Source organism: Onychostruthus taczanowskii, unplaced genomic scaffold (assembly GCF_017590055.1).
Source record: "Onychostruthus taczanowskii isolate IOZ18803 unplaced genomic scaffold, ASM1759005v1 scaffold8, whole genome shotgun sequence".
Lineage (NCBI taxonomy): Eukaryota > Metazoa > Chordata > Aves > Passeriformes > Passeridae > Onychostruthus > Onychostruthus taczanowskii.
Window position 1 is genome coordinate 11,270,822 of NW_024505892.1, and position 576,716 is coordinate 11,847,537.

Consider the following 576,716-nt stretch of genomic DNA (forward strand, 5'->3'; position numbering starts at 1 on the left):
TAATTATAGCAGTGGGATTACTACACTTTGTTCAAATGGCTGTGGATTACAGTTATACACAAGATGAATTAAAGAAATTAAAGGAATTAAAGTCATTATTCCTGTTTGCAGGAATAGTTAAGACTAAAACATACATTTTTGCTCTAAACTGAAGGCATAAGGAAGGATGAACATATTATTAGTCAATTTCTGTTTATTTATACTAAAAATTCCCACTAACTTTATGGCAAACTGTCCCTTTAGAACATATGGAAACTCAGTGATAGCAGTCCAAATTAAATTTTTGGGGTGTGGTGAAGAAAACTATTTTGCGGATGTATTAGTATTGTGAATAAAAAGGGGTCCAAATGCTGAGTTTATCCATGGATGTGGAATAATTTGCTGGCCCTGCTATTTCTCTTGTTAAATATTCCATTAATATACAGAGACTATCTCAGAAAACTGGTTTAATTTCGACCTACTCTGAGATGTAAGTGAGCCCACAGCTTGAAAAGATTGACTTGGTTTCTTTTGGCTCAAGAATTAAGCTACCTGCCAAGAAGGTAAAATAGAGATACATGTTTCTAGCAATTTAAATTGATAATACTGTTCTGCACACTGCTTTATATAGTGGACTTAACTATCTCTTTAACTATCAATGACTTGACTTTTTTTAGGAAATCATAATGTACTACCAGGGTAGATCAACATATTAGTGTCTGTCCCAAATATACTTTCAGCAGAAACTTTATAAGCTGAGAGATATATACTGGACAGTATTTTAAAAAAATAAGTGGAGTATTGAAATGCAGTATTTGTCAAATTGCTCATTCAGTGCCTGCCTGTTTAAGCAGTTCACTACCAAGTGCCACATCCTTGTGCACTTAGGTGACAACAACGCTCTGCAGTGCTACAGCTCTGGTGCAGAGTGGAAACTGCCCGGCAGAAAAGGACCCAGGAGTGCAGGTCAACAGCAGCTGAACACGAGCCAGATGTGCCCAGGTGTCAGAAAGGCCAGTGGCATCCTGGCCAGCAGGACCAGGACAGTGATTGTCCCCCTGCACGTGGCACTGGCGAGGCTGCTGGGCCCCTCACTGAGGTGCTGGAGCGAGTCCAGAGAAGGACAACGGAGCTGATGAAGGGTCTGTGTCTTGTGCCTGAGGGAGCTGGGATTGTTTCATCTGGAGAAAGAGACACTGAAGGGGGACCTCCTACAGCTGCCTGAAAGGAGGTTGTAGCCAGGTGGCAGTGAGTGTGTTCTCCCATGTAACAAACAACAGGATGAGAGGAAATGGCCTCCAGTTGTACCAGGGGATGTTTGGGTTGAATATTAGGATCAATTTCTTCACCAAAAGAGTTGTCAAGTATTGGGACAGGCTGCCCAGGGAAGTGGTTCAGTCACCATTCCTGGGGTACTTAACATGTAGATGTAGCACTTAGGGACTTTGTTTAGTAGTGAACTTGGCCATGCTCAGTTAACAGCTGGACTTGATGATTATGAAGATATTTCCCAATGTAAATGACTTTATGATTCTATATATCAGTGTTAAGAAAACTGGGGGAAGCAGGCATGTAGAATAACACCAATACCAGCTGCATAAAGAGACATTCTACTCTGTCTCAAGTCTTCCTCACTCTGCATTAAGCTCCAGAAAACATTGACACTCTTCCTGTTTTTATCCAAGCCTTTATACACTGTCTTTTATGTGTTGTGCATCCTCCTCGCTGTGCTTTTAGTCCACATGGGTGCATTTTTTCCCCTAAATTGGCATTCCTCAAGCCATTTATTTCACTGTCTTTGCCTTTAGATTTTTTCCCCACATGATTATATTTCCAACCCACTGACTTACCTATGATGGAATACTGTAGCATAGCCCCCACCCACTCTGTGTTTTGCAGCTTTCATAGGCCCCAATTGATAAATGAAAGAGAGAGGAGTATAACACAAAGCAAATGAAATAAATTACGTGTTTGAGCACAGAGGGGTTCCTGAGATGATTTACACTATGTTTGGGAGATATGGTGAAAATACCCTGAGAAAAATGTTGCCACTCAGGCTTTGTCTGAAATACAGTAAAGCAGGCCACTGTTGCATTTAAAATTGATCCAAGGGATGATTTTCCATACAGATTTCTGAAATCAATAAACAAGAGGTAGCTGAAGTCAATTTTCTGTAGTAATTTTAAGAGCTATGACAAAATCTACTGGTTTGTGTATTTTGTATGCTTATATCAGTGCCCTGGTTTGTCTCTCACCATGATCAATGGCAAGCTCCCATCCACTTCAGTTCTGCCACATTACCTGCAAAAGGGCACAATTTCAGTAATGCAAAGCTTCTCCTAAGACCTCAGTGATAGAAGTAATGTACCTGGTATAATACTTGGAAGCATGTACACAGCAATATGCTTTTCAAAATGCTTTTCAAAATTTTTTACCTTTTCTTCCCAAAAACCCCTCAACAAATAGTTTAGAATTTGTAGTTTTAGAAAAGTTTTCTTTATATTTAAATAACCAATGGCAACAGCTCTGGTGTATACTTCTACTACTAATTTGAGTCAATGCTCAAGTTTCCTTTCACACTTGTTAACAAGAAAAGGGAAGATACAAGGAGTTCTTTTATACTACCATGTTTATGTGGACTTGTACTTCACTTCGTGAAAAATTATGTTGGTGTATCCTGCAGAATACAGCAGATCTTGGTTTTTTTTAAATAACAAATTTTCTGTCTTGACTGAAGATATTCTCTGATATTGTATGTATTTTGATACATGTGTACACTTCTTTCTGGGAAATTTAATCTGATATTTTCTAAAGCACTTTTGTGTGTGGGGGTTTTACTTTCATTTATTTATAATTATTTATTTTTCTTAATAAAAGAGGAACAGTTTGGTTTCTTAATTCGTGTTCATATTATTTTCATTTTTTTTTTTTTGTAGAGTTGGGAGTGTGCTATGTAGGATTTTGAATTACATTCTCTATCCTTTGTTTATCCAGAAGGCCTTGTGAGCCAGTTACATTGAAAGGGTGGGATTTTCAATATTTTTGTCTTATGACTGTAAGGTGAGGGTGATTGCGTCTAAAGGTTAGAACACAAATTTGTTTCCTGTCCTTGTCCTTTTAAGATATACAGCATATTTCCCTTTCCTTGATCACAGATTCTCTCCTGCTGTTTGCATTTTTCCGTAAAGATTTTTCTACAATGACTGTCCTGATACTCACAGGAAACAAGGAAATCTTGACAATATATAGAATGAAAATTGTAACAATCTAATTTTGAATGACTAGGAAATGATGAAAAAGATAGCTGTTACAGAAGGTAACTTGTATTTCCTGTAATCCCAAGAATAGTATTTTGCTGGAATTTATTTTTTACAAGATTTACAAAACTGAAAGAGTTAATTTTTTAACAGGTATAACTAAACAGCAGCCTTAATATACTTAGAGGCTATTTTATTGTTGGATGGAAATTGCATTTTGTCACTAACTCATCTGTTCAGCTTTTGACTCAGATTCTTTGCATTTTTGTTTATATCTTTATGGTTAAATTATTAGACTTATAGATTTACAGTGACATTTTACAAACATATAGGTCTGCAACCATATTTTTCACTTGTGAAAGAATTGAAAGCAATCCTTGAAATGTGTTTACAGCTCACCCAATTATCTTAAAAGCATATCCTTTTAAAAAAATTGCTTTCTCTCTACAAACTACTGGAAACCTTAGCCTTAAGACGAAAATGGTTCTGATGGTGGAAGACTATTTTGAAACTTCAATAGATTAATTTTAAAATTTGATAGATCTTATTTTCTTTTAAGATCTGGCGATTTACTACAGCAGTTAGGAGGTTTAGTTACGTACAGACACGGGCTGAGATTTATGAACATTTCCCATGCATTGTAAGGGTAGCTGATGCCGGATTGCAAAGTTCAAGGCACTACACATTTTTCAGCACAGCCTAGGTTCCTGTCTAAATTTACCTCCTTCTGCTCCTCAGGGCGTGTTACCACGCACACGATAGGTCTTTTCTTGAAAATGTGTTTCTGGTTCAGCTTCCTTGCTCCCGAGACTTTTCTATTTTGGTTCCCAGTGTCATGTGATCCCCCTGGCCAGTGAGAGCCCCGCAGAGGGAATGGCAACAGCCTGCTGGGAGCAATGTAAGTCAAAAAAAAACCTCTTGGTTTTTGCAGTTTCTGTCCGTCACAGGCAATTTTAAATGCTGCTTTTACCCTGAACCTTTGCTGGGCACACCCAGTTATACCTATGGAAATGCTTAGAAGTTGGGTGTTTTGGTTTGGGTTTAGTTTTCACTCTTTCAGACGTTACTTTTCTTAATATCTTCCTTTTTTTCCTGTGTCCTGCAGTGTCACTGAGAAGTCTTAAAAAGCAACAGAAAACAAGCCACAGGCATTGCAAAAGTTGCCTAAAGTATGTCTTAAGGTGAATATTTCAGGTGCAGTAGTACTTTGTTTAATGTGTGCTATAGACAGTGCCATAAATCCTGTGCTGCCGTTGGGAAAGAACAATGTGACCCCCCTGTCCCGCCCTCCAGCTCCTCAGTCAAAATCCTTCATGGAGGTAGAAAGACAATAGTAGATAAAATAATCTGAAATCACATGTTAGTGCCTTTTCCAATTGGCTGAGACATAATGGGGAAAGGAATTATTTAAATTAGAGGGCAGTCACACCCAAGGCAGTGAATTGTTTTTCTGGTATGAATGAAGTGAAATGCTGTATTTTGATCTCAGCTGATGCTGAGCAATACTTATGCACATGATATTGAAACAATGTATTTAGTGAGATTTATCATCAGGGCGCTTCCTGGTACAAAGTAAGAGTCTGATCCTTCTATTTTTCAGCACAGGTTTTGAACTTGGTAGAATTTACTTGGTAATTACTGAGTAATAGTTTTCTCTAATTGCATTTTGTTTTCTTAGATAAATATGTTTTTCCAAAAATCATTCTCCCCCATGGTTGGATATATATATGTTTTACTTATTTTCTGGTTTTGGCTTTTGTTTTGATTTAATTTGATTTTCTTTCATTTTTCTTTTTTCCGAATTAAACATGCTTTCTTTGTAGTTTATTTTTAAGTTTTGGAGTTAGTGTTTAAGATAAGCCTATTTTAAACTTGGGTCCCTAAGTGATATGCCTTGATATCAGACAAAAGTTGGAGAATGAGCGTTTGGAAAAAGGTGTAATGAAATAAGCTGGAATTTTTCTATTTCCCTTCATGGCTATAGCATGGACTTCCTATCACATCATTTGGAGGTGCAGAGGCCATTACTGAACATTGCTTTATTTTCTTTGTGTTTCTGATCTATACCCTAACAACCAGGTAATAAATGAAGGACAATGCAACTGTTGGAAGACTTTCTTCTCTTTCCCCCTTCCCCAGATTAATTCGGAACAGAGAAATTTCTTGTCATGGTTACACTGAAGTAGAAAGAGCATGTTAGGTTTCCAGTTCAGTACTCATCATCATAGGCACTGGGAAAAAAGTTCCAAATTCTGTGTTGGTTGAATTGTTGCAGTGTCAGAAGAGCAACAGTATCTCTCTGTAAATATCGACTCAGAAACTAAAACCAATTAGAAAAAGCCACATTCGTTGTGCAAACGAGATGAAATTTAGGAGCCAACCTTACAGAACTTTTGTTTAAAGGTTTGTGTTGCTGCTTTTGATAATAAAGTGAAGCATGTGCAGGACTGAAGACTGCTTATAATGATTTAAAGAAAAACATTTGTCCATTAGATTATAAACCAAGTTCTAACTCAGTGTTGTCTATTTGCTTTCACTTCATGAGTTTGCACGGTACCAATGTGCAAACAATGGGAATTCTGAGATTGCAGCTGGGAGATAGATTTCCCATTGCTTCCTATAACAGAATGCTCAGGCTTGTGGATACAAGCCTGAGAATTGTGCCAATCTTGTGGCAACCAGAGAAATTGCGATAGGTGAAATATAATGAGTTAAAATAGAAGATTTGTGTTATCACTTATTTTCTTTTTCTTTTATTTTTTCCCCCTACTTATTTATTTACTTTGTGCTCATTGGTTGTCTTTGTTTCTGGAAAGGAACATACAGAAAGAGAAAAAGAGCATACAAAAAAAATGAAATGGGGGAGGGTGGACAGTAAAAACTTGGCAATGAGGACATTCAAACAGTTGCACAGCTTTCCGAGGGAGGTTATGGAGTCTCCATGCTTGGAGACACTCCCAGGTGAGCCCTGCCCTGATCCTGAGCAACCTGCTGTGGGTGACCCTGCTGGATCAGGGGGTTGTGCTGCATGACAGGGACTCTGAGGTCCTTCTGAGGCACTGTGATCCCATCAGTCTCAGAATTCCCCTCTGCCATTTGGAGCACTGTAGACAGCACTGTTACTCTGGGTAGAGATCAAAGGTCATGTGTAGACTTTAATCTTAGACTGTTGCTCTCATAGTTTAGACCTTGTCATTTTGCTCCTCAGTTGAGTCATTCATTCATTTGAGAATCAACTTTGAATGACTCCTCAGCTGAGTCATTAATCATTCATTTCGCGTGATGGCCATGTTTCTCTCTCTGCCATGGCCCAACACACCCTGCCTGAAATGTCACTGCCCAGCGAGGGACGGCACACTGAGAGCAGCTACTCCGAGGTACTCCAGGCAGCAGTCTTGAATCCCATGTCTTTTGTCTGCTCTCTCCTCAGGCACTAAGGAGGCACTGATGAAAAGAGAATGAGAAAAGAGTAAAATTAATGGGAGTACTGTGGGAAGAGTGTAAGTAGAAAATAAAGGGACAGAGCGAACACTGAGGACTGAGTTCTTACACCCATCTTGCTACTCTACTTGAATCTCGCTGTGGCATCTCCAGAAGCTGAGGACGGGATGTAGATTGTATAGGCTGTGCCAGGGATTGTGGAAGGAGGGGAGGAAGAAGCAGATATCACAGGAGCCCTTGGAGGCTGCTGAGAAGCATTAAGCCCCAGTCCCATACACTGTATGCAGCTTTGTACCCTAGAGACCTGACGAGTGGTAGGTACAAGGGAGCATAAGATCACTGGGCAGGAAGTGGAAGTATGAAAGCAGAGAAAAGAGAAAACAAAATTTTAATTTTTTTTTTTAATATAGAAAAAACAACATAAAATGTGCATGAAAGGTGTAGATAGCTCGAGTAATACCTTTCATATTAACATATGGATATAATTTAAAATAAAAATGGCAAAAACCAATAACTTGACTTGCATTGTGGAAAGATTATTTTAAATCTTTCTGCTGTAATGCTGTAGGTGATGATTTTGCTTAAGGACTATTATCTTGATGAGATTTGGAACACTCATCCTGAAAGCAATTGCCAACATAAATCCAAACAGGTGACTGTGAATAAATTCAGACTGGAGCTGGAAAAGTAGATGGGTTCAGCCTCCTATCAGAAGGGTAGGCTAGGACATGTCGCTTGTTTACAACAGGCTCAGGGAGTTGGCTACAGGTGATGAGGGTTTGGTAGCAAGGATTACACTCAGTGACTCAGATGTCTATTTCTGTTTCTGGCTAAATAGTGTAATTAGAATTTAGACAGCATGTTTTTCCTGAAAAAGACACATTTTAAAAATATGACAATTAATTTTTTAAATTTATTATTTGCTTTTGTTTTTCTTCCTTTTTTGGAGAATAATGCTATAGATAAATGGGAAATAAATTTGGGCAATGCTTTCTTGAAGATGGATATAAGCAAGGGTGAAAGACTCCTTTTTATGAATTTTAGGGAAAAAAGCCCCACATTCCAAGGAGCCAGAAGCAGCTCAGTCCGGCATCATTCAGTTGATTCTTGCAAACTAGTCTGAGAAAGAAAACAAATCAGGAGTAAAATATTTTAAAATATTTACTAGATCTGTAAGGTATATATTTTTTTGTGGATAGCATATTTTATATTTGCATTTTTTTTTGGTCTGTAAAAAGCCCGTTTCTATATTGCACACTGAAAGTAATTTTATTTACAATTTCACTAACCTATAATTTGGGTTGTCAATATTTGCTTTTACTTTTTTAATAATTTCTGTTGTTACAATTGCTTACTGCAGATGAAAGAACAGAATATTTTTGTTCAAGTATGTTCAAAAATCTAAATGGTAAAACTAGGTTAGTTTTCTAAAGTGGAAAAAGTATTTGATTTTGAAAAAATATTTTTGGTGTGATTTTTCTATATTTTTCTTAATGGTCAAATAAAAAGAATAGTTTTATACAAAGTCCTTCAAGTACTAAAAATACTATTTTTCTTGATTTTGATTACTTAAAAAAACTTGAATAGTTCAAGGAGAATAATCTGGATTGAAACAAGGCTGGAATTATATGTTTATGTTTGAAATGTTTTGTTTTTTAAAGAGTCCAATTGCAGATCCATATAGAGATACTAATTATGTATGTGTTCAGTTCTAAATAGTTTTCATTGACAATTTTTATTTTATCAGCACAGTGATTATGGGTTAGATGCCTTGGGGATTATCATAACTGTCAATTCAATCTTTGTATCATCTGTGACAGCTAAACATAAACACTGTAAAACCAAAATTGGTCAGATATGAATTCTGGCAATTTTGTCAAATCACTTGGTTTGAAATCCAAACCAATGAAAAATGAAAATCATCTTTCTATTTTGTTCTTTGAAACTTGTTGTGTAACTTCAGTGTAGCTGCCTATAGTTTTGCTTTCTGTGTTCTTCAAGTGGAGATAAACTGGTTGTGTCTTCACAAGTAAGGTCATTGAGATTGTTTAATATTGTATAATTGCAAAACAGAATTTCACTGCTCGTTTTATTGGCCTCATCAGTTTTGAGGTCATGGACTTGAATGGTATTTTTGGGCTCACATTGCTATATGGCTGTAAATCGACAGCCTGCTTATTCATTCCAAAATGCCATTAATCTCAGACTGTGCTGAGGCAAGTTCATTGGCAACTGTTGTCAGGTTGTGTTCCCACTATCCCAAAAAAATAATTCAGTTTCTGCTTGTATTGTCTTCCTCTGGTTTTGTCTGAAGGGCACCTTCTGTATAGGCATTGATACCTTGCTTGGACGTGTTTGGATGTAAAAGCAACCCTGAACTCTTAATTTGCTGTGCTCATTAGAAAGCTGGGTGCATTTCATAATATTTTTGTTCCAGCTAGTCTGATTGTTCTCCCTTGTCAACCTGAACTTTTTATCATTTAAACTGGGCATATTTCTTGTGGAATTGTTTCTTGTCCTGTTGTGCGTGTTGCTATATCCGGCTAACAGCTGCTTTGCACCAAACAGGAGAGCCTTCAAATGGTGTTTCTGTATTTGCTGGTGTACCAGTGCCATGACCACTGGTAGGGGGCATGATGCTTGTTGTAACTTCTTGTCAGGCTGAACAAGACTCTGGGTCCTGTGTCAGGCTTTATTGTAGTCTCCTTAACTCTGGCAACCAGCCCCCTGCTTACCCTCAAAAGCTGTTGGCTAGCAAACTCTTAAATTCTAACAGTACACTTTCTCAAAAATGATGGCTAAGAAGCCCTTAGATTTTGTGCAGTACACTTCACTAAGTTCTTAACTCCCAGAAAAAACTTTTCAAAGGTGCTGGCTAACAGGCCACAACACATCACCAAAGGTGCTGGTTAGCAAGTCACAACACCACTGCTCAAAGGTGTTGGCTAAAAAGCCACAATACCCTTTGACGGCTTCCCACTCTTAACAGCAAATTTCAGTACTGAAGGGAGGAGAGAGATAAAGACAGAAAAAGGAGAGAACAAAGAGTATCAGCAGTCCTTAGATCGTGTGTTGGTCCACATGGAGCTGGGAAAAACAGTGCAAGTGAAAGAGAGAGGAAAAAGAGAGCAAGTGGGCCTGATCCCCTTCTCTTTACTGTTAAACTGGTGCACACCTCTTAGTGTAAAATAGATTTTTGCAGCCCTTTGAGCTCTCCTGCAGAAAGTGAGTTGAGAGGACTGAACTCCAGTGTCAAGGTGAGCAGGAAGCTGGCTCAGCACAGTGTTGCCCCACCTCTGCAGGACCCTCTCCTCTGATCACATATTTTCTCTCTTAACTGTGTCATGTTTGAGACAAGAGGTGCCAATGCCTGGTCCTGCACTCCCTCCTAGACACAGAAGAGCTCACTCTTGCATATGCATGCACAGGCTTTAAAGCAGGAGGGCTTCAAAGGCACCATCTGAATGAAATTTTGTCATTACATGCATCATGGAAGTTCATAATTATTTCCTTAACACCTCATTTTTTTATGGGGTGGTCTTTTTCTTAGTAAAGTGTTTGCTCTTGCTCCCTGGCACAGTTTCTATGCAAAGTGTCCATTGGAAACAATGAGAAAGCAAATTTAGAGAAAAAGGGAGGTTCACATAAGTAACAGTAAGTTACTTTCATAATTCCCTTTGGACGTTTGAAACAAAATTGTCTTAAATATTGATTTGTTTTCGTCCTTTATTTATTTTCTCTTGAAACCTAGCAACATGAAGGATACACTTGTAGAAATACCTACAAGTCTCAAGTGAGATTCAAGAAACTTCATGAAATAGATGTCAAGTCAATTATGATATTTTTCTTTTTAAAATAAGAAACAGGCACAAGCAACTAATCTTTTTTCCCTCAGGGATTAAACTGAGGCGAGTAAGACAAGCCGTTCAGCAAATTTGATATTTGGTAACTTAAAGGATTGAAACCTAGACAAAACATTGTACAATTCATTATGTTCAAGGTAAAGTTTTTGTTCTTGGGAAATGTATCATTTTTTGAATTGAACCTATATCTACTGTTTTGGTGTTGCCAACTCTTCAACCCAACCTGTTACCACTGTAAAACAAACAATTGTAGCAAATACTCAGCCAGTTTAGGTCCTCCCATGTGGATATCTGGATGGGGTAGGACTGTGCCTATTGTGTGCTGCTGCCCTGGCACGGCCTTCCTGGTGGATTTCCAGGCATTGGTGCCCATCCATGTGAATGTGTGGCAAAGTGGTGATGAGACAGTGAGGGTCTGGTGTCCTGGTTGGCATACAATGCCAGACATATGCCTTGAGACTGCCCAAAGAGCCAGTCTTATGTCTCTGTGGGGAGTCGGTCTGTGTTTGGTACACTTTTGGAGCAGAGTTTTCTGTTTAGTTTACCTCAAATGGAATTTGTTTTTTGCACATACCAGCTGCTCTGTAATCCAAGCTTATGAAGGAAATCACTTTAAAACCTCATTACTGGTGAACGAAACCAGTAACATAGACACAGATTATTTTTGTTAACAAATTTCCTTCCCTATTCTAGCTAACTAATCTATCACTAAGTTTTCTTAGCCCTGGATTTGCTCTGACAAGACAAATAACTTCTTAAAAAAGGCTGGACCTTTAGGCTTTAAAGCTACCTCTGCTCTTATAAAAACATAATCAAAGGTAAAACCAGGTATTTTGGATATAAGTGGAACATTCTTTCTCTTAAGAACACCCTTTAAAACTCAATCTGTCTTTAGTGATTGAAGTCTAGTGCGTGTGAGTCCAAGGTTTCTTGTACACAAAGCAATTCACCTCTCTTGGTCTAAAGAGAGCAAAAACATCTGCATTTAAGCAGAAAATTATTTCTGCATAGGTAAGGCACTATGACTTGTTCTGCATAGACAAAACTAATCTGATTCATGCTGATAAGTTTTTGCTTCAGTGTCATTTGTTGAATCCAGCCTAAGTTGGATGGCTAACCCAGCACTGAGCTGTCATAGCAACCAGATCGTGTAATTTGTTCACAGTGCTTATCCACATTTATCTTAAAGCCAGTTAGGCCGTTTTTCCTCTCATGGGCAGGCTGATCTAGAGCTTCACTGTTCTGTCAGCTGAGAGGCTTGTAATTTCCATAGTAAATTTATTTGCAGTGCCAGCTTTCTTTCTTTGTCCTAAATATTTTATAGGTATTGATGTTTATACCTAAAGTATTCATAGGGAGTAATCAGCTTTCCTCTGATCTTTGGTGTTTTTTAGTTTAAGTAGGTTGAATGTTTAGTCATCGTTTGTTTAGTATACTCTTTAGCCCTCAGATCTTTATTGGGTTCCAGCTGCCATTTCATCCCATATTTTATATTGTGAAATCCTTTTCCAACTCATTGCAGATGGCCCTCACGCTTAACTACCCTAGCACAAAAAAGAACCCCTTGCAAGTTATTTGTCCAGCCTTTTTTGGCTTGGCTTATTGGATTTTTACATTTAGTCTGCCAGAATTTTATTTTGTCTTTTATTGTCCTCATTAAGACAACATCTTCAGATTTTTTTTTTTGAAGGCCCATTTCAAATAATGTCTTACATTGGTAGTTAACTGTTTTGGTTTTCCTTACGTTTGCTCTGCATCACTCAATATATTCTCTGTACTACCTACAAATATTTGCCTTTTCTGTTTGCTTGGAAGTTCCTTAATTGCAACTTCTTAATTTCCTATTTTTTCCAATCAAGCAATGTTTTAGGGGATTTGTTTGCTTCGCTTTCTCCTGCATAAATTTAAGGGTTTTATGACTGCTGTTAAAAACTGGCTCTTTGGTAGCAAAATTCCAAATTATGAGGCCCTGTCAAATTAGTATTTGTTTATCATGTGGGTTATGTGTTTGTCTGCTGTCTGAAGCATTTAGAAGTGGCTAAAGGTTTTATTTTGCAATCATGCACAACTTTGATATTTACTTGATCGTAAGGGACCATTTTCTGTCTGCTGGCATAGTTTGTCTCATCTCTGGCAAATGCATATTTGCCAAATACATATTCTGTATCACTAGTTACCAGCTACAGCATAGTTGGAGAAATAAGGAATAGAAACACCATGCTGGGTGTTCCTTTCCCGGTTCTGCTTAGGGCAGATATATTTGAATTTTCTGTTTTTTTAAGAGTACCATCAGTGAGTCTTTCTTCTTCCCTCTCTCCCTTCATCTGCTCAAATTAGTGTCATGCAGCTGAATATCTTCTGCTGGTAAAGATGCTTTCTGACAGCTAAATTTTGTTTCCTGCTATTTATTCTACATGTCTTCTTATGTTGTGTTGTATCATGCATCTCCTGTGCTATTTTCTTTTTATGTTATATTTTATGTTATATTCTGAAATATGCCAGCTAAATATGCCCTAGTGACTTTATCAGTTGCTGGCAGGTTCCTAGACTAGCTTAGATATTTTATTTTCTGATACCCTCCAATCTGACAATATCTTTCTCATTGGTGTGGTGACCAAGTGACTGAGTTTGATATGTTGGGATGGTGATTCTGCACATTTGAAGAACATGTAGTTAAAACAAAGCCACCACCTTCCTGCACTTACATGAAGGAAGAAGAAGGTGCTGGAGAAGCCTCAGCAGAGGTAGGAAGTTCTGAGCGGCAGTGCTGCTTAGGTTTCTCACACCACTCTTTCTTGCAGTCCATCATGTTGTTCTCTTGTCTCTGCTCTTGGCATCTGGGCGCTGAGAGGCTTTGTGAGACAGACCTCGGGAAACATCTCTGCTGCAGAGTTTGCCTTACAGACTGAGCACAGTGCTGTTTTCAGAGCTTGTGTGACTGAAAACACCTGCTTTGACCATCCTTGCTGACTTGTTTGTAGCACAACCTATAGGAGCTCTCCAAATATTTTTGAAATATAGCTGAGTGAGGAAAGCAACTCTGCTTTAGTACTTATCAGTCTGATATCAGCATGACATGGGTTTCCAATGGGCAATTATCTGTGCAGTTAAAAAGTGCAGTTCATTTCTAGTCTTTATGTGTGTATTCCCACTGGGAGGTGTGTCAGTGATAAGAAGAGCAAATGTGACTTTACTTGTTATTCTGTTTCTCCCTACTGAGCAATATTACACCAGGATTATCAAACTGCATGGGCACAGGGTAACACTGACAGCTCCTGTTTGGCTGTCTGCTAAGTGCTGAACACCTTTGTGAGTCACTTCTCCTCAGGACAGAGTAGTATGTCTAGCAAATGCCTTGTTTCACATGCCTTCCTCCTCCCCACCCCCCATACATGCTTTTATATTTAGCTGTAATGGAAGTTATGTTGCTTTCCTGAAGGAAGGCTATAAAACATTCCATGTTGCATCCCTTGATTAAAAGCAGTGTTTTTGTGTTTATTATTCCAAGTACTGTATTTTTCTGCACATCTGTTTAGTAATGCTATTGCTCTTGCATTCATGACCCTGAGGAAAATATGAACAAAACCCATGAATAGCACTAAAGAATGCTTGGTTGCTGATTCTTCTCCATTCATCACTGCCCTTTTTAAGTATAGTAAACAGTGTTCTTTCATTTTATTGTGTGGCAATTTGTTTTGTTTCATACTTTTACAATTGTTGGAATGTTGCATCACATGCCTTACAGTAGGCAAAATATGTTACACAATGCTACTGTTTTTATCAGCCAAAAATATTAAATTAAGATTTATTCAGTGAATTTAAGAAAAATCACTTTATACTTATACATAATGTACCTATATAGTGCTATTGGTTGATGTTATTTTATTAGTCGCTAATACTAAATTATAACCTCGATTTTCTGAACCAGAACAGACTTACTGGATGCTGCTGTGGGTATTTTTGCATTACTGTGATTGAGAATACCAGTTTCATTTTAAGAATTGTCTGATGCTAATATTGGGATTTCTTTTGTTGTTTCCTTAATACTTTAGGAAACAGCCTTCCCTGCCTGAACTGCTGCCTTATTTTTCTGTCCCTTTGCTTTAGTTACTAATTATTATTTAGATTGGTTATTAATTTTTTTAATTCCTGAAATGCTGTCTTTGTCTGTTTTCACTCTATGACTATATTTTCTGCATATGTTTAATCTTGCCATTATCATTTGACTATCTAAATTTTTATTATCCCAAAATTATTACTACATTTATACTTTTTCATTTGTTCATCTTTTAAACCAAAGGTAAGCCAAGTTTTAATTTTCATTTCCTAATTTTCTGAATACTGATATTTTTCTGAATTATAGCTTTTCCCAAAAGCCAGCTAAGTATGCTTAAAAATGTTTCCAATGCTAGTTTAATAACTCTAGGCAAATGTTTGTTTTCAATTTATTTTAATCCTTGTTTTTTTCATGCCTGTGAAACTATTTCTTTAAAATGAGAAAGGTTTTGTGTGTGCTTGTGTGTCTCTGTGTATATATATCTATATATATGTGTGTATATATGATTTAGTCTTGGTGTAATTACAACTTATTGTAGCTTAGTTGTTATCAATTGCATCCCTGCGATTGTAAAGTTTTTTTGTTAAATTATTATCTCTTCTTCTTTTGTTTAATGATATGTAATTTCCCCAAGTCGGATCCAGCAATTTTTGATCTGAGAAATTACTTTGTAAGATTTTTAGGGTATCCAAAGACTCTTAAACACTGAAAATTCAGAGGAAAGTGCCATGTGACAAGGATGGCTCACACTCTATATTTAGTTTTGCTCTAGTCTTCTGTCAAACTCTTTTATTCATTCTTTGGATATTATTCTTTGATCTGTTACTTTTCTTTCCTTGATTGTAAATTCCCTTGTGTTTCCACATACATCACTTTATTTGTAGTGTGCTTCACATATTTAATAACATACTTAACATTAAGAACATAAGAGCTTTTCTGGATCTACGCCCTAGTTCCTGCTGTCTTCCTTTTTTTATGAGCACTTTTATCTTGTGCTTCACTTTCTTATAATTCATTCTTCTTTTTATATTGTTTCTTTGCCTTGTCCACACATCCCACAACTCTCATGCAATTTTCTTTCTTGGCTTCTCTTTTTCCCAATCCTCCTTTTTCAGTCTTTTGCCTCTCTACTCACAGTTAATAGCTCTAAAGAATGATTTACATTATCAAGGTTATTATTCTTGACTCTGTGTTCGTTTAGTGTCATATTAGATCAAAACAGCCTACCTTGAGAGAGTATCTGTTCTACTGAACATATGTGTTCAGTAGGTTCCACTGGAGTTATCAGGAATGCAGTTATTAACAGCCTTTCCCCTCCATCTTGTTTTTATTTCTTAAGTAACTTCTGGATTACAGTATTGGAATTGAGTAAACTGTGACTGTGGTGACTGGTGACATTTTTTCAGCCTGTTCCCTTTGCCTTCATGGAAGTGCTGATACTGCTTTCTTAGAAAAAGCAGTCAGTGGTGACATGAAGAAATACTACAAATGAAAATAAGCGCTATTACAAAATACTTCCACTGTTCTGCATTGTCTGTGTTCATAGATACTTGCAAAATCATTGACACTTGTCAACTTGAAACTATGAACGTTACCCTGTCTGGTAAATGAGAACATTGAAATTACTTCCTACTTAATGAAAACTTGCTTTGCTTCTATTCCTTCCTTCTTTTCTATTCCTTCCTTCCTCCCATCCTTATAATAGAGCTGTTCAGTTCTTACTGAAATGACTGTTAAATTGAAATAGCAACATAACTTGCCTCTAAGTTGCCTTCTAACTTTGAAGCATATTAGCCTGTTCTGGGTGTACATGATTGATGGTTTCAGCAATTTTCTTCATTATTGCTTGGCAACCAGAACAGGCAAGTTGATTTTCTATTCTGTTAATGGTATGTCTTTGAAGGAACAACTTTCTTATCTTAGTTGACCCCTATGTGTCAGCCTATGAGGTGAAGAAACCTCCCCTGTCTGTGTTATGTTTTGTATTTCATCTGGGTCAGTTTACAAGGCAATGTGAAGCCTAAAGAAGACACACTCCATCTTGGTGAAGGATTTCTTGGTCTATTGACAAGCCCACAGAATGTTAACATAGCAAATGATCATGAAGAACACTTGAAGTAATGTTGCTTGTCTTTGGAGTCTTCTTTGTCCTGGAAGCAGGGGAAATGAAGGAACAATTCACCACTGGCTGAGCTGAACTGCTCCCAGCCCTGCTGTAAAGATGCTCTGGTGGTATGGGCCGTGGTTTGGCTCAGGCTGGAAGGCACATTCCACTGTGCTGCTGCAAGATGTAATCCACAGGCTCCACAGGCTAAGGCATTGCTAGTTGTGTGTTTCCATGCTATTTCCTTTCAAGAAGAAGTTGTGTGGTTGCCAGGCAGTTGCCAGTTACCACTCAAGGCCTGGTTCAGAAAGAAACTCTTTAGTCCCTTTGGTGATGGGCTTTCTACTGGCTGATAGTAACAACATTTTTCCCTCTTGCTTATTTCCTTCTCATTGCTTTACTTTTTGCTCTCTCTCTTCTTTTGTTCAGGCCTTTCTTTCTTCACTGTTCCTCCCTCTTCTTGTACCATCTCAGGTGGTGACAGTCCTGACCAAGACTGTGTATCTGTCCTGAGTGGTAGGTCCCTGAATTTGTGCTGGTCCCTGATTCCTTCATGGATAGCCCTCGTTCCTCTTGCTGACAGGGTCTGATGAAGGCAGAGGTTGTTGGAAGGTCTCCTCAGATCCTGCAGCTACCAGCTCTGTCACAGCCACAGCTCTTGTGAGTGGCAGGAAGGTTTGCCCATGTTGTCTTGAGAAGGGAGGAGAAGCATAACCAGAATAGTGACATCTTCACATGTTGCAGAAGTCTCTGACTATTTTCTCCATGTTGAATGGTTTAGGAACTTTGATTAATTTCATGGTTTGAAAATGGTTTTGTTTGCAAAAGTGTTTTCAGGGAGTACAAAAGTCAACAGCATAATTCAGATAAATTTGACAGTTTTCAATTTCTGCAGCTTATTCTCACTTCAAAGTAAGTCAAACTGCCACAAAATCTCTGAGGAAGAGGTGAATCACAATGCTGCAGTTTTTGCAATTACCTTTGAAGTATCTTGTTCTTTTTTTCCCTTTGGAGAACTATTGCTTCCTTTGAGTCTGGATGGATACCATTAAAACCTTAAGCTTCATTTTTTCATGAATATATTAACGTGTGTGTGTATATATATATGTGTATATATATACACATGCATATATGCATGTGTGTGCATATACACACATATTTAACTATTCTTGTCTGTAATGACAATGCCATTAGCACAAACTAATGTCATATATCAAGAAGTTAGTTTTGGAGAGGTGCTACTTGTCTCTGCCATGGTTTGAGGATGTTTCCCCCCAATTTAGTGCTCTCACTACAATTCTCCAAACCATGTGCTGCTTGTTCTCTTTCCCATCCCTGTTCCCTGTGGCAGGCTGGAGATGAGAACTGGGGATACAAAAGGTAAAGATCACAGGCTGAGAAAAGAACAATTTACTGGAAACAGCAATGAGATAAGAAACCCAGCAGTAACTGCAGCAATACTAATGACAGAGGGTAGAAGAAATGAATGATTCACATGAATCCCTTGACAACAGACAGTACTTCACTGCTCTTTCTGCTGTGCCGTGTTAATCCCAGAAGGGAGACCTTCCCCTATCTCTGGAAAATGATAGGAAGTCATATAGAATACCTCTGTGTCTTAGCCATGTAACCTCCTGGCTACAGCAAAAATTAACCCTGTAACCCTGACTTGGATGGGACCAGGACAGGTTCTTACTCCCTTGCTCTCCCCTCAACTTCTTTCCTTTCAGACCTGAAATTCTATTATGTTGTTTCTCACCTTGGCATTTAGTGTAGATGTCTGGTTTAGTGTGGGCTTTTTTTTTTTTTTTTTTTTTTTTTTTTTTTTTTTTTTTTTTAAGGGGGTCCTACAGGGCTTCCCAGCCACTTTTCAATAGAATTTTTCCTGCATATGAGTTAGGAAAACAATAGACATTCATGCACACATAAGCTTTTTCAGATTATTCTCACATGTGTAGAGAAGAGGTTGTCATCTTTTACCTGAATGGCTTTAAAAAATTCCATAATAGCTTGTTTCTTGTAAAGATAGCTGAAGGCTGAGTGTTGTTGGATATAAAGGCCTGAAGTATTTATAAAATCTGTAAAAAGAGACACAATACTTTATTTATTTCTTTCTTACTTCTAAGTGAGCCTGCCACAACTGAAAAATTGGAAATAACAAGAATGAAACCAACCCTTATGTTGCAAGAGAGCTCCAGGAGAACATCTGGCTTAGTCTCAACCAAAGACAATCAGCCTTATAAATGGTGGTAGTTTATTAATTTCTGTGTATGAATAGCAGTTTCATAATAGAAATATCCTTGATATAGCAGGTGAAAACACATTAAGTCAGAAGCTTGCAATGATGCAGGTATTTAAGAAGGGGATAATTAATAATTGGAAAAGATGTAATTCTCTAGGTAACTTCCAAGGAAGATATTTCCTATTAGAAAATCCACTCAGACACACCAGTCATTGTGTTAGTCTATAGTTTATGAAAGGGAGCAAGGTTTAGGAAGAAGATAAATTGTCTGACTGAAGTACAGGACTAGGAAATGAATTTTCCTGTATCATTTTCACATGCACAGGTGAAAAAGCTTTGCATAGCTCTTGTTCTCTACTACTTGTTCTCTACTACTCTTGACCCATTGTCTTCTCACTCTTAACTCTGCTGATAATTGTGGGATTCCTAGTAGTCTTTCTCATTGTGATTTTTTAGGTAGATGGGGCAGTGTCAGATGGCTGTAATATGAAATTTATTAATGACTATTGACATATTTATTGAAATATTAATGCTGGTATTGCTATAGCAATGTGAAGCCTTGTTTTAGGAGTATTGCTGGGCCCATCTGTTCTATTAATAGACAGATCCTTGAATCTTTTAACATTATGTCTTCAGTTTATTGTTGGTTTTAAAAGTCTATTTTTTGGAAAGATTTCTACTTCTTTGAAAAACAGCTTCTGTATCAGTCTTCTCAGATTAAAGCACCCTGTAGATACTGTGTGAATTTTTTTATTTCCAGACATTTTTGCTTGGGTTTTTTTCCCCTTCTCCTCTCTTGTCTGTTTGTCTGGGTACCCTTAGCAACATCTTTTACTAATGGAAAAAAGCACAATGCTTTCTGTAGTGTCACTGTGATTGAATCAGAACCAGAATTTACGTGCAAAGGGTTTTAAGTTTTTAGTTTCACCGTTCCTATTATTATCCTGAATTTATGATCCACTATTTGTAGTGTATATCAGGGGGATATACAGATTTCTAATCTATTTTTCCAATGCTGGTATTGCAACCTTACCTGGAATTAGGAAATGGAATAGTCAGCTGTGTATAGTAGGATCTCTGGCTCTGGATTGGATGAAGAAAGTATTCCCATTTTTATTTTGTATAATTGCATATTATGGACTGCAGTCTTCAGAGACATCACTTTTTAGCGTTCCTGTGAAAATTCACTGTGTTCTCATTATGCTGCTGAGAAACTCTCTGTAAGAATTACACTCTCAATTTTTGCACCAACTCCCTTAATTCTGGAGGCCAGGGGGTGCTATAGGTATATGCATTATAATCTGTGTATGTTTAGTAGTCCGTATGAAGTCAGTTGTATTTTTAAAAATTTGTTGCAGTCCTGAATTCTGAGTGTGCTATTTCTTAAAGAATTATTTCAGTGACATGTGTATGTGTGCCTGCACTGATTTCTAGTATAACTTGTATGTGTATGCATCTTACCTGAGCGAGGCAGTGCAAAAATGAGGCTCAGGCCTGGAAGTTTTGCTCTGGGAGATGATGGACCTTATAGTATAAAAGTATGATTTCTTTTCTTAGGAGAAAAAGCTTTCAGCAAGGAATAAAATGGGGGAGACCACCACCCCCTTGGTGGTCTTAGTCATTGGTGTTGACAACAGAGGCAAAGAAGGCAGATAAACCCTACATTTAAAGACATGCATAAATAAACTGTATGTATACCCTTATGTGTGCTTTGATGTTCTTTTCACAGTTGGAAGATTTTGAAAGAATAATTTTCTTAATCAAACATTTACTATTTGAAAATAAATTTTATTGCATTTAAATATTAGGCAAGGTGAAATTATTTGAATGATTTATTCTCAGAATCAGTTAGTTAATAAAACACCTGTTACTCTTTTCCTCCTGCTCTAACTATTCACATATGTAGGCATAGGAAGTGTGTGAGCCTAATCCATTTATCATAGAGTAATAACACAGCATACACAATTGTTCACATAGCCTGAGTGCAAAGGAGACATCAGTAAGTTCACACAGAGCATGTCATAGTAGTTTTTGTTTTTGTCTTAGAATCTTTGATAAACTAATAATTAATTAGTAGATGATTTGTGGGTTGCAGGACCTGGGCCAAGTTTGGTTTTTTTTTTTTCAAAACCCCATTTTCCCTGAAGTGCTTATTTGAGACTACAAAAAATAAATCCTGGTCCTCTGCATTTTAAGCACCTATTTATCATGATTTTCAATTTCCTTTTCTAGTATGCCACATTATTTTACTGACTGTTGAAATGTAATACAACTGATTTGAAAATGTGGTCATTAAAATAATATTTTGCTTATTTCCCACTGCTAACAGTGCAGGACTAAATCTATATATCATTGCTGTCTTTAAGGCAGCTTGTGAACATGTTCTGCAGACACATATAATGCCTGCTAGCTTTCTATTTATATAGTTGTGTATGCCTGTATGATTTACCCAGAGGCTTTAACAATTTTTTTTCTTCCCCAGGGGACTTTGTCAGACTTGTATGTCTTTTTTTGTGCATTTGAAAATCATTTCAGGTGTGAAAGACTTTAGAGCTGACTTTGTATTTAAAACAAATAAAAATTAGTTGCTAATACCTGCTTCAAAATGAATGGACCAGAACCAGAAAGGCTATGGGCACAGTTTATGAACGTTGACATTGCATGAAAATAAGTAAGGCAGTGATTTCACTTTATGAACAGTCTATTAGCAATGTTGACTTGAGACATTCCGGCTGTCCTGCTGGTGATTCTCATAGAGTTACTGTCACCCCTTCTGTAGAACAGACTCACAGGCTGTTGAACTGTGCTGTAATCTAGATAAGGAACAGATCTAAAAAAAACTTAGTAGCTGTGAGAGCTGTGTGTATGTGCATTTTAATCTTGGATCAGGAAACTGTGCAACCTGCCAGCAGTACTTCTGATCCCACTGAAGTTGTGCCTTACGTTTAGAAAGGAACTACCGGAAAATGGAAGGCCAAGAATCCTGTAAGTGAGAAAATAAGCATTGTGGAAAGGAAATATATTATCAAAATTCCTCCTTTTTTTTTGCTCCCATTGAAGACCATGTGCTTGAGAGCATTGTCCAAACACTTCTTGAACTCTGTCAGGCTGGTGCTGTGACCACTTCCCTGGGGAGCCTGTTCCAGTGCCCTAACACCCTCTGGCTGAAGAACCTTTTTCTGATATCCAACCTAAATCTCCCTTGACACAACTTCAGGCCGTTCTCTTGGGTCCTGTCACTGATCACCACCGAGAGGAGACCAGAGTCTGCCTCTCCTCTTCCTCTCATGAGGAAGCTGTTACTGCAATGAGGTCTCCCCTCAGTCTCCTCCAGGCAGAACTGATCAAGTGACCTCATCCGAGTTCTCCTCAAGGCCCTTCATCAGCTGGAGCCACTTCCAGAGTTGACTGGATAAATCTCACAGTAATGGCCCTCCAGCCTGGGGCACTGAGACCTCCCTTGGTGCTCTCAGTCATTGGTGTTGACAACAGAGGCAAAGAATGTTTTAAACACCTCTGCCTTTTCCCTGTTTGTGAGGTGACCATGCTCATCCTGTAATGGACCAATGTTATTTTTACACTGCCTGTTGACATTAGTATATTTGAAAACACTCTTTTTATTGTCCCCCATGATTCTGTTCAGATGAGCTTTGGTGGCATGAATTTCCTCATTACAATGGCAAGCAGCATCTTTGTGTTCTTCCCATGTCGTCTGAACTTGCTTTTACAGGGCATGTGTGTTCTATTTTTTGTCCTTATTTTCAAGAGAAGATTCCTCTTCAGCCAAGCTGGCCATCTGCCCTCACCCACTTAAATTCTTACATTTGGGAATTGGCTGCTCCTGTGCCTTTAGGAGGTGATGTTTAAAATGTGACAAGCACTGATGGACCACAGTACCTGCAAAAACCCCTGTTTCCAGGGGCTTATCCCACCAGGTTTCACTTTTACCACTGATGTCAAATCTTTGGGACTGGGCCAAAGCTACTCTTGTTTGTTCCTCATGCTGCCTGCATCAGTGTAGAAACATTTCAAGTGTGGTACATGGTAGCCAACACCTCCTGAAGCAGATTGAGGGATTGCATTTGTGCTCATTCCTCAAAGTTTGGCACACCATAAAGTAGGGTCCTAGAGAGATGGCTTTAGTAGTGATGGGAAAAATGGTTATGGAAGTATTTTGACTTGGAACCATTACCTAAGATTAGGGCTATTTTCTCTGTTGATCTGTACAGAAAGTGTATGTGTCTGACTTTGTTGGTCATATTGGTGTAAAAGGGTTTTCTAGTGGCCAGACTCTGACCTATGATGTTTGTGCATGCCCTTTTTCCCTGAAGGCAATCAGTACTAATGTAATTGTCTTTAGTCTGACAGATATCCAAAATGAGGGGTTTTTTTGAAGGGTCAACTTCAAGTCATCATCTACTTATCTAAAATCTATTATCTGCTGTTATTTGTTGCCACATGTATTTCAACACAGTACATTATAAATGCAGTCCTTTTCTGGAGACCTGACCTTCATGATCTGGGTATGTCAGGCTTTTTTTTTTTGAAGGCTTTTTTTTTTTTTTCTTTTCTTCATGGTTTGATTCAGGAAGAGAAGTGGGAAGCTAGACAGAGCAGTTTCAAATAAATTCTTGGAGACCATAGGCTTTTTCAGCTGCAAGTCAAGAGGAAGTTCAGAAAACATTTTAAGAATAAGGCTGTGTTTGTTGTGGTTTTTCTGTAAGTTTTGCCTGCCTTCCTTTTCCCTCTTTACATTTATTTTTGGAATGATGTTTTTATGAGAATAAGGAAAGATTTTGTTTTTGTCATGCAATTTGCTACTTTATGGCAGATATCACAACACTCCTTAGTGTGTCAGACAATGTCTGTTGGCACATGTTCAGAATGTTGCCTGAGAAACAATGTGTTTTCTCAATTGACATGAAAGTATTATTTCAGCAGTGAGACTGTTTTTTAGTAAAACAAAGTATGTATAGATACTTAATTCCTTACTGCTAATGAGAAAGATGCTTTTAGTTACTTTTTCAGTAATGTGTTCGTCAGATAAATACTGAACATCAAAGCATAAACACAAATACTGCAAAATTACAAGAACTGCTATTTCATTCTTCAGCTTTATTGTTTATGCAGAGTATAGCGTAAAATTATGAAGACATGTTTACATGATATTTCTTGTAAATCTTTTTTTTCTGGCACAAAATACAAGAAACATAACTGATGAACATCTATTCCATGTTTCATCATCATTGTGTAATATATGGTAAAGCCCTTATTTTAAATGTTGCTGTTAAAAAATATGGAGATTAATAACTTTGTTAATTTCCTTTAAGTATTTTTGTGGTTTAATATAAGACACCAATTCAAAATCACTGAGGACAAGAGAGCAGTATTATTTCTATTCTATAAATCCTCTATTTAGAGATCATGGAAGGGATAAAAATTAGATTAGTAGAATTTAGTCTTTTGAGACCTGATTTTTCTCAGAACTTAGCATTATAAAGCATTTTAAGTATTCATATTTAACACTGAAGCTTAAGTGTCAATCTTAACTTCACCTCTGATTTACACAGGAAGTTAAAACTTACAATTCAGTGTATTTAAAGTAAGATGATGAAATAATTTGTGAGATATTACTCTTTAGATTGCAAGGCTGGCATTTTTATCATCTGTCAAGTTGTAAATATTTTGATTATATACTGGCAAAACCAGTATCTGTTATTTGCAAAAAAAAAATGATGAGGGGTTAACCACAGTCTGTCTTCAGTTCTACGCTAAGCTTTAGACCACATTTTTAAGGAAGGAGGGATTAAAAAGTAGGTGATAAAGAAAAAATGAGTTAAAACCACAAGTTTATTGTACATGGTAATCTGATTATTTCTTTGCTAATATATTTTCCAGACTAAGAAAACCCAACTGGCTTGATCAACACTATTTAAACTACTTAGGGAAAAATCACAGGAAAAAATATTAACTAGACCAGTGAAGATTAAAATCTCTAAAGCATAAGGTCTGCAGTAACTGAACTGTACAGTTTACTAAATTGTAATACAGAATTGTAATGCTGTAAAATGAAAGGCAATTCATACTGTCAATTATACTCCCTATAAATGAGGTCTCCCTGCCTGAAGTCAACTAAAGAATACTTCAAGTCAAGTATACTTAGATATGTTTAGATGTTTGTAGGGATACATCAATGTAATAGTTGTTAACTGGATGGTTATGGATGGATACCGTTTGTGCAGCTGTAATTGAGTCAATATCCTCAGGTGTTTCAGTGGATATTTCAGGGTACAAAAAAAATATGGATATACTACAACTGGTCCAGCAAAGGGCTCAGAGGGGATTCAGTGGTGTCTGAGGGGTAGAAGAAACTGTGTCTGTTCAGCCTGGAGTGAAGTCTGAGGAGTTCTCATCAATGTGTGTGAGTACCTGATGACGGGCAGCTCTGCACACATGTTATATAGACAGAAGGAAGATGGGGCCACATTCTTCTCAGTAGTGCCCAAGGACAGGAGGTGGTGGGCACAAACTGAAACATGAGAAATTCTACATAAATACAGAAAAAACTTTTCTTACAGTAGGGGGGGAGTCGAGCATTGGAATGGGCTGCCCAGGGAGGCGGTGGAGTCTCCGCCTGTGGAGATATTAAAAATCTGTCTCTGCACAGTCTAAGAAACATACTCTGGCTGCCCCTGCTTGAGCAGAGGGAATTGGACTAATGGACCTCTCAAGGTCTCTTCCCCTTAGTGACTCTCATATCCTGGGATGTAGAGACATATCTAGTCAATTGTATAAGGTTCTGCATTATATTTTATATAATTTTTGTTCAGGTCACACATGTGCTAGAAAATTGGTTTGAGCTAAAAGATGAGCAAACTGTAATTTGAAAGGAAGAAATCTGGAAGAGGTATGAGAGATATGACAGAATACTCTGAATCAAGGACTGTAATCTTCAGGTAATGGATAGTGCTATTTAAGCTAAAATGCAGTAACCAAGATGAAAGTTGATATGAATGTAGAGGTTCTTAAAATATGTGCAGTGAGATTCAAGAAAAATTTTCCTCTTAGACTGTGAGATTTTAGTTGGTAAGAACTGTCTAATTTGATCAAAATGAAGTAAAATTTCACAGAAAAGCTGAAGATCCTTCTAACTTGCAGCTCAAATTCCCCTGTTTTGAACTCTGAGAATACAGAAGTATTTGAAATGGTCAGTAAAAGGACAATGGATGTACTTTTCTCAATGTTGTCCTTGGGAACATCACAGATTACCCATGGAAAAATTTATCCTGTGTAAAGCACAGCAAATCACTTCAATAAATTATATCCCAAACTGTTTTAAGAAGCTGAAAATAGGAAAAGAGCTCTTGCACATACTTAATTACTGGCAGTGGCACTAGACTTTGTATAATGCAGTTCTAGAATGATTCTTAAATAATAATATTTTGTTAGATCCAGATGCATAACTGTATGAAGTGGTAAGAATTGCAGTATGTAGCACGATAGAACTATTTAATGTGTATCACTACTGTTCAGGAGGGTTGAGGAAAATAATTAGGTTTATTACAAGGACTTTTGGTTAGCTAAACATTTCTGCTTGACGGGATTTGTATAAAGAGATACGAACTTAGAATGATTCTCTGCATGTGATAATATTTGCCTGTTAACATTCCAAGACAATGTTCTGAATCCAGGGTCAGTTCTGGTGCACTCTAACCAAGTACTGTTGAAAAGAAAAAAGTCACTTTTATGCTTTTCCCCCTTTCTTGTTTTGTACAGCCTCTTGTTCTGCGCAGCCTCTGGACAGACCGTGGCTATTTGCACATTGTGAGCAGCACAGCCTAATTAGAGCACACAGCAGTAGCTGGAAGCCTATTGGGATAAGGCACACTGAATAGGTGAAAGCTGTGTTGTGGCTACTTCTTTCCACACATGTGCTGGAACCTCCACTACTACAAAAGCTCAAAGATAATCATGCACCTTCCTTTCCTTTTAGCCCAGCCATGTTGCTAGCAGGGGGAAGGATGGGAACCATGAGAGAAGGAAAAGCATATGCTTTCTCTGGTACTCTCCCTGCCTTCAGTTAATATAGGGATTTGAGGAGCCAGGTTGGGCTTTTGAGTATTTAGTGAACTTTAGTGCATTGATTTTCTCACATTTCTCTGTGTCCCTTAGAATCCAAGTAAATTTAGAACATCTCGAAAATAATTTAGCAGTGAGTTCTCTGTCATGCAAAAAATTAACTCTGGTTGTTTTTAATCTGGCTCTTAGTGGTTTCATTTCATGCCCTGTGGTTCTTGTACTGGTAAAGAGTAAAAATTTGCCCATTTTCTCTATGTCATTCATGATGTGGCTGATCTCTGTCATGCTCCCTCTAATGTGCCTCTTTTAATTTAAGAGTGCAATCCCAGTTTACTTTATTCTTCATCCCTCATACAAAGGAGACATTCTGCGTGTTCTCCAGACCTTTTGTCACTCTTTATTATCTTAAACCTTTTGTGTACTTGCACGTACTGCTTAGGAAGAAGGGACAAAACCTGCAACTGGTATTCCAGGTATTAAAACCCCCAGATTTATGGCAGAATTCTTTGTTGGGTGTTTGCCAATCATAATGTATGATGTTGGATTTGAGAGTGTAACACTCATTATTATAACGTAATTACCTAATTCTGGAGTTTTATAGCTGTCCTGACTGGAGATAACCTGACTCTGGCAATTTTTTTTTCTATTCACTGTTTCATATCTTTCTATATCCTATTCTACACTCAGCAGCATTTCAGGCAGATCTTTTCTTGAGTTGCTCACAAAGCAAGTTCATGCTTCCTTTAAAAGGTGTCTAGTTATTCCATGTACTTCTGCGATGGACTGCTCTTCTTGTTCTACTTGCTGTTTTTGGTGTCCTTGGCAGGTGTCTGCTCTGGTTGTGTCTCAAGAACAATGTAGTGCTAGTTTTACTTTAGTTGTTTGTCAATCATTTTCTGGCCTGCCTTACAGTGTGCTTGTACCTAATCTCCCATAGCTCATCAGACTTTCTGCTTTCTTCCTTTAGGCACAACTTCAGCCTTTAGAAGTTTTTTTTCTTGCATATAATCTACTCCCTTTCCTTCCTGGCTTCCCTCTGCCCTTTCTCAAGCCTTTCCTTAAGTGGCTCAGTTCCTGAGATGGTGTCCTCAAGAAGCCACTTCTAAGGATTTAGTTATCTCATCTCTCCCTGTGTGTTTTTTAAGGTGACTCTTTATTTTTTTGTCCTCTTGGATCTGAGAGCATTGTGGTGGGTATTTAGAATTTCATGCCCCTGCAGAGATGTTGTCTGTAGGCATGTAATTGTTGCTGTTCTACATGGGCTATTAAAGTGTTCAAGATTTTTGAACCAAGTCATGCACTGCATCTTTTATTGAGGGCTATCTAACTATTAGCTCCATGAAAAAATAATTAAAAATGTGATTTATTTGGTCATTGTATTGCCTGATACATTTTCTGTACCTATATGGAGATAGCCAAAATTTGACTTTATTGGCATATTTTCTGCATGTGCTGCCTCATGTCCCTGAGCACATCAGGGACTATGTCACCATTCCAACAGCAGACTCCAAAACTCCCATTCATCCTTTTTGTGTAGGCTTGATATTTCAAGCCCTAGAGTCTGTGCTGCTTTTTGAGGTACTTAGCTCATCTATTTGTTTTCATTAGGCTCTCTTTAAGCTACAAAAGTGTACCCTATCTGCTTCTGATAAAGCTGGTTCCTTCCTTTTTCCTGTGTATTTTGTATGATGGCATCAGGGGTTATGCACTAGTTTTCAACATGCCCACGATGTTCATGCCCTAATTTTGGGCTTGATATGGCCGTGCTGTTGTCATATTTTTTATGCCTTCCAATATTCACATGGAAGCATGTGTACCAATTTTTTGTTTTCTTGGCACTCTGTTTAAAGTGCCAGCTTGTTTTCTTTTTTGCCCGTTTGACAACTCCTGTTCTCTGATACTGATTGCACTGAATTTTCTCTTCATCATCTCTAACTGAGATGTTACCTCATGGTGTGGTACCTTTTCCCACATTTTTTTTTTTTTTTTTTTTTTTAAAAGCTTTCTCATGATCTTTTTTCTTAGTTTGAAGCACCAATTGATTGGTTCCTGCCTTCTTCAGATGAACGGTCCTTTATTTTGATGAAACATCCTCAACTTCTAGTGATTCTGAGCCTTGGTTATTTCTTTCTGCCATATTCTGAGGTAGGTATAAATCTTGGTACTCCACTTCTCATTCCGATTCTGAGCAGAATGCTGTGAGCATTCAGGAAATGGCACCACTAAAATCCTGGTCTTCTACTGGTTTCATAGTAACCTATATTTTCGGCTGTCTCAATTCAGCTATTCCTTAGGATCATGCATTATTTGCATAAAAAATAAACATGAGTGTTTCCTAACCACCTTCTATCTCAGAAATACTGCTCTGGATTTCCATGGATCTCTGACTTAGGAAGGATGTTAAAAAACAAAAAAAAACAACCAAAAAAAAAACCCCTAAAAAAAACCACCTCACAACAAAACAACCTTTTCTCTTTTCCCCATGGTTCTCCACCATGCACAGACAGCAAATGTCAAGTCATCTTTAAGTGTCTTGCAGGAGAGTGATAGCACACTTTTCAGAATGAGTGTTCTCATTCTGAAGCGCTCGCTTCTTTTCCTACATGTATATTGTCAGAAGCATTTTGGTAGTAAAATCATCTTATTGCTGCATGAATATCTCAGATTTTACCATAGTTCACAGAGGATTATGATAATCTAGTAAAGAAGAAGCTGGCAAAGGGCCTGAAGAATGAAAGGAAAGCTTGCTGCTTAGGCAGACAAGGTCAGAAGAACACCTACAGAGAGAAAATAGAATTGTATCACCAAAAGCTAACTTGTTTCCTATTTAACTATTCTTAGTGATTTAATTGATCTATTTAAAAGCTAGAAGTAAAAATACAACTGTCTCTTTCTTTTGACTGTTAGTAACCAAATAGTGACAGTAATCAGGGTTCTTCCCAGTGTTAGCAATATCTCATTGTTTCAATACTGCCTGATACATAGCAACTGTCTTTTTTCATGACTCTTCAGTGAAAATAATTTGCCCAAGTTTCATTCTGAATTCTAGGTAATCATACAACTAGATATTCTGCACTGACAGATGAAAAAAATGGATATATTTTTAACTTCATTTACACCACTCTTACTCATGCAAATAACATGTGCATTCCTGAGGTAACGGTAGTGTGTAGGATTAATTGCAAGGAATCCATGTGGATCCATCTTGTAAGAACCCGTGGGATAATGGGAAGTTCGCTCTGTGCTGCTGAGTGCCCTGAAAAGTTATCTGTGGGAAGAGTATCTCTGGTCTGACATTTTTCTCAATCCATTTTCTCTTGTTTGTTTTCATTTTTGTGATGCGGTAACTTCTTATTTTCTAGGGAGAAGGTATAACTCTTGTACTAACTCTTATCTCTTGCTCCCTTCCTCCCTTTTTATTGTGGATGAAGAACATACTGCTTGGGAAGATCTAGATAGAGTTATCAGACACAGATAGAGAAATTTAGGAGAGAAAGTATGTGAGAGGAAAGTAAAATATGGCTAGAATAGCACAAATGTCCAGAATCATGGTAGTGAATATAACATAGAAACTTAGACAACCACAAAAGGAGAAGGAGGTGTGGACTTTGCAGGAGCTCTTTTTTCTGGGCTGGATTAGCCCTCTTGGTTGTAAAGTGTTTGTGCTCCTGTCCCACAGCTTAGTCGTGTCTGAGCAGAGCCCAATTTGGATGTGTCCCTGTCCTGTTACGCTGTATAAAGGGAACTCTTGCGGCAGGTTGCCATTTTGCTTTTCTGTGTTCGAGGGCTCGGATAGCCGTGTATTGTTATGCCCCTGGTTTCATTTCTCTTAACACTTGACCTTGTTTAATTTTAATCATAGTGTTCAGCACTGTTTGCAAACATGAAGCCGTTATGTCTTCTGTCCTTCTGAATGTGAGAATGTCATTATGACCGTGGGTCACTTTGGGCTGCCTGTCACCTGTGGCTGTGGAAATGAGTTACTGTAATCAGGGCCAGGTTTAGCTGGGCCCTCAGAAGCTGTGTCTGTATTGAGTGATACTCTTGCTTTTGTGGCATTGTTTCTGCCCTTTATGTTTGCCCACAAGTCTTGCAAAACTTTTTAGGTTCTGTTAATAATCACTTGAAACAAGTTTTCAGCTTTTAGAGGTTTCCAGAAGAATTAATTTACACTTGATTTCGAGAGGATTCCTTTTAGGAAATGGCTCAGGATCTCATGTGACCATGTCAGGTTTCTACAATAAAAGAAGCTAGAGGAAGGACTCTTCCTGTACTCTGAGGAGAACCATGTTCACAAGGGTCTATCTGCAAGGCTGAATTCTGTGGATGATAGAGACATTATGGTATTATGGCATGATCCCCTATAGTCTGAGATGTCTCTGGTTTTGATAAACTAGTTGAAAATACATAACACAGGCTTGCTAATTCTTGCCCATGTACTTGGCTTGCTTAAAAAAGCTTTTTTCCTATGTGTTTTCATCAATGGGTGCGGAGCAATTCTAAAAAGCTTTTCTCACATAGATGAGATGCAATCTGCTTACAACTTGCTCCCCTCTAATCCATGAGATCAAAGTGATTTTATTTAATCTCTGAAACAAAAGTCAGGTACTATGTAGGGCTTAGCAGTTTGGTTAGAATGAGCTCCATGAACAAAAGAAAGGCCATACTGGGTCAGATCACATGTTTATGTGGTACAAAGTCCTGTCTCCAGTAGTGGTAAAAGGGGATGCATATTTAAATATACAAGAATATAATCAATTTATTATAATATATCCAAAGAATGCACCTTCTCTATCCAGCAGTTTGCAGCTTAGAGGCTTCCTGAGTTAGCATCAGTATCTTTCTTTTCCAATCTATTATCAGCAGTGTCAGTAAGGGGTGGGTTGCAAGACAAATAAGGAATGAAAAGCTGAATGTCAAGTTTTAGCAACTGGTAGTCAAGGAAGATGGCAGAACTCTCCAGTTTTGAAATGAAGGAAGAGATTCAGTGCATGATGCTGGCCAAATTACAGTACAGGGGAAACAAGGTGCACTGTCAGACTCAGCCTCTTTCTGTGTAGTCTTCATAGGACTGTTCTTTAAATAATCTGAAATGCTAGAGTTTTGCAAATAAGAGTAATGGTATTACTGTGGAGAGGGTGCTTTATGCAGGCGTCTGTGAGTGTTCATATTTTGTACTTTTAATGACTCCACTTGTGAACTGTAAGAATGAAGGCTTCATCTCATTTCAGAGGAAGGATGTTCCAGGGCTTGCCATGGCAATTTCTACCTGAGAGACTTTGTTTGTAGGAGGCCAGTTAGGCTAGTGCACTTGTGCTGGTTATCTTAGGATCTATGGATATCTATCCTCCATTCCTCCAACCTGTAAAGTTGACATTTCTGCTGAGAGCTCTCAGCACTACTGTGCTTCAGAATTCTGCCAGCTCCAGAATTCTGAGGTTTGTTTCCATTAAAGGGGCAATTTCGAAATTGTGTTCACTAATAAAAGACAGTCTATAGGTGATATTACACAAGGATGATTCAACATTTTCATTGGGCAGAAGTGTCTTCCAAAACCCGCTGAGGGTATTAAATGAGAAAAAAGTATATGCATCAGCCATTTTCAGAACAATGGCCATCTAGTGCAGAAAACGTGAAGCTTTCTAATTTCATTGCTCATTCAACAGTTCTAAATCTGTAAAACCTCATGCTCTTTATCCCTTTTTCATTCCAGATTCTTGGCACATATCCAGATACATTGGCTGGCTATCCACCTCTAGGAAGTCTATGTTTCTATGCTTTCTCTGTATTTGCTGTCTTTTCTGCAAGCACTGGAAAAGGATACATGGTATAATGTATTCACAAAATTTTTTTACTTCAAATTTGCTGTCACTTTAGACTAATATTCTTAAGAGGTCAAAATTTATTTATTCATTCCCCCTGTAGGAGGTTCCTTTTGCAAACCAGACTGTGGTTAATAAGTGATTATCTATCACTTAGCCCCTCCCTGCTCTGTCCAAAAGAATGCTAACATCCACTGTTTGAATATACAGCTGGTAGAGATACAGCACTTAGAGTTTGATAGCTAAGTCCTGGAATAATTTTTCAAATTTTATAAAATTTTTTTCTTTGTGTTAATTTTAAAATACATCTTTATGACATAAAATTTCCTGCAATACACTGTGGTAAGAATATTCTAAAAGTAAATACTCTAAGACAGCTTTTCCAGTGGTGAAATCAAAGGTAAGTAGAAGTAATTCACATCTACCTATTCCTAATTTGGACAGTTGCCCATTTTCCTATACTACATAGCTCAGCATATTGCCTTTTAAAAAATGTATAACCTTACTGCTCCAGGGCATACCGCTTTCTGCTTCATTGCTTTCCTACTGCGGCTCACCCAGAGAACATTCTACTATGTTGACTTTTCTACAGATTTAGATAGACTAGGAAATCTAAGTGAAAGTGTTGTCTTCAGGCATTTAGTTAAAACTTTTAAATTAGTGATATTCCCCACTTGATTCCTCCTCACCCTAGAAAACTTAGCTTATTCTGATATGACTTAAATAACATGGGATTTTACCATAGAACAAGTGTTACATACTTATTGTGAATGGATAATTAAATGTGTCAGAGGGGTTTTTTTTTAATAGTTTGTATTTTGGGTTTGTTTTTTTTTTTTTTCTCACAGAATTTGTGTTTCAAATGGTAGTGATTATGATTTATATTCAGTGAGTGCCATTTTTTATCTGCTGTTATACAAATGCCTTTTAAAATTTTTTTAGAGAGTCTTCCTTTTGTAATTCAAATGGATTTCTTTTATAACCAACATTGCTAGCTCCAGACTTGTTCCCTAGTTTTCGTTTTTAAGGTCTTAAAATGTTCTAATTTAAGTTTGAAACCCAACTTCTAATGTCTTCAACAGGATTAGAATGAATCACCTTAAAACAATGTACTGTTTCACATTTGCTTTTCATTGTCACACATGAATTTTGTTGCTAGTCATAATGCTCTGTCATAAATGCTGGTTGTATAGGCATTGTAGCAGTGATGCACTACTTTGTCTGCTGAAAGTATTACTTCTGGGCAGATTTGTGCACATTTCAGTTAATTCTCTCCTAGTCATTGAGGTAGGAGCCTATATTTTTCATCATTGTGACAAGAATACTTTAGTATTTTCTTTAAAAGAAAAAACAGCAAACTCTTTGGAGATTTAGTGAGTTAAGCCAGGAAAGTATGAGAATGAATGTGCCTTTCTACAGTGACACATAAGCAAGTAGAGAGAAACTTCTTTGTAGAGAACTTCTTTCGTCCTATGACAAATACTGGTTTTATCCCCTTTCCCAGTAGAATTTAATTTGCTTGCAAGAAAATGTTGATTCATCCAGATATTTTGGGGCAGCACTACTCCATGTAAATATGTTCTGGACTTTACAATGATATGTTTGCTTCAAAGTAAATAAACCCTTAGGTCGTTCTTACCTTGTCTTTGTGGACCACACCCATGAACTAATCCAAAATGAATCCTCTCTAGAGTGAGTGTTTGCATCCACACCACAGCGCTGGGACTCATCACCCATGTGGTACCGAGGCACAATTCTTAACGTGTTTCATGTCCTGGATAGTGAGAGGGTTGTACCTGTGCACCTGGCTGATAAGACACGCGTTTTAGTGCCTGGCTGTAAGTGAAGAAGATGCAAGTCCTTTGGGTTCAGGAGAATAGAAATAGAAGGGGAAAACTAAAGTGAGAATGTATGCATGCTCTCTATCTGAAGGGAACCCTACAGCAAATGGGGCTGAGAGCTGTGCTTGTGTTTCCTGGGAAACTCAACAGAATTTGCAGTCCTTGCTCTAAGCTGGTTGGATCATCCAGCAGTGATCCCAGGATTGACATTAGAAGCTCAGCAGTACAGTGAGTCAGGAAAGCAGGGCTTGAATGTGAATCACAGAATTAGCCAAGCAAGTGTTGTATTTGCACATTTATTATAATTTTATTCTGTGTCTCAGAAAACAATGGTTCTGGAAAGAGTATTGGGAAACCAAGCAGGCGTGACCTGCCTGTGCAATATTGTGACGAGAAAACCTAATCCTCAGATGTTGAAACAGGGAAATATGAAGGATTGAGAAGAGTGTTTGAAGCATACCAGAACAGAAAATACTGATTCATTTGTCTGTCATATTAGAAGAATGTCAAAAAGTTGAAAACCAGAAACAGAAATTACCTGCACTTTGAGAAGTCTAAGAGACTGTGGGCTCTCTGTTTAATCAAAGTTTCAAACTGTGGTAACAACTTAAAGGAATTTATGAACTCTGTTCATAGCTGTTGCACAACAGCAGTACCACTTTGTTTTCCTGAATCTTCTCTTGTGTTAATCAGATACCCATCTTTACAGGACATTATTTACTCTTGTGGCTATGAATATTCCAACCAATCTCCCAAAAGGATAAGGGAGGAAGACAGAACAGATGGGATTTAAATAGTACAGCCAGATTTTAATTAGCACCTGAGTAACCACAATGCCACTAAATTATATTAAACTAGCAATAGATTTGATCTTGCAATAGGTATATTCTGATGATGAAACAGTGTGATCTGGTTAACCTATATGTAGGTTAAATTTTTTAAACATTGATTTAATTCTCAAAATAGTATTCCTGCTGGAATCACTAGACACTGGGGGAAGGCAAGTATTGAACATTTTGGGTGTTGAATCACACATGGAACTATCATAGTAGAAAATGCTATCTGAAATGGTTTCAGAACCATTGAACTGCATGAAAGCTCCCAATGTAGCTGAAAGCTGTGGCAGCAGACTTATATCAGTGATTTGCATGTATTTAGATATTTTTTATATATTGAGACAAGCCAATTATGGTTAAAATTTAAAATTGTACCTGGAATATAAACAAAAGATCTTTTATAATAATTTGCAAACAATAAAGTGTTATTTTAAACTAAGAGGGTTTTTTTTTTTTTTCCTTTTTTTTTTTCCCCTTGTGCATTCAGAAAAATTCAGAAAAATGAATATTAAATATGGTAGTTTTCCTGGGACTCTTCTAGTGTACTGGCAGGATTCCGGTATGGAAAATGAATGCTCTTGCTAAGTACCTTGAAGAAGAATATAACACAATTGGAAAATATGTCTAAGGTTAAGATATTAGTTTATTTATTTATTTAACCACTTAGAGTGGATTTCAGACTGTTTTGCCTAACCTTACCCACTCTCCATGCAGTTTCATATGTTTTGGCTAAAGATGCTCCAGTGCAATGCTGAGACAGATGCCTGGATTATAGTGCTCTAGTACCTTCTCCCATGCCTTCATCTCTGTTTAACAGGAAGCTTTTCCATTGATATTGGCTACCTCTGAGCAGCAAACACATGACTGCACAGTTGGGTGACTGGATTATCCATGGAACAATTTCTGCTTTTCAAAGCTGGCCTTATTTCAGTTCCAGATTCTTTAGAATTTTGGACCTTGCGAAATTGTATTCCATGTAGTAGTAGTAGCCTTTGAGTCATATACTTTGTTGATGGATGATACTCAATGAGAAAACACACTTAGATCAAGAAAGAGGAAAGCGTCTCTTTTCTAGGTTTCATCCTGCTCTGTTGCTAAAGTAGTACGACAAAGCCTCTCACGTCCCTGTGTTGCATAAGGAAAAATACTAATGACTTTTAATGTTTGTAACTGTTCTGAAACACTGCCTGGTGCTAGCATGTAAATGGTACTGTGAGGCTGAGTGGGTGAGGTGCTATGAACTTACAGGATGTATATGAAATTGGGACCTAGGGAAGTGAAATATTTTGGATGTGTTAGACAGAGAAGAGTCATGGATAATTTTTTTTTACTAATTGCTGCAGTCTTGTTTAGTGAGAATATGTAAACAAACTAGGAGCAATCCAGCCATTGCTTTTCATGGCATTACAGCAGCAGAGTGCTTTTGCAATCACAGGTACATATATAAACCTAAGCTAGGCTGAGTAGTGTGCAGATTCACTTGAAAATTCATTTGTTTTCACCACTCACCAAACAATCAAAATTATCTTGGTGGTTTAGGCATAAAAATAACTGTTTAAAATTTGGCATGGAGCTAATCATTAATGAGGATAAATATTCCGGTGAGAAGTAGTTTCTGTTTTTGGGTTGGAAAGCCATCCCTCATGGAAAAGTAATACCTTCGTTCCACTACCCAGAAAATAAAACTTTGTAAACTACCTAGAAAATAAGCTTTGTAATTACCTTTCTATGTTTTGCATGTGTTATTACCATTGTCTTCTAGGACCATAATGAGGATGTGGGAACTCTGTTTCTTTGAACTCATACTTAGCTATGCGTTCAAGGAAGGATGAGTTCAGAGAGGGTTGTCAGAAGTATAAATAAATCTTTTTTTTATTTAAAAAATTGTATCTAGTGATCTACTGAGCAATTTTTCCAGGCTCTGTCTCTTTCACAGGCAGAAACTTTGCCTTAATGCTGGCAAGGGATGGTTATGTACCTTGGCCCAGTAGGTTTCTGAGCCTGCTGTTCTCTCTTGGGCCATCCTAGCATATATACATTGCATGAAGCTGTTTGGGCTTTAAGAGACCCCCAGAGAAATCATTAGTCTTCCTGTTTAGCTTGATGAAACCAGGGCATTTCAGTCTTCATCTGAAACTTGTTTTGTGAGTTTTATATGAAAACTTTGAATAAATCACAAAGTAATTCTGGAAGCAGGACCAAAATGCAAGTTTTCATTTTCCCCACTGAAATTTTCAACCACCAGGCTGCAGTCTTGCTTCTATTCATGCTTTCATCAGCTAAAAATAAAATAAAATAAAATAAGTAACTAACTTGTGTTAAGCTTTCTTTTAGTGTATTTCTGTGTTAGATGTGTTCGGAGCACTCCTTCCAAATTTTCCAGAGAGAATTTTAATGCTGTTTTCCTCTTCTATGTATTCCAGCTTGCCTGAGTCAGGAAACTGGGACCTCAGATGCTAAGGGAGAATGGCTCCTGTGCTGTACCAAAGGAGAAAAAGCTATAATTTTTCAGATAAAGTAGGGAGATATTTGGTGACTTCAGGTTCTTCTGAGAGTCTTCAGAATTGGTTTGATGTGTATGTTTGGATCCCAGTTTTGAATTTAACGAAGAGATTGGATAGGGACTGAGTGTTAAGATGCTATTCTGAAAGGAGAATGACGCCTAGACCATGCAGTGAAACTTCAAGAAACCTTGTTCAGAACCAGAAAAAGGAAGTAATTTCCTACACAGCAGTAATTTGTGAGATTCTCTGATGAAGGCTGTTATGGATAGAAACAGTTTGTACAGGTTGAAGGGAAAATGAAAACAACTTGAAAGATAGTTCCATTGAGGATTATTTAATAGAAAACTGGATTAAGCTCAACATATCCTGTGAGCAGAAAATAGAAGCTAGAAGAACATATAGGATAAATATCACGTGTACTTGTCCTGTTCTTTCCATTCCCTGAACATCCATTTGTAGCTGCTGTTTCTGAAGAAAGTATTTCAGGGCTGCAGAGATTCTGTGTCTGCACTAATATGGCCTTACTTCTCCAGTTAATATCCAGTCTGTTCTGCTTCTATCGAGATATCCTCTTAGACCAATTTAAACAGCTTTATTGAGTAAAGATTTCAGATATAGGCATCTGTTTTCAAAAAACCAATGGCTTCCTTTTCCACAAAGCACTAGCTTTGTCTGTCACCTATTCTCATGCATTTATATATAATGCATGTCTGCATTTGAGTCATGCAGGGTCAGTAGATCTGAGCTTCCTTGGTGTCCCCAAAACTGTGCTTTTGTTCATTCTGGAAAACTGGTGGAGTGATTACATTTTCTTGTAGTTTGTTTTGGATATATCTTTCAGTCAGTTGTAGATGTTCAGTAAGTCTCCAAATAAAATATGTCTTGGTGAATAATTGGATGCAAAACATTGACAGTAGCCTTGAAAAGGAAAATTAATGCTTTTATTCTGCCTTTGATTTATTAATATAAAATACCACAGAAAAAGACTCCATGCTCATTTTAAATTTGAATATTATCAGAATTTGCTATTTTTTAAAATAAAATGTGTTGATAATGCAAGAAGAAAACAATTTCTGTTTGGAAAGCTAGTAACAATATAATTATTCCAGAAACAAAAGCATTTTTAAAAATACTTGTGTTACTATAGGTATATTTAAAAAAAATGTGGATGGGTGTTATGAACACTTCATCTTTACTAAAACTGTCTTTAATTTTTATGAGGTAGAAGTTCAATACAAGTGATGGATTTGAAATTTATTTGGAATTCCATATAGGAAGTGGTAATAGAACCTAGAGTAGAAGGAGGACCTTAATGCCAGATGAAAACACAATCAACATTGCCTGTGTAGTGGGCACAGAACACAGTGGACAACGCCTCACCTGGCAGTAGAGAAATGAAAGCTAGGTAGTGAAAGGGGAAGGAAACCCCTTTTACTTGCTCTGTGTGTGTGGCTGATCAGTGCAAGCACAATGTCCTCTGAGATGTAGCTGCCACTTGTCCACACACAGCTGCTCCAAAGGTCACAGGTCTCCTCTGTGGTCATATGTGCCAGCCTTATGTAGTGTTTCGGGTGTCTTAGAGAGACCTGAAAGGTGTGAAAGGGCTGTGTTTAGGCTACTGAATTGGGTTAAAAAGTACTGGTTTTAAGTATTATATGTAACAGATTGGTAACGATATGAATTTTTTTAATGGTGGTGTTTTTTTTTTGTGTATGACTGAAGGAATTTCTGCATTCCCAAAAGCAAAGACTGCTAACCTGACCTGCATACAATTTGGAAGTTTTTGCAAGAATATGTGGGAGTAAATAAAATGGAGTTTTTACAGATTGGCTTAGCTGTTACTCTGAGACACGCTAATGAAGACATTTGTGCAGTCTGGCTCTTCTCACCTTTTTCTTCACACTCCTTGTCAGTACAAGACACTGATGTAGCAAAGCCAAACGATTCAGAAGTCTGTCTTTGACAGTTTAAGCTGATTCAGAATTGAAGAAAAATATAAGTTTTGTTTGTATATATTTAGATATGGAAAATTTTAGTCTATTGGGCAATATTTCTGTATGTTTCAAGTGCTTTAGATGTGTTATGTGATATTCAAAAAAGTTATGTTGTTTTGTATCTCTTGGTTAACATCTAATAATTCTGACCTCTTGTGTTTCTTAAAATGCAGGTTATTAAATTGATTAATTTTTCTGCTGGCATAATATATAATTACTTAGGGACAGTTTGTAAATAGAATAAGATCTGAGTATATAGGTAGAATTAAGAAAGGAATTCATGTGGAATTCAAAGATTCTGGAAAGCAAATGAGATGATGAAGTGACGAGCATTACCAGCCACTTAGCTGCAGATATGCACCTTGCTGTTTATTTGAAGAGATGATGACCTTGGCAGGGTTTTCAAGCCTTCAGCTTCCAGGAGATGATCAGACCTCAATTTTTATGAACATTCATGTTGCATTTCTGTCTGGAAAGAAGTTATCTCTTCTCGAGGGTGGTTTCTGTGATGTTACAGGCATTTCCATTTCTTTGAGGTAAGATTATAGTACCTAATTTTTCATACTGGGATTGTTCACGGTGATCTCTTTTGACTGCTTCTTTACAAGTTACATTTTTGAGCAATGTGAGCCTATGAAACTTTACTTAAGAATATTCTTCAAGTTTGTGGTGTTGTAGTTTCAGTCAGGAAAGGTGTTTTAACAGAGCTGCTTTGACTTAGGAGAAAGGAAGCTGGTGATGTGAAGCTATTAAGTAACTTCCCTAAAATATGAAGTAAATGGCTCTACTGCTTGTGTCTCATATCCTGTGTAGGCCAGGTATTTTCTCTTGCAAATGCTATTGCAAGTTCAGCATATCTGGGATGTTTTAAAAAAAAGTTATTGTATTTGAAGGCTTTGCCCTAAATCAGCATCTTTATAAGTGCTAACTGTGCTTCAGATCCTGGTTTATTTATTAGAGTGTTTGCAGCTGTAAATTTTTTCAGCAATGAACTCCATGTTAATGTTTTTTAAAATATTTAGGTAGAAATAAATAAAATGCTACAGGATGAGGTAGTTCTTGCCTCTAAATATTTTCTTGAAATTGCATGGCTTTTGATAAAAGCCTAGTTATTGCCAAATATGATTGTGAAGTTGCTGTATCTATTAAAGGAAGAGAGAATGAAGTGCAAGTGAATACATTTTGTTGCTGCTCTGTAAAATGAGCAAATATATCTAGAATGTATTTAAAATAGTTAAGATTATTCTGTTTTCCATCATGGACTTCCATCCATGAGAGTGAAAGGTGTCAGATAGAAGTGTTATAGCATCAGTGGTTACTGGCACTGTCTGGGACCTTAAAGTAAATGACAGTTTAATCCCTCAAAGAAGAAATTGTGCACCTGACAAAATAAAAACTGTTCAACTTCTCTGGAGTTCAAACATTGCTGGTACAGTGTCTTTTATTGTGGTTTGTTTTTTTTTTTCTTGAATTCAGAATGTAAGTAATCAGTGAGAGATTCTTGTCAAAAATCAAATGCTCATTCTATGAGTGAGGCTGTGTAAGAGCATGTGCTCCTGTATTTCCAAACAATTAACATTTCAAAGCAGAAACAGGGTGAAGTAATAAGACCTTGCAGTGGATTCAGCCCCGCTGCCCCCCTTTTTAATGAGAAGGGCCATATTATTTTTACATAGCATTGTTGAATATTTATTTGAGGATAATTCTGTTAATTATATAGGGATTATTTATTCATTGATTTAAGTGAGGATAGAGTCATGCTCATCATACAAGTTTGCGAGTTACTTTTCAAGTATTGACAGATTTCACTCAGTTTTATCAAGGGTGGGTTTATGCAGTCTGGATACCTCAGCTAAAAAACGTCGCCATCTGCAATCAACATATATTTGTTTTGTCACAAAGCAGGTCTCGATTTTTGATAGTGCTTTTATTTTTTGCATAAAAGTGTGTTTTATGTTATTTGATAATGAACAGTGAACAGGAAGTTAAGAATACTTTACAGGGAAGAGTGTATTGAAATGCCTGGGAAAATAAGTTGTGTCTGAAGTCATTAAACAAGAATTTCCTATGGTAAAATTGTATGCTGGAAATTTTTGGAGCATGGGTTCCAACAGTGAAGTTGGAGACATTCTCACAAGTCATCATGTTCAACATACATCGTGGACTGATAAGCAACCATTTCTATATACTGCCCAAAATATTACCTAACGACCAGTGCAGTCTTTAAACACACACAGCATCTACACTTGACTTGAAACTGCTGCAGTATTGTTAAGCATAGTCAAATGACACAGTAGGAATGAATTTAACTACTGTTTCAATTCTAAAACTAATAAAACTGATTTATGGTATAAGCTCAAGAGAGAAATACTTATCCAATATTTGCCCTCAGATTCTTTTTTCAGTAAATATATTTCACAGCCATACACAGATATTCAGTGAAGATCAGTCTCTCAAAATTGGCGCACTGAAATATTTGTAAGACACAAACTAAATTTTATCTCAACTAGAACTGTGAATATTGAAGGATAAAATTTTGAATAGAAATAGTAACTTTAACTTCTGCTTCTAAAGGTTTTGCTGAGCTATACTATGTGTCAGGATCCAGATTACATAAGAGAATACATCACAGTGCTTTTTAATATCTGAAGACTGAAATGGAGGGGATTTTATCATTAGTCATGGATACTAAGCGTGTGCTTTCTGTGTGGTGCAGATTTTGCAGGCTGAAGTTCATATTACAGCTATGGAACACTTCTGGTTAATGAGCAGTGACCAGATGATGGTGGAAAGCAAGGATGAGCATTTTTCTTCTTCAGTAGCAGATGCAGGCTTTCTTTGATAGCATGAATAATAATAGGTATTCTTGTAATTTGATCTGCTCATATTCAGCTTCCTCTGACAAAATGAAACATAGGCATACAGGTATTGCTACTATATTGGAGCAAAATGGTGAATTTCTAACACTAGTATTTTGTCTCAAGCAATCTTTTAAATCCTATGTGAAACTACCTTTAACTGAAGAAAAATTCCTAATATTAATATTATGGATAAATATTTTTGATGTGTCACAGGTATTGAAATTATATTTATTTAACTTAAAAAAGAATATTATATTCTAGATAAGTATTTTTCTTCTAGTAAAAGAAGCAGGACTCAGTGTTATTGTGAAATTGAGTCATAATTTTAGTAATAGTTATATATATTATTGTCAACATTAGCTAATCATAAATGTACAGAAGTGCCTCATAAGTAGCATGTCTTGCACTTGTTTTTTTTTGTTTTTTTTTTTTTTTTTTTTTTTGCATAGAAGCAAAATACTACTTAATATTAAGCAGGGACCATTTTTTCTTTTGAAAACAATGAATCTTTAGATAAAGCAAAATTATTCATTTTTGTACAGCATAGTATAATACAGATAATACAAAATAAATAAACTATGTTAAAGGTATATGGAGTCGATGGTGGATCTGATTCAGTTTCATCATGACCAATTTGAATGTTTGGTGGACACATCCCTTTGAGAGTTTGCATCCTTTCTGCTTTGGCTCATTGAGTGCACTGTTAAATTAATCTAAGAGCTTCCTGCTGCTGAACAAAGTGATCTCCTTCTTCATTCTCGCCATGTGCTCCTGCAGTTTCTCCTAATCTGGCTCAAGATCTGCACCAGTGTGATTCTTGCCTTTCAAAAAACAACAAGAACTTTTTGCTAATGTCAGTTTCCAGACTAGAGGCATGAAAGATGCAGGAATGCGAAGGCTGGAGAAAGGATATGACCACTTTTGACAAATAGTTCACTGCTAAAACGCTTGAGCTGTATGGCAAAATTATTCTTTTTAATATGAGAAGCATGAAAGATTGACTTTACAGGCTGGCTTTCAGGAAGGTGAATTCCTTGAAAACTGAAGCAGGCATGTGTTTTCTATGTTCCTTCCAAATGCTCCCTTGACCATTTCAGGTCAGAAGTGCCCAACAACTCACTGTGTATACTCAAGTCACGCTGATGCTGCTGGGAGTGAGGCATGCCCAGGTTTCAGCAGTCTGCATTGCTCTTGAACTTTGTCATCTAACAAGTAGAAGGCAAACCAGTTTTTTGGATCAAACCTAAAATCCAGGAGTTTTAGCTATGAACAGAAATCAAATATACCCAAGATGATTTCTAGGCAGCTGGACCAATTGTCCTGAAATAGCTTGCATCTGTGCTAATAGTTTCCACAAAGCAGTGGATGAATGAAAACTAAATAGTAGTTGGTTCTGTAATTTTTGAATGCCTCAAGCTCAGGAATATTTGGGGTAGTGTTGTTTGGAACATGCCAAACTTATCTCATGTAATATTACAACAGTTTTTAGTACAATTGCAGAGAATCTGCAGGTCTCTCCTATTTTCAGTAGGTTAAAAACAGCTTTGAGCTTTACCGACCTGTAGCTCATTAAAGGCATACTTTCTTGAGGAAGACGATTTCAGCATCTTCATTGTCACCTCTTCATTTCTCAGCCACCTGTGATGAAGGTGGGTGACACTGGCCTCTGCATGCTAACCTCCTTGTAGGGGCTCCAGCCTTCCTGGTGCCATCCACAAAGTCACCACATTGTGTAGTGTGTCACCAGCCCCTATAGCTCTAATGACGCCAGGACTGTTTGTACTCAAAGGAGTACAGTCAATAGAGTCTACACTACTGAGTATTTTTATTTTTTTTATCAAGAGGCCTTTCTAAGCTATAACTATGCTCTTTGAAGGAGGGTGGTGGAAAGAATTGTGCAACATCACTGCCTGAATTAGGTGTTGGTAATTAGTAACTTGGTGTAGAAGGCAGTGGAACTGTACAAGCAGTGTGCTGTCTTGTGAGACAGGAGTTAATAATCCAGAGCACGGCACCTTGCTAGCAGCAGTGTTTCTTTACATTTCCGTGGTGAGCCAGGTAAAGATGGCTTGGGAGTCTCCATATCAGTTGTCCCTGTCCAGTACAGATCTGACCTTTCTCTCTGTCATGCTGCACAAGTGATGCACTGCTGAGGTTCTGACTGTAGAATTACTAGGAACAATCATTTCTCTTAGTTGCAGAATAAGAAATTAAATTTATTGGCATTTCTCCAGGGACAAAACAGTAGCTTAAAAATTCAAATTAATTTATCACAGGTGTAAGAGGTCTCTGGACAGCAGTGTTTGCTGCTTTTAAAGGTTTTGCAATTGTAACCTCAATTCCCTGGAAAAATTGCTAGTAGTTAATATTAACTCTGGTTTTCCTATAATTTGACATCAAATCAAGTATCAATATTCATAAATTTGACATTTCTAATGGCAATGTTTTTTGTTCATTCTTTCTGGGTTTGTAGTTCATGAATAATAATTTCTGTGGCTTGTAGACCATTGTGCTAAATGAGTACATGGAACTGTCTATTTCACTCACTCTTTATGGATAGAAGACCTGTTGATCTGATGGACTTCTGAACTTATAGAAGGGCCTGTATTGCAAAAGAGCCATTTCATTAAATTACTGATGGCTGTGTTTCAGAAAGACTTCCATCTTGTTGCACAAAACAATGAAAATGATGGAAGAACAAATAAAGATAGGGGAATGCTGAAATAATAAATAACTTTGACCTTTTTTTCCCCGTCTGTTGGCATCTAGTTATTTCCTTTGATCTTCCCTGCCTTAAACAAGCTAATATCTGCCAAGAGAGTGCAACTGTTACTGAATCACTAAGGTCCTATTTGTTCCGCTTGACAGATGACAATGCATTTTTGTCTTTCTACAGAAGCATAGACATTGAAAGTTTTCTCCAACAGGAAAGAAGCCTGGGTTTTTTCCAATACTAGATTTCTTTTTTCTTGCTTGCTTTTTTTTTTTTTTTTTTTTTTGTGTGTGGGTAGACTTTCCCATCTTATTGTGATGGTGCACTGCTGATGATTGTGTCACCATTTTCTGTGAGGTGCTGGTTAGATAACACTGAAGTCGTGTGATTTTGCTGTTTCTCATGGTTGTTCTGGCAAGAACAGAATGCTTCAACAGCTGTAGCACATGTTGATGCTCAGTTACATTACGGTTAGATCATGAGTGTCATTTGTGATTGCTCTCTTTGTTGCTCCCTGATTTTTTTGAGAAATTGTTGCTGGTGCTAATTCATCAGTTCTGTACAGGTTTCTTGTATTTGTAAATGTGAATTGGTTGATACCTTGATCAAAATATTTTATATATAGAGTTTAGAAAACAGGCCTGTCTTATTAAACAATGCAACTTTAAAACAGAAGCAGGAGATGCATTACCATGTCTATTTGATTTTTGTAGAGAAATTGACACACTTGTTCTTTAAGGGTGCTGCATTTAGTCAGTGATATATTTAAATCTGGGCTATTGAGTAAACATTCTTTGTTCTAAGTATACCTTGTACTTAGCACAATGAGAACCTAATTTCTGATGGTGATCTTAGGTGCTCCTGAATACAAATAACAATCACAATAGAACTGAATGTTTTGCATTGGATTTTCGTTCAGATTCCATTGACCGTTCTTGTAGGCTTTTTAAGTCAGTTTCAAAAAATCTTCTCTGGAGTAAGTGGGACATGTTATATCACAGAACCAGGATTATATCACAGAACCAGAATAAAGCTTGCAAGTCATTCCCCAAAAATGAGACATAACCTCTGCTAATTTTGAATTTCTCTGATGGTTGGAGATGTTGTGTGCGTGAGGATAAGACTTAGGCCTTGATCCAGAAAAGCACTTAAACTCATAGTTTAGCTCATCATGATCAGTTTCCCTGGAGTCAACAACTGATTCAAATTATCCCGGAAGATATATAGCACAGCCTTATTTAGGACTATATATTTAATACAATCCTTATCAATTAAAAAAAAAAAAAAGATAAAAAGAAGTAAACATATTAGAAAATGCCTTATAAGGATTCAATTCAAGATGTTTCTTGTTGTGCGTGTCTTTTGCTATATCTGTTGTAGAAGAAGCTACTAATTAACTCCAAAGTGCATCTTTTAATATAGATGTTACATTTCTGCTATTTAAATGGAATCATGTAAGATTGTAAGATTCCCTTGTAAGAGGGAACCTCTTACTGAGACTTCCTTTGTAGAAGGTCTGAATTTTTGCTAGAATTAAGAAATATTTTCTTAACTGCTGATAGAAGATTTTGAGAAGTAGGCCAGAGGAGAAAACACATCTCCAGGCTATAGAGGCTTGTTGAATTAGCTCATAACATTTTTCCCCTACAACATCTACCATACTTTTATCTCTAGAATATTGAATTTGCTGCTTTGCTTGGGGTCTGCACAGGACAGTTGCAGCCAGTACCTTCCATGCTGGACAGGGTAACTTTTAATGAACACTTGCTGTTTGACTGTGTTTTTCTAGAGTGTGGTCCAGAGGGATGACTGATGACAGCAATGAACCACTCAGATGTGGCTGTAGCTGTGTCTGGCCTGACAATAACAAGCCCGTTCTTGACATCAAGAAGAGAATACAGAAACATGTATAGTAACACTGATTAGTTCAACACCTGATACTCCTTGTGGACTTTTCCTCTTGGACTTTAGATTTGTAAGAATGGGCCCAAAGGTAAACTGAGGCACCTTCCTTGTGTGGCACTGGCAACAGTCCAGGGGCTCTGTGGTAATCTCTGAGTAGATAGGGAGAACCTAAGGCACGCAAGAGGACTTGATGTGCTGATTGCAGATAATTCACAGTACATGTAGGCATGCTGCAGAGGTTGATTGACAGTGATTAGGGGAGTAAATAAAGCAAATCCATTTTCCAGAAAATGCCCAGAAAGTGAGGGACTTTTGCTACCAGTGTCTGGTAGATAAAAATGGGATGCTGAAAGCATCAAAGCTTTTCCAGGAAATTTGGGTGAAAAGTTCTCTTGGCCTCAGGGTCACAGCAAATGTAACTGCTTGAGGTGACAGGGTTAGCCTCATCACAAGGACCTTTCTATTGGAGGATCAGCTTCTAGGGAGGAAATGGGAATGTGTAAATGTTAAAACCAAATTTGGTGTATTTGAATACCATTACTGGAGAGAAATGAGTGAAGAAACTAGCTCATGTCATAAGATTGATTTTGTACTTTCTTCTTTTTGTGTTTAGGGGCTACTTTCTAAGTACTTGGACACTCTGGTCACTTTACTGTACAGGTACCTGTATCATACGTGTGTATGGAGAAACACTGACACAGGGAACTAATGACACTTCAGAATGAGTCTTTTGGTGGTGATAGCTATCTCCATTAAAAAAGGCAGCTGCTTTTGTTTTGTGGAAGCCACAAACATGGCTGATTATTTATCACCAGTGTCTCAGTGGGTGTTCAAACATAGGTGCGCCATTGACTACTGAGAGCAGGTGGGTCCATTGCTAAAGCAATGGGCTGCAAAGATATTTTGGATAAGGACTGGAGTAGTTTACAGAAATGCTGAGAAGATACAGTGAGGCCAGTAGAATTTTTTTCCTTCCTAACTCATGAAACGTGTAAGATCTTGAAGTCTGTGGAAAATGGGGAAATAGACCATCATCACCAAGGTGATCAATCTCATCTGAGTGTTTTGGTGCAGATCTGTGTATTAGGTACATAGAATCATGGAATAAATTGGAAGGGATCTCAAAGTACCATCTAGTCCAAACCCCTGCTCAAAGAAAGCCTAAATCAGACTACTCAGGGACTTGTCCAGTTGAGTCTTGAAATCAGAGTTGAGTCTCATCCTCAAAGGGGTTCCAGCATCTTTGGACAGTCTGTCCCAGTATTATACAGTTCCTAATGTAAAAATTTGTACTTCATGTCGAGTCAGAATTTCCCATAGTCCATCTTGTGTCCTGTAGCCCCTTGAACTCTTGCTGTGCACCTCCAAGTAGTGTTTGTTCCTGTATTTTCTCTGTCTTCTCTGCTCAGAGGGTTGTAGATAGCAGTAAGGTACTACTGAGTCTCTTTTGCTTACAAGTAGAGAAGGCCCTGCTAGCTGAGCCTGTCGTCATACATCCTGACCATATTGGGATGTCTGGAGCTTAGGAGGACATGTGGTTATGCAGAGAGGAAACTGGAAGGGCCAAAGCCCAAGTAGAGTTTTGCCTGCTGCCATAAATGAGAGTAAAGGATGTTTCTATAAATACGGCCACCCCCAGCAGGCAACTGGCCACAAGTGCTGTTCCTCAGTTGTGCTGGTGCTGGTCCTGTTCAACATCTTTGTTGTTGATCTGGACAAATTGAGTGCCCTTTCAGTCAGTTTGCAGCTGACACCAGGCTGGGTGGGACTGTTGGTTTGCTTAAGGATAGGAAGGCTCAGCAGAGGAATCTGGACCTGCTTTCATTTCTTTAATCTCATAAACTAAACTTGAGAGTTTTGATTGAGAGATTCACCACATAAATTAATTAAGCAGGTGACTTATTTCAGACTGTATTTGGGAGCTCAGGCATGGGAATATTTGATCATTTTGAAGATGCCTAACTTTTAAGCTAATTGCATGACATCCAAAAAATAGTTTTTCTTGCTAGACTACTGCTAGTGATCATGGTGATCAGTCAGTCCATTCAATTTTTCTCTAAACGTGGGATACTAAGCTACCATTTTGCATTTTACAGTTCATGCTGGTTTTTACATAAAGCTAGATGTATTAGAAATATTCTTTTAGGATAATGTGTTTGTTATTAAGCATGGAATGTTGCTTAATCTTAAATCAAGATATCATTGCTTTTCTACCAGTGAACATCCTTGCTCACAAGTAGTTAACATTTCTTGTGGGAAAGAAGAGAAATGTTCTTTTTTGCTCTTGTCTTTCTGCATCCATGAAAACGTCTACTAACTCTTTGAAACACTAGTATTTGCTAATATCTTTTGAGTTTGTCCAGAGTACTCAGGTATTTTGGCCCATTTTACATATGTAGTAAGTAATTTATTCTGTATGAGTCAGGCAGAATTATTTAGTTTTATCCTCTCCCATCTTTTAGCTACAAGAAACTGAAAAAAAATGCACCAGCTACTTATATTACAGGATGTCTTCTACTCCTTCAGAAAAGGGTATATTTTAACATATTGTTTTCTAATGCTGGATTATAAAGGGAGATGGTGTCCCATTTTGGTTTCAGGAAATTCAGTCTGTACATCTGGGGTCTGAAATTCAGCCTTGTAACTGACACAATAATCTGCACTTAATCCCTGACTAGTACACTGCCCCAGAAGAGTAATGAAAGGAGAAAACATTCAGTATTTATACTAGCTTGGACTCTAGCATGTCATTCATTCTTTTGGTAAATTTTGTGCCCAGTCAAGTCAGGACTAAGATCTGAAAGAGGGGAGAGCAGGCTCAGCCAGGAAAGAGCTTTTAGGAATCTTAACTCTTAAAAACTGGCAATTTTTTCAAGGGTAGAAAAAATGGCCAAAGGTGGATGGAGTTTCAGAGGAATAGCAAAAGCCAGTTCTGTGACATGGTGTTTCAGCTCCCTGCCAGATTCAGAGTTCCTGCTCCAAACTCCTTATTTGCTAGAGCAAAAAGGTTTCTTGTGACAAAAAAGGTTTTCTAGAAATCTCTAAGGAGTGAAAAACAAATAATTTCCTTCCAGTTGGCTCAGGTACTTCTAAATTATTGTCACTGATCTCATTGCTGACATGCAAAATTTCCAGCTGAATGGCTAAAATCTTAGAGTGTCGTAAATAGATGTAAACAAAGTATTAACATTTAAAATGTCAGAATACTTAGCTGAAAAGATGTGCTGACATCCTAGCCCAATATTTCTTGTGTTTGCACAGATAATTTCAGATAATGTAATAGCTCTTCCATACAAATTACAGGTAAAATTGAAGACATATTTAAATGCTGTAAATTAATAAACATTTATGTGTAATAATTGTATTCAACAGTTCCCCACTTGCAATAAGAAGTATTTTGACTAATTTTTTTCAAAGCCTCTACTTACATTTGACATGTGAAAGCAGAACCTACCCTTTTAACAGGAAAACCAACCTAACCCAAAAATTTAGGGTTAGGTATCTTAGATCTAGACTTTTGGTGCCATGGCTAGTTCTAGTGAATGACTGGGGAGATAGGGGAAAAAAGAGGTATACATGCTTGTATCAACTTATAAAACTAAATGTTCAAAACTTCCACTAACAGCGTGAAGCACTTATCTCTCCTTAGAGCCTAAGGAATTTTTAAGCATGCCTCATTTGCCTTGTGGTATCAAGAGCTTTAATTTTTTTGTATTTTTTCTTTTCCCAGAGAAGATTTATAAGGCAGTGGGGTAGATGGTGCTGTTCTCCAGCTGTCTGTCTTGAGGAGTTTCCTCACTGGACTAAACGCAACATAATTTCTCTGTAATGTTACTGTGGAATCTTGGAAAAACATAATGTTCCTCCTGTTATGTACAATAGATTCTTCTTTAATTGCAGCAGCTAAAAAAAAACTTCTATCTTTATAGCTGTGGAACTAAAGCGACAAAGTTTATGGTCTTTCACTGACAGCAGGTTTATGGAAAATTTATCGTATGTGCTCTGAGTTTACCATTTTTTTGTTGCAATACTTAATAAAACTAGTGCTGAAAAATGCCTGTTATAGAATGGAGTTTTTCTGTCTTTAAATTTTCCTATAAATTTAATAGCCTTTGTGTATATTTATATATTTAATTTATACCTAGAAATGTATGTATATACTTTGAGTATATACTTTTGCGTGCTATACTTCATATAGTATTTTTTAGTTTATCTCATTTTCCCTCAAACTTATGTTTTATCTTGTCCAAAATGCAAAAATATGTTCAGGCTGTTCCTTTTTCTTTTAATTTTTTTGTTTTTAAATCCTATAAAATGAACTTATTTTGTTACCATTCTTTGACTGCCTTTCAGGACTTGTAGTCAGTAGAAAATTATTGATGTTAATGGCACTGAAAATTCTCAAACTTCCAGTTATTTAGAGAAGTTAAAAAAATATCTTCTAAATTTTTTAATTATCTGTTTTCTTTTTTCTGTTTCTGAGATCACTTCACTGGTTCCACAATATATGCCATCAGTGGAAGAAAGCTACTTTTGGGGTTTTTTTAAGCTATGTTCCAGTTTAGAAGTGTTCGACTGATGATCCAGTTGAGCCAAACTGCAGTATGCACAGTCTGCTAACTTAATCTGATCACGGTTGTCATTTGTCAACAAATTAAAAAAAAAAATTGGATGCAAACTATTCATCAATTAATCAAAATAGTAAGAATTTGCCTTTCGAAACATACCTAAATATTTTTTAGTTGTAAATGATGCTAGTTTAACCACAGAGCAGCAGAAATGTGATTTAGTTTTATTGTATCTGCATTTTATATTTTGTTAGTGTAATCAGAGTAAATTCCCCAGTCTGGAAAATCTGAGTTGAGCACTGGAACTCTGGCCTATCTATAAAAGGCAAACAGGCTGAAATTTTTAGGAGGGGAACACAGGATTTAATCAGCCACTTTCATTTACCTAAACTATTAATTTCTCATTTCCATGAGAAGGGTAGTGCCTGAGTCCTCACTGTGTAATCCCAACTAATTCTCATTAAAAATGCCTCTGTATGAAGGTGCAGTTTGTGCTTTGACCTTCTTTGCTAACATGTCTCAATGCTAACTCAGTCACAATGGACTAGTCCCTCCTACTTCTTCAGTATTCACTAAATGCTGCCTTCTTTCCTTCTTGTGCAGTCATAAATCTGGATGGATCAAAGCCAAATGTTATTTGTTATATTCCCAAACTTCAGAAATATAGCAAAACCCCCAATCTATACCTGATCTCAAGTTAGCAAATCTTCAGATTTTGTCAAACCATTTCCTCTCTATTTTTGTATATCTGTGTATCTCCTGTAGTATATGCTCAGCAACTCCAAAACAATATTAGACCATCATTAAGGTGAAATATATAGGGCAGCTTGGCTGCAGCTGAATACACAATAGTTGGGAGATTACTAGATTTGAGAATGTAGATTTCCCCATTTTGAACACATCTGTCTAGCACTGGAAAGGAAGGTGCTGCAGCCAATTCATGTTTTTATTTACTCTCGCTTGTTACTACATGTAATTTAAAACAAAAAACCCAGAGTTTTTTGAGGCAAGTCCTTCTGTATGAGATCTGCATAGTGTTAAAGGCATACATGATGTGGGATTTAGAAAAACCAAGTCTTTGTATAACTGTTTTGCTAAACAGCGCTAAATATCATTGCTAGATCCTGTACCCTTTCCCATACTCCAATATTTCCATATTCTAGAGCATGTAAAGTCTGACATGTAATAGACCAGATTAAAGTGAGTTGTGAGGTAAGTCCCGACCTTTAAGCAAAAATACCAGGTTTTAGAAACCTTGATGTCATTTTTATGAGAGGCGAGTCCACAGCTGGGTGCACCTAATGCCAGCTCTAAAGCAGGGTGAAGTAGCAGTGAAGTAGCAGTGTTTGTTACCTTGGAGCAAGCAGCACATTACTTACCAGGTAGGACAAGAAAGAAAACAACCCTCTAGTAACTTTTTGCATTTCATAGTTTCTTTGTATCTAAAAACCCCATGTATAGTAAGCAGAATCAGAGCCTGATTTTTTTCAGTGTACAAAAATCAAAAATTCAGCTTCTTCATGGGATTTGGCTTGACACGCCCCCTGCCTCACCCTGGCCCTTTCTTGCCCTCTTGCTTTTCTTCCATGGGAAAAGTAAGTCGGACATTACAGGATGCTGTCACAGAGGTTCTCAGCCAATCCCCAGGATCTTGTTTGTGGCACTCACTTTTTTTTCTCTCAAGATGTGTACAAGACTGTGTGCTGTATGGATACTGCAGCTGTCTATTGCTGAGCTCTTTCAGTGGGAAGACTGAGGCTTGTGGAGAGCTGCTCATAGGGGCCCTAATTTAAATGGTACACAGCAGAAGTGATGGTGGTTCAAGTTAACCCTACAGTATGTTCAATGCCATTTACATCTGATGGAAATTTTAAATATCTGACTCCCTGGAAACACACCACCTCCCAAAAATAATGAATGAGGTTCTTAAAAATTGCATGTAAGAAGCATAGGGCACATTCAGAAGCCAACTCTTTGTTTGCTCACTTTCTGGTATTTTTGTTTTTTTTTTTTTGGTTTTTTTTTTTTTTTGTTTCTGACTTGGTTTTTCTGTGCTGTCTTCACTTTTGCATAGCTATTACACTGGAACATTTTATTTCATATCAATATATTAGACAGAGCATACATACTGGATAATGCTTTAGATTCAAAGTCCATTTTGTAGCACACTATAGAAGTGGATACTTTTTATGGCAGGTAGATTCACATTAATTCTCAGATTACGCAGCTTAATAAGAGATGATGCCTTTTCTATGTATTTCAAAGCACAAAATGAAATGTGCAAAGGCGACTGGCTTAAACTTGTACCTGCCATTCATTTCAGCCCGTGCAGCCCTGCAGCCTGGCTGCTGAGAGCTGTGCTTGCTTGCTGCTTTGTGAGTCTCTGCAGATGCACGGTCGCCCACTCTAAGAGAACATGCACACACTCTTTTTTTTTTCCTCTCACACTGTCTGGCATACTTTCAGCACAACTCTTCGAAGACTTTCTGAACTGCCGGGTATGGTCGTCTGATTATTATTTTTTTAACTGGGAACATGTTTAGTCCAGTGTTATTTAAACAAGCTTATCTCTTTGATCAAAGTCTACAATCTGAAATTTGAACAGGATAGGGAGGGTGGCGGGGTGGGTGAGGAAATATATCAAGTACATAGTTATGCGTGTGCTGATGTCTCAGCTCTGTGCCTGCGAAGGTAAAAACATATATTGCTTCAGAATATTCTTGGAAATATAGAAAACTGGCTATTTTAGTAGAAGTTCTGAAAGCATTGCATTATTTCTAAAATAAAACTGGTTTTAGTAAACTTTTCTTGACACTTCTAGTGACCTGCATATTCAGTTTTTCAGTTTCTTGGGTTTTTTTGAAGGTTGAGCCAAATAACTATGGAGTTGTTTAAGTATAGCATAGGTTTTGCTAGTATTCAAACACACTAGCTGGAGCCCATATATTAATGAATTTAGGGTTGGCATTTCATTGACTGAGCCACAGACCACAGCAATGACGCTGGAGAGCTTGAAGCAGTTTCTGGAGGTTTTCATTTAGCTCGCTCAGGGGAACTGGTTTGTGCGAAGTTAAAATTATATGGAATGAGATTGCAAGAAGAAGCATGCATGCCACACCTTTTCATTATGTTCTCTCTTTTCCTTTTTTTCCTTTCTAAATATAACCTTGAGAGGCGTGTCAGGTTTTTTTTAAACCGATCCCATTTGATTATTTTAGATTATTTGATTTTTTTAGTCTGATTTCAAAATTCAAGTTTGCTAGGATTTTTTCACAAGACTAGAAAGACTGTATTCAATATATATATATCATGCAATCAAATAACCATCTCCTAACTGTGGCAAAATGTGGATGTTGCTTATTTCATCATTTTACAGCATAAAAAGAAGGAAGCATAATTTTCTAGGCTAGTCTAAAGCTTTTCCTTGCTTTTTAATGTTATTATAGTACTCTAATAACTACAAGTTGCTGTGGCTGATGAAAGTATATTATAAATCTTCTCTTCTGCATAGGTATCATGCACACTTTAATTTTATTAGCTGGATTTATTGACTGGGGTTTGCTCCCTACACACCCGGACACACAAACATGCAGAGACACACAGGGAGACAGACACACGGACGCATGCTTGCACACACACACACACACACACACACATTCTGCTTTGCCCTATCTTGGTTACAGCACAGTCCTGCCCAGGGTCAGTACAATGTACACATTACATATTTCTAACAAACACGAAAATGAATCAAACAGGAGGAGAGATAAGCACAGATAGATTGGAGCCTGCTGAGGAAATAAAAGGCAGTAATCTGACTGACCACTGGACTAGTCTTCCTGGTTGGATTTAAATGTTCTTTCCCTTATGTTGCTGCAAGGCACTGTACCCAGAAGTGAAAAATTAAATGATCAGTAAGAATGAAGTAACATTTAGACGAACAATTCTTTGGTATAACTCCAAAACTAATTGTTTCTGAAGTGATGTTTAAACCAACGTCGGCACAAGGCAAGGGCTCCTGGCTCACAGCCAGCACCTTGTAATGCATATTAGCGCAGATGAGGAGTTCCTAAAAGTTAGAGAGAGGGAGAGGGAGGGAAGAAGAGAGAGAGAGAATGTGTGTTTTCAGTGCTCAGTCTGCATTTGTTTGTATCCTCCTCCTTGCCGAGATTAGAGGAATACCTGTGTAATGCTGCTTTATTGTGACTTCTGCTGAGCCTCAGAATAGGTTCTGGTATTTTTTTTAGGTGGACTGCCAGCTGCCGATCTCGCTGTTGACAGTAAAAGCAGATATGTTCCTTGCTCACTGCCACTAGTACTGACCATGACCCTTCACACCAAAACCTCTGGAGTTACCCTGCTGCACCAGATTCAAGGCACTGAACTGGAGACACTGAGCAGACCTCAGCTGAAGATTCCCCTGGAAAGATCTCTCAGCGACATGTACGTGGAGACCACCAAGACAGGAGTTTTTAACTACCCAGAAGGAGCCACCTATGATTTTGGTACTACGGCTCCCGTCTACAGCTCTACCACGCTCAGTTATGCTCCTACGTCTGAATCTTTTGGGTCCAGCAGTCTGGCAGGATTTCACTCCCTGAACAGTGTCCCACCAAGCCCGGTGGTGTTCTTGCAAACGGCACCCCAGCTGTCGCCCTTCATCCATCATCACAGCCAACAGGTACCCTATTACCTTGAAAATGATCAGGGCAGCTTTGGGATGAGGGAAGCTGCTCCTCCAGCCTTCTACAGGTAAATGCTACAGAATTTTTTATTTCTTATTTAAGCAGATGATCTGAGAAAATTGGAATGTAGAAATCTGTTATGCCCTAATATTTGCTTTTTTGTGTAAAGGAGCATGTGATTTAACTGAATCATCGATGATATCTAGACCATAAGAAACAGAGTATAATAAAACAAACTGTAATTCACAGCCCACTGTGACTCTAAGCTGTAAATTTTGAAAACCCGTTTAAAAAACCCATCAGATAATGAGTATAAATATTTCCTGGGAAAACATGAAATCATAATTGATTAAAGAATGGCAAATGACCTCAGTGTTGTAATGTATTATAATACCGTCTGAAGTGTAGTAAAAAGACTTCCACCATCTCACATTTTTCAGCGTGAGTGGTTGTTTGTTCAGCTCTTAGGTGGTAGTAAGAGTATTTTTCTCCTCTGTCTTCCTTTGCAGTGTGAGAAGTGGCTTACATAGGAAGTTGTTCAGGAGCACTATATCCTTCCTAATCAAAGTGTTAGAGTTGACTCAGTGACAGTATTTCAGTCAGTAACCACCTTCCTGAGCTATCCAAAGAGCTGTGTGTATATTAAGATGCATTTTTCTTTGGAGGGTGATATATATTAACTGTAAACCTGGCATGCTGCTTTTCAAAAAATAGGTTTGTTCAGTGGGGTTTTTAATATTTGTGTCTTTCAGTAGGAGGTTGGTTCATGTTTTCTCTTTTTGGTCTGGAATAGAAAGACAAAAGTATTTTTGAAAGGGGGAAATAAATTTCTGTGGTTTAAATATTTATTGTCAATTGTGAAAAAAATGTATTTTTTTCATATCTTTTTGAAGTAAGTGGCAGAAATTGATAGAATTATGGCTTCTAAAAAAATAAAAATCATACATACCTATACCCACTCTGTTAATGTTTTGTGCAGCGTTTATAGCATAGTTTTGCTACAGCTTATTATATTGGGTTTCAGTGAATCAAAGTGAGCAGTAAAATGTATTTTTTTTCTGAACTCTGTCATTCTTTGTTGATTTGAGATATACAAGATATACAGCTGAATTTGTTAGAAGTGTAACAATTCTGAAAATATAAAAGCAAGTAATTTTTTCCGTGTTTAGGGCCAGACTCTGCTAGACTTATTTGCACAGTATAACATGTTGCCATGAACAGCAACGTATGTTCTGAAGTCTAACTCAGCCAGACTGAGAATCTGGTAGTAAAATCTGGTCCTAGAAAACAAAATGATTGCACTTTTTTGCAACAGATTGGGCAGTTTTGGGGAGCAGGTAGAATAAAGACTGGTGAAATCATAGATAATGGTTATGCTAAATTGTACCCATTACAGTGATCTGTAAACTGAGTTGATTCAAACAAAATTCTTTTTAGTGCAACCAAATACAATAGTTCCTGGAAGAATGAGTACACATCAGAGCATAGTGATCTTGAATGATTACCAGTGACTTGAAAGTTAAACTGCACTTTGTGCTCAATTAAATGATTTTTTTTTACATGAGTGTCCCATGCAAACCTATGGTGAAAAGTGTGTAAGGAACCTTATGTATGTAAACAGTGGAGTAGTGAGTTTGTGAAGTTGAAATAAATACACGGGCAGAAAATGTTCTACAGTCAGGTATTGTACTGCAGGAGGATTCAAAGAATCACCTAGACATAGAAGTTGCTATGGAAATAGTGTTCTTTTAATTTTTAAGCTGTGAATTGAGATGAGACCATTCAAAATAAAATTAAGGTACTTTTTTAGTTTAACTGCTTGAGCAAACATCTAAGACCAGTGCTGTATTCCCCTTTTCCTGACATTTCTGATCAAGGTTGTGTGCCACCCTTGGGGATGTGTATTAGCCATTTGAAATTGCTGAGGCTTAATGCAGCAGTAATTAGGTGAATTTATGATCTTGGATATGCCAGAAGGTTTATCTGCATACAGTGTTATACAAATGATTTAATAACTCTGTGGAACGCATCTTATGTGGTAATAAGAAATGTGTTTCAAAGTGCTTGCTATGATTATCTTTTGTTAACAGGCATGGTACTGTTCAAATTAAATTAATAAAAAGTTTGTTTTTTTGCTTTTCATTTTTGTGAGGTTGTATTTACAAAGTTTTCACCCTCACAATATTAAACATTAGGTCTTTCTTCTTGTGTTTTGGCATGAGCCCAATCACCAGTAGTCTGTCAAAAATCTTTTGAATATGTATTCACTGCCTAGGAAATATTTTAATGTCTAGCCATTGGGTTTAAGGATAAGTTCTTTAAAAAACTTCCAATTTGCTTTATTTATTTGGCTAGTTTCATGGTCTTCACTTGGGTTATGGGAGAAAAGAAAGCATAGGGCAGTGTAATCTGGCAATGAATAAACTGATGCTGGAGATTGAAAGATGTCTAACTACCAAAATAGAGAGTTTCTGGAACAGCCTACTAGTAGGAGTGGTAAAGGCAAAAAATCTTAAAACAGAAGCCCTAAAAAGAGTTATAATGAATCATGAGTAGTTTGTGATATGGCTACCTGCTTCTATGAAAAGTTATGTAACCTTAGACCCAGTAAGACTTCTCTGCAATTCTCATTTACCTTTCTGTGTAACTGAATTATGCTATTTGGCTTTTAGGGCAGAAATATTTGCATTGTATCACACTATTCTACTCTGAATTTGACATGCAAGTGCTGCATTCAGTGATGCATTCAGTGATATCTAGGACAATAAATAAATTATAGGTTGGAGCCGAGATGATATTCTGTTCGATACTTGGACAAAATGTTAAAAATTTTCAGTAACAAAACAAAAAAATTACTCAGTGTGATAAGGAAAACTTTTAATATTTTTTGATTTTGTTAGTAAGTGTTCAAAATCATGCTGCCTATAGACAGATGTGTATTAATAGGTGTATAGCTATATGTCTGCTAATTCTGAAGTTATATTTTGTCTTTCAAATAGTGACTCTTTTTCCAAAAGCATTCATCCCTTGTTGTGAGATAATGGTAGGCTTCTATATCTAGCTGAATAACATAAAGATACCTGAAAAGAATGATTTTTAAAAGAATGCAATAAATATATTCATATCCCTTCTGGTATCTCTAAATCACGAGGCATCAGAATTTGAGAAGTGGAGAAAAAAGGACTTAATTAACTCAAATAGTGCTGTCTATACACAGACCTCTTTTATGTCTGATCTTGTGGCTATTTTTATAGGTAGCCAAACCAAAATACCTTTTTGTTATCCGACAATGTCAAATCTCATTTTTTAAAAAGTTTTATTGATAATTTTTAGTAGTGGGTCTTTTTTAATTATTATTAAATGCTTACTAGTGGTCATTGATAATTATTACAGGAAATCTTGTACTCATGACTATTACAGTGAATTAACAGAAAAATTTTTTTTGTTCTTAACTATTGAATTTGAGTTCAGGTAACTTCCACTTATGTCCTCTCATTTTTCAGCAAGTTTTGATCCACTCAGGGAAAAATCAAGGCTTTCAGTAGCTAATTTACCTCAGTAGATTCCTACAAGCAACAGCAGAACATCCCTTTTGCTCTGCCAGTGTGTGATATCCTTGTGTCATCACACTGAGTCTGTACTCCTCAGATCTGAAGTAAAATCATGCATATACTTAGGGTCCTTTCTAGCCTGTCTTTGGTGTTGGTTCCAAATTCAGCTAAAAAAAAACAAAACAAAAAAACCAAAACTGCACTTCCAGTTCCCTGATGAGAAAGCTGTCTGTCAGTCGGTAGTGAGGGTAGTGAGGGACAGAGGCTGCGCAAATCAGTGTACAAACAGAATAAGAGATTAATTGCTCCCTCACTTTTAGTGGCTAGTGTATTTGTTTAGCATTAGCCACAATTATCATACTGCAATTGAGTCTGATGTTCTAATCAATACGATCACAGTTTTAATTTTAATGCTTGCTAAAATTGAGAAAGATTACAAATGTCGATTGATCCCTCTTCTCTTGTAATTCGTAAATCCACCTGTCCAAAAAAATAGTTATGCAAACAAATACATAAACTTTGCTAATCTTTTCTGATTCATTATGAATTTTTCTAGCTGTTCATGTTGACTTCTAAATAAAGATTTTTTCCAAGTTTTAAAACTAAAAGTGTTGAAATCAATACAAAGTTCAAAGGTGATTTTTCTTTTCTTATTTTTTTAAAATGTAGCATAAAGTATTTCATAACATGGAGCATGATGTGATGTAGTGTTTTGCTTTGCTTTTTTTGTTAATTTTTCTCTAAAATGTCAATCTGCTCAGAGGTCCTCTCTTGAACAGTTCAAGTGTTCAGGCAATTTCTTGAATACTTGGAGCATTTCTGTTTTCAGGCCTTGTGCTGGTATCTCTGACAATTTTGCAGCAATAGATGACTGTAATAAAAGAGACAGCAAAACATGGAGTCATCTCATGGATAGTTTCTTATCTCATGGAAGTGTTGTAAAAATAAGCCCATTAAGTATTCTGAGATACTCACACATGACAATTATGAGGGACTTGTACAAACCAACTTTGGTGTTTGTGCAGCCCTTCTTGGAGCACATGTTGATGTGGATCATGCTGCAAGTGTGCTTGCACCATAAATCACCAATCCACACTGTTGAGGAGCAGATGTGATCTGTGCCTCCTTGTGCCCCTAAATAAGGCAGACACTGGAAAGGTGTAAAAGAGCTTTTATGCTTCCTCATTACCCTCCTTTCTGCCAGGGCAGGGAGATGGATCTCTCTTGTTCTCTCTTCTCATTGAAAAAACCTATTTCCTCAGCAGGTTATATTTTTTGCATAAACCAGACATAGTAAGTGCTTCATATATCAAGTCCTTCCCAACAGGACTTGAAATTTGTGTCTGAACCCACGGTTGTTCAGACAGACTGTGTGAATGGGTTTCATCTGATCAAATGTAGACACCTAGGTCTGTATTCATTTTTCCATTCCTTAGGCTGTTTGAGAGGCCAGAAGGTCACATGGGTCTAGCAGATATGACACTATGCTGGGTAACTATACCTTTCTGGAGTAGAAGCTGTGTGTCAGTGAGGGTCACCACCTGGAACACCTCAAATGGCATTGACAACAGCACCAAACCTGCACATGGACCCCCTTCTTACTCTGAGACACAGAGAGAAAGAGACTGAGAACACACATTGTCTCTTTCTAGGGTACCTGATTAAAGTAGACCTAGTGCATTAGGCTCAAAAAAGGCAACTTTATCTTCCTATATTATATAAGATGTCTACATTCTATTCTAGATAGCTACTGGAATGGATACCCAGTGATATTCGAAGTTACGTGAAATTAATCCCACCCATATGTCTCCCGTAAAGAACCAAAACAGTCATGCTCTGTAATATTCCTTCACATAGACACTGCATTATGTCCCTTGAGAGGGAGATGGGGAATTGACTCTGTGTCACTGGCCTTGATCACTCTTGTTCTGAGGCTATTGAAACAACAAACACTGCTGGCCATATCTCCTCTGATATGGAAAGCATTAGTTGCTGGCATCAGTTCCTTCAGCAATTGCAAAGTGAACATCAGATGCCAGCATTTTTTATTAAACCAACAAGATAGGCTGACCAGATCTAAGGCATTGCTCCAAAAAAGCACAAGAGAATAGTCTGGCAACTGAAGTGCATCCACATTTGCTAAAAAATTGAGATTTTGGGAATTTTTGGTTTGATATTGTTGACAATGAAACACTGAAACAAATCATGAGCTCCCTGGTCTGTCTGCAGGGAGTTTTCTATTATCTATTCTAGGCATCAGAACAGAGATTAGAGCAGAGATGCTGTCCTTCAACATTCTCACTTGAAGTGCTGTTTTCATTGCAGGGACTGTTCGTAAAATTTTCTGTACAGGGACAAGTCACATCTGAGCCTGAGTGGCCTTTCCAGTGACTTGCAAAAGGTTATAAATTACCACAGCTCATTAGGAACCCTGATCAATGTGGCTCTGGGCAAGGTGAGGCATTTCTGCTCCTCTGCCAAGCTCAGATTCCAGTTGCTGGGAGGCTTCTTACTTCATCTCACTCAAGATATTCTTGTGCAAGACTATCAAAGCGTGAGTGATACCTGTTAGAGACAAGAAGATCATAAATCTGCAGGATAATATTTTTCCTTGATAACATATTGATAATAACATTGGATTCAGGAGTGATCTAGGTGTTTTATTTTAACCCTTTACTAGAAAAAGGGAATATGCTCCCCAGAAAACAGAGAGCTTAAATATGACTGCCCGAAATGCAAATCCTATCTGATATATGTACATAACAATTGCAGTGGTCTTCTCACCATTGCAGTCTTAACTATGACACAACATCCAGCACCTGCATAAATAAGAAACAAGAAAAGATGGCTGGCTGCATGGAAACCATTGGTAAAAATGAAAAACAGCAGTAAAGGTTAAAAGTTGAAAGTAACTAAGAGGACTTCTTAAAAAAGCAGTTGGTGACTAACAGTGAACAGCCGTGCATGTAACCACCTCACATCCTTCAAGTCTACAACTCTCCAAGGGTGCAGTTCGCCCCTTGTTAGACAGCATGGGTGGAATGTGTCACGTTCTGGTTCCACGTCCCACAGTGCTGTCAGCTGCCAGAACCAACCTCCCCAGGAGCCAGGCAGCAGAACCAGTGCAAGATAACTGTTGAATGCTACAGGGGAGACCCTTCTCCCCCTCTGAAGATGACAGACCAGAGAGCATCAAGGCAGCACCAGGCTGCATTTAATGCCCATGCATTTTGCCTTGCATTCATAAACCATGTGAGTAGAGCAGTGTGGGGTTTTTTCACCCTGATCACACTTTCTAATTAAGGAAACTACTTTTAAATGATTATATAGAGCACCTGTATTCTTCCATTGAAGATTTTTTTCCAGTTTCTCAGCAATCTGCAGTGCAAATGTCCAGTGTAAATTTCATTGCTACTTCCAGTCTTTTCTCCCCCTTTTAGTACTTGCTATTGTGCAGAAACAGTGCTTTGATCACTGCAACCTACTTTAGTACTGACTTGGGCTGCTAAAAGATGGCTATATAAAACTTCCTAGGATACTACAAAGGGGACATCAAAGCTGGAAGAAGAGGGAAGGGAAATTTACTGCAACACAGGAAAAGGCTCAGCTCATGATAAATAAAAATCATTAGGAAGATGCTGTGCAGAAAGCAGCAGCTGTAGTAGAAACTGTGGCATGATTTAAGCCCCAAATCTTAAATCACAAGGCTGGGAAACTCATAATAGCTTTCCAAATAGCCTTCACTATGGTTTTTACATATAGCTCTGCTAAAATTGGAGCACGTAATACCTACTACTTTCTTTCTATTTCCCTTCCACTTTTATTTTCTTTTTTCTTTTAAATGTAATTCAGGCTTGTGAGATAAGATATATTAATTCAAAAATCAGTGAAAGATCATAGAATCATGGAAGTTTGGGCTGAAAAGGAAGACTAGTTCCAAATCACCTGGTATGGGCAGGGATACCTTTCACTAGTATGACCAGGTTGCTCAGAGCTCCATCCAGCTTTGCCTTGAACACTTCCAGGGATGAGGCATTAACAACTTCTCTGAGCAACCTGCCTCATCACTCTCATAGCAAAGAATTTCTTCCTAATATCCAGTGTAAACTCTCTTTCAGTTTAAGGTCATTCCCCTTTGTCCTGTCACTGCATGCCCTTCTAAAAAGTTCCTCTTTGACTTTCTTGTAGGCACTCTTTAGGTACTGGCATGTTGCTGTAAGGTCTCTTCTCCAGGCTGAACAGCCCCAGCTCTCTCAGCATCTCTTCAGAGGAGGGATGCTCCATTCCTCTGATCATCCTGATGGTTCTCCTTCTGGATCTTCTTCATAAGGTGGCCTGTAGCAGACCTCCACTATAATGTCACCTGTCCCTGCCCTCCCTTTAATCCTGACTTATAAATTCTCAGTTGGCTCCACATCCATCCCCAGGTGGAGCTTCGTGTATTCCAGCTCTTCCTTGACATATTCTGGTGTTTAGAAACTTACCCTTTTTCCTTCTTCAAGCTGATCTGTAAACAGATGGAAGTTTGGAAGGTGCTAACTCTAAAAAATTGTAATTTAATTTTACTCTTGATGAAAAGTGATATAAAACCTGATCTTTGGCAAAAATAAAATGCCACGTAATACCCTGTCATCTCTGTTTTCAGTTTGTAAAGCCAGTAAGCATTCTTAAAACATTTTGTTTGCTGGGCCATCTTGATTAACCAGTATCTAGTTACTACTGAATAACTTGTATCAGTTAGTGTCTAAAATAAATTAATTCAAATAAGTGTTCCCTGCTTTCATTATTATTTACGACTTGGAGTTGACAGTGAGATCCCAGTTTCAAATTACGTATCACAGAACCCTTGTCTTCAGGACACTGTAGCCATGGCAAAGAATACTCCGTCTGAGAGTGCACAGCAAATCTAGTCACCTTTGGGGAACTAATATGTCAAAGAACAGCTTTGTCTGTTTGCTTCCATCCTTCAGTAAAATGATACTTCTCCTTCAGCCATATTGATAACCACAAGCAAGGAAAAATATGTATGTTGCCAGCACATGAGCCACTGTAGCAGATTTATTACCTTGAAATACCTTTTTGTGGTTTGTATTATTTAGAATTTATGGGTTGAAAAGTATGTTAGTTTATTCTTGCCATGCTATAAAAAATATAATCCTAATTTTAATCTACAGGAATATCAATTACAGATGAAGCATGCAAACTCTGGAAGTGGTGAGAGCATTCTAATTTTGTGCATGGAGAAAGGTGGTGAGATAGAAACCCATATAACATAATGTAACTGAATGTTTAATGGTAATAATATCAGAATCAGTTAAGATACAAGAATATCTACCAGATATATGCCATTTTAAGGAGTCAAATATTTTTAAAGCGGGTTGCACCTCTGTAAGTTGTTACTGTTTTTTCCTTGATTTAAGCCTTAAAAAAAGCCAAATGAAGTGGAAGTAAATCTGATTTTACAAAGAAATTTTAAACATCCCGGAATAAAACTCAACTTTATTTTATTGGCATTTCTAGTAACAATGTTTATTGTTAAGTCTGACTAAGTTCCTCTTTTTTTTTGCTTACTTATATTTAGTTTTGGCTTAAATTTTATATATTAGATGGTTGTCTCAGGTAAATTTTTTTTAAATGCATTTTGAGAAAAATGGCTCAAGTTTCTAAGTATGATGAAGGAAAAGAAAATTTTGCTATATTCATAGAAAAAAAAACAAACATAAACTTTTCACTGAACACCCTGCCATCATTATAGGTATACATACATCTGATACTTGGTAGTGGGGGAATGCTGTCAAATCAGGGTTATTTTTCTTTAATTTTTCCCCAGAAATTTTGCTCAGTTTTAAGCTACTAAGACTTGAAACACCTCACTATTCACCATGGGAATTTATTTGCATTTGATAGCTAAATTATATGAAATTTTATCTACCATACATGCTCCATCTTTCCTCAGGGATTGCATTTTGACCTGATTGCAAGAGCATCCTTCTATGACGAAATGTGTGAAATTGCTCCATTGCACAGCTGCATGGCATTTCAAATGCAAATACTACTGTGGGCAGGGGCAGTTTACTGAGAGATGAGAATCACAGAATAATGTTAAGTTTGAGTGGGTAAGAAAGTTTGAAGATTATCTGGTCAGCATCTTGCTCAAAGCAAGGCTCACTTCAAATCTAGATGAGGTTTCTCAGACCCTGATCCAGCTGTGCTTTGTGGATACCCACCCAGGAATGGAGGCTCCACACCTACCCAAGGCAATCTGTAACAGTGCTGAACCACTCTCACTGTGAAAAAGTTTCTCCTAATATATAATTAGAATATTCTTCGCCCAAAGATGTGTCGGATGTGTCTCGTCCTTTCATGGTGTGCTCCAAGAAGAGTCTGACTCTGTTTCCTTTAAAGAGTCCTATTATACTGTTGAAGACAGCAATAAATCCTGCTTAGCCTTCTCTTTGAAAAGCTGAGCAAATCCAGTTCCCTCAGCATCTCCTCATATGCCATTTGTTCCAGCCCCCTCCTCATCTTTGTGGCTGTCCCTGGACTTGTTCCAGTTTGTCGAAGGCTGGCTTTAGCTTGGAAGCCCCAGACTGGAAGCAGTTTTGCAACTGCCAAGGACAGGAGAACCAGCTCTGCTCTCAGCCTCCTGTAGATGTTCCTATTAGTGTACAGCCCAACTCCTGCTGTGTTTCTGCAGGGGGTTATTCTATTCCAGGTGCATTGCTCTGCGTTTTCCAGTGCTGAAATTCATGAGATTCCTGCTGGGCCATTTCTGCAGCCTGTTGAGGTCCACCTTACTGGGAGCTGTGCTCTGCAACAAATCCTCGACTCTGCATGTTGCCTGTCCCCCGGCTTGGTATCTGTCATTAACTTGCTAGGAATGTGGTTTCTCCCTTCATCTCTGTTGTTAGTGAGATATTCACCTCAGTATTGATCACCCATGAATACTACTGCAAGCTTGCCAAATTTCAGCTGCTGATAAAAGTCTGTTGAGACTAGCAGTCGTTTTCCATCCACCTTATAGTTAATCTGTGCAGCCCCTATTACACTTCACTGGCATTGAGAAAATTGGTCACTCTTGTGCCTTTAGGGCCTCTCTTCTGTGTTTGGAAAAAGTCACATAAGCAAAATGCATTTAAAAAAATGATCTTGCAGTAAGGGAAGATGGGCTGAGGAGAAAATAAAGGTGGTCTCAATGAAGAACAGTGCAGAACTCTAATGGGTCTGGTGAGGTAGAAACTTTTAATCTCTGATGAGGTGCTGTAGCAGGCTGTAGTGAGCCATGAGACAGAACATGGAGGAGGAGGGCATGCTCTTGTAGTAGAAAATAAGTGATGTTCCTGGAAGAGTTTGAGATGAACTGCAAAAGTAAGATGAAGGAGAACCTCCAGAACTGAAAAAGCTGAAGAAGTCTGAACTGGAGACAAATAGTGGAATTTAAGCATTCTCTGGCAATGTGACTTGGATCGGGAATGGGCAGTAAAAACGACTGAAACAGGGCAAGTTTGTGTTAGCAAAGCATAGAGAAATAAAAAGGCTCACAGGGAGAAACAGGGGAGTTTTCTCCCAGCAGATATATGCATCTCTTGCATTTTGTTGCTGTCTGTTACAGATTTAGCCAGAAAGTAATGGATTAGCCCAGATGTTGGTTAGATCAAAGGCCCAATGTGGCCGATATTGGTGCTGTACACATGAACTTCCTTCACTGCTGAAACAAATGCCACTCACAAAGACTGATTGGATTTTGATTATTTTAATTCCTAAAAGCCTTGGTATTTCTCATATGCATAGAGAAAATAAAGTTATGAGTGAGATCATAACAGCAGCTGTCCTTAAGCTGAAACATGCCAGAACTAAATTTGTGTGCACAGATCTCTCTCTCTCTCTGCCTGATGTCCTAACATGTGAAATGAAGGCACCACTGTTTTAGCATACAGGACCCCTGTGAAGATTTACTGGTGTCTGTAAAGTGTCCATCTGAAATACTGCACTGAAAATCATTTGTGAAAAATCGACAGGACTGTTTCCATAGCAGACTTCACTAAGAAAGAGGACATGATGCTACATAAGAATAAGGGTGAAAAGAACTAAAATATTGAGTAGGTACTCAGTCAGTGAGGATGGGTTTGGAAACTAGCAATGGTATTACTAAATGCAGTATCTGAAATGGAAAAAAAATCCTGTTTACAAGCTTGCTAAACACACATACCCAGCATACTTCTCAGAAAGAATGGAACATCAATATATTTCCACTTCAGTCCTTATAAGGAATTGTATGTTCAGCTACTTTGCATTTATTTATTCTATAGGTAGATAAGGGGTGACTGCACAGAATCAAGGAGTTCATATTTTTTTGTTATGAGCACTTGATATGACCTTCAGTTCATTGTGTTCTTTATTTAAGATGAAGGATTTTGCTAGTTTTATTTCAGCAAAGCAGTGAAGATCTTACTCTTCAGAGAGAGGGATGCATTTTGGGACAAAAAACAGTACATAAGCAAATATAAAATGTTGTCTGTAAGCACCCCTCCCCCCCCTTTTATTTTTTTTCTCAAAAGCTTTTAAAACTATTACTTAGGACAAAGCTTGCCTTTTCAAGAAGATTTAAAATGTTGTATAGATAGTACCAGCTTTTTAATAGTTTTTTTAAATGGCATCTTTAGGTGTTAATAGCTTCAAGCTGTTTTTATGTATGGCCCGTTTTCTGAGTCATAAATGCCTTGTTTCCTTTCTCTTCAATTTACTTTATTGTCAACAAATGTGGATCTGTCTAGAAATGACAAGAAACCTGAAAGCTGCATTGCCTAAGAGACTGGCCCCACTTCTGCATGGTCCTTCCAGGTTTTTTAAGAACTAAAAACCAGAGGAGAAGAACAAAATTATTTGTCTTGTTTATTACAGGGAAGACATGGTAAGAAATAAATGAGAAGAGGTCCCCAAGACCACCATTTCATTAATTCTGATAAGAGCCATGTTTGTGTCATGTAGCAGCCTAAAATGGATGAAGTCTGGAGCTATTCTTTGTTATGGTCAATTTGCTACCAGATTACTTGGAGAAGTTCTCCTTGTCCCAGAGAAATTCCTCAGGTACATGCCTGCCAACTACTTGATCCTTTTCTGATGACATCTGAGGACAATTTTAAAAAATAAGGACAAGGCTTCTGTCCTGCGGCCAATCCTGAATCCCAGATTCAAAACCAGAGTTTTCATTGCAATATTCGCTCTCTATGTGGGAGAGATATTAAAGACTGTTTTTGTGAGAACTGAGGCTCCTTGAAAAGTGTAATGCCAGATGTAAGTTAGTTCAATGAAAATACCCTAACTAGAAATAAAAAAAGAAACATGTGTCTAATGGAAATGTGGTAAAGGATTTCACTGCTTAATAAATCTGAAATCACTAGTTTTATTGTAAACCTCAGTTGTCCCAGCATAGTCAAGGAATGGAATGGAAGTTTCATTTACTGCACACTATAAATCATTACTTCAGAATCACTACAGAAATGTTTAGAACTGGTATTTCTGCAGCTGGGAAGTGATTGGTGCATGCTGCCCAGTTGTGTGGGGCTTTTTTTGGTGTTTTTTTTTGTGTTGTTCTAGTTGATGTGGTTTGTTTTGTTTTAGTTTAGTTTGTTTGTTTGTTTCTGAGGGCTTTTTTTGTCCATGTTAGGTTCTGCATTAAAACTGTCATGGGGAAAAATTAATTGAAAGGCTACATTTATTCTTTAGATTTCTATTTTGTCACTCTCAGGACTCTCAGGATGTGGAGCACTGTTTCTGCCATTAGATATATACCCAACTGCTCTGTAAAGGGAACAAGACGTAAAAAATGTAGTAAAAAATCAATTTGTCCTTGCAATCAGAGGTCCTGAGATAGATATGTTTGAAATTCACTACTGATTCAGATACTCAGATGATATTAATCCTCATACTGTTAGCTGAAGTCTAATACTGAATGGAATTATCACTGCACTGGAGTAATTACTATTAAATAAGATTTTGCATAGATATAATCTGTAAGAGCATTTCAATGGTGTTTTTTCCCAAATGAATTTGTGATGATGAGAATATCCATAACAAAAGGCTGAACTGCTGTGATTCATTAATTTAACAAGGCTACCTTGTGGTTACAAAGTATTTTTGAGGAGAATTGATGAATTTTAAAGCAGAAGTAGATACTGCATTAGGAGTCATGCTGCTAAACTTGAAATTGCCATTTGAAATTTTTTTACTTTTTATTTCAAAGTACTAATAACAGTTGCTTAATGTCTTAAAAAGTTTGAGCCAGTCCAATTTATTTTCTTAGAGTTTGAACTTTTTGCCTTTTGCATTTGCATACATTTATCAAAGAGTTTAAGTGAACCCTGACACGTTCAGAAAAGTATCTCTTGTCTCTTTAAACAAAAAAGAATCCAAATAATTTTTAGAATGTGCTTTGAATATGAATCAAATTTAATACACCAAAACCTACTTGCAGGTACCTATTCTAAAAGCTCAGCTAACGGTTGATGCCTGTTGTTTTTGGTGGATTTTTGTGCATTTGCAGAGCTGCCCCTTATGATCTCTCTCCTTCCCTATGCCTTTGTCTCACCTTCTGACTCACTAACATGTGCAGCAGCAAGCCTTCTCTTTGCCTCTGATGCAGAGTTCTGTGTACTGACCTTTCCAAGCCTGCTGCTGTGGGTATGGTTGCACCACTGTCCAGTTCTTGAGGGATGTGTGAGCCAGAGAGGGCAGCTGGAAGGGAGCTGAGCTCTTGGGTAGGAATGCAAAGGGTTCTCCAGCAAGGTTACCAGGGTTATCAGCAAGTGAAAACCGGAATCAAGAATATGTCTCTTATGGCAGTTCCCACTGGGGTTTGTGGAGCAGTGCTGAGGCTGGAGAATGAAGAAGCTGTTAAGTCATATTTATTCATAATCTCTACACTGTTGGCTTATCTTTCCATTTCATGTGTTATACTGTTCAACATGACCTGATTGAATCTGGTTTTGGATTCTGGATTTGGCAATATAAAAGAATTATTTAGAATTACTTAACTTTGTAATCTGTAAATTCACATAATTATGTATGTGAAATTGAGTATGGTGCTAGATGGAACTAATGAAGAAAGACAGTACAATTTTAGAACTTACTGATGTTTCAAAATATTTTTGTTAATTAGAACTAAATTAAATCCAAACCAGAAATAAATCAAAGAACAGAGGCTTATGGGCAGTAATTGAAATATCTTCCTGTTTGTCTTATAGAACACTTTTGATATCACAGAATCACTGAGTGATCAAGGTTGGAAGAGACCTTCAAGATCATCTAGTCCAATCATCAACCCAGCACCACCATAATCACCTCAGGACCATATCCCCAAGTGCCACATCCAGACGCCTCTTGAACACTTAAGACAATGACTCCACCACTTCTTTGGGCAACTTATTCTAACACCTAACCACTTTTTCAGTGATTTTTTAATCTTCTTGGAACCTCCCCAGACGTAACTTAGGGTCACTTCTTCTTGTCCTTTCACTTGAGACAGGGCAGAAGACACTGACCCCCACTTCACTTCAACCTCCTTCAGGCAGTTGTAGTGAGTCTTAGAATAAATAATCCCATTTCCCTCAGCTGCTCCTTGTGGGACTTGTGCCCTTTCTTGGACTTGCTCCAGCACACTCCATTTTGAAGTGAGTGGCCCATAACCAGACACAGGATTAGAGGTGTGGCCTCACTGGTGTCGAGTACAGGGGGATGATCATTGTCCTGTTCTTGCTGCCCACACTATTCCTGATCCAGGCCAGGATGCCATTTGCTTTCCTGGCCACCTGAGCACACCTGGCTCATGTTCAGCCACCATCAACCAGCACCCCCAAGTCCCTACCACTGAGCAGATGTTGAGCTACTCTGCCCTAAGCCTGTAGCAATGCATGGGATTATTACGACCCAAGTGCAGGACCCGGTACTTCACCATATGCAGATTACCTTATTTTTGAATACACGGACTATCTGAAAATCAAACATTAGTTTTAGTCATATTTATACCACAGCAAGCTTAGATGAGAGCCTAAGCTCTCATCTAAGAGATGGTGTTTTCTCCTAACTTACTGCTTGTTCAGGTAATTTTCTGGAAGACTTATGTCTGAAACAGAGTATTGAAAGATCTTGGAACCATTTAGGTGTGAGGAAATGCAAAATATTTTAGGTGTTTTTGGTGAAAGTTGTCATAGCTGCTGGCTCTTGCAGGTCTAGTGTCATGAGAGGCTGTGGGGCTGGGATAGGATCCTGCTGGTCCTCCCAGAACAGATTTGAGGAGGGATGGGCTGCCAGCTTCAGCTCCACTGAGCTGCTGCTTTCCTGTCGAGGCTTGGACAGGACTATGGTGGGTTAATAGGTTTGCTGTGCTAAGCATAGTGCAACATCCACTTTCAACACTCAGCAGTATGCAAAAAAAAAAAAAAAAAAAATTGGCCTGAAATGAGTAAATAGATGGGTTTTCTGCTATAGTTAGCCATTAAAGAGTATTATGCAACAAACAGAAGTTCAGACCTGGACAGATTATTTTCCCCTTTATTTGTAAGAGGCATGCATATCTGTAAAATGAATATTCAGCAGTAGTCCCTGGAGTCTAGTAGACTGGTATTAGGTGTCTCCCATGTGAATGGGTAATATATTTTTAAACGTCATGATGGAAGTGTGGCTGTTGTGTCCATAATACTGTACATTTAATTCTACATTTATTTGTCTAATAGACTTTTTCCTTCCTTTGTAATTTAAAGGGCAGGGAGCAATTACTGTCTAGCAACAATAAAAAGTGAGAAGATTAATGAGGTGTTATATTGTGGCACCTGTGAAGAACTTGAACTTATTCAGTGTCGCTGTGAGGAATAAGAACTGCCACAAATAGATGATATGGATTTGCCAAAGTGAAATACTACTCTTTAATGTATCACCAACACAAGAGGCAAGTTTATGTATTTCTCATGGACGTATTTCTCACACATTATTGCATAAGTTACCCCAAAAATATGTCAACAACCATATATTATGTGCAGTTGGCTACATGAATGTATTTCCTACCTTTCATGAACCATGTTCTATTTGCTTTCTCTTGATTGCATAGTCAGTATATGGAAATTAATCTTTGAACATTATCTCAATAAATAATTTAACTACTTTGGGATAGTTTAGAGAATTTGGATATGTAAAACTTACCCTTTACTACTCAGTTAGTACTGATGACTGGGAAACCTGGACATGAAGAAAGATCTGCAGGAAAGAGTACATCTAGAGGAATGAGGAAAAGAACATTGTCCAGTTTTTCAAGTTGCTCTTTATTCTGTTGTAATGTAACCATTAGTCTGATCAACTGAAAGTTGACACTGAAGGAGTATTTTTCCCCTGTCACATTACTGGTCACAATTCCTATGGCTGAATTAGTAAACCAGTGTGACCACACAGTTGAGATCCTTCCTTCTTCACTCTGCAGTTTCTGGCCTCCTCCCACCTCAAGTCTTGTATGTTAAACAGCGTCACTTTTCTACTTTTCAACATCTATGTTCTGAAATGAAAGGAGGGATAGACTGCCTGTCTGGCAGCAATTTACAGTTTCTATGCTTTGGACATAAAGAAAAATTACAGCCTTTGTAGCCTTTAATACTAAATTTTCAGAGGTGATGTCCAAGAGTTACTTAGAGAGAGGCTGAGTGTTTATGGCTGTCCTTGTTTGAAAGCAGAGCTGTAAAATCTGAGAAATCAAATAATTTTGAAAATCACTTTGGCGGGGGTGTCTCAAACTGCAGCCTTTATATAACAATCTGTTCAGGTTCTGTTTCTTGTTATTTCTTACATGGTTCTGAACTCCCCATCCCTGCAGGTGTTGAAGACCGGGCTGGAAAGGGCTCTGAGTAGCCTGGCTCATGGAAGGTGTCCCTGTCCATGGATGGAGGGTTGGAAATAGATGATCTTTAAGGTCCCTTCCAAACCAAATTCTGTGATTCTATGATAGTCCTAGCATGTGTAATTTTCAGTCTCTGGAGAACCTCTGTGACATATGCAATCAATAATTATATTTTATGTTACTGTGTGTTAACAGGCTCTGGCCTTAAAAAGATAGGGCACACCTAAGAACTAGAGTACATGGTACTGACAGACTCCACTGCTGAGTGTCAAGCTCTAGCATGTTTATCTCATGGTTTTCTGTTCATTATTATTTGCAGAATGACTTGGCATGCAAAGTTGAATTCAGCAATTTCCAGAGGACAAGTATAAGTCAAATACCTCAGCTGGATCAATGTTTCCTCACAAACTACTATGACTTTGTGAGGCATCTTATTTCTGTGCATCCATCTTGCCTCCACTTTGACTGAAAGGACAAACCAAAGTGTGCTTCTGTAAGGTCTGCATTTCCTCTACTAGGGTCCAGGCTGTCCAAGGCTGAAACTTGACATAATTTGTTAGTAATTTTTATTAACAGAGGAAGAGAAGTGTGTATTTGTGCGTATGTGTGGGTATATATATATACATGCATATATATATATGTAATGAGCTACAAAGCGCGGGCATTCTGTTAGCCTGATTGCCCTTGAGTACTGTGACCATTGTTGCAGCTCATCCCTGCCGGTGAAATGCAGTCCTCGTATGCAGCGACTGGACAGTGTGATGTGCTTTCAGACTGGCTGTTTGTTTGCCTTCTGTCAGAGTTTTTTCACCTGTCCTTTGATTGGCCATGGGCTTTTTTCCCATCAGTTACCCTTGTTACACTTTCAAGCATATGACTTTCAAGTCATTTAAATGGCTGAGAAGAATATTCCTTGTACATGTACCAGCAGAATCATAGAATAATAAAGTATCCTGGGTTGGAAGGGGCCAAGGATCATCGAACTCAAGGCCCTGCACAGCACCACCCCCAAGGGTCACACCATGAGCCCGAGAGCATTGTCCAAGTACTTCTTGAACTCTGTCAGGCTGGTGCTGTGACCACTTCCCTGGGGAGCCTGTTCCAGTGCTCAGCCATCCTCTAGGTCAAGAGTGTGTTCCTAAAATCTAAACTAACCCTCCCCTGAAACCACTTCAGGCCATTGCCTCGGGTCCTCTCACTGGTTACCACAGAGAAGAGATCAGTGTCTGCCCCTTCTCTTCCCCTCACCAGGAAGCTGTAACTGCAGTGAGGTCTCCCCTCAGTCTCCTCTTCTCCAGGCTGAATGGACCAAGTGACCTCAGCTGCTCCTCATATGGCTTCCCCTCAAAGCCCTTCACCATCTTGGTCACCCTGCTTCGGATGCTAATAGTTTTATATCCTTCTTGTCTTGTGGCACCCAGAATTGCCTCCAGCACTGGAGGTGAGCCCGCCCCAGCTCAGAGCAGAGCAGGACAATCCCCTCCGTTGCCCATGTTGTGCCTGATGCCCCCCAGGACAGGGTTGGCTCTCCTGGCTGCCAGGGCACTGCTGACTCCTGTTCAACTTGCCACTGACCAGGACCCCCAGGTCCCTTTTTGTGGCTCTGCTTTCCAGCCCCTCATTCCCTAGTCTGTCTGTACATCCAGGGTTGCCCCAAACAGGTGCAGAATCCAGCACTTTCTCTTGTTGAACTTCCTAAGCCTAAGGTGATTGCACAGCCCTCTGATTTGTTTAGGTGTCTCTACAGGAGCCCTGTGTTACCCCACTAGTGACAGGTCACCAGCCTGATGTCACCCCACACACTACAACCCTTTGTGTCCAACCCATGAGCCAGTTGCTCACCCATCTCATGATGAGTTTATCCAGCCATGAGCTGGACACTGTGTCCCGAAGGAACAGTATCTAAAGCTTTACTAAAATCAAAAGATTATATCAACTGTCTTCCCTTGATCAGCTAGGTGTGTTACCTGGTCATAAAAGGAGATTAAGTTTGAAAAGCAGGACTTTCCTCTCATGAAGTCATGCTATCTGTGACCAATGACTGCGTTGTCCTTCAGGGCTTTTTCAATAACTCCCAAAATAATCTTCCCAAAAATTTTACCTTAAATTTGTGTATTTATTAGTTTGGTGTGATGAAATTGGCCTAAGCACAAATAGGTCTGTATGTTCAGGAGCTGTTATTTTCTCTCTCTGGGCCCTGAAGTGTGCAGTGTTAATCCAAGGGACTGCAGAGGCCCTGTTCCTAGGGATTACTGTTTTGGGACAAAAATAAGGAACTTCAGATAAACCTTTTTTGCTGGGGTAAGTACTCAAGCATTTTTACAAGCAGCTGTCAGATTTTCTGAAGTGCCACCTTCTTTCTCTGCTGCCCATGGTCTTTTTGAGTTTGGCGCCCCTGACTAGTCTTTTTTTTTTTTTTTTTCCTGTATTCTTGCAAGCAGCTGGCACATAGTTTCTTGGAGATGGCCTGGTGGTAATCTGTTTGAGAAAATGTTTTTTGTCTCTTCTCTAGCTGGTTCAAAAGGTCTGCATGCACTTTGATGAACTTCAAAGCACTACTTTAAGTAGTCTTTTATTTCACCAAGGTTTATTTTCCTGTGGCCTAGAGCCCTCAGATTTCTTTGTTGTGACCACATGTGGCTGTACTAGTGTTTTGTTTCAAAAGTTCATTTTGAAATGCAGTATGCCCCTTAAAGTAACATTTAAGATTTCATTCTAACGAAATGTAATTTGAAATATTAGATTGGTTTTGGTTGGAATTTTTGAAACAATGGTATCTAAATTATAATGTTGTATTTTGTAATCAGCTTTCCTCATAAACAATTTTTTTGAGCATGTTGTAAATGAGAAAACTTAAATATTTCAAGCTTTTTTCTTAAAAATGTCTTGTTTAATGTTGGTCGTTGAAAGATTTTCCAAGGAATGTAATGAACCTTTGGATAATTGGTTAAACATTGTGTGCATCTTAAATATTTTGAAAGAGGTCTTGCCCAAAAATAAAAGGATCACATGAGCACTTAGAAGTCCTATAAAGGCACAGTAAAGAAAGATTTATGACCGATTCCTGTGTTTTTGCTGGCACTTACCTTTGAAACAGTTTGTAGGTAAGTGTAAGAATCTGACAGCACTTCCTGAAATGCCTTTTTCCAATCTATTGAGTGCACTTAACCTTTTCCTTTCAGGTGGTTGGATTGTGCTAGTTTATCTGAGCATTAAAAAAGGAAAAAAAAGTGGCCTGGTGTCTGGATAATTGTGGAAAAGGCTTACTAGTGTGAAACGTGGAGAAAATACTTCTTCCAGATAATGTTATGAAAGGATAAACTTCAGCCTATTCACAAAAGCCATATTATAATTCTGAGACTCTTATAAGAAATGCATGGGCGCAATTTCTAGCAGAGTCTTAGAGGATAGAATTAACTTAATAGAGACAAGGATATCAGGGAATTTCTGAAAGCATGCAGGATGTACATGAGACTGTTAGCTGAAGCTGGTCTTTTGCTTTGTTAGTGCTTTCAGCTTTTCAAACCTTTTATTCTTCAGATTGTTTACACTCAAGTGAGATATCCTAAGTGCACACTTCCAGAGTGTTTGCCTGCTGAGCACTCCACTTTGGCACATTTGTGGGCACAGCTGATTGCCACACTCAGGGCTCTGTTGCTCCTGTCTCCAGAGCCACAGAGCCACACAGCAACTTGGTATTGCTGCCAGAAAATCATGTCTTATGCAGCGCCCTGGGACACTGTGTCAGCAGCTTTTTCATCAAATTTGGCATGCTTTAAGGCAGCGGGATGAGGTTCCTCAGATTATATGACTCTTCACGCAGCGCAGTCTGGGACTGAGGGATGTTGTCAGGGACAGATCGTGCCCAGGCAAAGCTGCTCTTGGCAGGAGGTAGAAATGGGCAGAAAAACCCTAAGTAATTTGGCCAGTCATTATTTTATATCCTAGGGAATTGGATTAATTTTTTTTCCACTGGTGTTGTTTTTTAAAGAGTAGAGGGATCATCCAATGAGCAGGGTTTGAAAAGATACACAAAACCAATAATTTGCAGAGATTTTACTCCACAGATCAGACACTACCATTAATTTTTAAATAACTGAAAGTTATCTGCCAGTTGTTATAGGTAGCAGAGGTCTCTAAATGGGTCACTTGAAATGTAAGTATGTAAGAGAATAATTTTCTAGTGCTGCTTACTACAAAGGAATCTGAAACATTAAATATTTTTCAAATTTTATGGATCACTGCAGTATTTGCCCTTTGGGAGGAGAAAAGTAATGAACAAGTACAACAATCGTAGAATTACTAAGTGGAGAAAAGGACATCAGAATAAGAAATAGTCTAAATGAAAGAGAAGGTCATAAGTGTAATACAAGTCAACAGAGTAATCTTTTGCAGAAAAGGCAGATTTTATTCTGTGCACAGAAAAACACATGGACAGGGCAATATGCTGTTGTAAGAGAGACTGGCAAGGTATTTTTTAGATTTTTATGCTCACTTAGGCAAGCAAATTCCTTATGAGAGCAGGAGAATTAGGAAAAATAGGATGGAGGCAGAGTGGGTGGTGTAGCAGGGAAGGGAAGTGAAAATGTGTACCAAGAGAAAAGCATCTGAATTGTTCTTCAGGCTAACTGGAAATAGCTGAGGGAAAATTAGCTTTATTTCCAGCAGAGGACTTGGGCGGGCCATGAGGTAGTGAAGCAGCAAACAGTTCACAGAGAGAGGCTTAATAATTGGAAATACTGTAAGGGCAAGTTAAAACAAGTTCCTGTGGGGCAGGTCTAGATAGACAGTCTTTTAAGTGATGCTCTGCCTGTGCTTTAATAGATGCTATTATATAATGAGTGCAGACTATAAAATTTCTGTGGGCTTGTTAATGTTACTTGTGTCACATCAGGACTGCAGGGCAGTTTGGGTGCTGGTAGAGATCTCAGCAATTTCTCCTCCTGGTTAACAAGGAAGAATAGTAACTGTGGATGTGTCTTTTATTCTTTGTGCTGATTTCTTTCTTTGTAGATGTGCGTTGCATGAAAGAAAAGTTTTGGTGTTTGAATATATTTCTGTCAAATCTTTAAAAAATCAATATTTCTGCAGAATGGAAATCCCACTGTAAATATTTTTTCCTTGAAATTGAAGGAGAGAAATTTTCTTGTCTGAACTATTTTTTTTTTTTTTTTCAGAAGCTAGATTTCTGTGGTGATTTAAGTAGTCTTCAAAACATTAATAGGAGAATAATGTTTTCTCTTATTTCAGAAGTTAAATCCTGGCATTAAATAATACGGCATTTATCACATCTTGTGTCTTGCATGGCATCTCTTAATTGGTTCTTCTAAGATGCATTTCTGGCTTTCATTTTATCCCATGGGCAAAATGTCCTTGCACACAAAACCTCAGGTTATGGGGAATGATTACTCTGAGGGCTTGTCTTCTAATAGAAACAGTCCCATTCCAGAGGAGAAAAGACAGAATTACAAATCATACAAGGCGAGGCTCTATACATAAATGACATTTCATAGCTTTACAGGTATCACAAAGAAATATTTGTGAATTTTTTTAATATGTATTTTTTAATTCTAGCAGGACTGACTTGAAAAACTTCATATTTTGTCTCGTTGATAGTTGACAGCACTTATAAAGAGCTGCTCATTGCAGGATTGTAAAAACTTGAATTCAGCCTTGGTATAAAATGCACAGTTGTCCTTTTATGATTAATGAGTTATATGTTGTCAAGTGATGGCAATACTAAGGTGCCTCAAATCTTTAGTAACAAATCTCAGTATGTGCTTGTGCAACTGCTGGGTCAGGTCACAGGAAAAAAAAGGATTATATATAAATATCACTGAAGCTAAATAATCATGGTAGACTGGGTTGCTGGGGTACAGAGGGAGGCAGAAGAGTGAAGCCATCTTGCCCAGGACATGAGGAAAATTAATAGTGAGAGAGAGAGAGAAGAGCTTTGGATGAAATGCCTGCAGGGAGTCTGGGCATGAGGGAAGCAGCCAAGAAGAGTCAGGCCAGGCACCAGAGGAGGGAAGTTTGTCCTTTCCAGACAGGGAGATGAGGCTGGAAGGGAAAGCCCAAAGGTGAACGCGGGTGTAGGAATGGGACAAGTGGGGCTGGATGGGCCAAATGAGAGCAGTAGACAAAGAACATCTGCGGGAGGACAGAGCAGAGGTTCCCGCTGGCAGCAGTGGCAGCAGCCTGTGTTTGTCTAAGAGCTTTTACTTCCCCTAAACCAGAGTAGAAGAAAGGACTTGTAATGTCACTACATGCAGCAGCTAGTGGCTCACTGATATCCTTCCTCTGCTGCTGAATGAGTGATCTGTCATCCCATGCTGCATTAACACAAGTGAGGGGTCCACCAATATGGCCCTGCTCTGCTGCCTGAGACTCTGTGAGGCAGAAAGGTAACATTTTTGTTTTGCTAGATCTCCTCTTTAGAAGGTCAGAAGCTACATGCCAAAAAGCTATTATTTACAAACGTGTAATTTTATTAAGCCCAAGATAAGGTGACCTGTGTAAATCTTATTTGGTCCCTTTGTGATTATTATTATAATTTTTGCCCTGTTTATAAGGTAATTATAAGTGGGCTGCTGTTCCAATATATGAAAAGGATCATCTGTGGAATTTGTCATTCTTCTATAGTGGAATATGTCACTGTAAATTCTCTACTCATTTATCCCAAAGGCTGGTAACTAAAAAAGGAAAGAGTCAAAAATTATTATGTGGAAGCAGCTGATTTTCTGGCCTGAAGAACAAAATTTCTGTCTAATTCTGCCACAAATGCTTCTGTTAAGTTCAGAAATCATTTAAATCAAACTCTTCACAAGCATTCTGGTGTTGTATTGTTATTTTCTTTGTGCAAAATGGAAATCCTACTGTCTGATTCATGTAAGTGTTGAACATTTGCTCTTGCAATTCCAGACAAGAAAAGTAGCACTCTGAGCATTCAAAACCTATTTAATGGTGAGTACTTAAAAACTCAGGTTGCCCATAACTCAGTATATACTTTTGACCTTAATCTCTCTCAGTCTCATTTTTTATCCTTTTGACTCAGAAGAGTATTGGAAAAATACATTCATTAGGACCTGCCAGCTGCTAAATTGCTATAGTGGCATGGAAATACTGGGAGGAAATTAATTCTGAATTTGGACAACGTGCTGATAGTAAGGCACCAGACACTGAGCAGTCATGGAAAAAAAGCCTCACAGACAGAGTAGCTGCTCATTTAATACATTCTTTTTTATCTGGTGCACTGATGAGCCTGTTGCCCTTTGAAAAGTATGGTCACGTAATTAAAGATGACATACATATACACAGGACAAATAAATGAAGGTTTGAGTAGCATTTGCAAGATGCAGTTCAACCACTCTGTGTTTAAAATCTTAATCTTTTTTTAAGGTGTACTCATATAAAGAATATGTGTGGGTGTTTCTGCATTCACCTTACGTACAGAAAGAAATTATTAAACTCCTCTGCATAAGGAAAAAAACCCCAGACATTTGCTATTGCTTCAAAATTATTTCATTTTTGGGCTATTCCATAAAGTACAGCTACACCACCATTCTTTACTTAAGAATAATGAAAATGACCCTGTAAGTGAGCTGTAGTTTAGGTTCTGACAGCACTGAGAATCAGAATGAAAAAAGAGACAATTTCTCAGTATTTATTTGAAAGATTTTTTGGTATGGATTTAAATTTTGGACCCATATGACTGATGAATAGATAGAGGTCTTTCTTATTTAGAACCCATCCCTCACTCCTTTGCTCTTCCCGAGAAAAACTTCCACATTTTTCAGAAAGCTGGGCAAACTTCTATGTTGTCAAGGGAATCTGTTGCAAAATTATTAGCTGACATGGATAAGCCATGGAAAATGAATCCAAGGACTGAAAGTATGGGAAGGGAAGTACTGAAAACATCCAAATTCTGGTATTTGACACATGAACAAGTAGTCTGGGCTCCTTTATCCTCTCATCAGTAGAACCTCCATGAAATGAGGCTGGAGATTTTGTGGACCACTCATTGACAGTGCATTAAGCACATCTCGCTAGACTTTAATATTTGCAGTCTGCAAATATTGGTGACAGATCTGAGAATAAAATTTAATTTGTCAAAAAATGGAGCTTTAAGAGACTGTAAGAATGTGCAAATTTATACTGACTTTACTAGATAGTTCTGGAGGACATTTTGATGCACACATGGAGTGGTTTAGTTTTGGCATATCAAAATGTAGCATTTCAATCCCTCATTTTAAAATTAACCAGAGTTAAGAATGAAGGAAGATGATAGAACTAATTCCAAAGGAAATGTTTAATTTCACATCAAATAAGAAGTTTTGATGACCTAAGAAGATAAGCTTTTGTTTTCATGTTGCCAGAGCTTGTCCCCGGCACTACTGTTGCTTGGTCAATACTAAGATATTTTACATAAATTTTGAAATTAGAATTGAAATAAATTTTGAAGTTGCTAAATCAAATTTTATTTTATTTTAGTTCTAAAGAAAGCATTTCAATGTCTTCTCACTGTTAAATGCATTTCTTGATACACTGTGAAATACTGTCAGCATTTAAAGATCATTTTATTATTCAACTTTCATATAACTTTATTTTTGTTTATTTTTCTTACATTTGTCTTTTGTCGGTATATTTTTTTCTTTTTTTCTGCAATGAGGCCAGTCAATTTTCAGTTGGTTTCCTTGCCATTATTCTTATTTGGCTTTCATATGTATTTTCTGTTATTTTTAAAGTAGTTTTTCATATTATCTCTTCTCATTCTTTTATGTCAATATTTCTTCACCTCATCCATTCATTACCTCAACTTGGGGTTTTCTAAGCAAGTAGTCCTGTTGAGGTGTCCATGCACTTACCCAAAGGAGACGACAAAATACGAGCAAGAGCCATGAAATTAATGCAGACAAGTTACCAGAGGAGCATTTCTCTGTCAGGATGGTCTGTCTTCTCTAGATGTCAGGGTGGCTCCTGTCTTGTCTGGGTGTCAAAGGAGCTGCTGTGCAGCATTGCTCTGGTGGTCTTCCTGGTTACAGTTTATATTTCCCTTGACAGAAAGACTGTGAAGGCACAGGTAGCTGTCAGGGCTATGGGAAAGGCAAGAGAAGAAGCTAGCCATGCATTCCATTTAGAGGTACGAATTAAAGGCAGCTCTTCCTCATCCTACACCTTCTTTTTCCCCAGGAGTGCCAAACTTTCACAGCTATGCTTAACAGAGAAACTGTTGGTGAACTTGAATGTCAAGTTTAGTGAGGCACTAAGCTGGAAGGGACATCATTGTTGTCCAAGGGAAACGCTTATTGCTCTTGGTTTTGATGCTACACCAGGGACATTGCTGATCATCAGGGAATAAAATAAGGATAGTGGAGCAAATAAGCCCTGCATATATTTTAATTACCTAAACAAGGCCAGGGCATGGTGAAAAGACCAGCATGATGACTCTCACTGCTGAAAAGCTTCACACTCTAGAGAGGCAGGATTCTCTCTAAGTGGCCTTCTCTTAGGGCGTGGGTCAGGAGCTATGCAAGAGTTCTCCTATGGTGTCATAAACAAAACCATCCTGTTTTGGGAGGAAAAGAGTTTAGTAGTGTGTGTTTCATGTGCTCAGAGCCATGGATCAGGAGTCATTGACAATGAGGTCTCAGGGTGAGCCCTTGCTAATCTTCATCACCAGTGGAGTATCAGCCAAGGAGTGATGCCATTTTCTGCTCCCATGGCTGGAGCCCACCTTCATGGCTGTAGCCTCTCTTGTGCCTACACTGGCTTGGCATGTGGTCATGTCCTGCAGTTCCATCTGGCCTAAAATATCCTGTGATTCTGTCCATTTGAGTTATAACTTCATGTAAGGCATTCTCTCATTGTCATGAGGTCGTACTTAGCTTAATTACAGCCCTAGACATTTTTAGATTTTTTTAAGCCAATACTTTCATTTGCATGGCATATGATTTTATTTTTTTTCAGATTCATTGTGGTTACTTTTTGAGAGTACAGTTTTGAGATCCTTAATATATTTGGCAATTTTCTCTTTATTTATATACTTGCTCAATCCTATTGCAGTACCTCTCCTTGAGATGTCTTCTAAGTGTTTTCAAGCACTTAGATATGTTCAAATAGTATTTCATAAGTATTTTGTCCCATACAGAAGTTCACATTATAACAGCAGATTAACTTAATACGGAATGGCAGACTGGTGTCATTATAAGTCCAATGTGTGCAAAAGCATTTGTACTTTTGAAATGATCATTAGTTTTGAGGCACCTTACCCTGGGAAATTTCATCCATTCTGGTAAGAAAGACTCAGCACCTACAGATTAAAGTTTTGTGTTTCAAAATAAATCCAGAAAATTAGAATTTCTCAAGGTGTCTTTTTAAACTATTTATATAATTTCCCCCTTAAGCCCTCCTACTACAAAACCTCTTTATTTCAGATAAGGCTGGGGTTGTGAATAAATTGGGCTTCACCTCACATAATTGGGACTATCCTAAATTCATTCTGCCTGCCAGTCAGATTCTCTTGATGTAAAAAACCTGGGTTTACATTATAAAACTGTATTGTCTCATGCACACTTCCTTTTCCCTTTGCAGTCAATATAAAGTTAATAATCTCTTTCTGATTCAGAGCTGCAGATGATGAATGAATGTGTAAAGCAGAGGTGTGTTGTTTCCTTGCACACTCATTGAAGTGTGAAACAGGAAAGGGAGTGTGGGAGACAAGTTTGTTCTGCTCTGTGGGCTCCAAACACTTTCCATTTTATGTCTGCTGTGTTATTACATTTGGAAATGTGCTGTAAATTCTGGGGTTTTTTTCTATTTCTAATCTGTTCTGGTTTTGTGCAGGCCTTGGAGAGAGGGCTTTATCTGGGGATTTCTTTCTTTGTGATTTGTGGGGTTTTTTTGGTAAACATAGTTGGCAAGATCTTTTGATCCTTTAGTTTTTTTGTTGTTGTTTGCATAGGTTACAAAGGGAATTGCAGAAAAGATTCTGCTATTATATTTTGGGAATGATGGTCTTGGCAAAGTCATTAAGCTGGGTTAAGTTGTTGTATTATGTTCTCCAGAAGACCAGTCCTTGAAACCTAACTGAAAACTTGATGAAGAGTGTGCTGTTATGTTTTTTTGTTGTTGTTTTTTGTTGATTTTTTTTTTTTTTTTTTTTTTTTTTTTTTTTTTTTGTCAGGACACAGCATCAGTGGTCTGTGATGTACACTAATTAGCAGCTGGTTTCTGGATGAAATCTGATATGTTATTTTGATTTAGCAATCTCTATTATTGGGATCCTCTTTTCACAAAAAGTTTTTCTCTTCACCTCCTCTAATAAGTATTGACTTAATTTATTACTAGCTTTTATTTCTACTGTATATCAATGGAAAGAATGTTATTTTTGGGGTATATGGGGCTAGGGGTATTTCAGTTTGCTTCCTTTGCTTTAGTTTTTGGTGAACTGTGGTTCACCAAAGCCTGAATGTGATGACTCTGCAGGGCCAGTTTGCAAAACCTTTCTCAAGCACTGCAGGAGTGGAGCTGATTCTGAGGGTGGGAAGCAGCAAGGTCATCTTTAGATTCCTTTGCTTTTTGAAAGCCTGTGTTGACAGATTCATGATGCTCTCTCCACGTTGCAAGTTGGTGTGCAGCGAGGTTTGGCACACATCAGCACTGCAGGCAGGAGTGAGCAGCAGCTCTGCTTCCCTGTGATCCCTGGGACCACAGCTCTGGGAATGAGCAGGGAACCAGCTCCCTCACTGCTTCTGCCTGCAGCCTTCCTCTGGAACAGGGGCCTCCTGTGATGGAGGATGGACAGGACCTATGGGACAGACTCCACACAAGCATGAAAAGATATCTGTCTTTCCTGCATCTTCCCTATCAGTGTTTTCTTGCATCTTATTTTGTTTGGAGAGCATGTATTCTATGAAATTTTTATTTGTACTATATTAGAAAAAGCTTTTTTTTGTTTGTTTGTTTCAGGTAATTTTTGAGTAAGTTTTTTATCTTTCTTAAGTACAACTTCAATAAAAATGTGTTTGTGAACCTAGGCTTCATCTGAAAAAGGACGAATATTCTGAAAAGACGAAAATTTAATTTATCTGGACTGATAGATTGGTGATGACTGATACTTTTTAGTATTTCTTCATTTTGGTTTTACCTATGAAAAGGTTTTCTTTTATGTCCAACTGGGAAACTAGGATTGCTTTAGTAAGCATATAATGTTGGAAAACTGCTACACACCTGCAAAAATATATAATTGTTTTGAAACATCAAATTCTTTTTCTCATACTGTTTTTTAAAGTGCAAAGTTTTGATTTTTTGGTACTTCTTATTGATATGAAAATAATTCTGGGAACCTTATCTTCTATAACATGCATATTTGTATCAGTTTTTTAAAAATTGGTCAAAAATTTTGAATGTCTATCAAGTCGCCATGCATAACTAATGGATTAGTCTCTGGATGTTAAAATTATATTGACAGTTATTAGATTGCTTGCTGGATTACTTTAAATATTTAAAACATTCTTGTGGTTGTGTGTACCTAAGAGTATGTATTTTAAAGAAGCCACAACATGGTGTATTTAAACATATACTGACAGAGGTGATAAAGCTGCAGACATAAGAGAATGGGGTGGAGAAGATAAGAAACAACAGCTTTGATCAGTACTTAGTAGAGAAAAAAAGGAAGTCAATTAAATGAGGCACTGGGATAAAGCAAATTCAAAGGAAGGTTCAAGACCTTGAGAAGAATAAAAAACATTAACTAGGTTTGTTGGGCTGGAAAAGGGAAAAGGTAGTTATATGTACAATGTATGTGTTGTATCAATAATGATTGATTAATGATACTGTATTAATTTTGGCACATTTGAAATTTTTAATTTTTACATGTTAGCATCTAAAATATTCAAGGACTTTCCCCCCTGCCTAATTTCATAGAATCATGTTGTCAATTGTGACATTCTCCAATTTTCCTATCTCACTAAAAACCAGAGATGTGTCATGTCAGCCCTTCACCCTTTACAATTCTTCACTTCTGAACAAGTTCCAAGCAAAAGGAAAAGGTTATTTAAGTAAATGTTCAAAATTAGCTGATGTATATGTCTTGACAAGGAAAATTTGGTTTAAAAAATACAGTTTTCCTGAATGATGCCAGTAGCAGTTTCTGCTGACTTGGTAGAGCTTCATGTTCCTCTAAACTGGTATATTTTCATTGGAAATGTTTGAATTAATATCATATTTGGGGACAGAAATTATATATATAAAGTCTTGAGGGGATGGCTGAGAGCACATGTGAGGGTGTCCAGGTGCCTTTGGCTGGTAGAAAGCAGTTGAGAGGTACTGCAGCAGGAGATGCCAGGGAACTTAGGCTACATGAGACATTACAGCATACCAAAAGAAATAAGAAAGCTGCTGGGGAGTACAGGTTTGGAGCAGGAAGGTGTGCTTGGTGCCAGATTCATCGGTTCATCAAAGCATAGCAAGTTCTGCTGCTCCCAAGAAGGGAATAAGGCGAATTAGGTATGCAGGAAGAAATCTGAAAGAGTCTCCTAGGCTCAAAACCAGGATATGTTTATTTGAGAAAATGTTGGGGAGATAAAACCACTCTGGGAAGATAAAAGCCACCTATTTACTGACCAGCAATTAAAGCATGCATGTAAGTGGATAATTATTATAAACAGTAAGATTCTTCATGCTTTAGCTTGTCTGGTGCTGTCACACCCAATGGTATTTGTCTCCTGGACAATTTTTAGCACAGCCTCTTTCTGGAGAGCATGTTTTGCAAAGAACCGTTTGCCTTCCAGGGGCAGTCCCAGAGTTCACTGGTGGCTCCCTTGGCAATTTCACATCCTCCCAGCTTTGTGTACCACACCTGCAGCATCTACCCATAATAACCTCTTACCAGGTTCAGTGGATGTGAATTCATTGCCACTTACAGATAGATCTGTTTGGTTTTCACCTGCACAGCATCTTGCACTTGCTGGTCATGCGCATGTGTGGTACATGTCCAGTAATGTTTGTGTCACTGGAACAAAAGTTCTTTGGCAACAATTTTTAATGAGATATTTTTTTTCTTTTTGCCATGAAACATCTTAATTTTTATGAAAGTATTATTGTAATGAGAAAAGGCACTTTTTAATGCAGTATTATGTCTTGACAAGTTAAGGAAAGCTTGCATCTCTAATTGTGCAATAATACTTGAAAACAGCTTGGTTAATAATTTAGGTTTATATAATATAATAATTTAAGTTAATAATTAAACTAATTCAGGTGCAATCATAAGTGATTGTTGATTCAGATTCTCAACGTAGCTTCTGATATTACAGTTATGCTGAAACCTTTGGATGGGAGCAGGTACACAAAATACTGCTGGTTTTTTTGGTATTTCTTTGTGTTGCTGAAAATTAGGTTAATTTAACAAATATTTCATTAATTTATCAAATTTTTTTTATTTTTCAAGGTAAAATGCCCAATAACTTCAGGCAGATTTATAAGAAATTGCCCTGTATCTTACTAGTTATGCAACTTTCCAACTAGGAGAGAGGGCAGTAGACAAATTTTTTTTATTTTCATCTACCAGTTATTTTCAAACAAAAAGGAATTATTTTTTACAACCTGAAGCAGAGGATGAAGCTTGACCTCCCTGAAAGAACTCTGCTTGTTTTTCTGCTGCCAACAGACCGAGCTCCGACAACAGGCGCCACAGCATCCGGGAGAGGATGTCCAGCACCACCGAGAAGGGGAGCCTGGCCATGGAGGCCACCAAGGAGACGCGGTACTGTGCCGTCTGCAACGACTACGCCTCAGGGTACCACTACGGGGTCTGGTCTTGCGAGGGCTGCAAAGCCTTTTTCAAAAGGAGTATTCAAGGTAAGAACCTGTTTGAGTGAGTCACCTTTACTCTTTACTCTTGAGGAAGGTGAAGGTACTTGAGATTCCAGCCTGAGTCTAGGACAATGATGTTTATTGGGTTTTCATTAGCAGTTGTGCTCTCCCACACAGTTTTAGCTCTGTACTTGGTGAACGCTTTGAGCAGGGTTAAAATATGTTGTTACTTAGTCCAATATTAATGAGGAAAAGCAAAGCTTTTCTATATCATCCTTGCTTTAGGTATATCTGACCATGGTGGTAGTGAGAAATTTAATTTAAAAATCCATATTGGCTCAAGATGATCACTCTTTCAGCCTATGCATATATTTCCTCTTATCCAAGGCATTTTGAGAATTCCATGTCAGATGATTAATTCCTGCTGATTGATTTATTAATATTAATTTAGTGCTCCATTAGCCAGATGGTTCAGTTCAAATCTCAGTTCCTTAAAGATGCTAGATGTCTTCTGAGAGCCGGTATTGAAAAACAATATTTCCTTGATGAAATATTATTTGTGTCTGTCAACAAAGCAGGGCTTTGAACTGTACACACAGAACACAAAATGGTTTTGTTCACAGTTTTCTTGTGGTTAAAAAGGCTAGTGGAGTAAAGGGCATCTAACAAAAACACTGTTAACTACTGTGACAGAGATAATTCTTTCCTTAAATGCCTGTCACTTTGTGGAACAGATGTTTTTTTTTTTTTTTGCTTTGTTCAACATCTCTTTAAGTAAGAAGTAATTACAATTCTATAGAAACTACAGGTACTGTTCAGTATCTAAGATTTAGGGAAGAAAATAAAACAGATTTCTTCCTTTTAAACAGAAAACTAGTAAAGTGCTGTGCTTTATTTAGATTTCTGCAGCTTTTTAAATGTCCAGGTGATACACAGGCATAAATTTTCTGTTGCCTGTTTTACTAAAGTAAACATAGGGTGGAACAGTTTTACATCATATCACAAGGTGTGATTATTGCCTGTTTTGTTGCATGACTAGCACTGAGGTGAGTTAAATACGACTTCCATCACTCAGCTCAGAATCTTCTCCCCTTGAAGGAAAAAAGTGAAAGAATGATGGAGAGGTAGACATTGATGGGATTATTTGAATGACAATGATTCGTTAATAGTTACTCACATTTCTATTTGTCCAGACACAATGAAATTATTTTTAAAAGAGCAAGTGGTTAGAGCCAGAGGTCAGTAATAAGCAACACTGAAGGGAGAAAGGGTGAAATGCTTTTTTCTTCACATCAGAGTCATTTATTTTAACTTGTGATGTCAGGAGAACAGCTCCCTTATTGTGTATTTGTTATTTTTCCTTTTCAGTTCCTCTGACCAAGTCAGAATTATTCTTAGAATTTTGAAATTATGTTCTTGTGCTTGAACTGAACTAAATCACAACAAAGGGGAAACTGAAATAGCCTTAAGCAAAAGTAAGAGTTATCGAGTAATTGTGCAGCAAAGATCTTCAGTGTTTGGCCATTGTGGAAGAAGAAGCGAATCCTTTTCGCTGAGCTTCTGCTGCCAGCACTTGGTGGTTTTGCCCTGGTCTCCACATGGACAAATGTTGTGGTCCACCACACTGGATCTGTTTTCTATTTGTGCTACACTAAAGACTAGTTAGTAAATTTGCGTCTTGCTACGTATATATATTTAACGTAATTTTTAAGTAGATAAGCTTTTAAATCTTGAACTGTCTTTCATGATCTATAAGTCATGTTGGCTCTAATTTAAGCTCCTTGCTTCTTGCCCTATCCCCTGTGGGCATGAAGAACGCTTATTACAACAACCTTTTACATAGTTGAAGACTGTTATCATATCTTTTCTGTCTTCTCTTTTTTAGACTAAACAAACCAATTTCTTTCAGTAGAATGTGCTTTCTAGAATTCTGATCCCATTTGTTAAGCTCCTCTGTACTTTCTCCAGTTGATCCACCTCTTTTGTTATTAAGTTAGGGTAAAAGTATGACGTCCACAAGTATAAAGAAAATAATTCAAGAATATGAGTACTTATGAGAGAATTGTGATCATTTGATCACAGAGGGTAAGAAAAGTCTTCTGAACTTTTAACCTAGTCTTGATGAACGAAGGTAATTTTTGAATTTTCTACTGGATTTGGAAGAGATCTCTATTTCCGCGGTTACATGTTCTCATTGAACCTGTGTGCAATTTATGAAAATGAAAGTAATTTTTAATTGAGAATGGATGCAAAAACATGCATTTACCTTGCAGATGATAATAATTTTAAATACACTGTGATCAGATAGCTAGGAATGAATGCTACTTACATGCAGGTATATTTATAGAAGAATACGTGTACTAAATATTATTGTATATATTTTTGATTTATTATATATACTGCATTGCATATATGCTCTGCATTCCTAAAATAAATGGGAAAAAATTCCTGTGAATCATATGATCAAACACTGTTGAGGTTCACAGAACTTTTTTATGTGAACAAAAATAACCAAAATGCTTTAAGCAAAGTTTTTTGTTGTTTCAGCAAAGATAACTGTGCTACTTTGTTCTTTGCTAACCTGTATTTCTTAATAAATATATAGATGCAGAAATAATAATTTCTGTACTTCTCATCGGAGATTTCATAGGAGAATTGCTGTAATAAACCTTGATGTTCCTGTTAGACTGTTAGACAAACATTCTACATTGTTCTTAATAGAACCACAGGAGAAAGTAAGGACAGACATGAACAAGCTGTATGTGATAATGAATTACCTCTGTTATTCTCAGTGATATCTGAGGTATCTATATTTACCTGTGTAAGTAAATACTGAAATTTTATGAAAACTCACATCTGCACTGAAACTTACCTGAGGTGACAATGTTCAGTTTTATCCAGGGAGTCTGGAATGCTCCTGGTAGAATTTTGTGAGTTTTAAATGCTAAGGTGTTTTTCTTTGTTGTCAAGTAGTTAAAGCTTAAGAGGTAGCCTGAATTAGAAATTGTCTCAATATGTGCAAGTTTTCAGTTTTTTTTAAACAACAGATGGTTTGCTGAAAACCTGAACTGCGTCCTGAATCTGCCTCTGTCAGTCTATTTTGTTAGTTTATGTCCCAAAAATGACTTGGGACCTTGTTTTGAGAAACCTTAGTGCAGAGTGTTATTAATGTACAAGCTTTCATGGGTGAGAAAAGTCACAGGACACCAAGGATACCACTTAGTGATAGAAGAGTGCTTTACTCTTCCCCCAGCATGTGTAGCCGTCAGAATTGTATTTGGGTGAGGGACTTGATTTCAGAAGCATAACAAGGAGCCACACCACAGCACACTGTACTTCTCTCCTGAAATATATATTAATTTAAGAAGGGCCATTAGATAAATAACTCTCTTCTCTCAATATGAACTTTATATGCTATCCCTCTTCAAAGCCCAGTAACTTGATGGAGGTAAATATTTCAGAAGATGCCCAGACTCAAGATGCCCATGGACTCAAGCATTCTCTTGAGCCATAATGGAGACTTATTCTAATGATTTGTCCTCCCATATGCAAAAAATTTACCAAATTAATATGTATTACTCGAAGTTATGTGTCTTACTTTGGCTTTTACATCACTTTCATGAACCAATCTGAGTAACTACTACTATCTTTCTCCTGTGGAAAGTTCTTAAAAATTAGGTCATCAAGTCATCAAATCACCTTGATATCTTAAGTGAACTAAAATGTTTCAGTCTCCTGCTGTATATCTTTCTATCTTCTGAGTCCATTATCTTTGCACCTTTACTCATTCCCCCACACCCATAACAGCCTCTCTAAAATTTGGATGTCAGAATTGGATGATGTATTTCAACATGAGCCTTACAAATGCCATTTACAAATTAAAAATCCCCTTGTGACTCACACATTCTTTCCCCTTTCTAATTCCCTTGTTTTTTGGATGGCCACCAAGCCCTATGAGACAGGAAGAAATTACTCATACCACCTCTGACAAGCATCCAGCAAATGCCTACGTATGGGTGTCTGCAAACCCCCAGAGGGAGCACAAGGGATTCAGAACAAATCAGGTGTAAATCCTTACATTAGAGGGTACCTTGATCCCCTCTTGCTCAAGTATTTTAGAAATCACCAATTCTATTTCCCCTTCATGTGCCTTTCTTATGTTTTTCAAGCGCTTGCTCTCTGCTTTTGTTCACAGCTTTTGCTCATATCTGGAATATTTCACAAATAGTCAGTTAAAAATTACTTCATGATGGGAGGCATTACCAGAGCAGATTGGCTTCTGAGAATGGATGAATAGCTGAGGAATTCCAGAGGCCTGCCCTTAATATCTTGATCAGAGATATAATGGTCTCCAAAGTGCAGGAATTCTTGAAGCTGGAAGTATTTTGCTTGTATGCCTTGAATCTGGATTTTAATTAGCGGTTATGCCTTCTGACTGTCAAGTAGGAGAGTTTTGGCAGTAGACTTGGAGTGTTATCAATTGGTTTTATTTGACAGTGATAGAGTTGTACTTTGTTGAAAGTATGTAATGTTGAGAGGGGTGGTAATGTATACATATTTTCATGTTTGAGAGAATTTTACTGGTAAAACATGCTAGTAAGTGAGTGTTTAGGTAATGGTGAAGTGCAGCAATTGCAATAGTGTCAATCTGGGAGGTTTCTGAGATCTTCCCTTTAATTTTCCAGTCTTGTCTTCTGTTTTGATGATATTTTTGTAATCTGTTTTATAACAGCTCAGATCCTGCAGCCAAGACAGCAGAAACTCCCTAATAAGACTGCTTGTACACTGGTACTGTGAGCTGTCAGCCAAACTAAAGAACAGGAACCTCAGTGAGATTAGCAGAGTTAATCACAGCCAGTCAACAGGGAGCTGCAGATGGGCATCTGGCCTCAGGGTGGAAAACACATGGTTCCAGTTGGAGATGGCTGTTGGAAGTTTGAAGGCTGGGAAAAGTGGATTTGGAAAGTCTAGCTGGGTTTAGCTGTTATTGAGACTGCTCTAACTGCTGGTGGTCAGCCAGGTTCTTCTGAAACTTCTTTTGATTTATTTTTGTGCATTTAGTAGCTCTTCTCCAGTGTTCCTTGAGGTAAACACGTGCTCTGATTGCATTTTTTTGGCTCTGATTGCATTCTCTAACATGCATTTTCAATTTCAGCTGTGTAATTTATGGTGATCTTGTTTCAGAAATTTGAGAGCTAGTGAAAGGCAAGAGTCAATACCTCTTTTTCCTAGTAAGGCAATTTTGAATGTGGTACTTTTCTAGCAAATTTGAAGTGCTGTGTTCAGCATGAATGTGATAGTGGCTTAAGATGTTTGTATCCAGGATATTTCCTTATTTTTCAAGGCCTGAGCAAATCATAGGGCTGCAGTGGATCCTGAGCTCTAGTTCCTCTTTCTGACCTGTGATAGGATCAACTTCTACCAATTCCATATATATGTTTCTTGATCTGCTTCTTAAAACCTGTAGCTTGATCCAATGTTTTATTCTCCCTATCTTTGAAGGCTACTGGGAAATTTGAATCTTCCTGCCTGCAGGGTAAAGTCATCACTTATTTTCCTGAGAATCATGTCACAAAAAAAAAAAAAAAAAGTTCTCTCTCTTTCTGCAACAACCTTTAAATCATGGAAGTTTGCTATCACACTTGAAAAAAATTATTCTGCTTTAACTAACCTGAGGAAACAAGGTTTATTCAACATTTTCTCATAGGTCTTGTTTTCTTGACTTCTAATCTTCTAGTTGCTCGGCTTTGGAGGTTCTCCACTTTCTACTGTTTTCTTTTTTTCTTGAAGCATGACTTCTGTCAATATGTTGTTTCACAAGTACTGAATAGAGCAATATGAATATCTTACAAACCCATCCATCCATCACATGGTATTTGTCTATATCCATCAAACTGTAATATTTGCCTTATTTACAAAAACATGATACACTTCACTCATAATCAATGCGTGATGCAGAATAAACTCAGGCATACTTTTCTGCAGAAGAAAACATTTATTTTCCTCATTGTTTTGTGCATGTGATTACTCCTATTTTAATGCAGAGATTTCTTCCAGTCCTTTGTACTTTGTGCTTTTGTGCTGTGGTTTTCCCATGGGCTACCTCCAGTTTGCCAAGGTAATTTGGAATTCTTATGCTGTACTCTCCTGCCATTTATTTCAGTCTGGCTAGCAGAGTAGTCTAGCTTTTCTCTGTTCTTCTAGCACATATAAAAGTCATCTACAAATGATTAACAATTAATAAAATAAATACTCCAGATCACAGCCCATTTATGAGGAAAACACTACATATAACTGGATTCTGGACAGACACTATGGAGCCTTAGTCAGTATCAGCTTCCATTGCAGCAGTGAACTCTTGACAGTTCTTCTCTGAGAATGATTTTCTGAAATCATCTGAACTATATATTCCTAGCTGATGTATGATGTGTCAATCTAGGCAATACTGAAAACATTTCTGGAGTTGGGCAACACACATTGCAGAGAGTAGAGAACTGACTCTTATCTGATTTTATAAATGGTCATTTGTTTTTCTTCTGCCAAATCCAAAGCTCTTCCCACTTCCTAGATAGAATTCCTGGCTTTTAGAAGGTGTTCTTAATATAACCTGTATTATCACCTTTAATATTGTTTTACTTCCTCTGGAATATGACTGTTGTTCAATATCAAGCAACAACAACAAAAAATTAAACATTATTACATGTTGCAAGTGTTTAGTGAATATTTAATCTGAAAACTCACATTACTCCTAGCTCAGGACTGAGCCTTTCAGCAATTCAAAATATTCACATGGGAAACAAAAGCATTTTATGTTTAAAAACTACAAGAGACCATGCAAGTTTTGTCTTGCAGGAAAGTGCTAAACTGTTCCACTTGCTTTTAGAGAGTGTAGCAGACAATATAGCTATTCCCGCTCTAAAATGTGGCTAGAGATATGCAGGACAAGAGACTAAGATACCTTGGTTGACCCTTCTGATTGTAAAATGGGTGACTCTTCATACTGTAGAGCATGAATGATGTTAGGGTATGAGGGAGAAAACCAAGGATCACAGATACACATCAGTTAATTGAAGAAGTATATCAGTAGGTTGTGTTTTGCAGAAGAAAGTGGTACAAAAGCAGAAAAAGTATTTTTTTTTTGGTTAAAATACTGGTGTCAAAGCGTAGTACAATAATTTAGGAAGCCAGCTGTTGCCTGTATTGAGGTTTCAGTTTTACAGATTTCAGTGCAGAAAACTGTTCGAAAACCAGCACACAGGTCCTTGAAAAATGTATGATAGCAGGAATCATCCAGGTACTGAAGATCCAAACCTCATGCTATACCTGGAATAAAAATGAAGAATTACATTAATTTTTTTTTTTTTTGTCGATAACATTTGGTAGTATTTTGAATGCACAAGAGTAATTAGCAATATTTTTAGCTTCTTAGGCTCTTTATAATAGTTGTGGGAGTTTTCTTTAGTAGAATTCTACTCCTTCCCATTCTGGCTCAAATAAAACGGGAAGCTAAAAATACAAGAGTTTCATTCAAAGTCTGTGGGAATAAGATGGCCATGACATGCCTATAACTCTCTCTGAAAATGCTTTTTGTCTCTGGAGAGACCATATTGAGATGGTTGTGAGTAATACATTGTGGGAGTTTTTCCCTTTAACACAGCTGTTGTTTTAATCATGTGCCAAGGACTTAAAACAATTGTGATTTATCAGCTAGGGAAACAGAAACTTGATGTCATACTCCTTGCCAGATTTTGTAAGATTGGATCAGTATTTTTGTCTATTTTTATTTGTCATAAGGAAAAAATATCCTTTCTGTTTTGTTACCTTGTCTAAAATTAGAAAAATTGGATCAGGGTAAAAGTAAACTTTGCACATGGTATCACAATCCTGAAATGGTAGATGAAACACCAAACTAAATTTTAAGATAAGGTCAATAAAAAATGACAAAATTATTTGCTTGAGTAGAAAATATAATTTTATATTTAAAGATGTATAAAGTTAGATAGTGCTTTTTAAATATATATCACTCTTTTCAGTATATAAGTTCATGCATTATTATACTGGTGAGATGGCAGCAGGCTTGGTACCCTCATGCAGTGCCCATTCTCCTAATTTCTTAATTTTTCCTGCTACTATATGGAAAGGTTTAAGAAGAGCTAGGTATCAGTCATTTGGCTGGAATTACCTGCTCATGTGAGCAGTTACAGTTATACCTAAGTGAAGACAAGAAGATTCCACTAGAAGGGAAACACAGCCTGTGAGCTCCATGACACAGCTGAAGGACATAACATGGAGTATATAATTTTTAACCTCTCCTCCTTTCTCATTCATCAGTGGTTCTGTGATTGATGTGTGTCAGTGCTGTCAGGCACGTGGTGTGATTGTTGGGACTGTCCTGTGCAGGGCCAGGAGTTGGACTTGATGATCTTTGCAGGTCCCTGCTAACTCAGTATATTTCATAATTTTTCCTTCTGAGGTATGCTGAAAAAGAGGGCTTCCTCACTGGATGCAAATGAAGTATGTTTTACAGCCTTTTAGACTCTTTTCCTTACTGTCATGCTACTAATGTTTTGCTCGTTTAAAACCAGAAAGAAGATTAGTCTTCTCAGCAGTGCTGAGTAGTTGCTAAGAGAACCCAAATTCCAAATCCAAAGACCTTTTCTGAGAGTAATTAAGCTGTGAATTTGAGTATCTGTGCTTATAAAGAATTTAGACATAACTTTCTGTTCTTCTGTGGAGCTGTTAGGAAAAAGTGTGATTTTAAAACCAATAAGTGCAGTTTTATTGGGGCACTATAACTTAAAATTGGTGTTACTTTTTATTTTACATTCAACATTTGTTTTTACTGCGTTAGACTATGTAATGACCAAGTGCTTTTTTCTTTTTTATGTAATTTTTTCCAAGGTTTTGCTTTCCTTCTCCAGTCTTGTTTGGCACCTTAAGGCGTGGTGTAGATAAAGTCTACAATTTAGCTTTCCCTTCCTTCCTTTCATCCCAGCTGTCATGTATGAAAATTTAGCTAATTTCACTGTCAGATCACAGAAGGATATGGTGCTTCCAGAGGTAATGGCTAAGCTGGTAACTGCCTTATTCAAATAGGTAAAAAATAGTTTAAGAAATACGTGACATGAGGATTGAAAAGAAAAGAATAATTAAAGGAAAAGCAGATAGCACTTAGAAGATAATAATTATTACTGGCTTTGTTCAAGATGCATAATGAGTCAATTCAGCAACATCAGTTTAAGCATCCTTTTCCTCTCTCCCTCCACCGTCGGTCATTGTCATGCAGAGTGTCCCATGAGAAAAGGGTCTGATTTTTGGTCCCCATTTTGGAGACACCTTAGCATTTCCTAAAGTGCTATAATATACTTCATTTTATATACTTAATTTTATTTTTATTGTCTTAAAATGTGCAATTCATGAATTTTCATAAGAAAAATAGACCATCCCTCCCTAAGCTCTTCCAGAAGGTCTCTTAGATTGTTCCATGGTAGCTCATGACAATGCCAGTTATGCATATGGGGGATTAAAACTAGGGGATCAATCCTATTAAATCCACTGCCTTTAATTTTGTGCAGGTTATCTGATCATTCATTTTTTAAAAGCCTCAGTAAGATCACAGAGCCCAAGTGACGTGTGCTTCCCTCTACAAGCATCAGTGATCATAGAAGGCATTTCTTACTCTTGGTATTCCTGTGATACCAACTCTCAAGTAGCTTAATTACTCTCTCTTCTAGCATGTACCATGCTTTGGATACTGTGAAAACAAATGCCAGGGCAACTGGGAACCTGTTGATGTGTACCATTTTCATGGTGACAGTTCCTACCAGTGAGAAATCCCTTCTAGTGGGTCAGATTGGTTGGAATCAACTTTGCAGAGAGATGAGCTTTAAGCATTAGATAAAAGGTAGAGTAGTTAAAAGACAATTCACCTACATCAAGGTTATTTAGTTCTATACTATCTCACTTTAAAGTAAAACTTGGTTTTGCATATTATTTATTCCTTAATTGTGTTTTCCTTCCTTTTTCTCTTCCATGCTACCCCAAGCTGGACTGCCCTAGTCTGTCTGCCTTACAAAAGAAACTTTTTTCACTTTCAGCGCCTAAATACTTGAAATCAGATAGTATTGTGGAGAAGCAGAAAAGGTCCCTGCCTTCCTTCTTCCCTTTGTTTCTTTCTTCTTTCCTGATTAAATTGATAATGTTTTTTACAGTATTCTCAAATTATCAAACATTTTCTTCTGGTTGTTTACATGTTTTTCCATCTATAGAAGTAATGTTGATTAAAATAAACTAAAAATTATGATAAATATTAAATGCATCATATTTTTTCCTATATTTACAGGAAATCTGAAAGGCTAAACAATGATACTTGCAATCTAAAGAAGTATGCCCATCATACACAGATCTTTCTGTTTTTAGCAGCCAGATTTTGCATTCTTTATTCTGTGAAGTCAATCAAGCACTTTGAGTGAACAGTGTATTGTCTAAGGTGCAGATCATGCACAGGAAAACAGGCTAATTATGCTAACATTTATATGGTAAATTAATGATAAAACTCTTCAAAAGGAAAGATATTATTATGTAAATATAGAAACTGTAGCTCTATTACAAATAGGATTATTTTATGTAGTATTCTACAATCCAAGAGTTTATTTCCAAACACTTGTGGTTTGCACAAGTAAATACAGATTCATAGCCCAGGAGAAGGTTATCATCCACATAAGCATAGCAAAAATAGTATGGCTGCCCTGATGATATTGATTACACTTGATTTTTGTTTTTTGCATGCAGTTACTTCTGTCACTTTTTTTTTAACCTTTGAACACCATGAAAATCAGCCAATCCAGCAAAGGTGGTTACCATGATTTCAGCTTTGACCTAGGTGGGATTTATGTGCTCATTTTAGAGAGATCTAAATGGTGTTCTGAATTATTTGCTGATTTCAAAGCCTGCACTCATACACCATGTGAATTTACCTTTTACTTCAACAAGAAGAAGATTAGCTATTCTTTCAAAGTACTTCTTTGTTTTTAAAAAGAGTAAAATTTTCATCTTTATCTCATGGTATTTCCAAGGTTGCCTAGTGAAACAAAGCAGGTGATTGAAGTCAGGTGCTACACTTGTTCACTGCTGCTTAGTGTGATTCGATATAAGTGCATTTTCTTAAAAATATGACTTTTTTTTTCTGCTCCTTTTCTCTGTAGATACTGCATATGTGGTTTAGGCTGTTTTCTTTCTGACTTGAGTTTTTAAAATTTCCTTACATGTGAAAGGTTTTGAATCAGATATAGAACAGTCTGTATCTTTCCAGAGGAACTGAAAATTAAAGCGTTCTCTCATGCTGGTAGCTGTACCTGTTTACTGCAGTGCTGCAGTAAAGCATATGGATACAAACTTTTCCAGTATTATTTTGTTCTATCCAGTAGACCTAAAAAATAATAGCTCTGTCTCTTTGAGGCAGGGCATAGTCAGCTGTTCCCCTATTAACAAGTTTAGAGGCTGGCTACTTATTTTGATGAGATCCCACTTATGCAGCACTAGAGAGCAGATGCTCCTGGTGTAATCTGATAGCAATTTTTACTCTATTTTCTAATTTGTAGTCAAGGATAGAAGATTTGATGAGACCAAGGCCTCTGTGAAACCTCCACCCTACTTTACCTCAAGCTGATCCCTTGACCTCAAATAAAGAACAAACAGTTCTGCAGTAACTTTTTTTTTTTCTTTTTGCATGTGTGTGCTGTACCTTAGTTATGTTCAGATGAATGCAGAGCACCAATGAGACAGTTTTGAAGAGGCTTTTTCGTCCTTGCTAACCTTTGTCAATGGCTGGCAAATAAATTTATAGCAGATTTAAGCACACTTTTTAAAAGAGCATATTGGAATAGATGCTTTTTGGCAGTAACAAATAATGCTAAAGAGAGTAAGAAATGAGGAAGAGGAGCTCAGAAGGAGAAGATACCAGTAACAAACTAGGTTTCAGCATTTGGTAATTTTAGAATTTGTCATGTCAGAAGGTTTTTGCACAAAGCAGTAGATATGCAGCTGCAATTAGTGACTGATTTATCCCTGAGGTACAATTAATTATTTGAGTATTTTTACTTCTGTTCTATGTTGTTGTTTGTTTCTTTACTGGAACTGGCTGTCATAGATAAAATCTTTTGTGTGTAGACCTTTTTAATTTCGTAAACCTAATTTTGTGCAGTCTGTTGGTTAAACATCAGCACAGGCACACAAAACCAGATGGTGTTGTATTTCTCGGCCTGAGAGCAAGGAAATCAAGGCACTTGTTCATATTAATAGATCCTCTTTTGTGGTTCACTATTTTAATTAGCGTACAGAAATTTTAATTTAAAGAATTTGCCAACCAATGTGTGGCATAGAGATGTTAGTTTCAAAGTCTGTATCAACACTTTTATGAGAGGTTATGATGGTAACCCTACTTTTTTCCGAAGATATTATAATAATTTTTGTTATATCTTTGTATAACTGTGTCCTTACTTTCCCTCTGGTTTTACAGGGCACAATGACTACATGTGTCCTGCTACTAACCAGTGCACCATTGACAAGAACAGAAGGAAGAGCTGCCAGGCCTGCAGGCTGAGAAAATGCTACGAAGTGGGAATGATGAAAGGTGGTATGTACATAGCCATCATCAAATCTTCAGCATTGCTGCCTGCCTTCCTGCCTTTTAACTTCATTGGGCAGCTGATATGGTTTCTAACTAAAGGAGGGAGCTACTGATTTTACTGAGTTGAAGTCTATTAAATCAAAATTATTTTTTTAAATAAAAAATGAAAAGCTCCGGAATATCATGTTATCTTGTCCAAATTTGTATGAAAAATAAGAGGACCATTGATTTCAATAGAATTACAATTCCTCTGTTACTATTTTAAACTCAGTGGTTTTTTGGTCTCTCTTGGTAGACTTCAGATCATGATGAATGAAATTTAATCCAAGATTTTGCAGGATTTTGCAGGATTTTGCAGTTCAATAGGAAGAGCACTGGTAGTCTCAAACCAGTCCATATTTGTTAAATAAACTTCTGTATATCTAATTTTTGTTCTGTGAATCCTGGAAGGGAAAGTTAATTTCTCTGTTCCGGTATTGTACATGTATTTTAGATGTGAATTAATTTAACCCAACAATATTAAAGGCTTACTTATTTTATAAGAACTGTGATAAATGCCACTTTCCTAGAAGATTTGTAATAATGATGGCTTGTTGTAGCCTGCTAAAAATTTCACATTGCTTTTATCAATGAAGAGTAATCAGTAGCTGTATGGAAACCCATATCTATAGGAAAAACATAGCAAACTTGTAAGTACACAGGGCAGAAGAGATTAGATCCCATGTTTTTTGTGTGTAAAGAGATAATTAGATTACAGGCTGGTTCTTCCTTTCTTTGGTACGCCTAAGTCTTACTTATGCCACAGAAATTCTGGTGCAAGAGAGAAGAGGAGCTTATCAAGTTTGTCCTTTCCTCAACAAATCATTATAAGTCCAGCAAAGGTGGGCCAAGTCTGAGAATCTTAGGAGAAAAAGGGAAAGACTAAAGGAAAAATGATCAGTTGTTGCTGCAGTTGAGATTGGATCTGCATTTTTCTCAACACAAGGATTGGTAAAGAGCTGAGACTGATTTTATCAATCTCAATTTTGGAATACAAGCAAGAGGAAGATGTAAAAATCTGCTTTTACCTCTAGAAGTTAAGACAATGGATGATTTTTTAAATGAGATTTTATGTATTGATCTGAACATCCTGGTTTATATGGCTAGAACTTTTCATAATGTATGTAGTTAATATCACAGGTATGATCCTGATAAGATAGAAGTTCAAGAAAGGCACACTAAAACCAGAGGATCCATACATGAATATGCCATGTAGATTTAGCTTTGACCTTTGTACACATGGCAGATCATAGCTACGATTTGTAATTATGCTTTATGTTGATGACATTGCATTTTTTATTTGGCACATTTACATCCAATTACACTTATGTGTATTTAATTAATGATCCTCTCTACCAGTATTATGTTTTTCATATCTCTTCTCTAGGATGCAGGTTCTAATAGGTTTTTGACTGCTCTATATGTAACTGTTTTACTCTCATAAAAACTGTAAAGATTTTTCAACTAGCACTTTTTAGATTAAAGTAGTCCAAAAGAAATACTTCAATTCTGTCCAAATTTCATTTCAAATATAGATGTTCTGGAATCATTATTTCATATAGTGGTTCTCAAGTGAGAAAAGTCATCTGGATTTCATCCTTTCCTTTCCTTTTACAATGCTGTAAGATTTTTATAGTCACTACAGGGAACTGGCAGTTCAAAAATAGTCAGTGTTGTGGTGTTTATTTTCTCAGTGTTTATTGTTTTGTTGTTGTTGTTTTCTTCTTTTAAGAAACTAAACTCACAGTTTATAAACAAGGAGATCAGGATCAGCATAAATTGTATCTGCTTTTATAGTACTACTAATAATGCATGAAGTTCATCACTGGTTCATAGGCAAGAGTTTTAAAATATTTATTTTATGAAGTCCTGGAAAAAAATCTTGAGATCCCTCAGTTACAAGTAATGAATTTGTCATACTTTCAGATGACTTCAAGGAAGGTAAAGTTAATGTACTTTAAAAGTTTTTCTGGAGTCATCATTAATAGCCTATTGGCCACATGAACATGTGGGGAAGAAAAACCTTTCTAAATTCTTCTAAATCTAAACATAAACTCTAAACTCTTCTAAATCTAGACCTTTAGAGTTATCACATTTCTCTCAGATGAAGATAAAGGTTAAGTAAATATTCTTGTTATGCCATCTGGCTTAACTTTTAAGTGATAATGTGTAAATGTTTTTAATTTTTAATTTTTTTTTTCTGAGGAGAACTATGAAGATTTTCTCTTTTAATAGATATAACAGAACTTTTCTTCAACATACTAAAATAATGTAGCTCTGTAATTCACTCAAGGTTCACAGTGTTCTCCAATAATTCCTAGTTCTTGTGATTGGATCTTTCAATTTAAATAATCACCTCATGTTCATGATGAAGGATTTGCCTTTTTTTAAGGCTTTAATTCTATCATATGCTTGAATATTCATTTGTGTCTTATTTCACTTTTATCTGTCTCCACAATTTGCTTATGATGATGCAGCCTTTAGATGTAGTGGAAAACACGTCATCTTTCTTTCCCCTAAATGTAATCCCTGTTTTTATTCTACACTAAATTACCTGAGGTTTTTCAATAAATTTTAAAAGTGACCAACTTGTGACTTTTATCTACCATTTAAGTGATATGAGTAATAACTGATATTACATATGGACTTTCAGTAAATATTGTGGAAGGTAGGCAAAATCTTGATTAAATGTCTCTGGTTAATTCTAAACATATGATATAGAATATGGTTGCTGAGGTTTTCTTCACAGAAGGTCACTTAATGCAGAATGAAAATGTTCATATATATTATTTTTAGTAGAGTGGACACCACTGAAATATGTTTTAGAGGCTTCATGCAGAAAAAAAAGCAGGCTTCAAGTGGCCCTTGAACTGTGTGGTAGGAACATTTACTGATGAGCTCCTCTTATGAGTTCCTGTGGAAATTTTATTGATTTTTTTTTCCTTCCCTGTTCTTGGGTCTCTTAAAAACTTCTTTCAGTACTGAAGAGTTATTTTTTCTCTCTCTTGTGTTTGCAAGTGTTTCCTTCTGCATCTGTTACTGTGCTTCTTCAAGAGACAATTAGACTGCAAGAATCTCTGCTGATGCGGCAGGCATCTGAGGCATAATTTAAAGCTGTTATATTTTGTCCAAATGCTTCATTCTCTCTTTCTGAATAAACCCTTAAAATTATGTGTTATTAATTAGTCTGTGCACCCATGTTTGTATGTGAGGATAAAGTGGACGCATCAAATAAGATCCTTGCCATGTCCCTTTTACTGCTGTTCTGTAGCAGGGGAGAGAAGCCTTGTTTTTGTTTACAATCTCCTGATGCCTTCTTGAAGCTTGTTTCTGGTTTGGGGAAGTGTACTCCAACTTTCACATAAAGCAGGGTGCCAGCTTTCAAATGGAGTTGTTACAGCAGTTGCAACCCTGAAGTTGCAACCACATGTAAGGTGCAGGTGACCTCTGCTCCGATACAGACATAGTTTTCTGCTTCTCCGTTGTTTTAAAAGCTTTCTGGTGACTTGGGCCCAAAGACTCTAAGTTTATGAAACTAAAAGTACCTTGTGTTATTGTTTAATAATTATTTTTATAGTGTGATAAGTGAATGAAGGTTTCTAGTAATTAGCATGCTGCTGATTACATTCTTCCCCTCCTTTCACTGTGTGACAAGATAGATTCATCATTAAGTACTGTGTGGGATAAGAGCAACAGGGTCCTAGTGGAATTTGTGGCTATGGCAAAAAATTGCCATAATGCTAAATGCCAGATACCTGAAGAAGAATCTATTATTTGCCTGATAGTCCATGTTTAACCACCCTGACAACTACATAATCCTTTCAATTGTCAGATGCTGATGGCTTCCTAGCATCAAATCATAAGAAATGTGGCCATCAAGGATTTTAGCGCTCATGTGCTACACTCAGATGGTGACTTTGATTATGACATGGGATATTTACTGTCTTTGAACAGCCTGAAATCTCAGGCTGTAGAGAGAGGATTCTGTGTACTGTTTGTTGTGATAATGAAATTAGTGTTACAGCACATTTGAAGCCCGTATCCTTAGGTGTTACCCTCACAAATTGCCTGAGAATGCTTCTGAAATTACTGCAATACAGCCCAGGGAGTGAAACTCTCTGCTGGCTGTAATAGGGTGCTAAAATGACATGCCATTTGACTTTCATTAAATCCTAGATATTGAAGTCTCTAGGCTTCAGTTTTTCTCTTACATTCTTTTGAAATGGTTATCCACCTCTAAGCCAGTCTGGTTCAGTGCAACAGTCTTGCTGAAGTTTAAGATAAATTTTTACAGGGAAAATGAAAAAAAAATTTCATTCTGCCAGAGAAGGACCTTGCTGATTTTTGTCTTTAAATTGAGAGATCCATACTTCCTTGCTGAATTCTATATTTATTCATGAAAAAAGGCTAGAGGGTTACTAAAATCATCCTCAAAAGTAGAAGTAAATGGATGTCTGATGCAACCACTGGATGGACTCAAGGTCTTCTACATTTTCATGCACTTATCTTTTCATGAACTATTATATTAAAAAGACAAATTAGTGAATGAAAGGAAATGAATTGTGGATGTGAAATGATTCTGGTTTGTTCAAGGAGAACCTCAATGATGCTTATTAAACATACTGTTCTGTACTCAGCCAAATAACCGTAGGTGGGGCCTGAAAAATGTATGAGGAAATGTATTCTTTAAAGTATAAATTGTTGGGCCAAAAGCATGTACTTGTGCACATTTGAACAAAGTTGTGTGAGTTTACAGCAGTTTTCTAGGAAAATAAGGTAGAAATTAAATCAGATTTTTAGTGAAATATTTTTTCTCCTCTTTGCACACTTGCAGAGGGGATCACTGCCATTAAATTGTCATGAAGTAAAATATTCCCGTGTTCTGCCCCCAAAATTACAAAGACAGACCATTATTGTGAGCACCTTTGCCAAAGATGATTTTTCTTCCCGTTCCACTTCATAAAATGATCTGTGCTAGAAGGAAATCTAGGAAGTCTTTTGTTGAGTTTCCTGCTCAAAGCAGATTCAGCAGTGAATTTACACATGGTTAAGACCTTTTGCAGCCAGGTGGAAATGGAATAAAATGGGACAAATTGTCGTATTCTTAGTTATATGCTATAACTGGATATGTAAAAAAAAAAAAAAAAATACTGCAGAATTTTTAATGTTTAACTCTTCAACACTTGTTTGAGATTGTAAAGCTGATTATAGTTGTATATTAGTTAATGTTGGCTTTTTGGCCTTTTGCATACTTTTTTCATTACTTCAGTAATTCCTAGATTACTAGAGCTATAAGAGAGCTCAAGAGGGACTTTTTATAAGATAATTTAGTGGTAGGACAAGGGCTTGTGGCTTCAAACTGGAAGAGAGTAGGTTTGGATGAGAAAATTCTTTTCTCTGAAGATGGTGGAGAGACACTGGAACAGATTGCTCAGAAACATTGCCCTATTCCTGGAAATATTCAAGGCCAGCTTGGATGAGGCTCTGAGCAACCTGCTCTAATGAAAGGTGTCTTTGACCATGGCAAGGAGTTTGGAACTGGATGATCTTTAAGATCCTCTCCAACCCAAAGTGGTCCATTATTCTGTGATAGTATGATTCTGGTTTTTCTCTTGGTTAGACCTTTACAGTTCAGTTCTAGCAGTCCTGGTATCAGGCCAAACACCTTCAATACTCAATTAATTTCTAAAACGTAGCAATTAAAATTTCTTATTGTCTTTGAGATTTATACCAATGGGCTCATTGTCCTAAAATGACTGACTTTTCCAAATCATGGTTGATGTAAAGGTAGAGAATGTTCATCAAAAGGCTTTATTGCAATCCCTGAAATGTCTAAAGGCTCACTGGAAATACAGCCTAGAAATGGGGCAGTTGCCATACTTACTGTAACCAAAACTTGGTATGAGTTTATCAGGAGTTTCAACACTGAAAGAGATTAATTTGAATGATGGATTAATTGAACTTCTCTTGTTTCACTTCTACATGTCCTAAGATGCTCTTTGAAACATGTACCATGACTGCCAAAGATTGAATACAAAAATACAGATTAGGATGAATCATGCCTTGCACCTTCATCTTTAATTTAATAGATCATTGGTTCTCAAAGTGTGCTTATGAATAGTCATTAGAGACCCCAAATGACATTTGCCTTCTTGTTAACAGCTATTTTTTGTCACCAGATCTTTAAGACTTTACATGAAAGACCAGTTTTATGATCTGCATTTTAGTTAGTAGGAGTTCTGGGGCATTGAGATATGTAGTGTGACTTGGTCAATGAGCAAACTGGTAGCAGAGCCAGGAGTTAAACCAGAATATCTGAATCTAAACCCCAGCTGTGACTTCTCTTTCCCTCTATGTCCAACAGAAGGGGGTCCTGATTATAGAGGGGAAGTAAGCCCCAGTTTGGAAAAGGATAAGAGATATTTTTTGAAAAAAAACTCACATAGACATACAGCACTCAGGAGTCAAAAAGATTGTAACATCCAGGTGCACAGATTGAACAAAAATCTGTTACTTATTTATCGTACTGTCTAGATATCCTTGTCAGAAACCAGACTGTTAAGCACTGTCACTTGGGGCAGGTCTGTTTTGAGATTAGACATTAAATTCTTATTAATCTTTTTAGAAGATTTCAGACAATGTTTCTCATTTAAAATAATTGTCAGCCCACCTGGGCTTTCAGCACAATTTACATCTCTGTTTCATTTTCCAAAAGAGAAATGGGAATGAAATAAGGGGTTGATTGTCTGAATCATATTCAAAAGAAGGATTTATTAGGCTATAAAATTTGAATTTGGAAAGTGGTGCTACTTTTCTGTGACCAAATAATGTATTTATGAAGAGAGATTCAAGCAGAAAAGTTCCCAAAAATCTCAAAAGTCTTTAAAATCACCTTGGAAGGATCACCATGCTGAGATACATCACAATGTTAGAACCCACATTGCAATCAGAGCTTCAACAATCTCTCTCTGTTATAAATCTATCAAGAATGAAATTATATTATTGACTTCTGCTTATGTACAGCAGCTACAGTGACCTTATGTTTTAAAGGAAGCTGTAGGATTCTGTTTTTTTTTCCAATGAAGCTGTTGAATTCAGCAGAGGTGTGCCTAATGAGGCCTACCTGAAAAGTGAGGATGCCATAAGAGGCTGCTAGCAGACCGCTGCCTTACTTGCATCTGCCCTTTGGACTCCAGAGCCTGTTGTGCTCAGACACTCAGGTTTGTGTCCATTGGGGAACTGTTGGCTTGCTCACACTGTTTTACTTTTGCAATCCCTTATTTTGGCTAATGGCAGCAATGACACCAAAGTGAGTTTGGACTCAGCCCCAGAGATCTTCTCCCAACTGTTTAGTAAATATTTCCCATACTTGGACATTTGAAGAGAGGCTTTTGAATTTCTGGCCTGTTCAAACCCACCTTCAGATTCAGAAAGGTCGGTTTATGTCATAGGAAAATCTGGTTTCTTCCTTTGCAAACAGTGGAGTAAAGGATTTGTCTGGCAGCTCTGCCATGGCCTGTTCTGTGCATTCTCCCTTAACACTCTGATCATCAGAGGAGCAATTGACTCTCTGCCTCTCTTACAATACCTTATTTATAATATCTTTCACTTACCACATCCATTTTCTCTTTTATTGTCAAGCAGGGTTTGATTTACAAAACATTAGAGATTCTTTCTGTCTAAAACAGAGATTCTTCTTCTCTGGCAAGTTTCAACAGGATGCTGATGAGGTAGGTTTGTCCTGAAGAGCAACAACATTGTTTGGAAGAGAAGGTGCTTCCAAGCACATTTGAAAACTCTTTTGAGAAACTGACAAAATTATAGGCTGTTAATGCTACAAGGCTGTGCATGTATACAGAAGTGTCAAAAGTCTCTCCTCTGGGGCCTGCTGACAAGGAGCAGAAGTGTGGACAAAGAGCCTCAGGTTCAAAGGTTGTTCCAGGCTGGGAAGTTAGCTGGTAAACCATTTACCCAACATGCTTTCCAAACCCATAGTTCCATCTTTTTGTTATCCTCTTAAATAAAAAAAAAATAAAAAAGAAAAATGAAGAAAATCAAACCAAACTAAACAAAAACTGCAAACAAACAATTCCCCCAAAAAACCCCCAACACAAACTAGCAAAAAAAAAGAAAAAAAAAAAAAAGTGTGGCTACAAACTGTTGTTGATTGACCAAATTTCTAACAAGAAAGAAATTGAAAAATATTATACAAATCAGTTCATAGGGAATATATTTAACTTGAATAAAATTGGAGATTATACCTGTATCTTCAAATCTAAAATGCATTATTCCATAGTTCACACACAGCCAAGCAAATTTGATTCTGATTGGTCTCCTCCTTTTCTTCCGGTAAATATTCTCGAATATTTTATATGAAGGTATAATAGTAGAGCTTTTTTATTAGCAATAGGTAGTAAAAAAAATGGTTGTTGTGTAGCTGAGATTCAATGCTCATTCCATGCATTTTTAATTTTGGATCTTTTGTTTTAACAATCTGGAATTTATTTTTTGTTTTGTTTTAATGATATGTGGGAAAGCACTAGGGGAGTATTTCCTATAGTTAACATTTCTTTCACAATCATACACTCATAGAATCTTGAGTTGAAAGGATGTTAAAGATCATCTAGTTCAAACTCCCCTGCCATGGGAGTGTCATATGCAATTTTAGTGCTGATCAGGTTCTAAAAGATTTGATTATATAATTAGCAGTTTTGAAACCTGTCTCCATGTCCAAAAGTCTGGCTGAATTTATATATGAAGTTTTATAGAACTGCCTTTGAAAATCTTGGCTCTTGCAGCTTTAAAACTCAAGTGGAAATTGTTTTAGAGATCTTGCAAGATGCATAGGACTTCAATTTTTGCTAGAATATTGTCTTTCATAACACTTGACAATTAAGTTTCCTTTATTTGCTGAATTGTTGAATTTAAATTGGTGCATTCATATATTTTAAAAACCCTTACAGAATCACTGCGCTTTTGTCAAGGAAATTGTAGTTTTATAGAGTTGCCTTTTTTGGAATTGGTGACTGTGCATCACTATTATCTTTCTATAACAGAGATAAAATTTGATTAAGTTGAAGGAGATTTGGGAGCACTTGCATTTTTCATAGAGATACTCACTCCTATTTAGTCCAAGAAAATGAATAAGTTTGTTGCTTGTCCATCTAGGTCTTAGGTAAAGAGTTAGAAGTAAGCTCTATAAATCTCTGATGAATACGATACTTATACAGATTCAGAGACCTTTCTGTCTGTGATCATAAAAGCATGTGATGCAGAAGGAATGCATACTCTTACTGACTTTTTTTCCAGACTTGGTCTCTACAACATCCAGTAGTAAAATTGCTACAGTTGGTTGGTTGTTTATTATTTATTTTTTTTTTTAGTCCTGAAATAAAAGCGCAAAAAATAAATTTGTGGGAGGCATCTCCTCCAAACTGGTTATGTTCAGCTTTGCTTAATGCACTGCTTTTATTGTTCTAAGGTGAAGAAAAGCCAGTGGTAGGCTTTCAGGTGAATTAAAAATAAAACTATTGTTCTATTTAATATCCGGTTTATTTGTAAACAGGTAAAGATGCTTATATTTGCCACCTTTCCTCTGTTACGTAAAATCCTCATCAACATCCTTGTTTTACATAACAAGGCAGGCCTGGACTAAGTAAAAGCAAACACACAAAAACTCTGATCTTCCACTAATCTATATGATGGAGACTTAATGCTGAAGTAGCCCTACTTTTATTTACTAACTTTTAATGGATTCTTTTTTCTCTCACATTTGGCCTACAGCTTTCTAAATATACCACCTTCTAATTTATTCACATTGTCAGTTTTATTTCTCCATGTTGTGTAAGAGAATGTCTTCCTGTCTGCCCTGAACCTTGCATGGGGTATTTTCATTTGAAACCTTCTTGTATTAGAAGAGAAGCTTTAGTGTTTTGTACCTTATTCATCTTTTTGCTATTCCTGATTTTCTAGTCTTGTATCTGGCTTGCAGCCCAAGCAGATATAGTCAATTTAGATATTTCTTATATCAAAGTTGTTTCACATTTCAAATCATCTTACTTGTTTTTCTCCTATGCTTTTTTCATTTAGTTTTACATCTCCTTTTAATTTGGGAAGAACAGAACTGCATGCACTGTTCACTGTAGTGTGCCTCACAATAATAAACTCTGTGATTTATGAAGTTGTTCTGTCCTCCCTTCCTTTCCTAGTAATTTCTAGCCTTCTATTTACTTTCTAAACTTATCTGATGTTTTTATAGTATTTTTCTAACCCCAGCTTCCTGTTTATGAATTATGTCAGCCTATCTATTTATGAGTATGTTGAACACCACAGACCCTAATGATGCTTTCTCTTTGAAAAAAAAATTCTAGACGAGGAGCTATAAAATTTGGAATGTGAGAAAGTCAACAAATGCTTTAATTTCTGTGAACACAGGCCCTTTAATTTCTGTGAACCATGTGGGCTTGCTCATGTGATTATATATACATGTTTCACAGGACAATTTAATTCAAAACCATTAAATTGATACAAAGGATACAACAACAAAAAATCTGTGACAGATAGAGCATGCCTGCTATTGAGTATTGCAAGGAAAGTACCGGTGAGAAGATCTCTACAATGACAATTTGTCAGAATAAGTCTTGTGTTTTTCTGAATAGCAAGAATCTCCCTGCCTCTCCTTAACAGAAACTGTTTAGTGGTAGAAAAGATTGGTATTGCTGAATGAAAAATGGGAACAGCAACTCGCTTGGGAGTTTTGGCTTAGAATTAGTTTAGTGAATGGGAGAATGTAGACAGGTTAAGTAATAGGAGTGATGAGAGATTTATTGAACTCTCTTCATCTGAATAGATTAATGGAATAGAATCACAAAGCCCACTAGATTTTGAATGAATTAAACATAAAATACCTAATCTCCTAATACTAATTCAGTGTTGATTTCATAGTTCAAGGAAGAGGAAAAGAGATTTAAAGATTCTCCCTGCTACTTTGAGGCTGAAAAGGACCAACATTTATATGAAAGCATGTTGTATGTGAGATGAAAATGCTGCCAACAAAGACTGGGATTCCAAAGGTTTGAAAATTTGTGGTGTTAAGAGAGCTGAGCAAATGTTGTGTTTCCCTTTCCCCAACCATTAGAAAGACCTGTACTGATTGCTTGCAAGTGTTTTTGGTTTGTTTTGGTTTTGTTTCAAATGTTTTCTCTTGCCTATTTTTTGAATGGTTTACGTCTTTATTCTCTGTGGATACTTTTGCATTTCAAGCTGGGACTAGTGCTGCTTTTACCTATTGCATGAGAACTCCAACATAAGCTGCATCATAAGCTGCCTTCTCATATCTCAATTACTTGTGTGCTTTCCTTATTACTTGGTTGTCCTCCCTTGCCTCCACTTGACGATGGATTTAAGCTTTTGACTCAGTCTCAAAATGCCTCTTACTCCTCCACTTAGATCCAGACTTAACCTTCCCTTTATGGCTGGAGTCCACGTGGGCTTTATCATTGTATTTTTCTTGTAACCTTTCCACAAAGGGAAATTTTGTTCCACTGCAAAGGTCTTCTGTTGTTTGAATTGGTATTCTTGATGTGATAATATCCTAAGTTCAGGGTCATACAGTGCAAAGCACGTTGCAGAAATGTGCAGCGATGACAATAATGGTTTCTGTTGTGGTTTATTTCAGCCTTTTGACAGTAGGTCTCCCACATTAGAATCTGAGGTCATCATTATCTCTCCTTTTCATACTTATGTTTATCTACTGAAATGGCATTCTTTATTGCTGTATAAACTCATCTTATAATGGGAATTTTCTTGAGTGTTTTTTATATAATTATGAAGATCACAGGCTCAGTAATAGGATGATGTTTAATTAAAATAATTGGTGACCTTAAGCAAAATATTCTAGATGGTTTTTGAGAGCTCCTTCTGTGATCTCTGTGACCCACCAACATCACTAATTTATCATTGCTAATTTATAGACTAATAGTCTGCTAGAGATTGGGACATACTTTGAAGTTGTGGGCAATAAAAAAAATATTTATTTGTTCCCAATAACTGACTTCCTTTTCTGGGATTAAGGCAGTGGTACAGTGTCACTAGTCTAGATTGCTGTGTGAGCTCAGCTGATCTGAATTTTAGGAAGGGATGCACTATTTCTGAGGCTATATTTAAAAAAATAGTTTTTCTGTCAAACTACTGATGTAAGACTCCTGAAGAAGTCTTAATCAAGGCTCAGTGCTGCCTGGGTCTATCAAAAGCATATGCTGTTGACTGAAGCCAAGTGTACGTAACACTTAAGTTCAAGGGAAGGAGTTCATGATATTCTTATGTGTCTTTAGGAATCCGGAAAGACCGCAGAGGTGGGCGAGTGATGAAACAAAAACGCCAAAGAGAGGAGCAGGATTCCAGGAATGGGGAGGCTTCTTCAACAGAGCTGCGAGCTCCCACCCTTTGGACAAGTCCACTGGTGGTTAAACATAACAAGAAGAACAGCCCTGCCCTGTCCCTGACGGCAGAACAGATGGTCAGTGCCTTGCTGGAAGCTGAGCCACCTGTAGTTTATTCTGAATACGACCCAAACAGACCATTCAATGAAGCCTCTATGATGACCCTGTTGACCAACCTTGCAGACAGAGAATTGGTGCACATGATCAACTGGGCAAAAAGAGTTCCAGGTAAGGAAAAAAAAGCCCTAGTCAACTATAAAAGCAGTAGATCATAAAAAAAAAAAAAAAAAAAAAAAAAAAAACCAAAAAAAACCCCCACGCACTGATTTTCTGACTACCTATTCTTATTTAATTCAAATTGTTCATTTAAATATAAATACATTAACAAATAAAACATTAAACAAAGTTTGTGTTATATTGGCCAATAAAATGCTATAGTGCAATGTAAGTGACTTTTGAGGAAAGATATATTCAAGAAAAGGCATTTCCCCCACTCCCCACTCTGTAGGATGTTGGGCAATTATTTGTTTGCAAATACTGTTTTTATTCCATACAAAACTCAGCAAAATTAAATGTTGAAAGAGATTATTGGTCAAATCCAGTCAATTTGATCTAGTCAAATTATGTTAGTATTTTGATCTCCCTAGAAAAGGGTTACTCTCATATATGTAATGTAAGCCATAAATTCAGGATCACTACTAAGTCTGTTAATTATTATTATGATTTATTTAGTTGCCAGGTTATAGTTTTGACTGTGAATTACAGATCTTTCATGAATTTTAGGTTTGAAAAACAAATCCAGAATAACAGTTTTAGTATGAAATTATTTTTAGTGCACCGTGATTCCCTCTTTTCCCAAAAGGAATTACAGAATTGTGAGAAATACGTAACTTTTTTTTTTTGAGTGTATGTTATATATTCATTCATAGAGTTCAATTAATCAATATAAATGAAATGAGAGAGCAGTTTTGTTGTTAAAGCTCATCACCTTTCAAAGTTTCAATCTACACAAATACTCTCCATAAGTTAAGATTTAAAAAATTGTAAGATGTATTGCACGACATAGTTTTATCTTGGTAAAAATACTCTCATACATGGTAATTTATACTTCATAATTCACTGGAGTTCTGATCTTTTAAGTTTTTTACTGTAGCTATTTATTTAATTAAAGTTAGTAGATGCTTTAGGAAGGGATGATAGAGACGAGTAACTCTCACTCACATAGTGCACTACCTCAAAAGAATTACACCCAGGTTATGCCATCTTTCTGTTTTCCTTCATTTAAGCTTGGCAAGACTGTTCCTGGTAAATCAATAACCGTGTCTTTTCCAGTCCTTAAGGGTTCCCTTTCAGCCACTTTTCACATGTCACTTTGTGGGCTCCAGCTATGATCAATGAGAACCTGTGTGTGTTTCATTTCTCATCGTATCTTATAAGAAATCACTTGAGAATTTTATTCTTGACAAAGTCATGGTGGTTGAAGCCTGATCTACAGTCTGTTCAAGTCAAGGGCAGTTCTGCAGTTAATTTAGGTATGTTTTGCATCATGCCGTTACAAAAATGCTTTTGAAAAATGAACCTATGTACATAGTGTTAAATCTGTTCACTATCAAACCAGATAAATTCAAATTACCTTTCTATGAATTTTAGAGATATAATTACTCTGATTCTGTTAAAATAAATTAATTTAAATTCAATATTAATATACCACAATCTAAATTAATTATGTTGTCCAACTGGAAACATTTGGTTTCCATGACTTTTGATTTTAAGAGTATTAATGGAAATGTGTTTAGAAATGAAGTAACATTGTCAGAGAACCAAGATCTGTTTTTTTATTCAGAAATATCTCTAGAACTGCCTGTTACAAGATGATTAAAACTGGATACAAAAATTACCTGGTTTACCAAATATAAACTTCAAATTTTAAGAAAGTGTCTGACACTGGAAAATCAAATGTGTAAGGTTATCAACTGTTTGTGTATATCCAATGTATTATAGATTCAAATTTACATTAATTGTCAAAATAGCTCCTAAGGAGAAACCAAGCCCTGTGGCTTGACCATGTATATCTATTAATAAATACTCCAGCAGGTGAGGTTTTCTACAGAACTGTTGAAATTTGGCTAGAATTAAATAATAAAAATCCTTTCCCATTCATAGTTTGATCTATTATACACTATACAAACAATTATATCAAAGGAAAACAATACTTATATCTAAAGCAGTACAGAGAGAAAAAAAGAGTTTGGGGGTTCTGAAAGTGCTGGACACCTAGCTGGTTCTTGATGTTGTGGCTTGGAGAACAGGATGCATGAACAAAAACTGAAATTAAAGTGCTTTAGAAAGTTGATTTAAAATAATTCAGGTCCAATTGTTTACCTTCCTCTACAACTGGGGTCTCTGAGAAAAAGAAATTAGATCTATGTGCTTAAATATCTATTTTTTAATCTCTTACTTGGTCTCTAGGAAAGGCTGTGTGTACCTAGTTGCTGATATTAAATTTTAGAAGTACCGATCGCTTTTCAAAGATTGGGTCTTTGCTTGCTGAAGTATTCTGTCAGAATATATTGGCAATACATATACATTAATGGAAATGTGTCTGACAATTTAAATAGCATTTTCACCCGCACAGCATGTTGCCATTGACTACTCCATTATTACTAGGATTTAAACTATACAGTTTAATTAGAGAGGATTTTTGTATATGCTATTCATGAACAGGGGAATTGAATAACTTTTTAAAGTATTTGATGTAACAGCACTGTGGGAATCCACTCAGTTATTTTTTCAGCTAATTTACTAGGGTTTCAAGCTTCATGATCAAGGGTACGAATACCCTTTTTTCCTAAAAAGTGAGTGAACTTTTTAGAAATAGAAAAAAATCAGTTGCAGGAAACAGCTTCCCCTACACACATTTATCAAGCCTGGAAACATTATGCAAGTTAATTTACCTACATGCAGGATGTAGGCAAGCAAGGAGTAAAGTCTATATGAGTGGCTGCGTTGAAATAATATTTCATAGTGATCACAGAATCACAGGATATGCCATGTTGGAAAGGACCATTGGGTCCAAGTCCTGGCCCTGCTCAGCACCATCCCCAAGAGTCACAACATGTTCCTGAGAGCACTGTCCAAATGTTTGTTGAACTCTGTCAGGCTGGTGCTGTGACCACTTCCCTGGGGAACCTGTTCCACTGCCCAATCACCCTCTGGTTGAAGAACCTTTTTCTAACACCAACCTAAATCTCCCCTGATATAATTTCAGGCCATTCGCTTGGGCCCTGTCAAGACAGAGAGAGATCAGTATTTGCCCCTCCTCTGGCCTCACGAAGAAGTTGCAGAGTGCAGTGAGGTCTCCCCTCTGTCTCCTCAGGCTGAACAGACCAAGTGACCTCAGCTGCTCCTCATACGGCTTCTCCTCCTGGCCCTTCACCATCCCCATGGCCCTCCTTTGCACGCTCTCCAGTAGCTTAATGTTGTTATGTTGTGTCACCCAGAACTGGCCCCAGCACTGGAGGCGAGCCCACCCCAGCTCAGAGCAGAGGGGACAATCCCCTCCCTTGCCCAGCTGCCCATGTTGTGCCTGATGCCCTCAGGACAGGGTGGGTCTCCTGGCTGCCAGGGCACTGCTGGCTCCTGTTCAACTTGCCACTGACCAGGACCCCCAGGTCCCTTTCCGTGGCACTGCTTGCCAGCCTCCCACTCCTCAGTCTGTCTGTCTACATCCAAGGTTGCCCCAACCAGGTGCAGAATCCAGCACTTTCCCATGTTAAAATTCTTATGGCTGGTGATTGCCCAGCCCTCTAATTTATTGAGGTCCCTCTGCAGGGCCTCCCTGCCCTCAAGGGAGTCCACAGCTCTTCCCAGTTTTATATCGGCTGTGAACTTGGTCAGTATCCCTTCCAGTCCTGTGTACAAGTCATTTATGAAGATGTAGAAGACCACAGGGCAGAGGATGGAGCCCTGTAGAACCCCACCAGTGGCATGTCACCTGCTCTATATCACCCCATTCACTGTAACCCTTTGTGCCCCACCCGTGAGCCAGGTGCTCACCCACTGCATGATCCTACAAGGTAATTTAAACAATTCCTTTTAACAACCCCTGAACACACACACACACATATACTTTAGCCTATGTCTCAACCCCAAAACTATATTGGTTAGTGAAGCCTGAATACTTTTTTTTTGAAGAACATAATCATATTTTTAGTGTTGAATGTTGATCAATGAAAATAACTTCTATTGATAAAAGTAATTACTCATCTTTGAGCTAAGGTATGAAAACAGCTTTGTCCTGGATATTTTTTTCCAGAAGCATACTGTGAGAGAGTATTGGAAGCTTTACTGAAATCCAAAAAGATTACATTTTTTGAGAAAGCAAGAAATTTATATCAACAGAGCAGAAAAGCAATGAAGATACAGTTTACAAAAATATGTAAAGATTTTCAGGGACATTTTTGGAGTTTATTTTTCTGTGTAGGCTTTAAAGAATAGTTTTTGGTCAGCCAGTCTTTCTGATTATATAAATAAGTGGGTGTGAAAGAAGAAACAGCTAATTAGATGTATTGGATAAAAGTGAAAATATTCTACAAAATGGAGTAATGTAATTTGTGATAGATTGTGTAAAATAATGTAGGCAGAGATCCATTATAAAGAAATGCTGAGGAAAGTCTTCAAAATGAGATGAGTACCTTGTAGACATGCCCTGATTGTGAGGGTCAGAACTAGTCTCAATCTTTATTGCAACTAATTCAGCATCAGTTCAAACTTGTTTAAATTGGCTCTGCAAACTTGGTTGTGTTAACCAGTTTCTGGGAAAAAGAGAACTTGTGGCAGCTTCTTATGCATAACCTCAAAAAACCTCTTCAATACCTAAATATAGCATGATTTTTGTCTGAGGTCAGAACCAAGTTCCCCTATGACAATGCAATTCATTGTATGCCAAATACATAAAAGCCTGTTTTAATTTTTTAAAAAACCTTTGTCACTAATACAAAGTGGGTTTGCCCAATTAAATGAACAAAAATCTTGTACAGTGTCCTATGACAAAAACAAAAAATTCAGGATTTACTCTTTAGGTGGCCTAATGGGGATTTAGGCTGCAGTCCTTCCAGGTGGCCTCTGTAAGATACTGAGGGTGTCTTTTGACTGCCCCAGCCTGTTGGAATAGCTGGCAGCTGCCCATGAGGTGAATGCAAACAGATTGTGGTGGGCTAGACATTACATGTAAGTTGAGCCTTTTACCATTTAATTGAGACAAATCACTAAAAAAATCACATGTAGGCAAGGTATCAGTGTAGGTGAATATTCATTTCTGAATCACATATTCCTGAAAGATATGCCTTCTTATGTTCTTGACTTCCATAGCATCTTGGAGATATAGTACCACATTCAGAATAGTCTTTAATAAAATGAGCAAAATCATTACTCTGCTTTTCTACAGAAATGCTGTTATGTCAAAGGAATTAACTTACTGTATTTCATTATTCACTTACTGTGTATTTAGTTTAATGACTTATGTGGAGTACTGTATTTTCTAAATCAAGCTGGCATTTTCAATGTAATCAACCAAACATTTCTGCTGCGAATCTCTTGAGATGGTAAGAGACATTACGAGGTTATGCAGTGAGCTCCTGGTAAAGAGTGTAGCTTTAGGGAAATTTTTTTGCAAGGGCGAAATCTTTGGCAGTGCTGCTACAATCTTGTATAACTATTTACTACAAGTACAGTAGCTGTACAACTTAATAGCCCTAAAATGGTACGCTAGGCATACAGGCTTTGAAGTTTTGAGATGATTCACAGTGCTGTACTTATTTTATGGCTTCATGAACCGAGGAGATAAACATTTTGGCACTGGTTTTTTTTAAATTTTTTTTCTTCTTTATTTCAAAGCCACAGAGGTTGCTGTTTTCTTAAGATATTGTTTTTCTGTTTGACCTTCTAAACTGCTCTGTTAAATCAGGAACAGTGTGTAAAAAGGCCAATAGCCACAATTTTACACTGCACTTTAGTGGCACCAAACCTTGAAAAAAAATGAGAGAGCTTGCAGTGGAAGGAAAGATTTCTTAGATGAGACTGGTATGTGTTTATAACCCTTTAGATGTAGGAATTTTATAGCGCTCCTAAGTGTAGTGATTCTCCTGCCAATAATTTACATCTATTAAAAAAAAAGAAATGGCTTGAAATTCTTGTAATAATTTCTAATAACTCTTTCAAAACTTCTATTTTGCAGTCTCTTCTCCTTTGCCTAACAGGCTTGCTGTGGAGATTTCTAAAATTGCACTAAAAACCCCACCCCTTTGCTTATGTCTTTAATCTGTTGAAGTGATACTCTCTGCTCCCCCACTTTTTAGATGAAAAACAGGAGGAAAATCTGTAAGCAAAAGAAAAATGAAAATAGGCATCTGGATCTTACTTTATGGCTGCTTTTGCTAATTTAATTTCTGTGAAATTTCAATTAATTATCATGAAACTCTAAGTATCAAACATTGTAGTGGAATAAAGTAAACACCATTTGAATTTGAACATCAGATTGAGACATATTATCCAACAGAATGATTATGAAGAGCAGCAGCATTAAAATCATTGAATATAAAATTAAAGCTTTCCATCCCTGTGTTTTCTTAGTCTGGGAAGCATCTTCAGTTTTTCTTGTCTATATCTGTAAAACCAACAAAGCATTCCTTTCTGTCCTTCTCCTCCTCCAGCTTCTGGGTGCTGTATGAGAAAACCCCTCACTTACAAGTTCCTTTTTTAGTTATCTCTAGAATTGTCTTGTAGTGCCTTTAAAAAAAGGTGAAGATTGTTTCCTCCTGTGCAGAGCTTCTAATGAGAGAAAAGGACAAGACAATGTGCCACAATGGCCTGCTGTTGAGACATGGGGTGGAGATGCTGATGCTAGAGGACAGGGAAATGTTATATGCACCAGGAGCTTCTGTCAAACAGGAAAAAGCTGAGAAGGAACAATTCAGCAGAAGTGCTTGTAGAGGAACATAAGCAATACAAAACAAAACAAAAATACAGGCAGTGGTTTCACTAGCTGAAGACTGGAAGAAAATCATAGCAGAAGAAAGAAGGTATCAAGGTCTGAATTACAACTCTGATATTGGAAATTTAAGAGGTATCCTAATGCAATGGATTTCAAACTCTAGGGAGTCCCTGGAGTTAGGGATATAGAAAAGGAGAGAAATACATCAGGACAAGCTGAACAGCAACAAGGAGACTCCAACAGTGAGAAAAAGTAAAGAACAAAGGCAAGAGGACCAGAGGAAAAAGATGCTGTGGATCAGTCAGATAAGCCAACAGTAAATTCAACAGCTCAGTACTGCGGTTCTTGTTGCTAGGGTTCCTGCTGAAGGCAGTAATTTGTTCTGGTGCTGTTCCAAGTGGAAGGGTCTGGTTGTTGCCTGCTCCTATTGACACAAGAAAAGCCTTGGGATGTGATTTAACACAATTCTTTCCCATTTCATCTTCCAAGACATAGTGTTCCAGCTTTATGTCCCACTCTTTCCTCAGGAGTTTCCTGGCCATAGGCATTGAAAGAATGTGTTCAAACTGCATCATTGTATTTGCATAAAATCTCAGTCAAGGGAAACAGCTTTAGAACATGAAAAGTAGTTAGGGAACCACTTAGAATATTTCTTTAGAGAACCATTTAGAGTATTTCTTCAGAGAACCTTCAAGTGAGCTCAGAAATACATCCTTGAGAGTTTTCTAAACTTTCCGTACATAAACTTTCAACATTTCATATTTTTTGTTTAGTCTTACCAGTTTCTCTGCAAACTCCAAAAGCTAATTCTGTAGCTTTCCAGATTTTATTTTGTTGTCCAGAAAGATTCTGAAGTGTACATCAGCTACTTATGCCACTATGCAAGTGCATAGCCAATTTTTTTTGTAAGAGTGTTACTCCACATATTATAGAGTCATAGTTCCATCTGTACACACAGATTTTAAAATCAAAACCCACAGTGTTATTACAAGGCTGATCCTTATTCAGGCCTTTTCAGAGTAAGAACTATTTGAATGTCAAAGATTTGAATTTTGGGGCTTCCCAACAATCTGGCTCAAAAAATATCTTTAGTAACCAAAATTTATCTATGAGTAATCTCGTTTACCTATTTGACATATATTGACAGATGAAAAATGACACCAAACAGAACAGGTAAGAAGGAGAAAAATTTTTTAAACAAAAACTACTTGTATGTTGGAGTTCATTGGACATTCAATGGTATGCAAGTTCAATTGATAGTAAGTGTTTGAAGATGAAATTCTATTGGTCTTGGCAAATGGAAAGGCAAAAATGAACATTCACAGTAATAATCTTTATATTTTTTTAGCCAAAACATTAGGAAATTAAATACTTAAACTGTAACATGTTATTTCTAGAAGATATGATCCTTTTATAAAAACATTTCCTGCTATTTTTCTTTAGCTGATAAATAATTTACACTCTTGGATGAACATATCTGTCTTAGAGTCTTCAGCTATGCTGAACCCTGGAACTTTCCAAGAAACGCTCATTAATTTCTACTCTAAGTAAACAGTAAATAATAATCCCTCCTGATTTATTTATTTCTTAAAATAATTTACAAAAAGAATATGCGATTGTTGGAAAGCACTGATGCGATATGTATGTGCATGTGCACATATCCATTGTTTCTTGTTCACATAATTCACACAAATTGGCCCTTTTTACTTGATGTTTAATAACTTCAGCCTAATTCTTTTATGTTCTTCCTAGTCTACTACATCTCTGAGCACAGTCAGCTGTAATTCCAGTTTAGAGGTTATTTTAATATCATTTGTATTAGTTTTCTGTTCAAGTGAGTCACCCCCTAAAATCTCATGTTAGATATATAGGAGTTTTTAAGTTACATAGAAATAATTAGGAAAGATTTATTGCAGATGACTTCTGGATGGGCTCTTACCCTGTCTGTATTGCTGCACTGGTGCATTATATGACACATCTGTTACCAGCTCATTTGTTTTCTTTGATTATCTCTCTGGGAAATTAACTATGTGTGGAAAGAGTATGTTGTTTTGTCTGCATGCTAGTTATGGACTGCTGTGAATTTAAACTAGTGTAAGCAAGATAAAGAATATCCCACAGTGGAATGGGATATGAGAAATTTGCAATTGCCTTGTTCCTCCAGGAGTTTGTGCTCAGCTAAGTGTCCATAAAGAACTATTGCCTTCTCTTCCTTATGTAAAGTTCTGTTGCTTGTAAGAAATGTCTCTGTCTGCCACAGTATGGAGCAGGGAGATGGAGATGAAATATTTATCACTGTGCTTAGACTCTTAAGCTTCTTAAGCCTCTTGAGGAGTCCTGGAAAGAGAAGGGAGGAATCAAGATCTTGACTTTGATTCAGTGTCCAGTTCCCTTTACCCACCAGAGAGGGACTGCTCAGGCTGTCAGAGGTACCCAGTGATTCTCACAGGTATCTGATATTCCTTGTGAGCAGACTGATCTCAGAAAAAAGAAAATTCATTACAGAACTTTCAGTTACTTTTTTCTCTGCAGCTTGAGATTTTTGGTTTGGAACCAAATGCAGTAGTAAGTCTTAAGACCCATAAGATTAATATACAAGATGAGGAGGGGTAAAGTACCATTCAAAATCTTGCTTATAGGCTAAATGTGTTGTGTTCCCTGTGAAATTATATTCTGGAGTGTTTAGGTTGATTTGGAAAACCAAAATTCAAGAAATCTAAGTTTACTTTGACTCACAAAGATAGGGGAAGTGGTAGAGTAGGCTAATTAAAATGTTCCTAGAGAATATTAACTCTTATCAATAACCTAATGAAGTATCTTCTGCAATAGCTGCTGTCCCTCAGAAAACATGGCTGCAAATAGAGACGTGGCTGTACAGGCTGCTGGCATGACAGCCAGGTGTTTACTAAAACCCTGAAAAGTCTCTGACTGGATGTGATCATTGTATTAAAAAACCCTGACTGGAATAGAGCTAAAATTACAATATTGCCATATAATATCAGCTATTATATTAATACTGCATGTCTGACCTATTTCAGAAATCTCCTTTGATTACTACAAAGGTAGAATTTCTTGTGAGTATCAAATATATTTGTAGGATGTACTCTGGGAGATTGTAATTTCACAAGATTTATTCCAGTTGCAGTGCTGGCCAGAACAGTTCCTGCCTTTCTGCTTCTCCCTGTCTTGGGGTGGCTGTGCAAGTACAGGGATTTATCTGGGTAAAAAATGAATCTTTTGGGTGGGTGTTTTGGGTTGCCAATGACTTGATTCCCACTCCAGTTCATGGCAAAGTAGTTGAGGTAATTGAAATGGGGGGCTGACTATATCAGGAATGAATAGGCAAGTATTAATGATGGTGCTAGAAAGAAATATTCATGTGTCTATACTGCCAGTAGTAATATACAACCGTGGATCAGGCCTTCTTCTAATTTAATTTCTCTTTCTTTTTATGCAGAGAGGTCTTTTCTAGTCTCTCCTATTCAAAGGGCAAGAATCTTATAGTTCCTGGCACCATTTATAGTCTTTATCCCATTTGCTTAAGTAGGTGTTTAGCTCCTACTTTGCATGTTCCTGCTTAATCTGCACCATAGGCATATGTCATAGCTGTGAGGGGTTGGAGACTCACGAGTAAGAGGTAGCACCCTCTAACTTGTTCATAGAGGGTCTTTAGTTGGCTTCCATCCCTGGAAGAAGGATGCTTTACTTCCCAGGAGGCAAAGACTGTCTGGTTGATTGCCAATGTTAGTGCATATTTTTTTAAAAGTTGTTCTTCTGTCTTTCTCTTCCAGGAAGGCAGTAAATTCTTCTGGAAGTTCTTTGGCCCAAGTTAGCACTGTTCAGCTAGTAAATAGTGACCTGAAGTGACAGAAGCATGTGGCAGCCTTTTCCAATCAGCAGTTGACAATTAGTCTGTTGCAGGGTGGGGTTTTGCAATGTTAGTGGAAAAGAAAAGCTCTAGTGTGCTTTATTTGGTGATGATGGGATTAAACACTGGTGTTAATTGCTTAATACCTCACATATTTTAAAACCAGTATAAATGGAGTGGTTCTCAGCTGACACAGAAGAACTGCTCATGAAAATCCAGCACAATTATCAACTTGTGACTTCATTTTTTTCCTCTCTTGGTGTTCATATAAGCACAGTTATGGAGGATCACTAGCTCCAATATGAATACCAAATGCACCTTTTCCCCCCAGGTAAACATGAAGGGTTACATTCCTTTATACTGAACCTTTTGGGAAGGATGCTGCTTTACCACAGGGAAGGAGTGACTGTGCCAATGCCTCCCTGTGTCATTTATGTAGAACTCTTACAATGTGCCACAGTGAATCCATTCCTAAACTGGTGTCTCAGGATTTTTTCTGCTGCATGGGAAATTTATGAAGCACACTAAATATCCCTGTTGTGAACGACCACCTGCCCACCCCCCCCCACAGACACAAATATTAATTAAATACGCTATTTCTTTTATACTGTTCATTATGCTCCTGTTTTATGTCTTGCCAGTGTGCCTCTCTTCTCAAAAAAGTGGCTTATATTTTGCAGACATTTTTACATGCTTAAGTTTTTAAAGGTTTTTAGTTCTGTTTTTTGTTTGTTTTATTCTTGTCCTCTTGGGCTGGTTGTTTTAATGATTTTTTTCTTTTCTTCTTTTTTTTTTTTAAGGGTGAGGGACACTTCTAATCAAGTGTTTAAATGGGCACACATTTGAACATTTGAATGAGACAGTGCCAGGCAGCACAAATACATTTCTTTACTGCCTTATTTCAGCAGACAGTGCAGTCAGAGTGCTCTTTTCTTTAGACTCCAGATGAGCTTTTTTGTACCTTATTTGTCAGTAATAGGACTTCTGAGAGGTTTTGGTAAAAATCCATCACTGCAGGCTGATGAATCCAGATCTGCTTTTCTTCAGCTGACAGTGAATAACTGTTACCAGCTTTCAATGACTTATTTTATTTACAAATAATGTGGAGTAACTTGTAAGTGATTTCATGTTGGTGGATGACTGAAATTATTTACTAATGTGAGGCCAGAAGTAGTTCAGTATGATGTTGATGAGCTGTTTTCCCTCTTCTTAACAAGTTGCCACCCTCTTGGACCCTCAGAGTCTCATGGCTTCTGAGCAGCTTCCTAATACTTCATGTTTAATCAGAGTAGGATTATATTTAAATGTGTTTGTAGATGCTGTATTTTACACTCAGAATTAGCCTTTTTTTGTGTATGTGTAAGAAAATAAGATTTTTTCCTCTTCTTTTTGAATTTCCAAGTTCATCCCTCTTCCTCTGTTCATATTTTGATTGTCTATCTCTGCAAAAATGCAGCCTGAAAATGCTTAAAAAATTAGGTTGATTCCAGAGTTAACAAAGTTAAAGTTAGAAGGTGACTTACTTCTCTGAGTATCTCTGAAATTCCTGTTCTATTTGTTCTGATTAAGTGAAATTATTTTCTGTCATCTTCATATTTTGCTGCCTCATTGCTTTCTAGGCCTGTCAGATCATTAATAAACATATTTAAGATAATTAAATTTAAAATGCTGTGTCATCTTGACACGTTTCCACCACATTGTTGTTTCATATTTTCTGTCTCTTGTTCAGTTGTTTAGAAGTTTGCCTTTTACCATCATAGTGCAACATTGATTCTGTGTGAGCTGTTTGTGGTTACTGCAGGACTTCATCTCATGCAGGTAACTCTCCTGGTGGCAGCCAGGTAGCCATGGGAGAATAAAAACGTTTATGAGCAGTCAAAGTGAGTAACAGGAACCCATAACCTTCTGGATATCATCAAAACACCATTGGGGTAACAATCAGGGGATATTGGCTGCCTTGGGGCTCCTACACCAAGCACAGTTCCTCTGCCTCTGAGGACAGGAGACTTCAGCCTGAAAAAGTCTCCTTTATGTGATCCAAGCTGTGTTTCAAGGATCAGCATGGTGATGCTGTTCATAAAATATCCTGATATTTTATCCCCTGATCCAAGCCAAAGTTTTATTCTCATCCATAAGGGGTCTGTCAGATTTGAATTTCATATGCATGTGAAAGAGAAAAGAAAAAAAAAATTAAAAAAAACAAAGAATCTCTGAAATAAAAAAGATTAAAACTACCACTTTTTTCACAAGTTAGAAAAAATATCAAATTATAATTCCAGGGAAAACTTTTTGAATTTTAAGTTACATATTTTTCTTCTAATCTTTAATTATTAGAAGGTATTACAGTGATATTTTTTAATGTGGCGAGATTCCATGCAATTTTCCAGTCCTGTCAAAGAATGACAAATAGAGTTTATAGGTCTGGTCATTTTAGATGAGCTTGTACACTGTTCCAAACCTTTTCCAGATGTCTCCATCAGAGCTGTGTAAATAATTAGTTTCTTTGTTTCACGGCAGATAAAGTAAAAAATAAACTTTCTGACTTCATACAAAATTAAATGTTTGAAGCTTTATGCTAGATAATAACCTTTTTGGGTGAAATGAAATTTTTTTTAATGTGAAAGAGTAGACTTCAATAAAATTTTGAATATTTCAGACGCCTGTTTAAAATAAAAACACAGTTTTAAGGAAAAGAGTCCTACATTTTCAGAAGTTTAGATATCTTTTTCAATGTGGTGTGGGAATAGGTGCATGGTGGAGTACTGAAAAGTAAGATGAGGCCGTGTTTCCAGATAGAAACCAGCCTCTTTTTTATTTGTTTGTTTTCAGCTTGTGAAATCTGACATGCTACCCAGAGTGTTTTAAACTTGCCAGCTGTCACTTTCCAATGTAAAAAGCTCTGCCAGAGTGCTTCCAACCAGCTCTAGCTCAGCATGTATCTCAGCAGGCAGTATGGGAGTTTGAGTCGAGGTCACTGTTCCCCAAGGGCAGCGCCTGCGCTTTGTGTGCACACCTGAGCCTGCTCCATGAAATGTGCCACAGCTTCCTGAGGGTGCCTTGGGTTTGCTACCCATTGAAGGAGAGTGTGAGAAAAGGGGCTTAACATGCGTTTTGTGGAAGCATGCTGCTTGATAACTTACTAGGTCTCCGTGGACAAGAAGACTAATACAAATTGCCAGCTGCATTCCAGTGTCTTGCTTTCCCTGTAAAGTATTCCTGTGCTCTGTCTTATGATGACACTCCCACACAGCTGCTGAAACAGTCTTCTTGTTGTAGTGGTTGAAGGAAATTGCTGCAATTAATTTTGCTTTGTCTTTCTTCTCTTTGATGTATCCTTACAATTTCTTGGACAATTTTTTTGAGATTGGGTTTGATTCAAAACCAGTCATGTAGGGATGAAACTAACAGGAGGAAAAAGAAACATTTGAGGTTTCATTTATATGTGCTTATGTTTCTGTTTTGATGTAGGTACCAGGCAATGTAATGGATGATAAAGTACACATAAAAATATATATAGCTTCTGTTACTCACATATAAGTGCAATAGACAGAAATAATACTTCAAAAGTGAACAATCTGAGGGAAAACAAATGGATGCAGGTGCATTAGTCAAGCTAGTTTTATATCCTAGTGACTATAAAGAATGACCAGACCATGAACTCTGAAGTTATGCTTCATTTCTTGGGTACAGCACACTATGTTCTGAGCAATTTCTATTTGTAGTCTTGAAGCATTTTTAATCTTCTAGTTCACTACAAACTTGACAGTTTCCCCCTCTTTTCTTTGGGTTGCAAAAGAATCCTATTTTCTTCTAATTCCATATGCTGCTGCAACGAATGCTAATGGGTTCCTCAACAATAAGCTTTTTTCTCCACATTGTGGAGAAAAAAGCTTATTGCCTTGTTCACTGGATTTTATGAATGAAGAAGGGGAGAGCTTAGCCCTCTCAGTTTCATCATGTGAAAATTTTTGCAGTCAAGAAAGTGTTAAATTAGAATGTGACACTTCTAAATCTTCCAGACATGGGTGGAGATATAAAGAGAAACAGTAAAACTTTAATTCTTAAAGAATTAAACAGAATTATTGGAAATAAAAGTATAAAACCAGTACTTTAGGGACAGTCAGAAAGACTGGGGTTAATGCTTAATTTCAGTTTAAATAACTAATGTTAGTTTAGAAGAATGGCTGAAGCTGGCCACTGGTTGTGTTATCTTTCAAATCTAATTTTATACCTTTTTAAAAATGTTCTTGATTGTGTTATGAAGACCTTTAAGTCTTTCATACAGCTCTTATCATTAAAGGAACAAAAAGGATAAAAAATGGAACAATGGAGATATTTTTACACCCCAACATTTGTGGGAAAAATGAGGTGCAGAGCAGTAGCAATGAGCTGCCTGTGGTCCAATAGCTCTCCAGGCTCCCTTTAACCTAGTTTTGTTCACTTGCCATCCCTGTCCTGTCCCTCCGTGACCATTTGACCATGTGACATACCTGCATTGCCCTTATCCACCCTGAGGTGTTCCAGAGTCTCTTCCTCTAGCAAGGTCTGTCTCCTGGTGCTGCAGTGAATCCAGGCACGCAGTGTTGCCCAGGCCAGCTCCAGCACGGCTCCCTGGTGAGCCACCCCTGGCTTGCTGCTCTCACTGACACCATCAGGGCACTGCCCATCCAAAATGCCTTTCCCAAGCTGAGTGTCTTTCCCAAGCAGGAAGAGGATGTAGTAAAAGCACATAGGTGCACTCTGCAAAATAGGAAAACAACTGGGAATTCTTTGATCTTTAGATTTAAAATTCTCCCCTAGTAGCTGTGTATTGAATCAACCATTTGAAACCTTGCAGGGGTAGGCTGGGGTCATTTTAAAAAGCTCTGAAAGATTGTACCTCAGTCTGCGTCCTTTCCCCCCTACCAGATTGTATGTTTACTTGAAAACTGTGGTTGCTTAAAGAGATTGCTCAAAGAGTGATTGCTTAATGAGACCTTTTGCCTCGAATGATGAGTTTTTTTTTTTGACAGCCACAAAACCATCACTTCCATTTGGTTTAGGTTGTGATTGGAGCATCGCCTGGTACTTTAGTAAGGAGGTCAAACAAATGCTGAAAACCTCATACTGTCTTGGATGCAATTAAAAATCCAAGTCATGCTGGATATGACCTCAAGTCTTAGGGCAAATTTACACAAAATGTAAACTCTCCATGGTGGTTGGTGCTCTCTGACTGCCCATCAGTCGCTTTCATGCTCCTCCTTCTTGACAAGTTATTTTATCAATGTTGTGAACAATTAAACCAGCAGAAGAGACCAGCAGTGGCAGCCCAAGTTGGGTGGGGAAAGGGAGGAGGGGAAAGAACGAAATAGAGAGGACAGCTTGTATTTATGAATCTGTCTTCTGAGTTCATAAAAGTCAGTTAAGAATGCATGACCAGCCCCAGAAATTATTTTAGCTGCATCTGCTGTTGATGGAAAACATTTTGCATAGCTGTGACCTCTTACAAAAATGACAAATCCCCAAAAAACCCTCCAAACTACTTGCAACTGGCCTGAGTACTGGTATAACTTTAATATAATGTAATTAACTGTGGCAGAGACAATAAATAAAAGACGTATTACCTCATACCATCTATTTTAGTCAGCATCGAATAAATTTTGTGTAGTGTCTTTCTTCACCTGTCCAGGGAAAAATTCAGAGGACAATCTTCAAAGAAAAGCCTTTACATGCAACTGATGGGATGTTCCTACACTCAGAATCACAGGGAAGAGCTGCTGTTCCATTCCCAATAAGTAGACAGTGTTCTGTGGCTTTTATTTGCAAGCCTGAACTTCCTGGGAAATGGCACAACTCTCAGTGCTAAAAGAACCATAAAATAACATTTTGCTGTTGTCAAAGTGTACCCTGAGTCTCAGCCATCTGGATTACGGTCCAGGAAGGAATTATCATTAACGTGCTTTGAATAACTGTTTTATAGTGCTGCAAGAATTTTCCATGCAATAACAAACACCACTTTCTATTCATTAGTTGGAGAGCTTGTTTTCTATACAGAAAATGTATGTATGTCTCCCTTCTTGTTTTACAATACAAGTAGCATAAGCTTTCACTTGCAAACTGGCAGGCAGCCTTCGCTTACAATAATCTTATACAGTAGTTGTTATAATCATTATTGGCAGGATTTATTCTTATTTTAATAACTTTTTAAGCTGCTTGTTAAGAGGGTGAGGAAAACTTAAGCTTTGTTTTGTACAGGTTGTTACTTTGCCTAGATTAGTGAGATCAATTAAAGATAATACTTGTGTTCCACGCTGCATCCAGCTTTTCTGCTTACATTTTAAACAATTTCCCCTCCAAATCTAAGTTTGAAAAGCTTTTTTTTTTTCTTTTTCTCTGTGAGAAAAGTTCAGTTACTTCTGTTTTTTTTCTTTTTACCTTTACTGATTTGCAAGAAATGGACCTTTCACTTGGGCTCAAGTAGTCTTCAGCTCAAAGATTTTTGTGGTTGAAAGGATGACAGAGTGTGCTGAGACACCTCTGTCCTAATCCTGCCTCCTTCTGCATGGGGCACTTAACCTCTCTGTGTTCTATCTATAAAATACATTTAATAATACTTAATGGTTTTACTGCCCTTTGAAAATGTAAAGTGCTATGTGAGTGCCAATTACTTTTATTATGTTCCCTGATGGAAGGCCTCAACATATTTGTGTTAAATGGTTACTGCTAATGCACTTTCTGGAATAATCTTTGGTTAACAAAGTGCAACCATTGCAGAAACCTCCCTGTGTTTAAGTCAAGGCAGACACAGTGGCAGGTGTGAGAAAGTCAGGGCTTGACAGCACTCAGCTTCACTGGGTACGTTTGAGTCCTGGCTCAGGGATGAGTTTGAGCCACAGCACTGCCCAGCTCGTCTTCTCTCCATGGAGGAAGTCTTGAGTTTTAGACATACAGCCTGACCATCCACTAGCACAGGACAGATCTGCATGCAGTCAGATAAATCCTACAGAATAATTTGCTTTTGCTGCTGTTCAGAGGGAACTTGTGGTCCCTAAAACTCACAGGAGCACTTCCCAGCTAAGGGCTGGCTTTTATGTTGAGTGTTCCTGCAGATGCCCAGGCAGAACATGGTCCAGCCCCCTAGGAGCATCCCCAGCCAAGCTGGTTTTGTGCTGGAGGATTCTTATGTTTCTCTCAGACAAGGCAACAGTATTTCATAAAAATGTGTCAAGAATATGTCAGGAGAAGAGAATGTATGTCTGACTGGTGGCAATTTTCTGTCACTACCTATGAAGTGTTTCCATGGCCCTAAATTCTAATTGTGCTTGGAGTAAAGTATTGCTTTGAGTGTGTGAAATTCTACTTGCCTAACTTATTTACAAGCTTACTCTGGCATAGGAGACTTGAAATAGGATGGTATTTAATATATCTGATGTATGCAGGGTGCACTTGGTCATAGTTTAGACTGGTGTGTACCTGAGGAGAGAAAGAGAAGTTCCTGTACTGAACAAGGAATTGGCTACCTTGGACCAGGAATGGCCTCAGGAACTTTTTAAACTCCTCATTCTGAAAATATACAGACTGGACAGGTCTGAAAAAGCATGTACTTTTTGCACAAGCAGAAAGAATTGAGTGAAGTCATGATAACTTTACATATTCCTGGGAAGGAGCTGAAAGGGCTCTCATTTACCTGAGAAATGCATTTCAGAATCATCACATTGCAACTTTTAACTGGAGACAGAACACACCAGCTCCTAGAAATGGGTTCTGAAATAAAAGTGACAAATGTGACATCCCTGCAGCATCCTGCTCCAGGGACAGTGTCAGGTAGGGATTTTGGCTGGATGGTCTACCTCCCAAACTGTCAGGCAACTTTCCTAAGGCCAGTTCAGGGAGGGTGGAAACCTCCACTAGAGGTGAAGAGCAAAAGCTTGCTTGATCTTGACTTTCAGTATGAATACAGACTGTGAAAGTGGGGCCTCATCTTCCTTCCTTTTTGCCCAAAACCCCAAACATTCCTGACTGATATTAAATTGTAATTTTTGTTTTTCAAAAAGGAGATTAAAACCATTGAAGCTGAAAATGTAAAAAGGTGAAGTACAATTTTCAAAAGGAATTAACAGTAATTAAGAGCAGATGCTGTTCTCTTTGATCTCAAGAAATTGAATTTCTGACAGATTGTTTACACTCAGATGAGACAGTATGTAAGTTTGGATTGGTGTGCTGCTATACTATAATTATACAGGCAGAAAAAATAAAGAATTGTGAAAGAGCAGACAAAGTAGTTAGAGGCTCTTACAACTGTGCCACTTGCTTTGTGTTTGCCTTTCAGATTTCCTCCCAGGAGCTCAGTAAATTGTAGCTAATTTTTTATGACCGCACTTACAGAAACAAAAGCAATATCCTTAAAAAAAAAAAACAAAAACAAAACTGCGCTTCTAGCAAAATATTTGGATTGAAAATGTTGAGGTTTAGAGATCTTTCATCTTCAGTCTTCAAAATAAGTCTTGATTTAAAACACTGGTGTTGTGCAAACAATTAAACCAGTGTGTCCATGTCATACTGTAAGTGCCCTTAGGAGGAAGAGCTTAATAAATGTGTCTTATAATATTGGTCTGAAGATCTGTGGAAAGAATTAGGAATGAGTAGCATTATAGAAATAGCTGCGTAAATACTGAGGCTCAAAAAAACAGCGTTTGTGGTTCTCTGATTCACTTGGCCTCAGAATTTGTTTTGCTCTGCTGTTGTTGTGTACAGACAAGGCTATAGTCAAGGTGTGGGTTTTAGCCACCTCTTAACTAAGAGGTTTCAGGGCTCAGCCTTAAAGGTTGAAGAGGCTGAGTGATCCATGCAATTTCAGAACAGAATGTCATTGTATGCACTAGATAAATGCATAGATGCAGTCTCACCACTCTCTTTAAAGTGGAGAGGTTGGGTACCAAGCTCGTGCATTAAAACAGGCACAGATTTCACCACTTGATCAAACACTGGTGACTGAGGTATTGGTCCTTCAATGTGCTTTAGGTTAGGAGGAACAGATGTTTTTCCTCTCTATGGCTGTTTTTTTTTGAGAACAGAACTTGCCTAGGAGTTATTTTGCTGTTTGCCTTTCATCTACTTAGACATTTTTCTCGATACAAGCCTCTCTTTATTTTGTTGCTTTATTGGATGGTTGCTAGCAATTAGGTTGCAGCACCCACCACTACTTTCTGCTGTCTTTGCCAGCCTAATTATCGTTCTGTTCCAAATGTGGTCTATTATATGACTGTCGCATGACTGAGGTACTGTACTGAATTGTAAACAACAACCTTTTCAGTGGTTGTTGCCACTTCTCAAAACACTGCATTAAGATAGAAAAAAACAGTGGTCTGTCTGGACACACTTAAGACACAAAATCTAAGTGTTCTGATTTCCCACAACTTTTTTGTGGAGTTCAATGTCCTGGTTTTTGCCATAGGAGGTATTATAAACATTTCTGTTGCTGTTAAGTCAAAGACATAGTAGAAAAGCTGGCAGGACTTTTAAGACTGTAGTGTTCAACATATTCATAAGTTTGCTGGAAAAAAAAAATAATAGTGATAAAATTATGGATGTTATTAAATTGAATAATGTGATGAAGATAAGGGCAGACTGAAAGAGTCTGCAGGCCTGGTCTCACTTTCTCTAAGAGAATGTAGCTGAACTGGAAAACACTCCAAGAAGGACAACATTGTTTCAAAGGTGAACAGAATAAGTTTCATCAAAAGAGTGACTGAATGTACTTTAAATGTTTGGAAAAGAGAAGTGAGATGATGGCCTAGGGAATGATGGAATCTTCCAATACAATAATTAGATTTTTCAAGAGGTAGTGAGAGAGAGATGTTTGTTTATTGCAGAACAACAGGAGATTGTGATTTGCCTAGTGTTAACTGAGAGTATGAAAGTTCTTACTGGAGACTACTGCTTCAGACTATATAAAACATATCAGAAATGCATTAAATGCCAAATTAGTTCAGAAAGGACTTGGAGAAACTTGGAGAGAAAAATGTTATGGGACATCAATCACAAAAAGACCATTTCCAGCTCTGCAAGTCTGAGCTGTGCACCTCTGGAACATGAGGAAACTTCCTGTAGAAACCTATTTTTCCTGCTATATTTTTTGCCATAAACATCTGGTATCAATTTCTGTTGTAAATGGGATACTTTGATAAGTGGAGGTTTGCTATTGCTTTTAAAACTATTCATTGCTTTTGCTTTACTTTCCTTCAAAGCATCAGGAGACAGACTCATTCTTTATGACACAATAATATTTATTTTCTTGAAAAATTTGGCTGATATTCATCTTTTAGGTACACATCTTTGTAATTAGGAGATATAGTATAAACATATAGGTTGGATTAGAGTTGGATCACATGTAAAAAGAAGGGTTTCTTTATAATTTTTTTTCACATTTACTTAACTGATTTTCAGCAGTCTGAACACCCTTTAGTTGTATCTTATTAGTAGAAACTGCAAAATTTGATAATGATCCTCAAATGTTAGTAAGTGCCAGTGGAGGACTTCGTGTTGAAGGATTAAATCTGCAATGATGCTGGATATTGGGTCTCAGAGAATGGTAATTGCTATGGAAATTATTTCTCATAAAATGGGTAGCTGCTTATTTGGTCAAAAGTCATTACGGCAAATGATGAATTTATTAGTTTCAAAATGATTGGTAAAATGTGACACACACACACACATACATACATACATATACATGTGTTGGTAGTGGTTATTTCAGAGAACTGAAGAGTGCACAATGTATGTTACCTTAGCAATTAATGAAAATCATCTGAGCTTTATGTTGTTCCTTACTGCAATCAAACAACTTAGAGCATAAACCACTTTTCTCAAGGGTGTATACTTTACCAAATACTATTTCCAGTAGTCCTTGTGTTGCCTAAACTCCCAGGTTACAAAGATATTTGCTGATTTTTTTTGTAAATAGTTACTGCCTTCCTTTTTTTTTTTTAAGATGGTGGGATCACACAGTTTTGGACTGCCAAATCTAATGTCATGCTTGCCAAAGCAGGGATTTTAATAACTTTTGCTTCATGCACCCACACTTGCTTTGGAGTGTCTTTGGAGAGATTTGTGTCCTATTGTCACTGATGCAGCACATATTGCTGCTTTATACTAGAAAGGAAAATCACTTAATTTGAACATTGCAGTTTTGCGTTCTACAGAGAAGTTTACCTGCCCCTTACTCATAGCTGAATACGCTAAAGATCATTCCAGATTTTCAGAAGTTCAGATTTCCATATTCTTACAAGAATTTGTGGTACATTCTTAACATTTGTTGTTGGCAGTCACTCGGAAATGCTGTTAATTTATCTGTATTTGAAAAAAAAGAGGAATTGTCTAGTCATGGCCTTTATCCTTTGAGCATCCTTCTGCTGCCAAACATATGATAGGTGTCAGATAGGATGGACTAGTGGGACTAGTGGCAATCTAGGTTACTGATATTGATTGTTATAAGGTCATGGAATTAGTAATTCTGGTATATGGAGTGAGATACAGGTTACATCCAGACTGCATCCAATTAGTTAATTTATCAACAATGAAGTGAATGTCTGTATTCTTCCTTAAAGCACAGTAATCAAAAATTTAGAATTAAAAAATACTGTCTGAATAATTTTCAGAACTTTCCAGAATTAAAAGAGTAGTGCAATTTGTGAATTATGTGCACATCTACACATAATTTCGGCAACACTAAAGTGCAACATGCTCTATGTGATGAACTGACTAATGATTTATTCATAATTTAATTTAAACTTCTGTTACATTATTCTGAATTAACTTTCTTGAACAAGAGTATGTCTTAAAAGAATTATTAGATCTTGATTAAAGTTTCAAATTAGAGCAAATTCAAGGAAGTTTAATGTGATGCTTAGGTAATAACTACTTTTGTTGTTAACAATGCCCCCTGATTTGCAGTCTGACTTGAAGCCAGTCTAGCTGCCAGCATGGGCTTCTCTCTGTTATGCCATTACCTTCTGTAATGCTATTCTCTTTTTCTTTGGATCTTTATCCATTGCAGTCCTTCAACCCCTCTAGACTATTTAGCTTCACAAACAGTAACTAAATTCCTCTGACTCCTCACCAGAGGGCATATTTTTCAATGCTCTATTAATTTTGATCTTTCTCTACCATTCAAACTTCTCATCCCACTTGCAGGATGGTTATCAGATTCAGATAACACCAAGATAATTCAGCTTTCTTATGCTCTCTCTCAGAGTTTCCCTGACTTTTTATAAAGTTCATTGTCTTCATTAGATATTTCCCAAATGCCAGCAGGACATCTCAATTATGACTTCTGTTTTTTCCATAAAAATTATCTATGGTAAAGAAGTAAACTGTATGTCCTTCCTTTAGAAATACTTCAGTTCAGTTCATACCCTTTTGCCATACTGAAATATGAAATCTAAAATATTTTCATTCAGTGAATGTGTTTCATGGTTTTACAGTATTAGTTATCTTACAGAACTCCGTTTCGTCAAAGAAAGCTATGTTTCATCCACAGCTTCTCTGGGCAGGACATTCAGTTTTACCAAATAAACTAACTAGCTAGTTTCACCAACAACAAGATAATAAATTTAAAATGTCTCCTAAAAAGCCATTAAGGCAATTTTTATGTATTGTCATTTTAAGGCAATACTTAATAGGAAACCTGGTGTTTATTATTTGTTCTCCATATAGACATTTTCTTTCTGCCAGTTTTGTGCCTGAGTGCTGTAACCAATGCTTTGTAGTTAAGAATGTTGCTCTTTTAAGTTTCAGCTCTATTGTTCAAGCTGCTTGGTGACTCAGACAAGTGTCATTTCATGAGTCTTTGAAGTCTGGAAATAATTTTTTGCACTTGTTAATAAAGGAAAAATACAGGAAAAAGCAATTATTTATTTCCTCTATTGTTACCACACCCATAAAAACAGCAGGTACTGCAACTGCCTAAATTAACTTCTAATGACTGATAGGTGGGTTTTACTTCAAATGTGTCAAAGCTGTTTCCTTCTACTGGATGATTTCTTACCAATAGATTGACTGGCTCTCTCAGATACTTTCATTAAATATATGAACAACTGTTTTATCAGATGTAACAATATTTTCTAAGTCATTGTGAACTGTATTTTGTTTATTCTCTACCTCTCTCTTATTTGAAAAGCATATTTCTTGGCACATCATTTGACTTTTAAAATATGTGGCTTTTTTCTTCCTTTTTCTCAAGATAATATTCAAGTGTATGTCAGGTATATTCCTCAAAAATTACTCAGTATATACCTTCAGAGAAGACACAACACAGAAGGAAAAACCCTGCTATTTTAGGGCCGGTAAGGTAGTTTACCATGTATTCTGTATTCTGAAGATTAGTATAAATCATTACAATTACCCAAAAAAATTATGGCAAGGTTCAATAATGTGTTTCACTTGTAACACTGAGTAAAAGATAAATAAGATCTATCTTAAGGCAACTTCTGCACGTTTGTTTTAGGAAGTTCATTGTAATTTCAAGGAATAACTTACACAAGATCTAATAAATCGTATTATGCAATCTCCAGTTATGTATATGGATTGAAAATAACATTAATGAAAAGTGAGAATTCAAAACAGGCAATAATTCAATCTCTTGCATGAAATGAACACAGAGAGGACCACTGTGATTATGGTTACATGTGTACCTTCACCATTATTCTTTCTAATTCATTTTTTGTAGTATAAGATGTTATAAGCCATCTCTTATTTTACATTTATTGTCTCTAAACAGTGTTTAAATACAAAGTACTTACTTCCTCCATGTTCTATAATCCAGTAGGAATATAAACAGGTGTTTCATTGGTGAATTCTGATTGCAGAAATATCAGCATTTGCTCCATAGTTTATTTGAAATGCTCTGCTGGTCCCTCTTCCACACGTATCACACTTCCAGCACAGTGAATTCTCCATGAGTCTGTAAAACAGCATTCCACCAAGAGAACTGGTCTGGGGTTAGCTGATTAGAGCTGTCACTTCATTTTATAGCAGACATTTTTCCATTTTGCCTTATGCCTCAGGTAGCGTGGTGCTGGAGCAAGCAGATGCCCCTTTCTGCAGCATGCACCTGGATTCCCATGCCCCTGGCAACAGGTGTGGGGATGGAGATGATGTCCAAGATCTTGTCCTGATTTTTGGGAAGAGTACAGCCAGCACAAAAACAGTAGGCTAGAAAGTTCTGACTGTTCTGACTGACACTGGGAGCCCCAGTGGACAAAACTCAGACCAAAATATGAAGAGAACAAATGTCTGTTTTATTACTCTTTTTGGTTATCCAGCTCTAAAGCACTTTTTAACCTAATTCTCTGAATAATGTTATTCCATTTACAAAACTGGAGTGTTTTTACTGTCTCCCATTTATTCTTTCAGGATTTGTGGATTTAACACTCCATGATCAGGTCCATCTACTGGAATGTGCCTGGTTAGAAATACTGATGATCGGCTTAGTCTGGCGCTCCATGGAACATCCAGGAAAGCTTTCGTTTGCACCTAACCTGTTACTGGACAGGTAAGTCTGCATGTTGCTGTGAATTGTTTAAGTTAATTTATTTCTCCTGCAATCAGATTAATTTTTAGCATGATATCATCTCAGCAGTACTACAATTTGACTGTACATCATATGTCAAGCAGGCTTATGGTAGGTGAGACTGAAAAATGAATGTTCAGGAACATGATACTGCTCATTTATTAGACAAATAACACACCTGAGGCTCATCTGCTGCTTGAAGTACTTTCTTTCAAAGGCAGCAGTAAATTTATCTTATAATCTCTACTGTTTGTTTCAGAAGTAATTTAAATTAAAAACTGAACACTATTCATTTAATTCAGATAGGTTTTTTTGTTTATTTAAAATCCTCCTCAGTTTTCTTAGTTAGAATGAATTTATCCAAGCAGCCAGACAAAATTTTGGAACAACATCCTCATAGAATCTGAAGTGCAGTTTTATTTACTTATGGAGAATATATTAAGTTTGGGTTTTTTTTTTTTTCTTGTGAAAACTGGAGACAAATATGACAAACACATACTTGCTCCCTTCACTAAGCTTTTTTTTTGACAGTCTTGCTAATATGCTAAGTGTTTCTGAGAGAAAAAAATATGCATCTGTGCTGGATGAAAATATCCTGGATTTTGGCTGGCAGTCTTCATGTTAAAAGCAGGAAGACTGATAATTTAAAATATATTTTCTACTATCTTAATGTAAGCTCAAGCTCTCATTTCCTAGTCCTGTGAAAAATTTAATGAGAAATTTTAATTAAATTTTCAGACAAAATTTCTTAGGATAGAGTAATCTTAGCTGTTGGTGGTCCTCCTAGTTGTAGACACGTAGCAGAGCTGGCAGGGGAGAGCTGCTGTGCTCGGAGGTCACTTCAGGGCAGACTTTGGCATCTTGGTCCAAACTGGAAGTGGCAGAAGAGCCAAACTGAGATGGAGTATACAGAGAGGCAGCTAAGAAGTGGGCAAGCTCCTGACCTCATCACGTAGCTGCCAGGGCAGAGGGGTGGCAACAGAATGTCAAGGGCAGTACCCTCAGCTACTGCAGCCACAGCTGTGTAATTTAATCAAAATTCTCATTAGCAGAAAAATTTCTTATGATCAACTTGCTCTGTTGACTGTGGGGTACTGAGTTTCCATGGCTGCATTCATGAAGTGTTAATCCTTTGATTCCCTGCCCTCTATTTGCACACACCCCCCAGGACTTACTTTTAGCATTTTAGTAAAATACAAATGATAATACCTAACAGGATAAAACATAATATTTCCCAGTAATAGAGAAATGTTTATTGCCTTAGGAAAAACCCTATTCCACTGGTGTAAGCACAATGATCTGTGAGCTGTGGAACTAGATAAGCATAAAACATTCTCATTTTAGGTACAGAAAATATCTTCTTGTCAAAATGCAAGTATAGTCTTTACAAAAAGCTGCAGCAGTTTAAAAATAATTTTTTATTTTTAAATCTTGGTCTTTCTCAACTTAATGTTCTCAGTAAAATGGAGTTTGTGCAGTTGATTTACACAGTTTTAAGTGAACTGGATTAAAGAAATTAAGTCAAATGGATTAGAGAAAACCATTGCATGCAACTAGAACCATGTATTACTTCAGGGCTCCTTGTTTTCTAAGTTTTAATTGAAACCATAAAAATGTAGATCTATTACATCTTCTAATTTTGAAATAATAAGAAACATGTCTCTAAGTCATCATATACTTGCCTCACTCCGTTTGGTAGGGATATTTGCAGAAAGTGAAATAATAAATTAATTTACTCTGGGAAGCACCAATATGCTAACCAGTTAAATAACTCTTAATTTACTTGTTAATTAGTGCTAACAATATTTTGATGTGTTAATTTGTTCTGGGAAAATTGGCTTTGAGAATGTTATAGAGCAAAACTGTTGTTTTTCAGGTTTGAGAGGGCAGGACAGACACCGGTTCAAAGTCTGTTTCACTCAATGAAATCACTGCATCAAGTATTCATAGAACCATGAAATGGTTTGGGTTGGAAGGGACCTTAAAGATCACTAGTTCCAACCCCCTTCCATGAGCAGGGACAACTTTTATTAGACCACATTGCTCAGAGTTCCATCCAACACTTCTATATTTAGTGAAAACTAGACATCCTCTCTGATTTGAGCACCCCTTTCATTTGAGCGTTCAGGCTTATCCTGAACAGATTCTTTCTGTCAAGGATCTTTGATATAGGTAGTCGTTTGTATACATCTGTTCCTAAAGCTTAGGTCACACCAAATTTTATTATACAACTTTTCTTGCCCTTTGGCTAGATATATACAGTCCTGTCTTGTTAACCTCTATCTGAAATGTCACAGAAATAACCTTTCAGCTTTGCTGTTTTTTGAAAAAATGTGATCTTTCTTCTCCCAACTCACTCCTCCTACATGGGTCATGTTACACATATGCTTGTCTTGTCTCTGAAGATCTTTTAGAAACTGTCTTTTCTAATTCTATGCAAGTCAGCCAGTTACATTTTAAAATAAATACTTCTTTAACTTTCCTTTTCAACAATTCGCACTTGGAAGACTTCTTGAAAAAATCTGTAAAGCAGACCTTAGCAAATAATTCTATGTTGCTTTTTAAAATTTTTCTTAGCCTGTAAGAAAATAATTACACAACAATTAAGTTGTTTAATAAATTAGTATGTGTAGACTGCTGTCTTCTGTATGGATGAATATAATCACATTATCTATTTTCCTTTCCAGTCTGCATTGTAATTAGACATTGTATTTTGTGAGGTAATGCACCCTTTCTTATTCTGTTAATGCATTACCCAAACACTTGAGTCTTGGTTCAAAATCAGGAATTTTAACAGTCTCCAGTTACATAGGACCAGTAGATTATTACTTTGTACAACTGCTGCTATTAACATGCTCAAATGACAATAATTAGAGATTAGAAAAACAGGTTTAATCAGGAAATACAATGGCACACTCACAGTGCTTGCAATTATTATACAGTACTTACTAAAATCAAATAATAAATTCAAGACTTATATTTTGTTTTTGAAAATTAGTATATTGTATAAGGCAAATTAGGAAGTTTAAAGGCTTAGGTTTCTAGTAGGACAAACCAGATGTTTCCTGTCTGGAGGGTTCCCAAGAAACTAGACTTTAAAAATGTCATTACACCAGGGTTGAAATTTGTCAGGTCTGACAGTAGACTGTTTATAATTTTGAAGAAAACGCAATGTTTCTTCAAGAATGTCATATTTTACTTTATTTTTAATGGATTTTTTGCATTCAGATATCACACTGATCCCAGGTTACTCAGAGGCTTAAAACATAATTACAAAGGCACTCATGATAGAAATAGCTGGATTGCTGAATCTCACTTGAAACATTCTCAGTTTCAGTAAAATGGCAAATGCAGTGCTGCATTTTAAAAAGGAAGCCTGGTGACCACAGTAAAGAAGCTGATGGGATGCCATCTAAAGAAGAGAATTGGCTGAAGTTGAATGAAAATTACATAGTGATAAAGAGTCACTGAGCATTTTGTAAGAGGAAGCCACAAATACACTGAAGTCCTTTAAGAAATTAAAAAGCAAGTAGATGATGTACATCTTGTCAAATTTCAAAAAAGTATGAAACAAGTTCCAAATTTTATGTAGACAAATGCAATGGAATGTATATAGGAGAATAATAATTCTGGTCTTCCTAAACAGCATTCTGAGTTGATCTTTCCATCTCACTGTTACCAGCAATTAGTTCTATAGAACCAGCAGTTCTTTGCTTGCAGTAGTCAGAGACTGCAGCTTTCCCTCCCCCTGAGAGTGTTTACAACAGGAAATAAAAATAATACAGATCATTGCCATCCCCCTGTTTAATTCTGTGCCTCATCTGTGCTTAGAAAACTATGCTTTCCTGACTTTCTTTATCTTAACAGTGATATTGAAAGAATAAGAGAGGTACCCAGAGGTGTTGCACAGACAATTAAATAGAGGCACAAGCTTTGTTATGAAGAATAACTAAATGGACTGATTTCTCTGCCTCTGATACTCATTAGAAGAATGGGAACAAAGTAAAGATCATAGGAGTTGTATAAAGTCATGAGCATGTTGAGAGGATGTGTGGTAATCCACAAGTTATTATCTCTTCCAGCCCAGCACTAGAGGTAGTCACTTGAAACCAGCACATCCAAATACCTGTGTGATTAGCCCACAGCTAAATATACCTTTGATATGAGAGAGTATGGCTATCTTCATGTTATTTTCTACTGTTATTTTCTCATCATGGTCTCTCACAGCAAAAAAAACCAACTCTCTAGGGACTTATAAAATTTCAGTTCAATGTAGTCAGTATTTTGGTGTTTCTATCAGGTTTTTGCTTCTTTTTATGGAGAAAGCTAATCTGTTTTTCAGAGTTAATTTTAATTTGGAAACTTACTTCCACTTCTAGCACTTGATGAAGATTTTTCATTCTCTAAATAGAATTTTCCTTTTACTGACTTTTGTATTGAGCAATAGCAGGAGACTGCGGATCTCTTTAAACTGAAACTAATACAAATAACTAAAAACCTTACAGCATTCACTGTGTGAGAGGGTGGTTGATCAATTTACTGCTTTCATTTGCTGCTTTTTACTCTTTTTTTGAACTTTTCTCACTATACCTGAAAAGAATCTTTTGAGTTCTTTATGTAGATATTTTGATAGACATAAAATTAGATACAATAGAAGAGCATCAAGATCAAATCTGAGTAAGTTTTCTAGTCCCTCAGCTTGTAAAATGCTCCAAGTGTCTGAGGACACCACACATGTTTGTCACTTGAGTAAATTCATGACATTTTGTGTGGAATTGTGGATGCATTAATTACCATTGATTTGTTAGAAAAAATGAAGCAAAGTGATCCCAAGTGCTTGATTCAGAATACTTCCTTAGTGACCTTCTGCTTGTATTTATTTCAAAAGGGAAAAGTTCATAGGCAACAAGTATATCCTAATTTGCCCTTCAAATGGATTTGAAAAGCTTGTACATTTTGTACATATTGTACATTTACTTTTCATCACATCTTTAATAACAATAGATTCCATCCAGAAAACCCAGCTAAAAAAATCTTCTCATCATTAGGCTACCTGCTTGATAGAACCAAATGGATTAACTTGTAGACAGTTGGGGAACCTTTTGAAATAAGTTGTTCTTTCATCTTTCACTGAATGGTTGAATTTTGAGATGCATTGAATATTGAGATGCATATACTGCAGACCCTGTAGAATGAAAAAAAACCCCATATTATTACAAGAGACAGAATGATAAAACTTAAAAGAATGAAAAATTACTGTCTCTTTTTTGTGAATCAGTTTTTACTGTCTTTTTGGGAAAAATCAAAGGCTACCCTATTCTGTAACTCAAACAACTTAAATGTAAAATAAGGACAATCTTTCCAGAATCTGAAGAAGTGCTGGGTAATGCTAAAAGTGATGAATTCTTTAAAAAAAAGATAAATAAAGAAAGCCCCCTCTCATTATGATATCCACATATTCACAGTTTTCAGCTGATGGATCCCTTGGGGATTTGTAGGCACAGAAAAGAAGTTTTCAAAGAAAATTAAATAATTCTGGTTTCAAGATAGTCCCTACACAAATTATGAGATTACTTGCTCCTCTAGTAACCCTGACCTTGGAAGCTCAGGCCCCAGTTCTAGGTCACATTGTACTGTGGTGCTGTTAATTCCAAAATCAAACTTTCTTTGCATTTCTGATATGGAGAGAATTTTGAAATGTTTTTTGGCTTTATGGTGACTCAGACTGAATATAAATTAAACTGAAAAAGGCTCTCCTGTAAATCAGAATAACTTTTCTTTGGCCAATTCTTTTAGCATTATTATTCCCAAATGAAGAGCCTTCATAATAATTTTCCAATCTAAATGTCTTAAATGTGACCAAAGAATAATTTGTTTTCTTAGAACTATCATAGCAGCATTTTTGGGATTTTTTCCTACCTGGCATAGTTGTAGATCCATTTCACATTACGTTTTACAAAGAGAAAAATCTTTTAAAGGTACATAGTAGCAAATTGTCTCTGTGTTTCAAAGCTGATTAACCACTGTTCAAATGTGCAGAGTGCTATTCTTACCCTGTTTGCCTAGCTGGATGGTCCTCTGGTCGTGTTGTCAGGAAAAACACTTGGTTGGCCACCTGGCTCTGAGGGCAAGTGTCAAGCATGTGGGAGCCTAGGTGGTCCAGTCCAGGGGGGCTGCTGAGGAGAAGGGGCTTGAGGCAGAATGGGCAGATCCTGCAGGGCAGCATCTGGTTGCATAGCTGGTATCAACCACATGGATTTAACTTTCTTATCATGAAACCTGCTGTGAGGACCAAGAATGTCTAGGAAGAGATGAGATCCATGCCATAAGGTGGGGAAAAATAATGATTTCCACAGACTGGCCAACCTGGTGGGGGTGCTTTAATCCAGGATGATGTGGACAGGAAAGACATAATAACAAAACCTATTAGTAGGAAACCTCCCTAAGCATGTGCATGCACATAAATACAGAATTTCCTCCAGGACACCATAGTGGGGGAAAATCCATAAACTTTCTAAGAATTCAGAGCACAACTGGGTGCCCTCTGAGCCAGCAGACTGCCCTCCCCAGCTGCCTTAGGAAAAGCTTTAGCAGCATCTAGAGGCAGGTGGTGCTCTCTCGCTGCTCAGACACGCTGTGGCAAATCTGGAGTGCTGTGTCCAGTTCTGAGCTACCCTACACAAGACAGACGTACATACTGGACTGGAACAGCTCTCATACAAGGAGGATCTGAGAAGACTCAGGTCTGATAAATATCTGATGGAGAGGGGAAGTAAAGAAGGCAGTGGAAGATTCTTCTCAGTGACAGGACAAGAGAGTTTGGAGTCTCAGTCCTTGCAGCTACTGAAAACCCAACAATATACAGGCCTGAGCAGAGACACTGAACTCGATTATTTCCAGACAATTCATGCAATATCAGCAGCTCTGGTAACCTGTGACTAACTCTAAGTGAAAATAACTTCAAAATAGATTTTTTTTTCTTATTTTAATTGATAAATGTGCTACTTCAAATTTATTGCAAATATTTTTCAATTATGGCTTTTAAATCTTGGACTAATTTTATAAATTTTGAATATGTTTTAGCCAGCAATTGACTCAAATGTTTGTTCTTAAACTTATATTGAATAAGAAACAATGGGCTCTGGAAGAGCAGGCTGTAATACCAGCCATTGACTGTAGTCTATGAAGTTCCCCAGGGTGTGTTAATTGAAAGCCAGTATTTAGGGAGAAATGGCATGAGCAAAAGATGTTAAGGCTCTGAAGGCTTATGAACAAGTCAATTAAAAAAGCCCCTAACCCCCAAACCAAAAATCACATGGAAAACAACAAAACAGAACTGTAGAACAAGCCCTGCAGATAATTAATTTGTCCCTTTCTGTAGCTCACACCTTCATGACCACCAACCACTTATTGGCTGATTTGTGTGAAGGTGCAAGCTAGATTGCTGCAATCAAAACAACATTTTTTTCCAAAGAAAAATGATATCTAACCTCCTGGATAATGACAGAACAATAAGCATTTCTCTTTATCAGCAGGATCCCTATCTGACACTGTGATTTACTTTACACTTGGTAGTTTCTGCTTTTTTCTTTGACTCCTTTTCAGATTGCTGTTTTGTTCTAGAGCTTTGGGGTTAATTTTTTTCAGATTTTAATTTTTTTCCTGCTTACCTTTCCCCTAACCTTTTCAACAATCCCTAGTATTACTGATTAAATTCAGGATGGTCTGAAGTAAAATTTCTCTGCTGATAACAATTTTCTCATCTTTTAATGACTGATAAAGCACACCATTGAGTAAATGTGGAATCCTCTGTTAGTTAAGTATCCCTATAATACCTGTCTGGCAGGATTTAAGGCATCCAAGTAGATGTTCTTGATTTGGTCTTAAATCCTTGCAGATGGAGCTTTCCTGATGCCCCACTTCCTTAAGCTGTTTTAGTGCATTACTTCACATAGAAGTAGAAAGTTTCTAGCAATGCCTATTAATGGAACTAGTTTATATAGAATACCTTAATGTATATAAAGATCATCTCTTATTTGGAAGTCTGTGCAGACTTACTGTTCTCCTCTTGTGTCAGAGAACAGGCATTTGAGTTAAGGCTGTGAATGCCCTGCTTTCTAACTGGGGATGTGAATGTTATCCTTGCAGCTTTTCTCTCCCCTATTCCTAACCTACCTTTCGGTTTAGGAACACATCCAAGTCTTGTTTAGAGGCTTCATCACCAAGTTACTAAGTCCACTTTTGGAGCTGATATTCCCTATCCTAGCCTTGTGTATCCCATCTGTTCCTAGCAGTCCCTTTTCATCAAATGAAGTACCATGGGAAAAGAAGACAGAAAGATAACAAACACAGTCAGACTTTGTTTTGGTCGTGCATTTGTCTTTAACATTTCCCTTTGAATGAAAAGTTTGATGAGAACATCCATTAAGTGCTCGAGTCCCTCTTCCCTTCACCCAAGGACCCTTCAGTATTAATTTTTACTTGATCCTGTGCTTCTGTTAAAGGCATTCCTGCTGTCTAGGTTTTTACCAAGACTTAAATAAAATCTAGATTCTTATTTCTACATACAATGGAATAGCCCTGGTTACTGATACCACTATCAGTGACAGCATAGCCATTAGAAGGAGGGAAGCCGTTATCCTTCTTTTATAGTGCACTCATTATCTGGAATACCATAACCAGTTATTGCAGGAAATATATTAATAAACTTCAGTAAACATAGTGGAGAGCCACCAAGGCCAGAAGTGGCTGGAAGAAGTGGATTTGTTCTGCCTGGAGAAGAAAGGGCTTTTAAGTCTGCATGACCTACACTCTACAAGGAGGTTATCAAGGCTCTTTATTAAAATGCCTGATGAGAGATTGAGAAATGGGAGTAACAAACTGAAGCAGAGGAGGTTTTGGCTGGATATAGGGAAGGAAAAAAAGCATGATGATGAAAATAATTAAGCTGAGAGAGGTTGTGCAGTCTCCATCCTTGGAGATTTTCAAGACCAGCATTGCATAAAGGCTTGAGTAAGCTGACCCCACTTTGAGTGGGAGGCTGGACTAAAGTCATTCTGAATTGCCCTCTGGCCTGGATGGTGCTGTGATTTTATAGATCTGCTAAAGTTAATACAGAAAGTACTTTTATGCAGTCACTTAAGACCTTTAATTAAAATGATTTAACTTTCCTAAACATTTCCCAATAGCCAAATTTAAAGGATTCTTCTGAGAATACACTGTGATGCTGTGCAGTAAACAAGCTTTTGTTGTCTTCTCTTCAGTAAGATAAGAGTACACAAAGACAACAGCAAGATGTTAGGATAAAGATAATTGTTAAATCTATTGCTAATTTCTCCTTCAGGAAAGATCTCTAGGCTTTCCCAGATAGGCCTCCCTATCAACTGAACACATAACTGTGAAGAGGTGATGGTATTATCACCTTATGTTAGAAAGTTAGGAGGCAATTCAGGAGAACTGGAGATTCCAGTTTCAGATAGTTTCTTGTTGGTTGACAAAGAAAATAATTGTGGTAGCCTAAATAATAATAAAAATAACAGAACACTGTATAGAAAAGATACTTAGTTCCTGCAGTTCCCATTGATGTCAGTAGAGCTGGATCTGTTTCCTACCTCTGAAAATAAAGAAGAAATTTCTAAGTCATTCCTTGCACACATGAGTACCTAAAGCTGGGTATGTAACCTCACCTAAAGTACATTACCCACAGAAATACCCTTTTTTTTTTTAACCCCTTGTCGGGTAGCCTGGTGTTTCATACACACAGCAGATAGCAAAGCAAAAGAGATTAGAAACTATTTAGAATTTCTTAAATTTACATAATTTTTATGAATCCTCTATCATATGAGTTCAGTTGATGGGAAAGAGGCACACATGTTAGTTTAAGCACATGGAATATGTTTTGCTGGATTAGGGGTTTTTGTCCAGAGGTTGTGCTTGTCAGCAAGAGAATCATGATTGGAATATTGATTTTGTAAACTACAGTCTTTTGAACTATTTTTATAGGATGTTGGGAATAATTCTTACTTGCTATCAAAATGTCTGTCTCAGGAGGCACCATAAGGCATGTTGAATAGTCTGATTTACAAATAACTTCCTGTTTCTTTTTTTTCCTCTCATGGTAGACATGCAAATTTTGCAATTTGTTCAGACTGTTTAATATTTTGAAATGCTTTGAATGCTGGCTGCAGTAGGTTTGTGGATTCTAGGAACGAAACAAATATCTCAGTCAGACATGAAGATGGTTTTTTTTAACACTGGTCATTTTCTTCATCCACAGAAGCTTTTCCTTTCTGCAAAATCCTGAAATACTAAATTCTTAAACAAACATTTTTTGGGGCATTATTTAAGTTTATGCAAAGCTATTAAAGGATTCTAGTCCTCTGTGCTAAACTCTATAGAGAGGAAATGAATCTTTCTATAGTTCTGGGCAAATATATTGTATCAGAAGTACTGAAACTTGTCCTGATGCCTTGGAGAGTGCAAAGAGGTTTCTCAGTCTGCAATCAGAAGGGAAGATGTGTGCTTTGTCTGAGGGTCTGGTGTGGGTTCAGACATCAGCTACAGGTTCTCAACAGCACATCTGCATTAAGACTTGAGGCAGGTGTCTCTGTGCTGGTAGGTTTCTTGTGACAAAGAAATTAGGACATGCTCAAAATTTCTTTTGCATTTTCCTGTAGCAATGATCTTCCTAATTTTGTTGATGAAAGCCATATCTAAAAAGTATTATGTTTCTAAACAGCAGATTGGATCACTCATTAAGACTTATTTATTACAATTTCACTCAGGAAGGCCTAATAGAAGGAAAAGTAGGTAGTTCTTGTAAAAGGTAGCAATGGAAATGACCAAAAGATCTGCAGACTAAATTTTCACAAAAAATAATTACAATCTGCATTAATTCTTCAGCTGCAGGTGGAGTGGGCAAGATGAAAATTAGTGAGTGGGAATGTCTTGTACTGTGAGCAGAAGGAGATGGTTAATTGCCATTACTAATGAACACTTTGAGATGTTCCAAACTTCAGCTTTGTTTAATGCTGCAATGTAGAAAGTTACTTGATATGTGGACTGAATTGAAAGTTTTAATCAGTTGTACAGATATGATTTTGGCCTCCTAGGTCCTTCTTGAGCTCATGAATGAGCTTGTTCTTTATGGAGGGATTATGTTGACATTGAACATCAAAAGAAGTGTGTTGGAACATTAAAGGTTGCTCGGGCAGCTAGAAACAAGTGCAAATGTTTAGGGAGGGAAAAATGTAAAGATTTGGGACCATTCCCGTTAAAGAGAAAAAAAAGAAAAGAAAGAGGAAGCAAAGTAACAAAAGCAGAACACATACACACAAATCAAAATGTAGTTTTGAACAAACCTTTTCCTCAATATAAGAATTTGGTAGAGTCAATTTAAAAATGTTCCACCACAGTAATGTGATGAGTTCCTGAAACTGATTTATTTTGGAAATATGGTACTTTATTTATTTTACTTGGAACACTGAGAACAGTGCTTTTGTAATCACACGTATATCAAATGTGCACACAGTAGGAGGTCACACACTTGCTCATGAGCTGATGAAAACAAATTGGAGAGTATTGGTTCAAGGGGATGAAAAACTTGTGGTACCACCAGCTTCAAACTGAATGTCTCCCCATTGATGGTATTCACACAGGAATCAAGGGAAATGTGTAGAGGGCATGGTGGAAATCTTTGACATGCTGCTGGCTACTGCTGCTCGGTTTCGCATGATGAACATTCAAGGGGAGGAATTCGTGTGCCTTAAGTCCATCATCCTGCTCAATTCTGGTAAGTCATGTGCTTTGTTGTCAATTGTATCAGTTTCTGCATGTGGTTGGACACTGCTTGCTGTCCTTAATGGAGTTTTCTTTTTGAGACAGCAACAATGGAAATGGGTTTTCAACACAGATGCAGGCAGGACCACCAGGCAGGGGTGGGAGCAGTCAAACTGGCCCAGTGATGTAGATGGAACTCAGGATATGGATGCAGTGAGCAGATGACACGCTGTGCGCTGCTGATGTGGAGAGTGGCCAGAGAGGTGCTTTGAACCAGATGTTGGCAGGTCTTAAAACTCTGCTTACAAGACACTGAAGTAGCTGGAACAGCACATAGGGCACCCGGAGGCAATGCTTAACTGCAGTGCTTAGGTGATTGCAAAATAAAAGGAAATAAGGGCAAATATGTGATTGAGTTTATCACAGTTTAGTTAATATTAAATTATAGGCTTCTAAAACTGATGTGATCACTTTCCACTTACTCTTAGTTTTGGCTGTAAATCTCATCCTGAAGTGCAGTTCAAAAATAGATCACTAGATGAAAAGTGCGAGCACAGATACATGTATAAATATGTAAGGTTAGATGATTTGAATTTTACATTAGATGATTGAAACAAGTAAATTTAACCTGAAGGCTATGACAGAAACTTCTGTTGCACACCAGAGGACTCTTTTCTGTTCGAAATGAGAAAAAAAACCTTCAGACAATTTGTCTATGCAGAAATGAGACCCGTGGTATTCTCATGGAAATGATAGACATCTAAAATAATAATGTAGGCACCGAAGTAAAAAATTTTAGACACAATTCTCTGCTAAGCTGTTACCTGGTAGCTAAAGATGCCAGAGTTTCCCAGTGCTGAGGATTTACCCACTTGTAAAGTTTTTCCTGTTGCATTTGAACTTGTGGATGGTACCACCCTCTACAGAAAACAGATGTGGAGGGCTCTGTTTCCGTTTTATCCAATTGTCTAAGAGATCACTTGCCCAAATTGCAGGAAAAAGAAATTTAGGATATTGACATAAAACGCTAACTGTAAACACAGCAAATGTTGCTTTATTGATCAGGCCCTTTTCTTTATGGAAGCTTGGATGTTGTCTCCTCAAAGTTCAAGCAAAATTATGTATTTATATAATCTAATGTGAAATGCTTTATGTATGTTCTATGAGATACAAATGTGGTTCAGGTTTTGTTGTGGTTGTAATCAATTGCCAAAAAGTAACATTTGAGGAAAGCAAGAGGCATATTAGGAATGAACCTTAATTGCCAGGATGTGACAATTGTAATTACTGTTTGACATTTTATTTTTCTTTTATTGCCCTGATAATTATAAAAGAATATTTCCTAGAGTTAAATGTTCTTTCTGGAAAGTAATGCTCCTCCAGAATTTTAGCTTATATGTTCAAAGGTAATTACCTTCTTAAATAAATTTAGAATATGTAATTGATTTATAAAAATTTTGAATTTCAATTAGAAAAAATAGAACTGGAAGTTTGATTAAAAGAAATTACATGTTCATGTCTTGAACATGAAGAATTTAAGTACTGCTCTAGAGAAATTTTGTGCCTATGTCGTATTTAGTATTGATTCATAAACCAAAATATTTTATTCAGACAAAACCTTGCCAGGCATCACCAGCTATCCTTCATAAGCACATCTCACTGTGTTAATGTGATTTTTTCATTACAAGATTCCCCTAAGGAAAAACTGTAAAAAAAAAAATTAAAAAATTTAAAGAAAAAAAATATATATAGCAAGTGAAATCAGTGATAAGCAGAGGCAGATTTCCTTCTGCACATAAGAGAGATGGGACCACTGTAAACTCAATATATTTACGGCAACAGAATGTATGTCTGTATTGAATGTCATTATCTTTATGCATAAAGGTACATTTCAGTATTTGTATTCCTACAACAAACTAATTTTATAACTAGACAGTGGGAATGTGGATACAAGTTTCTGACTATCAGACTCTCAAGATGCTCAAATTAAGAGGCATTAGACTGCAATACAGGAATAAGTAGCATAATTTGGGGTATGTGTAAGAGTTGTGTGAGTGTTTGCATAGATCCTCTAAAATGTCTTTTGGAGATGCTTTACTTCACAGAAGATAGCCAACCTTTCATAAAGTGCTCTGAAACACTATGTGCTCTGAAGCACGTGGCTGAGTGAGCTGCGTTGGTTCATCCAGGGAAAGAGGAGGTAAAGGAGAGTTTTACTGCAGCCCTCAGACAGCTGATGAACAGCTGGTTATAGAGATGATGAACAGGTTATGGAGAAGCCAGGGCCAGACCCTTCTCAGAGGTGCCAAAGGAAAGGACAATCTGCAATGGAGACAAACCACAGCAGGGGAGATCCTGACCAGATAAACAGAACAAAACTCTACCCAGTGAGAGGTTTAGCACTGGAGCAGGTTGGCCAGAAAGATGGTAGGATCTCAATCCTTTCAAGTACTCAGAACTCAGCTGGACAAAGCTCTGGGTAGCTTGTTCTGACTCTGAAGCTACCACTATTTGAGGAAGAGGATGAACTAGATGACCTCCAAACCTACCCTAACCTGATTTCTTTCTGTGAGTGCATATGTAAATATTCACAAATCTGCCACTAAAGAAACAGCAGATAAACACACAGTGAATTTTTGGCTTATTATGCTGTCTGCATTACATATGCATGTGATTAAACCAGCAGATCTCAAAATTATTTAAACAAGTGGATTAATTAAACAAATAGGACTGATTATGCTACATCTCGTGTTTAAAAGCAGCCTGAATTTGCATTCTAAATCTTTGCATGAATTTAATTCAGTGAGTGTACACAAACATTTCTTTATTAAATCCTTGGACATCTGAAAGTCTCTTCACATGAAGTAGTGTTGTTTATGGCCTTTGTTGGACATTTCTGGTTTTGCAACATCTTGCAAGGCTGTTTAATATCTTTACACTTCTTTTCCATGTGGTTTTGGACAAAACACAATTTTTTTTTTTTTTTTTTTAGATTTGCTCAGTGCATGTAGAAAGGATGGAAGGTTTTGTTTATAAACCAATGTAGATGCTTATGCTACTTCCACAGTTTTCCTGAGATATTAAGGTGACATCATGTCTATAACAACAAGGACATAATTGTGTCCATCTAAATAACAAACCTAAAGGTCTGCCTCTAAAGCTGCAGCAATAAACCTTTTGACTAAAAAGCAAAGTACTGTTTTTGAAAACCACATGCAGCTGTTACTTAACATTGGAAAATAGGTACTGGAATCATGAAAGAGCAACATGATGCCAGATGTTTTACTTTTGAGTGTATCGGAGGAGTGCGGCTATGTGGCAAAGCAACAGGGTTTCATTTTGGACGTGAAGATGTAGACATGAACATCTGCCTCAGCAGCTGATTTACCTAATTAGTTAGTTTGTTAGTCCACAGAGAAGGAAAGATTTGGCTGATTTGATGAATACAGGAGACCTCCTGATACATTGTTCCACGTGACTGCTTGTTATTCTTTTCTCCTGATGTTTTTCAGTTCCTGATAAATTGTGCTTATTTGTTTCTTTATTTCGGGGGCTGGATGATTCCAGGAGTGCATGGTACAGAGATGAATTTCCTCATACTTTAGCCTGTCTTGCTAAAGCTTAAGAGCAATTGGGTGTAATGGAAGAAGAGCCTTGGGTGTTCTGTGAGCCTGAACTCTAAATGTAAAAAAATACTTTAAACTGGGGTTTATTGTGATTTTGATGACAATTGTCTTCTACAGTAACATGCAACAAATATATAATTATATGTGGTGAGAGATATAAAGTTCTATCAATGTATGCCAAGGGCTGGCATGGCACCACTGCAGCCCCCAAGGGATCCTGTTCTGGTATGTGTTATGGGCATGGACCAACAGACCTTGCTGGCTTGTGGGATGGTGCTTTCTCTGTTCTTGCACCTATTAGGTTTTACAACACTGACCTACAGAAAGAGCTGGAAATCAACCTGGTAGCTATTGAATTTAGGCTTGGAAAGGCCTTGGAAACTGTTAAAATTCACTTTGCTAAGGCAATTTTCTGCACCCTCATTTGAAAGCTCTGCTTGGATGTGTATGAATGTGTGATAGCCATTTTTTTTTGGGCAATCACTGGTCAATGCCCTGGAGCAGGAGCAATCACTGCGAGGGTGTAGAAAGGAAAACTAAACATAATTTTCCTTGGCAGTTATTGACTGGCAGTTGCCTGAATTCTCTGCAGTTATTGGGGAGTGCTTTTTTGATTTACAGTTTTTAATAGACTAGACCTAGGTGAGAAAAAATTCCTCTTAAAAGATTCTATTATTTTACTAGCTTCAGTAATATGAAGTTATGGGGTATTGCTGCAAGAGCACAATAGGTTCCTGTGGCTGAAGTAAACTCCTCTGGAGGCACTGTGCATTTATGAGATTAATATTTCCTTCTAGTGGATTGTGCTCTGCCAGTGATATTTAAGAATCTTGCCCCTACAGGTACATGTTAAGCTATCAAGCCTCGTATTGTCAATAGGAATATTTGAGGGTGGTTCAGAGTCAGCTGAGAAAGGTTCAGCTGAGAAAAGCCCAAGGACCAGTTCCTGTTTGTGAATTTCAGTAAAAATAATAATAGTTATGAAAAGCTTTGTGAGAAAAGAGGCCACTGTACTATCTATCTATATCAAATTTGAAGCAATACCCATTACCAAAATTAAGAACTCTGACTGATAATTTTCAGAAGTTGTGCTATTTTTGTGGTCTTTTAAAACAGTTTCTTGCTTACTCTTTTCCAGAGACACATTCACAAACACATTTACATTTCTTTTTAGCACAGAAGAAAAAAAAGTCATAAAAAACCATTTGTAGGTTACAGTAGTTCTAGGTGTCACATCCTTAAAGTACCCAGAAGGTGTGAGGAGATGAGGTAGGCCAAGATGTTAAAAATTCTCAACTACCTGACTGCTCAGATGCATAGTAAAATATCTTCACATCCAGTGGTAGCAAGGCTGAAAACAATACAAACAAGCTATACCATATATATCTGACAAGCTATAGCATATATGTCTGTCTGTACGTGCATGCTAGTGTCTGTATGTCTTTTATTCTTAACAGCACTAACTGAATTCCATATTCTGCTATATATGATGCTTTAAAGAAAAGCAAAGCAAAAAATTATTCCAGAAACCATTTTTTTTTTCCTCAAGGACAAAATCCAGGTCTCTTCTTGGCTCTGTAAGCTGACGCAGAAGGGCCAAAGCACAGGATTTGTCAAGACTGTTATAGACACAGGACAATGAACACTCTATGGTGCAGCCAGTTTGATTGTATTCCTGTATGTACATCTTAAACCTCTGGTGCCTCAGGACTGGATTATGGCAATATGACCTGTTTAGAGTTATTGGTTCAGTCCAAAAGATTTAAAAACTGATGCTGAATGCAACAGCTCTCTTTTGGCAGCACAGTGTTGTTGTGGCCTGATTCACATTGGCTGTGTGTTGTTGTCCAGAAAAAAAATCAAGATAAAACAGCCCAAAATAGTTTAGACTTTCCCATTTTGAAAGCTGATGTGTTTCATGCTCCCAAGATTTACTAGCAGCAAAAGCTCTCATGCCTGGATTAGAGGCTCTTGTAGGTGATGTAGAGGGGCTGTTGGAGAGGGAGTTTTAAGTTGTTTTGTCTTCTGGAAAAATTTTTATCTGGTCCAAACCTTCAGGCTGCTCACTTTCAGCAGTAAGCTATTCAAGACAGCTAAATTTTCACAAGCTGATTTGGACACAGTTTTTAAAGGAGAGTCAGCTTTGCAGGTGAAGGAGCACACCTTTCAAGGCTTTTGCTTGGTTGGGAGGATTTAATTGAGGCAAACATCCATAAACAAACCCTGGTTTTGTTTACATGCTTTGTGGTAACATTATTCAGTTCTAGATTGACTAGAAAAATCACTAAAAATCAAATATTGAACAGCAGGGGAAATGGCAAAAGCTGCTGAAATCTTGGGTTGGTTGGTAAGTATTGCAGAGCTCTCAAGGGGAACAGCATCTCCTCAAGGTTTCAGAGCCAAGTGACCAGGAGAAGAGCACAGCCCCCAGGTAGGGCTAGCTGCAGGTGTTATCCAGCACCTGGTACAGACCTTGGTGGGACCCAGGTAGGAAAGTGGCATTGTCTTCCTCCTCCTTCTTTTCCCACAGTGCCCAAATCCATGCTCCAGGGTCATTCAGAGCAGCGACATGGCTACCAAGCAAGAGAGCTGGCACACAGTCAGATGCTGTGGCTTAGCACAGCTTAAGAGGCAGCACAGGGCATACCTCGGGTGACTGTGAGTCCACCAAAGTAATTTTTGTCTGTGGTTTGTTTCTTTTCTTTCTCCCTCCTACTCTAGGTGTGTACACTTTTCTTTCCAGCACCTTGAAATCTCTGGAAGAAAAAGATTATATTCACCGTGTCCTGGACAAAATCACAGATACTCTGATACACTTAATGGCTAAGTCAGGTCTTTCTCTGCAGCAGCAACACAGACGACTGGCTCAGCTCCTCCTCATCCTCTCTCACATCAGACACATGAGGTGAGGGCAAGCACACAGTCAGCACTTCTGTACTGGACACAGGCAAGACAGGTGTCACAAATGCACATGCACATTTTTCCTTTATGGGTGGGAGTGCAAACTGTGTGAAGGGCTGTTATGAAAAAAACCAAAAAAACATAAAAAACCAAACAAAAAACAACAACAAAAAATTCCATATGAAAATATTTACCCCATTTGTCCCTTCTAGTTGTCTTTGCCTTTTGTTTGATCATGCTGATAGTTTGATAGAAAGCAGTATCTGCTTTTAATCTTGTATGTGCCATAGAATCACAGAATGGCCTGGTTTGGAAGGGAACTTAAAGATAATCTAGTTCCAACCCTCCAGATATGGGCAGGGATGCCTTCCACTTAGACCAAGTTACTCAGAACCCCGTCCAAGCTGTCCTTGAACACTTCCAGGGATGGGAGACCCACAATTTTTCTGGACAACCTGTTCTAGTGCCTCACAACTCTGAGTACAGATTTCTTCCTACTACCTAATCTAGACCTGCTCTCATTCCATTTGAAGTGACCCTGCCTTGTCCTGTCACTACATGCCTTTGTAAGAAGTCCCTCTCCAGCTCTCTTCTGGTCCCCTTTAGGTACTGGAAGGCTTATGTAAGGAGCCTTCTCTTCTCCTGAACAACTCCAGTTCTCTAAGCTTTACTCATAGGAGAGGTGCTCCAGCCCTTGGATCACCTTCGTGGCCCTGCTCTGAACCTGTTCTAACAGGTCTAAGTTTTTCTCAGGGTGAGGACCCTGGACCTGGACACAGGTGTATGGAAAGTACAGACTAGAATATTAATGTAGGAGTAGCCTAGCTCTGCAAACTTTAGTCTCCTATAAGATTTAATAAAGCTATTACTTCTATGCAGCTAGTTCTCACAAGTGTCATGATTGCAAATCACTTTAGAGAAGAGATTTAGGATTATGATGTGAATTGTATGGATGAGGATAAATGCAGAACTACTAAATTCCAGTCTAGAGGACCATGCCTTTTGCTAATCAGAGGTGAGCTTCCTGACACACTGTTAGTAATTGCAGCAAATGATTCTTCCAAATTACCTCTTAAGGTAACTGCTCAGTGCATGAGGTGTCAACAGGATAAATTTCTACAAAGATATGCTATAGATTTTATTATTATGAAACCACAGGAGGTGTTGCTACACAGATTTTTATTATTTCAGCTAATGAAATTTAAATTAGAGTAAACACCACATCATTGCTACTAAAGCTGAAAAATGTAGATTTTACCTCCTGAATTGATACGGAGATCTTTGAGGGAAAATCAAGGGATGTGTTCATGTGTTTTTTTCACTTGTGTCATTTTATAGAGTTTTCTTGTTCTTGTGTTAATGAACTTTTTTTCCCCTCTAAAAAGAATTTGTACAATTAAGGAAATTCCAGATGTATAGCAGTCTGCTACATTCTTGACTACAGCAGTCTGCAAAATTCTTTGAAGGTGCTGCTGCCTGCTTAACTGTAGCAGATGCGTACAGCAAATGCTCTGCTAAGTTTTTTAGTACAAGACAGGATTTATATGAACCCAGCAAATATTATTAGCTGGTAGCTTCCCTCCCCTTGCCCCATAGCATATTTGGAAAGTAACTTTTTTCATCACAACCCACAGCAACAAAGGAATGGAGCACCTGTACAATATGAAGTGTAAGAACGTAGTTCCACTCTACGATCTCTTGCTGGAGATGCTGGACGCTCACCGACTGCACGCCCCAGCAGCCAGGAGTGCTGCACCCGTGGAAGAGGAGAACCGAAGCCAGCTGACAACTGCATCAGCTTCATCTCATTCCTTGCAGTCTTTTTATGTAAACAGCAAAGAAGAGGAGAATATGCAGAATACAATATAAACGGAAGTCAGCATATACAGTGGTATGAGAAACCCAGCAGTGTTCTACCTAGCTCATGCTCCATTTCATCTGTAGTGCCACCTTTGAAAACACTCCAGTGAACAGACACCAGCATTTTCCATATGAGTGTTTGTCAAGCGCTTGCCTAAATTGATTGCTTATCCTAAATGGAAGGCATTTCATTGCCATGGATAGCAGGCAAGGATTGTCTGGCTAACTTGATTTAAAATTTGTAGTGTTTTAATTTAATTTTGCATGTTATTTGGGTAATTAAGTCCTCATCTGAAGCATACATTCATTTTACTATAAATTGAGAGGCCATAGCACCCATGCATATTGGTATCTTCATGAGTGGTGGTCTTTGTTAATAGCCATCCAAAATCCTGAGCTCACTTAGTCCCTTACTTGCTTGAAACTTTGAAGCAGTTTGGTGGAGATTCTGTATGACTTCTTGGGCAGTGTAAGGAGAAAGCTGACTGGCATCTTAGTGTGCCATAGGGAAGCTGCACTGCGAGGGACTGCCTTGGTAGTCTAGTTGGATTCCTGCCTCTTTTCTTCCTACAGTATAAAGGAACTGCTGTCTGAGAATTATAGTATTTTACCTCGCTGGCTTACATCACCAGACAACTCCCTTTCAGCCTCATTCTGACCAAATGTTTAGGTACCCTTACCATATTCCCTAGATTAATTGCTTTGCATGCATGCTGTCTTGTCTGATCCTAGAAAGCTAAATAATTTTGTTGCCCAAGAGTGTAAATCCAGGGCAACATGGCAAACAGTGATAACACAGAGAATTACTCTTGAATCAGACCAGATGATTACAAAAATCATATGGTCTTCACACACATACAGGATCCAGCACTATTTACAAAAGTTCCCTCCCCCTATCCTGAGCTTTGTTGTGCTACAAAGCAAGGGGTGAGGATGCCAGTGCGAGACTGGCACAACAGGGTGGGATGGTCCCATCCTGCTTAGCAGAATGTGGTCTAGCTGTGTGTGGGAGGGCTAGTATCATAGCCAGAGCAGCAGATTTTTCCTTGCCTTGGCATTCTTTGGCTCTTGTTGTGGCATGCTTCAAAATTACTGTTAAGAGCCAGCTCACCTGTGACACCAACACTGGGCAATGAGCCTCACACATGGTGTAGACTCTGGGACTGCATGTCCAGAAAGATTAATCTTTCTCCATGCATGTCTGTAGCTCCTAAGGATATTCATAAGGATCAGTTTGATTCTTCAGACCAACTATAAATATACAAAAGGTCCACTGACATCAAGAGTTTCAATAAGACGTGAAAGAGACTGAAGAACTTCACATGATATGCTATCCAAAGTAGGAGTTGGTGCTGCTGTTTGACTGGCTCTATGCTAGAAAATTAAATGTCAGGGAACTTTGCTGGGTACTGGAATGAGATTATTACATATACCAGGATTATTTTACTAACATAATGATAAACTTTGCCTGTGCTATCTGCACTTCTGATTGACAGGTGCAGATTGAGAGTTAGCACAGACCAGGGACTATTCCAACAGCTGGTTGCAAGCAACCACCCTACCAGTGAGGTTGTTTCCTAGCATACGTGTAGGCTGCTTCACACCAGCTGACTAAAGTGCTAGTGAAATGGTTCAGGGATGTTTTTACTATGGTTGAAACCTTTATGTTGATTGGAATATCCCATAGAAAGTAAATATAGGAAACGGTGCAAGTATTGCCATACAGGAGTGCCTATGTCTAATTACGTGCCCTGTCATACAGGCAGAGTCTGTGTGCAGTGAGATCAAGTTTCACAGCAGTTGTGAAGGCAGCAAGGCATAGGACAGGTTTGTGCTTCAAGTCAAGAATTCAATTATTTTGTGAATGTACATAATGGTGTCTATAATAGTTTAATGTACATATCTGAGGATACGAGCAGTTTGAAAGCCTAAAGCTACATGCTACCAATGTTTGAGAAGATTCCTTGAAAACTGCAAGCCTAATGTGAAGCAGTCACTGTAAGTTCATAGGCCTTTTCTTGATGCAAATTATGGTGTCATTTTTTTTCTGAATGTGCTGAAGATTTTGTCTTTTTGTGTGTTCAGTAAAAGCATGTGTGTGTGTGTATGCGTGTGTGTGCAAGCACTTATTTGGTACCAAAGGGCTTTTTGAGGGCTCCTACATGTCATGAAAGTAAATGGAAATTTTGGGTTTTTTAGTAGCTGGTTTTCAGATGTAAACCTGAAAAACCATGAAATGAGTGCAGGCTAAGATCTGAATGGAGCACAGGAATCCCTGTAGTTGAATTCACCTGCTTACACCATCATCATTCACTTGTAGTCCAGTGCGCATTAGAGCTGCTCTTTAAATAATGTACATGCAACTTGTTGTTCTCTAGGCTAGAACACACAGATCAAGCTCATAAGCTGGAAGACAAATTTATTTAAATGAATGCCTCCCTTCCTACATCCCAGAATAGGTCATTACATTGATTCAAGTGTAAATTTGGCCTAGAGGATAAAAGGTAGTTCACGGAGAGCAATTCGCAACAGAGGGTCAGATTTGGATGGTACCATAAAGGGCAAGTACCTTTATACTCATGAGATTTTGCTAGTGAAGATGGAAAAACATGATTTGAAGTGGTATGCAGCAGTCAGAAGGGTATCATAATGTGTCTTGGAATATACAGAATAATATCAGTCAGTTCACAATAATTATGAATTCTTTCCTGGGCTCAGCCCTTGCAAGGAAGCAATTTAGCTTTCATCCAATCCTCCCATGTTTGTGGTGACAAAAGTGAAGGGCAACCTAGAAAGAGTGATTCCCAGTAATACATTAATTTACCTCGGGGCAGATTTAGGATCCATTTTATTAACTTTTTAATGACATTTTTATTGAAGCAGCACCTTAATGAATATAGTAACATTCCCAGAGTTATCTATAAAGATGGCCCCCATATCAGACAGACGAATGTAGCTATTCAATTGATTAAATAAAGTCTATGATACAAAAATAGTAACTTTTTTCATATGTATTTCTGAATGATGCTCTCGTGTATGCAAACAATTGTGCCTGACATTTGGTAATTGTTATTTCACAAGATGCTATTTTATGTGTGTATATATATATATATACATATATACTTTATATTTGCAGCTGACAAACCAGTACTACCTGAATATCTGGTGCTGGATATTACATAAAAATATATAGCATGTAAAAAAATGAAGGAATACTTTTCAAGGCAGCTAATTATGCTTTTACCAAAACATTCATAGTGATGTCTCTGGACAGCTAACAAAATAATTATTTTGTAACGTTTGTACATGGATTTTTTTAAAAAAACAAAAACATCAAAAAACAAAGAAACCCTCTAGAAACATAGGCAATGTAATACCAGCACAAGGCAAACAAATAGACCAGATGAATTTGCTTTGCTTGAGAACATGGTTGTTACTGAAGTATCTCAAAAAGCTTGGGAGGTAGAAGAGGAGATAGGGAGATGTGTAACACCTACTGGTGTCAGAATATGTGGTGTTTGATTACGTGAAAGCTACTCTGGTTTATAGTGGCTTGAGCCATGTCTCAGTGTTGCAGACTTTGTCTCAGGTAAAACTCCCAGTTGGGGTAGTAAGATTTGTACTCGGGTAAAATAGTTTAATGAAAGTTTATTGGTGTGTGTTGTGATAAATTTACTATTATGTTTCAGTGACATCACTTGATGATTTTTCTCCTTCTCTACACTGAGGGGTTTAAAATGTAATTAAGGAAATAATCCAAACTGAGCTCCCAAGGATATTGCAAGGACTGTCAGCAGATCACTGGACCTTGAGTTGAAAAAAAGCAAACAAAAAAACCCCCAAACCATCCTCTTCATATGAGTCAGGATTTGTACTGGAGCATACATCCATTTCAGTTGATGGCAACTAATTCCTTAAGACCTGAGCCAAATGTTTAAAAAAAAGCAAACTACCAACAAAATAAAAATTCTGCCTCAGTAGGTCCTTAGTCTTATTGCAAGCTTAGGTAAGAACATGGCAAGCCCCTCTTGTGTATATAATTTCCTGCTTTAAAATTAGAGTGCAACTCAACCTACAGATAATGGGTTTTGTATATAAGGCATTCTCAGCTGAACTTGTGTGAAGTACATTTCTTACTTTGAATAAAGGGATTGGTGTTTTCAATGCTATCTACAACTGTGATATGGCTTTACAGATGGAAAGTCAACACATGTAATAGAAGGGTGAGGTTAACAGTGGTATCCTAATACAAACCAATCTTTGCTGTCACCTGCAAGTGTAGTATAATCTCAAATTGATCTGAGAGTTTGAAATCAATGTTTTCCCAATATTAATGTCCGCCCCTTTCCACTCACAGTTCCCTTTCATCCTTCAAATGTAGGTAGCCTTATATCCTGAAAGTTGTTTTCAAAGTGATTGTTGCCCATAAAGGGTATTTGGTTTTGCACTGTGTTAGATAGGTATTAAATTCTTTTGCATTCAAATGTGCCTAAAGAAAATAAACAAACAAAAATCTAGAAAAGAAGATATGCTGCCATCTTGCAAATTAGAAAATTCTGTAATCCTGTGTGCCTATGATTAGAAGTCTGTTTCTTCAGAAAGTGCCCATTGAAAAAGGAAGGGATAGACTGCTGGTCACGAGACTTGCATTATCAAGCCACTTTATGTATTACCTTACTGTATGTACTATGAAACCAATGCTTTTGTGTGCACTATGTAGTCTGTCAATGCAAAGTCCTTTCTTTGGTATAGGCTCAGCTATCTTAATGTATTTGTCGAAGTATTCTGTTCTTTCACTGATGCATATGAAATTATTAATGTCTTTGGTTTTGGTGAGGTATTTTTTCTTTGTTTTGCACCTAAAAAAAGTTCTAAAAAAGTCTAAATAAAAAATCTGGTAGGCTACCTGATTGGTGCAAGATTTTTATCAATGTATTTGATGTTGAAAATAAAGAATTAATCAGAACACTTTGTTTAATTTTGTTACATTTTGCATGTTTTAAAAATATGCTTCTCTGCTTATTGTTTTCCAGTGGACAGCAAAATGTACACTGTTTTTAAAAGAATAAGAATGTGCCTGTTTGTGTGCATCTAAATTAAAGTTAAAACTGTTTCTTAGTTTCTTCACTTTCCCTGAAAAGAATCGGAGACTCCATATCTAGAGTCAACAAAAAGCTAGGTGTAGTCTCAGTAATCCTAATGACACCAGGGAAGTTAGCTAAGTACCTAGTATTTTATGTGCTTTAATGTTCTTAGTATTTTGGTTACATTCCTTATTTTGGCTTGTGAAATAGATTGTGTCAGAAGAGAAAAATTGTATGAATTTGGCTTTCTATAGCTGGCTGCCACTTACCGTGAGCTAGTTTATATCAAGGTAAATAGTACTCCTTTCCCAAGTGAAACTAGTCCTCAGGAAAAAAAAAATTATCTTGACTAAGCATCAGGAAGGGATGAAGAGAAATGAAAAACTTTTATTGACATAAGACCACTTTGAACTCAACTCTATTCTGTAAAATAATCTCAAAACCATATTTGGTCTTTGCAAAGAATCAAACCAGTAATCTATAGCATTTGTATACATACTGACATATTTCAATACTTGTAGTATATATATATATTTATCAGTAACATGGAGAAAATATGGTCCCTATATTGATTATTTTTTAATCTATTTTCTGTGCCATGCTGGTTCAACATAGGACTATTGGCTCATAGGTTCTTTTCTTATATGAATATATATGTAAAAGTTCTTTGTTTTCATGGATGTTTCATTGCACTTAACTTGAAGGGAAATATGATAAAATGGTTACCTCGATTCCAAGTATCATCTCCATGATGAAGAGAAGACAGGCAATATACTTCGTTCATGCAAAACCTCACCTTATTTGCTTGTTAAAAGCAAATAACCTATTCAGACTCTAAAAGAATGCTGGGGACTGTTGAGATTTTTAAGTGCTGAGTAAGGCTGAACAATGGTTCCAAATAATGTGATTGTTTTGCAATACACTTCCATAACAAAGAACTTGACTGCAAGTTGCCTCTTCGGCCACAAAGGGCAGAAGTCAAAGGTCACAAAGGTCAGAGTAATAGAAACTAATTTTACATGTATGTGTTCTCATAATAATAATTTTCAATGCTGATTCAAAATATGACACCATTTCATGGCTTTATACAATTTTTAACCACAGGACCAAACAAACACTTACAGTTCATGGTGAAATGGCTTAAGAAGACAGTTGGCACATAATACTGAATTTAGAGACTTGACATAAAAAAAGCAGCTAAATAGAATATTCCTGCAAAATAAAAAATATGGCACTCCTAAATGAAAAACTGCACAGATAAAGTCCAAACATACTTACTGCTGCAAAAATCGTAACAATTTGAATGAGCAAAGGATTACACACTGCCTGGGATTGCACACTGCCTGAGGTTAGGCATTCTTTTGCCCATCTCTTTCTGCAGCATGACACGACAACAGGGCATCACAGTGCAGTGAGCTAGAAATGTGTCACTGGAGACTCCCTAGTCCAATTCCTGGCTTAGAGCTGGACCACCTAAAGAAGATTGCTCAGGGCCATGCCCAGCTGAATGTTGAATAGCCACAAAAGGAGATTCTTCCATGTCTCTGGGCACCTCTTTCCAGTATTTGATGATCTTCATGCTATAAAATATTTTGCCTATGCTCGGATGGAATTCCATGTGATTTAATTTGCACTCATTGCCTTTTTCCCTGTCAGCTGGAACAACTGAAAACAGTCTGTCTCCCTCACTTTTATTCCCTGCCATGGTATGTCTTCTGTAATGGGAGAAGATGGATGAGATGTCACCTTGCTCAGACACCCAGAACCACCAGGAAGAATGCCTCTTCAGCCAGGCAGGGCACATTTCAATAGTCAGGAGCCATCTGGGACTCCAGCTTCATTCCCAATTTCTTGCATCTGTTGAGTGAAGAAATTTGAAAAATGATACAGGAAGGACATTCCTTTCTATTTCATTGCAGAGCTTTTGCACCTAAAACTCCTGAGTCCATCACCCTCGCTTCCCTCTCTGCACACACAACACCTTACAGAGCAGCTCTCCCAGGGGATCCTATATGGATGCACACAGCTGGACACATTGGCATCCCCCACACCCCTTCTTTCTCTCTTTGCTGACATGTAAGTGACACCTGTCTTGTTCTAGCATATTTTATTCTATTTAACTAATTAGAAAGGTAAGATATAGTTTAGGCATAATCAAATAACATATTTGACTGTTTTCTGTTAGTTCAGGCAATCCTCATAATGCAATGATAATAGCTTCTTCATGGGGTAAAGCCTCGATGTTCTAAGTCAGTGGGATATCCTCCCTCATTAAAAGCCTTTTGGCCATGCTTATTCCCCAAAATTAAATGATAGGTTTTTTCATTTTTTTCCCTATCCGGATACTGCAACAATAAAAGCCCCATGAAACAGCTGTTTCTTGGGCTGCAAAAGCTTATATCTCCTTCCCCTGCATTACACTGCTTGTCTCCACCACCTACACAGTGAAAGGATAGGAAAATCTAAACATATAAAATAGCACTCATCAGAGTGCTCACACAGAAAGAATGCCCAAGAAGGGCACTGCGTACGTGTTTTTTCTTATGCCCAGCCAGGCTCCAATTAACAACCATTCACCACGGCATCCTGCAGACACAAAGGCTCAAGTGTAAAAATGGTCATGAAGTCTTCAGGAAAATTGACCATCAAAATAATAACATTTGGCACTTATCTCAGCAGGAACAAGGCTAACTAGCTCTTATGTCCCTTTAAGAACTTTGTGCTGCACTATTTAGGTGTCATTCTGCTAATGTCTTCATTTCTGCAGGTGTACAAGTGATATGAAATTTATCTCCTGCTGTCTTCCATTCCTACACATTTATGCATAACTTGAGAATGTTACCATTTCAAACAGATGAAAAATGTGCATGTGAGGAAAGGATGTGTTTTCAGGCATTTTTAGCCAGATTTTGCAACACTTTTGGGACCAAAGTATTTAGCTTCTCTACAGATAAAGATTGAATGCTACTGTCTAAGACAAAAAAGAATCTGACAAGAAGCAAATCCTTATATTTTTCACTCACGTCTTCAGAACTTGTGTCATCTATGGAAACGCGAAAAAGTATGTTATCCTCTAGAGATGAGCAAAAAGCGCTGTCCATTTTGTGGTAAGAGTCAGAGCAGAAAAAAGTTTGAAAGTTTAGCCATTTGTAGGAAAGCAGGAAAGATTGAATTCCAGTCTGCTCTTATAGGATTAATTTTTGCTTACATTAAATCTGAAAATAGGAAAAGAAACTACAGCTCAAAAATGTCTTTGTATCTATCCATCTATCTATCTCTCTATCTGTCATCTACGTATCTGTCTCAACCAAAATGCTACAGCATGGTGCTTTCTTCTAGTACTTTTTTCTCTCCTTGCCCCCATATTCTTCATACCTGCCTGCACCATAATTCAAGTTGAGCAAAGGAGTCAAAGTTGCAACCATGTTTTAACCTGCAGCTGTATGGCCAGGAAAGCTTTCCAGACAATTCCTGATTAAAAAATCTAAAACCATGAATGTCCCACTTTTTGGATAGCCTTGTGAGCTCTTACATAAAAAAAGTGGACTCTGGTAGGTTTAATTCCAGCTGTTTTTTAAAACATCCTTTCTAAAAACAAAGGAATGGGAAAACCCACAATTTCAACATCCATAACAGCAGTCTCCCAGGAATTACAACACGACAGAAAAGAAAAAAGCCTGATCTGAGTAACCTGTGTGCAAGCTACATGCACATCTGCATGATCCCTGACCAGAAGAGCTCTCTGGTGCACCTCTCCCTCCTTGCTAAGGACACCATACAAGAAATGGACAATACTTTCCTAAAGCATCCTGTCTTTCTAAAAAGTTAAATGTGCCAGTGTAATTTAGACATTACTGCGGTCAAATCCATTTGCTGTGTTTCAGATCTTTAAATAGATTCTTACTTGAACAAAGCAGTTTTGACCAATTCATTTCTGGAATGATATATTAGCTGGCACCAAACAATAGATGTTACAGCTTTCAGTTCCTATCCACTTTTAGAGCCATCATCTAACAAAATTCAGATTTTGGTCACTTAACCAGGCTGTAGCCTATGAAAAATCTTCAGTGCTTCAGCTAGTAGTTATTAATTCCCTTTTATCCTGTTTCACAGATCTTTTTCTACTCCTTTCTGGGAAGCGAAATTAATTTTCTAAATAATTCCTATTTCTTTATTTATTTATTTGGGAATATTATTAGAACATTCCAAGGTTCTTAATATTATGACGACAGCACAACTTCTCCCAAATAGAGGTTTCATGCTCAGTCCCTCTGGGTCTAATTATGCCCAGACAGGGCAACAACAATAGAATTCAGCTGGCTGTAGTGCATTTCACAACATGTTGCCAAGGTTAAAACCACTCAGCCAGCGCCCAGACATGTTCCCTTATGCGGGGAACTCTGTGCCTATAAATACACATAACCCAAAAGATCTTTCCCTGCACTTTCCTTTCCCCCTCAATTTACACAAATACTGCTTTAGATCAATTTGGCATTTGACTGCTGCCAAACCACCCAGCTTAAATCACAACTCACTATTCTGCCTTTTTCCTTTCCATAATCTATTGCTTTAAACACCAAATAAAATATGGTAAGTGCCAGAAAGAGAGCAGATCAATGGTTTCTATTGCTTTAGAATCTACATTTCTTCTCCTTGACTAGTTCTTATTTCTCAGAATCCTCCTACAGTTGCTATGCCTTGATAGCATCTGTAGTTTGAAGGCTGTGAGAAACCACTGTCTGTTATGCCTTTGAACACACAGACACACATCCACTCAGATGCGCATGACGATGATGACCATGTTGAGAGATGCTATCAGTTGTAAACAGATCTCTCAACCACAATAACACAAGACCGAGGGCCAGGGATGACTGATCATAAGCAAGCCTAGCATCTTTGTTCTCGTTCAGTAGCCAGATGCAGAAAAACATTCTAAGGATGGAGAGAGAGCAACACTGCTTACAAGATGTTCAGAGAGCTGGAAGGGTGGCAAACCAGTGGTGAGGAACTATTGATCTGCCGCAGAAAGAAGCTGTTATCACCGCTGGAACAGGGTGGGGAATAGGTAATGTGTATCATCATGCTCACAGCTATGAGGAATAAGGGCACACTACTTCTGTCAAGTCGAGACCATTTGTACTCCTAACACTGTCAGATGTCTCTAAATATCACTTTGCAGACTGCCTTCAGATTTTGCAAAGCATGGGCCACAAATGAAGTTCCACAAAGAGATGCAGGAAGTCCAGGGTAAATTGTGCTCATTATTTTTCACTATTATCAATGCAAGCATAATGACACAGTGCCTTGATACTACAGTCTGGAGTCACTGAGCAACCAGTTACCTTTAAACACTCCCTAGCTCTGAGGCAACTACAAGCCAATAAGCAAGGTTCAGTTGCCAGGTATGTCAAGCTGGGGGGATGATTACACCTCTACAGAAGCTACTGCATTTATCTACAGTAGAAAAGGGACAAAAAAATCCCCATAGTTATGATGTGAGTTCCCCAAGAGGCAGTCTACTTTCTCTATGCTTGAACACATGACATCAATACAGACCCAGAGCTCAGCAGCTCCTCCCCTGCCTTTCCTCATGCCTTGCAGCCAAGGCTCAAGGTGGATCACCAGAAATCAGCCCTTGTGTTTGCAGAGCCAAAGTAGGTGATGTTTCAGAAAGAGGAGAGGTGTTGGGTTGCAGGCTTATCACAGACAGGGTATCTCAGACTCTAACTTGTGCACTTTATCTAGTGAGTCTTAGCAACCCATTATCAGGATGTGAAAGATGCCCAGGCTGCCAAGCTGGCTAGTGCCACTGGCTGCAATGCTTGACAGCTTTCTGTGTGTGTTTTTTCTCCCCTACAGTTGCCCCATTTAACCTGGTTCATGCTGTGGTGATAAATGTGTATGTTGGTATCTCATGGGGATTTGAAATTCAAGCTGGACCTCTGAGTCACTGGTGCTCTTGGGATGGAACTTGAGAAGAGCCTGCTCACTTATTTAAATTTTGCCTTATGTCAGTTTTTAGGATCAAGATCCAGTTCTGCAAAATCACATTTGAAGTTATAATGGAATTGGTTCATGGCTAGACTTCCTTTTGCAGGAGCATATTGCTCCAACTACTTTAACTGGTCTGATGCCGATTTGAGTTGAGACTTAAAGTATCAAAAGCAGTAACTCCAAAGTGGCACTCAAAGGACTTCTAACCTGGTGATGCAAATTGTCTGTGATTCCCTTGACACATCAGCTTACAGACTGACATTCCTGTCCTTGAAGGAATAGGAAATTTAGGATTTACAAACAGGCATTTTTCCTGTCTATGACATTTTTCCAGTGGGTCTCTGTCACCGTCTGTGACTGCTTTATTCACAGGCATTGTAGAGAGTTTGTTGTTCACTAAGAGGACGGTGAGCAGATCCCTTGGGGTCAAAAAAAATTTCTCTGCATCAACTGTCAGTACATTGATAGTCAGATCTATGGTATGGATCGGAGCTTGAAGGTATGAACATAATAAACTTCACTTTAAAACAGCTGGAAGGAAGCAAAGCATGGCAGGGACACTGCCCACCAGTTCATCAGCAAGGCAGAGGAGAGACAGTGCTTGTATGCCCTGCAGGTAATCATCAGCCAAAAATGCACTGAATTTGAAAGGGCTACTGACACTTGACTCTGTGATCTTACACATTCATTACTTCCTGGAAAATAGGAGACGATGAGGTAGAGATCCTTATGTCTCCCTAAATGAGTTTTTTTTTTTCTTTACAGTGTTTTTAAAAAAGAAAACAAAAACATCTTTCAACAAAAAATTAACCAGCAAACCCAGAGACGGGTTCATGAAAGGATGTCTAAAGCATGCACAGACCTAGACTAACAGATCCAGCAAACTACTGAATTATTCATGTAGGTGCATTGATTACCATTGATTAAATTATGTCACCAAAGTGAACAATACCAGAAAAGAGAGGAGGGGTCAACTTAATGTAATATTTCATGCCTTTTGCAAGTAACAGCTCTTCCTTGTAGCCCAAATGTGTGTTCCTTATCTTTGTCTACTAAGAATGAGTGATTATGAATACTAATCTAGCCTAGCATAACTTCTGAACAGCAAGGAGGGAAACTCAGCCTTGAAAAGAACACATACTTGTGTCAGTCCAGACTTGTGTGTTGGACATTGAAAATATTTTGTGAACATACAAAATACTTTTCGCAAAAATGTTGATGTTACACTTATCTGAAAAGGAAGCTTTATTTGGCTCTTCCAAATGCTGGAGTTCAGCTTGTGTTTCCCTACCTCTGACCACCCTCTCCTCATAACAGCTCTAAGGATGACATGCCAAAAAGTAATTTTACATAACAGCAATTAATGTGCTTGTAGTTTTTTCTGACCTTTTAATTTCTGTCATGCAAGCCAATATATTCTAAGCAAAACCACTTAACTCAGAAGAAAAATTCACACTGTGTGTGTCATGGCTCCAAATTTCCCCAGCTTATTAAAGAGCAGTAACTTAAGAGCCATGCTCTGCATTTTTTTCATAATTGAGAAGAATCCTGTTCTTTCAAAGTTGAATTCTGACTGATAAGCTGGGGAGAGTGCCACTGAGTAGACTGCAAGTTTTTGCAATAGTTCTGGAAAGTTAATGAGTTTTCAATTTGTTTGCTTATTCTTCTATGTACACTTATGTTTTGGGCCTATTACCACTAAAATAATGATGGGTAAAACATAAAAATTTATCTTGGTATTGAGCTGCTATGGAGAACATCAGGAATATCAGATTATGAAGTTTCCAGTATACCCACAGGAAAAAATCTGCTTCAGTGTGGATTGGTACAACCCCAATTGTCAAAGGTTGCACATGAGTGCATACAAAGAAATACAGCTGGAAAAAAGCCTCACACAGGTGAGAGGGAACTTCAAGAAGCAGCTTGAAAAAAAGAAAAACCTGAAGTGATGAATCATTAATCCAAAACATGTACTGCTTTCAATATTAGCACAACTTCTAATGTGATACTTTCCCCAGGTATTCTGCCAGTTGTCATTTTCCAGATCTTGTCATTCAAACACATACCTAATGCCATTAATTTGTTACAGAATTTTTTAATTCTTTTTTGAAGTGCATATGGATGTCTTCTATTTTTTTTTTTTTATACCATACATATCTCATTCTAAACTTAGAGGTTTCCATAGTTGTCAGTAAAAAGCACGTAGACAAAATATTTTATGGTATCTATAATAAATGCAAAGAAATCAATACAAACAAAACTTGGCTTAGCAAACTGTACATACATAAATATGTTGTTTTTCAACTTGACATTCGACATTTTTTCCTCATAAAAACTTCTGCAATCTTATTTATTACATCCATTTTTTTAAACCTTATAAAAGTGCTTCTCAGATTTACACCTTGTGCATCCAAAGCAAAATTTAGAACACCATGCCTGAAACAGAAACCACAGGGAATAATACATTGCCATACAAGATTCTTTAAAATTGTATGTTACAAATGCTCTAAAATTCCTTAAGCATTGGTTATTTTGTATACTGTAGATACTGAGAGGGTATTTAACAAAGACTGGCTAATGGGTCATTTGGAGCAGCACAAAGGAAAGGATCTACAGTATCAAGTCCTTGGCTATGCATAGTACAGGGCAATGACCTGGATATAAAGTGGCTAAAAGATCCCAAAAGCTGTACAGAAGAGGTTTCCCTCACATACATTGCATCCTCCTCAGTACCCAGGATGCGAGTATTGAAATGATGCTACTCAGGTAATACGTTGTGCACTTTGATACTGATACACTGATGCGTTTCCAGTGGAGTGCCAGCAGAGAAAGATGTGGGCACAGTAGTGGCGACAGCAGGCACGTAAAGCTGCCATGCTGAACCCTGTCACCCTTTAAAACCATCTTGCTCCCAGCCAGCATTCCAGCAAGGTTTCTCGCTGTCCCACAGGTCTCCTTCACAATGGAGGAGGACCATTCATGTATTTCAGCATGGGGTGGAAAGAGCGGGCAAAGTTGTTTGCCATAGCACAGCTGTAATCCTCCTCGGTCATGGGCACCAGGCACGCCAGCCCGATCAGGAGCAGCAGAAGGAGCTGAAGTGGCAGAGCAGCTCTGAGGACTCTGAGGAAGAAGGACGGGCACTGCCACACTGGCCCAGCCTCAGAAGGGGAGGAACCTGAGCCACCTCTTGTGGACCTGAGGAAAGAAGACAGGCAGTTGAATACACTAAAATATTACTGCAGCAGAGGTTGCCCTTGGGCACTCAACCTCCCCTGAAGGCATATTTACAATTTGCACAGACTTTGATTGACAGCTGCAGAGGTACTGTTCAGTGAACATGCTATTTCCCTAACACTTTAAAGAGACCCCAGATTTCTAGACTGGGTAGGAAAACACCAGATGTTCACAACAGAAGGGTCTTTGTGACCGCACAGTCCCTTTATCATTTATGGGGAAGACTCTCCACTTAAAGCAGTATGCTATAGTGAAGGGGAAAATAAAAGGTGGGCCATACCTGCCATATTTGTTCAATGCATGCTGTCTAAAATGGTGGGCCTTCTTGTTTAAAATGGCCAGTTGCATTTGATTTGCAGAAGTTTCTACATTTGTTCATGTATAAGGTATCCATGAGGGTATAATGCATTGAGATTCAGTTCATAATTTTCTGTCAATCAATACACCAATATATAGGTAATGGGGACTTATTTTCTACAAAGCACATTGTGTTTTGAATCTTGCACAGAATCAGCAGTTAAAATCTATCTGCTCAACTGACTTGACATCAGCACCTTCCAAGTAATTTTCTCCCTTATGTGGATGGATCTGACTTGAAATAGCACATACCTATCACATCTATGAGGCAGTAGAGATCTAACACAAATATTTCCAAAGGGACACTTCAAAAATCCGTTTTATTACTTCAATGAAAGATAAAGACATAAATTTCACATTTTTCTTTTTGACTGAAACTGTCAAAAGCTGAAAAGAGTGACCAGGAAAGATTAAATCTGATGGTCTCAGTGTGCTAAATTAAATGGCATGGGAAAATACTGTCTTTCAGTGCAAGCCAAAAATGGAAGAACTCTGAGCCTTCAATTAACTTGTTTCAAGAACTCTGCTATTAGGACATTAGATCATGAATTTTGTCTCAGATGTGTTGCTATAATACATTTGCATGGGAGCTATGATCATGAGGCCTCAGAAAATCTATGGTTTCCTAGAGTTTAAGAGATAAAAATTCTCATAAGGAGATGTAGGGAATCACGTTTATAGGCTGTGGTCAAATGCTCCCCAGTAAAGTAAGTATGGGGTGATGGTCCCTTAGTGATTGTTTGACTTTCCCTTGTTCTTTTGATCCTGTCTCCCTGATAAATCTGAATCTGTGTGGGGAATCATCCAAAAATCAAAATATCATCTTCAAAACAATGCCAGGCTTAGCAAGGGTTCCCTAGGCACATGTTCAGAAAATAATTATTTCTGTGCTTGAGAATACATATTTTCTTGTTCATATATGTAGAACACCCCACTATGAGGACCTCAGCAAGCAAATTTTAAGGTTTAGGTGGCCAACAGATACATAAACACTAATTTAGCAGATATGCTAAATTATTAGCTGGAACTAAATATTCCAGGAAGCCAATGATGGTTAAAACATCAGATCTTGTGTTGTCTGAATCCACACTATTGTAGCCTGGATGGAAAGTTGCTTATCGCATAAAGTAGGATCACGTATTATAAAAAAATATTGAAAGGACATGGCACATTAAACAGCACCAGAGCATTCCATACAAAAGCTCAGTTAGATCAGGACTTCTACTGTCTGAGAATACCAAGACAGAAAGTTAATGGACTGAGGCAGGAACAAAGGGAACAAGGAGTGCCTAATTACCTTCCAAGCATTTGATTGAACAGTCTACCTATTTACGAGGCTCTCACTGTATAAACATTGTTAATCCAAATAAAAAAATGACCACATTTCTGTAGCTGCTAAATGGTGTTCAATAATGAGCAAAGTGTCATTTTCTTCATTGCCCCAGAATTACTCTGGGGCAACACTGGGTGTCAGAAGGGGAATTTCCAAAAAGCTGAATCAAAAGGTAGCAAAGTTTTTCTTTCTGGTTTTAATTTTTTTTTTCCTATGCCTTTAGTAGCACGATCCAGCACTTCTTGCTATGTGCTTTACAAAAAAGATTTGTAATATAAGCTTTCATGGCTGATCTCAAAAGGAACACAAACTTTCAAAAACTAAAACACTTCACAGCAAACCATATTTTTCTGCAATGAAGTAGGGTATTGAAGAATAATACTGCAATGAAACAATTCAAAAAACAAATAATGAAATGTTACAAAAACATCTTCGGAGGGGGAGTTATAAGAAGTTTGAGTGTTGTACTGCTTGTGTTTATGGCAGGCACACCTCTGCAATCTACATAATTGAAAATTGAATGGGCCATCTTAGAGTGTTTAATAGATTTGGTAAGGAGAGATGGTTAAAATTATACATTGTTAACAAAAAGCTCACTAGTTTTAAGGGCAGAACATCTATTTAACCTGGCAGGAGAAAGGAAAGCTGAAGTACTGTGCACCACTTTGGAGAAAAATCTAATTTCTGTTCTTCAGCTTGTCCCTTTAGCTGTGTCTTCTGATTGCTCCACCATTTGCCACTGTGAGGAAGCAAAGAGGTAGGGCCATCTGCTACTCACTCCAGTACACAATTCCTACTTAGTAGATGAAAGAGGGAAGCACAGCTGCAGTCCTGGTCAACAGTAAGCTTCTTCATGTCAAGAAATTTTATACATTAATCTAAGTGCAAGCAACAGTTTCCCTTATTTTGAGAGTTCGTAATGTCAGTGATATTGGAACTCTTCTCTAAGCATTTCAAGAGGGGAGAAGCTAATTTACCAGGCTATAGATAGGATGGTCAAAATGAACTTTAATTTCAGCTCAGAGGGGAACATTTTTGTAGACATGATTGCTATTTTTTTTCCCAAGGAAAATATGGTTGATGTAACCAATCTGTATTGCAGTAAGCATCTGACAGCTATCAAAAAGGAATTTATCATTCAAGTGAAGCTGATGGAAATAAATAAAGTTAATTTAATGCTAAGTGACTAATGGAATGCGGAAAACAGGCTTACATTGAAAGATGCACTGCTGGCCTAGTAGGATGTTATTTACTGCAAGAATCAAGAACGGGCCTTAATTTAATATCTTTATTAAAAGACTACTGCACAAAATATAAGAATAGCAAATTTCATCTCTATGATGACAGATGCTGAAGGTCTTTGCAAATACCAGACAGGATTGGCTTCTTGCACAGAAAAAAAAATAGGTAAATCTAATAAGTTTAAGAAGCAGCAGTTGTATATGATATTTAAGTAACAAGCCCTATGTGAGAGTGAGGGAGATAACTAGGAAAAGAATCATGGCAAACCCAAAACCCAAACCTTGTGTTTGAGTTATTGTGTAGCCATGAGTATAATTTTGTGGGCAAAGGCACAAAGAGTGATGTGGTTTGGTCTGCTCCAGGAACAGCAAGTGACCTTTAAAATCCACTAGTCATTTGGGGAGGCTTGGGGAGAGCAGGAAATGGAGTTTGGCACTATGGCACCTAGACCTGAATAGAGCTGCTCAAGAGAGACAATGTAAACACCCCTGAGCAAACTGAACCACTATTTTAATCTTTTAACATTTTAATCACTTCAAAAAATTCACAGACAAAGATCCAGGTGTGCACTTATGACAGCTCTATTAAACTGATGAAGAAAGAGGAATTGCTTCTTGGACTTTCTTTCCCACCTAGCACACGATTGCTAGTACTGCTTGGATGAGACTCCAGTTAAATCCACAATGTAATGTCTAGTTTAATCCGGCACCTTGCTTAAGCATCACACTATATTTGCCTTTTTCTGGTGATAATGGAGAAGGCAAAGTGATACGATACTTACTATACACAAAGCATAGCCCTTCTAATTTTTTAGATGAAATTTCCTTCACAACTTCTTGTGTGATAAACCTTTTAGGATTGACTTTATTTCTCCTTTATACTAAACTCTAACAGGGTTTACTGATCCAGTGCAAGATCAAACACAAAGTACTCTGATCAGAGGCATGTCAAAATATTAAAGAACACAGTGACAGCTTGTACCGCATTATCAGTTTAAACCACATTATACATCAACCGCACCCTGTCTGACTTGCGCATTTGATTAAGTTTCCTATTCAGCAGTGACTCATTCGTATTCCATGCTTGTCTGAATGACAAATTGAACATTGTGTTGTGCTGCTACAAGATGTGTTAATAAACAGTGCTGGAAAGCCTTGATCTGAAAGGTGCCACAGCAATGCCACTGCTAGGACAGGGGTTGATCCCAAAGCTGCCAAACACTGCTGGCTGCTCTTCAAGCCAGGGGCAGGCACCTACAACCAGAAACCTCAGAAGGCTGGCAGAAGTGGTTTGACTACACAGGAGAGTGGAAAAGCGCACACAATGTGTTCCTTGAGTACAATGGTGCCAGTGCAAGCGTGCTGATCTGTCAAAGGCATCGCCCCTCCTCCTCGCTGTTAGTGGCTGCAGAGTAAAGCCCCTGTCCTCCCTTTCTTTTCTCCCTATGAGAAACAAAACGCCAAGCTTCATAGCAGACTGGAGCTGAATAATTAGTTCTCTTTCTCCATCAGAAAGATGGAGTTTACATAGATCTCTTATTTTCTATGTGGTTTCCTTTTGTTTCAAAGGAAAAAAACCCCTTAAAAATAGGCAGCTTCTTGGTGCATGTGGAAGCAGTAAAAGATACTTGTTCTGTTTGTTACATGGTTTTACAACTATGCCACTTTACTAACTAATAGTCCCTAACTATGCATGTAAAGCAAACTTTTTAAAAGAAGTGTTCATGTAAATATCTACATGGTAAATAGTTTTGCTCTTTACTTCATTTACAATGAGAATAAAGTATTGATTTTGCTTATGGAAAAAAATAATAGTCTTAAGGTATATTTTTTTGTCCACTTGTTTGTGGCTCAGTCACTCTATTAAATTTAGTGTTTACTTCTTTCTTTGATTCTAACAGGAGTTATTTGTTAAAAAAATTACTTAATTTTTGTGTTTCGTCTTTCCAACATAAAATCTTTGACTCTACAAACAAATCAGTTAATTTTTGATATGCAGAGAATAAATGAGATTTAGGTTAAATGAGATTTATTATTAGATTTAATAAGAACAAATATACCTTAATCACACTTTCTGATTATTTTAGCAGCGTGCAAAACACTGAAATAGCAAAAGATGTCCCCTTTACACACGTTGGCTTGCTTCTTTGCTCCTTTGCTTTTTTAATTTGGTTTTTTTTTTTTTTTTTTTAAACTTCATAATTGTTGAGGCTAGTAAACCGATCAGTGAAAGAGCGAAGGTACACACATCACACTGACAACAACAAGAATGCAGAAGCACTGTTAGCCGCAGAGATGACAGGTTGCTGAAGACACCGTGGAAAGCAAGAAGCTGTAGCTGCACGCCTGCTCTCTACTGGTCAGACAGAGATGGGGCAGCGCTGCTCCCGGAGCAACGCAGGGATGCAAGCACTGGGTGAGCCATGGCAGTGTTAGCATGTTATACCGCAGTTCGTCTCAGGAGGGGAGAGAAAGTGATCCCGAGTCTCAGTACTCTCAGATTCTGACTTTTAGTTTTGAGTCTAAAGTATTGAAAACCCACAAACTGAACAAAACTTTTCAGGGGAAAAAAACAAAAAAACAAAAAAAAAAAGAAAAAAGGAAATAAATAAAGAAAGAAAAGGATGTTAGTATGTCTCATTCAGATCTGTGGGTTTTGTGAATTCTAGAATATGATATTGGCCTATTACCTGCCTTAATTTAATATCTAGAGGTAAAGAGGATGATAGAAAGTGTTTGCCATGAACTTACTAGCACTCCTCTTAAATCACACCAAAATAAAATAATCATTAAATATCATGAGTATAAACACACACTCACTCTTATAGGCATAAATAAACATTGATTACATGGGATTTCTGTGAAGCAAAAGCTGCAGCTATCCAAGGATTGGCCTGTATCTTTATTCAACAAAGATTTTGAAGTAACTGAAAGTCCCTTTTGCCGAAGGATTAACAAAAGGGAAGTTACTGCTGTGTAAGTCCTGACCACCTGATGGAGTCAGTGGGATCGAGAGGAACCACGGCCAATTTCTATCATCCTCTTGGCGTTCTAGAACAGAGTGCAGAAACCAGGAGAATAAGGTACCTGCTATGTGGACTGCTGACAGAGGGTCCAGGCTGTGAGAGACTACATTTGCCCCGTGGCTGTTTGCAATGAACAGGGGGTAAAGAAAGAAGAATGTTCAGTCCAGGCAAATAAAGACAAGCTACTGATGAAACTAAATTAAAAGTGCAGCAAAGGAAACATAAAAAAAAATCAAATGAAGTGACCAATACCCATGAACCAAGGAAACTGGCTTTTCTTTGCATCTAGCTGATTATGAAAATTATTGGAACATACATAGTGAACTCAAAAATAACAGTTTAGACATTATTTTTATGGACAGTAGCTCTGGGTTTTAAATAGTCTCTAGAAATTTAGTTCAAATAACAGGCAATATGAAATAAATGTTATCTTATTAAGATGAATACGGAAAAATATATAGATTTAAAAATGCACATGCAGAAAAATTAATATTCTCAAGGAAAAAAGGTCCAAGACCTTCCTTTGGCAAGTTTTGCCTCTCCTACACCCCACGATTTTGAAGGCCAAATAACTGTAGGGGCATTCCTGCACTCACAACTATCTGCTGGATTATTTAATGGAGCTAGATGTTTATAATTCTGATTGTATTTCTTTTGTATTAGTATTTATTTATTTAGCATCAGCATATTTGGCACTGAAATTCTAAATACTTTAGTATCACTTTAGTCTTCAAAATTGTGTGGGTGCAGAACCCAGAAGTTTGAAAACTAGACCCAAGGAATCATACAACTTAGCTATTAATTATGGAGAAAAAAAAAAAAGTAGTCATGTATATGAACAAAGAGACAGACAAAGCCTTATTAAAATATTAAGATGAAATCTATGATAATTCTACATGCTCTCTAGACAAAGATTTATGTTAAAATACGTCTCCATTTCCTGTAATGGTCAGGCAACCTTCAGTTACACCTGTGATATCAGAGTTATTAGAAATTATTTAGGTTTAAATTTAAAAGACAAAAGCATTGACCTCTGAAATAAAATGTTAAGGTTTATATTCTTTCTCCTTTGGAAAAGCCAGTATTCCTTTATATTCTCATACTAGCATCTAAAAGGAAACTAGTGAATGTGAACAAAAATTAAAAAATAAATGAATTTCAAGAGCCACAGATTTATCAAGACAGAACTCAGAGGCTTTACAAAAAAGTGCAAATGGAAAAACAAAAGAAAACAAAACAAAACCAAACCAATCTGATTGTCTTAAGAACTAAGGAAAAAAGCAAATTAATCAACCAATAGAATTGCAGAAAAAGACAAAATAATTGCAGTTCCAGTTTGGGCTCCGAGTATGGAAGTGTTAAGTATTAGGCATGTATTGCTATATTTCTTGAATTTTGTGCCAGCGATGTAAATGGACAACTCCAGAGTTGCCACTGTAGCCATTGATTAGATCCTGCACAGCTAGCTGGTTTGAATTATGTTTTTGTGCCCTTCAGATCTACTTAGCCATTCATCCAAAGTCTCAATAAGACCATCTGCAACCTGCATCAGAAATGACAAAAGAACTTATTGAGATTCTTGATGAAGCAGCTCTGAAGAGAAGGCCAAACAGAAATGGAGGACTGATTATACCAGACAAGACCAGACTTTGGGGTGCTGCCATCACTAGAGCAAAATACAAGAGACACGACATGCCATACCATGGTAAACCAACCACACTGACAGCCCTGGCTTCAGATAGTATTTACCACTTCTGATTTCATGCAGGATGGGATATGCAGCAGGGTTGGGGAAAGCAGCTGTGTTTTCGTTTTGGTTTATGCAATTTCCTTTCCTAACAAGTGGGAAGGGGTGACTTCCAGCTGGCTAGAACTCCTGTAGATATCTATAGTTCCCACCCAAGAGGTGGAAGAAAATAAATGACATTAAATTACCGTTCTCTGTCTGCTTGGAGTGCTTCTTCCAGATACAGGACTCACTGAGCCTGATGTATCTAATTCATCAGAAGACCATGAGGACAATTCCTAAAGTTCAGAAGGAACGGAGCTCAGAAATACAGCAACTAGCTGTACAGGTAAGCAAACTAGAAAAATTATGCTGAGTGAAATTCCAGCAGAGTTATTTCCAAACCAAATAAAATAAAGCAGCTAAATTTTGTTACCAAATTTTAAAAGACTAAGGCATTACATGTTTTCTCTGTCAGCCCTAAAGGAGAAGAAAAGCAAACAATAGTTAAAACTTCCTTTGCTTAGGTGACACATTTTCTACCAGAGTCAATACAGGGGAAAAACCAGTTGTTCTTTATTGGCTGTGAGCTACAAGAAGAGTTTGATACTACCAAGATTTTAATTAAACAGGCAGAAATCCACTAAAAGGAGGGAAGAGCTGAGTTCTTGTGCTTTAAGCGCTCTGCTAATCCAAGTCCTTTTAAAAAAGTGAACTAAAAGAGAGCCTTGAAATCTTTGCTCTGTATCTGTCACTGCTGGCAAAGACATATGTGAAACTCCCCCTCAAATACCTGAGACACACAACTTGAAAAGATTTGGACTATAGCTCACAGTCTAAGAGGCACATATAAGGGACTCCTTACCCTATTACAGAATTTATTTAATGGTTTTTTTTTTTCCTTTCTTTGACAGTGTGTGCATTAACTTCCTTTCCAGTGACAACTGACATGTTATAATTTTCAGTACTGCTACTTGAATAATTATCTCATATACTTTGCCAGTTGACTGATTCAGTAATAGCAGGGTAAACAAACCAAGAAGTTCAGTAATTGCTACACCAAATAGAAAAAAAATTACTGAATTTAAACCTCCCATATCAGAAGCAATATTTACGATATGAAGTTTAAGATTACTTTATGATATTTAAGATTACGTGTTCCATCTTGATAAGCACTGCAAACCACAGAAACAGAGCAGCCAATACCAATGATCAGAGAAAGGCAGTTGGAACAGCAGGAAACACGCTCAGTGAACAGAAAGAAATATAAAGACACGACTTACCAGTTGACTGCTTGAAATGTCTAGAATTTTCTCTAGGTCTTTAATATGACGTGTAACCTCTTTCAAGAGCAGCTTCAGTCTGTTTCCAATGACATGTACCTTTTCTTTGGCTTCAAGACAATCCTTGCCTTCAGCATTGACTAGCAATTGGCAAGACATATCTTGCAGTGATGCCACCTTCAACTGAGACTCCAGCAGCTCACGTCTGATTTGCTGTTGCCAAGACAAGCATCAAATTTTTTAATAGTAGAAAAAAAAACCCTCAACATTTTAAATTAAAGAAATGGAAAAAAAATGAGAAGCAATATAAATTCCTAATCTGACAAGAGGATATACAGCAGCCCAGTAATTGCCTAACATTTAAAATCACATGTTGTGCTACTAAGGAAAGTGAGTGGTATTCCCTAACAAGGCAAAGTCAGTCACTGACGCTGTTCCCACAGCTCTGTTTTAACACACAATGTACAGTGCTAACCCCCACGAGAAAGAGAAATTTGATTAGAAGTTTTTCTGGTGATCTGTTTTGGGAGAGAAAAGGGTGATTATAGTCCTACCATCAGAAGTCTGTGATGATCCTGCAGTATTTCTGAGTCCAGATTTGGATTGATGGGCACAATTTCATTTTTTCTTCTGTCAATATTCTCCAACCAAAGCAGCAAACCATGGCTCAATTCGTGGAAATCCTATAAATGATGAATCATGGTTTTAACAGGGTAGTAGAATATTCCAGTCAAACTCAGGTTTTTAATTTATCCTCTGATACATTCTACTAGCTAAATAAAATAACTTCCAAGAAGTATACAATAGAATATTAGAATATTATTCCAGAGATGACAAATTTTGTAAATATTGGCCTGTAAATACATGTTTTAGGTAGCGAAGATGTACCCTTGAGAAAGACACACGCCAAAACTGTATGGCTTTCACGGGTAAGTTTCAGATGGATCGTGAGCACACCAGGGAACTAAATGGTTTATATTTTCAGTACATGGGCTGTTGACAATTTGAAGTAGGCACAGTACAGACCTGGCACTGTATTAATGCATCCTGCAATGAGCTGCGCCAGTCTTCGATCATGCTGCACACGTGCTCCCAGCGCACGTTCATCTGAGACAGGCGCTCCTGCAGCTTCTTGCTCTCCTCACTGTCAGACTGAGTGAACTCTGAGCTGCACAGGTTGATGGACAAGATGATTGCTTTGCGGTTATCAATTGCCTTCTGCAGCTCCTTGATGGTAAGACAAAGGGGAAGAAAGAATGGAAATTGGTAAATTGTGACTTTCAGAAACATAGAGAATGCACCACAAGACTGCAATGCTTTGCCATCAGCAGCTGCAGAAAGGCACCATACTGTAACAGTTTTTTTACTCTGCATATGACACTTCTGGGCTCACTCTGTGACTCTGCAAATTTTCCCTCTTTAACATCTACTAAAATTTTACTGTAAGCATAAACAAGAGCAAGCCAATTAAAGTTATAAAGTCTTAAAAGCCTGAAGTCAGAGTTCAATTTTAAAGATCTGGCTCATGTTTCAGATATTTTAAAGACAGAGCAGGTCCAACAAAATTTAAAGATGTAGCACAACTGTATCTTAGCTCACAATAAAACTTTTGCCCTTACTTCTCAGTTTTGCTGATAAACATAAGAACCAACATATTTTCAAGTGGAATCTGCTGTCATCAGTATTTTAAAATAAAAGCTTTTACTGAGAGAAACAAAAACATACAAAGAGTATAAAGAACTTAAATTTATAGAAGCACAACTTGTATAAAAACTCTGATATGTTTACATTGGAAGCCACAAAAGAAACCCCACCTCTGTTGGTTTGGAGGGTACTAATGGGCTTTCAAAGAGATGGTGAGATAAGAAGAGAATTCTTATGAAATGCCCCGTTTTCCACCTACTTTACAGCATTTACTTAAAAGCACAATGTCACAATAACCTTTGCAGTACTTATGGCAGCCATATTTGGATTACAGTGAAGATGAGCATTGACATGCTTCACATGGATCACCGCCGGAAACAGCCTTTACTATCCGTTCACCCCATCCCTGGCATGAAGCACAGTGCATTTTGACATTGGGGCACATATTTTTGTGCCCATGCTTGTAAGATACTAGTAACTGAATGTGTAGTTGTGGACCACCACATCTGCAGATCTTTATAGCTGTGAAATACATGAGAGAGATGAAAAAGTAACATTCAGATTTTGATTTGCCTGAGATGACAGAAGAAGAAAAGGAATGTTGCGAAGCAGCATCAAATTTTTCCTGTGTTGCACTGGTGACACGGGGTAGGTTACAACACCTTTGGACTCCTTCTCATTCCTCCACACAAAGTAGTAATGTCTCAATAAGGCACTTCTTTTGAACCAGCTATTTTGTTACCAATTTGAGTAGAAGAGAATTGATCTCACTTGGCACTTTTAAAAAAATTCATCTATTTGGGTGACATCAGGAGTTATCTGTACATTCTGGAACTACAGAATGGCCACAGAACTACTGTTCCAAAACTTCATTTGGAGAGCCACTGGTACATTTTCCTTCCATAAGGTGACTCAGAAAATCACTTTCCCAGTTACTTTACCAGCAGTAGCCTGCTATGTGGAGAAAACCAGCTGCAATTATTGGCAACCTCTTCAACATACCTGTTCCACTCAGTTTTGGAAGGTAACTCATGGAACAGAGAAATAAAACTCACTTTCAGTTTTTTAATCCTGAGCTCAATAGTTTGTATGTCAGTGCTGAGATCAAGGCGGTAGAGCTTCTCCAGTTCCTCTTCAGTTTCTCCCAACCAAGCCCAGATGCTATTAAGGTCCGAGTTGAACTGCTGCCATTGCTGAAGGTTCTGCTTCATCCTCAGCTCCTTGCTTAGAGCTTGGGCCTGGATTAATTCCCATCTTTCAATTACACCTGGAATTACAAACACAAAATTCAACAAAAGCCAAAAAAAGCCCCATTAGATTCACACACACAATTGCATAAATTGAATACTGTTCAGAAAAAAAAAAGATGCTCGATAAAAACCCTAAGCCACAAACACTAACCACTTTAAAAACAAAGTTAGATTGAAGAAAGTGATGTTGGAGGGAAAGAATGAAGAACCTGAAAGACTGCAGTCACCAGGCAATTTTATTGCTATCTAATGTCAGACTTCTATGAGCAGAATTAAGCCGATACATGCAGGTCTCTAAAACAGATTATGCTGGCAAAAAAAGACATCTTAAATTACCAGACAAGTTCAAACCAGACAAGAAATGTTAATACACCTAACTAACCAGATATTTATTATTTTCATTGGTAGCTGTGCCTATCACTGTTTTATGGTCACACCTCACTACATTTGCCTTAGCTACTGCTCATGCACTGGATAAACACCTGCGCTAGAAAGAAATAAATAAAGGGCTATTTCTTCTTGCTAGTTATTTTGAAATGCTAAGGCAGAAGGCAGAAGTTGTATCACTCCATCAACTTAAAATTTACAAGTAAAAACCCACAAAACAATGAAAGAGACTATATGGGTAGCATATCTTGTCAAGCTAAGAATGGAGATGATGCCTTTATAGTCTCTGGGAATCCATGTTTTCACAATCAAATGCTTCTTGTTCTACAGCTGATGTTTAAAATTAGCTAGGTGAATACTTCTCTCAGGTGAAAATAAATTTCTTTACTGTAGGCAGATAATCTTAGAGGTGAAAGTTAATATTAGAAGAAACAGATGCTGGCCTAAGTGTTTTGTACAGCAATATAAGCAACCTTTTTCATGAGAAATCTTAAAAAAAACTCCCACTGCACCCACAGGGACATCCTGAAAAGCTCAGGCTTATGTCTCATGATATGAGTTCTTAAAATGAGCTTGTATGCCTTAACTCTTCATATCGCATACACAAGGAATACTTACTATTCCTTACTATTCCTATTAAAAAATGTTAAACAGAACATAGTAACAGACACTCATGTAAATATATAGTCAGCAAATAATATCAAGTTTATTCAGAAAAGCTTTGCATGTGTGCTGCTTTCCATAATTACTGTTCATCAAATGAACTACATGTTACTTACCAGCTGTTTGTGTTTCAGTACTGTTCATGTTAATGAGTCCTGAAAATTTTTCTTCTTCCTCCTTCAGTTTATATCCAAGCCTTCTTACCGAGTCTATGCTTCCACTGCATTCACCTAGCAGTTTCATCTGTGTTAACAAACCAAATATTCCTTTTCAATATGCACGGTACAGGACTAATTGTATGGACAGTGAGAATTGCAATGCAACTTCCAGAAATTTCCAAAAGTAAGCATAAGTGTGAAGAAAAGATCCATTATTTTAACAATCTGTGCTGATACTACAAAAAAAATTATATGCAGATGATAAAGGCCTAAAGCATAAGTTATACAGAAATAACTTAGCACCATTATGCCAAATTGTTCTAGATGTCTTAGGTGCCATCTTTCCTAAATTTTAAGACATAGAGCAAAGACACAAAAAGACTGATAAAGAAAATTAACTTAAATGTGGAAATATTACTATGCATGCAGGCAGATAATTTTTAAATTCTGTCCTTAATAAAATTATTTGAATGGCTTAGAGAGAGGTTAATCTTTCAGAAAGCCTCTCTGAAAAAAGCTTTTTAATCACGGACTCTATACATGCAACCTTGCTTATATTATGCATGCTTATAATTCATTAGCAAGATGAATACTGTGCCTGAAGCTATAAAACATGCTTTTATAACCAGAGGAATTTCAAACAAGGATATCATCATTAGATGGATAAAAGCATGTGTGAGAAAGTACTTCTAGACATCTGCAAAAATGTAATAGGAAAATAAAATCCTTAGAGTCATGTTCCTCTAATGCATTTGTTCCTCTAATGCTACTGTAAACACACTAATAACATAAACACCAATAGCATGTGGTTAAGGGCAGCAACCACAACAAGTGACTCTGAGAAGCAGTCACAGCTAATTGCTCTGCTGAAGCAGCTGCATTTCCTTCAATGGCTGAGCTAAGCTAAGCCTGCACTGCATATCTCACTGAGGCTCCAAAGCACACGCACATATCCTTTGTAAGTGGAATCCAGTTCTGGTCCTGTAGGTGTCTTGCTACGGATGATGTTTTCTGTTTGCTGTATCTGGAAGCGACTGGTGTCCAAGGCCTTGTCCAGCTGTCGGATATGTGCTTCCAGGGCACCTGGTTCACCTGTATCAATACCAAAAAAGAGGGACTGTCATCCCAACTTTTCCAATTTTTTTTTTAACTTGTCCAGGCAGAATAGATATTAGGAATACTGTTTAGATTAGACAGTGAAGGAGAAAGGTGGCAGCAGCAGTATGAGTGGTACAATGTCAAAGCTAAGTGATAACTAGTTACATTAGAGAGTGTTAGCAACCTTCAAAAGATGATACCAATGAAAAAGCTTGCCATAAGAATACTATAGAAGAGTCCACAGTTCAAAGTAGGCTTGAAAATTATTCTGGAGTGACTTTTCCCCCATACTGAATGCTTTGTCTTTTTTTAAAGAGAAAGTTCTCAAGATAGCATACCCTAGCCTCGCTGATTTTGGGAAACACCTTGCTCCATTTCACAAGCACTGTCAAATAAAACCCTGCAACCAAATACTCCATTTTTATGATCTAAATCCATGTAAAAATTTGGTAGCTTCATTTCTCTTTGTATTACCTCTTCCCACTAAAAAGCAGTAGAATTTGCATCTCCATGAAAGGATCCTATTTGTATACAATTTTAGAGACTAAAAGTGGCATACAAAGGCTAAGTGATACTGTTATATTGTCAAAATCCAAAGATGACTGGACATCTTGGAGGCCTGCAGCAAGAAGTCCATGACTGCTCTGGGCAACAACACTAAGCAGCAAAATTTATAGCATTTTTCCAGTTATGTACTTGAAAAAGATCATGCTTAACATATCTGCAAGATGGAATTATTCATTCAAGCCACTGGGAATCAATATCAATGTTTTTGAAGAAGGACTAACTTGTAGTTTCCTTATAGGGGTCAGCTGAATTCTGTGATGTAAATTAGCTACAGACAATGCTAATGTGAAGCAGGTTGCAGCCTAGAGGACCCCATGAGATCCTTCTTATCCATATTCTGGATAAGAATGATTTCCAGAGGTTTACAAAGACTGTTTGAATTTATTCATAAAGACACAATTAGAAACATGAATAGAGAAGGGGAGCCTTCTGTCCACAGAAAGACCCGATTACAGAAAATTGAGCCTCTTGGATGATTAATCTTTTTTCATATATAACACCACCTCATCCCAAATGGACAGGACAAAGTGCTCAACATTGTTTTTTGCTCATTATGTTAAAAAATTTTTCACAGGTCAGAAAACTAAGCACACTTTTCCCATAAGTACTGCTATTACTCATACCCTTAATCAATAACATTATTTCACTAATCTGGGGAGTAAATAGAAATGGATGGGGAGCCTGAGGCTGGTGTCACAGATTTTAATTGTTTACTTTTTGCAATGAAGTAATTATTTAAGAAGAGGAAAACTGTGAAATCATGAGAAAAAGTATTTGCAAATGCATCTATTTCCTCCAAGAGAGTAATCAAAAAAATGAGAAAGAAGGTTTAATCTTGTGCAATGTGAAAATAAAATGATTTTCCAATATATGAGACTAAGATAAAGACAGTACCTCAACATGACATTTTGATCACATGAAACATCAACTAACCTAAAAGTTTATATCTGAGTGATAATCCTAGATGTGGCTGTGTTAAAAAAATAAAATGCAAATCTGAAAAATTAGGTATTCTTCTATACCTTTTCCTTCTGCCTTAAGATGTAACAATGTATTGAGTCTGGTTGATGAACACCAGAGAAAAAAGACCAATAAGATCAGGATCAGTTTAGTTTAGTTAGCAAGGTGGGAGGGCTAATACTTCAGACATCATTGCTTTATCCATGCCTCCAATGGTACCTTTGAGCGCAATAGTAAAGCAGGAGGATACTTGTAAGTTAATATGCCAGTGCTGCCATGTAGGAAATATTTATCTTGTAAGTTGTGAAAAGATAGCAGATGCTAGGAGAAGAGAAAGAAGTTACACTTGTGCACCATGGTATTTGTATCTGGCTATGCTTAGTCTTTTATGATGCCTACCAGAGATATTTTTGAGGGCGTTTTCTGTGAGTGTTACATAGGCCTCAAGAGTTTCAGGGATCTCTACATCTGAAAAAATAAAAGCACAATCTGAGTTGATGGCTCAGCAATGGCTGTCTCCTTACAGCAGGAGTCCTTTTCATGGGATGGATTAAATAAATTGTTCCAAAAGCAAACACTCTCTCTGGAGAAGGAAAATGATGAAGACAGAAACACAGGGAGGCTGCTATAAAGTCTCTTAAGATCCAGACAAACCTGACAATTCCCAGAGCAATGACCTGGAAAGCAAAAGTCAGCCTCAAGATCAGAGTAAAATACACTGGTATGTCTTATCCCACAGCTAGCTCCATTTGGGCAGTCTCACTTGTTAAGATTTATTACACAAAGCACAAACACTTAGAAAGGATTTCTAACTTCACTGGAGAACAAGACCCAAGATCCCACCTCAGACTAAACACTCATTTGCTGGAGTCTTGCCTGCATCAGGGCAGAGTTAGGATTTACTTGAACACTTGATGATTTTCTCTGTGGGTCTCTTTCACAGCATTTCTTCATCAGTTTGCTCTGTACTTTTTGCCATATCCAGTATAGTTTCTTGCAGTCAGACTAACTTAGGACACAGGGCTGTTACAGATGACATATCCCATCTGGCAGGCCTCACGCATAGATACACAGCCAATTCCCTGCCATATCATGGACGCCTCTGCCATTTTCCAAGGCTGTCGTCATCCAGGAATCTCCATCACTATCTCTAAGGCCAGAGGGCCACTGAGATCACTTAGGAAACACTATTTGAAGTCATCAGAGGCTATTTAAAGTACTTTTCCATGAGAATCTTGGCCACACAATCACACATATAACATTTGCCTTTTTTTACTTGGAGAAAACAGAGCACTCAGTCTGCCACCATACCTGCTATGCCAGCTGCTCCTCTCAGGTAGAAGTCTTTTTCTTGTCCTCCGTCTTCTTCTGAGTGCAGCGCCCGTGACACGGCTGTCTCCAGGTCCCTGCTGAGATCGTAGTCATGATCCCACTCCAGGGGGATGGAGTCCACGCTCGCAGGGGTATCTCGCCCCGATCGCTCGCTCCTCAGCGGCTGGGAAAGAGGCAGCGAAAGGTTGGAAGAGGGGTGCGGGGAGAGAACGCTGTCCGCAGATTTGTCATGCCAGCGTATGTCAGAGAGATCTGCTGATTCATCCAGATCCACCTCTCTGTCTGAGAGGTCGTGCTCGTCATCTGTTAGCTAGAAGCATAATGCAAACAGAAGCCATCAATGAAATGTGCAGAGGCACTGCATGGTCAGCCTGGATCAGTGAAATAAAGCAGCATTAGGTGACAGGCACACTGTGGGATTTCCATTTTGCACCTTCCCTTCATTATTTTTGAGGTGTACTAAAAAACTAAATCAACAAAGAAGATCAAAGTGCCAGCTCATTTTAATTCCTTGAGGCACATAAAGTCTCACATAAGGCAAATATCTCCAGACTTTTACTGATGTTATTTCAATGCAAATATTAAGTTAGAAAAACATCTGGAATCAATTAATAGAAAGCATAAGTGATCTTTATCATGAGTATTGCTCTCACTATGTTATTTCATATTTTGAAACCCTTGTATTTTGTTCCTTTCATTCAGTAGGACGTGAGATACCAAAAGTGGTTTTCCTTTAACTTTCTCCTTTTGTTTTCCTTTTCCACTTTTGAGCTTGTGTTCCATTCTGGAGACAAACTTCTGTCTCTTCTGATGAGTAAAATCATTTTATCATTGTGCTTTTAAAAAACATCAACTCAGTGAGCTGCCAGTCAAACTATCTGACAGTGCCAGGAGATGTTCTTATGACCAGCACCACAGTGCTACTCCCATGAATAAAGTTTTATAAATCTCCAATTTGCATGCATTTTCATGATGATTTACAGAAATTCCAGATTTCATCAGCTTGCTCTCTGAACAGGACACAAACAGCATGTAATGGAAGGGAAGCAGATGGTCAGGGTTGCAACAAAATTTAACCACAGGAGATTTGGAAAGTTACTTAGGTTTCATTTCAACATCTTTCCTCATTTTCACATTTGTAAAAAAGCAATGGACCAAACAAGCAAAATCATATGTAAATATACACACAGGAAGGCGGATAAGTTTCTTGTGATAGCGCTCCACACGCCCGAAGACCTCTTGGCAGTAACGACGCAGCTCATCCAGTTCTTCTTCAATCACAGCTGCATCCAGGGGCTCACTTTTCTCAATGAGTTGCTCACCTTGCACAATTATTTGCTCAATTTTGTTGTTGTTCAGGGAAATTTCTTGCTGGAAAGCCTATGTAAAAGAAAAGCCCATGCTTTATCAACAAAATCAACATGACAACAATCAGGGTACTTAAAGATGCGAGTATTAGGAGTTTTATAGAAAGAATGGTGTGGGTAACAAAAAGAGATTGTGCCAAATACTCTTGTCATGACCAACAATGAGCAACTAAATTAAATTTAGTGTTCCACAGTCTTTCAAGCCAAAACCAGTGATACTTCATGGTTTACCATCTCATTCCTTACTTGTTGAATTTGGAAAGAAATCTCTTTTCTAAACAAGCCATCCAATGATCAAATGTCTAGAATGAACAGAGATGCTAAACCTAGCACAGTGGAATTTTGGATAATGTTACATTTGGTTTTGTTCTCTCCAGAGAAGGAGTTTTCTGATGCAGAAATGGTTGAGAAATGTAGTAATTATTAGATATTAGCAATAATGTAGACCCTACATAAATATTTTTTATTAATTTTTCCTATTTTGATGCAGGAAAGTACACTATCACCCCTGGCTTTTCTTTTTACATTTTTTACAGATCAAAGATTTTCTATTTTGACAGAAAAGTATATATTGGAATCTGATGTAACTCATAACTTTTGAGACTGAAGTCTCAGCCTGCAAGTAAAGGAACCATATCAGGCTGCATTTCTGCGTGGTGTTTCTTAAAATTCTTTCCGCACCATGCATGTTTTTTTTTTCTCTCCCTTCTTTCATCCCTCCTTCTGTAACTATCCATTCTTTACATTCTTCATGTAAACTATCGTTCTTTACCTTAAGTTGCTTTATCTTTGCTTGGACATCACACTCTGAGAAATGCTCGATGTTGGTCAGCTGCAGGTCCATCTCTGTCAGCCATACCAGGATGCTGTCACGCGCTGTTTCAAACTCCTCCCGCTGGCCAATAAAATGCTGGAGCGTGGAAAATTGAGTGGCATGAAAACCCTCAGCAACAGTAGGAAAATTACTTTCATCCCCATCAAACCCAATTTAAACTCAGTACACTTTCTTTCATTTTCTATATGCTTTCTGAGATTCCTTTTTAAGTAACACCATCTAGAGCTGCAATTAGCTGACCTAAGAAAGTTATCTTCTGTGAGGAAGGTGGTGCTTGATGCCACCAAGCATCTTCCTACAGTTTATTTGTTTACTTTGGACTAAGTGAACTGATGAGCTTCCTTCCTCTTCCAAAGGTAGAAAGCCCCTCAAAACCACTCTGCAAATGCATCAAACTGAAAGCTGCTGAAGTACCCTTGATTCATAACTAGAGTAGTGAAATTGAAGTCTTAAAAATGGAAAAATACTTTTAGCCTGCGCAGGATGGAGGTGACTCGCTTTTGTAAATTGTCCCATCTCTGGTTCCCCTCATGAACCATCTGCTTGAGGCTGCCATCGGAGTCAGTGCGGTTCTCCCGTGCCAGGCGCCGATACTGCTTATTGATCAGCTCCAGCTGAGTCAGGCTTTCATGCACTTGTCTCTGGAAAGCCTAAAGCAGTATGAACAAAAGACACCTTCAGAATTTTAATTACTGAAATCAGGATACATATATAGATGTCTTGCCTTATTTTGACCCTTCTTCTGCACTCTGACTTACGTAAGCCAATAAATTCTACTGGTTGGAGACATCTCCTCAGGGCTACCCTATAGAGATGCTGCCTTCTGATTAAAAAAAGCAAAACCAAAAAAACAAGAAACCCAAAAAAAGTTCATAAAACTGACACGGTTCACTCAATGAGGAATTGCAACATGAATATCCATTACAAAGGCAAAATTAGCTCCTCTTTCTGTGAAATTATATGCTTCTGTATTTCAGAACAGAAGTACAAACAATGAACATGAAACTCTTCTTAAAAAAAAAAGGAACAGAAATCCAAGATTCCTGTGGCTTCATTGGATTTCATTTCACATATTGAATTTGCTGAAATGCAAACATTGAAGAGATTTGAGCAATTGTTTATTCTGAAACATGATACTAAATGAGACATCTCTTTATATTTAGTATACTGCTGTGCAAGTCAATTTTGTCTTAAAATTTAAAATCACAGAAAATAAAATGTCACACATCCATGCCAACTTATGTCTGGTCAAATGTTTGCACCATGCTCTTTTGGTGCTTGCTCTGCTGTTACATGAGCCACAGAGACACAGCTGAGGTGCACAGGTGACTTAGCCCATGGTTTTTATGTGTGACTAGCAATCATGAAGCTTGGAGGAAGTACCTTGTAAAGAAATGACTGAATTAATACTGCTATTACTAGTACTACCACCACCACCACCAGCAGAATATTTTTTCAAAAATCTACTTGTTTTTATCTTCATCACCAAAATAGAAAAGCAATCAAAGGAAGACCTAAAATCCTAGATTACACCAGCTCTCTTTTGAATACAAGTAGGGTTTGGATCCCACTGTAGTTCTACAAATGTGCTGTCTGATATTCCTCACAATGCAATTAAACAGATAATCTCCTCCAAATTGAGACACCTCCCTTAATAACGACTGTAGAACTGGAATAGGTAATATACTTCTGTAGAGAAATTTTACTTAAACACATGAGTTTTCTATGTAGAAAGATATACCTTCACATTGCACCACGCAAAGCTAAAAATGAGACAAGCACATTTCTGCTGCAATACCAGACAGGGAACTGGTTGGAAAAAAAGATCAGATTTGGTAGAGTTCTCTTAATACAATTATTCTCTTCATTGAATGGCCATCAAATTGGGTATGGGACAACCAAAAAGGAGCAAATGCACTTGCAGCTAGGGTGAAATGATCAGTAGAACTGAATTAATTTAAAATTGCACAAGTATTCCTCTATTAGAGGCACAATTCTGACTGTATTTACTAGGATCATGAAATCTAGAAGAGTGCAGTTGCTGTTTCACCTGTTACCAAGCCTTCTACAGCAAAAGAACAGCTGTTTATTTGTCTTCCATTTTTTTGTCTCAGCTACACAAAAATTCATCTGTTGCATTCCTTCCTGTTACCTCTTTCCATTTCTCCATAAACTACTGGAAAGGAAGGAGTTTGGTTTTGTACTGACTTCAGTGAGAGCCATCTCTGACCCTTTGCTCAAGAACTGAAAGGTTCTTATATGGTCTGATGAGTTCTTTTTGATATGTGTTGTTTTTTAATTAAAGTGCAGATATGGAGAAGAAAATAAAATTAGAAAAAATGCCTAGTTAAAGCAGAAACCTCCTTCTGTCAGTATTTTTATGTGGCTGACTTCATAGTGAATTCACAGTAAAGCTGTTGAATGCCACTGGATTTGAATACAACATTGTCTTCCTGCTATTTGGTAGGCAAAGAAATCAAGTGCTCAGAAGAAAAAAAAAAAAGAAGAAAAAAAGAGAAGGACAAAAGAGAAAGAACCAAACTACTGGGAAAGGAGGCTTTTGGAGAGGCTACACTGTTCTCTTTTCATCTTGCTCCTGCTGACACTCTATAGACAATAAAAAATGCACAAGTCTGCTGTAGAGGAAAGGTCACCATAACAGCTGAGGTTCAGTAAAACAGACTTTGGGCAAAGTCAATTCAGCTGTAAAAATCAAAGGGTCAATATACTTGTGGTATGGCTTCTAATACAGTGACTTACTAAGTAAGAAATTTAAATCCCGATCACCATATCGAGTGACAATGGGAAAGAGCTCTGAGACAGAGTGTGTGGGTCCAGGAAGCAAACATTTCTATACCATGGCAATCTACCTGGCCATAATGAAGTCTGGCCTAATAACGTCTGTCTGAAAGCAAAACCTGGCCAGTACATTCATAAATGTGAATGTCAATTATAGAACATAGCACTTCACAGTTTATGTTTTTGATTTAAGCATTAAACCAAAACCTATCAACTGCATTTAGACATTTTTTAAAATTTGCATTTCTTCTTCACAGCAAATACTTTACAGTGTCTGACTGTTTACAGAATTGCCTAAATAATTTGTTTTCTTTTTTCTCTCCCATCTTGACAAAGTCTTTGCAAATATGAATCCAAGCAAAACATTTTCCTCTGTGACTCACCAGGCGACGTGCATGTGTGCTTTACACACAGGTTTACTTATAAACAGGAGAGAAGCCCTCACATTGCAGTGGACACAATGGAGTCATGTCAAGCTCCTAAACACTGGCCAAAGGGACAGCTTGTCAGTTTTGAAGCATGCTGAACTTTTTTAAGTCACAGGGGACACTATGCGGACACGTAACAATAATTACACGAACACAAATTTAATGTATAAGGATCCAAAGGGGGGATATTCTGCATTATAGAAGAGACTTCAGAGAGCTGGCTTCAGGGAGTTATGGAAAGAAGAGGAGGCATAAAATCAAAGCAAAAGCTAGAATATGCATCATGCATTCCAAGAGGCACTTGGTGAAGGGAGATTTAGGAAGGCTCTGGAACTCCAACTCACTGGACATACTAAAAAGTTGCAGAAATAAAAAAGGTGAGGAATTTGGCTTTCATGAACAAACAGTGCAGGTACCTCCAGCTGCCACTTTCCACTGTCCTTTTATCTTAGGAACCTGCTACTGAAGACAGCCACAAAATTGTCAACTCCACTTTATTAATACAGCATCTCTGCTGTAACTTGGTTATGGGAAGGAAGAACACCAGCTGGCTGCTGCAATGAGATCAGTAGGTATTGAATTTCAACCACTATAAATCACCTCAAATTTCTTCAGTTCTTCCTTAGCAACAGTGTAAAGTACACCAGAGGAGCTTGGGAAAGCAGCTGTCCTCTCAGAGGTTTTTAGCCACTCTTCAAATCTAGAGTAGTCATCCAAAAATTTTTGCCATAGCCGCCAGGTCTCTTCAATTCTGCAAGAGACAACAGAAAATGAGAGAATGCTTGAACTGATGGCCGGTTGACCTACAAAACTTTAACCTGTCATCTGCAACAGCAAACTAGCACTGCAACAGACAATAACTGACTAATAATCTAACTCTGCCAGCCAGACTGATAAACAGACCACAGGGAAGGCTGGCTCATTTCAGACTGAGCTAGAATAAGATGAAGGCATTTTTTTTAGCGCATCTAATTTTGGAATCAGTATTAAAAAAAGTTTTAAGTTTGTAATAGGAGCTCTAAAAAGCTGAGCACACCCTAAATAACTTCTGAAATGCAGAAGCGGCCAGTGACATCAGTAAAGCTGCTCTTTAATACAAATAACTGTTTCTAGTACAATAAAGATCTTAAATACTGATAGCTCAGTTAATGTACCAGTACAAATCCACCAAAGCATAATGTGTACACTTTAAGAAAGGAAAATAGTTCCATGCATAGTTCCACATTAACTTAAAATAGTTCTGAATTGATGTGTTGAACACAAAGTTATGATGTTCACGACAGACTGTGTTGCAGATTGAACGTATAAATGTAGTTCTAAGTAGAACTTATAGAACCTAGAGATATATACAGTTCAAGAATTTCCATGTCAATAGTATAAAATTACTTAAAGATATGAATCTGTGGATATAGATTCAAACCTAAAAGCAATACATGTTTTGTAAAAAAATAAACAAGAAACTTTACTAAATACATTAAGAATATCCCACAAAATGAAGGATCATAAAAAGTTTAATTCAGCATTTTGAATAGAAAACAATGAATCTTCTGGATATGATGGTCTAAGCATGTGCAGTTACCCAGACTACACCCAAGAATCCTGAGTGCTGTGGCCCTCATTTGCTCAGCACAGCTAAGGTGGACAGGTGAAGAAATTCCATGTAAGTGCTCAGTCCTAAAATTCTTCCAAATGAACAAAGTCAGACATAAGAGAAACTGCTGAGAAACACCAGCTACATATAAATCCTAATACCTGGAATTTCACCCATTCAATAACTAGTTTCCCATCAATCTCTGTAGTTCTTGTGTAAATTTAAGTGTTACATTTAGGTCAAGTGTTAGGTCATGTTTTCTAAATCTCTTGGAGTCATTGCTATCATCTAAATTTTCTCTGGTTTCTCTTATCATATCTACGAAGCATGGGAAATAAAAAATAATTCTATTGAAGAACTTGTGAATGAGATTTGATGACTGTTACCTGTACTTTGTGTAAAGGTATGTGCAACTCAAAATTTAATTTTTTTCATAGAGGCATAGCAGGTGTTGGCTTCTACTTAGTGTATGATCTTTTTTCTGAACATTGCACTTTTATTCAGTACTGCAAGCATATAATATACATCCCATCCTGTATTTCTGCCTGTGGAAGGAAATACTCATCTGTAGGTGTTTTAGACTTACTTAAGTCGCCTTTCCATTGACATTGCACAGATATTTCTCCACCTTCTGTCCAGATTGCGTGTAGCCTGCTGGATAGAGTCACACTCTGCTTCTGTGGCACAAGCATCACAGTCATGAAGAAGTACTTCGCACAGATTGAGAACAGATGCCACACCAGTGCTGTGCTTCTCTATGTCCCTCTGGAGTTCCTGCAGGTGAAGAGATTAGTTCTTAAGAGAAATTGCTAAACATGCATCCATGCAAATGTACTTATCTTCCACTCATTTAAAAAGAGAAAAAAGCTTGCAAACAGAGGAAAAACATCCAGTAATATCAATTAAGAGAGCGCATCTATGCAAGTGGTGATGCGATGTGGTCAATGAGGCCAGGAGAACCTGGCAGCATGCACGGCTCCCCCAGGGACTATGAACACCAAACCATTAACTGGGACAAACTGCCAGAGCTCTGCATGCTCAGCTGAGCATCTTTCACACACATTTAAACAACATCACCAATAAATGGTAGAATTATTCTCAGCCCTTTCCCATTATCACAGAGAATGTAAAGCAGAAGTTAGTAAGAGGTGTGACAAGGAAGTACATTCTAATGTACTGCAAGGGTTTGGCAGAGGGACCCTTCATGAACATGCTGCTCCCCACATCAGACAGCCCCAAAGAGGCACGTTTAACATGGAAATTGGCAGCAGCATGTGTTGAACAGTGCACGTGTTGGAGATTTTTCTTCCTTCAAGTTTCCAGTTCTATAGTATTTTCAGTGGAAATGGAAAATGAAAATTCCAGACACCTGAAGAAAATACACTGACACTGTCTTAGCACTTATTATATGTGATCAGTATTACTCTTCCTGATGGTTTCTTGGTTTCAATTGTTTGTTCTACACTGATGATAATGATTCCTCTAGAACTAATATTTCACCTTAGTTTTGATCTCCAGATTCAAGTTAAGACAAACCACAGAAGTAACTGGCTGTTGCTGTTGGATCAGTGCAATGAAAAGAAACACTGTTTGAATTTTGTCTACATTTGCAAAAAAATAATCAGAATATTAGATGGAAAAATCAGTATGGACAGTAACAAAGCCAAGACAACTTAATTCCAATTGTGACAAAGAAATAATAATGTAACTGCATGAAAAAGTGCTATATTGCATCTAAAATACTAGGTTCAATTCTGATTCAGATGAAGAAAGGAACGAATAGGATAATTAGAAATGTGGAGGTTTATATAGGAGAATGTGGCAGCTTGAGGATGAGTAGAGATAAACTGCTCTGTAATTTTGCTATTGAAGTAAACTATGGCATACAAAGGGAAATACTGTGTCAGTACATTCTGTCCACATATATTTAATGTCTCACTAGAGAAACTTTTCTTACAGCTAGCAACATGACCTGAAAATGTCTTCCAGAAGGAAATGAGATCTAAATGTCAAATTAAAAACCAGGACATTTTAAATAGAGCAATGTGGCTCTATATCAACCATTTCTGGTTGTTCGTAATAACTGGGCTTTCACTTAATGAAGTAATCTAGTTCATCTTCTCAACTGGAAAGTTATTGTGTAAACATCTACTTGACAACATCAAGTGGAAAATCACAATATTTTATTCCTCAGCAATGGCCGTCTCACTTCACTTGCCTGAAAAATACTTTCATTGTGATGTCAAAATACTTATTTTTCTTTCTGTCTGCCCTGAACTACTACAGAAGGGTGGATACTATAATCAGATGCCACCCTTTATGAAACACACACTCCAGACAGCTATGAAACTTGAGGTTAAGTAAGTTCAGGTAACATGATCTCCATTCTAATGTTTTGGAGTAAATAGCAGTGAGAACTACGGGTCCTAAGCATTCCTAAGAATTACACTTTTTTATTAACCTACAGAGCATTTCCACAAGCAATGTCTAGACTATTTCTTCTCCCTAGTCTAATATTTATTTCCCAGATTTTTAAATTTATTATGTTTATTAGAGAACATTAAGCCTTTGGTTAGTTCACAAAGGAGTGTCACTTTTATGCACTGCTGTCACCTATATACAACCTTTTTTTTTTTTTTTGCTATATATGCCCAGAAGCAAATATCATTTTTTCACATTTCAAGAGGTAGGAGAATGAGAAAATAAACAAACATGTAATTCTTTAAATGAAGTTCATTACCCCAGAAAAATACTGCACTGAAGTTACCATACCTTCCCCCAGGATATCCAGATTCTACTGCATTTTTAATTTCACTAGAGACCAGCAATCTGCAAAGCTGATGCTTGGCTGAAGTAGAGGCTGAGAAATAGATAATGGTGTTTCTTTCAATAAAGGAATTTGTCCCTTCTCTTTCACAACGTAACATATTTAACTAATTTTGAATATGAACAGCTAGGACGGTAACATGACCTCAGAGGAAGATCAGACATAGAAAAGAATGCAAAGTCATTAACAGAAGAGACAGGGAACAAAGTATTTGAGAAGGTAGCCTTTTGAGGTGTGGTGGATAGTCATATAACCTCCAGCTAATAAAAAGATTGCTTTCCATGCATTGAAGTGAGTGGGTTTTTAAAACTATTATCATTATAACCATGTCTTGTATCATTATCACATCAAATCATCACCGTGTTTCCAAATACGGCATCCACCCATGGTAAGATTCACCTCTATTTCTCCCCTTTGGAGTTCAAATTAAACCACTCTCACTTCTACAGAATATCACTGCAGGCTATCACCAGAAGGAACCAGTGGAAGGCAGAGATATACCAGTCTCTGTCCCCAGAATAAATCCCCCAAGAAGTGGTTGGGATTGGATGGGATGTCTGCATAGGGGTTCTAGTAAATAATCTCAACTGTCTACTTTGTTGGTAGCAATGTTTAGCCCTTCCCAGCAGTTTACTGTCTCAGAAACACCCTTCATTAGTGACACTTCTGTGTTATAAATTATTATCCCCATGTAAATTCCATATAAAATATTAATAAGTAATTATGAACAGAGCAGTAGCACATCAGTTGAGGAGCTGTCAAAATCTCTGAGGGAGTTCTTGGCTCCCAGTTCCACGCTCAGCTTAAAGGAGCAAAATGCCCATTTTTACTCTTTATAAATTATCCACAAAATATCCTGTCTTTCCTCTTCCCATGCATTTCTTTCTCCTCTGGAGAAAGGAACCAGGAGAACATCTAACTCCTCTCCAGTGGGAAACAGAAAGGTATTTTTTTCAATAAATGACCAACAGCAGCACAAAGGACAGCAGTTCTCTCCATCAATGTGCTTCTAGGTAAAACTGCACTGGGCAGTCAAATGTACCAGGAAAGAGAAAGTATAGTAAATCATCTTAGAAGTAACATTCCTTTCAATGCCAAAAACTGGCTGAATTCACATTTTTCTACATATTTTAATCTAGCACTGCATAAAGGCTTTGTGTAGTATAAACCAACCAATTTTAACTTCACATGTATGGCTCATGCATCTTTGCGTGCAAAGTGACTCTCAAACAAGCTGCAAAATAAAACTGAGTTAGAAAGGTTGCTAAAAATAATAATTTTCAAGCATTTGCAAATTTGCAGGGTCTAATAGGTGTCAGTTTTGCCTCTGGGAACAGACAATTCAAACAAACAAAAATGACAAGACCCAAAAGGAAAACAATTGCAATAACTCGTTCAGGTTACATCTCTTGGTGCCTTACCTTTCTTGGAAATGTCAATCAGCTCCTGGTGGATTCGATGTCAAGGCCAGCAGAAGGCTCTATAAGTGACACAGTAAGTACCACTTGCCTTGATATTTAAGCATTTTGCCTGATGCCCTCTCAACTGAACTGGGTATGGGCAGCCCAAGGACACCCTACTTTGGCTCTCCCCAAGTCACTGTTCACCTGCTAAGTGTGTTGTATTTTACCTGCTGCTCATTTAGCTTCTTTTGTATCTCCTCAGAGTCACAAGTTTCATAGACGATAGGTTTGGACAGCTCTGACTCAATGTGGGCAAGCCAAGACCTCAGACTACTCATGTTTTTATCCAGCTGCTGCACTGCAACAAGGGTTTCCTTCAACTTCTTTACCCTGTAAGGAAAAAGAAATGGCAAGATTAAGTACACCCTGAAGGAAAATTTTCACAGCATGCATTTCAGGAAGTTTTCAGAAAAACTTCACTTAGATGGTGAGCTCTTCTGTTAAGTCTTCCTTCTTTATGTAACAGAAGTATATTATATGCGTATTGAGTCCTGCATTCACAGCTGCTGGTTAAGAAAAGCTGAGTGTTTACGAATGCCACACAGCATTTTCAAAGATTCTGTAGCTTTATCAGATGACCCTCAAAACCATCTAAGTAATTTAGTTGTATATTTGACCAATAGATGACAACTGCTTTTCTTAGAGGACAAATAACTTATCCTTGTACTGGTGGGAGAGTGCACTGAGTGAACAGGCCTTTTTCACACCCATGAAAACATTAAACTGAGTAACACAAAGATTTAGGTTGGAAGGGATCTTTAAAAGTCATCTAGTCCACCTGCTCTGCAATAAGCAAGGACATCTTCAACTAAATCAGGTTGTTCAGAGCCTCATCTAGTCTGACCTTGAAGATTGGCACCATCCAGGGCACCATCTGGGCAACCTCTCTGATCAAGCTGTTCCAGGGTGAAGACTTGTCCTTGCATAAATAAGTTTCAGAGCAAGAAGTCCAGCTCAGAACTTGGGGAGAATTCTTGAATTCCAAGGGCTGCTTTAAGTTGGTGTTATTGGACTATTTCAGGTTTAAAGAGATGAAATTGGAATGCAACTGCATAGTGATTTCTAACTAGTATTTTTCTTGGAATCCTGACCCTGGAAGATCAATGAGCAGGAAAAACTAAATAGATTTCTGTTTGTTTGTGGTTTTAATCAAGACAGCATTAAGCTTAGAGATTGAATAAATTCAACTAAACTTTCATCCTATCTCAATAATTTTTCCTTTAATCTGTTTGAATTGCAAAACTGTCCTCCAGTAATTCTCTCCTTCCTATCCCCATATTTCATAACATACATTATTAGTGAATTCTGTATTTTTTTCGAAGCTCTCTCTTTTTTCCTGTTGTCTGGTACCAAAAACAATCTTGAGTAATGTTCCCCTTTATACTTCTATTGCTCTTCTACTTAAGTGTTTCAATACCAGAAAGGTTTTAAGAGATAAATGCAGTTGGGAACAGACTTGGGTTGAAAAATTGGGTCGAAAAAAAAAAAGATTGCCAGGTTTGTTAAAGAAACAAAATGCCACCTAACTATCCTATAATTCAAATTAAGCAAGTCACATTTTTGTCACAATACTAACAAGCAAATTTATCAAGTGCTTCCATACTGAAAGCAGTAGTTGCAGCTGACCATTAAGATAATCAAAGAGATATTGATGTCATCTTAAAAAAATAACAAAGTTAAATCTTTCAAATTTTCTTCTCTTTATAGTCCTCCCTTTAGCTCATAGATGGTTAAACTGTGGTTCTTTATAGCTAAAAACCCTTAAGAACAGTCCAAATACAGCTTCCTTGCCAGTCTCATGACCAAAAGCTGTAGGGGTTTGATCTGTAAAAAAACCCACCTGGTGACTGCAAAAATATCTGGGCAATGTGAAAATCTGTCTGTGATGGGACTGAAGTCAATACCATTATTGTATTCGAAAGACTGCCTTAGTCCTCATCATGAGGCTATGTATCATAACACAGCCATGTCTTTAGGCTTAGGAAGATGGCAGGAGAACACCCACTGAGGGCACCCTCTCCTTGTCACCTCTGGTTCTACATACAATATTTTGTGGGTTTGTACCAACTGAAACGTGCCCATAGGGTGACCAAGAAAGTTGGTTATCATCCTTCTGGAAGGCACATACAGCTTTTCAATCTCTGATGTTATTGGAAAGGAGTGAAATCCTGTCCATTTTCTGCTTATATTTTCAAGGCTTGATGCTACTGATCTTTTGCAAGCCTGCTGGAGTAGGAAAGGGAACAATGAGTCATGCCAGCCTTGTGGAGAAGCAATGTCACTCGATCATCTGCAAGACCAGTATTTTTTTGTTTGCAATTGTGTGGTACTCTAATCTCTGTGCTGGATTTCATCTACATATTGCCTGCAGCAACTATAAAGAGTCCATCATTTAGAAAGTGCCCTCTGCCTCAGGCAAACTGCACAGGAGTACATCCCTGCCAGAGCATAAAAAATATTCTGGGCCAACTACCACTGTTTTCAGTCACATGATCTAAGTTACTTCAGAGAGAGAAAGAAAAACAGCGTGACATACTAAAACAACACCCCAACCAAACCCAAACCCAAACCCTACAGCTTCCTTCCTGTACCCCCACTACATCTACCCTTAACACTGTTTTTTTTTAATACTGAGTTTAACATAACAGGTTCCTTGCCCTTGGTACAAATAGAAACACATAAGCAAGTGATTATTTAGTCTGCTGAGAAGTTTTTTTGTTTTGACTGAACTGCAGTACAGTGTTGTGCCTCCAGCTACACTGAAAACATATCCGTGATCAAATAACAGATGCAATCCAACATGTCTGAGTTTTCCTTCTGAATTTCAGCAAGCAAAGTTGCCTATGCTCTAAAAGGTCTGCTTAAGAGAAAAAGGTCAAATTTAAAATCAGGTATGTGGGATCCCTAACCAAGTGTAATTTTGATGTTTTGAGATTTCATTTGCAAGATTATGTTCCATCTGTTAATGATTCCAATAATAATTTCATGCTTTTGTTGCAGCACCAGACAGCACAGTAACTGCACATGTTACTGTGAGATACTTGAGAGAACTTTTCTCCTTGATAATAAAAATTCTGCACTGTAATCAAATGGTTGTAACCATGACACAGTTGGTTTGAAGGTTGTTTTTCATAAAACACTTCCCAGTCTTGTTACTATTTAAAAATACTTAAACTCTCAGAAAGGAAAATACAGCAGAATTTAATTGTTTTCATGGTTTACTGATGAAAAATCATTGAACAATTTGAATGGGCTTATGATACTTATATTTTCATGTTCCAATTAATGTGCCTCAATTTCCCCAAGAAACCAAAAATTTTAGATTGTCTATTAATATCGTCTATTATTCTACATTGGGCAAAGACAGTGGGAAAACAACTTGGAGCGAAAATTAAGAAGCACAGATATATTTAATTCTACTAGTTGTAAAGAAGAAAATCTTAAATTCCACTTAAATCTAAATGGGAACAACTGTGTAAGTACAGAAAAATGCATCATACAGTAGTCATAACTACTGCATTAGTCATTTAGACAGCTGCTTACTAATATTAAACTTTAAAAGCAACATGAAAAAAGTCAGTAAGAGCATGTCACCTATGTCTTTACAGTACATCCCAGAAAACAGAAAAGGTGCTTTTTAAAAAAATATCTACTTGGAACAGTAGACAAAGTTTAAAGAAATATTCTGAAATAGTGAGAAATATTGCACTACTAAAATCAGCTTTGAAAAGATCAGTTTAATAATAATCTTTTTATGAGTAAAAAAGTATTTATTTTCCAAAGTACAGTGCTACTGTGTGGTGGGACACCAGTAAAGCCAGTTATATTTACTACTCCAATCAGTTTGCTCTTTCAAAGACTGAATATCTAGAATTCTGAACAACAGCTAAATGTCTAGAAAAGAGAATGAGAAAAGGGAAAAAGAGAAGATGAATCAAAAATCCAAGATGATATAGGCTGAGTTCAAGTATTACATGCAGTTACAGAACAGTTGTTAATATGAACAGTACAGCCAGGCTTTGATAGTTAAGTCTGAAACACTCTCTTTACAGCTTCTTTCCTTCTCTGCCTTTTGCTTGTAGTCATGGCCCTCTGATGACACAAACATCAAGCAGACAGATACAGTCTGTTTGTTCTCATATGTGTACATGCTCTCATATTTGAAAACAGCAGTAAAATCAGACTATAGTTTACATCAGACAGCTAAGAGACTTTACTAGTTCTAAGTCTCCATCGCTATGAAAAAATTATTCCAGGATCCAAAAGTACTAGCTGAAAAACAAAGTATGCTGTTATCACTGTCAACTGTTTTTCAACTGAGCAGAAAACTAGTAATTTCTAGCTATAGTACTGATTTTTACATATCAATATTTCAGTTAGTTTCCCAGCAAGCCAAGACTCAGAAAGAATAGTATCAATCAAAAGCAAACAAAAATAGCTGCCTGCCTTGTGATATCACAGTTACAGTCTGGGAGGTCTGAATCCACACTGTTGTCCTCCGCCATCCTCACAGCATGCAAGTCTTCCACCACAACCATGAAATTTTCCAGTATTAAAAAGAACTTCCACTCCCAAAGCCTGCAAACACTGTTCTTTTGGAGGGGGGAGGAAAGGGGACGCACTTTGCTGGTGAGTACTGTACAGAAAATGTTTCATGCCAAACAAATGTTAACAGCCGTTGCTCGATAACATGACACTGGCTGGTGACAAGTGGTCATGTTTCTAAATAAAACCTGCATTCATCAACATGTGCCAGATTTGATCCCCAGGAATGTGGACTGGGAGTGGTAGGGGAAAGGATGAAAACACATACAAAACCTTCTTTGCAAAGCCTGAGCAGTTGCAGCAATAGCACCATTTCCTGGCTGTAAACAATGGTAACTTTTTTCACGAGGCTGACATATCAGAAAAATTCATCTGAAAGGATTACATGGTTCTAGAAGGGAAAAAATTGAAGTCCCTGGTGCAGAGACAATTCTGCAGCTGTCTAGTTACAGACCTCCTCTGAATGGAGGGGCAATAAAGAGTAATGGGTAAGGGAACAGAACGGGACAAACAAAGATACTTTTACAGGTGACTGGAGAAGTTTCACCACAAAGTATAAAACTGGCAGGTAAAGACTGAGACTGGACAAGTATTACCATCAAATATTACTAAAGCACTTTCACACTGCATTTTCTATTATTTCACAGATATAGGAAAAGAAAAATGCTCCAGGCAAGAGATTACACTGTAGCATTGCAGAAAAGTCTGCAGGCTCTAATAATTTATTAATAGTGTCAGGCATCTGGAACATGAAAATATGTATTTTTTTCTCAGTACCAGGACAACTAATATGCCTTTACTAGCTTAATGAAGCCAAAATTATGTTATATGATACACTCCAAATTCCAAAGTATCGTAACAGAAACACATGCCAATTTATAAGAACATATACTAAAGGGCCTCCAGAGCATCTAAAAAATTATCTTGAGGGTTTTCAACCCTTTTGTCCACTGGTAATTAGACATCAATAGAAGCATTTTGTGCATACATTAATCAACAGCCTGGGTTTTAACGATTTCCAGCTTAAGATACAGCTGAACTACCAAAATTTTCATAGCTTAGCATCAAACCTTTCCACAATTCATTTCCAAACTTCAGCAAGTTTGCAGAGGTTTTTTTTCACTTCAATGGGCACTGGAATGTAAAGTGTTATATGTTTAATTGCATACAATAATGTTGAACATGCCAGATGAGAAGGCTAAGTTGAAATTATCTGGAAATATAAGTAAATAATACTTTACATCCATTAGTGTAGAACTAGGATTTGACACTTCATGATAACAGAACGAGAGGGTTTATGTGTATAGTATTGCATCTTATGTCTCCCCACCTGAGAATGATACAAAATCCTAAATCTTCACCTCTCCCTGTAGGGGGGACTAATCTGCAATACTGCATAGACAAGACAGAAAATTTTAAGATGTGTTCTGCGGTTTCTGAATGCAATCCCTTTTTGCTAGAAACATTTCTCTGAGTAAGCATTTCAAAAGAATAACATAAAAATATATCAAATATACTTTAAGTTCAACAATTGGAGATGTATCCCATCCACTGAAACCAAGCAGGCTCCTTAATGGTAATGCAGCACTTCTGACTTAATCCTTCTGTAAGAGATATATGGTGTTCACTACTTTAAAATGAACTACTATTAAAGGAGCTGGAGCCACTGGAATGCTTCTGCTTATATAAAATTTACTGCTCCCATGCTCACAGATTTCAGAGCAAGAATGCACTAAAACCATATATAAAAAGAAGAGACAAAAAAAGACTATGAAAGTAAACAAACCTTTTGCTGCTAACAGGACTAAACTATTACTAATGTATATGTCCTTACATAAAGAAATGTGAATAATAAAATATATGAGCTATTTATGCAATTCATTAACTGCAAAATTGTGAGAAAATTATTGTTGGTAATGGAAGGAAGGCTGTAGAACAACTAAACAGAAGATGTTGAAACAAATACATAATTTTCTTTACATATCAAACCACAATCCGATATTTTTTTAAGTTCTAAAAATTCCTGTTATACTTTTGACCTTGAATAAAAAGAGTCTTTAAGGCTGTGCATGCATCTACCTGCAGTTACTCTTCTCCATCCATGAAAAAACATGATCTGGCAGAAAACTTAAGACTTAGTTTTGGACCTGCTCTTCTTGAAATACAAAACCACAAAGGCATTGTTTTGATTCCATTGCCAAGAAATTTTTAGAAAAACTACATTTGCATCCAGTTTTAAGCACCATGTAAAGTAAGGTGGTACTAGAGCAAGGCTCACTAAATCTGATTGCAACTGATCCTATATTGTAGAAACATAGAACTGTTAAGTTTGGAAAAGAGCTTTAAGATCAAGTCCAACTGTTAAACTTCTACCATCACCATATTATTATAATGAAGCTTTTACATGACTCTTCTTGAAGAAATGTCCTGTACCATAAAGTAAAACAGCAAGTAATTTTCACAGAAATATGTTGATGGTTAAAAATAAATTTATTTCAGAATTTTTGAAATTTATTATAAAAAGGCCAACAATAACAGATTTTAAATGCATGATGTCTAGCAAATTAAATCTGTCTCACTTAAAACTTAGAAACAAAACAACAGTCTTACCTGGCTGCAATAAGATCTAGAAGATGCTGCCACCTGTCATTGATCTTGCCAAGTTTGTACTCGATCTCTGATGCCTTACTCTCATGGCTGGCTTTAGCAAGTCTTTCTCCCATTTGCTGAAGCTGGATTTTGTTCTTCTGGGCTACAGCAATTTCCTCTTGATAATCCTAGAGAGTAAAGAGCAATCAGAAGACAGGTACTTATTCTAAATATACTCCTCTCTACACTACAAAAGGAATGGTACAAAAATACAAGTGAATGTTGTTTTTTCAGTTGATTGGTACAGTGGAGTGACAGCCTCTTATATATTTGATGGATAAACAAAAACAACTGCCAGAAGAATGAAAAAATCCTACCCAACACAACCCAAAACACAATGCCTTGTATAAATATGCTATAGTTGAACTCATTACAGCCAAGTCTGACTGGACACTTAGTAAAGCATTCAGATGCCTCTGACTTTGCATTCACTTCATTTTCTGGTATTCTGGGAGGTCCTATCTCAAGAAAGATAATTAGGAAAGATAAAAGGAAAATGCTGCATAGTGAGAGAGCACAAACACCAGAACACATCAGGGTAAGGTAAAACCTTAATTTCAGCTAATTCACAAACAACTAAACAGTTAAAGAAGAGTATATAAGTGTACACTATACCTTTTTAAGTTTCTCAATCATTTCTTCTATGAGGATGTCACCATTTTGAGACACCTTACTTTCCATTTGTGTCAGCCATTCACAGAGCTCCTTGTTCTTCTCACTGAAGACAGCCCACTCATTCAGTCTCTCACTAACTTGTTGTCGACGCAAGGAGACCTGAAACCATTTGCAAAGAGTAAATGAAACTAAAATAGCAAATGCATTCAAGACATGCTTAAAACGCTTGGTGCCTCAATGTGAATTCCTCTAGCCTCAAAAAAGTGTTGCAGCCACGTACTTGCCATTGAAACAAACTGGAGTTGTACAGCAAAAATTTCTGTGACTGCCTGTAAGTTCAGGGGTAAGCGCTGATCTCAGATTTCCTGTTAGCTACATCCTATGCACAGACACAGGCACCCAAGCGTTAAGCTCAGGAGCTTAAACAATATCTTGTTTCATGACGTCTCTAACCTGAAGTTTTCATTAGAATATAAAAATTGCATTTTCTTACAATTATTGCTCACTTATAAAATTTTATAAAATATATTACTTTATTTTTAGTCTCAGAGATTAAATTAAAAAGAAAAATGCTTCACCAAAGCATAAAAAAAAAAAAGATACAAATATAGTACAGGTCAAAGTCCAAAAGTCTGTGCCATTTGTGCACGAGCACATGAATAGAAAGCTAAGTCCAAGATACACTGTATTTTGCAAAAGTAATTTTTTACTTGAGTCTCAATACACTAATATCATAGATGACTATTTCCTGTGTACAGGCATGACACCTTGAGAGATTCCAAAGCACTGAGGTGTGCTCTGACAGGAAAGATTAGGCATGACACATCAAACAAGCAAATGTTGCAGTTAACACAGAAGGAAGGAAAACACTGCTGCATTTAAGAAATAGCTGCAACTGTGGTACCACCTGCAGTGGCAGACCAAGGTGGACACTGAAATCAAAACAGCAGAACAAGCTAAGCAGTAAAATCATCTCTCCAGCTTCAGATATTGGTACAACTACTTACTTCCTTCCCACTGTGATTTGGGTTATTTCTGACTTTGTATCGTAATTTCAGCTGAAAAGACGAAGCTCTTTCACGAATTAAAGTGACAAGCTTTTTAACTACTGTGTTAGTTTGAACAGGGGCACACACGTGATCTTGCATTTCCTTTTTGTGGTTCTAAACTTGATGACAGCTTACCGGAAATAAGCAGCAGATGAACAAAGGGTTGCACTAGGTTACATTCTGAAACACTCAGCATGCTCAAAACTAAGATAAAACTTCTTTATTTGGCTCCTTCTTTTACCATAAACATACAAGCAGTGACTGAATCATAATTTAGATGTATCTACACTTGCTCATTCAAATGCAACTAACACATAACATGTTCTGTGCTGGTAATTGTGAAGCATTTTTCCTACTTTGGGGGTGTTTTTTGAAGCCTTCACAGATTCTTTACATAAGGTAACTATTTCAAGTTAGCCCCAGCATATCTGGACTGCAATCTTTACTGAACCACAGAAATGACATCAGGATCATCTGAAAAGCTGGTTAAGGAAGACTCCACTATCTGGAGTGCAAATCAGAGACCAAAAGCACACTGATAGCATGATGCAGCTGAAAAAATTAAACAATACTCCTCAGCTCCATTTTGCATGAAAGCAAGTCCCCCTCAGACTAAAAGAAAAGCAGACATTGAGGCCTGAAGTAGGAGAAGGTATCAGCAGAACTGAAGGTACAATAGGGCAGTGTTGAGTGGGGAGAGGACAACCTTTCTGAGTACAGGTCTTCCATCAAAGCAAAGTGTAACTGTATTATTTCTGTGTTTTTTCCCAGCCAGCCGTGCCAAGTCCCACAGGTCACAGCGTGAACCTTTGGTTGATTTTTCAAGGCTGTTTAAATATGACCTCACAGACATTACAAAGTTCAAGAGACCTAGAAGCACTAGCAGTAACAAAAAGAATATTTCAATGGATGTTTCGCCTGACTCAGAAAGAATTCACTTTTGAATATAGGTGCGTCTACATGAATCTTTTCTAAAAGCTGCCACTTGGGTTCAATCTTTCTCCTAACACTTTTGTAGCCTGCATATTGCTCCCATCAGTGCTCAGTGCTGTACTTGCCTGGTGGCACAGCTCTTCCCACTGCCTGTGCAGGAGCTCTATTCGCTCACTCAGGATTGAGATATCGTCTGCGCTGATATACACAGACAGGGTCTCCTTCAGCAGGGAGAGGTTTGCAAGGTCATCTGTCCAACCTTCAACAGCATTCTCTAACTCCTTAAAAGAAAAACACAAGGAAAAAGGACCAGTTTGCTAACAAATAAGAACTTGACTATGCTGATGAAAGAGACAAGCAGTGTTACCCAAAGATTTAAGCCACAACTGAACAGACCCACCATGTCAAGCAGCCTGTTTCAGCCCCATCTCAAAGAAAAAGAAAACATCAACCCCAAATGTACCAATATTTTCAGAGTTATGATGGTATTAACTCTCCAGCAGAGAATGAAACATCAACCTTGTAACAAGAAGTTGCAAACTAAGATACTACTCAACTCTCTGAAGTTCAAAGTTATCTGGGAAGTTCAAGTACTGGTTTGGACTTATCTATATTGAAAATAATTTCAAGTTTGTAATCCACGTCCAAAATGCAAATAATATAGCCTAGAAGTGTTGTCTAAAATCCCCCATAATCACTTCACCTCAAAAAAAATCACTCAAACAGAAGTTTAGATACCATGAGTTTAAATTTGAGTTTAGAATTTCTGTAATAAAAACACACTCATATAAAGCCCTTCGACAGTATTTTTCAGACCTTGTTCTGGCATCACTTTGATCAGATCTATATTTACTCTGAAGGATTTGCATTATGGTGAGATTACTCTGGTATTATGGTGTCCATATGTTACATGGACCATTTCATGTCACAGGGATGGCTGACTGGTTTGCATCGTCAGTAATATGAACCCAGTTAACAACAGAAGAGGTTATGCACAAAGGCAAACAAAGACTAGACAACAATCAACAGAGAAATGCCTTACCTTGCAACGAATCTGCTCTGCATGCAGCTCATCATGGTGGTCTGGCAATGGCTGAGAAAGCTTTTTCTTGAATGATCTTAGTTTCTCCAGTGAGTCTCCTATGCCCTTTTCGCATTTTTCCCAGTCCTGAAAGCAGAATGTTTGTTAGACTTCAGTTCTGGTCTATGATATATTTATGTCAGTTGATTTGCCTAAAAATAACATGCTCTGAAAACTCCCTTTAAATAATACAAAAAGTGTCAGAATTTGAGTCGTGTAGAAATGTGTAGAATTTTTTGTGTGTAGGTCTCTGTTAGTAGAAATACACAAGGTCTTCTGTTATTAAAATTTTGTCTAGATCCAACTCCATCCTTTCAGCAGTCTCTCCCTGACAAAATTAATTTTCCACTTCCTTTCCTGAATGCCTGTATTAAACACACCATTACTCCTTTACAACAGCTTCATTCAGATGCATTAATCTCTGTGAAAAAAACCAAAAAAACAACAAGTGGTTGGGGAAACTGCAAATTCAGTGCAGATTTAAGTAGCATCTTTAAATCAGCATCTTCAGTATCAGTATCTTCTTTAAATCAGGATTCTAGCAGCTACACCCTGCTTTAGTGTTTGTATACTTTCCAAAATTTTTAATGTGTTCAATGCAAACAAACCCTATAAAGTAGCAGCATGGTTTTACCTGCCTCACGTGCTTGTTAAAGCCTTATATTAAGACAAAAAGATCCTTAATAAGCCAGTCAACCCCCAAAGAATACCAGCTGTGTGATACCAGAAAACACAGAATCTGAATTGAAACTCGCATTGTATTGAAACTAAGTCTTCTGTTTCAAGATATTCTCCTTCTACCACTGCCTTTGTATTTCTCTCCTTCTTTTTTTCCAGTCCATGCCAGTATTTCACGATCACCTTGATGAAGAATTAGACATATCAAAGAATATGACCTTGAGTGAAAATAGCCTGTGATGTTCTTAACACTCTTGCCCTGCTCCAGCATAGGGTCCCTCCCATGGCAGAGAATCCTCCATGAACTTTTCCATAAGCTCTTCCTATGGGCTGCAGTTCTTCACAAATTACTCTGGAGAGGGTCCCTTCCATGGATTTGCTCCAAAGCCTCAGGAAAAGGCTCCAACAACGGTCTGGTACAGAGTCAGAACCAGCAAAACAGCCCTAGTGTGGGCCTTCCATGGGGTCACAGATTCCTTTGGGCATCCACCTGCTCTGGTGTGCGTCCTCCATGGGCTGCAGGTGGATCTCAGCTTCCCTACGGACCTCCATGGACTGCGGGTGGTTTTCTGCTCCACTGCAGAGTTCCATGTCTCTACCATGAGCTGCAGGGTAATCTCTACTCTGGCTCCTGGAGCACTTTCTACTCCTCCTTCACTGACCTTGGTGTCTGCAAAGCTGATGCTGTCACACCGTCTCACTCCTCTCTCTGTATGCAATTGCTCCTGCACAGTATTTTTTTCCCATCATCTTAACTGTGTTATCCTAGAGGCACTACCACCATCACTGCTGAGCTCAGTCTTGGCCAGAGAACCATCACTAGCTCTCTCAGACAAAGGGGAAGCTTCTGGCAGCTCACAGAAGTCATCCCTGCAGCTTCCAACTAGAAAAACTTTGTCACTCAAACCTAATACAAGTATGTGTAAAAATTTGTGCAAAACAAAATAATTTTTTTATTTATTTTGAAAATAGGAGTAGTATGGATATACTTTATTGGTAGTATTCTGGAAATATCAATTACATGTATCAACTGAATTGCAAGCCTGTTATGAAGTATTACCACTCCCAGTTTCCGAGGTGGTGAAGGGAAATTGTTAGTTCATGTACTATAAATGCAGTTCCTGTATTTGTGTTTGTCCATTGAGAGAGCTTTCCTCCACCAGGGCTCACAGAGAAAAATCACAAACCTGCTGAAGAAATACAGAAGGAATTTCACACTTACTTTTAGCAGCAAAGCAAGCTGTTTCTTTTGTTGCTCCAGCTGAGTGCTAACTATCTTCCAGCGCTCCTGGATTTCAGTAAGCTCTGCTTGCAGGACTGCCTCAGCTCCACTGTCAGCAGAGAGCAGCAGTTGCTTCCCAGCCTCCACAGTGAGGATATAACTCCCTTGCTGCCTTAAGAGAACTTTCTCTTTGAGCTGAAAATATTAATAGTTTTCTGTCAGCTTTGTCCTTTTAATTACAATTAGCACTTAATCATAATCCAGTAATTCACTCTCAAGCCCATATTTTAGTTGGTTGCATATCCTGTCTTATGCATGAGCTATGGCCCAAACACTTTACCCTAACATTTTCACAGTCATTTACTGCAGCAAACCTTTAGAAAATTTCTCCAGGGAGACGAAGACATGAAAGACTTCTTACTCCCCATTAATGTCAGTATCTCAACTGCTCTTAAAGAGAAAGATTTCCTCTAGAGCCTGCTATGCTTATAAGGGTTATTATTATTATTATTATATCCATCTTCCAGCTAAAAAGCTTGAAGACACCAAGCTGCTTACTAGAAACTGCTAACCTCTCATAAAGATGAACACTCAGGGAATCCTTGTTATCTAGTATATATTCCACAAGCAGGTCATCACTATATTTTTAAGACATGTTTCAGTGTAACATGTCTTAAAAATAACACTGGCTGAAAGCAAAAACAGAAGCAAATGCAGCTGGAGAGCGAGGGCTCAGTAAGTTCTCTCTTTCATGTTCTTTATGAACTCCACCTTTGCTTCTGTCACACTTCTGATGTTATACCAGTTCCAGAAAAGAACTGGCAGAGCAGACAGGCTGAATCTAAGACATTTAAAAGACATTTTAAATGGTGAAGACTGTAAAAAGATAGGGATTTTTTCCTTTTTCTTCAACCACACTGCACATACCTGCACTTCATCCAGCAGCACTCTTCCCTGCTGCAGTGGGATAGGAGCACTGCCCAGCTCGGTCACCGGCTGACAGGACATCTCCAGCAGCCACTTGCGCAGCTTCTCCGCCATCTCCCTGTAGCGCTGCCACTGGTGAATCCGGCTGTCAATGATCCCCCTCATCTGCTGGGCTCGGCGAATTACTCCTTGCCACTGATTACTCAGAAGAGTCAGGTTCAGATTAAATTCGTCCCTATTAGAAATAGATAAATAATAAAAAAGACACAGTAACCTTCATACTTGGATATGTTTGGTTAATGAAACAGACTGAAGTGAAAAGGAAAGTGTCTGTCAGCCAATTACAAAACACTAAGAGAAAAGCACTGACGTCTTGTGAAGGCTGACTGAGGATAAGGACTTCACACTTCATGTACGGGGAGAGTTAAGGGAATCCAATTATTGACACCTTAAAAACCCCAAACCCTTAATGCACAAAACTCTTCTACCTTCTTCCCAGAAATACAGAAAGAAAACCCATAGGTTTTGCCAGTTTGGATCAGTGCAATTCATAGTAAATCATGGAGAGTTCACAATTCACCCCCAGATTTACTACTGAGCTCAAAGCAGGTGTAAGATACAGCATTAATAAAATTCTCACATTGCAAAAAACAGTCCATCTTTGTATCATGATAGCCTTAGCCAAGTCAATGCATATGCACAAGCGTGAAGCCACTGGTATTCCACTGATTTTCATTCATTTGATCACAAGCGTTTAAAATTAAATCCTAGGCAACAATGAATTCCTATTCCACCACATTAAAGCTGCAGGTGTTCTTAAATGGCAGTAGGGAATCCTCCTGGTGGAGGCAAATCCCCAGGAGGCATAAATCAAATATAGTGTCCCTGCAGGCTCCTTTGGTGAAAGTGACATTTTGAAAATACATCAGAATAGACATATATGTAACACACTTGATATTCCAAGACAAATCTTTGTCAGAGAAGCAGCCTCAGAAGGTTGTTGAATACCCAAATTCATTCACATGCCCATAGCATTTTAAAGAACAATGCCTTAAGATCTGGCTAATTAGCAGCTTAACCACAGCAACAGTAACTTCTACTTCAGAGGAGCGTGATCTGAACACTGCCATCTGCTACCTTCTCTGTTTGGAAGCCTCCCACTAGTCTAAGTATAACTTCACATAAGCAGCAGCAGCAGCAACAATACAGCAATGGCTACCTGTCATCCACCTGTCCTTGTTCTAGGAGGTGCTGCCCATCAGAGATAATTGAATGCAAAATCTGCTGGCGGCTGAACATCTCTGCCTGGAATAGCTGTTGTACAGGAGACAAGGAAGTTAAAACAAGATATCACTTTTTAATTCTGTCTGTATGCACTGATAAAAATGAATTTTCACGTATTTAATCTCATTTCAGATTAATTCAATGGGAGTTTTGTCATGACCTTAATAGAAACATATTGAAAACTCTCATTTTAGAGTTACTTACTACTTCTAGTAACCATTATTAGTTCCTCTAGACCAATATTATAAAGCTAAATTATATCAACAAGATTTGTGTTTTATGTTTCTGAGTACAGCTGTGTCATTGACATTATAATCTACAACAAAATCCAGATAGGGTATTTTTTGTTTGGACAGAAAGGGCACCTTTTATTTTTTGACATGTTTAGGAATTTTATACTCTTTCGCTTTGTTATACAGACCATGTGTGATAGTGTTATATAAACTTTTAATACACTTTTACATTGCCAGTAGAGCCTTAAAAGAAATAGACAGCTATGTGTAGGAGCTAGAAATTAATTTTCCACTTCTTCCAAGTTTTCATATTTATTTTCCAATTTTCACCACAAATAATAACAGCATAATAAATTTCACAGTACTTCTAAAACACTCTTATTACTTAAATGTTACTTAAGACAAAAAATTTCCTAATTAGTACTTAAGCAAACATATTGCAAATGCATATACTACTTAAATTTATTTTTAAAAACATCTTTTATTTAGTAATGGACCATGTCTCTATGTAGGATTCTTCAGAAATATTTTTATGTTAATGAAGGTACACTCAGGCATCACTGGACCAACTCTATGTTCAAAAGGTTTACAGAGAGTTTCAAAGAAAAAGTATACTGGTATGAAGCTTGAGGGTTTTTTTTCCTTTAGTCAGTGATGGTATTTGCAGTTGATAGAAGTTCACCCTTGCCTGAACAAAGAGCCACTGTTCTCCACTTCTCTTATATGGCATCCCACCAGCTCAAATTGTGATTGTACCAATCCCTGCATCTGCACCTGCCAGCAGAACACCCACTGGCACCTGCACATTTAAATCCTTCAAGCCCACTTAGTGTAGTTTAGGTCTTCTAGATGATGCAGTAATTTTTCAAAATGAGATTTTGCCTCTCTGAGCTAACTCTGAGGTGCTACACAGGTCATATATTTTCTCATAGAAGGAAATAGTGTTGTCTGATTTCTTTACAGAAATATTTGAGACTGTTCTTTGAATGCCTTGGCACTTATCAATGACTGAACCTGAATCAGAGGGAAACTGAATGCTATTATTATCTCATGAATGAAGCCCTGATAGTGTGGCACTGAGAATTTCAGAAAGCTGAGCTTTAAAAAGGCAAAAATTTTACTTTCTGTCACATCTATTTTTGTCAAGTTAGGGGACACGAAGCACAGGAGGTAACAGCATCTACCAGCATTGTTAACAGATCAAGACTAAACAGAAGACAACTACTGCAATTGGTTAAACAAGTCCCCCGCACAAAAACCCCAACCTTTCCCACCCTCCACAGCCCCAAAAATCTGAAAACAAAACAAAACTAAAAACCAGCAAAACCAATTCCTTCAAAAGGAAAATTTTAATACTTTAGGGCAGGTGAAATAAAAACTTATCAAGTATGAGAACTCTGCTTCGAGCAGATGTACTCAAGCCCTACACAAAAGTAGAGATGTTTCGGTCACCATCCACTTCCCTTCCATATTTATACTCTGTATATAAGAGGGATACTCTGTTACCTGGGACCACTTGTCGCCCAAATTTATTCTCATATGCAGATCACCATGAATCACAGAAACAGGAGTTCAAACGACAAGGAAAGGAAGGCAAGTGTTGAAATGCACAACACCAGCACACTGGGGAAAAATTTGGTAACTGAGTTGACAAGGAGCTGCCTTCCCCCTCCCCTGCCAGCACTTTCTCAAGTGCTTGTCTCAGTGCACTCCCAGTGCAGGGGAGTCCCAAGCGCTGCCCCATGTACTGGAGAACCATGCAGGAGTGATTACGAGATCGTCCTGGCAGACTGATGCAGACATCAGTGCTAGCACATGATGTCTGAAAAAGCTTTCACCTCCACCTTGTGAACTCCACCAGGAAGAAATTTCTAAATAAGGCCACTGAGGTGGCTGGGGTCTTCTTTGGGTAAAAACCAGCAAAAGTTATGAGTCACTGGAGAGGCAATAATAGAGCTGGAAGCATTTCAATACCTATTTTGGGAAATTCAGGTGGAAACAGAGTATTTTCTCATTATTTTCAAAAATATGCAGTAAAACAATGTGACAATGCATCTCAAGAAGTTGAGATTTGACCCTTTCAGCCAAAAGTAGTGGGAAGAAAACACTTAGTGACTGTCAGGAAGCACTGAAAAGGACATTTTGTAGTGAATACATTTTGATTATAAAAAATCCCAAAAATAAGGTTAAAAAAAATAAAAGGGGTTACTTTTTAAAGGATGAACTACAGTATTTGGAAAAAAACAGGTATTAATTATCCTAATTCTGAGATGACTTTATAGTTGCAAAAAAAGGGCTCAAATAGAATGCCCAAGTAATGTTCATCTGCGCAGATCAAAGTTTCAGGAAAGAATTAAGCTGAGATCTCAAAACAAACAAATGCAAGAAGATTGCCCTAACTCGGTTCAGATAATTATAGCTATGACTGGACACAACAAAAGTAGAAAATTATCCACTTAGAAATGATTTCTGGACATTCAAATCTCCAAGACCTGAGATGTTTAAACTTACAGAGACTGTCCAGTTAATACTGGCAGCAATGAAAGGAAATGAAATGGATGACATTTGTGAAAGCAAAGGCAGTTAGATGCTAAGGCAAACATATGCTAAAAATGGTTGTGAATTACTTGTTGCTATCAGACACTCATTCAAACATTATGCTATGAGATATAAGGCAGGAGAGGGGGGAGGACATAACTCTTCCTGTAATCCAGCCCGAGTCTAGGGGAAGGTCAGCTGAAAAAGTTGTGGGAACTGAAACTACTGGGGCCACATGGGAGCTCTGGTATGAAAATTGACTTCTTTTACTTGATCTTTAACAGGAATCTTGGCAGTAACAATATGGGTAGGGAAAAAATGTGCACCACTTGACTTCACAGAAGAATCATAAACTCTGAATCTAGTAAAAACTCTGAATCAGTTTTTCCCTGCGGCAAAAGCTGTGCCAGCTCCTGTTTTGTTACAAACAAATTACTGTAGCATGCAGCAAAGACCAAATTAGTTTGCTCTCCAAGGAAATGTTATCAAACGGAGGCCCCATGGTGAATTGTATAACTCAGAATAGAGATTTTCTCCAGTTATGAGTGAAGGCAAAGAGCCAAAGAACATGAGAATTGTTAGGTTTTTAAAGGTTCTTTGGTTTCCTTGGTACAAATGAATCTGAAGTAGACTAAACGCAGGGGACACACACACACAGGCACAATGATGCACTTCACACACACTCAAGTCCTCATCCACGCTGCCTATTACTGACATATTTGCATGCTTCTGTTTTTAAGTTTTCCTCATATGGTGCACACAAATACAATTCAAGGCATGCTATTGTATCATTGAAAAAAAAAGAATGTGCATTTCTTCTATGTATAAATAGTATGTGTATTAGTGATGTATAAATATAGAGATTACTTGCCTCGTGTTCCCTCTGTTGCTCCAAAAGCCTTTGGTAGTTTCCTGAAACCTCTACTGCCAATTTCTGCTCAGTCTGAACTAACAAATCCATCCAAGTCCCACATTTCTCCAAGAAGGTCTGCTGCTGCAGCAAGAAAGACTGCAACTTACTGAAAGAAAGAAAGAAAGAAAGAAAGAAAGAAAGAAAGAAAGATGGATTCAGGTAATTCCAAATCAGGGTTACAGATTTCCCCCTTAGCTGCCTCATTTAATTCATTTAGCCAATACTTAGAAAAGTAGAAGTCCTACTCGTTTCAAATCCTGTTAATTTGCGGCAAAATGAGCATCTCAGCTCAATGGCTTTGTTCTTTATTTACAAGTACACCAAAGAAAAGGAACTGTGGTTAATAAAATACATGAAACATTTCTATATTCTGCAAAAGGTATACTTTCTAACTTATAGAAAACTGTAGAACAATCATTATTTATCCCCACCTGAATCTCTCTGTAGTCTGAGATGAGATCAGAGACCAATGTCTGTTCAGGTTCTGCATCCTTTTGATTTCTTTGTCATTCAGAGGAAGCCTGTAACCCAGCTCATTGAGACGGTCCAAATCGGGGGCCATGCTGCTGAACTTCAGCATTTGACTCTGCAACAAACAACAAGTGATAACTGGGAAGTTCAGGAATTACATTATTGACTTGAAAATTATGAACTAGCACTTAGTTAGATTTAGAATGGCCTTGGTTGCCACCAAGTGGTAAGCAATCTCTATGCCAAGGAAAAAAAATGCATTTCCAGTATTCATCTTCTGGTTCCAGAACAGGAGAAGACTTGTGTCCATGTTTAAAAGCATGCAGAGAAGTATACTCAAATTCCACTGAAATGTTTTGCTGAATTGATGATTTACAGCTCAGAGCTGAAGAAGCAGCCTGGTGTTCAAAGCTTGTACAGTTATACTGCCAAAGTAAGTGACTTTTTCCTTGTTTCTTAGCCTGAATTGTAAGCTGGTACATTCCCATTGAAATTATTCCACTTTTTATTTTTAGGTTTTTGTTTTGCAGTATAGAAATACTCAATTCACTCCACAAGGAAAATGCTCTGCTTTTCAGCGTGTACAAAGTGGAATTCTGTCTTTAGTTAATCTTGATAGAAAAATAATGGAAGATTATGATGACAAAAACAGCCTAGATGGCAAAGTTCAGCAACTTCCTGTTATGGCCTCTGAAACAAGGAGAGGGAAAAAAGAAGATTCACAAAAAGAAAAGTGTGTAAGACCTGAAATGGAGATCAAACAGTCCACACTATGAATGTTTCTTCAGTATATCAAGTTACCCAAATCTATAAAGTACTTAATATCTAAAGGAGATACCAATGAGACAGGAATTGAATAAATTCAAAAAAAGTTGAAAGAAAAAAAAGATTAAGGAAATACTCAAAACCTGCTAGTTTCCATGCCCATTTTGACCTGTTAATATTGTTCTGAACAGTCTGACTGCCCTTTTCATCTTTACTCAGGGACAATGTGATAATCACTCCTTGACTGCCATCAAACTTCAATTTCTCAGTCTTACACTTTTCATGAGTGATAGCTCTTTACCACCTACAGAATGCACATATGATATCTGTGCATACCCTGAACTACAAATAACCAGGCCAACAGAAGCAAAACCCCAGCACTTCCTTCCTTTATTAGTCACCTTGAGTTGCTCCATTCTGCTCTGTATTGCTGACACATCAGATGAGTGACTGGGATCCGGTTCTTTCAACGTTTCTTCTGCTTCTGTTATCCAAGTCTCAAGGACTTCCAGGTTCTTGGCAAAGGTTTGGTAGTCCAGGACTCCAGCCTTAAATACAAAAGGATCCACAGTTTAATAACTTTGGCTTCACAGCCTCCTTATTGACATTACACTCCTGCTTATCTTATTATAGATTTGCAAACAGTTGAATTGGCTAGGAGCAATTGTAACTGTCGCTTTGCTTGCAGACTGTGGAATTAGTTGGATTTTTTTTAGGTTAGAAGAGGATTTTTGACCATAGCAAAGGGAACATTTCAGCAAAGTGTATAAATGTCTCCTTAACTTAAAATGGAAAATATTTTCTAACTTTCTTTTATGAAAGAAACTCCTCTGTTTAATTTATTGTCAGCAGAGAGAAATAATAACTCTTATTGCAATTTTAAATTAAAAAGTTTTTTTGGTGTTTTGTCTTCTCACAGTACAGTGATACTACAAAAATATCCCAGACACTGCTAGATTTCTTGAGTAAACCCTCTTTTCTCTCAAACAGAAGCTGCTACCTTTGTGGCTTTTTTATCCAAATAGTTTCCTATGGAGTACATTCTTCCACTCCTTTCTTCCTCTTTAGACCCTGGTGACACAAGCAATTTGGCAACATCTACTACAGGCTTTGACACAAATGGTACGTGTCAGTCTGGTCACTGACATTAGTAAGAAGGACAAAAAATCAGTTCTACACAATATTCAGAATCTCTAGTTTCTTTTACTATTGAAGAAATAGGTAGGAAGAGTGGTTGTCTTCAGGGGAGCAGTAGCTGTGAATGCAGCTGTTAGCACTACTGTTGTGTGCTGAAAACATGCCCACCTTGCCATTCCAGATAGATGTTTTCCTGCATGAGGTTTGCTATCTTCATCCCAGAATTTAGACCTTCTTAAAAGGTCTCTTTGCTGGACTTGAGCATATTTTTTACTCTCAGCTTTGGCTTCCAGGGAAGTCTAGGAAAAGCTGTCTAACAGGTAACACCACCCTCTTTTCCCAGGCAGATTTACCTGATTTATGTGTTTTCAGAGAACCACAGGATGATCGCATTTGAGGACTGTAAACACTGTCTGCATACCTGAAGTGCAGCCTGCTGCTTGCGGAGAGCCTGTTCCAGGGCTGACAGATTCTGGCTTAGAGAGAGATGATCAGACTGTATGGCTGCTGCTGCTGAAGCCTCCACCTGGCTTTTCAGCTCCTCCCCCAGTTCTTGAAGAACAACCAGAGATTCCTGTGCTGTTTTCAGATCTGTGAGTACATCCTGTTGCAACACATTGAATAAGGACATGACAGTTAAAGCTGATACTCAGGCACTGTAGGGAAAACTTTTATTTACTACTGCATTTCAATATCAAACTTTTCTTAACTTACAGTTACATTCTGTATGACTTGAAGAATAAAAAAAAAGATATGTCAAGAACCTGTACAGAAAGGAACAGAAAAAAGACAGTGCTCAACTACCTTTGAGCAAGCCTGAGCTGTTGATGAGGCAATAACTGCTGAAAGAAACTTTTTGAATTTACTGACATGATGGTCCTCAGCAGTGGCAACCCTCTCTGTGAATTAATTCAGGTGTAGGTCTCCTTTTTCTTCCTGCTATGATTTACCAGGAGAGCTGAAAAAATAACTTTTTTAAATGATGTGACATAATTGTTAAAGAATGGGACACCAGGAAATAAATTATTTGAACCAAACAATTTGAATTGCCAGTCCTTGGTGCCTGATCATGGCAGAAAATACTCCAAAAGATCATGAACATGTTTGTATTTTTTTCTCACTGCAATTGTTTTGCTTACATTGAGACAATATTTTTTTTTTTTTTGGTCAATGACACTTAACATTAGCTCAAGCTCAAAAGAACCAAAATGTAAGCACAGAGAGGAGATAGATTATTCTGCTGCATTGAGATACAATCTTGAAAAAGGAAGAATCTTAAGATTTCAGAGAGAATGGTGTCCTTCCATAAGGAAGAATAAAGACATCTCTATCATTCTGAAAATGTGAGCAGTCTTGATTGGTGGGAATATTCTCAAAGGATTTTGAGTTTCTTTCTATTATAAGGAACTCCAAAGACTTGGTAGAGATACTTTCCCAAGCATGAATACCTTCATTAAGCAGGAACTTAAGACTGAATCAAATGATACAATTTATCCACCTTCTCCAGACAAAAGACTTTAGATACAAGCTTCTGAAACAACATCACAACAACTAATGGAGGGATCAAAATTTAGAGGCACTCATGACATTTCGGTAGCAGACATACAGCTGTCTCTTTTGCCTAGGCTGCATCAGTAAAATGAAATATGCAGTATACAAGATTTCAAAACACCAACTACAGAGTTTAGCAATGGAGAGCTTCTTGAGATTTTTTTTTAGCCCACACAGCTGAGAAAAGCTACAAAGCTTGACTGAACATACATTGCAATCCCGAATCCAAGAAGTAACTTCATCATCAGCGATGTCTTTGCTGGTTGCAGTCTTCAGGAGTTCATTGGTCTGCTCTTCTCGCTGGTGGACCATGGAAGAGCACTGCTGGTGGCAGTCCTTGTACCTCTGCCACAGCTGGAGCAGGGCCCTGCTGGCACGCAGCCGCTCTGCAACCTCCTGCAGGAGGTTGTTCCACCTGGGGACGAGACTGCGTGAGAGATCGAAGCCTGGGAATCCACAATAACAATCTCTGTCCCTCTTTCTCTCTGCTATTCCCCATGGTCTCTCAACTTTTGAAAAATTTGGTAATAATCAAGATCCAGACATTTGGGTAGCAGAGGAAATTCCAAACCAAGGAATTTCTGTTTCAATACCAAACAAGGCTGTTCTGAGCTGTCACAATATGTGTGATGTGTGCTGCATCTTGGATGCTGTTTATTAATGCTGGTGGTCAGAGCTGCAGCACACTTTTTGCAGTGAACTTCCTCCTCCTGCTATTTCCACTTAGTACCCACAGCATCACAAAGCACCCATGACCAATCATACACTGCCAACAGCAGATTTCTGTAAGGGTCTGAGGCCCAGAACAGCTGTAAACAAGACACCATTTCTTCTCCTGCCATTTTCTCCCAAACTCTGACACAGTATTTAGTCATAAAACTCTGTGTAACTCATAAAATACTCCCAGACATATTAAAGATCTTTATATTTCTATTATCCAATTAAATATCTAATCTCTCTTTGAATTCTTTCCTATAATAATTTCCCAGTGAATTTTTTTCTCTAACAGCAACCAGGAACACATGCTTTCTGAAATGTGCTTGTAGTTACAAAACTGCCTAATTGTTTCCTTACCAAAGAAAATCACAGTATTTCTCAATTATTATTAAATGATGAAAAGCAAAGGTTTTGGAGCAAAACTTCTGCCATCACTGAAACTGTTAAATTCTAAGGCATCTTAATAATTCCTCCTCCCACTTCCAGTTTCTAGGACAGGACTGAACACAGATTAAAATAAATTTGGTGTGATTCTGCTTTCAAAAAAATTCCAAGTTTTCCACCAAACTATCTTTTTTCTTCTGGATCCTCCCTTCCTGCATCTGAGTAATCCCCTTTACTAGTTCTTGCCTGAATTCAAAGCTGGGGAAGCTGTTTGCCAAGGTATTGGTGAGGGGCTTCCTGTCTATGATGCCCTTCCTACAACTAGAAATAGCAACCTAAAATTTGAGGAAGCTGATGCAAACCATTGAAACACTGCAAACAAAGTTTTCAGAAGAAGTTCTCAAATTTCAAGTGCAGTATTATTTTCTGGCACGGTATTTATGAACCTTGGTTGGCAGTCAAGCACAAAGCAAAACTACTGACATTAATGCTCAAATGCTCATTGGAAAAGGTATTTCATTTATTATGACCAGTAAATGAGAATTTTACTTCAGTCCTTGGCGAAAGGAATAATCCTGCCTGTTACAATAAACCCCTCATGACCCCAGAAACTTAAAATAATAAGAAAAACAGGGATAATGGAAAACTGGATAATGGATAAATACAGATTTGCTACTGAAATTAAAGTTTAACACAAAGACATTTTCTACCTCATATTCACTTCTTTCAAAGTGTTGGTAAGTGTTTCAGTCACTGGTGGGTGACATTCTTTCAACAACTCATTGGTCACAGAACCAAATTTCTGTAAGCTATTCTCTTGTTTTTCCAATTCATCTTGTAGGCTCTAAAGTAGAATAATAATGAAACGAAACAAAACAAAACCATGAGTTAAAAAAATTCCTCAATGTAGAAGAATTTAAAAATAGTATGCACTAATTGCATTAGATTATGAAAAACTTGATTTCATGTGTTTCATATAAATAAGTTCTTTAATATAAATATGCTCTAATATGCTTTTTTTTTTTTACAATGGTAAATTACTTGATCATGTGAGTGTCTCAGCTCCTGGAACATTATTTTCTTTGATCATCAACCTACTGCAAGGTTGGTGGGGGGCTAAAGATGTGATCTCAACATGAACCTGTAGCTCTGAATCCTGATGAAGTAGCATGAGAAACTTTAGTTTTTATGGCCATTAGCATGATTTAAAAACTTGTAACATTTTGATGGTATGGCTCAAAATTACAAAGAACATAAAAAATCTAAAAGGAAAACAAGTATCCCAAATTAATTTTTCTGCAAAAGGAAACATGCAGCGGCTGGTTTATAAGTGTTCTCTTAATGCCATATGATTTTAATGGGCCAGTATGTCTTCTACTTCTTACAAGCCAAAACCTACAGTTATCTGCATCCATGCAATTCCAGACAAAATTAACTCTTTTCACCTGAAGTTTATCAACTTGGACTTTCACAGCTTCTAGAGAACCAGTAAGAAGATAACAACGGGACAAGGAGTATCTGGCTTCTGTCAGATAACCGTTCAGTTCTTCATAAGCCACTTTGTAAATGCTCCACTGATCAAGAACGGATTGCAACAATATCTTCAGTTGGCTAACCTGGGAGGAGGGAGGAATAAAGACAAAAGTAAATTAAAATCATTCAAGCTATTTGGGATTTGTTTAAATTATTTTCTTCCTTTGGATCTCGCATACTTCTTGTCCTAAATGCCTAATCTAAACCTATTGGATAATGAAGATTTTTTACAACCATCAGCTGGGCTTACCCTGGGAACAGCATAAAGTTGTATTTAATTTTATAAAGGTTGGATGGAAGGGACTGTAAAGATGTCAAAATTCATTTTACTTTGGTCCAAAGCAGGATCAAGGGAAATTTCTTGAGACTACACATATCCCTAAGGCAGGGAAATCAGCCTATGGAAATCAGCAGAGAAGCTAGCATCAACACACTGCATTCCTTCTGAGAAGGCAGACAGATGTCAACCAAACTTTGAATGCTGAAAATTAATGCTGATCTCTTCCTTTTTCTGTGAGATCTGTGAAATTGAAAATAATTTGAAAATAATTTGGTACCTTTACACTAAATACCAGGAAGCATCTAAAAAGCTTCACTTACAATGACTAAAAGCATTGTTGAAACAAGAAATATTATACCCATTTTATGTGGTGTGTGCACACAAACTTGGGGATTGATGGCTAGAGAGATGGAAAGAGTGACACAACTCAGAACCTCTTCCTGTACTACACAGAAGAAATCCACTAATGCAACTGTTAATTCTCCCTCTCCTCCATGCCTTATTCCTAGAGGTGTAATTTTCCCCTTATGGATTCTTTTACCATGTGATCCAAATTGGCCCAGGAATGGTTAATTTCTTGCAGTGTATTCACAACAGCAGAAGCGACTTCTTCTTTCTTGTTCTGTACCAAAGAAAGACCACTCTGTTCTACATTTTCTACTTCTTTTTCCTTTGTTCTTATTGATTCTTCTAATTCCTAAAAAAAAAAAAAAAAGAAAAAAAAAAAGAGAGAAGATACCTGAGTATTTTTGCTTGTTTAATTGGCTAAATAATACCTTGATATAGAAAGGATGCCCATAAGCTCCTTAGTTTAAAAAATAGGAGATATGCTGGCATATTTTGACTTTTTATTCTCAAGGCATTCACAACTCATCAGCAATTTCACTGAATATTTTATGTTCCCTTTAAAGTCTAGCAGTTTGTTGTTGATTGAAATAGAAGCATGTCCTCTACATAAAACTACTGTATAATTTTCTTCTCTCTTGTAAGAATAGAAAACTCCTTAAAAATAGCCATTCCTAGCTGGGAAACTACCTATATAATTTCATAGCATGGTGCAGGCAGATCGATGAAAGTCCTGCAGTGTTCTGACTCATCTGGGAAGCTCTGGGGCTTCAGGCAGCACAGACTGAGTCTGAGCAGAGAGGGGCAGTAAGGCTTGTAGGTTTCAGGCCAGCACAGATTTGTGTTCACCTGAAACTCCATGTCTTTCAATAAATTTCACTCCCTGTGAATCCCAAAACACAACAATTGAACCATTGCTGTAAAAGACTTTACATTGTAGGTAGCTGGGAAAGTTTTTGGAGTAAACAAAATTTATCCTGGCACAAATACAACACACTTTTGTCAATATGTATATATATATATATGAGAGCATTTTTGTGGCACTATTTATTCTCAGCCTTTATTCTCCTGTATTATTTCACCTTTCCTCAAACATCTAGCCAAGACCTTGTTCCAGAGCACTGCCAGAGTAATATATAATTTTTTTTAACCAGCTGACAACAACACTAACACTTCAAAGTTGAACATAATAAATTTGACTTTCCAAAAAGTGGACTTTTGCACTGGAAAAAGTCATTTAACTTTATACAAGGTTGCTCCAAAATTCAGAATAGGCAAAAGTTTCAAACACCAAGACCAGCAAGTATTTCTGGTTCTCTTGAAAAAGGGTTTTTTTAATTAATCATTTAAAATTCATAACTGAATTAAAGATACATTATTTTGACAGGAAAAATGTTTAACTTCACTTATTAATATGACACTAAGCAGCAACTAACATGGGTTAATAAATAAACTCCAGCTTTTGTACTAGTTGAATATCTGGGAGTGTCTGACACAGTTACTTCTTAAACAATTTGTTTCTCTGCTGATCAAAGTCTTGCCATTCATAACTAACGCCCCAAGTGTATTTGCTAACTTCCCTGACCAAAAGGAACCAAAAAGGTGATAAATCAGATTCAGCTTTGAACTCCAGCCAAGCACAGACTGCTGATTATGTCAGGCTATGTTAAATTACCCTTGCTTCAGTTGTATGGGTTTATTGTGCTGAAACCATAAAGATACCTGAATTAAAACTAAGCACTTCAGACAGATTGAAAACTCAGGTCAGCAATTTCAGAAAAAAATTTGACCTCTAACATATCTGGCCTAACCACCCTATTTGGCTTTACAGAAACAAAGATGGGCTTCATATACTGGTGAATATATAGCAAATTCTTTTATACATTTCATTTGAACTTACAGCTGTTCTCTTTGTGAATAGATGAATGCTAGATTATATTTGTCCCATCAATGAAATTCATTTAGGACAGACACATAAATATAAACACATTTCCTCAATCCTTTTTATGGGGATGAGAACACCCAGATTTTGTGCATTCAGTTGCCTGACAGTTTTAATTTGATCTGGCATGAAATTTACCATATGGTATCTGGTAGGACAAAATTATTTTGAACAAAAATTATGTGATGCTGATACTGTGTGGCGGTCCTGTCTATAAATGCAAAACTATCTGTTCTGCCTATATACCTGTAAGCTTTAACTCTGGCCTGACAGCTCCAGAGGTAAGCTTCTTACTATTTAAATATGTGCTGCTCTGAGTAAGATGTTCAGAGACAACTGTGATACCCTGTGATACCCTATACAACTACGACACTGCTGTGCCATCCTTGTGTGAATTCCATGTGACAAACTGTGGTGGTTTTGAAGTTATGTGCATTATGTATAGCTGCACTTTGCCTCATGTCACCTTTGCACATCTTAATCATGACTCTTTCCTTTTCTGGATAGTTATAGATTTGAAAAAAAAACAAAAAACAACAACAAGAAACAATTCTCAACTTTCTGAATGAAAGCATAAAACTTCCTTGGCTTCTAGAATTTTTCTCTGAATAGTCAGGTGGAACATATGAGATGGAAAAAGAATGGAAAAAAGTGGGGCATGGAAGAAAGATAGTGAAAAGGCAGAAAAACCCATAAGACTGGCTAAACAGATGTTACAACATATTCCTGACAGTCCTCTAGTTCAGTATGCCTGGCACGCTTTGAAATATCCAGTGTAAAAATAATGATGACTTTAGTTGGTCTTAAACAACTTTGAGACATTATGGCTCCTTCCTCCTCTTTTATTGCTGGCACCTTAGGAATAAAATCTCTCCTTTACTGAAGTCAGGAAGAGTTGAGTCACTAACTTCATCAATATGAAGATTTCACATGGATTTATCAAGTGTGGTTTCAAACTCTTGGAAAGAGAACACTATTATTTATAAGTAGACATTACCTGACAATCTTTCAAAGCATTCTGCACTGAAGCCTGGTCTCCAATTTTTTGCTGCTGTTTCAGCTTCTTCTCTTGGGTTTCAAACCAAGTTTTTAGGCACTGCACGTTATTTTCATATTCTGTCCAGGATTCCTGCAGACTTTCCAAGAGCTGAATCTGCAAAGAAAAATGAGTATATACTTTCTCATACAATTATCTTCATTGTTGGGTCAATTATATAAATCATTGAAGACCAATGTAAAGTAGTGCCTTCTTGGAATTCAGTGCTTTCAGAATTTAAAAACAGTATACACAGTCAAATCTAAATAAATGTGGTATTTTTAATAGAATTAATAATAACCCTGGCTTCATTCAGCTTGGGGAAAAGAGAGCAAAGTAATCATCTCACTGTGCTGTCCACTCCTTTCAGGGAGGCATGGGGAACGTGGAGGCAGACTATTCTGGGAGATATTCAATAAAAGGTAAAGATATAACAGTCACAAGTTGCAACATGGGAAATCCTTATTGGGAACAAGACAAAAAATTGTCCCCCACCAGAGTGGTTAAGCATGAATCAGCTACCCAGAAGAGTATGTGGAATCTGCCTTTGGAAATTTTCAGAATTCAGATAACCAAGCCCCCTCTGATCTAACTGTAAAGTTAGCTCTGTTTGAGCAGGAGATTAACCTCAATGACTTGCAGAGGCTTCCAACCATTATAATCTTATTGTTCTATGCATTTTGAAAGTTCACTCCAGAGCAGTTAGGTTTTTTCTTTACCTTTTCTGTTATCAGGCCTTGCAGGATCTGCCAACGTCTGTTCATTGCTCCGAGCTGTTCTGCAAAATCAGTTTTGTCACTGCGTTTACTTTCAACATCCTGGCTGCTGATTTGTAGCACTGATTGGTTCACAAAGTCAACCGTCAACTGTTTGCAATTTAAATCTATCTTGAAACCCTAGGAAAAAAAATTCAATAAACAAAGCAGCACATAAGTACCACAATTTCTCACCTTCCTGCAAAACAAAGGAAAAATGTTCAACAGCTACATCTCTATCACAATTCAGCTAGAAGAGTTTTTTAGCAATTGGCCAGGAATTAGAAAACAAGTCCCTCCCACTACAAGAAAAGAGCGGGTTCAGCACCACTTGATGAAGCTCGATAGGCGCAAGTTTATGGGACCTGATGAGATGCATTGCAGGGTCCTGAGGGAGCTGAATGATGCTGCTGTCAAGCCACTTTCCATCATATTTGAAAAGTCATGGTGGTCAGGCAAATACCCAACGACTGGAAAAGGGAAAGCATCGCTCCTATCTTTACAAAGGGAAGAAAGGAAGATCTGGGGAACTACAGGTTGGTTAGCCTCACTTATGTGTCTGGGAAAATCATGGAACAGATGCTTATGGAAGCAATGTTAAGGCACAAACAAGCCAAAGACATGATCCAAGACAGCCAGAACAGCTTTACCAAGGGCATATTGTACCTGACCAGTCCAGAAGCCTTCTATGGAATGACTGCACCAGCAAACAAGAGAAGACTGACTGATGCCATCTACCTAGAATTCTGTAAGGCTTTTGACACAGTCCCAAATGACATCCTTATCTCCAAATTAGAGAGACATGGGTTTGAAGGATGGACTATTTCGTGGACAGGGATTTGGCTGGATAGATGCAGCCAGAGGGCTTTGGTCAATAGCTCTGTGTCCAGGTGGAGACCAGTGATGAGTGGTGTCCCTCAGGGCTCTACTCTAGGACCAGTGCTCTTTAATACCTTTATCAATGTCTCAGTGAGATCAGATGCATCCTCAGCATGTCTGCAGAGGACATGAAGCTGAGCTGCACAGCTGATATAACTAAGGAAAGGGATGCCATCCAGGGGACCCCAACAAACTTGAGAACTAGGCCCATGAAAGCCTCATGAAGTTCAACAAGTCCAAGTGCAAGGTGCTACACCTGGGCTGGGGAGATGAACTCATTGAGAGCAGCCCTGCAGAGAAAGATTTGGGAGTTCTCACCGATAAAAAGCTGCACATAAGCCAACAGGGTGTGCTCGCAGCCCAGAAGACCAACGGCATTGTGGGCTGCTTCAAAAGAGGAGCAGCCAGCAGTTCGAGGGAGGTGATTCTGCCCCTTTGCTCTGCTTTTATAAGACCCTGTCTAGAGTACTGCATTCTCTCTAGCAGATCTAATAGGGACTAATAATGTGCATATTGCTTTCGATTTTCCTAGAAATTAAGGTAAGCATATTAAAAATTATATTCCTGCCATAAGTAAATAGCAGAGTAAAAGTAATTTTGGCTTCTTTTCCACAGTATCAAATATTTTGCAGTTCTAGGTTGCATAAAATTCCAGCCACTCTACAAATTTGGTGATTTTTCCCCCTAAATCACTTGTATTGTACATATTTCTATATATTTAATTGTGATAACAACGGAGATAATTCAAAAGGAAGATTAATAATATTGCCACTTAGTACCTTGTACTTCTGGACATAACCCTGAATTGCTTTCTGTCCTACTACATTTTTAATATTTTCTTCATCCTGCTGAATTACATTTTCCATCAGCGAAATCCAGCTCATAACTTCAGTGATGGCATGGCGAGAAGGAATTTTGTCCATCTGGAGCTGTTGAGATAACAGACTTAGAGGTCATGTTGTGAAGAATATGGGTAAGAACTCCTTGCTTTGCATTAACACAGTTTCAGTAGTTGATAGAGCACTGCTTGCCTGCATTTAATTACTCAAGAATATGTTCTACGACATTTTTAGGTGGACATATATATTTTGCATTACATGACAATTCAGAGAACTACAGAACAACATTGTCTTCTTTACTATCCCAGATTCAGTTAAGATTTGTGACCTTTCCTCTCTCCCCATAAATCACAAAGTTATTATTAACTCCCAGAGCATTCTAAGTTATAAACTAAAACAACAGCTTACACTGATAGCAACTATATATTAAGGCACCTTTTCAACCAGTATAATTCTCTAAGTTTAGTATTATTGCATTAAAACCCCAAAACTACATGACCAAAAGCATTTTGTGCCTACACATACTAGCAATAATCAATAATGTTTTTAGATCTATTTTGTCTTATACAGACCTAACATATTCAATTTGAACAAAACCACTACCCAAACCTGACAGGGGACAAGGATGTGATATCCCTTTTTCCAGAAAGCATACCAATGTGTTGAAAACACCCTCACCTGTCCTTTAGTTAAAATTTAACAAATGTAACTATGGAAGTCTGAAAGTAACACTGCTGGGTATTAGACAGGCAGGATTTGAAACTGTCAGCTTTCCCACAATAAAACAGGAATAACTTTTTTCTTATCTTTCCTCACATGGACAAACTCAGAAAGGAAGCAACTAGTCAGTGCCAACTGTACAGTCTTAGTTTTCTGGAATATCAAATATCTTAGTTTTCTGGAATATCATTGCTGGCTTTCTTACCTGGTGCAACTTCTCTTGTACTGCTGGGATTTGTGTGAGGAGCTCTGTCCACTGGGTTTCGATGTGGGACAATCCTGCACGCAATGCAGCTGTATCTACTTTCTTAAGCTTGAGGAGCTGGTTCCCAGTACTCAGGACAGAAGATTTCTGTGATGACTTAGTATCCACCTCTTTTGAAAACTCCTGTAAGCAGAACCATTTTTGGTGAAAATAATTAAGTATTTTTAAATTTCACTTACTGTTTTAGAACACCAAAAGGTAAGAATATCCTCCTTTCCCTTTAAAATATGTACTTTTTATTAGCACTCACCAGCTATACTTCACAGCAAGTTAGAAAAAAAATTGTGTTCAGTCATAAAGCCATTTTCTGTTTTTGGAATCTTCAAGATTTATAATTGTTGCATACAGCAAAGAAGTGCTTAATGTGCATTCACACCAGCTGAAGAACAACTTACCAACATACTCAATGGTAAGAAGAAGCATAACCATTTGATGAATCAACTGTTTAACTGTAATTGGAGAGAAATAGGTATCCCAGGTTCATGAACAACTCACCAAAAAGGAGTTCAGGTGGTCTCGGACAGTTTCTAGTTCCTGAGGAACAGTCAAAGACTGCTGGCTCCAAAACTCAAGTCGCTCCTTTGCAGATTGCAGCCACTGTGTCAATTCATTTGATTCACTCTGATACCTGGCAATATGTTTAAAAAAGACTGAAACAGTCATCGCCACTTCTTGCCTCCTACTGAGCAGGCTTTCCTCCATGTGTTAGAAGAAGATACTGAATGCCAGATTTGAAATTTTAATTTTATAAAATTCCAGAAAAACATAATTTAATTTTACAGACAGGCATGGTATCAGGAAGTTCGTATTTTAGCCACTACGCTCACAATTTCTAATAGTGCCAGAGCTTTGCCTTTCGAGAAAAGTTTAATGAAGGACAGTAAATATGTCCCAAACCTTTTTGGACACGCTGCAACCCCACTCAATGCACACAAACAGATTTTTCACTTCCATTAGAAGGCTCAGTCTTCCTAAATCTTCACAAAAAAGTATCTCAGAGCAGAAATTAATTTTTTTTTTCAGAAACCATCTCCATATCACTTCACATGCCAAGCAACTAATGAGATAACAGAATATGAGTGTCCACACATTAGCCAGGGATTCACAGACAAAGCTTTTACACCAACTAGATAATTAATTCCAAAAGTAGCATGTGAACATTAGTAAGGTACCAAAAGCTCCCTTCCATATATGCAGTGACACAGACAAGAACCCAGAAGTTGCAATGCATCCACTAAAACATGCAGAGGCAACTCACGTTACCCAGCGAAGCACACAACTTTTCTTATACACCTGTATGCACCCGGGTCTTCTGAATTAATCATCTAAGAAATCATTTTCAGATTTCCTGACACCAGCTTTTATCTGCTACATCTTTTATCAAAAAAGAAAGAATATGTTCTATGGAACAGAAGAGTAGTCGAACTATGACATACATCTCAGAGCACTTCCTTTTAAATGTTAAATCAAATATGTCTGTTTCCAGAATGGCTTTGACTGAGAAGCACAAGTGAAGAACTTTGTATTTACCATTACATCAGCATTACCTTGTCCAGTGCTTCAGTATTGTCTCCAGCCTGTGAAGCTCCTTGGTGACTTTGCTGGTGTTACTTAACCAGCGTTCTCCTAGTTGGTTCAGCTGACCTTCGAGTTCTGAGCAGCTAACAGAAAAAAACAGCCTCTTCCCATCATCTAGCACTTGGTATAATTTAGGCTGGTATTCAGTCAGGTTGGATCTCAGATGCTGTAATGACAGGAGATGGTTAGATAACTGCAGATCTCTGCTACCACATTTTCTCAACATTTACTTTCCTTTTATTGCAATTTGTTGCATATGCAATGTCACCACAGAACATTAAATTTTTCCTCTGCTCCAGCTCTAGATCTCCCCAAGAACCATCATGCAGATAATCTGCTCAAAAGATGAACATGTTGCCACAAACCCAATAATGTCAATATGTCTATTGGTTCCTCCTAATGATGAAATCCTTTTTCGTGTAGATCTTCTAAACTGGAAAAGAATCTTTGTGGGGCAACACCATTTCTGATAGAAAAAAATACCAGAACTTTAGCATCTGCTGAAAACCTACCATCTACTGCAAAGAATGTTGATGTCCAATATAAATTATTATAAATTATTATAAATTACTATAAATTATTATAAATTATTATAAATTATTCACAGTGGATCCCTCTTCAGCCTTTCCAATGCCTATCTTCAGCTCTCTGGACATCTCACTCTTTTACTGATTTACCCTCCTGCTCTTCATGGCTAAAAAAAAGAAGATCATCCCATCCATCCAAACCCCTGAACACAGAGACAAATTTTTATTGCACAAGAAAGCAAAAAAGATAATGAAAAAGAAAAGGTTGTTAATAGTATTACCCACAATGAGACAGATTAAATTTAAGTGGTGACTTGTGTATGACTAAAGAATTTGTACATGTGGGCAAACATACCTGTTAAATTCCACTATCATTACCCAAACAGTATGGATTTTTAAAAACATCTGTACATAGGTATAAGTTTGAGCATAAAATGTACAAGCATTCCCATTTTTCAGTTCTGATGAAAATAATCTGAATATAAAAGCTACAAAACAACCAAACTTACTGTATATGAACTTGCTATCGCTCTTATTTCCTCTTTCACAAAAATACAGTTTTTAATGAATTTTTAAATATTACCTTTATATATTTGTGAGTCTGTGTATTTACACATAACATATATACAAAAAAAGTTCCTAGACAGAGGCTTAAAAATTCTAAGATAATAACAAATTTATTATGATGGATTTTAAAGCTAATTGTGGTCAATTAATAACATCTATGACACAACAGAATACAAGAATCTAGATTTGAACAACCTAGTTTATGTAACTGAAAAGAAAAAGAAAAGAAAAAAAACTAATTTAGTGTCAGGACTAGCACACACAATGCCTAGCATCAAACAAAACCAAAACAATCACAGAACAGATTGCTTAAATTGTCCTCATACCATATGAAAAGCAGAAGGCTGTCTGGTAAAATAACTAAAAAGATAACAACACAAAGTCAATTTTCAAGAAAAATTTGGCAGACATTTTTTCTGTAAAACAAAAAGGAGAATGAAAAACCCCCAACTAAAATGTCTAGTATAACGAGACAAAACCAAAACACTAGACCAAAGAAACAGGATGTGGTAGAAAAACTGTATTTAAACTACTGGTTGCATTTGGGGAGGAAGGCAGTTTCAGGAACCACAGGCTGTTCAGCCTCACCTTGCTCTCTGGAAAGATCATACTCCTGGATTCCATTTTCAGTGACAAAAAGGACCAACCAGTGACCAGGAATACTCAGGTTAAATTCACTAACAGCCTTTTATAACAAAATTACTGTCTCTGTGGATCAGACTGACTTCAGCATGGCCTTTGACACCATCTCCAACAGGACCCTCCTCTAGCAGCAGAGAGAGCTCAGGCTGGATAAATGGACTGTTTGGTGGGCTGAAAATGAGCTGCATTACCAGTCTCATTGCTAGTAATCAAAGGCTTGATGCCTGGCTGGCAGGTTGCAACGGGCAGAGTACTCCAGAGATTACTGATATTTTAACCAAATACCTTCAATATCTTAATGGCATGGATCATGGCAGACAGCATTCCTTCAGTAAATCTGTGGAAAACACTAATGTAGGGAGAGTGGCTGGGACAAAAAATGACAGACTGATTCCAGAGACTCTTCACTAAACTTGGGGCTGGAGACAGCAGAAACCTTGGAAGGCTAAAGAAATGCAATGTCTGCACCTTGGGGTGACTAGTTGCATGTCCCAGTACAGGTCAGGAAGGAAACTGGCAGTGTATTTAACCTGGCAGCTTATCAGGCAAGGCACAGCACGGGCCTATATTAGAACTGTGGAAACCAGATGAAGTTATTTCATTATCCTTATCTAGGTGGTGCTGATGAGGCCAAATCTACTCCATCTGACTGTGCTGTGACCCATGTCTCACTGAGCTGAGGAAGAAGGAAGTAGTCAGGGTCCAGTGTAATAACCAAGTTATTTAGGGACCTAGAGCACATGTACTTCACAAAGAGGCTGTGGGAAATATGCTTGCTTTAGACTGACAAACAAGGGCCAGTCTAACAAAGATCTACAGCTGTTTTCAGTAAAATTAAAAAGATGATAGAGGTAAATTCTCCTCAGTAGTGCCACACAATATAAAAAGGATAATGGTGACAAAGCTGAAAGTTGATGTTACTGACTGGGCATTACAGAAAACCTTTTATACTAGATTTTGGTGTAGGACTGCAACTAGTCCCCCGGTCAGCTGTGGGATCTCACACTTTTGAGGCTTCCAAAGCTGTTGCTGATCCAGCCAAGACAACTGTAATGCTTCAAGTGGGAGGCTGGACTAGATGACAGGCAGAGATCCCTCCAACCTCTGTTTTCTGCAGAGAATGTTTACAAAGCACCAACCTGAAAAAGTGTAATCCGGTCTCTAAGCCTGTCCTCCGTCTCTTCTACCAACCCAACAGTGGGGATGTTTCCTTCAACAGACTCCAGCTGTCTTGTGAGTTCCTGATAATCTTCATCCAGATGCATCCAGGTCTACAAGCACAAATTATCCATGTATATGGTGAATCTGGGTATCTAGAAATTTTATTACTTTTTTCTTTTTTTTTTTTTTTTAAATCTGAAGTCCTACAGTTAGCTATAAGTACAGAAATAACAGCACAAATGTTCAGTGGACCTGTAAAAAGACACCATCCCTGTGCCAAGCTCAACTTTTGCTAAATACACATGGATAAAACTGTCATGCTCTCCTTAACCAGATAAAGATAAGCAACTCTTTAGACTTAGAGGAACACAACTCGTGCCACCTGAAGGTCGCAACACTTAAATAGAAAAGACGCACTGTGTGTAGTCTATCAGTGCTTTGAGTGTATGACAAAATGGACTGACGCTCATCAATTCTGTCCAAGCACAGGAAATCAGCATTATAGAATATCCTGGTGGCTGATCACAATGAAAGTACAGAAAAGGCCACAGAAATTCTCACCTCTAGAATGTATTCCAGCTCCACACCTTGCTTATGAGCCAGCTTTAATACAGCTGAAGCTCGTGTCATTATCTCTGAATGTGACTGAGTTTCCTTCAAGAGGGCAAGGCTACTCATCTTTCTAAAAAGTGTTTCTGTCAGGATCATGTGAGACTCCAAACCTTGAAAATATTCCTGAAAAATTCAGATGTGAAGGAGAGGGAGAATAGAAAAGAGAAAGTGCAATTATTACTCAATTCATTACCACTAAAAGAGCATTTTAAGACATAAGCAGTACAATCATGTATCGACATAGAATTAGGTAAACCTTTCACTCCAAAGCATTTAATGAAATCAAACATAATTTAAAAAAGACAATGGTCTATTCAAAGAAAGGAGTCAGTCATTCTTTCCACACAAATTCCATCCTGACCCTCATTCCATAAACAAAACCAGCTTAAATCAGATAAACAACCCCAAAAATTTCTGCCTAATGAAAACGTGGAAAATACTTGTCCTATTTATGGGTGCTATTACCAAATGTAAATTTCTGTTGAAAACAAATGGAGTGGTGGATGAAATTGCTATGTAGCATGATAGGACAATACTAGGAATTTGTTATTAGAATAATGAACAAAATGCAATCCATCTGGGTTCACCTCCAACAAAGCATTTGAAACTCAGTCTGTCAGAACAGTTCACTGGCCCCAATTTAAAATACAGTCTAGCCCACTGTTCTGAAAAGCTCCTGAACTGAATTTTTTAGGAACAGAAGGTTAGCAATTTGCTCTTCATAAGTGTCCTGATTTCAGCTGGGGTAGAGTTAATTTTCTTCTTAGTAGCTGGTATAGCAATGTGTTTTGGCTTTACTATGGGAATAATGTTGATGACACACTGATGTTTTGTTTGTTGCTGAGTAGTGTTCACCCTAAGTCAAGGATTTTCCAGCTTCCCTTGCTCTGCTAGTGAGGAGGTGCATGAGGAGCCTGGAGGTACCATGGGCAGGACAGCTGACCAGAACAGGTCAAAGGGGCATTCCATACAATAGAGCCTCATGTTCAGTAAATAAGCTGGGGGGAGCTGTCTGGAAGCTGCTGATTTCTTCTTGGGGACAGGTTGGATATTAGTTAGGAGGTGGCAAACAACTGTATTGTACATAATTTATTTATTTCTCTTGTGTTTATTTCTCTCTCTCCTTTCCATTACAGTTATATTGACTATTGCAATGATTTTTATTATTAGTGCTATTAGTATTAGTATTCATCTTTCAACCTACAAGGCTTACCTTTGCTTCTGATTCTCCTTCCCCCCAAGGAAGGAACACATAAGGAGGAAGCAGCTGTGTGGTTCTTAGTTTCCCACTGGGGCTCAAGCATGACAACAAGCTTACAGTCATTACTAGTCCTGAAATATGTCCTGGTTTATTACCTTATGTTTTTCAAGCAGCGACTGAACCTCTTCCTTGGAAGAAACAATCATTTTCTGGTCACCAGCCATTTTTTCTTGGCCTGTTTCTACCAGGTCAGCCAGGTCCTGCAAAGCCCGCTCATACTGCTTCTTCAGAGCCATATTCTGATTCAGATCACTCCGCCTGGATCCAATGATCATCAGCAGCTCATCATACTTATCCTGGGGGACAAAGGGCAACAATGGTGGGTCTTATTTCACACCTTACAGGTCCTTCCTAGAAGCAACCTTACTGTCCCTGTACTTTCTGTGAATACTAGCAGAATAACATTTATTTCCAGCTCAAAAAGAGTTTGCAGATATACTGACTTCATTGATAAATTAACTCGCCATTTAAAGACAGAAAAAATAAGCAAGACCTGCAACTCTCTGAAGTACATGCATTTGGGGAAAAAATAGCAGAATTCCAAAGGCTCATGTAAGTAGCAAAGATTTGGCTTAATGCATCAAAAAATAGTGACTACCATGCAATGCAGATGCTGTTTACATTTTACTTTTTATAATGCAGAGAATTGCATGGATTCCATCATGGATACAGACCATAGGCATCTCAAAGTCAGGTTTGCTTCCCTCTCCTTCCCCAGAATCTAATTGGTAGCAAGCATGATACATACAACTTACTGCAATAACCAAAATAAGCCATACTTTTGATCTATGCAAGACATTCCAACAACAAAAATATCTCTATGATCATCCAGTGCTACAACAAAGTGCCCACGCTCAGACTGCAGCTGGCTTTCCTAGCCTTAAACAGAATTTTGTGAGAAGCAAAACTGTCAGAAAAAGCCAAAGAAAGGCTTTTCCAAAAACTGTAATGAAGGAGAGGGGGAGCATAATGGCACATACACTGAGAAAAAAAAAAAAAATAAATACCCAAACAAACCAGGAGGAGGTGCTAAGACCAAAAGGATAAAGAAATGGGCAAAAGACACATTTCTTAGTGATTTATTTCTTAGTCATTCGTTTTTAATTGATATCACTACCTAGTTGGCTTAGTAAGTTTATGGTCCAGTTTCAACTCTTTTATTTGCTTCCAATTTATTATTACATCATTGTAAATGGTAAAATTAATTCATAAACCTTCTCCTTGATATTTCCTCAAGCATTCCCTTGCATCAGCCAAACTGTTCAAAAAGGACTTTCAACAGGTTCACAGAAGTTGTGGATCAATTGCCCACATGTATTGACATAGGAGGTGTTCTAGGAAAAGCAGAACCTTTCCAGTTTCAGGTCTCACTTCACTCTCTGTCCTCCTTTACCCCCTTCCTTCTCTGAATGATAGATGTGAGACAGTACTAAACCACAGATCATGAGACTCTGGTGAGAAAAGGGATGAACCTTCAGCAGACAAATTTATGTTTACATGATTAATGTCATCTGTGTGAAAAGGGAGTGGATGAGAGCTGGCAGAAAACATGGTTTTGTAGATTTTTACAATTAATACTGCTAATATCAGAGATGTCAGAAAATCTGAAGAGGCAAAATTGTAAAACGAGGTGAACCAGACAAAACATAATCTTTTATACATACTGAAATGCCTTAAAATCCCTTTTCCTAAACTACCTGATGAATAATAAAAAGTATTCCTTTGCTTTCACAGGTGAGAAAGGTGATAGGATGGACAGGTCTAGGATGGAACTAATGAACCATACCTGGATTTTAGACAATTCTTGTACAGAAGGTTGGTCAATTTGTAGCTTGTCTATACGCTTCTTTAATTCATTGATTCCAGCATCTAGTTCCTTTAAACCTTCTTCTGCCTGCAGTATGACCTGTATATGAAAATTATATTGCTCAGTTTTAAGTTTCAGTAACAGTAGTGTAGCTGGCCTATGATCAGATTTCTTTCTGCTTGAAGTACCAATCACACCTTCAGTGTGCTGAAATTTTAAAGGATGAAACTTTAAAAGATGGATTTTAAAGGAAGGAAACATATTAATTAAAAGTTAGGAAAGCCCAGTTTTTTTCTTAAAGTTAAATAAGCATATCATTATCAATTTTTAATAACAAGCTGTTTTACTATCATATAAAATACTATGCTTAGTATTTTTTATACCAAACAGAGCTATGAAATTCCATGCTTTTAACTATACAATAGAGGCCCCAAATATTTTTTTTAATGTAACAACGTCATTTAAAGAATTTTTCTTTATTAACAGTCATTCCTGTGATCTCTGAGCACCAAGAAATCAACCATCACAGCAGAACCCACGTATGAATGCAAAGAGCTCTGCGTAGTTCCATTTCAAGACTGGGATGGGGCCAACATTACTGTCAATGAAAAGACTTGTACCTCTTCTTTTGCAATTGGAAAACTACAACTTAAGAACACAGACTGGTATTTGCAAGTGCCTGAAGGCGATGAGTTTTTTTCCAGTGGAAGCTACAAGCATCCCTAGGCGTCTGCTGAAATAACACATGCAGATTATAACAAAGTTAAAAGTGCAAGGTAGATTCCTGTACTTAAAGTCCTTTGTTGAGGCCCTTTCTGGAAGCTTCCTATCCAAATAATTTTAAACTATGTATGTGAAGTAGAACTCCTGCCTTTCAGCAGCATGGAGTTTGTACAATACAGTCACTACACTTGCATTTCATGCAACTGAAGTCACCAGGCTGATTAAGAGCCTTACCTCTACTTTATTAATCACATATTGAACAAGCAGCAATGCTTTTAAATCTGAATGTTTTATCAGCCAAGGGAGATTTTCTGCAACAAATAATTGCACTTTCTTTTGTTAACACATTGTTTTCCTAGCTGGTAGTTAAATTAATCATACTGGAAATAAATTTTTGCCAATGTTTGGCATCACAAGTGATAGAAAAGAAAGACACAGTATGAACCTCTTTTTTTCATACAGAAGACATATACTCCTTCAATATTTGAATGTCAGGTATATAAAGTCCAGTATTTCTGTTTAGCTGAAGGGTAACTCTCTTCCATTTAGCCACCTGCTGGCACCAGACATCACTAACAAGAAATATCTACAAAAAGTAGCCTCATTCATTTTTCTCACTGGCAAAACAAAAACAAGAAAACAGGATGTACTTTTTCATATAAATAATTAATTATTCATCAGGCCATTCCTGATAAAGAAATAATAACTGCTGCCTTAAATTGAGTAACAGTAAAGACATCACTATAAACCAGTGGGCAGGAAAGTGCCCTTGGTCCTTATTAAAGTTTAATAGTCAAACAATTTAGCAAAACTCTGGACTTTTTTTGTTTATTGAAGTTTTATTTTTTTCATATACTGCCCAGTATAAACCTAACTAGGTACTAGGTCAGCTGGGGAGATGAGAGAGACACTTTTGCTAGGGTTTTTTTGTTGTTGTGCCTTTTTGTTTTATTTACTTATAAATATGTGTAATACACTCTTGGACATACTTATTTTCTTATACTTAATGTGAACATCTATGTTCTCCCATTTAAAGGAACAGTTCTCTAGAATCCATTTATACTTTGGATAAAAACTTTACTTCTTCCCCTCTCCCCAAGTGACAGATATGTGGTAGTACCTGCATTTGTTCTGTTTCTGGTCTGTCACCTGCCTCTGCTAATTTCTGTAGAAGTAAGTATTTGTTATCAGCCACCGATGTAAACATGAGCTTCAGATCATTCTACAGGAGACAAAACCAATAAATTACAGCCAATCACAGCACAAAACAACTGAAAAATATCCTATGCTTCAAGAAGTTTAAAGCATTAAATATTACATGGTAGCACTACAGCATAAAAACTATTCAAAAAGCATCACAATTAGCTGATACAAAACATTTAACGGTGCTGAAAATCCAGCTATGGAAACTAAGAGCTAAAGGGACTAACACTTAAATCATACCCCATGAATGCACTTCTACTTTTGCCTTCCAATTAAATGATTAATTACTAAGAATCATTATCTTAATGTAAAAAAAAAAATTCTTGTGCAGTTTATTCAACCACATATGATTGTAAACAAGCTTTGTTTTACTTTTTAAGGCAAGTTATTTTAATTACAAACTTGAGCTAATATAACACATAAGTAAACAAGACCTCTGCACATTACAGGGCTAATCACAAGCTGAAAGTTTTACAATATTTTATCAGAACAGACACCTAAATATTACTTAATAATTTTGCTTAAATACAATTAATCATCTTTTATTGCACTCAACAGAAAATTATCAGCACATTTTTCTGAGACTTTCAGCATTACATAAGAGGTGCATTAATGATTTAGTACTTATTTTTACATTCAGTAATTATTTTAAATACTGAAAACCTCTAAGAATAATGCAATGAATTCTAATCAGCCTTGATGTCATCAGCAAAGGGAAGTCTTTCATTGAAAAATGGGAGATTGCAGAGGAATGATTAGGGAGTTAGAAAGGAAATCTAGTAGTAAGACTCTATGCAAAGATGACCCAATCTAAAGACAAAAGGTTTTTTTTTAAAAATTTATGGTTTTTTTTAAATTAAAAATAAACCCTACTGAAAGGCTTTATATATTAATGACAATGATAATGACAACAACAATAATAATAGGAGATAATGCAGACACCAAGTAAGATCTGAAAGCATTTCTGAAGCCTGAAAAGTTTTCCGTAAGTGCACATTTCTCCACTTATCAGCATTTTTTATACCTGCACAGACTTCCTTTTTTTTTTTTTAATACCTTCCTTCCATTTTTTTATACCTTCCACAGACTACTTGCTGTAGTGCCAGCAGGGTGAGACAGCACAGAAAAGATTATCACTTTACAGTAATTGCATGAGTTTTAGAAGCCTTCCAGTGGAGAGTTTATATTTTGAGTAATTATTAGGGTATCAAATATTGCATAGCTTGAGAAATTTGATTTTTCAATAAAAAACCTGTGACAACTTTGTTCTTTTGATTTGGCACGAAAAATTCACAGCCTTTATATCCCCATTTGACACAGACCTCTGTTAATTTCAACACCTCATACCTTGAATGTGATGATTTGCTGGAGCCGTCCTTTCATCTGGTTGCATCTCTGATTTACCACCGACTCCAGTAAGGTCAGTCTTCTCAAGAGACAATCCAAAGTGTCTTCTATAATAACCCTCTTATCACTACTCTCAGGAAATATCTGAGCAAACAAATTCTTGTTCTTATCCACTTCTTCTGTTATATCTTTGATTTCTTTGGCAAGAGACTAATTTTGTAGAAAAACAGAAGTGACAATTAGACATTCCGGAAAGGAGGTAAACATTGCCATAGCCATAGCCAATTTTGCAATGATGTAGTGAATTTTTTACATGGCTGGTAGAAACACACATGAGAAAAAGATGGAAGCTACAGTAATCTCTGATAGTAAAAATATTCCATGCTCCAAGGAAAACAAGTGCTGGAACAGAAACATCTGGGTTGGATTAAAATCTAGCCCAACCCTCCTGAGGTAAATACGGACATCTTCATCTAAATCAGGATGCTCAGAGCCCTCTCAAGCCTGAATTTGAATGCTACCAGAGATGGGACATCCACCTCCTCTCTGGGCAACCTGCTCCAGCACTTCCACACTCTAATTTTGAAAGATTTCTTCCTTATATCTTGTCTGAATCTATCCTCTTCAGTTGAAAATCATTGTTCCTTTGTCCTATTGCCTCTCTCTCCCCCCCACCACTCAATTCTTTCCACCTCCCTCACCCTTAATTAATGTTGATGAACCTGTGCTGTTTCTATATCTCAGAGTATTCTTCCCTCTTTTTCACTTTGTTCCAATTTCGACAATGTGGTGTTCGCTAATCCTTAGATGTTAAACAGAAGAAAGAGTCCATGCTTTCTGCAACATTCTCTACATGGCCAACTGCAGAATGCTGCAGTTACACAGAGATTATGTCAGCGACATGTCACTTATCCAGGATTTTAACACCTTTGTTCTGAACACTACATAAAATGCACACTTATTGGCAATTAAAAGAAACTCCTACTCATGCATTCCTCACCTCTTGCTTGCAGAGGTAGGTTTCTGTTTCTTCTTCTGGCAACAGAGCTGTAGCAACAAAGACTTGCTCTTCCACACCATCCAGCCACACGGACGTGGCAGTGACACCATCATACAGCTTCTGTTCCAGATGCAGGGTCTCCTCCACCCGTCCAGCCTGGGCAAAGGAACCAGAGAAGTCCAGCATAGAAGTACAAGACAGTCTTCCCAACTTCTAGTATTTGGGAAAGGCCTGGATTTCCAGGTCATAGCCAGAGGAGTTTTCACTGTTAATGTGGCTTTGCAGTAGGACAGGTGTAAAGACAACTGAAAATTACCTCAGATGAGACATCTTCAAAGGCCTGATTCAATTCAACCAGCACTGGTGACACTAAGGATTTATCTTCATCCTGTGTCTCCTCCTTATACAAAGGCATTCCAGGTATTAGTCTGTTTGGTCTGCTATAAAGCTGCTGAGAGAGAAGCACTAATTAGGATGCATCTACCATATGTAGGGCACAAAATTCAGCTGTACAGATTCCCTACTGACTGAGGCTATCACCTGCTAATGCTCATGGTCCTCCCACAAATGCTCCTTGTCATGAATATTTTGCATAAATATTACTCAACAGGAGGTTCACTACAAATGCAGGATAAATGCTTGTAGCCAGAATTAAAAATTACTAGTTTTTACCAAAAATATTATCAATTACTCTTTAATTAATACAAGCTATTTAGAACTTTGGAAGCTGATTAATGGAGCCTTATGCAAAGAAGAGTGGATTTGGGTCTATTAACAATAAAATGGAAGATGCATGTTAATACAGACTTTGGTTTGTCCCCAGTTTAATTGATTAATCCCCATTTCTTTCACGAAAAATACTCTTCCTAAAATTCCTCACCCAGTAAGATCAAGAATTGAATGTATCCAATAAATTCAAACTGATAATAACAGTTTTCCTCTAAGCTGTTGCCAGAGTACTGATCAATTCCAGAGTGATGATTTGCTACAGAATTATCCTGAGTTAGATAAGTAGATATACACTTTTGTCTGAGCTCTTTCTTCCTTTCTAGTTCATTAACCTGATGGTAGTGCAATTCAAATCACTTTGAACATAAGCAGTGCTGGCGCCAATATGCAACAGTTTTTAAAGGTGTCACAAAATAAATTTCTCCATATCTCATGCCTTAACTACAGCACATTAATGGATCTACATATTGTACCTCTTGTTGTAACAACTACTTTCAAAGGGAAAATGGAAAGAGAAATTTAAAAAAGCTACCAGCTGTTCTTTTTCCAAAGCTTTCTGGAGCAGTCTCTGCTTGGTACTGAATTCCTGGTATAGGATTTCCCATTTCCTCTTCATCTGTTCTTCAGATGATGGCTTCTCACCTTCTAAGACTAGTTCCTCAGAGAGTACATCAGGCTTCTCACTGAATCAGAAGATGCATAAAGGTTTAATAAATACACAAGTTATAATAATTTAAAGTTATAATTTTCCATTTGGAAATTCTACATTTAAATTAAGTGCTACTTTTTTGACTTGGTGGCACCTTTTGGTTTTGTTTTTCCAAAAATAACACGAAGGGTGGTTTGAACAGAAAGATGTTCTTATCTGATGAAATACAATGCACTTTCGAAAAGACTGTTTGAAGTTGCAAGTACCCAAAATAAGTAAAAAACTCCCCAAACCAGACTGGGGGTTATACTACATTGAAATGTAACCTATAAAGAGCTTTTAATTCAAAGCATGAATTAAAATAAATATTTTATCTGACTTTTTCCTCATCTCCTTTCTCAAAATGGTGAACTATGTCCTTCCTTCACAGTTTAATGAAAGAAAAACATATGACTTTAGCTTTGGTAAACAGTTAATCACACATACAATTTTCTGCCTGGTAGTTTGTGGGGGTTTTTTTTGTTTGTTTGTTTGTTTGTTTGTTTTTGTGTTTTTTTTTTTTAATTTCTATAGTACACCATCACTCGACAGAAGTAAGCCTCAAGCAGAAGGAGACTGGTTGAGTAATTTCTGGCATTAGAGGGCTTCAAAAGGAAAAATACTTTCTAATTGCAGGAAAAATAAAATTAAGCAATGAGTATCTCATCTGAAAAGATCTGGTTACAATGGCAGATGCCAATGTTTGAGATGGATGTGATTCACACACTGCAATGGCCCATAAAGTTACAGTAACTGATCCACTGCTTGTCTAATGAGTCTCACTAGTCTTCAATTTTAGTGTGACTCCTGTTAATAAGAATAAAGAGCATTTCTAAATGCTGAAGGTGATCTATTATCACAAAACCGTTTGTGTAACTGTATTATCAGACCCGTAGATTATAAACCAGGACTCCAGTAGCTTTGGTGCTTTATAAAAATGATAAAACAAAACAAAAAAAACAAAAATTAGAGGACAATGGGCAGAAGAGGGATGTAAGCATAGGGTTGACAAAGTACAGCCACAGAAATTTATGTTTTGGAACAACACATGAAAGCACACCTTATAGACAGCCCTTCAGTAGAGCTTTGCTGCGTTAGGATCTCTCCTCCACGGCATGCTACTGATCGAAGCAGATTCTTCTGCTCTTCTAGCTCTTGTTCCAGCTCCTAGCACAGCAAGTCACACAAAACAGAAGAAATCTCAAACAGACTGGTTTTGCCTTGGAAGGATATGTCTACCTTGTTTAACTGCCATGCAAAGTTAGCTGAGCTACTTCTGAAATGGCTTGCTTGAACACCAAAAGTAGTCCAAAATATCCAGCCAGAGACACAGAAAAACTTGGTACATAAACTGGATTACTGAACTAATTAACTGGTACAATGCAGTTTCTGGAACCTACCCTAGTAAGAATATCTTCAAATCATTCAACACAATATATAATGTAATACGTGTATCTTTGCTTGTATGAAGACAAAGTTATTATTTTGAGTATTATCATCTCTCCTTAGAGTAACTTAAAGGGTTGATTCAATTTTATTCTGCTGATGGACAAACTTTATACTACTGATTATGTGAGTTGACCATGGTCATCCAAGTCTAACCTGCCTGCCTGTTACAGATATAAGACAGGGAACTCAGATGCATCATTACCAAAGCAGCGAGTATGAAACAGTGTAAAAATTAATATTTCAGTGGGTATATTAAGAAGAGTGGCTCAGCTATAGCATTAAATGCAATCTAAAGATGGGAGTAAAAGAAAGGCAGAACACCAACTTTCTGCTGCTGTAGGGTACTCTGCTGCTGCTGTGACCGAGTAGTTCTTGCTTGTGCCAGCCATTCTTGAACACTGGGGCTTTGTGAGGAAATGTAGTCCAGATCACTCTCCTCCTTTTCTTGTAACGATCCCTGCTTTAAGAAATAGACATTAAAATTTAAAAAAAAAAATCTCCTACATTGTTAGAGAGCAGGCAGGTTCAGCTCATCTACACAAAACCTCACAAGTTCCTGGCCCATGTAAATTCTGAAGTGAGCAATGACTTTAGATTTCTGACTTTTACTGGTTTTTGGTTACTAGCAAGAAAAGCATCCCTAAAAATGTAAAAATAAACATGCACTTAGCAGAATCAGAGACCACAGGTCAGAGACCTTGGACTGATGCTTTTCTAAAGACTGTTCTGCTTCTAAAAACCAGCTTTCATCTGCAAAGGAGTGTGCAGCTTTACCCAGCAATGCAGAGATTCAGTGGTTTGTTTCTGCCAGGTTTTTTTATCTAATTAAAACAATTTTTTTTTTTGTCTAGTTGAAAAGGAGAAAATTCTGGTTGTCATTCTGGTCAATATTTATTTATCAGTAAGTACATAACTCTATGTTCGGCAGAAACACACTGGGTAAACAGCAGATGAAATGATGTGAACAGCAGAGAAAGTAAGAGAGATCAAACCACAGAATGTTAGAACAGCACAGCAAAAGCAACAGGTCCTTCCATTCATATCTCTACCATGTTTTTCCAACATGAGTGATTAGACAGGCTTTCTGTGTAAGCAATGCAAAAAAGAACAAATGCCTCAATAGCTCAAAAATTTTTTATCAACTTCTTGGCTTCAAAAGTCCATGCTGCCTGTAAGTTTAAGTAATTTTAGCAGCCAATGTATTCAAATGTAGGTATTTTAACATGCTTGGCTTTATGTTACACACAGACATGTAGGCCTGGCTACTTAGATGTACACATCTCCCTGGACTTATTTAATATTTCTTGCAGTCATATGATTGTAGAGCTTGCACCTTTTTGGTTTTTTTGAAAGCTTCAAGATCTAAAACTGGGGCTTAATATTTCTCCCATTTTGTTTATATATTTCATTTTTGTAGGATTCCTATTATGCCCACGATTCAGCTTTTATTCCAAATAGATTAAGACTGACAAATGGTTCAAAAACAGGCTCTCCAAACCACAGACTCTCTGCCTTCCAGGTGACATTTCTCAAATCAGACAGGGACCAGCATGGCAGAAGGTGGGTGCAGAAATTGTACTTGCCCCAGCTGGTGCTCCTTATGGTAACAGCTGAGATGGATCTCTGCCACCAGTGACCCTGGCACCAGCCACTGAAACAGTGGCAGAGATTTGCTAAGTAGCAGAAGGTTAGGTGTAAGATTTTAACTTTGGGGGATGATAAGTCTACTGAAGTTGAAAGGACTGATCAGTGTTAGAGGTGCAAAACAAAGAAGTAACTGGTGCTGCAAAGAACCATTAGCCCTTGCTTTATGAAATGACTTTGTTTTACTAAGGTTCCAGTTTGCAGGTAAACTCTGATACTTTACTTTTTAGGAACAAGTTTCTGGAAAGCTGACGTAGCTGGAGTGTGAACTATGTTATTACAGAATGTCAGACTGGTCAAAGAAAATAGTATGTGAGAAGTAAAGAAGATCTGGAAGTATAGCTTTTCTGTTACATATTAGGAAACAGACAATGTTTCTGTAAATTGGGGGGGAAAAAAAATCTGCTTAATTTTATATACTCTAGGGACCACAGTTATTCAACTTGTAAATTTCTTTAGAGAACAGTATCTAGTTCTTCCTTGCATTTGAGTGGGCTGGTTGATTTCAGCTACATTTTGGGTCTTTTTCTCTGGGAAGAGGACTGAGAAGATACAGTTTTGGAATTATACTGACATATAATTAATAGTCTCATGGTTCCTGCAATAGCAAGGAGTGTAAAAGGGATTGTGGTATTTGTTGATGCAATGAGGTTTTTCAAATATGCTACTGTGCATACTTTTTAGATCAAAAGTATTTGTGAACCAGATTTTACCATTGTCAAATTACAGAATGAAAGTTTGAAAAACCTTACATTTGCATTTACAGTCGCATTTTCACTTGAAGTCTGTCTGAAGGAACTGTATTATGTTTTCTTTAAACAGCCAGGAAAGTACGAGCTTGAACTTGTCTTTCCCAGCTACTGTCCAGTCTAGCACAGAAATAAATGGAAAATCCCTGAAGACGATTGTGATGAAATTGATCTTTCGAAGGATTTCAGAATTATACAAACTTATATGAGGTACACTTTTTCTTGTGAAACTGGAGTCGCTCCCCTCCCACACACCCTTTGCAATAAAAAGTAAAGAAACACTATCTGTTTTGTTGAGGGTTTTTTACTGCAGAATCTGTTCTACTGCTTTGTTTTTTAACGAGTCTGTGTTTCGTTGCCTCTAAACCAGAGAATAAACAGTAACAGATACAATACTTTTTGTGTATCAAAGTGCTACCTTTGGAGACTTTATAGTCTGGAACACTCCATGTTTCTGATTAGTTTCGCTAATTTTTTTTTATGAATAAAGAAGTTGGTGTCCAAGTCACCTTTTCTGTATTACTAGTGACAGTTATTAACTAAAATTAGAAGAAAACGGAAATTGTTCCAAGAAAGTCAGAGTATCTCATACTGACTCCTAAAGAGCCTTGTGCACAGGGATAACAGACAGGCTGAAATATGCTTTAAGGAAAATATAGCTCAGTCTTTATAACAGTCTTCCAGGGCTACTTGGGAGGTTCCTTCTTTTGGGAGGAGGCTGGTCTATTATCAGAATATCTGGAGACATGTAAAAATCTGAGTTTTTTACATGCATGAACAACAGTGCTGTTAGCTTGTAATGTTTCTCAATGTTAATACTGGCATTGGACAGAATTTGGGGCATCTGATGCTCTTGGCCTTAGTCCTCCTTAGTGTTTGGAAAATGACATTATAGAACTCCTCATTTGAAAAAAATTGCTCAGTGAAGATTAGAAGAGGTTATACTGCCTGTGTTTATTTTCTCACATGATCTGTAAAAGAAGTCAAACAAAGACTTGAAATTCATAAAGAAACTTGAGTCTTGCATTCATGCACCATCTTAAATTATTCATATTCTACATCTGGAAATTATTTTGTTATTTTAGATTTTAGAAGACCATCCAAAAATCTATTTTAAGAGTTTAAGTAAACTAAATCACACCACTGCATTTTAAAATATTGTTACATTTAGCAAACTGTGTGATGCCTTTCCACTTCACAGGTAATATATGAGAACAAAGTATCATGTGCCCACATGGTGTTGATAACTTTTCACTTGCCTAGTCATGAGATTTAATAAGCAAGAATAACATTAAAGTCACTTCATCTTAGAGGTAACAGGAACTAATACCTGGGGGGGGGGGGCCCCCTTTTTTTTTTATTTCTCTATTTTTCTGAAATTATGCGAAGTTTTAAAGCTATGCAGTTGCTTTGGACTAAAAATAGTTCTTAGAACATCAAGTGACTTTTCAAGCTAACCTCTCAGCAGACTTTAATCTGCATTACAAGCCAGAAATCTTTGAAGCTTATCATGTTTAATTTGCACAGCAAAGCCAAGAAAAGAAGTAAAAGAAAAGGCGGGGGGGAGGGGGAAGGGAGTCACAGCAGGGCAAGCAAATTCAAAACCAGTCAGTCACATTACATGGTTGGGTTTCTTGTATGTATTCGGTTCTCCACATGCTAGTTTGACCTAAAGAATGACCAAAAGCAACTGTTAAATACAATGAATTAGTGGCAATGAGCAGACCAAAGCTGCTAGAAATAGGAACCTAGGGCAAGACTGAAGTTAAATGAATTTTTGCTTATATAATGTTGTATTTTATATAATGCTGCCACCAAGTATTAGCCATAATTAAAATGTTCCCTTATGTTATCTGTTCACTGTGTTGTGCACACCATGAAAAAGCAAATATTTAGGATCATTCTTCTGTATGCCCCAGACCATACACAATCTAAACAGACTGGAAACAGGAATAGACTATATCCAGACCAAGCTAATCACCTATCTATTTTATTATTGTCCTTTCAGTAAAGATACTTAGGTTAGGATAGTTTTACCAAAAAGCAATGTTAACTTGAAAATTATCAACTAAAGCTTTCTAGACAGTTCTTTATTTTGGAGTTATAATTCCATTTACTAACTAAAGATTAATAACTCAAGCTGAATCAGTGCAACACTTTCACTCTTTTTCCCAGTTGCATAAAGTTGCTATGAAATCCCCAAACTCCTGCCCACCATGAGAACAGCTGGAAGGAGCCACTCACCCGAATGTTGATCTGTTTGTCGTGGAGCACTCTCTGCAGCTCCAGAAGGCTGCCCTTCAGTGTCCTGAGCTTCACAGCCAGCTGCTCTGCCTCATCCTTGGTGTGAGCCTTCCCTTCCATAAGTAAGTTCTCATTGTGCACGGACAACTCTGACAAAGCTACCACCTTCTGTTCTATTTCAACCAGCATGTTCTGCAGCAGCAAAAACAAAGACCCAAATTCATACATTTTCCAACACTTGTGACGTTTTCAGGCAAGATGACCTGTGGCCTACCTCACCCGTGTCCAAACTAAGAGAAAGTCAGATTATCATTGCTTTGCCTTCCAGTCCCATTCAGAGTTCTTTAGAATATGCTTGCAAATGTTTGTATTTGCCATTTCAGTTTGCAACCATTTTCAAAATAGGAAATTAAAAAGTTACTTGAAAGAAATAATTTGTTGTAGAGATGCTCTTTATTTGCATATTAAAGGTAAAGCCTAAGAAGCGAGACTGACATCCATTGATGACAAGAAATGAAGCACGCAGCCAGAGCTACTTCTTTCCTCTTCTTTCATTTACACGTAGTCAAGTGCTTTCTACCTCCTCCTATGTGTTGCTCTGGCTGTGTTGATAAGCTTCTCTTGTCATTATTTGCTCTTTCTGATTGGTGCATGATGGACTTAAGGATTTCTGTATAATCCTCTTTAGTCTAAGGAGAGACTTAAAGTGACAAATCTCTGGCATGTTTGTTCTCAAAAGCTACTTCCCTGACATTCCATTAACCATTCATGTATTAGAGACATTGTGCATATTTTGATCTCCCAGATTCAATGCTCAAACAAGTCTTGCTCAAAAACTTAGCCTGACATCAAATGCTTTTGTTTCCATAGCAACTGTCAAGTATGAATTTAGAAATATTTCTCCTGAAGGAATACGTGCAGAATAAGATTGCCAGAGTCTCTAAAAAGTGGAAAAATATATAAAACTTACTGCATTAAGATTTTAAGAAGCAGCAGAAGAAAAGCAGTATGAACTCAACCACAAAGTAAACTTTTCTTTTTGAGTTTCCTACAGACTGTATTAAAAAAAATACTGCTTGGTTAAAGTTCATAGGGTTTATCTACATACAACAAAGGGCTCTCAAGGACAGGTGATGAAAGAACTCTTGAGACTAAGCAGACTGAAAATTCCAGTGATGAAGCATTGTCAGTGAAAATTCTTCTGACTTGCATGAAACTTAACTCTCATTTAGCCTACAATAATTAAGATCATCATTCTTTAATAAGAAAAGTGATCTTTTGCCCATCTGTCTCTTGTCTCTTTTTAAGTTTTAATTATAATGAACCTATAATTCTAAACTATCATTTAAAAATAGGAAACTCCCAATAATTTGAGAAGTTGGATTTTATGAATGATCTAAGTCTTGTTAATAAAAGTATTTGCAAAAGTTCTTATTGCAGCAACATGTCTTTTCTTTGTTGTTTTGACATTCTGAGTTGATTCATCTTCAAGCCATAAAACCAGCAAATACTGCTGATTATACTTTATTTTTGCATGCATGTAAGCATTGTTCCTGAAGAAAATACAGCACTATCCCAGGCATCATAGCTAGTGCCAGTATGTTCTTCAGCTGGAAATGGACGTGTAGGAATGTACACTGCAGATGTTTTCATACCTGTCAGGTGAGCTGTTCAACAATTTCAGCTTGAAGGGAGCAAAAACAGTAAGTGAAGCAAATAAAATGCCTTTAAAGGTAAACAAAACTACATCTGAAAGATGTGGAACTTAAAATCTTTCTGCAGTCAGGACATTTTGTTTTCCTACTGCTATGTTCACACGGGCTTTCTAAAGTGCTGTTTGCAATCTCTAATGAGAAATTAAGAACAGGCTACATTTGCTTCACAAACCTCTGAGGAAGCTTATAGAAGACGCTAAAGAGCTCAGAAACTCCTCAACAAATATGCTGGCTCATTCAACTAAACAATTGTCTTAATACTTTACCTGACAATCTACCAGCTGTGCTTCCATGTCCATAGGTTCTTCTGCAGGAAGCAGAGCGGTGTCCAGCGATGCTCGGGTACTGAGTAACCAGTGGTCAAGCTCATCAGCTTCACAACGGTACCTCTGAAGAGCCTGCTCCTGCCGCTGCTCTTCGAGCTGCTCGTTCAGTTTTTCCTAGAGGTACAAATTATATTTTACTTTTTAGGAGAAATAAACCATAACAGTCACTTCTAAAAAGTCGTTCCTCTCTATTTTGCACAAATCCTATGCAGGATTTCTAAGATATATTAAGACCTATCTTTTACAAAACATTATTTCTTTCAATTGCTGAGTGTGCTTTTCTGAAATTCTGTTTCAGTTCAGCCAGTTTATTTCTACTTTCTTCAGTAGAACTCTGCTATTACAGCTTTCTAAAGGGGAGGTCTTTTCTGCCCCCTTTTTCTGCTCTCCTGTGGGTTTCCCCACACATGATTCAGTTTGCTCAATTAGTCCTGTTTTCTTAGGAAGAAAGATGCACTTGAAGGAAAGGAATACACACAGCTGAGAATGTGTTGCAGGGAAAGGAAAGCAACTTTGCCTTTTTTGGCAGCAGGCTGTTAGTCAGCTTTACTGTCTCTCAAAAGAGGGGTACTTCAAGGACAAAACCAAGTACGGGTGGGGCCTTGGTACAGTCACATGGGTAATGAGTAGCCTGAAGAGCTGTCTACCTTCTCTGGCCTCTCAGAGGATCCCTAAGCCATGGGGTATGGAAGGACATTTAAGCTTCAGTGGCTGCTGATATTACAGCAACACAGATGCCCCCAGGTCCATCCATCAGCTCATCCCTCCATTGGAAAGACAGGGAGTGATCAGCAAAGTCTTGCTCACCCTTTAATTGTCCCATATGAATCTGAAAACTGGCTGAACACCTGTGACCAGGGTACAGTGATCAGTGGCACAAAGTCTAGTGAGTGGCCAGTTATGAACCTCAATAAATTTGCTAATGACACAAAATGGGAGGAGTGGCTGATAGGTGTGGGAATCCATAAAATAAAAGGTTTTTGAGAAAGCTGCAAAAGGCAGGCCTCATAGACAGCAGAACTGTGATTAGAGCTAAGCAGCAGCCATAAGACAGGTCAGCAGAAAAATTATGTAAGAAGTACAAAAGCGAGGACAAATAGAACAATGGTCTGTGTATTAACACTTGGCTAGAATAACTCCCTAAGCTGCAGAAAAGTATATCTAGCAAGATATTAGGAAGTTCTAAGCTTAATAATAGAGCTCTGTGCATTGTGTTTTAAGGCTTACAAGCAGGTATTGTATTTGAAATAAGCAAGCATTTTTTTAGCTGAAGGTATGTGTACTTATAGTGATTGGATGGAACTACTGTCAATATGCTTTTGCTTTGTGTGATTGGTCAAAAAACTTTTAAAGTAAGTTGTAACATTAACTTCTTGTTCTGCTGCCTGGGATGTGAGCTGATGGCATCTTCCCATTGTCATAACCATGTAATGAGACTGATGCTGGAAAATAAAATAGGTCAAGGCAGGTTCCTCAGAAGTCCCAACCCATTTGTGATTTGTACATAGCCCCTGGCCGGCGATAATAGGCAGAGGGCTATTCTGCCATCTAGATGGACCCTGAAAGGCTATGAAAATGAGCTGACAGCAAGAAAGGAAAGTGTGAAGCCCTGTACCTGCAGGGGAGCAACACCATGCACCAAGTAAAGGCTGGAGGCTAAGCAGACGGAAACAGCTTGGCAGAAGAGAACAAGGGGGGTCCTGGTGGACTCCAGGCTGAACATGACCCAACAATGTGCAAAAGAAGGCCAGTGGTGTCTGGAGCTGCTTTAGGAGTGCTCTCACCAGGATGAGGGAGGTGATTTTGGCCCTCTACTTAACACTGGTGAGTCCACACCTGGAGTAGTGTGTCTAGTTCTGTGCTCCCCAATACATGAGAGACGCTGAGTTCTGGAGAGAACAGAGGGGATTTCATGGATAGGAAAACAAATAGGATGATCAGAGGATACTTAGCTGTATCAGATAATGTGAAACCTAAGCATGGTGCAAATATTATGGAACAAGGGAAAAGATTGTATTTGATCTGGCTGGAATGGAGTTAACTTCATTGCAGCCTGTACAGTGCTTTGCAGCTGTGGTTAAATCTGTGCTGATAACACAGCAATGTTATGGCTACTGCTGAGCACAGCATAAAGGCTTTCTATCTGCCCCTCACAAAGGCCAATAGGCTGGGGGTGAGCAACGGGCTGGGAGAGGAGATAGCCAGGACAGCCAGTCTGAACTGATCAAAGGGATACCGCACACCAGATGAGATCATGCTCATCAATAAAAGCCCAGGGAAAGGGAGGGAGGGACATTTGTGGTTATGGTGTTTGTCTTCCCAAGAAACACATGCTGAGATTTCCAGGAAAGTAGCTAAACATCTGCCTGCTGATTGGGTAGTAGTGAATAAGTTCCTCATTCCCTGCTTGCATAGACAGCTCTTCCTTACTCTGTTTAAGCTGTCATTATCTTGATCCATGAGTCTTTTTGTCTGTCTTCTATTTTTAACCCATCTCTGTAGAGAGGAGGATGATGAGAGTAGATGTTTGGCTGCTGGCAGGGTCAACCTACAACACTTCGTAAGGAAATTCAGACTCAAATGTTCAGGGCAACTTCATCACACAGAGAAGTGTTTGCACAGCTTTTCTGCATGCTCAATTTAAATTTAAAAAGTTAAAAATTGCTGTTAGAACAATTTAAAGAATAATTATAGTTGTTAAATGTCTTAAACAATCCAGAGCTGAACAGTTCTCAAATGCTAGTTACTTGAATTAGGTCCACAGAAAGAACAATATTATCAGTCCTCACCCTCACCAGCAAAATATTTTTATCACTTCTCTTATCTTTATTTCTACATTTACTTACCTGGGGTGTTCTGGAAGGTTTTATCTGTGAAATCAGAGCTATAAAGTACACAGGTTAAATTGTTAAAATGTTCTCACCTGTATAATATATGCAGCAACATTTCTATTTGCAAAGAGCTTGTAAAAATCCCCTTAATATTAAAGGATTTTTGATAAAGTTGGTAGGCAAAGAAATGAAAGGGTGCATCTTCCATGACAAAAAGTTTGGGTGGAAATCACTGGGAAGATGAGCATAGACAAGGCAAAGATTTGGAAGAGGAGCTGTTTCTTGTTTTAAGTTTTCCCTCTTCTCTTGTCTAGCAGCTTGGAGAGATGATTCCTCAAAAGCATATTGTAGACAATGTGACTTTTAATATCTGCACTTCATTTATGCACAGGCACATACAAGTATATATATCCATATATCTATATATGTGTGTGTGTGTGTGTGTGTGCATGTGTGTATATATATATCTCCATATGGCTATATATAGCCACAAGAAACTTGGAACATATATAATATTTGTGTGTACCTAATTCTTTCTGGCTGCTTGTCCCTTAGCAATAAGATGAGGGTCTCACTAGAAAAAGAATGGTTATTTATTACTGAAAGGAATTGTGAGAAATAAGCAGAACTGAAAATTACTTTTTTTTTCAATGCTGACTAAAAACATTGGTGATGTTTTTTTCTTGTACCTCTAATAGCTGTCGTTTCCCTGATGCCTTCATTCGAATTGTGGCCATTCGCTCTGCCAAGACCGTGAGGGTGGACTGCAATGCCATTTGATCAGCACCTTCTGCATCCAGTGGTTCTGAAACAAGCTCCTGGGCCAATGATGTCTGAAGCTCACTGATTTCTTCTTGCAACATTAAAATCTCATCCATCAAAGCCTATCAAGAAATGAGAGCAGAGAATACATTTGCTTCACTTACCAGTGAGAAGGAAGTATTTCAGGAGACCTAGATTAAATATAAAATTCAAGACAACTATCTCAAGGAGCACCAGGAACAGAGAGTAGAGCAGACCATCACTACCAGTATTCCATAAGGACTGAGTCCTGCTTTTAGAGGCTTGAGTTAGGATCATGTATCTGGTTACTTAAATATGGATTTAATTACATATCTTGAATTTCAAACATATCACAAGGAATTGTTTTGGAAATTGGAAATTTATTCTTCCAATGAATTATGCAGGGCATTCTAGTATACACAGTAAAGATAATGAACAAGTAAGTGAGCGTGCGTTTGTGAGAGAAAAACAAGGGCATGTTTCAGTTTCCAGCCTAAAACTTTCTAACTGGATGAAGAACATCCAGCAATAGCTGTAAATATTCAGAGATTTTACAGGTATCTTGAAAACTGGTTCATAGGATAAGAATAAGAGTAGGAACTGGTTTTGCACCATGGAATAAATCTCTGAATCTGGACAGACCAGATAAATGCCTGCTATCAGAAGGCTTAGGTGATTACAACTCAGACCTATGTCAGATGTGTTACTTAATAAAGTATTCTCTTATTACTCAGATCATAATTTCTTGACACTTCCCTTGTGAGGGAATTTTTGTGTGCTTTTGGTTTATTTTGTTTAGTAAGGTGAACAATTTATTTTGATCAATATACAGTGCATCAGTATTGGTTATGATCTTAGTAAATCTGTCAACATTATAAATATTCTTCAGCAATGATGCTGAAGAACAGTACGTATAGCTGTCATTGGACACAATGTGGGACAAAAGCTTTTGCTGATTCAATTGAACAAACTTATGATCTATTCCATTTTTTCCAAAAAGGCTCCTTACTGAAAGAATCCCCATCACACCACCTTTAGAACAGCAGGAAGCCCAAAAAGACAAGAAATACAGTTAACAAAGAAGGTTCAAGCAATAAATGCATATATTTGAGGTATCCAGCCATGAAGAAGGTTACTGTCTAAAAAACAGAACAAAAGATATGCAGGCAATGTGCACTCTCCCTGTCCTCCTCACATGTAAGATTTTACCTGATGTTCAGCCATCTGGCTCTCTGGGCTTTTGGCTGGTTCCAGACTCTCATTTAGTTTCATTTCAGTGGTCTCCATTTTCGTGGATATAGACTGGAGTGTGTCCTGATACTTCTGTTGACGCTCAAGAGCTTCATAGAGTGTGCGCTGCTTTTCACTGATCTGAAGAAGAATGGAAGGTATAAATTCTGCTATTTAGTCTGCTTCATATGTCCCTAGGCTTAAGACACTAAAGCAAAAAAAACTTTCAACAAGTTTTCAAGAGTATAAACTACAAAGCAAAATATCCATATTAAAAATATTTATTTACTTTACATTTCATCAGTAAAATTCTAGGTTCTGCTGCTTAAAAGAAATAGACATTAATAAAGAAGGGAAAACCTATGCACATTCTCATGCACTATTTCCGATTTCATCCACTCAACCATGGGTATGCACTATTTGCTAGACACATAGTTCCTAATACCCCATAACAGCTACTGTGCCTACGAAAAAAATTTATAGTATGTGATCAAGACTCTGACCATTTTCATAAATCACTGAAAAATTATGCTGCAAAACTATACAGAAATGTATTGATTCAGTATTTGGAGAAACTCAATTCTGGGCCTTCTTTGCCTACTCATCCAGCATGACTGGATATCCCTACTAGATTATGGAATACAGTCTGTCAACAGTCAATATTTCTGAAGCCATTTATCAGCTTTAATGACTCTTATTTTTACTAACAGATGTCCACCTTGCACAGGCTTTCAAACAAAGAATGGAAATAATATATCCCAACTAACAATTAAAGATACCATTTGAAAACCAAAAACTGCAGGGAAGACTACGTGAGCCAGCTATTTGAATTTTATTCCCTACAAGCTAGCCAACTATTTTGAAGTCTCCAAATGCGAACTTACCACATTTTTCAGTGTTTCCCAAGAACGCTGCAAATCATCCAATTTGGCGCTAGCAGATGATTCTAAGCCTGGTTCGTAAAACTCCTGGGTGGCTGAGGTGCTGGGTTGAATTTTAGCAGCTTCTGTCTGCAACTGTTCAGCAGATAAGGCTTGGTAATAAGCAATGTCCTACAAGCACGAAGTACATTATTGTACTTTCAAAAAGAAAGATACTGCATGCTATCCTCCAATACTGTCCCACTGCATATGTCCATTAAAATAAAGCCCGCAAAGCCAAAACCACCAGGAAACCTCTTAGTAACAAGGTAAATCAATACTTAATAGTAGCAGACTGAGCATGTTTTGGACCTTCACTATGATCAGGATTTTGGGCGCATTTTTTTCATGTCCATATTAGCTAGGAGGTGCAGAAGGCAACTGTGGACAATCACAGAAAGGCTGTGATGGGAAGTGCTATAAATAGGTGTTGTTCCAGCACCATTACAACTGCACATGGGGGAAAACCTACCACAAAAGACAAAGGGTTATGGTACTGTAGGTGGCAAATATCAACCTAATAACACTGTCACAGAGAGAGCAGCAGAAGAGCCTAAAAGGAATATACTGAAGGACTGGTAAATAAGGCAAGAAAGAGTATGAAGCATCAGCTTATTGTAAGCTTTCAAGCAAACAGGCAGCCTCAACTAACTTATAAAAGATATTCAGAAAAGGGACCAAAATTGCTAAGGAAATGGGAAAATGTTCAAACCACCAATGAAAATTCCAAGCGGAATTATTTCTCACCAGAAATTCTATACTTAGTGTACGGAGATTTCTTCAACTGTTGCAGATGACAACTGAAAACATCTACAGAAAATGTAGAATTAAGGAAACAAGTACAGTACCTATACTTAGGTCAGGAAAGCAGACTTGATGACAAGGATTATTTAAAACTGAAATCATGTATGACAGTTAGAACTACATTATTTGAGAGGTGAAAAATGCTGCCTCAAGGGAGGGTGCAAAGCAGACTCAGTGGTGCTCACTGACAGGAACAGAGGCCATGGGCACAAACTGAAGCACAGAAGATTCCCTCTGAATACCAGGAAATGCCTTTTTACTGTTAGGGTGACCGAGCACTGGGACAGGCTGCCCAGGGAAGTTGCAGGGTCTCCATCCTCAGCGACACTCAAAATGAACCTGAATAAAGCCCTGGACAACCTGCTGTATATGGTCTAGTTTGACAAAGGGTGTTGGGCCAGATGATCTCTGGAGGTCCCTTCAACCCCAACCATTCCGTGATTCTGTATAGATGTATAAAATTTAGGTACTAAACAAGACTAATTCTGGGGTACTGGAGCTCAAAGTGTAAGAAGGATCCTAATTTGGAACGGAAAGCAAATGTGTTATCTAATACCACATGTGAATAAAACCAGACAAGATCTGGAAGAGCACAGAAACCAGATCACTCCCATAAAACTGACCAAAAGTGTATGATTAGGTACTTCTTCAAAGATAATAAATGGGAAACTTAAAAAAATAAATTATTATATTGTTATAATGTCCAGGAGCTAGCATGGAATAGGTAATAGCTTAGTACAGCACTCAGGACTGCAATTTCAGAATTTTTCACTCTGACCAGAAGTGATCTTTCCAAGTAATGGTGAAAAATTGCACCAGTGGAGGCAACTTCTCATTTTGCCTTGCCTGCAGCTACTCTCCAGCCCTTTGCCAGTCCCCTCTCAAGACCAATGCTTCTGTGACCTCTTAATATCGTTTTCAGAATAAAGGCCTTGTTTTCACAGAGAGGGAAAAGCAATCCTTCTCCTCATCTTGCCAACTGCTTTCTACAGTATACAACATAGCAGCTTCTCTTTGGCAGAGCTTTCACATCAGGACAGCAGGTATCCAGATGTTCACGCAAATAAAAGATTCTGCTGCCTCTAAAGGCCCTAATATCCCATGGCTGTTCTTATGAAAAGTAGCCAATGAACAGTGGTCAAGCTTTGTTGTTAGATGCAGTGGCAAAGGGTGTGTTTAGATTTGTAATACATGTAACAAGGGCTGGTGTAACCTTGATGAGTATTCATAAGGGAAAGAGAAAGAATCCTTAAGTAGGCTGTGTACAAGGAGATAAAAAAGCATTTAACCCACTGGATAAGACTAAAATCACAGGATCAGCTGTGGCCTACAGGGCATCATGCCACACTTCAGCTTTTCCAGTTCAATGCTCTGCACTGTGTATCAGGAAACTAACTTTTAAAAAGCGTGTCAAATTTTAATCAATTGCATCTTTGGTTAAGTGCAAGGAGATTTAGCCTCAAAGGATTCTCATTCAGTACTGCAGCACAGACGAAGTGTCTGTCTTTGATAAACATCAAAATTATCTGCATTTCAGGACTGTTAACATAATATTTTATTTATTATGAAATTCCTCAGTGTTTCCAACATTAACACCTTTATAGTTCCCCCCACCCTGCTGGTTTTGGAGGAGTTTCAGAAAAACCCCATTTTTTAACTTATGGTAGTGCTAGAATTGTCACTTTCTTGTATTTCTGGTCTTGTTTTAATCTATTTCAATATATATCCTCATTATTTCACTAATAAGCAGTAGTCACTTGTTTTATATTTTCATTACTTGTCAGAAATGTAAATAAACTGTGTAGATGTCTGAATTCAGACCAGCTATGTTTCACCATTAAGAGATGCTAGGAAACTGATGAAACACTACAGAGAGTTATTCAGGATGAATTAAAAAGTAGTCTTAAAACATAACCTTTCCTTCCCCAATTGCCTCTTCAGAAGAGTTTTACAATTTTTCCAAAGACTAAACTCATGTTAGTTTAACATGACATTATGAACTAATTCATGTTATTCTTCATTTTCTAGAGTTCATGCTCACTTTTTTTTTTCTGGTAGTTTGCAGGTGATCTACCTGTGAGAAATTAGTTCTTAACTTTGGCTACTTATTAAAACAAAATATTTCTGAATTTATTTTGCTGATTTGCTGTAAAAATACAAAATGTTTATAACTTACATTTGAGCTCCTAGTTCACTAACATCTAGGATATGGTTTTTTAACCAACCTTCTCTCCTGAAGTCTCCCTGGGCATTCATCATGACCAGCACTGGCAGTTTCATAGCTTCTTTAGTCTTAATCTCATGTGAGTGTGAACCTAAGAATTTTGTAAGTAAACCACTGCATTTTGGAACGTTCTTCCACTGGTTGTTCAATACATGCCGTTCATTTCAACATTAACCACACTGAAGAAAACTTCAGCTCTAAGTTTTTAGGATTCTTATAACAGCATCAACTTTATCTCAAAAATTTTCTGCTAAATGAAAGACATAATATTTTTCAGTTTTGCCCTAGTAAAATGCTTATTCTAAACTTGTATTTTGGTGTCAGCTCATGGTGCAACAGCATGTTCACTGTGTTTTCCTTATTGTCTGAGTGACTGGAGCTGTTTGACTTGTTTTACATTTTCAGAGAAAAGTAAAGAACTGACATTAGCTTTGCTGTTTAGGAAGCAAGCTGCTTTTGGTCCTTTAACTCCTTTATTAATCAATGGTGTCATAAGACTTCTATGTTGAAATATATAGATGTCTTTCTACTGTATGTCAACTTCACAGGGAACTTCCTGATTATCTAAAATGATAGAAAACTAGAAAAATCCCTCTTACGCATTATACAACATTTTGTAGCATGCCATTGATGATTTTGTCACTTTTACTATCTTACAATAATATTTTTCCTATGTACTGTATTTAGCAACTTCTGTAGCACCACATGCATTTCTGAAATTAGCAGAAGGAATAAATGAGCATCATGCTCAAACTTGTTTAATTCTATTCAGCAGTGCAACACAACACATTCTAACCTTCACATCTGCAGTGGTCAATTTTGGAAGCAGTCACAAATGCAAAACCAACCAATCAACCACAAAATCCAGAACATGATGAATTCAGTGAGGTGGTGACAGGTTTTAAGGCTCATTTCTAAACTTCTAAAGAATAAAATTTTATATGTGACTTTATGTGCACAGTGCTCAATGTGCTGGCTCAATATTTACATTTTAATCAATACTGATATACACTTGCTCCTACAAGAAGTGCAAGAGTCCTCAGTTTTGATCTAAAATCTAATACCTGATACTTCACTGATCTACCTCACTGGCACTTAAAATAGACTGCCATGGAAGTGAACAATACATGAAAAAAACCCCACATGAAAGTTAATAACTGAAATGATATTAAGTAGAAGATACCAGGCCGTGATTTCAGTGCCACAATGGTAATGGTACAGTAAGATAGATGGATATGGACATAATACAGTGTTTCATTATGGGGAGTAAAAAAAGGCTTTTTTTCTCAGGATGCAAGATTCCATTGAGTACTACTGAGAAAATAAAAATTATGTTATAAGTAGAAAACACTGGTGACATTGCAATTGTCACTTGACATTTATTTTTAAAAATAATGAATAGCTGTAACACTGGATTTATACGTTTTCAACTCAGAAGTCAATACCTGTATCCATTTTGAACCAGAACCTGAAGGTTCAGTTTGGTAAGAGGTTAAGCCTCAGTTCCTTGGAGCTATAGCTGAACATTATTTCAGAGGATTAAATAAATCACCTGTAGAATGGAACCATGTATGTCTGAGATAAAAGCTGAATGAATGCAAGAGAGAGGTACCTGGTTAACAGAAGCATCTGTATTAGCCACAGGTGAGGGAGAGCGACAGGCAGGTGGAGAAGAAATCTCACTGTTGGTTCCCTCCTCCCCAGACTCCTCAGTGACAGGGGAGAGCAGCGTGTGACAGCGACCAGCAGTCATCTGCCACAGGAAAAGCAACCCCAGAGCACAGGAAGAAAATCAGTTACCTCAGCTGAGGCTTGACTTAGACTGAGATCAAAACAACACATGGCCAGAATTACCACAACATTAATTAGTCATGCTTCGTGCTCCTACATTTACCAGTTTAGAAATCTGTTGAATAAATAGTCTCATTTACTTGTCATACTTCAGTATGAAAATGCTCTCCTGTACCCTAATGGATTTTAAAATTGCTTGTAGAGCAAGCAACTCAATAATAACAAATTCAGCTTTGCCTAAACATCTTCTAATACAATCTCTGCTGCATACAGAAATACTATGGAATGCTGCAGAATACTGGATTATTTGTCTCAGTAACCAGGTCCGATTGGAACAACAAGGAACAGACTGGAAATATAAAATACACACAACCCAGTATTCAAATGTAACCTCCTTCCTTCCCCAATGTTGCTATAGAGGGATAAATCCTGAAGTCTGACACTCAGACAAAAATACCAGTAGCATCAGCAGAATGTTTGTAATGAGACCCAGTTAGAAACAAACAAGAGCAAAGTCAAATATTGGGCCTGTGGCAGTGCTTAGACAATTTCATTTCCAGTACACTCATCTGAGAATACAGGAACATACTGTCAATTATCACATCAACATATTAATTTGTGAAAAGCCTACACACTGCAATTTCTAATGAAATCATATATTTATTCTGGTTTTATTTTATTCCTGCAACTCATCAATTTCTTAGCATTTGTTCTTGCATGCTGACAGTTACAAAATTAAAGGCACAATATTTGCATACTATTGCTCACAAATTTCATGTATTCGTCTGTTAAATAACTTCAGCCTTTATCAACAAGTCTTGACAACCCATATAAAGCAAAATACAGTACAGGGAAGCTGCAACTTGTTTGGTTTGCCACACTACAGCCATTTCAAAAGGTAGATGTGGGCTGTGGCAATTTGCTGCACAGGGATGTTGTAATGATGCAAGAGGAAGCAGCTCAGATAATGAGTACAGTGACCAAGGCATTGCTTACCATAACCACCGAGGGATGAGTGGGGTGTGCTGGGAGCAGGTCTGAATCCAGCTCCTCCATTCCCTCGGACAGCCCCTCCACTTCTGTCACTGTCAGCAGCATGGTGGCATGTTTTGCTTTCATTGTCAGCATCTTGCACTTGGAATTCAAAGAAGCAATTTGCTCCTGGTATCCTTTGATCTTCTGAGCCAGCTCCTGAGAAAACATTTTTTTTTCCCCTAGTGCTGATGCAGCCGGGAAAGGCCACAGGACCGGCAGCATTTCAGCTTCCGCGGCGAAGCGAAGCTGTCCCCTCCCAAAGCAGCCAGTGCCATGGCAGCGCTGCCGCTCTGCTGACGAGCAGGATGTCGCCAGCGCAGGGAGCCGCGTCCGGCCGCGCCGCCAAACCGCGCAGCGGCGGCTCCGCAGCGGCGCCGGCCGCACAGGGCTGCGTGTGCGCCGCACCGCAGAGCGCCGGCACGGACGGACGGACCGACGGGCGGCTCACGTTCGCATCCCGCCTGAACCTGAGCCCACCTCTGTGAGCTGCACGCTGCAGCAAAGGGGAGCGTCTCTCCCTCTTCCTGCCCTATTTCCCCCCGCCCCCGATCTGCTTCCATTTGTCTGAGGAAGATGAAGCTCCCCCGCATAGTGCATGCCAGGGAAATGAGGTCACGCAGTGGCCACAACTGCAAAAAATGCCCCATTCAGCTCTCACCAGAAAGAAAGAATTGTCCCAACAATAACTCACAGGGTCTAACAGGCTCAAAAGTGATAGGAACAATCAGTCACATAATAAGATTATATGCAGACTGGATCACTTTTTGTCACTGTTTGGATAAGCTGTATTTTAATCTCGTTTTGGTTTTGTGTAAGCCTACTGAATTAAAAGTTGAGCTGCACAGGACTAACCTTTCTTTAAAAAGAGACAGGGAAACTAGCATAAAGCATATTTTAAACTATTTCCTATGCTTAGGAACTGGTCTATTTATGTGGCCAAACACCATCATAAGCTTAAGATTTTTAGACAAGAAAGATGAAAATGAGTAGCCTTATGACTATTCATAAGTGTCTTGTCTTCTCTCCTACCATATACTGTTGCCCCACTCCGTATCCAGTTTCAAAGTTTTCAATTAATATACTTCAAATAAAAAAAAAATGGTGGAAGTGTTTCATATTTCTGCTGAAGCTATTGTTCCTGTCTCCCCAGATGCTCAGTAACAACTTAGAGTTTTGACCTAAGAAGTGAAAATATTTGTATAAGTTTGCCTGGTAAATCAATGATTATTTGTTCAAGTAAATATTTCTGTTTAATTTTTATATCTGCTTTTACTTCTTCAAAACCCACAAGTTTTCAAGGAAAAATAGCAATAGGACTTGCAGGATGTAGTAGGCATAATAATATATTATTTCAATATCTTTTCAAGAGCAAATAAGACTACTGCTTCAGGCTGAAAAATTAGAAGATTTTTTTGGTTGTATAACATTTTCCATAAGAAAATTCTTCAAATTACAGTGCAGAACACTCATTGCCAGAAATACCAAGTTAGGAATTGAAACAGCTCAAAGACTGAGGATGAGACTTCACTGCTTGAGTTTCAATGGCACCTTGTCATCATCTGTCATGTTAGCAAAAAAAAGGACCTCTCTTTGGTGCTCTGAAGCTTTCCCTGGAGACTAAGCGAAGTCTCGATTATAAAACATCAAGCAGAACAGTCAAAAACCAAGCTGCAATCAAATCAAGCCACAAACTTAATGTCTAGCAGCTTAAATAGTTATCTGCTCTTTGTCAAATTCCTGTCATTCACAAATGCTCAATGAATGACATATCTGAGCCTCAGTAGAAAATTACTGTCACTCAGTATACTCTATTCCCTCACACTACCAAGTGCAATGACATTTGTGGTATTAATGTCCGATGCACTGATTATCTAAAATGCCTCTTTCAACGGAAAACATGGAAGAGTAAGCAAAAATGTGACTGAAAAAGAAAATTAATAAAGCATCTTATAAAAGCCATGTCCCATGAGGTATTGTATTTTCCATTAAAATAATTCTCAAGTATGGAGATACTTGCCTACACTGTTCTCTGAAATTCTAAGGCAGCATGGGTCAGCAGACATGGTATCTACTTACATGCATACTAATACAAGCTTCCCAAAAATCAAGATGTAATTTCCTTCTACTTTCTTCCTTCCTCTTATTTTAATTCTAAATATAGCTACCACAAATGTCCCCTTAAGATCTTTGAAATACAGCCTTTAACAGAGAATGTGGTAACTGATATTTTCTTAAATTAATAACACACCTAACAAATATCTTGACACACTTGACTTTTGAAGTAGTCTAATAATATGTGGTTCAGAACATTCATTTCATGTTATACTTTTTCATAGGTGTTCAGCAAAGAAAACATGAGCCAAAAATATGCTCACCCCAAAAATTCCCTTACCCCTAAATGTGTAAAGCTTGCATGTATGAAGTCTGTCTGTTCTGGCTGATCCTAAAATGTGCTTATTATAAAGGTGCTGTGTTCCTGCAGATGTTTAGGACCACTCCTAGCTACTAAACTTGTTCACATGTACACAAAACTTCAAGCTGTCCCATTTTTAATTCCTTCCTTCCTGCAGAATTATTCCTTCCTCCAGCAATATTACCCTGAATTGCTGGTCACTCTCCTGCATTTGCTGTTCCAGAATATTTGACTAGAGAATAGTAGCATTATCAACTCAATACTAATAAAACCTAAAGTGCTTGTATATGCAAACTGCTCTTGAATTTATACTAAATAACAGCTGTAACAAGTGAACAGAAAATGAGCAACCCATGTAACATTAGGTTGTACTACACACCAGGAGGGACAGCTTTAATTGAAAGGTAAAGAAATGGTGCCATCTGGTGCCAGAAGTGACACACAGAGATCAGTGGTGCATTTTCTATCCTAGGAATTTCACAACAGACAGGTTCAGGTGAAAGGGGCTCAGGAGGAGCTCTCAAGCCAGCACAGCAAGAAGGCTGCCCAGAGACTATTGTGATTTGTTCCACAGCTATCAATCCATGAGCTTGTGGGCAGGACCTGCAACTCCAGAACACAAAAATCTTCCCCACAAATACTTTAAAGAAATCTTTGGCGTGAATGGGACAGTTTTCCTCCAAATCTATTGTGGGTTTCATTTGATTCAAGCCTCTTGGAATTCTTTACAGAATGTGACTGGGATGAAAATGAGCAAGTACTTTAGGATATACAAGTTCTTTAGGATATACATACGTACATATGGATCACCAGACTGGTTGGGATTAACTGACGAACTGCTGAATTTTGACTTCAGGGACACTCCTCAGTCCAGTTTTAATGTTAACTGCCCCTTAATTATGCAATGGTTTTGTTTATCATAATGCTGTCCAAAAGTTAGGATATATCTAACTGAATAAACAAATGAATTGTCCACATTGCACCAGTAGCAGGAGCTCCCTCTCTGGGATTAAGTCTATCTGCTCAACTAGCCTTTAGAAAATGTGAAAAGCAACTCAGCTATCTTATGACTACTGCTTATGAAAAGTTGTCTGTGCCAGTGAGCTGCCATTGAGCCCAATGATTTTGATGCATTTTGGGTCCCATACCTCATTACGTGAAATCTGGACCTGGAGTTCCTGGATGTTGCTGGTTGCTATTGGCTTGTCTTGGATCTCGCGATGGGCGCTCTCAATCATCTGCTGCAAATGTTTCATTTCTTGCTCATATTGCTCATACTGAACCACTGCTTCCTAGAGAAGGGAAAAAAAGATTGAGTGTCTACATGAAAATTAATTTTTACTTAGTCTAAACATGACAGACCTTCCTTGTGAAGTATCTGCCACATCTTGATAAGCAAAGCTAGAGTATAGTCAGGAAAATATCTATTCATAAATATTGTGAATTGCAAGGATTTGAATGGTTTCATTTATTTAAATATTTCCCAAACCCACATAACATGATGTTTTATATTTCTGATGTAAGGTGCTGTAACTTCTGATTCTAACAAGTACCTGAACCAAACACAGCCATAAGAAGATAGCCTTGCTTAGTCTTATGGTTTTATTATAAAGCATTTTCGCTGCTTTTTCACTTCAGGTATTAATTTGTGACTATAAGAAAAGCTTAGATATTACAGAAAATAGAACCGGAAAAGGATTATGAAGATTGACTCAGATAATTATCCTACCAATGTAGTATCAGTTCTTTCTATCATAGATGCATAAGCAGTTTGTCTAACCAATTTTTAAATTTTCAGTGTGACATTGTAGCCTTTCTTGATTTAAGCATCTTTAATTATCCTAAATCATCAAGTCTCTTCTGTTATCCAACTTGAAATTTGTAGTTGCACCCTGGCCTATGGAATATGCTATGTATATTCCTATCATTAAATAGCAGAGGAAAAAAGCTTTTTCACTTTTTTGGAAATACCTTTTACATATTTAATTATACATCCAAACAATAAAACAAAATCTAATTTATCGTACTTAGCAAAATATGAAAATACAAATTTAAAAGACACTTAATGACTCCAAAATCAGGAAAAAAAACCTATAAACAAAGAAAATAATAATAATAATAATAATATTTTTTTTACCACAGTTAATTAACTCAATAGTTTTTATGCAATCTTCAGAAGCAGCTGATGTTATACCATTATATAAATTTTATTAATTGATTACATATCTTATAAAATTGACCTGCATACAATTGTATATTAGCTGTTTGTCTAGTTAATCCTAACAACATTACAAAAATCATAGCAATATCAGGGAGAGAACTGAGGTGAGAGTCTGATGAGTAAATCAACAATTAACATGGTCAGGAATATTAAAGTCAGGAATAACTCAGACTTAGTGGTACTACAGAACAGAGGAGGGCACAGAGATATAAAAGTCTATGTTTTCATCACAATTTGTATGCTGCTGTTCGAGTTGCTGTGAGTGGTTTGTGGGATGGGGCTGGACTTGCCTGCATGATGTTGCACTGCTGGATGGCCGTGTGCTGCAGGCGGCTGGCCTCCTCCTGCAGCCGCAGGGCGCTGTGGCACATGGGCAGGCTGGTCACCACCTCCTCAGGGATCCTCAGGGCACTCTGGCAGTCTTGTACTGCCTGAACCTTTGGCTTCAGTGACTCCATCTCAGACAACAGATGCTAGAAACAAAGCCAATGCCACAATAAACCAAATTTTCAGAACTCCCAGAGCATTTCATGAAGCCAAAAAAAAAAAAAAAATGAGGGTACATTCAAGCAACAAAAGAAAAAAAATATTATCTATTTTCTAAATTGCATATAATTAGAAACACTTTCTCTGGAGTTGTTCATTGTCAAATGAGAATAATGATTATTTAAGCAAAAAGCCCATTAAAAAGCATAATAGTACCTATTTCTAAATGTCCAAGTAAAAAAAAAATCTATTAACAGATTTCAGAAAATAGATTTACAAACTCCACAAGTTGAAGCAGAACAAGAGTAGTTTATATATACATGTATCTCAGTGTTAAAATCTGAGTGGAACTCCTTTCTGTGACATAGAAGCACATTTTCAAAACTGTACATGAATCTCATTGTAGTCACAACTTTCCTTAGAAATTACATGCCATGGCTGAAAATCTTGCTTAAAATTCAAAATGCAATCAAACAGAAAGGAACAGAGCTACATAGAAATGTTTTTCTTTGAATATTCACAAGCTGTATGCCTTTGTGATTACTGCCTATTCCATACAAGATGTCCATTCAAGCTGTCTGTTCATATGCATGAGAAGGGTCTAAGTGCAGTGGCTGGAAAATAGATTTGATCATCATTATTTTTATCTACAATGAGGAGTTTAATGTATGTACAGATATGAAAAAACCCAATAAAATAAAGGAAAAGGCAAAGTCGATAAAAAGGGCCTTAGCACGTTAGAAAAAGATTTTCGATTCAATAGATATAAACCAGCTGGACAATGAGGCAAACAGGGATAGAGAATTTGGTTATCTTCCTTCCCCTATAACACATCAGAATGTGGGTCTGAAGTGCATACTGATGACAGGATTGTGGTTTGGTTTTTATATTTGCAGTTTCATGACATATGGTGGGTAATCTAACCAGAGTTTCGGTATAATGACCTATTCCTCAGGCAACACAGGTGGGGCCTCACTCTGTCAGACCCCATACTGCTGGCACAGGATGTCTTTATTGTTCAGTCAGCACCCAGAGGCACCCTTGGAGCTCTGTGCCAGCCAGGTGCTTTCCAACATGCCCTCTCTGGTCTGGAGAAATAGGAGGGCAGGTGCTACAGCCCCTTTCTGTACAAAAGAAAGTCGTATTGTGAGATCTGCTAGAGCCAGGACAAAGAACACACAAAAAACCCAGGGCAAACGCCATGTTCCTTTATTCTTATGGCGGGTGATGCGTTTCACTTACACTCTTCAAGGCTACATTCTGAAATATGTTTGCAAGTCTGTTGCAGTGTGCTTTTATACTTTGTAATACTTTGTAATAGTTCTGATTTTGTATCCCCTTATTCTCCCCAGATGATGTTCCCTTTTTGTCCCCCCTTCCTCTACCTGTGTAACCATTCTCCTGTGTTGAGATCATCCCCCAAATCCCCGCCCTGGCTCTCTGTCAGTCACTCAGCATCCCATCCCCTCTATCTAGATCTTTCGGTCAAAGCCGTTGAGTGATTAGCCTGAAGCCAGGGGTCAGCCCCCCAAGGATGATGTTATACGCTATCCCAAATGTCCATCCCCTAAGGCTGTAACCCTGGAGGGTCTTTATTGGTTAGCAAATGTATCTACCCTCGGTTTCCTCCCCCCCTTTAAATGTAACCTTGAGATTCCTTTGTCTCACTCTGAGCACAGGGCACCCCTGAGGAGTGGGGCTCACTGGGGAGCTCCGAATAAACCTTGGATTGGCCCCCTGTTCAGAGTCAGCCTTTTACCCTCCACTGATGTCTCCAGCGTCTCTTCTGCTGCAAAGGCGACTAGCCTAGCTGCCCTCAGTACCCTCGGGGCACCAGAGAGTGTCCCCCCCGCTGTCGGTCACTTTGGAGCTGCCCCCCCGCTGTTTGCCGACCCGGGGCTGGCCGGGGTTCACTGGGAGGCACCCAGAGAGACAGAGACACAAGTCCACAGAATAAAGACTGTGTATTTTAATGAAAAGGAAAAGCTGTGCAAATTTACCTTTCTTCCATATGTTTTTCTGCAGACTTTAATCCTACAGTGAGCCTTCTGACATGCAGTTTATACTGGCAGACTGAGACTGTTAAATCTCCATATTAATTTGCAGAATGAAACACATTTTGAGAAACTCAAAAAGCTATAACTTGCCTTATTTCTCCTGTTAAGAGACTGAGACCAAAACTAACCAACAACTGACAAATCTCCATAGCAGATCAAATGCAATAGAGAAAGCCACAATATCTTATGGAGGTAATTGAACTAAGCATACAAAAATGTAACTGGGCTTAAGGAAACCTCAATTGTCCCCTAGTGCTCCAGATTACTATTGGAGAAGCTGGCAACAAACTATATCGTAGCATCTTGATCTGTAAAATAATGATAACAATCTTGACTTCCTTTTGAAAAACTTTAAGAACCTCTTGACCATAAGCACTAGATAAGAACTGGGCTTTATAACAAATATGGATTAAATGGATTGGATGCACACTCCTCAGAACTGCATCAATCTAAGAATTAGCTCAAAAAGAATTATACTTCAACCATTCCCTCTGAGGGAATGATTCTTCTCACTCCATCCCTTATTTCTTTGGCAGTAATTTGGAGCTACACTCTGAAACAGTGACACACCTAAGAAACACAAAAATCAGTCTAATCAACACTCATTATCCTTTGTGTAAAATCACATTACTCAAATGTTAACTTTGAGGTCCTGGTCTTTTACCTGTCTGTGAGAAAGTTGCTCTTTCAAGCTCAAATGGCCGAGCTCTGGAGACGTCAGCGTGGCTTGGGCTTGCTCCAAAGCAGCCTGTAGGGCTCTCAGCTCAATTTCAAATTTCTTCATATCCTGTAACACATTTGATTCAGGGATGAATAAGAGAAACAACAGAAATCACTATAAATATATCTGTCTGCATTTTGCGGGTACATCCCCCTTACATACAGTGCAAAAAATAATTCATAGTTTTAATAGTTAATTTTAAATGCTTAAAATATTAGATAAAAAGACCAGTTGTATGACAGTATAGAAGAAGGGATTGCAAAGGCAGAGTTATTCTTTTAAGTACTTCAATTTCAAATACAGCATATACTTTATAAAACAGAAAAAGCATGTTCATTCTTTTTATTGCACTCCCTTGTAGAGGTAGGCCTTACAATATGAAATTCTGGTCTGGTCCAGTACTTTTCTAAATTAATAAATAACAGTGTTTAGATATCATTTAAGAGAAGAATAAAGGAAACAGCAGAACAAAAGTGTCAACAAATACACTTCTCACGTATCTAAACACAAGTGTTCAGGGCTATTCGAGACACACCATTACCCCAAATATATCCATCCAGAAAGGACACTTAGAGCAGGACCTGCAGAAATCTTGTGCCCATCTGAATCAGCACCTGAAGGCATTACCTCAAACAGCTCAAAATATCTGACTTCAGGCAACAAAGTCATGCCCTGTACAGACCACAGATTATTTTCACTGCTATAATCTCAGCACAGTAGTATGATGCATACATCACCCTAGGTGCCAGCTAGCATTAGAAAAACTGCTCTCATTTACCTTGGCAGCATCTTGGAGGTTTGGTAGGTGCACTTTGATAACTTGCTGCAGTTCCTCCGTCCGTCGCCCCAGTTCCAGCACTTGCTGTGACATCCCTTCAGTACAGTAGACACTTGCCAGGTAATCAATCCTCTCGCTCATGGCCTCAAGATCACCATGAATCTCTCCAGACTCATCAAGAATGCTCTGGACGGAGATACAGACAAATTGAATGTCAGGTCTGAGACTCAATGACACACATCTTTTAAGTATATTGTTCTGCAAACTCTTCAATCAGTACACATTTGTGAGCCTATGATTAAGTTCCACTGATTTCCTGTATGGCTTAGGCAATATGCTTAATTCTGAAGGTCTGTTGAAGTGCTTCAGCTTATAGAGACTGGGAAACAAAAGATTAAGTCACAAAGCTTCAGCAGCTGTACTTACCAACACATTAATTTTAGTGTTTTGCTACACACACTTGTGTGTAAAAATATAATATATGCAATCTATGGAGAAGATTTGTCCTCACATACCTAAGATAAAGTAGCCTCACATACCTAAGATAAAGTAGCAGAAAGCACTTGAGTGCAGTCTTCTAGCAGGGCAGGAGTCATTAATGCTGCCTAAAAAGATCACTGCCAAGGCATTGTGTGGGATGGCATTGGTTAAGCCTGTATCATCAGATTTTGAAGCAGGGAAACAGCCATAGCAAAACCAAACCAGAAATTCTGTCTACAGCTTTCCTCAGGATAAATTGCCTGGAAGCTCCTATTCAGAATACAAAGTGTGACATACTACCTTGCACTTATGTACAAGAATGCAGATGACAATTAAGTAATGTATATATAACACTGGTATTAGCGACACATTATTATGATGCCTTGATTTCCTTCACATGGTCATGTAATACCAGGCAAGCTTGAACCTCATCAAAACATTTCACTGATCTCACACGCACATTCCACATACAGACACACACAGAACAAATTGCACAGTTATAGGGACAGTAAATTACTCTGATGTGAAATGTTCAGGAAGAGATTGGGAAAAACTCTTCCATTAGGTATCAGTTTGAGAATATTTGATATAAAATGCATTAGAAGAGAACAAAGGCTATTCCAGTTTAGCATAATGGAGAAAGAAAAGAAGCCCAAACTGAAAATTGTCTTTGATTAACTAAAGCTTTATAGTATGAGCTGCAATAAGGTTCTTGGTATGACAGAATCACTGTGTGCAGACAACTATTCAGCCAAAAGCCTCTATGAAACCAAACTACGTAAATAACACGGAGATCAACTTTGAATCATATGTTTTTACTCTACAACATATCTTTATTTCAGTTTTCAAAACAATTGTCCAAAACCAATGACTCATTTTTAAGGCTCGGGAAAATAGTAGAAGAAATCTAGCACTTTAGGAGGAAGTAGAACTCCATTGCTTTGAAAATAACTCCATATATACACTGCCTTTTAAAGGCCATAGATCACATAATCACCTGGTAGGCTTTAAACTGATCACGAAGCTGAGAAGAAGAATTCCACGTTATACTACCATGCACTAGGATATTTGCTTTCTCAATCCATTTCAATATGAACTCCAGCATCTCATTGTATTCTTCCAAGTGTGAAGCAGCCTGGATGAAAGAAAAATTTGCTTAAGCCTAAGATGTAATTTTGTACAGTTCTAGGAGGATGAAAAAACTAATTTTAATTCCTTCATTGTTTTAACCTGGGGACCATTTTAACAACTTTTCCTTCCTGTATTATATAAGTAATTTTCTTATGTATTTATGGAGTGAAAATAGGTATGTTTTCAGTAGTAAGATTATGTGTTTTCGGGAAAAAAAAGGCACTATAAGAATATAGGTCACACTGTGAGAGTCCATTGATGCTCAAATATATCCCTAGAGAGTTCACTCCCTGTGCATATTTCAGCCTCACATGTAAGTTCCAAAATACCTCCTCTTTTAGTTTGTGGCTCAATTTCTTATTTTGATATGTCTCTTTTTATTACATCCTCCAAATCACTTTTTTTTTTACAGTCTGTTTTGTCCACTCAGTCTGCCATATTTCTGAAAAATGAAATGTTGCACAATTTCAAAATACTGGACAAAAGTTCTGCTTTCTGATTAATCCAATTTCTATTTAGCAAAATAGTAATAAGCTCCAATTTTCTTTTTACCAGGAATAATTTCATTGAAGTTCATGAATTTACTCCTTATAAAGGATGGAACAAATTTGAGGTGACCAAACCGTATTCACAAGCAGTTTCCAATTCCTATCATTTTTATAATAAGTGGATCATTTGATGCTGAACAAAAATATCCTAATATAAATCTCTTTACCAAGTACCTTTGACTGGGTTCTTACTTTGATAATAATTTTCCATCTCTTCTTAAAAACAATTTTTCAGAGGAAACTGAAAAGAATACTTTGAATTTTTTTTCTGGAAGACAGTTCATGCATGCAGAAGGGAGAACTCATAATTTATCAGGGTATTGATGGCAGAACTACAGAAAATCCATTTATTTGCTTTTAGATAGAGGTTTTTGGGGATAAGAACAATTAAGGAAAAAAGGAGAAAGAATTGCAGAGACTTTGAACCACAGGGGATGCATCTTTATGAATCCCAAAATATTGCATAAATATTATGCATTATCAGGACCACTGTTTATAGGTTTTTCTATTGAATGTACAAGCTATATCCACCCTCTATTGGGACTAGAGCAAAATAATTTTTTTAAAACTTTTTTTTTTTTTTTAATGCTGCAAATATAGGTAACAGTGGCAAAACAGAGACCCTGAGAAGCATAATGAGGTACTATTTCTAGGCATGTTACTGTTTGTGAGATCAACAATCTTTTTAGGGCACCAAAGGAACAAGCAGCAGGTGATTCACGCAAGAGGGTGCTAAAGCAGCATCTGAGAATTATTTCACCCTCTGATTTGACCTGTGTCTCTTTGGAATGTGATGCAAGCCCTGACTATCAATAGGCAGATGTGCCAAGGAATGCCCTGTCTGGCATAACTCCAGAAATATAAATGAGATGTTTGCATGCTTCCTCTGGTTCTGAGAGGAAACAGCAGAAAGGCTTTAAGATCATACCTGACTGAGCTTGGCTGCTCTGTACTCAGCCTGCCGTATGGTCTGCTGGTGCAGTGCAGTGAGTTTCCCTATCCTGTTAGACAGCTGCTTAGCCAGGGGTAGGTTCTGCTCTGCAAAGTCCTGGACTGATGCATCTAACTCCAACAGCTTTATATTGCAGCTGTCCAACTCGTCACCAAGGATCTAGGCAGAAAAACAATAAAATCAGTGATCCAGGAAGTGTAAGCTTTTTGGTTGATTATTTCTAGTCCAACTTGCAACTTTTACAGCCTGTCCAAAGTCTCCATAGTTTTTTCCATTTTTAAGCAGGAAAGCAGAACAGCAGGATATTTGGTCATCTCTTAAGTATGTGCCATTACTCTTTCTCCTCTGACTTCCTGGCTGGAAAGGATAACCGTTTTCTCTGCCGCAGCCAAAAACTGAGTCACTTCAGTGCAACATTAACTGCTCTCAGGCATCTTTCTGTGTTTGTTTCTGAAACAAATTGTCAGCACAGACTGCCATGACAAGGAGTTTTGTTTATTTGAAAAGGGGTTTGTTTTATTGCTGTCTTAAAATATAAGATTATAAACTTATAAAAATGTAGTTATTAATAGATTATGAAAACTTTAATTTTAATTTGAAACTTGCATTTTCATAGCATGATCTTGATGCAGGAGCAGTCTGATTGTGCTAGAATGTTTCAATAGAAACACAGTTTAAAATCAATTTTTCCTACCATAGTCACAAATATTTTGAAAAGGAAGCCTAAAAAGTTTTTCAATTTTCCCATAGATTTAAAACACACTCTTGGGCTACAGTTTCTTAAGAAGAGGCTACTGGTTATTTTTGTGTTTGTTTTTTTATACCCAAGCTGTTAAAAATTCATTGTTTTTGAAACATAAAAAAAAGAAGTCACAGAGTCATAGAACAGGTTAGGTTGGAAGGGACCACAGTGGGTCATCTGGTCCAACCTCCCTGCTCAAGCAGGATTGTCCCACAGCACATGGCACAGGATTGTGTCCAGAAGGCTCTTGAGTATCTCCAGTAAAGGGAGACTCCACAACCTCTTTGGGCAACTTGCTGCAGTGCACAGACACTACACAGTAAAGAAGTTCTTCCTCATGCTCAGGTGAAACTTCCTGTGCATCAGTTTCTGCCCATCACCTCCCTTCCCACTGCTTGGACAAATACCCTAGCCTCTCTCCAATTACTTCTACAAATTTAAACTGCAATCATTCCCAACATTGCTACACATGCTTCAGGAAGTGACTTCAAGCTCTTCAGGTTAGGGCTGTCCTGGCAGACACACCTCAGAGTGCAAGTTATGATCAATTATTATGATAAATCAGTATTATTCCACAAATCTGGAGACATAACTGTCTACATGTAGACACAAAGACAGATGTTAAACTGCTTATCTAAATACAAAGACACACACATTACAGCAAGCATAAATAAATGTATTCACTACAGATATCATGCAGAATTTATATGCTCTTTGTGAAGGAAGGATCCATTTGACTTGAGTCACATGGATTTAAAACAGATTTTTATTTTATTTTTTCACAATCTGTTTCAATATTAACATAAAAATATTTACTGCTGTAACCAAAGCCAACCCAGTCTCAAAACTATCAGCTAAATGCTTAAAAGCAGTTGGAACATTACTATATCTCCAGTGACAGAGAGTTTTAATTCATGCAAAATAAGAAAGCAGATTTCACTGGCTTTCTGCTTTCTTACTGAAATCAAGGAGATACACCAGTAATATAGTTTAGTGACACTTGTAAAGTAAACAGTATTTTGGAACACCTTGAGCATCTTGTGGAAATAAACAGGTAATTTATGACATACCAGTCATGCTAAATCTTCCCTTATTTTGTATGCTTCGCTTAATTTCAGACAGTAATTTGGTCAAGTTTATCTTTGCCTAGTGAAAATAACAAACCAACAACAAAAAAAAAAAGCCCCAAACCCTCAACCAACCCCTTTTCAGTCTCTCCTCTCCCCAAACTCTCTTACTCTCATATGATAATCCTAATTTGGCCATTACACTTCAGTACAGATGATTTTTTCTGAATGTGGCACACATCTAAGACTAAGACAACCTTCAAAAAGAACCAAGAACCCTTTGCACTACTCTTAATTGCATGAGTAGCACTTTACCTCATTGTTGAACCAAATGATGTGAGATGAGCTACAAGTAAAATTCTATGGATCTATTTATCATAAATAACAAAACTTTTTAGTACAGACAAGAACAAGGAGCAGTTTGAAGGTTCCTCAGGCTTTCCCAGATTGGAGTCATACTCATTACTGAAAAGGAATTGTCAAATTTTGTCCATCTGACTTCAACACTCAGCTCCTTCCTCCAAATTCTGTTACCTGTGTAGACCAGTTTGCAAAGAATGGAGTTTTAAAAATCACATCAGTCAACTCTTATTTCTGTATAACTCTTCTGTTGAACTACATTAACAAACTGTGTTCTCCAAGTCTTCACAAACAACAGTACGAAGTGAGTGTCCCAAATCAGAAAAATTTATGGCATTACCACATAAGGAAAGCCTTGTCTTACCTTTTGTTCAAGTTTAGCTTGTGCTATATCATTTGTTTTCTTTTTCAGTTTGGAAAGAATGGTATTTAGTTCATTTGCTATCCCCTGGATTTTCTGATCAAACTCTTGATTCAATGTTTTGATTTGCTGAGTTTCTCTTTCTTTGGTTTGAATCTGTCAACAATATGAATTACATTCAATAATCAGAAATCACTCCTCCTTAAAGGAAATTAACTTTCATTTAACTGTAGTTCAAAGGATGAAGGTAATAAAACTATTTTGTGTTGCCATGGTTTGGCCAAGCAGGATAAAAAGTTTTAAAGCCCCAAGAAAGGCTATAGATCTATCTGGCACTTGTCTACTGCACTTTACCTGATCCTGCACAGTTACAAGGGCCAGTCCAACTTCTGCTAAATGAAGAGACAGTTCAGAAGGCAAAATGGTATAAAGCCCCAAGTATTTATTCTGTTGCTGTTCAGCCAGTTTTTCAACAGCCTGGCGATGAGTAGTGACTTCACCAAAGAGAGACTAATGACAGAAAAAAAGTATTGTTAAGAACAATGAGAATACATCTTAAATATCTTTAACATAAATTATCACAGTCCATCATCTACTTCATGCTTTATGAATTTGTCTAGTGGGTTACTAAAATGCTCATGAATATTGTCTGATTTGAATTTGTGGTGGTTTTGAAACTATTAACATTCACTAGCAGATTAAAATGAAGATAAGTATTGTGATTTAGAAGATGACAAATGTGGCCTACCTGCAGCTCCTGGAGTTGAATGTCCACTTCAGCATCAGGGCTTAATAAATATTCTTTTGTTTCCTGGATCCAGGACTTCACAATATTAATCTCTGCTTCAACATCCTCACGCTCCTTCAGCTCCTGTTTCACCATCTTCATGCCTTTTTTAACTTTCTGTTGCATACTTCAGAAAGAAAGAAACAATAACTGTTTGTGAAGAATTAAGCAATGTCTAAAAACACTGCTTGGTCAAAAAATGCTGAATAATAAAGATAGTGATTAAAAGCATCACATCCAGAGAAATAAATTTAAATGAATTAAATTTTTCATGTCCATTCTTTGGTTTTATGTGTTTGGACATCAGGCATGCAATACTTTTGAAAAAATGCTAAAGTATACAATAGAGATCCCTACATCTGAGCTTATCACCACAGACTGCCCTGATTGTCAGTAGAGGAAACAAGCAATTGCAGGGCATGAACTAGGATTATTCATTGTCATTCCAAAAGAAACTTCTAAAATAGGTCAAAAAAACTGTGTCTTACACTTTTTTATTTCTCTACACTAATCAGAGAGCAAGACAACCTGCTCTGATATTGATATCTAGAATGTAAAATAATATGAGATAAATTCCACTCATGTAGTAGATGGGATTTGCATTGGCAGAATACTTAAGATAAGTTATGGATCAAGCATCTGAACATGGCCTATTTCCACATTTCCACTAAGACTGAATTTCTGCACTTTCTTCAAGAACTCGGATATCCTGTAAAAAATTACACCTCTGTGAAAGTTCTATTGGACTACTTGTAGCTCTTATACATGGGACATGGATATTGCTATATTTCATTTATGTTTGCATAACCTTGCATAGATGAATCATGCCTTATTTCCATGAGCAGGAGGTCATTGCAGACCCTGTATCTTAGAAACCAATTTTAAGTATGTGAAAAATGGAATTGTAAATGTACTTACATCTACACATTTTCTACAGGGATTGCTATTCTACTGTAATTATTTATAAACACACAGAGTAAACTTTGCACAGGCTTGGTGCAGGGTTTACAATTTTGTCGTTTCTCATTTCTCCTTGTCTTCCGACCGTGGAGATCCACTTAATGGTATCTTAGTGTAGTTATCAGGTAGAGATGTGTCTTAAAACTTAACATAAAACTTTCTGTTTTCTATGTGACAGGGAGATGTTTTTGGTTTACATAAATATTTGCATAGCTTCAAGGTGAAAAATTATGCTTCATTTGCATATGTTCTACTTTCCCCTGTAAATGTCATACAGGACCTACTTTTGGTACCTAAGTGCTTCAAACAAGGGAAACAAAGTGATAAACTAATCAAAAGAGGATACAAATAGATAAATGATAACTGTTAATGTGAGAAACAATTCAAGTGTTTAAAATCAGTTTTAACTTTAATGCAGTTTATGCAGCTTTTATGTAAGTTAGCATTAATATGCAAGGCAAGAAATACATATTCTAAAAGGCATATTCTTTCTGAAGGAAATAAAAAATAGTGGCAAAAAAGGTATTTCAAAACTAATTAAATCCAATGTTATTGAAAAATAATAGCTAATATTTATTTAGGCATGTTAATTGTTAATGGCATAAAAATGATACATAAGCTCTTAATAATGAATTGCAAGGTACCATTCTTCTGGTGAATCTTTTAAAATATTTCCTTACTTGTGGCATCGATCTTGCATTGCTTTGATTTCTTGCATAACTGGTAGTTCCTTCTGAGATGGGGGCTTTACTTCCACATCCTGAAGCATGCTGACAGCATGCTGCTTGAGCAGGCCCAAAGATGACAGCTGGTGGTCCACCTCCAGCAGGAAACTGCCATGGTAATCCAGGAGTTCCAGGAGCTCTGTCTTGGATGCCTTTTCCACTGAGCTTTCTGGTAAGCGACCTTGTAGCTGATCTATAGCTATGGTGGCTTTCTGAATCTATGGAAAGAGATGCAGTCTTGTCAACAATAAGATTACAAAATAAGCTAGTACAACTGACACTGAAAGGTGCTTGATCCAGTGCTGTACACTTAGATTCCATAAAACTGTTGTGGTATAGGGCTCGTGCTCTGCTGTGCCAGATCCCTTGCTCTTCACAAGGGATCAGGACTTGCTAAGGGATTTTTTTTTGTCCAGTTATGGGTGTCTTCTTATAATCTTTAGCATTTATTATATTTATTTCCATAGGAACTAGAGCTCTATCCTGGGTTACACACATATTTGGAACAAGTCGTGCATTTAACAAAACGATTATCCTCATTGCTAGAGAACCTGCTATCTGGGCATGAATAACGGACAATGACAGATAAGAAGAGTAAGGTAGGATATAAGGAGAAAAAAGAGACATATGATCAATGAGCAGTGACAGGCACTATCCTCACTGCTTATCCTTAAGAGGAGCAACTTCATATTCTTCAGGGAAAAAAAAGAAGAAAAAAGAAATAGAGAAGAAAGAGAGAAGAAAGGGGAGAGAAGAAGAAGAAAAAAGAAAAGTGGTTAACATAGTCTAGAACAGAACATCTGAGGAAAGGAAACAGAGGAGAATCTAAAAAAGCACTAGAAAACAAAACAACTCTGTATGTACTATACATTGTATGCATTGAGAAGAACAGTCCAAACTTTGGAGGCAACGACTCTAAACCTGGATCTTCCACAGCTATGTTTTTCTGAACTGAGGAAAAAAAACAGTTATCCCTGCTATCAGTTTTCTCTACTGCAAGATGATTAATAAGGCAGCATAACAAGTGAAAACATATGTATAAGGGAGGATTTACCAAGAGTAGAATTTACCTTATCATTAAAACCCTTCCATTCCTGCACTGCATCTTCCAAAATTTTCTCTTGTTCCTGGGCTACGTTCCGGAGCCGTGTCCAGCGCTGCCAAACCGTTGTCATGGATCTACTTATAGATGCCTTACTGGCATCATTGCTGATTTTTTCCAGCTGTGAAGCCTTTTCTTCTAGGGCTGTGATCTTCTCATGGAAGGAATTCACAATGGACACAAGAGTCTGAAAAAGCAAAAATAAGCACTGCTTTCCTTTTCCCCAAGCCAACTCATTAGCATCAACATTCAGGTAGGTGAACCACCCCCATCCACTGCAGATGAAGAGGAGGTATTATATTTGAAGTCAGGTGGCTAGGTCTCACTTTATTTCTCATAGGCAATATATTAGCTACAGCTGCTTGGTCCAAAATGCAAGCTTCTGAAAGCAACAGAAATCTGGTGAAATCAGCTTTTGTCTTCCTTGATAGACCCTCAAAAGGGATGAAAATAAGCATCCAGAGTCCTTCTCATAGCAAGGACCAACTTTTAAACATTCTAAAAATGAAAGAAGCAATTCAGGTGTTTAAGTGTACATTTATGTCCTGTTTAACGAATTTTTAAATTCCCAAGGATTTGAGGACACTCTCATGAACCTGGCAGACATTACTCTTAGGGGAGATTCTTGATTTCACAAGACATAGCTGGCAGCATGCCTGAAGTGTCACTGACTGTCTCTATTGAGGCAGCTGATTAGTACCTGAAACATGAGAAAGTAAGTTTTTTTAAGCTATATTTCTTGCTTTTAGACTAAACAAGAGTTAATATTAAACTCCAACTCTTCACGTCCTAGTAAACTCTTCCTGTCCTGTTCCATGTTTAAAAGTAGATGGATGTTTCTATTGATCCGAGTTTCTTGAAGGGTACGTAATTTTGGGGCTTACAGACCACAGCTTTTAGGAACCTCCTGATTTTTTGCACTTTTCTACAGTCATAGGCACACAGACAGACAACAAGCTGAAAAATTATTAAAGATATCTGTCTTAGTCACTCTACAAATAAAATGTGTGTTTTGCACAGCACTAAACATGTCTTGGTGTGTTATGACACAGTTAAGTGCTACGGTAAAGATCTAAGAACTCAAATTCAGCTAGGGACCTACATATTATACATTCATTTTGAAAGAGAAGGATTTCATGTAATTATCAATACCTTACCTTATGTGTTTGCAATTTCTCTTCTGCTTCATGAGAAGAAGCAGCTTTAGCTACTGAAAATTCAGATAATTTTTTCTCAGCGTCATTCATCACTTCAATCACCTTCTGCCTTGATGTCTGGTACTCCTGCCACTCAGAAGCACACCTTAAACAAATACAGTTCCATAAAGAACAACTTAATGCTATATAAAAACATTTGAAAATCAGAAGTATTATTGCACCTAGTTTCTAATGCAACTGCTTAGTTTTGCTGTTACACAGTACTTTCCAAGAAAAATAAAAATTATTGGGAAATAGCATACATAGAAGCATATGCTCCTGATTTTCAGCTATGCCTTACAGAAAACACAGCTGAGCATTTAGTAGCCATCATTTGACTTTTCCTCAGAGACTGCCTATGTTGTTGTTTAAATCTACCCAAACTTATGGGATTCAGGACATTCAGGAATAATAAGAAACATAGTTATGCTTGTTAAAAAGGTATTTCCTTTCAGTTCAAAATATCTGCTTCAATTTAATTTGCTTGTGCATACGTCTTCTGTCAGGTGAAATATAGAATAATTATTCCCTACTCTTCTTCTCCATGATGTTCCAAGCTTAATATTATTCTACCAGAGCTCCTTTAAAATCACAAAACTAGTCAGTCAAGGGCAGAAAAGAAAGCAGAATCCAAGAGCTCTGAATCCCCAATGTCCACTTCTCGCAAAAGTAGCGCAAATATTTAAAGACTTCAATTAATGTTCTGATTCTTTCTTTCATTACCAACAAGGTGATCTTAAAATGAAGTAAGAAAAGGAAAAATAAAATAAAAAACAAAGAATACCTTTGTAACTGCTCTTGCTGGGTTTTGGCTTCTTGCTCCGTCCCTTTGGCCTTTTCCTCCAATGCAGCTACATTTTGCACCAGCTGTTCACTTGCTGTGGCTTGTAAAAAGGGCTCTATCTCAGACACAAGGCCTTGTAACACTTTCAAATGATCATTAAACTGACTTTCTGTGCTGAAAAATTCAACATGGTTCCTTAGATTCTCCTCAGAGTTCTCAACATCTAGACCATTTCTTGCTAACTGTAGAAATTCCTGAGCATCTTCCAGCCAGTCATTTGCTATCTGCATCACTTGATAGTACCTTTGGCAGAGGCTATATGCTTTATTCAATGTAGCCTGAAATAAAAGGGAGAGTCACAAACATAAAATTACAGTAGCCTATGTAATTTAAAAAAACGAGACAGTAGGATTACTAAAATGAGTCTTTTTGTGATGACTGTAAAGATCAAGCCAACAGAGCCATCTTTTTCAGAATTATTACCATTATTACTAATGATGGTTTGGGTGGACTAACCTGTCTCATGTGTATAGCTTCTTGAACTTCACCATCCAGCTCTGCCAGCTCAGCAAGAGTGTTTTCCAGGTCAGCAGGTATCAGCTCCTTTGCTTTCATGTACCGCTCTTTCTCTTTATTGCTCAAGGCATTCATTATTCTGAGGCTCGACTGCACTTCTTCCTGATGTATCTGAACCTTTCGGATTTCTTCTTGGATGTTTTGCAGTTTGAGGTCCAAACTTAATGTTCCATTAAGTTCTGTTTTCACCCACCTCAACCATTCGAGTGAGCGGCAGATTTCTGTCTTGAAGTCAATGCTCTGCACAAGTCTGTTCTCACACTCCATCACTGTGTCAACAATGGCAGAATGCAAAGACTTCAGCTTCTCTTGCCAAGCCTTAACTTGGTGATTTGTAGTCTCATAAGCAGAGGAGCCAACCTGAGAAGAAAGGGCTTCTAGATGTTCAGTTATTCGCTTCAGAAGACTTCCTGAGTCTTGCAAGCTGCCCACCAGAGAATGGTATATTTTCAACTTTTCTTCTATTGGGAGAGTTTCTTCATTCACCTTAGCCTGCTCGTTTTTCACTGTCTCTAGCTGTGCCTCGAACTGCATACACATCTTTTCATGCTCCTGGCATGCTTCTATTGTGTCATCCAACAGATTGATTTTCTGTTCTATTTGCCTCTTCAACTTGTGATATAGTGTGGCAAGTTTTAGCATCTCATCTGGCTGCCAGGGCTGGCCAGTGCTTCGAAACGCCTCCTTCTTCTGGTTCAGTTCATCCACTGCTGCAGCAAGGCTTGTGGCTTCATCTAAGAGATCTCTGTAGGCTTGCTGGAGTGACACAGCTTCTTTGGCTGAAACAGCTGCTGGAGCTTTGTCCATGTTAATAAACTGGTCTTCCAGCTCGGTCAGAGCTTTACTTGTCAACTCAATCAAAGAGGCATACTCTTTTCTGGCATAAATTGCTTCCTGAACCTTATATAATTTTTCTTTTGCCAGAGCAGTGACTGTATTGAATTGCTGAGGGAGACTGTTAAGTTTTTCATCTAGATAAGAATGATCCACTTCATTAAGTGACGGTAGGACTTCTTGGCCATCTCTTTGCAGTGAAAGTAGCAGATTTTCATATTCTGGAGATTGCTCAAGAATCTGTTGATATTTTGCCAGCTGGCTGTATAACTCAGTGTTAGAATTCATTACATTGACTTCTGGGAATGTGACAATATCAGCTTGTTTTAGCCAATGGCAAGCTTTATCCAAATCTTCTTTGAAATATTTCCTGGAAACAATATTTTTCTCCAGTTCTAACAACCTCTGGTTACACTTTTGTAAAACAGTGTCATACACATTCTGTAGTTCTTGCAGTTTACCTAACACCTCACTCTTCTCTTGATTTGTTGCTTCTTTCATTAAATCCCTTCCTTGAGCCCACAACCCTGTGACCTCATTTTGATAGGCCTTCAGATTAGCCTGGGTATTCTTACAAGTCCTGATCTGTTTATTCACATCTTCTGGCAAAAGACAAATATGTTCTGGAAACATCACCTTCTTCTCATGCTGGTGAATCTGGTTTGTAGCCTCAAAGACTGCCATGAGAAACTGGGTCTTTTCAGACAGTGCTTTATTCAGATGTTTTCTCCTCTGGCCAACCAGATCGCTGAGACAAGCCACATGGTGCTGTGCATCAGACACTGTTTTCTGCAGTTCTTGCCTTTCATTGAGCCCTAGGTTGGTCATCACCCTGTCAGCATCCTTCACAAGCATCTTCAGAACAAGCTGTTTGGCTTCAAGCTCACTGCAAATGGTAAGATGATCCATGAGAAGACTCTGAGCCATATCTGGAGGAGGGCTCTGTTTAAGAGCCTCTGAGACACTAGGTTGCTGTTCCTCTGCCCATTCCATTAGTTCCTGAAATTTGGAATGCACCAAGCTGAGCTCTTCTAAGGTTGAAACAGAAACTTGAATTTTCCGTTTGACAAGGTCCTCCAGCTGCGTCCAGCGTTGTTCAAAATGACTGAATTGCTCCTTTATTAATTCTTTGTCATCAAGATTCAAGTGTTCTATCATCTTCTGCTTCTGATCTTTCAAATCTTCCAGAGCAAATCTCCTTTCCTGCAGTGCAATTGCCAGTTTTTGCAAAGCTTCAAGGTGCACATTTGTACTTTCAGCATCAGATCTGTTATCAAAAAGGACAGGACAAAAATGAGTTATTACATCCTATTCCAGCACAGGCTCTTAAGAGAGGTCAAGATTAATTATAAGCCACTGCATACTGAAATCAATATGATATAAAGACCTACAGTTTTCAGATTCACTTGAAGGTAGCAGCCTTGAACACTAATTAAACAACTTTACAAATGTATTAGTTTCCCTTTCATCTGCTGTATGGTCATCAGGCTGACCATACACATCTACATGGATGCAGACCATACTGATTATATTCACATATGAAGAACAGCAAGTATTGAGGTTGAAGTATTTTTATTCCATGACAGTAACAGGAGCAGCAATACACTCACAATTTTACTCACAGCTGGTGTGCTTATCCTATGCAAAGCAGCTGCAAATATTTAGGAGTAGTTACTAAGCTTTAATATAATAGTCCAATAGATATAACACAGTATCACAATGCAAATGAACCAGTGAATGAACCATTAATTCATGGACCACCACAAACGAAAGAGTTCAAATGAAATAGTCAACATTCTTGAAATATCAGGAAATGCTATACCCTGAAACAGGATCAATCAGTACTTGCCTTAAAGACACCCACTGAAGATCTGGCCTGTCAAACTCTCTTTATCTCAACAGAAATTATTAATTGCCTGATAATTAATAAGGGAGGTATGTTTTTAATTAAGTATGCAAAAAGGGATTTTTAGTGGCTCCCACTTAGAGACACTCTGTAAACAGCTCTTTCAGCACATATGCATAATTTGCTTTGTGGATGCAACTCCTTTTTTACCTAGCCAGGTTGTCCCACTCTTTTGTGAGCTTTTCCAGGAAAACTTCAATGACATTCATGCGATCATGGTAATCCCTTGTCCTCTGCAGATCCTCCTCCCTCTGCATGAGCAAATTATGTGCCTGAAGACAGAGGTCCAGCCACTGGTTGCTCAATTCTCCTATTTCCTTGTGTTCAGGTGATTCCTGTCCTTGGGTTAATTTGTTTATCTTTTCAGTCACAGAGGTGAGAGCTGACTGCTTAGACTGCAACTTCTGACTGAATTCCTGAAAAAGATACAAGTAAAACCCATTATAATAACATGCATTCAAAATTATAAAATGGAACTTAAATAAAAGCTCTGAAATAAATAAATTGTATATGAACTAATTATCTGCCCAGGAAAATGCACTGCAGATGTAAATTGGAAGAAGTGCTTTCACTCCTCTCCAAACCCTCCTCCCCATCTTCTCACGTGAAGGCAAGTTGGTAATAAATGCTAAAGCAAGACAGAGGAGTTTCCAAGTGCCAGTGATAAAAACAGAATTTGTGATCGAGTCACATCCTGTTGTCTAGGTTTCTGGACTAGCACAGCTCCCACCACACACTAAAACACACAAGGTAGTCTTGACTCTCACAAGAATAATTCATTTTACCAGCACCATTACTAGCTTATTTTTCCTTTTTCATTAGAGACTAAAAATAGGAAGCAAAGTCCATGAGTCACTGAGACTCCATATCCATACTCTGTATTGCTCCTACTTCTGTAACAGCAACCATTACCACTGTCACTATTGAAACAAAACCATAGATTACCTAGGTATGATTAATAACTAGTAACTGAAAGAGTTCATCTGCATACACATCCTACCAAATAAGAAGTCAGCGAGATCCCAAAAAGAAGAATACACAATGTACTGACAACTAAAACTAACCAAATATTTTTCAGCCTTTACACACTAAGGTAACTATAATTTTTTTCTACATTCTAGTGCCAATAACGACAACTAAACAAGCACACCCATCTCCAGCTCTGCCTCTTTCCTCGTCATGAAGACTTCAAATAGAGCTAGGCATCTTCCTTTACCAGGGGAAATTATTAGAAGGAAAACACCTTGTGCCACATCTAACAGTACAGTGGGTGTCTCCCTTTCATTACAATCCAAAGTTACTGACTGAAAGAGTGAAGAAATAGAAACTCCTTCTTCTTCCTGGACTCTAATGACAGCTGGTATAACAGCTTTCAGTCCAGATTGTGCTGAGGCATCTTCAAAGGCTTTGACTTTGTTCCAAAGTGTGAGTAGGACAGAAATAGAGTGGAAGTGCTGTTTACTTTTCACCTAACTCTTGGCACATCAGAAAAAGAATACAAGCAAAGTCTAGACCAAAAATGCAAAACCCATATGTTTAAACTGATGTGTACAGAATGGTCATAATATATCTCTCTTCTGGAATGAATGAGAGAAGATATGAAGGTATTTGTCTCATTAATTAAATTGTGTTTCTGTCATGCTTCTTAGAGATCAGCAACATCAAATAGTTTCATTGACTAATTTTGAAATACTTCTAAACTATTTAGAAGTACAAAAATCAAAGAATTTAGCATCACAATTTGTAAATCTTCTCTTCAGGTCCACTGTGATCAGCATTTAGTCTACTCTAAAAGCAAAGGCAAATGAGATCAGGAGGCTGACAGTTGTCTAGTATTAAAAAAACAAAGCCAGAAAAATACTAAAGTACAGTTTTCTGCTCTCCAAATCACTCTGCAGCATCAACAAGGAAACACTCTTTCCTCTATCTTCTCTGCTCTTGTTTAGAGCATATTAGTCATTGTATGCAGCATGTGCATATAATACAAATCATAAAATCATATCAGCCACAGGATTAACTTCTTCCTTACCTTAACCTGGAGTGCCATATTCTGGGCAATATTTAGCTCCAACTCTGCCCGTCTCCTTTTTAAATTCTGTAGTTGTTGATCCGCATCCTGGAAATATATCCAGAGCTCAGCCTTCAGCTGTTTGATCTCTTCCCAACCTTGAGACAAATACTGTGAGTGCATTATCTGTTGCTCAATCTAGAAGAAAAGAAATGAAAAAGAGTAGGAATGCTTTAATTTATCTATTTTTAATGGAGGATGAATACCATTCTTCCTCTGAGCACAGTACTGTACTATAGCAATTTCTGCACCAGATCCTGACGGGGCTAACATTAGCCACAAAAAGAGTCTCACCCTTCAAAAGTCACAAAAGTTGTACCTACCAAAGGAAATAAGGGTGGAAACAACAAAAACAACAAGACAAAAATAAATTAAGTATCATTCACCCTTGAGAGAAGCAAGTAAGTTTGAGTGTTTGTATTTCAACATTCTCTGTCCTCTGTTAAAGCTTAGATTAATTGTATAATTTAGTCTGCTGCATGTCAAGACTATTGTTAGAGAGTACCCTACATAGTTTCAACTAAACACTTCCATTTAATTTGCTTAGCCCAGTTATTTTGCCTATATGCCTTTTCTAAAATGCCAATAAGAAGAATGCTTACCAGATCTGAGCCATCAATCCTCTTACACCAATAGTGACACAGCTGCTTTTGCTCTAAATACAGCAGTCGGGTGCCTTTAAGATTTAGACACTCAACCAGCTTAGCATATCTCGGCACTATACCATCTGTGATTTCTTAGCAACGTTTCACTGCTTTGTATGTCAAAGCAGTGTCTTATTCTGATGTTTGGGATGTTTTTCAGCTATTCACTTCTTGGACTGCCACATTTTTATGGGTTATTTGGATATGTACAATTCCCTTCTGTGGTATGGAATGCTGTTACTGTATGTATTAGATTTTTACTCTTGTTAGAAGTAGTTTCAAAACTTTGGTTGTGTGTCTGTGTAAGAGACTAAATTTTATACTTCTATTTTAAACCTAAGCATTAAATGACTTTAAAACTTAAAACTTAGGAAAACTTCTATAAATTAATATGCTGAAGTAGATGTACTTTGATTCATGAACTGAACCATCATATTTTCTGTTGTTATGATTATTATTATATTACTAATCTAATAATATAAGCCAACATGAACATCAGTCTATTGTTGAATAAATAATTACAATAAAATATGTCTCAAATGTAATAAAACACAGAGAAGATTAGACTGAATTATTTTTTGAAAACATAACTTGAATAAAGTTTTCTTCCACACAATGTTATTTCTGTGGCTTTAGACCAACATCTTGTAACATTGCCTAAGTACCTTTAGCAACCTTAGTTGTGTGTCTTTTATTAGTACCAGGATGGCCATGTATGGATTTAATAATTAAAAAAAAAAGAAAGAGAAGCAGAAAGAGAAAACTATTCAACTATCTCTACAGAAATACTTAAGATGAAAGTAAGATGACATTTCTTTAAACCATTACCCAATATGACCCTTTTAAAAGGGAACAGATCAAGGCTGTTAAAGCTCTAAATAGGATTAGAAGTGAGTTGTTGTGGTTATCTTGTACCGTTTGCTTTGTTTGCTGAATATCTGCTGCTGTACTCTTCACTGTGGCATCTGACAGATCACACATGGAGCATAGAAGATCCAAGTATGTATTGGCCTGCTCCTGCAGAGCCCGGAAATGTTTAACCTGAGGGAAGACAACTCAAAAATAAACTCTGTGGAGGAGAAACTGTGGAAATAATATCTTGTTTTATTGCAATCATACATTTTAGATTTTCTGCTCTGCCTTCTTATTTTTTCCACAAAATTAAATGTAGAAATATACTCTTTTTTTAGGTCATGTTGCTATGTTATAATTATGGAAAGGAATAATCCTTAAAAACTTGATTATTATCTAATTACCAAAGCACTTAGAGACATGAATTAGCTGGCTTATTTCTTAGAAACACACAGTCTCAACAAGGTGACAGACTTTCCCAACGTGAATGGGAACCAGAGCTTCATGGGATTATCAATAAAGTCCTGTTCCTACAGCTATAACATTTTCCAGTATCTGACAAATCATGAGAAATTCAGCTTAGTGGCACTTAGGTGCTGGTCTCACTGTGTCACACACACCCTGCTTCCCCTCCCCTTGCAGGTCTGCCATCTCTAGTATTTCACGGTCTCATTGAGATGATGGAGAAGACAGCTCTGAATTCCAGAATTTTTAGCACCATACCAGTTTAATTTCAAACCAAGTTACAAATACAATGTAAAAAGGAATTGTCACTAAGAATAAGCAAGACTCAATGAAAGAATTCTTAATGGTCAATGCAGGCTACAGCAGTTCTATGTTCTCAGACTGAAAAATTCTTTTAATTGCCTGATAATTGACTCTGTCCATGGTAGTGTGAAAAGGTCTCATGAGGAACATGGGAAACAGATGGGCAACTGGACAAGCACAACTGGACAAAGACACAACTCCTCTACTAAACACATCTATGTAGTATCTGATTTATCTAACTAGCCAGCATTTTTCAGGTAACATGTTTCTAAGCATTAAGCAAAGCTAGGAAAAGCCTTCTTTAATTTTTCACCTACAGATATTTTACATTCCAGGTATTCCTTCTGGGGTTGGGAATGAACATTGTGGCTACGCAGCTTTCTGAGAAGGCTAGAAAATATCTAATTTCTAGACATTTAAATCTCTTATCTGAACACACCTTGTAAAGAATAACTGAGCTTTTTCAAGTGCTAAACTTTTACCTGTTTAACTGCATCTGCCAGGCTGAACGCTGTCCAAGTTGTTGGCTTTAGCTCTGACTGCACTGTAGACAGCCAAGTCTGGCACTGTTGAAGAGTATCCTGATGATTAACATGCTTCTGGAGCTCATGTTCCAAAGTCTGGTACACCTAAACAAAACATTTTGTAAGTTTATCACATTTTCAAATACCACCATTGTTTCTCTTTTCCTACCTTGAAAACTGCTGATAAAATAGAATTATTATGATGTTGATTATTTTAGCCCTTGTACATAAAAGTTCCAAGGGCTGAAAGCTCCTTAAACTCTCACTGCACCCTGATAACATGTGAAGAAGATGGACAATATTTAATGCACAGCTTCTGAAAAGAAAAAATAGAGATGTAAATGAAGAACATGCTCTCTTTTTTCTGTAGCCAACATTTTTGTATTGATTTTGCATAAGATTATTTTTAGTTTGTTTTTGGGTTGTTTGTTTAGAGGTTTTTTGGGTTTTGTTTGGGCATTTTTTTGACTGCTGGCTTGATCTCCTAATTGGTTTAACAGAATGACCCAGCTGGCACTTCTTATTCTGGTTTTAATGAGAGAGACATTATTTCCTAGCACATACTTGAGACCTGTTTATGTATGTATGCAAACTATCAACACTAAGACTGCAATTTGCTTCCTAGATTTTGAAGTAGAAAAGGTCTTTTTTTTTTTTTTTTTTTTTTTGCTGCAGCTGCTTAGAAGCTAGCATAACATGAAAGTAGTGAGCATGTGGCAAGATTTAGAAGTGACAGGCCACTACTTTTGCTGGTTGCAAGACAACATATGGATCACAAGGAATTCAGCTGTAGCACAGGAATGATGAAGTAACCTGTAGGCTCAATTGAAATGGAAACAGCAGGAAGAGTTTTATAACATTTAAAGAAATAACTCATAGAAATAAAAATACACTTTATTTTTAAATGGCATAAAAAAATCTTTGAAACAAGACTTACTCTTTGGGCTGTGCTACATATGGCAGAATAGCTGTCCCTTGTCCCCTGCAGATGGCTTTGTATATTTTGCTTAAATTTTGCTTGAAGATGTTCTGAGCACTGACTGATCAGGTAATCACCTTTACTCTTAAGGTTGTTCAAACGATCTTCAAACCCTGCAATTTCTTCCATGATAGCCTAAGAAACAGATAAAATACTTTTGAAGAAATATGCTGTGGTACAGAACGGGTTTTTTTTGGGTTTTTTTTCTCCCTCCTTTAAATACCTGCATCTTCATTTGGAAAAAAAATAAATTCAGACAACATGTGTTGTCATAGTCAAGCTATTGGATTGCATGTTCATTTTAAACTCATTGTCAAAAGTCTTTACACAGATACCCCACAGAAACAGCAGTAGAGGAATGACACATAATTAGAGGGGAGTGCAGGCAGAGAAGCAAAGAAGAAAAATTCTATTTTACAAAGGAAGATCACCAATAACAAACCTACCTTTTGGTTAGCTAGTTGCTGAGTGATTATTTCAAGATTGTTGCTTTCCATGAGGTCAGGGCTAGCCAATCTGCTGGACATATGTAATAACCATTTCTCCCCTTCTTGCAAATCACTATTGTAATCCTCATGTTCTTTTACTCTCACCTCTAAGGTTTCAACACATGCCTGCAGGTCCACAATAACTGAAATTAATTTTTCAGGTAATTACAAGAGTTTAAAAAAAAACAAAAACAAACCAAGCAAGCCAAAGCCCACCAAGAACTTGAAAACATAGTACGAACTATCATCTAAATTTATATTCCTGTGAGGCAATGTCATATGATTACACTGTAAAGAAGAAATCAAACCACACATTTATTCTGTTTATTTCTGTGAATAATTACTTCTGTGGTACCGAGCAGTATTTTCATTCCAGATGAAATACCATACTTTCAAGACTGAGAGAAACACTTGAGAAACGAACACTATCAACTTGACATTGAATTCACTAATAGTTCTTACACACTCTTTGAAAGACTGCACTCGACCTACCAAATGCTATGGCTCCTGCTTACAGCCTCTGCATTACATACTGCCTGTGCCTGTGGTAGGCAAATTAAGAATGTACACACTGAGTTAAAAAGCATTTATTCTTTTCAGGAAGCTTCTCTAAATTTCAGCCCCCAACATTATACGTGATGCAATTGGCATCACTTTTTTGGTACAGATCAGAGGCATGTCTAAACTAAAAATCAACCTTGAAAAAAATAAAATAATCTCCTATTGGTGTCTGGATTGGCAATTAAAGGTGCCTAGGTCAAACATAAGTACTAACATGGTTTGCAGAGCTTATCCTTGTTAGGAGTACAACCTATTAAAAGCTTTAGGAATAATTATACTTTAGGATGTATTTAGAAGCATTAGACCTTTCAAAGTACTACATACATATGGACTAATGAATCAGTGTTAATTAAAAATGCCCTTGCTGAATTAAATTATATCTGTCTTGCAGTTTGTTTTCTCTGGTGCCTTTTATTCAACAACTATACTAAAAAGTGTTTGTGGAGATCAAGCAGAAACAAGAGAGGGTATAATCTAAGGGCATCTGTCCCTTCAAGAAATAATGAACTTAGAATTTTATTAAATGCTTTTAAAAGTAGCAACAATAACACAGACTAGTCACTGATACGTACCTCCTTAGTGTTATAAAACACAAACTTTACCTGCCACACTCAGAATTCATTTCAGCTACCCTGGTTAGATTTATTTATGTAGTTTTTTTACATATTCAAAATTTGCCTGTCACTTCTGATTCCCCTCCAAAAGAAAACAAAACAAAAACAAAAACAAAACCCCAAAAAAAACCAAAAAAAACCACCAACCAAACAAACAAACAAAAAAACCAACAAAGCACCAGGAGTACTTAAAGGTAGCTGGTTCTTTGTACAGACATGACAGAATGAAATAAATACTTAATTTCTTAAAGAGGGGTAAAAATTTAGCAAATTGGAAGAATCCTGAGGTTTCTTCTTTTTACCTTCGTTTTGCTGCAGAGTTCCTGGTAACTGCTCTGAAGGTCTTGAATGTTGTTCTTTAGAGCCACATCATTCACCAGATCACAAAGTGCCTCTCCCTTTTCAATCACTGACTTTATTGAGGGCTCATGAGACAGAACAGTCTGTTGTATGGACTACAATGCAAGCAAGAATTAAAACATATCTACTGATCACTGGAGATGTATTTCACTTACTTCCCTTTGATCTGATGCACAGCCTTCTACCGTGGTTTATGCCATCCTTTCCAGACAGGCAGAACTTTAACAATGCAGGATTCTGTTTCTCAGCCCTGCCTCGATACAACAACTGCACACACAAGTAAAAACAACAGGTCCTTTTGAGAGTGGCTAATAGCATGGCTGACAGTCTGGAGCTGGTGAAACAAAGGGAGTTCTCTGCATGAAGTGGCCAGTTCTAGGGATAAAATTTGTTCAGAAGAACAAATGATGAAAATAGGTGGGAAAGTATCACCAAAGCCATCCCCTTAATGACATGGTGTGTGATGAGTGCCCAGCACTGTACTCTTGAGATTACAACTCCCCAAACATGTAGAAAGAAAGCACACAGCTGTGACATACAGCTTGGAGTGGAGAAGCTGGCAGGGGATACTGGGCAGCTTTAGCAAGAAAGCCTTGAAGCAATGTAGGTGCTGCTCAGCAATGACAAAAACATTGGTCATTGTTGGCAAACAAAAGATGTTGGCAACATCTTTTTAGCCACAAATGTAAAGCACAGCACTATATGGGCTGCTGTGAGGAGAGTTAACTCCACCTCAGCTGGGCGCAGTACACATTTCATGAAACATCTGTAATCCTGGAGTATTTTACGAAAACATTATTAGAAGAAGAAATGGGGCTTGTCAGCACATTTTCTACTTATTTTTGTGACTGGAAAATAACCCCAAACACTTCATTAAAATCCTAACAAAAATTTGGGAGGTTATAGCAGCTGACTGTCTGGGATATCAGTTGAGCTGGGACATCCAGCTTTAACCAGAAAGCTGATTAAGTCAATGTAAACAGTGACAATGTCTGAAGTTAAGAAAGACCAACTGATTTCTATATCCACTTCAACTGCAATCACTTCTGTTGAGACCAATGCAATTACTCATAAGTGTACCCATAAAAGAATTTTGCTCCATTACAGGAAATTTTCAGCTATGGAAGCCTTTTTAGGATGTTCACATTTTAAATCCAGGAGCTCAGTCTGGTTTGTAGAGGCATGTTTTCATTGATGCTGATTGGGATATCCAGATCAGAAACATCTCATGTACCTATTGAAGAAACCTGGATACCTGATCAGAGGATTTACTGAGAATCACTAGAATAAATCAATTCAGTAGTATTACGAGATAACCCCTTTTTACCTTGTATTTGGACAATTGTGCCTTCTTCTCATAGAGTTCACTCTTTGGCTCCACAGGAGCATGTAAGATGGCTTGGTATTCCATGACCCACTGAGTTTGGGCCTTATACTTGTCTGAGAACTCCTTTACCAGCTGAAGACACTTCTCTGAAGTCATGTGCTCTTTTCTGATGGAGCCAGCCAGCTCTTCAAGCTGTTCCACGTGATCTCCAATTTCTTTTCTTAACTGGTCAACTTCATTTTCTTCCATGTATTTTATAGCTCGTTCCCCCTTCTCGCGGGCTGATTTCAGTAAACTGTGGCCTATGTCCATATCACTCAATAGCACCTGTGAAGGAAACCTTGGTTAACAGAAAATGTATGAAAACTTGCCTTTTTTAAACTTTGCTACAGACACAGAAAGAATTGCTAGGGAAAATGAGTGGACTTTTCAGTACAAAATTGCCTGCAGTTAAGGTATATCAAGCTAGAAGGAAGCAGATAAAGCACATACTTCCGTCCTGCACTGGGCTTGTGAATTTAAACAGAGAAACTGAGGGCTCCCAGGAGAGGATCTCTGCTCCAAATTCTGGAACAGATGAAAGCTTTCCCTTAGCATATTACATTTAAGCTGCTTAAGCTGCAGGACATATGAGAAGCTCATCTACAACTTTCGGGATGAAACATGAGTGTTTCAATGAAGAGAAGCAGGGCATAGAAAATACACAGTGCACAAAAAAAGTATAGTTGCAGGAAATTGGGGATATAGGAATTTATTTTAATTTTAACCTAACATAAAACAGATACAAGCATGCCTTATGGAAGGATAGGACTAGTATTTAGGACTATATTTTTTAGGATTATTTGCTATATTATTTAGGACTACTTGTAACTTCAATAGCCAAATGATGATCTAATGAGATGTGATAACAGAAAGTATTGTACTGTGTGGTCTATCCCATTATCTTCTCTGAGAAGGTAAAGTCAGAATTTTGAGCAGCTGTTAAGATGTATGTTAAAATACAGCTTCCTGTTTTGAACAGAAACAAAAATTGCATATAAGAAAGATGTACCTCTAGTTTCTGCACTTTTTTCTCCATTACTGTTTTATCAACCACGTCAAACTTGGTGATCACATTTTTGAAGTTCTTGTTAGTAGCTCCATACCAATTTGTGTAAGCACTAAAAGACAGTTCTGACTCCTCCATACAGCGTATTTCTTCTTCCAGAAACTTTACTTGCTCCTTCAAACAAATATGGAGGTTAAGGTGTAGAAACAAGGAACACTCAGATGTTTATCACTGGTATTGGTTTAAGATAACAATATATTGCTATTTATTAATAAAATCTATTATACAAAGATAAAACATATAGGCTTTGAGTTATTTCATAAACAGCAGATAATTCTTACAGGGCTTTTGTCAGGGTGCACATATGTCAATCACCAATGTTAAAACTGAACTAATACTAAACACTCAAAATGTACTCACATTTTGAACTTTGAATAGCGACTTTCATTACAGTGCTATGAGGCAATTACTGCTTAAATTCACCTGAAGACTGCCCCTTATCAAATCAAAATTTCCACATACTAATGTGGATCAGTGGCAGCCTGAAAACATTTCTCTAGGGCTCAATTACCATTTAAGAGTACTTTATTCTGAATTTCTCCCCTGAAACTACCAAAAAAGATAGTGACGACATTCTGCGCCATTATCCTGATACAGTATATCAGAATATACTCTATATACATATATAATATATTCTATATATTTTATATATATATAAAAATATTCTGTTATACATTTAATCCAATGAAATATATGTGTATATGTATATGAATATATATGAATATATATGTGAATGTTATGCTATTGAGTCTACAGTAATGAATAGACTCTGATAAAGTCTAATTACAAAAGCCCATTTGTATTTGCTTCTTAACTGGCAATTTATGATGTCAAAATGAATTAGGTTTTATTACTTACCAAGACATGAAGAATAAGAGTTTGGTAGCGAGATGTAATCTGCGTAGCCTGACTTCCCATTCTGCTTGCAGTGAGATTTTCCTCTAGTATTTGCTGAGCCAATACCCCAACCTCCTCTACATCATCTTTGTAGACTGTAATGTCTTCATGCCACTTCTATGAGAAATAAATTATCAAACTTATATGACTGAGTCAAGCATCTTAAACTATCAGGAATTTAATTGTAACTAAGTCAGGAAACCATTGAAAAGAAAAACAAATACATGGTTGTAAACATTCAATTACTACTGGAAAATAAACCAGAATCTGATGAAAGTTATTGTAACAAATATGCTGTAAAGATTTTCATCCCATATGGACTGCATTTCATTACTACAGATATAATATTTTTTGTAACTTTTTCCCCCTTGAAAAATAATAGTAGAAATGCAATCTGGACCTCCTATAGATTTCACCTGAAGTTTTGAAGATGACTGTAAAGTATAACCTGGCTTCCTGTGTTTATTCAGAACCATGTCTTCTCGTTCCAGTGACTAAAGGAGAATTATTACATAACACAGTTGGTCACATTTTACTCTTGTTACCATATTAATTCTTTTCCATTCCACTGCCTATCTTTGTACAGTTACATCGCCACACACTACAGAGCATATGAATTGCAGATCTCCCTGCAAGATTTCAACAAGTTATAGCCATACCTCCACAAGTAAAATGGAAGGAACCTGGATCTAGAAGGTACAAAGTTCTCCTGGATCCTTAATTTTATTCAACAACTCAGATGAAATTGAAAAGCTTGCTCTCATTTTCACAGTGCATCAGGAATTGACATGGAAACCTCACATATTATTTTGTTTAAGGAATGCCTTAACTATATTCTTTACCTTCATTTGTTGAAGCTGCATTTCTTTTGTTGCTCTACCAGACCTCCTCCCCATCCTGATCGCAACTTTCTCCTCCAGGTTTGTTAACCAGTCATTAACCTTCTGAAATTTTTTCTCCATTAACCTCAGTTTGCTCACAGTGGCATTTAACTGGCTTCTTGCTTCAGAAAGCCTGTGCTGATAAACTTGCCAATCCTGCTGTAGGGATTCCAAGGCTCTGTCTTCTATCTGGGGAATACCCCAGGGAATCACCTCCTCTCTGGCATGGACAGCAGCATTCAATAATGCCTGTCCCTCTGCACAATGGACCTGCAGCTCCTGTAAAGGCAGAGTTAGTTACAAACCCTACATTGACAGCTTTCATTCACACATGGCAAAAACCCCCTTGGCTCCTCTGAAGACAGCTGGGCATTCTCTTTAGTTATCTATGGTTAAACATATATTAGAGAGAGTCTTTCCTCTAATAACACAGCATGCTCACTTTCAAAGCACACCAAGTATCACTATTACTGACAATTGAACTGCAGAAAATTATTGACAAAGCATGCATTAAATTCCTTCCTCTCCTGCCAAGTTCATCAGTTCTGAAACATTGGCTGCCTGAGCCAGCATGGGATGGATGGAATCCATTCACCACAGCATAAATTCAAAACTTTCCAGATGTCGCAAGCAGACTGTACGACTGATTCTAAAACTGAATTTCTTTAAAAACCAAGGCTTCAATCTTCTAACATAAACAAACCTATTTATTTTTGCATATGTTTGAGACAACACTCCAGACTAATTTTTGATACCCTCTTCTGGACATATATGGCATTTTCATGCTTAGTAGCACTTAATCAGAAAGTACAAAGTGATTCAATCTGATTAGAAAACATAACAAGGAAATTACCTTAACAAAACACAGTTGTGTTTCATCTCAGATCTCACTTGAGATACATATCCAGATTTTCAGAATGGGTTTTGTAGAGTAACTATAATGAGCAGAAATATATGCGGATTCCCTGATCACACAAAGACCCTCTCAGTATCCTGAATAAGGTAATAAACATTTCATATCTCAAGCGCAGACTTTGTGCTCCTTCAACAACAGGTATTAAAGCATTTTAAGTCAGCTTAAGATAATAACTGGGGAATTACTGAAGCACTATGGGTTCACTGTTCACTTTCACTGAGTGAGGCAGTGGAAGTCTTCCCACCTCACTATGGGAGACAGCCTTCAGGACTGGAACTGCCTGAAAGTAGGTGCACCTACCCAGTGAGCAATAAAAGATGGAACACCAATGAAAATACTATTCATATTTTAAGAAACACACAAGGAAATGACAGACCAACATCTAACACAAACTCAATACTTTCAAGAAAGGATTAGTATGCTTGGAGATTTCATTCAAGGCCTGACACTTTTTTCAATGAAATGAGCAACAATATTTTCACTACCTTTACTGGCGTTACTTTGGAGCAACAAAGTGTTCATATCTATATATGTATTGCAATTTTAAGTTGGCCTCAAGACAATTTTTGACTGACAATAAATATTATTCTGTTACTATACCGTCACAGGATTGATTTTTTTTTTTAAATTTCACTTTTTTTCCTGAGGGTGTCACACATCACATACCTGTAAATCTCGGAGTGTTGCCTCCTGTTCCTGGGCATCACCATCAAGATGTGATAAACAGTCAAGTTTTTCCTGCTCCTTCTCCAGCCATACTTCAAACGCTTTCAGATTTCTTTGGTACTCTTGGTGTAAGGTAAGCAGTCCTTCAGCTTTTATTACAGCCTCCTGCATGTGAAAATATTTAAAATATGTATACATATCTTAGAGTATTGTCAAACCAAGAGAACATAAACCCCAGCCATCCATCCAGGGAAAAGGCTTGTATCTGATGCTGAACTTTCCAAGAATTCAAGAGTACTTGAATTCTGAACATGACTTAATTCATTACAGGGAAAGAGGGAGACATATGGGGTGAAAAAACTTATTACAGAAGATAAGTTTGTAACTTCTGACATTTAGAATTTTGATCTGGGATTACTTTGAAATAACACCTTAGTGATTCATAACAAAAAATTTCCTTGATTTTGCTGAAGTGAGTAATAAGCATATTTTTAATAAGCATTTTTTTTTTTTTTTGACAAATGTAACTCAAATCTTCTGTTAGGAGTATCCAGTATCTTAGGTTTGAAGATATTTGCAGTCCCTACAGAGCACAGTAAGAAACAGACTACAAGTCTTCTGTGTATGTGGGTGAGCAAGTTAAAATAACGACAGCACTAAAATATTACCATACCTGGAGTACAGAAGGAAAGGTGTCATATATTGGCACAAGATTAGGCTTACTAAGTGCAAGAAAAATATACTACATGTAATTCACATCCTCTAAGAAATGATGGGCATGGGGAATCAAGTTCTGATAGAGACAAGCCAGGCTTCATTTGAGAGCAGCAGGTTCATAAAAAGACAAACACTTTAATAAACCTCTGAATTTACTGTCTACTTTACCTTTTATTTCTAATAGGTCTAGTGGGAGAAAGGAGGAAAACAGGAGTCTTATCACATCCTGTACAAGGCTTGTCCATGCCCAGAAATGGGAAGGGGAAAAGAGACACCAGTTTTTCCTGCCTCACAACAGGGGCTTAGGAAATTACAAGTCTTGATCTGCTCAGATGTGGGCCATAAATCCTTGGGGAATCTTATCAGGTTTCCAGTCTGGCCAGAGGATCAGTAAAATATTTGAACATTCCTTACTTTCCAGCTATTTAGTTTGTATTTTGAATTTCTTTCTCAGGGTTGATTGCACTATTGACACTTAACACTATCACCACAGCTGGGAACAGGGAAGCCCAGTCATCTGGGATATTAGGTGGAAGAGAAAGAAGGAATGCTTCTTGCTACATGGGGTAAGATATAAGAACTCTTGCCTCTATGAGCCACCATCCATTTCTTATTGTTCCCATGCTGTTACTCAAGCTGAGCAAGGCAGCTTGTATAGCTTTGTGCAGGACAAAAGGGTAGACTAGGGCATCCCCATGGGATAATAGCACTTCCCAGGACTCATGTACCTCTCTGGCAAATCTGAGCAATTTTATTCACTCAAGGTCAAAAGAAAGAGCATGGCATTTTTTGCCGTTGTGGAAGAGAGGTCCACAAAACACTGAATCACGTGTTTGAAAAACTGAATTTTGGCTGAATTTTGAATTTTGTCATTCTACATGACAAAGGCATCACTGAGACAATAAAATTAAATTTTACTACATTGCTATCCTGAAGCAAAGTTGGCTGTCTGAGCATGTGTCAGTCATTATTTAATTATCACAGAAGAACTTGGCTTAACTGGGGGTAATTGCCTAGCTTTATCCCTATCACCAGGTCTTTTATTATTTCTTTTTTCCTTATATCCTACCCTAAACCCCATCCTGATCTTAATCTATGTCCTAATCTTTTCCAGATATACAAAAACAATATTTATCAGGAAATGTAGTACTTACTACACTTGTGTCAGTTTACTTGCTAATAAGGTTCGTATTCATTAATAAAATCTCTGTAGCTGTCAACCATTTGTGAATCACACAACTGACTGATAAAATTTATTGCAACCATACACTTATGCAAATCATGAGTCTGAAGATTTTTTCAACATTTCAGTCACACTGGGTAAAATTATATCTGTGCTGAAGCCAATGAACCTTTTGACATGGAGTTCCATAGACTATTTTCCTGATTTTTAAAACCCTTCTGAAAGATCTGAAGCTCAGCACACAAAGACAGATTTGTCAATCACCTCGTAGGTTTCTGTTACAGTAAGTTGCAGCTGTAACTGTAAAATAAATTATCAATGAAAATATCTTTTCCTTGTTGCCAGCTAAACAAGTAGTGCTATGAAGAAAAACTCTACCTTTGTTCTTTCTTTGAGGAGCTTATACCTCTCCTGAAGGTCTTGCAGCTCAAGCTGAGCAATGTAGTGCTCAGCCATCCCCTTTCCTTTCACTTCAATAGTCTCCAACAGGCTGTTATGACTCAACACCTCTTCATTGAGTAGCTGCAAAACAGTAAGAGAACACATGAAGGGCACCATTAAAACAAGACTACAGATTAATCTTGCAGTTAGACAGCTTGGTTTATTGCCTCTAAGGTGTTATGTACTTGCTGATGGTTTTTGGTAAATCAAACACACCTTTGCTTTGCTGAGGGCAGCTGTTTTTTCTCTCAATTCAGCATATTGCCTTTCAGAAGCATTCATACTTGTTTCTACTTTGTCCATCCATCTGGAAAACTGATTAACATCTTCCTGGTAACTTGTCCATTTGGAGAGAGCTCCTTCAAGTTGACTGTAATTAAAAAACACATATTTTTTTGTGATAGTGATAATTCTCATGCTATTTGAGCAGTGAGATGTAGTCATACAGAGATATTCTAGAATATATTTATGAGAGAGATACATCACAAGATAAGCAATCTGTTAAAATCCTACAGGTTTTAACTAGCAACACTGTTTGACTAACAAAGAGAAATTAAGTTTTCCAAAACTGGAATATTAAGTAAATCTGTAATTTATGTAGCTGACATTTGTAACGTTCTAGATTTAGTAAATGAATTGCAACTGAAAGCATAAGATCCAGAATCAGAAATTTTCTACCCCTTTACCTACATTCAAAAGTTGCTGCATTTTAATGTTTAATTACCTTGTTTCTTTAGCTTGAAATATTTGCAACTATTGATGCTCCACCAAAGAAGTCTCCATTTTTTTTCTTTACATTTCTTTATTCTATCACTAGGAGCAACACTGTTGGACACTATAATTTACAGTATGTTCTTTGGAAAAGTAGCAAGTGGAAAAGCAGGCAGAATCTTGACAGAGCAAACATGAATGTCAATGAAAAAATCTCATTTCTGAGAAGGTTTCAAAGCATCAAGTGCAACACAAAGTAAAATATTCAAGATTATGAACATGGAATACAATTTTAAGAGTACATTGACATTAAGTGTTAATAAAGCTTAGATCTCTCACAATTTCCTCTCCTTCTTCTACTACAAATTAATATATCACAACTTCTAGACCCAAAGCATTTGGCATATGTAATCATTTTGCATTAATTTGACTCTTGAAGTAATAAAATTACTTTTCAAAAGCTTTGACAGTGCTTTGTACTAAGCATCATTCTGGACCTCACTCCCTTTTTACCTCTTGCACTGGATACAAGCAGACAGAAGAGAAGCCCAGCTGTCCTTCAGATTTTGAAGTTGGCCTTCAATGACTGGTACTCCCTCCAGAGAAGTATGTTGCAGAACAGATTCTCCTCTTGTCAGAACAATTTTCATTTGGACTTCTTTTTCTTGTTTCACTGCTAGCAGGCCCTAAGAAGTGAGTAGATATATTTTATTTTTATCATTACCTGGACATGAATATTCTAACTAGCTTTAATGGAACATGACCTGGTCATATTTAGCAGCTTGTAGTGAATTGGACAATGGACAGTGGCGTTCACAGCTAGGCTTCACAAACGAAAGTGACTTTCAATGGGCAGGTTCAGGCTATTAAAAAACCCCTTAATTAACAGGAAAATTTTCATGGAATCTGTGCATGTACTTAAAGTATATCAGAAAAGGTACTGTTCCGTGAAAAGGCTGACATTCCAAAGGAAACATCACTTAGATGGAAAACAGGAGGATTCATTCATGGAGACAACGAGATGTAATGACAAAGCTCTTCTACAGGGCTGAAATACAGTTCTACCACTCCAGGATATATTTGTAACATGAAGATATCAACAAATAACATCTGTCATCAACGTCAGCCTAGGCACTTCAGCTCCTGGAGCTCTGCAGTTGCAAACTCACAGTTTCTAACACTATGTAGTCTTGAAAAGCCTGAAAACATGAACCCAAAAGATTCAATGAACAAAAGCCAAAACACAATTTTAGTATTATGCTACAATCTTTTGCTTTTTGACCTAGCCTTATAATTTTGAAGATCAGAATCCAAAACATCAATAAAATGAAAATATTGTCTTCTAAATAGTGCTCTTTAACGTTATTGTGTTCTGTTATCAACAGATGCTATTTTCTTAACTGTTGTCACCATTTTAGAAGCAAACAGTTATAGGAAAAGATTTTCTGAATCAACTGTATCACCTGTAAGATCTAGGAATATACATTGAAATATACTAAACTAACAGAAGTGACTACCCTACTTCTTCCATTTAACGTTCATCAGCCACACATCTTTTGAGTACTTCAAGGACTTTCATATAGGCAGTTGTCCATGTCATTAAGGTCCTTATCAACTTCTTAGAGAAAAGTTCTAATAACAAGCTCTTTCTGCTACAAAAAGAGTTACTTTTGAGTAAACTGAAAATCAGCATCTGAACAACAGTTATTAGACTAATATGCAACAACTAAGTATCCTCTAGTTGTATTCTTCATATAGATCTAAAAAGAGCAGGTTTTGGACTCTTGTTTCCATACCTCTAGTTTTAACATCCGGCTGTCCAGAACACTCTTGTCTGCAGTAGGATGACAGTAGGAATCCAGCATGTGAACTGCATCGGCAACCCAGTCCTGGAGGTCCTTGATACTCTGTGAGAACTGCTGGTGCTCTGCTACAATCCTATCCATTCTGGAAACTTTCTCCTGCAATTCATACAGCAATTAGCACCAACAGCTATTTAAAGGATTGCCTATTCCCCATACCAACTCATGGACTTTAGAATGGGTCTCATAAATTATACAAAGAAGTTTGCTTCATACAGTGATAATTACAAGTACACTTAGGCATGGAATGGATTTTGCATTCACACACAAATGAATTGTCCAAACATAAAATACAAATGAAAATCTCACAAATGTAATTTTTTATTTTCTAAATCTAAGGCTGCAGTTTTCTGGTTTCACTTTTTCTTAAACATCTGGTAAATCATATCTAAGCTCCATGTCAGTGTTGCAATGGAAGCTAACTTGTGAAATTGGCCAGCGTAATTTAAGCCTGAGAAGCTACCCCACTGCAGCAATATTGTTTTGTTGGTATTTGGAAAAGACCTATTTTCCTCAATGACTCTCACTGGTAAAACCACTCTTCTGAAAAATCACTGACACTCATATAAATTAAAAACAAATGCTGAAGTTAAATTGCTAAAAGGTTTAATGTAAACAAGAATACAGGGCAGAGTGTGGTTTTTTCCACTGTGACAGAGAACTAAAGTCAAGCCAATGTAACATGCTTTGGAAATTACTGAGAGGGATCTTTCCTAAGATCCATGGCTATCCAAAAGGGTTCAGGGTTTCTCTAACAGGCTGGACCATAAGTATCCTGCACCACAGATGACTCCTGCTCATCCTGACCTCTCCTACAAGTTCTGCTCACATAAGCCTGTGTTAGTAACTCATTCGTTTTTCATTTTCTCATTTTGCAGACATGAAAATTTCTTATGGCCATGCATACAATCATTTTTTGTAAGTCAAAGATATGCTTTATAATTGTATCTTCTACAGAAAGAGTAGGAATTGCCAAAGTAGCAATCCCTTAAACACAAATACTTTCTGAATTGAATTTATTCCAAAACATATTTCCTATATCCTTAATCATTCTAGTTACTGTAGCAACGGTAAGCCTATATCAAGCCTTCTTCATGACATGGACTTTGAGAAGAATAACAGTCTTAATATGGAGGTTTTCTTATCTATCTCCACTAGAGAGATGGTAGAACTGTTAAGTGGTGAAGTGTGTGAAGCTCAAAAAAAGAGTTTTGTTAAACCCTCACTTCTTGGTCTGATGGTTTAAAACCTATGCCTCCCCTTGAACATTCAAAAGCAGCTAAAGAGGTAAATTTTTTTTAGAAGACCAACCTATTACTTTTAGGTGAAAATAGTTACAATGCCACTAATCATCATTATAGGATAAGACAAAATAATTTGTCTGCATCCTGTATTTTCTAGAAAAAACGCCACCTCTGCTAATTTTTGAAAAATACTTCTTTCAGATGCCACTTATCACAAAACTGTCTTCAGTGCTTGAAAGAATCAAAATCAAGTCTGATTATTGTATAATCAGGCGGGATTTACTTAATCAGTACACTTTTAAATAATGATAATAATAATAATTTAAAAAATCACAGTTACATTTTGTTGACAGTCCTTACTCTCCACTCCTATAAGTCAATGTGAAAGACAGAATAACTGAGACATATCACAGAGCAGGCAAGCAAGACAACTGCAGTGTTTCACATTTCAGTCTTTATTTTTCCCCACATACATCACAGGAGTTTCTTAGGAGCACATACATTGGATGCATTACCTTTGTCAGATTGCTTAGAGTAAGATACTGAGAAGACAACTGAGACACTCTGCGCATAAAGCTTTTGCTGACAGCTTGTTCTTCCCACAGCTGCTGAGCTTTCTCTTTTAGCCTGTTGAGCTGATGCTCGTGGCAGCTTATTTCCTCAAGGACAGACTGTAAAGCACAAGCACAGTAATAATAAGAGTGGGTGCAAGAAAGCAGGAGACAGAGAAGCATGAAGGTGCCATGAAAAGTAGAAGTGACATATGGCAAGCTTGCTGAGAAAGGCACACCATACGGTTACAGCAATGGAGCAGCATGTCATAAGAAATGTGGAGATGCAAAACTTGATGGAACAAGGATCATCAACAGCAAACCTCAAAAACAGTTCCCATCTTATTTAGAGGTCAGGATGCTAGAATGATTAAGCCTTTGTAAGTAACGAATGAGGCCTGAAGAATGGAACAGGAAGGTCTAGCTGTGTTAAGAGCCCTTATAAGTTACCTGCAGCTTTTGCTGTTCTCTCCTCTTGGAAGGAAGATCATGGAGCCGACTGCTACTTCCTTGCACTGTCTTCTCAGTTGTGGTCAGCCACTCCTGCAGAGGCTCAGCAGTTGCTTCAAAATCCTTCATCTGGATCTTTAAGCTCTAGGAAGGCATGCAAATTTCTGTGAATAGTCCCAGTGCACTAGACATAACTAATTCACAACACACAAATCAGGCACACAAAAAGATATGTAACTGTAGGCAAATTATACACAACTCTTCAAATAAATTATATCAGCTCTGCCTGTTCCTATCCCACAGACACCGAAAAAGTTTGATAGGGCACACTTTTAAAAAGGAAAATAGAAGCAACAATGTACTACACAGCTGAGGGGAGGCTGAAGCAAATTTCTTTTGATTGTAAAGCTTTACAGATGTTATGAGACTTGACTTAACCTAATCCTAATTCACGCAACTAAGGCAGTGTGAATAAAGGCTAATTTGGGATATGAGTTATCTAATATCTGACTTCAGTCGCTGACATTAAGCCCTCCTTAAATGGGCTGCCAATGTTTCTAGGTAATGTCTAAATTCCACCCAATCCTGGGGAACACTTCTGGTTGTATTCTTTTTATAGAGTAAAATTTTGGTCATAAGGAAGTGCATTAAATGCATACAAAGGCATTCCTTCTAGGCATGCATGCTTTTCTTGCAGGCTTATTCTGCATTATTTAATAAAAGAGCACCTAAAATAATTCATGTGGAATATAAACCTGAACAGCATAGCTCCTATGCCCTAGTTATTTTAATGTATTTTTCCCCCAGACATATTTAATTTTTTTTTCAGCTACACCCGTATCATTTACCTAAACATCTGAATGAAAAATTAAGCCTGTGAGACTAAAAAATGCTTGACACAAAAAGACTAACCTCTGGGAACATCCTCTTTCCATGGCAACCTTGAGATGAAGAAAGGTAAGTCCTTGCTAACGGAGAATTTTCTTTGAAATGCTTTCCTACATAATGCATTAAGTGTATTTAAACTTTTTCTCACTTGTCTAGGCAGCATTGGTTTGAAACAAGAATGCCGAGGAACTTTAATTCTCCTATTCTATGCAGGGAATTTCAGATGAGACATTTTGACCTTAAAACCTATGACCTTAAAAAGTTCATAATTTTAAGATATTCACCACCTATTGGCTGATTTTTGAGTTCTGAACAGAGAAATGCACTTGCATTTACTTAAAAAGTTGCTCAATTAAATAAGTACATTTCACCTATTTGCAATAAGAGAAACAACATTTACATCCTCTACTGGGACTATTCAATAAGCAGCTGTGTCAGAAACCTGTACTAAAACCATTTTTCAGAAAGAAAATATGTTTTAGAAACCCAGTACATTTGATGAGACTAATGAATTTCAGGAACTGCTGTCTTTGATTCTGAACAACACCGTTCTGCATGAAACACCACATTAAAGTGAAATCAGGTCATAAAGATAGCAGAAGTAAACAAAAGTAAAATGCAAGCAGAAGAATAACACTTCTTGAAAGCATCTATTTCTTAGTTCTGTCAAATAGTAAACACTCACAGACATATACAACATCTAAACTGTGCTGTTTGAAACAGAAGCAAAGAGGAAAGTTAGATCCAGTCTTTCCTCACTGTGACTGGTTCAATACCTCCAATGCAGATTTCTTCTCGTGGAGCGTGGTGATGAAATTTTTCCAGTCTTCTTTAGCAGCAGCAGATTTATCCTGGATAACTTTAGCCTTTTCCTTCGGTAAAACAGAGCACAGTAGTTCTCCTTTGGATGCCACCAGGTTTAGCTTTTGTTGCCCATTCTCACTTTCTGATAAGAACTCCTAAAAATAGTAACAAAAAAGCTAACTTGTGAACTTTGAGTCCCAATAAAGTCAAGCTGCTAGAAAATTTATCACTGATGAGAGTTTACTGTTTCTGCTTGTAAACATGCTGATGTATTTTCAGTAAATTCAATTCAATATTGTTTGAATTGATGGGAGTTACAGATAACAGCCACTTGATCCAGAAATGAAAGTGTCTGTATAATACATATATTAAGACTCTAGGATTACCTGTATTTTCTGAACTTCATGAGACAGTTACTACTGATTTAGTTGGGTAATATATTCCCTTAAATATCCCTAGTACAAAAAGTGATAAAAGTTTCATTTCAGGGAACCATTATCCTAACAGAGATAACACAGGGGCCCCCTCAGAGGCACACACTGGACCAAACCCCTGCCCACGGGCAAGCTCCAGCTCTGCTGGACTTGCCATGAGCATGTGGTGGTGTGGGCTGTTGCTCACAACCTGACCAATGTCCAACCTGTGTGATTTATGCCTCTGTATCCTTAATTTACCTTCCCTGTTTAGAAGTATTGGTCTTCACAGAAATCTTGCACAGTGCTGGTGTGTAAGAAGTGTGTGGAAAAATGCAGGTACAAAAATTATACAGAAATGTAAAAAAACAGACAGATTATTAAATTCCAATTTATTGGGATAATCTCTTTGCAACTTATTGAAAAACTTTGTAAGCATTAAGAACTCAAAGAAATTTAGTAGTCTTATATGGAAATATTTTAAGCTGCTATTATGGTGATTATGTAATACACATAATCATTAAGTTACACCCATGCTCAGGAGTAACAGGCTTGATACCAAAATTATTAGGTCAGGTTCTGATTCTGTGTTACACTAGAGGTCTTAGTGGAGAATGCAAAGGGTCTGTTAACTTTGAGATGCTTGGACTATAAATTATGGCTATATTAAAATAAAAGATATTGGTGATTTAACAATGTAAAATGTGCTAACAGAATGTTAACTTTCAAGAACAACAAAATTTTAGGTTTATACAGGTTAGCAAGACATCTTTAGAAGTCCTAAAGCAGTCCAAAAAAAGTTTATTTCACCTAATGGAGCTTTCACAGAGAAGGAGAACAAGGTATGACCTTACATTATGAGAGAGTTATAGTGATTTAAAAAAAAGAAACCCACTGTTGAAAAAAACCCCAGCCTTCCTAAAACATTTATATTTAATGTAAAAAATTTCCAGGACTTTTCCCTGTTCTGAAGATATTCTCAATATAATGCAGTCAAATATTTGATATATCAAGACAGCATTATTTCGGCTTTTAAGTAAACTCTTTAAGCAAACAAAAGAGAATATACCAAAATGAGGAAGAGGTGATTTTGCTTTTGGTGTTTTCTGAGAAACAGTTATGAATTTCTTCTGTTACACTGTCTAACTAAAGGTATAACATCCTCATTAAATAATTCTCATTTTGTTAGTTAAAATTATAGCTATGTTCAAGAACTTTCTTTCATTTGGTTTATTAAAATATACTTTCAACTGTCATTCCTTTCCACAGAATTGTTTGGGCTTCTTTTAGTTTTATGTAGAAATATTCTTTTTAAATGCCAACTCACACTGCATATAATTTAACTCTACTCTTGTACCATAAGGGCTCCACTTTCATACATGATGAAAAGTATTCACTTAATTGTGAAATAACTCCAGGTACTAAGACTCGGTTTTGGTATCATTCTTATTTTACAGTACTCTCCCACCTAAAACATATTTTTCTCCCATTGTAAAAAAGAAACAGGCAAGGAAAACTATTGTGAGACATAACTACTTACAAACTGTAGCCCAATAATTAAATTAAACAAAATAGAAAAAAAGAATGAAGTGTTTATTTCTTGGCAATGAGTCACCTTTAGTGTTAACAATAACATCATTAACAAAAGCAGTAATTAATCAAAGAAATAAATCTGAGCTGTACATGAAATTGATTTGGTCTCCCTTAGACTAGTATTTTACTGCTATAAAGTTACCTGTATTTTCTGCAGACTTGCTGAAGCTTCACTGATGTTTTGAGGCACGTCAAAGCACTTGGCAGTGGTGACTCTTGCATTGACCAGCCACTGCTGAAAGTCCCTGAAAGCCGTCCGAAATCTTTGCTGCAAGATCTGCTCTTTGCTCTGACATCCTTTTGAAGCTTGCAGGCAGAGGCTGGGTTTATCACATCAGGGAAGAAGAAAAAAAGCGAGGGAGGGAGGGAGGGAGGGAGGAAAGGCAGGACTCTGTTAGGTGACAATGCTATTATTTTATTCTCTGAAACACAATGGTAAGGGTAGGTTAACCTGGATTCCTCCTACCAAATTTATGCACTTAACTGAGGCACCAGGAAATCCATTAGAAGCTTTCAGTTCTCAAAAGTGAAGCATGTAAATTGGGACATAGCTGTCACAGATATGACAGGTACAAGTGTTTCCACAGAGTGACTCAGTGCACCTAAGCATCAATGTATTCTGCAAGCCTCCTTCTCTCTCTAGGGAGAGGGCGCAGGACTACAGCAAATAAAATTCTGCCTTCTGTGGCTCTGTTAAGTCCACAAGGTTATAAAGGATCAATCTGAGTAATCACATCCTCCTGCAGCTACAGAAGTCAGAAGCTGTAATCTCCTGCAAAAAAGAACAGACCCTTCTGTCTGAAATGCAGGTGCCATACTCCAAAGTAACTCAGAGTGACTTGAGAGAAAGGAAGCAAGCAAATGCTACCTTCCCTAGCTAGTTCCTACTTCAATAAACCAACTAAAAAAAGAAGAAGAATATGAAGGACAAAATCAAGAAAAATATCTGAACTAGCTGGTACAGCTTGTTTTCTTTCAGACAAATAAGACATACTGCTACCTCACATTTTTACAAGGACTCCTATAATACATCAGCTATAGATGTATATTTAGTTTCAGCTGAGTTTAGTGGCATAGCCTGGCTTTAAGAAAAAAAAATTCAAAAAAATCAAATTGCTACTTTGAATCACTTTTGTTGATACCAAAATCAAAATAATGATTCTAACTATTGCATATGTCTGTTTCTAGTTCTAAAATTCTAATTAATGGTTCCCTTAAAGACAGCTCACCATCCCCCCCCACCACACACACGAGATAAACTCTAAACAAGACGAATGCGTACCTGTTATACTCCTTAATCAACCCTGAAACTTTTGAAGAATGAGTACTTAAATCCCTGGAAAATCTACACAGATCATTCAACTGAGTTTTGATCTCATCTGTCATTTGTTCAGACTTTACTAGAGCATCCAATGTTTCCTGTTAAAAAAAAAATAAATGAAAAATATTGGTGAGTAAATATATAAAAAAAAAAAAACACAACCTTTTAATCAAAATTTATCAGACTTTAATTTAACTTATTTAAGACCTATATGTTTACTTTCAAGACTATTTTAGCAGTCAAGTCTACAGTACCTTATTTGAAATTATGAGCTTCTAGAGACCAAATTTCTGGATGCCTCAACTTCCTTAGCTCAAAATGTTCTTGAAGCCCATTTTAATATATTAATTTCATTATAATAAATGAGCAATAGTATTGTCAGTTAGCTGTACACACATAAAAGTACATACATTTGGAGAATAGCAAATTATATGTGTTTATATAAATATAATTATCCTGTTGACTTGAGTTTAACAGGTTCAATTAAAATTTTTTTGAGCTGTGTCCAGAAAGTTGATTTATGCACAAAGTTTTAAACAGATTTGTTTCAACTCTTTTCACATATGACTTCATAATTTAAAAGTACAGCTGCTCACAATCATGACAGAGTAACTGGGTTACTGCCTGTCATTGATGCACTGGAACAGTTCTTGCCTTGGAGACAGTTAAGCCAACAAAACAAAAAAAGATATTTTGTTGGCTTGGCTTGCGTCACAGGAAGAGGTGTGATAAATACTCCGACAAAAACAGTGCTTGATGATGTCCACAGCATCTCCACTGCAGAATCCTGCCAGCTACTCCAGCATAATGAGCTGTGCAGACTTGGCTCCTCGCCTCACTAGGAACTAAATTCTTCAGACATTCCTCTCAGGCTAACAGCAGAGGTTCTGCAGTGCAGGCAGACCAGAGCATTTGGCATGTATAGAATAATTTGGCTAAAGTGCCAGTCTGGAAGAAACTTACAATAAAAACTTGAGAAACAGATCATATGAAGTTGATGTCAGATTTGAACAGGACCTGGAAGTGGGAGATAAAGATTCCCTCCAAACACATTTCTGAAGATGCATATATATGTATGTGTGTGTGTGTGTGTGTGTGTGTATATGCACACATATATATTTCTATATATATATTTATATATATAATACATACATATTCAGAATTTTAAAAAATAGGATGATTAAAAATATACTTTGTAAAGAGTTCTGCACAAAATTTGAATGTCCAGGAAAGCTACAAATGACATGTTGCTGCAGCAGATTTTCAGGACTCCCCTGGTTTACATTATTCATTATCATATTATGGACTATCTTCATTGAGCCACTCATACATCAGAAATCTCTTCAATTATGATTAACAGATACTTGAAATAGTCACTTGTTTCAATGCCATATAAAGTAGCATTTGAACTAAGTAATTATGTAAGAGCAATAATGCTTAGAAAAAAACCCCCCTAAACTACTTTTTGCTTACTTTACTTACAGTTGAACTACTGAAACCACTCTTTTGAAAAGCATTAAAAATAACACTACAATGGGCATTACCTAAACACAGGATGCCACAAATTGCCAAGGGCAGGAATCATCATAATGAATTGCTAACAGACCCTTTTTTATGTAAAGCATCTCTTAAGACAGCACAAGTTTTCAGTCTTAAATAACCTACCTTAAAAACTACTAAAAGGTTATTCTGATTACATACAGCCTTAGGCATAGACTACTAACAAACAGGAGCAATAACTTGCAAAGCAGGGTAAATTTAACTATGGCATTTTTCCATACAGTGATATCACTGTTGCAGCCAGTTGGATTTAATATTGAATCTGACAATTATAAAAATAATTTGCTGAATTCCAAGTGCAAAATCTGTTGCTCTAATGCTGCACATACCTAAGGGAACAGAGCTTCAGTATAAGAGAGTAGCAGAATGATCTTGCTAATTCTACGAATTAGGAAATGCATTTTTAATTTGTGGCCTTGGCTAACATGGCAACAGAATCGCTGCGAGACAAGAGAAAAGGAAACTGCAGTGCTATTTTACATTCACAATAGGGCCTTTCCCTGGGGTCCAACAATGGGAATATTACTGTCACATTTCTTCTAACTGTAAATAAAATTACCTAGTGGGGCTATGCATTGTTACGTCATGAGATGCTCCTGCATCTTCCTCATCAGCCAAACTTTACAACTGTCTAATCTAAGTAAAGTGCTCTTATATAGAGCTACAGTACATACATATCATACATACTACTAATAAAAGCAATATCCATTGAGTTTAATCCTTCTCCATTTATGAAATAAAAAATGCCTGCTGTGTTGATAACAATCCCATGTCTTCCTTTCCTTTTTAAAAACACATATATATGGAACACTTTGCATATTTGTACAATTATTTGCTTCATCTTAATGCCCTCTTTGTTACTCCTACAGACCCACAACGGCACTCAAGCATGCAGGTTCATAAATCCATGCAAGGAATTCTGTGAAAGAGGAAGCCACAGAAATAACTTGGCACAGACCCTGCAGAAGATGAATAATCTCAGTTCAAAGAAAAGGTGTTCTGGGGCTTTTTTGTACATGACTTCAGTCAAGAGGTCAGAAAGTAGGCAATACACACCTCTCCCCCTCTACTGAAACTGCTTTACTACAAGGCTATACCGAAACAGAAATACTCTGTATCTTTCACCAGCATCTGTGATTCATTGTGGTTGAGATACAAACATGTATCTTGATTGTTGCAAATATGCGCATAAATTTACACGGAGGGGCTGTGATATATATACATAGGGAATCTTTTGCTAGGAGACAATCAGGAACAGAAACAACCTCTATTTCTCTCAATTCTACTGCACTCCAAAGCAAAGCAATTAGGAATTAGACCCATTTCCGGATTAGTTTATTTTATTATTGGGCAAGATCTCAACGTGCATAACATAGATGATATTTCAGGAAAAGGAAAGTATAAGCCAAATACCTTCCTGACAAATTGTAATGACACAGTTTCTTAGTTGGCTTTTAGGAAAAGCTTCGCATTTCCTCCATCAAATGCTACTCTGGCTCGAACCACTGAGCAACTTGGAAGCGCACCCAGAGACGGTGTGCCAGCTCCTTGGCTGGCACGCCCTGGGTTTAACACCCAAAATCCGGGCAGCGTTTGCTAAGCCTGGTACAGCAGAGGCCAAGGGGAGGGACGTGTTCTGCCAACACCGCTCGCTGTGATCACAGTAACACAAAGAGTTTGGAAAGTCGGGCTTTCACAGAAATACCTTCCGCAAGTACTGATTTTACGATGCACTGGACAGTCCCGCTTGGCGGAAGTTTCCTGCCCGCGGCGACCACACATCTACAGCGGAAATGCTGCTAGGAAAAGAGACATGCCCTTACTTTCTCCTTGCGCCAGCTGTCCACCACCTCGGCGTCCGTGCTGCGGCTGTCGGCGGGGGCCAGCCCCCGCGCCCAGGCGGCCAGCTGCCCTGCGAGCCGCTGCGCAGCCTCCTCCAGCCGCGCGGCCTGCGCCGCGAACTCCCGCTCCGACAGGGCCATCCGGCTGAGCAGCTCCCGCAGGCCGCCCTGGCTGCGCCGGGCGCTCTCCTCCCACTGCCGCCAGTCCGCCTGCAGCGCCTGCATCTCGGCCGCCAGCAGCTGGCACCCGCCCGCCGTCGTGCCGCGCTTGGCGGCCGGAGCCAGCGCCTCCACTCGGCTCAGCCGGCCCGCGCCGCTCTGCCGGGACTCCACCAGCTCCTGCGGGGCGACATTGCCATGGTAACACGCAGCGCCACCGCTGCGGACTGCGGGGCCCGTCCCATCCCGTCCCGTCCCGTCCCGTCCCGTTCCCGTCCCGTCCCCGGCGCCCGCACCGCTCCGAGCCGCGGCTCCCTGACGGCAGCGGTCTGGGAACCGGGGGAGTAAAACCCAATCAACAATCCCCCAATTGTGGGGATTAAACAGCAGTTCTGAAACTGTCTTCAGCTTTGGAGAGAAAGACGGGAAGAATGAACGTGTTTTAGATATGAAAAGTACTATTTAGGAGATGCGGAACATAAAGATTTTGTTGGGATCTCTTGCGTAAGAAATGCTGGTGTGTAGCTGCTCGCAGCAGTCTCAGAAGCAGAACTGCAGTTTTCAGCCTGCTTGTGACCTGTGATGTGCCAGAATTGGTTGAACATGTTTTTTTCTCAGTATCCGGTTTTGGTTTTGTTTTCAGAGCTAAATTCTATCTATCTACAGCATCCTTATTTCAATATCACACATCTCATACAAGGGAATCTTTCAGTTTAAGAAACTGGAAAATGTGTAAATATCACCCCAAACGCTGCATGCTACAGTCATGTTATTTCTTCTCTTGTTCATCTCATGAACTAGATGCTGCTAACTCCCCCCATTCCCGTTTTACAGATCAGGAGTTTGAGCACAAAGGAGACTGAAAATTACCCCAGAATGTACAAAAATCTGTAATTTGATCTTGGAGATCCTGAATCTTCATCTAGCATTTAACTTCGCTGTGCCACTCTCGTGCTTAGGAGAAGAGTTTGAATATCTGAATGTAAACACCAGGCATGGGCAAAACACATAGCCTGCTTCAGTGTTGCATTCAGGAATATGCAAATTTCTTAAGCACTCAAATAGCTAAGAATAGGTTCTAGGCTAAGGAGAGTATACACAGGGAGGCAACTCACATATTTCTACCATGTTTCAGGAGAGCAATCCTTGTGCTACTTTACACAACTCCATTTCATGCAAAGCGGGAAAGGTTGTCTCTGATTTAGACAATTCTGCTCATGGAGAAAGCATATTTAGGGATGAGGAAAGAGAAGTATTCATTAATCAGCTAAGCCACATTCTTCTGTGATGCCACTGGGCTTCCGCTCTTGCAAATTGTTTCCATGTGTGCCCTGGTTAACTTAGGTCTGATTATACTTTTACTCCATCTGTTAATATGAGAAGGGAGTCGAAAACAAAGCACAGCTTGGAAAGCTTGCTTTCATCTCACTGAAATGTAATCACCATTTCAAAGAAAAAAAAGCAAGATCCCACAACTGTTTGACTGAGTTTTTCTTAAAGCATAGGGTCTGAATTGCAGAAGAAATCATGAATGCTCACTTACATTGATTTTGGCCAGCTTTTTCTGTATAGTTGGTGTATCTCCAGATGCATCTGACCAGCGGTGAAGCTCTTCCTTTGCAGAATGAAGCCAGTCTGTGAATTCATGCACAGCATCCAGATAAAGCAAATGATCTTTCACGATATCCTCCACTTTCCTCATTTTCTCCTATCAATCAGAGAAGAAAGAAAAAAAAAAAAAAGAAATCCTATTAAAGTACTTAAATACTATGCTGGCTTTAAGCATGCAGTGCTGGTTTGACTCCGTAGCATGCATTTGAATAGTGAATAGGGTATAGCTTGTGGCATCAGAACAGAGACTGAGAAACACTGGGAAAGGTTTGGTTTGGGTTGGTCTGGACAAGGATTTTCTGCTGGAGCAGAAGCCTTCTGAAAATGGATGCAAAAATATATCTTAAAAAAGTCTAATGTATGGTTTAGTAGATATCAATGCTGCAGCTGTGTCACTCTGGCATGCTTTTCCCAATACACCCTGGAGAGGCCCTTGCAGATCACCCATGAGCACTCCCAGGGTGCAACATTGCTGCCAGAAACACAGCTCTTACTTAGAAGCACCAAGTCTCCACAAAAGCTAAGCAGAGACATGGAGACATCCCACAGGAAAACCACACACAAAAACTTCCGCTGTCTAAAAGTGCAAAATGATCTTTTGGTGCTGAGTCCTATTTTGACCATCACATCAGAAGTGGTGGCTGTCCCCAGCCACCTACCCTGCAGTCCTGGAGGATGCTTTCCCTGACACAGCTGCCTGAAGCAGCTGCTTCCTGGCTCCATCTTAGCCTTTCAATGTAAGCTTAGAGTGGGGATAGTTTATCTTTCTGTGACACAGTGAAAGAGTACAGGCGTTGAGGTTTGCCTTTGGTCTGACTGAGTAAATTTGTTGCTACATTATTTTGAGTTAGCACTAATGAATGTTTATCAAAACTAACCAAAAGTGAAATGAGCTAATCAAATAGATTTTTACCCCCTGTGTAGACGCTGTAATCTACATTGAAGTGTCTTGGAGCCAGTTTCAAACTAAACCACCTCCAAATTAAACTCAGTTATTTTAAAGTTTGAGTAACTCAACACTCAACAAATGCTATTAAAAAGTTAGATTAACAAGACCCACTGTTCCCTCTGAAAATAATCATCACAATCCCAATGAATGTGTCATTGTCAACTAGACAATGGATAGTTAGTAGCTAAACAAAGAAGAACTTTATACCTTAATTCATTTTATGCAGCAGCAGGTTAAGAAAATGTCCACATGTACCTGACTCTAACCAAAACAGCCTCCTAGGGGAGCAAAAGACTCTTAGGAAAGGAAACCATGCATCCCTGTGTACATTGCTCACACCAAAATGTAGCACCAGTACAAGGGGAGTGTGGAGGCAAGGTGTTTCACTCATGATCTGGTTGGCAGAAGGTCTCAGTGAGCTCACGTCTCTTTCCTTAGAAACCAACCAGAATACCTGTATAGCATGAGCAGTGCTTAGTGGTTTGAAACACCACAAAATATGGGCATAAATCTTTTTGACAATAGGATTTATCTTTTTGACAATATGTTTCCTGCTCAGGGAGGCATTTTATTCTTCCCTTTCTAGGTAAAGAAAAAATAAAAAAATGTTAGGAATGAATGAAAATAATTAGATGAAAAGAAGTGTGTCAGAATATCAGAAATAGTTTTGTATATAAGGAACTAGGAACAAAATGTATGGCCTTCACTTTTCCAAAATCATAATCACAGCAATTTCAACTCTCAATACCATTTTTGCATTCCATTAAATTTTAGTAAATTATATACAAAGTTTTTATTAGACTCAACTATACCAGAGGCAAGATTGTTCACAGTCAATCCTTCAGTTACTGAAAAATACAAAAACTCAGGTTTTTAGCTATATATACAATTGTCTAAACATTTTGCTTACTTGAAATGGAGATACATATCTTACCTTGGCTACAGTTGTGATGTCATTAAACTGTGTTTTTAGTTCTTCTTGAGCTGCATCTCCAAAGGAATCATCCCCCGTTTTTTCAGATAGTTCCACAGCTTTTTCAATGAGTTGCTGTAAATCACCTGAGTGATCCTCTATCTCAGAAACAATAGCCTGGAAATGGTCCAGCTGAGCAAACTTCTCCTTCAGACCAATCTGTGGTTCTAAAGGCTGTTCCACTTTGTGATCCAAATTTTCTAGCCACTGTTCCAGCTGGTTTTTCCTTTCCAGATAGTCATTCCACTGGCTAATGATGGAATCTAGGCAGCTTACATTAAAGGAAACAAAGTGCAGATGAGAACTTTTAAACAGTTTGGAAAAAAAAAAAAGAAAAAGAGGCTGCTTATACTGTAATTACACTGTCTGTAGCCATGCACAATACGTTTAGAAGATACCCTTTTTCTTCATCCTGCTTTTGTTTCCTATATCAAGTTGCATCCAAGTTATTTTAGAATTCCTGTGGCTTTTGGGCCCCTTTGTACAACCAACATTGCTGCCTCCCTATTACAGGTTACGTGAGCAATCTATCTGCCTCAGACTAATGAAAAGCACATTTCAGTGTCCGTTCAGCAAAGTAAAATATGGAACATTACTGGAGTTCTTTTATGATCAGAGTAATAAAATATGCAGCAGCCTATGAAATTACTGTCAATTAAGAGATATTCTGGCAAGCTTTGAAAGAACAAACCCATTATCTATAGACTCATTTACAATTCATAAGATATATTCCCTTCTGTTATATATTGCTTTTCCTAGTAGATCACCATACCTCTTTGGGATTCATGTTGAGGAATGTAATTCTGATTTCACTGGACTTACAGATAGACAAGGGTGTGGTAAGATTTTCCCTCAAAATGCCATGGTCTAACCTAATCTAAAAAATATTTTATGATAAAAATTGGATGAAATTTGAGGGACATTGTTAAGACAGCCCACTATAATTTTCTACATACTATAACAACTGCAATGGTGGTGCAGCTAAGAAAGTGACACCACTTTCAGGTTTTTAAGAAAAATTGTTTTAAGAAAAAATGTAGACAAACTGGTGATAGTCTTCAATCTCTTGAATAACAAAATAGGTGTGATAGAGACCCAGAAAGTATTACCACAGAGAAACTGAGAAACATAAGCCTGCCTAGAACAGCGATGATGGAGGCTTTCAGATGTATAAAGTTTTCTCACACAGGCAATAAGAAAAACTTTCCATTTCCACACAAGTTGAGATGAAATCAGCTTAATATGCAAGAAAGATTATTTGGAGTTGATATTAGGATTTTTTTTTTAATCGAAGAAACATGATGAAAAACAGAATTGAGAAACCTTTCCTGGGTTATGTATGGAAAAGGTAGATAAATATCTGTCACATGTTCTTGGTCCTGCCCATGTACAGGCTCAAAAACTCAGAAAGTGCTTTCTAGATTTTTCTCTGTATGAATTGGTATGACTTTTATTAATTTTTAAATCAATGTGAAGTACCATCTCATATGAAATTTGATTCATCTGATAGGGTCAACTCATCTTTTTTTTACAGGCAATTTTGTGTATTTTTTACAGGCAATTTTGGTTGTCTCTGATAATGCAAACTCTCCTTCACATACCAGTGATGAATGAATGTACTTCTACATGCCGTAAGGCACCACTCTCATAAGCAAAGATGGCAGGGTCTGACCTGTCTTTTCCAGGGATTCTTACCTCTGCCAGTTCACTGAGGTACTGATGACGTCATTCCATACATCCTTCAGCGTCTGAAGCTCAGTTTGTATCACTTTTTGTCCTTCCTCATTGCTGCTTTTAAGTGCCTGTTCTCCTTTCCCAATGGCCATGTTCAGCTTAACTTCACCGTCACCTTTGAGTAAGAGGATCTCCTGTGAGGAAAAACAAGTCAAAAAATTCAAATGTTAACCCGATGAGAAATGAGAGCTATTATTCTTTCAACAGTGAACACCATTTTCTCCGAGCTCATCCATCCTTAACAGTCACATACAGTAGGAATTCCTAGACACCTTTTCTTCTAAGGACCTGTACCTTGTCATGTGCAAGTGATCCAGTAGTTTTTCCCACATCTACAGAGATTTTTCACTGCATTGGTCAACCTAAAATACTGCTCACCCTGCAGCAGATACTGAGGAGGTCAAGCACTGCACACTAAGACGGCACCTCATAGCTAGAAGAAGCCTCAGCAAAGTCCATGGCAGATCTCTTAATGACCTTCCTATTAGCTGTTTATCTAAGCTCTTTCTGAAGACCTCCTGTGATAGACACACCACAGCCATGACAGAGAGACTCTGTCAATTATTCCAAGGCTTCCCCTCTATTAGAAAGCTTTCTGGACCTGCATATACATTTTCATAGTTCATTATTTCTTATGAAATGATGAAATTAAATACCTGACATCTGTTTCCATTAAGCTTCATCCTGGTTTTTTCTACTTCTCATCCCCATTTTTCAAGATAACCTTGAATTCTGATCCTCTTCTTCATAATCATTGAAAGAATAAATTATAAAAATACACCTTTCCCACTGAAGTGACCCACACCCAATATTAATCTTGATGTGTAATATCTATTTTATCTATCTTTCTTTACCTGAATTTGTGTCAATCGTCTTTCCAGGGTGGCTTTGCTTCCAAGAGTGCTCTGTAATGATGCCAGTTTATCTTGAACCTCTTTCACCCATGACCACATACTGTGCAGTGCCTCCTCAAAAGTGAGATGCTCTTGGAGTGCAAGCTGACATGTCCTCAGCTTCTCCTTGACAGTTTTGACCATGTTTTGATAACTGGTGAGATGTTGAGAAGCCAGACGTACTTCTCTCCCTGCACCATGGCCTTCTTCATTTAAAGCCTGTGCCATTTGGGAGAGCTGATCAAAAGAGTCCCTGAAAGAAAATAATGAGACAAAAAGTTTCAGAAAACATGAAGTATTATAGCCATTGCCAGAGGTTATGAATGGTGCTGACATTACACCTATTCCACCAGTGATAAGAGTTCACAGTTAACTGAAAAAATTAGTTAGGAGGCAGACTGAAAGGATATAAGCAGCATGTACTGATTAATATCTTTCCTTGTGTGCAGTGCCATTTCTTGCAGAATTTTGGTGCTCAGAATTATCACAAACATTTAAGTTAAAAGCTACCTTAGTTTTCTTTTCAGCAGTCAAACATTCCATTTCTATATGAACGCTAACCCTTTCGTACCTGCTAAAGCTTCTAAGAAGTTTGCAATTTTGGACAAGTAGGAAGGCATGATGGAAAGGTCATTTTTTCCAGGATTAGACAATGACTCAGATTCAGTACAAAAGTCAGTAAAAGGGATTAAAACTGGGTTTATACAGCCTCAGTTAATCTCAATCTACTTGATCACCCTTCCTGATACCTGATGACTAGAAGGAATTTACATCAATCCAAAATGTCTTGCATCAGTCTCAAGGCTATAGGGAGTGACTGGGTGTTTCTTTTAAAGGTGCTGTGAGACTTGGAAAACTGACTACTGTTTTTGTTCTACCTTCATCAGTTCAATAATGAAAAGAGAATTTGAAAAAACTGTGTACTCAAAATGGCAATTACTTCATAATCTACTGGCTAAGTCTGAATTTTAGAAAGATTTCACAGCTAATGTGAATGCTTTTTGAGCTCCTTTATGAGGCAAGCTGTATGGAGAAGGGGATTCTGCTAACCTGGTTGCATCTGAATGTTACAGGACACAAAGAAAATTTTTAAATGGACATAATGGTAAATGTAATTTTCACTATTGCTTTTGAAAGCAATATTTTTATCTTTTATTTTTAAAAATTACATTTTTCAGTTTCCATTTATCAATGAAGTATGATAAGCTTTTATTAATTTATCAAGAGCAAATATTGGATTTGGTTGAAATTCATTAGAACTTGAAGTATCTGGATTCAGCCTCTTTTCACAGAGTATTTTTCAACACATTCCTCTAGCTTTCAAAAACATACTTTAGCCCAACAATTTCATTTCACTTCTGCCCTAGTAGAGGAAAAAGTGAGAGTATTAGAAAATGTATTTTCAATATACCTTGAGTTCAGCAACTCTTCCAGGAACTTTTCCACTTTTTGCACCTCCTTTTTCTTCTCCGAAACAAGCTGCTTGCTCTCTCCTAATGCTTCTGTGCTTATTCTTTCTTCCATGTCATGCATCCACAGGGCAAGCTTCTTGTACTGATCTTCAAAGCTACAGAGCAGATAAATACTCTCTTAAAAAATACTTCTCAAGTGGAGTGAAGTTGGAAGAAGTTTATATCCACAAGACCGGGTATCAATTTCAAGCTTCGAGAATAAGAGTTGTACACAAAACATAATTCCACGGTGACTACTAGTCTAAAAATATTCAGCAACTCTCAAAAAATGTTCAACAAAATCATGGGAACTACAGGCAGACCAGAAGCCTCCAAAATTTAAAGCGACAGTACTTTTATTTATTACTAGATCCAATAAAAGCAGACCAAAAGAAAGCTTTTTTAAAAAAATTTCTTAATGATTTAGTCTAAGAACAAGCAATGGGTAAAAGTGGGTTTTTTTTTTTGTCAACATTTATGTGCAGAACACCTGAAGTGCTGGGTTTTCAATTTCACCTACAGAAGAGAACTGGAATATTGACTGCTCAGCAACACAGGAAAACAAGTTCTGGCCCTAAGTCTGAAACATTTTTTTTTTCCACAAAAAAAAAAATGTTTCAGCAGGCACACCCTCTCTCCTGCTGTTTTACCCATTACTGCCACACTAACTTTGCTTCCAATTGCAACAGTTTTGAATCTGGTTAGATCTGAAAATAGTTTAACTCTCAAAATTGAAGACCTAAGCAGTAATTTAAGGGTGTTTTCTTCTTGGTTTCTTAGGAAATAGGTCCATTTGGAATGGAACAGAACAGGCACATGTAAAATGCATACTATCTACAAATCCAAGGGCAGAAATGAACTTCATCACGCATTTTCTGTGCAGAAAATGGCATTTAAATTACTGGAATCCCAACTGCTGATTTGGAGTTTCACAAGCTACAGAGAATTTCTGCATGTATGATCATGAACCCTCATCCTTTAACCAAATTGATGTCTTTGGAGCAAGACCTGTTGATTTTATTTTTTTTTCTTATCAGAGAACTTCAATTTCTCTTAAATACTTCCAAAGAAAAAAGCAAACAGGACTAGAGCAACTGGAAATAATATTGCTTTTTTGCCCTGCACTTTGGAAGCCAGACCATTTCATGCAGTCTATTTGTGACTACTTGTATTACTCACTTTCCCAGGTGAGAGGCACAAGCTTCCAGGGCCTTCTTGTCATTCAGACACTGGTTGAGAAATTCCTGGAAGTTCTGGTTAGACTTTGCTATTTGCTCCTGAATATGGCTCACAACTGGTTTGGGTAAACAACCATATAAACTTTCTCCTTCCTTGCAGGCAGCATCTAATTTTTTCTGTCCTTCATTAATAGAATCCAGCACAACCTGTGCAATGAGAGAATATAGCACATAAGATTTGATAATTAAAGGTAAGTAATATTTCTATGAGAAGTGGTCAGATTTCTCCAAGAAGATGGCAGCCATGTTTAGCTGTGGAAAAGTTTCTAAGCAGATATTTCAAATAAAATTTTATGAAGTGGTGCTGCAATTCACAGCACTCAGTTTTTTATTTGATCCCAAGGTGGTCATGGCTTTCTCGGAAGTTTAATAATCTCTTGAAGATGTTGCACATTTCAGGAATTAGGGCTGCTTACAATAGGTATCTGCTATTTATGTTCTGTCTCATCAAAAGTATATACATACAATTTTTGACATATCAGTATTAATCTGAAATATTGAATAAGTGAAAGTGTTATAAAAATAGGAAAAGGAAATAAATAGAAAGAAAAAAATGAAAAATATTAATAAACAGAAACAAGAATATACAGTTACACATAAACTTCCCAGAAATTAAATTCTGATCTCTCTGAACAGGGACCAGTTTTCACTGTATTACCTCTCCAGTACATTCTCCTACCTCAAACCATTCTTATATTACCTTTTTAAAAACAAAAACAACAACTCTGTTAGTATCTACAAATTATTTTACAGATATTATTGGTTCCTATACTAAATTACTAATTACTGTTTGTTTTATTTTAATTTGTTCACTATACCTGCAAGTCATGTAGCTTTGCCTCTATAGCTTTGCTGTCCCCAGACCTGTCAGATGATTCTTTTACTGCAGCCTTCACACCAGAAAACCATTCCTGGAATTCTTGCATAGAGTCTTATTTAATAAAAAAGTATAGAGAAGAGAAGTTTTTAAGATACAGCATTATTCACAATATTATACAGTTGTTTCAAACAATTCTTTTATCCTTCAGGAATAGTGTATAAAAGCTAACAGAACAAGTCTAATTGTCTTCAGTAACCTTGGGAGTAGGATTAATTTCATAAGGAACTTGATGTTTCCACTGTAAACATCCAAATTTGAACAGTCTTACCAGGCTGCCCTTGACAGTCAATTTCAGTTTATGACACGTCCCAGTTTCATGCTAGATAAAATCAAAATCAGTATCTTAATAAATAAGACTAAAAGTTGCTTACTTTTCTCCACTGACTATTCAGGGAACTCAGGAAAGACTTGAGATGGGTGCTTTTACAGTATAAATACCTCAATTTGGTTATATACCTCTCCTTATTGCAAATAAACAAAGTGTATTTAAGCGATAGAGGTGAATCCTAATAGTGAGGAAAGGTGCATTGTCATGCATATTACATGGTTAGAGTTGAGTTTATCTAAAATGCTTTGTTTCGTAGCAGTTATCCAATGAACATTTGGTAACAAGACTTTCTGAGTGGCTCCATACAAAAAGTTGCAATTGCAAGTGATGTCACTGGAAACTCTCTGGCAGACTCCAGAATGACTCACCGCTGCGGGCTAACAGCTCACTCATATGAACCAGCCTGAGGACTCACAGAGGAAATGTTTTTCCAAGGACTCCTGCATCCTGGCCTGTGTTCTGGAACAGAGTAGATTCACAGCTTCATACTTCTTTATTAACAAAGTGACAGTGCCACCAAGAGCTTCCAGCTCTACCGAATGGTATTTGCGACAGAGGCTGTTGAGGGTCTCCCGGGTTGAGTCGATGCTGCTTTGCTGAAGCTGAAGGTCCTTTTGTGTTTCCTGAAAATGAAGGTACAACATAATTATGATATTTATAAAGAAACAAAAGAACTGGCTTTTTCTCAAGCATTCCTACTCCTGCCATATGTTCTTTCCTCCTGTGGTCTGTAAGTCATCCCAGACACAATGAAGGGAAGATGCACTGGATTGTGTTTTCTGAATTTTCCAAGTGAGATGAATCCTTGAAAATAAAGAGCCATTGTAGAAATGTGAAAAGTGCTATTTCTCATGATTTATTACTCTCTTATAAATAAACACATTTCAAGGCATATTGAATAGAAATAGGTATTTTCAGCAAAGTCCGAAGGTACATCTGGGATGCAATATGACACTGGTATTTGTCAGGAATTCTGAATGAGAGGGACTTTACACACAACTTGAGAGAAACATTTTCTAAAAATTAAATGTGAATTGGCCAATATATCAATATTAACTGTGCTCACAGTTAAATACCTCCATGCGGTTTGTTACGTTATGATGTGCATAACTGCATCCAGTAAAGAGAGCACCTGGATGTAGCGAAAAGAATTGTTATATTTGATGACTGAGATAGAAGTTTGTGTTGAAATTGAATTTGGACCAGTGACTTTTACTGTGATGTGCTGTGAGTTTCGTAACTTAGTGAAAGGGAGTCAATGCACTTGCAAACATGCTGGAGTAATGACTAAGGAGTTCAATGTAACAAAATCAGTTCTTGTCACAAGACCATATTATTTATTAAAATTTTCTAAAAGGTTTCTATAAAGTTAATAAATCTGAACTTTTGTTCATTGGTGCAACTCCCTGAAAATTATCACTGTATTATTTGCTAATATTCTAGCAGCTGTGCAGGAGATATGCATTTTTTATCAAAGGAAAATTAAGTATAAAACTCAGAAAAAAGAAATCCCCAAAGATCATAAGGAAAATGCATAAGGAAAAGTATATTGATTTTCTTCAGCATTGACCTTTAGTTTATTTAGAGCTTCAGGATCCAGGTTACGTGCACAGCTTAACAGTGTCTCTTCCACTTGAGTTAGCCAGTCTGTCATCTGACCAATCAGCTTCTGTAACTGCATCTTCTGAGTACTGAAATCTTTCAGTGTCTCTTTTGCTGTCTCTGATATGTCTTTGGCATGTTCCAACTTCTGCCTCAAATCCGATTCTATAAACTAAAACCAAAATGTTATGTATTAAGGTATTTAGCAATAAAAATGTTTATGATGGTAAATGCTTATTGAAAAAAATGGAAGGTAGGAAAGTGGCACACGATAATTTTGCTCTCTTTACAACTTTAACTGGAGATACTTACATACCTACAAAATTAGAACCATTCAGGATTAAGTCTTAGGTATATAATAATCCAAAGAAGGAATACTAATTTACAAAAAGCCAGACTGCAAACTATTGCAGTTATTATTCATTTCTGAAAAATTAAACAGTTGGTATTTCCCCTTTACTAATTTGCCATATATACAGAACATGACCTACACTCAAACATCTTGATAAAAATAAATATCAGTTTGGGAGTGAGCCTTAAGAGCACTGAGGCTTAAAGTACCACAGTATAAGGCAGGCGAAAATTGAAGACAGTACAAAAAATAAGGTAGAATCTTGCCCCTTAACCTGTTCAAAGTCAGAAATATGCAAAATTATAGTAGATGTTAGCTGAGCACATATCACTAATAGAAGTAAATCTAATCAGTCATAATAGGGTACTATATATAAATCAGATTCACAGAATCCTTTGTGTTAGAAGGGACCTCTGTAGATTCCTTAGTCCAAGTTCCCTGCCAAGGCAGGGTCAGCTACAGTAGGTGACACAGAAACACATCCAGATGGGTTTTTTTCCTTCTCCAGAGAGGGAGACTCCACAACCTCCCTGGGCAGCCTGTTCCAAAATGTGGACAAGGTTTGAGTGTTACATTAACTTCCATTAAAACCTGATATGTATCAAGATAATATCCCTGCCCATGGAAATTACAGAAGTAATCTTACTTTTTTTAAATTTCTGACATTAATTTAATAATCTCAAACACCAATTTCTGTTTGAAATCAAAATGCCAAAATAATAATACTTTGGTTTTGAGATGGCCCTAGAACACAGAAATAAGTATCTGGCCAAAAGTTTAACAGCTCACCTTTGTGTTCATTGTTTTACATTTTTTTGGTAAGAGCTAGTTCAGGGCCCTCATTCTAGTCCACTGAGGAATACTTTTTGGGTAACAAAGTAAATGAACATATTTTACTGCCTTATAATCCTTTCAAGGAAACAAGCTGTGCATGCACTCACGTGTCATACAGCTTAATGTTGCACAGAGTAGAGAATATCTTATCAGCTACATTATAAACTATTTCTTCTATTTTGATTTATTAAAAAATACTCCTACAACCCTCATGTTCAATTACTTTATGACATACTGTTGATACAAAAAAAAATCAAGGTTACCTAGAGAAATATGAACAAAGAATAGTTATGCTACATATAAATAATAATGCTACATCTGTCACCTTGAAAGAAAAAGGCGGTGTAGGAAAGACAAAAATTTCAGAATTTTTTTTTTGTTATTTGAGCACAACCTGTGGTTACCAATGTCTTTATTTTACCTGGAGATCTGCAGGAGGCTCTTGACTATGGGTCAGTTCTTTGAGTTCTGAAATTTTGGAACTAAGTTGCTCCAACTTCAGTTCTTTATTCTTGACTTCAGACTGTAAAAGAGATGTGGTCAAAGTTTCATACCAAACTACAAGAAGCTTTCAGACTTTCAGAAGTATTCTCAATCAATTTCAAAATTGAAAGAAAATGCAAACACAGTTTAGCAACCAGAAGGAAAACAATGTGTACTAATTTTGTGCTCTAAAAATCTCACATCTCTTTTTCCTTATTAGACTCAGTTCAGAGTAATTTTCCCCTCCTTTAAAATAACCATACAAATTATACCATTTAAAATGCTCTAAAATCTTTTGTTTGTTGAAACTGGGAAAATAAAGATGAAAATGTCATTGCTTATTTGACTGGAAGTACCTACTGGGGGTGTGAGGTTCCACTGAAAGATTAAATTGCCGAACTTTACATCTGCCCTGAATGCCAAGAAGAATAGTTAGGGGGCATTTTGTTCTAGGGAGGATATAATATTAGGTGGGCAGTGAAGAAAGTGATGACTGAATTCAGGCCACAGAAGAAGTGAACTGATTGTTGTGTCCATGCTCATCTATTTCTGATTGCTGAAAGGGCAGGACCCTGCTGTCACCAAACTGCTCTTCCTCTTGCCTTTGTAAAACAGAGTGCCAAAAAAAGGTACTGTGCATTCTGTGGCTGTAAACGTACACTCAGTGATCACACCTGCTATTCTGGCTCTCCTGCATATCATGTGCACCTGTGGTTTGGGTAGTCTGCTTTTACTCTGAATTGGTTTTAACAGCAATGAATTTAGGTGGTTGGATTGCTATGTAAGGCATTTGATAAAGCTTAACCTTGAGCAAAATACTGACTTATTAATGCTAATATTCTACCACAATTCTTGAATATGTTCACTGTGCATCTTCTTAAGGAAGTAATTTATTCCAAATGAAGTAGAATATGGCTCAGTTTATGCCAATTTATCTTGATATCTCTTTTATTGTCTGGAGAACCTGCTTTCCCGGATGAGGTTTTAGAAACTACTCATTTTTTTGCTGAACTTTAGCTGAAGTTGTCTAAAATTTCCATTGGTTTTTACTGGAACAGAATTACTAGAACCAAATATAACTGCAAGAGCCAAAATAACTATGGAGCTTAGATTTAGTAAGATGTGCCATTTCTGTCAGAAGCAAACACCTTCTAATAAAAAGGACAGGAATGCTCTCAGCTAGCTCTTGGGTACCAGCACTTGAACAGAGAACACAGAGGTCTGCAACAGCAGTATCTTCTGTCTATGCTGAACATTTCTTGACATATTGGTCCACAGCATTTTAATCACTGATTTATGGGTAAGAACCTGGAAATCTTTCAGGAGGAGTTCCATTCTCTGACTGTTACTGAAGTTGTTGATGCCTTCATTCAGCTGAGAAATGCACTTATTACACCATCCATCCAATTCATCTCCAGTTTTCAGGATGTCATCCCATAGAGACACACTTATGCTCAGTCGGTCAATGTTCTCATCAAGTCTTTCAGACACCTTTTAGGAAAGAAGGCTATATCAATACCATTCAAAAATTAATTTTAGACTCTATTTTGCAGACAGTTATAAGACAAATGCATAAAAAATAATTAGTAAGCCTGGGTAAAATAATTTTATTGGATTTAGTTCTAAGTTCTGAATTCTAATTTCAATTTAGTTACCCAGATCATAAAATGAACACAAATCTTATGTGTCTCTTTCCAAATATTTGTATATTTTTTACTGGAAAAGAGTTCAATGTTCAAATAAACTTGACTTTTTTTTAAAAAAAACCAACACTTTTCCTTCTTATTGTAATGTAGTAATTCGGTAATAAAGCAGTATAAATGTGAAAATGTAAAACATTAGGTAGAAATTCTTTAACATGAAGTTGGTGAGATACTGAAACTAATTATCCAGAGCCATTGCAGATGCATCCGTGGAAATGTTGAAGGCCAGGTTGGATGGGGCGTTGAGCAACCTGGTGTAGTGAAAGTTGCCCCTGCCCTGGCGGCAAGGGGTTGGAACCATATTTTTAATGTCCCTTCCAAGCCAAACCATCCATGATTCTGTAACTAGCTTTTATGTTATGTTTCTCTCCTATAGTGAAGTCTTTCTCAACATATTTAGCTTAATGTAATTTACTGCCGAACTTATTAGTCCAATTTACTTCTATAAAGTATTGCTGGTATGCAGTAAATGTGAGTCTTAATGTGTGAGCAAATTTACAGTAGTAGCATTCATACACTGCTGTAATACATAAATTAAAATCTATCAAATTTAGGTCATACAGTAGTCAACTTCATGCATACAGTGGACGCCAAATCCTTCTGACTAAGACTTTGAATTAACACTTCAAAGTAAATTCTACTAAACAATTATACTCTTAGATCCTAAAAAAATAGAAATATTGTCAGCTTAGCCTAACTTAAAAACTATATTTGTCATATAAACCCCAGATTCTTACATCTAGCCATTTGTCCACCACGGAGTTCATATCTGTTTTCAGTTCAGTGGAGTCGCAGTTGTGCACTCTTTTCAGTTCTGCTAACAAATGTTTTCCTTTATTAGTGAAAGTATCCAGGTCTTTTTGTTTATCACACAGATCATTCTTGGCAGCTTCATGCTGTGGACATAAATGTTTGTTTAATGAAGCCTTAAAGAAAGAAATAAAAATCAGTTCTCCAGGTAGCCATCCCTAGCTCTGAATTTGCTAATTTGAATTTGTTAATTCTCATATCTAATATTGAACTATTCCACAAAATACAAAGCAACTGACATGGTTTACTCATGAGCATAATCATATAGGATGATTGTTACAAATAAATCACACAGGTGACAGTAACAAATTTTGTATTTCTTCCACTTGGTAACCAGATATTTTCTGGACTTAGGGAAATTTCATTTTTTTATTTGCCTTTCCATTCTTCATTATTGAATAATCGCTTCAGGAGTCATAGCAAGGTAAACAGAGGGTACTGCAAATAAAATTTAGGATTAAAAACACCATCACTACTAGGCATTCTGGAAACCAAAAGTACAGATGAGTTCTGAAAGGAACTAGACAAAATCATAGGGCTACTAAGTTTGCAACCCTAGGCATAGGGAAATCTTTAAAACATTGTCATTGAAAAGGTGAGATGTTGAGAACAGACCACAGTAAGAATCTTATGTTTTTTCTACAGCAAGTACTAGAGAGCAGTACTTAACAATAAGCTACTAATCTGTATGCACTATGGCCGAAACATTTATTGCACTTGAACTTCTTCAGGCCTAGATGTGGCCATGGCTGCAGTGGGGAATTTTCCTCAGCCTAAGGCTCAAAGAAATGATGTGGAAATTACATTAAATTCTTTTTTAGACTGGTGAGCTCTGTTCTGGCTTTTTTGTTCTTTCAAGAGGTCTATTAGAAGAGGCCATAAATACACGCAGTTTAGAATAAGGTTTATACAGATCTGACTGAAAGATTTTTAATCAAGCGCTCAATAGGCTTCCAAATTAAATTACCCTCCAAAGGAACAGAAAGAATTTAACTCAGAACTGGTTTTCCTGGCAGGCTGATGGACAGCAGAATTTAGTATTTTTGAAATACAATTCAATGAAATTAATACAATGTAGGGATCCAAATACTTCATCTCTGCTCAATGGCTAGTATCAGCAATATACATCATGGCTGAAGTCCTCTCAGGGAAAGAGAGAGACATAAAAATTTTACACATCGGAAATGTGTGCAATTCATGGTTTTTTTGGTGGCCCTTTATCTATTCTAAAATTTACCCAATATAGAAAAACAATGAAGAATGTTGACTAGAACTATCCTTTCATACTATGATAGGAATATATTCTCAATGTATTTTATATAATGACTTTTCCACTATTTTCCACTTATGCTTTCCATATATTAAGAATCTGCATTTCCATTAACAACAGATTAATAGATCTCACCAAAATGCAAAAAAGGGCTGTATTCTTTCCTCACCATAATCAGCACAATTTAAACCCTGAATGTCAGTGTGACAAGATTTAACAGTGAATTCAAGGAGCTTTAAACACAGCTCAAGGGCATCTTAAAAAAAAAAAGTAAATTCAATAAAAAAATTGTTAAAATTCCTCAAAGGAAAATATATGTCCTTACCTTCGATAATATTCGCCTGACATCTTCATGATCCTTCCATATGGATTTGGTCACAGAAGCACTGTTAGCACTGTCTATGACTTTCATTACTGTTGACTTCAAGCTCTGATATTCCTTCATCAGATCGATCAGAACACAGGACTGCTCCTTTCTGTAATATGAAAAAGCTGTTTTAGTACCACTTGCTGCCCATGTTTCTGAAGGACAGAGAACATGACATAGCAATTCGCCATGGGAAAACCAGGATGCAGTGATAAACATGAATTGGGCAGCCAAAGAAATATGAATATTTTGGGTTTAGAAATCACTGTTGATTCATCACAAAACATCTTACTGAAAAGACGTGAATGTGAATTGCCATCTCATGTGTATCAGATAATAAAGCAACTGACTTCAGCGGAAGAGAGATTGAAACTGGAATTTAAGCTTCTCAGTTCCTAAGTTTAACATCTTTTTGACTGAAAACCACATTATAATAATTGTGCCACTCACAGTTAATTAAAAAAGAAAAACAACAAACAAACTTGTTTCCTTAACATGGAGTTGTTTTGGGGGTAAAAAGAAGCAGAAATAAAGACTAAAGCAATGCATACTAAGGTCTGCTTATTTTGTCCTCCAATTGTCAGATGCATGCTTTTGGGACTAAAATGTTATATTTAGCTTACCTCCTTCTACTGAGAATAATTTAGCCTTCTGTAAAAACAAGCTTAATTTTTTTCCCACCCTCTCTAGGAAACCTTATGGCAATGGACAGAGGAGAGAGACCTATTCAATCCATTCCTGGTGTTTATACTGAAGAGAGAGAAGCAAAACTGATACTTTGGATATATGCAATGTTTATTTGTAAAACAGTGTTTTTCAATGAAAGGATTTTGGGAAACATGACATTGTCAAAAAAGAGAAGTGACTGTTTTAGGAGCTGGCTCTTCTCTGAATGCTCCAAAGAGCTCTCCAAAATAAGCAAGTTCAAGAGGGTCTAAAATTGTGTATATATGAGAGAGAAAATACTTTTCTTTAAAGTTAATCATGAGGCACTTAAGATAAAGAAAGGGGTATGATAAAACTTTCTCTGGTTTCTTTAGCTTCTTTCATTATCATCTTTCATTGATAAAACTGATAAAACTGATCATCTGATCACGTGTCATATACAAACACTGTAACAGATTACACACTAATGATTATTATAAACCCATCCCCTAGGGCAGATAGAAATGCTTTAAAAAAAATCATCTAGGACCACTAATATAGAACTGTCAGAAACACATAACCAATAGGGAATGAAAATTTGTGCTAGGAGAACATGTGCCAGCTAGAGTGACAGCAAAAACTCAGTGGAGAATTCTTACCTTTCAGAAAACAATAGCATGTAATATAGCATGTATGTAATAAAATGTATATCTGTCATACTGTACTGAGAACCTGTTTGTGGCCTTATTAATAGTATAAGTACAAATGGTACAAATATTCTTGTTAACAGTGTGTTTCCATCTTCTACTAAGTATTTAACCTACAAGCTCTGTCGCCTGTAACTAATATAGCAAGAAGATATTACATGTATTAACTGTGTCTCTTTCCCTATCTTCTCCTTTCTTAGCTTAAGCTAAAGATCTACTTACTTTTCTTGTATAGCTTTCTTGGTATCCTTCCACAGAGATTCTAAGCGATTTATCTCTTTGTCACTCTCAGGAGCAAGTGTGATATCTTTTTGGGCTATTTGTTTTGCTTTGTCCATGAGCCACTGGAGTTCATGCTGGTGAGAATTCAATTCTTCATCCAACTGGTTAAAGACCCTCAATCTGCAAGTTAAAAGACCGTTAAAAGACCAGTTTCAAATTTACTTATTTTCACTTTTTTTTTTTTTTTTTTTTTTGCAAGAGAGAGGAGAAAGAAAGAATGAAACAGTTGTTCTTAGTGTTACTGTGCACAAAACTCCCTTTTTCTAATATTTCCTACAATATTTGGAGGGGTTTTTTTTACTAGGACTGATATCAGACTGCAATTTTTCTGATACATATACTTCTATAAAATCATATAGATACCCTCAAGCAGTCACCTGGAAATATACTCAGATATTTAGATTAATACTTTATTACAATAAGTGTTTTTAATTCCATCATCCCATGTACAATCTTCAGTTCTGCAAGGTAGAGATAGTTATGTTATATGGGATTTCTAATAGCTGTTTGGATCTTAGATTCATAATGACATAATATATTTTTGAAATGTAGGCTTTCAATACTGTTCTTTCAATATCAAAGATTAGCAGAACTTGCTTAGTGTTTTGTGCATCCAAATAGTTCACTTATTTACAACATTTTATTAAGTTGTATTAAGATACACATGCTTGGCAAGAAATAGAGTACCCAGGTAGAAAACCCACACATGCCTCCATTGAATCATAAAAGGTCTAGAGTTTGCAATCAAGTGTGGAATTGCCAGTGGTTTTACCTTTGCTGCAGAGCTTGTAGTGTTGTCTCCTTCAGGCCCTCCTTGTCAGCCTTTTCTTCAGTGTCTTCAATGCTCTTCAGCAACTGTTCTTTATGCTCCATGAAAGATCTTTGCAAGGCTCCAAGAGCTTCTGCCTCACTTTGTTTGGTTCCCAGCAGGTTTTGAACTGCCTCCAGTTCCACACCCAGGTTATCCACCATAGCCCTGCAGGAGGTCCTCTGCCCAGAAATGCTGTGTTTCAGATGATATTGAGCCTTAGTAAGGGAACCATCCAAACTGATAGCATCAGACTCCAACTTGTTAAGATCCTTAATAACACCACTGAGTTCCTTCTCCAGCAACTCAGATTTAGCTTTATCCATATTTCCTGTTTTCTCCACTGTCTGCCTCAGCTGGTGGAGCACTCCTGATACAGCACTATGGAGATCCAGGAACATTCGCAACTGATCCAGGGCCTCCTGTCTTTGGCTAGTTATCTGACTTGCCTCTTGGAAGATCTGAAAGCAATCTTCAGTCTTTCCCTGCAATGTCTGCTGGTCCTCTGGGCTGCTGAAAGAACCCAATTTCTCTACAAGCTCCTTCAGAATTTGTAACTCCTGTTTCTTACTTTCAACTTCCATTGAGTGATTCTATGGGAAAGAAAGAACATAGAGCTGAGCTTCTTCTTCAAATCAAGAGCTCGGGAAACATTTTAGTACTAAACTTATGAGCAAAACAAGTATTACTGAGGGGTTTTCAGTAGGAAAAAAGGAAAAAAGTTTTCAGTTCAGTGTTACAATTTTGCTTTTAAACTGTGAAATAACAAGTCTGTATGTGACTGCAACAGCATACTGGTTTTCAAACAAACAAATTACTGGCGAGTTTCAGATGAGTATTTAGCCAAATGTACTGTACAATTTCTCCATCTTTAATATTTACATCCAGAAGTTTACCTTAATGTGAGATGCAGCTAGTTGTTGATCAGCTGTGCTTATCTCTGAAGTGGCTTGTAGTTCAGCAAGAAATTGCTTAATCCAGTCTGAAAACCTGAGCAGGAGCTCATCAAACTGCCCATGCTCAGCAACAAGTGATTGAAGGAAGTTGATCCTACAGAATGTCAGATGTAAATATGAAAGCACTTGATGCAATTTAATCACTTCCCGTAATCAAACCCACGGCTGACTGGTCAGCATTAAAATCAATGCCAGATGGAAGGACAGTAGGAAAAGTTACTTTAGTTTGCCATATTGATTTTCTAATTCTGGGGAATAAGATAACATTTGAAAACACTTTTGGATCTTTCCTGTTTCTACTCTTTTATTCATATCAACTGTTAGAGATGCCCCCAAAAAAACCAAGGTATGTTTTTCAAATTTGTTTTATGAGTGTAATCCCAGCAAAGACAATGTTATTGATGGAAGCTAAACTTTGATTTTCAGTCATAGCAATTCTTGCCTATCATCTGAAACTCTGAATTAATGAATGAATTTAGGCTGGGGGTGAGGAATTTCATATTCAACTGCCACTGAATTAGGAAAGGGTAAAGTCTGATCAGAAGAACACAATTCAAAAGAAGAATCTGTCCAGAGGAGTACTCAGCAGAACTAAGTACCTAAGTACCAATTCCAAAACTTGACCTTAGAAAAAACCTTGCCATTTCCCTTAGAAATTTCTCTATCTAATTTTCAACATATATAATTTTCATTATATTGTTAAACAATCATATTGACAAAGCACCTAGAAGATTATGGCACTGATCAGGATCTATTTAAGCTAGATTACAAATGGTTAAATATGTGTGTTCATCATGGAAAGAACGGAAATCTAAATATATGATAACATATATTTTGAAATAAAGGCAACAGTTTTTCTGAGCTTAACATGAGCCAGCAGCCTAACAACTGAACATTTGTAGTATTTATGGCAAATTAGAATTTCAAAGTGAGCTTAAAACTACAATAGTGTGGCTTTGCATAAAATAAAGCATATAACTGAAACAGATTATTGGAGAATTTGGAATTGGGAAATTGGAACTGAGGAAATGCAACATTGCCTTCATTTCCTGCCCCACACCCCTTCAAAGAGTCTCTTCTAGCAAAAAAAAAAAAATAAAATAGGGGGAGTGTATGTCAAAAAAATGGCATCATAAATGTGTGGGATTCTCCACCCCCCATTCCTGGGAGTTCAGGGATTGGTATTGATCTAAAACCTTTGTCTTCATAATGACAATACTGTAAAAAACCACGATTTGGGATTGGGCTTCCTCATTCCGATATTGGTTACTTTAACAAGTAAAAAACACTCTGAGGCACAAACCTTTTATCAACAATTTGTGGCAAAGCTTTCCACCTTTCATCCAGCTCTTTTAATTTTTCTTTTATTGTTTTCACACATTGCTTTGAAGCTGTTGGAAACAATGACTCATTTAACTGTAAAAGACTTTCATAGACACAAGTGTGGGACTCAATATCTGCTCGCAAATCCTGGGAAAACAATGGATTGAAAAGGTTTGAGTTTAAGTATGGCACCATACTATGCAAAATAACAAGAACTAATAAAAAAACAGCTACAGATTTCCAGTACAGTACTTTGAGTCAAGTGAGTGAGCAAAGGCAAATCCTTGGAGGAATTGAGGCCTATTAGGACAAGCAGGTACTCAACACCTCTCAGACAGCTAAATTCAGTAGGGATTCATCAAAGTTAGTATTTTTCTCTCCTTCAGGACAAAGTATGACTTTTCCATACAGCTTTATTGTATGATGGCAGTGGCTAAAACTGACAAACGTTTTTAAAGAGATTTTGTGTGCAGCGAGAGAATTGTGAGGAAATGTTGCAAACTGGCTCAAACAAAGCAAAACACTAAAAAAGCAAACCAACCAACCAAACAAATGCCCAAAAAAACAAACAAAAACCCCAATAACAAGCAACCAAAGAGAAAACTAATCCCCAAACAAAAAAAAACACTCAACAACAGCAACAAAAAACCCCAAACTCTCAATTAATTTTCCTTTTCTACTTGTCTTCAAGGAAGAAGGTATAAAAGATGTTACATTTGGCCAACTGCTTCATATTAATGTAAAAACAAATGGCAAAAATTCAAAGGGAAGGCGTAATTTAGAATAGGATGAAAGTCTTGTGTTTGAAAAAAATAATCAGAACCAGACTTCCATCGCGATTTCAAAACCTTCAAGCATTTTTTCATCTGAGAACCTTTCCTCACATGCAAAAAGAAGAAAATAAGTATTGCCTAATAAAGGATTTCCCTAGAGAAAGGATCTTCTAACAAGCAGACTGTTGCCCTTCCTTGATAGATAATAGGATATACTAAGGCACCTTCTTTCTTTTTTCTTTAGCTGGCATATTATAGGTAAAGGTAATAGTAAAGTCATTGCAAAACATCAAGTGATAATGTAATACCTCCTAGGAGATTTGCAAAGCCCAGAATCAATTGACTTGCCAGACTATAACTGAGCAATTCCTTCCTTTAAAAGACACAGAAATACACAGGAAAATGCAGAAGGACAATATTTCATTTGAAACGTACCTGCAGTGCCAGCAGTTCACCTTCCAGCTTAATTCTGTCAGCAGAAACATACGGCTCTGCAGGCCTGCCCGCAGCTTCACACCCCTCCAACCAGGCCAGGAAGGCAGACAGCTCCTTCTCCTGTCTAGCAAAATCACAATCTAGAGTTACCAAGTCATCCTCAGTCTCACACACTGAGCCCACGAAGGTCTCTGTGTCCATCACAACAGATGTGGGAGTTTACTCACTTCTGCCACTGAACCAAAAGATTCTCTAATAAGTTCTGTTTCTCCTTAGCACTTTCCAGCACTTTTTCATATTTCTGCTGTAATGCTGTGACCTTTTGAGCAGCTTTTTCTTTGTTGGCCACCTTTCGGACACCGGCTGAGAGAGAGGCCAGAGGGCTGCTCAGTTTTTCCACAGTATGACAAAGGTCCTAGTGAACACGTAAAAGAAACAGAATTTACATACATAAACAACGTAATGGTAACATTGAGTTATGGTAACAAAGGTGGGAAAAATTCTCTAGTTCTACTCATAAGTTTGAAGCAATGCTACATCCATCAGATCATGAAGTCACTTCATAGCTTAGATATCGCTCGGGTCCACCCTAGGTACACGTGTTCCCAGCATACCAATGAACTAGACTGTAGTGGCTAAAGACTTCCCTAGAAACAGTGCTAAAGGGGAAAAACTCTGCCAAAGAAGAGTCAGAGCTCCTGAATGGACATTTGACACAGCATCATCCATGTAGGAAAAGCTCCAAATTCAGGAAAAAGCTTGAGATTCCCTCACGCCAGTTGAAGAGTTGCTGTCGTTTATACAGAGTAAACTCAAAACCTCACTCCAATAGGTGAGGACTGCTAGACTTGCAGCCATGTCATGGCATGGGAGAAGTAGGGAAGAGTTACTTGGAACTTCTGGCAGCATTAGCTAAAGGTCCTTTTCATAGAAATGACATCTAATGTTAGCTACATTTTCCTGTGTTGCTGTTTCTAGAAAGCTGGGAAACTTGTCCATATAAAAATGATTGAAATGTAGAACAGTGAGTTAGAAAATCACAAAATGAAACCGATTTAAGATCACGAAAGTTCCAGCTCACAGGTGTGCAATAGTAACAATAGTAATTTTTATAATTACAAGAAATCATATACAGGAGGAAATGTTAATTATCTGCTGATAATTTCACACCAAGGTATTTAATCATCATGATCCCCTAAAGAAGAAAAGAACTTCTAACAGCATACTCAGCATATTCATAATGTTTAAAAGTCAATAAAAATGGTGATTACAAGTGCTGTCTAAATAAATTCCCCATATGCAAAATATTTTTCCTCAACTAGTATCAAGATTTTTTGAAGCAGAAAGGTCAGGTCCACCCTGAAAACAGTCTTTGTAAGCCGTTATCAATCACTAAGTTCAGAAGATATTATATGCATTTTATTGCAACAACAATATGACTAAAATTTTTTGTAATTTTTTCTTAGAAAGAAGGGCTATGATTTTTGTTGAAAAAATATATCAGAACTTACAAAAAAAAATACTACACCAAATTCCCTGAGATGGGATTATTTGTAGCTTGAATACCAATCCTTGTTTTCCTTTTGTAATGGACTGAACCAAATATCCAAATAACCATGGATTGCTAGCATCACAGATAAAAGTTTCTAAATTGAAACTCTGTCCAGTCTCTTCATTGCCCAAGAAAAACTTCTTCCAAGGATACCTTTTCTTTAATCACAGAATACCTATACTAAAATCCAAGTTTCATGAAAACCTCAGAGGAAAAATATCTAACAGACTTGTTTCTTATCTCCTGTTTTTCATAATGTTTTAGATGCATAAAGCTAAAACTAATAACCTGAAGGATTAGGTGGTACTTTTAGGCTTTTTCCCACTAGATTGGGGAAGAAACTTTCTAATCCTGTCTGAAATGGTGACAGGCAGTCCTTGCCTCCTTCTGCCTTTGCCCTGAGCTGTGTGGCATCAGGCAGCCCCTGGGTCTGGGGTTTACTGGCATTTCTGTAAGGAGGTCAGTGTGACACCGTGTCCCTGGGCTCAGCGCCTGGGACAGCTGGCCGCCCGCTCACCGTGCAGTCCTGCAGGGCTGCGTATGTTGCTGCTGCTGAAGAGCACGATGTGAGAGGCTCAGCTAGCTTAGCTTCAAATTCAGACACTGACTGCTGCACCTATAAAAAAAACAAAGGCAAAACAGAAGTTAAAACCAGCAGGAATTACATAAGTGATTCTTTAAATAACATATTTTAAATGTTTGCTGCTAAGAGAAATTTATATCCTAAGCCTTTGTAGTGCTGAATGCCTTTTGAAGTTAAAAGATACTAACAGTGCTCAGTTCCTCCCAGCTGGGGCAATAATATTATTTAAATTATTTTCTTTACAACCTTCTGTCAACCAAAGAATTAAGTTAAAAGTGTTTATAAGAAGAATGGATGTGGTTCAATAGCGCAATATCCAGGAGAATCACATAGGTTTGCAAGAAGACAACATAATTTTAATGTATATAAAGTGTGTATATTTTACTGCGTTTCTGAGGCTGCTTTTTAGGTAATTCAAAGCACAAATTTATGTATCTACGTCTTGCAATTACCTTACAAATCCACTTACTTATTTTAGTCCATCCTGTTATAATATGCATTTTATAGTCAATTTTAGAAAAATATAGAGTAATTCCATAAATTGCTTTAAACAATCCATTAAATTTTTCATAATCTACCTGTTTAAGACTTTCTTCATATTTCTGCTGTGCTGATGCATTCCCTGTGATTGTTCCTTCCAGTCTCTGTGCATGATCTCTTAGTTCTTCCCAATACCTTTTGACCTGAGTCAGTTTGGCTTTAATATGTGCACGTTCTCCAGAGGTAACAAACTGGGAAAAAGCCTTGGCTTCCTCTTCTAGGTTTGAGATTCCAGTTATTTTACCATCTATCTCTTTATTAATAACCTAAAATATAAAGCAATAGCAAAAAGATTCAAAATAAATGTGTAATTATTAAAAAAATATTTTCCCATTCCTTTTTTCCTCAATGCTACAAACATCCTTCATCAAAAAGTGACATAAGAGGAGAGTTCATTGACCACTTGAAATAACTAGTTACCAAAGTCTTTAATATACCCTTTATAATACCCCTCTATAATATCTTTAATATACCCATTTTCTTTTTGAAACTATCTCTGGCAAAGGTTTAAAATACAGGCTGCCCTAGAACCAGTGTGCATGAAGAGCAATTAGAATTGGCTGAGGTGCATATTTTCAAGCAGACATGATGGTTCATATTTTGCATCTCTTATGTCACAGGAAAGTAGTACACCATTCTCTTTAAGATTAAAAATAAACAGAAGATGGAAAAACATGACTGTGTCACTGAAAAAGTATTGTAAAGGAGCTGAACCCTAACAGTTGGTTAGTTATGTTTAACAGGTTTTCAAGCACTTACTAAATAAAACATGCCATGATTACAAAGCAGTAGAGATGGTTTTTCTTTTCTAATTTAAAATACTACAGCATAATAAAGGATAAATTTAATTAGATCATAAGTTAGGGTGAGTGTGCCCTTAGGCAGAAGATTAAATAAAGAACCACATTGCAATATAAATAGGAAACCATGAAACAAGGGTTTTAATGGTTTTTGGCAATTTTTTATCTGTCCTGTACCTCAATTAGTAAATGCATAAAGACAAACTTGCACTGGCTTTACATTTCAGCAGCTGCATGACAGCAACTGTCTCCTATCATTTTGTACTTGTCTTATTACAAATTAGAGGCAAACTTGGCAGCTACATCATCCAAAAATGAAACTTATAGTGTTTCTCATTCAGTGGCTATTTATTCAGTTGACAACAATGGACTTGGAATTAAGCTTTTTTTTCACAACAGTTGTTTTTGGTTTGTTTCTTTTTTCTTTTTTTTTTTTAATTATTCCTGATGTATCATGTCCATGGAGCTCTCAAAACACCCATTGGGAGAGATTTGAAAGATCAAAGTGAGTTCTTTGTAATTGAAGTAGGCAATAGCATTCTCAGATAAAATAAATGTTAGAATATGTATATACATGAAAGCAACCAAAAACTTTCTTGAAAATGCACTCTCAAATCTCAGGTAGTGCCCAACTTTTAATACAATAGTGATAAAAATATGGTCTCTTTCTTATAAAGCCATTATAAAGCTCAGGAGAGGTTTTCTGCAACATTCAGTCAAAAATTAGCAGGGTGACTGTCAAGAAAAAAAATGCGCTGCTATAAGAATTTATAGTTTCTCTTTATGCAATATATTCTGAATTAATTTGGATTATAAAATATCTTTTTTTTTTTTTTTGCACGAGAACGTGTTGCTGAGGAAAAATACTGGATTTGCAGCCCTGAAGCTGAAATTATCTAACAATGCAGCAGATACAAATGAGGCAGTGCTTTCTCACTCCCACACTATTCTGTTAAATTCACTCAGTTACATAAAAGAAGGTGGATAATTGAGGCTTTCAAACTTGCACTGAGTCTGCCACCAATGGTAACTACTTGTGATAACTGTCATTTTGTTCCACCAGGAATTTCAGAGAAATGTGTAGGTGAAAATCTGGCTCTGCTGAAGTCACTGGGCCTTTGCAATCAGCGTCACCAAAAGCAGAATATTACCACTACTGTGTAGGATGATTGCTTTCAGCTGACCCCAGGCTTTTTATCTGGTCAGCCTAAGGTGTCAAGGAGCACACTATTTTTTTTTTTTTGTAATTTGCCCTATGTTGAAATGTTCCTTACTAATGTAGTATAGTAGAAATTATATGCTGAATATGCTGATTAGTGTTGTGAAACAGAGTAGCTCATCAGGAAACTGAAAACAAAACATAAACTTTTCAAAATCAGGCACAAAGCCATGCTGCTGAAGCAGATCTCCAGCTATGTCCATGCATTGGAGGTGAAATGACATGTTTCATATATCACAGCTCATAAAGATCGTTAGTTCACCTGAGGTACAATGATGTACCCTATGCCTTGTGTGGAGGATTTTTCTGGTTTATGTCTGTTCACTCAGGTGGTCATAGACATCATCTGCTGACCATGGTGCTTATATGTGTAAGAATTATGATGGAATTTTCAGAAAATTTCAATGCAGTGTAAAAATCACTGCTTATCTGTATCTACAGTAAGGAACAACCTTTCAGGGAACTGGGTTGGAGTAGGCTAATAGGACTTAAGGCTCCATTTACACAGACAAGAACTGACACACTGCAATGCAATTATTAGCATCATTTGATGCACTTATTTTCTATCTTAAACACTGGAATCCTATCCACTAATTATTGAAAAGCAGGACAACAGTGTAATATATGCCAATGGAATAAGTGCATACATACTATTTCATAAGGAAACTGTTTTTGAATTGCTCTGGTAATGAAACAAGGATTCAAACATTGTTTTGTTATTCAATTATGAAATCAAGAGATTTTATTTATTTAGTCTTCGTAAAGTTGCGAACAAATTAAGAACAGGATGATCTGTTGATAAAATCTTTCTGTCACATGAAACAAGTGCCTAATAGGAACCTTTGGAAATAGTGTCAAGCTGGTCTGGAAGCAGCTGCACACCTCCTGAAGAACAAGTAGGTCACAGAAAAAAAGAAAATGGCAATGTGTACTGCCTAGTGAAAAATTCTGCATCCTTAGAAACACGCCATTCCAGAGAAGGTACATTTCCATTTGTGGAAGGATACAAAGTCAGCCCTTGAGATTAAATGCTTGGAGACAATATGCACCTCAGTCAGCAATTTGAAACTAAACCACGGTGTAACTACAGGAATGTACATGGAACTGAAGACATTGGAAATACAATCACAGTAAATTTTATATAGGTTTTCAAGCTAGCAAGAGCAATAGTTTCTTTATTAATTCAGCATAAAAGATACATAAATCAAGTTATAACTTTAGCTTGCAAGATTAAAATCAAGTTCTATAGCCACTAGTTGTTGTATGTTAAAAAAAACAAACCAACCCAACTTGTTTTTATGTAGCTATTTTGTTGAGATTACTCAAAGTATAAGAAGGATATAAATTATGTTTTTAACCATACACACAAAGACTTCATATATGTAAACACTAAAAGAGAAGGCAGCCTGTAAGAATTTTCCTTTAGTTTATATAAGACCTTACTGCTTTGTATATTCATGTATAAAATGTACCATCATTTCCTCGTGGTACTTTTGAAACATGTACAATGTCTCTTTTCTCATTTGGCCTCTGGCAAAATAACGGCTAAATGGGCTTTTAATTCTAAACATAACAAGAACTAATCACCTTGATTTGGCTGATCTGTATGTCCAAAGAAGATGATGATGTTTCCAAAGTTTCCAGTTCTTTTTCTTGTTCAGCTATCCAGTTGGACAGAGCTTCAAAATTATTGCCAAAATGATCCCACTTGTTTTTCACCATTTCCATGCTTTTAATACTAAAATTAACCAAATCAATTAGAGAGAATAAACAGTTTAATATAATGAAGCTGCCCATATTCTTGCTAAAATAAAAATGGAACTTATTCAATCTACATGAGGGTAATTTTAAAAAGTTCTCATTTTAGAGGATCAACTTGTGCATCTAAATTCAAACAGGGTTCTCTATTAAACCATGCACCAAAAGTCAAAAAAGTGCACTAGCAATAGAGGGGAATTAAGAGGTAAAAGAAAGTACAGCTTTATTAATCAGCTGTACAAGAATTTCACCATAGTGGGAAGAGAAAGGAAAAGCAACATCAACAGGATGAAATTTCTATGAAATAATATGGAATGATGATTAGATCAGAAATCTAAATATTTAGATAACTGAGTGCATAGATGTTCATAATTTAGTCCCTAGGCCAGAATGATTAAAACCAGTGAAATATGGACATACACACAGTCACCAATGCTTGACTGCTTTATTGATCTTGCTTTTTCATAACAGCAATCTCCACCTCTTATAGGAAGTTCATGTGTGCTGTGGCAATGATCTCCTATCACGCCAAAGAATCAACAACAAAAGTGACTCAAATCCCTCAGAGTTAGTAGTTTTACATTATAGGTATGTTAAACAGAGACAAATTATGACTGATTTTTCTATGTCCAGGATTGCAAACAAAGCACCTATTTTTTTGTCACAAGTAACAAGGCCATTATACAAGGCCTAACAGCATTAACTTCCAGTATACAAGTTTCTGTTCCTTTCAAGTAATTGAAACCAGTCCTAATATAGGCCCTGCACACAGCTTGCAAAACACACATTTTCGATTTCACTGAAAATATTAAAGTTTCATCATAAAAGTTTGAATATTACAAAATTTCAAAATACATTTTCCTTCTAAATATAGCCTAAAAACCATTCCACGGTAAAAAGTTCTTAACTTTCCCCCCCTCATTAAAGCTAGAGGAATCTTTAAGAAAAGATGTAGCCTAAAAATGTAAAAGGTGGCCTTTTTATTTTTTCTTATTTATTTAAAAAAAAAAAATGTCAACAGCCATTTACTGATAAGAGTGTATGCAAATTCAAGTTATTTGTAGGAAAACAATGTGCAAAAATATTTCATTCAAGTTCAGCTCATGAAAATACAGCTGGAAATCAGAATCCAGGGACCAAATCAGTGGCACAACTGCTGTTGCATGCATTTTTGGAGTTTCTTTCAGAAAGCCACAGACTGTAAAGAATAAAACCCCAAACACACTGCACAGCTCTGCATGATCGCCTTGGAAGACAGATGGGCTAAGCTGTTACAGTAGCTGACTGTGGAGAGCTGCCCAAACTTTCCTCTTCTTTTCTGTTCCCTGGCACACTACCTAACTTAGGAGTTTGCAATAACTTCACTTTAAATTACTTGGCCAAGATTTTTATTTATGATGCAAGTCATAACTCTTACATACTTACTATGAGTTATGTAGATTCCCTATAGATAGTTGTACTTGCACCTTTTACAGAAGGTATTTAGCTTTTTATTATGTGTCACTCTACCACAGTCATTCTGTACAATCCATACATTCAACTAAAACCTATTTCATATCTACACTGAAAGGGTATTATCAATGATGACTTTTATTTAAAAATAAATTACTTTATCAAAAAAGCAAATATTCATTGCTGGAAGGGTAAATTTCTTACCCTTCTGAAAAATCACACTAGTTTTCTCTCTTACAGTGGAGAAAAGGTGTAAAGTATTTAGTAAAAGATAGTGGAATTTGACTGTAAATCACTCTAGCTCTTCATGTTGGAGAAAGCATTACACAAATGGTCAGACCACCATTTGCTGCACAGGCTAGTTTTTCTGGTTTATAGCTGTTCTTTCACACCAAGAAGAAAGTGACACTAAATTAAAAATCAAATTAGCATGACAGTGGTCATTATGAGGAAAAACACCCCAGTTATTTGGGTATTGCCCTTTGCTCATACTCTGTTTGAGGTGATGGTAACTTCCTAATCTTACGCAGCAAATTATTCAAGGGAGTAATTCCAGTAAGACAAAGTATAAATGGCAGGTATCTATGACTTGTGTATCAGATCTGGTGTATGCAAAAATACTCATTTCATACATACAAATGTATCTGTATAGGGATAAAATGAGAATTCTGAATTTCAGTAACAAGTTCAGGAACTGAATTACTCACTTGAGAGAAGTGAAGAATTTTTTTCAAATACAAAAAAGCTACAAATATTTATCAAGCTTTCCTTGGAGTTTCAACCTTTCATTTTTAAACAAAATCTGGAAAAAGCCTTTGCTTTTTTTTGGCAGCAGAAGCAGCTTTTGATATTGCCCATGAAATACAAAATGGGCATTCAGCTAAAATGAAGGCACTTTTTGACACTCCTATAGAGAAAGTGGAATACTGAAAAGTGAGGCAAATGTGGTAAATGTGCTGCTCTAATACTCTGAGATTTTTCTTTCATAAAGAGTCCGGTACCTCAAGAATGAGCTCAGTTATCCCTTCTTCACAAGACTGGGGCTTAAAGATAAGTGACAGGTTAAATGTAACTAACTTGTATGAACTACTTATAATTAAAAGAAAAACATTTGTTAGTTTGCACACACTCTTTTGACATATTTGGTACCATAGCTTGGTTACTATGCCAGAGAAAGCAGTAAATGACAGAGCTGATGAGACAACACAAAATGCTGACAAGGTAGTCTAGAAATCTGATACAATCTTATAGTGAAGAATAAATATTAGGACTTGTTAAGAACATACTCTTCTTCAAGAGTAACTTCCATTTTTTTCACTTGTTCTTGGATTGATTTTGCCTGATGCTGAAGGGACTGCTTGTTCTTTGAACCAAGCTGTATCTCAGAGGAATTCTTCACCAAATTTTCAGCCTGTACTGCCATTGCTTCAGTTTGTTTAGAAAGTTCCTGTAAGGATGCAATATGTATTAATACCACCATAGAGTTTCATATATTCACACAAAAAGTATTTTTCCTCAACATTTATGATTGGAAAAAAGTACCCGTGTCCTACAGGTATATTCTGAATATGTAAATACATAAAAACAACCTCTGAAGGGAGTTAATTTTAGGTTACATTTAAGAAAAGTCCATTTGAGCAAGCTAGACAGAATTAAATTTATCAAGGGATACAGTAGGTGCAAAAATTTTTAACTGAAAAAATCAAAGTTTCTTCTATAGCACTTCAAGTAATTTATTTTTGCATTGCAGAAGATATTATACATCTTTACTTAACTTTTCAATCCCGCCATTCACCAAGTGGATTTTGCAGTACCTCATATTTTGTATTTTCACTTTGTTTAGCAATTATTTTCTGTCACAAACATTAAACCCACACACTAGAAAAATTGATGCTGACCATAATCAAGGTAAGTATAATTTATTATTGGCTTCATCAAAGCTTAACAGCGGTGTGTAAACCGTGGCACTTAGGAAAAACAAGCACTATCATTACTTCTGTAGTAGTAAATAAAATGGGCTGGGATAATTCTGTGTTACTAAGGACAAATGGCATGTTATGGCTCTTGTCCATGGGGTAGACGTCTCTCCTTTTTTCCTCAGGGCTAAGAGTGCTATTTGCCACATTCCACACAGCCTTGCCAAAGTGCGCCCTAATAATGTTGGCATGCAAGTGCTCGACACTGGATTACCAGCACAGATGATTATTGAGCATAAAATGGGAAGTCCTCAAAATAATACTAACTTTCATACATATGCTTCAGATGCAGACTTTGAGAAATCCTTCATGTTTTTTTTCACAAAATGACTTTTTACCTCGGGAAAGTTTATGCAATTTCTGATCTGTATATGCAATTTGCATTGACATTAGTGGGAAACCATGCAAAGATTGAAGGCAATGCACTCAGCCCATGTTGACAAGCAAGGAAGAAAGTCACCTGAGTTCCTGCATTTCACACAGTCAGTACCTTTGTCTGATCCAGTTCTGAGGAGAGGCTTTCTAAACTGCTAAAGTTTAAGATACGTTCAAGTACAGAGCTTGCTTGATTGAGATATTTTACTACTGTTTCTTTGTCCCTTTCAAACTGCTCCCATTTATTTATTGTGACCTAAAAAACAGACAGACAAAATCAAAAAAGGAACACAAGGAGATCAAAGGGGAGAAAATGAGATTTTCCCTGTACATTACTGAAAAAGGAAAAAAGAGAAAGTCTTGACATAAAATAAAATAATTTTCCCTGAGAAGCCATCTACTCAACAGTGAGTAGATGAAACTTTTCTAAACCAAATAAAACTTTTTTCTTGCATGTTTGCTGATTCATCTTAAGCTGTGCTAAAAAAACACTGTTCTCTAAGCTGCCAGCAATATTTAAATCTTATATTTGATTGTTCTGTAAGAAATCTAAAGTAGTACATGCAGACACTTCGCATGACAAGTAGTAAAAAATATCAAAAGGATTTTCAAGTTCTTTAATGAAATAAATTACAGTAAAATGTTATAAGAAAATCCCTACTCACAGGAAAATCACACATAAGGACCTCTTTGCTCTTTTCTAATAATGTAGAATTTTGATTAACCTACAGCGTTTAATTACTAGTAACAAGAACTATGATGGCTTAAACCATTATTTTCTTGATACTGAAGCACAGATTAAGAATTTACATATGGGAATTTTTAGAGAAAAAATTTGTTTCAATAATTAGTGTTTATATTAAGAAGTTATTTGAGGTTTATTGATTGTGTCTCTCATCTTGTCTCTCATGGGAAATAATTTTGGTGACTTTAAACTTTTGCACGGAATAGCTTGGATTAACATTCTGCCCAGAAACATGTAAAGAGCAAATCAGATATGGATGCAAGAAGCTATAAATGCTAATCCTAGTTTAGTCCATGATTAGTTAGACAAGCTCAAGCAATCCATTTGAATTCCCCGTGACTTGCCTTCTTTAAATTTAGGATCACAGCATGTATTTCACACAGTAGTTGTGAGGATTATATTTGCACATCAGGTGTTATAAACCTAATATCAAGCCTAAGGACACTCAACTAAAGTGCAATGCCATATTTAGTAACTAGAAAACAGACACTGAAATGCCATATTTAGTAACTAGAAAACAGACACTGAAAAATAAATTCACAGATAAATTATTTAAAACTGTTAACTATTATGACTGAATAGCTCAGACTTTTAAACACTTCTAGCTAGAATGCTATTTCTTTATTATTTAAGAGGTATACAGCTTCAAGTTTTTCATAGAGGTGCTGATCATGAAAACCTCAAGGACCAAGAATCAAAGGTGAGAAAATGAGCTCAGTTTTTTGATATTAAAAAAACTGGGATTTACTAAGTTTAAAAAAAAGAAAATGAGGAAGTAAGCATGAGGTCTTATTTCCAAGAGCAAAAGACCCACCTGCAGTTGCTCTTCCCGTTTCTCCATAGTCTGCTGCATGTTCTCCAATGTTCCCTCTAATTTTTGTAAATCCTCTCGCACTGTGCTGGGCAGTCCACCTTCAATCTGCAGCCGCTTGGCTTGGGAAATCTGCTTTTGCACATCTTGCCTTTTTGCACGGAGTCTCCTTGTCCTTTGCTAAAAGGATTCATCCAACAGGAATGATTAGACTTTTTAGCCCTTTTGGGAAACTGGAACGATGCAGCCCCTTCCTGATTTTGCAGGGGTATGCAATGAGAGGAACAGACAAAGGGACAGACTGGGGCAAGTATTCTTGAGAGTCTCACACTCATCAAATACACGCCCTAGCTTCCGAAATGTCAAATGCTGCCTTTTGTGGCATATGCATGTAGAAAAAGAGTGAAAACGTGGCCATTTATCCAAAGTGTATTTGAGAAAGCAGAAGCTGCAGCAGTTGGGCAACCACAGCAGGAATCACAGGTGCATGTATACCTCACGACTGAATCCACGTCTGATCTGCACTCCTGACACACAGGTTGGAGCCCCAGATTGAGCAAAGCAATATATCAGCTTTATTAGAGAGCAGCAGGGTGTGGCTAAGTTGTGTAACTCTGTCCTGGAGGTGTTTTTAATTTGCAGCACTATCAGAAACTCCTGAGAATACATCCTCTCTCCTTTATAACATGTCTGACACAGCCAGCGTTGCTAGGTAAACTCACAACCCATTTCTAATCTGGGTACCTTCAGGTCTGTGCAAAAATCTGTTTTTGCCTTGGTAGACTCCATACTACAAGAAAAACAGCTCAAAGAGAAATTAACTATTTCTACTACCTCCCCTAAAATGGATAAGGCATGTAGAGCACTTGAAGAAAGAATACAAACCCTAACACATACAATAGTGCTTATAAGCACAAAAGAGTTTAGATAAGACACAGGTAAGACTTAGTAGTGATTGGTCAGACACTAAGCTGTCTGACTCCACAAAAATAGATGTTAATATAAAAAAAATTATATAATGCCCAAGCATTGGCAGTAAATGATTCCTATTCTCATTAACTTTGAGCAGCTCAAAAAGTTATTTTCCCATATTTGGCCTTAAAAGCCACGATTCTTGCTGTATGCAGCTATACCACTGATTATTATTGTCACCTGTAGACTACAATACAAGTTTTGATCCATTATCAGCGCATTAAAAACCTCCTGTTCTACTCCTACAGAATGGAGGTCCATCTGACAGAAAAATAGTTATCCAGAGAAGGAAATGAGGCTAAGGCAACACCTCTCCTCCAATATTTAGAGTTGGGGCCACATCAAACTGCTAGAATAGAGAAATTTCCAAAGCCAGAATTGTGCTAAATTTACCGTGATTGAATCTGAAACTTAAGCTATAAAAAGGTAAATAGGGAGAGGCTACATATCTGCAGAGTCCACTCAACCAAAATTTAAAGTGAATGAAGCTTGTTTTTCAGTGTTTTGTGTCCCAAAACCCCATGTGAAATAAAACTTGACAATTAACATTTAAGAGATACTAAAAACATTTTTCACTAAAAGAAATCAATTCTAGGCCATATAGGCCTGTTTCCTTTATAACTCTTTCAAGTTTAACTATAAAGTCTTATATTAATGGATGTAACAAAATTTTTAAATTACATAAATTAGTCTTTTGAAAAAAATTGGATATGGACATGAGTAGTTGCCCTACCTGATGATGAAGCAGTAGTTGCTGAGCTTGTAATAAACTTTCTGTATCCAGGATCTTTTCAGCCTCTGCTTGAACTTCTTTAGAGTTGTTGATCAACTCTTCAATTGCACTTTTAACTTCTTCTTTGTACTGGACACAGTCTCCAACAGCACCTAAGGTATTTTCAATCTAACATCACAGATAACTTTAAGTATTTCATGTTGAAAGACACATCTATATTTTAAGGGTACATTTATATTTTCAATACCTTTTCAAAAATACAGTTATTTTTTTAATACTTAAACCATTTTTGTCTCCAGCATTTTTGACACCTTTCACTTTACACTGAAAAAGTGTTTTTAGACTTAAAATGTGACTGGGGAGACCTTTGCCTTGTTCAAACATACTCCCTGTTACACTGCCACATGACAAACAGCTACCTGTGTGATGGCTGTGACAGCTACTTACTGGTGATCACTTAGAAAACACAGACTCTCCTCCCGTATCCTTGCAGGCTGACCCAGATTCCAAAACACCTGCACTACCCAACACACACAAAAAAAATTTGCTGCCATTTGCTCTGTCTTGAGCAGCATTTTGGTGAATCACAAATTCATTGAAGTGCTGAATTAGCCCGGTTTTATGGACCACAATGTGCATGTGCTGCAACATCCAGTCTCAGCTTGCAACATATTATATAAAAAAAAAAGGTTTATCCATTAAACACACCAGAAGGGTCTTTATGTGCTTCAGCTAAATACATGTAGCTGACTCTCAGGCTCTGTTCCTCATGTAGTTCCTGTATTTTAGGCTTTTAATCATAAACAATTCCAGATCCTTTTCCTTTTCTTTTTCCTGTTCCTTTCCTTTCCTTTTTTACTTACGAGAGTCACTTGAATTCAAGCCATTTAATTTCCTGTTTTATAAATATTTAGGTTTTAGTCTCCAAAACTACTGCTGAACTCTGGCAATGCCCAGTATCAGTCCTTGCCTAAACAGTCCCATCCATCTGATTAACAAGCTTTATAAATAGTATTCTGACTTCTAAGAATCAGTAGTTTAACTATAATATAGAGTGCCATTTAGATTATGCTTTTAGATTCAAACCGAGTATTTTCTTATATTATCCTCATTAAGTTATTCCCATTAATTTACATTTAATTCTGACTTTTAGAGGAAACAAAAAAAAGTGATTTAACTCCGAAAATCACCCCCCCAAAAAAACGAAAAATAAAAAAAGACAGTAACTTAAGCTTTTTGCAGTCAGGTGGAAATTACATCTCTTGCCCAAACTTTCCAAACAGCTTTCACACCACAGAAGTTTAGAGAACTTTGAATAAATACATAGGAATTCCATATATTTTAAACCCCTATAAGCCCTCCACAAGAACTAAAATCAACAGTAAAACCCTGAAGTCTGAATTCTTTCTCTTTCCTGAACTCCTTTTTTGCTTTTAAGTGGGTCTATTTCACCTTTTAAGTGCAAGATGCTCTGTTTCACCTGATTTTTATTGAAACTGTATAAACAGTGAAGCAGAAAGTTCCCAGAGAGCCCACAGAACTCAAGGGTTCAATTTTTGAGAGGTTTTACTTGTTATGAGTTAGAAATTTCCCAAGATTTCTGCAATTACATTATCTCCTTTTCATTCAGACTTCAGAGAACTTGCAGCCTTTTTCTGAAAGTTCAGGGCATGATACACTTCCTTAATGGCTAGAAACAACCCCAAAGTAGTGCTTTTTTTTCAGCATAAAAGATAAATAAATCATGATTAAACTGAAATTTTATATCCACTAGCTGATGCACATCATGGTTTTGACAACATTCACTATGAACTGATTTAAAAAAACTCAAAAAATTGACATTTTGTTTGCAGAACCATTTACTGTGATACTTTCCAATTCTGCAAAGGGAAAAGATCCAATAGAATAATGTCTTTTGGGGGTTTTTTTTGGTTTTTTTTTTTTTTTTTTTGCCTGGTAGTCTCAGTGCTTTGCTACCCATGGAGTACAAATTAATTTTTCCTTGCTGAAGGCTTGCAGTTTAATTAAAAAAACACAGCAGGGAGCTTGTGCTTGTGAAGCCATGGCTGATGTCATGTCATGTGGCACTGTAAGTGGAGAGCTCTTGTGTCTGTCATACTGTACCTCAGCCAGCAAATCTAGAAGTCTCTTGAAGTCACTGGAAAGTTTACAGAGCTCATCCTCTGTCTCTTTGGCCTCCAAATCAGGACAAAGGGAGGTCAAAACAGCAAGTCTAGATTTCAGCCAGCTGTGATTTTCTCCATGCTTGTGAATATGCTTCCTAATTTCCTGCAGAAAAAAAACCAAAACATATTTTCTTCTAATAAACAAAATACATCAATAACTGACATTCATGGCATCAGTTCAAAGATTAGTAGTATAAACATACTACTTTTCTTTAGCTGGAAACACTAGAAAGGTAGTATTTTTTCTATTTGCATAGCCCATATCAGATTCTATTTTAGTCAATGGCTAGAATTTTGCACTTCTTCCACAGACTTTTCTCCACTAGTAATTAGACTATTCTTTAGCTGACAGTGGAATATTTTTCTCTCACAAACATTTTTACCTACAGATAGACAGACAGAGAGAAGGTACCACATGTATATTTTCCATATATTGACCACATTTCTTAGTTGCAATTAAAATCTGAGTTGCTGACTTTCCCAAATACATAATTTCATGCAATATAAAGTTAAGTGTATTTTTTTCCAATTTAATTCTTTTTCCACATCTCTTTTCAGCCTGTAGTTGATTTCTATCTTTGTGGCAGTGCTGATGAGATGTTGGCAGCAGTGAAACTACATGAGTAAATCAGACTTTTTGAATCAGAAGCACCGATTAAGCCAAGGATTTATCAGTTTTATCAAGGTCATCCTAATAATACTTCTGAATATAGCTAGACTCATAATAACCTGCTCATGAATTTCACATGAACACCTAAAGTATGTAGGTGCTTCTAGTATGTGAAATTTAAACACCACAAAAACCAGAAAGAAGGGTTGAGTCCCAAGTGGCACAATAAATTATTGCTTAAAACTAATCAACTCAATCTTCAGCTATTCTATCACTTTGTTATCAGTCACCAGTACAAAACTGAATGGTAGAATATTTTTTTCCTTCCCTGTTATACTACGGTAGAAGAGAATTTTTATAATAGAAGATTTCCTCACATGTAAGTAATTAAATGTAAGATCATTCAGAAACCTGAAATCCAGAAATTTTTCATTTTCTTTGAGCAGCACTTTTAACTCTGTATGCAATAAGATGAGGGGCAAATATTTTTTCTATCGGCCCCTATAATTTTAATGTTCTAAATATAGAGGCAAAGGGACTGTCACCCTCTAAACTATTAAAAGTAAGAACTTCTGCTAAATTTGCTGTAACATGCACCTTTCTCCTGGTAATGTTTTTAAGAATAGCAGTAATCAACAGAGCTACTGTGGTCTCTGTAGTAATACAGTTGCACTACTCTGGAGCAGAATTTTATCCAGAGTCCCAGTAGCAGTGGCCACAGCTTTGTTAAAATACAAGCTAAGGGCTCACCCCCACAGATGCTTTACACTGCTTGTATTTGGCAGTATCATTAACATTTTCCTTTATCTTCTTTAGCTCTCTTTCTGTTGATGAAATCCAATTTGCCAATTCAGAAAATCTGAAAAAAGACATCACGGGATATTAAAAAAAAAAAAAAAAAAAAAAAAAAGTTAGAAAAAAATGTCAAGTTGGAAACAACAACCTCTTACGTGTAACCAAAAAATTATTAAATCTACTTGAAGCCCCACTATACTTTGTGGAATTTACACAAAGTTTAGTTTTCTCCTTGAAGCTAAGATCACAGTATCATTTTGTCCATGGTACTGATCTGTGATGACACTCAGAGGAGTGGCCATGTGTAAGGCTCTGCAAGACCCAGGTAAGAACTGAGGTGACACCTGCTCTTGTAGCCCTTCCAGGTGTCCGAGTGCTCTGTTAGCTTCATGTATGTGCTGTCTATCTGGGATTTCAGATCCTTCAGGATTCGCTGGCTGCTTTCCAATGTACCCCTCACTGGATCAGAAACTGGCAGTTTCTGGCACAGTTCCTCCATTCGTTGTAGCCTTTTCTCACACAGGTGGTAAGATCCCTTATCACCAAAGAACAACTGATGGGAGACAAAGCAGAAAATTCAATAGAAATACAAACTGGAAAAAATCACCCAGCATATCTATATATTTTTCATAAACTACTAAATTAATTTTATTTGTTGTTGTTGAAGAACTCAAGAATTGATCTGTCATAAGCTGGACACAAAGAGTTTGTTGGCTGAAGAGGTAGTCAGAACTTTTTATTACTGACATTGAAATGTTTTTCAGTAAACACCCCCTTGGAGGCATGGAACTCATACCATGTGTTCCTTGATCATTCTTTCATTGCTTTCTCTGGATAACACCTTGTTCTGTCGAGCTAGTTCAGCTTTGCACTCCTCCACTGTCACCAGGAACTTGCTTTTCTGTACTTCAATTTTCAAGTGGATCAAATGATATGGGGCTTCTGTTTGAAGATCCTACACACCCACAGGGTCAACAAAGAAGCACAGAGATAAAACACTACTCCCACTACTTCAGTGTAAATCTGCTATAAACAAATAGTCTAAAACCTGATAATATAGAAAATAAAACGTATATTCATGAACAGACAGGGGTTTGTCCATATTCACTTTGTTACCAATGTCTTAGATTTATCAAAAGGTCAGAAGTTGTGACCAAATTCTGTGGGTATAAGGTATGTTAAAGAGACATCTACATTCTTGGCAAGACATGGCGAATATTTCCTGTATCAAATAGTATTCACAACTGCTTCTAGAGGTTTCTACGTGCCTGCTAGTGAGACCCCTCATCCATCACTCCAACTTTGACCAGCAACATGTTGTAGCAGGCAAAAAGTTCCATAGCTGGTGAGCAAAGTTAGTTCAGCTGTTAAGAGTCTTTGGCAGAAGACACAATTTAGGCTGATGGCCTGATGTCTTACAAACTTGTTTGTTTGGTCAGCAAAATAACTGTAATTATCCAACATCAGCATAAAGGAAAAAATGCTAGTATCTGTACTCAAGACAGGTATCATTATGGCTGTATGTAGCAGGGGAGAAATAGGGTTTTATAATTAATTTCTCACATTTCTTGAATTTACTTAACAGGTTTTTTTCAAGAGGCTATTTGTAGGTGTAGAGGTATCTAATATTAAAATACTTTCTGCCCCCTTTTTTCCAATCGTATGAGAAGCCAAATAATAAAAATTATTTTGTTTTCTTTCCATTTTTTTTTTTTCAATATATAGGTCTTTAAGAAACTTTACAAAACTTAGATTGACTATATCCAGAGATGTCATTCACTAACCTTCCACTGCCTATGGAGTTTCCTCACAGCTTCCTGCAGGCTGTGTTGCTCTTGTTCTGGGAGGATATCAGTAAGTTCATCACAAGCTTTCAGAAAGGCATTTAGAACTCTCTGATCCAACTGGTTAAAAAATTCCTGAAGTGGAGGCAGAAAGGGAGAAGGTGAGAAGATGAAGCTGGATATTGATATGCCAATGTGAAGTTCCCTAATACACTCTCTAAGTTTCAATGTTACTTTTGTTCCATTGAAGAACTGATGTTTGAATAAAGGAAATAACTATTTCTAGCCACTTAAAGTCCAGCAAATTAATTTATTCTCAGCCAGTACACTGAGACAGTATTTTAACAAGAAGACATTGCCAAGCTACATGCATACGTTATGGTTATAATACAGAAACAGATATTAATCTAAAAAAAGAGCAGTGAGATTGGATTGGATGTGTGAGATTGTCAAAACAGAGTGTTCTAACTCCCAGTGGTTCTACTGAAAACCCCGCCCTAGTTTTTTTCACCTTCTTGTTGCTTACATCCAATCTTACATCACTAAGTGAGCTGATAATTTTCCTTTTTGTTTTTCAATATTAACATTAGTTTGATCTGATCTGTATAACTGCTACACGTGCAAGAAATCCACACCAATTTTAGAATTAAGTAGGCTTTTATGTCATGCACTCAAAATTTTCCACGAGGAATGTCAGAGAATTTACTCACACTGTGTTTCCTGAGAAGCTCTTCAGGATTTCCTTTTTCTTTTAAGCAACAATTGGCAATCTGTATTACTTTCTCCAGTTCTGCTCTAGACTCCTCAAACTTCTTCATCAAACGGCTATTTGCTTCTATGTTTTTTCTCCACTCACCAGCTTTCCTGACCATATTCTGAGTCACAAGCAAAGAAAATGAGCTGGCACTTTCACACTGAGTTTTATTTGCTCCCTTTTACCATGACCTTACAAAACATGCATTTAATTTGTTCCACTCTTTTAATATATTATTTTCACCATGCTTCTCCCTCTTATGATCCCATTTTCCCAATTTTAATACTGAGGTTTGTGCTAATGTCATCACTCAAATAAAAAATAGTAGATTAGATGTCTCTGATATTTTCAGAATGCCTCTGCCATTTGATTAGTGAGTTTTTTTCTTAAAGCCTGCTTTCAAATGTTAAGCAGCTGGTACAATCAGAAGCTTGTCATTTCACTTTTCCTAGTACCAAACTACCTCCCTCCTCGTGTTAGCACGACTCAAAGTGAGGATGGTTTGACCCATGGATCCAACCAGTTCCATGCTACAGTTCTTCTGACCTGGAAGAGGTTTGTATGATTATCACACCAGTATGTCAGATAAGCAACTGGGCACAAAGATGCTTAGAAAACAGTAAATTTTGTGGTTTAGTTGCTGAAATCCTCATTTTGCAACCTTAGTCACAGCTCTTCCATTAGTCTGCTTTTTAGTCCATCCCCATGCACTGCAATATCCAGTGGCTTCAACTTCATGAGCAAGTAAGAAAACTTACCAGGAGAAATGAACAGTTCAGCACTTTAACCGCTGCAAGGTACTTTCATCACTGCTTACTGTACACCACTACACCACCCTCACTGATTACAAACCCCAGTGTAAGGAATTTTGGTGAGTTTATCCAGCCAGCTACTCAAACCTGTAGCTCTCAACTTAAACATCTTGCTAAATCTTTTTAAAGTTTTCTGATGAAAATATCTGCATAGCAACAGAATCGTATAGGGATGTATTCTTTACATGAAAAACTGCCAGTTTCCAATATTTTAACTTCAGGTCTGACACACTTTGTAGGATTATACCCTATTTTTTCGGTTTATTTTCTAACACAAAAAGAGAAACTACAGTCTAGCTCTATAGAAAAAGAGTAATTAATGTTGAACATGGTAAATTTACCAAGTTACAAGTGCATCTGCTTTTGCTACAATAAGCTAAACTTAAGCAATTATTTCTACATTATAAATCAATCACAACTTATCTTTAGGAACACTCCACAAAATAGAATATAAATTCTGAAATTCACTTCTCAGAGACAGCTATTTACTGATAGATTATTTTCTGCAGTTTAAAATTCAGCCTGGATAGCTTTATACTGAATAAAAATCACCTGAAAATAAATGCGATAGAACCCCTTATGTGAAAATCTGACTCAAAGATAGTCACAGAATCACTAAAAATCCTCAGTTAGTGTGGACATGTAAAGATCACTGAGTTCATCTCTGCCTCTGCACAAGACAACCCCAAAAAATCACACCACATGTAATGGGTGATTTCACATTAGAGTGGGGCTAGATTGGTGCTGAACAGCCCCAAAAATAGCAGTAATAACTGATAACAACAGGTAAGAGGGAATATAGTTCGAAGGCCACCTCTTTGCATTATCAAATAAAACAGTTCTGCAGCTTTCTATATTCACAGTCCACTGCTTTTTCTGAGGCAATATAAAGCCCAGCAATAGTAGCATGCGCATAAGTTCCTATCTTCTGTGCTTTGTGTGAAAGGGGATGTGTGGGAATATAGAAGCAAATGATTAGTCAAGATAACAAAGTCAGGAGAAACAGCAAACAGTGGAGCCCTAACAGTAGGATTTCAGGTTCTTCCATCCAAAGGACCCTGAGTAACGTTAAAGTTCTCTTAAATCCCTGGTTCCTCTGTGGCAGGCTCACCTCTGAAAAAGTGCACGGAGGACATGACCCCTTATTACCTGATGAAGACAAATCTTTAACTGATAACTTGACATCAGAGAGGAGAGCTACCCAGGACAGTAGCTACAGAGTAATGAAATGTAGGTACAGTAGGATGGATGAGCTGCAGACAAACAAATTTTCAGAAACATGCACCAAAGTATGGCATTTTTACCTGAAAAGTAATCTGAATTTGTGTAACTTTCTTTTGAAATATTGACTGATGGAAATGCTGTAAGACTTCAGTCGAAGCCACACACTGAAGAATACTCTGGCTATTTCTCTCAATTAGGGACACATCTTTCTTGCAGTTTTCTTGATAAGCTACCAAATCCTGAAAGAAAAAAAACATATATCCACCCTGGCCAAGAACAAAGAGGAAGAAGTTTTGGCAAAATAACAGGAAGATGCTTTTTGACAGTAAGGGCAAAAAGGATGAGGTCCAAAGGACCATGGCAAACAGATTACAGAAAATATTACATGGAATAACACAGATGACACAACTTTCTCCTTGAATGTGAAGTAATGTACCCGGATAGATCTCTAGCTATTCACAAAACAAAATACAGACATGTACCCAAGCCCTTTGGGTAGTTGTAGAGAATGTAGGTCAATACGTTGTTCTGTGATTTAATTTTACAGTATTTCTATATTTACTGTATAACTGCAAGTAACCAACAGTGACATAGGAATGACAGCTCCCAGTAGCAGGTTGAGATCTCAACCTTCCTTGCTTTTCAAGAAATTAATCCTTCATGTCAGCTTTTGGAATTCAGATTTCATTATAAATCATAGTAGGTAATGAGAAATATATAAAAAAAAAAGAGAGAGAGAAAAAAGAAAACACACATGAAATAGTACAGGCTGAAAAAAAAGTTTTAAAAATCCTTTTCTTCATTTAACTTTCCAAGGGAGTTCTGACTAGCTCTGAATTCCTCCAGAGAGAAATGTTTATTAGCCATGAAGAAAAGTTAATGTTATACTGTAATTCATTTGAAATAAAGCACTTTTCCAAGCCTCTAAGAAAATTCCATAATAGTCCAAAAAAACTTAGAGAAGTTTCTGATCAAGATTCTTCATCTACTTAAAAAAAATCCAATGTATTTCTGTACTTCAGTCCAATTTCCACTATATATATATAAAAAAAAAAAAAAGTCTTATGTTTACTTCTTGGCTTTAAACCAAGGACACTAGATAGGAAGACAAGTTTCAATTTTTTTTTTTTGTTTTTGTTTTTGGTTTTTTTTTTTTGTTTTTTTTGTATTTATGCCTAGCTGACTTTAAGATAAGGCTACATCAGTTGCCTGAATATGAAGAAATATCTGCTCAGCTTACAGAGTTGCAATCAAACTTCCTAGAAAGATAATTGTAAATACTCAGAGGCAGCAGACCTTTGTAAGATGTTTTTTGAACTTACTTGGGCTTTTTGTTTAAGAACAGTTGTTGGCTGTGTTTCAGGATCCAAGATAGAAATTATTTCATTTACTTTTTCAAGAGATTCATAAAAATGTGTGATTTGTTTCTCCAGTTCTTCCAGCGGAGACAGCAGACGTTGGCATTCATACAGCAGGGCACTGGAATACTCCTTAACCTTTTGGTCAAGAAAAACAGTTATTGAAACAGTTGTAAAATTCAATAAATAGCAGCTTTTTCTGCATATAGGTTTATGTAGTTGTTACCTACTCTTTTTTAAGATAGCTCTGATCTTGTATTACTTCTTAATGAAGAGAGTATTAAATTTAAGAATGGTAGTCCATTTCAGAGAAGCCATACCTTCTCCACCCTGAATCAATCTACTGTTACAACTAGGTATGTGTTCAAATGCATATATGTGAGAATTTATGTACAGGACCCTACTATTTATTAGTTCAACAGTCTACAATTTGAAGTAAAAAAAAGTATTCTGCAACCTTGCCCAGCTGCTCTTTGAGCCGTGTCATAGTTCCCAGCATTTCACTGGCTTCCTCTTGGGAAACTTCTTTTGTAACAAGTTGCACTGTTCTTGTAACTGCTTTGTACTGAGTTTCCATTGCAGGCAATTTCTGCTTGATATTCTGAAAGAGAAGTTTAAAAAAAATATTTCAACAACAGTATTTATGAGTTCATGGGAGATAAAAGAATGATGAATGACATATATTCGAATTGTAAATTATTTTCATCACTGATTTTAGTGAACACTGGACCATATTTCAAATCCATGAAAACTCAGCCAGAGAGAATCAGTCAACTCAGCTGAATGTGATTTGAAACAACAAAGAAAGAAATATCTACTGAGACAGTGTTTTGGAAATTTGCTCCAAAAATGTCACTAATAGAATACAAGTATATATACTTTAGATATAGCTGAAATCATACCAAAAAAAAAAAAACCAAAAAAAAAAAAAAAAAAAAAAGCACCACTGGTAAAAAAACCCAATTAATAATGGGAATGTATATTGAAATAATTGTATGTTATCAGAATTAAATAGTCACAAGTATCTTTCTTTTGAAGGAGGAAGAAAGAAACAAAAGGAAGACACTTACTTCTAAATCTTGCACAAAAGTTTTGACATCATGAAAGGACACTTCTACAGGGATTGAAAATTTCGTATTGCTTCCATCAATAAAAGCTGTCAAATGGGCCACACCATCCACAAACTCCTTCCTCATTTTGTCCAGTTCATCTGCTCGAGCATACTAAAAAAGAGAAAGTAAAGGAAAAAATTAAAAAAAAAAAAAACCAAACAAAACAAAACAAAAAAACCAAACAAACAAAAAAAAAAAAAAAACAACCCAACCCAAATCAGACCAAATTACATACTTAGCAAATAATGATTTAAGAGAATTAGCTTGTTTTCAATTCAATTGTTTGCCGGAAAAATGACATTCAATGAAACACAATATAATGGAAAGTAATCTAAATTCATCATCTGCATTAGTTTCAATAGTAATGATGCTATGATTAACAGCATGTATACAGGAGGTCAGCCTCTTTTAAGGTTTGGGGAATGCCAGACTCATTTGTTTCTACCCTAGAATCAACAGTCCAATTCACTTCTCACTACCTACAACATCAATTTTGAAAATTCAGCAAAGAGAATAGAACATGAAAAGCCTAGAAAAGCTAAAGAATAAGGGATATCCTAATAAAGGAATGCTGGCTGGGGGAAGGGGAAACACATGCTTTAGAAAGTAGAAAGAGCTGTGTGACAGAAAGGGTGAAAAAGCCTGTGAGAAAAAAAAACCCACATAGCCAGCATATGAAAGAAGCTGCATAAGTAGTGGAAGAGACATTTACATCAGTGAATCACCCTAAATAGCATCAGCAAGTAAAGCTTGAGAACATTCTTGTCAACAGTCTGGAAAAGTTACAATAGAAGAGAGACAATAATTTTTTGCTTTTCCTTTTAACTTGACTGCATAGGAGATAATAATGCCAGTAAAGAAAACAGGTTCAGTACCTTCAACCAGGCAACTGCTATTTAAAATCACTGAAAGAACACAATATTGACAGATGCATATTGACTAGAACAAAGATATTTTCTTATGTGTTTACGAGGTGTGAAATAGTTCTGCGTAATTAAGATCACATCTTCTCTTTGATTTTTAAAGAGCAAATATAGAAACCACAATTCTTTTTGTAACAGATGAATCTCTTACATGAGGTAAAGGATAGGTTTATTAGTTTACTATTGGAGCCTGCTTGTAGGCAAGATAGAAGTAAAGTCCAACCAAAAGGGAGAAAAAATTTAGTTAATTAAATTAATTATTGTCCCTGCTTATGGTTGCCATACAATAATTGGGAGGAGCTTTCTTTAAAGAGTGGTGAAAATAATAGTTTTCACCATGTTCATGTTTAGTTTTACAGAGCTTTTACTCTAGCAATAGGTACTGAAAAACAGTAATTTTCTTTGTAGAACAGGATTAGTTATGTATCAATAAAAACACTGTGTCAAGACAGGTGACTGATGAAAAACTACATCTTAGACTAGTTCAAAATGTCCCCTCACCGGCTCTGAAATAGCTGTATAACCAAAAAGGTAAATAAAAGAAGAGCTCAAATACAATAAATTACTGTCAGGGAGTAATTTCTAATTTAAATACTGATGAACAGTTAGTCACTTTAGAAAGCTGTCCTACAGTCCTGCTAACAGGGCTATCTGTCTTGCTTGCCTGGAAATGACAAAGTAAATATTTAAAAGTAACTAGGGCAAAATCACTTACCTGCTTAACTTGCATAAACAATTCTCTCCATCTTCCATTTAGCAACAGAAGCTGTTGTTTAAGATCTCTGGAAATGGTTTCATCACATGTTTCAATTAGAAAATTACCAGCATCATTCATGGCTGTGTGCTGTTGGATCCAATGAGGTAAGTGCCGGAAGAAATCCTGAGGAAGAAAATAAAAACACAGTCCCAAAACCTTTTCAATTAGTCTTTATCTTAAATCATAAAACTAAAATTTAATCACCCGTTCGTGACTTGAAAAAAATTCGTTGAACAATTATCCTCTGATGCTCTTCACATCAAATATGCCATAACAGAATTTTAATTTCTGTGAATATAACCTGTGGAATTAAAAATTACTGCCAGTTTACTTACAGCTCATTTTACGCCAGTGAGTGGCTTCAGTTAAACTAATGAAATTCCTCCTTAAGAGAAAACTCCATAATTAAAAATGCTGTCAGGGCTCAAGTATTTTCTGTGTTGTCCTTAAACAGTGTGGGCTGATAGCCACCAGCCATACACAGCCTGTGGGGAGGTCCCCTGCTGAGAACCACATGCAGCTTTCCAAGGTCTGGCCTCTCAGAAGACCTGTGAAGACTGATTTTTTTTTATCATTGCTTCCTCCTATGTCAGAGCAGGTAAGCACAGAGGGGAAAGAGATGGCTGTCAGTGATTTTGTCCCCCTCACTGAGACAGCCTAACAGACAATATGCATCTTGTAGGCAGGCACGTGCACATAAACTGGTAGAGAAGACAAAGACCAATTCCTTCCTTTTGTCTGTTCCAGACAATGGGCAATTGTTCCTAAGGTAGGCATCTCTGGGCTTTATGACTCCACCTATATCTGTAAACAACAGTACTCAAGCACAGTCTCATGATTGTCCACATCTTCTCTGACATGGTTTTGGCTTGTCCCTGCTACCCTTCTCCCAAACAATGCACAATTCAATGAATGGCACAGTCTGTGGCCGAGTGGATCATAAGGGTGCCTTCCTTCAGGGGAGAAGGAGTAATCAGAAGGATTCAAGCTACCTGATCCTCAGGATTTAGGAGGGGGCAGTGATCCATTTTGTTTATGATTATCAACCTACCCTATAATTCCAAAACCATTCACCTTCCACATGACAGTCCAATACAATCCTTTACTCAATGGCACATGAGAAAAATTCCCATCCAACCACTCTGTCAGCCATCCCAAGTTTCAGAGCTACAGTTCTGAAACTATTTGTCAGAACTCAGCCACATATAAAAGAAGTTCAGATGCAACTGTAATGAAAAAGACACGTGGTTGTATTCTGGTCAAATATCTCGAAGAGATAATTGAACAACACACAGTGTTTCAGTTCCTTAAAGCTGAGATCAATAGGATTCAGGTGCTCTGTACTGATGTATCAGTGAATAAATTTAATCAGCTAAGTAAACTGCATCTGCAGTTTGAACCTTTTTCCACTTGCAGTGGAGCAACCCCCTTGTTTTCTACAAAGGCTAACCTTTATGAGCACATCCAAAAGAAATAAATATTACTGAATCTCCACTGGTCAGCTTTCCAGTGGTCAGGCTCATTAGAGGGCAAGAAGAAAAAAGCACGTGGAGTAAACTACTCATATCCTTGTTTCTGCACACTTATTCCCACAAACCATCACCTTCTGCAGACCTGGCTGGAGAGGCTCTCAATTTCAGAAGCCAACCTAAGACATGTGTTAAATTTAAACAAGTTTGGAAGATACTGGGAAGCACATCTTATTCTCAATTCAAACAATGCAGCTCTTTTTAAGGAAGTCACCACATGAGATCTAGAAGCTGTCTAAAACCTTTTGGATACAGCTGTGTGTGGGAGGGTATAGTTAGAATGAAATTATGGAAAGAGGTCCTGGAAGTAAACAAACGAGCTGTAGAAAGAACAGTTTGAAAAATCCAAGCGCATACTGGTTGGGTTTTTTTGGGGTTTTTTTTTGTTTGGTTTTTTTTTGGGTTTTTTTTGGGTTTTTTTTGCAAGATCTTCAGTGTTACAGGTTCACAATAAGGTTTCTGAAAACTGAAGCCAACCAGAAAGCCAACAGGCCACTTTCTTTTCCAAATCAAACATGCTGGTCTGGAAACGCTACAGAGATAATGGAAAGAAGAAGAAATCATGACAGCATGATGAAGGGCTACTGTGGTCTTTGCCTAGGATAGAATATCCTGTATTTAGGTAATACAGGTAGGGTTTGGAAATGGGCAACTTTGTATCATAATACTCATATCTTTGTGGGTTTACAGAAAAAATATTTTGAAACGTTTAAAAATGTTTGACACCATATTCCAAACAATAGTTATCATCTTTCACCTGGTATTCCAGACGTTTTTCTTCATGGATGTAAGACTATTAATTTTACACACCACTATAAGAATTTATTTTGGTTTTAATAATCGCATATTAAAACTGCTAAATCAGACCTATCCTTGGAACTAAGTGAGAAGTGGAACATTAATAAGAACATTATTGTTGTAGAGAGCTTAAATCAAGATTAAAAGTAGAAGTACTTTTAAAATATGTATCTCAGTCTACAGACAGATGCTACGCCTCAGTAACCTTTAACAGGTTTGAGCCAATGTATTTTTAAGAAAAAATTTAGCATTTTGGGAAGAACAAAGCTTCATGTCTAAGGTTTTCAACAAGATTTCTTGAAATTTTTGCAATCATATATCAGAATGAAAATAATTACTTGTTGCATTTATGTTAGAAACCAAAAGCAAGCATATACTGTATGGGTATGTTCAAATTTCTGCTTTGAAAATCTTTGAAGATAAAGTTATACATCTAATCAGAAAATTAAATGTTTTTATTTATAAACATGGATTTAAGAATATTTCATTTTAATCAATGTCCAGTTACATAAACCATACACCAGTATGTAAGATCACCCTGATCAGCAAAAGTCATCCTTCTTGCCCAGTAATAATTGTTTGAATCTACATTATGCCAGACTGGTTTTTTCACTGGTTTATTTTTACTGAAAAAGTGTATTCCATTAATTTACATCTGTTTGAACTAACAAACTTTAAAAAAACATATATTGTTTTTTTCATGTAACATGAAATGCTCATTCCTGACTGATGTCAGTTTGCCATCTTACAGCCCATGAGAACCCTACTTTAGTTTTAAGAGATACATAGCTGCAACTTTGGGATCAGCTGCAAATTCAGCAATTATTCCTATTAAACACAGGAATATTCAAGTAATTCCAGGTTATTATTGAAGGTTTACAAACTTAAATCTTAGTGCTTCAGTACTCTAACATTACAACAGAAAAAAAAAACAACCAAAACCAGAACTATCTTTATAACTGCAAGTCCCCAGAATCAATTGTCTAAAAGATTTCTGAAATGCCAGGGAAATGGGTAATTAATCAGCCATCAAATATAACAACACATACTAATAATACTGCTCTTTAAAGGTAAGGAGTACTGAAATGTGTCACCTAAAAAAATCAGTGGAAATATCTTTATAGGTAGTCCATGATTACTCACTTTGGTGCTAAGAGCTGTATTTGCCATTGAGTGAATCATGCAACATTCCTGCCTCTGAGCAATACTGTTGCCCTATATTCATGTCAAAGATGCCTCTAGCCATGGTACCACAGGTGAGGCTTTCTCCATTGTGTATATATGTATATGTATAGATATATTTGTCTCTAGATGTTATACAAGCAAACACTGAAACTCCTATGTTGAATGAAGACAGGATGTCGAAGTCTGAGCAAAACCTAAGCAAATGCAGAAAAAACCCCCAGTGTTTCACAATTTACAAAACAGCCATATGAATATGCTACCAGTGCATACCTTTTTTGAATGTTCAGGCTGATTCAGCATTTTCTCAGCATCTTCAAGCCAAGCTTGTAGACCTGCCACAGTGCTGCTGTATCTGTCCCAATTAGCAATTACTTCTTCCAGCATGCTTCTTACACTTCTCACCTCTACCGAGAGGTTCCTCCACTGAGCTGTGGTGTCACTCATGAATTTCATCACATTCTCAACTTCTTCCACTGAGATACAGGAAAGACATTGATTATTTTGTTTCATTACTATTTCTGTAAAGATTGACTTTATATCATGCTTATTCACTGTCATCAGGGAATGTTATTTTAATGTAACTTCTACTTCAGTAGGCTTTTATATACGAATGTTCAGTTCATAGCCCAATTTTAGCACAAGATCATGACTGAGAAATTAAATGTGTGACTTAAAGACTTAGGAAAGTACATAAAATGAGTGCTAAATTAAAACAGCAACACTGCATATTGTATGTGGTGTCCATTTCAAATCTGCAATAAAAGAAATCAAGAGACAGTCTTGACTTAAAAATAGCAGAAAATGAGAGTTGCATAATATAAAAACACACATTATGTCTACACTGAAAAGTATGGAATGAAATTCTGATCTTTCTGCCATTGACTTTGAAACCAAACTGCTGCTAATTTTTCCCATTTAACTTTTAGCATTTTCCACATAGCAAGAAAGGAAAAAATGTGTCCTCATTCCAGTGGAAAACAAACAGAGAGAAGAAAAAAAGGGCAAGCAAATGCTGAGACTTCACAAAATATGCAGAATATGTTTGTTTTAAAGAGTTTTTAGCTAATTTGAACTGCTATTGCTGATTTCATACATGTTAGTATTTGTTCTTTAGGGAAGAATTTGCTACTGGATTTTATTTATTAATATCATTGAATAAATCTGTGACTTTTGTTGTTTTAAAGAATACCTTGAAAAAATGTTTATTTTTGTAAAATTTGGGTATCACTATCAATTTAAATTTCCCAACAAACAAAGGCATCCATTTTCTCCACCCCCCCCCCTTAGCAGCAGCTGCAACAATCCTCCAAAGACATTATTGTGTTACAGATTAAAGTGATCTCATGTCTGTAATTATCTAGGTCAAACACTGCCCTCGAATCCTCACCAAACTCAGCAGTATTCAAGAATGACAGGAGGCAGCTGTTGAATCAGCTATACATTTTTTCTCATGTATGTCCATACCGCAACTACCATTTGAGTTCCTCTTGCAGGTTTTCAAACTTAATGAAGAACCTCCAATAAACCAAGGGATGATTTTGCAACTATAATAGTGGGATCAACTCCCAGCTGCCTTTTTCTTTTAAATTAAGCAAAGCCAGGGAGCATTTCCAGGCACTAGAACACCATTTTTTCCACTCCTAATTTGGTTTCTGTCACAATTTTTTATCCCAAATTAACAACACTGAAATAATCCAAGAGTTAGCATGGCCAATGGGCTTTTCCCAGGAGGAAGTCTGAATATGACCACCCCCCTCCCTTGGAGATCCAGAAACAGCAGCCTGCTCTGGTCCAGGTGCCTACATGCTAGTGACAAAAGAAATATAGACATTTACCTGAGCCATTTGCTTTGGCATACATTTCAGCTGCTCGTTTCAAGATCTGGTAGGTAACTTCATACTGCTCAAAGAACTTACTATTTTCAATAACAGACTGAAATGAAAAAAAGCATGGTAACAGATAAAATAAAGAGGGGTATTAGTATTAGCAATAATTTATACAAAATTACATCAGGACATTGATGACAACATTTAACTTCATCATCCCTCCATTCATATTTTCATCATTATAAAATAATATTTTTAATACCATAATTATAAAACAGCATACAAATATCACCTTTTCAATTTAATGGTACAGCAGAGTATATAATTTCAAATACAGATTTATTTACTTTCCACATGTAAATGTTATTTGAAATTTTCTTATTTGCTGTCTTGCTGGAAATCACTAGCATATGATACCTAGAATATACAGAAACTGAGTAACTAACAAGTTATTTAATGAAAACTGTTTTACACTCAAAACTAAGTGGAATCATTTTAATAAAACAGAAATTTTCCTTCATATATGTCACCATAAAATTCAAACCCAGTTGTTCCTGTACTAAGCCTTTGCAGTTAGACAGGTTACACCTTAATAGATGAAAAAGTTTTGCTTTATTCTTCAATTTTTCTTTACCTCCTTTGCAACTGCCAAAAAGTAAGATCAAGGAAACACTGCACAAAGAGATGCTGCTTTTCCAAAGTGTGACACAGTGCTGTTCCTTTGTGAGTGATGGTTTAGCTCTGTGATGTGTTATAGTGCGATGAATAAATTATCTGGAAATATTTTGGTAAAAAAGTTATGCCTCTGACATTTATGCCTCCTCATCCCTTATGGCAAATGAAAGTGACCTTTTCTTACATGTCTTTCAGAAATGTTATTTCCCCTAAGTGCAATACAGAATTATAGCTCTACATTATGCAAGCACATTATATCTAGCATTACCAGTGTTAAAAGAGGAAAGGAAAGGTAGAGTTTGGAATGGTTCTGTAATTTATGCCACATCTCAGCCCTCCTCAGCTACAGATTACAAAATTAAGGAATGCATACCCTACATATGTCTATACAAGCTTTGGAATGCTAGAATAGACAAAATCAGGCAAGTGTGATTTTGATTAAACCAGGTTCCAAATGAAGTCCATGTTCAATGTATTTTGAGCAGAAGAACCAGATCTTGTGTGTTCATAAACCCATATTATATAACATGAAAAAAGCACTTAAAAATAATTCTGCCAGTATACATCTAAAACCCTTCTATTTAAAACCTTTGACAGTTGCTATGTCAGGTTACAACAGCTATCTAGTAGATAATTTAGAACTGTGTTTATAACTAAGGAAACTAGAAGTCAAGAACAATCACAATTTTTCTCTGTTCTCCTGTTAAAACAAAATCTGCCATGTATGAAAACCTACAGGTTTTGTCATGAATTGTGTGACAGACTCATGATTTCACCTTTGCCAAACCCATGCAGACATATTAACCTGAGCCAAAATCTCCAAGACTTCAGATGAAAGAGAAAAAAAATTATATAATACTGATATCAAGAGCTATCTGAAATATTTTCCAAAATTAAATAAAGACATTTTACTGACCAATATTGTCTACCATCTGACAAGACTCCTTGAAGAAAATTAGCAGCTTTCTCAAACCAATGTAGCATATGATGCTAAAAAAGTGCTAACACAGCAGTGCTACAACACAGTTCCATGGGTTAAAAACCATGGATAACTGTACCTAATATCTCCATTACAGTGGAATTTGGTACAGTTTATTATTCAGGTTGATGGTGTACAGTCTGTGCTGACCTTTACTTCTGGTGTATGCCAGATGGGTGAAAAGATGTTAAGATTAAGTAAAAATCACCACTTTTATTTTTAAGCTACAGTACGTAAATATTTTCCAGGCATATGTTCTATACAGATCCTAATTACGCATGTTCCTAGAATGCTGACATTCCCCAGTCTGTTTTGGCAGACAAACAGACTTACATTTTTATCTCCTGCTAATATAATCACTCTGACTATAAGGTACTGACTACAGCTTTCCTATAAAAGACTCCCAATGTACTGGAAGAGCAACACTTGTCCCTCAGTCCTAGAAAACTGGGACAAGTAATAAAATAAGCCAAAGCAAATAAGCCAAAGCACATCAAATCTCTTTCCATCACATCTTGAAGGAGCAGAGGTCAAGGCCATTTCAAGAGTGAAAATGAGATTTATTTATCTTCCTGTCCTGATTTCCTCATTTTGATGTCATATAGTTTCAAAAATAATGCAAGGAAGCATCTTCCTTCCCTAAAGACCACCTCAGCATCAGTGGTCTGAATTATAAGTACAATGAAGGCACTTGCAAACTAATATACAGGTAAATAACTTCATGTTCCTTTTAAAGAAAAAAAAAAAGGTACTAAAAAAACCCTGAAAATTCAAGCTATGCACTTTTTTATTATTTCCTTTGTCACCTTCTTGTAGTTCTTTATAGAGTCTTAGAGAGTAAAAAAACAGACTACAATCGTAGTTATTGCACATCACTCCAGCAAACTAAGTTAATTCAAGGAATTATCTGAATTTTGTAAAGCTTGTCTATAAAAGAAGGTTAACTGACTCCTGAATTTTTGTTTGTCCCTAACTGCTGAAGTTTAAACACTTTGAAGAGTGAGAATTTCACCCAAATTTCACTGAGTTTGACATTTTCTTTTCAAAGAAGTGGGGACATCAATAATTTTCTCTGCTCATTGTGCTGGCTCTGAATGGTTCTGCAACTGTATTCGTTCTTTTCAGACTTAATTTTTGTGTGCAAGTTCCCCCATATGGATTAGATAGAAGGGAAAAAATATATTTAGACCAACCCTGCTCTTGACAGAATCCTTCATACCCCAATGTAGAAGTGCAGCAGTACTGTCATTCTACCTACACTTGGCACTGCACGTGTGAATTTAAAAAGATGCAGCAGCGTAACACTGAAACAGAATTTATCAATGAACACTTGTAAGTCAATGGTTTCTGTTCCTTAACATTGTAAATGGCTGATGCAGAGCTGGAGCAAACTATTTCCAGAACAGAAATAAAAAAAGGTATTCAATTACTAATCTTGAGTAGGAAAAGAAAAATCATTCTTTAAAAGATGAAAATTAATCCCCTATAGGTATAATATATTAAAGAAATATATGGAGGTAAAATAACATTCTTTTTTATTAATCTTTTGGAAGACTCTAAAAAATACTGTGTGTGAATGCATGCCAAAAGCCTCCTCTGTCTTTAACTCTTACACTGTGTATAGTCACTACAAAGTGCTTCTATCCAGGTGTAAAAGAAGATGAAATTAACTTCTTTGGAATTGCTATAAAAAGGAAGCAAAAATCTAGGATTTAGAACTTCCAGACATGCTTGCTAAATTAATCACTGTACGGCAGCTGGAATAATATTTCTCTTTTTCAAAAAATGATGCAAAGAAAATAATTTTTACCTTTAGCCTTTTGACTGAAGTTCCTCCATAGGGAAGACAGATTCACCTCTGAAGATATATTCCATAGGAATGCAGTCATAAAGTTGATGACTGATAAATATGATATCTGTTTCTGTTCTTTGATACAATTCTAGCAAACTTAAATATGAAAATTTTAAAAATGGTTATGAAAAGAGGACAACCCCAACTTACAATATAATTTTGAAGAAGCAGTTCCACGGACTCTCGCCTTCCGTATTTGATAATCCATGATTTTAACTTTGATTCTGCAAAGACTAAGAGTGACAGTAGACGGTACTTCAGTTCCAGAAACTCCATCTTCAACAGATGGAGCTCAGATGAAGAGACAACAAAATTAAACCTATAAAATGAATGACAGTATAGTAAAATACAGCAATATTCATTTTTGCAGAAGAGACTGAAAGCAGTTCAGATATTTTTCTAATTTTTCACCTCATTGAGAGTCTACAAACATTTCATTATGTGTGATGATATTCTGATGACTGCTCTTGAACAAGAAACTAATTACATTTCTTTTTAATCATAGAAAACATAATTTCACTTCTGTTACTAAGTTTTGCAAAGTCATTTTTCTTTTTTTCCACATGCATGGCTGTTATATAACATTTCTTCCAGGGACAAGTAATAACAGCATCAGTATAAAAAAATTATTCCCATCCAAAATCTATTGCTTAATTTGATTCTCATCAATTTTAAAAGCATCAGGTTTTTCAGTATATTTTTATGTATATTCTAGTATATTCTAGGAGGCTTTTCCATCCATCTCAGTTTGCCACTGAGAAATATAACTAGACAGTGATCTCTGCATGAACAGATGAAAAAGCAAACAGGCTCCCCTTCATGCACAGAAGCTTTTCATTTCAGATTGAAAGCCTTACCTGTCTGCCATATCCTCTAATTGGTCATGTGGAACAGGCACGCCATTAACGGACCTGGTCCTGTGGATCTCATGGAAAGCCTTTTTGTGACCATCTATGTTTTTCAGCAGATCCTGATTGGATTTTAAGAAAGAGAGAGATATTGAGAGAGTGGGGGGAGGGAGGAGAGGGAGAGAAAAGGCTCACAGTAGGCTATCTAACTAATAAGCACAATTTTAAGCCGGCTCTGATGACTCAATGTAGTTAACTATTTGATCGTGCTCTCACATTTCCATGCAAGGTAATGCATACCACATAAGCATTTACATCAACTTGAACCTTTACACAGGGAACCCCCTTATGTGAAGCTCTGTTACAGATATTATGAACAATTATGAAAGACTTTAAAACAGGATATACTGCAAAAGGTTTAACAAAACAAGAACCCTTAACTGTATTAAATAATCTCTGAAATTCAGTCTGCCAATATGCTAACATCCCAAAAGCATAATCCTCCTAAATTTACTCTTTAAATCTTTGTAACAGATAATAACCTTTGCTAAGTATAGACTGAAATTTTAAGCAACTAATCTGCTCTACTATATATAGGAAGAAGATCTATAGCTCCTTCTCTAAGTACATATTCCATATTTAGTAAACTTTTCACTCTCTCACCATCAAAAGACTTCAGGGTGGCTGTCTCAGTACTGCACGAGCGGCTGCGGAATGTGGTACCCGACCTGTATTCCTGCGATCTGAACTGTACCAGTGAAACCCTTACAGCAGAGCACACTCCAACTGTAACTAAGCAACACCGCTTCCAACGGCTTCCTGGAGATTACATATTGAAATGAATGACTGGCAGCAGTCTTTGAAGAGATGCTGTTAGCAGTAACACGTCAAGTCCCCAGAGAGCGGCTGAGAGGGCACAGAATGGTGGGGGTTTTTCACTGCAGACAGACAGCTGCTAGCACAAGGTGCTCAGAAGCCTGCTGGCAATGAAGATCATACAGAGGTTCCCCCTCTCTCACCTCAGGGAGCAAAATGCAGGCTTCTGTACAGATCCTACATATGCATTTATTCCTATGTGCCAAGGAAGGGCTTCTCCCCAGCTAAATCTCAGTGTTTGCACAGGAGGAATCGGTGGAAATTCTCTGGCTCTGCTCACCAAATGGCCCCACTATCACCATCAACACACCTCAGTTTTCATTGTTTTCTGCTTCAGCCAACACCTTGCTGTGAAGAGAAATGAGCTAGGCTTTCTCAGATGCAGGTGATGTGCTGATTTTACCATGGTGAAAACTCCTGTGACTGACATAGTCTCACACAAAGGAAAGATTTGTAACAAATATCTCACCTACATTTGAGACCTTGCCATACAAGGGATGCAAATGATGCAAAGAAATGCCCCTAACATGCACTCCTAACTGGTGAGTCAAAACAAATCACAGTAGTTCCATCCAACATCAACAGGAAGCTCATGAAAACTTATATACAGCATCCTCATAAAATGAAATCCTGCTCCAGGAAATGACCCTCAACAAGCACAGACATTGCCCTTAATTCCTGGATCTTGGTAGCAATAGCAACTAAAATAAGCATAGGTGCTTGCCTAATTGCATGAGGTTTGTCCAAATAAGCTTGTACATTTTGTACTAACTTCAATTAGGCCATAAGCTATAAAGTTCACTAAAATAACCCATTGTCAGATGAGACAAAGATGAAAAGGACGCAATGATGTCATCTGAACAAATCCAAACAAACAAACAAACTAGAAGGCAGCAAGGAAACAAGGACTGAAAAAAATACATGAATGCATTTCTGGTACTACCCAGCAGCACATTCAGATTCATCAATTCAAATCTGAGCAACAAAACAAACTCCAGGAACAGATATAATTATATATGCTTCTCTTGAAGCTTTTTCCATCCCACTCCAATAGGAAAACTCTCCTGGCACAGATTAACCTAAATCAAAGTTTATTTGTTGGCATGGAAATCCCTCACCACAGTATTTCTGATGCAAATAAAAACAGTTTAGGGCACACTCTTTTGTACTTCTTATGAATGTATCAAAAGGAGGTCTACAATGTTCACATTCTAAAAACAAAAGAGTGTTTGACTTGTTAATTTTTTTTTAAAACAAAAGTTAATGAAATTTAGCATTACAAGAGACAAGACCCTGAAAAAACCCTATTTTCCTTACAGACTTTAACATTGGTTTGTTTTTTTTTTTAATTTAATTAATTACTACTCAAGTTAGAACAGCCACAATTATTTTAACGAAAAGGAATCAGGTGACCATGAAACTTCTCAGCTTTTCATGATATAACATTGCTTTTTGATGGAAAAACCCTATCCATATCCTAAACACAAAAATAACAAATTTACAAAAAAAGTTTTAATATAGTAGTGATAGAGAAGAAAAAAAAGCAATATAAAGCAATACAGCCTCAAGTACTGCCTTTCTCTACACCATCTTTTCCCTTTCATTTACTGGTTCAGTTATATTTTTTCAGCATATTTTTTCACCAACACATTTTTCTCACACATGTTATGCAAATCCACAGAAAAAAACGCACCGTTTTGGTTTTAAATGAGAACTTGGACTCAGCAAAGAACGATGGTACAATTATTTACATTCATCTGGAAAATTTCCTGTTTACCACAGCATGCTATCTGCCATCACAGATGGCTATCATGCTAGCTGTCACCACAACACTACCAAAATTCACTTCATTCTCATTTTCTCCCCCCCATGAATGTCACCTGCACTGACTATCAGCACAGTTAGTGCATTTATTCCCTTTTTCCTGTTTCACCCAATTAGGTCATACTGGCTGAACAATGCACCCGATATTATGAGCTGCCTATGAAATTTTATCACAGAAAAATTAAAATAGTAATACCTGACCTACTTCAGGTAGAAGAAGCAATAACATTTGAAAGCAATTCTGAATATCTGAATATTGGTTGCAAGATACACAGATGCCACAGTTCAAATAAACAAGACAAGACACCAACCTTTAGCCACCACCAGGACAACACAACCCACAGAAAGTAGAAATAATTACTTTTGCAGAGTATGGATCATTTAGAGCTGTGAAAACAATGGAGGGTTACACACAGAATGAATGCACGTCCATCTACCTTGTGTTGTTCAAGCTTCCTGTGTATTGTGTTTGCTGTTTCCTCATGAGCTTGCTGAACAGTTACTTCTTCCCTCAGAGCAGCCTCTGCCCTGTAGAGCCAAGCACCTATGGTACCCAAAGGTGCAGGAAGGGATTTATCAAGGTGTATGTGCCAATCAAGCATCTAGGAAGTAAAAGGAAAAGGACTGAAATTCCTCCCTTGCTAAATAACACAAATAAGTACATTTATAAAAATCATACTTTACATTGTAAAATCAAGCCCCCATCTAACAGAGTATAACAATAGACATAAGTCTAGGTATATTATTCTACATGAGTTTGGAAATTACAGCATTCTCACAGGCAACAAAACCTCTGTAAGAATTTGTTGATTTATGTATTTCCCCTTTCTGAATGGTAATTGAGTTACAGAGTGATCATGAATAAACTGGAACAAATGAGAATCAAAATACCTGGAATTTCATCAGTTAATAGGCACAGAAAAGGGATACAAGACCTTCTTCTGCCAATGTTATTTAATTCATACTCCTGCATAAAATCTTTATATCTCTATTTTGAACATACTTTTTATAGGTAAAGTTCACATGAGTCTCAAAACACTGTGGAGGGGAGAATATAGCAATAAAACACTGTGTCTTATTGGCAGTGCCAGATATAGGAGTGAAAATATAATGAAAATTATGCGAAAACTCCAGAATAATTTTAAATAGATCTTCTGTTAAATACATGACATTAAAAAATATATATAAGCAGTATGGATACACACTAGTAATAATGTTTTAATAACTTTTAATTTGGGTAAAACAGTATAATTTGGTTAGGATTTTTCATTCAGTTGTTCAAAATTCCAATCATGAATATTAACACTAATTTATTACAATTGAAAATAGGTCAAAAAAAGAATTAAAACCTCATTTATTGGTATTCAGTACTACACAAATTTATTTTTTTTTAGTAAATGTTATATTAGAATTTCTCAAATAACTAGCAATTTACATCGGAGCATTGGGTTTGGAAGTTGCATTGTGTATGCTTTTCTTTCTATCAACGTCTTGAACTTGGCTGAGCACTGTTACCACTCTTTCAAGTAAAGGGAAATCTCAAAGTATAGTCTTTTTATTAAAGTTCATATTACATCTTTGAGCAATATTGAAGATGATAGTGCAGTAAATATTCTCAAAACAAACGCAAAATAATTCAGCAGTGCCAGAAATTTGGTCCACTTTTAGGTTCCTAATCCCTAATAAAATCAATAGCAAACAGGTGTTTAAATTATTTTAAATTTCACTCTTCATTTAATAAAAAATATATAGCACAATGATTTTCAACTTACCCTGGAAGTAACTCTCTCCCATGCTTGCTTCACCACAGCTTGATCAAGTGATAATTTACCATCTTTCCTTACTGACTGGGTTGCAAGTTCAAACTGTTTTCTTTTTACCTCATATTGTACTCTGAAATGCTTATACGACTGCACATAGAGAAAACCAAATCAATCACACCAGAGAGTGAAAGAGTTAAATTCTTTAACTTTTATGGAGTACCATACCCTATGGAAATTTTGTACTGATATCAGTCCTAATCTTTCCCAAAGAGGAATAGCACTTAACTTCTATATTTACATGTATATTTTTTATTTATATATAGATAGGAATTTTGTATTTCTCTTCAGCTATCAGATGCACGAACCATATATGAAATTAGATAATAATTGATCAGATAAAATTGTAACTGGATTTAATGCTACTTGGGACAGTGAGACAGTGACATTTAACATTTAGACAGTCAAGTTTCAGGAGAAAATTTAGGCCAAGTTTTGTATTTCTGATTTAGACATTAACCCTTGAGAGAGTGAATGAAAATAAAACTCTAAGTCCTGTCCTCTCCACCTGTCACCTCATCCAGCCTTCACTCATACCTCCTATCTGAGCTAAATCATGCAGGATCTGGAGGGATGGCACAGACACATGCTCTCTTCTAACTAGGACAGTCCTTCTTCACACTGCTGGGACAAGCTCGGTGTTAGGCCAACCATCTGTGCACTGTCCTACGTAGCAAAGCTGGAGCTGGCATCGTAACTCCTCCACCAGTAACAGACAGGACACTTTGTGTTCCTATTCCTTTAAACAACACTGTAGTGACTCTCATATACACAGACCGCACAAAATACTGCAGCAGCTGTTACACATAATGATGACAAAGATTTGTAATTATACGTCATTTCTCTGCTGCTTACCTGATACTTCTCTTGTAAGCTTGTTTCTGCCACCTGTGCTCGGGCTATGTCTCTTTCAAATTGTTCTGCCCACACCTTTAGGTCTCTTAGCACCAGTCTGTCTTCCTTCTACGATGTAGTACAACCACACATTAAAAAACCCATTGCAGCCTTTTAGTAGAGCTGACAGATGTAGTCCAGAAATTAACATCTCTATAGCAAGTCAAGGTTATTAGTTGTAGTGAAAGCAAATGTGCCCAATTCTCTTATAATTTACCTTCTTACAGTCCAACTGAAAAGCATTTTCTCAGTTGAAAAGCATTTTCTCAGTATGAGAGAAGTCACCAACTAGACATGAGTCTTACATGAGTGAAATCATGACAAATGGAGACATTGCAGTGTCAGAGATATTATCAGCAGTTTTCATCTGATGCTAAATTAACACAAAGTGCTTTAAAGATATCTTAACAACTAATTTTAGTCTTCAACAGATTAGCAAAGTTAATTTTCAGTTGAAAAGTTAATTGAGCTGAGACAGGAGAGGATTTTTTAGTCTTTTACCACCATTTTATTATCTGGTCTGCTATTGCTGAAAATAAAAGTTACTGTCTGATTGACTTCAGAGTAATCCTTGACATAAAGCTCCAAATCCAGAAGTTAGCAAAATATTTAGAATATTTTAACATGGAAAATGAAAAGAAAGAAAGAAACCCCAAGTATCTTAAATTTCTTTTCCTTCTATGTCATTTTATGGCTTTGAAGAAAAGCATATTTGTTTTACAGTTTACCACTTCAGTCTGTCATGGCACTGCAGTTTTGTAAGGCTGCAAAGTTTTCTGCAGAATTCAGTAACCTGGCAGTGGACAGAAAAACACTAACAGGAAGTCGCAGGTCTGTGAGCATGTTATAAGCAAAAGTTATCAGGAAATAGAAAGCATTCTGTGCACTGTGTAAGAAGGCTGGTAAAGCAGGATACAAGTGTCCCTCTCAGATTTCCAAACAATGAACCAGATGTGTTGGCTGTTAATCAGAAGCTACTTCATGAAACCAAAGAAGCCTTATTACTGTAAAATTTGTCAGAAACAGAAAAACAACAAATTTGTCTATTACAGAACAAACGCATCTTGCATCTCATCATATAAGCTAATCACCTAAAATGAGTCACACTTCAAGCATTACATGAGAGAAGAAAAACTGGACCATGGGATAAAAAAAAAGAGTAGTCACTGCCTGCGTCTAACAAACAAAGTCCTGTCTTGTAAGAAATGAACCTGACAGGGGAAAGAAGCCAATTCATGGTTCCTTTCCTTGAAAGCTGCCTAAAATATGTAAAATATAATTTCCCCTTAATAATTTTTAAAAGATAAAGCTTTTGCTTTATTTCAGCCAAGAAAAGGACAGGTTCCTCAGATAAGAAAGAAATCTTTGATGTATTTCCACTAATTATTTTACTGAGCCTCTACTCAGAACAGTGGTAGTTGGTTGGACATAATTTGCACAACAGATCTGCAATTATCGCAGTTATCCTGATAGCCAGGTAGCTGCAGTGAGGTTAACATGCTGTTAGAGCAGCTGGGCTGGAACAAAGTTCTCTGCATCTTGTGCTCCTGTCTTCTCACACACAGCAGCTAATACCTGAGAAACAGCAAAGCACAGATATAACACTTCCCTGCTCTAGATACCTGTAATACTGGGCTTTCCTTGGTGTCCCAAGAAGCCAAAACTCCCAGCACTTCCAAAATTTCAAATAATTTAAATGTAGAGAAGGAGAATAAATTTCTATTCTTCTTGTCTGTGTGTGCGAATATAACATCAAGATTCTTTAAGAAAACCAGCAAATTCATGACTACCCCCCTATGAGGAAAATCATAGAATCATTTAGGTTAGAAATGACCTCTAAGATCATCAAATCCAGCTAAGTAGAGTATAAAAAAGAGAGCATCTTAATTCATCCAGCCACAAAGAAAGAACTTTGGTATTAAATTTGCTCTATTCCTAAGATGCTATAACTTTAGTGAGACTATTGAGATCTCTATTAGTATTTAGCTGCCAGCTCCATAAAAGCAATGTTAAACTATACATCTTAGTGGATTGAAAATACTACAGCAATCTTACCAACTGAAAATTTCAGTAAGATGTTACTGAAGTCATGAAGTGTGTCCCAATGCTCTGTATATTCTAATTCACACTATAAAATTCAGTTTCATAAAACACTGTTTTATATTCCTCATATTACTTAAGGTAAGACTTTGACAGAGCATCTATATACTTGCAACTATTCATATAGTAAACTGAGCAAAGCAGGTATTTTGCAAGATTACCTCATCAGTTTAAAAATTTAAATTTAAAACCCATTTTGACCAAATGTTTTTGAAATAGAGTATCTCTGGGATTAAGGATATCTCTATGATATCTGAAGATAACACAGGAACAGCCTCACCTCTCTCAGACCACATATGGTTTCTCTCATACTAAGTTAACAGGCAGCATTTAGCTTTCTGTATTACAGAAAAAAACATTTATTTAGGCAAATTTTGATCATTTTAATTGCAAAAGATGTAGATGCTTCAGCAACCACCTAACTGGACGCTATAAATTACACTGTGTAACAATGCACGATGAATCTTTTATTTATTTATTCATATGTTTTCACAGGTTTCCAGTTCAGCACATCACTTACCACCTGCAAATTAAATTCTGTGGTCCTTGGTTAATACTAAGGCACTTTAAAGTCTCAGTTTGGGTAATCAACAGAAGAGATTCACTTTCTTAGACACCAAGGCACTTGTCATCAACACCCACCAGATTTAATGAGCTATCATTCTTAAAAAAAGACTTTCATTAGTGTCTAGTATTCTTACTCTTAATAAAAAAAAAAATCCAAGTTACAGTCTCACTGATATGTAAACTATTTTCTAAAGTCTGCCCCTTTGAAGCAGCATACAGATCACCAAACAAAAGTTATCTAGAATAAATATAACTATTTGTGCTTTCTCCAGCATGAGGACTATTAATCTCTGATCCATTTATTTGAATTTATCTAAAATCCTGTGGTTCATTCAGTATGCTACTTCCAAGCAGCATTTCTAAATATTAATTTATCCTTACACAATTCCATGAGTGTTCACATATTTGTAGAGATGAACAGAACTGGAGCACTCAGCTGACAAAGAACATCAAAGAAGGTATTTAGAGAGAAGAGTTTATGAGTTCTGATATGAAAATGGAGTACACTTTAAATTTGCAAAGAAAATTTCAGCCCAGAATCAGTATTTTATTAACTGATATGCCAGAGTTAAATTGAAAATTACATAATACAGAATACTGCAGGATTTGAAGAGCTTAAAATATAATGAGAATCTTAATTATGGACTGGAGAAGAAGTATTTTATTTAGTTTCCTAACATGTAATTATAAACAAGGTGTACTGATCAAACTTTCAGGCACAGACACAATAGAATTTTCAAATACTACCTATTAAATGAAAAAAAAGCTTAAGTCTGTTTTTCGGGGACATGGAATCATTGCATTTCATATCTACTGAGAAAATGAGGTCCCTTCAAAAATGTTTATGCATATATTCAACTGATTATGCTGTTCATTTTGAAAACTCTGGCATATATATATATATATATATATATATATATATATAGGTTACTGGATATATATAGGTTACTGAAACACTCCCTGACAGCAGTATCACAGACACGGGGTGAACACTGAGCCAAGCATCACCTTCAGGGATGAACTATTAATGACTGGCTGCAGAAGTAGACTAAATCCCTGGAAAAGCTCAGAAAGCTATTTTTGCAGCTGCTGCTCAGGAAATTCCTCTTACACTGGGGAACTCTGCTGGCATAAAAATGTCAGAGATGACAGGATTATCTTCTGAATTACTTGCTCATCAGAGCACAAGAAGAGAAAGACTTCACATCAGAAATACTTTGAGGGGGTGAGCTTTAAGTACAGCTAAATTTATACCATGATAAGGAAATTGGCAGAGCTTTTACCACTTCAAATCTCCTCTGGCTTAAGAAGTAATGTACTGGGGCTGTGTAAGGCTAAGGATTTATAAAGTCCCATTAAAGGTGCCCAAATTTCCTTGAATGGATTGAGAATATAGGAGCAATTCTGCTATCAGTATAAATCTTTGCTTCAATACATCACTAGTTAGATATACATAATATGAGATTAAGATGAACCCCTGATCCTAGTAATTTTAAAATATTCTATTTTATAAATTTATTTAGAAAAAAAAATCCCAACCAAAAAACCCCCAAGAATGTGGAATCTAGGCAATTAATTGGATCAGATCAAACTATAAACACTACTGACTGACTGCAGTGACACCTGCTATTTATTTCACAATGTATTCTCTTCTGCAGTCTTCAGTTTCACCTCTGAATGCTCACTTCATATATTCTGTGTTTGGCTTCTGAACTTCTCTCAGTCAATACCAGAAAATTAGAAGCATCTAAAAGTCTAGAATGGTTAAAAAAGTATATTTTTAAAAATATCATAATTTAGATGAAAAAGGAGCAGCACATCACACAACTACAGATGAATATTGTCCTTCCAAACCACAAGCCACACACATCATTTACGCAATCATACACTCTACTACCTACTTTATAAATCTAAAGACATACAAAAATATCCATCTAAAATGAGATTAGATGTGTAGAAACATTGAACTATAATCTATTTATTTCATGTTTATATCTATACTTAAGCATAGTCTGACATTTATTATAGGAATGTTGACTTGCTTTTCTATAATATTTCTGTTATTTGCAAAATTAAGTGTTAGGCTGTTGGGGTCAGCTCATATAAGAGAGCAGACCTAGATTCATCATGTTAATGTATTGCTTTTCAGGAAAGATAAACTTAAGGTTAGCAAACTAATGTACATTAACCCCCCCCCCACCCCCCCCCCCCCAAATCTTAAGTCAAATAAGTGCAGGATGAAAAAAGATAACAACTATGAAGGGTCCAATTCAAGCAATTATTCTGAGCATACGCCCTTACCTTAAATTTCATAAAAGAAATGACAAAAGTTGGGATTGCTTGAAGTTCCTAGCAATATGAAACAAATGGGAAAACAAGAAGCAAGGAAAAAAAAAAAGAAAAGAAGCAAAATAAAATAAAGCAAAGCAGGCAGAAAGTCCAGAGAGAACAGTAAGAGCCACACATGTAGGAATACAAGATGTACTTAGAACTATTAGCAAACTCATGTGTCCATATCATATCTAGTGAAGTAGTTTTCATATTAGATCTGATTTCCAGATTGCTAGTCACTACATGATTTATTTTATCTGGAAAAATAATTACTTACCTTAGAGTCACTGTGTTTCTTTGAGATGTGTTGACTACACAAGTTCATACATGTTTATAGCTGGTTCATGCGTGAGAGATTAGATCCCTTTTAATTCTGAAAATGCACACACAAATAGCTGTTCCCTCTGACCACAAATAAGGGATAAGTTTCAATCATTACTCCACTTCTTTCAATACAAATTCTTTATAAACTGAGCACTGAATCAGCAGGGAAGATGAACAGGAGTTTGTGTGGACAACACATCTTGAGGAAACACAATGACAGGTGAATTGGCTGGAGGGTGGGGGAAGAAGGTTAGAAATCTCCTCTTGCCCTCCTTCTCCCTGCCAAAATCCACCCAGACACGGTCCAGTCTGAAGTAGGGTCCTTCTAACTACATGTAGGCATCTGCAACTAGGATAGTCCTTTTTCAGTTCTTCAGGCAAGGTAGATAAAACCAGTTGGATCTAGCATCTAACGTCCAACTTATTATAAGGCAGGCACTTAACACGTCAGGAAAAATATATTCTTAAACAAGACGTTAGGATTAGTCCAAGAGTTCAGGGGACAAGAGTCTTGCAAAGTTATCTCTTCAAGGTACCTGGATTGTATGATAAATATTTCTGTAGGCTATACTTCAGCAGGAAGACAGAGAGGCTAAAAATAGGGGGTTATACTGGTCACAAAAACAAAAAGCTTTTTAATCAACTGCCAACAATGTTTTATAGATCATTACCTAAGGGATGGATTAATCTGACTCTGTTTTATCTCTGTTGAAATGCTCTGCAACACAGGCTTCCAGAAGATTGTTTCTTTAAGACCCTGTCTTAAAAAAGATATAATCTGGGAAAGTGTTTATCTTTTGCTGACTACAGGTGGAATGTTGTAAGATTTTACAGGTGGATTTTAAAGGTGGATCCTGTTCTAAGTAACAAAACTAACCAAATAATTTAAAGATGGACATGGTCCCTCCAGTAAAAAGGAATACATAATTCTTCCTCCAAGAAACAAAAATGATGGTATTAGAAATTTAGTGCAATGTCAAACTCTTACTCTCTTCTCAAAGTCTGGAAGTTACTGGTTTTTCTGCAGCATGACATGCAAGGGGTCAGCACTTCCACCAAAATTTATGTGGATTGCTATTGGAATATCTAAAAGAGGAAGTGGTTCTGAGATCAGCACGTTAGCATGTCAAATTGAATTGTGTTATTCTGCTTCCTAGTAATTTATGTAGAATTATGGATGCAGCTCATTATTTTCCCTTCCATAACTCGTGTGCTGTGGGTACAGCCAGAAACAGGCAGAGCATGGAATGGCTCAATCCTGCATTCTCCTGCATCATCTCTGCATAAAGCTCAGGGGAAGGTGGTGAGGTTGTTCCTCAAAACCCAATCCTAGCACAGCAGAAGGCCTGGCCAAGGCTGTTGGCAGCAGAAGCTGCCCTGTGTGCCATGCTATGAGGATGGCAGGACTACCTCAGCCTGAACAAGGCTTCAGTGCTCACTCAGTCCCTTCATCAGCCCCATTGCTTAGTGGGATGCTGAGACACTTGGGTCTCATCCCACTAAGGCTGAGACAAGTATGTACCCAGAGTAATGTTGCAGGAAGGAAAATAATAAGTTCCAGTGCTCAGGCACTGGAATCAAACAGCAAAGCTACGGCTACCTTAGCCTCACACACAGACTCCTTTCAAAGCTCTTTTCTACCTCTGTAGGGAATGCAGAGAAACAAAGATAAAAAATTGCTTCTTCTTTCTCTCTTGCTGGGCCTGAGCAGATTGTCTCAGCAGTGCTTCCCGTGTTTGCCACGAAGAAAGCAAATCAGCACTAGGAAGTGAGTCATGGTAACTTGGCGTTGCTGAGCACAGCATTCCAGTGCAAAGCCAATGCACTAGAGCCTACACAAAACCAATTCCAATGAAAAAACACGATTGAAAACAATTCCTTACAGCAAAGAGTTAAATTTCAGCGTGAAATAGAAAGGAAGCTCTGCCAAAATTGTAAATGCCTCTCAAGCACAAAAGCCCAAAGCCTGTACCTAAGCAATATCTTGGACCATTCTTGTTCCTATCCAGAACCCAGTGTAATAGAAATATAAATGACACATTCCTTCAGGTAACAAATTATTACAATATCATTGGTGTTATGCTTAAAAACCTGTTAAGGAACTTTAGGATCCATTGGTTTGCTATTATTTACAATAACTGTTAGTGCTATTTTTTGCTCCTGCTACTCCTGAAAAGAGGAAACTATCTGCAAGATCACCATATTATTTTCTCCACCTACTGAACATCTGCAAGATTTGTTCCTTTATTCTTGGCTAATCTTTCCCACTTTTCTTAGTGTGCTTGTCACTTGAACTGTTCATCAAAAGGAAATATAATAAACCAAAAGAAAGCTATAAAATGTATTTATAAAGCTCTCCATTATAATCTGCTTTTTATAGTTATGCAAGAGAAACTTACATCATTCTCTGGCACATCAGTCACTGTATGATGGGGATCAGGATAGTACTTCAAAAACTGGGCTACATAGGTCATGACAGACTTTTCATCTGGCTTTTCAACATCCACATCTAGACAAATAAAAGCATGGAAAAAGAAATTTTTAGCTGAATGGCATAAAATGCTGGTTAAATATCTAACCACTATGAATTAGCACATCTGGCTTAAGACATGCCAAGTAGTTAAAACTTTTTCAAGTTGAAAAATGCTTTTTCAACTAAGTATTAGGTACCTTCTGGGTCAAGGAGCCTTGGGATTCCTAGTTCTGCTTCTGCAATTGAGAAGGCTTCTTCCAGGTTTTCTCTATTTGACCTTCCCCTCACTTTCTCCATGTCCACTAAATCTGGGCGGATAGCATGAATAACAGAATGAAATGCAACACCACTCCTCCAACTTTGTCCAAAATCTTTGATTTCAATTCCAACTTGCCTAAAAAATATGAAGAGGAAAGAAGTTACTAACAACATCAGGACTACATGAAACAGGGAGAGACATGAATGCTCCCCCAGGGGTTACCCATCATTAAACCTAAACCACTTGTTCCTGTAGTGCCCAGTTAAGTCAACTGCAGCTCCATCTACCCACTGCATACATTCATTTCTGCCTATGAAGCTCCAAGTGTTTTTTATCATATACACAATGTATTTGTCTCCAGTGGGCTTGCTAATGCCAACAAGCCACAAAGCAACAAGCACTGGAGTGCCCAAAATTCTCAAAGTTGTTATATGACACACACAGAGTCTGTGGATGTCCACACTTCCAATCACTATTATCTCCCTCCCTATAAATCTCACTCCATTAAAACTGCTGCAGTTCAAATTGCTACATCAGCATCATACAAATAAAATTCAAACAATCCTGCACTAATCTGTTATTTTTTAAAATGATAGCATGAACAGCGGCATCACTGCTGTATAGGGGACACTACAACACTCAAATTTCTCTATGTTCCTATCAAAAGCATGCATGAGACATAACTTCATATATTTAGAATACTTAATAAAACACTTTACTTAAAATAAACACAAATGATCCAGAAATAGCAATATACAATAAAAAAATAATCAGAACTGAATCACACTTCTGAATCACTGTTTCTTTTACCAGTAGTTCTGAAAGGTATGGTGATCCACAGACAACAAGACGGTTTTTAACTTGGTCTGAGCAAGCAAGCATCCTTTCAGGACGCAAAGACACTAAGGTAGTCTTGCCATTGGGAGGTTCAAGCAACAGTAACTGAGTAAAGCTTCATTCAAATCTCACTGTGATCACTGACACACTTTCACTGACTTTAAGGAAGCAGCCCTTGCAAACAGTGTGAAGCAGGCCAAGGTGAAGTGTACCACTAGACATCACTCAGCTTCTTTTGGCATATTTTATCAGCTCTTTCCAATAAAACTGACAGCTCAATTTATGAACCTATTTTCATTTTCTTCGTTTGCATGTCTGGAAATAGAAGGCGATCACTTTCCATTGCCGGTGTCTTACCAACAGTGCAAAGGAAGAAATTCAAATTAGACAGCACTGCACTATAAATTACTGTATTCTACCTCTGCATAAGTCTGAGTCTTTGCAATTACATTTATTTTCTCTGAGACACCATCCAATAACTGGCCATTTCCCCTCTATAATTTGCACAACTGATGTCTTCAAATAGCAGTGATTCTTTAATTTGAGCAAATAAATCCATGTTATTTTACATCTCTGATTTTCTTATTGCGGAAGCTATCAAACTACTACAAATTTGATATAATTTATGAGGGGGCTAATGCCTTTTTGAAAGCTGAAACAGTGGGCATGGGATCATACAGAATAAAGGAAAAAATTCTTAAGTTAACTAGACATAGCAAGAAATAACTCCAAAAGAACTCGGATTAAGAAAAATGAAGATTCAGGGCTATTTGTGTAATAATATTTCCATTGTATCAAAAAGCTGCAGAGGGATATACATAACTTTTCATCACTTTCCTTTCAACAGCAAGAGCCAGAATTTAATTTTCCTACAAGCTTTCACTGAGGAATGCTTATTCAGTGTGGTACTGGCAGTGTCACATCAAGTGTTTTGGCAGCAGGACTAATGCACTGTCATTCAGACATCTAATTCCCCTTCCAGCTCCCCATTCTGTCAGAGACAATCCCATTCATTAGTATGAAATTATAAAATATTATTGCATGCAAAATTAATATAAATAATTACTTATTACTTAATTTTCTGTATGGTGGTAACATTTAGCAGCCTCAGTTACCAAAAAGAATGTGTTTAGGAGCTCTATAATTATATACAGAGGAAGGTACTATATAAATAAAGAGCAAAAGGATGATCCCTGACTGAGAGAGCTTAGAATGTGAGCAAAAAGCTTTCACTTAAAATATAAAATCAGTTCATCTCTGGTTTACTTACTTTGCTGCTGTGTACTGTAACCATTTTAACAAAGCCTTCCTGGCACTTCCTTGGACCTTGGTTACCACCTTCCGTTTGCTTGGGGGACTTGCAGTTTCTGAACTGACAACACTTTCCACAGAAGAAGCACTGCTAGACAAGGGCTGCAGCTGTGGGAGGTTGCTTGTAAGCTCTTCAATCTGCAGGGAAAAAAATGTTAATGAACTCTTTTTAGATAACCTTCTTGATTCACACCAGTTTCTTTAATAATTTCTCAATACACTGTCTAAGTAAAGTTGGGCAGAAGCTATAATTAACTGCGTTTTACTTAAGCATACATTACAGGAGCTTCAGAAACACCAATGCATGTGCACAGAAGATGGTCCTAAATTCAAAAGCACAAGGCATCTAACAATTATTGACTTCACACCCTACAGCTAGAAAAATATGCAAGTGTGTCATGTTATCTATTATAGCATATTATCACCAAAATAGGAAGCAATACCTTGCTTGTAGTTTCAGTTTAGATTATAAAACAATCCACTCATGTCAGAGGAGTGTCATTCAATTAAAGAACGGCAGTGACCTCAATTATCTCACCTGATAGTTTTTTACTTCCTGTTGTACTGTTGTGGCTTAAATTCAATTGTACACAAAGGTACTTAGAGGTACCTTGTGACGAAATAGTGAATGTACAGCAGGCAAAATGCATTAAAAGTGCTTGCTGAGTGTAGGATGGCAATTATGCCTTTCTTCAAATGAAAATCTTTATTAACTTCTAGAAAATTAATTTCACTAACAATTTGGTTCTTTAACATGACAAAGCTATACCCAGAGGAAGTTGCAGGATTTTTTTATGCTGTCCTCTTAAAATCCAAAGTTGCCACATTGCAGAATGAGTCTGCTAGAATGAGAACCACAGTTCTTATGGGTTCCTGCTTTCAGTCATGTTAAAATTATGTATCTGCCTGTGACAACTAAAGGAAAGGTCAAAAAATGACAAAAATGATGCAGAGAACTAGAGTCTCAGTAAGCCTGAGAAACATGATCTTCTCTCTTCATTTCAATGAGCTATAAATTAAAATGTTAATGTCATTCTGACTAACTTTTACTCTGATGAACTCAACTACTCAGGTGTCACAATGGCTGGTGTTGAGGAGAACAGCATCCCTGAGATATCACAAGGTAGCCAAAGAACCCCATAAAGAAGAGCAATAAAATTAGTTGTTATTTTAAGTGTTGAACAGTGACTCACTTTGTTAACCCATATGGACAGGATTTAGAAGCCAGTTTTACCTCCCACCTAACTTCAACAGAATGCAAGTGATTTCTCCTCTACAAATTCAACCCTCTCTCAATCTACGTGACTCACAGCTAAATTTCATCTTTGCAAAACCTGCATCTGTCAGTGAAATCACCGTGTTTACATGTATGGTCTGAGAATAATTACTGACTGACATCCAGTGCACTGGAATTAGATGCTCAGTGCAGTCACCACTGAGGTTGCTAAAGATACTTGTAACAAGAATACACAATGCTATTACTTTCCTCTTTTGCTATGTTGTATTCCCTAGAGAAAGCAGAAGGATATGTTTCAGCGATGAAGGAACTCATCTACTCCACAGACAAATATGTAATTTTACGCAATGTGAGGCACCATCAACTGTTGCTTTATTCAGGATCAGATCCTCAGCAAATGACAAAGTGACTTAACTACAGTGAAAGACTGGAACTATACCAGTTCATATAAAGTGATGATCTGAACAATTGTTTGAGCAAGCGACTCTGAAGTATAAGAAATGTAGTACCTGAAAATACAAAATTATGGTCCACACCAAGCCAAGCACAATAGAAGGCCTGCCGTCAGCAATATCAGTTGAGTTTATGTTGACAAGCTTAATCTATATAGAAAAGAAAATGTGTTACTATCACACACAAAATATAGCAATTAAGAAATGCATTTCAAATAGGTTCTATATTTGAAATGTATTTCTGCAATCAAACAAGATTCTCAATTTAAAAACCCAAAATATTGAATAGTGCATTTTCACATTTAGGCAATTATAATTTCACATTTAGAAAGGTTTTGGAAATGATGGAAAACTTTTAAAACCAATCCATGCTATTATTTGTAGAAAAAATAATTTCAAGCAGAAAGAAAAATAAAAATTAGATAGAAATGCTGTACAAACCGGAGATCCTCTGTATACGGACTGGCGTGAAAAGCAAAAGGAAAAATATGACACAAAAACAAATTTTAAATAATTAATTATTAGGTAGATGCATTGATCCATTTTTTTAATGCAAATAAGGCACATTTTTGACAATAAAATTTTATCAGGAGAACAAATTAAATACTCGGCAACAGATTTTAAATTATGCAGGGGTTTATTGACAAAGTTCTGAACCATGCGTAATGAAAAGAGAAAAGTGGGTTTAAAAATAAAAATGCAAAAAGGAAAGGGGTGGAAAAAGCATAAAGAAAGAAAAGGGAAAAAAGAATGCTAGGGTTCTCCTGCAAGAGCATTTTATTGTAAAGGATATCACAACCACTGATTAAGGCCCCTTTGTGAGACAAGCCTAACAATAGCTCTTTTAAAAATAGGATGGGAAAAAATTAGTTGTCCAAGGTCAAATTAAGTTTTTCAACAGAAATGGGAACAGATTTCATGACTATTAACTCTCAACTGCTAATCTACAGTCTGAATAAAATATCACCCTAAAATAGATTTGTAAGATAGAAGGAAATAAAGAGGGGAATGTATGATAAAGAAAAAAACATGTAGATAATGCTCTAGGAAATTAGATAAAACAAATAGTATTGAAAAGTTAGCAACTATGTTAGTACTTATTTCCTCATCAAAATTAAGAGTCAGACACCAATCATGATAAAAATATGAATGACTGCCAAGTATCCATCTACTACAAGCTTCTCAAGGACAAAGGTTGTGGATAAACCTTGGTGAACAGTCTAAAGAAAAGATGGAGAATGACTTCGAGCAACCTCATTTGTCTCTCCAAAACAGAGAAAAAACTGCATTTCTCTGAATAAGCAGCTGGAAATCCACTAGATAATGTCAAGTGCAAATAAAATGTTGTCCAGACCTCTAAGATTTTTTTCCAAATTAAGTCTCCACAGGCTGCTTTGGAAGAGGCAGAGCAGAAGTCCCCATAGTTCACATTTTTAATCCTCTCCACCAAGAAATCAACAAAGCTCTAGGAAAATTGGCATTACTAGTTCCTCCACCAGTCAATAAGGAAAATTTTCTATTCCCTGTCTTAAAAAAAAATATACCTCATTCTCTCAGCTGGACCAATTCCAAGAAAAGTTTTTTTTTCTAGAAAGTGAGGTTATTTTAGTATCTATTACAAATCAAAAGACTTACAGGGACTCAGCTAAAGCTTCTGATTAGGCTACTGTTCACAGAAGCACAACCTATCTAGTCTGGTTATTGAGTTACTTTTATTTTATACACCATTAAGATGGATCTAGAACTAAAAATAAACTTTCCAGGGCCACAAGAAAACCAATTTTGTCCAGAACAGTATCTGTTAATTGAGAGATGCAGTTCGTAGTGTAACAGGAGTATTAGCAAAAGTCTCTTTGGACAGTGAAAACAGGAAGTTGATTTAAAGTCTAATAAGGTTTATTTATGGGAAAGCCCACAGAGGAAGGACATCCTGTCTGTGTTTGTTGCCCTTTGAGTACAGCCCAGGGATAACATTCAGCTGCTGAAGGGGCATTTGCTGTTTGAACAGCATCCCCAGCTCCTCTGGAAGGAGAAGGTTGACAGGTTGGATAGAGGCATCCTTTAGGTTGGATTCAGTTTATGGAAGTCTGCTATCGACAACCCAGGTACACCTGCAAATTTCCAACTCCCTCTAGGAGAAAATCTGGGACATTAATGCAATTACTAAGACAAGTGCAGAGAAAAATCCTGAGATACCAGAAGGAAAACCACAGAGCTCCGGCAATCTCTCCTGATCCTTGGCAGGGCCAGTTTTCCAGCTGCACTGCTATGGTATTTGTGGGATCCAAGCAGGGTCACCCACCATGCTGTGACATGGAAGCTGAGGAAATGTGGATGTTTTGCTCTTCACCCCAGCCTTGCCTTATGCTGTGTATTAACAAACTATACCTCCTCAAATAGGTAGATTGTGAGCTAAAGTGGACTTTTGCTTCAGAAATATATTCTCCTTTATTTTGGTTATACATTTTCAATTTTAAAAAGTTCTCTTTCCAATTTATTTTTACGGGCATCTGCTAAGATTGTTTCCCATATAACATAACTGTAATTAGGTCTAGATGTCACAGAGTCAAAAAGAGGGAAAGATTGCCAAAATCAAACAAATCCCAGTGAACAGTATTGTGGAGATTTAAAATTCATCAGGTGTAACATCTGCATTGACAATCACTGAAGTAAATGCAGAAATTAGGGGACAGAACACCTACAATCCAATGAAAAAATCCAGATCTGAGTCATTAAAGTACACAGATAAGTCAGGAAAAAGGGTAGAATATGTATGATATGATATTCATAGCTGGATGAAAATTAGTTTTTGAATTTTCTTCTTTTGTTAAATTTAAAAATTATTATTTTTTATTTTCTAAAACAGCCACAGCCCTGACTGTAACAGAAAAAAATCCAGCAATTAGTCTGAAGTCCTGGCAAGCAAATAAGGGGTCATAATGCCCTAAATGTTCATATCTGTAATTTCAGGGAATAGATTTTTGCATGTAAAAGCAAGTGAAAACCAGAAACATTTTTTTTTAAATTATAAATGAGTGTCTCTCCTGAACTAAAGTTTATTATTTGCTGAGAACAGCAGGAGGGAAGTAGAGATCATGAGGAGTCAATAAGCACATTAAAAAAAAAAAAAAAATAAAATCCTCCAAGGTGATCCATTATTAATTTAAAAAACAAACAAACAAAAAAGACAAGTTTTACCCTATGCATTGCCACATATTAGTGTTGGACCTTACAATTTTTACTTTACAGTGGCTTTTAGACATTGTGTAGAAACTGAGGACTGCATACACAGCTCAGATTTTGCAGACTAAAAACAGGTAGGTAGATACAAATCACATCCTTACGGAGACAAAGAAAAAAAAGGTAAAACCAGGGCTAAGTGCTACCATACCTACCCGTCTACCTTCCAGAAACTTGAGAGCTGTGCCAATGTTGGCAACCCAGTGAATTCGCTTCAGCTGACGTCCCTGCTCACAAGGCTTAAAGAGAAAGAACAGATTAAGCTTCAATTAGATTCATGCCAGTTCGCTTCAAAAACTGAATTTCCAGGTTTATTCTCAATGTCTATGTAAAAATGCTGCTTGGAACAGTGAAATTGTTGAATTGTACCTTTGCATATACAGGGAGGACTGACAGACACAGGGGACACAAGTGTGATAATTCCATTATTAAAAAGTTACATATGTCTTAATCTCAGGATGCCAAATTGTTGGCTTCAGTCCTTAAACATCATTACATCAGAGAAATTTTTTCTAATGTAAAATAACTACTATTTTTGTACACATGCAAACACACACTTATATGTGTTTATCTATATATATGCATTTGAGAGAAGACAAAATTCTCTCAGTGAAATATTTTTGCCTGTAATGTATACTTCAAAGTGGTTGTTACTTTTAAAATCAGTCTTCAATGAAGACATTTTACCTAAGAATTTTCACCCCATGACTCTAGTTCCTCATTGGCAATTAAAACCCCTAAATTCCCATTGAACAATGAATTGCACTGAACTAAAGACATGTAGGCTAAAAAAAAAAAATTTTCAACTTCAATCAAGAACATATGCTAGACATATATATCCTACTATATGTATATAATATATATAGTATAAATATGTATAGTAAATATATAAATATATATACAGTATCTATAATAAATATATGTACTGTATATAATAAGTATATATATTTTAATATATTTATTATATATATTATATATATTATATATATATTTATTATATATACTACAGGATATCACATGCTCGTATACAAAACCTTTAAGTTCACCAGACACTATTCTAGTTTTGGAATATCTCTTGTCTTTCCCTAATTAATATAGGCAGAATACAATCCAGTGAATTTCACTGCAACAGGTGCCATCACTAAAATTATTTTCCTCCTTTACTACTTCTGGATTACCACAAGAGGGAGGCTTTCAGTCTCAGACTAACAGAAACTGGAAGGGATATATTTCAGTGGAGCAGACACACACTGGAAAGTACAGCTTTATCCCATTTCACAGTAAAATCACTTTTGCAGTTTGATTTGCTGCCTAATGTTGGGGTTCACCTGCAATCAAAACAGAGGTGAAATATGAAAATGAGAGCAAACAGCTTGTATGTGAAGGAGTCTGTAACAGCTGAGCCCTGGAGCCAGCTGAGTGACAGACTGCACTGCTCCCTCAGATGCTGCCACCTGATCTGCCAGCTGGTTTGCAGAAAGTCTGAGCCCTTAGCCTAAAATCCTTTCATTTTTTTCCTCCATGCACAAAACTAGCCTGCCTCCCAAAAGACAGCCTATTTGCTATGTGCACACCATCCCCTCTTTGCATAACTTGGCTGTGAAAAAGCCATTTGGCATCATTTAAGGCTCTTTACAGTAGCAGTGCAACTGTCAAGGCAAATGGATATAAGCCCCCATGAAATTTCAGGAGCTTGAATGAGGTTTTTTTGAGACAAAGCCATAAATTTAACAGGAAAATTCTCTCTTTTTTCCAAGATGCAGAGAAGTGACTTGCAGTTTAAACCCTGATTGTGTCAGAGCAGCAAAACCCAGATGAACTGCAAAGACTAATAAAATAAGAAATTTTTAGGAGCTACATGGCAAAATTAATAAAAAATGCACACAATCAAGCATGCCTGCAATAATCTGTAATGATGCTCTGTAATCAGATAATCCACTCAGTGAAAAACTTATTTTCTTATGAAGGAGTAATTTTTTTTACAGTAGGGAAATACAGAAACTTATTAGAAAATTGTGTCCCACAGAAGTTATGCAACAATTTTATATAAAGAAGAAAAAAGTTCTTGTAGAAGGAAGAACTTACCAGTTTCTGCCCTGAAAGAACCTCCAAAAGGGCAATTAGCATTACCCCATCCTTGATATCTTCAAACAGGTCATTCACCAGCATGGGAGGATTGCGCTGAAAAGTGAGAAGGCTTCAGATATCATAAAGGCTCACCAGTATTACCTCCCAATTCCATTCCTCTTGAACAGAAAGAGAAAGAATACAAAGTGGCTGGTGCCCTTCTTTGTATTTTATAATTTTTAATGTCAACATATTCTTTAACCACTGCTTTGCCATCACATTGTTTACTTAACATTTCTGGCACAGGACTGTAAAATTTTGTGGATTTCTGCAACTGATGATACAAAGGAAAAACCTCCTGGCCCCTGCAACAAACAGAGAAACACAGAGAACCAACAGCTGCCTCTGTTCTACAAAATACACACAACTTACAGATGTACTATTATAGTCACATTTCAGTCCATCAGATTACTTTCCCTCGTGTTAAGTATTTCACAGAAATTTCACTCTCTCAGTCCAAGCAATAGGAGGAGCTGTATGAAGGGAAAATCCCTAGAGTAGCATAGCAGGTTGAGACAACAGCTGACAGTTGTTACACTGAGCTGCTGTATTTTCTCTCCTCTCCTCCAGCCTTGCAGCCTTTGGGTGCTGTCAGCACTGTGTCAGCTCCTACTCAAGACAAATTGTTTACCAAATGTCTTTATCTTCACAAGAAAAACAACGACAATACTCAAAAATATGTAAAGAGATGATATTTTAAAAATTTAAAATAACAAGGTCACATAATAAAACTCTGTATTCTTAAATGCACACCAGTTTGTGGAATTATGGCTCTCAGCTGGTCAGTAGTTTAATGATCATAAAATGTCTCCCAGAAACAAAAAGTTTAAACCTGGTCCAGCCGACAAATAGAACAGGCACCCTGCAACTTCCACCAGCTTGTGAGAATACATATACCTTATCACCATCATGATGATGATAATAATGATGATGATGATAAAAATAATTATAATAAAATGAATACCTGTTCATTCACTAAAATTATAATGAGAATATCAAATTCTTCCAACTACTTTAGGTTTAATAATTTATATTTGGGATACTTGTTAAAAGAAGTGCTTGCGCAACAAATTATCTGTTACTTTTTTGTGTAGAAATAGAGATTCAAAAAAACGAATCCAACAAATGAAACATTGCTTTTGAAAAGATAAAACTGCAGTAACAAATTAGGAGAGAGAAAAAGATTCCAGCTCCATAAATCAAAAAAATTGTTCAGCTTGGATAAAATAGTATTTCAATAAAACATAACTTTGGCATAAAGTGAAAAAAGAACTCCTCTGCTGGAAGCAGACTTCATCTCAAATTTGACATGCTCTAATAGTCACACTAATAGAAGAGTCTATATTTCCATGTATATAAAATAAAGTAGCACTACAACTCATTATGAGGGTATATATAGTCATAATTCTTTTTGTTTTCCTAGCAAAGCAATAGATAATGTTCCTCCTTGGATCATGTTCTTCCTTAACACCAAAGGAATCAATGAAGCAAGTGGGTCACTGAAGATTAATTTGTCCCAGTCTTGCATCACAGGCAGTTGATACAAATGCAATTAATTTTCCTCACCTTCTATGTTATAATTTCCTGTATAATTTTGGAGCAGCTTTGGTTTTATCAGTATTGCCACATGACAAAACACTGAAGAATTATGTGCTAAAATAATTCAGCCATAAAGACAAGAGGATTACAACAGCTGCCATCCTAATCCAACAGGAGGTGAAGGCCTGAAAAAACCATCTATCCGAATGCCCCAGTAGTGAGGTTTGTCTCTTGAAATTGACTCTACAGCAATGAAGAGAGATGGGTTTCTTATAGTGGGTAATTGATACATTGAGATTGAAGGGTAAATCAGATTAACAGTACCCTGTGATTCTGGTGCCCATAATGTGCTTGCTAGACAACCTTTTTGAGCATAACACAGCTCCCTTCTCCCTTGTGTGCTTTGGTTTCCTTACTCACAAATCGAAGTAGAGGTCAGAATTTGTCTCATCCCAACATGAAGCCAAAAGTCATCTGGAGTTCATCTGCAAAGCAAGTCTGGGAAGCACTTCAGTTTTCCCCAGTGTACAGCTTCACTGTGTAGTTAAAACCTCTGATTATCCAAGCCAAGCTCTTGCTCTGAACCACCAGAGTGGTGGTATTGACAGAATACCACCACAGTGATGGTATTCAGTGGCATTGACAGAAGCTACAAAAACTAGATTTACACCCCAACTGAGGCTTGGTACTATGGTAAGGCAGTGAAAGCATCCCAAGCAAATTAATATCTGCAGAACTTTCTACTTGAATCAAACACTGGTTTGGGAAAAATCAGGTGTACAGACAGCACTGAATAAGATGAAAAGCTGAAAATAAACCATCAAGCACCAAAGTTGGTAAGAGCTTCTGCTCTGAATCACAATTGTCCTAAACTCAGCAAGCTGAAATACACTTTTTGTTGCTGGAAGGTGGCATAATTTTAAACACTGCCAGTGTTTAGCAGCATACACCATGGATCTTACACCAATAAAACTGGATCTTTACAGCAATAAAACTGGAACAGAAGGCACATACAATACCTCTGTCATAAGATGCCCTGTATAAGACCCCTCCAGTATGGAAATCTAGTTAATTATATAGACTGCCAGAAGTGTTCTCAGTAATGCACTATATGACATAATGCTTTACACTGCCCTGAAAATGTTAACACCTAATTACAAGGAGGTTACACTCTCATCTTGTTTCATAAATCACCATCTTTTTTTAACTATTCTACTTTGGGCACATAAGCATGGAATTTAGATGATGATGATGATGATGATTATTATTTCAGTTACTCTCAGAAATATGGAATGAGTTACATTTCTAGTGGCATATATAGAAAAATAGATTCCTCTTTTACACAAGCATAGATACCAATCTTATTCCCTGTGTTGCTACACACACTAGCTGATATTGAGAAGTTCACATGTGCTTATTTATTCTATATGGACCATTGCACAGCATGGCTTAAGCTACTTAAATGTCTTCTAGTAGATGCTCCAATGATATTAACACATCTTCTGATGGAATGGGCAAACACCTACTCCTTGGCTGCATATACAATGTCACATGAAGTGAAAGATGAAGGTAAACACTGATTACTCTTTAGCCTCCAGAGAAGAAAGGTTTGGGGCTTCTTCAAGCTACATTCATTTAGAATATATTGAAAACTTTTTAGTGATTCAGACCTAACAACTTTTCACTTTGTTCCTTAATGCACTGCCAAAATACTAACTGTAAATCAGTAAAAGCAAGGAAAGAAAACTAACTTAATTTTTTGCAGTTCTAAAATGTTGAATGTACTTCAGATTTTGGCTTTTTGCACTTAAGGGTATAGCTCTAGCAATGCAGTCAGCTGCAATGATCCTAATACACTCTTATTTTGAGTGTTGAAAAGCCTGTGCAAAGATTTCTCCTATAATAGTAAAGAAAAGCCTTCAATTATAAACTTTTTGAACAAACTTTATTGGCAAAAGTCAGAATATACTTCAATGATTAATGAGACATTAATTCTGACCAACTTGTCAGGTGGTCCACAGTATGACTTCAGGGGCCTCAGTATTTGATTAAGCTTTTTTGCAAGCTTCTTCAAGAAAGAAAAACAGCAAATGCAGATGAATGACCTGCTACATATTGCATTGCATGAATTCTATTAAAGACTCCTTTATTGTACTTTACTCAATCACAGTAGTGTAGTTTATAGTGATAATGACATTTAGGGACAGTCATGTCCCAGGAAAGGAGTCACACTCAGAACAAGTAAATTCATGTGATCTGTAGCAGGAATACAAATTAAAAGAGAATGAATCTTCAAGGCTAATAAACTAGATTTTCATCATATTAAATATTTGTTTAAATAACTGTATTTAGAACTGATCATTAGTTGGGACTGTGGAAGAAATGCTTTCCATAAACTTGTTGATCTTAAAACTTGTCTAATTTGCTTTAATCTCCAGGAAATATTCTGAACAACCTAAAGAACTGAACATTGGTACATATTAAAAAAAAAAATAACTGATAAGCCTCAAAAAAAAATTTTACTAGACCTGCAATCTCTAGAAATTCCTCCTCATGCAGTAAAATAAGTTTTGTAAAATCCAAACTTCAAATATGGAACAAACATATATTTGCTAAACTTTACTCTTTTATTGCAATACTTTTTCCTGCATTTAATTTCTCATTTGCATTTTTTTCTACAGGAATCTTTTCCTCACACCCTGTACTTAACTTCTCTAATGAATAAATCATACTATACAAATAACAGCATCTGCATCATAATGAATGCCAATGAAGACATTGAATACTATTTTTGCCACATTAATTTTCAAATAATCTTTCAAAAACTACTGAAAAAATGTATGAAAAGCTGTCCACATGCACAAACAGGAACAAATATATGTAACTGCTGAATTTGTTTCTGCAGGGAAATATATGTGAGAACAGCAAGGACAATGTGAATTTCCATTACTCTGTAATAGCCAGACCCCTCCTTTGCTCCAATTTAATTCCTAAATCCATATGAATGTTTTCATATTCCTTGCTGTTAGTGATTCTTTTAGTTACTACAGCTGAGGCACTCAGTCCTAAGTTCTGCATGATTAATTTCATCACATAAATTAATTTATCATTCACGGTTTAACATTAGAGGTTGTATACAATACTAACTGAAAACCTATAGGAACTGTTGAAGCAGGAAACTGCCAGTCAGATTTTCCCCATTACACAGTCAAGGTGGACAGTAGCTTATTTTTTTTCTGTGTCAGTGACAGGGACACTGGGAGCCTCTGTTTTCCCACTTGAAAAAGACCAAAAGGACCAGACTCAATTCAATGATGAAAACTGATGAGGTTCATGAAAGACCAAGTTATACTTAAATTTTAAGAACCAGCTAACATCAAGGACAGCACTGTGTGTGAGAGCTCCGAGCCTTGATATACCTGCTTCTTTTTCTTCCTTTACTTTGCTATGAAAGATATAATTTTGCAGGTTCAAAAGCTTTAACATGAGGCTTAATGTCTAGGTTTAATTCAGCATTATATAAATATTGCATAAATAAAATTAAAAATTTTCACCCATTCTTAGTTTTATTTTTAATTGATATCCATTGTATGCTTTTGTTTTTTATATGTGTGCATCCTCTTAATAGAAACACAAAATTAATTGTAATTTATTTCAGTATTTATTTGTTGTTGACTCTATCAGTGAGTTGACAGCAATACTTTGGTAAGTACAAATACTAAAATTATCCCTACACCTGGGAACAAAAATGTTGTTTGATTGGATTAAACCAATTTACAGTCTGTGTCTCAAACTTGGAAACTACTATTTTCCCAAGCTTCCATGAAAGGTGAGAAAGGCAATAAAAAGCACATGCCTTAGCTGTTAAATAAAGTGATATATTTTTCATCCTCTTCATTAATCTAATCCCCCACCTCAAAAATTGGCATAGGTAACAAAATGAAAATATATTTAAGTAATTTCTGTTCCGAATGCAAATAATGTCTCTTTCTTGAAATATTTGGTGTAAATTTGTTCTGTATGTTAAATTTAGATTTTGAAAAGATACTTCAAAAGATAATTAGAAGCATACTCAAATTATGTCTATACTTTGAAGCTGAGATTGAGATGAGGAAGGACAGTTCTACAACCGTAGGAAAATATGAATAAATTATATGGAATCAGAAAACTTCTTGTTCTGTTACACATGCATATTGCATTTATCATTAGTAGAACTGCACAGATGCACAAAAATTCAAAAGGATGGCCAGAAATTAGACCACATTAATTTCAAAGATTCTGACCCAATTTCTGCAAGTGGCTTGCAGTGATTTCCAATTGATGAGTCTCACCAGATTACTGCTCAGAATCACAGAACAGAGACAGCTGGGCTTAGGGAGACAGCCAAGGGACAGATGCAGCCTTGTGCTAACAGCTCACCCAAAATGAAGCTGCATCACACTACCTGCTAGTTAGCATACTTGCAGGCCTTTTCTCTCTCTTCATTCCCTCTGGGTGAGGGCACAGCTTGCACCAAGGCTGTTTTACCTCCATCTTTTGAGTTGTCCAGTAATTAGCTGATGCCAAGGTGTACTTGACCTCTCCTTGTGAAAGAACATTGAAATGTGAAACACAACCTTAAAAAGGTAACATTCTATCGTAAAAGTGAAAGAGAGTAAAAAATTCACATCTTTCTCCTATTGCCTTTCATAAAATTCAGTGCATAGACTCATAAAACCATTTAGGATTGCTTTAAAATCAAGTCCAACCATTAACCTGATATGTCCACCATTAAGCCATGGCCCTAAGTGCCACATCTGCACCTATTTTAAATACTCCAGGGATGATGACTCAACCACTTTCATAGGCAGCCAATTCCAGTGCCTGACAAACTTTTTGGTGAAGAAATTTTAACAAGTCTCGTTTCATTTATCTGTTTTGCTCATTAGTATTTATTTGTACCCATATTTTCAAACCCATTCCTAACATTAAATAGCCAAAAATATGTGGTTAAATGTACTTGATAGCCTCAGTTATTGAATTAGTTTCTGTTTCAATTAGAGCATGACATTTTAGATGAAAAAGTTTAGATGAAAAACATACTAAGATCTTTGAGACGAGCAGGGAAGGCTCTCTTACTCCTAGCAACCCTGATAATCACATCCTGCTTTATATTCCCAAGGTATGAATTGGTCTTGGTTCTACCTAAAATAATTTAGCATTATTTCTGTTTCTTTCAAATCACTACTCCTCACAATGTGAGAAACTGATCCTCCTTTGCTCTACTCAATCAACACAGTATAAGGATGACAACTCTATCTAAGTAGTTTCCTATCCTTTGCTACCTCTAAATCATCTTTCAAATCACTACAGTAAAACCCCATTAATGTTTGCATAGAAACCATTAATTTCTCCTGCTTTTCTTGTTTCATGCAGTACTTATTTTCAAAACCCCTCAGACTCGTTTATGATGAAATATTTCTTTAGATAGCCAAGGTGTTAACACCTTGAGTAACAGATACCCTAATTATAGTTTTCAGTTTTCTCTTATTTCCTCCTATTACTTTTTCCATTAATAATTTTATGAGATTATCAAAAATGCCAATGAAAGAAAAGAAACCCAGAGTTTTCCCAGAGTAGCCAAGAGCTAGAGAGACAATTTGACATGATTTTACTGTTAGTTTGGAATGCATATACTGAGTCAAATGTAGCACAGTGTTTCTGGATCAATGGTGTGACACAAAGGCAAAATTCAAGTCACCTTCCCCCTGTCTACCCCTTTTTCCCCTGGCTCAGCTTCATTCCTTCACTCCCAGCTCCTTTACCGGCTGGTTCTCTGCTGTAAGCTTAGGCCAGCACTTCACAGGGTTCCTCACTAGGTACTAGACTAGTAGATGCTCCAGTTTTTAGTGGGTCAAAAACAAGAGCAGAATGCAGACAATGCTGCCTAAAAGTGGATCTCCTTCCAGGATTTTTCCACATCATATTTCAAAGGCTTCCGGACAATGGAGATCTTACATATCTCCAGTTTCTTTTGAAACAATCAAAACAACAACAACCTTTTACATAACTCAAATAGCCTAAATATTGAAATTTTGAGTTAAAAGTCAGAACATGAATGCAAGGGGAGTCCTGAGACCTTCAGAGACCCACCTACAATTGTGATTAACTCAGAAAACATATTTCCAATCACATATTTCCAAAAAAGTAACTAGTAAAGTTTTAAAAGCTTAAGCTTTAAACACCTAAGAATTTGAATGGCATGGGTCACTTTAATTGAGTCTAATTTCTATAAACAGTGCTTCCCTTTGGCAGCATAACTGCAAAAATGGGAAGCAGAGCCAGATGATCTGACTTAGGCAGTGAGGCAAACGTGCTGAAAGCCATCAATGAAAGTATCACAGACACAGCTTTCCTGCTGAAGTGTGAATTAAGGCAAATCAGTTATGACAAGTAACTGCAAGGTAGCTCAGGTAGCTAAAAGGGCTGTGGCTGCATAACTGCCTGGTTTGAATGTGTTTGATCAGTCTTTATGGTGTCAGGCCCACCAAGGAACTACACACCTAGATAATGCTAGTCAAAATGTTCATCTGAGCTCTCATGGCCCAAATGGACTAGCACAGCAGGGAACATTCACAAATCCCAATCCATGGTAAATTCTCTTAGTGGCTGCCACCACTGCTTTGTCTCTTGCCAAAGATTATTCTGTAGACTAGGGAATTATCATAGCATGCACGCACACACTCATAATATCTAAAAATATGGTATAGATAACCTAACTAATAGTTCTACTTTTCCATAATTATCACATTAATGACACAATTAAGAAATAGATGAACATGAAATAAGAGTTATTTTTCTCCTCTGACACTCGTTCACAGCCCCCTTAGCTGATGCTTTAGAAACACTGAATGCCTTTTAATTTCAGTTGAAGTAAACAGAACAGAGTGCTTAAGTTCTCTCCTACACAGGGGGCTTTTCCAAATTATTTTAAAGACAATGTGGGAACAGACTCATTTCCAGTGAGAATCCATTCCCAAGAAGTCCTGAAGGTAACTTTGCTCTTGCAGTTGCATTTCATAATGCCAGTGTAGTTCATTTTGCAGTAAATTCTTCCATTAATGTAAATAAATATTGCTGCTCTACCATATTGTCTTGTCAGATCAAATCACATGATACAGCATTATATGGGCTTCCTGCTTTGCTCGGCTAATTTTTGAGGGTATTTTTTTGCCTTACACAGAAGTTCCTTACACAAAAATTAAAACAGTGCTGTTACAGCTATTCTTTACTCAATTTTAGTGATCATTAATCTTCAGGCTTAAAAATACACACTTCAAAGAGCCGCTCTTGGAGTTTAAAATTTTAATTTATTGGACTAATTGATAAGTATGGTTAGATCTGTACTGTGTGAAAACCCCAGGAATGCCAAACTGAATCTCACTGCTTATATTTTCAGATAAGGTTGGTACCAACTGCAGATTAATACTTTTAAACTGTGTGTAAATCACAGTCTTTACTCTTCTAAAGACAAAATCAGGAGTTTTAAGTTGTGTTAAGAAGAAGCAACAATAGTTTGATGACAAATCTCACAATGCATCAGACAATTAATTCAGCACTGGATTCATGAAGCACTACTTATGTCTGTAACCAGACCAAATCACACAAGACATGACTTAAGTTTTATTTGAATATATTGTGTGCAATAAGTCTAGTATTTCCTTTTTGTAGAAAACAGTTTCAGATGTTTCCTCTGGCTGAAATACCAGGTACTGTGCTACCTTTCAGCTCTGGCCAAAGAAGCTGGTGGTTGCCTCTGAACACCACTCGCAGTTCTGCAGCTGACCTCCACCATGCTGAGACTCATCCCCAATCGTGTGCAAACGAGGAGGATCCTTTTTTAACTTTAGGAAATATTTCTCAGAGAAATCTGGCATATTCTATACTCCTGGGCTGTACAGGCATAGATTAAAAGGTTTGATTTTTAAAAAAAAATAAGTTTCAAAGCCATGTGTTACCTTAGCCAGATGAGTATTGATCCATTTTGTGAAAGTCCGTTTCTGCACTGACTCTTGCTCATCTGAGAATAAAAGGAAATCAGTTTGATCAGACACCACTGGATACTTTCAGATTTACATGGTGGAAGAGTAAAATTTCCTACTGACAAAAAATGTATTTCACTTGCCAGAAATAATTCTATATTTTATTGACAGTCAATTTTGCCTCTAAATACTCATAAGAAATACTTATTATTACAATAATGTTCTGTTACCCAACTATTTGAAGAGTTTCACAGCAAAGTTCAAGATTTCACAAGCTAATGACCAGAAAGATGCCATTTAAAGTGTAAATGTCAAGCTAAATTTGAGTTCTAAATCTATATACTATACTTACCCAAGGTCTGAGCACATAGAACTTCTCTATACTTTTTAACTAGAGCCCACATCTCCCACAGCCAAGCTGCGTTTATGTAGAAAGTTAGCTAGGGACTTAGAAAAAAAAATAATTCTTAGCATATGTATTTGAAAATGTTTAGAATGTTGAATTAAATATTTGAAATTGCAAACTTATTTGTCCCCTGCCAGGAAGGAGCCATTAGCTAGTTCAGGCAGTTTCCACATCACTTACTAGGTCCCTTAGTCCTGTCTTGAAGCACTTGTCTGGTTTATAGTGCATTTCCCTGACTGCCAGATCATCCCTGCAGGACAGCTGCCAGATGCAGAGATAAAAATAGCTCCCAAATCAGCTCCTCCAGCTTCAGCAGCAAGGGTCACAGCAGTGGAGCCTCACAGCATTATAACCAACCCACAGAGTCCTGCCCTTTCTTGTGGGCAATCAGTTTTGACACATGGAATAATTTCACAGCAGAGGTATTCAAGTATTTATGACAGAGATTTTTTCTTTCAAAAATGGGAGGAAACATCTATTTCATGGAAAAACAAATCATGTTATTACCATCATCACTTCCAAATGAACACCTTCATTTCCCAACAGAAAATTCAAATAAATACAATTGCTGTTTGATATTTACTTTTCATAAGAATATGCACATATCCCAAAACCTACAGACTGAATATTTAATTTTAGCTCCTGCATTTGCTAGTGACTTGTGCAGCACTGAACAGCATTTTTCCTATTCCACATCTTTAAAATTAAAATGGAATATTCCTTAACACCCATTAAAGTTCTGGAATAGGTAACTACTAAGCTTGCTGCATTCCTAGGAATAAACTCCCAAATTTACACTCATGCAATGCTGCTTCACAATTAGGATACATAGGGATAGAAATCACCACAGAAAATTCATAGGTCAAAGTGTTATCGTCAGTTGGTCAGTGGCCATATACAAGCTCCCAAAAAATGTCTGTGCATTATAATTCAGGAATATTTCCTTTATATCTAAATACCATGTCACATATAAGAAATACAAGAAGGAAAAAAGATACCTACACTCACCAGCACCTATTGCTAAATTATCACACTTTACGCCTAAGAAAATAATTCTGCATTCTGTAGTTTCCTTTGATACCATTGGGCAAGCAGGATTACATAAGTTTTTTAAAATTTATTACATACTCAGAATCTACTTGTTGCAGTCATGGGCAAGTTATGAAAAATGTCACTAAGATACTGCATCATGCTTCATTCCACACATTGTTTTTTGCAGGGAGGTGTCTTGACTTTGTATGTGACAATTGTTTCTACAATCTGAAAAACAGACTTCTCACTGCATGGTTGCTAACTATGAACAAGCTTTCCTTTTGACACAGAGTAAATGTCAGCTGTGCTCTGAATTACATGTGTAGGTAGACAAATGAATTTCCATGGAAGTACTTGCACACTTCTATTGGGTTGTGTGTGAATATGTGTAGGGATAGAGATCAAGCACACACAGAATTAATCAGTTCTGCCTTAATTCATACCTCTGTAACTCAAAAAAACTCTCCAGCAACCCTGATACAAAAAGGCATGCCGAAAGAAAAGAACCAGGCCTTCAGAAGTTAAGCTTCTCATCAATGAAATGAGTGAAAATGATTCCATTATTTGTATTTCCAGTGCATCTTGGTGATTTAAGAAACAACCTTCTGACAAAAACTTGAAATCAGACAACCAGCTTCCAGCTTCTAAAGAGACACTTTACAAACAGAAGACACACAGAGTTTCTAGTCATGCTAACAAACATCAGAAATAGCCCTTCTAAATAACGTGCTGCAAGGGAATTTATGTGGGCAATATATCCTTTATGGGCCCAACTGGAACTACTAAAAAAAGTTTTCTTGGTTCTAGCATTTATTTTCCATAGGCTTAAAAGGAACAGATTTTACCACCGTAAAATCTATGACTCAACATAACACAAGCAGTGCACTGATTTTTAAAATTCCATTGTAAATATGCTTTTTAAAATTTACCTGGAAGCAATTGTGTTATTTTCATTGATTAAATTCTCTGCACAGGTACTGTTTATCCCACTGTTTACCCACAAAACCTGTGTGTCACACAGCTCCTTACGCTCTCCTCATTTGCAAGGACTGTCAGCTCTGCATTCGCACCACTTACCCTGCTGGCACTGAAAGAATTCAGGAAGCACATTCAATGACAGCACATTTCTGCCACCAGCACCTTTATAGTGAGCCATAGGCACTGCTGCTGCTGCTGCTGCTGCTGTGCTCTGCTGCTGCTGCTCCTGCTCCTGCTGCTGCAGCTTCTATCCCTCTCTCATGCGTAGCATTTCTTTAGGATACAGCCAGAAGTAATTTTTCAACAATGATCCAATCTCTTTCCTTCACTGGAAATGCAAGCCTCTTACAAAAATCCCTCCACCATCTCTTATCTGAGAATTCACGGGAAGCCAAACCTTAAAAACATCCTTATATGTTCTTGCAGAGAGGCAACAGCCAGACAAAGCCAGCTGTATTGGAAGCAGCAGTTCTGCTGGTCTCACTGCCATCATCCTTCTCCACTGTTTTTCTGCGGAAAGATTTTATTATCCCAGCACCAGCCAATCCGCTAGCAGAAATCTCTGATGTCAAGAGCTTGAATAATTCATCCAGGGACCGCGACAACCCAACTACACTGCTGATATCTTAAAGCAAAAAGATGTGTGCAAAAATTCTGGCAGCTTTCTCACTGGTGCTTTTTTAACAACATAAGTAAAAGTGGTTGAATGGCACAGACCTTCTTCTCTAGGTTGTCACACATATAAAAGAAAACAGCTTTTAAAAACAACCACTTGGGTTCACTGCATACTCCTGTGAGACAGAGATGCCCTTCAGCTTTGCAACTGGAATTGGAAGAAATGGCAAGCAATGAATTTGAATAGATATGTAGGCCACTTAGCTTTGAATAATGTATTTGATCTGTTGTACAAGGGGCATGAAACATATGTAAGGATGCTGAGAATTTTTGGAGTGTGCCTAGATCAGCCTGAAACATAGTCAAATTTCTGATACTATGCAGTACTTTCGATTTTATTAAGTCAGAGCACTACAGCACTTGAAAAGATATTTTTTCCTCTGGTAAAATGAAGGCTGATATGAAACATTCTTTGTGTAGATTCATATGTTATTCCCCTACAGAAGCCAACCGAGTAATACTCACTATTGAAATGAGAATAAAAAGGCTCACTTTTATTATGCCATTATTGTAAATGTGTCATTATAGAGGCCAAAGTCAAATTTCTGCTTCTGTAAAACACAAGGACTCTGACAAAATGATTCTGCATCTGAAAGAAATGCTGCAAGAAAGATACCTTTAATCAAACATCTTCTTTTAACTGGCTGGAAATATCTTCATATTTTTACAAACCTTTTCTCTACTAAAGCACCACCAACAGGCTTCTTTTCTACAAGAATTTTTTGATTAGGTAAAAAAAGAAAAAACTTAATTGGATATATTTACTTTAAAACATTTAGAACAAATTATTTGGATCAATGAACAAAACGATGCATCTTCAGACAGTTATGAAGATGCTGATGGAATGTTCATCATGCACACTTTTTCTAACGTCTGCCATCCTGCTGACAGGTGTGTACTGTGCAGCAGCAGATGGCACATCAAGCACCTGGTGCTTGGGGATGGGACAGTGCAGGGTGGCAAATACTGGGGTCTGCTTCAAGGCAGGACAAGAAAGAGGCTCATGTACAGAGTCACAACAGAGTCAAGTTCACACGTCTAATAAAAGCATCTTGATTGATTCTCAAAGACTGAAAAATGTGAAGATTTGTTTTGTTTCTTTTTAGAAAGTTTTAGTTTCTTTTTAGAATGCTGTAGTGAAATTCAAGTCACTCACAGCTCCTCATTTTCAGCATCCTTTTTATGTTTCCTTTGATTTCGATAGTTCTGCACTAAAAATACCAAAGAGCTTTTTGTCTTATTTTATTTTCCAGGTTTACATCATAGTGCTAAATCAATCTGTAAGTACAGAAAAGTGTCCCAAAACAGCTGCAATGTTTCAATGTCACATGAAAATACAGCACAGAAAGCAGTTTTAACTTAAAGCAGCTGTAGCAAAGCTTGCAGAGTGAAAGAAATATAGTGGGCACACTGCTTATGAAAAGGCCAATATTTTAAGCTACATCATTTAATCAGCACTTCCTTAACAGGTGGATTACCTCAATTACAGGTACTACACAGGGGCAATGCAAATTAATTTCTTGTCCTTTAAGACAAGATATTGATGTTTTTTATGGGACAATGCCAGGAAAGTTCTGTTAAAAAAAAACAAAACAAAACAAAACAAAACAAAACAAAACAAAACAAAACAAAAAAAAAAATAAAAAAAAAAACCCCTAACAAACAAATTAAATTTGGTGGCAGCTCTAAATTATATATTTATTCTAAGTTTCTAGGTTTAACAGTAACTCTGTAGACTTTAACATAGAAGAAAAGATGAAAGCAAAGAGGAAAAAATTGTTTTCAGCAGCCACTGCTACTCAGCTGACAATAAGACTTAGCAGTATTGATACAGAGAATGGGAATATATTTTTAAATTCCTCATGCATTTATAAATTTTTATATTTTAAGATGAGAGACAGCATTTGTCAAAATGCAGCCTTCAGATACATGCTTCTGCTGAATCAGATATCGTGAGATGGTTACAGTAACAGACCATTTATCTAAATTTCCAAGATTTGGGATCTAGGGCTAGAGATCACTCCTAGCCTGCTCCACCAGCAAGCACCAGTCTGCATCCCATCAGTTTCTGCAGAAAGGAAATCCATGCACAAGAGCTAGAAGGAAACCAGCCATCCTTGGCCAAACCCCTGCTAGAGACAATGATGGGGATCAGCTCTCTGGGGTTTGCACAATGTACAGGTAACCTTAGTACAGTCCTTTGAGAGCCAAAGGTTTTATGTCATTTGGAAACAGAGAAAACCCACACACACACTGGTGGAATAATTACAGGAAACTGAAGTATGGAGAAGCAGGCTCACACCTGCAGCGGCACTGCCTGCTGTGTCACATGCTGCTGCACAGCAACTGGCACACAGCTGAGGAATTCCTGCTCTTACTGTCTGAAACATATTTAGAAACTATGTATTTTAAATTTAAGAAATTCTTATTGATTTCCTGGACTTCTAAGACACAGAGTGTGTCTATCTAACTACTACTTAGAAAGTTACAAAGAATGATTCCATTTATCATTCAAAGAAGGTCGCAGTTTAAAAAAATATCAGGTTAGAATGAAGTACAAACAGAACAAATCTATGTGCCTTCTTTTGTTTTCAGTCAGTTTATTGCAAGCACAATCAGCAAACAGGCTCTCTGGGTGCACATGTTGTGGACTGTGTACATCTGTGTACAAGCAGATGAAACTTTTGAAATACGGGAAACCAAAAATTTAGCCAGCACCAGAGAGTGTGTGCTTTAACTCAGGCTGTTGGTTGCCCCTCACAGCAGCACTTAGACTTCCACAGAATATGTTCATAGTGTGGGACTTGGGAGACTTTCACTCCTTAAATCCAAGGTAGGGCCCTGTTGTGGCCATATTCTCATGAGCACATCAGATGCTCCTGAGACATACAGACTCACATTATCCCCCACTTTCCTGTGCTCTGGTTTTCACAGGAAGGAACAGAGCATCAACAGAGCACAGTGCAGTGATTTAATCTTGATTCTTAGAAGCCAGGACATGGTGTGGGCATAACTGCACTGCCCCTAACTGCTCTTTGATTTGATCAGAAAAGCTTCCCCTGGGTGTTTGGAGAAATGAGTGAGAACAACATGAGTTCTGCAGAGGACTGGAAGATATGTCCAAAATATTTTTTTTTTGACTCTGCATCTTTCCCATTTCCAGCCCTTGCAGCATACTTGCTCTTATTTTTTTTTTTTTTTTGTTGTTTTGAGTGACTAAAAATAAAACAAACTGAAATTAAATTGCAGTGCACCATATTTTGCCTGGATAGGCTGCATTTTGTTCTTCCACACGTGTGGAAGCAGAATGCATTCATAACTAATCAATGAAAGTATTTTCATTTTATATTTACTGTGTAATTGCCTGTGCTGCTGCTCTATTATTTTCATCTCCACTGACTGCTGTCTTAATCTCCATGTGAAGTAATATATTACTCACATATGACTCACTTGCATAGTATCCACACTCAAACGAATACAGTCAGAAATTAAAACACCACCATTTAGAAAACCATTTTAGGCACACTTAATTTGTTTTTAAAAGCAGCAGAAGACATATTAGCTAAAGAGAAGATATTAGCTAAATGGAGAAGATATTAGCTAAAATCAGGATACCCAACAATGGAGTTAATCATGTGTAATGGTTTCAGCTCAGTCTGAAAGATTCAGAATTTGCTGCTCTGCAGGTGTCTGTTTATTCACCCATTTGGCACAGGGGACAGTGAAATTAAGTGTTTACACACACATATCTTTTCCTGCACCAACAGATAAGCTGAAAACAGCCTGATATAACTGATCAGACTCAACTTGCTATTTTTTCTTACAACTACTTATTTTCCTTAATTATATACTTAAAGGGATGGTATGGACACTGACAAATCAGATAGAAATCTAGAAAATGCAGTGAATTTCATTAATAAAAATAACCATCCTATGTAGCACTCCTATTTCAATCATTCATGCTAATAAATAAGCACACCAGTTTAAAAATTCATTTTTCCTGAAGACTTTAGTAATTAAAGACACTGACAGGAAATCATCCTCTTGTCTATTATCTACCTACTACAGTAGCATCTGAAATTATCATAATTAAAAAAAAAAAAAGTCCTAAACAAATATTTTGTGGGTTTTGATACAGCCCATTGCAGTTCTGCAGCTGGCATCATGTTGCCATTTACATGTTCTGCAGTCATTCTTTCTATTGACACGAAAACCTATTGTGTGATAACCTTTGTGTGTTGTTGCCCAACACCCACAGAGCTTTTGACAAAGTCAAATTTTTAAAAAATAACATGCCACGTTGAAAAGGAACCTAATTTTTAACAGAAGTCTTAAAGACAAGCAGTACTCACATCAAATAATTTAAAGAAAATAATTCAAAGAATATCTTTTGAAATTTGTTTATAGGTAATCTAGATCAGTACCAGTATGTCTACAAGTAACTTTATTAGGACTTCAAGCAATCATTCTGCAGTCAAGAAAGGTACTTAAAAAGCAGTTATACAAAAATAAATATGAGATCAGTTTGAAGGTAGCAGATCTCTGAAAATGGAAACCATGGGCTCTGATTCCATCCTTTACACACTCTATGGCACTTACATGAACTTCTAAAACAATGGAGAGCCTTGCTTTCCTGAAGCCAACCTTGTCAGGCAGGGAAATTACTGTAACAGTCACCACTGATTTGCAGTAGATTTGCTAATTTTGTTTGACATTAATAGGACTGCTCATAACATTATGCACTACAGCCTTTGAGGGAGACTTTGTGCAAAAATGTCAGAACTGAATTGGAATTTGAATGTTTAATGTTTCTCTGTCATAAGACACAGAAACGTAAATGAACTGCAGCAAATGCACTGCTTGGAGCAAATTTCTACTACCAGTAGTAAAATTGTAATTTTTCTATGCCTAAGTGAATTCATTAGCCTAAAAAAAGTGGGAAAAAAACTTGATTTGGATACGGAAAAGCTCAGAATCTACTGAAATAAATAAAAACTAATGGAGATATACTGGGCACACAGTGTCCAATGGATTAAATCAGGAAATAAAGGTATTTTTACAATAGTGGTATTTCAATAGTGGTATTTCATGTTGTTCATGAATTCAGAATATTCACCAATAATTATAGTAAACATTTCTATTTTTTTATAGTAATAAACCTTGTAATAATTCTAATATGAATAAAAGTGACTAGAGAAAAACAACAGAACACCTCAAAATCAGTAAATGATAGACATGGCAGAAAGGATTAAAGCAACACTAAATTTTGTGGCACCAAATAATATATCCTGCTATGCTGTAAGATGAAAAACAGCACACCACACAGAAAGAAAGCAAGCTGTGCAACAAACACCACGCAGCATTTTGAGATGCTAACTATCCAAAAGTGAGGGATTTTCAAGGAAATCACACTGGACAATGTCTTAAACAGAAATAGATTTCCCTGAAAATGATAGTTACTTTTGAGATCCACATTCTTGCAGTCTCTGTGCTGTCTGTCCTACATGGCACATGAACATCTTGGAAAAATGCATGACTTTGATCACCATTTCTGATAGAGGCCATTCATAACCAGTGAATTTGTTTAATGAAAGCTGTATGGGATCAACCATTTTGAAGTACAGCCACTTTTATTCTCGAGTTAAGTAACCAAATAGCCCACTGAGAACATCAAGTGGCTGAAACATTCAATGAGCCCTCAAAGTGATAAGAATCATACATCTGTCTATGGTGCTCAGTTCAGCCAGCCAAAGGTAAAAGAGGCTGCTAAAACTTCAAGACAGACTGGTGAGCTACAAAGTGCAATTCTATTAGGATTTGTTCCAGGAAAAACTTAATTCCTACAGACAATTCTAATATGGTAACTAAGAGCTATCTAGGCCTGGAAGACTGTGTAATTGCTCAAGCAGGGAAAGATAAACAAAGAAACAAAGCTAGTAAAGAAACTACCTGATAAAGTGCTACAGAGAGTGAAGAACTACAAACAAGCTTCCGAATTAGGGCAAACAATGCTTTAAAAGTCAGTGGAAATAAAATTACTTTCTGTCAATCCATCTACAAGCTATTTGTGAGGCAAAGAGTCTTAATTTTAGATTGGCTGCTCCTTTGCTTTTTTCTTAATACATGAATGAATAAGCACAACCTTCAGAGTTACACATTTGGCAAGAATCAGAGCTCTGGATATCCCTGAAAAAAATCTATCCTAATTTGTCCAAATTACAAGCCTTTTCAAATTCTCACATGCACTTGAATTTTATCACTTAGACTCTCCAACAACCCACCTTCATAGCCTTGATGAAAGACTATGCAGACTGCACACAAACTGTTCCCACAAAGAGTGGCTGAACATGCTTCAGCTTGGGGAATACAGGGGGAAAAAAAATCAAATTTTTACTGCTCATAACTGCTTCAGCTTCAAATATTATTATAGAGAAGCTGCAAGTTCAACATCTATCATCACTTTCCCTCTCATTCCCATGACAGCAGCTGGATGTAGCTCTCTCTTTCAGGCACAGAAGGGACAAAATCTGGGTTAAAGGGAGGAATCTAAGGAAGAAAGAAGCAACAGGTGAATTATCTAGATAGCATGGACCCAGAAGGTAGGAAAAACCACAGATTGGCATCTGGAAAAGTGAAAGAGACAGGCAGAATCTGCTTGTGCTGTCCTAAGGGGCATGACCCTGCTGTCATTGCCAAGACAACTCCGAAGTTACATATTCTAGTTGTAACCATGTCTGCACAAACTTTCATTTCTCCTCTTCTCTCACTGTGATAAGACCAGTCTTTAATTACATAACAAAACAGGTTTTAAATACATGCTCCCTATAATTTTTTATGCATGAAGGGAAAATTGTCAATGAATAAATTATGGGGTTTTATTTTTTTATTGTTTACAATAATGTTGCTCTTCCTGTCAGACCCAATCATTAAGCATGTGACTTTGCAACTCTTGCACTATTTCTGTAACTATTTCTTCTCTTTGTTATGAAAATACTATGAAAAATAATGGGGGTGGGGGGGGTGGGGGGGTGATAATTAAGTTCACCAAAAAAACCCCAAACCTTTAAAAAATACTTGAAGTCCAATATTTTGAAGGGAAAAAATGAAAAAAAAAAAAAAAAAAAAGTCTGCAATTTGATTGAAGACAATTCAATCTCTGAAACCAAGTTTAGAAAGGATGGTTTTCACCATACATAGAAATCAGAGTTTTTTATCTAAATATCATTCCACCCCAAAGTCCTAAGATATAGCTCATAATCAACAACCATGCAGGTTCACTTACAAGTTTCAGCCATTCGTATACCACACCATTATATGGAATGGAATGCTCCTGCCTTCCAATGGAATGCAATGGAATTGCATTGATCTGAACAGAATGACACTGGCAAAAAATACCAGACATTATTCAAACTAAAATGCACATGTCTAGGCATTGATTTGTGTTTTTAAAAGTCATTTGACATTCTTCCGTGAAACACCACAGTAAACAAGTAAGTGTACAAAGAGAGCAAAACAGAATTGTCCCAACTGTGTTTGTCTTCAACAGTCCCTTCCACAGTAGAAAATCACAGACACCCCTGTGCAGGTAATACAATTTTTGTAGTGATTATAGTACTTCAAAGGACAAAAAGCAAATCTGGGCCATTGTGTTAGAAAAATTAAGTCCCTGAATTTGTTGAGGGGCAGCTAGAGTGGGAGAGGGAAAGCAGCCTTCTGCCCACTTATGTCCTTGCCCACCCAACAGAAGTCGAACTTCAAAGTCCAGTGGAAGAGTTGGAAAGAAGGAGGCTGCAATGAAGGGAAAGGCAGTGGTGGCCTGCAAGTAAATAATTGTTCTCATCCCTAATAGCCAGGGGCAAATGAGACTTAACTTCAAGCATTTGTGATACTTTGTGCCTGCCCTTTAGACAGAAGTGAGATGCTAACTTTGGTTTTGGACAATTATTTTCTGAAAGGTCTGCTAGGCTCTTATACTCTTATATCTATTTCTTTTCGTTTTTTACTAGACAGCAAAAATTATTTTATTTATCACTTATTCAAACATAACCATGATCTTATTCATCATTCCTACCCTAATACTGCAACATGGAAACTAATGAGAATTTTGCCAGTGAAAGAAAAAAGCATTCATCATTGAGATTATACTTCAGATGGCTATTATTTCTCACCTGAAATACAGAGGTACACTTTTTTCATTTATTCTATAGCATATATATTTGTAAGGAGGAAATATTTATTTGGCACATAAAATGGTTTGCTCTTACTGGGTCCTGCTGCAATTAGCAAATTTTTTTTTCCGGAAGCAATATTTTTGCAAGAAGCCTGAAAATCATAAGATGTACTGGGTTCATTAAGTCTGCAACTGGTCACAGGAAGTATTTATTTGTGGTCCCCTGTGGGAACACCATTCTAATTAAACTGACTGTATCTTGATTTTGACAGATATATTCTTCTGTATAAGAAAAAGCAGAAAAAAGGTATTTCCTCACAGGAAATTTTAGAGGTACTGGACATCCAAAAATATATTAAAATAGTATGAGAAAGAAGAGGTGACAACTATATTCAGAGCAGGGTGGTCAATAAACAAAACAGAATGAAAACACTAACAACCATCAAAACAATAAGAGACATTTGACAAAATGCATAAGGACAATGATATCTCAAATTTTCCCAGGAACCATGCTGTGACTAAACACTGTTCACATTTAATATATTTCTCATCAAACTCAGCCTTTCTTATTTATATTTTTAATCAAAAAGTTTTCATGGCTTCATCACAGCTTTTATGTAAGTGGGTGACCACAGACTATCTCCAGGGACATCTGAAACACAGTGAAGGGAATCCCCACTCCAATAAAAGAACAGGCTATGATACTGCCAGAACTCACTTGGAGTTTTTATTAAAAATTCCAACACTATGTCACTAGCACACAGGTAGGTAGCAACAAGCAATGTGAATATTTCACACAGAGGACCTTATGTGAACAGAATCCATGCCATGCATCATTTGCCCTGTCAGGAGAAGCTAAGACATGGGTCTGGTTCAGCCTGGGGCAGAAATGGCTTCAGGGGGACTCATCTGCAGACCCCTAGCAGCTATAGGAAGGGCAGTAAGAAGATGGAGCTGGGTTCTTCAGCAGCGTGCTTGGAGGATGAGGGACAATGGCAGAAGCCAAAACAAGAAATGTCTCAGGAATGGGAATGCCTTCTTGCTCAGAGGACTTCAGGGCAGTGGATCAGGTCACCTGTAATCTCTGAATATGGAGATAAAATCCTGAAAACCTGGTCTCAGCTGGTTCCAGCTGGACAATCTGGAAGGTGGAAAACAGACCTCTTTCCAACCTGAATCTTCCTATCAGCCTATGAAACAAATCCTCCTAACAAAGAGGTCATGAAAATCACACTTTGTAAATAACTAATTAGAGTAAAACCCAGAGAAGTTCATTCAGTAGATCAGATAGCTACACAATAGCTGGAAAAAGATATATGCATGCTGCCTTTCAGCAGATTTACTCATCCCATACTGGCATAAGCAGTTAGGAGACTGTTCACTCACCCATACTGCAGAGTACTCACGACTGCACACATTTAGAAAGTTTCTGATGAGAGTCATATTTATTGAATCTCAGAAGTTTGAAATTTCTCAGGTCCATCTAATTTTCTCATAGCATAAAGCTCCAAAATAATCCTAATTAATACTTCCCACTGCCAAGAATTTCAGTGCTTGATCTCCAGCCCTTGAACAGATTAACCTGATAGGTACATTCCAGAGTCCACAAAACTTCACTGCTAGTAGTTAAGGAAGTAACAAGAATATTGGTCTCAAACAGCACCTGTAAGATAAACGCATTTTGATTTGCCACAAGTGGTTAAGAAAAACCCCTTTGTCTTAATCGAATTCATAATCAATGAAAAAACCACAATATGAATATACATTCAAATACCAAAAACCTCAATGGAAGGCATGTAAGCTCATTCACATCTTACACCAGAGAGTGAACTTCAGGAGAAGCTCTGCAAGCTGAATATGCATTTTGTAAGATTTTGTCTGTATTTATTCCAGTTGCCCTGACACAACTCCTCAGCAGAAAGGGAAGGCATGGAACATACAGTACTAAATAGAAAGAAATTCCTTAACACGATTTCTAGACTCTAAATTAATTTTATTCTTCTAGAACAGCATGAAAGCAGGTTCCCTTAAACCAACAGTCTAATCCAAAGTTAAAGTCAAATCAATGCTGACATAGTTTATGCTTTGGTTTTTTTCCAGACATCTTTCTAATATTCATGCTGGACAAGTACGTGCTGATTGCTATCAATGGCAGTGATGAGGCAGCTCATTACAAGTGCAGCAGACATCAGCAACAGGTATGGTAACACATTCCAATAGGCACAACATGCTGTTTGTATCCCAGACACAGAAACTGTAACCTCATGAACTCAGAGAATACTGTAGGCAGGAAGCCTTCATATTGTAGGATTTCCATGGTTTCAGGATACCTTCAATTTAGTTACAAATTTCACTGCTGACTCCCAACTTTCTTCTCTTTACTTTACTCTCAGTAGAAGCAACAAAAAGCATTTATAACTGTGAAATATCATATTTCACTTAGCATGAAAAATATTACTGAATCACAAAAAATTCAATGCTTTTGTGAGAAGCACAAATCTTCTATGAAATAACCAGAAACAGTCAATAAAGTAAAAGTGATGATAAATGCACTGAAACGAACTTCCACATTTACTTTATTAAAAAGTCATAATTTACTTTTAAGTGGAAAGATTAAAAACTAGCCTTCAGTTAGCAGCATAAAATGCCCTATTTTATACATATTACAGAAACATAGGTTAAAAACAATTAAGTAAAACTTTGTTAAAGCAATTATTGTTAAAGCAATAACCCATATATTGTGCTCGTTTGGTACAACTATTGCTTTATTCACTACATTTAGCACGGATGTCTTCCTTTTCTGTGCCACTGTTTCATGACATACCTGAGACTACCTTCTAGAAAGCTTAAAAGCTCATGATCTGATGGTGATTTCAGACTGAGTCATTCCACTGACATCATCAGGGCTACATAAGAATAAATCAGAGCATGATGAGAACCACAGTGAGATGAGTGTATTGGGGTCTACATTCAGCTGTAAAGCCAGTCTAATAAAAGGAAAAACAGACTACACAGATTTATACTTCCCCATTCTTAATCAGTTTTTTTTTCATTTTGATCCTCCCTAGGATGCTTCTATTGTATTCTCCAAATAGCAAAAAAAGAAAAAAGAATTATCATGAGAACCCACACAGTATCTGCATTTCACAGCTGTAAATAAAACCCTTGAGGACTGCTAACAACACTTGTCAGTTTTCTCTAAAGGTAACCAAATACCAAACAGCAGAACATTGGAGCTGTGCTGTAGATCAGTTAATGATGATAATGATGATGAACCTAGTGAAAGGCTTTAACTGCAGTTCATCAAAAATCACACCCTAAAATAGTGCCTTATCATAAGTTTCAAATTCACTTTTCAAAACACACCAAGACCTGGGGGTTTAGGCAAAGTATCTTAGCAGTTAGGGTACATTACTACCCTAATGTAGTAAAGCTCCCTGCCCAACCTGAAGTTCAGACCCTGTACAAAGTCAGAGCAGTAACTGCGGCTTCCAAAGATTCCCGTCCCTTCTGCTCCTACAGCAGTAGCCACTAACCTGACTCCACAGGGGAAATCATTCACGCTCCAGCATGGGTTTTCAGGGCTCTGGCACAGGCAAAGGCAGAAGCACAGTGGTGACCTTGTTCCTGCACAGCAACGTGCTGCCTTTATTTGATGTATGCCAACTGCAGTCTTATTAAATGCACAACATTCTCAAGAGGTGTTAAAAAAGCACTGTTTGTATCTGCTAGTGCAGAAGGATGCAATGAAAACAGAAAGGGCAGTACAAGAGCTGAAATCCATATCCTGTTAGAAATAGAGCTACATGACCATATGCTGTAACTGAGAAGCAACTGTGGTGTTGGCTCATGAACACAACAAGTGACCCTAATTACAACACCAATAGGCATTTCCTACCAGACTGCAGCAACTGATAAAACTCATTCTAAACTGAACCTTGCAATACAGGAACATTTGCTTCTTACTCTCTTTGTGAAAAGAAAGGGAGAAATAGCTGGCACTTCTCTGTTAACATTTATTCAAGTAAAAGAAAAATTAATTTATCCAGCTCCTCTGATGGTTTGGTTAAGAATGTGTACCTCCTAGCCTATCAATCAACTCCAGTGAAGATAACAAACTGCTTTCTTTCAGGTAAAAAAGTGAAGTCTGTGCCCTAAGAGGTCAGATGCCATTCTTCTTTGTGTATGTACACTGAAGAAGAGGCCTCAGGCCACTTAGAATTAATAAAGAAATATCTAAATACTAATAAGGTCAAAATAAATAATAAAAAATAATAATAAAAATAATAATAAATACTAATAATATTACTAAATACTAATAATGAAGTAAAAAAATAAAATGCTTGTGCTAATTCATACTACGTAGCATTATCAGTAGTTCTGGTATTAAGTTTTGCTGATTTCCTTTTAACTATTTTTTTTGCCAAGAAAAACAAGATAAACAGTTACTACAGCACTTAGATATTACTGAGCAGCAAGAAACTATGTCCCAGGAAAAAGTCCCATTAACAAAGAAATGTATTACTGAGTGAATTTCTGCCACCTTTAAACTTTGCTACTCATTTTTTTATTATCACTGTCGTTTCTAGCTGGTGAAACAGATCCTTCACTCCGGAAGGGAAACTGTATTCCAGACAAATCCCACATGTGAAGAAATTACCTTGAGTGACCTCTAGTAAATTCTCCTATAAGCAACAAATTTCCAGCACAGGGGCTGAGCATGGGGTCAGGGTCCAGGCATAACATCATAGAGAGTGCAACAAGGTGAGAGTGGCTGGACTTGGCAGCAGAGCTGGAAAAAGGAGCAGGCATTGGGGGAAGGTGGGAGCTGGCCCCAAGAGGGATTAAACATTGTCAGCCCCTTCCAGGGACATCTGAAAAGCAGCACCTGAATTCCTTCCCACCAGTTCAATGCTTTGTTTCACACCATGCTTACACAAACTCTTCCTATATCAATTTGGGTACCATTTTCTCACGATGACAATGTCTGCATTTAAAGACTGCACATCTTAATTTTGAATTATTCTCCTAGTCTGGGAAAGCAATACTTTGTGTCTGTGACAGAGTAGAAAAATTAAATGCTGTCTAGTCAACAAACAAGCCCAAACAAGTCTGCCACAGCACACAGAGTGAAATACTTCACTCAGCTGCTTAATGGGACATAATGTTCACTGCATTACAACAAACTATATAATGTTTTTCAGCTCACTTTGCTTTTATATTCTTGGTGATGATGTTTGACTATGATATTCTTTCACACCAGGAAACTAGAAAAACTGTAATGGAAATGCTTACCTGCTACAACCTAGTATCTTGATCTATGCCTCAAAAACTGATAGCTGCATACCACATTATTTTGTAATTGTTTTGACAAAGGGGTTATACTTCCTGAAAGACACTGAAGGTTTGAAGTCCTTGATCGAACTCTAAGAAGCCTTTATAAACTTCAGTGGGTACAGCTTGTGTCCCATCCAGAGAGAATAACAGTGAAATGCAGTGAAAAACTCAGTTTCCCATTGCTATTCTAGCACAGTTCAAACTTGCTGGTCAACTTTTCATGCTAAGGAGAGTGATTCTGGAAGCAAGTACCTGCAGTTACCCTGAAGACCATTTGCGATTAAGGTTAAGAAAAAAAAGTAGGCTCTTAAGGCTCCCAGACTAAAGAGGATGACTCTGTCACCTTCACAGTGTAAAATAAAACTACTACACCAGTACTTTTGTTGGTAACTGCTACTAAAATATTAACCCAATTAGTACAAAAATAATTAATGTAATTATTCAAGAAGTTTGACTAAAAGCATCACCTGAGTGACCCATTTCGGAGAACATATAACCAAAGCCCATAGTTTTCAGATCAGCCCCATTTACTCATTGTGAAGCCAGATGAGTATAACCACAAGAAGTCCCAAGCCAAAAGTGTGATGGAATTTCTCTGTCTGATAATCAGCTCAAATTATAGCTTCTGCAGAAAAGTTCCCATTTGAGGTGAAGTGAATGAGAGAAGTTTCTTAAGCTCTCCCCTGCAGGATCCACACCAGAGCCTGTTACATTCTCATGATAAACCGAGTTATCAGGATATGAACTAAGCAACAACTCCCCCCAATGGTGATTTTTAATTTTTTTAAAAAATTATATTAGCATTTAATTTTTAAACCTTCCTCTTCAACCGTGAACCAAATGATGATTTAGTATTTTATTTCAGTATTTTGCTAATAATTGAATCCCAGAAGTATCAAATAATATGAGCTGGCCATTCTGTAATCGAAGGATGACAATGGCCTTTTAAGTACATGATGATGGTAGACATTCTACACATTCTAGAGCTAAAAAACTATGACATAAATATGGAGACCCTTAGCTGAACACCTTCCAAGATGCACTAGCTCTTGCCTCAATGGTAATTGCCCTTTTCATTCAAATTTGTCTTTCAGTGCTTTGAAGCATCTTAGCCCAGTTCTCTTCAACATCTTCGTGAGAGACTTGAGTGCAGGACTCAAAGGAATACTAAGTAAGTTTGCCAGGGATACTAAATTGGGAGGAGCTGTTGGCTGCCTTGGAGGCAGAGAGGCCCTTTGGAGAGCACTCAATAAATGCAAGGGCTGGGCAATCACCAACTGTATGGAATTTAACACGGGAAATACAGATTCTGTATCTGGGACAGTGCAGTCCTGAATGTAGGTAGACTGGGGAATGAGAGGCTGGAGTGCAGCACCATGGAAAGGGACCTGGGGGTCCTGGTCAGTGGCAAGTTGAACAGGAGTCAGCAGTGCTCTGGCAGCCAGGAGAGCCAAGCCTGTCCTGGGGGCATCAGGCACAGCATGGGCAAGGGAGGGGATTGTCCTGCTCTGCTCTGAGCTGGGGCATCCTCACCTCCAGTGCTGGGGACAGTTTTGGGCAGACATTAAGCTGTTAGAGAGCATCCAAAGGAGGGAAACAAAGATGGTGAGGGTCTTGAGGGCAAGTTGTATGAGGAGTAGCTGAGGTCACTTGGTTTGTTCAGCCTGGAGAAGAGAAGTCTGAGGGGAGACCTCACTGCAGTCACAACTTCCTCAAGGGGGAAGAGAAGGGGCAGGCACTGATCTCTTCTCTGTGGTAACCAGTGACAGGACATGAGGGAATGGCCTGAAGTTGTGTCAGGGGAGGTTTAGTTTAGATTTTAGGAAAAGGTTCTCAACCCAGAGGATGGCTGAGCACTGGAACAGGCTCCCCAGGGAAGTGGTCACAGCACCAAGCCTGTCTGAATTCAAGAAGTGTTTGAATAATGCTCTCAGGCACATGGTGTGACTCTTGGGGTGTCCTGTGCCAGGCCAGAAGTTGGACTTCAGTGATCCTTGCAGGTCCCTTCCAATTCAGGATATTCTATGATTCTATCAGTGAAATTAGTAAAAAATAGATGTAATATTGAACCCCTATCCTCAAGCTATTTTGATAAAACTGAACTACCTGGTAGGTTCTAAAGGCATAAAGTGAGTTATTAACAAAAAATCTTCATGCAACTGCTCTCACAACTTTTTTCATTATAACCCATGTATGTCCCAGATAATGAACACCACAGAATAAGCATACTGCAAAGTACAAGGTTCTTCAAAATCTGACTCCTCTTAAGCGTATCATTTGTTGTTGTATTCCTACTATATCCATACACATTCCATTGTACAAACAATTGGAAATGTTTGAGGTCCATTATCTGATTTCATGTTAATCTGTTTCTGGATTTTAGACAACTGATCTCCCTTTGGTTCAGAAAATGTAAGCAATCAAGCCAGAGAAAAAAATTCAAGAGAAAAAACCAAATTTGGGACTTTGGACAATATTTACATCTCAGAAGAAAGTGGCAGCTACCAAAAAGACATACCATAGATTTAGGTTTTCTAGACCTAGAGAATTAGGAGAAAATTCAAAGTTTTTTTTTAATATCTCATATATTAAAAAATGAATACATAAAAGTACAGTTATGTCTATGGATTTACATGCTTGTATGAAGTGTGCCATGCCACGACAATTTTTACTTGAACATGTACAACAAAGATCCTGATGAGGCTATGAGACATGCTTCAAGGAATAAAAGCTTTTCAGCATCATTAAGTTAGGCTTTCTGTACCTTTCTGTGCAGATCTGCAAAGAAGTGCTCTGCATGAAATGCAAAATCAGAAGTTAATCAGGTAACCTCACTTTATTCTTTTCTCTGCCCTGTGCAGCACCATAAAGTGAGGGATATGAAAAGGGATAGGGCAAGGGTAGAGACAGGCAGAGCAGTGTGGATAAGGAGTTCAGGGAGGAAGTGATTAATTCTGTAACTTCCCCTGAGTGCTTTGCGGAGACTTTCCAGAGTGCAGGCACAGCCAGGCATCATTACTGCCTGATTCAAGCAGCAAGATAATCCTGTGTGCAAAAGCGCGAGTCATTTCTAGGACACCAACCTACTGTAATATGCTCTTTAGTGGCCTTAATACCGCACAGTTAGCTTAGTGGAGTGCCTAGAGGAAACCCCCATTTCCAATTCATATTTATCATTTTAGGATGCTTGTTAGCATTATGCTCTAGCAACACAGAAATTTGGTTGGTGCCACGTGGACACAGACAAAACCCAGAGGGTTTTGCTCCGAGGGTTTGCCTCCATCTTTGGCACAGGAGCTGAGATCATTTTCTGCACGTGCAGAACGATACAGGGCAGCTCCTCAGTGCTCCAGTCAGGTGAAATGGAGCAATGCCGACTTACCCTGACTGAGGTTATTTCCACCCTTATGTAAGTCCTTGCATTAGGTAAAGCATAATGTAATCAAACGTTTTTGTTTGGAAAAACAGACAGAAAATGAGGAGAGTAGAGAGCAAACACAGAGATGGATTAACACTTGTTTACCAGGAGTTGCATAAATTGCTGCTTATTTTTTTTCAAATTACACTAAAGCCCAAGCAATAAATACATAACATAGCATTTTAAATAACCCACAGTATCGCCATCATTATAAATACAGCCTTCAAAATAAATTTTAACAAGAGGTTTTGCTAATGTTTGAAAACACATAGAGCTCTTCCTAGATGAAACAGACTCGGGCAAGGGAAAAAATACTATGTTTGCCTTTATGTATTTTTTTAAAATCTAATTCAAAATATCTCTTATCCCTCTGGGCCAGAAAATAGCAGAGCTTCACAACTTAGAAATGTGTTAAAAAATTAATACTGAACAGATTAACTGAGTAACATTAACTGAATATGAAAAATTGTCTATCTGGCACTAAGTCTCAGCCAAGTTGGATGATATCCACAGGTTTTGGGTGTGTGCTCTTACAAAAACCAGCAAAAGAATAAACAGACAATTCCTGTGGCAAGTAAAAGTACTTAAGCTTTCACACAGAAACAGGGAATGCAAAATGATGGGGTTTAGTACAGTTTTGGAACTAAAAGCAAGCAGAATCTGAATGTGCTGTCACATCCAATCAAGGTCAAAACCAGTCTGCCTTCTTGATGAATCAATATAATACAGCATGAAGACAATGAGAGGCAGAGGATATTAAAAAACTTCAGTACTTTAATGCTAGTGTGGAGTTTATGATGGTTCATGGGACATGGTGTGTACCTTCATTTTGAAAGAAGCAAAAGAATCTCAGTCATGTCAAATGGGGCTGAAGGTGCTCCTGATTTCTGAAAATGAGGCCATTTTATTTAGGTACAAAAATGCAGGTATCTCTCTAGCGATCCAAGTTAAAAATGTAACCTTTAAAAAATAAATATTGAGGCATATACAACTCAAAAGTGCTGCATCTGGGCTAAGCAACCTTGAAACTACCCCCATATAAATATATGATCACCAGAGTGGCATGTGTGAGTACAAAATGAACTGTTTGATTACAGCTCCCCTCCATCCCCAGCAGCAAATCACATTTTAGAGAAGAATAATAAAATATGACAATGTCTCTGCCAGTGCTCCTGGATAATACCCTTCAGCTCACATACACGTGTTCATGCATGTATAGATGGATGCACAATCAATGTAAGTCTGCTCATCACATGCCCACATTAATTTGTGGAACATATAACTATTTTAGTGTCCATTTTAGTGCTAGTAATACTTAATAGTCAAATTTCACTACTGGTAAAAAAAAAAAAAAAATTATATATATATATATACACATATATTAAAAAAAAAAAAAGAGCACCCTAAATCTCTGTTTGAAAATGTAGTTTCCTGCACAAAGAATAAAACCGGAACAGATAGATGTGTGTCAGCTTTTGTCAGACTCCACCTTAGCAGTCAGATTCTACCACCAAATGGGAACTTAGAGCAGGATAAGCCTTGTAAGTCAATGCCTGGCTGTGAGCCTGAATAGAGGGTTTCCCCAAACACCATCTGAGTCATCCCACCAGCTGTTCCTAGATGTTCAATTTGCCACTTGGCTGAAATGCTCCTCCTTTTCCTCACTGATTGCTCTTACCAACTGAGATCTGGTCCCTGCACCAACTTACTCTGCCTGAGGTTGCTCCAGCTTGACCTGAATTTTCTTTAAGGCCATGTCCTGTTGGGCATATTTCCTTCCTGATTCCCTGCATGGCTCAGAAATTCACCATCATCTGCTCAGTGACAGGGTATCTCCACATATCCTTAATTCCTTACCACAAATCTGGGGCCACAGTTCTGAATCCTTCTCACTGGAACTAAGTGCATACACCTTAACTGTATTTCTCAGCTATCTGCTCTGTCACTGCTTTTTCATACAGTAGGAATTTCTCCACCAATCTTACTACAGGGCTTCCCTGAGACAGAGTTTCAATTACCACTATTTTAATACAGTTATGTTTGTATATGGTTTGCTTAGTGGAGCTTGTGTCACTGAATCCACAAGTTATAAGCACCTTTCATCTGTAATTTAATGTAGACATAATCAAATAAGATTTTCAACTGAAACACCCTTTTTTTTCCTGATACAAATCGTATTTTGAATTCACCTCTTGATTAATACAAATACTTCCTTGCATTGGTTTCTGGATGTGGATATAGAAGGATGTGCCCTCAAAAGTGCTGAAGAAACACATGGGGAAATTACAAACTTAAATATTGCTTTATATGAAAGAATCTACTGAGTTGGAACCATAAATTACTGATGTTACCTTTTTCTGATGTTTTCTATGAAACAGTTTTTTGATAGACAGAATTTTTTAAAATGTAAACATGCAGAAACACTACCATTCACAGCTAATTCACTGTAAAGAGTGCTGCTTTACAGAGTGAGAGTCCCACCTCCTATTATAGTACTACCACTTAAAATGAACCTCCTTTCATTATCACGTAGGACAGACTTTATAACTCCTGAGCTTAAATAATCTTTATAAATTCTGAGTTAAATAATCATCTGTGACTTGATCTGGGTGGTACGAGCCTCATGTAGGAGTTGTCAAACCACTCCTCCATCCCATCCTTCAGAAAAGTTTTTGAGACATCAGAAATGCTGTCCAAGAGCATCTCCTAAATTCTCATCTGGGCCAGGATTTCAAAGACTTTTAGAACAGCCTCAACAGTTTTTCCTATGAGTTTTCCCTGTGTCTATCAGGGCACCCATACACACAGACTTGTGGCCAAGAGCATCAGTGAAAGTGCTACCAGATCACAGGCATTATTTTATACTAATGTATACTCTATTAAAAAAAAAAACCAAAAAAAAACCCCAACCCAAAAAAAACCAAAAACAAAACAAAAAACCTAACACAAACAACAAACAAACAAAAAGAACAAAAAGAAACAGAGATATTTATATTTCCACTTTTCTAGGTAACGGTGGACTGGATTTTCTGGATGAACATTGTGCATTGTTCTTCCTCCCAGCTGCATAACAGACACATGGACTCTGCAGGTAAAGGGAGCATCCTGAAGACTAAGCCAATCTTTCTATTTCAGGGCAGATCAGAACCATGGCAGGCTGATTTGGCAGGGTCACGCAGGTCAAGCAGGCACCCTTATAAATAACTGCTGATTAAGCGGAGACTGCTATAAGCAGTCTGGAGAACTCCAGCAAGGAAACTACTGCACTAAAAATATCTAAACTGAACCACAAATGAGGTCAGAGGTGGAAAAGGTGACTATCATTCAAAATTGTGAAGGAAGTTTACATTCTACACTTTCAGCATTTCCAAAGCTTTCAAGGTGGAAGAAGCAAAGTTCTTTGAAGGAAGTTCTGCAATGTTCTAGGTGGAGTAAAATGAAGAGAACATATCAGTTCCTCATGGCTACAACTAAGCTCCTCAGAAGAGACATTTAACTCAAGACATTTGGCTGTAGTATGTAATTATTTTTAAATAATTTGTTCTGCACTATCATCCTTATCTTCACATCATCCTAAAATACCAAAGATATTCTTTCTTATCCTACAGAAAATCCAAACTTGGTCTATCTATTCACCCATACAAACCCACCTTCCCTTTTGCATTTTCTTCCTGCAGTTCAATGTCTTCTCTAATGGATGTAGAATGCAGCTAATAAAATTAATTTTCTTCAGCAATCACCTCAACAATATGATTTCCTTAACTGATACCTTTCTGATATTTTGCCACTTTTGAATAAAAATATTTTAAAAACCCAAACAAACAATGCTCGCCATAAATATTTTGAATTGTCAATGGATTCTGCCTTTTATGACAATCTCTTCTTTCATATAGTTTATTTCACTCGCTTTGCTTTGAGACTGCTCTCCTTATCTCAAATGGCTGACTCATCACACAGTATCAAGCAGTTGAGACTCTCAGCTTTGAAAACCCTTTTGCAATTACCTTTCACTAGAGCTTACAAATATGGGGGAATCTATGCCATTTATTGGTTCAATAAAATTTTTAAAAGACAGCGTCTTCTGTATCTTCAGAGTCATCTGATAACTTTATATACAGTGTGCAGATACAGATCAGATTCTTAGAGGGAAAACTCACATGTACAGCTTCTAAACACTCAGCTGATAGCACAAATCATTTGATGAATATATTCGCAGATCACCTTTGTTAAAGGTCACAAAAACATATATATATATATATATATATATATATATGTAAACTTTGAATTTAGTTCAAACTCAAACTATCCTTTGAAGGTATATATTGTCCACAGAAATTTTACCAGTTACTAAACTCAGTAGGAAGCTGATGTTAGAGCAGTTGCCACTACATATTTAATTTCTCTGTGTTGGAATTTGTATTTTTATTTTTTTTGCCAGCTGCCCCTCATCTGAAAAGCCTAACATCACCATTAGAGGTGGCAGAACTTTTGAAATGCCCTAATAGTATTTTCTGCATTCTTCAGGTTTCAGAAAAAAGTTTAACACTGAGAACTTTACAGCAGCTATGAAGCCTAAATTATATCAGGCTAGTTAAAAAAAAAAAAACAAAAAACCCAGTTAAAAAGGTATAGCATGCAATAAAAGATTTTTTCAGTACTATAAGAACTCAGTATTAATTTGTCTATTAAATTATCTTGAGGTTTAATTTTTTCAATGCATACAGAAGATAGGGTTTTCTAACAGGACAGAATTTGATATTTTTAAATAGAGGGAAAGAGGCACAGTTACACTTGTTTTTGGTCACAGAAAACAGTAATTTATGATCTACTGTAGAATGACCACACACCCACACCACAACATCTCAACAATAGGGCATTTTTTTTTTTTTTCAAGAAGCCAATATCCAGAATAGGTGGTGCTTAGGACAAAGGCAACTAAGTTATTCCTGTCTGCAAGTTTTCACCAATAGTCTATTTGCTCACAGCTTTCCCAGCTCCATCCAGCATTCGCTGTCTTTCGGTTTCATAGGCACTAAAAATAACTATGATCTGAAGAACAACCTCCTTCCAAGAAAACAAACAACAATCCAAACATAAATTCAACACAAACGTTATTTCCTTCTGATGTTTTTTGACGTGATTTCAAGTTCTTCATGAAAACAACGTATGGGTGGAGTACCATGGGGCTGGAAAGGCCAGCTATGACCTCAGCTAAAACTCTGGTTAAAGTAGGAGAAGTGTCAGTGCCTTTTTCCACAGTTAAGTGTTTACGATCTGTGAGGCTCTGAGGCTCTTTATGGTGTGTTACTTCCCAATATTTTTGTTTAGATGGGATTTTTTTAATGATATGCACGTTATTATATGAGAGACACGGGGTGAATATAGAAATGTGTTCATCCTGTTTATTTATCAGTCATAATTATCAATAACTACTAATCATAGTAGTTACAGAAAACCATGGAAATCTGCAATAACAGGTACTTAGCTTCTGCCTGCATCTCTTGTATTTGATATGCTTATTACCAGGTCTAGAGCATCTTTACTCCACAAATGTAAGAAAAGGTGGTTTGCCTTCCAAGCAGGGATGTTGTAAAGACCTTAAAAATTTGGAGAAACTTAACTAATGTGGTAATGGGGATCATACAGTTGCAATAAACTGCTGTGAATCTGGTGTGAATATGTTTCAGTTTCTTATCAGCAGAGCTCTACTTCCTAAAAAGGAATGAAATTATGTTTTCAATTGGTTTTAATACCTACTTTAAACATATCACAGCATTTCTACATTTGCTGTGTTCAGGCTTTGCCAATTAGATGACAATCATCTGTGTATGTAGTCCATTAAGGACTATTCTTTTATGTTTGGGATGTAGTAAGCGTTTTTGGTTTAGATAGTGATTTGATCAACTGGTCCTGAAATATCTATATCTATTGCTTTACGATGTTTGTATTTGTGTTTATACACACAGATTTACACATTGTCTCCTACTTTGCACTGATAAAGAGATTAAATCCAGACTGAAGATCTGAAAGTGCCACCAGGAACCCAAGAAACAATGAAGTGTCCAAGGGCATAGTGTTCATATTGACAAGTCATATCATATGCAAATTTCAATATTCAAGATGCTCTGGACCCTGATTAGCAGAGGGCACACATGCAAAGACTTTTTCTGATTCCCATCCATACAAACTCCTTTCAACAAGCAGGAATGCATGCAGCTCCTAAAACACTGAGCTCCAAAACATGAAGTCATACTTTCAAACCCTTTCTCCTCCAGTATGGTTTCATTATATGTGGAGTCTAGTAAGTCTCATGTTCAGAGGTGCTGCCTTTGAACAGAGAAGCTACAGTTACTTCTGTAAGTTTACTGGTTAGGCAATCTTGACTTGCAAAATGCAAACTGCTTATCTGAGGAGGTAAGAGGAACTTATTCATTTGGACAACTTCCTTTTTTATGTCCTTATGAGTTCCCTTTTCCACATACACATGCACACACAATTCAATGTAAAATTAATCAATGTTGTAATAGTTGCAACTGGAGAAGAGATTCCCTGTGCCCGTTTTTACTCCACTTCTCACTATTACAATGTCACATGAGACACAGCATCACTCAGGACTGGATTCTGAAACTGTAGGTGATCACCACAGAATCTCCTGGCTTCACAATCATGATTTCTTTTGGTTTATGTCAGAGTCTTATCTGGTGCATCTTGTGCTAGGTTCTCCAAAAGCATCTGTCTCGGTCTGCCTAGCTCTTCCTCAAGGGCAACACATTGGCTTCAAGGTCTGAGTGTTTTCTTTAGAGTAAGAAAGAGGCTTATGCTAAAGTCTGTATCTTCAATCTGTATTTGAGTCTCAGCTACAGAAGGAAATTCAGATGTATAATTCTCCTAGATTGGATGGTAAAATGGGTGAAGAAAAGGGAAACTAGAGAAATTAGATTATTAGATTATACATTATAGCACTACCCAACAGCTTAATCTGATTTTGTCTTTACTGGTTAGTCAGTCCTCACTATGACAACAGAAACCTAGTGAATTTAAAAATGTTAAGCCTAGGATTTCTTTTCCATAGTGACTTTTTAGCACTAGATTTATCTCAGTCTTATTCTGAAGGGGTTTTTTTCCCCTTGGTTTTGCTTTTTCCTGTATGTGGGAAAGGAGATGATTTTCCCTGCAAATAAAGCAGAGTTTTAAAAGGGCAAATCTGCCAAAGCTGCTTATGTCCAGCATTGCTGGCGATCAGCCACCAATTCTGTCCAGTCACAGGCCAAAAAAAAAAAAATTCTGCAGAACAGATGATCAGCATCCTGTGAACACTGATTTGAGACAGAGTGAAAGAGGTCATGTAAATGCAGCATATGGTTTCAGAGACAAGCTATTGAGTTGTATCTTTATTTCTCAGCATCTCAAGTTAAATATTTCTATACCAGAATATAAATCAAGATGAAAGTGACTCTAAATCTAGAGGATAATGTCAGAACCAATAGCCACTGCACACTCTCAGCTACATGCAAATCAGCTACTAACAAGCTTTTAACTCTTTTTGTTCTGCAGCAAAAACATGAAAAGTGTTGAAATACAGAACGCTAAAATAAATTGCTCTCATCTAAGAGAGTTATTAGAAAAAAATTGTAATTAAATTGGAAGTTTTTAGAGTGTACAGGAATTCAAGCAACAAAATTTATTAAAATAGGGCAGAGAAAGCCAGACAGTAACAACTGACTAGTAGGAAACTAATTACAAGTGCTCAGGGCTTTAAACTATTTGGAAACTGAAGTAGTCACTTATAAAACGAGATCCATTTATCAGGAAGAGAGGAAAAACTGAGGTAGTTCTTTATAACAGACTAAGTACAGATCTTGCTGTTGCCAGGGCAAGTGCAAGAGAATGCTGCAGGATCAGGGAAGCACAGCTCAGCATCCACCTGTCATCTAGTAATTAGAAAACAGCCAAATCCTGACAGGGAGCAAGCAAGTAATGGTCGTATAGACATTTTGATTGTACCCTGAACTAAAATTACTTATTCAGATGAAAGACATCTCTTTTTTTGCATGTAAGGATTTTGAAACATGCTTTTTCATGTTAATTGAGACTGAGAACAGTCCACAAACAATAACACAGTTGAAACTCTCGCCATGCTAATTTTTATGCTCAGAGATGTAAAGCAACTTCTCTCTTTCTTGTTTCTCAAGGCAATGTTATTGCTCTTCTCAATATCCAATCTTCTTTCTTCAGTAGTTTTTTTATATTTCTACCTATCAAAAGCCTGTACGTGTTCCTTTCACTTTCATTTCCCTTTCTTTCACTTCTATGTGAATTGCTATGTGTTAGCTTGCTCTGTTTCCTTGCAAATACAATGTTCAAAGCCTTCTATCTAACTTTTAATTACAAATTTATCTTTCTCATAGATGTAAGGAAAGCATTACAAGATGTGTGTGTGTGAGTGTTTGTGTGTTCTGATTTCTGTGCTTTACAATCTCCTTTGGCAAAACAAAGTAGCCAAGTGTTGAGAATTTTGATCTATCAACTCCAATCTTTTCCTTTCTTACAAAGAAAATTCAGTGTACATCTTCATGTAAGTCTTTATATAGATTTTTTTCATTATTTTTTTTGCATTTCCTGTGACATTACTATAATTCAGCTCGATAGTTTTAAACTTAATCATAAGCCTGGGAGAATAACCTGAACACCTTAACTGCTGTCACTAATGTTATGTTAATAACTGATGTCACTGAAGAGAGATTCCAGGTTTGGCCTCATTTAAAATACATATCTGCTGGAAATTAGCATACCAGTTTGAGAACCCTCATTTTATTGTCATACTTTAAATAGCTGCACATTCACAGTCCTGAGGTTTGGCATTTTAACTATGGCAAGAGTAATTTCTTTTAAAGTACTGCAGTCTGTAAAACTCTGAAGTTTGGTTACTAGCATATAGTAATGTAGAATACATACAGTAATAATAATAATACATATAACAATGTAGAAAATGTGAAGAAAATACACTGGTGAAACTTACATTGTGACTTTTCAAACACACTGCTAAGATATAAGTCACAGATGTTAAGCCATTTTGAGGTACTTCCTATTCCTGATAACACTATTTCAGCCCTTCAACAGGAACAACCAGCTATTAATAATAAACAGAAATAACTACTTGTAACTACCAGTGGATACATGTGGAGCTAATTTCTGTCAGTACATAAATGGGCACCTGATTTGTAAAAACATGCTGGTACTGAAGCAGCTCAGTAGTTCTAGAAATTTATTTATTCTTTCTGACTGCAGTAAAGGCCATGTTGTAGCTGACAAAAAAGCACCTTGTTTAGATAAGAATTACCACAATGGCTTACCATTATTTAATCTCATCCATAAATGGATGTATTTTTCTATTAAAAACTGATGACGTCTTACTGATAAATACAAAGTGAATTTTTTTTTTGTGCAGACAGAAGTGTGCCCGGGGAATACAGGATATAGATGTGCTCAAGATCTCAAATACAAACACAGAAAAACAGTAAGCCTGAACTATTAGTCTCTTAGAAACCAGATGTAAACACAACCATTAACTGTTCATGATTCCTCTCATTTATTCAAATCACTTCTGGCAGCTGATCACACCTCCAGCTCTTTTAGTAACCACACAAATGGAAAGGCATGCTCAGGATTGGGAAAGAAGAATTATGCAACGAGGCTTTGTACATGCTCACCAAAGTGACCAAAAAAAAAGGCCATTCTGGAAAGCAAGACCAAGAAAGCAGATTATACAACTAAACCCTTTCCATGATACATTGCAATGCAGAATCAGCAGATTTTCTGCTCCTGGGAAGGTAAGCCAGGAAAAAAAAATCAAAATGGTCTCCTGTCTCTTTGGGAAGCAGAAAGCAAAATCTTCACAGCAAGATATAAGGCCTTCTATTCAAGAAAGATTTCCTTCATTTGAATGAAAAAGCAGCAATCAATACAAAGCTTTCAATACAGGTATAGTTTTTTTAGTAGGATGAATATCTATTTTAGAAATGTAAACAAGATGGTCGCATGGATTCAGTTTTACTTAATGGACATTACACTAAAGAACAAAATTAGTAGTTCCAAGATAGCCTACTGACTTTATCTCACAACTGCTGATAAACAAGAATTTACATTTAGAAACATTAACTATGTTTAGGGTATTAAATAAATTTGCAAATAATAAACTTGTAATTTCTTAATACTAATTAGAATCTCAATACAATCTCATTGAAGATTTTTTAATTCACTTTATTTGCTTGTCCATGGATTGGATTATAAAGAACTCAGGTCTTGGAAGTTGAAGTAAGGCATCTAAAGAGATATTAAAAAATGCACATCATGCCTTTTTATGGCAATATCTATTTCCAGGTGCCCAAAAGCCTTTTAAAATCTTATTCTTCCTGCAATGCTCAACTTCAGTAATGCGAAACAGCCTGAAATCCAGGTCAATTAGACCTATGTCCTGTCTAATAAGTCTCAAACCAGAGTGTTTTATTACTGCAACTCACACCTGCTAATAAACACTTATGCCTGGAGACCTCTGATAACACAGTGGCTTGGTCACTTTTCTCTTTTTCACTGATTTGTGATTGATCATTGCATATTTCCACCTCTGTCTCTCCTGTCCACAAATTTGAGTTCGGGTTGATTTAAGAATCATCTCACCACCACAGTCTGAGCTTCCGTGCCAATACACTCCAATGGGGGAATGCCGGCTGGGCTACAAATATGAGTGAAGGACCCATTCCCAACACTTCCCATTTGGATGGGAGCTCAAGCTTTGTGACTTCCATTGAAAGGTACTTCTTGTCCTCACTGTACCAAGGCACATCAGGTTCACCTGTGAGTGAATGGAATAGGGATGCCCAGGCTGCAAAACAGCACTCAGTTCCCAGCAGAGAATGACTGCGCTGGTACAACTGGCTCATAACTGCTGTAACTGGTGATGCTGACTCTTGATTCTCTCCTGAAAATACTACATGATGCTTCTGCATTACCCAGTGGATGCTTCTGGAGTCAAGTAAAACAGAAAATTCGTCTGTATTATTTGTCTTGTATAGGCCAGGAGCATTTTGCAGCCTCAGAACTGGGAATGGCTGCACCACATGGACTTAGAAAAGCTTAGGGATGTCTTGGCAAATTAGACAATAAAATAGAAACCCTGGCCAAAACAAACAGAAAAAAGAGTTAGGTCTTTACACAGTCTCAGCTGTAATAATTTACTTGAAAACGGGCTTAACTGTAATAATTTACTTGAATTTCCTTGAGAGAATGAAAGCACAGTCCAGAAGTGAATTTACTACAAATTACCTTAAATTCTTATAAAAAGAAAAGTCTGAGAACCATTCCTAAGTAGGATTTTTTTTTTCTAATATATAAGTCACCATAAGCAAGTAAATATTCTGCTTTCCTACACTGGTTTGGCCACAAATCATCTTGAATACTGTGCTCTTGCATGTAGAGTTGGGTTTTTCTCCCCTCTGAGACCAGAAAGCTAACAGTAATACTCTTCACGTACAATTGCTGTTGTAGCTCATTCCGTTCACCTTATGGAAAGAAGATTTTTTCCTCTGTTTTAATGAGCTTAAGATAAAGTCTTTACAGAACAGCTGCTGCATTGACAAGGTCTGTGGCTTTCTCGCAATAGCATCTTAAGTAAAGACTTACAGGAAGTCCACACTGTACACTGAGGACACTGTGCCCACCCAGGCACACCGATAGTGATTCCCAAGCAAGCTGCTGGAGGTAGGACAGGCTATGCAGCTATGGCAAGATACATGAGCTGGTCTCTAATAGTGAGGCACAGAAAGCAAGGGAACATTTTACTACATTTGTACAGGCCTTTGGCATCTCTATAAGGGCATGATGAATTTTCCCGGAATTATACTGGCATAGCTAAAGCTCGGTGATTTGGATAAACTAAATCTCAACTCTCGTTTAGCAGCAATGGCTGCGTGGGTTAAAGGTGGTATTAAATGTTCTAGATATATCTCTTATCTGGGTGAACACAAGAATCTTCAGCTTAGAGATTTACCGGTTTTGCAGGGTTGTGTCACAAGCCTAACAGTGTTACAACGAGATTACATACATTCTCCATAGTCACTTAAACCTATGTACATCAGTGAGGGCATAATCCTCTTAAAAATACAAAAGACTATGTAACAAATACTGAAAAGTAATTACATAAAATCTAGTGAAATTACAGTACAAGAATCTTCACAAATGACATCTCTGAATATATTAATGTTCCATGCAATGAAGCTGCAAAAGATATTTCACAGCGATCTCTGTTCACAACAATGACTCCTCAGCAGGGAAAGCATGAAAGGCAGATAAACCAGAGGGAGAGAGAGGGAGAGCAGGCTGGATACCTACATACAAGGTATGAGCTCTTGGCCCCCAGGACAAGCTGTGCAGGGGCTGATCTGGAGTCCAAGAACTGTCCTCTCTGTGCAGTAACTCAGCATTTCTCCTCCTTACCTGGAGGCTTCTTACCCTGAAAAATCAAGCTGCTTTTCTGCTACTTCCCTAGCAGTTCTGATATTGAATTACTGAGAACTTAAAATAATCAGGATCTCTTTCAAAGTACAGGATGGAGGCTAGTTTTTTACTGTTAGTCCCAGTTTCTTTACACCCCTTCTGCAAAGAACATTGTACATGGAGTGGCCCCAACTTAAAGTCTACTAAAAAATTAGAATTATAAAACTTACACCCCCAAATACTAGCAATCAAAATTTGAATTTTAAAAATAGCTGTGCAATTAGCAGTCAGTTATAATTACCTGTAAAATGTAATCATATCTTTCAAACATCTCTTTTTAGTTTACCATGGAGACATCAATTCCATAGAGCTAGAGAGGGGGGTTTTGGTGGGTTTTCTTTATTTCTTTCTTGACTACTGGATTCTTAATAAGTCATTGACACTTCCCTCATAAAGCTCCTTCTCATCTTGGATGAAAGACAGAACAAGTAGCCTGTTTTCTTGCACCCAGTAATAGACGATTCCCTTGGATACATACAACTGCCAACTAAAAAACCTCAGTGGGAGTCTAAAATTAGAACTCGGTGATATGAGTCACAAGGAGAAGCTTTGTGATAGAAATGAAGATATTTTTAAGCAAATGCAGTCTAAAGTGCATTTAAAAAATAAAAATGGCATTCTATAAAAAAGTCTGTGGAATAAATTACTAGTAACTATCATGTGTTAATTTTCATCTATGTGTTTTTTCTACCTGCAAGTATATTCTTTAAAGTATATTATCATCCTGGTAAATAAAGATGGTGAAGCTTTTAATTTCTACAAATGGTCAAAACATGATTACAGCAAAATTGTAAAAAAAAAATAAAATATTACTTTCTCATTGAAATATTTTGCCTTTATGTTACAGAAGTCACTACATCAGACCAAAACCATGATCAGCAGTAGTTCATTTACAAAATTATTTTAATCCCTATTAATTAGTAATAAGAGGCATGTACTCCTGCCTTTTTCAGTTCTTCTACTATGAAAAAACAACAAATGTGGCATTCCAAAAGGGAGCATTGTTTATGGTGATGTCAATAAGCTATGTTCAAATGTAATAACACACCAAAATATATTGTAGGAAGGTATTACCGCACAGCTTTGAGGAAATAAACTTTAATTTTTCAAGCCTGCAGTGTATGTAATAGAAATAGGAAATCACAAACCAGAAACCTGATAAATTGTATAACCTGCATTAAAATGTTATCAAAATATTTTGAATCTATTCTGTTTCTTGATACCCCCAACCCAAAGCTCTTACTAAAATAACTGTCTAGCAGCCTGTCAGAATAGAGGGGGCACTCTCAAAAATAAACACTGCAATATTTTCCTTCTCAAAATCGCTATCTTCACTAAACCATCAAAATTGACACATAATTGTCCCTATTTAGACTTCCTGAAATATCTCTTTTCACACCAGTAACAAATATGGCAGATGTTATTTTGAGACAAAATCTTAACTGAAACAGCCTCAGATAACACTTTATCTAAACCAAAATTAAACAGCTGCAGTGTGGATGCCTACATACAAACTTGTCAAATCATAGTGAGCAGCACAGAGCTGCTGAAGGTTTGTGTAAAACACAACTTGCCTGACATGTTTTGGATATCCACTATATTTAAGATACAGCATTTTAACCACTCTCTATAAAACTGTCCAAGGAAGATTTTCCTCTTGCATTTTGCCTCCTACATTTTGTGCAACAAATCTTGTCAGTGTTGTAATAGTAGCATAGGAGAAGAATTTAAATTTTGAATTGTGCTTCTTCACATCCAAATGAAAGCAATCCCAGTGAGAGACACCACCATGTCAGCCATTTTCTGCCCTAAATATATACTTTATCCCAGATGAAAATTGGAAAAATATGTTGCTTTTTCCTTATAAAACAACTTAAATGCAAAAATATATATATGCAATTAATGTCATCTGTGTGATTATGAGTGGTTTGTATCCTGGTTGACTATCAAGTGGAAAGAGAAGCACAGATTATTTGAACAACATGTGGAAACTGTACTGTGATAGTCAAAAGTAGAAATATTGACTTAAGTTGATTTACATTGTTAGTTTTGTGGTCAAATCGGTAGAAAAAAGTGCAAGCAAAAAGATGGCAACATTAACTTAAAAACAATTTCTAAGAATGTACTTTAAATCACAAACTTGGAATTTGTTAATGATGAAAAACCACCTAAAAATAAAAATACAGGACCATGCCTCACTAAAATACATTCTGCATTTCACATACTGCCCCAGGACTGTGTTCTCACTGAAGAGAATACAAAGTGAAAGCTAACTGTAGTTAAAAAAAAATAAAGAAAAAAGAAAAAAAAAAAAAGGCAGCATATGTTTTTTTTTTTTTTCACTGAGATACTTATTGCACCATATGTCAAAACAGTCTAACTATATGACAAAATATTCTAATATAACATGACACCTAAATTCAGTTCATACTTTAGTCATTTGTACTACTAGTGAAATGTTTTGACCATATCCTTTCCCCTATGTTTTTGTAATACGTACAGGTAGTTCAGAACTTCTCTTTACCAGCAATACATCAGATTATTACCATCACATGCCCAGAAAAAACCTGAAGTGGATTCTCACTGAACTTGTTTGCCTACGCATAAAGCAAAATGAAATACTTCTAAAAATGAAGATTTTAGAGCATGCCTTAGTAACTTTCCTTATGAAATATTAACTGCTATTTTACTTGACTATTCCCAGGTACAGACAATCCTTTCACATGTTTTTGTTGTAGTAGATGAAGACACTGTTTTTACCCTTTAATGATCTTCTTTTCAGCTATGATGGTAGGTTTGTTTTCGTCTGTCTTAACCTTTACACAAAAACCTTGTATTTCAGCATTTTGTTCTGAAATAGCATTACCTTAAATTTTCTCATGCTGAAAATACAATAAAGAAAGAGGCTGAAATCCTGTTTGACTTCCTCTTGTTGAGTAACACATGGGCTGCAAAATTATTCAGATTCCCAATTCATCATTTAGATTTACTTGACCTTCTGATCATAGAGTTCATACCAGCCAATAGAATCAAAAGTGTTTATTTTCCCTTAACACATTGCCAGTGAGAAATGGATTGCCTTAGATACATGATTTTCTCACCCAACAGACCAATAATTTACATTTTCTGTAATTCAAGAAAAATCCAAGAAAGATGCAGTAAACAAACCGGGGCATTTCAGATAGTGAAGGACTGCAAGGAAAAGGCATCAGCATGACTACATGGAACAAGTACACACAAGGAAACTGGATAGAAGGAAACCTTGACCACAGCAGTGTTTGTAACATGGGGATAAAACTCAGTTGTGCAAAGAGGTGCAGCATGCCCTTCCAGATCAAGCACACCTTTTCAATTTTGCTGATGTTTATAAACACGATCTTGCACTTTGGTTTTGCTGACAATAAAATGGTAAACAGCACTGAAGGAGACACTGCCTTTTTCCCAGGAGCTCACTTGGCCTCTACAAACTAATTCTCAGCTGGTTCAGGTCTAAGGTAAGAAGAAGAGCACTGGTGAAAACAAAGTTTGGAATGTGTGTGCAGTGAAGCAAGGTATGTGTTAAATTACCCTAGCTTAATGTTAAGCTATGGCTCTTGGCACTGTTGACTTAGTGAGAAAAAAGAGGAAACCAACTAAGGTACACATTAACAAAGAGCCTAGCAGCCAAACAGAAAAAAAACCCCATACTGTTTATTTAATGGCTGCTGGTATGGAAAAGAAATGCTAGGCTGTAAAAAATAAAGGAAAAGAAGAGCCAAAACTAAAGGCGAAGAGGATGAGGGCAAGAAAGGAAGGGCAATCCAGGAGAAAAACAAACCCACAACATTCTGTGAACAGTGCTAATGTAAGGAAGGCATAAAAGTACAGAAGGTGATAGCCATTTGTATGTAATTTTACATAAAATAAGGACTGGGCTTGAAGTTAATTTGACCTGCCTGTATTGAAGGTTCTCTGGAGTGTATGAGTGGTACTAGAAGGATGTCTCCTTTCCAGCATGGTTAGTCATGTTGCTTGCTTTCCCACCTTAGCTTTTTCCTACATCATGAAGTGTCTCTACAGTGACTGTACAAAACTCCAAAATACCCGCAATCTAAAGCAAGTTTAAGAGCCTAATAAGAACAGTGGTGCAATCCAGAAGAAATGAAAGATGGAAAAGAATTTTTTACACTTCTCTATCATTTGTAGAGGGTTTTTTAAGACAACAAAATTTTTGTCTTGTGACATTGTATTGTTTAAATTGTTGTACTTTGTACACTCCAGAACTGGCTTTACTGCATGGAGTCAAAATGGATAAGAGTCTCAAAACACCAGTTATACGAGAGCAACCTTATTTGGGGGGTGTATATAGTCTAGCGTAAATTGAATTTTTGGTGATCCACTAAAGAAAAGGAAAAAAGTGTCCTGTTTGACTAAATGGACCACCCAATAAAGAACACAATGATACTCACAAAAGACTTCATTCAGCACAAAGTACTAAATGAGAAACTGGAAGGAAAAAAACCACAGAGGGATGGAAAAATGGGAATTAGAAAAGCCTATGCTACAGTGACTGTTCAATATCACCTTACAAGCCAGTAAGAACAAGTCAGCATAATGGAATAACAAAGTCCTGAGGAATGGGACAAATGAGATATTTCTTTTTTTCAGTTTTTTTTTCCTTCAGAACAGCATTAGCACGACTGCAGTTTGCCTGTAACAGTGCATACTAACAGAAAATATTTAATTTCATTATGGCAGAGACTGCTAATTCATACAAGATTTACCAGTCCTCCAGCACTCTTTGGTTAGATATTTGTAGCTATCAAAGATGCTTTAAGAACCTTCAGTGTACAGTTACATTGCTAATGAACTTGCACTTCCTGTAGGCTAAGGAGCAGTGCTTTTGTGCCAACTGGCTTTAATTCCCAGAATAATCCAAAAACCAGTCCCAGGAATTTAACTGATATTGATGGTGCACAACAGTTCTACTCAGGTTTTATGGATGCTTTTATAATATGAACAACTAGGAAGCATAAGGTACTGTACAAAACCTAGAACTAGCAAGTCTGTTTTGGCTGTTTGTCCCAGGTGAATTTCTGATCCAACGATACACAACGTTATTCAAAAACTCTGTATATGTACAGAGTGTATTGCAAGTATCATAATTGTCAAATGGAAGTGACTGGAAATATTTACATTAAAAAACCTAAATGAACAAATAAAAAACACCAACCAACACAAAATCAACTTTGTTTCTCTCTGACAGATTTTAGGAGAGCATATATACTTGTGTTCACTAAAAATGTGTACAGCAGACATTTCAGAGCTGGTGTTGAGAATCCCAGTGAAGAGTGACATTTTTCTGGTATTTCCTACACTCTCCTACCACAAGCACTCACTGGAAACCCGTGAGGCAAATTTGAGAACAACGTGGAAGAGGGAGCACAGCTTGCTTTACCTCTCAATGCTGATGAATTTCCAGCACTGACATTTTGCAGCACTGTCTAAACAGTAACACACAAGAAGAACTCTCCTGCCTCAGCTTCCAGCCAGGTACAAAAGCAGGTTTTGTAAAGCACAACTGCTGCTCTGCACTGGCTGAGGATCCCCCAAACCAATGCCATTCCTGTTACACCTGGAATGCTGTCAGCTCCACTCTCACCTTGAGCTGTGCACCAGGCTCTGCACTGACTCTGGGCTGCCATGCCAAGAAATATCTCTGTGCTCCTATGCCCATCTACTCCAATTTCAGCTGACTATAATTTCTGAAGGGTGGAGCAACCTCAATACACAAGGGCTTAGGTAGTCGCAGTGCAGACTGCCTGCTCATCCATAATGCAGAACTACAGACTAAAAAAAGATTTAGGCTCCAAGCACTCTAGCTTTGGCACAGGTGATTTATTGAAATAGTGCATCTGCAGCAAAACTCAGATCCCATCAATAGCAAGCTGAGCTGATTTCATCTGAGAAGCAAATAATTCAGTAACAGATACGACTTGAAATTAACATGTGATGCCAAATTTCCATTTAGTTCGTATGTTTTCCTGTCAAATGTCTTCACTTCAGAATTCATGTAACTATTTTTGCCTAATTTCCAAAAATAAAATAATATAAAGACATTATAGCAGATTGAACTATGTATCAGATTTCAGCAGAGCCAAAAATAACAAAAAGGAAGAAAAAGTGTAAAAAAACCCAAAATGCAAATAAACAGAAGAGCCATTTTGTCAGCAGCAGCTTTACAGATGTTTAGAAAGCACACAACAGTCTGATAATTAATGGTCCCCATGCTCTGTAAATACCTTCTGCAGCATCATCCTTATACATTGCTTCAGAGTACCAGCCTGAATAAACACAATTCATCTCCCTGATGCTTTCCTTTACAATATGTCTCCACAACCTTTGAGTACATTCCTCTCATGCATTTCTTCATATTCCTCAGAAGATCTAACAGTTTCATAATTATTTAATGTCTTGCTTCAAGTCTCACAGTATTTGTTTTTCTGGAATACCTACTAAGAACATGACTTGATATAAATGTATAGTATCCTGGGATATACACACACTGTGCTTTAAGACCCCTGTCTGCTCTGTGGGCAAGGCTGCCTCTCTGTGCCCTTGCAGTCTCATTCAAAACTACCTGGAATGTCTTAGTCTAATGCTTAAACCATAAATCCTCTGAGAACTAAATATTTCCCCACTCTATGTTTGTTGGCACTTTGAACAGCCATTGTCCAACATTGTGGCTTAGGAATTAGCAGACATAAAAACAGAATGGGAACATAGAGTAAATGTATAAAAGGCTGAAGAAAATCAATCAGAACCACGCTGGAATTGATGAAGTACTGTAGCAAGCAGGTAGAAATAGGACAGACTCTTCCACAGATCTGCTGAGGCTACATGGAAATTACTGGTAGTAGTAGCTGGTGGCTGGGAAGCTAAATTCAGATCTCCTGAACTGAAAAACAATAAATGGAAGGAAAACCCACGAACAGATTAAGCTTCCAGATTTAGAGGATGCAGAAGGGGGTAACAAAGGTTCTGTGCATACAAGCTTTTGTTGAAGTCAGCAGAAACTAGTCTGTAGAGGAAAGAAGGCCAGGGATTTATGGTCAAGTTTAAAAGTTAATAAGAGTGAAATCTACAGCAGCATTGACAATTTGTTTCTAGTCAATATCACTATTTGAATTTTAAAAAATCCAAATGCAAGCTTTTAGCAGGAGCAGTTAGGTGTATAACTTCTAAGAAAACACAATACATTTATTTATTACATTGCTATATTATGGAAACATAAAACCATAATGAATACTCAAATAATATTGCAAAGACATGCTGTGATGTGTTATCTAAAAGGTCATCAACTTGTGCACTAATAACAAGCTCACTGAGCTATGAATTCCTCAATGATTAACAATATAATAAAGCTGTTCTCATTGCTAAATTAATAAATATTAGTTAAATATTAAAAATTAAACTTAAATATTAGTTAAATATTTATCAGTGTAAAAAATCTACCAGATTAATTTGTAATTGAGAAAAGGATGAATATCATTTCTACTCTCTTTTCTATGAGAAAACTGATACACACATCAGATAACCTGGGAGAAACAGAACCAAAACCAAAGTCTCATAAGCTTCAATTCAGTGTACTGTCCCATGGAGCCACATTCATGTCAACTGCTTTGAAGCATCACTGCTAATGCTATGCCAAAGGACATATATAATCACAGGCCTTTAGATATACTACAAGCACGTCCCACTAGATAAGTTTGAAAAAGTTACTAAACTTCAGAAGTTTTGTTCTGACTGTTCAGTATAGTAGAAAATAGGAACTTCCATTTACACGGGCACAGCAGAGAGCGCCAGCCCAAGTCAGTCACTTACCTTGAAGGCGTTGCATGACATTGGCAATGTCTCTAGATCTTGCCACTAGTCGGGAAGACGCCATGACCTCTTTGCAGCGAGTCCACTTCCCCTAAAAGAACTCTCCCTCCCAGCTGTGGAGCTCAGTGAGACGAGGATCTCGGATGGCTTCCTTTTAGCGTTCAACCCTCAGCCGTGGCAGAGCATCCCTGGGCCAGTCAGACAGCTCCAGTCCAACACTGGCCCCCATAGGGCCGGGGCAAGGCAATGGTAAACAACGTCAGCGCCTGAGAAAGAAAGCACCAAAGTTTAGAGGAAACTTTCACCAGCTCTGAAAAACTAAGAAGTCCAAGTTTCAATGCTATCTTAACAGGTAAAGGGTTTATGTTTCGGCAGTAGTGTGTGCCCCAGCCAGAGACATAATTAATGCTGAAAGCTTGCTTGGCAATCATCAAGCAGAATGAAGCTGCAAAAACAAATCATTAAACACAACTGGCAATGCACCAGACATCAATGCTTTCCTGAGGATGCTTGTGGATATTGTTTTAGAAATCATAATAATGTTATATTTATTAAAAGTAATACTTTAATACTTTTTAACATAGAGACTATTAAGGTTAAAAGAAAAACAAAACCGTTTGTAAAAATCCAAAAACTGTACAACTCTCATTCTACTTCACCACTGTAGGAAGGAGCATGTAACAGAAACTCATTGGTCAGGATAACTCCTAACTCCACTTGACAATGTGGTGTATTCTGAAATATTGAGATTAATATACTTTATTATTAAATAAAGTTGTATTTATATTCCTTTTTTTTTTGTATAATGATGCTGTCTTTTGTGTCATTTAACATCAAAAGCTGTGAATCAGAACTGCTACACGAACACTGCTACACTTCTGCGTCTATAATAAAAATCTATGTGACTATAAATCCGGTCTAAAAATAATCCAATTAGATTTTTCAGACAATACTATCAATAACATCTTATCTTCTGAGGAACAAGTGCATGTTGTGTGCGTATGCAGTGATTTCTCTGAAAAGAAATGTATAGACACCAAGAATAATTAGATTCTGTATGCAGTGATTTCTCTGCATACACACACAACATTTTTTCTGAAAAGAAATGTATAGACACCAAGAATAATTAGATTCATGCCATACACTCTGAGTGTACCCCAAATTCAAGATGATATGCACCTGATCAATATCACAAATGTGAGTGGGTTTGTTTGTGTTGTGCACTTTCCTCTCCTCCTGGCCCCAAGGTCTGTCAGAGAATAGAGTCTTCCATTATCAGGCAGACAAGCCTTTAGGCTGCACAGCTTCAGGCGTGAGGAACTGTCCCAAAGGAGCTGTGTCAACATGTAAGGGCGGCCAGAGGAAATGATATTTCAATATTTCCTTTTCTAACCCTTCAAACCATGCCTGACCCAAGGTACATCCTGCTTTCCCTCTTATTGATGTTTTTTTATTGTATGTTTACCTTGTATTTTAGATACCTAAATGCTGCTCAGATCAGCAGCCCCAAGCTGGCTGTAAATCAGTGAAGCTGAGGGAAGCACACTGATGGGCCACAGAGCAGAACAGATTGCAAAGTCCACCCATGTCTTTGGGCTGTTCTCTTGCAAGCCATGGCCCCGTGGTACTAATAGCTACTCCAGACACACTGCTGCTATTTTTACATATGTCTACATTTTACATGGCATCTGGATGCTCATATATACCACTCTCATTCCATGTGTGTCCACTCTTTCCTTTAAGGGCCTTCTCCCCTCCATAGCCCTTCCCACCTTCCAGGCTTTTCCCCACACACTTCTTGGGGTGCACAGGGACTCTGCCTGTCAGTCACCACTTCCCAAGCAGGAAGAGGCACCCTGGCAGGAGCCTCACGCTTGTGTCAACCAGGCACGAGAAGGTGCCACCAACGCACCTTTCAGCCGCAACACTGGCTGGTGCTGATGGTCTCCTGGTTTTGCAAAATCCCTGCAGAAAGCATCAGCAACAGCACACCAAATAGCACCTGACTGAGTGGATGGGGAGCAGGAGGAGGATTTCTGTTGCTTGCACTCACACATGACAGCTTGGTGAACTTTGCTTCCCCTGCAATATTTAAATGAAACATCAGCTTTCCTAACCTCATCCAAACCAGAAATATTTGTAACACAGTGGGTTACATGTAGCCTTGTTTCTGCAGCAGTGGCACTGCTAACATTTTGAGCAGTACTATAAGCTGGGTATAGCCATTTCTGGTAGCAAGTTGCTAGACTAATTTATGGGCAGGGATAAGGGGTTTTAAAAATGCCTCATGTGATTTTTGGCTAACAGCAGTAACAATATCAGAACACCAGTCCACTCACACTGTGACAGAGCTGGCATAAATCAGCTGTACATGAGCAGATTTACAGGAGCGGTGGAACATGCTGATCCAAGTCCAAATTAAAAGAGTCTGGGAAAGTGTTATGAAGATGTATGTTCAATACACTCATAGAGCAGGCTGAGTCACTGTGCAGCCATAAATGGCAGACTGGCAATTAATAATTTATTTAGCTGATATTAAATTATATGCTGCATAAGAAGAATGCGAGTTTCTAAATATGGCTCCTCATTCAAAAGCTCCTTTGCAAGCAGTGGGAATTAACTTATTTAAAGGTGACACTAAGTTAGTACAGGTAGGAAGAAAAGATTCTCATGTGCCTAGTCACCTCCACAGGCAGAAAACCACAGCTCAGAACACAGCAAAAACACCAGCAGAATAGATAAAACAAAGCTTTGTGCACCCTTCTCACCTCTCTTCGGGCAATACCTAATGTTTCACAGAACAAATAATCCTATGTGGACAGTCACAAATCCAATGTAATGGAGAGAGGGAATTTTTCATGGCTTTTACAAATACTTAAAGCCATAAGCAAAATATTTTTTCCTGCTGAAAGATTACTTTTTCAGATTTTTAAGCATTAAAATCTTAATTATTTGCATAGTTGCTACACAAAATAATTTTTTAATAAATGGAATGACTTTTAAATTTGTGTGTCAGACACAAAGATATGTCTTCAGATGGATATGCTTTCAAAATACATAGATTTTTAATAAAGTGCATGGCTTAAATCTCTTAAACCTTTGCCTGAAATAAACCTGAAGCTAACCCTGAATATGAGCTATTCCCAGATTTAGCATTCAACAAGTGATTATTCAATATTATTCTTTTTTTTTCTTTTTTTTTTTTTTTTATCTGAACATACATGGAATCAACACACAAGAGTGAAACAGGGTTTGCATATAAATTAGGTAAATCTTTTATTACATTTGCCACTTTTCTGGATTTAATGGATAAAGTTACACTGACACCATTTTCTTATATTAATATACCAGTACTGTGGGTTTAGATGAAAAGAGGAAACATTAACTTCTCTCATATAAGAGCCATTAGGATTTATTAAATTGCAGTTTACAATTCTCTGGATTATTTTGTTCCTCTCTTCAAATGCCAGGAAAGTGAGACATCTGTGCTGTGGAAGAAATAAGAAAAATATCTATTGTGGGTTAACTTTTCTGGGTCCCCTGTTTAATCCTCTTTTTCTCATTGTGCTCAGGAGCACTTTGAATTAGACAAGATATTTTCCTTTTATTGGTGAAACTAGAATACTATTGGCAAGACCAGATTGTAATTTATCTTTTAAAGTTTACAAAACATATTAAAGGCAAACAGACCTGCCTGTCAGCAGTGTGGTTCCAGAAAAACAAAGCGACATCCGCTAGGTGCAGATGACATATACAATGTGCAACAAGGGCTGAAGATAAACCTGACCAAGAAGAGGTAAACAATTCTCTGACTGTACTTCATGTAGCCACAAACTGCAGATTCCAGATGACCCCACCAGTGGTTCCTTCCAGTCTTAACCATTCTGTGATTCCCAGTACACCAGGCTGATGCCACATATAGCAGCCAGAAGGAGTTACTGATGTGAAAGTATGGTTTTACCTGAAAATACTGTTTTAGACTTCTATAAGTACTGTTTTAGACTTCCATTATAGCACCAGAGTAGATAAAGAAACTCCAGATAAACAAGGATAAACAAATAATAAACAAAGATATTGAAGAGAACAAGAAATAGACAGGGGCAGGCAGTGAAAGGACTGTTTCTAATCTGGGACATTTGAAAAAGAGATATTTGAGAGGACAATAAACAGAGTAATAAATTCAAGGAAGTCCTGCAGCTAGAAGACACTTACAAATCAAATGTTACACAGATAGAGTGGAGTAACTAAAATAACTGTAGCATATGAAGTGAACAGAATCTCAGGAACAACTGAAATAAGGTCAAGTGCTGGGGTGCCATTATATATTAACAAACAGGCAGACTTCCCTGGTAAGCAAGAGTTGCACAGAACTGATCAAAGGAAAAAAAATCAGGAAAATAATATTCAAGCCTAGTTTAGTGCCGTAGTGCTAGAAGTTCACATTGATCCATAGATTCCCTTTCTGAAACAGAAGAGGTCTTGGAAATGCTGCCAGGTTGATAGACACTACTGGAACAGATGCAATTCTATGAGACAGCAGTGAGTCTCCTGCCAGTCAGGAATAAATGACTCACAGAAAGATAGGAACCAGAATTTTCTGGAGGTTATAACTGTGTTTTTATACAGAAAATAGTCAGAAAAACAGCTGGTTTAGGTTGGGTGTTAGTTGTTAGTGGGAAGAAAATGGTAATCAATAGGAAATATCTCCAACTAAGGAAGTGACTGACATTGTGCAAAATATTACAAGGATAATCTAAAGCATTTGAGGAGGTCAGAAGATGATCTAGAAACACAGTACTCAAAAAATAAATAAAAGGGAAATCAGCAGAGAGGTCAATTAGACTGAAAAGCACAGCACCTCCCCTGTGAAGCAGGCCGGGGTTTTCTTTAAATCCAAAGTCTAGCAGCTTTACACCTGTTCAGAACAGAATAAAACTGCTTCAGATGTAACTGGAAAAGCCATCACTCAGAAATAAGTGGGCAGAAACAGAGCATGAGAAATGAAGAGCACTGCCATATACAGGCTTGAAGAGAGATGTGCTAAAAGACCATCTGAGAAATAAAGACAGCAAGCAAATGGTTTTTAGCCAGATAAGTAAAAAGAAAATAGAAAATAAGATCAAGGGGAGATTCATTTGCTTCAATTAGTATTATACTGATTTTTCCACTGAAGACATTTCTGATAGACAAAGGCATGACGAAAAATGGAAGCAGTGCCTCTTAAATAAACTCAAAGTTAAAAGTGGAAAAACTCAATAAAATTCATTCCAGGATACTGATAAACGGTAGATTACATATTGAGAATCCATTTGTAAATTTATTTGAATACATCTGTCAAGTTGCACTTGATGTCTACTGGATATATAAAATCCAGATCTAGGATGAAGAAGTGGGGTAGAGTGATCCAACAGGGGTCTTATATTTTCCTCAGAGAAAATGTAGTATCTCCTCACTGATCTTCCAAAATCCAGAACAAAAGAGGAGTCCCTTTGGTAATTTTTTCTGACAGCTGAACTGCAAGTTTGCAGTTGGTCGCTTGAACCCAATCCAGCAGAAGTGCATCAGTGGATATTGGAACTTTCCCAATGGCAATGGGACATAACTGCACCACATAAGATCATGGAAAATGCAATTTTGGCTCTGAAAGGTGTTTTTGATGGTTGAATACCAACATTGTCAATCTGTGCTTCCTTACTCTACTGACAAAAAATGCATTTAAACAGGAACACTGAAACACAATGTTCTTTCTCACTGACCATCCAACCTCACACTGACTTAATGTGCAGTAGTTACCTGGAGGTATTGAAATTTGATTTTCTTGGGGAATGTGGGGCAGCCGCAAGAGAGACTTAGATCCTTTCTGGAACTCCAGATTATTTTGGTTCATCCAGGTATCCTTAAGCATATTTTGGAGTTGAACAGAAGTTTTTAATTCTGCAGAAGTGTGAAGGTCTTGCAACAGCAATTAATGATTTGGAAGTTCAAGGTAATTTGTACATCTGACATTTAAATCTATTGCATATATTTCACACAATCTTCTGTGGTTTACCTATGTTTGTACTCCAGTATTTAAAAAATATTTGTAGGATCCTAGTCATGCACATACCTATGTATGTATTTACATTTCAGCAAGTGAGCATTTTATCATCTACTTTTTATTAGTATTTTTGTAAGATGGATGAAAATCCAATACTATGATTCTTGTCTTGAAAGCTGTAATTCCATTTGAACATAAAATACAAACTGTTCTAGGAAAAATAAAAGGTAGAAACTAGCTTTTTTTAAGGAAAATTGGCAGAACATACATTTTTAGATACATGCAAAGAAAGGTCATTCAGACTTATTGATACAAAAAGTTAGAAGACAGCCTAAACTACAATTTAGTAATCCTGTTATTGAAATTGTGCAGGAATATATTACAGTCATATAGCTGGTAATAGCAGGAGACTGGGATCAGTAGCTCATTACCTTCTACAAACACAGGATATAATCCTTGCCTAAAAGAGCTTACTATCTGCACAGACAAAGGATGAGATTAAGATCAGAGGTCACAATACAGAAGCAAATAGGACAGAGTGAAGTTCACATCTGAAGTGATAGCCAGTTAATGGTAGGAGAATTGTTCTGATTTTTCTGGTTTAACGCTGATGGCACCTAAGAGTTCTGTGGCATAGTATGACCTATAGCACAAGACTGTTGCAGAGGTACATCTGTGGAAGGAAAAAATACAAAGGACCATAAAATAGAAAACACTGAAGCATCTCAGGAAAGGGTGGGTCAAACCAAGCTTGAGATAAGCAAGTAAGCGTCAGTTCTTTGGTATTCCTGCACATCTCCCAAGAAAGAAACTGCTATAAGTATAACTTACAAGCAAGTGGCACACAACTGCCAAATGAATGCAAAAGCAGAAACCCTTCTGGCTTTCCCTTTACATTGTGCCTTTGGGTGAAACAAGAACTCTATAGTGTTGTCACTAGCTATGGTAATGAGTAAGTATAAAAACAATTGCTTATGTATGTACTTTCTCAATAACTACTGCCACTAGTTGATAAGAATTGAGCCACAACTGACTTCCTTTAACGCAGCATAGCCAAGGTGGGTTAATGTGGTATCTTGTCTGAAGGGTGAATGTATGTACATTGCTCTTGGGACCAAAGCTCTGTAGACCCCCAGCAATCACTCTCACTGTGCTGGCCTTGAAAGGTTCATGCCTTGTTCAGTGCCTCACCCAGGAAGATCCTCTTCATTGCCAGGAACTCTTACTCTCTCCCCAAATTTAACAGAGTGCTGCTCTTTCCCTATGCACCAGTATCAAAGTTAGTTTCTTTGAGCAGTGTGCTCACTGACAGGCTGTGTACCTCTGCATAGCTCTGGTGAAGTTCTTAAGGTCCCAAAAAAACATCACTGAGGACTCTCATATTTAAAAAAGAGAAACTAATAGTGCATGAAGCCATATAGTCATTACAAGTTTCTTGTGTCTGTATTAATTACAGCAGTCCAAATCACTACTGAAACTTATTACAACAGCCCAAATAAAAATAGAATGAATTTTTTAAAAATCTCAAATGTGTTTGGATTCACTTGTAAAATACATAAGCACTGGCACTTACTTACTCAGTAACACAGAATGTCCATTGACATATATTATTTCTGAAGGTAATATTAAACAAACAAACCAAAGCAGACACTCTGAACAGGAATTAAAGGAACAGGTGGGAAGTGTAGGGATTATTCCTTCTATTCACATCTAACAGTGTTTGCAAAGATGAGAATTTAATCATTGCAACACGCAGCACCATGCTCATTCTGGAGAGCTCCTTTCTGGGCAAAACATCTGTGTGAAACATTCCAACTGACAATGCCTGACTCTCACCAGAAAAGAAATAACTCCAAAATTTTAACACTGCACCTCAGAAATCAGGTTTTTTCATGTCATTCAGCACACAACCAACATTTACTATAACAAACAAAAAAGCCTTTCTGTTTACCAACCAAAATGACATAGCACCCTGTTTTTTCCTGTCTCGTGGCAACATGTTAACATAGCCCATCAGCATTTACAGCTTGGGATCTGTTTAATGTTGAAGTGCACGCAAGAATCACAAAAATAATTATCAGAGATCACGGGGAGCAGACAGTCCATCACTAGTACTCCTACAGGAAAGCGTGTGCCTGTTAGGAGCCGTTCAACAGGCTCCGCACTAGAAGAGTTCTGGCAGGCAGCCAGAAACACCACACACTATTTCCCTACAAGCCACATAGGTATAAATCCCTCACAGCCAGACGCACTGGAGTTTCCCTCACCATCACACAGATGATTTACATAAGTAATTCCTCATCAAATTCCAATATATAGTCTTTTGTAGCAGGTTACTAATACTCCTTACAAGCACTTCTCCTTCAGCATGAACATGGTTGTCAAAATGCTTGTAACAACCTTGTCGTGAGTATTTCAGCAGGTCTTACCTCCGTGGAGTTACCACACAAGCCAGGGACCATATGGGCTCTACGCATCTCCGTCGTGGTGCACTTGTCCTTTTTGCACCATCACTGCGTGCAACCCAGGCTAAAATTGGCTTCCCGGGAGCGCCCATCAATAGTCACATTTCCTTTGGTTAACTACGTTTCGGCCTGCAGCGTGTGACTGAGCATAAAACTGGCTATCTCTGCAACACACACGTACGTGCACTTCAGGAGGAGAACCACCACAGCCCTCCGCCGCGTTTGTCCACTCCGAAAGGGCAAAACCTCAAACCGCCCCCGGAACACGGCCAAACTCCGCAACCGCGGCACGGAGTTTCGGATTCACCTCAAGACAGTTCTGCGTAGGGAGGCAGGAGGCGGCTGGGGAGCAGCCAGCAGAGGCTGCCCCGTGGGATCCCCATCTTCCCGGCCGCGCTCCAGCCACTCGCGGGCTCACCGAAGCGGCGGCCCCGCCGAGCACCCCCAGCCCCGGGGAGCCCCTCGCCCGGGCCCCGCGCCGCCGCCCCTACCTCAGCGCTGCGCCCCGCGCTGCTCCGCGCCTCGGTGCGCCCGGCGCAGCTGCCTGGTTACCGAGCACAACACGCCGCGCCGCCCCGCCCCGCCGGCCCGCGGCGAGGAAGCAGGTGCGGGGGTGGGGAGAGGGCGGGAGCGCGGGTGCGTGTGCCGGGATTCGCGTACCGCGGGTGCGTGTGCCCGGGTGCGTGTGCCCGGTGCGTGTGCCGTAGCCTTGCGGCGCTCCCCGGTGCGCGGCCCCGCCGCCCGCGGGCTGCAGCCCGTGCCCCGGTGCCCGCTGTCCTTGCGCGCAGGGCGGGGTGCCGCTCCCCGCCCCGCCGCGGCTGCAGCAGCAGCGGCAAAGCCGGGACAGCTTGTCCGGGGGCGGCTGCCTTGACCGCTGTGCCCGGGAGTCGTAGGACAAGACACCGGCCTCACGCCCAAAGTGCGTTCTGGCGAGTAGCTGAAATACTCCTGAGAACGACTGTATCGAGCTGTCGCTGCTAATTACTATTACTAGTTATATTACTATTATTATTATCGCTGCAATGTAGAGCGCACTGTAGGGCATTACCTTTGGCGTAGGCTCCACAGCATCATCGCGCATAAGGCAGAGAGCTGCACAAGCAAACTGGGACAGCAGCTCTTACATAACAGCAGCAGGACAGAAATATTCAAAGGAGCTGGCAAGACGGTCTGCCACTTTTGAGCTCAGACCACGCTAACCATGCAACAGTGCTTGTGCCCCCAGCATAAAGCACGATTCTACCTCTTCCAAAGACATTGCACAATCCCTGTGACTTAATTTTGCTTTTTCCCTGCTTCATTTTAATTGATGTCATTAAGGCAGGCTTCATGCAGGAGACAGAAGGATATTTTTCTGCTTAAGAGATGGATCATTTCTGGTCTGTGTCATTGGGAAAAAACCCACTCATTTGGAGCTGAAATGAAGAAGTTGGGAGAAGCAGTGCCAATGAACCTCTTAGTTTTCATCGTTTCTGGCAGTGCTGCAGTGATTCTACAACATTAGCATGCAGAGTGTTTACTGAGTGGATGGATAAAATCTGAGTTAGGCAGCAGAGATTACTCAGCATCACCCTGTCCTTTAGCACCAATCACAGTAACATTGGTGCTACCCTCGTGATATGAACACCTACAATTATGGCACCTATCCCAACATTATGCAGTTATGGATTGCACACTTGGAGCCAGGGTCCTGTGTGGAAGAAGCAGACATACCAGGAGCTACAGCAAGAATTCATGTGAAACTGGGATATACATATCTAGGTCACCTCCAGCCATCCACGAAAATTACCTCTTTCTGACAATGAGTGTAACCAGGCATATTGGGCCTGAAATTTTTCTCCTTTTGTAGGGTTGTGGGATTTTTTGTTTGGTTGGTTTGGGGAGGGTGTTCTGGGGTGGGGGGAGGGTGTGTAGGAGGGGAAATGAAAATCTTTTCTCATGCAATTTTTCTTACCTGTTTGTACTTCTTCTCTGCCTTACCCCATGCCAGTTGCAGCACCAAAAACGGCAAAGGAAGAGAATGCTAACCTGTTTCTGAGTTACTCCTTTCTACATATATCTTTTTGCTGGAAAAAATCCTCACTTTGCTGCCTCTTTCAGAAAATACTGTCTTATTTTTCTAGGTTAGGAATATGAGTGTTAACCTGAATCAGAGCATCTTCAATGCAAAAGCTCTGACTTCGTATAGTAATACTACTATTATTTGAAGCAGTTCAGCAAAGTACTGGCTAGTGTGAGCTTCGATTTCAGCACTAAATGTTCCACTGTATTTTTAAAAGCTCAGCTAGAAAAAAATTGTCTGTGCTATCCTAATAACAATGTATTTGTCATTAATACTTTTTATATTTTGCTTTTAACTGTTAAAAATTCAGGATCTGAAACTGGTGCCTTTTGGATATGTGTAAATATCTTTTCTGAAAGGACAGGCAATTAGTTTTGATAATTTATAGCACCCTCAAGAGCTGCTGCTTTTAGCTGAGGCATGAAGAGGTCTTTCACACTGAAGAATTTGGGGCACTCTTCCTCAAAAAAGAAATGCTGCCTATAAAAGAGGTACAGTAACATTTTGGCTTGCCTCAGTATTGTATTGCTCTCTACTTGGTCCAGTGTGGGTTGCCAGACTTCAAAAAATATCTAAATCAGGTAGAGAAAATCCAGAGGATGGCCACAGGAATGGTGGAAAGTTTAGAACACTTAATCCAAAAGAAAAGTCTGAAATCGTTATTCAATCTAGAGGTTAAAAACTGGCATGAGGTATAAAAACATTCTAAACGAGCACTAAAAGGAAAGAAGTCATCACTTCTCAGTGTCCACAGTACATAGGACAAGAGGTAATCTGCTTGCCTTGTACATGATATTGTCATATCAGAACCAAAAATTTTAGGAGAAAATAAAGCTTTGCACCACATACCATAAGAAAGAAGGGAAACTGGCATCATGGAAGGTATTTAATCTCAGACTAGACAAGTGTCTTCCTGGAAGGCATTTTTACTTTTTTAATACTTTGTCAGGGTGCAGAACAGGATATCTCTGTAAGTGTCTTGATCTCTTTTGAGTCCATTTGTTGTAACTGTGAATGCTGAGCCTGATTTGAGTAAAAAAGCATACCCTTCCTCCTGCAGGTTTTGCAGCGAGCAATAGTTGCCACTTCCTTCCTGTCCTAAACTGCCACACGGTATCTATGTACAACCTGGAAGCATTGCCACACTACGTCTGGTTTCCATGCACTGTGTCAAGCATAAATGTATAAACATTTAATCAAAGAATCATATATTTTGAACAGAGACTTGTAAAATCATCAAGCCTAACTGTTAACCCAGTCCAAGTCCACTGCTTCACCTTGTCCCTAAGCATCACATCTGCATCTCTTTTAAATACCTCCAGGGACAGGGAATCAATGACTTGGCTGGGCAGCCTGTTCCAGTGAATGACAACCTTTCCCATGAAGAAATTTTCCTAATATCCAATCTAAACCTCCCCTGATGCAACCTGAAGCTGTTTATTCTTGTACTATCTCTTATTAATAGGGAGAAGAGATTGACATCCGTCTTGCTACAGCCTCCTTTCAGGCAGCTGTAGAGAACAGAAAGGTCTCCCCTGAGCCTCCTTTTCTCAAGAAGAGAAACAACCCCAGCTTTCTCAGCCACTCCTCACAAGACTTGTGCTCCAGAGCCTTCACCAGCTCTGTTGCCTTCTCTGGACATGCTCCAGCACCACAGTGTCCTTCTTGTAGTGAGGGGCCCAAAACAGGATTCAGGGTGTGGCCTCAGCAGTGCTGATTACAAGGGAACAATCACATCCATGGTCCTGCTGGATATGGCATTTTTTCTGTTTGCCATTGGCCTTCTTGGCCACCTGGGCACAGCTGGCTCAGATTCAGTGGCTCTTGACCAGCACCCCAGGTCCTCTCCCCCCAGGCCATTTTCCAGCTACTCTTCTCCAAGCCTCTAGTACTGCCTGGGGTTGTTGTGCCCCAGAGGCAGGACCTGGCACTTGGCTTTGTTGAACATCATACAATTGGCCTCAGCCCATTGATCCAGCCTGTCCAGATCCCTCTACAGAGCTCTCCAGCAGATCCACACTGCTCCCAGCCTGGTGTCTCAACTGCAAACTGACTGCGGTTGCACTTGGTCCCCTTGCCCAAATCGTTGATAAAGATATTAAATGAAAGGAACTGACCCCAGTACTGACATCTGGGGAACACCACTTGCGGAGCACCACTTTTTATCCCTGAGCCAAAACTCTCTGTTCAGCCAGGGCGGGCTTTACTGCTGGCTCATCTTTCAGCGCATTGGGACAGCCTGCTCCTGCACATTTAAAATTTCCTTCCTGAAGAATGACTAGCCTTCCTGGACTGCTTTGCCTTTCAGGACTGCCTCCCAGGGGACTGTCAACCAGTCTCCTAAACAGACCAAAGTCTGTGCTCCAGAACTCCAAGGTAGCTGAATTCTCTCCTTACTTCTCCAAGAGTCTATAAGCTGTAAAACTGCATGATTTTTTTTACATAGTTTTGTATGTTGTACATAAGTGCTTATGTTTTACATTTGAGTGTAATAAAACCTGGGTGAACAAACTTTGAAAATAAAATAAAGATATAACTAGAAGCCAGAGAATATATTCCCTCTAACATGAAATTACATGAAATACACACTGAATTACACTGAATTACATGAAATACAGCAACACACCATTTCACTTCCCTTGCATTGTGCTGGAATAAATAAATATAGTGGGATGGGTTTACACAAAATTATGTGGGAGTGGGGAAAAATCAGGAAAAAAATTATCTGCTAAACTAGTATATTATACTGTGATGTGTGATACATTCTTTTAAGTGAAGTTATCAAATTGTAACAGCTTAGAGATAATTAGGATTTGTATGTACTGAATGAGCTCAGTCTAGCATATGGCAAGAGTCAAGCTAAAACAAATGGCATTTATTTCTAGTGTTAGTCACCCCATTTTTTGTCAACAGTCATTATATCCTTTCAAAATGTATTGTTTTGACATTTTTCTCTTGTTTATGCTTCACAAGTTACAGTAAATTGGAAAAAAATACTAAAATCTCAAACCCATTCAAGAATGAAAAGTGGATACCCCAATATCGTCTAAAATAGGACTTAAAGGTTATTACTTGAAGGTCTTAACCACAGTGCTCATGCTGACACTTGGCAGGGAACCAGCCTGATCCTGCCACATTGGAGTGAAAGCCTGAGGGCAGAAAACTGACCCATCAACAAACACTACTCCTTTTCACAGGACACATTTTACCCCCTTAGCCTTCAATTTGCCACACTCCTGTACCCACCCCTGTGCCTCCAGCCCTTTGTGTGTTGTGGAGATGAGTCTTCAAACACATAACCTAATATTTTTAACAATGTTTTGGTCTAGAGAAATTTAAAAAACTAATAAATAAAATCAGTTTAAAAATTCAGATAAGCATGGTAAGAGTAAATTCTTTGTCATGAGCCACTAGTACAAAGCAATCATGATCAGATTGTGCCACCCTGTGGATTGTATCAAAAAGATACTTCCTTTAGTGCTAGGCTAAAAATATGCTGCAGAAACAGGCCAAGAAATTCTCAGCCACTAAAGCAAAAGTCATTTTGGGTTTCCTTACATTCTAATAGAGACAAAATGTCTTTTTGAGCTGTTCCTTTGAGCAGCACTGGGCAGATTTTCAGCTGGCACCAATCTCAAACAAACATAGACAAATATCTTATCAGGAAAAGTCATAATACCTTGGTGAATTGTCTTCCTGTTATGTAACACTAGGCAGAATAATTGCACTTCTTTACTTGCTTGGAGATACATGTGTAAACAGAAAAAAACAATCTATCTTAAATTATAAAGAAATAAAAAATAATTACCTCTCTGAAATGCGACATTACAGTCAAACAACAAATCCTTGCAGTAAAAACAATAAACAAGATGGAAACCACAGCACATGTCAGGGGCCACAGTAAAATGATGATTTGGAGACTAAAATAAAAGGCTAACCTGGTAGGAAGAGAGGGCTCGTGGGAAAGTTTGGGTTATTAGTTAATGTGGAGCTGTCTTTTAAGATCTAATCTGAAAGGACATCTAAGCAGAAACTGGGAGTAGGGTATTCAATAAGGGGTGAGAAGCTTGGTGTGCCACATGAGGCAGCTACAGCATTTTACAAGAACAAACTGATGTTGCCAAAAGATAAGGAGGCAGGTGGTATCAGTCAGAGATTGAAAAAAGCAATATTTTTCTAATAAGAAATGCTTTTTTACCCTCTTTGCTTTACTTCAATTGCTAAAAGCAGCATATGGGTCTAGAATGAGGCTAGTCTCCTGATAATACAATATCTACCTGGAGGAAACCCCAGCCCTATGATTTTTCATAATCTGTAATCAATATATTTAAGAGTCTCATATCATTGCTCAGCTACTGGCTGACTGGCACTTAGTGGCTATTCTCTGTCACTGTCATTATTCTTGAAGTTTCAGAGCTGTATTTTCTGACTTCTATAGTGGTCTGAATAGAAAATATATGGAAAAAAACCTATTAAAATGAAATATCTAAAAATGTCTAGTATGGTAGATGTTTTGAATGACAAAGGATATATCTGAGACACTGAACACTATTGTGTGAATATATTGTAAATATATTGTGTGAATATATTGTAAAGAATTTATCCAAAATCATTCCTGACCTCATTTTGAATATACCTTAAACTCATTAGGTGAAAAAACTATCTTGGTATTCATGTGAACTTCCAAGGGCAGAAATCTGCCATCTCTGTGAAATTAATGTTATCAGATATTATTTTCTATCATTTGATGTTGACAGGTAGCACCAGAAGTTCTTCTGAACAATGGCAGGATTCTTTTATAACACATCCATGTTTTTTATCATGTTCATTTTCATTCAGGAAGCACCTTGTCTTGTCTAATAGCATATCATGAGTAGGAAGCATGTTGTTTTCTGTGAAAACAGATGGTGTTATTTAAAACAGTATTGCAATTTCTGTTAAAAAATGCTTATTTATAACAAGAGATTTAAGAATAATACTATGTAATAAAGAAACAATGAATAATAATGGTATACAAGTCTCTCTTATACAGAGACATGTAGGAATTTTATTAAGAACAAACATTTTCTGAATTGGTAGATCAAACCTAAGAATTAAATGATAAGATTTCTAAATGGCCAGTAGAAAGGCCAAGCAATGTTGAAAGAATGGGTTATCATGCCGACAAAATATCTCTTTTTTTCCCCAAAATTATTTGCTACCCCTCTCTTGGCTTTAACTGTGTCCACTGTTTCAGTGCTGTGCTTTATCCTGAAGGTGGCTGCAATTTCATGTGAGTCATTCATTCCTACAACGTCTGAATATTTTTTCCCTGGATGTTTCCAATATTTAACTATGACTACAAGGAAATTAGGTAGTTTCAAGGCTACACTTCAACATTTATTTGAGGAAAATACTGTGGCACAATACAAAAATACAGAATGTAGTTTAAATTCATCACAATAATTATTCAGTAAATATCCTCTTCCACTAGTCAGAAAGTCCCCAAGGGAACTCTTTCTTTCTACCTTAATGCTTTGGGTGAATATCTTTTTCTGTATAGACCAAATAATTGTTAAATAATGTTTTGGAAGAGTTTTTCTGTTGTGTAAAAAAAAAATCTCTCATAACTGTGTCTCTTTGACCTCCAAAAATTAAGTTTTATAGCTGAAAGAGAAGCTCAGACAACCCTCTGGTGATTTATATCCTTACAAGGTTTTGCTTTACATTTCCAGTATCACCTTTAATAAAACTGCCCCTCCGTGTTATGGGGACCATCATGCAGTGCCATTTCCAGATGCCTGTCAGAGTCAAAGTTATGGCATTAAGGCCCAGATGCTTCTAGCACCTCCATGCTTCTTTCTGGAGATTTCATAAATGTTCTCTGTTCTCCACAGACAGATTTTGTTGTTGTTTACATAGATTATCTAAAATATTGTCAGAAATACTGGGTTTGTATTCATCTTGCATTCGTAGGGATGACTATTCCAGCCACTGTTCTGATTACCACTTGTGGCTCTGAAGTGTAGTACCCCAGAACTAAAAGGGCAACCTGCCACAGAAGTACCTGGACCACCAGCACTCTACAGCTCAGACTTGCCACAGACTCATATTCTCTGGACTCAGAAGAGAGCAATAGGGTCAGTAGTAGACCCAACATTGATAGTCTCGAGATCCTTTGCACTTCTTTTGTTTTCTGTTTTCTTCTGAGGCAAACCAGATTAGATGCTCCCCATTCTGCTTCTCTTTTCTCATCTCAAAATTCCCATCAGCTCCAGTCAGCTCAACCCATCCCAGGAAAAATCCAAAGAGATTTCATTCGGAGGTCAGCCTGCTCATTTTATTGACTGTGCTTCAAAATAAGGGAACAGCAAGTAATTAATCACCAGGTCAGAGGGTATTTTCTCTGCTTTAATCCAAAAATCAGATTTAGGCTTTCATCACCATACCACCATACAAGAGCCTTTCATAATGTATTCCTGGGAATTGGCAACACCCATAGTTTCAAAAGACATGTGACTTATCTTTGTCTTCAAAACTGGAAAGTGGAAGCATTTAGCTGACATTAATTCCCCTACTCCTGCTTCCTCTTACCACTTCTGATGGTTTTCTGGTTAATTAAATCTCCACTTGTTTCTCATTTATTTTTTTAAATCTAGTTCCATGCACTGTCCTGACAGTCTTTGGACTGTTCTCTGATCAGTCCAGAGATCTTTGGTTGAGATCAAGTGATCTAAATTTAAAGGGTTAGCAGTCATTCTTGATGTATATCCTTTAATTCTACATTTTATTCTTATTGAGCTTTCTTTCTTACAGTGCTTTGTTTCTTAAGTTTCTTAAGTTTGACTGGCCCATGTCATGTTGTTGAATGCTTTGCCTTTATGTTAAGTTTCGTTTCCATAACATTTTCCTCACCTCTCATAATTTTATTTCCTGCTATTTTCAATCATTCAGAACACAATTTTGAGTACATGCGATTCAATTTACCAATGCAGATTTCTGTTTGCTAAATATCTGTTTCAGAAGTCCTACATCTTAGATGTGCTTGTCTCCCAAGACCTCTATGGAATAAATCAGGAGTTGGTCTACTGAAAGTTTCATCACTGTAAAACTGAAAGCATGCATGAAAGTGCACCTGCGTTCTTTCAAGGAATACCAAGCTTCTTGTACTTGCTGGTAAATTATTTTCTACATCTGCAGTTTCTGCAGTCACCCCATGCTTGGATGCCTGTGTCCACAACCTCTCACCCTTGCAGCACAAGATTGATTAAGCTTACTCTCCTTAACAGCAAGCTATCTGAGAGCAGTAAAAATTAATGACCTGCAGTACAAAAATGGTTAAATTAATTATTCACCAGTTTCCAAAGGACCATTATTGCATTTCCATTCTCTGTGGAGCTCTCCAGTTAGCTTGCTGAGGGACTGGGGTACTCAGCAGTGTGGAGGGTACAAGTACAGATGTTTGTGTGGGTGCTCAGGAGAGAGGGAGTAGGGACTGTCAGAGGTGGCTAGGATGGTTAAGGGTGAAGTTTGGAGGTTTTGACTATGGAAGGTTCTGAAATGACTAGAAGGAAAGTATATGTGGGAGGAATGACAACTGCAGTCCTTCATCAGAGCAAAATTCTGTAATTACTTTGGGACATAACTTCTCTGGGACTCATAAGTATGCTGAGGGAAGAACAGCTTTCATTACGTGTCTGCTCTCTTTTTCCCACTTAAACACGATCAAGTACCGGCTTGTGCTTTTGACTACTTCTCTACTTAAGACAAGGTCAGACCAACAGGTTGCTGCCAGAGTCGTCTTGTTACAGCAGTAAGTAATGGTCCTGCTCTAATGAACTGCAACAAGCAAGCAAGTATGACAAACCTGGCAAACAAACAAACAAAAAAAAAAGAATGGAAGCTTGCACTCCTGCTTTTCTTTGTGATGTTTTCCTTCAGAGTGCAGGAAAAAATAATTTGCACAAAAATCAAGAAGTGCAAATCATCCAGTCTCACTGTAATTTGTCTGTACAGAACTTAAGTACAACAGATTTGGAATTGATGGATAGGAAGCCTTGGGGAAGCCATAATAATAATTAATTACAAACCCAAGCAAGATAAGTTGGCATACAAAGCATTGCCCGTGGACTTTATAGTCCTCAATACCTCTGCTTTCAATGTTATGAAGTATTGTTGCACCCTTTGTACTTTTCTGAATGGTTGATCTTGGCTTCATGTACTTAGAACATTTTGACATCATATAAATTTGAATTGTCCATCAGTAAATAAAAAGTACTGTAACAGAGGAATGAATACAAGTCCAGCTAAATTCACAAGTGGCATTTCAAGCTTGTTGGATTTATAGAAATAAATGGATACACCATGACTATGGTGTGATCCTGTCAATCAGAGGATGGGAAGATTAAACATTCATGAATACTGAAAGGCCATTTCCTTCAATTGTTCATCATGCCTCCATTCTTAACCTTCCCCATAGGATTTCCTCTTGCTCTAAACTTGAGAAAAGCAATTTTTTTTTTTTTCCTAGACTTTTTATAATAGTAGTAAACTGATGAAGGGGACTTTAATTGTCAAACATTTGTTGTTTTGCTTCCATTACTCATTTACCTATGGTATGACTCAGAAAGCAGATTTTGACTCCAACAAGCCATTTGGCTGGAAAAATGAAAGAAGAATTTTCAATCTGTTCATCTATGATACAAATGGAGTCACGAAAATTAAGCAGTATGCCCACAGTAAACCTAACTAAATCAAACAAAAATGGTGTCTGTGGTGGCGTATGGTTACTGAAAGACTATTTTTCGTGACTAGCCTGGTAGACCAGATAAAGGTCTGGAAAGAAATAATTAAGTAATCCAGATATAATACCTTAGACTGGGAAAAAATTTTATTATAAAATGACTCTGATTTTTAAAAAAATTTTTTAAAGCATTGGAATCTATAGAAGAATTAGCTTTGGAAACAGCTCTAATATAAATATATGAAGAGTAAAGATTTTGTTCTTTCCATCATTCTATGCTCATTTTTGGAAAATATTTCAGATATTCAGGAGCCATAAATACCCTCTAGAGGCTTATTTTTCCATTTCACACCTACTATGCTATCTCATTATGTTTAGGGATATTTTCATTAGCAATGATGTGTTTGGATTAGACTGTTACCTAACACTCCTAATGAAATAACTGTTGAGAACCTTCCCACCAAAATGATTATAAAAATGGGTCCCAGAAACATACCTTGAATCCAGTATGCTGTTTCTCAGTTTGACTAACTGTGTGATAAAATTAAGACCATGTCTGTCCTACATCTCAACAGAAGGATTGCAGACAATAGTCTCTGCCCGCCCGTGGGCAGCAGCACTGCAGAGGTACTGAACATGTACACAGATTCATCGGTGCACAACTCCACACACAAATGGTAGTACACAGGAATATTTTTCTTTTCTTGTAATAAGGGAATGCTGCATGATAAGTCCATTAAATTCCATGTGGCCACTTGGGAAAAATACAATTCTGCTTCTAAACTGTTCATGAATTGTAAAGGTAAGTGAGACTTGCTGCTCACACCAGAAGACTGATGTCTGTGAAAGATAAGTATCTCTCAGCGTGAGCAAATGCAGCTACATCTGTGAATATTATTTCAATGAAATGATAAATTTCAGACCATCCTAGGGAGTGGAGAAATGCTACATCAGTTCCATCTTTTTAACAGCAGATTGGACAGAATGCAACAGCAAGAGATAATTTTGTTATCCAGTACTGGTAGGTGAAGGTAAAATTTTCAGTTCAACTGTAGAACACTATCAGTTACCATCAAAGTGTTAAAATAAAGTCCTTTTGTCAGACTGAATTGCTTTTGGGTGTTGTTGCTTTCCTTGCTTTCCCTTACTTGGTTCCCTTCTTAGGGGGCAGAAGAAAGAATAGAAGAGCAATCTGAATTAAGGTGAATGTCATGCTTCAGCACTGCATGTCTTCAGACTTTTAGGGAAGCAAAAATTAGTAGAAAGACCCCATGTTTCTTGCTCTGTCCTTTGCCCTCTAGCATCCTAGCTGAAGAAAAGGAAATATTGTATTCTAAGAACATAATGACAAACCTCTTTCCTCGATTGTAAGTTTGTGACAAACTGACAAATTTGTCCATTAGATAAACATTTTCCTCATTTTGGAAAGCATATTGGTGTATTTCGTTTTCATCTGCTGTGTGGGAAGTGGGTTCACAGGATGCATTTGTAGGAGAACTAACAATGAAGAAGGATTTTTTGGCTTGCTGTCTCCAGTGTTCTGCCTCTATTAGCAATCATGTAATATAATCCTCTGTAGTTATTTGTGAAACTTCAACTTGAAGGTTGAAACTAGATTAATTTATGCCTCCATTTTAATTCCTTGTGAGGAAAGAATTCATAACTAATGACAGTACCTTGTTTTCTTCTCTTCTGGAATGGTTACTTCCAATTTAGTTTCCTGATAAAGGTTTGGGTCTTTCAGCTTTCCATATTGCTAGCGTCTGTAGGCCACCACAAAATATCAAGCAATCTGCTAGATAGGAAGCAATGAGAGAGGAAATCCCTGACTTTCTGTTAGCCTCCAATAGCTTGTGTTTGCCCCCTCCCTCTTTCACCTCCTTGTGTCCCTGAGGATGCCACCCATTTCAGAGGTGTGCAGATGGACTCCCACAAGCCCCATAATGCCAACTCTCAGCACTGAACTCCCTAGATATCACTGGCCTGTGGGAATTCAGTACCAAGATGCTAAAAGTGTCTTTTGCCCACATGACTTACCACTATTGCTTCCAGCAAGACCCACTGCCTGGGGTGACTTTGAGTTTTTATTTAAAATATTTTAACCTGAATAAAAAATACTTTCTTCTTTTTTTTTTCTCTTACCTTAAGTTTAACCAGTGCTGAAATGCAGTAACATAAAGTATTTATGTGTTCTCTTTTAATTCTCTCCTTCCTTTTCCACCCACACACAAATACACACTACAGTCTTCAATATCACAGATATCATGAAAAATACAGAAAAGTTTCTTCAGAAAGTGCCCAGCTGGCAGAAGGGGAGTGCTCTCCTCAGCCTCTTTTTATGTGTCTCAGTCGTTTTTTGCTGAGTAATATAAGACTTCCACATTGGGAAAAATTGTGGTTTCAGAGTTTTGAGTTTAATATTGTATCTAAAAATGTTACACATGTTCCAGTAAACAAAAAGAGTATTCATATACTGCAGAGTGACACTGTCTTTTCAATCACGTAATGGTGCATTAGCAATGAGGGATCTTCTTTTTATATTATGTCCTTAGGATTGCATAGCTCACAAAAAATACTGAACATCTGAAATTCTCATAAAACTCCTACCCACAATTCTTTCTCTGAAAAATTTGGAGGAAAATCAGTAACAACTAACACACTCCCAGAAACCAGTGTGTTTTCTAAGAGGGTGATGTTACTGCAGCCACGTTTCTTTTCATTCATAACATCCAGATCACATTAAAGGTGTATTCTGACAGAGCCACCATGAAGCAGTAGGACCTTTAACCTGTAGCTGGTACACTGAAAAATTTTGCTGTCTTGAACTTGAAGCCAGTAAATTCAAGATGTAGTTTTTCAGCCCTTTGTCACATTATGAGGAGCATTTAACATTGGTAGTGTGATGGCAGACAGGAACATTTTTCATTACTGGTCAAATAAAAAAAATTCCTGAGTTTTTTCTTCATGCATCCGGAGAGCTGCAAAACTAACCAAGGACAAATATGAGACTGCTGAAATATGAAACAATTAAAGGAAATCCCAGTTTAAATCATAATCTCCAGATGGAAAGTGTAAAAAAAAAAAAAAAAGAAAAGAAAAGAAGAAAAAGTTTCACTGGATGCTCATTTTATTCTAGAATTTTCAGTGAATTCTGCTTACATTTTAAGATTCACTGGATGCTCATTTTATTCTTCTTAAAATGTAAGCAGAATTCAGTGAATTCTGCTTACATTTTAAGAATTTGTGGTTTTGTGCAGTAGAGTTCAATATATATACCTGAGTTTCATCAGGATCAGGGTTGGTGCTGCAGTAAATTCAAAGAACCTCCCCTAATTTAATCAGTGAATTTGAAACCTTTAAGGACAGAATTAAATTAGGCTTTTCAAAGAGCAAAAGACTGCTCATTTAGTTAGAATTGAACTCACATTAATAATGTATTTGACATCTCATCATCTACATACCCCCATATCCCATCAGTCAGAAGTGACAGGGTTATACTTGCCAGTATAATGAAAGATGATGAGCATTTTTACCCATGAGGGTACCTTGAGCTATGATGATTTTATTTTCAGGAAAATATATTTCTCAATGAAGAGAAATGAAGAATCTGTGGGATTACCAGTAAAATATATTTTTGCAATACTCAGAAAAAAAATAGAACAGAAATAAAATTAGTCTAAGACTTAATAAATTAGGAAGAGTCTATGATTTAACAATCTGCTTTAGCTTTTTGGTGAAGATTCCACAGTGCCTAGAGAAGTTTGGGTGCCCCATCCCTGGGAGTGTTCCAGGCCAGGTTGGATGTGGATTTGAGGAACACAGTCTAGTTGTAAGGTTACAACCCTGCCAAGGCAAAGGGGCTGGAACTAGATGGTCTTGAAGGTTTCTTCCAGCCCAAAGATTCTGTCTCAGGATATGATATGCTGTACCCCTTTTAGATAAATTCTGTTGCCTGAACTAGCAATTATTCCTTTTTCTTGCAAGAGTAAATCATGGAAAGACAATTTGAAATTGAGCTGAGGGAGTCTCCTGCTTGGCAAGTCAGTTTAAACCCACATCACCTTTATTCATTTAAAACTTGATTTGCTGCAAGTTGCTGATAGGCATTATGGGTGTGTGGCACAGGTAAGACTTTTGGTTGTGCAGCTTCTCTGATCTGCCACTGGTAATTGCCCATATCAGTTGTTTGTGTCTGAGGAAAGCAAGAAAACTCCCATCTTGGAACACATTGTCGAGGCAGAAATTTCATATTTCTCAGTGTTATCAACTTTTTCCCAAAGAATTAAGGTTTTTGTTTCATACACTTCATTATGTGTAACATGCAATTATTTGTACACATGTTCATGTCTGAACTCAGAGGCTTTTCAACTAGATTGTGTTCAATTCTTTTTTGCAATGATCATCTCAATAGATGCAGTCAGTAAACTAAAATAATATAATTTTCTCATTTTAGAGTTTACAATAATTCAGTTTTGGTTTATTTCCCTATGGTCTTAGAGAACAAATCTAACCCTAGTTGATAACTATTTATTTGTATATTTTTAGCATCTATTCTGGCATGTGTCCCAACTGAAACTAAATAATCCCAAAATTTCTTATGAAGTTGTATCTTATTCACAGTCATATGAAAATCAGATCGTTTTAATTTAAGTTCTTAACTCAGTGTTTTTCTGTGCCATTTTAAGCACAAGCTTTGAAAACTATCAGTGTCCATTAACTATCAGGGAGGTTTTACTCAGTATATTTAAAAATGTCTTTCATGAAAAACAAAACCAAACTGAAGAATAACAGAGAAGGTTCAACCTTAATATTATGCCACATCCAAATCTTTATATTGAAATAGTCCTAAATTTAGGGGATTTTAGATATTTATAATGAAAAATAAATATAGCTAGTTCTGGGTTTGGGTTTGTTTGGAGTTTTTATAGTAAAAGTGCAAGGAAGCCCTCATACACCTCTTCAGAGAACAGAGGTTTCCATTCACAGCAGAATATTTATGGGCATCCATTATCTGAAATATATTTAAGAGGAAAATATCTAAAAACTTGGTTCTGCAGAAATTATCACACAAATACAAAATAATATATTTTATCAATGTCCATTCATTCTCCATTAATTTTAGGAGTTCTATGTCATTAAATGTCTTGGCTATTTTCTCTTGTAGCTATGTTGTTATTGCTACATGTTACATATAGCAGCAGTACCTACAGTTCCAAAGGGGAACTAACACTGCATTGTATTGAACGTGTCCAAGCAATTAGCTCAAAGCCTGTTTGTGTTCCAGGGAACTCATATTTAAGAATGGGGTGTGGAAAGGAAAAATTTACAGTTACACTGTCAGGCCCAGCTAGTTCCTCAAACCAGCCAGGGAACAATGGTGAATACTAAACCATGCTCATACCCTAAATTAATGTCCTAAAGAATTGGTGTTCATTAAAAACCTCTTGATGCATTTCTTTCTTGCTGAAAATTCCTACCTGTATACAAGTGCTTTTGGATGTTGATGAAATGTCTTCAACATAGAAAATCCTTAAAGGAAAGAGAAAGGAATTTTCATCTCTCTATCTCTGGACTTTTGGAGTTCAAAAAGTTTCAGAAAAGGAGGTGATTTGGTATTGTTCTGAGTCAATCTGCTCTGGCTGAGGAAATGACGAGAAGGAAACTACTTCCCTGTCTCGGGAACCATGTGGTGTTCCAAGATAAGGCAAGCACTTGCTAATTCGAGTCCAGAAGCAGGAAATGTGATACATCCATTTCCTTTCAGGCAAACAACACAGTTCCGTGGCAACACAAAAGCTTTGCTTCTAGTGCAAAAATCTCAAAATTCAGAAAACTATTGCTCCTGTGTGGACGTACCATTCTGCATTTGCTATTTGGATGTTATGGATAGGAACAGTACTTTTACTCCAATCACATGGCCACCAAAGTTTTGGGGTAAGGATATTGATTTTTTTTTCCAGAATATTCCTTATGTAGATGCAGATATTTGTTGGTAATTGCCTTAAAAAATGCCTCTATATACTTTCAAGACTCATGTTGGATGCAAAGAGTAATGAATAGATTTTGTATTTCCTGCAGCGGTAAGAGTGTTTTCCAAATGTTTCTTTAACAAAGTTTTGTCATGTTTTTCAATGAATGAAGACAGCAGAAGCTGCCAGGGCAAAATTGATTATTTAAAAATGTTCATTACTGCAGTCAGTTGAGAAGGTGTCCATTGACTTCAGTCAATAGTCAGACCAAGCAGACATTCTCAACTGCTTAATGGATGTACCTACACAGCAGACATGATCTGTTTCATCTCTTGATGAAAATGGGATAGCAAAGGCTAAATGTGTTTCAACATTTGGAATAAACTCTTGTTCCTCTAGAATGAAAAATTATTTGTAATTTGTGCTGCCTTATGGTGAGATTTCCCTTATTTTTTCCTCATTGTGTATTTTGATTATTATCTATTATGGCTATTTTCTTTCACCCAAATCTGGGAATAGTTCATAAACTGAAATGTACAGTGTGAGGTGAAAATGTATGTTACACTGAAATTCATTCAGGGTAAATAAATTAATTGATTTGATCTTAAAGGATTCTGTGCAATTGCAGTGGATATTCTTTCCCTCCAAAGATTCCTTCTGTTGCTTCTTATGTTTAATATTAACATTTATTAGCAATTAGCTTAGAATTAATTACATATCTGCTTTTCTCTATTGTATTATTGCTATTGAGCAATGATCCCTCCAGGAATCTGAACACTATTTGAAACTAAAAAATAATATGCAATAGCATAATACAACTTCAGTTGCTCAGAAGTGCCACTGGAAAAGAGTGGAAAAAAAACCCACACAAGTGGATGAAAAGGCTTTTCTTTCCTGTCGTAAGGAACAAGAATCTGTTGAATGCTATCTAGGCTTCCTGCAGTGACACATATATTTTCCTACTGAGACACCATGAGAGTATCACTTAATTTTTGCATCTTGGGCTAAAGAGTAGAGTACTGATACTCTTAGAGTACTGATATTTATCTTTGAGTAAGAGTATCTAAAGAGTAGAGTACTACTGATATTTATCTTTGATAAATACTTCCAGATTAACTGAGGAAAAATTAGACTTATTACTGTTTCAGAGTCCTTTTGTCTGGAGCAATCATTTTTTTAAAGTGAAGATGGATGTAATTCTAAAATGGCTGTTTCAAATAAAAACTTGCTGCATTTGACGCACAGAGCAGGACACACCTTAGCAGACTTATTGCTGAAAGGGCCAGCCTCACCTTTCATCCTCATTGCTCACCTGGCTGGTCTGACACTGTACCCAGCCCTGATCATATCCCATTTGCTTAGGTCTGACAGCAGATGAATCTCAGAAATCGGATTTTTGTGAAGAGCTTTCATGGTTCTTGAAAGGGATTATGCCTCTAAGATTTTTCTTAATTTTCTGGTAGATTTTAGAGGAGTGAATATAATTTTCTCTTTGCTTCCTGTAGGCATACCATGTATGGTAGACTAGGAAGGGTGACTGTATTGTACATGTTAGAAGAAGATGTCTGATATAAACTCACTGTGTGGAAACATCACTTAAAACAATAGAAATGTGTTTCCTGACATCCTGGAAATACATGACTTGAGATAAAAAACAAACAAACAAACAAACAAACAAACCTTCACATAATAGATATAAATAAAATTTAGTTCTTTATTAAATAAGAATGCAGTACTTGGAATTGCTTTTTTAGGACATGGCTTAAAGGCTGTTTTCTAAGCCACTCACCATGTAGTACTGGGAATTTTAGTACATTACCATGATACATTCCTTCTCCCTGCATGTGTGACTTCTCAGCATCTTTCATGGACTCAGCCAAAGTGTAAACTTCAGCATATGTACAAAGGTTTGCTGAGAGGGACTAAGTTTGTGACGAAAAATCAGTACTGTAAAAATAGTCAAAGCAACTGTTCATAATGATATTTAATCTCTTATGACTTTATAAACCATCTATTGTCTAACAACTGGTTCCCTATGCTGGAAAATATACAGCCATCCTGTTTTCTGTCATTGTCCAGTTTCCAGACATAGCTTCACAAAGTAGCTTCTTAAAAGTGACTCTAAGAATTTTAGAACAATGAACAAACTAAGCTGTCCTCAGCTTACTTATGTGTGAGCACATATAAATCATTTTACAGTTGCTCCAGGCCAGTGGAAGTGTGCATTAAGCAAGTTGTGTAGAGAAAAACAAGATACAAACACCTCAATATAAGTCATTCTTTGTGAGTTGTCTAAGCAGTCTAAATCCTTTTTCTCATGCAAAGATCTTGAAACATGATAATATTTAAAAAATTCAGTGCACTTTTTTTTGCAAGCTGTTTACAATCAGTGACAGACTGGAGAGTTAATAACTGTAATGCTTAGCTGCAGGAATTCCTCTTTGAATTCAGATGCCACCATCATCAACCTGCAGTATTTTTGGAATGCTAAATTATGCAGTGGAGGCAAACACAGGAAACACAAATGTTGTTTTGCTGGCCTAAAATCATTTCTGCTAGGAAAAGAAAAATATTAAACTCTTCTTCTGTTTTAAATTAATGAGTTTATGATAGAACTCCTGGCCCTGTCAGCAAATGTCCTCTGTGTAATGTGTCATAAGCAAAAAATTTAGATCCTGACTCTCACTTGGCTAGAGCTGTTTTGCAAAGTCTTTGTAGATACCCATGTCTGTTTCAGATAAGTTGTCTGAGCTACTGCCAGGGTGCAGGAGCTCATTTCTATCAGGTGCCAGCTTCTGTGAAGCTATGTAGCTGCTGCCCACCCTCCTTTGCAGTGGGAATCCATGGTCTGGTACTTTGGAAGAGGTAAGAAGAGAAGCACTTAAACACAGTCCCTGCTGAACTTCAGCTCTGCTGATATCACATTGCAAAAGTAGACAGAGAGTCTGGATTATATTTTTTATTACTAGTTTCAAAAGGAGGCTTAATAATAGCTGAGTGAGAAATTCAAGGTTTGATACCCATTCATCAACAAATAATCTCACTTTTTACTGTTTTAATATAGACTTTATTGAGTTCATTTTGATTTGTAAGAGTGGGAGCAAAGATGTTTCCACTTAAACCAGGAGTGCATTTCTTGTAATTCCTAAAAGCATTTTCAGTTGCACACAAGTAAATACAATAAATGTCTTCAAGACAATCCTATTTCTTCAGCATAGATAGCAATATAATTTCAGATCAGGAAATTTAATTTAAATAGTGCATTTGATCAGTGTGACAGTAGCAGAGAGAAAGTGCAAGCAGATTTTCATCAAGATTCACTTAGATCCCTTAGTACCCTTCAGTCTAGTTTTACTCAAGTGTCTATTTAAAAATGCAAACTTAAAATTTAATAACTTAAAAACATTAAGGACAATTTTTCTTTTCTTGAATCAGAATCCAGGGTGTTATTTGTTTGGTGTGTGGAAATAATGCCATATATCAGCTGGCTTCCAGCATTTTGAGATTGCAAACTGCTTGGCACATATTATAGGCATTGTTGCTTGGCTTCATAAGCTACAAATGCATGCACGTTTTTAAACATATCAAGTTTTGCCTAGTCTCTCCCTCAACCCACTGATCTTCTCATTAAAATGTGTCTGTTTGTTTGAAAGAAGTCAGACCATGTGCTCTACTGAAAAAAAATGGCTTTAGGGATGTGCATATTCAAATGCCTTATGCTGTGTTTATCATGTTACTGGTGTAGCAATAATTGTGGTTAAGGGCTGTGCATCACTCTGTGCACTGGAGTAATCCTTGTGAAGGGCAGCACTGACACAATCAGTAACAGCTGCTGGGCACTGCAAAGTCCAGCCTAATCAGCCATGGGACATGATTCCTCTTCTGGGATCCTTCATGAGTGGCACTCATGGCAGAGTCAAAGCACAACCTCATCCCCCAGCCCTGCTCTTTGCAAGCAGGAAAAGCAGTGTTTGTGGTGGCCTGCGTGGTGCAGCAGGTTAAGCCTCTTGGCTTACACTTGGATGTCTGTGTCAGCCCATTTCCAGCACAGCCGCTGGCTGCTCTGCCCTCGTTCCCTTTGCTCCTGTTCACATACTGTGTACACTTTCTATTCACACTTTAGCAGCAACAAAAAGGCTCTGGAACCTGCCCCAGCTGTCCTGCTGGAGATGTGGACACAGGAAGACTGCAGTCTGGAGCCAGCTGAGGAGCACTTGACAGCAGATGTGGCAGTGGGATCTTCTTACAGGCCACTACTGTTCCTAGTCTGATGACTGAAAAAGACCAGCATCTCTGAACCAGACCCACCCAGAGGGCCTTTATCCTGACATTGCTAACAGGGAAGAGGATTTCAATGAGCTGACGATGCAGCTCCTTTCCTGGCAGAAAGGAGGAAGTAAAGTTGTGACATAGAAACACTTACAGATGATTTACACCACTGAAGATTTTTGATTTGTAGAGAAAACCTTCAGGGCTGAAGTGGAAAAAAGAGGGAGGAAAAACAAAATTAGAGCTTTGTATTCAGGTGATCTATCAGCCTCAAGGATGTATTTCCTGAATTGTTATTATTCTTCTCTTCAATCTCTTTTCTCCCTTTTCAAAATCATCCCAGTGTATGCATTCTTCCTGGTATTTTAATTCATGGCAATGAGCCAAAATAGTGCAAGGTGATTGCAGACACTGCATCACCTGGAGCTTTTTCTTGCAGTTTGTCTCTTTTGTTTTGTCAATTCTCTGTGATTTGGAAAAAATGCAGTAATTTTAAAAGTGCAATATTTGGCAGCATATCACACATCATAAGGAATTCACAGCACAAGGAATATTTTTTTCCCCAGGAAATAATCTTCTTCTGCAGAGTCTTTGGGCTAGATCATTAATGCCTACAAAAGTTTGGAAATGGGATGTGAAAAAATGAGCTTCTTCATTTTGAAATTATCGGAGTCAGATGATTTCAGACTTTACAGGCTCCTGTGTTGGAAGCAGCACCAACAGGAGAACAGAGACAGGGAGAGGCAAAAAAATGTTTTCTTTCAACCTCATCATGCAGCCCTGCAGTAGTGTTTTAGGAAATAATTCCTTACAGTGCTTATGCAAAATAGTATGATTCTCCAAAATAATAGGCATTCTTAGAAAACAGAGACCTAAAGTAAGGATAGAGCCTTACAACTGCAGATAATAAATGAAAATTAAATTCCAGTGATAAGTGATATTGCCGATTTTTAATTTCTTTAACTTCATTGCCTTTTAGCATTTAGTTAAAATGTTACACAAAACCCAGTTGTGATTGCCCAATAAGAATAAAAATTAAAAGCAAGTGAAATTCATTAATACATGGTGAATGAGAGGGAAAGGAGCAGAACGATCTGAGCAAATGTTATCAGAAGAAAAGTATCTTATTGATCTGGTGAAGTCAGACATATCTGAAGAAATATATCTGAGTTCTTTGGTCAGGAGCCTGTACTAAAACATTTCCTGTGTTACAGCCAGCCATATATATATGTAAAAATGCAGTCTGCACAGTGAATCTGCAGCTCCCTGTCTGGTGTACACTGACAATATCTACAGCAACCACTCTCCTGCTCAGATTTCCCAGAGTGCTTTATCAAGCACTGCTTTAGCAAGTCTGCTTAACACTTGATTCTCAGAGTTTGAATTCTGTCTCATCAGGGTTACTGATCCACAGCTCAGGACTTATCTGCAGCTTGGGATTTTGGCTTGTGGTCTGTGATATTAAGGGCCTCAAACCATTGAGAAGACATTGAGCAGTGTCCATAATGATGGAGTTGATATGAGAGTTAATTGTGTGTGAACAAACCTTTCTCCTGACTCCTCACCTATCTTTTACAATCAAATAAGTAGCTCATACTTCCAGATTTGCTATTATAAATTTCCTAGAGTCGTAGTTCTTTGTTGCTTGTCTAACCTTTCATCTTCTGACTAAGATTTTTCTCCTTTACTCATTCAAGACGGAGCTTTTAAAAAAGGCAAAAATTTTACATGAATCAAACTACCTTTCTGTACTTTTATGTCAAATAACAGTTTATCTTGCATTCCTATTTCAAAGCCAAGTGTAACTACTGATGGTAGAATAAGACCTTGTTTTGAAGAGTGTATAATCCAAATGCCTTCCTCATTGTTTTATTCTAGATTCAGTCAGTGGCATGTGAATTTGGTCAACCCCATGGAGAAGTAGTCTAACATAAAATAGTCAGTAATATGGAGGGATGCATTTCCTAGTTTAGTCAGAAAAATGTGAGAATTCACTACACAAAATGGCCAGGAAAACTGGCTGAAAAATGCAGCCTTGTTTCTTAGCACAGAAGATATTGGTCAGATGGACTAATTAGAGCATAATTTCCTTAAAGTATGTGCAAAATTTGTGAATGGTGTGAGTGCACACTACAAGGTATAGTGCAGAAAGAAGTAGGGAATGCCTGTACAGCTTTGTGTCAGTCTTGTGTGGACAGACCATGTCCTTGGGGCTGCAGATTTCCAATTCTGTCAAATAAGACACCTCCAAGCATACCTGGCTTAGTGGATGTGTAGTTGTGTTGAGTAAAGGCAAGGGTGACATAAAGCCTTCTCCAACTCCTCCTATGAGGAATTTGTATCACTTCAAAATGTATTCAGACTCTTAAGCCAGGGTCTTAACATGGAGTAAAATACCTTTATTCTTCCCAAATTCACTGAGAAATTGAATTGTCTTATTTTCCTACAGGCAACTTGAACTTAGAACAAGCTGGATTCCCTTAAAGATGTTTTTGGAAACAGGCATAATGGAAGACAGATTTTTGGCTGGTTTTCTCATGGAGAAGATAGATAGTGTCAGAATGTTTCAGGTCCCTATTTGAAAATCAGAGATAATTTCCCTCTGCTTCTTCATAAGAGTGTTCTCAAGAGAAAAATGATGAGGTGAAATATGACACACGATCAGATAGAAGGCATCTCTGGCTTTGAACAGGTTTCCTGTAAACACACTGATTATTTCAAGCAGACTTATCTGAGAAGCAGGTGTACAACACACATATAAAATAATATGCATTTAAACAACACTATGAAAGACAGTGAGATCTTTATTTTAATTTTTAATCCTTGAAATGTTTCCCTTCTTATTACCAGATTTAAATCTAGAGTGCCTACATGTTCTCCTTCTCGCTCCTCATTGAAATGCTACATGGTGCCTCAAATTTCATAGTGAAGCCATATTTCCAGATTACTTCACCAAATATTTACCTTAAATGAGTAACCTTGTTCATACAGATGAAGAACAATGGTAATGTCCCTGCACACTGAATTTGCAGAAATCAGGACTATGAAAATCCCACACATCTCTGCAGAGTTTTTAGGATAGGGCCAGTTTTGCTTTTGTTACAAATGCCACACACTGGGGCATCAGACAGACCCTGAGAACACAGGTAAAACCAAATAATGTCAACACCAGTAAGACTCAGCTTCACCTATATAAGAACTGAGACAGCCTTTTTTTTCCCCTCTTGGAAAGGGCTGTAGGATTGTGCATCCTCACAGGCCCAGCAGCATCAGAGCAATTGCTGCATGGCTTCCAGAGCTACAGATATTTCAGTTGCTTTCTTTTCCACTTCAGATGAGATACTGATCTGCATGACAATCCTGTGATAGAGATATAGAAAATATCACATAAGTGATCCAGTAGTCTGAAGCTGATTTAATATGCCACGTAATTTGAACAAAAAACATGGTAGCCAGAAGACTTCTAGGGCAAGTGAAACCCACACACACCACCTTTCCTCTGCTTCAATCTGTTAAGATCTCTACAAAGAAGACTTTATTATCTATCAGGTCAATTTCACCAGAAGATCTTCCTCTTTCCACTTCCCCTGAGCTGACTTGGGATGTGTCACAAGGCAGCAGCAGAGCAGCCTGGGCCAGTGACTCAAAGAGGACACAGCAGTCATATAAATAGTGGTGATACTGGGAGCAGTGGCAACAAGGGTGTGGAAGATAAAAGACAGCATGTGATGGTGAGGCATTAGCAATAGCAGCAATTGCATTTGAACACCAGCTCTGCAGTGCCAGCCTGACAGAAGTGAATGTTATTCTTATTCTTTTGTAACATTCAAGGTCCCTGGCTCCTCATCTGAAATCCTCCAGAAATATTCTCATATGAAAAAAGAAATAAATCCATGATCTGTTATGCAATTAAAAATGAAGGCATTGCTCCTCTTGCCCTTCTCAGCTTCAAGGTATCCCATGTTTCTGTTCTCCCTCAGCTGTGTTTGGGAAGAGCTGATCTGTATGCAACTTTTCAGTTAGACCTCTTGTGCACATGGTGGTACTGTTTGTTGGAGTGGCTGTGTCCTTTTGCTTCAAAAATCATATATTGTCTTCTGAAGGGAAAGAATTATCAAAAAATCAGAAATTTAATATCACTATTTGTATTCTTCTATCAGATGAAATATTTGATGAACAAATTAAAGTTTTCCCTTCTATTGAAAGGATTGAGAGAGGATTAGACTGAAAAAGTTAATATGTAAATGCATTCCAAGATCTTATGTGCAAGTCTGTCAGAGAGATAAAAGTAGATACTAATGAGGAACTTATTTTTTTCTTTGCCCTTATTCTGGCAAGCCCAAAGAAAAGAGCATTATAACTGTAGTTGGATGAAAGTAACAAACTATGTCACAAAGAGAAGAGACTAGCCTTATTCTTGCATTCTGTCTATTTGGAGCGCGATTCCTTCCTGGTATACAAATTATTCTTTTAAAGTGAGTCTGTCATCCTCAGGCTGTGTTTTGTGGCACCCTAATTATTGCTTTTCTGCTTTACCCACCCCACTATACAACCATAGATTTACCAAATACTTTGCCATCTTTAGCAGGAAGGACACATAACTGAGGTAGTACAAAGAAAAGGAAAAGTTTTCTGGGAGTATTATTTAAATAATAATTCAAGCACACACCATGCACACGTTTTAGCAATTACACCTACGTTATTGATTAATTATATGGTGCTGCTTGTTGTTGCATGATCTGCCAGAAGCATCATTCTTTGTCCACCAAATGCAGAAATCTGGTCTATAGGAAACAAAGTCTATTTCCTCCTTCAAGGACTACACCAGGGAATGTTTTGGAATGTGAAAGTGTCACATAACCAAAGCAACTTAGGGCTCTGTGTTCTCCCCAGGACAAACGCCCTGAGGCTTCATGGTCACCTGCTAGACCCTGAGTGCTCATACTCAAAATTGCTGGTCAGCACACTGTGAGTGCCATGGTTCTGCCTCAGTTCTTCTTGCAAAACTTATTGAAGGAAAATACTCTGTATTAATACACAATTTCCCATTTTACCATTGTAATTAATTTTAAAATTGTAAATTATTTTAAATGAGTTTATAATAGTTGTTAAAACCGTTGTGAGCGAAATAACTGGTTGTGCGTGGTACCACCTCCCTTATACAGAAGATTAATCTGAAGCATGGAGGGGGAATGAAATGTCCAAAATCAAAAAACAAGAGCACAAGGCAAAATCAAGGCTCAAGACTGAATTTTTTTTTTACTAAGAATATTTTCATTTAATAGCCATATCCTTTTGTCTGGAAAAAAAAGAAAAGAAAATTTTAAAATAGTCAGAAAAGACTATCAACATTTATCAACAATGTAATTTCCCCCTGCTTTTCAAAAAGCAAGTTTCACATATACAAAAATGTACTTATTCTGATTTTGAAATGTATTGTACTTATTGTACTGAAGTTTGCACCGAGCAATCTGAAATAATTCTAATAACACAATTTATTCCTTTCTACTTGAAGAGGCAGGAAATACATTAATTTGATTTTCACATATTGAAAATGAGACAATCGTATTTTAAGATTTATCTGTTAAATAACCGCAACTGAAATTCCTTCAGTGATACAAATATATACAGCATTGCTATGAAATAGCATCTGGGAAATTTTCAGCAAAATAAATGAGGGGGAAAAAAATAGTCAGTTTAATATAATATATAAACTTCTTTGGGCTTTGGCAAATGCTTGCTGAAGGAAAGAGCCACGGCAGTTTCTGTTTCTCACCAGAGGCCTCTGCCTTGCTTCTCTGGCATCATATTTGCAGAAGAAAATTAATTCCCTGTTTTGGACATTTGCATTCGCAATCCAGCATCCTAAAACACGCTTATGACATCTTTCACCTTTTGATTGACATCTGTTAATTTTAAACCTTTTGCTTTTAAAAGTTATGTTACATCAATATCATCTCTCTGTTATCTAGGGTAATGGAAGATGAATCAATAAAGCACACACGTGGCTTCTGTGGGAAGTGCATGAGTTGTGCATGCACAATATAAGCAATGAAGGAAGCCATTGAAGGCTCTGTTAATTGAAAAGTGTAGGAATCTCTGGGCAAGCAGGACCTGGGCCAGCCTGGTGCAAATACAGCCTCCCAGACACCACTGGCTCATGTGAGACAAGAACAACATCCCACTTCACACTGAGTCTCCAGCCTGGATCATTTGTCCTGGGTCAAGAAGAGTTGACTAATACTCCTGATCAGTGATCCATTCATTCTGAAATAATGTCAGCATTTCTTAGCTTGTGGTTGCACGGATTTTTTATGACTGCTACTTAATTGGATCTCCTAGCCCACACTGATATAGATATTGAAAGAAATACTTGGTGCACTCTCCCAAACAGATTGCTGTTCACCCAGAAAGTACTGGGACAAAGAAAGATTGGTTTTTGAACCTCAGGTAAGTAACTGAAGAGTACAGTACTACCACACATAAACATACTTCTGTGTCCTCAAAATGCTCACTATTACACCTGTTTCCAGAGGAAGACATGCAGCAGGAGATTTTTTTTTTTGCATTACTGGATGTAGGTCAGGTATTACTGTAGTGAAAAAGAAAATACAGATCACTATGCCTGCTCCTTGAATATTTGTTTATTGGATACTTTAGAAAAGTATTCAGCAAAGTTCACAAATGACTCTTCCTTCCATGCTTTGACTTTGTACATCTTTTTAAATTTTCACCTGAAGAAGGTCCTTGTTTTAGCAATCTCAAAATAATGAGGTTGTAAATAGAGCAGTAAGCAGTATTTTCAATTGCATCTATTTTTGAACAAGTAATGCAGAAGTTAGCTGTCAGCAGAGCACACTGTGGAAGTATTTCAAAAGCAGTATGTTATGAGTGAGAAAGGACTCTTGGAGAGTAAGAGTTATGGAACAGTGAAGAGATTACTCCTCTCCTGGGAAACAGGGAAACAGATGAGCAGGTTGCAGGGGGAGAGGGAGAGAGATTGCGCTGCCAAAAGGAAGGAGCAGAAACAAGGCCTTGCCTCTCAGGTGACAGAAAGGGACTCTTGAGCCTCAGAGTCACATGTGCAGGGCTTTCAGCACTACTGGAAGCACTGCCTTGGAAGCTGCTGTGTATAGGATGCACTGGGAAGGCTGAAATGCCACTTTTCTTTTCTAGAATAGCTAGTGCTTCAGGGCACTCAGAGTGTGCTTTCTCACTCTGAATCTTTTAAAATATTCTTCTCTATATTCTTATAAGACTTGGGCTTCCAGTATACTTTCTGGCTTTTGTGGGTTCTTAAAGTAAGAACAAGCTCCACCTGAAGCTGTATCTGGGTCAGGCACTGACAATATAATTACTATGGTGGGAATGAGGATGTTTTCTATGTATTCCTCACCCCACATTCTTCCCAATAACCACCTCAAATCTTTGTGCTATGTTCCACCTCTGGATGTCTTCTGTTTTCTAAAATCTAGGCTACATATTTCAGAATTCCATCCTTAATTTTAAGAGTTTTAGAAAATTTTGATTGATTTTAAGGTCTGTTCATATATGAGATTACTTATTCTCAGGTGTAAATTATTTTAATCAATTAAGTAATAAGTATAATGTCACATAGTGCTGTGTCAGATTGTGATTTAGTGCTTGATTTAGGTTTATGCAGAGGCCATATAGCTTAGCTGTGCTTTTGTGAGGAGGGTAAGAATGTCTGAGCAGAGGATTGCTTGCTGCATATGCGGAAATGATCCAATTCTATTACTGCTTTTGTTGTGCATTAGGAATCACAATGATGCCACATAGTAACAAAGTATGCCTGGAGGAATCTTTGCTTTCTTTTACATAGTTGTGCCAAAGGCATTAAATTAAACATGCTGACATCTCTATCTTAGATGACTCCTTCTGATTTTTGCAATTACTCTTTATCTGTCATTCCAGTAAAAATCAACTGCCAGTAATATCAAGGGAACATCATTAATTCTGAGTTGGTTTGTGGGATATTGAGATGGCATATTCCACTACTCTGGCTCTTTATCACAATGAATTATATTAGTAATCAAAGCAAATGTACTCTGGTCCATGAAGATCATTCTGGATATCACTGTGGATGTCAAGAAAGATGAATTTAAGAATAGGCTTAGCCTTATGCTCCTCCATGATCACAGGTATTTGCATCAAGGTACAAAACTGACTGAAGACTTTTGCTGTGCCTTAGTTTATTTCACTTTCAAAGCCTCTGCAAAATGCTAGTCCTAAGTATTTATGGTGATGCAATTCAGATTTTTTCTGGTTTTTGAGGTACTAAGAACGTCTCTGTAATCTTCCAATGGAATGTTTCTCGATATCTTTTTCTGGCTCCCTGTTTTGCTAGAATGAAGGTGGTTTCTGAATAGTTTCGATTTCCCGCATCAGTTTCCAGCAGAGGGCAATCTTGTTCCTAGATAGGTTCCTAATTTGTGAAGTTAACCCTCTGATGAACAACCAGCCCCTCTGCATTTCAAAAGGGATATTAATTCAAAAGCACAGACTACCTTTTTTTCTTTTTTTTTTTTCAACTTGTCATTTAATTAATAATTTTTCTGATGCTTCTGGAGGCCATTTGCTTACCTGATCGAAGAAAACCTTAGAAACTGTACAAAGTTATGTCAGTGTGGACCTTGAGCTGTCATTTGTTCTACCTTCTGTTTTCAAGACAGGATTAACAGGATTGACTGATGTTACTTTTAAAAATCTTTACTGGGGGTGGATGCACTACATGCCTGGATTATCTATTCTAGTTCTTACCTGTTCTCATAGTTAGACACAGATTTTTAATTTCCTTTGCTTTATTTTAAACCCAGCACTTCTTATTTTATCTGCTGTGGACATAAAAAACCCCCATATTATTAGGTGAAGTGGGAGAATTACTCTCTGTCACAGTAGAAAAGAATCTTGCAGTAGCACAGGCTGAATAAACATCCCTTTAGCAAGTTTGTGTCTGAACGCAGAGTTCTGATATTTCTGGCAGCAACCCTATCTCACTTATTAGTGCTTATGTCCTGCACAGTTTGCTTTGTTTCAGCTTATTTTCCCCTACAGATTCTGTTTTCTGGACAGCACCACTACCTGAACCAATTTGTGCTGCAACATATCACTCAGTCATCTTAGAAGAGTCATGTGTGAAGTTTCTTGAAGTTTTGCCATGACTAAGATCGCAGCTGGTTGATATTACGCAGCAACTGATTCATCCACCCAACTGAATCATGGACTGCCTACAAATGATTAATGAGAGGCTGTTTTGGTAACACAATTAGTGGCAATTGGGAAGATAGTAATATCAACACTTGTCAGATTTAAAGAAATTGCTTTTTTGAGCTCAGCATGACAACAGTAGCACAGGAGCTGGCTACTGATACTAGCCCCAGCTTTGAAATTATTTCTTGGAGCTGGTAGAACAGCATGAAATTTCTAGTATTGCTAATCACCTCAAGCCTTCTGTGATGGGAAGAACTGGTGGCTCTTTGGGGCCCAGGTGTACTTCATTTCCAAACTCACTGCCTGGGATACATGAGGATGAGTAGCTGTAGCCTGTCCAGCTTAGAGATGTTCATTTGCTATTGTTGAGGAATTTGTTCAGTGCAGGTAGCTCGGGGTGCAGCTGCAGGGCCAGCTGCAGTTTGTGTTCAGGGGGGGCAGGAGGCTGAGCCCAAAGCAAGAGCCCATGACCAGCTGACCCTTTGCTTAAAAAAGGGCCCAGGGACCTGTGGACCTGCTATGGGACTGGACACTTGGACTCTCGGAGACAAGAACCCCAGATTTTCCCACTCCTAGACTGTGAGGGGATAAAAGCCTAGAGGTTCCTTTGTTCTGAGTCCCTTGTCGGAGGCTCAAGCTGTTACTTTGTTATTGCACCATGATTAAATTATTTTTAGGATCTAGAGCTCTGATACTGTGGGATGCCAGGGGTTGAGCTGGTGAGGAAGCCTGGTCTGACTGTGTGGGCTGGGGTGTGTAGATGTGAAAGGGCTCCTGTCCCAGCTCTGGTGGTGCGAGTGTGGCTGCCAGGGTGGCTCCTGGCTGGTCAGACAGGGAGGTGTCCTTAACACTGGAGCTGTTAGGAAGTTGCTGAGAGTTTGTTCAAGCTCTGATGAGCCCTGGCTGCTCCAGTCTGGTTTTGCACAGAAGAGACTGCATTATGATCCTCTGCTAATAACAGCTGAACCTCGCTTGAAACATGAGACCTCAAAAATATTGTCTGAACCATTGTTACTACCGGGTTAATAGATTTGTAATATGTAGAATGCAATTCATGCTTTAGTACACTAGCTGGTGCTCTCAACTAAGCTGTGCAATGGATGTGTAAAGTATGAATTCCCATACTGGTTTGCATGAGTTTTATAACTGCTTTGGTCACCGAGCTTTCATTTTGGGAAAAGATCACCTCGGTAAAAAAAAGGCTGAGCTGTTTTTTTCATGTTTGAAATCAAACCCTCTACTAGTTATCAAGACTTTTCAGCTTGGGGTCAAGGTAAACTGTAGTTGTTGGTGCAAATGTGTGTGCTTGAAGGGAGAGGAATGCTTACCAACTTAAACAAGTTTTGAGTAACAGGCATATAATATCACAGAAAGGAGAGATAGCTAGCAAAAATACGAGAAGGAAAGAAATAGAATGGAAATCAATTTAAAATTCTAGTTTTTCATTTTAAAGTACAAAAATAACTCTCTTCCACTATATGTCACAGTGGTATGCACCGATACTTCTTGTTGCTAATACAGCTGAAATCAATAAGCTTATATGTTTTACCTCTGAGCTTGCTAGAGTCCCCATGGAATAAAAGGTGCATGTCAGATGCACAATGTCTCATGCTAGTTTGGGACAGGTGGAAAAAAAAGAAAAATAGGAAAATTACTCTCAGACATTTAAGTAAATGAACAGAGTCTTGCTCGAATGTAGTACAAATAAAATGTCTCTATAGAATGTTCAGTTTAAATGCTAAAAAGTGACATTCTCGGGTGACAAGCTACCTTACCACTTCTAATAACTTTAAACTAAAACTTCTGTTGTAGTCTAGGAATGACACTCCTCACTTTAGTGACCACCTCCCTGCCCAAGGCTCTTCCAAACCAGACTCCATTAGCTCACTCTCCAGAGCCTTCCCCTTCCAATTTCCTCCCCAGGCGTGGAGCTGAGAATTGGATGTACAAAATGGTGAAAATTATGGCTTGAGATAAGAACAATTTACTGTTCAACAGCAACAACATAGGAAAACAAACAGTAACACCAGTAATAGTAATAACAAAAGTATAGAAAGAGTGGATGATTTACATGTAAAAAAACCAAAACCTTGGTGCGACATGGCACAATCTGCAGACAAATGAACCAACAGGTTCCCTACCCTGCCACAGGTATGGAACCTGGTTTTTCTCCCACCTGAAGCCACACCCTTCTTTCTGCAAGTGAGAGTTCCTTATTTCCACCCTATGAGATGACATGGAATAGCACCCTAGAGTGCCCACACAGCTCCAAGCTTTGCTCCTTCATGGCTGTTGAGAAAAAATTAGTTCTGTCCTGGCCAAAACCAAGACGACTGCCTAATTATTACTCTTTGAATAAAACAATAGCAACACAATAACAATAACAACCAAAAAAAAAAAAATTAACAGCTCTAAAACATAAAGATTGCTATATTTGGAGGTCACCCACTAGAAACCAAATCAGGTGTGTAGGTATCATCTCAACCTGTGGTGTTTTCTGACTTGTGCTTAGCAATAAAATGAGCAGGAGAGATGCTTGGAAAGCTGAGTGGTTCTTTATTAGCTAATATTGGCAAAGATGCAGTTCAAATTCATCGTGTGTCCACAGCTTGATCAAAAGAGTCTCTTCCATTTCTCTTTCCCTTGCATTCAGTACTTTCTCCTGTCTTCCTCCACCCCACCCTGGTTCATGCTCTGAGATGCTCTCATTGAGGGTGCTGCTTGCATGATTTTGAAAGGTACTACTCTCCCATCATAGCTGGCTGTAAAGTTTTCCAAAGTATATATTTGTGAGCATGGATGAAGGAAGATCCTGTGCCCACCTTAATTTTACACCCTGGGAAACTTACCATAAGGGTATAGGAAACATACAAGTCCCAAGGATTTCTTGAGGTCAAGGAACAAAATTCTATTGCAGCTCATTGCAGCCAGAGCTGAGGGCAAGAAAGAGATTAGAATGAATACCAACACAAATGTGTTTTGAATTCAAAGGGATGGTTGATGTGGTCCATAAAATGAAAGAAAATGAAACTCACAGAAGTAAAAGGTTGTCCTCATATGTCTACAAGCACCTTGCAAGCTTATGTAATAGAAGCAGGATACTCTATCACAAAAAGCAAATCTATTTTATGAAGATTTTGGGTATTTCAGAGACTGATGCATCTAGGTAGGGATGATGCTGCTATTTTTCAGTGAGGTAAACCCAAAGGGAGGAAGAAGAGAACACTTCTGACAAGACTTGCTGATTAGTATGAGTCACCTTTGGTTGACCCTGCTTCAGATGTCCAGGACAGATGGGAAAAATTTTTTCAGAGCCCAGTATTGGAAAAAAACATCTTATCAGCCAGTCTATCATCACATGTTACTAATGTGATGTCCAAATTTTGTCTAAATTTCTCCACTGTGGATTCTGTCAAGCAATAAGCACTTGCCAGAGGTTGTCAATTTGATAGGATATAGGCATATGCTATCACTTAATATATATAGTTCATGGAAAGTTATGAAATTTTTAAAGCTTCAATGACCAAGAAAAAGTTTTACAGAGCAGATGCAATAATCCCCTGTTACAAACCTGTAGCACCATATTTCTGTAACACTGCGTGCAGAAACTAGAGAGGAGGAAACAGAGAGACTTCAAAGGAAATTGCCTGATCTGAATAGACATTGGGCTGACAAATGCGCTGACTTGATGTTCGGACATGGGGGTAGCATTAAGAAATTATGGGTGCTACTGTGGGTTCTGAAATGCCAACCTTTTTGTATGGTCATGTTGGAAGTCCCACAGACAGAAAAGTAAAGTGACTAAGATATCCAATTGGTTTTTACCTTAGCCTTTCATTTCTGGCTTTGTACCTCAAAGTCTGTCTTGCATTGTTGATAAAAGTCTTTGTTCTTCACCTCAGCTGGTGTTTTAGGTGAGAGTGGAGAATTGACTGAGGTGAGCTATCAAATCTTTTCCGTTATGACATAATCACATAAAGTAGGCAGTGTGAGCATACACATCAAAACATATTTTGGGGACTGGGCCCTGGGTAGTTGTTGTTATTAGCAACTTCCCTAACTTATCCCCAGGTCTTTCTTTTTACTGTTTTCCTTAAAAGCAGAGGACGGAATGACAGGTACAGCTCTCAGGAAACCATAAGTTATTACAGTGGCCCCTTGGGAGACACTTTGTATCAGTGTAATTCTGACTCCGCTGAAGGCTAGTTCTGCTCTGGTACTGCCCAGATTAAGGAAGAGAAAAACGATTTGGTGAAGGCCAGCTGTTCCACTCAAAATCCCAGGTGCAGCAAGTCCCACTCTGCCTTTGATCTTTTTCTCTGTTTGATAATATTTTCTCCAATGTACCTCAGGGCTGTGATTGTTGGACATTCTAAAGAGGAAATCAATGGGCATAGATTTACAATTCCACAATACAAGGTTTTAGAACAGAATTACATTTCTGTGAAATTCATCCTCTGCAGGGAGTAAGCAAAGAACAAGTTTTGCCCAATAGTGACCCACAGTTCCAACTGAAGTCAGTGAGATTTTGGGGAAAAAAATTGAAATATCTGTAACCAATGGCTCTAGTGATATTTCTGTAATAAGAACCAAGGGGGTTAAATGTAGGTCCAAACAGTAAATAGAGCATTTGGAGTCCTGGCAACTGAAATAGTCAGTGTAAACCGAGCTGTGCTTCATCAGGGAATAATTTGACCCTCGATTTTTCCATCATATATGGAGATAGAGAAATAAAAGAACTAAACAAGTTAAAGAAAATGACGCCACTGTCCAAAGGGATAATTGTCTGGGCTGTACCTCAAGCACAGGGAACAGCACGTGGGAAGCACTGAAGAACTGCACTCAATACTTTTGTCAATTCCCTTATCTGCTTTTAACAGTGTGAAACTCTCGTTAGATTGTGCAGGTGGTGAAAATCATGACTCAAGGGATACAGGGACAAATCCTCACCATGGTGCATGGCAACCCCAGAGCCAGGCACACTTGTGCTACTTGCTGTGCTTCTGCTCACGCTGGAAGCTGCTGAGCCCTGTAGAGATCCCCTTTGCCAGCTGAGAGCCCAAAGAGTTGCAGGGATATCCGGTGGCAGCACAGAGCCCTGTGCCTGGGGGATTCCTTGGCATACTCAAATATAACATTTGAGCTGAAGTGCAGAAGAAATGAGCACAAGAAAGGATTATTTCTTGCTCCACTTTCCCATAGCCACGCAGGGACGGCAGTAGTGCGTGGGAAGTGCTGTCTTCAGGACTCCCCCTGGGATTTATTCAACTGGAGGTCACCAAGTCCTGGCTCTCCCTTTCTACCTTTGGGAGTATGAGTAGGAACTTGCAGTAATAGAATGTATTTAATCTATTGAAATGGCATAATAAGCTATTCCTGACCAAAAGGGGCACAGTAAGTCCTGCTGTGTCTCTAAAGATGTTTTATAAAGGGCAGAATCACACTGAGCTTGTGAGAAGAAGGCTGCTTATAAGTGATCTGATCTGAAGCCAAGAGTTGCAGTGCAGGATGATGCCTGTGGGTTCTTGCAAAAAGCAGACCGGGCAGTCACCCTTTGTCTTTAGTGTGTCCAGTCAAAAGTTTTTGAGTTGTAGAAATGAGAGCTTAAAGAAAATTTGTCTTTTACAGTCAAGTCTGATCTGTCTCAGAATTAAAGGACACGAAAGTGTTCCCGAGAGGGAGCAGTCCCCTGCAACAATATCCAATGCATTATCCTTGCCAGTCTTTATTTGAAAAGGATGTTATAAGCCTACCTGAAAGCAGAGGTTAAGGCCAGGAACAGTAGGATTGTGAGCCTTCCAAGTATGAATCACATCACGAGCAATTTTTCCCTGAAGGGAGAAGAGTAAGAAGGTAGATTAGGAAGATAACAATGACTGATTCTTAAAGTGCAATTAACTAATAAACATGTACATTTCTTCTACTGGAAGCAAAGATAATATTTCTTTTCCCTTTCCTGAAGTGTCTTGTCCTAAGTTAAGGGCTGACTTAAAACAAAATAATTTGTTCCGGGATGCCAGTACTGAGCCTCTGTTGGCAAGTCAGTCCTGCCTGGCACCTCTCCTCCTTCTTCATGGTGTACTGGCTGCTCTCCATAGCCATCACTCAGCCTGCTCACTCTCCTTGCATCTCCAGCACCTGCTTTGGTCAAGTCCCACAACTCAGATGCGGTCATTATTATAGAGTTTGGGAATGACTGTTTGTGCAGCACCATAAATTCAGGGGAAACTCTTTAGCAGCTGCTAGAAAATTCTGAGCCTAGTCTCAGCTTGCATTTTCTGACCTCTAATGTCTGCATCCCAGTCCTGGTGTTAATACCTTCTGTCTGGCACAGTGTTATTGGGCCTGCTCTTCAGTATGCTCTAGGAGTTACTCACCTTCCTCTACCTAATGAATACATTTTGCTTTTTCACAAAAATGCTTCGCAAATATGAGAGAACAGTACAGACAGAACAAACATGTTTCAAGGTGTCCCATGGATATTTTTTTGCTTATTCCCTCTTTGCTCCACTGGTTGTCAACATAGTGTTCCTTCTTGTTTTAGATCCAAGCCCTTCTTGAATTTTGAGAGGATCTATAAAGGTTTTGCATTTATTTCAGGCCTTATCCAGGATTGCAAGTATATCTCTGGACTTTTTACAACAGCAATAATGCTGGTGCTCAGTTGCAAACCGAGTGACGTTTTTCTGAAGTAACTGTCCTCTTCTTAGAAATATACAAAGAAAAATCACATCTCTCCCTCCTGTGAGACCATGTGTGAGAGAAAACAATCCTAGCCATCAGTTTTGTTTTTCTGTTTTTTTGTTGGTTTTTTTTTTTTCAGATCTTGTAGGCCTTGAAAACATTTCTAAAAGAGATAGAAATTTACTTTTCTTAATGGCAGATTAATCCATCTTTAGATTGGTCATTGGGGGTAGGAAATATTCAAGAGACAGTATTACGAATGGTTATCTCTGACCATAATGATTTAGGGTGTAGTCATTTACATTAATTACTGTGAGGATTTAAACTATTTAAGCTATACTGCTGTTACTCAGCAGTATAAGGCTGGGAAGTGTTCTCATGTTGTAATAAATACAAAGTTTGCTCGACTAAGAATATGACAGAGGGTAAATCACTGTTTTAATAGGTGGGTTTGCAAACATGTACACAAAAAACGTAAAGGTCTATAACCAGAAGGATAAGTCTGCATAAATCCACACCTCCTGTTGCCCAGAGAAGGAAATACTTGGCAGTTTTATAGCACTTGGAGCTGGTGAGTGGCTGATTCTGGGAAAGGCTAAAGACTTTCCTTGCCTTGGTACAGAAACTGATATTAAATATATGTTACTGGACATTGTTGAATTACGCAAATTAAGCAAGCAACCAAAAAAAAACCCCCACCATTACAACCCCCAAAACCAAAACACCAAAAACACCAAAAAAAAACCCCCAAACCCCCACAAAACACCAAAATACTGTGTAGTAAGAGCACCCTCAACTGTTGTGTTTGTGTTGTGAAGTTCATGTGTTACAAAGACCTAAGGGCTGTTTCATCTTTTAAGGAGGTTGTCATTTTAAATTAATTTTCTTGCAGGAATATGGTTCAGAGTTACTTCATTAACTTTGAGATTAATTTTTGCTGTATTTCAGAGCAGATAACAATAGCCTTCACAGTGTCCATGGTGATTGGACTGGTGATTGGAGGGATCATCTGGGCATTTTTCACCTGCTTGTCCCGTCGCAGAGCTAGTGCCCACATCTCCCAGGGGAGCCCCTCATCCTTCAGCCGTCGGTCCAGACCTTCCTCCCATGGCCACACTGCCGGCAGGACTGGATTTTACCGCAACAGCAGCTGTGAACGTCGGAGCAACCTTAGCCTGGCCAGCCTCACCTTCCAGCGGCAAGCCTCCTTAGAGCAGGCCAACTCCTTCCCCCGGAAGTCAAGCTTCCGTGCATCCACCTTCCATCCTTTTCTGCAGTGTCCTCCCCTGCCCGTGGAGACGAACAGTCAGCTGATCACCCTCACTCCCACAAACACCACCACAACCCTGGTGGGAAGCACCACCAACAGCTTGAGTCGGCCTGAATTCCACTGGTCTAACAACAACCTCCGCATCTGCCACTCCACGCAAACCCCACCTCCCGCCTATGAAACCATCATAAAAGCTTTCCCAGAATCCTGAGCTTCGTCCTCACTGCAAACACACATGTGCATCTTAGGAGGAACCTCAATTATCTCAACAATGTTCTGTGCTTGATGAAGATCTCTGAGAAGCCTCTCTCTGCAGTTGCAGAGGGGTCATGCTTTGCCAAGAGCAGTGTAGAAGTGATTTCATGGAGCCCAACATCCTCACTGTCTCAGAGATCACTTGTCTTTGCACTGCTGGCTTTTATTTACTGCTCTGCTGCATGCTTGCGTATTTATAGTGTTGTATCTTTAATTGCAGCCATTGTCTCTTTATTTTAGAGGGAAAAATGCTGCCACATAAAAACTAAATCATTTCTTGAAGAAACAGATAATATTAGAGATTACTGATATACACAGCACATCAATGCAAATGTCACTCTTCCTTTTTTTTTTAAGACATTTTGATTTCACATGTTTTTATTACATTTTCAGAGAGTACCTCCTGTTACCCACCTTCTCACTGTAACCCCAGAAGAGCTTCAGTCTGAGGAACCTTAGATGCAGACCTCATAGAGGATGTAGTCCTGGCTGCTGTAGACATTCTGTTCTGTTGATTGCAAAGATCTGATCTGAGAAGACTCCACATTAGGGATGCTTGTTTCAAATTGCCCACAGTGTGGGAAAAAAAAAAAAAAGAGTGAAGTATATATAACTTCATGAACAAAGTTTTGAACAACATACTAAATGCCTGATAACAATTACAAAGAATTTTCTGTCAGCAGCCAGCAGAACAGGTAGTCATGTTTTAATACCCAGTGAGGCTGTAAGGGCAGAACTCCTCATGTTTCATTTTTCTAGCTCTGGCTATCCAGATAAGCAGTATGAATGACAACTATTTTTTAATTAAGTTCCCTGATTTCCTATGGGATTAGTCATTTCCTTATTTCAAATGGTTTTTCTCAAATTGTACCAACGTTTAATTCTTTCTTTTATTCACTGAAATCTTGTCTTTCACTAAAACAAGATTTCAGACATCTGTGGCTGAATACAGGGATTGTATAATGAATTGGGATATGAAGATAAAGATGAAGTATTTAGTTGAGGCTTACATGTATTCTTGACTTTTATATGTGTGTCATGCCAAGCTAACCCCTGGCTTAGTAGAGGCTAATTGCACTGATATGACAAATGTTCAGGATTTGGAAATAAGAGGACAAATGGGACCCAAATTAAGTCTTATTGTACCAGTTTCCTGTTAAATTTTTCATGTTCAAATTAAGGGTAAAGAATTTCCACAAGTAGAGGAGCTGTCTACACTCCACACTTGCAAATATGCCTGTTGTTTCTAAAAGGCTTGGGCAATACCAGCCTTAGGACTCCTGATTCTGAGGGGGCTTCTGTAGGGACAACAAGTTCTTTCTCTTCTGGGAGAGACAAAGATTCAGCAGCTTTTGAGAATGGGCAAAATGCTTAACGTCTCCCAGATTTTCCAGGCTTTGGGAGACTGGCAGCATGCATCCCTTTGCTGAGGTCAACATCCCTTGGGAAACACTGGCATTGATCTCTGATCCATAGTGTTCCAGTTCAATATCCACCCATTCACAAATACTGCTAAAAACATTGAGCTTACAGGAAATACTTACTGTAAACAACAAGCATTTCTTATTGTAAAGGCAAATTATTTTGCATACTATTTACTGACTGGATTTAATTGTTTTCTTTTTAGTGTGCAGCACACCTGGAGAGATGTATTGTCATTGCTAGAAGAACAACAATTTACAGAGTTTACAGAGCATTTCATTGCAGACACTATGGGTTCTAGCGCGCCCAGAACTTGCTGATAAAATTGTAACACTGCATTTGGCTGATCACAGGCTACAGACTTAAAACAGCAGTCCTCTGAAGAAAGAAAGAAAGTTATGCTTTTTCATTCATTAATTTTTTTTTTTTTTTTTTTTTGCATTTAGAGTTTTTCTGAGTCTGGTGAAATTCATTGCATGCAAAAACATGTTCAAAGTGTCCTTCCTATAGAATAGGTGATGCAGCTATTCTAACCTGCCTACAAAAAGTAGAATTCAAGCCTGCTGCCTTTGTTTAGTGGGTTTGATGGACAGTGGAAGAGAAAACTTACACTACCAGCTGAGTACCCAGTGTGCACCCAGCTGGCCAAAACGCCTTGTTTCTTGAGACTGAAATCATTCTAGATAAGTAAATTTTTACTTCTGGATTGTAAGTGCATGTTACATTACAGTAGAACTTTCCACAGCACAATTATTACACAATCATTACTTGTATTACACTGCATTTAGTAAATGTTGTAAAGAGGGAAGCTTAAATGTACTGTATTTTTTTTCCTCCTGAAATCTGCACTGGATATCGAAACATTTCTTATGAGCCCTGGATTAGGGAGACTAAAACCACACATTTGGTGCATAGCCAATATGACTGTCAGAAACCTAAAACTTGTTTTAACATCTGAAATAAATGTTTTGCAATCATTCAGGAAGCTTCGGAATGTGGAATAAAGTTAGATGCTATAATCTCAAGCTCACGTTTTTTCTTAATGATGAATATGTGATTTGCATAAAAGATCCTTTAAAGGGAAGAGTATTATCTTTAATTATGCAAGCTGATACAGTTAGAAATGTGAATGAGGACTCCCTCCTTCCTTTGCTTCTGTGGGGAAACACCCCAAAACTGCAGATGTTATTTGAAGTCAGGGTCAGAATTTGCCCTATGAGAACAGCTTCAAAGGATTACAAGTGAGAAGGTCTCTCACAAATAACCGTGCTCACAGGTTTTAAATCCACTGCTCTTTAAGTACTTCAGCTTCAATTCACATTTTGTTTGAGGAAACGCTTGCTTTAAGAAAAAGGGCAATCGCTATAAGGTTCATGCTTAAATGGACTCATGCACATTTTATTGCATAAGGACCAAAGCACACTGCACAGGACCAACCCACAAACTGGGGGATCCAGGAATAATTGTGTGTTTGATATGCAAAAAAGATTATATTTGGTTGATGAAATCATATTTTATCTCAATTTAAAATACTAGAAAGAAAAGCTGAATAAAACCAATGTGTTACTGCAGATTTCAAGATTTCAGAGCATTCACAAGCATGAATTGAACTTAATAATTATTTTGCATGTAATACAATTAAAATGGTGCTACCAGAATCACATAGGGACTGATAGGCAGAACTTTGATCAACATCCAGATATCCTGACACCTTGTCCCGAGTAAGCAGAACTTCTCTTCTTCATGGAGAGAAACACTGTCCTGTCATGGTCTATGTCCACAAAAAGTCACTTCAGGTATGGGTTCATACAGAAGGCAGAACTTGACAGCTCTTTCTCAGAGAATATTTATGTTCCATCTTATTTACAAAAGTAGCTCATGCTGTATTCCTTGACTTTGCACCACTGAAGAGCTGCTGACCACCTCTTCAAACACCTACTGATGACCATACTGTAACACACTGAACTTGCAGTATTTTTGCCAAATCACATTTTAATGTTCACTTGTAATTTATCATGAAGCTTTTGAATCATCTCAAAATCCATTCTTAAGTATAAACTGAAAATTATGCTCACTGGAAATATCCTCTCAGAGGTGAAATGACACATGCCAGATCTATAAGCATTTGATAAAATTAGGTGATGTCTGTGATGCAGTACAGCTTCTGGAAAAAAAAAAAGAGAAAGAAAATACTAATTGGAAATTTACCTCTGCCAAGTCTAGAGTAGACTAAAGAAAAAGGCATTGATATAACTTCAAAATACAGAAAACAGTATTTTAGAAACTACACTTTCAAAGTCTTAAAACGCAAGGAAAATACCTGTACCTTTTTGTATTCATTTGGGTTTCTTAATAAAAGTCAGTTTTTAAAGGGATTGAGTATTTGGAGCTCCTGTATGACTTTGTTTGGATATTTAGCTTTCTGAATGTCAAAAAGGATGACAAGATCCTCATTTCTTTTTCAATCTAATATTAATATTGGCTACAATTGACTCAGTATTTTTAAAGCAGCTGGTCTAGAGAGTTATGAGAAAACTACTGCAGCACTCAATAGGTGAACCACTGCTGGCAGCAGCTCTTTTTGAAGCACACAAAGCAACAAACTTCCTCACACTGTAGCAGAAGCAGCACCAGTGACTCCACTACAGACCTCTGGCCTCGCTGCCAGGTGGGATCTGCGCATTATTCTGTGCCTTTGCCCTCAAACAGTTTGCAGGTTAAGGAAACAACTCTGGAGGAGTCTGGTTTGTGAGTCTTGTTTCTGCTTTTGACTTCTGTGAAAGCTTTTGGCTTCCCTCAGGTTTCTGACGACACTAGTGCATGACTGTGGCAACGCCTGATGGGCATGGACTGGATTGAGGAGCTATTTCAGTGAACATGTTTCCTGTCTGCATTCCCGGAGACGTTCTGCATCAGAGACATGTTTTCATCTATTTAGCAGCAGAATCAAGTGATTGTGTGCTGAGGGCTGTGAAGGAGCAGTTGCCCTATTTTAGAGCAAGGAGTTCTTTTAAACAAGAGTAGCTTAATCATGAAAGGGATTACGCACAGTGATGGGACTGAGATAGCAGGAAATTGGATTTGCTGATTTAGACATAACCCTGCCTATGACTAGGAACAGTATGGAAAGGCACTGGAATGCAAAATTATTCCTGTCTAGTTCATGTTGGACCTGCATCCATATCAATCCACTTTATTTTATAACAGCATGTTGATGTGTATGAAAGAAGGATGATGCTGCTCTCTTGCTCCAACTTTAGAAGAGCACACACCATAGCTGGCAGTGATATGCTTTTTTTTGACATGTATGGAAAAGTTGCTGATGATTAATTGCACATTGAAATGGGATGGATCTCCTTAGACTGCTTATCTTCTAAAGTTGTTGGTTTTTTTTTTTTAATAAGAGGGAAGAATTCCCTTTAAACCTTTTCTAGACGGACTGTAGATTTTCTTTTCTCCTTTAGTGCTTCTCCATTTAGTTCCAGAGTATCTATCTGTGGATAAGCATGATGATAAAAATACACAAATCTTCACTCTATCCCATTCTTTTGTTGTTCTGCCAGAACTTTCTTATATAGAAAATCACTTTGAGGAATTGATTGGTTTGTGTGTGATAAGCTCTCTAGCACTAGTTTGCCAGCATCAAAGCAATGATCTTTTTTCTTTTTTTTTTTTTTTCCCTAATCCCTTGGGCAAATGTCATGGAAAGATACAGACACCTTTTTGTCAGTACTGAGTGGTAGACAACATTTAGCAAAATTTTGAATTGCCTTGCAAAATTGTCATAACTCCACAATGCACTAAGTCATGATGAAGATACTTTTGGATGATTTTGGGTAATATAAAACTTACTTCTATAAAAATTCCTGTATGCACAAGAATACATTTTTGGGTACTTGTATATACACTAAATTAAAATCTTTCAAAGCTTCTAAACGCTTCTAGGCATTGAATCACTTCTGACAAGGAAACTGAACATTAAATACATTTCCACATCATCTAATCATGTTTGAAATGTATTAGCTTAAAAAAAATTAAACTGTCTCTGAGACACCAAAGTTAAGCATTTTCAAATTTTTATCTCTTTCACCAATACATGGAACCTGCTCAAGGGCAGAGATATTCCCAATAAAACCAAAAATATATAGGAGAAAAATAAGAACACTGTGAAAGCTCAGTGTAGATTGACAGGATTCAACTAATCCAAATTCATTGGAGAATGGCAGATTCACCATGACTTTACAAAATAAGGGAAGTGTGAATGTGTTTGATGTCCTGACAATGTTCCTGAAAGATGCCTGAAATGATCATTCCCGATCCAAAACAAAGCATATGCATCTGCATGCCTTCTCACAGACATTTTATGGGTACTGAAGGCTAGATGCCATCACATACCTTTGAGTGCATTTTTTCAGTTCACAGAGATATAAGTAGATATTCCTGCTTCATTCAAAGCACTTGTAAGACATTAAATAGCTGGGTGATTTAAAAGCTGCTTCCAGTGCTGGGCATTACAAAGATTTAAAAATAATCCAAGAATGTTTCAGACAGACTTGTTATGCTTATACTCAAAATCTGAGTCACTAGCAATAAAAAAGTTTCAAGGCTAACTGTTTATTTAACAGTACGAAACAGTTGTGCTGGTTTTGGCTGGGGTTGGTTAATTGTCTTCACAGTACTAGTACAGGAGCACAGGGATATTTTTTGGATTTGTGCTGAACACAGAGGTGATAAAACAGAAATATTTTTATTATGGCTGACCAGGGCTTACTGCAGAGCCAAGGCTTTTCCTGCTTTTCCTACTGCCACATGGCAAGGTAAGTTGGGGGTGCACGGGAGGCTGGGAGGAGACACAGCAGGGAGAGGTAACGCAAACTGACCAAAAGGATATTCCAGATCACATTATGCCATGCTTAGAATGTATAAAGTGGGGGAAGAAGGAGGAAAGGAGGATTTTTGGAGTGATGGTTTGTCTTCCCAAGTAACTCTTATCTGTGATGGGGTTCTGCTCTCCACCTGCCTGCCCATGGGAAGCAGTGGATTAATTCCCTGTTTTGTTTTGCTTGTGTGCACAGTTTCTGCTTTCCCTATGAAACTGTTTGTTATCTCAACCCACGAGTTTTCTACCACTTACCCTTCAGATTTTCTCCCTGATCCTGATGCTGCAGGAGTGAGTGAGGGGCTGAGTGGGCCTTGGTTGCTGGCTGGGTTAAACTACAATAGTGAATTAAAAGAAAATAAGAAGTATACTGTATTATATATTGCTGTACTTAAGAGGTAGGTTTGCAAATGGGACATGCTAGACACACAACTGAGGGCCTTGCTGCACAAGCCCAATCCAGAGAAATCTTGTTCGCAATCTACCCTTAAACTTCCAAATGCTCTGCCCAACTGCTGGTAGTTTAATCTATATTGCTCTATTATTGGCTGCAGTGAGATTACTCATATATTTAATAACTCTGTTGAATCAGAATATAATTTCATAAAGCACATCATTCCAGTGTAGGAACTAGTTTGATGATAATTTAGGAACAGAATTTTTATCTGCCAAATGACTTCTGTTTCTTGAAAGTTTGTTGCCTGTGAAAACACATGACTACTCTGCCCATCTCGCCTGCCCAGTCTCTCTCTGAGCACGTAAAAATTTTTGTAGGGATATAAGGGTGATCCTGTGATCCTTACATCCTTATGCAGACCCATGAGAGGCTGACAACAAAGGACATGGTGAATCAACACTTGGCCATTCCTTTCTATTATTTGATGTGAGAGCAGGGTTAGGAACCTCTGGATTACAGCCTTGTTTGAGTCTTGGTACTTCTGTTGTTCGACAGAGTTTTTTGCATTATCCCATCTCTCTGGATTATGTGCCTATGAAATTGAATGACAGCAAGAAAGAGAAGTGTTTCTAGAGTCTCACAGATAACGATCACTTCTGGAGAGGCATTTTAGAGGTGGGTTTGGAAAGCAATGAAGAACAAAGACAGTTCTAGCATCAGACAGCCAGTCTCTCCTCTGACTGTTGAGGCAGACATTATAATGATCCCGCTTGTAATCAAGATTGTCTGAAGACAAACTGTCCCCAGCAGGACAGTCTCTTAGAGGCTTGTGAAAACATTATTTTTAATCTTTACTGCCTCTAGACAGCATGAGGAATTGATAAAATGCATTATTCTGATAGATCCTGAGAGATGTCCCTTTGGGTTCAGCTTTGTCTGGAGCTTTCTGGAGGACAAGGAAAAAAGGAGTCTGAATTTTTTTTTAATTACTCCAGTTTCTGGCTTATTTTCGTGCTCTTGAATTTGTACATGACATGCATTTCTGAGTGATCCTGTAACCTTTTATCTATTAGGACAATTTTATTTGGCTATCTTTTACTGTGTGCACAAATTCTGCAGGAAGAATTCTATGCAACCTTATTAGTAAGCACAGTTATTTACTGGGCAGTGTACATAGTAGGTAGCTAAAATATGACTACACTGCACATTTCTATGCTCTTCAGCTTCCAAGCTGACAGTCATTAAGTTTGTCCCAGCCCACCAGCGGTAGTCAAGTTGGGAGATACAGCCCTTGTTTCTGCTTGGGAGTAGCTGATCCTTGACCTTGTGTAGTCACAGACACCTGAGCCACAAGCTGTGCTGAGCTTTCTGAGCCATAAAACTCTGGATGGAGCAATGTGCAGAGGGGAATAGAGGCCAAGACAGGACTGTGGATTCAGCTTCAGTTTAAACTACCTTTTGTCTTAAAAAGCAAACTATACTATTCAACATATCTGTTTCAAGATCTGAGGAAAGGGTAAATAAACCTCCTTGAGCCGATTGTTCTGCTACCATTTCACTCTGAAAGTCTTTGAACCCAGTGTTCAAAGTTATAACAGTTATTGAGTAATGTCAATAGACAAAGAAGCCCTGTCTGGATAATCTTCTAACCATTTTGGAAAGATCCTCCCTGCTCTTTCCAAGCTGAAGCTACTAGAAGCAAACTGAGAGCATCCCTGAAAATAAGCCAGGAAGAATACCTGTAACTGATGACCTTTTCTTTCCTATTCACACCTAGTGTTGTGCGTGTCTGTGAGATAATTATTTATTGTGACATTGTGTGATTTCACATTCATGAAAAATTTTTCTAATAAACCAGAAAATATCTCAGGCCGGACAAAAAAATTACCTGTGAATTGGACTGCTGGAAGTGTACAGGATAATTATCTACTACATTAAATAATACTTGAAAATCCTGTAATTACATGCTGGAAAATAGTTATACAGTTATTTTACTGTGCAGCTATCAATGTAACTGCATGATTGACACAGAGTCACCAAGAGCAAGATTCAAATCTATATTAATAATTTATTAATTCATGATTTAGTACAATTTGAACAGAAAGTTTAGCAAATTTTAAGGTGCTAAAGTAAATGGCTTAAGTCCAACAATTAGCAACATTTTAATATTGGCAATCAATAGTGCTTATTCTGGTGCTGAATGTTTCACTTATTTCTGCAGAAATCACTTTAATTTATTTGTCACATTCAAAAATGCAAACAAACTGCAGAATATAATACACATACACATGCACAATGACAGCACACAGGATGACTATCAAAGGTGTTACTGTGCCTATTAATGTCTTTTATCTTTGTGATGATTGTCATTTCTCAAAATCTCTTAGGAACTTATTAGTATTGCATCTATTCACGTTTACTTAATAAAGGGGAATATATTGACTGTGGTGCTATGTTTACTGGAACACTCTTAATGCTTCATGTAAGATGGAAAGGGTAATTAGCCATTGATGTATTGGCCAAGAAGCCAATTAAACAAGACGTAGGAAGTTATCGTTTGTTCGAGTGACCTGTGGAGTTGATCTAAATGATAAACTAAGTTGGAACTGTATCTGCCTTGTCCACAAAGACTACAGAAACTCTTTCAAAAACAGTCAAGTTCAAATTATAACATTTATTAAGGATGATAAACTAACAAGTTGATACTTTCTTCTATATGGATTCTTTGTGGCAACTAAATGTGAATACAGATTCCCACAGCCATAATAATGTACATTAGGCTTAAAGTAGTGCTAAGAGACAGCACGTTACACTATGCTCTTTATACACATGGACAGTTTTAGAAAACCTCTCTCAGCTCTTTTTCCATGAAGACAATAGTGGTAATTGCTTGAGACTGAAGCATTTTTAGCTTGTTTCTGCTCTAGCTTTTAGATGGTTTCCTTTTTCAGCTTGGTAAATAAAGAACTTGTGATGATTAGGTCAGTTCAAGGGATAAAGTTATCTTGGCATAATTAGCATCTTAAGATGAGCCTTCCAGCCCGACTGACGTGGTTTTTTTTATATCCTGAGCTGGTATGTCTGCTCTCACAATATTCCAGACAGTGCAATAGTAGCAGTATTCACTGAGGAAGACAAAAAGAATTTGTCCACACAGCCTAGAACCAGCATCTTGTATTATACACAGGAAAAAAAAGATCTAATTGGGAAAGTATACCAGTGTTTTCAGCATAGATCTTACGTTTATAACCCATGAAAGATTCCTATCATGTAGTTAAGAATGTGGAAACTGACTAAATTCTCTCATAAGTCATGAGTTCTTTTGCAAAACTGATGCCTTGAGAAGGCTGACCTAGAACAGAGACTAGACAGAATGAAAGAATAAAGTAGGTATTTATTAAAAGGCCTCAATGGATACACCTTGGGCAGTACAAGAGCCCAGCCAGGGCTACACCCAAGATGAACACAAAATGGTCACAAAATGGATGACCGGTCACGAGGTCTCTCACTTTTAAAAGTTCTGGTCCATTAGCATATTGGAGCTAATTGTCCAATTACAGCTTTAGCCCATGAACTCCCATCTTTCTTGTTTTTCTCTCTTAAGTCCACCATTGTTTTTGCTCTTGGGCCTGAAATTTGGATCAGTTGTCCTTGGGTCCCCACCAAGAGAAGGAACTGCTTTGTCTACCTACTCTGTGAAGAGAGCTCACCATCCCCTAATATGAAGCTTAGACCCACACACTAAAGCAGCACACAATCTGAAAAATATAAAAGCTAAAACCTAAGGCATCTGTAGAGGAATTAGTTAAGAAAGCAAAAAGACTTCTGACAGCTTGCCTGCATCTGCATATATGCTCCTTGTCATTAGCATCCTTAGCTTCCCAAGGAAGCTTGGATTCCCCAAGATTCTGATAAACTTGCAGACTATATAAGGTGAGTGTCAGTAGCGAATCACAGTGATATAGGGAACCCTAGGCAGGTTTGGTCTAAGATTTCTAAATTTTGAACTCCACTATGGCACTATTTGTGGGTTTACTTTTACCAGATAATCCAAATGGATTTCGGAGGTTATTTCTAGTCTGCATTCCTTTTGTGCAGGTAGAGACAAAAGGACTTCCATAACATCCCATCCTGTAGGAGAGGTGACAGGTCTCAGAGCATGGGGAAAATGTAGGGACATGGGTTTGAAAGATTGTTCTTAGTATCTGTTTAGATAATTAGATATTAACTTAGAGACATTTACACATGTAAGAACATAATAAAAAATAAAGGGATTTTTCAAAGGTTCACCATAGAAAATCCAGTTTTGTATATCCAAAACCATGAAGAAAAGAGCTGGGTAAAAATGAATGGGAAATTCAGACTGAATGTTATGACATCTAAAATACACATTCTTGTCACATGCAGAGGTTATTTTAGATTTGCCGAGAAGAGGATTGGGTTGGAGGAGCTGAAGGAGGAGGGAAACATACCTGGTGATGAAAGAATCATCTGGTCCTTAGCTGAGGTTTGAAAATTATAACTGTGCTGATAGAAATAGGGCATATTTCAGAGAGCTTGTTCAAAACAGAATATAACACGACCAAATTAGAAACTACTTTGCTTCCTGACAAACTGGATTACCATGTGGTTTTCTGGGCTTTAAGATAAATGGAAACCTTTTAACCAAGTCAGGTGAAACATTAGAAGGAAATTGCTTTGAAAGAAAACCAGATATGTTAAAGCTCCTGTTAAAGCTTGCATAGTCATAGATCCTCCTGTGGTATGAGTGCAGAATACATGTGTCTGATAGTGACAGGGGGATGGCAAAAACATCACATCCATGCTAAAGAATGAGAAGGAATTTGGACCTACACTCCTAGGACAGCTGCATATCTTGAACCAGATGGACATACCAGACAACATAAGCACATGAAGAACAAAATATCTATCCCAAACCGCTTTGGAGTCTTTGAGAGAAGCTGAGATTGCATTCTGGGGTGAAGGAGAGGGGATAGGAAAACACAGAACTATACTAGAAGCATTTGGAGTTTTCCCAGATAATGTCCCAGGCAAGGGGGAAAGAACCTTGGAAGTATCACAGGAGTCAGCAGCTCTCTTGCTGCCTTTTGCTCATCACTACCTCTATTCAGACGTTTTAATCAAGCAGGTCTCTGACATGGATGCTGATGACTTACCCAGACATATGAATGCAAATGGTGGAAGTCTGTTTGGGAGTCATGGGCATAATCCAAATGCTCCAGTAGTTTTGAAAGCTGGTTCTGAAAATTGTTAACCCACACAGATTAATAATGCAGAGGTACCTGGAACAGGAGGAACTTGTTCAAGTGGTGTAGACAGTATCATGTTTGTTAATACAATTTACATGTTGCAGGCATTTGCTTCAGTTGATAACTCTGCTCTGAGGATCCACACTTATGACCTGAAACCAGGACTCAAAAAGGGTGAGAGAAAAAATGAAGGCTCCCCGGCTCCACCTGTGACCCACCTGCAGCCTGGGATCTGAAGTGCTCTAAGGAGAAAGCACTATTCTCCTGAATGTTTGTGTTGCAGAAGAGAACTCATGAGTTTTTAATTAAAAAAAAAAAAATTGTCTGTGTTTTATTCTGCTTGGCATCACATTTCTGAGTCTGCAGAACTCACTCAGGCTAAAGGTATGTGGATTGTACTTCTGTAATAAAACTTACCTAAAAGAACAAACTGATGGTTTTCTCCTTATTTCTTCTGAGAAGCATTCAGAGACAGCTGCAAAGAAAGTGATGCTGGAAAAAGTTTCAGCATTTTCCTTTCAGCATTTCATCCATTTTATCAAACCAGGTGATATTGAGGAATATGAATATTTATGAGAGAGTGGGATCCAGCACTGCAACATGATGCTGAAAGCAGATATTGGAGCATATGCTAATCGTGCCATTAAAGGATTAGAGAAGGCCAGGTTAGTTTATCAATTTTTAGTTGTATTTTTTATTCTTCATATACAGATTCTTGAATTTTCATGTTATCTCTTTTGTGAAAGTTGAAAAAGCTGTTCTGCTAGCTGCTGACTATTAGTGCACCATCAATCTGCTCTATAAGCTCTAAAAACTCATGGATCAATGTGCGGTGGCTATGGGATCAAAGGCAAAGCTTCTGAACTCATCCACAGCAACATGAGCTGTAATGCACAGGGGACATTCTGCTAACCCAATGATTCGTAAGAGAGAGCTCATGAGTCAGTAGAAGTTTCCTTTTCTGATACAATATGAAAGTCCTAAAACAAGTCTCTTAGTATTTTTATCTCTTTTTTTTTCCAAACAAAATGTTAATTCTATTCTGATGTAATTCCCTTTTTCAAATACAATTACATTATAAATTTGGTAAATGATAAGCAGGTCCTTCATAAAACTAAGCTGGTTTCTCTCATGTAAGGATTTGGCTTTAAGAGATTTTTAGCACATCAATTTCAGAACAGTTTTACATGCTAAAAATAGTAAGCAAATCTGACTAACAAACCTTAGAACTCCCAAATTTCTTACTCCAGATGATTTAGCTATTTTAGGTAATACTTGATTTACGTACATTGCACAAGTTTGTATACAAATGGTAAGACAAACTTTCAGAAAACTTTTGCTCTTTGGTGCATCTTGTCTAAATTGGTTTTCCATTATTCCTAAATATTGAAATTTTATAACTGTAACACTTTTATTTTAATATAGTTGCAACTTTTTTTGTTTTATTAAGTGGAATATTAAAGAATAAATTGAAGCAAAAATGGAGAGTAACCAAAAGATATTTGATAACATATAAAATAAAGATAAAAGGTTCAGTAAATGTGACAGTGCCGTGCATCAGGATTCCTATAAAAACCACTGAAAAATACTTGATTTTGCAGGAGTTGCCTGTGTTTAATTATTATCCTCGAGATGCTCTCAAGCACTATTTTCTCCCAAGTGACACTTTCCTGAAAGGGCACAGGTTTTCCAGTACAAAATAGTGGGAGCTACCATCCAAAAAGGGATTTTCTGCCTAGATCTTGGAGGACTCACTTAGGACATCAATGGAAAAGGGTCTTTTCTCCATCTGTATGTTTATAAAGAATTATTTTCTTTTAATGACTTACTGCTATCAAATGTTGAAATAGTAGTGTGTGTAAGCTTCAGGAGGAAAAAAAATGGAAAAGATAGAATTTGGATTGCCATCCCAAACCTTTGTCAGTCATCCCAAACCAACCTCCTTCAATGAAAGTCCTTCCTGTGAGGAAGGACTGAGAAAGGGGAGGTGGCATCTGTTCTTCAGTTTGTCTTCAAGAGGAGGAGTTGGTGGCTTGCAACAGGATGCTGAAGGGAAATGCAGGCAGTTGTTAGTGCAGCTGAAGGGTGCTTGGGGCATTTGGGGCCAATTCAAAGCTCCACTGGAGACTTCCTGAGTAAACAAGAGGACCCACTTGATTCCCCTATGATTCAGTTTCTTGTCCATAGAATAGGGAAAATAGATGGCATTGTTAGATTAGATGCACTACATATTTCTCAGATCCTTAAGGGAGCCCTAGAGAGGTATCTTTATCAACACTGTCATCCCTAGAGATGTTCTGAGGCCATTCTGAGGCTGCTTTAGCCGGCCTAACAGCATGTTGTCCAACCTAGTGTACTACCTGCAAAAACAAAAGTTACAGCAAGCCAGATTCACCAGGTACGGTATGGAAGGGTGCAGTGCGGTACATCACAGCCACAAATGGCTCAGTGTGGTAAGACAGCCCGGACTTGCCAGTGATTCTCCAATTTTTAGTCTATACACATCTCCTCAGAGCACGCAGCCACCCATACTGCACACACATAGCAAATGACAGCAGACTTGTTTTTCGCGTATCCCCTAGACTGAGTTGGCTGCTCCCCTCCTCCTGCCAGGGACCGCAGTCCGCAGGACTCCTGCGAGACCCCCTCTACAGGCTGCGCTGGCTCAGGCTTGCTAGCGCAAGAAGAAAGGAAACTTCTTTCTTCTCCGCTTCCTGCTGCCAGCAGCCTTTGGCTTTTCCCGCAGCGGCGCCCTCGGCGGGAGCGGGACTGAGGAGAAGGAGCGGGGCTGGGAATTGGGGCTGAGGAGCGGGAGCGGGGACAGCCGCGGGCTGCCGAGTGCAGCCTCCCCTCGCCGCTCCAGGCCAGGGGACTGGGCATCCGCACACCTCCCCGTGCCCCGGGCACGCGTCCCTACGCCACCCAGGAGATGGCTTTCTCCTTCCTCTCTCCTCTTGCGAGTAGTTGAGTGAAGACCACCGGGCTTCCCCAGGTCGTGCACACTGCACAACGCCTATGCGCCCTAGCCGGGATATTTCTGAGGTGAGGGGAATACGGTGCCATTGATGCTCATCCCGCCATTCCGGAGCAGAATAGCTCCTTCGACCCCTAGTTATGTAGTAACAAGGGGAAAATTTCCTGAAATTAGACTACTGCAGGAACTCTGGTTTTAGTCACAGCTGTCATCCGAGAAACAAATTTCCAGGCATTTTTAATCTAATTCACTTATTCTTTATGTAACTGAATTAGAAAATGTGATTAAGCATCGCAGAATCTTCGCATTGAGCCTGCCTAACCTTTAGTGAAACATGAAACAGAAAAACTTATTAGAAGTAAGAAGAAATGGTGAAATCGGCTGTGTGGATTTGGTACAATCGTTACCGACTGAGTAGGATTAGAGGCACAAAAGCTCAAGAAAAAAAAGAAAAAAGGGGGGAAAAAAAAAGGGGGGGGGTGAAGTGGATGATTATCTTTACAGCTGAAATTCTTCCGCGATTGTTTGGCAAATATTTCAGGGCAGGCACCGAAAAGATACGGTGGGATACTGAAGAGGTGCTTGCTGGAGCAGCGCCGTCCTGCCGGCCCGCCCGCGGGTCCCACGCCCACTTCCCCCGTGTTTCTTTCCCTGCTGCCCACAGATCTCTCTGAGGCAGGGAAATTCGAAGGAGAAAAATCAAAGGCTTGAAACCGATTCTCCCTTGCTGTGGCATCCGCGAGGTCTGGGCTTAAGACACCTTAGAAGGAAGAGCTGATCCCCCTCCTGCTCAGGGAGGTTTAACATACGCTCCAGCCGCGTTCCCTGCGCGCCCGCGCAGCGCGTGCCGGCGCTGGGATCCGCGGAACCGTCACAAGCACCCGCCGTGCTCGCCTGCACCAAGAGGCGCTTGGATGTGGGGGTTAATCCGTGTTCCACGGAACACGCACGCAGTTTAAACAAGATAGCGAAGAGTAGAAAGCACCTCGACACCTGCTAAAACCAAACTAAAACCCGTAGGAAAATTTTGTTTTTCAGACCAGCTCCCTGCGCACCTCGGGCGGGAACCCGCATCAGGGACTTACATGTGCCGGGGGCAGAGAGGGACCAGCTTAACACGGAAACACTGCCGGGGAGCCAGGGAAAGGAGCAACCCCGCGGCGCGGAAGGGGCTCCTCAGGGAAGCACGGGGGCTGGGGGATTACGGGCTGGGAGCGGAGGGGCCCGGAGAGTGCAGCCACCTTCGCTCCGGCTATCCCGGGTGCGGGCAGGGATGCGCGGTGTGGCGCGCCCGCAGACCCTGCTCTCCCGCCTGGCCAGGCGGAATCACCCCTCCGACGGGGCTCCACTCCTCCAAAACTATGTCATTAACATAAATCAAATAATGGCCGAGGGGGTGAGGGGGAGGGGGAAGAGGTACGCGACTGCTCATGTGTTAAATATAAGTCTCTGACTGTCCTGAACAAAGCGACCGTCCCCTTGGGAAGGGTGACGTCTCTCCAGTAACGTGATTGCTTCTTCGGAAGCAGAAACGTGTAAACGCTATAAAACGCGGTGGCGCGGCGGGCAGCTCAGAGCGTGCGGCGAGACGGAGCCCTCCTCTTCATCCTCCTCCTCCTCCTCACCCTCTGCTGCCGCCGCCCCGGCAGCCGCGCAGCGGAGCAGAGCGCACTCCCCCAGCACCGCTCCGCTCCGCGCCCGCCCAGCCAGACCCACCGACGGACTCGCGGCTCCGTGAGTAACTTTCTCCCCGACGCAGCGGCAACTTCCAGCGCATGAGGAAGGATGTCCCCGTCCCGTACCCTCGCTCCTCTTCGCCCCTCCCGGACCTGCAGGGAAGCCAACCCGGCCGTCGGGGAGCGGGGAGAGATTCTGAAAGCCCAAGGCAGCCGGGGCGGGACCCTCTCTTGTTACCGCTTAAGTCGCTGAGCCCCGGGCACCGCTGTCCCTCGCACCGGGCCGGGGTCGCCTTCGGGAATGCCAGCTCTCCCTGACCGCGCGCAGCTGCCCCGCCATCGCGACCCTGCCGGCCGGCGGCATCTTTCGGGACAGGGACTGGGGTTGGGAGCGGGGCCGGGGCAGTCGCTCGGCGGTCCGAGGCGAAGTCCCGGTGCCCCAGCGCGGGGCCAGCGGGTGCGGGAGGGCCGGGTCGGAGGGTGACGGCTGCGCTCTTCCCTCCGCAGGTGGCGGCCATGGAGCACCGCGGCGCCTCCCCGCTCCTCCTCGCCCTCGCCCTCCTCAGCGCCCTCTGCTGGCGGGCGCGGGCGCTGCCCCCGCGGGGCGCCGCCTTCCCTCCCGTCCCGCGGTAAGGCCGCGCTCCGCTCCGCGCCCCGAGCCCCGCTCCGCGCCCCGAGCCCGCAGGAACGGGGGGCCGAAGGGGCTCTGACATGCGCCACTCCTCCGCTGCGCCCTCCCTAGGAACGCGCAGTGCGGCGCTTGCCGTCGGGTGTTTGCCCGGGATCGGGCGCGTGCGCGGGGTCCCCGCGGCGAGGCTGCGGTCAGGCGCCCGCCGAACCTCCCCGGTAAAAGCTGTCGGGACACGCAGGCACCTCCCGAGGCGGCTGCAGCCCCGCTGCCCCACGGGCTGGGTCGCGGTGTGCGCGGGGAGCGGAGGCGATGTGGGTCACGGTGAGCCCTGGGACGGGAACGGGCCCATGGGGACAGAGCGGGGGGCAGGATTTGTACCTCTGCGCGCTTCCCGCGGCTGAAGTTGGTGTTAGTGGTCCATGTATCTGAATTAAATCAGATGGCAGAATGGTACGGCTTGCATTTAGGTAAGAGGGACATAAAGTGTAGAAGGACCAATGGAAAACAGGCAAAAAAAGCACTGACTGACTTCCAAAAGGTGTGACTTGAGCCGGTTTGTTTTACCCAGCAACTTTGCACCTTTTTTTTTACCAGACAGAAGACTTACATGAATCAGACATATAAATAGTGCTAAAAGTGACTTTAAAATTACGAGGGCATTAGTCTATCTTAGTTTTAGTTATGTGACTTTTGCATGTCATCACACGCAGGGGTTTCCTACAATGATTTCCTTGTCTGCCACAGAATGTCAGAGCAGCCAGAAGGAATGATGCCAAACCACTGCTATGCAGTCAGACTGCCCTTGATTAAATATGACACTTCATAAGAAACTGCAGAAAATGTGAAGTAACTGTACATCAGTTTATACAGAGCAATTGCCATGATACATTTGAAGAGATTAAAAGATTTTTTGGCTTCTAACATGAGAGAATAAAAACATGTAGAGATACATGACTGCACTTTTTATTTAGTTTGAAGTTCTTGGTGTATTTGCTTTCTTTGGAGAAGGCCTAAGAACTGTTTCATTCTGCATTTCAATGCACATCTTATATTTAACTGGGAGGTAAGTACGTCACAGGAGCAGTTTTCACTTTGCTTGAGTGGAGGCTGTTAATTTCATCCACCATTTACACAAAATGCTGTTGTTAGAAAAAGCTTCACAGTTGTCACTTGTGCTGTGATTGTCATACATTATGCACTGGAATAAATTGCATTCAGTGACAACATTTATCTAGAAAATATAAATTTGAAACAAGGATCTGTTATGTCAATTAATCTACAATTAAGCCTGGATTCTATCTGAAAGTGATTTTTGAATTATCCAGATTTCATTTAAATGCCTTACTGATGAAAGTAGGTAGATGTGCGTTTTGGCACAAACCAGAATGTTATCTCTGGTAAAGTGTCGCATGTCCTCAGCTAGCTGTACTTTACACAGTTTCTTTCTCCAACAGATTGGGAAACAGAATGCCTTTTGATGGAGCCAGTGAACCTGACCATGCCCGTGGGTCACTAAAGTCAGAAGCAGATCTTTTGCAGAACACACTACCTGAAAATGAGAAATTCTATTTTGATCTGTCCAGAATTATTGATAGGTGAGTTTCTTTATTATCACAAATACAAAAGATGATGGACTACTTGATTTCTGCCAAAAAATCATTCACATTTTCAAACTGAGATTAGGAAAGGAAGACTCAATTATGGAAGAAAATCCCACAGCCACTGCTTGCATAGTGGTAGCAGTAGGGATGTCGGCAGAAATATTGATTGTATTGCCATTCTGGCATGATGAATGCATTCACTTTCCAGGAAGGAGTAAAAAGTATATTGTGAAAATCTGAAAGTTATTTTATGAAATTAGTTCCCTTTAATATGTGCAACAGTTAAATAAAGGAAAGCAGTATGTTTGCAAAATGAACGCTATCAAAATTATATGAACCCAGGCTGTATTGTAGAGTTTATTTATTGTCCATTTCAGAAATGCAAGGCATGCTGATGGAATTTTCACCAGTGTCTACAGCCATCTTTTGGCTAAACTTGCTGTGAAGAGATATCTGCATTCGCTTATTAGAAAACGAGTTAGGTGAGGTGACACATTAGGTAGATTTTTTTTTCCTAGCTGGCTTTATTGGCAATTTTTTTTACCCTTCTGTATCCAAGGTCTCCTTCTTTTGATTTAGAGATACCAAAGAGAAGCTTATATAATTATGGGGGAGCTAAAAATCCTATGTAAGTATTTAGTGATATTACTAAATGAGTATGTTACTATTTATTCCTGACACAGCCGTGAGAGTTAGAGCAACAGATACTGCACAAAGCGTGGATAATGTGTACTGGAAATGTTATAATGGTTATCGTGCAGAATTGCTAATTGTTTTTTTTGGTAGTGTTTTTGCTATCTTGGTGGATGAGTGGCAAAAGTAAATACAAAGTGATTGATTACTCAGTACTTAACAACAGGGAAATACACAATGAAATCAATAAATGATTGGTTTATAGTGAAAAAGTAAAGGTATAGTTCTTTTCTGCTGTAGAACACATTGACAGGTATTTGTGATATCTGTATTGCAGCAGAATTCAAAAAAGAATGAGGCAAATTTGTAGACTAGGGGTCTGGATGCAGCTTCCAGACCAATATGTCAGTAAACTAATGGGCACAGGGTGCTGGGTAGGATCACTGTATACTTCCCTTGTTTTCAAATCCATAAGCAGCAACTGTGAGCCACTGTGACGATACCACTGAGTACCTACTTCACAACCTTCTCAAAAGCCGAGTAAAAATTAGATCCTCCGTTTGTCAGTGCTGCCTTTGTTCCAGAACATACAGTTCCAGTTTCTCATATGCTGTAAACTAACATAGATCGTTTAAAATAGAACACCCTGACATGTCCCAAGATTGTGCATGAAGAAAAGACCCTCAGGTTTGGCTTTCATAAGGTGTATTTTGTCTTCTGAAACCTTAGAACAAGCATTTATAGCTTTATGTGATGATGCACTCTAACTTTCCTCGGTGGCAGACTCCACCCCCGCTGAGTTCAGTGTGAACAGTGATGAGGTCCTTAAGAGCTTATTGCAACTTAAACCAGGTTGTACCTTGGCATTGTATTGAAATATATTCACACAAATTACAGAAATTAGAATAAAGTCTGTTTATTGAAAAGTGCAACCTGGGGTGTGAGAACAGGCAGGAATCATGAAATTCACACTTAACCACTTGGTCTTGCGGAACTCCTGGGACAAGGACTTTAGAAATCATTGACTATGTATCCTAATTGCATAGGCCATGGCAAAACTTAGATGAGAAAACATCGGTGGAAGGTGTTCCCCAAAAAGCTGAATAACAATTTTTGGAATTTGATCCGTGTTATTAAAATACATAGTAAGCAGTGGAAGCAGTGGCTTTTTCTCAGCTGAAGAAAGATCCGAAGTCATAGATGGAAATGAAAGCTGAATTGAAAATTTGATTTTATTAGGCTAATCAATATAATAAAGCTTATTTCAATCATTTAATGGTGTTTTCTTTTAAACAGATGTCATCTGTTAACTTTTCCTTTGTAATTGTTGTGTTGCCAGCTCCCAGGACAGTCCTGTCAAACGCCACTCTGATGCTGTTTTCACTGACAACTACAGCCGCTTTCGAAAGCAGATGGCTGTGAAGAAATACTTAAACTCAGTTTTAACTGGAAAAAGAAGGTACTACAAGAAAGCACATATGTATTCTTTCCATACTTTTATGGCATCAAGACAGAAAAAGTTTACCTCCATGTATGTATACAGAGAGGATAAACAAAAGGCACGGAACATTAATGACTTGATAGCATAGTTTACAGTGTGGTTTTTAAATGGAGACAACACTTTTTCCCTGGCTGGAACAGACACCACAATCAGAATAGAAGAATAAAGAGGAGATAGCATCTGGCAACTTAAACAATCTTCCAACAGATACTTAAATACTTTTTGTTTAGAAAAAATCTTCTTAAGGAAAAAAAACATGTAGTTATGGAACATGAACAACAATTTTGTAAAGAAATATGTTGAAAATTTGCCTCTCTGTGAACACACGAAATGAAAATTTAAAAATCCTTAAAGGACTATATGTCCTCATCAGTATAGGTGAGATGTGCCAACATACATTTTTATAGACCTTGTATTCTGTGTGTATGTTCACTCATTTAGACAACTGCATTTAAATATCATGTCTCAGTATTCATTAAACATGCAATTTCATATGTTCTGTAACACTGTGGTTTAAGTATAGAAAATGTAGAAGCTACAGTTAGAAGAAGGCTTTGCTTTCTTTGCTTTTTCTTCTGAGATCAATAAAACTTGTTTCTGATCCACAACAGCCAGGAAGAGCTAAATCCTGCTAAACTTCGAGATGAGGCAGAACTTCTTGAACCATCCTTTTCAGAAAACTACGAATCTGTAGATGAGCTGCTGAGCCACCTCCCACTGGTGAGATGCCAAGATTGCCTTTTCTCTTGCTATCTGTTGCTTGACTTGACCCATAAAATGACATTAATCATACATGGAGTGTGGCCTGTCAGAAAATCAGCATTTTCTAGGAAAGGGAGTCATATTCCATGAAAAGCTTTGTTTGTAATGTAAGAAACATTATTATTATTCAACAAAATAATAGTTTTAATAATAAGTGTTATCACATGATTGCTGCTATTGAAAATTCCTAATTAAATGGCACTGTTCATAATGCGCCTAACTCACTTGGGTGTTTCAACCAGTGAGCACTGCAGAATAAAACCAGAAGTGACTCATTTTTAATTACAAAGATCATTATTTCTTCAGAGAACAAACTTGAGGATATTTCTTTTAATTAAAAAAATGCTGCAGATTTTGTTTAACATCTTTTTCATTGGAAAGTTGTCCCTAAAACTAAGAGCATCAGCAAGATGAGCCTTATGCATTAAGAAAGTACTTGACATGCAAATCTTGCAGTAAATGTTTTCCATTTAGCTACTACTATTTTTTCTAAAATCATTCACAATTATTTTCTTTTTAGTTTACTCAAACATAATGCCTTCTACATCAACACTTGCAGGAACAAAATATTGAAAGAGTAAGGTAGAAGCAAATTTGGCTTGGTATTGTTGAAAATGGTTTATGAAATTGATGATTGGATAGTTTTTGGCATTCAGCTGTGTCTCAGAAAGTAAGAAAAAAAGATTAAAAGGCTATTCTTGAAGATAAAATTTGGATAAATGTCTTTTCTTGTATCATCCCAAACCACCCATCCCTCTGACCCAAAAAAGATGTTGTTTCCTTGCAAGACTGAAATAAAATGAGAAGATGTTCTTTTCCTTTCCACAAATGTGGCAATTCCTCTAAGTTCTTGAAGTTTAGAAAGGACATAAACTGCTTGTGCACTGAAGAATTAAATAATTTTTAAGCATAATTATTCTAGAAAGAAATGATCTTTCCAGACAAGACTAATGCAAGAAATATCTGCTCTTGGATTTTGCAGCTTCTCAAAGTTCTGGCATTAACTAAGGAAGAACGAGTAGTGGTGCAGCAACTTCCTGAAAACATTTTCAGTCCTTTCCATTTTTATTGACTTTACTGATGAGGCAGATCTGCTTGTAGGTGAATCAGTATTGACTCTTACTTGCCATTTTATTGCAGTGCCCTGTTGCTAATGTAGTGTGGAAAGAGCAGCCTGAGTTTGTGTATCCATTTCATGGATACAGGTTTTCTCAAAGTGAGCAATTCTGTGCTGTAGGCTAATCTGCAGTAACATTTTTCTCTAGTCTTTCAACCTTTCATTTCTGATCCCACGGTCTTGTCTGAGTGTAATGCCCAGCAAACTCCTGTGAGCAGCCACATCTCAGCTTGTCAGTCCCAAGCACAGCAATTGTTTTGTATCAAGTGTCACTCAATGCCTGCTGTCTGCCCTCGTACACCTCATGATGCAACTGCTTGCAAAAGTGACTTCTAAAGCACATCTCTCCTTTGCTTTTCAGGACCTCTGAAGGACACCTGGTAAAGTCTATGACAAGAACAAGCTATTTTTGAGTTCCACATAGTATTTCAAAGAGATGACTTTAGTCATCAAACCAGAACAAATATGTTGTGAAGTGAAAGTTGTGATATATTTGTTTCTTACGTAATAAAAGTTGATATTTACATTGTAAATATTACTCTAGCATTCTCTACTGAAAGCTGTACATATGGATGCCAGTTGAACTCATGAGAAGTCTGTGAGTCCATATGCTGTAAATCCTTTACTTCAATAAATTCATTTGAAAATGAGTGTGCAGCTGAAAAGAGCCCATCATGACTAATTAATTGGCTTATTTTAGGTGCGCTCCAACTTCAGACAGACAAGTGTAATAACAAGGAAACATTTCTAGATAACCTCATAAAGAACATGTAATAACATGAGGGGAAGAATGTCCAAAGTGTGTAAAACTGCTTTACAAAGATCTCTGGAGGTTATTGCCATGAAATGCTTTTCTAGCAGTTTACCAAGCAACCAAACAACTAGAAAAAATTCATAAGAATTAAAAAATTTTTGACCTCCAGTAGTATCTACTTCTGGTATATTTACTTCTGGTTCACATTTTTAATATTTCACAGTGTATAAATTATATTAAGACCAGAAATATCTCCTTTATTCAGTTGTGTTTCAGATGATCTGGGGCTGACAAAGTGCTAAAAGAATGCAATCTTTTGACTTGTTTGATGCCTAAAGTCATCAGTTATTCTATATTTAATTGTCTTTAGCTTTGATGATGAAACTATTGCTTATATATAAAATAGACCTGAAGACAGTTTACTATTTTTTCAGAATGAATGTAATTTACAGAATATGCAGACAATAAATAATTTTATTATCATGGCAAGCTATTACTGGTTTGAATCAGTGCTACAGCTACCTGGAACAACAGAGGTTCCTGTAAGTGCTGTCTGTACTGTAGTAATAGGGGAAGATAATATTTTTAACTGATTTATGTTATATTATTTTAGAAAGACAACTAATTTGGCCTACAGTCCTCTTTTCTGTAGCTTTCTATTGTTGCAGATGACCACAGAACTGAAAATTTGCAGCTGTTTGAGTCACAGCACTGATGCAGAAAGTAGAAAAACTTATCAGACCTACTTACAAGCTCGATTTGGAATTTCAAGTACATTTATAAATCATACATATGCACATATAGACAGCGATAAAACTGATTTGCAAGTTTCACTTACAAGTTTACTGTTCTCATTTAGAAAGAAACTTCTAACATGATAAAATCTGAGATTTATGGAGACTGGTTCTCATAAATATGTAGCCCTCCGATTTGCAATTTTTTTTTGAATATTGGCAACTGCATGCCAAAAGAAAAACAGCTTTCACAGACCAGGTGCTAATATTGCTATTTCTATCTAGCCTTGACAGAATCTATTTCAGCCTAAGCCAATGAGTGTTTCACAAAATTATATTTTCACAAAAGACATAATTTTGAAGTCTGCTCTTGAAAAGTGGTTTTCCACCCCCAATTCCCATCATACTATGAACATCTGAAAGCAAAAACATCTTTGTAAATACTTGAAGGATACTAACAGACGTGCTATAATACTTTTTTAGAAATTTTCATTAGTGTAGTTTGAACAATGTTAGTATTTCTGTGAGATGCAATCATTAAAAAATAAGTGAAAAAAACCCCCAGAAACAAAGCTGCATATGGTCTTTATATACAGAATTCCTTTTAAATGTATGTAATTCACTCAATTTAAAGTAAAAATTCGAATAATCAAACTTTTGACTACACAATTCCAGAAATAATTTTTTCCTAATTTTTTTTTTTGTTTACCAGTAAAGCATCTGATGGAAGAACTTGTCTTCCATGTCCATTGTATTATCTTCCTGATATTCCTGATATTTTGTTCTCCATGTAAAACTGCAGAATCTGGAACCTGTATTTTCTCTGTTACATGAAGATGGAGAAGAAAACAGAGACACTGATTAGGAAATCATATATATATATATATATACACACACACACACATTGTAATAATTCAATAATGCCATGGTAGCTTCCCCTGAGGGTTAGCAAACAGTGACAGTCCAAGAAGCATGCTAAATTTTGTGTACATTGTAGCAAAACCTAGCACTGACAGGGAAGGCACTAACATAGAGAAGAATATCTTTGTCTTGGCATCTGTGTTAAAGGATGGCTTTTAACTTGTTATAGCAACCTTTGACTTTCCATAGGAGATCTAAAGCCCAATTAATACAGTGAGAGTAGTTAATTGAGGAAGAGGTGACATTGTTCACCTCAAGCCCAGGGGCAAGTGGTCAGGGTAAGGTTAAATGATGAAATTGAAGAGAAATTGTAACATTTCACTAAATGACACAAGTTTCCATCTTGTCAATGATTTGATACATCCCACCAATCCTAAAGCCCGTCTGCAAAATGTCTTAAGCATGGAATCAAACCACTTCAATTAGGAGAATGAACACGTCAGCTCCGAAGGGAGTGTCGGGAGAACTGCTAGGAGGAAAAAGATACCCAGGGGATTTAGAAGAGCACAGGAACTGACAGGGAAAATGCAACCACTGGGGAAGGAATAAAACTGTGATGGGTTATTGGGATATATATTAAAGGAAGATCTCACCATGTTTCTTCAGAATTTCACTTCTAACACACGGTAGGATAGAACGAATTAGTTTTTGTTTTATCAAATGGTGTTAACTTTTTAAAGCTTCCCTCTGGAGCTCTCGAAGAAAGGTACAGAATCCCCTTTAAGTGCATCTTTCACCAGCACTAGAAAAGGATCTTTTTTGGTCGTAAATCCGTAGAGAGGATTTGCATGCTTGTGTGCATCTGTGCATTCATCATCCATTCAAGAACAGTCAGAATTGTGTATAACACCATGATAATTACAAAAGCTGACAAAACAATTTACGATTACAGCCAGTAAAGCACATTAAAAACTAATAAAGCCCTAACTACTCCTCTGATATTTTAAATGGATTTGAGGGGCTATGAGTGTTTGTTCCACCTGAAAGTCTGAGAAAAAAAATCTCTTCAAAACTATGGAAATGGGTAGCTTTGATCCAAAGCATAGTTATAATTTAGTGTATAGACATATTGAATTCTCCCCAAAGAAGGAAAGAGTTGTATGCACATAGGAATAATTTATGTGCATGCAAGATATTTGGGGCGGGGAGATGGAAGAGGCTGACAACTGCCTTTAGTGATGCTACTTATGCTTTCCACTACCTCTTTTATTTTTCCTGATTTTTTCTCTTACCCACTTACCACGAGCTTTCCCACACTTTAATAAATCTCACTGTTACCTTGCAACATTGGTGTATGAATATACCTTTCCTTTTGAGAAGAGCAATTAGAGCAGAATTTAAGCTTAGGGTGCAGCAATTAAAGAATTACCAGCCTTGTTGATGGAGAGGAGTATTGTAGAGGACCTGGCATAACCAGATTTGCAGGAGCAGCCTGTCCTGCTCAGAAAACAGTTCCTGACTTGCCACTGGAGACTTCCCATTTGCTGTGTGACTGGCAGAGAAGACTGACCTCTCCTTGGATACATCAAACAGAACGCGTGTCCTCCCGGGGCTTGCGCTGGCTCAGGCAACTACAATATTTTCAGCTTTTCTGATCTGAAGCAGTCACAGACAAATTGTTTGCCAGCTTGCTAAATTGGTTTAGAACTAGAAGTAGGAGACCAGGCACCCATCTTTTACACCAGTCTTTAAAAAGTCCAAAGCATAATTTGATGCATATTATTCTTATTCATGTAAACAAACAGGAAAGGTTTTATTTCAGTTTTGCACAGAGATACATGCAGGCCACTTAGGGAGGGGAAAAAAACCCCATTTTTACTTTTAAGGATAAATATTTTCAAAAACTTAATTAATCAACATTTGTAAATAAAAATATGACTGACTACTCAAAATTAAGCCGAAAGTGACATAAATTGTAATGATACAGTAAAAAGTGATACATATCTAAATATCAACATTGCCATGGTATGAACAGTATTTTCAGTAGAGCATATTTTTGGGAAAGAATGAGGGTTGTTTCCATAATGAGATCAAAAAAAGAGCAAATTATCTTGTTATTCCCCATTGAGCAGATTATGTTGTATTAGATCAACTTTTGCATAGGATAATATGCTTATAAGAATGTACATGAGAAAGGTGCATAAGATCCATTTTCTGTATCTTTTTCTAGAACTGCTCTGAACATTTCAATGAGACCACAGTATCTTATAGCCTAAGTTATTTCTAAACATGAGATAGCAATGCTTTTAGTATGTAGGTGCAGTTATTTAATATTTTTCCAGTCAGAATTTATCCAACACACATCCTATTTTTGGAATGGTGGGAAAGTAGAAGAAAATCTAAACACAGTCACTGTCTTCTGTTAGATGAGATGTGTCTGTGAAGACCTTTCTATTTAGGAGATGTAGTCAGAGCAGCAGCTTTTGTCAGTAGCTTATCAAATAGCAAAGCTGTTGACTGGGAGGTGTCAAGTTGTTACACATCAGCTTTTTTGGTAGAGAATAATTCATTTATATGGAAGCCTGGGATGCTCCTAGTTGTTTGCTTGTTTTATACACCATTGAATTGCTTTTCACAGAAAGTGGTCACAAGTATGTTTGACAGATGTCTTATCACCATTTGTTTCTATTCTAACACAGTTCATAATATTTGTCTTTCAGACAGTCCCTCTTCCCATAATCACAGCCAGAACATCTGCACACTGGTTTAAGCAAGCAATTTTCTCTTGTTAGGGAGTATAGAAAGCAAACTACTGCATTCTAGGAAGACTCTTCATTAAAAGGCTAACGATATATATAATCTATGCAGAAAGACCGAGTCTTGGTTAAAAAGAAAGAAGAGTTTAAAAATTCAAGATTTGGTGTCAATAGTTTCAGTCCCATCTGATGATTCCTTCCACAGCAGTGCATTTGTACTTGGAGTTCCAACGTTGGTGTCTGAGCTCTGGTCTTGAGCTTGTAGTAAGAGAGAAGAAACCGGTAAATGTTGATGCAGAGCAGGTGAAGACTATGTTTTCAGAAAAGTACTGGATGTTAAACTCAGTTTATGTAGGGCTGTTTGTTCTCTGTTAGTTTAAGACTCTTGCTTTGAGAAGAAACAGCCATCTCTTGCTGTCAGAGGACGTCGCATTATGTAAGTTCATTCATTAACTTAGCAAACTCCCTCAGGAACACAGCTGGGTTGTTTGTCCCCTAATTCTGCTGCTGCACAGACCTAGCAGCTGTGCTTGTTGGGAACCTTCTTTTTACTGGCAGCTTAAACTGACCCACATCTTTTCAAACACTTCTTACCATCCTAATTTCCCTACTGTTGGAGTACCATTGCTCCTCTCAGGGACCTGAATTCCCAGATGTATTCATAGACTGCTTTTCCCTCCCAGCCCTGCTTTGTTAGGCTGAAGAAACAGTTTGTCTTGTCCAATCTTATAAATGAATCTGTTTCCAAGACGGTGCTGGAGCCCTATGCCTAGTGGGCTCATTTTCTGAAATGAGTTTACCACTCCTAAATTACTGTTTGCTAACTGAATCTGAAAGTCTTTTCTGTATTGCAGACATTTAGGAAAAGTGACTAGCGGTTTTGCAGGTCTGTCTTGAAGACCTTGGAAAAGCTGATTTTTCAGTCTGGCTACTTTTTTTGTTGTTGCTTCTCAAACATTTTTGAGTTTTCTAAAACTGAGAAAACAGAATCACTGAGCACTTGATATAGGGTATCTTTTTTGGAGTGAGTAGAGGGGGAGACACTCAATTCAATCTAAAGCAAAACTCCATTCTTAAAAAGGCAAACGCCCAGATTACTGGATAGTTTCACTTAGATATCTGCATCCTTTACATGTGGTTATAGCCTATATTTTTAGTTCAACTTCCTTAACCTGCAGGAAATGACAAAGAAACCCTCATGCTGCCCTTCCATTCTCTGTGATACTGAACAGACAAGCGGCAGCAGGAGCAGCCCTGGTTCTTTGCTGACTTTTGGCAGCCTAAGGAGGAGCAAACGGAGATCAGTTCACAACAAAGCTCTAGCAAATTATCAGGGAGATTAGGGTAAAAACAGTTATATGTCCTCTGACTTGCCCTGTCAGTAGTAAGTAGTATAGTTCACACACTGGCTTGTCATCCACATTAATTCTTCAAAACTCAGATGGAAGAGAGCCAGAAAAGGACTCATTTGTGTATTTATGCCATGTATATTAAAATATCATGCTAAAGTGTAATGCCAGTGATGCTAAGGGGCTGAGCCTCTCCTTTCATCCATAGCTAAAGGATTACAACAGGGATTACCTTCTGGATCATTAGTCTACTGCTGTGCAGGAATAAAGAAATCCAGCTGAGTGGACTACTTGGGTCATCGCTCTTTAATTTATGATTCATACTCTGTTCAGTACAGGTGAGAATACAAGTGCTCAATGTACCCTACTTTCATAGAGAAGGGGTTTGATTCTGTAAAGATCAAATTTAATTGGGTATTGCCCATTGGTAACTTTCAGGCTCCATTTAAATGTATTTTCCCAAAGAATGGCTAATTCAAAATTTCATTTCCCTAGCCTTAGCACTGTTGAATAGCTTTTTCAGATTTACAATGTTCTGAAGGGTTCTGGACTCATATATGAGGTAATTAGATTGCTTTTTGGTGTTGGAACAAACAGAACTTCACCTGGTAAAGTCAGAATGACATTTCAATGGGACCTTTCCTTGGCTATGTTTTATAAATAGGTTTGCAGGATCTGATTAGTAAGAAAGTCCGTGGCCACTAGAAAGCTTATCCCTGTAAAAAGAACTAATCCATATAGATGTTCTATGTTATATTTCTAATTACATTACCTCTTAACAATTCCCTGAGAAAAACCTATCAGAAATTCTGCTTCAAAGACGTATTAGGTTTTATATGAATTTTTGTTTGTTGAATGATGCTCCTCAGTGTAAAAACAGCATGCTACATAATTATAATGCATATAGACTATTAAATTATTTCCTGTTAAAAAGTGAAGGAATCAATGAAGGAGAACTTTTCCTGCCCCAGCTTTACTCTGTAGCTGCAACAGCAGACCACAGCAGAAAATACTATGGTTTCAAGGACCTCTACACTCTTTCTGGTAAAACTTAAAGCAGATTTTAAGCTATTATAACCTACATTGTGTGATTATATTTTGCAAGAGCTGTGTATCAATAGAGGAGTTTGACAGGCTTAGGAACCAGAGTCTTCCAAAGTCAGCTCACAACATAGATACTGAGTAAAGAGCGTTCTTTTTGGCTAGCTCTTACTGGTCAAGAATTTTTTTCTAGTGTGCATTTCCCTGAGTACCTACTATCATTTTAGTCTTCTTTTTATTACTGGAGACATAAACAAAGGAATTTGAAGGAACATCTCATTGTTACTTATTTACTTCACAAGATACATCATAGAGTGACACTAAAAGAAAGAGACAACTTCATGGAGTATTATCCATTGTGGGAGAGTCTGCTACTGGATAAAATAAAAGCAATCTGAGTCCTTAGTAATTTTAAAGTAAAATTTGATATTTGTTTGAAGAATTGTTAAACATTTACATATTTTTTTCTAGGTTCTACATGGTCATCTTCAGAAACAGAGACTTAGTTAGGTCTAATTTTCTGAGATTTTCAGCTCAAATCTTGGAAAAAACTTCTAGTTTTTAATGCTTACACGCCCTATAAATCTGCTAGAGGAATTACCCATATCCAAAATAATTAAGAGAAAATATTAATTAATATTTTTAGTTTTTGCTGTTTCTTCTATAACAGCTTTTCAGATATGTGTTGATTAAAGACTTTTATTCAGACAATAATTTTAAGTAAAGTGTACAAATAACAAGCTACCAATGACATCTGGTCGAGCTGTCATTTTCCGTTTGCATTCTGCAGCTTAGATACAAGCTTAAACTGGCACATATTGCTAATGTTTTGCACAAGGAAAGAGAATAAAACCAAATAAGAGTAAATTTAAAAAGAACTTACATTCTATTTGTACTTGGTAGTGGTAGAAAGTTTTAAGCTGAACCATGCAAACACACACACACCAAAATTTATTTAGACTTCTTAAAGCTGGTTGCACTTTAACCAAGGCAAATGAATGCTTTCAATCTTGTTTTCCTTTTGCTAGTGTTCATTTCCCGCAGACAAGAATTCCTAGAAACTGTATTTTGAAGAGTGTCTCAAATAACTTTATTTAGTTAGGAGACTATTATTTAATTAATGAACTGCTCATCCCTGCATGAAATATTTGGAGAATGTTTCAAAGCAAAGTACTCTTCAGATACTTCTATTTGAAAGTACTCTTTTGATACTTCTATTATCCTTCTATTTTGATGAAGGAGCCAGCATGTCTATGACTTCTCTGAATTATTGTGGCTTACAGGAATGTAACCCTTTCTCCAGATGCACAACTGCTGTAGCCACATCTTGGAAGGAGCTCACTGTTATTAGTTATGTCAAAAGTAATTGTGTAGAGTTACATTTAATTACTGTGAAGAGTGTGATTTCATGGGTATCCTGATACTTCATATTCCTGGTTAAATTTGTTTTAGTTATGAAGATCTTAAAAATATTTCCTTAATCATGTAGACATAAAGACCTGTTACTATAACTGCAGAATGTAATTAAAACCACCACTTTTGTATTTGTTCATTGAGTCTTATATTAAGTATATAGAGTATAGGTACTAAAAATAGTAGGTTGGTGAATTGGTTTTTTATTTTTATTTTAAATATAATTTCAAAATAAAACAGCACATTACAGTTGATATAATTTCTTTCCATACTTTTCATAATTTCCTTTTTACTCCATCAAGAATAAATACATAGGAGAAAGAAAGCATAAACAAAAAGGATAATGTGGAAGACAAGTTTGTGTAAGTTAGCAGAGAATAAATTTAGGTGAGAAATGAGATGAACTTTCTTGATATCACAGAGCTGAAATTATGGAAGCATGTTCCAATTTGAATGTTAAGTTACTACTTCATAAATTTGGTGCATTTATGAAACCAGTAATTTGATATGGTTCTTCTGTGGTAGCAAGGACTACATCTCAAATATCCAAGGGATCTGAGTGCTCTATTCCAAATCAACATATAAGAAAATCATATATCAGCAAATAGTGAAACTTTTCACTATGGCTATCTGTTATTTGTCAAACTAATTGAGTTTCACACTGGTTGTTTTGTTGTACAGATTTACAGATTGAGAGAAATTTAGATGGTTGACAATATTGCAGATGTACTGATTTTACTTTTTAAAATATACCAGTAAATGCAGACATGTAGAAAATAATATTTTGGGTCACAAAAGACTTCCAGAGACTGTGAAATCTCATACATATAAATATATCACTCAGAACTAAGGAAGTCTACATTTTTAGGTAGAAAAATGTAGCATATGTTATCATTTTTAATGTTGCATGATAAATAAAATACAATTGGGAAAATATACTTTGCTGAATGTTTATTAATTCACTCAATGTACATAAAAATAAATATACATATATTTCAATGCACCTTTGCATTCATAGCTGTCTTTCTAATTATTGGCAGGTGTTGGACTTTTCAGGGAAAATGACAATTTGAAGGAAACTACGCAGCATAAAGTATAAACATGGTCAATCAAAGCTCTGTTTCCCATTACCTTCAGGTTCAATATATCATCAAAGTGAGTCATTGGAATCCAGCTTTCATGGCTCTTCAGAAATTTTTTTATTGAAAAAAATTTACTTTTTAAATTTGGTTTTATGTTCTGCAGGAAGGAATGCAACACTTGAGGCCTGGATTCTCTGTGGACTTTGCAAGTGCTTGCAAAGCTATAGGTACTTGACTGGCTCTGTAGATCTACAAAAATGAAAGATATATCCAGATCACATATAATCCTCTTGTGCATCCAAAAACCCTCTGACTCTTAGCCGCTGGGGATAGATAAGAAAATGGACTATATCACTTTTTCTATAGGTAAGCCAAAGAAAGACCCATAGAAGGAGAAAAACTGAATTGAATTCTATTCAAGACAATGGATTAGGATAGAAATGAAACGTTTTGACATTTTGAGATCCTTCTATATAGTGCTAGTCAGAAATAATTAGCTAAACTATTATATTGAATTCATTTATTAGAGAAAACAGATACCTGTTTTAGGCATTTTTCTGCTTCTAATTGCTTTTCTATTTGCATATCACAACTCCATTACACTCATATAAATAATGCATTGTGCCAGGTAACATCTTTAAACTTGAAATTTATTTCAAAATGCAACATGGTATAAGAAAAGTATCCACATCCGTTTAATCATAGCAGTCAGGGTGTTAGGTTAATTGAAGTCCATTTGGTAGAACGCTCAGAGAGTTTAAATGCATTTAATAGGAAAGAAAAGAATGATCAGGTAAGTCAGTCATTTCAAATTATTTCTCATTTATAGTAGTTAGAGATTTAGGACACGTTAATTAGTTTAGAATGAAAATTCCTGCCTAAGAGCCAGTTGTTAACACAGCCTCTGGATGAACTGAAGTCCACAATAAGTCCCTATCACAAGATGAGAAATTATTCTGTATCTAAAATAGCCTCTTGACCTAGAGAAAGATCTTAACCACGTGTTTCTGGGATGATTCACATACATAATTCAGAGGTGATTAGTTGTACTGGTTTCCATACTCCTCAAGGAATAGGAAAGAAATGGAGAAATTAAGAGAGGAAATGTAATTAATGAGCAATGAGGAGTGTTAAAAAGGTAGGTCTGATTGCAGCAAGCAAATGGGAAATCTATTAAGACCACAATTAAGTTGTTATTTCATCCAATCTGGAAGAGTTCAACTTGTTATAATGGCAGTCCTGGACAAGACATGATTTTGCAGATGGTGTTATTACTTTAAATGTCAAGGCAAGCCCCCAAACTAAAGGGGAAAAAAAGTCAAATGGCTTTTCCTCAGGTGTTTTTTTTTTCAAATTCATTTCCTACAGAATCTGAATCTTTTCAGAGCCCTTGAATATCTGCTAGCATAAAAATGTCACTCAACCACGCATACAGATGCTTCCTCTCCTGCTTGGCAGGGATTTTCTTAGTAGGCGAGCAAGGATAAATATCACCATGGCATTCCCTTAGGAATACTGCATTAATGTGCATTGCAGGACTTTAATGGAGTCTGACTTGGAACAGAAGGGCTGCTTACCTCCTCTGAGATCATAAAGTACAAGAATTTTACACTTTCACGGTACAGAAGAAATTACTACAACTCAGTTGCACATATAGCATTACCTACTCCATGATGATGCTTTGCAGAAGCAGCTTTTATTGGACAAAGTCATGTACTAAAATTGCAGTTCAAGAAGGAAAAACCTTCAAAGGAATCTGAAGTATGGAATATAAAAAAAATAAAGTAGCAGAGCATCATGCAGTAGATTCAGTTTTTGCATTTTGCAACATGATCTATATTTCTTGTATGCAAGATTGTGTTCAGAAAAAAATGGAAGGTTGATGTCCATTACCTTTATTTTAGCCCCTAGTTCTATCTGAGATATTCCCATTAATCTCAAAGTGCCGGTCAATGATTTCTGGTTGTTACAAAGAGACATTAGGGAAGACATTTCAGTCCTACAGAAAACACATCTACCTTTTCTTCAGCCAGCCTAATAACAAGGAAATTAACAAAAACAGAAGATACACTGATTTTCCCTTTCCGTTCATGACATACATTTTGAAGGCACATTAAAACTTTTTCAATGGCACTATTTGTTTAAAGGGTTAAAATATTTGACGATACTAAAATACGCTGATAGTATTTCTTGTGATAATTGAATGCATCAACCCTTCTTTCTAACTGTAGTCACTTATTCAGATTTCACTGGTATTTTGTAAGTATTACAAGTTTATTCTTACCTACACTAATATACTGGAAAGACAGAAAAACTTTCAATCAATCTAACAACTGAAAAAAAAATCACTCCAAGCCTTCCACTTGACATCTGGCTCAGTACTGCAAGGGAGATAAACATGTATTACAGTCATTTGGCTAAATAAAGCCTCACTACAGCTGTTATAAAAACTCTGTGGAAGCGATGTCTTTGAAAATTGTCAAATCTCTGTGGCCACAATCCAAGAATTTTGTATTTTTACAAAATGAGATTACAGGATCCCAAAAGTTTTCTTAGTTATTTCTGGTTCTTACTTTAAGAAAAGCTTGAGTCTGAATGCTTTTCCAGGGAAAATGTAACATTTGCTCTATTGAAGGGGTATTGCTTCTCCTCACAGACCCCGTTTTATTTACTTCCTCTGTTTTGGTTGCAACAGCCCCGATACCAAGATTCTGCAGATAAATTAACCAATGAGAAGCCAAGATTTAAGTTAAATATTTTGAAAGATAAGATATTTTCTTGGTTGAACATCTGTGAAGTAGGACCAAGAATATACAGAATGAAATGCAATGTTTGATATTTGCTAAACTGGACAGCTATGATAAATCTACAGATTAAAATTTCCGTTTCAGGTATTGAAAAGCTGCAATTCAAAATGTATTTTATAATATTGACTTCACTTAGTCATGTTCCTAGAAGGAGTATGAGACTTCTGAATACTGTTCTACTATCTGAATACATTTTTAGCTGAGCAGCTGCTACAAATGCAGGTTGTTGATGCACAGTGTTAATTGGTAAGTACTGGTGAAGAATACAGATTAAAAAATAAGCTTGCATGAGCTAATAAAGCTGTGTTTGCTTCTTGATGTGAGGGGCATTAAATAAGTAATTGCAGTAATGAAGGTGTCAGATGACTTGGAGAGAAATCATGACTTTTACTGTTTACAGTCTATCAAAGCCAACTGTTTCCAACTGTGTCTGATTAGTTTTCTTTCCAACAGTTTCTTTGCTGCAGGAGGCTTTCTAGCACTCATTCTACCTTTATTCCCTCCTTGTCTCAATACATCATTGCAATTAAAACTTTGGTTTAAAACTGCAGTTTTATGCTTGTTTAACACCAATGGTTTTACAGAGATTATACATAGTTTGTGTGAAAATAGCGGTTTTGTTCCATTGAGTTAAGCATACCATAGGCAAATTTCAAATTTGTTCTTTATGCCCATCGTGACCAGCAGTAATATAGCCCCAGAAGTAATGGGTTAGATCCTTGGCGTATTTTCCACAGCTTCAGGATTTTTGATCAATTCCATCTCTTCAGCAGGTTTAAATATGTTTCTGATAGTCTTAATTTAAAAATTACAGGTATCAAGGAGCTGATAGAAAATTTGTCCTATACTGTTTGCTTGTGGATTTGTTTTCTGTTATTTTGGGATTTGACTTTGGTTTTTTGGTTGTTTTTGTGGTTTTTTTTCTGGTGCAAAGCTACATAATACAGTGAAAAGAGTCCAGTTTGAAAGGATACAAGCCAAATATATATATATCTGAAATAATGAAAATGATTTCTGTCTTTCTGGTATGACAAATACATAAAATTTGTATACATAAAATGGAATTCAGCTTTTTAATACATAGTCAGCTGGGGAAGGAACCATGATTCTTTTTACCTTTTCAATGTCTGTACCATAATTTGGAATACTCATGGTAAAAACCATGATTATGTAATTCATAACTAATTGCTTTTGTACATTCAGCGTGTTGGTGATGTTTACACTGCAAGTGGAGGGTATATTAAAAAGTCAAAGAGCAAATAGGAGTAAGCCTATTGATAGCTGAACTCTGATATTTAGTTTGATATGGGAAATCTGTGTCAGTTTCAGCTGGGAAAAGGAAATATATTTCTTCTCCCTCACTTTCATCAGAACTGAGATAAAGTTAGGTGTATATACATATAGGTGTATGTAATCCCTTCTGGAATTAATATTTTATATAGGTTTCTTGTGTATTATTCTGTGTATTATTTGGGTGGGTACAGTATTTGTGTTTTAATATAAAGGTGTTAAATACCTTCATACAAAAATAACCTTCCATTCATAGAATCAGAATCATAGGATGGTTTGTGTTCGAAGAGACCTTTAAAGATCATCTTATTCAATCCTCCTGCCTATTTTATCCCATGGTCATTCTTTTGGTTATTTGTGAAATGATGAATTGTTTGAATATTGTTGGTGTTTATAGCCAAACCAGAACCCTGATGATGTGTTACTGTGTCATCTGACATTAATTTTAAGATATGCAAAAATGTTTTGGTCTGTGTCATGGTGAGTTGTACTAAAACAAAAAACCCTCAGCTTATTGAATTCCTATCTCACATCATTAGACCTCCATTTTGCAACTGTACATCCTTTATCCTGTATCATCTCTGTCAGGACTGTACTTGCAGAGAAAAGCTAGAAAAATTATTTGCATGGAAATAAGATTTTCTTCCTAGCAAGTGTTACCTGCCAGTCACTAACAGCATGGAAGTGAATCTTAACATTAAATTTTATGCAAGAGATAATGTTAATTCCAGTTGCCAGAAAATAATGTAAGGAGATATGACCTCAAAGCATGAGAGATTTTTCTTGAAAGAAATCTATTTATCACATTGTTGGCTGAGCACATCATACATATATAGGCATACAAACAAGGAAACAAATGATGATATATAATACATCTTAATCACAAACCAGTGAGCCTTACTTCATGGGAGACAAAACTGCAATTTGATTCCTTCAGAAAAGAAGAAATCTCAATCAAACCCTATTGTTTGTGGTGACTGGTGACACTACAAAAGATTAGGGAGCTTGATGTAAACTGGTTCTTAGACTGATCACACGTTTCAAGGACGTGCTCATTGCCAAGGTGGTGGCAGGGAAGGGGACAGGGCAGATTTCATGGGCCCTGCCAGGTCAGAATGCCTGCAGCATTTCTAATGTTCTATTCCCAGCACAGGGTCTCAACAACCTACAAATCTTGGTGAGTGTGTTTGGCAGGGTGTACCTTTATTATTTTCTACAGATACATGCTTATGTTCCAGAAAACAGAGAAGTGTCATCAGGTGACAAAGACAAAAAGGCAGCCTGAGTTGGCCATACAAGAAATCCTTGTTCCTTTTTACATCTTCATGATAGATGCACCTCCCCATTAACTGTACAACCTGAGAAAATGACAGGTGGTAACAGTAATAATAATCACTGAGCTGAGTTTATAATGTTCAGCTATACATCAGATAACAATGATAGATAATAATATTGCTTGATTTTCCATAAAAATAATCTCCTATCACAAAGACTGACATCTGTTTCAGGAGAGGCCAAAGTATATCTCATAACTCATCTGCAGGTCCTGAGCAATGGGAGCCTGAGTCCTGCACTCTGGTTTATCCCTGGGATGAAGCAGTGGTGCAGCAATGCTGCTGTCCCCACAAGCATGCTGGACCTACTTTCTTTTTAGCTCCCTGAGGTCAGTGTCATAAGCCCTGTGACTCTTAATTGGTTTTCAAGGTCAGCAGAGGTGATTATTCTTCTCCATTTTCCCAGCAAAGCACTCCTTTTGCTGAACAGTGCCAACTGCTGTCTGCCATTTTATTGAGGCACATAAAGTGCCAGTTGGATTTTTTTCTGCCAGAGGTTTAACATTTACCTTGAATGTCATAAGCTGAATGACATATAATATTAATTAAAAGCAAGCAATGAAACTATCAATAGGCACTGAAAGTCTGATGTGAAATGAATGTTTTAGCTGAAAACAAGATAAAATAAATGGTGTCTTATGTTTTTCATTGTAAGAGGGAAAAATAAGTAAGAGATATTGTGAGAGTAAAATATTGTAAGTTTAGAATGGTTAACAGCAAGAATTATTACATACATACATATAATAATTTGTAATGTAATTGTAATGTAATTGTAATTTATAAAAAGTCATAATAATTTGTATAATAATTATGTATTACACACAATTATTTATACAACATAGGAAGCAAAAGAAAAATTAGTAGAGTACATAAAATCTTATTTAAAGGTTCCAAAGACTCTTTGTAAGACAGTTAGGACTGGATGAAACTGAAGCAATGCTGGCAAATAGGGAGCTCACTGTATTGTTCAGTAGTTTTAAATTTAGACTTAAGTCTCAAAATTTGGTACCTGTGCAAAAAAGTGTACATAAGGAAGTCATTAAAAAATAAGGAAGAGAGGCAGAGAAAAGAGCCATGTTCCTTTGCCTGACCCTGAAGAAACCTAATGACACCCAAGGTAATTCAAACTATTACATTTCCTCATGCCTAAAAATTTTGATGCTGGAAGAATCCAAGAAGCCCCTCTGGCTGCAACAGATTTGATGCTGGCATCTCAGAGCAGAGGTGCTGCTGCCTGTTGCATCCACATTCAGAGTGGAGCTGGTCTCTGAACTCACCTATGCATCAGGATCCCATTATTTATCCTACATTCCCAAGGAAAGGTAAAATTCCCTCTTTGGCAACACTCTACAAATGTCAGGTACTGCCAGAGCAGATTCAAGCTCAGCTTTCTAGTGAAATGTCTTAACCAAAGGGATGTATGCATTCAGGAAATGGCCAGAAAGGAATGTTCTTGAACCCTTCTGTTGATAATACCTCATTATAAATCGACAAAAAGACCCCCATCATGACACCAGAAAAGCAGCAAAAATGAATGAGGCTGGGAGAAGCATGGATTCTTGATACCCTTGCAAAAACGTTGTATTTATTTCATGGGTTTTGAATAAAGGTACAGAATTTTTCAAGCAAGGGAATTGTACTGGCATCTATATCCTGGAATATAAATAATATTTAAAAAAAAAAAAATCCATCCTTATAGTGTTCAGAAACACAGCCCTTGAGATATCCTGCTGAATCAGGATGGCCTAGATTAGGAGCTGCCTTGGTCAGCACATGCAAGGTTTGCAGATGCTCTGTTGAGAGTCCTACTGTGCACAGGAAGCGCTGGCACTCACTGCCAGCAATTTTTGGACATCCAGTTCTATGTAATGTTGCTAAAAGCCTTGTTTCTTCAATCAAAGAGCAACAGTGGAAGCAGAAAACTTTCAGTACCCCTCCAACAGCATGCCTCCCTTTATTCAAAACACGACAAGATTGGTTTTCTTTCTGTGACTGCTTGTAACATCTGAGAGAGTACTGAGAGGGAGGGTTTAGCACAAATGTGACAAGTAGTCCTTTGAAACCAGAAGTCCAAGAACATGGCAATCAAAACACCATCAGCACTACCCTGGATGTCTGTCAGATGACAAAGATTTTTGGCCAAACTGGATGTGAATTAGTCCCAAACTGAGATTTTGAGGGAAGCGACAAAATTCCATTTTAAATCTGTAAACAGTGAGAAATTTAATGAGCAAACTTGCCTGAGCAAGTAGGAAGAAGGCCTTAATTGACATGAGGTTTTGTGAGGAGCATGAAATTCACTTTTCCTGTGTGGGAGCAGGAGGTTTTTTTTGGTCCCTACCTCAGTGATTTTACTTATGAAAAGGAAAATCTCTGATGACTACTGAAATCTCTGAAAGGAATAGAGACTTTTTACTAGAACTGGTTCAGACATGATACGCAAAAATAGAGAGGAAAAGTCTTCAGTCAAAAACTCTTTTCCTCTAGGCAGGTACAAGTATAAACCATAACATCTGACATGCAAGCTGCTAACAGATGACATAAAATTCAGTACACTATTAATCTTATTATTATTAACCTTTGGGATAGTCATTGTTTCTGAAATCTAATCATATTTCATATTGCTATTTCAGTGCATAGGTAAGGAGCTCAGAACACTTTAAAGATATTAATTAAAGCTCATCAAGAACACTCCTGGGAAGCAGAGCTAGAATCATTAAAATCATCTGACAGAGGAGGAGAAACTATGCTGTAGAGAATATAAGCAACATATTCCATATCTCCACAAAGCCAGAAATTAAATCCAATACCCTCAGTCATCAATTAATTGGTTTAGTTGCTGGGTACCAGCCTTTTGCATATAAAATTTATTAAGAGATGGAAAATGTCCCCCCCAAAAATCCTTACTGCTTCAATTAGAGTTGCAGGTGGACAGGCCCTGCAGAGCAGTGCCTGGTGTCAACCCAACAGAGACACGTCCTCTGAGTCAGCTCCCCTCCTCTAGCTGGAAGAAAAGATAAAATAATACATAAAATGCCTGTTCCTCAGCCAGTGGCTGAGGCAGGGTTTGAGATTCAAGGCACTGCACTTACTAAAATACTAAATTGCTTACTGAAATACTAAATTTAGCAATTAATCCATAAGGATACTTCACTTCGTGCTCATATACTCAATATAGATTAAGGGAACATGGGTCACTTTCCATGTCTAAAGATGACTTGTAACTGCTACAGAAAGCCCCTGAAATTGTTTAACACTCTGAGTGGAAAGGGCTGAAAAGTAATCTAAAAAACCCCTAATGGATTAATATATTGTATTTGAGAGACAGAATTAAAAATTAAATTCCTCAACACTAGGTTTCATGTATTTTAATTTCCTTGTAAAACCTTATATTTATTCCTGGTATTTATTGTTGCTTATGTTTTCTGTTCAAAACCACACTTTCAATAAACTGACTTCAAATGCCTGCAACTAGAAGTGATTTAAAATCTACCAAAAAATTGAAATGTGTCTTATTGAAAACAATAAGACACATTTACACAACTTCAGAATGGTATTCTGAACAAAATCTTTTTTTGTTTCTTTTTAAAGTTGTATTTTAAATGAGAATGTTTTTTCCAGTAAACCACATACAAAGCACTATATAGCATTTCAGTATTTTAATGCTAACTTTAACATGTGTTTTTCATAATCACATAGATCATATTTATAAAAAAGCTTTTTTTAAAATCCTTTTAAAATATTAAATATATTTCGTATTTTATCTCCTGAAAAGAGAATGTTTAAAAATATTTTTTCTCAATTAGGAATTTTTATTAGCACTTCTGAAAGCACAAGAGCTGACTGAATCCTATCAGCTCTAACCAGAAGCATCCTTACACGTGCAAGGATTGTCTGAAGCAAATTGTGACAGAGGGATTAAAGTTTTGCTTGGTTTTTATCTTTCCTTTTGCCATTTTCACTGGAAACTTCTTTTGGGTGTACTGTAAGAGTTTTGTGGAAAAGGGATCTCCTGTGCAGAATTTTTCAGCTTGCTGTCTACTTCTTCTGTTACTAAACTTAAACTGAGTGCTTGTGTATAATAAGGTGGATTTTGACTGAGATGCCAAAGTTCTTTTGGCTTTGATGTTTTGGGTTTAACATATTTAGAAGACCAGTTAACAATAGAAATCTTTTAATGATTGTATTAGTTCTAACATTTTGTGGTAAAACACATAATTATATCTAAACATCTGATGAACCTTGGCTTTTTATTGGTCGAAGAAAACCACTTTACAACTTTCTTCTGCAAAGTTGTTTCCAGCAGGTTATAGGGTGCCATAGAGGAGGGAGCAGAATGACAAAAATATTATGAATAATACTGAAAATATGAAACATATTTATAAGCTATGCAGGAAGCCCCCCACATAAAGAGAAGTGCACAAGTGTCCCTGCATGTAAGCTTAAAAATGTCAGTAGATGCTATAGGTTTCCCAAAGTTTCTTGCTCTAAATCAGAGTAGTCCCCTCTACTGAATGCATAGGGCAGTACAGTAACTCATGTTATCTGGAAAACCTCATGCTTCTTTTTAATTCTCTCCTCTTAACTGTTCTCCCTGGTTTTGGTTTATTAAGAACACAGTAATATTCCATATAGGGTGGTACAACTGAGCAAAGATGAAATAGGCTGAAGAAGTCAGCTAATGTTATTTAACTCATTGACTCAAGACAGCTAAAATGATACAAAAAATTGCATTTGAGATCTTCATAACAGAATATCAGTGAATTATCTTCTGTCATAATTCTACAGCAAATAACTCAAATATGTTTGATTGAAGTATGATATATTAAGAAAACAACTTCCATAGCAGCAAACACCTGAGAATGCAAAGTGCAAATTATTTTGAAAACTCCACAGTGATTATTTCAGATCAGTGCTTAATGATATCTCATTCCTTTGTCAATGTATAACTCACTTCACTGAGTCTCATTATAAAGTCTTTCCCTTGTGTGTCGCTAAGACAATAAATAAACAAAAATATAAATCATCAAATAAATAAACTTCAGTGTCATGGCTGCCCCAATTTGACTCTTGAATCTCTGTTCTCTTGAATCCTGTTATGCTTTCTTAGAGCTTTTGAGCTGGAAACCTCTACATCTTTCTACAACTTGCTAGGTTAAAAAAATCTGGGATGCGATTTATTTCTATCTACTTCTGTGTGAACTTTTATCAGCTCTAATTGCCTCTCTGCTTTGATGTACTCATAAAGTCTTTCAACGCTTCCATTCCCTTCCCTCCCACTTGGGAAAATATCCCAATCCTCAGAATCTGACCTTTGGCTTATTTCACGAAGACGAAAGCAGAGAATTTATTCAGGCTCAGAGCAATACTAACGTCATTAACTTACTTCCCACTTTCTGTATATCCCTCAGTGGCTTCACAGAATACTTGATTGGCTTTTTGCTTGTGTATTTAAATGACATAAGACCATATTTTTGCTACAGAAGTGTCTATTTCCTTTGATTCTTTTATTGCATTTGTAGCTTTACCTTTTACTGACATATTTTAAATTACACATTTTTAAATGATCTTTTTGATCATATGGCACTTTGCTTTCCAAACCATTTCCAACCTTCCTTACACTCCTGCTTCCACTCCAGTCCTCCCCCTTTTTCAGCAGCTGTAGCAAATTGTGTTCCTCTGAATTTAGTTATGGATTGGACAAATAACTTTATTCCAAAACTCCAGGCAGTTACCACACCATATGATGGTAGACATAGGGTCCTGAGACATCAGCTGTGATTCTGACTGAATGAGGAGTCAAATACATCAGTGTTTCCCTGACTGATATTTGACAAAACAATGTCTTAAAAATTCTGGTGATGGGAGATTCAGAACTTTTCTGCGGATCATATGCTGTTACTTCACTATCCTAATGGATGTTTTTTCCTGATAGTCAATCTCACCTTAGTTGCTGCAATTGAGGTTTTCTTTCTTGTACCCTCCCCAGAAGATGTGAGGAACATCTTATACTATTTGAATTTTTCAAAATCAGCATTTAAATCTTATAGATTATGTTTTATCCATCACCCTTCAGCTTTCTCAATACAAGACCTCTTTGTTTTTCTCTGTCAATTATATTTTCAACATTTTTAACCACACTTTTTGCTCTGGGTTTTTTTTAGCTTTCTTTTGTGGTTTGTTGGGTGTTTTTTTGTTTGTTTGGTTTGGTTTGGTTTTTTTGTTTGGTTTTTTGTTTGGGTTATTTTTGGTAGAGATTGCACCTCTGATAAATCTTTCTTGAAATAAAGAAAAAATAACCCAAATGGATTTCGATAGATTTCAAAGACTATTCACACATTTTTAGTACTGTATGTTTTTAAAGCTAGAATTTACTCCCTTACACATCTCAATATCATGTGCTTTTTAAATTAAATCATCACAATATCCAGAACCACTTAAATTACATAGTCTTGATTTCAAACGTTTCCTCAATCTGTCCAGTTCATGCAGTCCCTTTAATCCTATTTAAAATTAATAAGATTTTTTATTCTTTTCTTTAATTCATTAAGGAAAATACTCCACACAATGTAGCTTCGCAGCTAATGGGGGAATACTGGTGATTCTACATCATACACCATCTTCCTCATGCATGGATCTTTCCTGTTCCCAATGGATTTGTCTGAACCTGTATTTCCATAGTTTATTTACAAGACTGTTGTGGGGGACAACATCAAAGTCTTAACAAACTCAACAGGTAGTTCTTTCCATATATGTCTTCCAGCCCAGTCTGTCATCGAGAACTTTCTGTCCTCCAAAGCAGATGAATGCATTTGTAAGTAATATTTCTTCTTTCCATGAACCCCTTCATAGTTCCTTCACATTTGTGCAATCTATGTGACTAAGGATTATAAGAAAATATTCCAGTATATAATCACAATGTTGTCTGTTACATCATTTAATGCCTTTCTCTTGTTTTGATCTAAAACATTAAGTTCCTTTTTTCCCATTCCATTGCTGTTTTTCTCTCCAGTCTTGCTTTATCCTAGCATGAATAACTATGTCTCCTTCTCAGTTTTAGCACATCTTTCTTTATGTCCATATTGCTTATATCCATCCTGGTGTTTCTATTTTGAATAAAAGAATTTCAAAAACTGAAATTCAGATCCCTATATCACTTTCAGAATTCAAGAATATCTTCTCAAAAGGGTTCCAAAATCCCACTGCCATGTGCGTGTCATGTGCAACACAAAAATTCTCTGTATGGCTTGAAAATGTAGAAAGTAGTCTAATGTGTGGCAAAGGACAGATTTGAGACAATATGTTGTGGAGACAAGGCATAATCATCTGACACAATAATTTTCAGAATGTTCTCTGCTCACATTTTTAGAGTATCTAGTGAACACAGAAGACGATTGCATTTCCCACAGTGGTGTTTTTTCTACATTAACTTTTAATGACTCTGTAATGATTGTATGAAATTACTGTCCTGCAGGTGGTTTAAAGGCAATTTCTTTATATCATTTTAATGGTTCAGAACAGATGTGCTTGCTAATCTTCTTGCCAGCTAGGTGCTGCTGTGATATCTGCATACTACAGTATTTTGACCATGGTCTACTCTCCATTTCCAATTAGCTCTGTGAGAACTTTTTTACCTGAATACGAGCAGGATCAGGTTTTTGCTGTTGAAGAGGCTCTAGAGGAGCATGAATATCTTTTCACTGACAAAAACCAAGAAAGGAATTAATAAATGTCCATCCTGGAATCTCAAGGAGATTTCCTTAATTTGGCAAGATAATAGCTTGTAGCTTTAAGTGAGGGGCAGTGTTGTTATTGTAAGGAAGAGATAATGTATGATTACTCCTTTCATAGTTTTAAACTGTGGAAGGAAAAACCAGCAGTGGCAGAAATGTGGCATAATCAGAGCAGTTACATGTCAGTGATTTACATGACTTGCATATTGCTTGGTTCTAACTGGGAAGGGGATTTTCAATGAACTTCAATGCTATCCATGTGGGAACCTGCTGGGGTTCGGCAACTCCCTAAAAATACTTAAAGGAAACTGTGCCACTCTCCAGACCATTACAACTTGGCAAGATGTATGGAGATGGAGATTCAGTGGTTACAGTGAGAAAAATAGCAAGCTGAACACCAGATTTGATTTTCTGAGGGATAGAAAACAGAAAAATCAGTTTAAAAAATTAGACTTTAAAAATTTATTGGCAAGAATTTTAATTATTTGGCATTAATGTTAAAGGCCTTTTTTCTGGAAAAGCAAAGTTCTGAGATTGGAGTTTTTGTGGAAGATTGCTGCTACAGTGATGTGTGTGTCAGAGGCAGCAGATCAGAGGGCTGAAGTCTGCTCTTTACAGCAGCAGTTCAGTCCATCCCAGGTCACCCTCAGAGTCCTGTTTTGGGACAGAAGAGTTCTGGAGGTCATTGCTCTCCTTCTATATTCTGCTACTGGCCAAATTGTGGCATTTAAATATTTGACCTTCATAAAAAGAAACAAAAAAGCAACCATCATTTACAGCATTTACATAAATATTTAAAGTTGGAAGTTCAAAGAAAATTTTAAAATATTTTCAGAACATGGATTAATTCATTAATTTCATGAATTTGAATTCATATTAATGTTTGTGCTAGGCTCTTAGATAAATGATATGTCATTAATTCAGGTCTAAATGCAATGGTTTTAGGTTACAATCTTGATTCAGGTACTGAAGCCAATACTGGAAATATATCAGCCATTCTCCCCTACTTTTTAATAAACAGTCATTTCCAAACAATTAAATAAATGACAAACACTCTCTTATTTAATTTCTGTGATTCTATTCAAAAGGAAGTGAGCAGGCAGCTATGGTCAAGTCTTCATCACTTCCTAATACCATTATAACAGTGCTTTTAACTCAAGCCAGCCACAGATATTCCAGAATACACAAGGCAAAAGATGAATTAAACTTGAAAGATTGAAAAAAATTATGTGAATGTAGTGTTACTTCATCACATCCTAATAAAATAATAACAGTGTTTTTCACTCAAACCAGACACTTATATTCCAGAAGACTCAAAGGAGAAGGTGACTTAGATTTGAAAGACTGAAAAATTAATGTGAATGTGATGTTAAAATCAAGTTTCTGGCCTGTGGACAGATTACACTGGGTTACTGCTACTGAGCAGGTGCCTAGCGTACCATAACACACCAATCAAAACAGTGATCTCCAAAGTGTGGTGAGGTGCACAAAACCCTGGGGGTGTGCAAGGTAATCCTTTGGGGTGCAAGAAGAAAATATATTTTGTGCCATCAATGAGAAAGATAGAATACTTTAAAAAGCAAAAATAAGTCTTATTTTGTCTTTGTATCATCCTTGTTAAAATTGCTGTTCTGCGGTACAACCTGGAGTGTGAATTGCATATAGAACACTGTGCATGCACATTATTTATAAATAAATAATCGTAGGTATGTGGAGAATGTATGCTCTAATATTTTTCCTTGACCAAAAAAAGATTTTGAAATCGCTGTACTACAGGGACTACTATGATCTCCAGCCACAGGAATCTAAAAAATATTTTGTTCAATATTCATTCAATAAAAAATATTTATTCAATATTCATTCAACAAAAGAGTTAAAGTAAATCCATGCCAGGCTTGACCCCTGCTGCAGGAAATTTGCTTTTATTTTATTTTGTACAGTTATTCTACTTCAAACCCATGATTTAGACATATAAATCCTGACCCAGCCCTTCATCTTCAATGTGGGAAGACTTCAAAACTGGAAATACAGTTTGCCAATAAATATTAAGTCTTGAAGGGCTTTTTCAGCCTAATATAAAGACATGTGAGTCCTCTTCCTTCCCTCAGCTGCCCTGGGCCTTCCTGGGAACTGGCTCAGTCACAGACAGCTCAGAGTGAGAGGCAGAGCTCTCTAGCAGACATTTGCATGAACCTGGGCTATCAGAAAGCAATTCTTGCTGTGCCAAACAGACATTGGTAATAAAGATAATCATTTAATTGTAATTGCCCCTCCTTTGTGCTGTGTAATTTATAATAAAACACAATTTAGTAAATTGAACAAGATAAGAGAAAATACTTGTCCAGCATAAGCAGGTATAAACTTATTTATGTGTAGAGTAATGTGTTAAGAAACATTGATAGAAGGAAAAAAAGCTTTGATTTGTTACTCAGCACTTGGATGAAGTTTCAACTCTGTTTTCCACCTGCAAAATACATGGAATATATGAAGATTTGTGTTCCCTCGTCTGTGAGACTCAGATTTCTCTCCCCATTGCCCAGCCTGCACTGCCCATCCATTTGCACCTTCCTTCACCACCGTATCAGGAGCAAGCACTGTAGCTGCAGGTTCTGACCTTGATGGTACTCCAAGATATGCAGGAAAAGGATTGTTAAGATTAGGAGCCTTGCTTGATCTCAGTCTTTGATGATTTAAAGATGACAGCTAATCTCACTCCTGTCAGATGAGGACTTTGAGGGTTTCTGAAAGGACACAGATGCACAGATTTGTCATTCACATGAGCTTAGGCTGTGTAATGCAGCTTTTTTGACCACCATCTATTTGCTAAGTCCTTTAGAGATCCCACTAAAACCACAGAAATGCAATGTTCTCTTTAAATCATTGACATGAGAAAACTGAAGTATTAAACTTGACGTCTACCTGACTGTTGCTAGTGTTTCACTTTTTTTCAGAGAAAGGAAAATATATTTGTTGCACAATTAGCATTTTGGATTTTTTTGGTTTTATTTTTTTGGGTTTTTTTTTTTGTTTTTTTTTTTTTTAGTAAAGGGCCTTCAAAATTGAGTAAGTCTTAAACAAATTTAATGAACTCTAAGTACTGAGAGATTGTGCAACTACCATACAATGTAAAAAAATATCATTCTTCTATTAGCCAAAAAAAAAAAAGATATTGCTCGCAAACTACACCATTCTTCAGGAGTAGCAAAAAAAAAAAAAAAAAAAAAAAAAAAAAAAAAAAAAAAAAAATCCAAAAAGCAATAGTTCTAGACTCAGGACTGTGAATTTCAGGGACAAAACTATTGTGGTGACCTTATAGCAAAGGAAAGGTTTTTAATGAAGTGGGATGTATGAGTGGGAGGGGATTAATTGTAAATTCAGCATTTGCCTTTAACTAAAGAAGCTGGATTTGAAAACTGGATTTCTACAGGTTTTCATACAAAAGACTTGGAAGTCTTTTTATAAATCCCAGATTTATATTCATAGTAGATGAATTAGTTTTACTTAAATTCTCAGCCTGTAAATGTCACTGAAAAATAGATTAATCCCACACCACAATGTAGTGCTAACAATCAGATCAAGAAGAAAGACACAGGAAATTATTAATCATTGAATCATTTAGGTTGGAAAAAAACACTAAGGTCATTTTGTCCAATCATTAACCCAACACTGTCAAGTCTAAACTATGTCTCTAAGCACTACATCTACACCTTTTTTAAAAACCTCCAGGTATGTGGACTCAAATGCTTCACTGGGAAGCCTGTTCCAATGGTTGACAACTCTTTCAGTGAAGATATTTTTCTCTAATATCCAATCTATACCTCCTCATATGCAACTTGAGGCTATTTCGTCTCATGATATCACTTTTTACCTGGGAGCAGAGAGTGATAAGGTCACCCTTGAGCCTCTTCTTCTCGAGAAATGAGAGAAAGTAAAGGAAGCAGGAAAGAGAAGGGAGCAAAGAGAATTGTGAGAATGCAGGCATCGAAATAGGAAAAGAGGAGAATGTAAATATGAAAGAGAATGAGGGGAATTGTGGACATAAACAAAAAATTAGAAGAAAAAAATAAGATTTAATACCAGGGAGAAAGAGAAAAGACCAAAGGAAGTTGTCTATGATACAAAAGGATACTGTTTTATAGCAAGCAAAAGGCATGAAATACATGAAATAATATGAGCTGCCAAAGGAGGTCGAAAACCCATATACTTAACCAAATATATGCATGAGATGTCAGTAGAGATACTCTGGTTTAAAAAAGATTAATGTTGTTGGCAGATAGACCTGACACTGATAGTCTGCACAGCCTGGTACAGTGGGAAATATGCCTTTCTGAAAGGAGGAGCTGCTGGCATGGTTCTGGTCTGCTGAACCTCCTGGCTCAGTCCCTGGGGCTTGCAGCAGCCAGCTGGAACAAGTCATTGGGATAGCAATTTTTTTTCATTTCAGATTGAAAACTGTGGTTCTTCTTAGTTAGCAATGAAACTTGTGACTACACCATCTCCAGGTTTGATTATCACAGTTTCCTATGTGATAGGCACACCTTAGCCATCTCCTGCTGCTGCAGAGCACAGCTGCCCACAAGAGAGCTATGTTTCCAGAGGGGAAAAAATATTTTTGTGGATTATCAAATAGGCTACACTGGGTCCTTTGACTCCCCTGACAGTAAAAATCACCCAAGGAGATGGAAACCAATAGTGTTTTACATTATAAACACAGCTTTGAAAGGCAAGGGTTTCTGAGGATAAAATTGACATTTTATGCAACAAATACGTCACTGTAATTTCTTTTCATGCTATCTGCGCAGCCTACAGTTATCTCGTGCCATAGAGTAGAGAACAAAATGCAGCTTCTTTTGAGTGAGAACTTAGGTAAGCCGAGGTTACTACAGCACACCTGAAGTTGCCAATTGACTTACTTCTTGCATGGGACCGAAAAGTAAAGCACAGTGGGTTTTTTTGTAGTCCTAATCTGGAAATGACACCCTGAAATGTTTGCATTAGGCTTACCATACTATTGCACTGACATATAATGGGCAAACAGAAATAGAGCTGGTTCTACAACTCGTGCAGCTCTATCCAGGCAAGAATGTCACATATAATGTAACAAATTAGATAACTGCCATGTCTCTTTTCAGCAGATAATTAAACTGACCCACTGTATCCCCTCACAGAAACTAACCTCAATCTCAGTGCTCAATTGCTGGTATGTTTTATATAGTCTGCACTTCTTAGTTCTGTTTCAGTATCATATTAAAAATGTTTTATACTACACAAAGTCTTCTTTCTGCTTTTTGGTAAAAACACTTCAATCATTCTGGGAAAAACTGATTTTAGGATTATGAAGGATTGAAGGACAAATAAACATTTGCTCCAGGGAATATTTTTGGGATAAATTTTGATCCCAAAACTACTTCTATTTCTACCTTATAGCTTGCTTTATGAAACAGAAGGTGAAGTGGTTAGAAAATGCAACATATTTTCCAAAGGTGATGATGAAAACAGATATGGTATTAGTAAAAAAGTCAACCGAAAACAGCAAGGTCTTTAAAATCACAACCACACTTGACTGAACAGTTATAAGTGTCCTTTTAGTCACCCTAAAGCTTCTTATTTCAAAGCTACAAAATAGATGTATTGACAGTTGCACAGGGATGAACTTTAAAGATACATAAAGGCAGCAGAGGTCAACCAAACTCTGAATAAATGTCAAGATGCCAGAGGCTCATGAAGAAGTGCAAGAAATTCAAGTACTGCTGCTGTGCCTGAGACCAGGATAAAGAATTAACAGTACTTCTTATGCAGTGCCCTGGAGTCGAAGCAAAGGGATTCCAAGTGTTTTCTTGTCCCAGGAAAGGAAGAAAAGAGGTCAGCGACACCCAGCTTCACCACTACTGCCCCAAGGACAGCCCCTGCCAAAACTTAGCTAGAAGGGGAAAGTCTACAAAATTTTTCATCTTCAACCATAGTCTTTTTCCAGCAAAAGAGTGAAGGACTATTTTCACCCTTGTTCCCTCATCTGTCTTGGCAGTTATTTGTACATTTGTACTAATGTAAGAAGTTTATGTATATGTAAAAAAAAGCATATGTATGAATCTGTAACACTGCCTTTCAAGCTTTCTGAGAGATGAGAACCAAGACAAGAGTTTCCTCCTGCACTTCGGCTGACATCTCTTCCAGACGTTTTCAGAAACAGACCTCAGAAATGCAGCTGTTGTTTACCTATTGCTGAAAAACTTAACTATTCACACAGAGTTTAATAACAAGCTTCTGGGAATAAGTCTGGATAACATTTTTGCATCAGTTCAGAAGGATTTATGAGGAAGCTGAATTTTGCTAGTAGCAGTTTTCCCCCACCTGTTATTTTCTCCAAAGCAGAGACAGTCCTGCATTTCACAATGCCCTCTCAGGACAGAGAAGCTGCTCCAGGAGCTTCTCTGACCCAGGAGCAGCTGCACAGCACACTTCACAGCACATTTCCTGACATCCAGAGATGTGCTCAGTGCCTGGCACCAGGGGCTGCACGGGACACCGTTTGACTTGACAGCCCCACTCCTGAATAACATTTATTTGTGGGAGGGATCTGCCAAGTAAGAGTGGCAGATTGTTTCCACAGTCTCTTGCACACAATGTTTTATTTTCACTTGTTCTGAAATTGCCAATATGTTTCTCAGATAAAGCTACAAAGCCAGATGGTACAAATAAAATACATTAACAAGACTGACTGCCCTTGTGAGAAGAGATCATATAGGAATTACCAACTGTAAGTAAACACATGGAACTGCAGAAAAAGAGGTCGATGCCTGGAGGGATCAAGTTGAGGGCAACACCAGAGGCAACAAGTTTCTGCCCAGCCTCTTGTCATGTCAGGTATTCTCACTGAAAGTGCTTAATGGCAACATTAAGGTATGTCTGTGATGAAATCCCTAGGTTCAATTGCAATAATGCTTAAGGCTTATCATAAGAGCACATCTTCAGCTGTGGGCATGACTAACACCAGAAGAGAGCATTAACTCTACAGTTAAGCACAGTGCAAAATCAATGATGCCACTTTCAGGATGGGTTTGGAGAACTTATATCTGCATGCTTCTTGCTATCTTGCACTAAATCTGTGACCCATGGCATGGCTCTATTTCATACACGTACTAACCAGACTGAAAATGGCTGATATGCCTTCCCACACACCCCAGCTGCACAAAGCACATATCTCAATGTAGCCATTAATTATCCTTGGTTGCATGTACTTCCTCCAGTTTTCACTGTTCACTACAACACCTACTTTCTTCTTGATAAAGTATTAGCTCTGCACACTTCTGATGAAGTATTAGCTCTGCATTTTTCACTTTTCATCTAATATGATTTAAAAGCTATGAACTCTTCCATTGCTTTAGGCATCAGTGCTTACAAGGCTCAGCTTAACAAGGACTGGTTTGATAGGGCAAGAAGGAGGACCCAGGACAATACCAGCCAGTCATCCTCACCTCAGTCCCTGAAAAGGTGATGGAACAGGTCATTCTGGAGGTCGTCACCAAGCATGAAGAAGGAAAGGTCATCAGGCATAGTCAGCATAGATGCAGCAAGTCATGCTTGACCAATCTGACAGCCTTCTGTGATAGCATGGCAGGACAGGTCAACAAGCGGAGGCAGTGGATGTCGTCTACCTTGATTTTAGCAAGGCTTTTGGCACCGTCCTCCATACTATCCTTGTAGGTAAGCTCAGGAAATATGGGTTACATGAAAGAACAGTGAGGTAGATCAATAACTGGCTGAATGGCAGAGCTCAGAGGGCTGTGATCAGAGGAGTAGAATCCAGATGAAGGTCTGTAGTCAGTGGTGTCCCTCAGGGAACAATGCTAGGTCCAGTCTTATTCAACTTTTTTATGAATCACCTGGATGAAGGGATACAATGGACCCTCGGCAAGTTTGCTGATGATACAAACTGGGGAAGTGGCTGTTACACTTGAAGGCTGTGCTGCCGTTCAGTGGGGCCTTGACAGGCTGCAGAGTTGAGCTGAGAGAAACCTAATGAGGCTCAACAAAGCCAAATGCAGAGTCCTGCACCTGGGGAGGAATAACCCCAAGTATTAGCACAGGCTGGGAACTGACCTACTAGAGAACAGTTCTTTGGAAAAGAACATGAAAGCCTTGGTGGATTATGGACTATAAGTGGAAGTGATATCCTGGAGTGTGTAGGCAAGAGTGTGACCAGCAGGTTGAGGGAGGTGATCCGTCCCCTTCACTTCATCCTAGTGAGGCCACATCTGGAGTGCTGTATTAGGCTCCTCAGTCCAAGAAAGAGAATGACTTACTGGTGAGGATCCAGTGGAGAGCTACAAAGATGATTAGGGATCTGGAGCATTTATCTTACAAAGTGAAAGCTGGGCCTACTTAGTCTTGATTAAGAACCGTGAGGGGATCTCATCAATGCATGTAAATATCTCAAAGGCAGGTGCCAAATGGGTTGGGCCCTGTGACAGGACGAGGAGCAATGGCCACAAAGTAAACACAGAAGTTTTACCTCAAGAAGAACATTTTTACATTGAGGCTGGCAGACTACTGGAACAGGCTGCCCAAGGGGGTTGTGGATTCTCCCCCTCTGGTGACAATCAAAACTCACCTCGATGTGTTTCTGTGTCACCTGCTCTAGGTGACCCTGCCTTGGCAGGGAGATTGGACTAGATTATCTCCAAAGGTAATTTCCAACCCTAAGAATTCTGTAGTTCTGTGATATTTGAGGTTTCAAATCTGATTGCTAACATTGCTAATATTAATAATCATTACTATAAATTATTTGTTCTTTTTCTTTACCTCCTACGTTACTCATCGGACTTGTGATAAAGTCACTGTGAAGATAATTTTTAAATGATACATTGCAAAATCTTGGGCTTAAAGACAGATTTATGTGTTACAGATATATAAATATAAAGTAAAAAATAGGGAATTTCTCAGGCAACTCCTCCACTTTGGAATGTGCAGACTGCAACAACTTAGGTTATGTTGCAGGGATTTCCCCCTGAATTTTTGTGGGAATGTTCATTTAGATATGAAAAAAGCAAAATTTCTCAGCCAGAAACTTTTTAAGAAGAAACAGTTTTTTATTTCTCTAATAAGAATAAGCTAGCTGTCCATTATTTGATTTCAGAGGTCTTGCAATTACCAACAGCTGGACAAGTGTAGGTAAATACTTCTTCCGGTGTTGACAGTGCAAGCACAGTGAATGACTCGTGGCTCAGATGTGGATTGAAAATCATTCTCTTCTTTTGAGTCAGCTTTTTGTTATGTAGTTACACTTGTTCTTCACCCTTCAATATCACTGAAAATACTCCTCATCTGACTGACCTCTGGAGATCAGCTGTTCTGTGGGCATTTGAAAGGATGCTAATGGTTTGATATAGAAACAAATTTAGGAAATTTCTAAATTTAAGCATTCCCTGAATAGTTGTTACATCATAGTGATGTGAAGAGCCTGCTCTGAGCCATACAAGCATCCTTGCTTTCACAAAAAACAAGTTACACATGATTTTGATACTGTGCAGTATAAGAAAGAGACTCCTACAACCACTGGAAGGGGCAGACCTCAGTTGTGTGTAGGAATGATATCTTGGGTCATCGCCTCCCTGATCATTCAGGCTGTGTCACCAGGATGTGAATCCTTTAGTATGCAGGAAGGTCCCCTTTTGTAATGCAAAATCAAACAGATTTATTTAAATTATTTTTGTAAATGAGAGAATTGAACAGAAAAAAATCCAGGATAATTTTTTGGATCAAGAAGTTAGGGAGAGTTGCACAAATGTCAGCAGTTGTAAGAGAACTGAAGTCAAACCATTGGCAACTAACTAGATTTTAGGAGTGGTGGAAAGACCTTTCTTATTAAGAAGGCTATGTCTGGGAATTACGACATATTTAAATAAAAATGAAAAATACATTTGGAATGATAAAGTTAATAGAATTTTTCCTACTTCAGTTTCTAAACTTGTATGAGGTTTGTAGAGTTTCTTCATCCTTCAGTGCCCTCCAGAGATATTCCTTCTAAAGGGTATCTTAATAGGAAGACAGAATTTTAACCTGTGTAATCCATGCTGCTTGTATTTCTTTCATTTTCCATCCTAATGATACATCTTTCATAAATCATGGAATCCAGCTGTTTGTTCATGGACCATGAGACGTTACAGTCCAGTGTTAGGAGCTGCTGATTTCACAGAGTGAATAACTAACCTTTGAGATGAATTACACATTCAGAGTCTCTATGCTTGTTTTGAGAGGATTATTACTGCTCCTTTAGTAGGACAGATACCAAGTTTAGCAACATTTCTGCTTTTGACCAGTGCTTGAGGAATATTTCCCCAGTGTTCACCTCTTGTTTATGCAGACTGAGGAAATGAGAATACAATGTGAAAGATTTACTCTGAAAAAGTATGGACTATTGTCTTAACCAAAATATTTTTATTAAAGTACACGAATCTCAGTTATAATTTTTCCTAGTGAATAAAAATATAAAAGATTGGTTTATTTATACATTAATTTAAACCAGTAATAAGCAGAAATATTTCATAGCTGTCTACAGCCTAAGACAGCACTCTTTTAAGTATTTCAGTGTATCACAAGAGACATATTCTCATGCAACTACTGCTCTGGTGACACATTAATGAGAATATTATAAACATCTACAGAGTGCTCACAGAAAAAAAGAGGTGGCTTTGAAGATATATGGAAACACAAAAACTGCAAAACTGAGCTTTGCTTGCAATATTAAGGCATTTTTCACTGTTAATATAAGGTAGTAAATATTTCCTGATATCTCTGACAAGTTAAAGGAATTTGATAAATTTGTAAATAGATAAAATTTGGGACCATCAGGCTATTTCATTGAGGGGAAAGGTCATCCGAATGCACCAGAAAAAGTGTTAGAAAGATCACCAAAAAGTGGCAGTGCAATATGAACATTTATAGAGAATTATAAAGATAGGAAAACCTCAGAATGTAATGGGCAATTCCATGGGGCTATAGCTGGTTTGTATAGCTGGTACCACTGCTGTGGTAGGCTAAATTTTGTTAAAGCTTTTGAGTGTTTTTATGAATGAATGTAACTTTTACCTCTGCAATACCTGGTATTAGAAGAATAACTTGTAGCACTATGTACCTAACATTAATCTCTTTAATGTAAAATACATTAGAATTTATTTTCCCTTTGAATTTAAAGTTACAAAGATCCAATAAAATGGAAAAAACCCATCAGTTATTAAGCTATAAATTATCATATAATAGTTCTCCTGAAATGTGTTTTCCCAACATATATTTTAGTTATACCAGGTAACCAGGAAATCAGCCTTATTCAGAGTAAACTGAACAATCTCAACAGTCAAATGAAAACAGATTCACATTCAAGAGCACCAGAAAGAGGTGTGGTTTTGTTGTCAGTGTGCAGAAAAAAAGCTCAATTGAATCTTATTTATTTTATTTCCATATTATGCTTGAAGAGCACTTACTTGATTCTATGAAATTGTAACAGTAATAATATATTATTGTGATTACCATGTCAAAAAAATTTAAGCACTTACTTTTTCTAAATTTTATTTCAAATGCTTAAATTTCTTTTCCTATGTCCTCTGCACATTGCAAGCACTCTTTTTCACAGGGTTGCCTCCTGTCATGGCTTAATGCCAGACAGCAGCTAAGTTCCACATACCCACTTGCTCACTGTCCTCCACACCACACCCCAGTGGTATGGGGAAGAGAACTGGAAAAAGGTAAAACATGTGGTTTGAGATAAGAAGAGTTTAATAATTGGAATAAAGTGAGATACATTCATAATAATTATTAAGCAGATAACAAGAAGAGAGAGAACAACAAAACCCAAAAAAACCCCAAGTCATGCAAAATGCAATTGCTCACCACTTGCTGACTGATGCCCAGCCTGTTACTGAGCAGGGATTCGTCCTCCCTGTCAATTACCTCCAGTTCACGTGCTGAACATTATATTTTATGGTAAGAAATATCCCTTAGAACTGTTTGAATCAGCTTTCCTGACCTTGCTCCCTCCTAGATTTTAGTGCATATCCTCACTGGCAGAGCATGGGAAATTGAAATGTGCTTGACTTAAGGTATGTACTAGTCAGCAACCACTGAAACATCACAGTGCTATCAACAATTATCTCATAATGTAAACAGACCACATTGTATCAGCTACTAGGAAGAAAAAATAGTCTATTCCAGTCAAAATCAGCACAGTATCCACCTGTTATTCTATAGCATTTTAGTCATGCCCAGGTCTCACAGTTTCTAATACATCCCAGTTAACCACCATCACCTTTCCTTTATTGTGATATATATACACAGATAGCATTCCCTTAGCCTATGAGCAAATCTCTATAAAATATCTAATGAGATTTTTTGTCCATGTTTTTGGACACTATCAGTCATAACAGTCTTTCAGAGCAGGAAAGGATTGTGGTGTTGGATTGTAGCATGCTGAAGTCAAATCTGATTCCATCACCTCTGAGATTGCATGGTTTCATCAAAATTCATTTTTGATTAATCTGGGTGACTTTTACTGTCATATCCTTGATAATGCAATTGAAGAGGAGTTAGATTGAGATTCCTCAAATCCACAGTGGCAGAGACAGGCCCCATGACTTGACAGGTTTGTGGGAGTGTGATAGAGTCAATCTCCCAGACCTCCCCGTACTTGTATTTCACCCATTGACCTTCATGCTGCATAGGCTTTAACTGATTGCCTTGATAATTGCAGCACTTTTTACATTCTCAAGTCCACTCCTCAATCGTGAGCCTATCTATACATTGCATCTCCTCCTTGAGGTCAGTATTTAGATAAAATATTGGCCATTTTCCTCCTTCAATGATGTCTAAATCTAGGTGGATAGCTTTTACCTCTGCAAACTGACTTGATTTTCCCTTCTTTAGCAGTTTCCAGACTTGTCATAGAGGACTCCATACAGATGGCTTCTACCTCCAAGGCATGGCAGCAGGAAACTATCAGTAAACAAGGCCTATTACTTCTAACTTTCTGGTAATTTATTATACACTGAGGCATCTTCAGCAAGGCCTCACCTGACATGAACTATCTCCTGTCTGATTTGTTCAAATGCTTCTCATTGCTCAGGGCCCTATTTGAAATCATTCTTCTTCCAGGTCACTTGATAGAGAGGGCTAGCAATCAGACTGTCATTTGGAACCCGCATTCTCTAAAAACCCACGATGCTTAAGAAAGCTTCTGTTAGTTGGTGGAGATGTAGTTTTTGTTTTGTTGATCATATCCAGTGGGATTTGATGATGGCCATCTTGAAATTTTATTTCTAGAAAGTAGATCTCCTGTTTGCCTTTTTAAAACATTTTTGTATGTAAAAATCAGCTTTCATATGGATTTTGACTATTTGCCTCCCTTGAACTACTTCTTCTGGATTGTTGCACACAGTGATGTCATCAGTTTATCACAGGTGCTCTGGAACTTCTCCCTGATCCAGTGCAGTCTGGATCACTCCATGGCAGACATGAGGGCTGTGTTTCTATCCCTGGGGTAGTCACCTCCAGGAGTACTGGGTGGTGCTCTAGGGCAACGTGAACTGTGATCTGCACTCTGCCTTCAAAGGGATTGAGAAAAACACATTAGTGATATGAATTGTGGCATATACTTGGCATATACTTTGACTCCAATTGGTATGGAAGTTGTAGCATGCTTGGCACAGCAGCACCCAGCTGTCCTGTGACTTCATTCAGTCCACAATAATCTACTGTGAGTCTCCATTCCCCATTAGAAGTTTGAACTGGCCATATGGGAATATTAAAGGCCGAGTGAGTCCTGTTGATCACTCCTTGCCTCTGCAGTTGAACTTCAGCTTATGGATGGAAACTGGGGAATCTCGGTTAGTGTGATATTGTTGGTAGCAATCATGATCTATTGTTTTCCAACCTTCACTAATCCCACAACAGAAAATCTCTTCATCTGAGAGACTGGAAAAGGTATGCAGCTGCTTAATTTCCTCCAAGGCAGCTACACTGAAAGGTCACCAGTACCATCATGGGTCCCTGAAATACCCTCTCCTGAGATTGTCTGTGCCAAGGAGGCCCTGCAGGGAGATCTCAGCAAGTTACAGGGCTGGGAAATCACCAGCAATATGAAGTTTAACAAGGGCAAGCTCCAGATTCTGTGACTGGGAAAGGGCAGCCTTGGATGTACAAACAGACTGGGGAACGAGAGGTTAGAAAGCAACGCTATGGAAAGGGACCTGAGGGTCCTGGTCAATGGCAAGTTGGGTAGGAGTCAGCAGTGCCCTGGCAGCCAGGAGGGCCAAACCTGTCCTGGAGGGCATCAGGTATAGCATGGCCAGCCAGGCAAGGGAGGGGATTGTCCCACTGAGGAGGGCTCACCTCCAGTGCTGGGGGCAATTTTGCATGCCCAGGAAATATAAGAAAGACATTGAGCTGTTAAAGACCACCCAAAGGAGGCCACAAGGGTAGTGAAGGTTCTGGAGGTGAAGGCTTATGAGCAGTGGCTGAGGTCACTTGGTCTAGTCAGTCTGGGGGAGATCTCATTGCAGGTGCAACTTCCTCGTGAGGGGAAGAGGAGGGGCTGGCACTGATCTTGTGATCACACTCTTGTGACCAGTGAAAAGATCTGAGTGAATATCCTGAAACGGAGTCAAGGGAGATTTAAGTTGGATGTCAGGAGAAGGTTTTTCATCCAAAGGGTGGTGGAGCACTGGGGCAGACTCCCCAGTGAAGTAGTCACAGCATCAAGCCTGTCTCAGTTCAAGAAGCATTTAGACACCCCTTTTAGGCATGTGATTCTTGGGGTGTCCTGCACAGGGCCAGGAGTTGGACTCTATGGGCCCCTTCCAACTCAGCATAGTCTATAATTCTATGATTCTATGAATGATGCACAGAACCTCTGAGCCAGTCTCCGTAGGGTTTTTTGTTACTCATTCATGGTCAGGCTGACTTCAGTCTCCAAAACAGTCATCTGTTGGGATCCCCTTGCCATGCCAGAAATACAAGTGGGTTCTTCCACTGTGTGACTTAATAGCATTAGGGTACACTGTGCACCTCTGTCTCCTAGAGCCTTGTACTCATGTGGGCCCAATGTGCTGTGTCTGCTCCACACAGTACAGCAAAACTGGTTTTTCCTCTCTTCCACCTGGGTGGAAGCAGAACCCCCCCACCAGTTTCTCCAGATTCTCCAGTTATTTATTACAAAAATGAGTTAGAACTAAAATCACTCTCTACAACATATTTCTGCTAGAAATCCAAAGCAGATAATCATCTTCCATATTTTTTCATAAATAATTTCATAAATTTGTCATGAAATCTAATGTGAAAACTCCACAAGTTTTGCTGGGACTAAAATCATAATTTTATATGGTTGTATGGTAAAGGATAGAGAGTAAAACTGGAAGAATCACAAATATTGCATAGATTCATAAATAGAATATATTTTCTTTGTTAATATATTGGCTGCCTGTAAAAGTTCAGAATTTGCTTACTTAAGAATTCCATCTAAATATAGTTATTAAAGGGAAAGCACTAGACTAGTCCATTCAAGCCTTTTAACACATATATTTTCCCCTCCCACTTCAATATTATTGCATACTAAAAGATAAAATGGATGTAAAATTAAAGCAGTAGTGTTAGAATGGCAAAATGTGCTAAATTTTAAAACAAGTATGTAAATTCATGGTCAGTCCAGTTGGGGAAAGTAATGTTTTCTAGAAGAAATTATATGTTCTATCTCACCAAACCCCATAAAAATCTGATCCAGACTCTAATTCTCTTCTTGGTCACAACTGTGTGTGATGAATTAGGCCAATTGGGTTACATAGAAAGGATCTACCCACACAGATCTAATTGTGGGATCAGGTCTTGTAGCAGAGATCATAAACAGATGCTGCTCACAGTACTTGTGTTAGTTGTGTGCTCAACCAAAATGTCTGAATACAGGCACTGTGTTTCAAGAGATAAAACAATAAATCAAAATAAAATTTATGAGGAATTACTGAGTACATTAGGTGACAGATAAGAGATGAAGGGCCACTGTACTTGTCTTCAGATGTCATCCTGCTAACTTTTCAGGCAGAGGTATTAATTTCTTCCTACTCCATTATGTAAAATCAATTGAATTTTGTTTTTTTAGAGATCCATAGAATTCTATTACATCATGCTGTCATGTTTACATCATATCACATCTTCCCAGTCATAGTTTAGTTATAGGCCTTTCAAGTAAGAGCTAGAATCAATGATCCTTGTGTGTCCCTTTCAACTCAGAATATTCAGTAAACTACTCTCCACTGCTTTTTTACAAAGCTATCCTGGGGTCTTTCATTTGCAAACTGTATAAAGACATCATAAGTCTATGGATAGAGCATGAAAACAGTAGGAATTCAGACAATATATTTCTTATAAATGGCAAGTAAATTCATTGTTTAAGGCTCAAATTAAATAAAAGAATAGTGCAAGTGTTCCTTATATTTGAGAAAAGAGTGTGAGAAGTAAGAGTTAATGAAAAAGAGCAAACATAAGTGATGAGATTTTCCCTTCCACCCTTTCAATATCAATGAATATTTTATTGAATTCTGGAAGGCATAAGGGAATATTTTTTTCATTCCAAGGAAGGAAATTTTCAATGGGATTTTGATATATTTATTCTAGGAGTAGCATTTATTACAACTGCTTTATTTTCTAGTAAAATTTATTAAAGGATACAAAACCAGGTCTTTTTTGCATTACAAAATGAAGGTGACTATTCAGAGACACTCTGTTCAGTGTCTCACTGTTGAGGTACCTGGTCTTTGACAGTATAATCATCTTCTGCTAACATCAGTTCCAGTGGAATCAAAAGAAGGCACTGGGTAATTCTAGCTGATTAGATGAAGAGTTGTGTAGATTCTTCAAAGCTGCACAGCCCATGAAGGCACAGCAAAGTCCAGGCCCTCATATTATCTTCTTCTAAACCCTTATGCAATGATTTTAAAGAATCAAAAAATCAAAAAACAATAAAAATCATGCTGAGAGCAAGTTCTTTTTTTCTTTTTAATGATTTAAAACTTGTACTTTCAATTGTGCTATTTATTTCCTTGAAACAACTGTTTGTTCTTGCACTGAATTCAAGAAGACTCATGAGTCACTAAGTATGAAATTGATTTGGCTTTCTGGAGCAAGCCCCCTATGTATTTCTTCATTTGCTGAAAGGACACAGGCTCACAAGGTTTTCAGTGCTTCTGGTAGCCCAGGGGAGAGCTCTTTAATTTGTGAGTGTACAAAAAAACCCAGTAATTCCCTTGTAAGAAACTTCTCCCCTGCAGATGCTATGCTTTATTCTTTTATCTGGGTTTTGCCAGTAAGCAGCTGAGTACCTTTAATTCCCTATTGAAATCTGTGGGGGTTGGTAGAAATTCTTTACCACCAGCTCATTTCAAAAGGAATTTATGTAGCTTGGATCTTCAGAAGGCTGACCCCTTCTTGAACTGGTCAGCTATGATCCAGAACAGAAAGTCCTCACCAGGGGAAAAATGTCACAGCTGACCCTACTCTGAGAATATTGAACTATAAGGCTCCTGGGATCCCTTCCATATCGAATTTTCCTGTGGTCCTAAAACTCCTCTTGGTTTTAGACAGTGACATCAGAGTTCACCAGCTGCTGGATAGAATTCACTCTATATCTAAAATACTGGGATGGGTGGAACAAAAAGTGTTTAATAGCCTTAGCTAAATATTAGAACCCTAAGTCATATTATTCTTTTGGTTTTTGGTTTAAATTTGTCCTCAGAATAATTTTTATCTCAGGAGGGAAAAGAAGAAAGAGCACACTAATGACCTTTATGTTTTGAAAGAGGTGAGTAAAAATTTATTAAACTGCAGTCAGGTAAAGCTCTTTGCACAGCCAGACAGGGAAATATTTGCAGAGACTTCAAGGTGGGCTTTGGGCAGGAAATGGTTTGGATTCATAAAAGTGTAAAAGTCTAGTTAAATGTTTACCTTGTATGTAGCTTGAAGTGGTCAAGTAAAAACAGAAGGTCATATATGACATTTGCAGATGTCTCCAGATAATACTAAATATAGGCAGGAGTTTGTCTTTGGGGAAAGGGGCCTTTACACTGACATAATATTAATTTTAGAATTTGCTTCAGTCTCCCACAATATACCTAATACAAGTGCTTTACATTAAGAGAATATGAGGTTCAGATATGCAAACATTGTAATCTATATTTTGTAATAGTACCATGAGAGTTAATGAGAATTTCTGAAATTACCAGGAAATATATTAACTCTTGAACTGGTGGATGACACTAAAATGAAAAATAAACAGTTTTGCTGCGGTAATAATATTTGACCATTGGAATACTAGAGTTCCTTTCCTATATTTTTTTTTCCTTTTTTTCCCATTTGAGCACTATGAAAATTGAAAGTGTACTCTGACAATGTGAGTTTCTCAAGGAAATGCATATGCATTCAATCAATAACTATGATAATTGTAAAACATACAATTTGGCTAACTTCACAATCTTTAATGTAATTTGTCCACAAAGAACATCCTGTAAAGGAAAAAGGTACAGTATGTCCTGCCACATAAGCTGAAATCTTCATTTTGAATGGTATATGGTAAAATTTTAATGTGCCTTTGTGGGATTAAAATTAAACAAAATCCACTAAAATATTTTAGGCCACTAAGTACCTTTATAAAATTTGCCAAACACTGAATACCTATGGCAATGCATAGGTAACGTTGACCTGTTGAAGTCAAGCTTTTTGATTTAGTATTACAACCTAAACTTCTAATTCCTACTAGAATGACATTCCAGCACAGGAACTGCTCTGACTGCTCAAAATTTAGAATGAATTAAATGTCCCCCCAACGTCCCAGACAGGCTGAGTAGGCACTAGCTGCCTATTGCTGACTGGACAATGTTGGAGCAGCAGATGGAGACCAGGACCTCGCCTCAGAGTGCCTGTCATGGCACAAGGAGCTGGCATATTGGCAGCTAAGCATGCCCAGTGACTGGAAAGGGAGCAAGAGCATCTGACACGCAGAATTCTGACTCTAGCCACAAATTTTAGCCCCACCTTAACTTTAAACCGGATTCCAGTTCATATTTTTAGAAGTATGAAGTGATATGAGGTTAGATGGAGTTGCCTAAAAAAAGATTTGGTGCCATTTTAGGCACCATGAGCTTTCTTATATAGCTTCTACTTCCACTGATGATCCAATTCAAATGGTATCTGGGCATCTAAAATGGCAACAAGATCCCTATGTTCATTGAATTCCATCTGTCATCCAAGTTCTGTACCTAGTAAACTTTCAATGTTTCAAAAACAGTAGGGTTAGATCCAGGATGTTTGATGGCTTTATTGCTAAAAGGTGAGAGGAATGAGGGTGGAGAGGGAAAGGGATGAAAGGAAGGAATTTAAATTTTCTGCTTTGACCTTCACAATGACTGTTAACTACTGGATAGATCTAATGTAGTCAACAGAGTACAATACTGAAGTTATCAGTGGTAAAGGTCTGCTGCTCAGCAAGATTGTCTATACTTCATGTTTTAGAAAAGATAATAATTTGTTACTTATATACTGATTATTATTGATGATAATAAAGCAATGCTGACAGCAATCAAAAGAGAGTGGAATAAAATGAATCTTTTCTAGCATAAAAATTTTTAACAAATTATACTTTCAGATCAGTCCTCTTTGCTCTTCTTCCTGATATTCCTTTGTGGATGTGCTGTATCTGCAGCAGTTCATTAATTGTCAGTAAATCTAATTATGCTGTATTTACAATGTCTAATTTACCTTTACTTTCAGCTAATTGGCCTATTAGTTTGATTTGGGGAATAATCGGTTTGAAGTGCTGAGCACACAAATGGAATGGAAGGACAAAAGAACTGAGTCAATCATATCATACAGATTTATTCCTCACCATTTTTTTAAAAAATGTGATGGCACCCTCCCCCCAATTCCCCTCTCCTTTCAGTACCTACATGATAAAAAGCTGCTATAGATGAAGTTAAATCTGGAAAGTATGCCAAGCCCATGTCATGTTTTCATCCTTGGAACTGTCTGAAGTAATGTCTACTACAAACCAAACACATAGAATATCTGAAAGCATCTGAATCTTCAGTCACTACAATCACAACAAGACCATTAAGAGAGAGAGATTATCCATTATTTGATTGCACGCTATACATACTCAGAGTTCCTGCAAAAGGAAAGATATTGGTGCTATTAAGCAAGTTCTTATTAAGACCATCAGCAAAACTTTTAGCCAGGTATAAATCCAGAACAAGTGAATATTTTTCCTCCCTCTTAGATTCAGTTTTCCTCTCCCACACTCCTTGCAGAATGAAGAAAATACTATTGCACTTTGCTGAAAACCTCCCACTGTCTGAAAAAAAGTTTATTCAATGAATAGTTTTATGATTTATTATATGGCTAGTTATTGCATAGATCATTATTATAATTAATAATTTATTAAATAAGTAATTTCACCACTGACTTTGCAGTTTTTGCACAAATAGTTGTTTTTCACAACCTAGCTTCTAGGTAATAACTTCATAGAACTGAAATTCTGTGTTAAAGAGAAATATTTTAAGATGATCCTGACATTAATGCTCTGGACATTTCAAGAAAGTTTCTGGTGCTATTTTAAGATGATGACTGTTTTCAGTAAATAGATCAAATAATTCCCTTTTCCTCTCTGAAAAGGAATTCATGCCATCCAAGTGTTTGTGCAATTTGGACCAGAAGCGCTGCCAAGCAGTGGAAGCAGCCTGTCTTCCCCTAATCATATATATGTCATCATTAGTGGCTGCATAGATAAACTGCTCTGTTTGGGCAGCTCCAGAGGTTCCTACAACCTGGCTGGCTAAAGGTAAGTAGTCTGTGTTATGTTAGAAGTCCATAGTATTTTAGAGACAGTGTTTGGACAGAAAAGTGGCAGAAGGATATAGTTACTGTCCTGTTTCAACCATATCAGTAATATGAGATAATTATATGATGAGCTGTGTTTCATCAGTTGTGTTATCTGCTACAGTAAAATGTGATTTTAAAAATTGCCCTCAGATTATCCGCAAACGTTTTCTGCTGTTCACTTAACTACTGGGATTTTTTTGGTTTTGTTTTTGTTTGAGGTTTTTCTGTTTGTTTGTTTGTTTGGTTTTTTATGGTTGTTTGGTTTTTGTTTTTGTTTTTTTTTGTTTTGTTTTTTTTTTTTTTTTTTTTTTTTTTTTTTTTTTTTAATTTAGGAATGGTTTGAAAATTTCATTCTAATAACAAATACTTGAACTTCAAAAGCCTGCCTCCCTAATGGCTTGAGTGAATGTTTTCTAAGTGTTCTAAGTTTTCTTTTTAATCCTTTCAGTTGGAATTGGATTGAATCATATGTTAGGGTATATGTTTTATTGCCCTCATGTTAACATGTTAATATTCTTTTAGGAATTGTATATTTTTAGTATTAACTTATCTGAATTCATCAGTAAAAAATAATTTTTGTACAAGTCATTCCATGTAGACTAAAGGGCAATGTCCTCCTTAACTTGTTCTTGAAGAGTGACTACTGCTCTCCTTTGAAGGACCTTTTCACTTGCCAGAAGTAATGGCATGTTCCATAAAAAAAATTTTTTCATTCCATAAAAGATTAAAAAGGAAACTGTTTCCTTTATCAGCCTTTTCATACCAAATGTCATTTTTTATTTGTACAGATAATCAAGACATAACTGTAGGTATTCTTTGTGTCTAATCAAAATTCCTATATTTTTGTTACAGATTATCACAATATTGCTGTTCTCTAGATGTATTGATATTATATATTTATATTATATATACATATAATTATATATTATTAGTGTTTATATTTTATAAGACTTTTCTGCTAGGTGCTGAACATTCGTGTCCTAAGTGTTGTTCAGAATTATGTAGAATAAAAAGGCACTTCTCAGTCCCAGATGACACAGAGTATTTGAAAAGCTGCTCAGCAAGACTGCTAGTGATCTTAGTGCACCTAATTCTTGACTACTGAGGATTTGGCGTAGTTTAGGATAGATTATCCTAAAAATTATATTTTCTTAATGTTTTCTAAATAAAACCCTGAAGTAGTAGCAAAAAAGAGTGGAATTAGAGGTCAGAAAAGTGTTTACAAAAAGTAAAAAACTAGAATAGTCAAAAATAAGCTGAAAATTCACAGATGAAATGGGTTTATATTCTAATCAAACTCTTCTGCTTCTCCATCTCCATATTAATTAAAATATCAAGAATACCTTTTTAAAGAATAAGCGGAATCGTTAAAAATGAGATAAATGAAATGAAAACTCTTTATGACCTAACTAAATTAGTCTCATGCAAGATATATAAAAACAGTTCAAGTTTTCTGTCTCCAGCATAGCTTCACATTCATGCATAGGTTTTTTTTTTTATTTTTCTTTAAATCTACAGATTAAAAAAAAATCTAGACAATCCTGCTGCAAAACTCCTGACAGAAAAGGCATTCTGCATTCTTCACTCATTTGTCAGCAGTCCAACACATCTGAAGTATGGCCAACATCCAAAGAGACAAGAAAAATGGATTAAAGAGTCTGGGTTTTATGAAACCATACTGTGTCATCAGTACATCATCACTGCAATAAACACTGGACAGAATGATCTTGCAATTATTACAGCCATATTTTTAGGGAACATATACAGATGTTACAGCTTGAAACCTGCTACCACGGCTTTGACTCATGGATATTATTACTGCTTTCCTTTCCTCTGTGTGAGACAAATGCACAGAAATTCAGCCATTCAATGCCTCAAACTGTGAAGTAAGGTTTTCCTGCATTAAAAGATGTGTCAATTTAACTTATACTACTTGAAAAATAGCTTTAGTATGCATATGAAGACCCTGTATGGATACATGTGTTTAAATTTCAGGTTTGTTTACATCAATTAACTCTAAATAAACAATGAAGCTAATGGACCTTCATATCTGTCATGTTGTGACTAGATTAAGAATACACCCAAGAGCACTATGTTTTTTGAAGTCATGACATAAACTTTATGTGGATTGTCTCAATTCTGACTAGAGTTGAGGAATTAAGTAATAAATTAACAGCTTTTCTGTATGTCTGGCACATTTTCTCACTTATTGCATACACAACATTAATTGTCTATACTGATGAACTACCAGATTTTTTTTAGCAGTGTTAAATGGAAATTATCTTTTTTTTCACTAGATTAAAAATAAAGGATCAGGCTGATAAGACAGAATGGAAACATGATGTCTCACTCCTTCCAGAAACAAAAATGCACCCAGCCTGTACAGAGAGTAAAGAAAGAGATGGGACATGCATTGAAGGCTACAAAGCAAATTTTTCACTTCCTTGCACTTGACCAACCCAACAACAACCAAAAAACCACATATTCTTTTCATGTGGTTCCAGGGTTGTGTTCATTGTGCTGGGGACTCAGACCAGAGTCTCTTTGCCCTAAGGTTGTCCTGTTCTGCCGTTGTTCTTTTCCCTACATCAAATGCTAAAACTGGTCTCCTGTCCAGAGAGGCCTGTCACCTTTCTATGAGTACCTCTGTGCAGGCTGCATTGACAGAAAGATTATTCAGAGTCTGCCTATTTCAAAGAAGGAGAGCTATGCATATTTCCCACTTCTTCAGAAGAATTTTGGGAAAATTCAACGAGAGTTGTTTGTTTTCTGTGTTCCAGAGGTATTGCTTGTAAGAAGATAATGATCCAATTTATTTTAGGTATTTATTGAGAAGATTGAGAGTTTGAGAAATCCACCTTTGAATTGAAAACTCAAGTCACTCCTTAGCTAATTTGCTGTAAGCCAATTGGTTGAAGTCAAAATAAGTTTTCCATTACTTTGTCATCCAATACCATTTCCAGAGCTACTTGCTAATCTAATTGACAGCAGTATAATGACTACAATAATCACCACATTTCAACAGTTCAATTTTTAGCTCATGGTTCCCTTTCCTTTTTCCCCTTGGGCTTATCTATTTTTTTGACATGTGAAGATCTGCGGTCTTCAATTTTACTTTAAGAGACAATCTTCAATATTCATCAGAGTAAAACAATATGTCATATCTTTCAATATGACAACATCATTCCTTTTTCTGTCTACTGAAAATAAACTCTTTCATGATTCAGTTCTTACTGGCTCATGATATGCAGTCAGTCACTTCAGCAGAGCAATGATCTTTTCACCAAGCTTTAAGCAGCTTAGCACTGACACCCTTTAGTACATACACTCTAAGACACCAGGAAAAAACATAATCAGGTGTAAACCTCACAGCTAGAATTGTTAGCTATCTAAAATGTAGCAGGTAAGTTAAAAACTTATTTGGCATAATTTTTAAGGGAGTTCAGCACCTTAAAGAGCCAGTCTATATGTTGACTTCTTTTGTTATTTTATAGGTCATTAGGTAAAACCATTAAAATAAAAATGGAGGAAACACTGAAAGAAGCAGTAACAAGACCTAGATTCTGCCTGTTATAGATCAGCTAGCTCTTTTATTTTCATTCCAGCCAAGACGCCTGATAAAGAAAGAAAATATTGCTGGGTATTTTGTAACTGTAATCAGGCTCAGTTAATAAGCTACAAGTGTAAAGGCAAAATTCTTGTTTAAAATCAAATTTCTTCTCCTGAATTTCTGTGAGTTTTTGGGGCAAAGTGTCCTAAGCCTAGTGGAGTAGCATTGTATTTTTAGCTTAGCTTTCTTTTTTTCATGTAAAACATTGGATTACAAGGAAAATAAAAGATCCCTGCAATTTTTCAAACAAGAATGTCAGTTGTGTTCATTGCTTCCATATTCCTCACTATCTGGTACTGAAAATGAGTCTGTCATATGAGGTTTCATTTCAGATAATAAGGGAAGTTAAAAATTAACTGGTGCTCCTGCATTCACAGAATCCAACCTTTGTCAAGCAGCAGTTTCCTGTATATTAATAGATTTGAAATTATTCAGGAAATTGGTTGAAAATGACAGAGTCACTGAACATTATTTTAATGTCAAATGACTCGAACAATTCTGTTGGAGTCATCCAGAACACAGAGGTCTATGCTGCACTGCAGCATGGCAGCTGGTGTGCCTCAGGAGCTGCAGACAGTCAATTCCAGTTTGAAACAACTTGTAACTGGCAAAGATAAAATGGACCACAGGAAGAAAATCTTCTTCAAAAAAGCTATAGTAATATCGTGCTAGCATATCCTACATGGTCTTTCAAATTTGAAGTGTGGCAGAGCAGTGATCTGACTGCTGGGTTTAAGTCTATACTTAAATGTGCTAGTGAAAAGGATTCTTCTTTTTCATACACAGACCAACTTTCTGTTTGAGTATTCAAAAGTGTTCATACCCTACAAGAGAGCAAAAAAAAAAAAAAAAAAAAAAAAAAGAAAAAAAAAAAAAAGAGAAAAAGAAAAACAAAAATTAAAAAAAATTATTAGCTCAACATAAATATTGAGTGATACTCATAATATAAAAAATTCTTGGGACAATGTCTACTCCCACAGCTTATATTTGAAATTTACTTATTTACTTATAGTAGCTAGGCACAAATTTGTCAGCTTCATTATTAGTTTTAATTCTGGCATATGAATTGACCAGTAATTAACTCTGAAGAAGTAGGAAATATAACATCCTCATTTACCAACATGTGGAATTCATCTTCTGAAAAACTTAATCCATTCTGATGGTTTTCCAATGAAAAATAACATAAATAGGAAGTCAAATAATGTATTCATAGATGGACCTAAGATTATATAAGTAGTATCATCCGTATTTCAAATCACTTTTCCTAAAGTAGAAGAGAACTAAGCGGCTTGTGTGAAATAAGAGCCATATGCTTCTTGAGTTATATGTCATGAGGTAAAAACTATTGTACTTTCATTCTGACACCAATATATGTGTCTTTCATGTTGTTTTTCTTTACATAGATGATATCAGAGAAATCTTTTCTTTATACAGATTATGTTTTCTGAGTTACCTGACTGTATAATTTAGCATGTGTGCTGAGCTCAGCCTGTATCATTTAAATGTCATGGCTAAATTGTTGACATCTTGAAATTTTTTCACCTCAGAAGATCACTTTCAATAATACAGTTGCTGCTGGATGATCCCTACAAAGACATTACAGTCAGACTGAAACATGAATGCATATAATCCTATAGGTTTCTGAGAAAAGTAGTAATTTACTTGTGGAACTGGGCAGTCTTCCTAATACTGAGAGAGAGATCCTAAATCCTGGAAATGAAGAGAAAATGACCTGATTTTTGTCCAGACTTATTGCTTTGTTCACCAGTGGAAAAATTTTGTTACACTAATGTTGTTTATTAGACTTAAGTTTGCCTCCACAACAGGAAGTGAGGATGCAGTTGCCCCCTTTATGAAACATTAAAGCATTATTTAGCTTTGTCTAAAACTCTTCCTGGTTTTGGAGACTCATTTTACATGGTCTGTAATTAAATAAAAAGTTTTTGTGGCAATGTATTCTAGCTACACCATGGTACATTTACATACCATTGTTTTACAATATTATTTATAATGTACTCTGGCAATCACTTTGAATTCTTCATTTTCCTCTGCTCTCTTCCCAGTAGTTTTCCATGTTTAAAAATAAGCAGTGAGTCTACATCTCAAGACAGCTGCTGGACTTAGGAGCACCAGGGCTACAACAATGGTCACATCTTTTTTATTCCAAGGAGATACTATATGCAGAGTGAAAGGAAAACAGAGTAGATTACTGGAAGACACAAAAAATACCTATTATATCCAGCACCTCTACCATTATAAAAAAGAATACCCTCACTTAGATTTGCAGTTGGTAACAACTGGCAAAACTGATGAGAATTCCTCCCTCTTGAACAATTTATTTGTAGCATGATCTGAGATATTCAAGTAGCTTGATTTTAAAGCAACTGCTTAAAGTATCACTTATTTGGGGTTTTTTAATACTACTTGCAACCCACAGACCTGGGTGATCCCAAAAAGACCAAAGCAAGATTCCTAAAAGCCAAAGGGATCCTGGGCAGGGGGACCTGTACCAGTGACTCAGCACAGGACAGCTCAGTTAAGCTCCCTGCGTTCAAGTTTACCCAGATGGAAGACTGAGCAGAGCAAGAAAAAGGAAGGGGATCTCCACTAACTTTTGTGTTGGAACTGGGCATTCAGCCTGCATATTATAAACACTTGATTTTTTAAAAAAGATTTTTTTTGACTCAGAGTAGAACTAAATACAATCTATATTACTTGTTTCATTTGTGAATTAAATTTATTTTAAATTTGCCATAACTTCTTCTACCACTTCCCCCCATCACCTTTATTTCAGTCAAAAGAATTTGGAAGAAAACTGCTTATACATGGCAATCACAGCAAAAATACTGCTGCTTCAATATCTTGGAAGATCAGATGTTCCTTTAAGTCACTGAAGCATTCACAAGGCATGAATTTACATGACAAACAGGATCTGATCTTTCATAGTCAAGATAAAAATATACATTATATAAAAACAGTATCTTAAAATAGGTCTTGTATAAAAGACTGTAATTACTGGCCTAGGACAATATACTTGAAGATGCAATGTAGGCTAGGCTAAGACTCTTTTAAAATTTTATATGGGCTATTCATGCCCAGAATTCACATGTTCATGTCACATTTCATATATGCAAAGTGTCCTTTGTATCAATGGAAAACCTCAATCAAAACAGTCAGCTATAACACCTCCCAGAGATACAATGGTCCATCTGCATGTACTATATTATTTTATCTTAAGTAGTATTTGAGAAAGATATTATTTCTGTACAATTTCTATTTAGCATTTATGCTCTAGTGTTGCCTAGAAGGCATAATCCAGATTAGAGACTGATGTAAAATACTGATAACTGTGTTAAAAAAAATAAAATAAAAAAAGAAGTGGAAAATCCCCAGCATTGCATGTCTAGTAAAGTGTACTTACACTGCTTGTAGAGAAACAAATCCTAGTACCATAGGTACTCCAGAAGAATTTTGAACAGAGCTCATTCACTAGGAGATTGAGGATCTGAGACCTACAGCTTTTCCTTCCCTAGGAGAACTTCCCCTCTTTCTCAGTTATAATATTTACTCATATTTCTAGTATTTTTCTTACATTTTTTTTCCACTGAGGTCTTGCGCTAATATTAAGAAGTCAAATTAAGTAGAATTAACATACAAAAATTCTATAACACAAATCTGTCTTCTAACTTTCTTTCACTCAGGTTTTCTTTCTTTTTAAATTCCCTGACATCTGATAGGGAATGCAAAGGGACCCCGGATACTGCAGAAACAAGAATTTTACAGAAACATTAAAACTGCCACAGTTGCAGTTCAGAGTATGTGATTTCTGCTTACTTTGTTACAGATAAAGTCAAGGGTTTTATATGAAAGAAAATCTACGCTCTCAGTTTGCAGCACATCAATAACTCTGTAACCTTACACAGCTGAAGGCCATGGAGTAATGTGGAGGCTCTCAGCTTGCTGTTCAAGCATTGTTTTAAACATCTGCTTCTCTGTGCTGGAGTTAAAAATTATTATAAGCTTACAGCAAACAGGTATAGTATGTTAGGCATAATCAGCCAAGATACACAGCTTGAGTTCAACAGACCTTAGAGACAGCCACATGAAATATAAAAAACCCCAACATTTCTGTTTTGGATGCAACTGGCTACATTATTTACATCTTCAAATGCTTACAGATATCCTTACTGAGTGGTACCACAGATAACAGTTGATAGAGACAAAGGCCTGAATAACAAGTGACAACTCAGATTACGTAGTTTGCACTTTTTTTTTTTTTTTTTTTCATCAAAACTTATATTTTCTACAATAAAATTTGCAACACTGGACAACCAAACTCCTACGACTGCCACCATCTCTGCAACCAAAATCTCTTTTTAGTCCTTTTACATATTTGAAAGATGAAAGATTTTTTTTTTTTTTTTGAGACAAAAAAAGGGGGAAAAAATCAGAATCATAAACTCTAGGGAATGTACTCAGTGTCTCTTTCCACAAGTTTGTTGAAATTGTTTTCTATTCTTAAAAAAAATAACTCTTTGAAGCCACCTATCAGGTCCTCCAGGAGGTACACGTTGTGTCTGTGTGTCGCTAAATAAAATAGTCAGAGGAAGAATTTAAGCATCAGAGTTCTGCTTGTCCCTATATCTGACTTCTTTATATTATTTCTTCAGAGTGTTTGTGGATGTACTTGTGTGTCAAAGGATTCAAAGACTTTGAATATGTATGATAAGGAAGGGCTGAACAAACATTAAAACCCATAATCTTGGTCTGAAAATATTGTATAAACTTTTCAGAGTCCCAAATGCTCAACCCAGGAAAACCACACGAGTTGAGGTTGTCCAAAAGAGTGTTACAAACTTGACCTTGTGGGCAAGGTACATGAGACCTATGTACATGAGACCTCCCAATGATATATACAGTACTGCGTGCTGGCAGATTAAAAGCAGTGGTTAACAGTTTGGGGGATTGCAAGGAACAACTGAAAAATCAAAAACATTTGTAAGGAAAGATAATGCATTTTAAAAAATATACTTCTGTATACTTGTTTACTTTAATCATTGTATCAGATTGACATCAGTATAAGTATGAAAGGATATAATGATTCTGAATCAGAATCTTAGCTACTGGTAAGAACCCTGAAATCCAAGGCATACTTTCACCAGTGATTACATCGATATATTAACCTAAAAGAAATTTTATCATTGCCAGGTATTTTAAGAATATTAAACATTAAAATATTTCCCATATATGAATAAATTGTAATGTCAAGCTGTGTGACAAAAAGAACACCTGGACATAAAAAAAAAATGTTTGAAGTGCACTGTATTTTAATATTTCAAATGTTTTCTACCTGTATTACTTTCTTGTGATGCATGTCTGCAATGTAACTTCCCTGCATGAGAATGAGAATCCAAAAGAATTTCATGGCTCCATTTCTAGGTCACTTTCTACTCCAGTCCCAAACATTGTCTGAATACTTTACAGGTTGGAGAAAAAGCAGAAAACATCTCAACACCTAGACTTGTATCTTGTCTTTCCTGGATTGTTATAGTAAATATTTTGAGCTTTGGGTATTGGAATGAGCATCAAATTGAGACAAAATTCAGAGACTGTCTGGCAGTAGTCCTTGTGGAAGCAAATTTCATCATGGATCATGTGTCTGGCTGCTCTGGCTGCTGCAGATATGTGTCTTGGGATATCCCCAAAGTAGGATCCAGGCTGTTGCTGGCATGTTGGGGATGGGATACTCAGTGGTAGTTGTTCAGTTTAGGAATTCCCAAAGGGCACTCACCAGACCCGTGTTTTAAAGTGCTTTGTTGTAGACAAGAGGAGAAGTCTTTGTGAGTTAGAAGACAAAGTGATTGCCTTGACAGATTGTAGATAACAAGAACAAAAGACTTCTCACCCCTGTTCCTCCCAGAACCTTAGAGAGCAAAATTCAAGACTTTACCTTAGATTGAAAAAGGGAAGATGAAAAGCTTTTCACATGACTGCCCAAGCTGAGATCTCTTCCAGTATGTGCAGTCACGGAGGGAATGTGTGGGCCTTTTATTTATTCTTTTCTACAGAGCTTTTCTTGATACAATCCCATCTTTGAAGAAGGTGATAAGAAAATGTACAGATATAATAAAACCAATTAAAAAGAAAAATGCATATATGGTTTTAATACATATTATTGTTCTCAACTCAGCAACTTTTCATGCAGAAAGATTTATCAGTTTTAAAGAAAAGGATTGAGTGGAAAAGATCACAAATTGATTTTAAATGGTTGCAAGAACAAAAGCTACTGTGTGGCTTTTTTATTTTTTTAAGCATACTGTGAATCAGGCAAGATCTAAAAATATGAAAGATCTAGCTAAATGCAAAACACATACTGTGTTCATGAGACAGATCTCAAAATGAAATACAATAAAATTATCAGCCAGTAATGAAATAAAGAAAAGAAATATAGATCTGTGCCTGCTGTTCAGAATGTGAGAAATTGAATCATGACTTGGCTAAGTGAAAAAATATATTGAATTCCTCCAGAAGACATTGTGTATAAACAGTTAAAGGAATGACATGTGCAGTGTTCTACCATACATTTTTCCAGATAAAAGTAGCATAGCATATTGTTGCGGTGCGTTTTGAGGTGGGGGCACCCCGGGTATGTCCCCGGAGGGCCCCCTAGGCTGTGAGCTGGCTGGCAGCAGCAGGCAGGCAAGGAGACTCCACACGGCTTCTGAGGGTGCTGATCAGATGAAGGTTTATTTGGGGTCCCAACCCCGGGTACAGCATGGCTACTGAGGGAAAAGGGGAGAAGGGGGAGCCTCGGGGAGGGAAGGCGCAAGAGGGGGGAAGAGGCTGAGAGAGA

At 37.5% G+C, this 576,716-nt stretch overlaps 4 protein-coding genes across 9 annotated transcripts; 3 read left to right on the plus strand and 1 right to left on the minus strand.

Annotated features, from left to right (window-relative positions):
• Window positions 1–4,095: 4,095 nt before the first annotated feature.
• On the plus strand, window positions 4,096–160,543 carry ESR1 (estrogen receptor 1). The gene is given in 10 exon segments (XM_041423733.1): window positions 4,096–4,134; window positions 56,311–56,815; window positions 88,844–89,034; window positions 101,507–101,623; window positions 113,989–114,324; window positions 139,347–139,485; window positions 151,161–151,294; window positions 157,629–157,812; window positions 159,443–159,654; window positions 159,657–160,543. Coding segments are annotated over 10 exon segments (1,965 nt in total). The 5' UTR covers window positions 4,096–4,109; the 3' UTR covers window positions 159,779–160,543.
• Window positions 160,544–171,976: 11,433 nt separating this feature from the next.
• SYNE1 (spectrin repeat containing nuclear envelope protein 1) lies at window positions 171,977–461,718 on the minus strand. Of its 4 annotated transcripts, XM_041424007.1 has the most exons (146): window positions 461,359–461,718; window positions 452,366–452,631; window positions 411,911–411,972; window positions 402,333–402,428; window positions 400,403–400,486; window positions 397,065–397,157; window positions 395,278–395,456; window positions 393,109–393,305; window positions 392,838–392,947; window positions 385,078–385,185; window positions 384,175–384,312; window positions 382,840–383,004; window positions 379,712–379,824; window positions 379,005–379,173; window positions 375,358–375,454; window positions 373,793–373,995; window positions 369,969–370,133; window positions 368,289–368,441; window positions 367,676–367,819; window positions 367,183–367,356; window positions 365,941–366,099; window positions 363,781–363,945; window positions 363,071–363,205; window positions 362,083–362,241; window positions 361,631–361,839; window positions 361,242–361,350; window positions 359,820–359,984; window positions 357,696–357,863; window positions 355,994–356,170; window positions 354,550–354,690; window positions 353,370–353,530; window positions 350,461–350,611; window positions 346,893–347,120; window positions 346,249–346,347; window positions 344,407–344,594; window positions 344,180–344,303; window positions 342,952–343,118; window positions 341,589–341,742; window positions 340,657–341,285; window positions 339,825–340,004; window positions 338,209–338,359; window positions 336,541–336,699; window positions 335,409–335,591; window positions 334,039–334,140; window positions 332,400–332,603; window positions 331,245–331,452; window positions 330,440–330,552; window positions 329,563–329,768; window positions 328,344–328,499; window positions 326,894–327,185; window positions 326,001–326,173; window positions 324,267–324,576; window positions 322,316–322,480; window positions 320,596–320,952; window positions 317,174–317,310; window positions 316,034–316,211; window positions 313,858–314,040; window positions 312,194–312,337; window positions 311,708–311,863; window positions 309,883–310,047; window positions 308,600–308,772; window positions 307,592–307,745; window positions 307,313–307,456; window positions 305,035–305,199; window positions 303,414–303,731; window positions 302,533–302,688; window positions 301,618–301,788; window positions 300,567–300,893; window positions 299,182–299,334; window positions 297,663–297,830; window positions 297,175–297,351; window positions 296,196–296,342; window positions 295,009–295,134; window positions 293,411–293,587; window positions 291,532–291,797; window positions 288,582–290,742; window positions 288,066–288,403; window positions 287,243–287,387; window positions 286,054–286,272; window positions 284,939–285,201; window positions 283,260–283,425; window positions 282,866–283,021; window positions 282,515–282,667; window positions 279,958–280,140; window positions 278,348–278,485; window positions 276,871–277,056; window positions 276,036–276,158; window positions 273,119–273,301; window positions 271,756–271,899; window positions 268,156–268,350; window positions 266,981–267,121; window positions 262,305–262,472; window positions 261,400–261,561; window positions 260,097–260,291; window positions 256,517–256,690; window positions 254,536–254,727; window positions 253,913–253,960; window positions 250,224–250,355; window positions 249,510–249,616; window positions 248,294–248,444; window positions 247,349–247,480; window positions 247,033–247,188; window positions 246,033–246,242; window positions 244,603–244,704; window positions 242,739–242,858; window positions 241,048–241,248; window positions 239,641–239,814; window positions 239,058–239,189; window positions 236,152–236,348; window positions 235,100–235,232; window positions 234,545–234,727; window positions 233,560–233,709; window positions 231,866–232,042; window positions 231,108–231,263; window positions 228,365–228,520; window positions 227,456–227,626; window positions 226,721–226,854; window positions 225,120–225,324; window positions 223,780–223,962; window positions 222,623–222,769; window positions 221,417–221,571; window positions 220,944–221,091; window positions 217,237–217,331; window positions 216,018–216,252; window positions 215,091–215,285; window positions 213,152–213,277; window positions 212,235–212,390; window positions 210,128–210,286; window positions 209,474–209,640; window positions 202,486–202,648; window positions 198,615–198,802; window positions 197,038–197,188; window positions 193,678–193,860; window positions 193,148–193,285; window positions 192,197–192,388; window positions 190,988–191,318; window positions 190,076–190,144; window positions 188,001–188,143; window positions 187,010–187,136; window positions 185,649–185,860; window positions 183,976–184,176; window positions 183,504–183,632; window positions 182,950–183,162; window positions 181,876–181,965; window positions 180,002–180,060; window positions 171,977–173,944 (listed from the first exon to the last, which is right to left on the minus strand). In XM_041424007.1, exons 2-146 carry the CDS (start codon window positions 452,427–452,429, stop codon window positions 173,704–173,706), a joined length of 26,454 nt encoding a protein of 8,817 aa, XP_041279941.1. In that variant the 5' UTR covers window positions 452,430–452,631; window positions 461,359–461,718; the 3' UTR covers window positions 171,977–173,703. The 4 variants fall into 4 exon arrangements, with proteins under 4 accessions (XP_041279941.1, XP_041279943.1, XP_041279942.1 ...); XM_041424009.1 differs by lacking the exon at window positions 253,913–253,960 and having other exon boundaries at window positions 247,349–247,483; XM_041424008.1 differs by lacking the exon at window positions 253,913–253,960 and having other exon boundaries at window positions 247,349–247,483; window positions 250,224–250,358.
• A 15,724-nt stretch (window positions 461,719–477,442) lies between these two features.
• On the plus strand, window positions 477,443–503,126 carry MYCT1 (MYC target 1). 2 transcript variants are annotated; one of them, XM_041423771.1, is made up of 2 exons: window positions 477,443–477,585; window positions 498,753–503,126. In XM_041423771.1, the coding sequence occupies exons 1-2, from the start codon at window positions 477,534–477,536 to the stop codon at window positions 499,283–499,285; spliced, it is 585 nt and encodes a 194-aa protein (XP_041279705.1). In that variant the 5' UTR covers window positions 477,443–477,533; the 3' UTR covers window positions 499,286–503,126. The 2 variants fall into 2 exon arrangements, with proteins under 2 accessions (XP_041279705.1, XP_041279706.1); XM_041423772.1 differs by having other exon boundaries at window positions 477,529–477,585; window positions 498,758–503,126.
• Window positions 503,127–515,850: 12,724 nt separating this feature from the next.
• Window positions 515,851–522,842, plus strand: LOC121346191 (vasoactive intestinal peptide). Of its 2 annotated transcripts, XM_041423766.1 has the most exons (8): window positions 515,851–516,005; window positions 516,455–516,576; window positions 518,033–518,173; window positions 518,557–518,661; window positions 519,288–519,305; window positions 520,164–520,271; window positions 520,925–521,033; window positions 522,554–522,842. In XM_041423766.1, the coding sequence occupies exons 2-8, from the start codon at window positions 516,464–516,466 to the stop codon at window positions 522,560–522,562; spliced, it is 603 nt and encodes a 200-aa protein (XP_041279700.1). In that variant the 5' UTR covers window positions 515,851–516,005; window positions 516,455–516,463; the 3' UTR covers window positions 522,563–522,842. The 2 variants fall into 2 exon arrangements, with proteins under 2 accessions (XP_041279700.1, XP_041279701.1); XM_041423767.1 differs by lacking the exons at window positions 518,557–518,661; window positions 519,288–519,305 and having other exon boundaries at window positions 520,152–520,271.
• Window positions 522,843–576,716: the final 53,874 nt, after the last annotated feature.

Coding starts and splice junctions, on each gene's coding strand:
- MYCT1 (XM_041423771.1), top strand. CDS start 477,534: ATGGATAGGAACAGTACTTTTACTCCAATCACATGGCCACCAAAGTTT. Junction 477,586..498,752: donor ATGGCCACCAAAGTTTTGGG/GTAAGGATATTG, acceptor GCTGTATTTCAG/AGCAGATAACAATAGCCTTC.
- LOC121346191 (XM_041423766.1), top strand. CDS start 516,464: ATGGAGCACCGCGGCGCCTCCCCGCTCCTCCTCGCCCTCGCCCTCCTC. Junction 516,577..518,032: donor GCCTTCCCTCCCGTCCCGCG/GTAAGGCCGCGC, acceptor TTTCTCCAACAG/ATTGGGAAACAGAATGCCTT. Junction 520,272..520,924: donor GTTTTAACTGGAAAAAGAAG/GTACTACAAGAA, acceptor GATCCACAACAG/CCAGGAAGAGCTAAATCCTG.
- SYNE1 (XM_041424007.1), bottom strand. CDS start 452,429: ATGGCGTCTTCCCGACTAGTGGCAAGATCTAGAGACATTGCCAATGTC. Junction 235,233..236,151: donor ATACTGAAGCACTGGACAAG/GTAATGCTGATG, acceptor ACATATTGCCAG/GTATCAGAGTGAATCAAATG. Junction 198,803..202,485: donor AGAAGCTAAATGAGCAGCAG/GTAAAATACAAC, acceptor CTTCACCTGCAG/GAACTCCAGAGGGACATAGA.